Genomic DNA, 451849 nt, shown 5'->3' with positions numbered 1-451849 from the left:
AAGTGGTTATATTGAAGGAAGTTTCAGTACAAGACTGTCTAGAAATTCAGCAAGTCACAGAGTTCTTAGACTCTGTGCCCTTGACGCACTGTGTTGCTTTCATTTAGGAGAGGCCCGTGAACTCCCTGCCAGAAAAGTGGTAAAATATGTTCTTCCAGGGCTGTGTGCTCAGAGAAAAGGGCAGTGAGCACCACATGATATAATGCAGTGTTCTGTTTAGGGCATTTTAGTTCAGAAGGATGAAGACGAGGATATGAATGATGCTCGAAGAATGACTAAGGACACGCCGGGATTGAGTGCCAAGAATACTGGGTCTACTAAAAACTGCTGCTGCTCGCGTTGCCCACATGTTGGCTCTCAGTTAAATACGTTTACCTCGGAGGCTGCACATTAGTTTGTTACCTAACTAGCAATGAAGGATCTGGAAACTGTAACCAAACACAAAAGAATAGGCGCAATGATGATATAAAAAGAGCTTTTTATACACAGCCTTTGAAAAACGTATTTGAATTGTATAAAATGTTGGTTGGAAAGTTAGCTAGGATAAGCTTTGTTTTCACTTTTTTTTAATTAAAGTAAAATTCACGTAACATAAAATCAACCAATTTAAAGTATACAGTTCACCGGCATTTAGTACCTACCCAATGTTGTGCAACCGTCATCTCTGTCTAGTTCCAAAACATTTTCATCACCGCTAAACAGGGTTTTTTCACATTTTAAACATTTATTTTGAGACAATTATAGATTCACATTTTTGACAAAGTTGCAAAAGTAGTTCAATAGAGGAAGGATAGTCATTTCAACAAATGGTGCTAGAACGATGGGACTTCCACACACATAAAAATCATCCTTGAACTCAACATTACACCTCGTGCAAAAACTAACTCAAAATGGATGAGGGACTTACATGTAAGATTACAAAACTTTTAGAAAGAAATATAAAAGGAAATCTTTGGAATCTGGGGCTGGATAGAGTTCTTGGACTTGGCACAAAAACCAAGATCCATAAAAGGAAAAGTTGATAAATTACAGCTTATCAAAATTTAAAACTTTTTCTATTTTAAAACCTATGTGAAGACGGTGAAAAGACAAGTTACAGACTGGGAGAAAATAGTTACAAACTACATATCTGACAAATTACTGGTGTCTGAGACTATATAAAGAACTCTGAAAAAACCCAGTTAAAAGGTTTCATACTGTACGATTCCATTTCTATAGCATTCTTGAAATGGCAAAGTTATAGAAATGGAGAAGAGATTAGAGAGCAGTGGACGGGGGGAAGGGCATTATGGCTGTACAAGGACGACGAGAGTGATCCTTTTGGTTATGGAATGTTCTTTATCTTGACAGTGTCAATGTTGATATGCTGATTGAGAAACTCCTATAGTTTTACAAGATATTATTTTCCAGGAAAATTGGGTAAAGGATACACAAGATTTCTCTAAATTATTTCTTATAACTAGCTGCATATGAATCTACAATAATTTCAATTAAGGGGCCAGCCAGGTGGCATAGTGGTTAAGTTCACATGCTGTGCTGCAGAGGCCCAGGATTTGCAGGTTCAGGTCCTGGGTGCAGACCTATGCACTGCTCATGAAGCCATGCTGAGACAGTGTCCCAGCAACAAAATAGAGGAAGATTGGCAACAGATGTTAGCTCAGGACCAGTTTTCCTCACCCCCCCCCCAAAATTTTTCAATTAAAAATATAGAATGAGTTTTAAATGCCTCTCAAAATGGCAGTTTTACAGGTAGCTTTATTAGTAAGGAAAATATATTCCTGAAAATGAAATCACATTTTGAGATAGAGGCTAATAAACATGATGATTTCCTTCTTTATTCTTTCTCCCTCCTAGCATTCGTTCATTCAGAAAGGCAACTGCACAAATTGAATGTCCCATGTGAAAGCTTGGTGTTGGGGTTGAGTACCCTGCCCGCCCTTTGGGGCCCCTTGAGGAGCTCATATTTCAGAGGTGTGGCAAGCCTGTGACCAGATGGGCAGTCTAGTACTCTGGTTTAGAGGCCCACTCCAGCAATTAATAGCTGCGTGACCATGGGCAAGTTACTTCTATGACCCGCAGATTCACTGAGCTGTAAAACTGTAATAATAATAATACACTTACTTTACAGGGTTGTGACATGAATTAAATGAGATAATGTAGATAAGAACTTAGCCCTGAGCCTGGCACCTACAAGCACCCCTATCATGTTCAGTAGATAATAGAACCCTGTGTTATTATGAGGTTGAACTAAGCTACAAGGAGGAGGAAAGACCTCTCCAGAGACATTTTCTTCAGACAGATGGCTTATCTGGGGAGTAGAGAGATGGGACTGGAGGGGTTAGCTGCCATTTGAAAGCACAGGGTATGCCATAATAAGGAGTTTGTAGTTTATCTTGTGGGCAATGGGGAGCCTTTGGATGCCTTCAAGCAGGTCAACATATAAAATGATCAAAATGGTTACATTCACGACACTGTGGTTAGAAGCCTGTTATGACAGTCAAGATAGGGTTTCTCTGAGTGGGATCTCAGACCAAGTTCATCAGAATCTCTTGAAAGATTAAGCTTAGGGATTCCATTTTTAATAAGCTTTCCAGATGTTTCTTTTTGCACACTTGGGTTTGAGAATCTTGGTCTAAAGGAGAAGTGATGGAAGTCTTAACAAAAGAGTATCAAGGAGAATAGAGACGAGAGATGTGAGGAATATTTAGGAGGCAAATTAACAAGATTTGTTAATCCATAGGATGTGGGGAAGTAAATTAAAGAAAATAATCAAGGATGTCACCAAAGATTTTGACTTGGACAATTGGCCCCACTAATAAGGGAAGGCACGATGAGTTGCAGATTAGAGAGAAAAGAAAATATATATACTTTGGAGCATATTGAATTTAAGGCCATCCAGATGGAGGTAGCCAATAGTTCAATGGAAAAAACTGTCTGAATTTTAAGTAAAAGATGGAGACTGGAAATTTAGAAAATGTATGTGAATAATATGGCCACCCACAAAGGGCACATGGAGTTAGGAGACTAGAGAATTAAGGATAAAATTCTGGGATACTACAATTTAAGCAAAAGAAAAAAGATTGTGGATAAAATCAAAGAGAAATATTTGAAATGGTTAGGAGGAGATTCAAGAAATTGGGTGGTTATGGAAGTCAAGAAAATGGAGTTCAAGAGGGAGTTGTCAAATGATTGCATGATTATAAGTAGAATGAGAATTTGAAAGGATATTTAGCCCTTGAATTACTTTTATTTTTTTATTTTCTTTGTGTTTATTTGCAAAGGTTTTACATGCTGTTTGTAAGATCAAAAAAATATTTTTCAAAAAAATTATAGCAATTAACCATCCCACCAGCGTGCCCATTGCCTGGCACCTTTACCAACACTTGATGATATCCATATTAGTCCAGTTCTTTCAGTCTAAGTGATAGATAGAAAGTCTGACTGGCTTTAACAATGAAAACAAAACATAAAAAGGATGAAGCAAAGCTGTCAAATGCTGTAGGTGGATATCCCGGCAGGACCAGACCCCAGGGTTAAAATGATGTCTTCAGGAGCTGGCCCATGGCCAAGTGGTTGAAGTTCCACGCAGTCCACTTCAGCAGCCCGGTATGTGGGTTCGTCAGAGCCTGAGTGTGGACCTATTCCACTCATCAGCCATGCTGTGGCAGTATCCCACATACAAAAGGTAGAGGAAGATTGGCACAGATGTTAGCTCAGGGCTAATATTCGTCAAGCAAAAAAAAAAAAGAGGAAGATCAGCAACGGATGTTAGTTCAGGGTAAATCTTCCTCACCAAAAAAAAAAAAAAAAAAAATTATGTCCTCAGAAACTTCTCTTCATCTCTTGACTTTGCTTTCCTCTCTTTTGCCCCTTTCTCAGACCAGCTCTCCCTTAATGATATCAAATTTTCCACCAGTTTCACTAAGGTTTTCTTTCACACAGTTTACCAACTTCAATGGAAGAGACCCAAAAGTTGCAGCAAAATTCCTGCATTGCTTCTGATTGGCCTAGTCGGAGTCACACGACTTCCCTTAAACCAATCACAAGGCGCTGCACTATCATTGGCAAAACCAGGATTACACTGTCTATCTCTTGTTTAAGAGTGGGAGCTGTCAGAGGATTCCCAAAAGAAAATCAGGATGATATTACCAGAGAAGGAGTGGAATCTGGGCAGGCATAAACACCAGATGGCTAAGAGAGTAGTAGTAGAGTATTCATGTGCCAGACCTAATTACATGCTTTATCTTGCTTTGACATGTTTATCAGTGTATTTCCTCTTCTGTGAATTTTCTGATCTTTTAAAACTAGAACAGGAAAGTAGTTATCTTTAAAAGAGACACTTGGTCCAGAAACAAGCTCATTGTAGATTATCTATATTGAGCTAGAGAGGAGAAAAACAAAGCAACTATATAGATCACTTTTCTTATAAAGTTGATGGAAAAGGAAAAGAGAGAGCTGGAGCTGGAGTTTGAGTAGGAGATGGTGTAAAATTGTTTCTCTATTTTGTTTTGTTAGCTTGTAGGCAACGGATCAATGAAGATTGATTTCTCTATTAAGAATGAAAGTGCTTAGTTTTTTTCCCATGTAGCTATTAGGTAAATGCTTTTCACAGCAATGGTATGGAAATATACATATCATGGGCTTCTTTTATTTGGCTTTGACTTCGGGAGATGCATTACTCACTTGTAAGTTTCCAATGTGAGCCTAACCTTGGTGGAGACTATGTTTCAGGGGAAAGGAGGTTTGGGAGTCCCACTGCATAGGCAGATTGATGATCCAAACATGAGCTTCATATTTTATAATCGGACATCCTCCAAGAGTTGGAAATGTCAGTATGGTTATCTAAACAATGCAGATTTTTATATTTAAATTGCACACATTGTTGTCCATAGAATGAAATTATTCTTAAAAAGTGAACAGAGTAAAGAAGGTCTGTGGCACACTATTTTGAATTCAGACCTAAACAATGGATGGAGCATGTAATTCTGACCACTGCTTTGGGGATAAAATAAAAGATCAGCAGTAGAAGAACTAGATGATTATTACCAGGATAGTAATCACTGCCTAAGTTAATAAATGTCAGTGGCCTTGAACGTCCACTTTAAAACCAAAATTCAGAAAGAAATGTGTGTTGTGCCATTCTGAGTAAAAGAAGATGATGGAAAGCCATTACACAGTGTTTTCACATCTGACGTTATAAATCATGAAGAAATGTAAAAGGCATTGCCTGTCGCTTTTCTCGAGCTTCAAGGATACGTTTCAAGCATCTTTTGGAGTGACTTTAACCTTCTGTCACTTTATTCCTCAACCAGAGGAGAAAAGGGAAAGGACTGTGATTAAGTTTCATTTTTGCCAGGACCATTTCATCAAAGTCTATGACATAAACCAAACAGAGTTATCAGATGCCTGAGCCCAGGGCGACAAACTAAAAATGATGCCAAATTCCCCTTTAGAGAAGAAGCAGAGTGAAAAGTTATCTGAAATAGCTTATATTAACCTTTACATTGACATTAGTTAAGGGAATGGTTGAGAAAAATTGATACCAGCTCCAGACAAGGTTGACATAAGGGAAGCCATATTGTAGAAAAGAAACCATATTGTAACTTTAAAGGACATCTGACTAACTAGCCCAGCCATGCTCTGTAGATTTTGTGGCCCCTCCCAGCTGTTCTAAGATGATAACTTTGTTCTTTTGAGTTCCTTAGGAATGTGATGACCCCCAGGCAGAGAGCCTATGCTGACAGCCATCATCAATGGCAACTGAAAGATCAGGGTATAGGGCAGCTGCTCCAGTCTCTGATGCACATCCAGTAAAACAAAGGACTATCAGGAACTGGGACCAGATGTCTGCCCCACCCAGGGACCAGCGCCTCCTCCACCCGGAGAATAGCCCCGTATGTAACTGCCCTGTAGTCTTTATTCTGGGAGATGGGTCTTTTGGACAGGAATCATCCATCTTCCTTCTTGCTAGCAAGCTGGAATAAAGTCCTCTCTCTCCTACCACCTTGCCTCCTGACTATTGGCATGTCTTGTGGTGAGCAGATGAGCCCAAATTGGGTAGTAACAAAATCAGTTGTTTGAGAAAACTTAAAACATGGGACCTCGACTGCAAATCCTGCCAGTGCTCATGGGAGTAACGTTGTGTGAAATGTTAAAGTTGAATGACATCTCCATTTCCAAAATCATAATTATTATTATGTTAAATATGGAGATGGTGAAAAATGGCATGCTGGACAGGACGGGTATGATAGAAGTAAGGAGAAGTATTTTCTGCCTATAAGGCGGTGTTATTCTATGGTTGGCCAAAGGAATGTTTCTGATCCTGGCTGACTGAGTGTGATGGGGCCAGGGGTTGTATTAACCACGTCTTTTATTTTCTGTCTTCTGATGCTTTGGCATACGGGGCCTTGCCCACCCTGGAGGGACTGCCCCTCCCAGGGTTACCCAATTCCTTGAGACAGTAAATAACTCACCAGCTAGTGTGCTTTTGAACCGCGAACCGAAAAATCCAGAATCCAGACCCCAACCATCTCCTTTATCTCTCACACTTTGGGCCACTATCCCCCTGCCCTAATCAGTCCAGGGCTGGGTACCAGACAACTAGGGACAGCCCTGTGCCCCAGAGCCTGCTGGAATTATTCAGGCTAGCCAATCCTAAGCCAGCTTACCCTACCTTGCCTCTTTCTTCTGCAGAGAAACCACAATAAAGGCTTTACGCCCATTCTCCTTCCTTTCCGTCTGCCTCCTGACTGACCTTGGTGCTCCCGCTGTGACCCCTGTGACATGGCGTGCCCCCTCCTCTTGAGAACTGTGAGTAACATAATATCTTTTCAATGGCAATCTTCTGATCTGTTTGCTCCACTTTACTGAATAATAAAAAAACCTATTTTTAAAAAGGGATGGGGGAGGGGGGGAGGCTGGCCCAGTGGCTCAGCAGTTAAGTGCACTCTTTCTGCTTCAGCGGCCCAGGGTTTGCCAGTTCAGATCCCAGGTGGGGGCACGGCACCACTTGGCAAGCCATGCTGTGGTAGGCGTCCCACATATAAAGTAGAGGAAGATGGGCACAGATGTTAGCTCAGGGCCAGTCTTCCTCAGCAAAAACAAGAGGATTGGCAGCAGATGTTAACTCAGGGCTAATCTTCCTCAAAAAAAAAAAAAAAGGGATAGGGGTATGAGAGGGAGCAGGAGTAAATTTCTTCTTAGAATATTTGGAAAACTGACAGTAAAGCTCGATTGAACGTTCAGATTGTCCCCCAAAACCATTTCGTCACAGTCCTGGGAAGAGACTCTCATTTTTGACTCCTGGAAGCCACCTCCTTAGGGGCCACCAAAGTTCCCCAGCATCATCTACTGTCCTTCAGAATCCATGACTGGCTGTGCTGGTTACAGTAGTTACTTTCAGTTAGTTGGTTGCTTAGTCTGTTGATAATATGCTTACAGCTTTGGGCATAGAACTGGATGACATCTTTCCAAGAGCACAAGGGCTCGTTCTCTTTTTAAGTGATGGAGTGGGCTAATCAGTATCTGAAGAATAAGAGTCAAGCGGCAACTACTGATTTAGTCAAGTGACTACTAAATCTGGCTCACCATCAGAATCGGTCGGAAGACAAAAATGCACCTTTTCTCGGGCCTCACTCCAGTTTTACTAAGTAGTTCTGGTAACCCGCGAGGTTTGCAAACTCTGAGAGAATATAGCTTAAACTAGTGCTTCTGAAACTTCAATGTGCGTATGAATCCCCTGGGAATCCTATTAAAACACAGATTCTGATTCAGTGCTTCTGAGGGGGCCTGAGGCTGCATTTGCAGCAAGCTCGCTGGTGCAGTAACCACATTGCAGGTGTACACAGTTCACCAGGGGCCTTGTTTAAAAATACTGATTCCTGGGAATTTGCCTGGAGATTCTGATTCAGCAAGGGCTGGACCTGGGAATCATTTCGGATAATTTTATCGTCAGGTTATTTTATCCTTTAGGATATTCCAGCCTAAGGAAATTATCTGAGTGTCACCTAATAATGACAATAACCATAATAGAAAGAATTTATTTATTCAAATCGTACCTATTAGTGCCTACTGTGCACCAACATTGTTCCAGGCTCTGTGGCTGCCGTGATAAATTAGAACAGAAATTCTTGCTCCCAGGAGGGAGACAGCAAATGAAAGGGTAAATGCGCAGCAGGTAAAATAATTCCACGGAGTGGTGAGTGCTTTGAACATGGTACAGCACGGTAAGGAGACAGCATCCTAGAGAACTGCTGATGGAGGTGATGCAGCGAGAGCCACAGCAGCTGTGATAATGAGACCAGTAGGCAAGTGAGGAGTAGATCGGACAAGTCGGTTTGTGTGGAAGATTCTGGATGATCCTGTTTCTTTCTCACTTCAAACTTAGGACAGATCCACTGTTGTCTTCATTTTACAGGTAAAGCAACTGAGGCTCACAGGGGTCTAATAACTGGTCTCTTAAAAACTTTTTTCTTTAATTCTGGTAAGATACAGATAGCATAAAATTTAGCAGCTTAACCACTTTTAGGTGCACAGTTCAGTGGTGGTTAGTAATTCACATGGTTGTGCAACCGATGTCCAGAATTCTTTTCATCTTGTAAGCTTCACTTTGTAACTCTATACCCATGAAACTAGATCCTCATTCTCCCGTCCCCGCCCCTGGCAACCACCATTCTGTTGTCTGTCTCCACGAATTTGACTACTCTTAAGCACCTCATATAAGTGGAATCACGCAGTATTTGTCTTTTTTGTGACTGGTTTATTTCACTTAGCACAATGTCCTCAAGATGAAGCCTGTGGCAGAATTTCCTTCTTTTTTAAGTCTGAATAATGCTCCATTGTATGTATACGCTACATTTTGCTTATTCATCCATCTGTTGATGGACACTTCAGCTGCTTCCACCTTTTTGGCTGTTGTGAACGTGCTGCTATGCACATGGGTGTACTAACCGGTCTTCTTAATCCAGACCCTCTGCTTCCAAAGCCCTTGCAAGGATGCTGCCTTGCCTAACCCCAGGGGTGCATAAGGGTCTAATAGGATGGATGGAGCATGGGAGTAGAGTTTCTAGGTGGAGAAAAACTTGTGGTGGGAGTGGGTGGTATCAGTGATGAGGTTCCAGAAGTATCACCCAGATGCTGAAGGTAAGAGAAACAGGATCCAGGCATAAGAAATCACGACTGAAACAAGATCCCTATAGTGGGTTGACTAGTGGCCCCCAAAAGATATGTCCATGTACTAACCCCTGGAACCTGTAAATGTGACTTTATTTGTAAAAAGGATCTTTGAAGATGTAATTAAGTTAAGGATCTTGAGATGACATCATTCTGAATTATGTGGAGGGACTCTAAATCCAATGACAGATGTCATTACAAGATAAAGGCAGAGGGAGATTGGAGACACAGAGAAGGCCCTGTGAAGACAAGGCAGACACTGGAGGGATGCAGCCACAGCCAAGGCAACTCTTGGGGCCACCAGAAGCTGGAAGCAGCAAGGAAGGATTCTCCTCCAGAGACTTTGGAGGAAGCGAATCCTTGCCAACACCTTGATCTCAGACTTCTGTCCTCCAGATCAGTGAGAGAATAAGTGTCTATTGTTTTAAGCCACCAAATGTGTGGGAATTTGTATGGCAGCCCTAGGAAATTAATACAATCCTCAGCTTAGCAAATCGGAAGAGATCAGGAGAGAAGAATGGAATTTGGTGTTCCTGCTGGAGTAGGACCCATTTCAGCCACACTGAAGACATGTCCTAGGGCACCGGGTATTCTTACAGTCCCATGACTCAGCATGTATGACCAGACTGGCTCTAGCAGGGGGCGGGGCCTCACGGGCAAGCTTCCCTTCATGCATCTGGGTGGGGTGGGTCTGAGGAGCCAGCATAGCAAGTAAGAAAATATTGTGGGGACTGGAAATACCCACAAAAGAGTCAATTCGTGTCCAAATGATAAAAAATTTCCCATTTCTGAGTCTTTGTCAGATATACCCAAAACTTTTCTGGTGGAAGATATGGCCTCTTTCTTTCTTTATCTCTCTTTCTGAGATTTGCAAGTGCCCGGAGAAAAAGATTATTGGGATGCATTTAAAGAAAGTCCTTTCCCAAGGCAGGAAGATTAATTTACTAACCTACTCTGGTCCCTTATGACCTTATACATCTAAAATTTGCTCAGTGCCCATTTATCCTGAACCAATATTTCATAGAAAAACTTTGGGCCTTTGGAGTTGTAATCACATCAAATAAAGCTGTATGTCTTCTGTTTAGTCTTACTGGGATTTCATAAAATGTCTTTTAACTGCAGAACTTTATATTTAATATTAGAATTAAATTTTAATTTCCATTTGTGCTTACCTTAGCTTATTAATACTGTTGCGATTGTAAAGCAATAGCAAAAATTCATTACTATTTTTATCAATAGTAAGCTTTGAACTTGTGAAATTCTTCCAGCTTTTTCTTCTTTAGCTAGCTGTTGGGACTGTATTGTGGCAGTTCGCTATAGACTGAATGTTTATGTCCTCCCAAAATTCTTATGTTGAAACATCGTACTTAATGTGATGGTATGAACGTAGGGTCTTTGGCAGGTGATTAGATCATAAGGGTTAAGTGTCATGAATGAGATTATTTACCCTTATAAAAAAGACTCCAGAGAGCTCGCTCACCCTTTCTGCCATGTGAGGACACAGCAGGAAGATGGCAGACTGTGAACCAGGAAGTGGGCTCTCACCAGACACCAAATATGTTGGCTCCTTGATCTTGGACTTCTCAGCCTCCATAACTGCAAGAAATAAATTTCTGTTGTTTATAAGCCATCCTGTCTATGGTATTTTTTATAGCAGCCCGAACGGACTAAGACACAGACACATAGCAACAGCTTTGCCCATCACTACGCAGTTCCCATATTGCCCATATTTGTTGGTTCTCTAGGAAAATAGTCTATTTTGCATTTTCATGCAGGCAGTGTGGAGTAGTGGAAAGAACAAACAACAAACATACATACACGTGATGAGAATCGCTGGCCAGCAGTCTATACAGACACAGGCTAACCAGGTACTTTGGCCAAGTCAACCTGTTTCACAGTATGGTTATATGAATTAAACAAAATGACACAAAGTGCTTAAAATAATTCCTGGCACATAGCAGCATTTAATACATTCTACTTTCCTCTAATCCGTTGCTTTCCCCTTTTCCACGATAATTTTATTTCTGTGCCAACTTCTGGCAAAGTAACCCTTATCCCTACTTGTTTGTGTGTCAGGAGTGTTTTAGGAAATCCAAACTTTAAGTCTTCTTAGTCCAAATTTTCATCTAATATCAGCTAGTCACTAACTTCCTGTTTATCAGAAATTTCCAGACTGTCAACCATCCCCGTCTTAGAACTCTAGTTATACAGAATTAACAGTATTTCTTCTATTTTCTCCACTTAGTATTTCAGCAAAATAGGTAGCAGCAAAAGCAGGTTCCACCAGTCTCAAAATATTTATGCTTATTCATGCTGTTCCTAGCGTAAGGGTTCATCCATCTCTTAGGATGCAGCGGACAGAGCAATCACTGCTGACTGATTTGAGTAGAAATTCTTCTGAGTCGGTCATGAACTTGGCTGGGCCTTGAAAAATGAGTATGATTTTGCTAGATGGAGTTAATAAGGAAGAGCAGACAGAGTTTATGCTAAGATGCTCAGAAAATACAAAAAGCCAGGCTCTGGGAGAACAGCGCTGTATTTGACTATTGCTATTATGTTCTCTTTTGTAAGGAGCTCTGAATCAATCTTTGCTAAAAATGGCACTTCGACAACAAAATATGTTAACATGTTAAACCAGAAAGAAAAGGCAGGCAGCAGGGTGGGGATGGGAACTCGGAAAGCGCCATGGGGTCACGCAGAAAACATATTGCAACAAAAACGCCTCTTCAACCTTTGCTCAGTGCTTCTACCATAAAAGCTGTAGTTTGGTTTACAAAATGATTTCCAGTCTAGATTCTAGTTTAAGGTCTCATAAAAGCTTTTCTTTGGAGATCAATATCACCATGATGTAATCAGCTTTAAAGTGCTTTTTAAAAAAAAATCTAATATCGGGGTGAATATATTCAAGTTGCATGAAAGTGAGAAATGGTCTTCAAACATTATAATCTTTAATGTAGATGTATCTCACTGTGGACGCTTGTGGTACATGGATACCCTAATTTAACAAACAATATACATTGAGCATAAGTAATTCTTTCCAGAAAGTCCGACAGCATTTTTTAAATTGTCAGTATTCCTACTGTGATCATTTATACTTACTAGCATATCCACACATCCATCAGATGAGTTAGAACTCACAGCTGATACTGGTGAGGTTGGCCATCTACCTTAGGAAAGTGGCATTGTGCAATGGAATGAACACAGATTTGACCTCTAGGCTCAGGTCCTCCACTGAGTAGAGTCACCTTGGGGAAGGCCCTACATGCTTTGGGGCCCTGTTTTCTCATATGTTGAATTACAGAGTTGGATCAAATCAAATTTAAGGTGGCTTCAAATTCTAAAAATATATAAAAGGAAGTTATCAAATGTTCAGGAGTCCCAAATGGGAAGAGAAGATGAGGAAATGCTTCCTAGAGAAGGCAGAATTGGAGATGGATGTTGAAGGATACGTGATGGAAATCAGGCATGTTAGGTTTGTGTACTGGGAACAATCTAATCCACATAAGTATATAGGTATGAAATCTGGGAAATGTGGAGCCTTTAGGGGAATAACAAGAGATCTAGTTTGGCTAGAACAGGAAGAACATGTAGAGAACAGGTTTGGACACGCAGGTTGGGACCACACAGTTTATTTATTCAGCAAATGTTTATTAAGCACTTACTAGGTGCCAGGCACTATCCTAAGCATAAGATACAATGGTCAGCACAATAGGTGGGGTCTCTCCTTAAGGGAGCTTATAGTCTGTTGGAGAAAAGAGACTATTTAGCAGCTATGATAGGGAAGCACATGGTAAGAACATCTAACCAAGTCTAGAGGTGGATAGTCTTTGAAGGTGTTATATTTAAGCTGAAACCTGAAGGTTGAATCGACGTCATCCAGGCCCTGCTTGAAAGACTGTGCTAAGCAGTGAAGTATCTGCCTTCCCTAACCCTTTATATCTAAATCCTGTTAACCAAATTTTGTACAGTGTGTCCAGTACCCAATAAAGATGAGTCACTGGCACTCCACGCAATTGAAATTGGCATGCAAAAGAGGTGTGTTTACCATCCATGATCTAGGAAATATTATGCCAGATAGAGCATGGCATCTCTTCATTTTTATTTTTTTATTTTATTTTTTCTGGTGAGGGAGATCAGCCCTGAGCTAACATCTGTTGCCAATCTTCCTCTTTTTTTGCTTGAGGAAGATTGTCACTGAGCTAACATCTGTACCAATCTTCCTCTACTTTGCATGTGGAATGGTGCCACAGCATGGCTTGATGAGCAATATGTAGGTCAGTGCCTGGGATGAAACCTGTGAACCCTGGGCTACCAAAGGGGAGCACATGACCTTAGCCACAACATCACTGGGCCAGCCCTCATCTCTTCATTTTTAAACACGAAAAGTATGTTTATGGTTTCAAAGTCTTCACAAAGAGTATTTGTGAAAGTCAACACATAGAATATCAACAACACATTGTTCATTTAAGCTTTGCCAAATTTTAATAAAATTAGGTAATTAAAAAATAATGTAGGGAACTTGAGAGGTAAAACAGCTTCTGATTATGTGTTCAATGTTGATGAGAGTTCAGAAGTAGGAGGCTATAAGTTTTAAGTTGTGAGTTTCTTTTGTAAGATTTAACAGTTGGAGTATATAATGAGAAAAGTCTGATGGTCAGATTCATCTGAGGCTAAAGTTTGACAGGACAAATAGAATTGACAGCAATTGTAAGAAGGGGTCTAGGCTAGTTAGAAGACATAAAGACAGAGAGTTGCTGATAGAGTGGGAGAGAAGGGAACTGATGGTTTCAATATGGCTGCAGAATGTATTGGGAGAGAGAGCAGAATGAGGAATAACCACAACCAGTGAAGGTAGCTAGGAAGTGGGTCAATGAATTTTAAAGTTTCAGAAAAGGAGAAGTTCTGGGGGATGGCAAGGTTTAGAGTGTGGCCAAGGGATTAGGGGGCTGAAAGAAATGGAAAAAAGCAAGTAACTGTGAGGCTGTGATTTTCATTGAATGCTCCTGTGGATAGCTAAGCCACCAGGATGATAATGGGAATGGAGTGTTGTCAAAGGTTTAAGCCCTGTGTCAAAATTTTCAAAGAATGTGGGTAATTTTCTTCCAATTAGGAACCGAAAGGGAAATAAATTAATCCCAACAACAAAGAATATCTAAGAGTCAGATGCAATAATCAACCTAAAAGCCCTGGGGGAGGAGGAACAAGAAATTGTCTTGGAGTGATAGTGCAGAGTGTGAGGAATACAGCCCCCTGTTCCCGGGATGCCGATGTGTAGAGGAGGAGAGGTGAGGTGGGGCAGCGCATTGAGGAAGAGTTGGATTACGTTTACGGTAAGGTCCTGATGTTGAGTATGGGACAAAGGGGTTGAGGGTGTAAGCTGGGCACAATGGAAAGAGATCCAAAATAACAAAGATGGGTTTGGGAACTCAAGTCCTAGGACGAGAATACAGAAATGGAAAAGGGACTGAAAAGGCTTAGACTTAGGACAATGGTGAACCATGGCAGGGGTAAAGTTCTTGGTGTTAATTAGCTGATTCTGAAACTCTTATGAGAACTTGGATGTAAAGTTGTTTCCCTGTTGATGCAGATGACAACATTCAGTTATATCTGAGGTCAGACAACAATCTCTGCCCTGCGGCTGACCTCCCATCTTAAAAGATGAGCTGCCTTATGTGGAAAGGTGGCCATAGCCAGGCAGGAGCAAGTGACTTCACTCAGATTTCTTTCAGGGAGACACAAACAAATAGGTTTGTGGGAAAAAGAGCGGCATCTTATTTAAAGATTTAAAATTTAAAGATTTAAAGGCAGGGTCAGTGTGAGTGTTAACACTGGATCAGTTGGAGTTAACTGGTTTATCCGAGTTTGAATTCAGAGTTGGTCTCCATTCTCAGCATGAGGCCGGAGTAGAATCCAAATGGACCCGTCCGTGGTAAAAGGGGGGTTGCCGGGAGTGTGGAAAGAGAAGATAAATCTCCTGCAGCTCACAGCTCACTCAGGCCACCAGAACAACTCTGTCTAGCCATGGAAAGCCATACATATTGGAAACAGACCCCTGCCACTTTGGGTGAGAATTCCTAAAATGTTTCCAAGTCTAGCTCCCTTTGATTGCATGACTGGGTGTGAGTAAGGCAGCAGGACAAGAGAGGCATGTACTGATACAATCACGGCTATGACCACATTGAACTGAAGACACTTGAGGGGCAAGTCCTTTAAAGATGACTTGTTAGACAGTATACGAATGTCAGTGCCAGGTTATTGTACCTACTAAAGAGGGGCAAATTCATCCCCCCGCTCTGGAAGTGAAGCCTGAGGTGGACACAGTTTACCTGTCCTCCTATATGCTCGAACAGCAATCTGAAGAGACGAGGGAGTGAACAGCCAAAGACATGAGCCAGGTCCTGAATCGGATGAGGATGCATGTGAGGTGTTCAACATAGAAATCAGGAGGGGCATCAAGATGTTTCCTTGAAGCATCCTTAGGATGGGTGTTCCTCTCAGCGTGGACTCCTTCCCAGCACGGCAAACCAAACAAACGTGCTAACTGATTTTAAGAAAAGAGAAGAGGGAGGAACCTGGAAAAACCTAAATCACAATTGACCTTTGAGACCTAATCAAAGATGAATGTGCTATATAAAGGCTAAACAATAAAGATGCAAATAGCAACGAAATGTTACCCTTTAGAGGACAATGGCATCAAGACATTAATAATGCACATATCAGACTGGGAACATAGGTCAGGTTTTCTTTGTGGGAAGTGATTATTTTTTAGCTTTCATAGCTCAAGAAGATGAGTTTGTAATCCTGTTTCTCAATGGTACCTTTTCTTTCTGACTTGTTAGTTACTAAAGATGATCTATTCAGGTACCAGTATTATTCTATTCACCCATCTTTAAATAAAAGGTAGGTGAAAAAAATGTGATTGTAAAGCTCCCATATTTGACATCAGAATAAAGTTAACTTTCCCGTTTTTTGGTATACCTGTAGCTTTTTATTTCAATTCAAATTATGAAGTTTATTTTTTCAAACAAGAATAAAAGTATGTAGAGTACTTTATGTTCTCTTTTGAAGTGGAACATGAAAGAGGAAAGGCCCAAGGAAAACCACTCACAGGTGTCACCATTTCCCTGTGCCCCGCCTCTTGTAAGTCAGCTGACACCCATGCTCCCCAACCCAGACCCTCACCGCCCTTAAGATGGGCTCCCACAAGAACAAACCAGAAGATCTTAGTGAAACAAAGGGAGGATCTGGGTTAGGAAGCGTCCTCAGTCACAAAATAGGGTGCAACCTGTGCCTTTGTAAGTTTCAATTTTATCAGAGAAAATCATGCTAGCCAAAATTCTGACCTGTTCTAAAACATTTCCATGGAAATGTTTTAGATATGCTTCATGTAGATATACATATTTATACCAAGTTAAATATACTTTATCTCATAAAGAAATTCTTCCTATATTTAATTTATATATTTCCCTTCTCTTATTCTTAATCATTTTAACCTGATCCTTCCAGCTGCTACAGTTTAAAGCCTGTTTCCTCTACTTTGGTAATTAGTGAAAAAACAGAACACTTGCCAATGTTTCCTTCCGCGCCTGTTTCTTTTACTTACCAGTTTTTTAATAATGTAATGAAAACTCAAATGGGAAACAGCAAACATGGAATATTATTGTGTAAGCCTCAGTTTCTCTCTGATGCATTGCTCAGTCTCTGTTTTGATAATGTCAGTTAACTTAGGCTCTCAATAACGAAAATCAATTCTAATTTCTATCAACGTTCAGCAAGTTTGGTGCATTAAGATCCATTGAAGCTGGCATTTTGACTACACAAATTCAAATATAGTTGATTCTTATCAGTCACTTTTGATAACAGACATAAAACTTTATATAACACATTTTCCTTTTCCTACTGTCTTTTATAGCACTGTTTATTTGGAAGTCTTTGGGGAGCCCAGGTATGTGTTTTCCAGGCCCCAAGGTGAAGATAGGCGCTAGGGTTGATGTGCTTTTTGGAGATGTGGGGACCTGGAATTGGCCACCCCAAGATATGTCTCTTTGGCATCAGGATTATTTGAGGCTGATTGCTTTTGATAAACTGGGACAGGCAAGGAGGCTCTGAGGAATGGAACTTGCCCTTTGTTAGGACACATTTACATTTGTGGGGTAAATCTCTATCTGTAAAGGGTGCCTCCCTCTCTGTACCAGGAAGAAGAAAGGAGATGACCTTCTCTCCAGAAACTCTTAATCAATACCAAAGGCAAGGACTTAAATCTGCATTTTATTGTGCTAGTCTGGTAACCTCCTGTAACTGACTTCCCTCCCCCTCCCAACTTTGGCATTTCTTTAAGGATTAAGCATCTTTCCTTAGGCTAGGAACTGATTGCCGAGCTCACCTGTGACGGCCCAGCTTCAGACAATCGACTAGCCTCCTGCTACGCCACCGAGATAGCAGACCACTACCTGCTGTGTCCATCAAGCGCTGTGCCGACAGGGCAATCTTGTGACTATTGTGGGAGGGACGTTTCAGTTACATGTGAAACACCCCGTTTTGCGCTATATAACCACTCTGTGCACCCCACTTCTTCGGTGCCCTTTCTTCCTTCGGGAAGAAAGGCCCCGGGCCATGGTTCCTCATAAAGCTTTGTTTAATTTTCTCTTGCTATTCTGTCTCATGTGAATTTAATTCGTTCTCCGGCCAGACGAACCCCCATTTGGGGAGAGGAAATGTCCTCCTCCCCTACAGAGACAATTCTTATCTAAAGTCTGGTTTTTATCCAGGAATGAGTTCCTCCAGGAAGCTGTAATCATGAAATACTTTTCCCAATAAAAATCCTTCAGTAATATATCAGGAACTTTACAACAGTTTATTACTACAGAAAGGGGTCATTTAAATCCTATAAAGCACCATCCTCGTTTAACCTCTTTTATGAAGAGATGAGCTTAGCTATTATAAAACATCTTTCCATGTTTGGCCTTAAAAATAATTATGCAAACAAATAAAGCTTTGGCAGTGAGTAAGCGCATGGGTTGTGCATTCAGAAGGTGTAAATCTCTGCTCTTTCGTTTACTAAGCTGCCTAATCTTGTGAAAATTAACTCTTATCTTCCCTCGTCTGAGAAATGGAAGAATACTGAGTACCCAGTGGTGCTTGTGAGGAGTAAATGCCATCACGCATATGAAATACCCAGTCCAGCCTCGCGGCAAGCGTTCAACTGACAGTAACTCTTTATATCCGCTGAGTTATATTAGTTTGCAATTGCAACCTTTTCTTTTCTTTAGTTTTATTTATAAAAATAGCCCCATGCCGTTAGAACAATAGCAATGAAAATAGGATAGGAAAGGTTACTCTCTGAATTTATAAAAAATGCAAAGGATAGATTATTTACAAAATCATTTATTTTATTATATATTATACATAGTTACGTTATAATTACATATTATTCTACATACATACATATGCAGATTATATTAATATATATTTTATTGTTTTATTAATAAAATTGTATATTTCATTGTATATTTATATATGTAAAATTCTATGTTTTATTTAGCTTACAGCAATGTATTAGCATTTAATTTCCAAGTGGTTTCTTGTAAGTCAGATGACATCATAATACTTCCAATTCATAAGTTACAACGTTTAAGATTTTATGAACACGGAACATTAAAATAAAGTAATAATCATCTTCAACCAAGTTTATGCAAATCGCAAATAGATGGATGTCCACTACATTAATGAAGTTTTGTAGAACAATTGGAGTTATTTGCATTTACAAGATTCATTATTCCTATGATCATCTGCACCTCCTACAACCACATGGATTCGAGAGATCAGGAGGCAAACTGTAGCAGCTATAAAGGCAGAACACCTGTGGTGGCTCTGCCAGAGTTCCCACAACCCTGTGCCACTCTTTCTTGCTGAGCTGTTTGGGAGCTCTACTGGGAAATGCTGGGGGTCGAACCTGGAAAAGCAGAATCTGTAACCAAACCCAAAAGGTAAGGTACAAGCCAAAAGGAGAGACAGAGTCTAGTGAGGATTAGAAACTGAGCCCCAGAAATGTGAATGAGCAAAGAGCAGTTCAAATCTAGCAAGTTCATTTACCACAAGTCAACTGAAAGCAACTTGCTTTTTCATTTTTCATGTTTTTCTTAATAAAAATTTTTATTGGACACATTGCATGTTGTGTTGGCATGCTGGTCTTTAAAAGTGGACACTAAATTTGGGTTTTATTCTGTGACAACTGAAATGAACACACAAAGTAAGTTTTGAGCAGAAGCATATCAGATGAGAATTTCAGAAATACTCTTCTGGCAGTACAGTGTGCACTCAATTTAAGACCAGGGTCAATCTGTTAAAAGCAATAATTCTGGAGAGAAATAGCCAAAGTCTGACTTGGGAAAATAAACACAGAAATGGAAAAGAGGGGAAAATAAGGAAATTTATCTTGGAAGTAGAATTGGAATGGATTGATAACTGGTTAGATATAAGGGATTTCTGATTAATCTTTTTTTTTCATAATTCTTAAGGACACATTCCATAATTGTGGAATATACAACAGGAAAACTTTTGTCTTTTACAGGGATTGCTGAATGCTCTCCTTCCTGTTTTGAGCCAAGAGCCAAGATTCTAAATGTCATGATATTGAACTATGACCAGGTGGTGAGTATGCCCCACACACAAGTATCAAATGCCATGAGCCTGAAAATCTAGGAAGACAACTAATCCATAAAATACACAATGTAATATTCACTTAGCAAGGTATACGTAGTACTGTGTTCCATTTCCCTTGCCATCACATTTTTGGTCCTATGATTTGTTGTAACATTCTTTGGGGGGCATGAAGATGAGGGCCAACTTTCCATTCAGCTTTTTAACTTTCCTGTTTACTGTCCATATTACAATGCGCTCTAATCCCCTCAACTCTGATGCCCACAGCTATGCATGTTTCCAAGAGATTTCAGCAGTGGCTCTCCAATACTTTAAGACACCACATGAAGCCTTCACTGATTTCTGATGTTGTGAGCAAAAGAGGATCTTAGTTTTGTTTTCTCATCATTGTCAACTTTCTCCCCACCTTTCTCCGTGGCTTTTGTCCTTGAGCGATAGAATCACATCTATTCCCTTTTTGTAGACTTTGCCCCTTTTAAACCCTCAAAGAGTTCTCTGCCCATGAACTCCATCCCTGCTTCTTTCTAACCTATGTACTCTTTTACCACACTTGGATGTAACTATTTCCCCCCTCGTTTATAATAGTTTTTCAAACATCATTTGTTTTGGGACTTGGAGTGCTGACTGAAATCAATTTCCTGCTTCACAGGGAAGTGGAATCTAAATCCCAGGTTCCTTAGAAATAGTAGTCTAGGGAGCTGGCTGTTCCCCAGGAAAGGCAGAGATAACAGGAGACCAGAGGCCACCTGCAGTCCTGTCGGCACTTCTGTGCATGGTTAGGTTGTTGGCAGATGGTGCCTCGATAGATGAGTGTTCACTGTGGTGTTGAAAATGTTGTGGGCACTGAACCACAGACAAGCTTTCATTCCCCTTATTTCTGAAGCGACAAGAAAATATTTTCTGTGTCTCAGAACAATGTTGCTGATCCCCTGAGACTAGTTTGAGAGTGCAACTCTGGCCAATTTAGATTTCCACTCTTATGAAGTACAACTACAGGGTTCAAGAGACCACTTTATCTATCTATCTATCTCTATTTATTTATTTTGGGATGCCATCAATGAGTTCTGGCTATTTTTATTAGAACTTTTGAACTGTGGAATATTTTATGTTTCCTGGAAAAATGAGAACAAGTAAATAAATACATAAATAAAGACTTTATCAGTAGTAATCGGCTTGGATTAAACTGTAATTACTCTTGGCCATGAGCAAATAGCCACCTGTCTCAAACAGATGTCACCAGATTCTGCTCTAGTGGAACCTAGCGAGGGGAGCCTGAACAGGTATGGCTTAAAAATAGAGAGTTTGTGACCTGTGTTCCTTCCCAAGGGGAGTGGTTTGAAGCAGATGGAGTTGGACAACAGAGTTCAGGTCCTTTTCATTTTAAATCGTTTGTAGATATTATTTTACATAAGATTTCTGTTTCTCAAGATTCTTTAAAAAACTCTGGAGCACCATAGCTAGGTATTGTGTATTTTTGCCTTCAGGAGCCTCAGAGCAGAGCGAAGAGAGGACAGGCAGCTGCCGATCCGGCCCCATTGTCTGCAGGTGGGATGGTTTTATTGTTTGTTTCTTTTCGGGAGTGTGGGCCGAGCTATTCCACAGATTTCCCTGAGTTTGCTTCCCTCTTATCTTCATATGGAACGTTCTGTTTCTACACCTGTATTCTTTTATTGCCTATGCACAGGTCACCTATAGCATCCATCACAGCAAGTTCCAGTTATCTGTTTACACTGGGGAGCCTACCTACAGCTTCCTGTACCACGGAAATTATAAAGGAGAGAATCCCCCATCCTTAATTACAGGCTGCAAAATAATGACAGCAAACAACATTTTTCTTCATGGTTCAAGACTAATAAATGAGGTCTGTCCATTCAAATTTGACTATGGAAAGATATTGCATAATTCACTATCAAGATTTGTGTGACTTCTAGGGCATTTCTGTCCGTTTTGCAAAGTGAAGCACACAATAGGAATTGACGTCTGCCCCAAAATACAGACTTGAGATTTATCAAAGAATCTCTACCATAAATAACAGGAATTTTACTTGACAAACACTCGAGTTAGTTGAAAGACATGAATCTAAATTTTTCTTCTTATATTTTGTGGCTTAGTAAATCTGGGTGAGTTTTTGAGTGCTTATTCTCTTACCTTTAGAAGGAACCAGCACATAGGATTAATACAGGGTTCAAATGAGAGTTTATATTAAGTGCTTAGAAGTAAACTATTATGTAAATATTTGTTGTTAGAATAGTTGAGTAGGCATGGTCTTTAGCACCATGCTTTGCAAAAAGCTTTTGTTTCTTCTATCTTCTGAGACTACACTCCAAAAAATAATTTTTTCTTTACTCAGAAAAATAGATAATGGATTCAGAAATATTTAGGAAGGGAGGCTGGCCCTGTGGCATGGTGGTTAGGTTCCACACACTCCTCTTTGGTGGCCTGGGTTCATGGGTTTGGCTCCCTGGTGTGGACCTACACCAATCGTCAGCCATACTGTGGCAGCGACCCACATACGGAATGGAGGAAGGTTGGCACAGATGTTGGCTCAGGGCATATCTTCCTCAGCAAAAATATTTAGGAAGGGAATGTCAACTTTATTAAAAATATTTGGTGATGCTATAATTCAATGGTTTGTGTATTCTATCTGTAGTTCCTTTCTCAATTTCATACCCAGTTAGACCTTTAGAAAACTGGAAGTCTTGTTTATTCGTTTGTTTTTGAATTTTTTAAAGGTGATTTACCCTTTTAATATATTACAAATCTGATTAATTGGTTCACAAAATGGTTTTCTTTTTTTAAAAAAATTCTAGTGTTTATGTTAGGTAAACAATTCAAACACTGAATTCATGTTTGAAATGTTTGCAAATACCTTTGAAATTTACCAAATTTAAAATCAGAAGGTATTATAACTAAGAATCTTCTCTTAGGCGTTCTTGGTTGAAAAATGGTTTTGATTATTGTATATATGCACATATTACTTTGAATTTATCAACATTAAACTCACACAACATCTTTTTACCCCTAAGTTATAACCAAAAGAAATGCTATTTAGTTTTCATGTAAAGATATAATTCAAACAGAACTTAATTATTTGAAATTATGTCTTGCTTTGCTTTATTCATGGCACTGGTGTGGAGGGTGTTCATTTTGTTGCTTCAGCCTAATATTCTTCAGCCTGGTCGATTTGTGGTGATGTGCTGTCTCTCTGTCCTCAGCAGGATAATAAAGAGCAACCACAGATTGCTCTTATTCAGTTTGTAAAATGCTCAGTCAATGTTGCTCTGAGCTGGGAATCAAATTAAGAAGAACACCATGACCTTCAGGAGAGGCCGGATACAGAGTGTAGTGCCAGCACTGAAACAAAATGAAGTCCCACGCAAGCCCCCAAGACAGGGTCCCATGCCACCATGGCAATCTGAGTCCCCTTTTCCGAGGTGACCTCTGCCTTCCTGACCCCTCGGTCCTCAGCCTTTCTCATCTTCATTGTTCGTGCTCTCTATGGGACAGGACACTGGAGCACCCTCTCTTTTGAAATTAATTTGTCAGCAATCTTGCCAAATATATGGGTTCAACTTCTGCCTAAGAGAAACTTCCAATCCAAGCTCTGAGGTCCTGGAAAACAACTTCAGGGGCATAATCCTAAACTATAGTTAGAGTCAGAAACGAGTGGACTTTGTACAGCACCAAGAAGTGGACAGGGTACAAACAGTAATAACTCCATAGAGAGCCACGAATCAAAAAGATAGCCTCTAAGTACAGATGGCCACAAATCAGAAGATAGTGAAAAGATAGTCTCTATGTACAAATAGTACTTCTAGCTGTTCTCTTGACTTTGCTGTCAATAGATGTTTTCAAACGCAAAAAGAAGCAATATTCTTAAATGTTTTGGAGCAAGGGAGTGTTTTACATTTTTTATGGCCAATAGCCTAGGTCAAGGTCAACTTTTGGTATCAAGGCCAAGTTTAGTCAATGGTGGGTCAGGGTATTCAGTCAGTGACACACAGAGAATATCTGACATGTAGATATTTTGCAATATGTTCTCTTGGTTATTGTTTCAGGTGAAACATATCTGAAGCTCACAGAAGAGAAATGATCTAATTCTCTAATTTCTCGCTTGGATTGAGGAATGGAAAGCTTTTAGGAAACATAACAGTATTACTCCCTCCAACCAACACAAAAATCCATGTGACTGTGATAATTTAATTAATATATATGATATGTGGATAAATTCTAACAACTTATATGTACAGGCTATAAAATTTTTAATGTCTTTAACTGAAATGTTTTAAAATGCAGTTGAGACAAATATTTTCTGAAATATAATTCAATTATCTTTTATTGTTTATAAAATGAATGATGGGAAAATAAATGTAAACCCAGATAATGCTTTTATCTCTATGAAAGCATAAATTCCTTATTGTTAAGCAACTACAAAATCCTTTTATGTGTTTAATGATGTGGCTATTATAAAACTAGATTGAATAAACTGCTCATTGTTCTATGTTTTCTCATGAGGCAGTTTCATTAGGAACAATTAGGTCGAAGGGCCAGCCTGGTGGCGCAGAAGTTAAGTGTGCACGTTTCGCTTCAGCAGCCTGAGGTTCGCAGGTTCGGATCCCTGGTGTGGACGTGGCACCGCTTGGCAAGCTATGCTGTGGTAGGGCGTCCCACATGTAAACTGGAGGAAGGTGGGCACGGATGTGAGCTCAGGGCCAGTCTTCTTCAGCAAAAAGAGGAGGATTGGCAGCAGATGTTAGCTCAAGGCTAGTCTTCCTCAAAAAAAAGAGAACAGTTTGGTCACACTGTGTGAAGATGTCATCAGCTATGTTGCTCATTTAAATTGTAAAACATTTGAACAACGTAGTATTTGGGAGAATTGCATCTATATTAGAAGCCTGAGTTTCCACTTTGGGATTTTTAACGAAAATATTTTCATTATGTCTTAATTTAACTTTGAATCCTTAACTTTTTCTTTATAGTATTGTTTTTGTATTGGGCTTATTATTAGACTTGAGTCCTGAAAATTTGTGAGCTCCAAGTTCAAACCAGCCTCCAAGGTTAAGTGGAAATCTTGTGTTTATTTGTAATAAATAAATCCCTCAGAGCTGTCTTTTCAGAACATTACCACTTCCTCAGTTTCCCTTCCTTACCCGTTCTTCTGCCAGTACTGTGATGCTTACTTTTAACTCACCTGTGTCTTTATAGTTAAAGGATCTACTTAAAATGCATAGTTGGATCTTCTTTTTTTTTCATCCAATGTAGCAATTTTTGTCTTTTGAGAGTTTAGTCTATTTACATTTAAATTAATTACTGAGATAATTGGCTTAATTCTATTATCTTGCTTTACGTTTTCTACTAGCCTCATCTGTTCTTTATTTGATGTTCTGTATTTCTCCTCTCCTGACTGCTTTGAGATTAAGCAAATACTTTTTATTCTTGCATTTTTTCCTCCTCTGTTAACTTTTAGTTCTATAGTTTTGTGCTTTTAGTGGTTATCCTTGAATATACATTTCAATAAGCATCCTTGACTTCTTGCACTGTACCTTAAGTAAATACCTGTGCCAATTCCTGAATGATTCAAGAACACTACCAGAGTTTGTTTGCATTTGCTTTCTCCTCACCAAAGTGGGACACCTTCGAGAGTGAAAAGGTACACTATTAAAATTATGTTGTCAGAATCCGCACAAACTGGGGAAAGGTTGGGGCAGTTCGGCACGTCTGAGACCTTCCTCTTCCTGGAACTCACTCCTGCAGACACGGCCGCTGTTCTGAACAAGGGCAGCGCAGGGCGATGATTAGGGAGGAAGCTTTGGGGGGATCACAGATCATAGGCGCAATCCTGGATCTGCCACTTTCTAACTGTGTCATTTTTGGCGAATTAATTAAACTGTGCTGCCTCAGTCTCTTCACCTACACAATAGTGATAAAAACATGATTAATGAGATCAAACTCATCTGGACATTATAAGGATTTAAAAACAAAAAGACATGGGGCACAAGACACTGCCTGGCATACAGTAGTTACTTCACAAAAAGCAGCGGTTGTTTTCTCCCGTAGTTTTTTATCCTAAACACATACTTGCCTCCGCTCAAGTTTATCCTTTGCATTTTTAAGAACCTCCTGGCGTTCACAGGGTGGGAGGTACCATCCCATCAGCTTTGCCGGAATACCCTTCAGTCTGACCCCACAGCTAATCTTTCTAAATGCAAGCTTGCAAGTCTTTCCAGGTTGGCCATCACCCAAGAATCAAGTCCAAGCTTAGCATGGCAAAGAATTTCCCTTGTCCTTTTCTGCCACTTCCTCTATGCAGCCCACATTGGGACAAACTCAACTACTTGCTACTCTCTGCTCAATGAAATCATGCTTTGGGGCCTCTGTTCAGGATGACTGGAGAACACTTACTTATTTTTCATGACTCATCTCTTTGTGATTTAAGTTTCTGTGGTCTTTCACAATTGAGCTAATTTTTCCCTTTTCTGTGCTCCAATATAGTTTAGTATATGAAGGCAGCTCTGAAAGTGAGGTAAATGGGTATTTTGAGAGTTAGACTAATAAATGAGATCAACATTCCAAAGACACTCTAGAGACAGTATTTCCCCCACCAGAATCACAAAGAGCTACAACAGTGGTTCTCATCTCCAGAGGAGTGTTTAAAATATTTGTGGGATGTTTCTTCTTATAACAATGAACATACAGTCACTTCTGCTATAATGCTTGTTTTGAAACTGTGAATTTATCCCAAGGAAATCAATATATTAGGCAACAACTGGAGCATTAGGTGAATTTCGAGTTTTCTTTGCGTAAAGTTTCATCCATGGGAATCTCTAAGGTGAACGCAGAAAACTGTGCTCAGATGAACCCAGATGCATAGGAAGATACAAACACAAACACACACACACACACACACAAACTTCAAATGTCTACCGGCTATCTCAGTATACCATGTGTGTTATCCTACTAAGTTATGTTTGATTATTCTTTGGCAGTTCTGTGTATATATGTATATATATATTTGTAGATATGTATATATAGATATAGATATATAACAAAACACTTATTCAACATCCTAAATCTGTTTAATCATTCTGGCTCAAAATGCCAAGTATTGCTTGCAAAAAAAGAAAGCTCTTGAGGATTCTAGTGGAAATTGTCAAATCTTTTTAATGCTCCTTTTGGGGCTGGTAGCATCAAGGTTTAGTGGTTTCCAACACCACTACAATTTTCAAGGTCTTCCGCTGCCAGGCGAAGTTCCCAGTGTAGACGGGAAAGCTGGAAAAGAATTTCCAGCAATAAGACAGAAGTTAATTGAAGGAGGTTGCACACTGGATCAAAACTTCAATTTTGATGAAATAGCTATCTATGATCAACACATGCCCGGAATGACCAACATCTCAAAGGCAAAAAAAACATGCCCCAGGATTTAAGGCTGAGAAAGATCACTGAAAAGAGGGCAATCAGTCATAACCATTGGCATCTGGTGTTACAACTTTCCCATAATGTTCAGCAAACTCTCCTTCTAGCACTTTGCGATAACCTGCAAGCTGCAGCACTTCCAATACGCACTTCGTCAAGCCAACTCCAGGTCTTTTGCAAGGTAAAGTGCCGTGTTTATCCTAGAATTTATATGCTTAATACCGTCGAACATGCATAAAATTGTGCTACTGTTTTATTAGATTTCTTCCTCTTTTTTTTTTAATGTAATGCTGACAAAATTTTTGAGTGTTGTGCCTCTAACACCATTTTTCCCTACCTAAGTCCTGTGCGGGTTTTTTATTTTTTTTTTTTTGAGGAAGATTAGCCCTGAGCTAATTACTGCCAATTCTCCTCTTTTTGCTGAGGAAGACTGGCCCTGAGCTAACATCCATGCCCATCTTCCTCTACTTTATATGTGGGATGCCTATCATAGCATGGCTTTTGCCAAGCAGTGCCATGTCCGCACCCAGGATCTGAACTGGCAAACCCCAGGCCACCGAGAAGCAGAACGTGCGAACTTCACTGCTGTGCCACCGGGCTGGCCCCTGTCCTGTGGTTTTTAATTGCACCATTTTGCACAGCAGGTGTCTTTTAGCAGTGTGTATGTCACATTATAGCAGAACTGACTCTACCACTGATATCTAGTAGGCAGGTGCTAGGAATGCTAGGCAATGCCATGCGTGGGAAAAATCAAGAATTTTCTTGTGTTGGACATGACTTGCCAGTGTCCCTACTGGCAAAACTGTAGGTGAAAACCTATTTATAATTAGTATCTGAGCCTAGAACCCAACTCAACTTTACATATAGACAAATGTTTTCGAACATTTTGTTGTTCGAAATATATAGTGAATTTTCAAGAAATGTCATTACCGTGTAAATTAAGATTGGATTGTATTTTTTTCCTAGAATTGTTCACAATTTTGGGAAGGCAGTCCTCTGGTTGCAATACTGATTAGAATTTTTGAGTCACCAAAAAAGAACCCCCACCAGTATCAGTCTGCTCTTATAAGTGTCATTTGCATAGTGATTCTACCTATTTATGCAAAGATCTGCTTACTTCACACATTTATATATTAAAATCCATATTATAAATCAAATTCCTGTAATAGATTTAGATTATAATGTTGTATGATCTGTGTCTTTTATTTTCTGTGTTCTAGTGCTTTGACATCTGGGACCTTGCTGACCCTGGAGGGACTGCCCTTCCCAGGGTTAGCCAATGCCTAGAGATAGTAGAGAATTCATCTGCAGGCATGCTTTGCAAATACAAACTAGCCAATCCAGAGCTCACACCCCAACCACCTCCTTTATCAGGCTCTTATACTCCAGGCCACTATCCACCTGCCCTAATCACTCCAGGCCAGATACCAGACAACCAGGAACAGCCCTGCTTCACAGCTGCTGAAATTATTCAAACTAACTAGTCTTAAGCCCGCTTACTCTGCCTCATCCATTTCTTATCATGGAAACTATAGTAAAGGCTCTTGTCCACCGGTCCCCCTTTCCTCTGCCTCCTGACCAACCCTGGTGCTTCCCTGTGTGGCCCTCTATAGCATGCTATGTCCCCTCCTCTTGGGAACTGTGAATAACAAAATATCTTTTCAATTGCAATTATTTCCTGTTCTGTTGGCCTTACCATACCTCAAATTTTCTATTAATACACTATACATTAAAACAAATATTTAGTTAAAAATCTGGATGAAGTTTGGCTTTATTTTCTATGCATTTCATCATCATAAATATTGCAAATATTTGTTATAAGATGGTAGCGTAGCACAGCATCTGATAAGATTGAAGACCACGGAATCGGAACTGCACTGTACCTTATGAAGAGTGTTAGCATAGCTTTAGGAAGACTATCTCAATCTGAGGTTGGTTAGCCAACTTTGAGCTAAAGCAAATGACACATTTTTGTCTGTGTGTCTCAGCACTGATGAGTGGAGAGGTATCTGGACAAACTTGTTCAAAGTCTGGCTTTCCTCTATTGCATATGGGATGCATTAGATAGAGTCTGATACCACCAAAGTCTCAAATCATAGCAATGAATCCCTCTGCCCAGGCTCCACAGTCAAATTTACAACATTCCATCAATTTGGCTTCAAATACAGTTTCAGCATAAAGAAAATACAATAATCAGGAATAGAAATATCTTACTTTCTTGGCAATTAAAAGTTTCCATATAGAGTAAAAATTCTAATTCCAATTCAGACTGCAGTCCTTGAGAGTTTAGTTAGCATAAGTCAGCACCCCAAAATTTGATAATCTTAAGACAGTGCCAAAATCAAGTAATTAATTCTAAAAGGCTTTGTCAGTTTTCTAGAGTCAGCCTTGCACCTTGATAAATTCACCAATGTCAAGGCATTTGTGAAGACTCTTGGTTGAACAACCTCAGGCAGCTCTTCTGTCTTGTTTTCCTTTCAACCTTCCACAACGTTTAACTTCTATTAAGGCATTTAGTTCTGTTATTACAGTGTTTTGTTCATTTTCTCTTTACATTTTCTTGTTTCCGTTTTCCTGTCTTTCCTCAACACCTGGCACATATTAGACAATCAATAATTTTTAAAATGGAAATTTCAATCTCTTTTAATGGCTGGTAGTTTTACAAAACTTTCTAAGAGTGAGCCCATTAGCTTTGAGTCGCTCATGGGAAAATAAATTCTTCTAGTCATTTTTTAAATATAACAAGGTGGAAAAGTAAACTCTGGAGTTGCTCATACACAGTCCTCTGAGGCACCATGTCTCACTTTTATAAGAACTTTTGAACATGGTTGATGCTGGCCTCCTTGTGCCTACCAGCTTCCTCTTGTCTACATGCAGGGAGCAGAAATTCTTCTCCTGTAGCCAGTCAGGAAACCAGAAATAAAAGACAACTTCTACTGGGATTGCAATTGAAGTTCATATGGTCTCTTCTTACTGTAAATTGTCATTTCCTGTTGATACGTTTCTATTTCTCATTATAATTGCACAGCTATCAACAGTCTTGTCTGTTCAACAGCAGTTTCTTGAAATTGAACTGTACCTTCTTCAGACTCGATAAACATGCCTCCTGAGTGACTGGCACATGGGAGGTGCTGAATGAATAATGTCATAAAGCTATAAAGTTATCGGTCATAAAGTTTTCATTACCGAGGGGGCAGAATAGCATCTTGAATATGACCGTGTACTCCAAGGTTACATGTTTCTGAGGTCAAGACCCAATTTTGCCACTTATTAGCTGTATGTCCTTGAGGATATTCTTTAAACCTTAGTTTCAACATCTATGTAAAGTGAGACTAAACATATCACTTGTAAGGTTCTTAATTATCTAAACATGTCAAGTATTTAATGAAAGGCATGGTTCCATAAACTCTTGGTAAAATTGAATTTTCATTACTATTATTATTTTTGTTTTGATTATTATTTTTAATCCTTTTATTCTCCATATTGTTAGAACTGATAAGATGAATTGCTTTCATCTGTCGTAAAAGTTATTTCCTTCCCTTAACTTTGGGTTATGTGTAATGAACAAAGGAAGACTCTGATCATTTGGATCTTGAATCTAGCATCTAAAATATTCAAGAATAACTCCAGAGTGCCTCACCTCTGCCAGATTTTCTCAATTCTGACCTTTGGGGTAAAAAATGGCTTTCCGTCACCATGAGACTGTTTTAACTAAAGGAATTTTGTCCACATCATATTCATAGTTTTGATTAAAAGGGTTACCCTTAGGAGTGATGAAGGATAATATTACATTATGACTTGATATTAACCTAACTAAGGGGGAAAATATCAGGTATGACCTTTAGAGGAAATTTAATGACTAGAAAACGCAAATGTTCTTGCAAAGGTAAATCATTTAGCTTTCATTTATTCGCAAGTGTTTTCCATAGACTCTAGACATTTTTTTCCTCATTTATTTCCTCCTCTTGGTTTTAAGATCATAAAAATAAACCACAGGAACAAAAAAACTCCATAGGTTTTCAATTATAGGATTACTTAGGTAAAACAAGATCATACAATTTATGTTATTACAGAATAATATTAAAGATAGGGACGTGTTCTAAAATTAACAGAAATTCACCTACTGATAAAATTTTGGAACTTTTAATTTCATATATTCACTGGAAGAGCACTTTGCTTGTAAACTCAAAAATTGTAATTCCTGCTATAGTCCTCAATTACAGTGCCAGTTTCCCTCTATTATTTGCATTAAAGTTTAATGCAGGCTCAACAAAAAGTTTAGGGTTTTATGCCAACATTTCCTAGTGGTGATACAAATGAATTCCAAAAAAAATTATGTTGTAAACACAATAGTGCACACAAGCACAATCCAATAATTTGCCAGCAGTGTTGTCCAGTTTCCACATAAGAGCACCCTGCGAGAGTGGGGAGAAACTTCACGGCTAAGCAGTCATTGGTCCTTTCAGTCATTGACTTGTAAATGCTGTGATATACTGTAAAGATATCCCCAAGTAAAGTAGGGGTGGAAAAGGCCTCGAAACGTGGAAAAAAGTGGAGTGCTCATCTCTATAACCTCCAATAAAATCATTCATTTCTGATATATAGTGAGAAGAATCGTGGCCATGTGAGCTTGAAAAAAAGTCACCATATGGTTAAGGCTTTTGGGTTGATTTTCCTGTAGCTGGGGCCCTTATGACCTAAGCCACCTAGTCTAGTGTTGCGTTTGTTTTCCTTTCCAATTATTTTGTTTGTTTGTTTGTTTTATTTTTAAGCAACTATGTGTGTATTATATATCCTTTATTTAGAGATATAAGCTTAAATGGAAATGTCAATGACTTATCATGATTGTGTCTTTGACATATACGATTTAAAAAACCTTCTGGGTTCTTTGACATCTACTGCATACAGTTATTTAAAAAATATTTCCATGTGTAATTACACATGTGACTTTATAATGCATGCCATTTGGAAATGAGGCATCACCTAAAATAATAATATCTTCTTTTAAAATTCCCAGAATAGTAAATGATATTCAATAAGGCATGCATTCATTTGGCCTCAATTTCAAAACCCTGCTGTATGTTCGGCCCTAAACTAGGTGCTACAGGGAGTGCAAAAGAATTCCATCTAGACTGTGTTGGTGACCATATACAGTCTTTGTGCATGAATACTTACAATAGTTTCTCACAGACATGAACAAAAACTGATGCCATGGGACTAAATATGAATTTTTTCAAAATCAGAGTTGAGATATTAGTAAAATAATAGATCAGATTTTCCTAATAAAAGAATAAGGATCAACAGACTAAAATAGCAGATCTTAAAAGACAAACCCACTGGAATAATGAGGAAACTTGGTGGAACAAAGAATCATCGAGAAACTCATCTTTAACCTGGGTATTCAGGAGAGGGACTGTGAATCCTTAGCAACAATTGTATGTGATAATTTTTTTTAATCCAATATAACAAATACCAATGTCAAGGTAATTGCTGAAAAGCAATGGTGTCTGAGAATATTTGCTAAGCTACTATAATTCTTTTTTAAAAAGTTCAAGAGTTGAATTTGTATACCTAGGAAAAATGGGAACATTTATTCTTTCTGTGAACCCCTGAAGATGAGTGTTGCTTCATTGACAAGGAATGGCCTTTCAGGAGGTCCAGAGCCCCTAGGCTTCTTTAGGTGGGCGTGAAAGTGGGGTTCTGGTGGGAAAGTAGCCATCCTCAGGGGTGACCTGCCAGCAGATAGCAGGGCTCTAGCTCCTGGAAAGACCTAAGTGCAAAAAGAAGTAGGAAGACAAGACCTCACTCCCCAGAAATCTGGAGTACCTGCTGAGCACCAAGGTGTAGATTCAGGTGCTCAGAAAACAGAAATTAAGAGTGCAGGTTGAAGATCAAATAGACCTGGGTTCTAATTTGGGTGTGAAGCTTTCTGTGTGATTTGAAGAAGTTACTTTACCTCTCCAGGCTTAGTTATCTAATTAGTAAAATAGAGAAATATAATACATATTCTGTGTAATACTTTTGAGAATTTAATGTGATGCTTGGCACATAGTAAACCTTGCAAAAAAAAAAAATGCACTGTTTTTACTAAATTTGGCCTAATGTTGAGCTGTTAGCACCAAAAGATTGAAAACAAAGCTTTTGTTGTTGTTAGTGCCCTCAAGTGAATTCCAACTCCTAGCCACCCTGTGCACAGCAGAGTAGAACCCTGCCTGATATTTTTGCATCATCCTCTCATCTTCTGATGCTATATCAGAGTTTTTTGGAATTGGATACCCAGGTCCTTCTTTCTAGTCTGTCTTAGTGCAGAAGCTCTGCTGAAACCTGTCCACCATTGGTGACCCTGCTGGTATTTGAAATACTGGTGGCATAGCTTTCAGCATCACAGCAACATGCAGCCACTGCAATATGTCAACCAACAGATAGGTGGTGTGGTTCCCTGTCTGGGAAACTACTCCAGGCCAGGGTAGTGAAAGCATTAAATTTTAACCATTAGAACACCAGGGCTGTCAAAGATAAAGCTTCCGGCAGAGCTAAATGTGATGGGGGAGGTGGGTAACAGTTAATGGCTCAAAAGTTATAAGGATGCAGGACCAAGTGCTGGTGAGCACAGAAGATGACGACAGGAGCCAGGACGGACTGGGTGAAGGAAATGCTAGGGTTCTATGTATGCCGTGCAATTATTAAGAATTTTGTATGGATGGATATATCTGCCTTCTTCCCTCCTCTGGGGAAAGTGTCCATAGCTTTCACTGGCTTCTCAAAGGAATACGTAGCTTAAAGAAAGATTTAGGGAACACTGGTACGGCAATTCCCTCTCTTCTTCACTGTTAAAACCCATGGCGGAAGGCCAACTCCATCCTCTGGTTTTTGGGGTGCTTTTTTCCTAGCACAGCCAGCTCGTTCTTGTACCATGAACACGGGCATGGATCCACATAGCCACGTTCATGGTTACTGAGTGTGAACTTGGGCTTCTCTCTGCAAGAAGCACCATTGAGGAAGGTCTGACTGAGGTGAATAGATGGACTGGCATTTGTAGAAGAAAGATTATCCAAGACTCAAAATCTGTGTTTTCATTTCGTGGTGATGGTACTACTGAATCTTTCCTAAAATTTAAAGATGTTTGGATTCATGAGTACACATCCCTCGTGCCAAGTAGAGCTGCTTTAATTTGGTGAACTCAGGCATAGGCTGTATTTTATTTCTCAATTGGTTACTCTTCTCAAATGTATTCAGTTCAAGATGTTGTCAAATGGATGCCTCTTGTAAAGTGAAGATGTTATTTAGATCTACCAGCTTCAAATGCTTTTGAAAGGTTTTGGGTGTCGATAAACCAAAGATATAATTGCACTGACTTCAATTTGGTAGAAAGAAATTTGGTTCTGGTACTTGGAACTGCAGTTTCTAGCTGATGACCCCACACCTCAGCTGTAATTCCAGAGAAAGTTTTTAATAAAGGCAGATCATGTTGATTTTATCTTTTAGCTAATATATAAAATTTACTAAAGTATTTCAAAGGTTTTTTAAATTGCTTTTTATCCTATCAGATGTCAAAATATATGATTTCTATTCAAACGTGAAATAACTCAGATCGCTGCTGATAGTAATCATTTTTCTTTTCAGCTATAATTCAAGTTTTGTTTCTCCACAAATATGAGATCTCAACTAGCTAACGCGAATCAAGTCATCTGGCTCAGGATTAAATTTAGATGACATTTCTTAGTCATTATTTTCACTGAAAGTTATACAGAATAACATCCTAATAGCTATGAATATAGTGAAAGCTCACTATCATTTATCAGAATGTATAGCAACCAAAGAGATTCACTGACTATTGTGCATGTTTATTAAATTAGCACCTTTGAGTCAAAGGTTCCAGTACAAGAATGAACAAGAACATTTTTGCATCCAATCAAAAAGTCCATGACATATCAGATTGATTTACATCCCTGCATACATACTTGGTCAATAATGTTTGTTTCCTTTTCATTAAAAAAATTGTTCTCATTTTTTTACATTAATATATTTTATTCTGGAAGATCTTTCACATATATTTAAAGGTTTATAGTTAATAAAATTCTATTTATTCAAATTGACAGGAAGCTCAAACAAGTCTTTTTTTAAAAATTTCTTTGCTTTGTTGAGGAAGCGAATGTTGACATCAAAAACTTGTCACTACAAATCCAAAGCAATTCTCTTAGAGTCTCTCCGTCTCTAATCTTATTCATCATGACTACTGTGATTGTTGATGGCACAGTGTAAAATCTGAAAGTCTGTGTGAATCATCAAGAAATGATTAAATTATTGAGATACAGACAATATGATACAGAATCAGAAGAGTTGTTCTAGACTTATGACTGGCCCACTTACTGACAGTGAGATGGGCAAATTATTTCACCTCTCTGTATTTCATCTTCTCATCTATAAAGTTGAATTAGCAATAACATTATCTCAAAGGGTCATAAGAGTCAGATGATATAATGGATATGACCATGCTTCTCATATTGATCTATTTTGAAAGTAATAATCCAAAAAAAGAAATCAGTCCTGTTAAGTCCATTGTAGGTTAATTGAACCTAGTATTTAAACTTATTTTAATTAAAATCTTTTTTGAGATCATTGTAGATTCACATGTAGCTATAAGAAAATAATAAAGGTCCTTTGTACACTTTCCTCAGTTTCCCCCAATATTAGCATTTTACAGATAATGGTACATTATCTCACCAGGATATTGTCATTGAATTATTCAGACTTAGTTTCACCTGTGCTTATTTATGTGCATGCACATTTAGTTGTATACGATTTTGTCATGTATGTAGGTTCATATGTTGATCACTGCAGTCAAGATACAGAACAATTCCCTCACCACGAGGATTTCTCCTATTGCCATTTTATTACCAAATTCAACTGTCTCTGTCCCCTCCCCCATCACTAATCTGCTCTCCATTTCTGTTTCGTCATTTGAAAATGTTCTATAAATGGAGTCATACAGTTTGCAACATTTTACCTTTGGCTTTTTTACTTAGCATAATTCCCCAGATATTCATTCAAGTTAGTACCTGTATCAAGAGTTCATTCCTTTTTATTTTTTGAGTGGTGTTCCGTGGTATGGCTGGAGTACTGTTTGCGTAACCATTCATCTGTTGAAAGACATCTGGATTGATTCCAGCTGTGAGTTATTATAAATAAAGCTGCTATGAACACTCATGTACAGGTTTTCATGTGAACATGTTTCCATCCCTCTGGGATAACTGCCCAGGATGCAATTGCTGCATCACATGGTAACTACCAAAGTATTTTCCAGGATGGCTGTATCATTTTACACTCTAACAGGTGATGTATGAGTGATCTAATTTCTCCATGTCATCATCAACATTTGATATTATCATTATTTTTTATTTTATCCATTCTGACAGCTATGTAGTGATATCTTACATGGCTTTGATTTGTATTTCCTTGATGAAGAATGGTGTTGAACATCTTTTAATGTGCTTATTTACCATCAGTAAATCCTTCTGGGGGAATTGTCTCCTCATGTCTTTTGCCTATTTTCTATTTGGATTGTTTGTTTTTTACTGTTGAGTTTTTGGTTCTCATAGGAAGATGTATGTATTGGATGTATTAGCTGCTTCCCAAATATTTTGATATGTTATATGTTTATTTGCTTTGAGACTTTATCTGTGATCTATTGGTTATGTAGAAGCATGTTGTTTAATTACAATGTGTTTAGAGATTTTCCTGTTGTCTTTCTCTTACCGATTTCTAGTTTGATTCCATTATAGTCAGAGAGCGATGTTTAATTTCAATCTTTTGAAATGATTAAAATGTATTTTATTGCCCAAGATATGGTCTATTATGGTGAAGGTTCCATAGAAATTTGAGAAATTGTATATTCTGTGTTGGTTGGACAGAGTATTCTCCTCCAAATATGAATTATATTCTATTGGTTGATTGCATTGTTCAGAACTTTTATATTCTTGCCAATATTCTGCCTAACAGTTCTCTCACTTGGTAAGATGGTTTGGATGTCCCCAATTCTGATTGTGAATTTGTCTATTTCTCCTTTCAGCTTTGTCAGTTTTCTTTCAAGTATTTTGAGGCTCTGTTTTTTTATGTGTACCTGTTTAGGATCCTTGTGTCTTCCTGGTAGATTGATATTTTTATCATTATATAATGTCCTTCTTTTTCTCTGATAATTCCTTTGCTCTGATGTCTACTTTATGTAACGTTAACATAGTAACTTCTGCTTTTTTTCCAATTAATATTTGCATATTATATCTTTTTCCATCCCTTTGCTTTCTGCCTGCCTATGTCATTGAATTTAAAGTGAGTTTCTTGTAAACAGCATATACTTCTGTCATATTTTATTATTCACTCTTCCAATCCCTGTCTTTCAGTTAGTGTATTTAGACCATTTAATTTAAGGTAATTATTAATATTTTAGATCTTAAACCTACCACTTTATTATCTATTTTTTATCTGCTTTGGTTCCCATTCCTTGTTCTCTTTTCTTGTCTTTTTGTGGGTTACTTGCACTCTTTTTAGGATTCCACCTTAATTTATTTATAGTGTTTTTGAGCACATCTCTTTGTACAGTTTTTTAGTGATTGCTCCGGGCTTTACAATATACATATGTAACTACAGTCAACTGGTATGAACATTTTTCTGCTTTAAGTGTGTGGAAACCTTACTTCCGTTTAGGTCCCTTTACCTTCCTCAGTTTTAAATATCATTGTCTCTAGTACAGATGGTGTTATAATTTTTGTTTCAATCATTAAATATAATTTATCAAACTCTTGGGAAGGAGAGTATGTAGTAGATACCCATATTTCTGCTCTTTCTGTTTTTTCTTCTTTCCAGATTTTTCAGATTTATCTTTTCCTTTTTGTTTTAAGGACTTCATTTTGATCCAATCTTTAAGGATAGCTCTCCTAGTGAAAGAGTCTTTTAGTTTTCTTTCTCCCAAGAATGTCCTTATTTCCCCTTCATCCTCAAGGGATAATTTCCTGGGATATAGATTTTGTGGTTGACAATTCTTTTCTTCCAGCACTTGGAAAATGTACTCCATCCTTCCGGCTTCCACGATTTCAGATAAAAAATCCACTCTCATTGGAATTGGTCTTCCCCTATAGATAATGCATTGCTTTTCTTTGGCTGCTTTCAAGACTTTTTCTTCGTATTTAGTTTCAGATATTTAATTATGACATATCTTGCTATGGAATATTTGAGTTTATCCTAGTTGAGTTCTCTCAGCTTCTTGAATCTGTAAGTGTGTATCTTTCACCAAATATGGGAAATTTTCAGTCATTTTATTTTTGAACACTATTTCAGCTCCACTCTTTCTCTTCTCATTCCAAGACTCTGATGTTATAAATGTTGGAACTTTTTGTTATTTACCTAAAACTTGTGAGGTTTGGGGGTTTTTTTCCCCCTGAGGTCTGTTTTCTCACTGTTGTTCTAACACAGTAAATTCTGGTGATCTGTCCTCAACTTTATGGGACCTATACTTTGTCATCGCCACTCTACTGTTGAACCCATCCAGTTAATTTTTATTTCTATTATATTTTTCTGTTCCTAAATTTCAATTTGGCTCTCTTTTTATTTTTATTTTCTAGCTAAGATTTGCTGGGGTTTTTTTTTTCATTTGTTTTACAAGCATTTGTAATTGATTGTGGAAACATTTTTATGATGGCTGCTTTAACCTCCTTAACAAGATAAATCCAACATCTGATTCATTTCAATGTTGATATCAGTTGATAGGATAGTTTTTACTTATTCAAGTTGTGATTTTCCTTGTTCTTGGTATGGTAAGCGATTTTTTATTGCATCTTGGACGTTTTGGTTTTGTTTGGAGATTCTGGCTCCCATGCGAGTCTTCTATTTTATCAGGCAGTCATCCTGTTTTGGTTGACCCTGCAGGTCCTGGTCTAATTTCATAGGCTGTGGTTCTCATGACAGTTTAATTTTCAGAGCCTTTGTGGTATTGTTTTGGTCTGCTTAGTAGTCTATTACCATTAGGGCTCCCATTTGCCGCTGCTGGTATTGCCTAATGGGGAAGATGGGTTGTCCCAGGCCAGGATGCCTGGTTTCTCTTCCTGGTGAAAGGAAGTCTTGGGTCCTTGACAATGAACTTAGTTGCTTGGCCAGTTTGCTTGTTGTGGCGAGTTACCCCTTCTCGATGTCCCCTAGCAATTCTGGGCCAGGAAGGGGAGTCTGAGGCCCATCGGAATGAAGAGGCTTCCCGGCCAGGCCACTTCTCTTCTGGCAGGGTTCTCCTTGCAGATGACTCCCTACTGACCTGGCGTCTGTCAGCGAGGGAGGTGACACTCAGGCCTGTCAGGAAAGGAGAGCCCCTCCCCCGGCCACTTAAATTTGGCAGGCTCTCAATGGATCCCTTGCCAGGCTCACATAGTTTGGCCTGGTGTTGTCAGCGGGACTCCTGTTTGATTCAAAGGAGGAAGGAACCTACCTGACCTGTCCCTTCTGTTGCTAGACTGGATGTCAGAAAACACCAGAGCTGGGTTACTTTCTTCTGTTAATTGTGGGAGGGGGCATAATAATGCCCTGAAGCTGTGTTACTCCTCCAGCCCTGTGGCCCCGGACCAGTTCTCATTTCCCTTCCCACCTTTCAGAGTCCTCCTTTAGTTGCTTTTGTATTTATAGTTGTCCTTAGGCAGGGGGAACAGACAGAAAGGAAGTCTGTGCCATCTTGTCTGTGCTGGAAGTTCTGATCTGAACAAAAGCATGAATTTTAAAATCTAGAGAGTATTATGCTTCAAAATTGGATGACTTGGTATCTGTGAATCTGTTTTTACACTCTATTCTGTTTCATGACTCTATATTTTTTTGGATTTGTTTTGAGGAAGTTTAGCCCTAAGCTAACATCCGCTGCCAATCTTCCTCTTTTTTGCTGAGGAAGACTGGCCCTGAGCTAACATTTGTGCCCATCTTCCTCTACTTTATATGTGGGACGCCTGCCACAGCATGGCTTGACAAGCAGTACGTAGGTCTGCACCTGGGATCAGAACTGGGGAACCCCAGGCCACCGAAGTAGAATGTGTGAGCTTTACTGCTGTGCCACTGGGCCGGCCCCTCATGACTCTATGTTTTGATTAATAATTTTGTCTCTGATCTTCATCAGCGCAGGTTATGCCTGTGCTCACTGCCCTATACAAAACCAAGTCACAGTTTATGTATATTTTTGCTGCTACTGCTGCTGCTTGTCGACATTCAGCTGATTTGTTCTTGAACAAATCAAATTGTCAAATTGTCTTCTGGCTAATTTCCCATCTGTAGAAATAGGGAGATTCACTGAAAATATGTCTCTGAAATCTGTTACCAAGTAAACTACTGATGACGTGAAACATGTAAACCAGCAAATGAAGGAGATAGTTTGGCAAAGACTCTCATGAGATTTTGAACAGAGATTTCTGCAAGTTCATCAAATCAAGAAGTGCTTGCTCAGAATATCTCACCAGGTGACTTTAGGTTTGATACTTTAGTCTTCTCCCTGTCAATTTCCTAATCTGTAATTCAGCTTTTTTTAATGGATCTGTAAAGATTCTTCCAATTTTCTTTGACTCTGTGTTTTATAAGCTCTATTCTGGGCATTATGTAAGATACAAAGATTAAGACTGTCCTCTAAGTGTTTGAAATACAGTTACAGACATAAGATCTATATATGTATAAATATAACTATCAAAGACCTGGTATTAGAACCAAATCATGGTCAAATACGTGAATGAAAGCATACTAGAGTATACACTCCTTGAGGGCGAAGATTGAGGAGTTGATTTTTATGTATCATTTATCCCCAGTGTCTAGAGCAGATGCTCAATGAATATTTGTTGAATGAACAATGGGTAGCAGAGGTACAATTTTAAAAGTTACCATTGATATGCCACAATTTCCAGTGAATAAAAAAGTAAGCTAAACAATCAGAATGGATGCTGGCTTGTATGCTGTCCCAGTGTGGACCACTGAATATGAGCTATGGGTGCAGATCCAGGAGAGGGAGAAATTAGTGGGTGGCTAGAGGAGGTGCCAGTGGAGCTGAGCTTCAAGGATTTGTGGATTTCAAGGGAGGAGGGGTGGAGGGTATTTAACTAGGGGGAATGACTTGAGTAAAAGCCCAAGGTGAGAGTTCTGGAGAAGAGTAAGCAGAAAAATCTGGTTTAAATGGAAAAATAGGACAAGGAGTTTTGAAAAGTAGCTTGGAGTCCAGATATTGGAGGGTCTGACATTTCATTTTTTCTTTTACTGTCACATAAATATACAGTGTAGTTGTTGCTTCAAAACAATAATAGCTATAAAAATATTCTGAACATTTTTCAGCCATCTTCCTTTTCATTATTCCTAGGTTAATTAATTTAACTTAATTTTTTAGAAGTTTAGCTTTAAAAACCAAATGAACCACTAACCTTTAATAAATAGCACTTAAAATGGAATAATGGCTCACAATGTGGAAATTACTTCATTTATTACTTAAAGTTTCTCATAAAATCAAATGAAACCTATGACTGATATTAAAAAACTAAAAGAAAGAAATTGGAATATCTTGACCACGTTAACCTTGGAGCTTGTATCTTCTGTTGTGTCTTTTCTATAAGAGGAAATAAAAACAAGTAGTAAATTTTTCATGTGGTATGAGTAACCACAAGAATGAGAGGGACACCTTACATGCTCATAAATAAATCATATTAGGATTCCTTCATATGTCTTACAATCCTCCTTGACTCTGTTCTGATCTAGAAGGCATTGAAGAGAAAAGCAAGTCAGAGCCATTATTTAGTTATACAGGAGAAAAGGCTAATAAATGCTAAATCCACTACTCAGCCTCTCTTCTTTCCTTCTATTTTCCCAGTGCTATTAACCAGGACACAGACTGTCTTCTACCAGAATCGAGAAAAGTGAGAGAGATGTAATCACTGATTAAAAACAATATCTGAAGGAAATATTTTTCTTATTATAGAAACAGACATAAACACACATTTTAGCATTTGATTTGAACCTTGAATCTCATTGTATACACTGTACATTCTGGCAAAGAATGCCTGTAAGAAATGAGGTACCAGAATGCCATTCCAGCTTAAGCAATACCCAGAAAATGATTTCGAGACTGCTCTATTGTGTTATTTCTTACCCAATAGCACAGAGGTTTCTTTCTGGGAAAATGAGAAGATAAAGAGATACCTCCATATGATGAAAATGTAAAGACGGTATTAAGTTTTATATCTCAGTTACCTAAATACATTTCTTTCTCTTAAATTGGCAAAATTTGACCCCTAAACATAACACAATGCATTCCCATTGAGAACTGGTTTTACATCTTTAAAATATGAATCAATCCTCTCCTAACTAACCCAACTTCTACCTCTGAAGGACCATCGCAATTATTGAAGGATCACACAGAAGTGTTTGAAATCCTCCTCTTCATTAATTTTAAAAGATTCTAATCAAAATGATCCCCATAGGCCAATTTGTTAAAAGAAAAATTAGTTTAATACTTGGTGAGTAGAACCTCAGAGCCTAAATTAATCAGTTCAGCACCAACATCATTGTGGTGTGCAACTAATTGCAATCAGCTTCCTTGTGCAATCCTTTTCTTATCTCCTCTATCTTCCCAAAGCTCTCTAGCATTCTGTGACTTTTCACCACCGTTTCATCTTTCCTTGCATCCTTATATCAGCTACATGATATCTTTCACTGCCCTTCATTTCATTATTTTTTAATTTTATTTTTTATTGAGGTGATATTAGTTTAAACATTATAAAAATTTCAGGTGTACATCATTAGATTTCGATTTCTGTGTAGATTACATTGTGTTCACCACCCAAGGACTGATTACCATCCTTGACCATATACATGTGCCTAATCACCCCTTTCGCCCTCATCCCTCATCCCTTCCCCTCTAGTAACCACCAGTCCAGTCTCTGTCTCTACGTGTTTGTGCATTGTTGTTCTTTTCTACTTATGAGTGAGATCACATGGTATTTGACTTTCTCCCCCTAACTTATTTCACCTCACATAATACCCTCAAGGTCAATCCATGTTGTCACAAATGGCAAGATTTCATCCATTTTTATGGCTGGGAGGAGTATTCCATCATGTATATTTACCATATCTTCTTTATCCATTCATCCCTTGATGGGCACCTAGGCTGCTTCCAAGTCTTGGCTATTGTGAATAATGCCACAATGAACATAGGGGTGCATGTATCTTTATGCATTCGTGTTTTCACGTTCTTTGGATAAATAACCAGCAGTGGAATACCTGGATCATATGGTAGTTCTATTCTTAATTTTTCGAGGAATCTCCATACTGTTTTCCATAGTGGCTGCACCAGCTTGCACTCCCACCAGCAACATAACAGAAGTCCCTTTTCTCCACATCCTCTCCAACACTTTTTTTTTTAACAGATTTTTAGTTCTTCCTTTTTCTCCCCAAAGTCCCCCCGGTACATAGTTGTATATTCTTAGTTGTGGGAGCTTCTAGTTGTGCCTCTCTAACAGTTTTGATTTCTTGTCTTGTTAATTATAGCCATTCTGATGGGTGTGGAGTGATAGCTCATTGTAGTTTTGATTTGTGTTTCCCTAATAATTAGTGATGTTGAACATCTTTCCATGTGCCTAATGGCCATCTGTATGTTTTCTTTGAAAAAAACGTCTGTTTAGGTCTTTTCCCTGTTTTTTAATTGGGTTGTTAGCTTTTTTGTTGTTGAGATGTGTGAGTTCTTTGTACATTTTGGGTACTAACCTCTTATCACATATATGGTTTGCAAATATCTTCTCCTAATTCTTAGGTTGTCTTTTTGTTCTGCTGATAGCTTCCTTTGCTGTGCAGAAGCTTTTTAGTTTGATATAGTCCCATTTGTTTATTTTATCTATTGGTTCCCTTGCCCGGTCAGACATGGTACTTGAAAATATGCTACTAAGACCGATGTCAAAGAGCGTACTGCCTATGTTTTCTTCCAGGAGTTTCATGGTTTCAGGTCTTACATTCGAATCTTTAATACATTTTGAGTTGATTTTTGTGTATGGTATCAGATAATGGTCTACTTTTATTCTTTTGCACGTGGCTGTCCAGTTTTCCCAACATCATTTATTGAAGAGACTTTCCTTTTTCCATTGTATGTTCTTGGCTCCCTTTTTGAACATTAACTGTCCATAGATGTGCGAGTTTATTTCTGGGCTTTTGATTCTGTTCCATTGATGTGTGTTTCTGTTTTTATGCCAGTACCATGCTGTTTTGATTGCTGTAGTGTTGTATAGTATATTTTGAAACCAGGGAGTGTGATACCTCCAGGTTTGTTCTTTTTTTTCTCAGGATTCCTTTCGCTGTTTGAGGTCTTTTCTGGTTCCATATAAATGATAGGATTCTTTGTTCTATTTCTGTGAAAAATGTCATTGGAACTTTGATGGGGATTGCACTGAATCTGTAGAATGCTTTAGGAAGTATGGACATTGTAACAATTTTTTTTTTCCAATCCAAGAGCACAGAATATCTTTCCATTTCTTTGTGTCTTCTTCAATTTCTTCCAACAATGTTTTATAGTTTTCAGTGCACACATCTTTTACATCTTTGGTTAAATTTATTCCTAGGTATTTCATTCTTTTTGTTGCAATTGTAAATGGTATTGTATTCTTGACTTCTTTTTCTGCTACGTCATTGTTAGGTTATAGAAACACAACTGATTTTTGTATGTAGATTTTGTATCTTGCAACTTTACCATATTCATTTATTATTTCTAAAAGTTTTTTGGTGGATTATTTAGGGTTTTCTATATATACAATCATATGATCTGCAAATAGTGACAGTTTTATTTCTTCCTTTCCAATTTGGAACTCTTTCTTTCTTTTTCTTGCCTGATTGCTCTGGCTAGGACTTCCAATACTATGTTAAATAAGACTGGTGAAAGTGGGCATCCTTGTCTGGTTCCCATTCTCAGAGGGATAGATTTCAGTTTTTCTCCATTGTGTATGATATTGGCTGTGGGTGTGTCATATATGACCTTTATTATATTGAGGTACGTTCCTTCTATGCCCATTTTGTTCATAGTTTTTATCACAAATTGATGCTGTATCTTACCAAATGCTATATCTGCATCTATTGAAATGATCACATGATTTTTATTCTTCATTTTGTTAATGTGGTGTATCACATTGATTAATTTGGAGATATCAATCCCTGTGTCCCTTGAATAAATCCCACTTGATCATGGTGTATGAATGTTTTCAGCTATTATTATGTATATTATTATTATATATTATAATATATAAATAGATTCTCTTCCCCTTTGTTTCTCTCTTCTCCTTCTTGGATACCTATAATACAGATGTTAGTGTGCTTGATGTTGTCCCAGAGTTCCCTTAGACTGTCCTTATTCTTTTTAATTTTTTTCTCTTTTATCTGTTCAGCTTGGGTTATTTCCTCTAATTTTTTGTCCAGCTCACTGATCCTTTCTTCTCTATCATCTACTTTGCTGTTGAGTCCCTCTAGTGAATTTTTCATTTCCATTATTGTATTCTTCATTTCTGACTGGTTCTACTTTATATTGTCCAATTCTTTGTTGAAGTTCTCACTGTGTTCATCTATTCTTCTCTCAAGATCAGTGAGCATCCTTATAAGTATTAGTTTGTACTCTTTATCAGGTAGATTTTTCATCTCTGTTTCATTTCTTTCTTTTTCTGAGGATTTGTCCTATTCCCTTATTTGGAACATATTCCTTTGTATCTTCATTTTGCCTCTTTATCAGTGCTTATTTCTATATTTAGGTAGATCAGCTACATTTCCCAATCTTGGAGAGATGGCCTTATGTAAGATGCCTTATGAGGCCCAGCAGTGTGCTTCCCTCTCGTCACCAGTTCCAAATGTTCCAGGAGTGTCCCCTGTGTGGGCTACATGTGTCCTTCTGTTGTAGCAGGGTTGCTCCTGCTGCAGGTGCCTGGGGAGGTTAGGTTGTCCCCTGGGTCAGCTGGTTGTAATGCTCAGCTATGTGCAGCTGCTATGGTCCCTTCAGCCACTTTATTGGATGGCAGGGTCCCCAGCACAGTTGGTTGCAACGTCTAATAACATATTCCTGTTGCAGTTTTTCTGTTAAGTGAGTAGGCTCCCAGTGTGGCTGGTTGCTAGACTCAGGGGCTTACAATTTCTGTAGGGCTCCAGCCTGCAAGGCTATTATCAGCTCTCTCAGGAGTGCTTCTGGGTGGTACTGGCCCTAGGCGTGGCAGCACGTAATTGTTTCAGGCATTAGAAGGTGGAGCCAACCCCCATGTGGCTGTTTGAGAAGCACAAGTCTGCTGCAGCTGACAAGCCCCACTGCCTGCAGGGCCACATGCCCTGTCAACACAGTCCTGCCCCATGCACATTCGCTGACCCACTGAAGCTGACACACTTGCCCCCCTGCAGAAGCCCCACACACTTTGCCAACACAGGCCTTTCTCCTGTGCATGCCCTGCCCCTCACACATGCCCTGCCCCACTGAAGCAGACCCACTCGCCCTGCTGCAGAGGTCCCACATACCCCAATTATGTGGGCCCAAAAGATGCCAGAGTGCTTGCTGTTGGGTGGGGCCAGTCCCTAGGGTGGGCTGCCTGCCCTGGCTGAGCTGGATTAAATCAGTGCTCTAGTTGGGGTGGGGGGCAGACCCCTGTGCTAACAGGCCAGGGGAAGAACTCCAATGGAATCTGCCAGTGTCTGTGTCAGCAGGCCTCTACTCACAATTATGGCTGCTGTCAATGTCTCAGTCACTGTGGAGTTTGCTCCAGCTTGGGGAAGTCTCATCTCTTGCTGAGATACCCCCAGAACCTATCAAGTGTGTGTCTTTTCACCAAAGGACTGTGCACCTTTCTTTCTGGTGATTTTCAGTTATGTTCATGTGTTCTGCTTAGGTGACCCAGGGTTTGCCATTTTGGATCCCAGGCGTGGACCTATGCACCACTTGTCAAGCCATGCTGTGGCAGGTGTCCCACATATAAAATAGAGGAAGATGGGCACAGACATTGGCTCAGGGCCAATCTTCCTCAGCAAAAAGAGGAGGATTGGTGGTGGATGTTAGCTTAGGGCTAATCTTCTTCTTCTTTAGAAAAAGATAAACTGAGGCACATTAAAATTTTTAAGAGTTTATTTGAGCAAAACTTGATTGGAATTAGGGAGTGCCTAGCTGGTAGTGGTTAGAAGCACTTCACCAACAGAAGCTAGGGGAAAGACTTCTATAGAGAAGAAGTGGAAGCAAAGCAAGGAAATTATTTGATTGGCTATAACTTAAATGATTGCCTTATCTGAGAAAGCCGAGTTGGCTGTTTGTGATTGTCCTTATGTTTTGATTTCTTAACCTTGAGGCATATCAGGCTGAGGTTTTGGTTTGCTTACATAGTCTAATATGGCATTAAAGCCATCTCAGTTTAATGGCCTCCTTGTTTAATTGATTTAACAATTCAGTTAGATCATTTTGTCATCATCTGCATTTCATTCTGAGATCTCTGGACTACTTAAATTACTGTTCATTGCAGCATTATTCACAACAACAAGAGGTGGAAGCAACCCAAGTGCCCATCGACTGATGAATGGATAAAGAAGATATGGTATATATAGACAATGGAATACAAGTCAGCTATGAAAAAAGACAAAATTGTCCCATTTGTGACAATATGGATGGACCTTGAAGATATGATGTTAAGCAAAATAAGCCACACAGAGAAAGACAAATACTGCATGATTTCACTTGTATGTGGAAGATAACAAACACATGGATAAAGAGAACAGATTGGTGGTTACCAGAGGGGAACGGGGTTAGGGGTTGCATGAAAGGAGTAAAGGAGCACATATGTATGGTGATGAAAAAAAATTAGACTACTAGTGGTGAGCACGATGCAGTCTATACAGAAATTGATCAATAATAGTGTACACCTGATATTACACAATGGTATAAACCATTATGATCTCAATAAAATATTTGAAAAAGAATCATAATCATAAAAAAAGAAAATTATATGAGTACCTGCCATTATAGAATTCACAGACTAGTAAAGGAGACATATAGACAAAGTTATTAAAAGAGAAAACAAATATTTCAATGGAGTAAATGCACTCTTTCAGTTAAGCACAGAAGGGATGAGTCAGAATGAGTCTGTCTATGAAAGTCAGAGGTGCTCACAGAAGAGATCACTCTCCTCGATATTGAAGGAAAGTTCTGTATCCAAACAGAGAAAGAAAAGGGGCATTTGGGGAAGAAAGTATATTCTGTGTAAAGTCATGAAAGTGTGAAAGACTAAGATCTGTTGGGCAGAATACTAGTAGTTTGGTATGGCCATAACATAGAATCTAGGGAGAAAGAAGCCTCTCTTACTGAAGGTGAAATAGAGTTCCAGTGAAAATAAAGGTGATTGGAACATCATGCCATCACCCAGCACTTAAACTTTTAAGATTTTGAGGAGTTTCTGCTTGTTTCTTTTTGGTTTTGATATTTAAATGGAAATATCTAATTCATTCAATAGGCAAATGTTCACTGAGAAAAGCACGAGAGAGTACAAGTATATGCAATATATTTGAAGAAGGAACTTTATTAAAGATCCATCTCTATATGATTGATAACCACCTTAATTAATATATTTCCAGAATGAAAATTACATCAGGGGAGATCTAACCATATAACTGATCAGCCCCAAAGAAAAGACTTGTAGGCATGCACGTTTGAGAGTCCCCATCAAAATAACCAGAAAATCTCGGCAAGATTACCCCTGAGAGAAGTCTACCACTCAGTAAGCTACAGCCACCAATGTGGATCTTCTACCTTTTAGTGCATAATTTTAAAAATGAAAGGGCAACCAAGGATCACGAGGCATGTAAGAAAAGCTTTGAACATGAAACAAAGGGACCCAAATAATTAAGTAGGAGAAAATCTTCACAGGAAACAGAGAATGTAGAGAGTAGCAGAAAACTTCACAAACAAATGACTGGAGGCACACTCCCAGTGTGATGCTCAAGTGATTTGCCACTAGACTGAACTTCCTGTAGATTATGCCTATAAACCTTGGACAAAATATGAAAACAACAACCTGAAGACACTAAAGAGTGAAAAAACGTAGGCAGACTCTGGAGGGTAGATGACGTTTGGAAGAAGGGACTCACCCCCCTTTAAATGAGTGTTAATTACTTCAAGAACTCATGATCCCATATTAAGAAAAAAAGTAGGTTAGAAAACAGTATGCAAACTAGCATACAGTTTTGTAAAACGAGTGTATCTAGGTATTGGAAAAAGGTCTGGAATGTTAAGCACTATGACTAAGTGACGTGAGAGGTATTTTTATTTTACTTTTTGCATAGTCCTATAGTTTTGAATTTTTCTACAATACATACTATTTTTGTCATCATATTTTAAAGTTATTTAAAACAATTTTAATACACAAAACTACACTGGTGATAAAATTATATAGAACTATTAACTTTGGTACCATTAAGTCCTTTTTTCATTACTAAAATGAAAAAGTACTGACCATATCAAATGTTGGTGAGGATGTGGAGCAAGTGGACGTCTCAAACACTTCTGGCAGGAATGTGAGACATACAACCTGTCTGGAAACCGGTTTGGTAGTTTCCTAAAAAGTTAAACGTACACCTACCTTATGACACAGCCATTCCATTCCTAGATATTTACCCAAGAGAGATGAAAAGATTGTACATGAATGTTTGTAGCAACTTTATTTGTAATGGCCCCAAAGTGGAAGCAATATAAATGTTCATCAGCAGGTGAATGGATAAACATATTGTGGTGTATCCATACAATAGAATACTACTCAGCAATAAAAAGGAATGAACCACTGATACAAACAATAACGTGAATCTCAAAATAATTATGTTGACTAAAAGTAGCCAGACAAAAAAGTGTGCATATTCTATGAGTTCATTTGTATAAAATTCTAGGACATGCAAAGTAATGAATAATGTCGGAAGGGAGATCAGTGAACCTGTGAATGGGATTGGAGGAGAGAGAAATTACAAAGAGGCAGAAGGAAACTTTTTGGGGAAATAGATATGTTCATTATTTTGATTGTGTGATGGTTTCCTGAGTGTATATGTATATCAAAAGGTATCCAAAGGTACCCTTGAAAATGTGGTGTTTACTGTATGTCAATTAAACCTCAATAGACGAATTGATTAAAAAATCAGAGAACTCCAAGTGGGAAAAAGAAAAACAAAAGCAAACTTTGGCTCATCATTATACAATTACTGAGTACCAAAAACAAAGAAAAAGTCTTGAAAGCATCCAGAGAAAAACATTTTTATATAGGTGAACAAGACAGCAAAACAACATATTTAGAGTCCTGAAAGAATCAGAAAATAATCCAACGACCCAAAATTCTATCGCCAGCAAAAATGAAGAAGGCTAATAAAGGCAACTTTAGATCAGGAAAAGAAAATTTATCACCAGTAGACATGCCCTTTGAGAAATGCTAATGTGAATTATTCAGGCTGTAGGAAAATAATGCTACATTGAAATTCCATCTTCAGGAAGGAATTAAGAGCACTGAAAATAAAGAGGGACATTTCTTAATGCTAAAAGGGTCAGTTTATCAGGAAGACATAATATTCATAAGTGTTTTTTCTCTCATAACTGCTTCAAAATTCATGAAATAATGAGAGAATCAAAGGAAGAAATAAACAATCATAGTTCAAGATTTTTTAGCACTATTTTTCAGCAATTGATAAAACTAGAAAAAGAAAGTCAGTAAAGACGTAGATGGATCTGAACAAACCATCCACCACCTTGATCTAAATGATACTTATAGAACACTGCACCTAGCAACTGCAGAATACACATTCTTTTCAAGTGCGTATGATATGGTCCCCGAGATAGATCATATGCTGGAACCTCCAACAAGTCTTAATAAATTTAAAAGAATTGAAAGCATACTAGATATGTTCTCTGAGCATAACAGAATTAAGTTAGAAACCAATAACAATATGATATCTGGGAAAATCATGGAAATTATAGAGAACTCCTCCAATTTCTTTAGCAAAGGAGCCATTAAGGAAATTAGAAAATATTTTGAACTGAATATTAATGAAGCATAAATCCATAAAGGTTTTAAAGGGAACCATGAAATAATATCTTTGTGATTTGTAGGAAAGGAAAGTTCCAAAATGTAGAGCAATAACCATAATAGAAAAAAATGATGTTAGACTTACAGAATTAAAAAATGCTTAACAAAAGCCATCCTTAATAAATTGAACAAGCATGCCACAGATTTAAAGAAAATACATATGGCAAAACATATATCTGACATAGGACTGGGATGCAGGGCATATAAAGACTCCTACAACTCACTAATAAAAAGCCCGTTATTAGTGTATAGAAATGTAACTGATTTTTGTATGTTGATTTTGTACCCTGCAACTTTACTGTATTTGTTAATTATTTCTAATAGTTGTTTGGTGGCTTCTTTAAGATTTTCTATAAATAGAATCATGTCATCCACAAATAGTGACAGGCTTACTTCTTCCTTTCCAATTTGAATCCCTTTTATTTCTTTTTCTTGCCTAATGGGTCTGACTAGGACCTCCAGTACTATGTTGAATAAGGGTGGAGAAAGTGGGCATCCTTGTCTTGTTCCTGTTCTCAGAGGGATGGTATTCAGTTTTTCACCATTGATTATGATGTTGGCTGTGGGTTTGTCATATATGGCCTTTATTATGTTGAGGTACTTTCCTTCTATATCCATTTTATTGAGAGTTTTTATCATAAGTGGATCTGGGATCTTGTCAAATGCTTTTTCTGCATCTATTGAGATGATCATGTGATTTTTATTCTTCGTTTTGTTGATGTTGTGTATCACACTGATTTGTGGATGTTGAGCCATCCGTGCATCCCTGGAATAAATCTCACTAGGTCATGGTGTATGATCCTTTTAATGTATTCTTGTATTTGATTTGCTAATATTTTGTTGAGGACTTTTGCATCTATGGTCATCAGTGATATTGGCTTGTAATTTTCCTTTTTATATTGTCGTTGTCTGGTTTTGGTATCAGGATAATGCTGGCCTCATAAAATATATATACTATGGAATACTACTCAGACATAAAAAAAGACAAAACCATGCCATTTGCAACAAAGTGCATGGACCTTGAGGGTATTATGCTATGCAAAATAGGTCAGACAGAGAAGGATTAATACCATATGATTTCACTCAAATGCGGAAGATAAACTAACAAACACACAGATAAAGAGAACAGATAGGTGTTTATCAGAGGGGAAGGGGTGAGGGGTGGGCAAAAGGGGTAAAGGGGCACACACATATGTTGACAGATAAAAACTAGTCTACTGGTCGTGAACACTGTGCAGTCTACACAGAAACTGAAGTATAATAATGTCCACCTGAAATGTACACAATGTTATAAGACAATATGATCTCAAAAATATTTTTTTAAAAAGTGAGTGAAGTTAAAACAATAAAAAAGAAGATAGGTCAATAGAAATGAGCAAATGATTGGGGCCAGCCCTGTGGCATGGTGGTTAAGTTTGGCACACGCCAATCTGGCGGCCAGGGTTCACAGGTTTGGATACCAGGTGTGGATCTATACCACTCATCAGCCATGCTGAGGCAGCAACCCACAGACAAAACAGAGAAAGACTGGCACAGATGTTAGCTCAGGGTTAATCTTTCTTGAGCAAAAAAAGAGAGGAAGATTGGGAACAGATGTTGGCTCAGAATCTTCCTCATACACACACAAAAGCAACTAGTTGAATAGACACATCAACAAGCACATGAAAATGTGCTCAACATCATTAGAGATCAGGATAACACAAATTAAGACTACTTAGACATACACTAACACACAGCAGAACATCTGAAGTTAGAAAGATCGTCAATAACACGGTTTGGTAAGGGTGTGCAGCAACTGGAAATCTCATATATTGTTGGTTGAAATGTAAAATGTGACAACTATTTTGACAAAAGATCGAGGCTTTTCTTATAAAATTAAACATACATAACCTATGATTCAGCAAATACCTGGATCCATTTCTAGGTATTGCCTTAAGAGGAATAAAAACATATATACACCCAAAAAGACTTGTACAAGAATATTCAAATCAGTTCTATTCATAATATCCCAAAGTGGAAAACATCCCAGAGATCCTAAAATAGGAGAATGGATAAACAAGCTGTGGCATATTCATACAACAGAATACTATACAGCAATAACAAGAATCGACTATTGGCATGCAACAATATGACTAAATCTCAAAAACATTATGTTGAGCAAAAGAAACCAGACAAAAAAATGTACAGACTATGCTATTTTATTTTTATGAAGTTCTGAAACAGTCAAAACCAGTCAATGATGGAAAAAAATTGAACAGTGGTTGTCTTGGTGTGTGATTAGGATCACGGATTGGGAAGGGACAAGAAGGATCTTTCTGGGGTGATGATAATGTTCTATAAAGACGGGCTTTGGGTTATACAAGTATTTGCATTTTCTGAACTCAGCAAAATTTATGCATTTAATTGATTAAATTTTACATCAAAATAAAAAAACAAATATTGGACTCTAGTTAATGGCAAGAATGCTGAAGTAGCTAGGGGAAGCATACGCTTGTCTTCAATTTACTTTAAAATGCAGAAAAACCTGTGATGTGTCAAGGTAAGAATAAATATATGAAAAAGTAAGCAGTGTCGTAAAATGTTAATGATAGAATCTAGGTTATGGGCATGTTGGTATTCATTCAAATTCTTTCAGTTTTGCTATATGATTCACAACTTTGATAATAAAAGTTTTCAAAATCTAAAGTAATATAGCCAATATCTTTAGAGAAAAGGGAAAACATAACATTGGGGTGGCTGGGCCTGCAGGGTGCTGGAGCTGGAAGTGTCTGCGCTGGTGGCCAAGACTATATTCGGGATCTTGGATGCACCGTCAACATGTCTTTCATTCAAGAAGTCACTAATCAACCTCTGGATGTAAACCTTCATGAGAACTAGAGGTCTATACAAGTGACAGAAAGTGGCCTCAGAAGTGAGTCTGAGCATCTCCTGGTCACTACTGGAACCACTGTCCTAACTGGTTTTGAGCAAACAGCTTCCGAGGAAGAGAAAGAGAAATTGAAGTCGTGCAAAATCAGCAAAGAACAAGCAAGATTTATTTTCACATTTCAGTGCAAAGTCTGGCTCAGGTTCATTGCCTTAGATCAATTGATAACTTACTTGCTGCGTACAGGAGTTTAAAGATTACCCATTCAAAGGAACAAAGGAAAAAGGTCTAGAGGATGTGGAAGAATTGGCTGGGAAATCCCTATGCTCAGACCCTTTAATAGTATGGAAAACTAACACCAGTTTCAAGAATAAAAAACAAAGTGCAAAAGGATAAATCAGAATTCAAGTAAATGGAAGATTGATAATGAACAAGCAGACAAAATAGACAAGAGATGTTAAAGAAGAGCTCACTAACAAGGCCTTAGATTCACATATCTTAGACTATTATGAAAATCTGGCCATCAAAGAAGAGAACATCAGTAGTCAGTGACTTGGCATCTTGCAAAGACGAGACCGATGAGAGTTCAAGAGAAAAAATTGATCCTCAAGGGCTGAAGTTTAGAGTCACATGCAACAGTGCAGGAGAGAAACATTGCTTTACCTCAAATGAGGCTGCAAGAGATTTTCCGGGTGCTGTTCAAGATTACTTTAAGTGGAAGCCTGACATGACCAACTTTGATGTGGAGATTCTTTTGAATATTCACGACATTGAAATCACCGTGGGCATTGCATTGAAAGAAGAGAGTCTCCACTGAAGACATATCATACATTTTGGACTTAAAATTCTTAGATGTGCTCTCGCCTATAGGATGCTGGGGCTCTGGGCTCCTCAACCCACTGATATAATATAATACCACTGATATACTGATATTATAATGATATAATACCACTAGAGGGACTAATGAATGTCTAACTTATTGTGTTGTTGATGATGACAATCCAATGGCAATGAATAGAGCAGTAAACAACATCTCATCTTTATTGACCAAGAGCCAAACTAAAGAAGGTCAACTGTCCTCAGGCTTTCCCACAGACTCTGTTTGATGGGATATCTGCAATGTGCCACTGAGAACTGGCTCTGTGGATATTTTTGCAACATATGTGCCATTTGGCAAAATGATGGGCTCTAGGAAGAGAAACTGGAATCTTCATCCAGCTTGCCTACGGGACATCAATTAGTGGAAGGTACATAGGCAATGCATTAAACAAATAAGAGGCATTGTCTGAAGCCAGGAAAACTAAAAGTTATGCAAGGAAATGTTTCTTTCATAAATGAGTACATGGCTAGGCTGTGATTATTATATGACAGTAGAAATGTCAAATTGAACATTAACCAAAAATTATATATAACTCCATTAGGTGAATGGAGGATAGGGTAAGAAAACTAAATCCTCATCTTTCATAGTATCAACTCAATAGATATCTGTATTGAAAGAATCAAAAACCAATAATACATGTTACAATTTAGGAATATGATGGCAAATATCGGAAGAAAATGTCTTGAACACCTTTTCTCTGGAGAGTACAGATCAGAGGCAAAGAAGAGTCCAGAGGACAGCTTTCTTTTTCATTATAAGCCTTGCAAAGTGATTGACTTTTTAATAAATAAATAAGAAAATAAAATTTAACGTGCAGTGATATTAAAGAATGGTTATCGTTCAGATGACCCTATTTGTTGAGAAAATTCATCCCTCTAGCTCAAATTTGTATTATAAAATCCAACAATATTAATCTTTTTCTCCATGGGAATACTATGGAAATATTTAAGCCTATTAGCCAGAAATTTAGGAGCATAAGCTTAAGTGAAACAATGTACATTTGACAATGAAGTTTTTATTTTGGCATGTGAGAAATCTCAGTGATGTTTTCTGAGATTTCTCTCTCTCTCCTCAAGAAATTTACCAAGAGAACTGGAAATACGAATGGAAGAAATTTTTATGGAATATTGAATTTATTTGGAAGAAATGGTTGTAAAACTTGCCTTATTGTGTTTTGGTATAGATCTAACAAAATATGTCCTGGACATACTCTGTTGCCAGATTGAGTTCCATAAAACATATATTTGAACAGTTCTTTTCACGCTCAAAAGCATCGCTTCTGTTCCATCAACTACAAAATAAAACGTAAATTTCTTACCTTGACATTTAATGCTTTCTGTGCTCAAACCTTAACACATATTTCCTAGGTAATTTACCGCTCTTCTACCTTGTGTACCTTTCACAAGAGTCAAACTGAGGCCCCAGCAGTTCCTCATAATCTACCCTTTATGTCTTGTCTCCATGACTATTCTGTTTTTTGTTTGCCATTGACCGCTAGGTACGCTCTTCCCTCATCTCTAAAATTCTTTTATGTTAAAAATTGTTATTTTATCTTAAAAGAATTTTGAGATTTAAATTTACATTGTCCAATTTAAATACATTTATGTTTAAGATTATTTATTTTAAAGATTATTTTATCTTAAAAATGAAAAAGAGGGGCTGGCCCCGTGGCCGAGTGGTTAAGTTCGCGCGCTCCGCTGCAGGCGGCCCAGTGTTTCGTCGGTTCGAATCCTGGGCGCGGACATGGCACTGCTCGTCAGACCACGCTGAGGCAGCGTCCCACATGCCACAACTAGAGGAACCCACAACGAAGAATACACAACTATGTACCGGGGGGCTTTGGGGAGAAAAAGGAAAAAAAATAAAAAATCTTTAAAAAAAAAAAATGAAAAAGAATTAAAATTGTTTTACCTTAGAAATCAACTGTCTGTTAACGTGACATCTCCTTCTAGCTATTATCTGCTGCAGATTCTATCTTTTACAGATACACTCCTTGAACGGACCGAAAGATTTATTAATTAGGTCTTTGGCTAACTTTGCAAAAAATATCAGTGGCGTGATAGAACGTTACAGACGTAACTACAGATTCTTATAGAGATAAGTAAGAAACTAGAGAAAGCAAATGGAGATCTTTTTAGGCCAGCAGTCAGGAAACTTTTTCTGTAAAAGGTCAGATTTCAGGCTTGATTGATGGATTGAATTTTTAGGTTTTGTGGGCTGTTCTGTCTCTTTTCCAATTACTCAATTCTGCGCATGCAGCCTAAAATCAGCCATACACAACACACGAACAAACAGGCGCAGCAGCTGTGTTCCAATCAGACTTGGATTTAGCCCAAGGGATGTAGTTTGCTGGCCCTGATTCTAGGCTTTTTTAATAACGCCGCATAAGCCTCATCCCAACGTTACATCAGTGGTCCTATCTTCTACCAGAAAAAAGGAGTAGGAAAAAGGACTCTCGGAGCTGATGTAACACTGGAAAACACACTTGGGCCCCAAAAGTAAATCAATAGAACACAAAATAATATAGTAATACCCAAGGGTGAAATCGCAAAATTAAAAATCTGGTCAATTTTCTATGATCTTTCAACTGGAAAACTTACTGTTTTAATTTTTTACTGAGGCCCAGAGAGGAAGTGAAATAAGCCAGACAGAGAAGGATGAATACTGCATGATAACACTTATATGTGGAATCTAAAAAAAAGTCAAACTCAGAGAAACAGAGAGTAGAAGAGATTGCCAGGGGCTGGGGGATGGGAGAAATAGGGAGAGGCTGGTAAAGGGCACAGACTTCCAGCTATGAGATGAATAAGGTCTGAGGATCTAATGTAAAACACAGAGACTGTAGTTGATCACACTATGTGGTATAATTGAAATTTGCTAAGAGAATATCAAAAAGAAAAGACAAATATGTGAGGCAATGGATGTGTTAACTTTCCCAATATGTTTATATAAATCATTACGATGTACACTTTAAATATCTTACAGTTTTATTTGTCAGTTATACCTCAATAAAGCTAAAAAAGAAAATAAAGGAGGGCCAGTCTGGTGGCGCAGCAGTTAAGTTCACACATTCCACTTCACCGGCCCGGGGTTCTCCAATTCGGATCCTGGGTGTGGACTTACGCATCGCTTGTCAAGCCATGCTGTGGTAGGCACCCCACATATAATGTAGAGGAAGGTGGGCATGGATGTTAGCTCAGGGCCAGTCTTCCTCAGCAAAAAAGAGGAGGATTGGCAGCAGATGTTAGCTCAAGGCTAATCTTCCTCAAAAATAATAATAATAATAAAAGGGCTGGAAAATACAATGTTCCTGTCTGTCTAGAATATGAGGGAAACCAGGTATGTCTGAATCATGAACGCTATGTGGTAGGAAAACTGTAGAATTAGTGGTTGATACATCCACCATATAGATCAAATGTGCTTGGGTAAAGTTTTCATTTTTCTCTTCATGTTTGAAATAGAGTAACACTTTCCTACTCCCCTATGAAACCGTAAGTGAGGTCCAAAAGTTTAGTCAAGTAGAATGTGCGGTTGCAAACCATATTGCAAACAGACTTTTCCAGTCAGTCTTCTAGTTATGGTGTGAAAAAAAAATAAAACAATGCCTTTTATCAGATGTGTAAGAAATTTACTGTGTGTTACTAGCAGAATACACACCTTTCCAGGCATGAGAAAGTGCAGAACGGTCATGAGGCAATCCCTTCCTCCACCATTCTCCCCAGAAGAGCACTTAATTTTGCCTTCCTTGTTTGAGAATGGATGCTGGGCAGAGGAAGGGAGCCATCTGCTTGTCGGCTGTCTCCAGTTCACAGTATTGTGGGACATTATTGCCAGGTTTGCTGTATGGCCTCTGTGGTGAAGCTCGATCAGTTTATTTCAACTGAAAGTCTATTGTATGCCTACTGAGTGCAAAACATTGTGATGTGTGTATTGCGTGAAAGGGTGGTAAGACAATAATGACAACACATAACACAGTAGCAGAATAAGTAGTGCCATACAGATTTTTTCCCAAGGTTCCATTCTTGTGTAGTCAGATCCCTTCTCAGAGCCTGAACGTCCTCAGACATGCAAATTGTCTACTCTAGATGAAGAGAAAGCTTTTGGCAGTATTTTGCTCAGATTGCCTCTTTGAACCTAAGAAAGCTGAGAGACCTATGTGGAGAGCAGGAAGTCATGTGGCTAAAGCAGAGAAAGCTTGGAGAGAAGGCAGGGGAAGAGGTACACTGAGGGAGCCTCCAGCCGGCACTCTGGCCATGTCCCATGGTGGGAGGAAGAATGCATCTGCATTTCTTTTCTTCTTCTTCCTCGTGTTTGCTTGTCTCCCTTATCAACTCTTAACATCCTTGCTCCTGGCCTGTGTAACTGCTTTGTTGGGCAGGCAATTCTTTCCCTGTGTCCGGGACACAATAAACAGTAACTATTTTACCTGTTTTCTGGGGCACAGAGATGCTTTTAGGTAAAATCTATTTATCATTAGAATAAGTAAACTTGAAAAGTAGTACTATGATGTTGCCAACGTTAGATTGTCCTGCTGGGGATTGAAGGAAAGATCATTATTCAAATATTCATAGGTGATACAACACTGAATATCTAATATTTATTATTCCATTTTATTTACTTATCACATTATTACATAGTACATGCTGTGTATCAGATGTATACAGTTCTAAGCATATTTATAAATAGTAACTCATTGGATCCTTATACTAATCCTAGGGTGGGTTCTATTATTTATATCCTCATCTTACAGATAAGGAAATTGAGGCTCAGAGAGATGAAGTAAATTGCCCAGTGTCACACAGCTAGAAAGGAACAGAGTTGGGATTCAAACCCAGGTAATCTGTAGTGTCCCTCCCATTAATTGTTACGCTGTGTTGCAGTACGGTGACTAAGGAAGACGTGAGAAGAGTTTAATTGCTCATCATAGCTGCTAATTTGATTTCACTGATTTTTTTTATGGTGTCCAACATCTGGGGAGTGTTTAAAGATTGTTCAGGTGCTGAAAATGTCAGGCATTTAAGGGTCTGGCAATACAGAAAGCTTGAAAGCCCTCCAGCTACAAACACCAAGAATTGCTCAATAAATTATAACTAACATCCTTATAAATGCATGGCTGAACAGCTAGGAAAGACAGGGAAATTGCCTTGGGCCAGAAATGAAGAAGAAACTGGAAATCAGGACAGTGAACTGCAGAACTGACACTGTGTCTGCCTGGGGGTATTTATCACTTTTAATAATATAGGGGATTGGATTTAACACCAGTATAGGGAGAGGGAGGGTTGGGACTGAGACCCACACCTTTTATAGAGCTAGTCCTTCAGTATGAGTGAGGATTTGGGCAAAGGGAACTCTCAAAAGTTGTGCGAAGGATTATAAATTTATACAACCACTTTAAAGAGCAATGTGACAATGTCGCACAAATTTGAATATGTGCTTTCTTATGACCAAGCAATTTTTTGGCTGGGTTTATACCCTGGAGAAACTCTAGGCCATGGGAAAACCAGACAAGGACAAGAATTTTATTGCAAAGTTGTTTGCATTAGTAAAAATTCAGAACAGGAGAGTTGATGAATGAATTGTACTATATTCATACAATGGAATATACAGAGCAGTGAAAATCAAGGATAATTCTCAAAAGCTTCACTTTTGTGAAAAAGAGAGACAAGTTGCAGAGTATTTGCAGCATTAATCTTCAGCACTTAAACGTAGAGAATCAGAAAGAATTTTTTAAAAAATTGTAATTCTTAACCTCAAGAAAGAAGGAAACCAGAAGGGACTTCTAATTATCCCTCTCACAAATGAAAGCTACGCCAGCATTGCAGATGTAGTTGCTTCCTTTTGCCCTGGGACTTACCTTGCAGACAGACCCTCAAAACGGGTCCCACAGCACAGCAAGACAGATGGCTGGTGGTTTTTTTTTTTTTTTTTTTAAAGATTTTATTTTTTCCTTTTTCTCCCCAAAGCCCCCCGGTACATAGTTGTGTATTCTTCGTTGTGGGTTCCTCTAGTTGTGGCATGTGGGACGCTGCCTCAGCGTGGTCCGACGAGCAGTGCCATGTCCGCGCCCAGGATTCGAACCGACGAAACACTGGGCCGCCTGCAGCGGAGCGCGCGAACTTAACCACTCGGCCACGGGGCCAGCCCCCAGATGGATGGTGGTTTTTATTAAAAACTATTGAAAAGCTATTAAATGCTTCCTACTTATGAAATATTCTCATATATTTCACCAAAATTCAAACAACTCAATCTAGCTGTAACTCTCCTTTCTCTCCACACTGCATCTTTGCCTCTTTCTGGTCTGGCAAGCGGCTCTCATTTCCTGAATCCACACAGATGCACATGGTCTCAAACTTATGCAGAGTCATTTAACTCCCTTTGCTTTTAAACTTGCATTTTTAGCCCATCATGCTGCTCACTAAATAACGGTTCCCTTTAGGATCTGTTATAACTGCCGCTATATGTGTTTTACAATATTTTTCTTTGTTACAAACAATTAAAAAAACAAAAATAAAGTGGGAGTCCAAGAGAACCTTGGAACCAACAAAATTCAACTATTATAATTATTTTTTAAAATAGCATCTTTATTAAGATATAATTCACATACCAAACAATTCACCTATGTAAAGTGTGCAATTGAATGGTTTTACTATATTTTCGTTGTGCAATGATCAGCATGAGAAATTTTAGAACATTTTCATGACCCCTAAGAGAAACCCTATACTCATTAACAGTCACTCCCCATTCCCCCACCCTGTTTCTGTCCCCCTACCTTCACCCCCCAACACCTCTCCTCACCCCCATCCCCCACTCCCTGCCTCCTACTCTCCCATCAGCCCTGGAAAACTGCTAATCTACTTTCTGTCTCTATAGATCTGCCTATTCTGGATATTTCACATCAGTGGAAGCATACAATATGTGGTATTCTGTGACTGGCTTCTTTCACTTAGCATAATGTTTTCAATCATCATCCATGCTGTAGCATGTAACAGTACTACTTTCATTTTTACCAAATCATATTATATTGTATGGACCTACCCACATTTTATTTAGTCTTTCCTCAGGTAATGAATATCTGGGTACTTGAATTTTTTTCACTCTTTGGCTATTATGAATATTGCTGCTATGAACATTGATGTATAAGTTTTTATGTGGTTGTGTGTCTTGATATATACTCATTTCTTGAGTCTATACCTGGGAGTGGAATTGCTAAGTAATAAGATATGTCAACATTTAACCCTTTAAGGAACAGCCAGACGGCTTTTTAAATTGGCTGCGCCGTTTTACGTCATACGCGCCAGCAGTGTATGAGGGTTTCAATTTTTCCACCTTTTTGCCAACACTTGTTATTATCTTTTTGATTATAGTACAGTCATCCTAGTGAATGTAAGTGGCATCTCATTGTGGTTTTGCTCTGTATTTCCCTAATGGATAATGATGTTAGGCATCTCTTCTTGTGCTTATTGGCCATTTGAATATCTTCTTTGGAGAAATGTCTATTCAGCTCCTTTGCCCGTTTTTTGATTGGGCTACTTGTCATTTTTAAATTGTAAAAGTTGATACAAGTCCCTTATCAGATCTATGACTTGAAAATATTTTCTCCCATTCTGTGAGTTGTCATTTAACTTTCTTGATGATGTCCTTTGCATCAAAGGAGAGTTTTCTTTTGATGACATCCAATTTACCAATTTTTAATTTGTTTGTGTTTTTGATGTCATATCTAAGAAAACATTACTTAATTCAATGTCATCAAGATGTAGACCTGTGATTTCTTATAAATTTTTATAGTTTTAGATCTTATATTTAAGTCTTTGATCCATTTTGAGTAAATTTTTGTATATAGCATGGTAGCAGTCCAACTTCATTCTTTTGCATGTAGATATCCAGTTGTCCCAACACCATTTGACAAAAATACTATTCTTTCCCTATTGAATTATTTTGAAACTCCTGTCTCAAATCAATTCACCATAAATATAAAGCTCCATTTTTTGACTCTAAATTTGATTCCATTGATATATATGTCTGTCCTTCTGCCACTACCACACTGTTTTGATTACTGCAGAGCTCTGTAGTAAGTTTTGAAATCAGAAATGTGAGTCTTCCAACTTGTTCTTCTTTTTCAAGATTGTTTTGGTTATTCTGGGTCTCTTGCATTTCCTTGTGCATTTTAGGATTAGCTTGCCAATGTTTGCAAAGAAGCCAGTTGGAATTATGATGGGAATTGTGTTATAGCTGTAGATCAATTTATGGAGTATTGTCATCTTAACAATATTAAGTCCTTCAATCTATAAACGCTGGGTATCTTTCATTTTATTCAGGTCTTCTTCAACTTCTTTCAACAGTGTTTTATAGTTTTCAGAATACAAGCTTTGTACTTCTTTTGTTAAATATATTTTTAAGTGTTTTATCTTTTTGATGCAATAACAAATATAATTGTGTTCACTTCCTTTTGAGTTGTTCATTAAAAAGGTATAGAAATACAATTGATTTTTTAATATTGATCTTCTATTTTGCAACCTTGCTAATAAACTCACTTATTCGTTCCAATAATTTTTTTTTAGTAGATTCCTTAGGATTTCATATATACAAGATCATGTCATCTGCAAATAGAGATAGTTTCACTTCTTCCTTTCTAATCAGGATAAATTTTTTCATTTTCTTGCCTAATTGCACTGGCTAGAATCTTCAATACAATGCTGAATAGAAGGGACAAGATGTTATTTCTTTTAGACTGTGTTTCTCTTTGATTTTTTTCTTTCTTTTGATTAGTGGTAAAGTGGTAAAATGAAAGAGCTTGCATCTTTTTCCTCAGAAGCATGAAGGAAGAAGTGAGTTGAAGGAAACCAACCACTGCCCTACAGCCATTGTCTGAGAAGAGCTAAAAGGGAGAAAGAGTAAATGGTGACTATTAGTGGTACAGAAGAAAGGAAAGCCAACTGGGGCTCTCCAGGCTCTTCTAGGAACCAAGAAGAATGCAGAAGACTAATCTGGGCTTGGAAAAAAGTGGTCTTGGAAATTAACAGGATGAAAACTTGTGGAGGTTCCTTGTCAAAATATAAAGCTTATTCTCTTTAGAATATGTATCAATTTATGTAGGATTGCCACACAATTAAGAGTGCTTTAATGGAATTAGATCTCCTAGTTTGAGCTGGAGGAAAGACTTCATTTAGAAAGACCCCAAACTTCTGTCAGTTGTTTTTGTAAAATTCACGCATAACAAAATTCAAATTCATCAATATCCGTATTAAAGGATCTACTTACTTACTTCTTCCTTACAAGAAGGGAATAGAATATATTGTTTTAAACTAGGTCTAGGCAGCTTATGATATTTAATTTTTCTTTATCTTGAATTTGGAAATGAATATATATAATCTAATACAATTTTAAATATATTAGACTGTCAAAAACAACTTTAAGTTTGGATTTGGTGTTTTATTCTCCACATTCCTTCTTTTTTATTTTTAACATTGGCATTTGAAGTCCATAAAATATTAAATACTAACCAATAAACATATCATTTAAATCTCTAATTTTTCATAAGTCACTGAATGGCGAAATGGGAGCTATTTTAAACCAAGGTAAGACGAATGAAAAAAATCAGTCTAGATTTTTTCTGGCCAGAGATTGCCTACCTTTAAAATGAGGAAAAGGAAGAGGAGGAAATATGGACTATCTCTGCACTATCTTGCAGTATAAACAACAGCAATAATACAGATAATATTCATCAAGCACTTACTCCTTGGAGGGCACTGTGCCAAGTCCTTCACATGCTCTCAGGTAAACTCACAACAACCCTACAACACAGGCCTATTATTAGTGTTGTTTGATTGTCTGGCTGAGGGAATTATCAAGAGGTTTTCACATATTGAGGTATATGGAGTAACTATTTGGGTTCAAACTGATTCAGCTGAACTAAAGAAGCCTGACTTACGCCTATCCTATCGAACATACTTCGTACATCTGTTTTCACCATCAAAGTAAGAATGCACTCTCTTAAGATAAGAATGCATACTCCTCCTCCTATGCCGTATTGGTAATGCCCTATTGGTAAGACCTGTATTTGTCCCTTTCTGGATATCAGGGTCATGTTGACCTGCTAATTTGCAACTAAGTAACTCTTTGAAACTTTGAAAATGTATCCTGGGTGTGTTTAATGTATGCTCTTTGTTCTAAAAAGATATAAGACTGTACTGAGAACCATGCTTCTTCAGAATGCTTTCTTCCTTTCCGGAAAAGGCCTTCCTGGGTTATAATCCTCACTGTGGCTCAAGTAAAACTCATCTTATTTCTCTTATCTATAGAATGGTTATTAGTTATTTTGCATCCACAGAGTTGAGGCTTAGAGAGCAATTTACAAAATTCACAAAGTTGGTATGTACTAGTACCAGGGTTCAAACCCATGGAAGTCTGTTCTGTGTTGTTTTATCTGATGGTCTGTTGCATAACTTCCTGAGCCACAAAAGGCTCAGGAAAACAAAGTTTATTATACTCACAGGTCTTAGAGACAGGAGGCACAGCATGAGGCACAAGACCACATGGAGACAACTCAGGCTTGTGAAGAGACAGAAAGCAGGAGCGACAGGAAAGCTGAGGCTAGACTATTTATTGGGGTTTTCTTGGGAAAGTCAAGCCAGGCTAGGGTAAACAGTTTAGGACTGGCTAGTTTGAAGAATTTCTGCAGGCTCCTAGCTATAGGGGTGGTCCCTTGTTGCCCTGGGATGATTGCCTCCTGGGGTGTATGGGCCAGCTAGAGGAGGTAGGCTCGGTGTTGGTCAATGCGCACATCAAAGGTATGCTCTGCTTGAGCTCTTTGCTATCTCCAAGAATGGGCTAGCCCAGGGAGGGGAGTCTCCAGCCAGAAAGGTTTTTAAAAATCTTTGACATCTTAAAATGTCAAAACATCATAGTATACAGAAAATAAAAAATATAAAGAAAACAAAGTTTAATTCCAGAGCCCATACTTTTAAACACTTTCCAGTATTGCCTTTTTTATTCTAAAAATGGTTAGTGAGAAATTACCAAAAAATTATATTACGATGTTCAAGCACGTACCTCTTCCTATTGTTGAAACGTGAGTTGATCAGTTGCATTACAAGTACATTGAGTGACATTATTGAATATTCTTACAGCTAGAAATAGCTTTGAAAGTAGGAACATTACAAAAATAGTAGAAGTAATTGAGGTGTTAATGGGTATTCAAAACAACTATAATCGAAATTGGTCCTGTGTAATCAAATAAAAGAACACGTGCTTTGGAAAAAGACTGACTTGGATTTGAATTTTGGCTTCTCCACCAACTAGTATAGCATGTTATTGAACATCTGTTGGCCTCAGTTTCCTCATCTGTAAAATGCAGAGCGATAATCATGGGGATGGTGCTTACACAGTTGTTGGTAAGTAGTTGACCCATAATTCAATCTCAGATTTGACACCAAAATCAGTCTAACTACCTCTGAGAAAATTACACGACATATAAGGAAGATAAAATATCAAAGGACACTTAAACATGTAGAAAGTAGCTCAAGTACTGAAGAAATGCAAAGAGAGACTATATATTCTGGGAAACAGAACATAACGTTAGAAAAATTCAGTCTTCACATTTCATAAGGTGGCAGTCTGTTACTGCCTAATTTTTTCATCGAACGGAGACTATTTTGAAATTAAATATAAGTGAAATGTAGAAGGTTGATTATATTCCCTGCTTAAATTACTGTCATTGCTTTATTAAGATAAGTTTTTGATATAATGCAATGTTATTAAAGATAATGAAATGAGAAGGATAAAAAAATGTTTTTCTTTTGATAATATTTTTGGCAAAAGAGATCATATGAGTCAGTATATGCTGACCATAAGGAATAACCATCCTAAGATATATGAAATCTTAGGTTCAGTGGCAATGATTTGATCCTAAAATATGCCTAGGCATGTGACTGTCAAGGGCAAGCATTTACAGACAAAGGGATCTGAAAATACATTTTAGAAAACAGATGTAGCAGAAAACATTTGTCATCAATTCTAGTCAATTGTTTTTCACTGACCACTGACAATTGTGTACTCATGTTTCAGACGCAGGCTGCAAGATGAACAACACTCTTTTTAAAAAAAGAAAAAGAAAAAAAGTAAGAGAGAAAGAAAAGCGGCAAATTGGAGAGGCTCAAGAAATACATAAAGGCAAATCGATGCTGTTATCTTATTGAAACGCTTTACAAATGCTTATAAGAATTTTCTATTGAACAAAATCAATTAGACTTTGGTATGGATATAAAAGGGGGATTTAAACATAAATGATTGTGGATATGGGTATTGGATAGGCCTCATGGTTACCTCATGAATTGACATTTTACTCATTCCTTCTCTCTTTAATTCATTTATTCTTTCATTGTTCACCTATTCATTCATTCATTCATACATTCATTTAATGTTTGTTTTCCTAATCCTCTCAGGAAAAGTTACTAAGTTTAGCTGCTCCTCCTCAGGGCCTCAGCATAAATCTTTTGTTGTAGATATATAAGTCAGTGTGACTCTCTGATGTTTGCCAAAGCTTCAGCATATCCTTAGATGTTACAAAATTCTCCGCCTCTCAGGACCAAAATCCTCTGATGGTTGAGGGGGTGAGTATTATTCATAGGCAATGGACCAACATTTGCTTTGGAAGGAGAGAAATTGCTGACTATTATGGGTACTATAGTATCCAGAATGTTTTGCAGAGAGCTGTCATCCTTTTTTTTTTATTAATTTAAATTCCCTCTAGGCAATGATGGTGCCACTAATTCTGCTAAATGTACCTTTAACCTTTAGTGCTGGGTTTGTTGAGATGTGCTGCATTATGCCTGAGCATCAGCTGGCATTTACAAGATGCGTGTTTGAGAAATAGGTCCCACGTTACTTATTCCTTGATAGCTAGACTGGAGCAATAGCACAGCCTGTCCTAGGCAGAGTGCCTGGTTCCCCAGGGTGCACAGCAAGTAGAATCGGTTTTTGTTACCAATGCATCTTTTGTTTGCTTAGTTGCTCTTATTTTCTCCTTCCTTTCAATAATTCAGTATCATGTTACAGTATTCTGTAACATTTTTCATTTTGTTTTCTTTCTTCCTAGCAAAGACTCACCTATTGGGATAAAAAAATCAAGATGGTATAATTTTGGAAATCTTAAGTAAAAAGCATGTCAGAGTTAAGTTTATGGATAATTAATATCAAAGGTGTCTCCGCAGTTTGATATCTGTATATTTCCTCTAAATGATTCATGTATTGGATGTCTGGTATTACATTGGATGTAATACCAATAAACAGGTTATAAAAAGTTATTGACATTAACTATTTTAGATGATGATTGCTTATAAACATGCCACATATTAAAAATTAAATATTAAAACCTAAGATTTAAATGTGAAAATTAAAGAGAGAGAAATGTCACTTCAGCAAGCCAGATGGCAGGATTTCACAAGCTGGCAGCATCATTTGCGTTCTCAATTCAGTAGGTCCAGTAAATCGATGTTATCAGTGCAGTTAGAATCAGTCCCAATGCAACTGATTGTCATTATTCAGAATCACAAGAGACACATATAAGTCAGTTTGCCAATGTACTCATTTAGGATGCGGCCAAAAAATTACCCTGGTATCTGCCACTCTGGCTACCTCCTTCCCCATATAAACACTCTAGGGAAGTCAAATTAGTCATCAAAATATCTCTTGGTCAAAACAAATTCAAAGAAAAGGGAAGTGGTATTCCTGGGAGATTGGGAGTCAAGGCTTTGGGAGGCAGAAGAGTGGTGCTTAAGATACTACTACTTACTAGCTGTGACCTCGAGCTAGTTACTTACCCTCTGTGTGCCTCAATTTCCCCATCTGAAAAAATGAGGGTATTAGTAGTTCCTACTTCTGACATTGCTTTGAGAATTAAATAAGCTAGGGCAGTGGGTAAAATGCTGTAGCTGTGCTTGGTACATAGTAAATGCTGTCCGTGTGCTCCCCATTTGCATTGCCGTGAGAGGCATTTCAGGCAGAAATGAAGAAAACTAACTCTTTGTGGCCATCCCTCTTAATGACCAGATTACTCATATCTGCTGGGTCCTGTAGCTTTTTGTCCCGGGAGACAGGTGTGGATAATCACCCCAAACTTCCTATTGCCTTGCCATTTTCCAAGCTTCATGTAGAGAACTTTCTTCCTCTAAAAAATAATTTCTTTATGTAGAGTAATCTAATTGAGTAGATTTTCTTATATTATAATCTATTCTTACCTTACAGCTCTCTTTGTGCATCCAGAAATACCTTCCTTTAATTAGGAGACTATGATACCTGTCTTAGGGCCTTGGACTTCTTCAGGTAATTGGTTTAATATAGTTTATGGGAATTTTGCAAGTCTAAGTCTCAGGGAATTGATGATGATGGTGATGATAATGATGGTGATATGACAATAATAACAAAGTGAGCACTACCCTTTATTGAATCTCCACTGTGTGCCTGGCTCTGTACTGAGTGCTTCCTGCTTTATCTCCTGTAATCCTTATGATAAACTGATAACTAAGTACTATTTATCTTATCTTCAGTTTACCTACGATGATACTGAGGATTGAGAGGTTAAGTAGCTTGTGAAGATCACACAGCTGTAAAGTGGCAAAGCCTAGATTGTATCCTGGGCTAGAACTCCAAGATCAATGTTCTTAATGATTGTGCTTGACAGGCTCCCAAATGCGTCCTCCTTTTCAGCTGCACTGGAACCACTATCTAAGAGTAAACAAGAAAACACTTTCTAAATTTTCCTGAGGAGCCATTGAAGAGATAAGTTCAGGGGACACCTAAATGACCCTTCATAGATGCACAGATATGAAGCCTTATGCTAATCACAAATCTAACGGTATGTTGAAATCAGTATCTTTGAAACTGAAAGTATTCAATAGTATGTGAAACAAAAATAAACGTTCTTGCATTAATGTCAAAATGTACCCAGGTATCTTTTGAATTGCATCCTGAAACATGTATTTTGAGTTTCCACATATAGAATATCCAGCTATGAAATAGCTGAATGTGGTTTAAACCATAATTATCATTCACTTTTTGATAATTCAGACTTCGAAACCAAATTATGTTTCAGAAGTCCCTCCCTCAGGACTATTTCATGTCCTCACTTCTCTGCTTTTTCTCTTCCAGAACCCCCTTTATTTCAGTCTCTGCTGCAGCCTCTCTACGTGATAATTTAAAAATCGAAATCCTGGATGATAGCCTGAGTTCTGTGGGAAGAAATTTGTCCCTGTTACAAAATGGAAAGGTGAAAGAGATACAGGAAGGGGGCGAGTATGCTTCAGGGCTAGTAGCCTAAATTCAAGGAAACTGTATAAACTTCTCTGCTCTTTGATTTCAATATTTAATTAATTTCAAGGGATTACATTGTTAACACCTCCTAATTAAGTCAACCTGTCTTTACCATTGTTCTCTTGTCTCTCACCAAAAAACCTTTGTTTGGGGCTGGCCCTGTGGCCAAGTGGTTAAGTTCGTGCACTCTGCTTCCACCACTCAGGGTTCACAGGTTCGGATCCTGGGCGTGGACCTAGCACTGCTCATCAAGCCATGCTGAGGCAGCGTCCCATCCCACAGGGCAGAGCCAGAGGGACCTACAACTAGAATGTACAGGTATGTACTGGGGGGCTTTGGGGAGAAGAAGAAAAAAAAGAAGACGGGCAACAGATGTTAGCTCAGTGCCAATCCTTAAAAAAAATAAATCCTTTGTTTAAGGAGCTATAGAAGGGATCTTACAAATGGAGTTAGACAAGGGCTTTGCTATATTCTATAAGTTGGTTTCTGTATATTTGCTAATTATTCTGAGAGGCACTCCTTTAACGCAATGAGGTTAAAATGGGCTCACCGAAAATGGCCTTTTCATGCTGTACTCAAGCCAAAAAAGGAGAAGCGTAAAGGTACCACATTTTGTGTGCAGAAGAAACTTGTTAAATTCACTCCAAGACAATGGTGACTTTTCAGCCAATCTTAAAATGTACAGCAATAGGCTATTAATTAAATTAAAGAAGTGTTTATGAAGAACGTACTGTATGAAAATCTACTATGTTACACGCTGTAAAGTACAAGGGAATTATTAAGATACAGTTCATGGTTTTAGAGAGTTTGCAATTTAAAAGAAGGACCAAGATACGCCTGCAATTAATTAAATGGAACAGAACAGAACGTAAATGCCATGTGTCAGAAGCAAAGTTTAGCCTGAAAGAATGGAGCTGGATTGAATAGAGCTACTAAAATTCATTCATTCAGCTGGTATTCATTGAGTGCCTACTATGTGCCCGGTCATGGGACATAGCCTTTCTCTCTAAGGGACACTAACATGCGCAAACTAAATTCTTGACTATTTTTAGGATACAGAGTAGAGGATGGAAGTAGCTTCAGCTTTGGAGTTAGAAAATCCTGAATCAAAACCCGGCTCTATCAATTATTCATTCGGTGACTTGGGCAAATAATCTATAATCTCTTAGCTTCATTGCAGAAATCAAAGGGTTATCTTTGATTCTCTCTTCCAACCTCATTCTACATATACAGTGATATATGGATATGTTGATACATATAGTTCATCAACAAATTAGTCTTTAAGATTTCTTGAATACATCCCATCCTCTCCACCCCCACATCCCCAGTCCTAGGGCTGGCCCTCTTGATTTCTTTATGGACTCTATAAACAAAATTGCTTTTGCTACCCCTGTGTCATTCTTCTTCAGTCTATCATGCATGTTATAACCAGAGCAATCTTTCTAAAACTTTTACCTCACTAACGCTCCTCTGCTCACTTCTCATTGCCCAAAGATGCAAGTCTATACTTTATAAGAAAGCACTGAAGACCTTTAATGAGCTGAACTCTGCTTACATTTTTAACCTTGCATGCCCATCTTCCTCCACATATACTCTCTGTTTCTCTAACCACCAGCCTCTTTTGTGCCTCAGTGCCTTTGCACATGCTATTTTTTAATGCCAAAGCCTGAAACATTATTTCTATCCTCACTCCGCCAATCCCATGTGGAAAACTGTAAAATATTACTCTTCTTTCAACACTTCACTCAAACACCATCTCCTTTATGGAGCGCTCCTTGATGATCTCAGCACAGGTAATTTTTCCATCATCAGGGTGCGCACAGCATGCTTTATTTACCTATATTAGCACAAGGCATTTAATGTCATTATTTGTGTATACGCCAATTTCCTTAACAAGACTGAACACCTGAGAACAAAGACAAAGCTTTTCACCTTTGAATCCTCAGTCCTAATGTAATGTCTGCCACGGAGAGGCTGTGCAATAAATATTTATTGTAGTAATGAAGTCAGGTTTGGGGATCAGTGGAAAGAACTGAGAAATGCTTGGTGGAGGAGGTGGTATTTGAGGTAGGTCTTAAAAAACTTCTGAAATAGTTCCTGAATTTTAAAAATATAATTTTGGGATGTTCAGTGTTTTAACACACATAAATGTGTATGTCTTCATGATTCTCCCTTTCACACATAAGTATTTTGCCAACAAAGCTTTGTCTTTCCTATTCAAGGCCCTGGGTACAGTGCTCTGAGCATGGTGAAGACTTAAGAATGGTAATGATCTGATTTAAAGAAGCATCTGCCTCATGTCTCTCTGAGGAAGGTACCACTCCTATTCTCCAGTACTATGTGGTATCAAAATTATTTGACTTTTTAGCTGCATCATGGATGGCTCTATACCATACCTTATAGCAAATAAATATGTTGATATTCACCATCTACATTTAATTTCTCCCGAACATATTCAAAAATGTATAATTTGATCTACAATGGAAGACACAGACGTAGGGCACCTCGTTGCTATTCAATTTAATTCTCCCTGGGGAGATCACCCGAGTCTGATTGTAAAAATAATAACTTGGGCATCTTTCTGCTCCAAATCATGTCTATTTCTGGTTATCAGTGATGGTTAAACTCTTAAGTATTCTGGCACACTTCTTATCTAAATTATTAAGTAGAATTAACACCACTTTCTGAGATATTCCATTCTTAACTATGGCATGTTCCCACATATAGTTCATTTAAGTAGTCATACAGATGGGAAAAAAAAACACCAACACCAATAAAAATGACCAATTACACAAATCCAGAACACAATGGAGAAAGAAAAACAAATCTATACTGTTGCAGTCTGCTCTAAGGACAACTGCTGCCTTCATTCTAAACCTTATCTTCAACCGGGGAATCCTGGCATAACAAGAAAGGTATTGGCTAAATTTGAGGAACTCGTTAAATATTTAGAGGAAACATCGTTAAGTGGAGACCTTAGCATCCGAGATGTAGTTATAGATATATAGACATAAATATATGAGGATTATCATCCACATTATCATATGTGGATCAGGATGGCAAACTTGGAAGGGAGGGCTGGCTGGCTTTTCGTTCTTGCTCCTGTCAACAGCCGGAGGGTTGCTGCCAATCTTCGAGCGTCTGCACTTTGGGAATTTTCAGCTTGGGTTCTCAGCCTACAGCCACCCTTCCACTTGCTCCGGGCCAGGCCAGAGTTTCTAAAGGAAGGCAACGTCATTTTCGCGCCCAGTCCTCAGACCCATGCACCTTCGTCCAACTCTGCCCTCCTGGGTCCCTGCGCTAGCGCAGGCATAACATGAGGTGCCGAGGAGGGCTCAGAAGGGGCGGTGGGGACGACCCCCTTCCAAACTGCATCTGTAGCTGCCAAGGAGTAGCCAACAAGCACCAGATTTATGTGCACTTTGAAAGAAGCACCTTCACCATTGGCTTTCGGAGCAGCGCTGTCGCTAGGGAGGCGCGGGCAGGCGAGCACAGCCTCGGGGAGAAGCCCGAGCTGTGGGTTCCCGTAACCCGGGAGAGGAGGCACACACAGTCGGGCGCGCGGACACACACACGCGCGCACGCGCGCGCGCGGACGATCGCGGCGAGTTCGAGCCCCGCGGCCCCGGTGCTCCCGAGGGCGCCCCCCGGCGCCGCTCTAGGCGGAGCAGCACCTCTCCGGCTCGTCCCCCGCCCCCTGATACCCGCTGCTGCCGCCCAGAGGGGAAGGGAACCTGGCGCCTCTGCCGCCAGTTTCCCCGCGCGGGGCGCTGCGCAGAGCTGCGGGGGTGGGCGCAGGAGGAGACGCCGATGAATGAGTTCTCCTCTCGCCTCGGAGTTGTCTGAGTTGGCGGCACCGTGCCGGGCTTCCGGCTCCTAGCGCCCCGCGCACTCGCGGCTCCCGGCGCTGCAGCCCACGCCCGCGCCCGGGGCCGAGCGCCGCGCCGGGGAAGCCGAGGCTCCCGAGCTGCTGTCGCGGCTCCAGTCCGGGGAAAAGGAGGGTTGTTTCCCAGCGGAGGCGCACGGCTTCGCGCACTCTCCGCGGCCCCTCTGTTTCTCCATGGCGTCTCATCAGCAATCCCGGATCCAGGCTTACCTGGAGAAGAACAAGATCGGTCCCCTGTTTGAGGTAAGGCGCTGTGGATGAGGGCAGTCCCGTTTGTCTTTGGGGGAAGGGGCGCAGAATACCCCGGGGGGAAGGAGGCATGGAGAACAAATGCTCTGGAGGGGACGCCCCTGTGGCCCCAGTTCCCTGGCATTCGTTCGGTCCTGGCCAGATGTCCTGGAACGCGGCCGGGCGGGCACTCCGCCGGGTACCTGGGCGCGGACAGGTGAGCTCGGGAGGGCCCAGTCTCAGCCTGGCAGGGGAACTTTGAGCCGTCTGACAGTGCTGCACCTCGCAGTCACATGCACAGGACCCGGACGGGCTGAGATGGACAGATGCAAATACTTAGACTGTCTTACACACGTACACTTTCTTCCTGGGATTCACATTATCTTGCACGTTGGATTTTTTTTTTTTTTTTAAGTGTGGGTAGTAGTAGAACCGGAAAAGGTGGAGGAGATGCTTAGCAATGGGAAGGAATATGAATGGATTGTTAAACCGAGACGCTGACATTGGTTTCTGGATGAAAGGAGAGTCCTTTGCATTGCAGACCCTACATGTGTTAGGAGAGAGAAAGGGGCGGAGAAAGGTTCGGGAAAAGCACACACGTATTTATGGGAAGGAGACATGTAGCTCTGAGCTGTTTTCTCTCGCCATCAAAGAATCGATGACAAAAATACCGTAGGAGAAAGGAAGAGCGCGGACACGAGAAAATGAGAATGCGAGACTGAAACCCGGCACTGGCAAAGCGTCCCACCGGTTGCCAGGGCGCTGGGCAGATGCTGAGGCCCCCCAGGGTGGGACGCCCAGGGTCCCTTCCCCTCGCGGTCCACCTGTGCAGGTGGGCATGGAGCGGCGGTGAGAAGACGGAGGAGGGTCGAGATGGGTCCCCCGTCACTCCCCCTCCCAAAAAGCAGTTGTGGCAATTCTTGGGGATTTACCTTTCCGCGGCGTCGGCGGCAGGCTGAAACGCGGCAGGAGGAAGAGAGCGGAGAATGGAGCTGCTTCCCTAGGACTGAAGAGAAGAGAATGATACCTGCAGAGAGAAAAATAATGCGAATTAGTGCCCCAGCACAAAAAAGGAGAGGAGCATAAGGGTGTGATCAGATAGGTCTTTTCTCTGGGGAGAACGGGTTTCAGATAAGCAAGACATGCAAGATCTCAAGTTTTTCTGCCTAACTTTAAGTTAACGTACTGTCTTGAAAGATACGACCATTGTTTCAATGGAAACTCATTGTATAGAGTCATGAAGTCCTACAATGTGTATCTTGATTCTTGTTTCTGCCAAAAGTATTAGCAAAGGGAATCTATATACAAAAGCAAACTAGAATTTCTGAAGCTACTAGAATTCTTTTCTTTGGCTTTAGGCTAATGATTAGAGACGAAACATAATCATGTATATATATCTATATTTTAAAGCAGAAGCATCATAACCTTTTGTGACACAGTGTATTAATTGAGTCAAAAGAAACATTAAAAAAATACTTTTAGAGTGTTTCTACTCTCCTAGAATATAAAGTTACAATTTACCAGGGAGAATCAAGGAATTGTTTTTAACGGATGCTATTCTCGTTTGTTAACTTATTTTAAAATTCCCAAGATTCTCTCCAAGTGATAATAATAGAGTTTGGAATATATGAAAACTTTCTGCTTAATTAGGAAATCCAACTTAATTTTATGAATTGCTCATTTTTTAAAATGCTCACCAGCTAGTTCTGCACTGCTGAATTTTAAGTGGTGGCAGAATTGTCTCGTATTTTAAGGCCTCCTCACTAAAAAACAAATGACGATGAAATTATATGCTTTGTTTTTTGTTGATTTTTCGGGTGACATGTCACGTACATCCCCATAAGCTTGGATTGCAGTGATAAGGATGTAGTTAATTTTTAAGGGTTTATGTGCACTTTAAACAATTGAAGGGAGAAAATGGGTAAGTTCTTTTCTACTAAAAGTAGGTCCTTATGCAACAATTTGGATCGTGATGGAACTTGGTTTTGAGAGTAGAATTACACACATTTCATAAAATTGGAAAATCTCACTAGCTTATAGCCTATCTCTCCTCATGCTAGGAAACCAGTGAAACAACTGTAAAATGGACATTGTTGATCTAACATCCTTCTCAAAGCTCCCAGGACTTTGGTCAATAGTCCTCGTAAGAACAGCTTCAGGAGATCGGAGAAGCCCAGGAATCTGAATTTAGTAAGAAGTGGCACAAGTGATTTTTACCTATTTAATTCCTGGACCACGTTGTGAGAAATAGTGACTTAAGCTAAAAATCTCCTTTTACCAATCACAAATTGAAACAGTTAGATGACTCCGAGTTTTATTATCTGTTCTTTGCTGTGTTTTTTTCTGTGTGTGCTGAGGCACTGGAGTTGGTGACATACAAGACCTAACAATATGTCCCCTTGACAGATTTTGTAAGTTAGAAATGTTTTAAGAAAGTTTATGGGAGTGACACACTTGAAAGAAAGCAAATGAATATTATTTAAGACAGTAGCAAAATTAACATATACTGGTATTGAGAATACTTATATCCTGTTTTTTGTTTTAATTTTCTTTATCTTCACAGCTTATTAGTTTACTTATGTAGTTTATTTCTTACTTAGTTTATGTCTAACATTTTATCACTTGAGACGCTTATAAAGTGCTGCACACAATATAGTGTTTCAAAAACTACTTTAGGGGCCGGCCCCGTGGCCCAGTGGTTAAGTTCGCAGTTCGCGCGTTCCACTGCGGCTGCCTAGGGTTTCGCTGGTTCGGATCCTGGGTGCGGACATGGCACAGCTCATCAGGCCACGTTGAGGCGGTATCCCACATGCCACAACTAGAGGGACCTGCAACTAAGATATACAACTATGTACTGGACGGACTTGGGGAGATAAAGCAGGAAAAAAAAAAAAAAGATTGGCAACAGTTGTTAGCTCAGGTGCCAATCTTTAAAAAAAAACAACAAGAAAAACTACCTTAGATTGAAATTAATCTCGTTTCCAGGTGATTTAGGAGTATGAATTTGTACTCCCTTTAAATATGATTTAAGATGTTTTGAGGCATTACAAAGCTATGCCTAGAAATCATTATATGAGAGTGTTGGGTAATAATATTTTAATTAAAGAATATGAAGATATAAGGTGAAAATGGTAATAAAGACTTACATTCCACAAACTCGTTGAAATTTTTGCAAGATGTAATACTTTCAGTATTCTCATTGGCTTATTCAGGGCAGGCAAGTTGAGAACAGCTTATGCATTAGTCTATAAGGAATGCTTGACATCGCTGCAGTAAATTAGAACTATGATCCTGTTTAATATAGATTTCCACACAGAACTCCTTACTTAACTGACAAGATGTGAAATGGTTTGGCTCCCACTCGAGTGGTATTTTTTGCAACACATATAGGCAAGATGCACAGTGCAAACGCAAGACTTATCTCAAACCCGAAGGCCAGCCACTTAACAGTCAAAGAACTTGGCCATCAGAAATTCTGAAATTGAATAATTAACTGACAGATAACTGCTTATTAGGATCAAGTGATCTATTTTGTATATATTGTAAGCAGTTTAACTTAGTTTCCAAGAGGGTATATGACGTGGAACATCGCAATAAAGTCCTTTTTTTCAACACAGAGGAGTACACAACTTTCAGTTTCTCCCATTCTCATTAAGTAAATAGAATAATTATTTGAAAATTATTGGTTGCACATGTGCTCAGGGCAGGCATTTATCTTGGGTCAGCCCTGATCACACTCATAAGAGAGTGAATTATAAACTCTTAGAATTTTTAAATTTCTGTACACTGAAGATTTGGCAAACCAAATTCACTACATTTCTCCAAATGTGGTCCGACCCACTCCAAGTAGAATGGAACCACTTTATCACCATCTTTGTTTAGTTCAAAGAACCTCTACTCACCCCATACATACTCTGTTTACTGTGCCTGGGAATAGCAACATCCCAGTAGCAATGAGCACACCTAGTGACCAGATTTTGGGTTCTAAATACCATTCTCCATTAAGTGGAACCAGGTATCCTTGGAGAAATGGTTGGCTCCTGGTTTGGGGTTGGGAAGGTACAAGATGAATCTGAAACATCGTATTATGCCAGAAAGTAAAGAAGTGGTCAAAGAATCAGGGGAACATGTCAAAAAGACATAGAAACCAGTTTGAAGAGACTCCTATTAACTAAATCTGGGACAGTTTGAGAGTTAAAATAAAGAATGGTAGTAACAGATTATCTTACTGTATAAAATAGGGATATTTTATTCTACTGGGATATAATGGGCTACATGAATGTGTTCAATTTACGAGGAGGTGAGAAAGCTTTACCTTAGAGTAGAATGCCAATTAATAAAAGTAGAAGGGATAATGGGATTGGTGAATCACTGCTTGGCAACCGTCTTAGTAATAATTCAGGCAAGGAACATTAATCGATGCCAAAACTAATGTGTGGAAGTTGGATGAGGAATGAGATGTTACGTAAATAGTATCTTTCCACAAAATAGTTGTTAATTACAAAGGGAAAAAGTAACTTGCTAGTGAAGAAACCCGGCAGTCACTACTTTACTCAAGTGATGGGACAAATCAGCATTGTGCCCCCTGATAAGATGAAATTAAAACAAGATGGCATCACTTCTGTAATATTCCTGCCAATCATGCGTGACCTGAATCGAATTGATAAACCTGATAGGGAAATTCTACTTTCCTAGAGTCTAAAAAATGTTAAGGTTGCAAAGGCCAGAGGAGGTCTCAGACTGGAGGAACATAACAAATAAGTACAAAATATGGTCCTAGAATTAATATTTTGCTCTGAAGAACATGATTGAGAAAGTTGGCAAAACTTGAATGGAGTCTCTAGGTGAAGGGTATATGGAGTTCTCTGTGCTGTTATATACTTTTTCTGTTAGTTTAAAATTGCGTCGAAATAAAAAAAACATTAAAAATAAAAAAGAGCATCTAGGAAATGAGTATTTAAAAATAATTCACCTATTGGCTTTCTTTAAACATTAAGTCATGTGAATGTAGTTAAGAACTGAATTAGTGGTTTATACACAGAAACCAATAAATAATAAGCTAAAATTCTGAGTGAAGAAAATATACAATTCTGGTTAACTAAGCATATGCATTTTCCTCTTCTCCCTGTCATATTTTTATTGAAATATCAGAAAAATATTAAAAAATAAGTGCACAGGAGTGCTGAAACACAAGAAAGGTGCGAAGGCAGAGAGACTGTTTCTCCTTCTTTATGAACAGGGACTTCTTTATTGGGGGGTGTCATCTCCTTTGCACGTTTATATAGTCAAGTGACAGAGTCAAGGATATGTGGTGGAAATCTTGTTTGGAATTTCCTGGAAGGTGCCTTAAAGTACATGGACTAAGTTGGGACGTGTTTCTCATATGCCCCTCCTCCTTCCTGCTGTCTGAAATCCCCTTTGTAATTCCTCCCTCCCACCCTTCCTTACTCCCTCCACATCCCCAGGCAACCACTGATCTCCTTTTGTCACTATGGAATAGTTTTCTTTTTCTGGAATTTTGTATAAAGGAATTATACACTATGCACTTTTTTTTTTTTGGTGTAACTTCTTTTACTCAACATAATTATTTTGCACTTCATCCATGTTTTATCATGTATCAATAGTTTGTTTCTTTTTATTGCTGAGTATTCTGTATGGATTTATGTTTTCATTTCTCTTGGGTAAATATTTGGAGGGGATTGGCTGGATCACATGGGAGATGTCTGTTTAACTTTTTAAGACATTAGCGACTAGTTTTGAAAAGCACATACAATTTTACGTTTCTACCAACCGTGTATAAGACTTCCAGTTGTTCCACGTTCTCACCAAAACTTCATGTTGTCTGTTTTTGTAATAGCCATTCTAATAGGTTTGTGTGGTATCTCATTGTGGTTTTAATTTACATTTATATTGTGGGCCCACCCTTACCGCTACTATCTGAGGCCAGTGTTGGTAGAGACCATGTGAGAAGGCCGGACTTCTCTCACCTCTGGCAATGGTGAGGCCTTCCTTTCCCTCCCCACCAGCGTTGTGGTGGAGGAGGTCTAGCGAGGAGTCAGAACTTTCACCATCACCCAGTGATAACAAGGCTGCCCTTGCCATGAAGTCCATGCCAAGATACATCATAATTAAACTTCAGTGGAAAAAAAGACAAGAAAAATCTTGAAAACAGCCAGAGAAGAAATGCAACACTATACCTATAGAGGAAAAAGCAATTTGAATGACAGCAGATTCTCATCAAACGCACAGAGGTAAGAAGAAAGTAGCACGGTATTTTTCAAGTGCTAAAAGAAAGAACCTAGAATTCTATACTCAGAGAAAATATCCTTCCGAATTGAGGGGGAAATCAAGAGAATTTGTTACCAGCCAGCCTACCCTAAAAGTATTGCTAAAGAAACTTCTCTAAACAGAAAGGAAATGATAGCAGAAGGAACTTTAGAACATCAGGTAGGGAGAAAGAGCATGGGAAGAGCAAAAATATGAGAAAATGTAATACATTTTCCTTCTCCTTTGAGTTTTCTAAACTCTGTTTGTTGAAACAAAAATTATAACGTCAGAAGTGGTTCTAAATGTATATAGAGGAAGTATTTAAGACAAGTGTTATAAGCAGGGAAGAGTAAAGGGGTGCAAAGGAGGTGAGATTTCTATACTTCACTTATGCTGATAAATGACACTTGTTGATAAATTGTGTATGTATAATGTAATAACTAGAGCAACCACTAAAAATGCTATTCAAAAAGATGTCCTCAAAAACTATAGATAAATAAAAATGGAATTCTAAAAAATATTCAAGTAACCTGCAGGAATGGGAAAAAGTAAAACAAAACAAAACAAAAAACAGAAAGAACAAACAGAAGAAAAAACATTGCTTACTTTAGCCCCTAATATGTCAATAATTAAATTAAATGCAAATGGTCTAAACACACCAGTTAAAAGACAGACGTTGTCAGAGTGGATTAAAAAACATGACCCGACTATATGCTCTCCCTAAGAAACTCATTTTAAATACAAAGATATAAGCAGGCTGAAAGTAAAAGAATGGAAAAAAATATATTATACAAACATCAAAAGAAAGCAGGGGTGGCTATGTTAGTGTCAGATAAAGTGCACTTCAGAGGATGGGAAATTACCGGAGATAGAAACTGTCATATAATAATAGAAGGGTCAACCCCCTGAGAAAAATAGCAATGCGAAGTGTGCATGCACTGAATGACAGAGCTGCAGCTGCAAGGTAGGTGAAGCAGAAACTGGTAGAACTAAAGAGAGAAATCGACAAATCCACAACTATAATTAGAGACTTCAAAACCCCTGTCTTAACAATGGCAAGAGCAATCATATAGAAAATTGGAAATGCTATGGAGGCACTCAGCAACATAACCAGCGTGATCTAGTCCACATTGGTAGACCACCCCATGCAACTACGGCAGAATATGCATTCTTTTCAAATGGCGTGAAATGTATACAACGACAGACCATTCCCTAAACCACGAAGCAAACCTCAGTTGAAATCCACCAAGGTGTTTTCTCCATCACAATGGAATAAAACTAGACATGAATAACAGAAAGAAAGTAGGAAAATTTCCAAAACACTGGGAAAATATATAGCATACTTCTAAATAATCTGCTAGTCAAAGAAGACATTTCAAGGACATAAAAATCCATCAAACAATAAAAAGGAAAATGTGATATATGGAAATTTGGGAGTTACAGCTCAAGCAGTGCTGAGAGGGAATTTTATAGCACTGAAATGCATACATTAAAAAAGTGGACTGATGTGACTTGTTCAAAAAGGGCCTGTGCTTTCTATGCCATTCCTCTGTGCCCTCCCAGTGGTAGAGGACAACCTACCCAGCTAGGGAGGGGTCTTCTGCCCTGAAGGATGTGTGAGGATCAGTGACCTGCTGACAGTAGTTATTTGTTCATATATTATATAGATCTTAAGTTCTTGAAGGTGGGAAACAAGTGTCTTGCCTTACGCTTTCTTCTGCATCTACTGTAGTGTCTAGTGGAACACAGACTTTCTTATAAAGCAAGGGCTCAGTACACTTCGGTTGAATTAAACAGAACATTGATTTGTGTATTTTTTTCCTTCTATAAAAAAAAGCATTGAAGATAGAACCAGCTACTAAATAGCATCTTACTATATATTCCTTTAAGATCTAGACCAAAATATCTCCCATCCCATTAATTAGCCTTTATGTACAGTGAATAACTTTTAATTGTGTACTTAACTACCTAATTCACTTTCAGCTATATTTTTCCCTTTTTAATATCTGCTTTCAAGAGAGGTTCTGATAAGTTAATTCCCACCACTGTGCAAGGCTTAATGCATAACTCCCCTCCAAGTGCATTTGCATTTAATAGGGAGGAAACTGCATGACACAGTTGCAGGGGATGAGGGAGTTGATATTTCGAGGTATCTCCAGCTTAGGAATCATTTACTGTCTACTTGACCCTCAGCAAGTTACCTGATCTCTGTGAACATCAGTATCCTCATCTGCAAAATAGTACCTAAGGAAGATTTTATCAGGAGTATATGAGATGAAACAAAGTCTAAAGAACCCAGTCCAGTGCCTGGCACTTGGTGGACACCCAGTAAATTTTGGCTGCCATCACATTAGGTGCCACTACTGCTCTTTTCTATTAATATTAATAACCCAGTGACAGACCACGTGGAGAGATGCTTGGAAGGTTGGCCTTCTAGTATCATGAGATTAGAACTAACTTAGAGTGTACATCTGCTTTTTTAGGTTGTAGCTCTGGTATGTCTGAAAGAGCATATGGCACAGGTGGAAAGGAAGTAACATTTGGCTGAGCCAAGTATGTGGTGTGTGCACGTGTGCATGTGTGTGTTGGTATCTGTTCATCAGAGGGTTCAGAGGGAGGCCTTGCTTGTTGCTGTGTCACAAAAGTGACAATATGCTTAGGTTAAATTTGGAAACATTATATATAATTAGAAAACAATCCAGAATCTCTCTTATTGTCTCAGAAAGGCAACCTGGATCACCCTTAACTGAAACAGCACACACAACCCCAAGTCCCCTACAACTGTCTGTGGCGTGATTTTCTTTATATCCCTTATTGTCATTTGATATTACTTCTTTGGATTTATTCCTTTGATTTCAGTTTATTTTATATTTGGTCACTAGGCTATAAGCTCCTAAAAAGCAGATGTTTTGTCAGTCTTTTTAACTGCTTATATATCTTCATGCCTAGAAAATGCCTCTACATTGTAGATGTTCCACGAAATAGTTGTCAAATACATTTACAAATGAAAAAAATCAGGACTGACTTATCATATCTGAAGAGTCTGGTTTGTGTACCAATAATGGTGTGCCGCTCAGAGGCTGGGAATCTCGGCAGTTTACGGACGATTTCCCTTGAGAGTTCATTATGACTTGGTTATCTTTTCAACAGCTATTAAATTCTTTGGTGCATGATGTTTGGAACGTCATCTACATTCATTCAGTACATATTTATTGTGTTCATTCATATGTATTGTATTCATATGTATTCATTCAGTACATATTTATTGTGTTCATTCATAGGTATTCATTCAGTACATATTTATTGGGTGCTGCATTATATACTGAAAGCACAAATGCAAATAAAACATTTCTTATCCTCAAAAACTCATGCGTATTTAGAAAAGACTATATAGTTGGGCATCCTCAACTATTATGTTCTGATAATTTTACGAAAGCCTACCTTGGTTTTCTGTTTATATATGCCGGGTCCATTTTTATGCTCATCAATACATTCCATCGTTATATGACTAGAAGTAAGAAATTCATATTTGAAATTTAGATTTAGAAATTGGTTGTCAAGGAATATGCCGTAGAATCAAGTATGGAAACTGAACAAGGTCAAAGGCAGATTTGTTGAATAGAGTGGTTTCTGTTGGTATTGTTTTTGTTCTTGGAAGTTCTCAGAAACCATAAGACATCTAAACATGAATTATTGAAAATGTCTAAATGATCTGATTGTTGAGTAGTGTTCTACATGAAACATTCTGATGGTTTTAGGTTGTAAGTTGTCCCTTTAACATAAAAAAGAGAAATTTCTTTTTGAAGTATAGCCTGGAGTGCAGAGAAGGGTGTAACTCCTGCTATTTCTTTGCTGTTTGAACATATTGATCTAAATTCATAGTGACAAGCTATATTGACTGAGAATACATTTGATTTTCCTGTACATTGAAATAACCTCTCAATTTGTATGAAGCAAGGTTCACTGTATAAGATTTATGGTAGCTGTATGTCTTTGAGATACTCTCTTTATTTTAATGCTCTTTTATTTCTATGAATTCTCTCCAGAGGACCTGGTGGTGTTCTGTTTATTTTATTTTTTCCTGTTATATGTTTTGTTTACAAATTATAGTAATCCTCTTAGCATTATATAAAATGGTAATGAAAGCCATTTTATACAGTTTGTTAAGCCCAGAACATTATTCTATTTAGACCCACAGTATTTGTTGAAACATTCACTAGTATCTTTTCTCTTAGTAGTATAGCAATGATGTGAAAAACAACACTGTTAAAATATGCAGATGACAAATACTCTACTTTGTGGAAGCTCACAGAAAGTCCGAGCTTTCACAGAATTATCTTAAATCTAACCCTCACTTAGCATTCAGTTAAGACATTGACATCTGTGTATAATTGGCAACATCGCATTGCTGGAGTCTATAGATTAGTAGGGAATCCAACAGAGATCAGTGTCCCTGGTTTATCAATAGTTCGGTTTTGAGAAATAATGTTTAGTGAAGAATTCATGAAGGTGATGTACATTACGTTCTTAAAAAATGTATTTTTGGATGAAGTTAGTTGAACAGTGACTTGGGTACCCATTCTACATTAGGTTGGCCCATTGAATTACTTTCTCTGGGTTGCACCTGGAGTGGTTTAAGAAGCCTCTATTGAGAGTCATTATAAGAACCAGACCATGAAAACACAGTTTTGTCATCTATTAAAGGATGTTGTGGAGGGACATGTCATTGCATTAGGGAGCATCATCTTATGAGAACTACAGCTCAACTCAATTTTATACTGTCAAAAATAGAACATGAATGTTTTGAATTGTGTAACTAATAGCATTCGCTCTGTCTTTTTTTTCCATTTTTTTGCAGAGGCTTCTGGGAACTCGTAACTTAGTGAAAACCAGCGTGTAGACCATTGTCATGAGCATTTATACCGTTATTCCTTTCCCCGCATTGTCTTCGCTTAGTTTTTTTATCTTTTTCCCTTCACTTTTTATTTATGCTATTTGATCATAATTTATACTTCTTTGGAAAGTACCTTAAATTCTTTCTGAAATGAGGATGAATGTAAATATGTTATATAAATTATAAAGTGACCCACTCGATTCAAATAATTTACGCACATCATAGGATGTATTTGTATGATCTGTTTCCTGTTGCTACACACTATGGCTGGTCTAAAAATATTTATTTGGCTCATTGCAGGTTGTTTGGTGAGAATTTATTTGCAGGATGATGTCTCCCAGGATTAGCCTTATAAGTAGCAGAGACGAAGTTGCCTGAAAGACAGGCTTTGAGACTCAAGCCTTTTGCATGATGTTTTCAAGTTTTCCCCCACACGCCTCATGTGACCAGCTCCTCTTGCCACTCAGATCTGAGGACAAATGTGTCCTCAGAGAGGCCCTCATAGACAAATTTCAGCTGCTTCTCAGTCAACCTCCATCCTGCCACATGGTTTTACTTCCACCACACCACTTATCAAGTCCTGGCATTTTCTTATTTATTTGTTTGATATTTGGCTACCCCTCTTAAATATAACCTCCATGAGGAAATGGACTTTGCCCACCTTGTTCTCTGACACATCTCCGCCATGCGCAGTAGCCCATTTCTTACAATTAGCTATTCATTCTTATCCTTCTTACTGAACACTTTTTAAAAAAAGACTAAATAAACTTTTCCCCAGAAGGGATATTATGGAGCCATTAAAAATGCAGAACAGATGAATTCAAGATTGTATGTGGAATATTATTACAACTGTGTAAGATATGCAAAAAGGATGGAAAATAAAAATGGTTTATAGCTTTCATATGAGGTACCAAGTTAATAGGCTCCCACAAACCATCCCATTTTCCAAGCTCTCTCTGTTACTGCACTGTTGCTTTTAGTATCGTTTTTTGTTTCAGATGATGTTGTCTTCTTGAGGCCCCTACTGACTCCCACGTGTGTTCTAAGTAATCTGCATATTAGTACTGAATTTCTTGTCAATTAAAACCTTCATGAGGATTTTTGACAGAGGCTAAGAGGAAAATCCCTAACTGAGTAGACAAGATCAGAAGTGGTGGTGATGAGAGGACAGGATGGGGTAGAGTGGAAATGAACATCAGGGGAGTCAAAAGGGTGCCAGGTGGGGAGATGGAATGAGTCAAGATTTTCAAATACAACCCGACTATTATGCTATACCCATCCCCGCATTCTCTTTTTAAAATCCTCTTTAAAAAGCTGGAAAACACTGAGAATCATGGACTGTCCGTGTTATCTGGCTTGACAAAGCCCCGCATTATTTCATCCTGTACCCTGGCTCTTTGTAGGAATACTCAGGAATAAATTACCTTAAGCGTGAAGGGGCATGAAAACTGAGGTGGCCTCAAGAAGGTTATGGAAAGCATTGCGAAGGAAATATGTTGAATCTCATTTGGACATGTCTAAGACCAAGCTGGAATCTGCTGTAACATCAGCATATTGACAGCTGTCTACATGGCATTGTCTCTTCCACAATTTTTTTTTGTTTTGGGGGGGAAGATCAGCCCTGAGCTAACATCTGCCGCCAATCCTCCTCTTTTTGCTGAGGAAGACTGGCCCTGAGCTCACATCCGTGCCCATCTTCCTCTACTTTATATGTGGGACGCCTACCACAGCATGCCTTGATGAGCAGTGCCATGTCCGCAACCCGGATCCAAACCCGCGAACCCCAGGCTGCCAAAGCGGAGCGTGTGCACTTAACCACTGCGCCACCGGGCCGGCCCCTCCACAAATATTTTTGAGTGAATACTGTTTGAAAGACTTTCCTTGTAGATTGTCTTATATGTACCTTGAACACAAAATGGCAAAAAGAAAGATAAAAAAACTCAAGACGTTCTGCTCTCCTTTACCTCTCTGTTTCATCTGTGGTTTAAAAATTCCTCCCAAGACTTAGTAATCTTTGCCTCCTTTCTTCCCTCATACAAATATATCTGGTAAAGGATCAAATCCTTTCACTTAGTTCTTTGAAATGCCTTTTGTATCCCTCCCTTGCTCTTCTAATCATTGCCAACTTAATCCTGACACCCACACAGCTCTGTCAGATTGTCCCACCCTCGTCCATTCTCCAGGTGGCTGACACATTGACCATTCCAAATAGTGATATGTATCATGTCATTTCCCTACGGAAAAAATACATTTTCTGCTTCTCCACTCACTGTGGCTATGCTTCTTATACGAGAGTATGCATTCATTATGACAAATGCCAATAACTGTGGACAAAATGCAGGGTTCATGCATGTAAATTTTAAAGATAATCAAATTTTAGAGAATTTTCATGCTTGTGTTTTGTCACTTTTAGCTCTGTGTCCAGACATCCAAAAGGATAAACTCACAGTCCTGAGCCACTGAAGATGCAAAGATTTTGAAACATTGAATGGTGGGATGAATTCCAAACCAGAGTGGCATTCAAGGTTCTCCAGAATCTTCTTAATCATACTTTTCATTGTCCCTGCACACTGCCTTCAGTGTTAGCCAGGCTAGTTTGTCCAGTTTTCCCAATAGTACATATAATGTCAAGTCTTTACTGGATATTCTTTCTGCACGGAATATTTTCCCTTTCTTCTGTAATGTCTTAGGCTAGGTTCCTTGGGAAGCAGACTCTGAGATAGAGATTTGTGTGCAGAGGGTTAATTGTGGAACACTCACGGGATCAGCACCTTGAAGGGGGAGAGGGAAGCAGGTTTGAGTAGAGGAAGAAGTTGAAGTAGGAGGCAGTTACAGTGGAGTCCTCAACTGATGACGTGGAGAGGACCACACTGGGGGCCCTGGAACTGGGAGGCCTTCCGTGTTTGTTCCAACAGAAGCATGAGGGTCAGGATTTTGTACTCCAGTCATTTGGAGCAGGCTTCTTCTGGAGAGAGAATGCAACCTTGGGTGAGGCAGCTGCCTTCCTCGGAAGGACAATTTTGGACCAGGCCTCAGGTCAGAGCCTGCAACAGCCAACACTCCCGGCAGCTGGCAGAGTGAGCTTTTATTTCTGAAGGAAGGATCTGAGCACATACCCCAGGGTCTACTACCATCCTCTATCCAACTAGCAACCACTCGTTAGGGGGTAGTTCATATTTTGCCTCTTAATTAAATGTTTTTTGACTGCTCTCGATTCCCTAGATGTTTTGTTTCTGTGAACTTCTGTTGCACTTAGGGGTCGTACCACTCATTTCTGTTGTTAACCACATTGTTACTTAACTACTTTCTGGGTTATGGCTTGTCTTTCTGACAATATTGTTGACTTTTCCCCTAATGTTTCTTCGACGTATTTAACTTGTAGTATACACATCATAAGAATTTAGTCGAATACTTGTTGAATGAATAAATGCATAAAAGAGAGCATGGTCCACAGAAACACAAAATGGTTTTTGCTTTTTACACAAAGCAAGCTAAACCTTTCCACTGTTTCTAAGCTTTACAATGAAAAATATGCAAAGACCTCAAAGAAGGTTAAAAGATGATCCACATAAGTAAAAGGAATTAAAATCTCTACAGTCAGTTTTATGAATCCATGGATCCCCTTTTTTCGTGTAAGACAGACCGATTTGAATTTTCTGTTCTCTGTAACATGAGTCCTAAGTTATTCACATAGTTACAAATATTGTGACTTGTGTAAAATAAAACCATAGCTATTTATGTGATGCCATTCAATCTATGCAAGCATAAGAAAGATGCAGCTAAAATAAATGGCATTCTTTTTTGTTTGTTTAATCAATCACCTTTTTTCTTGCATAGAGTATACGTCTGGGGTTCTTAAATGGAGAGGTTTTTTCATGCTGGCTCATGTTGATTGAGTAATGAAGATTATTCATTAAAATCGTAGAGTTTGTACAGATTAATTGTGAATTTGATGTTTCCTTCATTAACACCAAGATTTTATTGTTTAATACCTAGCAGAGTCTACATTAGCTTTTCATCAATGTAAAGCGAATGCATCACTGACCTAAGGATAAGCTGATCTTTTTTACTCTGCTGTGGACTGGAGAAAGTGCTATAGAATCTATATCTATTAATTTACTTTCTTCTGTATTTTAATATACTAAAAAATGGGATTTTGGAGGATCATTCAGGTCAATGAAATCTTGACTCAAAAGGGTTTCAGAATGCCAGCCTACTCTGTGAAAGCAACATGAGGAGTTTGCCATAGATTATTTTCTGAGATTGGACTGGAAGTGGATTTAATTATGATGAAAGGAAGTCTTTTCTTTTTTTTTTTTTGTGAGGAAGATCATCACTGAGCTAACATTTGTGCCAACCTTCCTCTATTTTGTATGTGGGATGCTGCCACAGCATGGCTTGATGAGTGGTGTGCAGGTCTATGCCTAGGATCCGAACCTGTGAACCCTGGGCAGCTGAAGTGGAGTGCACAAACTTAACCCAATATGCCACTGGGCTGACCCCTGGTTTTAATTTTAAAACTTCCTGGAAAGGAAGTTTTAAATTTTGACTTTAAATGTACATCTAGAAACATGCTAAATTATCTTAATTATTGTTACTTAGCCTGAAATTATTTTGAGTTTTTCTATGTAGAGAGCCATATTGTTTGTGAAAATGACTGTTGTTTCTTTCTGTCCAGTTATTATAGCTTTTATTTCCTTTTTCTTTATTTCATTTGATGATATGATGGCCATTATTAGTGAAAAATAGGAAAAATGATAATTTTGTTTCCTTTTAGTCTCAATAGCTTTTATGTCTTTTTTTCTGGTTTTGCTCTCTTAGCTAAGACCTTAAATACAATGTTGAATAAAAGTGGTAACACTTTGTATTTTTTGTGTGTGGATCCTAATTTTAAGAGGGATGATCATTGCAACGTTAGCAATTTTTTTTTGGTAGATACTTTTTATAAAGCTGGGAAAGATTCCATTGCTTAACAGTTTGCTAGAATTTTTAAATCAAGAGTTGAGTTCTATAATGTTTAAAAGTCTTTCTTTGTATATTGAGATTATCATATAATTTTTCTCCTTTATTCTGTTAATGGGGAGAATTACCTTACTGGACTTTTTTAATGTTAAACTAAGTGCATTTCCAGGAGAAATTGATCCTGATCAAAATGTGTAATCTATTTTTTACGTTGCTGGATTTGGATTGCTAATATGTTGTGTAAGACCTTTTCCCTATACTTTGGAGATTTTAAACTTATGTTTTTTTGTCATTATCCCAGACATCATAAGATACATATTTACCTTGAAATGTGCAGTTGAGCTATATCTTTACCTTCCTCCTGAATAATGCAAGGACTTTAGAGAGCATTGCCTCTAGCCACCACTTTTCCCAGCTTATATGCTGTTGTTCATTATTTCTATTCTATCTTCTTCTTCTTCTTCTTTTTTTTTTTTTGGTTCAGACCTGCAAAATGGACAGATAACAAATACCTTAATCCTTTATGCACATTTTAAGGTGTTCTTTCACATGTCTCTCCCTAGGCATCCTTGAAACCAGTATTCCAAGTCTGATCTTTTCAAATCTCTGAGCCATCCAATAAATCAGTGGATCCCTACATTTGACATTAGATCAGTTAAGTGGATAAATAAATATTCTTAAATCTTAGGAGCCTTTCTATCTGTCTTCTACCAGACTTTTGAGGGGACCTATAATGCTGTAACTGTCCACTTTGATTTTATGCCAGTATATCATGCAGGACCAGGTGTAAACCAGTCTCAAGGTTTTATTTTCCTTCTTTCTTCTTAGTCATGGATCATAATGAACTCTCCATGAGGACAAATGTATGGATTGAGGGAGTGGAGGCAATGTAGCAGGAATATGTATTGAAAGAGTGTGAGCTACCTGCAAATATAACTTACTGTGCATTCTGGATTACTGCGATGCGTATCCAAGCTTAGGGTTGGTGAGTCAGAGAATACCCAGTTCGTGATGGGCAGCTTAAGTGTCATGGCCAATTCATGTCCCATAGTCAGGTGTTCTTCCAGGGTCCAGTAACAAGCCAAGAAGTGTATCTCAAAAGGAAACTGGTTATCTGTGGAAGCAGACCAGGCTTCACTAAAAATCCCTAGGGGTCTGTGCTTTGGTTCCCCTCTGCAGGCTTGCCTGCCACTCAAAGCTGCGTCTCGCTTGGCGCAGGCACTCAGAGTGTCGTTGGATCTCCTGGGGCGTCAGGACTGAGTGCTAGAGCAGCTTGTGCTGCAGCTGGACTGGCTGCAGGCTCTCGTCTTGCTCTGGACCCCAGTCAAACAGGGCAGCCTAGTGGATTGCTTAGTACGTGGTGGTATATGATGCCTCCAAAATGCAAAGAGGGCTTGCCCCTTTGTGATGTTCAGTGGTGTGGTGTGACCACTTTGGAGAGGAGATCCTGCAGGATTAATGGGCTCTCAGAGACCTCACCAACTTGGTACATCCCTGAATTTTCCTGAGGCCAGACTCCACTGTGGTAACTCAAGTCAGGCTTCAGACTATTGGATCTAATTTTTTTTTTTTACTGTTACAGATTGTTCTATTTCCATAGGCTGCCCATCTGTTCCATTTCTAGGGACATCATGATTGATTATCAGGCAATATGAAACATTACTGCTGGTCAAGGCATTTTGCTTTTTTGACCCTGTTTCCCATTATGGTAAATATGTCCATCTTGTCTCTGGAAGTTAAGTACGGCCACCTGGGCTATTCTACTCTGGAAGCCATTATCTCAGTTGCAAGTGGAACCTCTCTCAGTAGCAACAACTCTCACTGTCATCCCTGGCTTTCAGAAGACAGCCACCACAGAGCTTTTCAAGGATGCTCTCTTAGTCTCCTCACTAATGTATTTCTTAATGCTTTAGTGAAGCGGATGTCCTCTGAGCCTGCCCAGAGTTGAGAGTGAGTGAATGTGAGTTTGCACATGATAAATTCACTCCACTATTCTTATCTTTCTAAACTTTTGGATTCTTTCCTTTGTGTCATGATATACTCTGGCATCTCAACCTCATTGAATGCAGGACTCTATTGAGGCCGTGTCAGTCAACCAACACAGCAAATTGTTAGAACACAAGAGCTAATGTTTTACATAAGGAATCTCTAGGTTCTCCCATAGCAATTAATCCAGCCCAATCCAGTCTTATATTTCCTTTGCTTTGGTCTAACATCCCTAGAATTTATTTCTGCACATATTTTTTCCAAAATGAATTAGGGAAATCTGATGGAGTATAAGCTATCTCCTACAGGGTCACGCTTTTTACCTGCCTCCTGGGAGCAAGCTGATATCTGACTAATTATTAGTGTAAAGAATAAAAGGGATGCTTGGGGTGAGTCTTAAGGAGAAAAAGTATCCCATTGCAAGCCAACTGCCCTGGTGAGGTTGTTCAGGGCCCCAACCAAAATAAGACCATCTCCACAGACAGGGAAGGGCAACCTGCTTCTACTGGCAAGAGAAGCTCAGAGAAGCATGGAGGTCCAAGGTTTTCAACTTCTATGTCCATTCAGATGTCCCCAGATCTGCTGTCAGGAAGCTGGAGAACCAGGAAAGTTGGTGGTGTAATTCAGTCCAAGTCCAAAGGCCTCAGAACCAAGGGCGCACCTGTGTCCAATGTTGGGAGAAGGTGGATGTCCTGGCTCCAACAGGGAGAGCAAATTTAACCTTCTTCTGCCTTTTTGTTCTATTCCGGCCCTCAACAGATTGGATGATGCCCATTCACACTGGCGAGGATGATCTTCTTTTCTCAATCTACTGATTCAAATGCTAATTTCTTCTGGAGACACCCTCACAGTCATGCCGAAATAGTGTTTTACCACCTATCTGGGCATCCCTTAGCTCAGTCAAGTTGACACATAAAATTAGCCATCACAACATTCCACGTGATTTATTTCTCATCTACTGTTCTCAGCTTTAATGCTTTAGCCAAAAATTCTGAGACAGCTGGAACTGTCTCATTCCATATCCTATTACATTGGTTAATTTAATAACAGAATTTGTTTCCTTTTCTTAAGTCACAGTATGTTTTATTTATAGCAACCTATGGCCAAAAAATTAAAATATATTTTCTCTACATTTATTTTCAAATAAATGCATATTTTGGAGTTTATTGTCCAATTAGTAATCTCAGTATATCACATAGCTAAAATAAATATAGCCATAGGCAATATTAATGAAACCCAAAATGATATAATTCTTTCTTAGTTAAATGATGGTTATACTTTAGAATTTTTGATGTGAAGCTTATACTAGAAATATGTTTGTGTCTCTTCTGGTGTGCTTTAGCTAAATCTACAGCAAACACAGGGTGGGAGCTCATAATCCTTGATACCCACCTTCTCTTCTCATGAAATCCAATTTAAAATAAAAGTTTTCCCCCATTTCTGACTATAGTAACATAGCAAACATAAATCTATTTTTTAAATTCATATTAGACAGGATTTGTTGTTTTTCAGTACTAACCAGACATGGATATCGTTTGAGGGCCCAGCTATCCACCAAACACAGATGAAAATATTTGAACTTCCTTGTAATTATTCAATATGAGCTTTGAGATTGAGAGAGTGAAGCCTAGAAGACATCACATAGACCCTAAAACGTTCGCATGTTTCTCCCAGTGCTACAGAGAGTCCATGTGTGAAACGTACTCATCAACCAAAAGCAGTTATCTTCATCATTCCCTTTTAAAAAATAAATGATCTAGGTTTAAAGAGTTTAAATAATTTGTCCAAGATCACATCTAAGTGCTAAAATTAGGATTCTGCCTCAGGGGAAAAATGCTTGGACTTTACAGTTGAAAATTGGTCAAATGCTAGTTTCTCCTTTTACTAGAAGTGTGATATTAGGAAATTACCTCTCTTAACCTCCATTCAATCAATGCAAAGTAGGGTAAATATTTCTTAGCTTAGTGGGTTGTGAAGATTAAGTAAGGATATATGTTTTGACCGAGTGACTAGTGTAAAACAAGATGTCAATAAATAGTAGTTTTCTCTTCTTTCTTCATATAGGAAAAGTTGTCATAGAATCAACATTAATAAGATTATTTGAAGTGTTTTTGTCTTTTTTTTCTTTAAAGATTGAGCTAACATCTGTTGCCAATATTCCTCTTTGTTTTTTTTTCCTCCCAAAGCCCCCCAGTACATAGTTGTATATTGTAGTTATAGGTCCTTCTAGTTGTGGCATGTGGGACGCCACCTCAGCATGGCCTGTTGAGCAGTGCCGGGTCCTTGCCCAGGATCTGAACTGGAGAAACCATGGGCCCCCGAAGTGGAGCGTGCAAACTTAACCACGGGGCTGGCCCTGAAGTGTTTTTCTAACTCTTTAGCAGGGATGGTTCTGTGATGACTCATCCAGATCCTCTTAATTGGACTTAATTTTATAGGAGAGAGATTTTAATTATGTACAATAAGATGACATAGGAAGTTTAATTTTTGACATGGGCTTGGCCTACATCGTATTCTAACTCAGTAGTTTCCAAATGTTTTGATTGTGCAACCCTATCCATAAAAAGTGTTTCTTCATGTATCCATAATATTTATGTGTGTGTGTAAATTATGGGCATGTGCAACTGTGTTAATAACTTTTATACATAAAAAACACATCTAAACAAGGACACTTTCCAAAGATAAAATAAAAATAAATCTAAGTAGAAGTACTAATATTTTCTCCCCATGCCCTAACAGATGGTCATGTCCACCCAATTAGGAAACCACTGCTCCAACCATTAAGTGGACAAGCACAACATTGTTGCAATAGAAACTCATTATACAGGATGTTCACATGTTTCTCTCTGCTTCTATTAGTATTCTGGTACTTTTCATGATTTAATCAAACCCTAGAAAAGAAACAAGATGAGCCAAAACAAGGCGATCTTTCAATCATGAAAGATGGATTCATCAACTTTTTGTTAGAGAATGTCCCTAGGAGTATTATTTTGTTTAGAAAAATGAAACACAAACTACTTAAAATACTTGTACACAGCTTGCTTTGACCTACTGTACTCTAGGAATTAGTCAGCATTTATTTAGTGAGTTCTTGTTATAATGCCAAGCAGTGGGCTAGGTGTTAATTGGTACCAAAGGTATGATTAGACTTGAAGACATTACGTATTTCAAATAATACGTTGATGCATTTGGCGCGATAGCGAAGTGGTTACAAGAATGGGCTTTAGATTCAGGCACATCTGGGTTTGAGTCAAGTCCCAGAACTTACTTGCACCCTCATCTGCCTCAATCAATCCACCCCTCTTCTGCCCTTTGACCTTTGTGGAGTGCCTGCAACATACCATTGAATGGGCTAGGTGCTAAAGACACACAGTACTGCAAAGGTCAATGTCAAGGTCCCATCCTTTTTCTATTCTGTTCGCATTTGTATCCCCCGGGCCTAGAACAATGCATGTGTTTGTTGTGTGAATGAATGAAGGAAGGAAAGATCATATGGTCTATCTGAAAAGGCAGACATTAAATACAACAAAATTAGATAAATACTTATTTAATTTAGCTTGTATTGAAAAGAGAATGGAGAAGTACTATTGTGAGAGCTTAGAAATGGGGATACCTCCTAAGCCTGCGGAGGCTGTGGAAGGCTTTCTTCAGTTAGTGACGATGAGGCAGAACATGGATTTAATAGATTTGAGTTGAAGTAAAGAGTGGGCACAGGGTTAGGGCAGAGGACTAACATAGCAGAGTAGAAGAACACCGTGATATAGTGAGATGCTTGGCCTAATGGAAACTGGAATAAGGCTAGTGTGCCTTGGAAGTAGAGAATGAAGGGAGGAATGAGGTAGGATGTGGCTGGACAGTGGTCAGGGCCCAGAGCATCCAAAACCTGTAGGGTCATTGCTCCACCTCCCGTTGGTTTTCCTGCCTTTCCTTTTATGTACTGCGTGTCTTTCTCCTTTTCTCTCATTTTACTTCACCATATTCTTCACTATATTTACTAAACTATATGTACTTCAACTATATTTTAATTTAACAAATAAAAACAAAACAAAACAAAATCTTGCCCAATATGTTGTATGTCTTAAAGGAAAGCCATCCTGAATTCCATGTATGTTACTTGGTGCTTGTATGCACCATTGAAACTGAGTCCATAAGACCTAGTGGATTATAAATGCCCCTGACTTAGACATACAGGAGACCTCTATTTCCAAATTTCTAGTGAGGGGATGTCAACAGGAGGACCATGATCTTGAAGACAGAGACCCAGTGGAAAAGTCTATAACCTAAGGATTTGGATCTCAGAGTCCCAAACTGTCCAAAGGAACCGCTATTGTCTGAATGTTTGTGTCCCTCCAAAATTCACATGTTGAAAGTCTGGTGCCCAATATCATGGTATTAGGAAATGGGACCTTTGGTGCTCACATCATGAGAGTGGGGCCCTCATGAATGGGATTAGCCCCACAGAGCTCCCTTGCCCCTTTCACCATTTGAGGACCAGTGAAGAGATGACCATCTATGAACCAGGAAGCCCTCACCAATACCAGATCAGCTGGTACCATGACTCTGGACTTCCCAGCCTCCAGAACTGTGAGAAATAAATGTGTTTTTGTTTATAAGCTACCCAGTCTCTGGTATTTTGTTAGAGCAACCCACACGGACTAAGACAGGAACATACTGTTTTCTTTTGCCTTTGTTTTTTTCTTGTTTGAAATGTCAGTATTAAACGCTGAGAAGAGGAACCTTCATGGACGTCCACATATGGGAAAGGCAGAAGCAAGAAGCAAGAGGGGAGCTTTGGCAAGCCTACCACTAGGAATGAGGCAGATGGTAGAGTTGGAGGGGTCAGTTACCATTTCAGTAAGAATTTTCTAAAATTCTGCTACTCACAATGATATCAAGTGTCACGAGCCTCATTGGACAGTGTCCTGTATTAAATGTGAATCTTTAGGAAACTGTTCCCATGATGTTTTTTTTTTTTTAAGATTTTATTTTTCCTTTTTCTCCCCAAAGCCCTGTATATTTTTAGTGGTGTGTCCTTCTTGTTGTTGTATGTGGGACGCCGCCTCAGCGTGGGTTGATGAATGGTGCCATGTCCTCACCCAGGATCCGAACTGGCAAAACCCTGGGCCACCGAAGCAGAGCATGCCAACTTAACCACTTGGCCACGGGGCTGGCCCCCATTTTTTTTTTTTGTAAAGTAATTCAGCAAAGGTTTTTTTAAGCCTTACAAACTAATTTTTTTTTTTTTTTTAGGCCACATGTATGGGTGTGCCAATCCAGAGACCTGATAAAATAGATTTGGAGTCACACTAATTTATTTCCTGGTTAATTCATTTACTTGTTTGTTCAACAAATATTTACTGAAAATCCTATTTTCCCTGTTCTGTGCTTGAATGGTAATATCGTCAGAGTAAATTCCTCACCCTCTAAACTTGCCCGTGGCTTGACTTGCTGGGCAGGATTAGATTTAAGTTTCTCCTACAGTAACGTAGAGGGCCTGTTTTAGGATGACGTCCATGGTATGGGTAGCAAAACAGAGAAGCAGAAATGACCAGGTCCTTGGTAATGTTAGTGAGCCCTCAGTCAACCAACTTGAAGTCTGTCCATCTGAGGACTTTCTAGCTAAGTCAGCCAGCTAAGCCCCTCAGTATTTAATCTAGTTAGAAGTGGGTTTCCTCTTACTTGCAACCCCAGACATCTTAGACAACACACGTATATGATAGATAAATAATAGAAAGATTGGGATGTCTGTATTGTGAGGAACATTTATTTTTGGAGTTTACATCTGGGTTAATACATAAAGGCTGACATTAACAACATCCAACTAAAAATAGAAACCTAATACTATAAATTTTTAAAAGTAAAGGATTATCTTTGAAATGAAAAGGGAAAATGAGGCATCAAACATTTATATGACTTTCCTGTATATTAGTAAATGTCTTTTTAATGCTGTTCCTTAGGATTTTCAAAGAAAGAAGACTTATTGTGAACCAAATAAGCACACGTATATACACTTACAATATTTCTATTAATAAACCACATATATTTATATGCATAAATCAATTAATTAAAACTGAACATTGCACTAATTTGTAAGCAACGGCTTATAATAATCATTGTTTGAAGAGGAACAAGATGGTGGACTGCTTTGGCCGTTCATGGATATTTGAGAATCAAAGACTTTGCATCTCGAGGAAATTCCAATGTGATTTTAGTTTTCAATCCCAGCCCTGGTCCATTCCTGGTGGCAAGAATTGGACTCTCTTCTGAAGAAAACTCCAGGAAGGATCTGTTTCCTTCCCCACAAAGGAAGAATGTCTAATATAGTTTTCATGTTCCTACAGGGAAATTAACCAAGCGTGAAGTTTCTCTCCTCTGCCTCTCTCTGCCACCCCAGGGTAGTTCTGACTTAGAGGAAATTTATCGGTATATCATTTTAAGCGTTGTTGCTTCTCTTGCTTTTCTTTCTGACTTTGGTCCCACTCTTGGTATTGCTGCAGCTTCATCTGTTTGCTTTCCTTCCATTGCTTCCACAGCTTGGACCTTCCCTTCATTTCTCTTTGCAACATTATCTGATTCCTTCCACAAGTCACTGATTCCTCTTCAAACAAACACATACAAAAAGACCCAAACAAAATAAAACCTGACCAGTATAGGCAAATCTTTAGAAAATAAGAAAAATCGTATTACCCTCTTGGATACAGATGTGCCAGGACACCCTTCTGTTCCTCATGGACACATGTGTCTACACCTCTGTCCTTTGTCTTGTTGCATGTTAATCTGAAGCCCTGCTTATGGTTAGAAAAAATATCTTCGGAGTCATTGAGATTCATAATATGGCCCAGTATGCCTTTAAATTTGCTTGATCAATTTAAAAATTAATGGTAGCTGCGTTTTGCTCTGACAGGAATAAGATGTACTTGAGAGAGAATTGAGTTCAGCCCAGAAAAACGAGTTGTAGAGAATGAAAGAAGCTTGAAGAGAAGTCTAGCATTTAATTATGTTTAATTGTCACTGTGGAAATTTCTGTTTACAGTGTTGTCATTTTTAAAAAGATATCTTCAGAAGTGACATTTTGATTAGGGTAATTTCCTCCTTTCAACATAGTATGTTTTTATCATTATTTGGCTCCTTGATTGTCAAGCCAGCAAAGCTGTTGACAGTTTTTTCAGATTGGATGAATGCACGCCCCCGATGTCTTGGTTCTACCTAGGGTTTATTGAATGCATTGATATTTCATTGACGTAAAAAACCACTTTATGCCATACTAATTGAATTCAGTTGTACAGCTTAGTTTATAGATAGGCATAAGATGTTGATGAGCTCAGCAAATATTCTATATGTGCAGACAATTTGGAAAGAAACTCAGGGTTGAAACCCAGGCTTGGAAGAGCATATATATCTCTATATATAACATTCAATTCAAGGCACTCAAGATTTACGACATATGCGCTTGCTTCAGAACATTCTTTTGGGAAAACATTAACTCCTTTTTATGTGTCGAATTATGCCTTGAGACTAAATTCCAACTGAGAATCCATATTAGTAAATTAGATAGTAAAATGCAAGCAAAAAGATGAAAGCTAGTGCGTTGTTGTCCTACGGCAGAGAAGGCTTTGAGGTGACAGAATTACAGTTAAGAATTCCAGAAGAAGTGATTGTGAACAAAAGTGTGAAGGATTTCAGTTATCTAGTACAAGAATAGGTTGGTGAAAGAATTCTTCAGTATTTTTTTCAGAATCCTCTAAGAAGTGCGAGAAGCAGCTTGAGTATATTGGCTAGTTTAATTGTCACATTATCTGAAGGAGGAAGATTAGGCTATGATTCTCAACAAAGAAGGGAAAACAATAAGCTTTATGAAAAAGCCCTTCTCTAAATTTAAATCTTCCAAAAAGCCTTTATAGGTTAACTAACCAGGCTCTAATTAATCCACTAAATCCCTTTATTTCATATACAGTCAGTATTATATGTTTGAATTTGCAGATGTTGCCTTTTTTTTGGTAAACAAGATTGGCCCTCTTTTTGCTTGAGGAAGATTATCCCTGAGCTAACATCTGTGCCAGTCTTCCTCTGTTTTGTGTGTGGGATGCTGCCATAGCATGGCTTGATGAGCGGTGTGTAGGCCAGGGCTCAAACCCATGAACCCTGGGCTGCCAAAGTGGAATGTGAGAACTTAACCACTATACCATGGGCTGGCCTCCAAATGTTGCTTTCTGAATATTCTTTCATCGTTGGAACCTCTCCACCATTTATATCCTGTATTTAAAACACTGAAGCATTTAAAATAGGCCCATTAAATGGGTTACAAATTACATCTTTTGAACATGATATGTGTGTGTTCCATTTTTTCTTTTAAAATTATTTAAATGACCATTGATTAAAAGTAATAAAAATAATCAGAATAAATATAAAAGTCCTCCATAACCCTATCATCAGAAATAACTTTTGTTAAAATTTTAATGCATATTTTCCACTATTTTTGTGCAGATATATTTATTATTTAACAAAATTGAATCATACTATATAAACTATTTGGCAACTTGAAGATTTCAATTAGAAATGTATCTCACATAAAAAATTCCCTTGATAAATTTAGTGGCATTTCATATAAATATATCATATAATATTTAACAAGTTTCCAATTTTGCTGGGCATTTGTTTTTCCATCTTTTCAAACATAGCCATTGCTGTGATGAATGTGTATATAGATCTGATTAATTCCTAGGGGAAATTCTTAATAGATTTTCTGTATAAAAATGTGTGCTCAGTTTAAGGCATTTCACATATATTGTGATATTGCTTTCCAGAGAGATTTTTATGGGTTACCGACTCAGCAGTGTTGAGGGTTACCTTTTTCTCCATGTTTTTGCCTCTATTTCCTCATCTCTGAAACAGAAATAATGTTAATAACACAATTCTTTCCCACTTTCGAGGCTTGTTGGGAAATAGATTGCAATGACATATGAAAATGGTTTATATAAAGAATTAGAAACTTGAAGTTCATGGTCCTGATGGAATGCTCCCCAATAACCTGCAGTTCTCCGTGTCTTACTGTGGCTTCCTTCAGCCTCTTCTGTGGTTGCTGGTTGGCCCACGCTTGTGCGTGTTCTCTCTCTCTCTTTCTCCTTCTCTCTCTCTCACTGGGTTCTTACATGCTAGACCCTGAACCAGTCACTTTACATTCAGTACAAGTAAGATAAAGAGTCTGAAAAGGTAATTTTGTGACCCACACAAGAAGTCAGCTTATGCAGTTGCATCTTTTATTAAGCTGCTTAATCCTTAAAGCCCCACATGCCTTACTAGTTGGAAATAATATATTTCCCTCCCCAGTTTTCCAGCCTGCTCTGTGTAAGGCCAGGAAATCCCATGGGGTTGTATAATCTAAAGGAGGGGGAAGGATCAGTCCATCTCTTTATATATTCTAAATACAAAGGGCTTGATTTATAGACCGTGAGCTCTTTCTTCTGAGAGAAGCCATTTGCTTTGCCTCTGTGTGATTTACCTTTCTGTGGAAGACCCCACATATGATTCCATGGGTTGTTCCCATCTGCCCATCAAAGGGAGATCATCTTCCATAATTCCAGGTAGTCTTCTAATTTTACACAATTTCAGAAATAGCTTAAAACTTTTCTTATTGAGAAAATGTATAGGTTTAATGTCTAGCAATGAATCCTTCCTTGCTACAGCTGGATGGCAACCGTCAGAGAGTATCATCTTAGGAAAGCATTGAGATATAAACCTTGGCTTGGCAAGTCCGGAGAATACCTCTTGATATCCTACATTGGTGACCAAGCCCTGAAAAAAATAGCTTGCTCCTACCAAAATGCATACCAGCCAGAGGAGGACGGCAGAATGCCAAGTTTATCTTAAAAAAGGAGATTGACGTCTGTCTCCTGGATCACCAGTACTGGTGGGCATGACCAGGAGGGTATTGTCTTGAAGGCAAGGTTTATGAGGAGAAAATTATTATCATTCAAAAGTATTTTATTGATTTTTTTCTGTAAGGAATCTTCATTGATGGGACTGGATATAGGCAAATTAAGTATTTTCCAGTATTTTCTCTCCATATGAATGGAGCTATACGAGACTCAGAAGATTCCTTAGGGACATTGTTTGGAACAGCTGGAGCTAGATATGCTGGCATCAGGCTGAGATGGCCTGATGCATTAGTCTTACAAAAGGGAGCTTTAGCTTTTGCAATTAGATAAATAAAGACTAGTTAATTAAGATCTTCTGGCCCCTGGATGGGGCTTGGATGAGCACTGCCAGCATTTGCCCTTGCCTCCACTGTTTATGCTTCTGTAGTTGAACATCACCCTTCCAGTTGACAAGCATCTCTTTTTAGACTTGTTAAGTGAAGCCATGTAGATCAGGAACCCTCTTACAGATGACTTTTTGTATCTATGTCTTCATTTCTTGTGTGTTGTTATTATAGGTTTTTGGTTAGAGGTCCATCTATTTATCTCATTTGTAAGTTGTTTAGAGGTGCCACATCTATAACTCTCAACACTTAAAGCACATGAATTATTTAATGCTTTTAACAATGCTATTGTTTTTTGTTGTTGTTGGTTTTTTTTTTTTTTGATGAGGAAGATTGTCACTGAGCTAAAGTCTGTGCCAATTTTCCTCTAGTTTATATGTGGGATGCCACCACAGCATGGCTTAATGAGCGGTATGTAGGTCTATGCCTGGGATCTGAACCCATGAACCCTGGGCCACCAAAGCGGAGCACGTGAACTTAACCACTGCACCACCGGGCCAGCCCCAATGCTATTGGTTTTATCATGCCCATTTTACACATAAAGAATCTTAGTTTTATAGGGTTGATGTAACTTTCCCAAAATCTACAGAGCTTAAATGGAGGAGATGATTTGAAGTTGTGATATGTCTGAGTCCAAAGCTCATACTTTTTTATAAAAATGATTTTATTGAGGTCATATTGGCTTATAACATTTTGTAAATTTAAGGTGTACATTATTATGTATCAGTTTCTGTATAGACTGCATCATGTTTGCCACCAATAGTCTGTTTTTATCCATTACCATACGTATGTGCCCTTTTACCCCTTTTGCCCACCCCCACCCCTTTCTCCTCTGGTAACCACTAATTTGTTCTCCTTATCCATGTGTTTGTTTATCTTACACATATGAGTGAAATCATACAGTGTTTGTCTTTCTCTGTCTGGCTCATTTCACTTAACATAATACCCTCAAGGTTCATCCATGTTGCAAATGGGACGATTTTGTCTTTTTTTGTGGCTGACTAGTATTCCATTGTATATCTATATACACCACATCTTTGTCCATTCACCCATTGATAGACATTTGGGTTGCTTCCATGTCTTGGCTATTGTGAAGAATGCTGCAGTGAACATAGGGGTGCATAAATCTCTTTGAATTGTCCATTTCAGGTTCTTTGGATGAATACTCAGGAGTGGGGTAGTTGGATCATATAGTATTTCTATTATTAATTTTTTGAGAAATCTCCATACTGTTTTCCATAGCGGCTGCACCAGTGTGCATTCCCACCAACAGTGTATGAGGGTTCCCTTTTCTCCACATCCTCTCCAACATTTATTTCTTGTCTTGTTAGTTATAGCCATTCTGAGGGGCGTAACGTGAAATCTCATACTTGTTTTGATTTGCATTTCCCTAATTATTGGTAATGTTGAACGTCTTTTCATGTGCCTGTTGGCCATCTGTATACCTTCTTTGGAAAAATGTCTATTCATGTCTTCTGCCCATTTTTTGATCAGGTTGTTTGTTGTTTTGTTGTTGAGTTATGTGAGTTCTTTGTATATTTTGGAAATTAACCCCCTGTCAGGTATAGGATTTGTGAATGTTTTCTCCCAGTGGGTGGGGTTGTCCAAAGCTCATGCTTTTTAATTTTTAAATTTTTCCAGCTTTATTGAGATATAATCTATATATAACATTGTGTAAATTTAAGATGTACAAAGTGTTGATTTGATGCACTTATGTATTGCAAAATGATTATCACCATAGCAGTAGCTAACACCTCCATCATGTCACATAATTACCATTTTTTTTGGTGCTTAGAACATTTAAGATCTACTCTCTTAGCAACTTTCAAGTATATACTACAGTATTATTAACTATAATCACCATGCTGTATATTAGGTCCCCAGAACTTATTCACTTATAACTGGAAGTTTGTACCCTTTGACCAACATCTTCCCATTCCCCCACCCTCACCCCTGGCCACCACTCTACTCTCTGTTTCTACAAGTTTGGCTTTTTTTAGATTCTACGTATAAGTGATATCATACCGTATTTGTCTTTTTCTGTCTGACTTATTTCACTTAGCGTAATGCCCTCAAGTTTCACCCATATTGTTGCAGATGGCAGGATTTCCTTTTCTCATGGCTGAATAATATTCCATTGTGTGTGTGTGTATCTTCTCTATCCATTCACCCGTTGAAGGACACTTAGGTTGTTTTCCTATCTTGGCTATTTTGAATACTGCTAAAATGAACATGGGAATGCCGATATCTCTCCAATATCCTGTTTTCATTTACTTTATATATAAATACCCAGAAGTGGAATGTATGGATCATATGGTAGTTCTATTTTTAATTTTTTGAAGAACCTCCATACTGTTTTCCATAATGGCCTCATCAATTTAGATTCCTACCAACAGTGCACAAGTGTTCCCTTTTCTCCACATCCTCGTGAACACTTTTTATCTCTTGTCTTTTTGATGATCAAAGCCCATACTTTCAACTACTAGGCTAGTTTTCCCTCTATCTCCTTAGACTCTCTTCGCTGTCCAATACAGCAACCACTAGTCACATGTGGCTGTTTAAATTAAATTAAATCAAATTAAAAATTCAATTCTCAGTCTCACTAGCTACATTTCAAGAGCTCAGTAGTAACAGGTAGCTACTGTATTGAACACAAGAGACATAGGATATTGCCATCATTGCGTAACGTGTTATTGGACAACATTGCCTTAGATTTGGAGGCGTGCCTATTTCTTGTTCTCCGTGGCCTCCCAACTATTCCACACAGTGAGATGCTGTCTTCTCTGGCCTCTTCCTCCTTCTACTTTTCCTCCTGCCTTTTTAGGCCATTTCTTCTCAGTCTCCTTTAAGAACTCCACCTGCTGTTTAAATGTTGAATATTCTCAGGGCTCAGTCCTACAGCTTATCCATTTCTATGGATTCAAATGTTTTTTATTTGCTGACAAGTCTGAATTTTATACTTTCACTTCATACCATGTCTTCTGATATGTCTACTTTACATCCTTGCCATTTGGATTTATTGCCAGGTCCATCTTCCTGGGCAGGAGGGGGCTCTTAGACAAGAATTAGAAAATTAGAGGGTGACTCTAGTGATCAGAACAGGAGTGTTATCTTCCCCTTTGGACTAGACATTGGGTCTGTATACCTCTGAGGCTGCTCAGTGTATTAGAGGTCGAGGACAGCATCAGGCCAAGAATTAGTAAATGGAAAAGACAAGTAAGATGTAACTGTCACCCTAGGTCCAGTACACACTTGAAAGTAGTATTATCTGAGATCATTATCATGACTGTGTTCATATTCGTTTTCTTACTTCCTAGTCTTTAGTAAAATGTTATGGAAAATTCTGAACTTACTTCAACTGTACTTTATGGAGCACATCAAAGATAATCTTTTGTCCAAATTTGGGCAAGAGTGTTAACCATGAACTTGTGTCCTTGATTCCTCCATCCCTTCATATCCTACTTCAGACCCATGTGCTGGTGACCACGATCATTCATGAGCTCTTCCAAGGTCTATGTCTTACTTGTATGGTTCAGACCTTTTTCCATCATGAAATTTTCCTTCTAGTGTTAATATTGAAGTTTATAGTTTTTATGTTACTAAAAAGGCACATTCCTTTCAAGCTGCCTACTGAGAGGAAATATATCTGGGTCTAGAATGTTCCTTTAAGATTTCAGATCCAATATATATGTCTACACGTGCAATGTGAGAATGATGAATATGCTTCTAAATTATCACATTCGGATTTATGCTTCAAGCTGTAGAGTTTGCAACAGTGCACTTTTCTGGAAAAATAAAATAGGACCTCCTCCCCGGGCCTCACTGCAGTCTATCCTGATTCTTTAACTTCTGGGGAGAATTGCACATATCTTCTCCATGGTCACTGGTCTCGCCATAAATATTTTACAACAGTGACAGGAGAATATTTTGACAGTTACTAGGTTCTGAAAGAATATTTGTTGAATGAAACAATCCAATTTTGGATCATTAGGCAGTCTAAATGAAACGGTGTAGCTTCCCCAGCTACTGTTTTTTGTGACTTGATCTAAAGCTAAATGCTTTAGAGATGGAAATTTGGCTTGTTCCAACTCTACTTTCTGAAACTATTATTTTAAAATTTTCTTTGCATCTCGAGTCAATGTCAATTTAGAGTTCTCAGCCCTCTTCTTTGAAGTTTTAATAGGTTCCTTAATTATAGAGGGAAAACATGTCAACAGCAAAAACAATGGATCAAAAGAACATGTATTCAATGACTTTTGCCAGTTTAGTGTTAAAAATACAAATATATTGCCGTTTGCATCAATTCTAGGAGGTTTGCTGTGGCCCCAGCGTCATGTTTGGAATGAAGGGCTGTCTGTGTAATCTGTGGAGGTGGCCTCTGCTTCCAGCTCCATGCCTTTGCTGCTGATATACATATTGCTTTACTTGTTAAGTGAAAGAAGACAAGATTAATTGGTTAATATTAAAATGGTAAGATTTATGGTTAAATATTCCATAATAAAAAACATTGAGTGCTTAAGAAGGAAAAAGATGCTCAGGAGCAGCCGGCATGAGTTTACTGGATGCAGGTACTCTGCTGTCACTGATCACTGTCAGAGTAATAGGCTAACATTGGCTGTTTAAATACATAAACATACGTTGACAAGGAAATGGATTCAGTCCTTGTGTGCAGACAGAACTGTTATTTCCACTCAACCAAAGGTATGGTTCTCTCTCTGTGTATATTTTGAAAGATTAGAGATGTAGATTCTAATAATATCTTGATGGAACAAAGCTCATGGTGGGAGCAGATGGTGAGTTTTTAACAGATGACGTGGAGAAAGTGGAATAATTCAACCTTTATTTTGTTTATTATGTTCTATCAAAGAGGATTGTCTTTAAACATTACAAAATAGGATGTTCTTGATTATGAGGAAGCTGAAGCAAGAAATGAGAAAATATAATGCAGTATTCTTTTAATGAGTTAAAACTCTCTTGGCCTAGAGCAGTTGTATCCTTGTGAATTTAAACAACTTGGATAGAGCTCATAGACCCACGGTGCACCCTCTTTAATTAATAAGCTGACATCTAGCCATGATTACTATATGCTAGTCACTATTGTAAGCACTAGGATATTATCTTACTTGATTTTCGTAACAACTCTGTGTGGTAATTTTGTTAGCTCCATTTTAATGATGAGGTTATTAAGGTGTAGAGAGGTTAACTTGCCTAAAGTCACATACCAGTCAAATGAAGGGACTAGGATTCAAACCTAGGTACTTTGATAGTAGTATCCATGATCTTAGTCATCATGTCATATATGCCAAGTTGGAACACAGAGGTGCCAAAACACTGAGGCGGGAAAAGGATTTTTAATTTTCAAGATAGTAGGCTAGGTATATTCTGGAATCAACAGATGACAAGATTAATTGATCTATAGTAAAATTATAGGATTTATGATTAAATGTTAGAGAATAAAAAACAATGTTTGCTTAGAGTGGGAAATATGCACCACTGAAGCCAGTAGGGAACGCATTATTCCACCCTAGCTTTGTCTTTCTTTCCAGTAGAATAACTAGGCTCACAGATAAGACCCCTGTAGGAGATATAGCTTACATGAGGTTTTTTCCCCAGGCAATTGGAAATGTTTTCCAGATGCGTCAGATGGTTATATGTAAGATGGAGAAATGTGGGGTGAGTGATTGTGCAGTCATTTGGAACTTAATGAACCGCCTTACCTGTGAGGGTGGATGGGTGATTGGTGTGAGCCTGGGCGACAGTACTTGGTGGCTTACTGGCACCAGAACATTTACTGGTTAATATTTTTACCAATGACTTCGATGATGAAAGGCAAGCCATAGTTTTAAAATATGTCAGAATTTAGAAAAACAGAGTCTGGAATTAAAATGAACAATGTGAAACTTCATAGGAATAAATATGAAGTTCAACATTTAATCAGAAATATTTCAAATGGAATTGTCATTACCACAATGGCTCAGATAATGAGAAATGTTTGAAATGTTTAGCAATATTAAATTTAAGAAGGAAGAGTAAAGGGGAATGTCACGTGTCTTCCAGGACGTGAAAGATTGTCATATGGAACATATGTTTGTTCTGTATATGTTCAGGAGACAAAACTGGAATTAATAGGTAAAAACAACATAGCTTCCTAATGATATTAACTATTTAAAATTTGAATGGATTTTCTTTCCTTCTGTAAGCTCCCGAGTGTCTATGACATAAGAGGCTGGCCTTAGGTAACTGCCAGTTTTACTTAGACCTGTGTTATGATTTGAGGAATGTTAAGGGATTCCCTTCACCTCCTTCCAAAATACCTTTTAGCACAAGATCGTCCATAGACCTTTAAACTTCCGTGTTATTTATGACATTAGGGTAAAGTTTTTCAACCTCTGCATGTTGGACCAGATAATTCTTTGTTGTGAAGGCATGTGTTGTAGGATGTTTAGCATCTCTACCCTCTGGATGCCAATAGCACTTCCCCCACTCATGACAATCAAAAAGGTCCCCAGACATTGCCAAATGTGCCCTGAGGAGCAAAATCACCACAGATTGATAACCTCTGCTTTAGGGAAAGGCATTAAGATTCTTCTTAAAATGTAAATGTTAGTAGGAGGTATACAAACCAACTGCCAGACAAGTCACTGATTAGTCAGACTGGTCCAGTTTATCATTTCGCGCTGTTAACTATGGCTGGAAGGAATTGCATACAGGACAGGTCAAGTTCAGGGAGATGATATGACAAGAATCACCCAAATCCAGCTAGATGGGGTGTATTAGGGGAACATAAGCCCAGGTGGGATGCTCCATCAGGTGTCCTGTCAAGTTAGGGAGCAAAACACTTCATTTTCCCACTTAGCATATATCACATATGCATCTATAGGCAACGAATACAAGATGAAGAAAATGTGATTTTTGCTTTTGATCCTAACAGAATGAGCCGTCTCCTCTAGCGTGAAAGCTCTTGCTTTGTACTTTCAAAAAGTCTTTGAATTTTTTTCCCTGTACTATTGCTAATTATGTTTTCTCTTAGCCCCTAATTAAATTATAAGTTTATTGAGGGCAGACATTGTTCGTTTAGTCACACTGCCCTCTGGTCCCTGCTCCACCTTAGAATCTCTCACAGCGTCTTGTCTAGTAGATGCTCAGGAAAATAGTTGTTCAATGAACAAATGAATGAAATTGTATTTGGGCTCTATCTTGAATTATAATAATATTTTGACAGAACAGTAAGAAATTTGGGAGGTGAGTGAGGCATTCTGAGTTGAAGGATGGTATGATACAAAGATGGGCACACCAGAGACTGAAGTAGAATGTTTTCTTGGAGGAGCAGTTTGGGGTAGGCTGCTCGTGGTACATGTGTAGGATGGCAGAAGATGGTGATGGGACAATGAACTCGTCCCATGGGGTAGACATGGAGTAACTTCAACGTCACGCAGAAATTGAATCCTTACTTTGGTGGGCAAGTGAGAACAGGTAATGATATTTGGGTGGGATGGTGCACATCCCATTGCTGCTTTAGGAAGATACATCTTAGAGTGATGTGTGGGGTGACTAGGACGTGGAAGGCACTAGTTAGTGTTTATCACTAGCGGAGAGATGATGGTGACCTAAACTAGGGTGATGGTAAGTGGAACTGGAAAAGGAGGCATCAGAAGCCGACTATTAAACAGGATGTTGAATTGAATAGTTATGGAGCATGTGAGGTTTGGGTAGGGAGTTGTGGAGTATGTGAGGGTTGGTCAAGATTAAATGTGGATTAATGCAGATTTAAAAGGTAATGTTGTTACCATTAAAAAGAGAGAAAAGAGGGGCAGCTATGGTGGTGGAGAGAATGACAAAAAAAATCCTGTAGAGAAACTAAGTTCTTAGAGAAGAAGATACAGAAATTGATGGAGATTTGCCACAGACAAATAGAATTTGCTTCACGGTACTGTGTGTCTATACTCCATGTGATTTTTTCTAAAGAAAAAAATCTTATAGAGAGCCACTCTTAATGATTTTGCAGAACTAAAAACAGTAAAAATAGCTCATTCTTTGAGAAACAAACCTCATTGTTTACTGAAATCTAAAATAAACACAAAATAGACAATGGAGCATGAATGTGACATCTCTAGTTAGTGTTTCTTTTTCTTTTTTTGGTTCTGGTATGTGTTTTATTTTGATTTAAAAAAGTGTTATTTCCCCTCATCCAATGTTTGGCCATTGAGCTTGAGTCAGTAAAAGACACTTAATTGCCCACAAACTTGAACTTTCTACAATTATCTTAGGACTTCTTTGTTGTTTAGAGAGCACTTTCTGACTGTACCAACTGTGCATTTCCTGGAAGTGTCTCACAGCAAATCCTTGATTGCTCTCTATTGTTGATGGTTATTTTCTACTGATCATTTCCAGTAATGAATTCTATGAAGATTGCTTCCGGTTTTTGTCCCCAAGACCAACTTTGTTTTTTTCAGGTAAAACAGACATTCAAATTACTGTTTTTTCCCCTCTTTTCTCATTACTCCATAGAGAAAATTCTTCACAGAGCTTGTATAAAGCGTTTTGGGGTAAAATGCAATTGCTTATATTCTGTATTGAGCAACTTCATCCTTTAAGCTTGCTCACCTCATTGTATTTCATTCTGGAGCCCCAGGGGAGTCTAACAGAGCTTTCCTCCTGTCTAGAGGGCATAAAAAGTCTTATCTGATCACATCAGCCATTCAGCTTGCTGGGAACCACCCCTCCTCTGAGATATAAAGTGCCTGTAACCACTTACCACACACGTCATCATGGTGTGCATTTTGATGTAAATATTTTTTCTCTTCTATCACATTTTGAGCTCCTTGGGAGCAGACAGCTGTTTTCCTCCCCCTCCCATGTCCATCCTGTGCCCCCCCTCCACTGCCCCCACCACACATAGTTTAGCAGGCTGAGGTAATATGGTGTTATGATAATGAATCCATGAAGAAATGAGCAAATGGATATACATAAAGTGATTTTTTAAGTTCTTCTTTCTTGATACAAGTCAGTGGCTTCATGCCAAAATACAATGCAAGGAAAGCAATATTACAGAGGGCCAAATAACATGACCAATGTTTTAGACTATTTAGAGGAGTGGAAGGGCCTCACATCCTTCAAACCATCTTCTATGGATATTGTCTTACTAAAGTAGCAGTTCTCAAAACTTTGGCATGTATCAAAATCATCTGGAGGGTTTATTAAAGCACGGATTGTAGGTCCTATTCTCGGAGCTTTTGATTCAGTAAATATGAAGTGGGACCCAAGAATTTGCACATCTGGTTCCCGAGCCTGAGGATGCTGCTGGTCCAAGGATCCCGCTTTGAGAACTACTGCTTTAAAATGAGCTTTAGATGAGTGCTGCAAGTTCCACGTTAGCCTTTTCTGACTCGGAACTGTACTGCAACCCTTTTGTATTGTCAGCTGATAAAGAATGCATGTAAGATACCAATGACAGGGTGTGCTACCCACCAGGTATTCAGTGAATTGAAGCTTTATCATTGCTAAGAAGATCTGGCATCCAGATTTTGGTCTGCATTCATTAGACAGAGATTTATTAAATCCCCCACCCCCCACTGGAAAATGGAGATAGATTAGTGAGAAAAATATTGTCCTCATGGAGCCTGTAATGTGTCTACAGAAAAGAATGGTACGTAGGCAATTATAAAATTCAAAGACATAGTTTCCCTCTCAGTGATCCAGCATGATCTATGATCTTGGGCATGCTCCTCAGTTCCCACATCTGTGATGATGATAATACTTGCAGATTGCTCAGGATTAAATGAGGCATCATAAATGCCTTGTAAACTGTTAAGTGCTACTTAGATGTGAGGTACAGACTGAAAAAAAATACGAATGCTTCTAGTGCATGTAGGAGAGGCCATGATAGAAAGAAAGAAAATGATAATTGTAGGGTGTTGTGATGATGACTTATAGGCACATTTTAAGCATATCCAACACAAGTCTGCTTGCTATTCACGTTGTTCTATGTGGCACAGGAGCCTCCCTCTTTAAAGGTATGAATTTACTTTGTAATTATTGTATTGTATAGGGCATGGGTGGGTGATAGTATCTTTTTAAATTGTTGCTAAGGAACTCGGAATTTATCAGGCACTTGGAGACTTACTCATCCCAGGGGTTATAAATTGAAAATCTGAAGGTGAGACCGAGTATAAGAAGTAAAGTGATCTTTTAATATACAGAAGAGATGATTTGACAATTTCTTTTCTATTTATTTTCCAAAAGGCTTGGTGAACTTATGTGGAGAAAAATGTATTTACTTTTCACCTAAGAAGAAAATCTGGTTCAAGGACAGTTTCTTTAGATGGAAATTACTTTCAGGCTTACATAATCCTGAGGATGACCACTTTTCTTTTAACCTCTTTTCTGGGTGCTTATGTATAAGGCACATGAGTAAGCATTTTGGTAGCTTCAGTTGCTCTTGAAGTGATCTCCACTACCATTGCTGTTAGTGAAAAAGTGACTTCTCCATTACCCAAGATTTATGTATTCTATTTTAAATTTGAGTGTGTTTTGCTGTTTCTCTCACTGTTGTTGTATCTTTTCTTTTGGCATGGGATCTTTTGCCACGGAAGGAACGAGAAGGAAGCAGGATGCAATGAGCATGTACTTGACTGGGGTTGAGGGACACGGATTCTGCTTCTCAGTCTGCTAGTCTGTCTTCTAGACCAATATCCTAAAATTTTAGCCTTGGAACCTTGGGTTCCATGCCCATGAGCTGAGGACCATAAACTGAGTTTTTTCTCCTTAGAAAAGTCTGAGAGGTAACCAAATTTAACTGGCTAAATCAGTGAAATTTTTTGTGCTAAAAGGTGGTGGCTACTTGCTTTCTACATAAACCATAAATGGGTCAAGAAGAAATAGTTAGCAATAAGACAGTATATACAAAGACAAATGCTCTGGTAGTGGAAGTTAATACAAATCAGAAGGAATTATGAATGGAGGCTGTATCACATAGAATTCTTTAAAATGAAGACAGATTCTTTCTTTGCATTCCTGTACTTTTTTCCCTTTTTTTTTGGCTATGGGAATTTTTATCATGTTTTGAAAGTTCAGCTTGTGTATATTCCCCAGGCCATGGGCTTTGGAACCAGGGGATCTGAGTTTGAATTAAACTTACCACTTATCAGCTCAGTATTTATCTCTAAAATGGAGAAGAAGGTTACTGTGAGGGTAGTCGTAGTCTGTAGCAGTAAGGATACTCCAGAGAAACAGATCCAACAGAGATTTATTTTAAGGAATTGACTCATGCAATTGTAGAGGCTGGCATATCTGAAATCTGTAGGGCTGGCTGGCAGGCTGGAAACTCAGGAGGGAGTTGGTGCTGCAGTATGGAGACAGAATTTCTTTTTTGGGAAACCTCAGTTTTTGCTTGTAAGGCTTTCAACGGATTGGCTGAGACCCACCCACATGATCAAGGGTAATATCCTTTCCTTAAAGTCAACTGATTGTAGATAGATGTTAACCACATCTTCAAAATACCTTTTATAGCAACAACTAGATTAGTGTTAAATAACTTACTATGGCCTAGCCAAGTTAACATGTCAAACTAACCATCACATAGTCAGCGTATTAATAATAGCTAGTATTATTTACTCTAGGAGCTAAGTGTTCACGTGGATTATTTCATTTCATTCTGATAAAAACCATAAGAGGAGCTATTACTGTAATCCTAGGAAGGCTAAAACTTGCCACTGTCCCATTTAACTGGCATAAGCATGGGAGGCAGGCCATGTCTGGGTCAACCAGAATCCTCTCACAAAAGTTTCAAATTCAAACTGGAAAAGAGAATACTTCTCTTTATGTTCTCAAAGCTCAAGGCTGTAATGACGTGCTGGTGGCCATTGACCCTCATGCCATGAAAGAGGCTGGTTTAAGCGCATGATGCCAACATGCTCAGGGAAGCAGTGAGGAGTCAGAGAAATTAACCATGAATGTCCCAAGAGATCTTTCCTCTTCTACACTTTGACCTTGTTAACTAATTGTTACTTTTCTTTCCTTAAAAAATGTTGAGTTGCGTTTTTGTCACTTGCTATCAGAGTCCAGCATGATACTCTTATGTTACTCTCAAGGTGTGATGGGAAACAACCAACCATAAAATCACAGTAGCTTAAACTACAAAGGTTTATTTCTCACTCATGTTCCATGTCCATCTTGGGTCAGTGGTAAGTTCTGATCTCTATCATCTTCACTTAAGAACCTCCACTTTGTAAAATATGGCTGGCCACCATGGCGGAGGGACAGGAACATGGCAGTCTGTGCTCTGGCTCTTAAAGGCTTCTGGCCAGAGTGACATAAATCAGCTCTGCTCACATTTCCTTGTCCAAAGCAAATCACAGATAACTCTGCCACCTGGAAATGTAGGGAACTGGGAATGTGTAATCCTACCAGATGCCCAGAAGGGCAAAACCAGGAAAATTGGTGAACATCACTATTAAATACTGAATAGTTCATGCAACTTTTCACTCCTGTAAAACACATTGGATGGTTTTGTTGGTAAAGGGTAACTGATTCGAAGGAAATATAAATGCTGATTTCAAAATTATTAATTTTTCCTTTTTCGCCATGATTTTGTTTCTTATCTACAAAACATTTTCCTTCCCTAAGGTTATAAAGATTTTCTCTTATATTTTCTGTGTTTTTTTTCTTTTTTTCCATTTAGGCGTTTAATAAATCTGGAGTTTTATTTTTGTGTGAGGTTTGAATTAGGAATCTAATTTTATTTTATATATATATAGAAAGCAAATTGTTCCAACACCCTTTATTAAATAGTTGACTTTGCTTCTCTGATATGTAAGGCTATCTCTAAAATATATTAAGTTCCCATATTTATTTGGGTGCTAGTGGGAATTTTGATTTCTTTTGCAATGTTCTATTTCTTTTGTAGTAAAATAAAATTGGAAACAAAAAAAATCTATGCTACTTTTGAGTTTTGAGTACAAGAATATTTACTGGATTAGTGTTTGTAACTTTGTATATGTTTTCCCAAAATATAAAAAAGTAATGTTCCACCAAAACTATTATTTTTCTTTTTAGAGTTTTTAAAGATATTATAGATGAAATTCCATTACAAAACAACTTTGCTTGCCAAACAGTTTTTATCCCCAATTATGTTTTGCTTTGAAAAATACTTAATATAAGAGTATTCCAATTAAATATATAAAAAATGGATAGCCTCTGAGAATCCACTTTAAAGGAGACTGACCCTAGTTCATCCTCAATTTATTGGTTTGAAGAATATGCCTATGTTAGGAACTGCAGTCCTATTTTCTTTCATAGGTTATTATGATTTTGAAAAGTGATAACATCATGTTCTTGGCTTCAGGGAAGAAAGACCAAGCTGTGGAAAAAGCCCAAGGGTTGGATTTTGACCTTGTAAATGTTTCCTAATGGAATATATTGGAGAAACACATTGCTTTCTTAATTTTGTTTAATCCATTATCCAGAATTTCATTTCATTTGTAAAACAATGCTGTAGTTCTCCCTCATGCTTTAAACTAATTATTTGGGGCTGGTGAAAGAAGGAAATGCTAAAGACTGAAATAAATGGATATCTACGTATTTAGTGAATTTCCTACAACTGAATAGCTTTTTTGTAAGTAACATGAGTTGAATTCAGGTATTAGTGGTGGTCAGTCAAGTCTACGTGGTTTGAGACTGGGGTATAGTCTCAATCTCATTACAAAATTATGAAGAATGTTGGCTATAATAATATGATTTCATCAGATACAGAAACGTGGAGAATCCACACATTCTTCTTGGCAGAGTTGTTCCTTGTTGGAATAAATCCTGAAGCAAAAAAAAACCAAACCAATATCCCACATTTTTGGTGGAACAAGAAGGCATGGGAATGTGAGCAGATTGGTGAAAATGGAGAAATTTTACAGTCAAGTTTCTGTCCCGCCGTAATGCAACACCACTAGGTTACAGTGACAAATTGGAAGCTATATCATAGCCTAAAAGTGAGGCTTCAGCATGACCTTTTCTCTCATTTGGCTTCCTAAGAATGGCGTGGGGAAAGAAAAAGAACGTTATGGCGAAAAATAGAGAAAGGGCAACCTTAAGAAGAAGATTGACCAAAGGAAATAAAATATTTCAGTGTAGAGTTTGAGAAGAGAGAAGTGGCTAGAGATGAAATTAGAGAATTCAGCAGCCATCAGTTCATGGAGGTCCACATAACCATCTTTAGGAGTTTGGACTTGATTCTGAAGGTGATAGCAAGCCACTGAAGGGCTTTGACAAGTGCATGAAATAATTAGATGAGAGTGTTAAAAATATACTCCTGCTTCAGTTGGAAAACTTGATTGGAGGGAACAAGGCTGAAGGTAGTGATACACGTAGGAGAGGTTTACATTCATCTAGGGGAGAGATATTGGTGGCTAGGACTAGTGGGTGGCATCTGGACTGGAGAGCACTGACTAGATTCGAGATCAAATTATGAAGTGGCATCAAGCAGATTTAGTATGTGACTACCTGCGGGGGTGAGGGTGAAGAAGGGTTCAAGAATAATGCCAGAGGCAATGAAATTGAGCAGGTGGGCGTGCTGCTGCTGAGAGAGGAAACACACATCCCTTAGCAATTACTGCCTGATTTTTCAGTGCCAAGTATTGTACAAAGTAATTTTGTTTCTAAATTTATAAAATTTCCCACAACTTTAATGATGAATTCCATCTTGTTTTGGACTATGCTTTATAGTAAGTGCATAACTTCTCATTTTAAATAAAGGCAGCTTACCTCAATAATTTAGTACTAAAAATAATGACGTTTCTGCTGTTGCCATCTAGTGGCCACTAATAGTTATGGTACCTTTCACTTAATTTTGTGCTCAAGATTTAATTTCTTGAGTTATACCTTCCTGAGAGAGAAGGCCATACTATGATGAATATTAACTATTAAAGAATCAGTTTCTTTGAAAATGCAGTAGCGATACCACGCAATTGAATGAATCGTTCTTTGTAGAGTGTTAGTGAGGTGAAGATACTGTTAAATTTTGTAGCTTAAATACAGTTTATTTTAGAGTAGGGCTTGAAACAAATTATTTTAGCAGCTTAAGAAATTTAGCAAAAAATTCAGCAGTGATTTGAATTCCTCCATATCATGTCAAGTAAGAGAATGTCCCTCAATGGCAAATATGTGGGAAAGTACAAAGGGATTTTTACAACTATGAGTGTCCAGATACCTAACGAGCAACTTTTGTGTGCACAGGGATTAAGTGTTACACTTTAAGGGACGCAAAAAAGACACAGAGCACGTGGTTGTCCCTGGACATGTAACTTTACTGACGGAAGGTGGCAAAATATACTGTTTGTTTCCACCCCTCTTTGAATCCAACTACACACACACACACACACACACACACGCACATAAACCCTCTACAACCAAAAATTCAAGATTCTGAACATCTGGATGAGACCTCCAGTGTTCCTATTGAGATCACTGGTCAAATACTAATTGTGAATTCCTTGATCTCAAGGAACATGTTCTGTTTCATACTTCTTGTGTTTGCCTCACTATGACACACAAACAAACAAAAAATTAACAGTTTGATTTACTTAGTACAAATCATTGATATATGTAGGATGAGAAACTTACAAATATATATAAGCCGAGATCCTTGTGGTTTAATCTATTAAGGGAGAGACGTGGACAACTATCATGTTAGATAGAACTACATTATTAAGATAACTCTATAATAGGCAAGGGAGGTGGGGGAGGGGTATTGGGAGGGCTGACTGGGAAACATTCAGCTTCAGTTTTCTCTGCTGGAGTTTGATGTTGTGGGCTAGAAAACTAACGTTGTATTTTGTCTAAAGTGTTCAGTGATATGGAAATCTACAGATCCTGAAGGCAGAGAAATAGGAAGTGTGCTGGGTACTTTTGATGGTACTTTACATGTGATAAAACCATTCACTTCCTTCTGTATCTGTTCCTAAGGAGGCTTTACACATAGACGCTTAGCAACTTTTACAGTAAAAGGCAACTCTGGGGGCATATTTTTGTCTCAGCCCCTGCCCCCCTCACCCCTGTAGGAGACATGTCCTCATCATCCTGATATCTCCCAGGCCTAAGCATGGAGTTTCACGTGTGATTTCAAATAAAAAGAGGCTCATGTCTGTTTCCTGAATTTATCAGCATGTTTCTAAACTTGTAATATTTCCTAAAATTTTAAAGATGAATGAATTAATCAATAATCACTCATTGCAATGAATTAACGATGAATTTCATCTTGTGCAATACACAGCACAACTCCCGGTGGCTTTGTAAACTTACGCTTGTCAGCTTATCCCTCTGGTCTTCGGTTCCCTCATCTGTGAAGTGAGAAGATTCTTCCAGATCTTTTTGAAGGTCTCCTCCAGTTCCTGCAGTCTGGGGCTGCCACTCCTGTTCCTCTCACCTCTGTCCCTTTGTTGCTTTTACACTGAGGTAGTCTCCCGGCCCCCAGCCTTCCAAATATGTCTCCATTCTCATTTCCATCTCCATAGTTTCCTAAAGGATATTCTAATTTGGCTCCCAACTTCCCGTTTACTGGATCGTTATCTTAAAAATCATAAACAAACTTGGTTTGCTTGGTTTTTTTCATTTAGCATTTTAACTTGGAGAAAGATCCATGTGAGTATATAGAAACTGCTTTATTCGGTTTAATAATTGCAAAATATTCCAAAGTAGGGTGTATAATAATTTCTTTAGCCAAAATTTTATCAATAGACTTTTAGGTTGTTTACAGTCTTCATTATTTTATTTAAAATAAATATTTAGTGCTTGATAACTATACCTGTATATTTGGCATTTTTGAATTGTTAGATCAGGATGTACATGTTTACTTTTGCAATGTGTTGCTAAATTGTGCTGCACTAAGAGCCATTCCTTTTGTCCTGTGAACTGTCCCTGTGTATTTTTTTACTGGTTTCTTTTAGTCTCCTTTTTTTCTTTTATTCATGGTGTATCTTCTAAAGGAAGGCAAGATATATGTACCAGAAATAAAACAATTTACAACCCTGAAACATGGACTATAGAAACACAAAGATCCTAAAATATAGCCTATGATTTTTCTGTAGCCACTTTAACTGTTAGAAGTGTGCAGGGCCTCTTCATTAATTTAAAAAAGCCTAATAGGTTTGCTTACACAAAGCTGATTAAAATTCTCTTGCAAACTCCCATACACTGCTGATGGGACTGCAAACTTATGCAGCCACTATAGAAAACAGTATGGAGATTCCTCACAAAATTAGGAATAGAACTACCATATGATCCAGCTATTCCTCTGCTGGATATTTATCCAAAGAACATGAAAATAGGAATGCCCAAAGATATATACACCCCTATGTTCATTGCAACATTATTCACAACAGCCAAGACTTGGAAGCAACCTAGGTGCCCATCAAGGGATGAATGGATAAAGAAGATGTGATATATAGACACAATGGAATACTACTCAGCCGTAAGAAATGATGAAATCTTGCCATTTGTGACAACATGGATGGACCTTGAGGGTATTATGCTAAGCAAAATAAGTCAGAGGGAGAAAGTCGAATGCCAGATGATTTCACTGATATGTGGAAGATAAAAACAACAATAAACAATCACATAGAGACAGAGATTGGATTGGTGGTTGCCAGAGGGGAAGGGGGCAGGGGAAGATGAAAGGGCTGATTAGGCACATGTGTGTGGTACTGGATTGTAATTAGTCTTTGGGTGGTGAATATGATGTGATCTATACAGAAATCGAAATATAATGATGTACACCTGAAATTTATATAATGCTATAAACCAATGTTACCAATACCAAAATAATTTAAAATAAAATTGCCTTGGAGTTGAACCTGTGATTAATATCCATGAACACTATCCCACTTATATTAAATATATACTCCCAGGTTGATTAACATAAGCCTGAAAGGAACATGTAATCAAACAATTATCAGGAGCAAAACATAGTATATTGAAATAAGATTTTGAAAATCTAATAGTGTTACAAAATAGAGTTATTATTTTGGCACAGAAGAAGTCACTTACATAATCCAACATCCCTATCAAAGAAATGATTTTATAGCAGTTTGAAAAAGTTTCAAGTACTCTTGAGATCTTCATGCTATATTTGAATTGTTTTGCTAAATATGCAGTTTTAGCATTGGGGAAATTTACTGAAAAAGCATTTTACAGCACAGCAGTATCTGACTCAGCAACTCTTAACCTTCCTTTAGCCAGGGCTGGCTTCATGGGCGTGTGACCTGTGCAGTCACAGGCCCCCGGGCTCAGAGGTCCCCACTCCAGGTTTAATGGTCTGCTTTCACTGTCTTGAAAATTCCTAATAATTTTTGAACAAGGGGCCCCACATTTTCATTTTGTTCTGGACCTTGCAAATTATACAGCCAGTCCTACCTTTAGTTTATTTTTCAGGATGAAACTATATTAGAATGTATCCTTGAGTCAGTATTAATCCTAATTACAATGAAAATAGACCTAAACCTATATGACTGTCTACTTTATTTGAAACCAGTGGCCAATGAATGATGATTGTAAATGAAATCTTCATCACTACAGGGGCTGTGGGAGGAGGCCCTGCCTCCCCAACCCCTTCTCCCCTCCCCAGTCACTGAGAAGCATGGGACATTTGAAGCCCCTTGATGGGATTTCCTACCATTACGGGAGTTTCAAGTCTGTTCAGTTCAGTGCTTCTTGAAGACGCTGACTCAACCTGGAACAAACGTCAATAAGGAGCTTTGTGATGTTTTCTTTGTGGCAGTGGAGATGACATCTCTTCCATGATGTATATTTATGCCTTGGGGGAGGCCTTTGGGAGGCAGGAGTGTCTGAAGACTGGCGTTGATTGCTGTGGCTGTCAGGTGGTCCTCCATCCCTTGTTGACTTGCTCATTCTCACCATTGGCTGCTCTTCCTCTTAACTTTGTGTTCTCCACTCCCCTCATGCCCACATCCCCTCATCTTTTGGAAGCCTCAGTGTTATTACACATGAGTGAGTCAATTTGTCTTTTGACTCTATACATTCTTAAGGTGATTTGATGATCATTTGTCAATTGGGGGCTGACATCAACGTGAGCTTAGATTTGGCTGATTTTGGCAATAGAGATCCTGTGTTGGATTTTCACAGGGATGAAAGAAGTTCTGAGCCTGTTAGGATACTTGAATCCCTAGAGCCTGGGGCTACTTTAAACCTAAGAATATGGTTTGTTCTGGGATTACTGGGTTCACTCAGGTCCTAAAATAAAACATTATAAGTCTGTTACCCAACCTGATCTCCTTAAGGTAATGTGAATTCAAAGGTGTGGGCCAGTTACACCATTGCTTATTAGGATAGTTCTCATAGACTCGCCTTGAGAACTTGATGGTGGATTCAACTCTAGACCGGCAGAGAACATATAGCTGGATGATAGGTTGTGCCATAGGTTATAGTTCGTATGTCATGGAAGGTCTTGTCCAAAGAGGGTCATTTGCCTCTCACAGTATTCCAGTTACAGCCACCTGCGTCAGATATACAGTGGAGAAGGCAAAACAAACATAAAAGCAAAATCTGGTTAAAGTACCTCAGAAGAAAATACACATTTGATTTTTGTTTCCAATTTCACTTCTTCCCATAATTCCCTGAGAAACTAAAATAAAGGAAAATCAACTACTTTAAAAAATTGCAAATAAAATAAACTCTCTCCTATTTTCCTGCTACAATGAAACTGTCAGAGAGTTCTTATTGTTGGGTCCCAAAGATTTCCTGAATTTTTCTGACTTCTTTGGCCGTGAAAAATATCAAAAAGGGCACAAAAATGTTTGCTGTTGGAGGAAGGAACCAGAGGTATGGGAACATAAAAACCCTGTTACCAAATGAAAGGCACAGAATAAGATTTACAGAAAGTATTTTCATTTCCGGGGTGGAGAGTTGAGTGTAAGAGAGAGGGGGTGTGGCCCTGAAATGTAAAGCAGGGGTTGCTACTGGCAACCCAGCCATGGGGCTAGAAGCCCGCATGGAAACAGAGAGGAAACAAATGGAACAGACAACATGCATGGTTCAACCTTCTGGTCTGCTGGTGGCTTTGGTTTCAGTAAATTTAAGCATGGTTTCCATCCTTCTTGCAGTATACTATCATAGAACACAGTGGAAGGGTCTGGAATCATAGAGAAGGGTCACAGATAGGTTTGTGAATATACAGAATATATTTGTGAGTATACAGAATATACAGAAGACTCTGGGCATGACAGTCTGGATGATAAACTGGGAAGCTCGTGTTTCTGTAGGTGACTCAGTTGGGAGAGATGCGAGGCGAGATGGGTCCTCCTGAGAAGAGACCTTCCACAAGTCATCTGGAGGAAGGCATCTGCTCGCACTGCATCAGGAGCTTCTCGGGCGACACTGTCCTCCCTGCAGATCCGGTGGTGAAGTTGTCTCAGAGGACTGCTTTCTTGGGTGGACTGGAGAGTGAGGGGCTGTGAGGGCATCTGCTTTCTGTTGGAATTGTGGTGTAGGGGCTCAGGAAGAGGAAGGCCAACCTGGAGCAGGACGCCAGGGCCCGCCCCAGAAGTTGGATGTTGTGGAGGCTCAAGTGTGAGGAGTGGAGGTGCTGCCTCTGCCTTGTGGCTGCAGAGCCACGTCAGAGTGACTGGACCCATAAAAATTGAAAAGGAATCACTGATAATTAAATTATTATTACCTGAAGAACTTACTACATGTCAAATTCTGTATTTAAAAATCAACTTATTGGGGCCAGCCTGGTGGCATAGTGGTTAAGTTCATGTGTTCTGCTTTGGCAGCCCAGGTTCACGGGTTCAGATCCTGGGCACCAATGTGCACGTCTCATCAAGCCATGCTGTGGTGGTGACCCACATTCAGAAGAGAGGGAGATGGGCACAGATGTTAGCTCAGGGACAATCTTCCTCAAACAAAGAGAGGAGGATTGGCAACAGATGTTAGCTCAGAGCCAATCTTCCTCACCAAAAAAAAAAAAAAAAAAATTTCTTCCTAGCATTTTGCGACATTTCTGTATACCTGACTGTGTCTGATTTTTATATTCACATTGTACTTTTTTTTAGATTCCATTTTTATCTTTATAGACTCTCTCTTAAAGTTTTTCTTTCATGTAGGGTGTGAGGGAGATAACATGAATTTCATGTCTGAAAATATCCTTATTTTTTCCCCCACACATTTGATTTATAACCTGACATGTTCATAGATTTCTAAGGTCCTTTCCCCAACTCACCCTAGTCAAGGATCTTAATGGTATTGCCCTTTTGTTTTTTAACATAGGGTTTTACTGATGAGAAGTTTAATATCAGTCAGATTCTCTTTATAGGCAGCATTTTTCCCCTCTGAAATCATTTATGATTTTATTTTTGTCTGTGAACTCATAACATTTCATCAGGGTATTTTTAGTTATGAGTCTTTTTGTTAATTCTGAGCTCTTTCAGTCTGATGCTTTGGGTGTCTCTTCAACTTAGGGAATTTTTACTATATTTTTCTTTATTTTCTTGTCTGTGTTGTCACTGTATTCTTCTGAAATGCTTCTTAAAAGGATGTTGGGCCTCCCAAGAGGTGTGGATATGTCTTAATTTATATTTCCCCCCCTTTTTTTTGTATTTTTGTTTCATTTATCATAAGCTTTATTCAGCTTTATCTTTTAGATTATTAACATTGCCTTGAATTTATTGAATCCTTCCATTTCTATTTTGACTTTAGCAATGATATTTTAATCCTCATGGACTCTATATTTTTCTCAGATTTCTCATTTTTTATGGCAGCAAGTTCCTGTGTTATAAATGAAACACTCTTTCCAGTAGTTTCCTGAAATAGCTCTATTTCTTCCTGGTTCAGTTGCTCTCTTTGTTTATACACTCGTACAGTTTTTCCTACAATTTCTGGTTGTCGATTCATATATATGAATGAAAGATCATGTTGCTTATTATAGGTAGCTTATACGGGTTTCTCTGTAGTTGAATAGATCCCCTTGTGTGACCTCTTTCTGGACTGGGAAGGCGAGGTGAATTGGCCTAGAGGGGTTAGCAATCAGGCTTCCTCATACAATACATAGGAGGGAAGCCAAAGTCCCCGAGAAAGGAGGGCCTTGTTCTGGGGTAGAATGCTTTCCTGTGGTTCACTCACAGGCATCTCTCCCACCTTCCATGAGATGTGGAGTCCAGTGTTCCCTCAAGTTCTACTCTGCTGCTTCTTAGAATCTAACACCATTTCCGGAGACTCTCAGACAGATGGCATTGGAAAAGAGTTCTCTGGCCTCACTCTGTGGGTACAGGCCCCAGCTACCAACAGCATCCCTTAGAAGAGGGAGATGGGATCCCAACTAGCCAGCTGCTGGGAAGGCAGCTCTTTAATGAATGACGCTGATGGCTTCCCCTTGGCCTCTGGCTTGTGCTTTAGCTTCAGTGTTCTCTCTGGCTCTCTTGGAAAGAATAGAACTTACCCCTGGTGGCTTGGGCTGTTGGGTCTCCCTTGCTCTGTTGTAACCAATAATCTTACCCTACCTGCTTCGTTCTTCAAGCTTTCTCAAAATTTCTAGTCCATTGATGGCACTCTGTCTTGTTTTCCTGTGCTATTGTGTTTTCATTCTTCAAATAATATCTTTTCTGTTATTTTAATAGGACTTTGGGGCATAGGGAAATGTCTAGGTGTGTAAGATCATTACACAAGAAACCAACATCTATTTAACATGTTAAATGGTACAGAACCACATGGCTTCCAAGTAGTATTTGTGGTCTACATTTAGCATTGAAGGAAAACGTTTTTGGTCAAATAAAAATATATAAACATACACAGCATATTTCATATGGAAAACAGCTGGCAAGATTATTTGTTGCCTCAGCAGGAAATGGATTTTCTTGAATGATTGTGAATCTTTCTAAGTCACCTTGTGGTTTACCAGCTGCAGTGAGCTGGGCCGGACTCAGTGAGAGTTTGCTGAAAGCAACTGGTGTTTATTGTTTGCTAAGGAATTTTAGTCTTAAGTACATGATATCTGTTTTAGTCAAAACATATATCACTCTACAAAACCTTACATAAAGTGTACATAAACAGGATTCAGTACATACTTTCTGTGAATGGGGGTATTAGGTGTCTGTCATTTAGAAATGTATTACCAGCAATTACTGAGGATATCAACATGCTCTTTTACTTTTCATAAACCGTAGGAAATATATGATGTCAGCATGCTGTTAAATTACTTTATATAAGAATTGCTGCCTATACTTAAAGCCATGACTTTAATGTAGATTTCGTACTAAATGCCTTATCAGTTAACTTTTTTGTACATTGACTTGGTGTTCTGCATATTAGCTATAATTGTTCTTTGAATATGCATATGTAAATTTGCATATTAATATAGTGTTTTATAGTTTGGGATTTTAATAGTAATAGTATAGTTTTTTCTATGTGAGAAAATATTTCTAATAAAGAGGAAAGATTAGTACTTAAATGTTTTAGACTTGCTGGATTTAAGAGATATTTTTAAACTAGACCTAACTTTCAACCCGACGTCATCAGATTGTATTGCCCCCCCACCCCTGAGTGTTACTTTTTCAGACCCCTAGGTGGTTCCCCTGTAGTTCTCAGTTGCTTTAACTCTGCAGACCCCTGGGTGATTTTCCTACATCTCTCAATAGTTTGAAATCCTAATTATTGTCACTCTCTCTAATGCTACACCTGTATTCATTCTTGGCAACTTTCATGTACTGGTAGATGACCTTTCCATCAAACTGGCCTCTTTAAGGAACTCTTCTCACCGATGGTTTTTACCTGATCTGCCTTAGCCACTCCTATTGCCATTACGTCTAACTGCAGACTCTCTACAGTCTCACTTTCAAGCATCCTTCTCTCCAGTCATCTCTTCTTGTCCTTCTACCTCACCGCCTCCAGTATCCCAACCCCAACTTTTCTTTGACTGTACCTGGACATCCAATCCCTTGATCCTCCCACCTTTTCATTGTCCCTTACCTCCTTGATGTCCTCATTATGCTTGCTTTCCAGCTTAAATTCTGGGGTCAGTGGCCAGTCATCATGATTGCTCCCTTGCATGTACTCTCAAGTGCCCTGCCCCTCTCTGAGTCCATCCTGCTCAATTAGCTAAACCGTAACCCTGCCTAAATACAAATTTCTAGCTCTTTCATGTCTATACCTGTGCAGCTGAATATGGTTGGGAGGAAAACACACTACCACACTAACTTGTCTTGTTTTAAATTTGTGACCACAGATCTCAAGTGGCCAGGCAACCATCCCATTCCTGGTCCAAGCCCTCTCTTACACTCCTGGGTCACTGTTTTACATCTGTTTCCCTTCCCTCAAAACTCCCAGCCCTCATCTCTCATCATCTGTTTCTGCTGCTTGCTGAAACAATATTTGCTGAACGAATAAATAGAATCATTGATTCTAGGTGGCATTAAAATATTAATTTAAAAATTATCACGAGCATGATTTATCTCATCTATCTGGCTACTTCACAGCTCCTTTTATCATGCCCAAATTGGAACTCTTAGTCTTTTACCCCTAAACCAACCCTTGCTTGTTGTTCCATATCATAGTGAATGGCACCGACATCAGCTCAGTCATTCAAGCCCAACATGCTAGTGAATCATTCTTCAGGCTGCTTTTACCCACCCCCTCCCTGGGTCAGGTTTACTCTTGAAATCTGTGTGAAGTCAGGCCATTGCTTTGTACCCTCACTTATGCTGCCATTATAGTTCAATAGTCTCTGAGCAGTTCTAGCTTCCTCTCTTGACCTTTATATAGTGGCAAGAGAATATCTTTTAGAAGGGTCAATCACCGTCACTCCCTTCCTTAACAGCAATCATTGGTTTTGCACTCCTTTTAAAGTAATATTCCCACTCGATGCCGTAGCTGACAAAGCTCTGCAAGCTCTGGCATCTGCCTTTCTCTTCAGCTCTCATACTATTCCATCCCTCCTGGCATTCTGACAGCTCTTCAGAATGTATCAAGCTCTTGAAAGCCCAGGAGGCTTTGCGTTTACTGGTCTCTCTGCTTGGAATGCTGGCTTTTTGAATGTCTGGTTCTAGTTTTACCTTCAGGTCTCAGAGCAAATATCACCTCCGCAGAGAGTCTTTCTTCATCACCCTATGTAGTATAATCCATCCCTATCTTTCTCTAATATATTACTGTGCCTTTTGTCCGTTGAGCTTTCCAGAATCTATGTTTATTTTATTTATTGATCCGATTATTTGTTTATTGTCTCAGTCTTCAAAGAGTGTAAGCTTCCTAAACCCTGGACCATATCAGTCTTGTTTATTTTGAGATGAGAGACTACTATGAATATGTGATATGAAAGTGAAAGATGTATCAAGGGAACCTTTGCTATGTGTAGAGTCAAGAGCATTTTATATATCTCTATATTATCATAAGAGATGAAACTGCAGGTTGGGAAGGGTTTTTAGACAGTTTTGAATGCCATGATAGAAGGTGTGTAGTTTTTTGTTTTTGCAGGTAATATGCAGCTACAGAAGGTTTTTAGTAAGGCTATTGACATAATTTATTCATTTATTCATTCTTTCATTTCGCAACTGTGCCAAGAACTGTTCTTTGATCTTGGGAAACAAAGTTGTCTAAGACATGTTTCCTGACCTTAAGAACTCCGCAGAGGGCTGCACTGGTAAAAACATGATTTCATGCAGTGGGATGAGTGTTGTCTAGAATTGTATTCATAATGTTGTTCAAACACTTATGCCTAACTAACTCTGCTTGGAGCTGATCTGAGCTTTTTTTTTTTATTCCAAGTGGTTCTTATTGTGATGTTCACTTCTTTGAAGCTATATTTAGTAGGCATCTGTGATATTATTTGCCTACACTACCGTTCCTTCTTCTTTTAATAAAGCCCATTTCCAACATTCATGTGGCTGTTAAAAAGGCTCTGATATTCTCCACGGCCTCACTGCTCTAGCCACAGTCGATAGCTTCAGGTGGGCACCTGATCATTATGTCCATTCTGCCTCCTCTCTGGGAATTTTTGTATTTGAAACCCAGAGAGTCAAAGTTTGCTTCTGTCAGTTGACCTGAGATGTAGGAGCTAAGTAGACTGGTTGTGTATGTCTGTGTAACACTACAGCCCTGGAGAATGGTTGGTTCAGAAGCTGCCAGGAATTGTGTTTGCCAGCACGTGGAAAAAGCCAGCTGCAAAGAAAGATAAAGTATATGGAGAGATGAAAGATGGAGAGAATGTGGTGGGCTTCAGGCATCTGCCTCCAGTTGTTCCTGAAACCCAGCATCATCATTCCACTTCCTGTAAACTGGTTATTCAACATGTTCTGGAATCCATAAGCCAATAAATCCACATTTTTGCCCATGCTAGAGATTTGACTGAACCATACCTTTTTTGAAATATTATTACTTTATTTTTTTTCTAGTTTTTTTGAGATATAACTCACATACAGCACTGTATAAATTTAAGGTGTCAGCATACTGACTTGCAAAATGATTATTACCACAATAAGTTTAGTTAACATCCATCACCTCATATAGTTACAAGTTTTTTTCCATGTGATGAGAACTTTTAGAATCTACTCTCTTAGGAACTTTCAAATACACTGTACGGCAGTGTTAACTATAGTCATCATATCATCATGTTGTATATTACATCCCAGGCACTTAATTATTTTATGGCTGGAAATTTGTACCTTTTGACCTCCTTTGCCTGATTCCCCCACTCCCCTCCTCTGGTCACCATGCTGAGTGAAATAAGTCAGGCAGAGAAAGACAAATACTGTATGATCTCACTTATGTGTGGAGTTTAAAAAAAAAACTCATGCAAAAAGAGATGAGATTTGTGGTTTACTAGAGCTATATATTTAAAAATATGAACCATGGAAAATTCTCTAACTCTCTAGTTTGCACTTTACACAGAGTGATCATCAAATGCATGGCTTCATCTGTCCCCTTTGCAGGGATCATAAGGAGAGTTGTTCTTCAGCACATGCTACGGTAAATGGTACCCACAGTTGGAGACTCTGCTCAAGATGGCTTTTCTGTTTGTGCTGCTACACACATGTGGAGCCTGGCTTGTGTTCAAGTCTTCCTTTTTGTTAATCTTATGGGATAAACTTAGCAATGATGTGATATGTCTTTGGAAAGTCACTTAAAATTTCTCTTTCTCAATTTCCGTATTCTAACATGAGCAAAAGAATCCTTGCTTCACAGATTATTGTTGTGAGCATGAAAAGAATTCATGTCTAAAGCACCTAGACTGTTCCTTGTAGACGAAGTTTTTCTTTCTTCGTTCTCTTAACTAGGCTGTGTGATTGGAAGGTGGTATTTCATAGACTTTGGGTTCTTAGGTGGAAGATTAATGTTAAGGTTGCAAATAATCTTTAAACAACTCCTCTAGCTGGTTAAAAACTAATTAATTTATGACACTTTCTGTGTAAAGTTGTTAAACCATCTTCACTCCTGGCAGCGCCTGACCCATTTCCCTGTTGTATTTCTCAGTGAAGTGCTCATCACCTGTCAACGTGTTATATAATTTACATATTTATTTTATTCATTGTTTTCTCCCTAACACAGAATGTAAACTCCCCGAGAACAGGGATTTTTGTCTGTTTTGTTCACTTCTGTATTCCAACTATCTCAAACAGACACTGGCACACCGTAGATGATCAGTGAATATTTATTGAATCAATGAATAATTAATATTTTAGAATAATATTATGTCTATTATCTGTGTTGAATTTAACATCAATTTCTAAAACAATTATTTATAAACTTTCCTCATTTGTGTTCCTTAAGTGTTACACTATTACTTTCCCCAAAGCAGATGTTCCGGCACATCTTAAAACATGGGAAAAGGGAAGGATGGAGGAAAGATGTAGGTACAATATGGGGCCAGCTACTCTCTGGTCCCATAAAATACGTCATAGTTTTCAGCAACTGCTGTTAAAACTACTGTTCAGTGTTTTAGTATACATAGTAATTCCCAAGATCCTTTTGGAGATCCCAACTGCCATTCTTTTAATTAAAATATTTTCCCATCAAAGTTTGAAAAGTTAATAGACTTTATTATTTTAAAATAATAGACTTTTTAAATTAATAGGCTAAGTGCTTTATTTCTTAGAGAACTTTTAGGTTTTCTGAAAATTTGAACAGAAAGTACAGAGAGTTCCCATATACCTTTTTCAAATTAAATTTTCAGTTTACTGGGAACTTACTCCACAGATATATTAGTACATGTACAGAATGGACCATATATTATTGCAATTTGTGTTAGTAGAACATTGAACTTGACCTAGTGTTTCTCAATGAGGCTGATTAAATAAACTTTGTACACCCAGTAGACTATTGTACAGCTGATTTTCATTCCATGTACTGACATGAAAATACCTAAAAGATATGTTATTAAATGAAACACTGAGTTGTAGAAAATACGTTACTTTCATGTGAAAGGAGGGAATAAGAACATATATTGTCCTTGAGCACATTTTTATAAGTAATACTGAAATAGTTTAGTAATGGTGCACTAGATAATTTGGACCAAGCATTCAACTAGGGAAACTGAAATAATTGGTCAAAATTTAGAAAACATCTGTTTGAGAGCTTCAAAGAGCTAACAAGTTAGTGAAGGATGACTGGGCTAAGATCAAAGAGGACATGGAAATTCAGCATGGTGAGTCATGTGTTTGGGGCTACTTTTCCCCTGAGGGTGTTGGTCCTTTCCAAGAGGCCAATGAGAAGCTTGGGAGTATTTCTCATAACCTCACCGGGAGAGGGGACTATAGTTGTAGACCAGGACTGCCAGAAATCAGGATACCAAAAACCCTGGCACTTTGGGTTGAGACCCAGAAGAACTTCACCCTAGTAATAAAGGTCTAGAAAACTAATTCTCACAAACCTGCATCCCAGCTTTGATCATCTGGAGTTCCAGAAAAATCTAAATTCTTGAAATGGATTCAAAGTTATTGTAGGACATTAGTTTCCACAGGTACCCTGCACCTACCTCCTACTTTCAGGAGGAAGGTAACATCATCCTAGGCCTCAAATCACTCCTAAAAACAAATTATCAAATGCAATATCTGAAATACAATTAAAAAAGAAAACCAGGCACGACATCAGGAGGAACCCGTAGAGATAACAGGCAATCAAAATAAATAAGCAGTCTAGAGATGTTGTCAGGCACAGACATTAAAATAACTATTCTTACTATGTTCAAGGAGATGAAAGGCAATACTAAAATTTCAAGAGAACTTCTGCGTAAAACATATCTAAAGATAAAGAGTGCATTATCAGAATTTAAGAACTCACAATATAAGTTTAATAGCAGGATTAACACGGCTGAAGAGAAGATTTGTAAACTCAATGATAAGTTAGAAGAAAATATCCAGAATGAAGCTCATGGAAAAAAAGAATAAAAACAAAAGAAGAGTTTATACAGTAGGAAAGCAGTGAGAAATTTTAAAGCACATTCATTTGGGGTCCCAGAAATAGAAGATAGAGAGAATGGAGCAAAATAATTATTTGAAGGGATCATAGCTGAAGATATTTTATTCCAAAATTATGAAAGACAGCACCTCATAGATTTAAAAATCCTAATGAACCACAAGTAAAGAAATTAAAAGGAAAATCTGTAAGTAAACATATCATAGTAAAACTCCAAATTAAAAAACAAAATAAAACTATACTTCAAGTTTTGGAACAAAATGGTGTAGCCTCACTTTACCTGCTCCTCCCTTCTAAATACAACTAAATACCTTGGACATTCCTCAACAGACAATGATAAAAGGACTCTAAAATCTGGAAAGAAGGAGGACTGGCTTGGAAGAACAAAACCATGATGAGTTCTCTGGGTTTTCTTTTTATACTCCATATATACCGGACCAAGAACTAAAGAAGCTTGCATCCTGGAACCACCAACAGATACAGATAAAACAAAACAGTGCAACACAACAACAAAAGCTGCTCTCACTGGCCAAAGGACCAGGAAACTCCAACAGAAAACACTACGTAACTGAGGCATTCAAATAATTATTTAGTTAATATTATCAATTATGTCTTCTGACGTCAGCAACATGGTGGAGTGAGCTGTCCCCTTTCTCTCTCCCCCTTTTGAACTACAACTAAATGGACATTCACTGACCAATGGAGGAAGCCCACACAGCACAACAGGATGCCAGAGAGACACATGAGCTATACATCTGAGGGTGGACTGACCGGCCCCCCGGGAAGTGGCAGAGATAGATGAGCATGCCCTGCTCTCCCCCATTAGCCTGGTGCACACATATGAATGCTTTCCAAACTGGTGTAAACACCCGGAAAGTGGGAACATGCACTGGGGCGACGTAGGAGGAGGTGGCAGTAACCTTTAGCCAGCACTTGTAGTCTGCTCTCCAAGCAGGGTGGGGGAGCCCACCGTGTGCTGTGCCATCAAGGAGCAGCCCCAGCTTGGGGCCCAGTTAGGAAACCCCAGCCACCAAGCAGGCATGGACTCTAAAAAGAGTCCATAGCAGATCTAGTCCTGGAACAAACACTCCCCAGATGTGTGCCAGCGCTCACAGTCCTGCCGAGCCCCCAAAGAGGGACCCAGTCCCGAGCAGCTGCAGGAATAGGTGCAGCAGCTTTAAGCTGCCTCAGGCTCACTTTCCTGGCAGGGAGGGTGAGCCCATTGTGCTGCTGTGCCACTGAGGAGCAGCCCCAGTTTGGGTCCCAGTGAAGAAACCCTACCCACTAAGCACAGAGGCCCCGTGGACCATGGACTGGACCGTAAACAGAGTCTGCAGCAGATGTAAGTGCTGAAACAAATGCTACCCAGGCTTGCGCCAGCACTCACAGTCCTGCTGAGCCCCCAAAGAGTGAACCTGTCCTAGGTAGCTTGGGAAAGAGGCAGTGGCAGCTTTTAGCACACTGGTGATCACTTTCTGGTGAGGAGAGGGAGCTCAGAGTGCCCCTGAGTTGCCAAAGAGGTCCTAGCCCAGCAAGAAAGACCTGCCCACCAAGGAAAGTCCACACAAGTGCCTGAATGCTCCCCAGGCTAGGGCAAGCACCCATAATACCATCACAGCTTCCAGCAGATGGAGCAGGGCCAGAAACGCTGCTTCTACTCCCACCTAGCCGTAACGGGGAATCTATGTCCTAAGAATGACACACATGCCCCTACCAAAGCTTAGCTTGTCAAGCGCCATGAGAAACTGCAGGAACTACTGAGACCAGAAGAAAAATGATAACTGTCCAGGAACCAACGCTGAAGACACAGAAATATACAACCTAAATGACAGAGAATTCAAAATAGCTGTCATAAGGAAGCTTAATAACTTACAAGAAAACATGGAGAGACAATTCAAGCAGCTCAGCAATAAAATGACTCTCTTCACCAAAGAGATCAAAACTATAAAAAAAAAATCAAAAATACAATCGATGAAATAAAAAATAATCTAGAATCATTGACAGATAGAAGTGGTCTTCTGAGGAAAGAATCAGTATTCTTGAGGATAAAAATGTAGAAATTCTACAGGTGGAGGAGGAGACAGAATTAAGAATTTTTTTTAAATGAAGGAATTCTTTGAGAAATATCTGGCTCAATTAGGAAAAGCAACATAAGGATTATAGGTATTCCAGAGGGAGAAGAGAAGGAGAAAGGAGCAGAGAGCTTGTTCAGAGAAATAATTGCTGAGAAATTCCCAAACTTGGGGATGGTGTCAGATTTACAGATAAACGAAGCTAATTGTACACCCAACTTTATCAATGCTAGAAGATCTTCTCCAAGGCATATAATAGTAACAATGACAAAAGTTTGTGATAAAGAAAGAATATTAGGAGCAGCAAGGCAGAAGAAAATAACCTATAAAGGAAACCCTATCAGGCTTTCAATGGATTTCTCAGCAGAAACCCTACTGTCTAGGAGAGAATGGAATGATATATTCAAATTACTGAAAGACAAAAACTTTCAGCCAAGAATACTCTATTCAGCAAAACTTTTCTTCAGATACGATGGAGAAATAAAAGCTTTCTCAGATAAACAAAAGGTGAGGGAGTTCATTGCCACTAGACCTCCCCTACAAGAAATAATTAAAGATGCCCCTACACCAGCAACAAAAAGGCAAAGGTATAAAAGTTCTGAGCAAGGAGATAGACAGACATGATCAGAAACCTGCAGCTCTCTATAAGAATAGGGAGGCCGAGACTCAATTACAACTTAAAAGAGAAAGGGAAAGAAAGCATCAAAAGTAATTATAAACACTTCAACTTAGCCACAAATTCACAAAATTAAAAACAGAACAATCTGTAACAGCAGTTACTCAGAAGGGGACAGGAAAGGGAAGGAACCTATTTAGGTTAATGGAGATAACAGGCTTTGAGAAAATGGAATATCTCATTTATAAAATCTTTCATACAATCCTCATGGCAACCACTAAACAAAACATCACAGCAGAGCCATAAGTCACAAAAAAAGAGAAAAGTAAGAAATCTCCCTCAGAAAACCAACAAAATGAGATGGCAGTCAGAAATACAAAGGAAGAGAAACAGTGGAAACAGAACAACCAGAAAACAAGAGATAAGATGGCAGCATTAAGCCCTCATATAACAATAATCACTCTATATGTCAATGGATTGAATTCTCCAATCAAAAGACACAGAGTAGCTGGATGGATTAAAAAACAAGACCCAACAATATGCTGCCTCCAGGAAATGCACATCAGCTCCAAAGACAAACATAGGCTTAGAGTGAAGGGATGGAAGACAATACTCCAAGCTATTGGCCACCAAAAGAAAGCAGGTTTTGCCATACTTTTATCAGACAAAGCAGACTTCAAGTTAAAAAAGACAATGAGAGACAAAGAGGGGCAGTATGTAATGATAAAAGGGACAGTCCATCAAGAGGAAATAACACATGTTAATATATATGCACCTAACACAGGGACACCAAAGTACAAAAGTTAAAAAATATTGGCAATGAGAGACAAAGAGGGGCAGTATGCAATGATAAAAGGGACATTCCATCAAGGGGAAATAACACATATTAATATATATGCATCTAACACAGGGACACCAAAGTACATAAAGCAATTATTAACAGACCTAAAGGGAGAAATTAACAGCAACACAATAATAGTAGGGGACCTCAACACCCCACTCACTTCAATGGACAGATCATCGAGACAAAATGTCAGCAAGGAAATAGTAGATTTAAATGAAACACTTGACCAGATGGATACATATAGAGCATTATATAGATACATATAGAGCATTCTATCCAAAAACAGAAGAATATGCATTCTTCTCAAGTGCCCATGGGAGATTCTTAAAGATAGACCATATGATGGGTAACAAGGCAAGCCTCAGTAAATTTAAGAAGATTGAAATCATCCCAACCATTTTTTCTGACCACAATGCTATGAAGCTAGAAATCAACCACAAAAACAAAACTGGGAAACTCAGAAATATGTGGAGACTAAACAACATGATATTGAACAAACATTGAATCAATGAAGAAATCAAGGGGGAAATTAAAAAATACCTGGAGAGAACAAAAATGAAAATACAACATAGCAAATCTTATGGGATGCAACAAAAGTCGTCATAAGAGGGAAATTCATAGTAATACAGGCCCACTTCAACAAGCAAGAAAAATCTCAAATAAGTAATCTTAAAATGCACCTAACAGAGCTAGAAAAAGAATAGACAAAGCCCAAAGTCAGCAGAAGGAGGGAAATAATAAAAGTCAGAGCAGAAATAAATGAAATAAAAGACTGAAAAAAACAGTAGAGAGGATTAATGAAACTAAGAGCTGGTTCTGTGAGAAGATAAACAAAATTGACAAACGCTTAGCCAGACTTACCAAGAAAAAAAAGAGAGAAGGCTCAAATAAATACACTTAGAAATGAAAGAGGAGAAATTACAACAGATACTGCAGAAATTCAAAGAGTTATAAGAGAATACTATGAAAAACTATATGCCCACAAATTTGATAACCTAGAAGAAATGGATGAATTCCTAGACTCATACAACCTCCCAAAACTGAATCAAGAAGAAATAGAGAATCTGAATAGACCTGTCACAAGTACAAAGATTGAACCAGTAATCAAAACCTCCCAACAAACAAAAGTCCAGGACCAGATGGCTTCTCTGGAGAATTCTACCAAACATTCAAAGAAGAGTTAGTGCCTATCCTTCTCAAACTATTCTACAAAATTGAAGAAGATGGAAGACTTCCTAACACATTCTATGAGGCTAACATTACCCTGATACCAAAACCAGACAAGGACAATATGAAGAAGGAAAACTACAGGCCAGTATCTCTAATGAATATACATGCAAAAATCCTCAACAAAATATTGGCAAACTGAATACAGCAATACATTAAAATAATCATACACTGCGATCAAGTGGGATTCATTCCAGGGATGCAGGGATAGTTCAACATTGACAAATCAATCAATGTGATACACCACATTAACAAAGTGAGGAATAAGAATCCCATGATCATCTCAATAGATGCAGAGAAAGCATTTGACAAGATCCAACTTCCACTTATGATGAAAACTCTCAATAAAATGGGTATAGAAGGAAAGTACCTCAACATAATAAAGGCCATACAGGACAAACCCACAGCCAACATCATACTCATTGGGGAAAAACTGAACACCATCCCTCTGAGAACAGGAACAAGACAAGAGTGCCCCCTCTCACCACTCTTATTCAACATACTACTGGAGGTTTTGGGCACAGCAATTTGGCAAGAAAAAGAAATAAAAGGAATCCAAATTGGAAAGGAAGAAGTGAAACTTTCACTATTTGTAGATGATACAATCATATATGTAGAAAATCCTAAAGAATCCATCATAAAACTATTAGAAATAATCAACAATTACAGCAAAGTTGCAGGTACAAAGTCAATTAAAAAAATCAGTTGCCTTCCTATACACTAACAATGAACTAACAGAAAAAGAAATCAAGAATACGATGCCATTTACAATCATAACAAAAAGAAGAAAATATCTAGGAATAAACTTAACCAAAGAGGTGAAAGATCTGTACATTGAATAACTATAAGACATTATTGTGAGAAATTGAAGAAGATGTAAAGAAATGGAAAGATATTCCAAGTACAAGGGTCAGAAGAATAAACATAGTCCAAATGTCCATACTACCTAAAGTAATTTACAGATTCAATGCAATCCCAATCGAAATCCCAATGACATTCTTCACAGAAATAGAACAAATAATCCAAAAATTTATATGGCACAACAGAAGACCCTAAATAGCCAAAGCAATCCTGAGAAAAAGAACAAAGCTGGAGGCATCACACTCCCCGATTTCAGATGGAGAAAGGCAAATACCGTATGATTTCACTCATATATGGGAGATAAAACAGCAGCAAGAAGAAGCACATAGATACAGAGAATAGATTGGTGGTTACCAGAGGTGAAGGGTGTTGGGGGAGGATGAAAGGGATAAAGGGGCACATGTGAACAGTGACAGATGGCAACTAGATTTTTGGTGTTGAACACTATGTAGGCTATACAGAAATCTAAATAAAATAATGTACACTTGCAATTTATATAATCTTATAAACCAGTGTTACATCAGTAAAAAAAAAGAGACTGGAAAAAGGAGTGTGAAGTAAATCCAAATCAAGCAGAAGATAAGAGGTAAAAGCACAGAAATCAATGAAATTGAAACCAAAAAGAGAAAATCTATAAAGCAAAAAGTTGACTTTTAGAAAACAGTCAACAAAATTGATAAATCTCTAGCAAGATGACAGAGATAAAAAGAGAGATGATGTAAATCTTCACGATTAGGAATGGGACAAGGGATATCACAGTAGATCCTGCAGCCATTAAAAGAATGACAAGGCAATACCAAGAGCAACATTATACTCATAAATTCAACAAGAAATGGACCAATTCTTTAAGAACTACAAACTACCAAAACTTTATGAAATTATCACCAATTTTATTTCTTCTAGAAAGTGGAAGAGAACATTTCCCAATTCATTTTTTGAGGTCAGTATTACCCTGATACCAAAACCAGACAAAAAAAGGCCAAAAAACAAAACTATAGACCAATATATCTTGAGAATGTAGATGAAGAAGTTCTCAAAAAAATTTCAGCAAATCAAATCCAACAATGTATAAAAAGAATTATATAGCATGGCCAATTGAGGATTATTTCAGATATGCAAGGCTAGTTCAGTATTTGAAAATCACTTAATGTAATTCAACATATCAACAGGCTAAGGAGGAAACATTATATATTAATTGATGCACTTCCATCATTTGACATAATTCAACACTCACTCATGATAAAAACTGCCAGTACCTTAAGAATAGAGGGAAACTTCCTCAACGTCATAAAAGAATTTACAAAAAGCCTATAGTAACTCATACTTAATGATGAAAAACTAAATGCTTTGCCTCTAGGATTGGGAACAAGGCCGGGATGTCCACTGTTACTACTTCTGTTCAACATGGTACTGGAAGTTCTAGTGACTGTAGTAGAACAATAAAAAGAAATAAAAGGCATACAGATTGGAATGGGAGAAATAAAACTGTCTCTATTTGCAAATTACATGATTGTCTATGTAGATAATCCCAAAAAGCTCCTAGAAATAATGTGAGTCCAGTAAGGTCATAGGATGCAAAACCAATACACATAATCAATTGCATTTCTCTATACTGACAGAGAACAAGTGAAAACTAAAATACAAATATAATACCACTTACAATTGCTCCAAAGAAAATAAAATGCTTAGATACAAAACTAAACAACAACAACAACAAAACATGTGCCAGATCTCTATGATGAAAATTACAAAGTACAGATGAAAGGAATTGAAGAAGACCTAAATAAATGGAGGTACACACTGTGTTCATGAATTAGAAGACTTACCATTGTAAAGATGTCATTTTACCCTAAACTGATAGGTAGGCTTAATGCCTTTCTATCAAAATGTCAGCAAGGTCTGTTGTAGACATCATCAGGCTTATTCTATAATTTATACAGAAAGGGCCAAGAAAAGCCAAAATAATTTTGTAAAAGAATAATAAAGTGGGAAGAATCGTTCTTCCTGATGTTAAAACTTAATATCTGAATACAGAAATCAAGACATTATGATGCTGGTAGAGGGACAGACATAGATCAATGGAACAAAATAGAGAACCCAGAAATAGATACACTAAATATGCCAGTTAATTTTTGACAAAGAAGCAAAGGCAATTCAATGGAGGAAGGATAGCTTTTTCAATAAATGGTGCTAGATCTATTGAACATCCGTAGGCATAAAACTGAGACTTGACCTCAAACCTTAAACCTTGACACCTTTTGCAAAAATTAACTCAAAATGAGTCATTGGCTTAAATGTAAAACATACAACTTTAGAACTTTCAGAAGAAAACTTGAGAGAAAATTTTCAGGATTTAGAGCTTGATGAAGAGCTCTTACATATGACACCAAAAGCATGATTCACAAAAGGAAAAATTGATAACAGAGACCTCATCAAAATTAAAGACTTTTGCACTATGAAAAATCCCATTAAGAAGGTAAAAAGTGAAACTATGGGATGGGAAAAAAATATTTTCAAATCACGTATCCAACAAAGTAGTAGTATCTATAATATAATAATGAACTTTCAAAACTCAACAGTAAAAAGCCAAATAATCCCAGTAGAAAATGGGCAGAAGATCTGCCTAGACATTTCACTGAAGAAGATATGCAGATGGCAGTAGTGTTCACCTATGATGGTCTAGTGTATCCCTCGCCAATTTGAAGATATACTCGTCATAGAGGCATAAATGTGTTACATCTTTTCCTTAGCTCATCAATTCTGAGAGGGAGTGCTGGGTGTGCACTATGAAATTTCCTCATTATTCTGTCATGCTGAGCACCATGTTTTAGTTAAACATTCTTTATAAATGGTAAAAGGCTAAAATAAAGTAATTCTTACTCAACTAAGAGACATCCTCTTTCTTAAGGCGACTTCTACATACATCTATTACTTCCATCATGGATTGATTTAATTAATTTCTTTGAGTTTTGAAGTGCTTAACTATTTCTGCTATGTATCACCTGTTTTGTACTCCTACAGAGGTATTCTCAGGTAGGATTGTGGAAAGTCCTACCTAATGCCAAATAAGTTGCTTTGATGGACTGTTAACGTTAAACAATATAAATTCCCTAACTGAAAGTGTTTCCAAGTATTTCCATATGGTATGCTAATATTTCTCACTGGGGTCTTTGATGTTTGCCTAGAAATTTAACTATGAGCTTGTACTTTTATATGAAAACTGTCTCAAAGTGGATACTTAATATTCAATAACTTCATCTGAGAATTTATCTCTGTATTAGAGGAAGGATTAGCAGGCATTAGACAAAATGTTACATCACTTGTCATCATTTGATGGTTCTGCTGGTTAGGTTTATTTATTGTTTGCCTATTTTAATTATAAGCAGAGAGAATTCAGTGTCTAATATTGATCTTTAGAACTTAGAATGATTAATTTTTGGTTGTGGTATTTTCATTATTCTTAAACTTTATTATAAAACAACTTATTTTTTGTTTTCCTTACTCGATTATATTCCATAAGATAAAACATGTTAGGCTAATTAGATGCCCTTTCTTGTTTATTACAAATGAGTATCATAAACCTAATTTTATATTAAATCATATTTAAGAAGGGCCAAGAGCCTTTCAAACAGAGATGTGCATTTTCTTATTCCCTAGGGCTATTTGGTTGTGTTTGGCTGTGTGGCTGTGATTGTTTGCGTTGGTGGGTTGTGGGTGAGGGGCAGGTGACCTGAAATGAGTAAGGAGTTAACAGACACCTTTTTCAAAGTGCATATATACTAGTTGGGTTGTGCATCTTGTATGCAATCCTTTGGTATATGGTGAATGACTGAATCTATGCAAAATACTTGACACTTTGTGCATATTGGTCTCAATAAATACCTGATATTTTTAATCATTGCTATTCACATTGCTTCCTTTCCTGTTGAGCTCATCTTTCCAATGAAATCTCAGTTTTGATTGGGAATGAGAGAAGTGGGTTTAGGGCAGGCTTGGGCATGGTCCTGAGGAAGGTTGAAAAAAACAGTGGACAGTCTTGAGTTCTCTGAATGGAAGGATCTGACAGGAAAACACCAAACAGATACCTGGCCCCTTCTCATTTCTGCATGGGAACCTCGATACTGCTTTGGAACCCATTTTTTGCTGAAGCCAAAACTCATAACAGAGCTTGGAGGTGTCATGAGGCAGAAAAAAATTTTCCTTGTTTTACTTCCATTCAGGAAAATGGAATGAAAGAGAAGGCAAACATGGGTTCGGTGTGGGTGTGAACCAAGGAGGATTCTGTCAATTGGGAATGGTGACATCAATTTAAACTAAAGCTGTTTCAGAATGAAAGGTGTTTTAGGGACAATTGAATTTCAAGTGGACATTCTTTCGTTTATTTGTTGACAATTCCATGCCCATTACTTGCCTAGTCATGAAATACAGCTGGGTAATGGTGATGGGGGTGAGTGTTGGAAGGTTGTGATCTCAGATGCAGATTTTTAATAAGACCTAATTAAAATCAGAAAATTGAAACATATGCAGATTTAGAATGAATTAATTTAGACATTAGATCTTAATGCCAGTTTTGAACTAAAATAACATTGTACAGATGATAATGCGCCATATGCAATTATTTAACATAATTATAGGTGTTAAGTAAAAAATATATCTGATTGACATCACCTCCATTATTAATAGAGTGTCATGTCTCCTGCATATTTATTGATTTAGCAAAAAGACTGTGTAATGAGAAAGTCCTGAGATTTTGGAAATGGTTTTAATTTTGTTTCCTGATAACTTTCCCCTGAGGTTAAGAAGGACACAAGTATTACTTACCTCTAAAGGAAATGAGGCAAAAAGTAACTTACTCTCAGGTCACAAATTTTTAGGCAAAATGCCATTCTGTCTCTATGCTGTGGGACCCAGAGCAAGAGTTCTTAACCTGGAGTCAGTGAAACCTTAAAGGGTCAGAGCGTGGATGAGTAAACACCCAGAAATGTTACGTAAAACTTGCTGTTTGTGTGAATGTGAACACGTGCTTTTTTTCTTTTCTTTACCAAAGGATTCCATAGCTTTCATCAAATGAAATGGATCTTTTATTAAAATAATTTCTACTGTTGCCTGATTACTCATACCAGTTTTAATAATAAATGACTCTTTGATGAGCTACCAATTCACTCATGGTTTTGCTTTTATCTAGCGGACATTAAAATTAAAATGTATTTTGTGACAATCATCATTGCTATTTAGTTGGTATCATTCTCCAGCTCACTAATTGTGCCAGTGTTCTCAACAGTACAAGGTTATCTGTTATTAGTTATAATAGCCCTAAATTCCAGTAGTCCTTACATGTTATATAATACAAATTTGCAATCGTTGCTTAATGATTTATGTTCTCTAGATTGTTTTTCAAAGTTCTTAAAAATAATTTTGTCTTTATATGTGTTTATATTATAAAACTAAATATATGAATTAAATTCATACCAGTAAGAAAAATATAATTAACAAAAAAAGAAACACCTATAAATGCAGGGGGCTGTCTCTCTAGCTCTCTCTCTTTATATATATATTCATGAAGTTAAAAACTGTAGTTGATACACTTCCTAAATCATTCTATGAGGCCAACACTACCCTGATACCAAAACCAAACAGGGACAATACAAAGGAGGAGAATTACAGGTCAGTATCACTGATGAACAGATGCAAAAATCATCAACAGAATATTGGCAAACCAAGTACAGCAATACATTAAAAGGATCATACACCATGATCAAGTGGGATTCATTCCAGGGATGCAGGGATGGTTCAATATCTGCAAATCAATCAATGTGATACACTACATTAACAAAATGAGGAATAAGAATCACATGATCATCTCAATAGATGCAGAAAAAGCATTTGACAAGATCCCAAATCCACTTATGATAAAAACTCTCAATAAAATGGATATAGAAGGAAAGTACCTCAACATAATAAAGGCCATATATGACAAACCCACAGCCAACATCATACTCAATGGTGAAAAACTGAAAGTCATCCCTCTGAGAACAGGAACAAGACAAGGGTGCCCTTCTTGTCACTCCTATTCAACCTAGTACTGGAGGTTTTGGCCAGAGCACTTAGACAAGAAAAAGAAATAAAAGGAATCCATCTTGTAAAGGAAGAAGTGAAACTCTTGCTGTTTGCATATGACATGATTCTCTATGCAGAAAACCCTAAAGAATCCATCAGAAAACTATTAGAAATAATCAACAACTACAGAAAAGTTGCAGGGTACAAAATCAATTTAAGAAGATCCATTGCATTTCTGTACACTAACAATGTACACTAACTAATTCTGTACACTAACAATGAAATCACAGAAAGAGAAATCAAGAATACAATCACATTTACAATCACAACAAAAAGAATAAAATATCTAGGAATAAACTTAACCAAAGATGTGAAAGACCTGTACACTGAAAACTATAAGATATTATTGAAAGAAATTGAAGAAGACATAAAGAAATGGAAAGATATTCATACTCATGGGTTAGAAGAACAAAAATAGGGAAAATATCAATACTACCTAAAGCAACCTACAGATTCAATGTGAACCCAATCAGAATCTCAATGACATTCTTCACAGAAATAGAACAAAGAATCCTAAAATTTTATGGCACAACAAAAGACCCTGAATAGCCAAAGCAATCCTCAGAAAAAAGAACAAAGCTGGAGGCATCACAATCCCTGACTTCAAAAAATACTGCAAGACTATAGTAATCAAAACAGCATGGTACTGGCACAAAAACAGACACACAGATCAATGGGACAGAATTGAAAGCCCAGAAATAAAACCACACATCTATGGACAGTTAATCTTCTACAAAGGAGCAATGAACATAGAATGGGGAAAGGAAAGTCTCTTTAGTAAATGGTGTTGGGAAAACTGGAGAGACACATGCAAAAGAGTGAAAGTAGACCATTATCTTGCACCATACACAAAAAATCAACTCAAAATGGATTAAAGACTTGAATGTAAGACCTGAAACCATGAAACTCCTGGAAGAAAATATAGACAGTACATTCTTTGAGATTGGTCTTAGCAGCATCTTTTCGAATACCATGTTTACTTGGGTAAGAAAAACAAAAGAAAAAGTTAACAAATGGGACTACATCAGACTAAAAACTTCTGCACAGCAAAGGAAACCATGAACAAAATGAAAAGACAATGCACCAACTGGGAGAAAATATTTGGAAATCATTTATCCAACAAGGGGTTGATCTCCAAAACATATAAAGAACTCATACAACTCAACTATAAAAAAAACCCAAACAACCTGATCAAAAAATGGGCAGAGGATATGAACAGACATTTTTTCAAAGAAGATATACAGATGGCCAACAGACACATGAAATAATGTTCAGCATCACTATTTCTAAGGAAATGAAAATCCAAACTACAGTATTACCAGACACCAGTCAGAATGGCTATATACAGTACCAAGACAAAAAACAACAAATATTGGAGAGGATGTGGAGAAAAGGGACTCCTCATATACTGCTGGTAGGAATGAAAACTGGTGCAGCCACTATGGAAAACAGTATGGAGATTTCTCAAAAAATTAAAAATAGAAATACCATATGACCCAGCTATCCCACCACTGGGTACTTATCCAAAGAACTTGAAATCAATGATCCAAAGAGATTTATGCACTCCGATGTTCATTGCAGCATTAGTCACAATAGCCAAGACGTGGAAGCAACCCAAGTATCCTTCTATGGATGAATGGATAAAGAAGAAATGGTGTATATATGCATATGTATATATATAATGGAATACTACTCAGCCATAACAAAGACAAACTTGTCCCATTTGCAACAACGTTGCTGGACCTTGTGGGTATGATGTTAAGGGAAATAAGCCAGACAGAGAAAGAGAAATACTGCATGATTTCACTCATGTGGAAGATAACAAATACATGGATAAGGAGAACAGATTGTTACTAGAGGGGAAGGGAGCCGGGAGGTGGGCAAAAGGGATGAAGGGGCACATATGTATGGTGATGGACAAAATTAAACTATTGGGGGTGAGCACAATAAAGTGTATTCAGAAACTGATAAATAATTACACCCGAAATTACACAATGTTATAAACCTTTATGATCTCAATAAAATTACTTGGGGGGAAAAAAGTACACTGAGGAAAACTAAAAGAACAAACTGTAGTTGATAATAAACTATGAGAAATTTATTAGTTCTATAATCAGAAAAAATAAAGCCAGTAAGATGCAATGTGCATTTATAGTAACACATGTATGCTATAAAATATGTGATAAAAATGGTAATAATAGTAGTGGTAAACATATAAATATATAAAAACATGATATAAATATATAAAAATGTAATAGTAATCATGAAGATATTAGCTAACACTTCTTTTGGGTGGATCATAAAGGGTTCGGTCAGGAAAACAGAAGCCTCTCTATCTGGGTCATATAGGGTTTAATACAAAAGAGCTTACATAAGGGACAGTTAGAAGGTTGGGGCACAGAGGCCAGGGAAATACTGCTGAAGGTGGGGGTGGGGTGGTGTTGGGGGTGGGGGAGCAGCCGACCTGGAAGACCTTGGCCTGGAGCACAGAAGCAGGTAGTTCTCAAATGCTGGCCTGGAAGCCACTGCAGTTCTCCAGTACATGTGCAGAGCTCCCACAGCTATCCCAGTCTGCAGTGGAAGTTTCCACAGATTTGTGGGGAAGCAGCTATGAATCTCTCATTAGCCCTCATATTTGCCTGCAATCAACTGCAAAGAATAATTTCTTGGCTTCTATGTACTTTGCAAGTCTCCTGTGAATTCCTCACACTGGGAAACTCTAGCCCAAATCATATAAAGGAGATTCTGGGAAACAGTTCACAGCCTTAGAAGGAAATGTTGGACAACCCATCACAGTAGGCCACATACATCCCAACCACTTTATTAATGCTTTGCCATCATTTAGTCCTCCTGGCAACCCTATGATGTAGGTACTATTTTTATTCACATTTAGTAGATGAAGTATTGAATATTAAAGTGATAAGTGCGTTGCCCAAAATCATATAGTTAGTAAGTTGAAGATGAGTGATTAAAAGAAGTGTCTGATTTCAAAGACTTGATAGCTGATTATTCCGTATGCTGTATCTTCTATTGTATTTCGGTTACATTAGTAGTTAAGCATGAATCAAATCCTCTGTTGATGACAGCTGCTAATATATTTTGTTGGCAACTTGAATGCCTCAAACTTAAGTAGCCTGTGAGTGCAAACAGCATCATATTAAAACCATTACCTATATCTTATCAATTCCGAAGTCCCTTGACTAAAATTTCCACAAATATTTTTTTCCAGAGCAGGAGTGCTATTACCTCTTCTGTTGTTGTTTCAATTTATATGCACCCACAGCCAAAATCTCCCAGGGATCCTGGCTAAAGGAAAGCTTGAAAACCACTGAAATAGCAAATGAGGACGATGCCCCACACCACAGCCCGCCTGATTACTGGCTGAAAAGGGACCAGGCAAGGCCCTTAGTAGAAGATGCCCAGGCGGCTTCTCTCCAAATCTACTTGCCAAAGCTCAGGGCAGCCACTGAGCCACAGACCTCAGCTCTGGGGAGGCCATGGTCACTGAACTGAAAGGCAGGGCTGGACCCTAGGCCTCGAGCTGGGAAGCACCTCCGCCCTGTGGCTCCAGCATCTCCAGTGGGTGTGAGGCTGGAGTCTCCGGGATGCTGGGCGGGACAGGAGGGGTGGGGTTTCTGGCAACAGAACCCTCTGCGTCCGGAGGCACAGAGATACCCTGGTTCGCCGCAGCCAGCTCCTGGAGCGCCAGAGGATGGCATCTAGGGCGTGGTCTGGGCTCCGGGCTCTGGGGATGTCTGCGTCCCGGGACAGGCTTGGGGCAAAGTCCAAAGAGCCGCGTCGGTGGCTTTCCCTCAGGACACTTGCGGAGGCGGCAGCATCCCAGGGCAGTAAGGAAGAGTCACTTAGGGTCGCATGTCGGGGACCCTGCCCCCCACGCGCTCGGGCGCCGTCAGGTCTCCGGGTCAGGCCGGCAGGAGTCCTCCAGGACGCCCCAAAGCTGGCGGCTGAGCCCAGGCCCGGGTCGCGCGCTTGCGCGGGCGTCTGGGTCTGCGCCTGCGCGGGGCTCCGTCGAGGAAGAGCTGGGCGCCGCCAGGGAGCGCAGCATCCTGGCGGAGGCCGTGCGCGGCCCATTGGTGGCCCATGTAGCGGGTGACTCGGCACAGTCTCCAAGTTGGTGAGGCTCTGGCTCCCAGGGAATTTCATGTCACAACTCTTGCACTGATGGTAAGAATTGTAGATGAGCCCCTCTCCTTCCCTGGAACCACAAAACATTCCCTAATGGTATTCAGCCTCGGTCCCTGACACTGTCTTGCTGTTCTAGAATACTTTTTTTCCTTATGGTGAATGATCCCTGTGGAACTTTCTGCAGTCAACTTTCTCTTTCCAACTTGACATTCCAGCTGCCAGACTCCTTTCTCATCTTCTCCATCTAACGGCCCCTCAGTTCTGTTTCTGTGTGTCTAAATCCTAGTGGGGGGAAAAACCCCAATCTTTTTTATTGCCAGGAGCATCTTTGCAAATCTAAGCTTTTAAATTTTTATGTTTGAGAAGAAGGTTTCTGTCAAGTTCAAGTCCTCATAATCATTCGGGTTCTAATGCCAGTGTGTACGTGGATTGAGTAAGAGGCAGGAAAATTCCTCTTATAAATACAATAATCTAAATCTAGACTCTTGCCCAGCCAAGATACCCAACATACCCAATTGCAAACGTTAACTGTTTTCATTTTCTTATGACTGAATTTCTTCTGTGTTTAATCTCATATATTCATTAATGGAATATAAGGGTATCCAAAACTACTTACTAGACTGATGGTATTTAAGCAATTAAACAGTGATTACTTGGTTTATTATGATTGTATGATCCATCTTCTAAAGACAATGTAGGACTACTTCATTTTATTTTAAAAGAAAAAAATACCCTCAAAAACTTTCCATCTAATTTGAAAGGTTAAAAAAAAATGCATGAGCTCTTCAGAGATTTCAGGATAGAAATTGCTGTGGCTTTAAAGCCTTGTTATCTGACCTAATTTTGCTTTATCTGGGTGCCCAGGCCTTCTGTTGGTCCCTCTATTTATTTTTCTATTTTCTCGTAGCTTTTGTAATGTACAATGAATTTAAATAGAATGTAAAATATCTCTTCTACAGAAGGAAAATCCAACATGTTTTAAATTGCATTCCGCTGATGTATAATTGGAGTTTAATTGAACCCTGCATTGCTTTACCACAGTAGAAGAATGACCTCTTTAGTAGTAACTATAGTAATTGAGAGTTTTATATAACAGAAGACCTGTTTTTAGGGATATAAAAGTGTGTTACATTTGATAAATATTTTGCTTCACTGTGTATTTATGGCAGAAATCCTTTGCTCTTTTTAATTCCAACTCTATGATCAATCTACACACTTTTGAGATACCTTGAATTATTTTATCCATGTCTCTGAGATCAACTTGGAATCTTGTCATCTACAAAGTTCATTTAGCTTCTACTCAGATAAATTTGTGTGTTCCTGGACTGCTATAAATGCCAACAAATATCCCTGAGATAGCATGACAGTAGTTTCTTGTATAGGATGTCAGAAGAGTATATTTTGCTGGGCTAAGAAATCAATGAACATTTTAATTGTTTTTTATTAGGACAATAAGGGACTTATTGGTTAGGTTAAGCCTCTTTACAAAGGTATCCTTAGAGACTGAATGATGACAAGCCAGCCATCTAAACATCCGAGAGAACAGCATTCAAGGCAGAGGAAATATGCCACCAACAAAAAATGGATGGGCGATTTCCAGTACCCCTCAGTTGGTACTCATATTATCTGATTTTCTGGCCTACTCACTGGAGCCACTGGCTCTCACAGAATCTGAACTTAAAATGACAATTGACAGACTATTATTCTGGGCTAAAACCAACAAGATGAAATGTGACCCATCCGAGTCGTAAAATGGTGCATGCAAGTTCACAAACCCAGTTACACAGCACAAAATGATATCCACGTGGCTTGGCAGCCGTTCATATGAGAACAGTCTGGGGATTCTAATTGACCACAAGTTGGAGCTTGAGCTTTGCTGTTCCTGACTGGAAAAAACAATGTGTAGATATTACCCTCAGGCAAATTTCTGCCCAATTTAAGGCGTCATTAGAGCTGTCAAAAAAATGGGACAGGCTGCTTTGGCAGGTAGAGAACTCTCCATTGCTTAACTCGTTAAAAAAAAGAAGAAGAAAGAATGAGTACCAATTAGGGCTTCTGGAAAAAGGAAATTCTTTATTGTTTAGATACCAGTTTAAGACGTTTTTTGGTTTCTGCGAGTCTGTGACTTTTTTACTTTTCTTTCATTCTAACAAAATTTTCTTCATTTTGGGATATTTAGGTATGATTAGAAGGAAAAATAACATTGGCATATAAGGTATATTTATCAAAAATTTAGTTTCTAATGGCATCTCTCAAAACAGTAATGTGAAGTCTAAAATTCTTAGACTATAATTTTTCAAAAGAATTTTGATTAAGTTTGTAGTATATTTTTGGTCAAGTATAATAATAAAAATAAATATATCTTGACTTTGTCATGTGTTAGCTATGATTTATTTCTCTGCACTTCGGTTTCCTCAAAATGAGAAACAATGAGGACAATAGCTTGTACTAGGCTGAAAAGCTTGTTATTGGGATTAAGTTAGTTGCTGTAAATAAAGCAATTAGAGCAGTTCTTGGCAATAGCAAATGCTATTATTATTAGATATAAATGTATGCTTTATTCTGCCTTCAGGAATTAATGACCAAGTTAATAACTGAGACACCTGACCAACCAATCCCATTTCTCATTGACCATCTTCAGTCTAAACAAGGAAACCGGGGACAACTTCAAAGAACTTTGTCTGGATCTGCGGCTCTGTGGGCAGAAAGTGAAACATCAGGTAAATGAAAAAATATATTTTACACTTAATTTTGATACATTTAATGTAAAAGTTTACAAAAGTCTTTCTGATGAGCTAAATCTAGGTGGTTACCTAGAGTTTCATGTATTAATCTGTGACTTCACCCTTATGCTAAAATTCACCATAAAATATTCTTGAATTTGAATATATGGTTATGTATTATGCTTCAAAATATGAGAATCTGTGTATTCAGTATTAATAGAAGTAAGATTCAGATTTATATGAAAAAACTTCATTTGTGTGATTCAAACTATTCTAAGCTTCACTTATTTCTTTTCCTTCTATGAAGAATTTGAACTAAATGCTTATAGCTTATCTATAGAAAGGTAAACAATAGATTTCTATAAGTTACCTTTCTTGTTGCCCAAAGTGTTGATAATTCTGTTGCCTTCAGCCCCAATTTTATCTTATGTGGTAAGTTCAACCTTAGGAAGACTCATTTACTCTGGACATTGGGGAACCAGCCTTAGCAAGTCTGCAATAGCCTCTTCGTCCCAATAAGAATTAGTAATATAGTTGAGTAGACTTGACTTTGATGTTTGTTTATAAAATGTGTGTCCGACAGCTTTCTTCCTTTATACATGTGTCTGTTGGTTTGACATTTCCGTTCAAATCCAAATGCCCCCATGCTGGTTGCTTGAGTAGCCAGTTCCTTGCCTGATTCCCCTGGGAATCTGACTGACAGAACTCCAGATGCTTTGCTGGAGTGACACCCTCACTTCTCTCATCTTCTTCATGCTTTATGGGATCTCGTGAAAGGATTTTGGTCTTCTTTGATTGTATTCTCATATTGGTACTTCTTGAGACTATGTCACACTGAAATGAGTAGGGAATAGGATATGCCCTGAAGAATATAGACATCTCTGGTGTCAGTTTTCCATACAGAAGATACAGAAGATATCTGCATCATAGAGGAAACTAGGTGTGAGCTTTTGGCATACAAAAAAGGAACTCTTGGTTTTCCTTGGCCTCACTGTGTTGGGTTTAGGTTCTAAGTAGTATGAGTATATGGCATAGGCTCTAGTTTATAGGTGCAAAGATGGCACCCATCATGTGAAGGCAGACCAGATGAACATCTGTGAGCCTATTGGAGCTCATATGAGCCTTTGTTTATAAATTGTAGTATTGGAGAGACAGTACTATGTTAAACTTGAAACTTTAATCAGCACGTGTTTAGTATCTCAGTTTCCATAGGTCAGAAGTCACTGTGTAACTAGATCCTCTGATTTAATCTCACAAGACTGCAAATCATGGTGTTGGCTGGGTTGCATTCTCGTGTGGGGGCTGGAGTAGGAAAGAATGTGCTTCCAAACTCATTTAGGTGTGACTGAGGTTCCTGTTTTCTTGCTAGGTTTCAGCCTGGGGCTGCTCTCAGCTTTTAGATGCAATCCACACTTCCTTGCCACAAGGCTCTTGCACATAATGGCAATTTACTTCCTTAAAGCCATCAAGAGAATTTCTCTCATCCAAGTCTACTAAGGTGGAGTCTTATATAATTAACAATCGTGACATTGACATCCCATTGCCTTTACGTATTCTATTGGTTCAAGGCAAGTCAAAGGTCCTGTCTGCCCTCAAGGGGAGGGAATTATATAGGGCATACCATCAGGGGACAGAGATCATGAGGATCATCTTAGAAGTCTGACTAGTGCAAGTACTTAATGACCCATTGCTTGGACAGGGTGAAAGAGGGGAGGAGATGATTATAACTCCCAGTTTACTGACTTGGGTAATGGCATAAATGCTTGTTTAATAAAGCAAGATGGAAACACAGGACTAAATTTAGGAAGGACAATAATAAGTCCAATTCCTATTAATGAATTTGAGTGTTTTGTGAGATACCTGGATAGATAATTCCAGTAGGCAGTTGGATATGAGTCTAAGACTCTGGGGATGGGTCAAGGCAGGAGTCACAGATGTGGCATTCAGTATCACACACATAATCATTAAAAGCATGAGAGTGAAAGAATGAAAGGAATTGTGGTCAAATTTATAGATAGACTGGGAGAAGGCAAGTGTGAGATTATATCTGATGCCTTAAATTTTGTCTGTGTATTAAGACGTAAGGTGTTTTGCTGAGGACAAGAGGGTTGAACATTAGATAGGGGAGATTGATGTGAGTGACAGCAATTGTGGAGAGTCACCAAAGGAAAGGAAAAAAGAGTTGGTAAAAGCAAAATAAAAGAGTGTCAAGCAGTTCTGGGGCTTATCTAAAGTTGAAGACGTGAATTAGTGATGGAAACCATCAGCAAGATTGTGATGTTTCTCTAACAGTGCCCAGAAGTACTGGGAGAGGAGCAGAGAAATCAGTTCGAGAGACTGATTGAGACTTGTGCTTATGCCACAGCGAGGGTGGAGGGTGGAAGAACAGATTTTCAAAGGAGTTGAGGACACTTGTGAGCAAATTGTGCAGTGATCAAAGTGTGCTGTCTGGGATGAGAGCACAGTGAGCAAGGATAGGAAAAGGTTTAGACGTAGAAAGCAAATCAGAGAGCTGAAGACCTTTAGGGGACCAGTGTAATTGTAGGTGCAGTGAAAATATGAGAGTTATAGAACGAGGAGAGACTGCGAGATTTGAGATCAAGACTTTTGAGGTGGAATGATTCCAGACAGATAATAAGAAGGTCCTGTGGGTGACCTTAGTTTGGGGGTATATGAAGTATCAGAGAAGTGAAGCTCTTCAGAATTGAGGAAGACAAGGAAGAATGAGGCTTAATTCATGATTTGTCTAAGGATTAAGAGGTCACCACCATTTCATCCAAGTTGAGAGGTCAAGGGAGACCGCCAAGGTCTTGTAATCAGGCGCAAAAAGATGGCAATCATGAAGAGTGGTGAGTAGTGTAGACAGGCAGCATTTACCACAAGAGAGGAGGGGCTTCCTGCTTAACACTGATGGACCAGGAAAACCCCGCCTGTGGCCAGTGGCACATAGGCATTAAACATCCTCCATTCCAGGAAGCTGCGGAGGAGGGAGTTGCTCTTGTGGAAAGAATGAGGTGTGTCTTAGGACTTGAAAGGGGGCATGGAGGACTGTTTGTTTACCGTGGAGTGTGTGCTCCAGAAGGTAGAGAGGAAAGATTTGAGAGAGAAGAATATGACAGGAGCGAGAAGGAAAGCATAATTCTTGGACATGAGTATAACTGAAGGAGTTATAATTTGAGGGACAGTGAATAATGCCAGTATGAACCTTGACTGCAATTTGGAATTGTTTCCTTTGTTGCATGTTCTGATTAGCTAGAAAATGTCTCAATATTTAAATTATATGGGTATAATACTTTTTTAAAACATCTGAAGATGTTATCTTATTGACTTTTAAGTGTATCTAGCAACTTGGGACACAACATCTTCTCAAAAGTCTCTCATTTAATATTGTTGAGGAGAAACCTGAAAGCAGCTTTATTTAAGATGTTCTAATTAGTCTTCTTAAATACTTATGAGATTTGTTTTTCCTTTATTTCTTGTATCCAAAAGTTTTACTTGGAATACATATAGATGGTTGTCTCTTTTCTTTAATTTTTCCTTATATTCAGTGAATCATGTCAATTAGCAAGGTCTTCGGCCTAGAAATTTTTTTCTTGTGTACTTAGTTATTGCTTCTATTATATTTTCTTTGATTTCTTCTTCAGGAAAATCAACTATGTATCAGTTGAGTTTCCTCTACTGTTCTCCATTCCTCTCATTTCATCTCTCTTTGTATTTGCCTTTCTTTATTGACTAACTTCTATGGAGTTTTGTCAAGTGTGTTCTCTGTTTCACCGATGCAGTTTTCTACAATATTGGTTTTTTCTTTCTGGCTTTGAACACAAATTTAAATGTTGGCATTACATTTTAGTTTCCTGTCAGCATTTTTTTTTCTCATTTTCTTTTTAAATTTCTGTTTGCAGTTATATTTTTACCATAGGTTGGTTAGCCCATCTCCTCTCTCATTTGTTTTTGTTTCATAGAGTCCATTTTCTTTCATTTTTACTGAGAAGACAAAATAGCCACATTCTAAAATTTAGAGGTTTTTCATGGTAAATGTTTTCCAAAACTATATACTTCCTCTGTATCTTGAATGCTGGATTACTGTTTTTTATATTGAATTTTTTCTTAAAGTGATATTTTTCCTATTTATTCAAATTTAAATGAGGGGTGTTTTATCTAGTTATGGTTTGTCGATAAATAGTGTAGGTGGACTCATTTTGTCCCATGACCATATAGCTCAGAACTATTTGGATCCTTTTCAAAAATTTTAGAGAGACAGGTGAAATCATGGCTGCTAATAAAATTTCCATTATCAGTTGAATCTTGTGGGTCTCTGCTAAACTGATGAGTGACTTTGTCTCTTATCTCTTTTTCAGCCCTCTAAATAAGAATGATATCATTGCTAGATTATTTAAGTTGATGTGGACTTTTCTCCTTGCTAGCAGTGGAGAAGCAAAAAAGCCACAAAATCTAGTGTACCATTCCTCTCTGGCTCATTTTAGTTTTTCTTTGTGTCATGAGATGCTATATTTTATGATAAGGCTTCTTTCTTCCATTAGTCATCTGAGTTAGAAGAAGGTATGGTCCTAGGATGGATGTACGAAGACAAATTCTGATAGATTGTGACTCTGATGTAGGGGCAAGCATTGTGGATGCCTAGAAATCTTCCAGTCTCTTTTTGATTTGCCTCTCTGTTGTCTTAATCCTATCTGTGGGAATACTTCCTTGGTTCTGGCAGACCATAGACCAATATTTCGGTTCCTAGTGTTTTAGAATATTTATGCCTCTTTTGGTATTTAATGGTATGTTGGAAATGGAAAAATTGGATGACAGCTAGTTAAGTACAACCTTAACACGAAAATTTGAGTGATCCATATGTTTCATGATTTCTATTTGGCATTTATAAGTGGGTTGCCAAAGAAAGATTTATAATGCATCCATTAAGCTAGGAGGATTTCACAACTTGTAAATTTGATCAAGAAGGCAGAAGTAAACTCTTACAAATATCACATAGATGAAAGAGGAAGATGAGAAAGCAATGAATAAGACAGAAAAGGAGTAGTCAGAGAGGTGATATAGGGATGAGGAAAATGTAATGCTCTGAGAACAAGAGAAGGAAAAATTCCACAAAGATAGGTCTATCTAAAAATATGAAAATTTGGCAAAGAAGTCAAGAGGGATGAACTCTTAGAAAGATCATTTAATTTTGGAATTGGTATGGCACTGACCACCTTTGAAGGGGAACTATAACTTTCAAAAAAGTTGATTGAATTAATCTTTCTTGAATAGAGAAGTGGAAAAATGAGCGATACTATAGATGAAACTTAGGTGAATGTCAGTGGTTTTATGTATCATAGTGAATAATGCATAAGGTAATGTCAGATGAGTAGAATTTACTTGAATATTTATTTTTATTTACAACATAATACATTTATTTAAAGACTGTTACTTTAAGTAATGGTAATCTATGCCTTAAAAAGCCTTTCAAATAATTTCGTAGTTTAACATGATCTTAATCATATTAATATACCAACTGATTCATATCAAATTCAAAACTCAAATTCACAGGGGAATTTAAGCAATAAATACTTTTGGATATTTGCAGTATTTTTGATGTGAGCTGACCTACAGCTTTTGCCAGGTATATCCAATGACATCGTGGATTTAGTTTTTGATCCATCTTGAAATCACTTATTACTGAGTTTACATATATATATAAACACACATATATTTGTTTTCTTTTGTTTTAACAGAACATAAAGGAACAAGAAGGGATTTCAGAAGCTATGATAAACCCTGGCAATTACATGCAAAGAAGCCTAAAAAGTCAAAAAGTGACCTTGCCGTGTCTACTATTTCTCCACCATCACCAGAGTCCAAATCATGTAAGGAAGTTTGTCATTCAAATGTTACTTAATGTGTGTAAGTCTATATTATTCACAAAATGAAGAAAAGGTAAGAATTGAAACCAAACTTTTATATGATGTTTCTGACTGTTAATCCTAATGGATTTCATGTCCACTTCAGCAGTAACATTGAGCTTTATTTATATCTATCTACTCACTCACTCACTCACGTTCTCAAGCATGTGTAATTGATTTAGACCTTTTGGAGTGTAACATTCTTTTAAGAATGTAAACTGCCTGGAGTGGGTCCCTTGCCTTTCATGTCGAGTTGCAGCATTGTATCATATTCCAAGCAACACCATCCCTATATTTAATAAAGCACATAAAAGCAAATTAAATCTTTTAGAAGGAAGCAAGGGAGATTTCTATTCAAAACATCTAACAAAATTTAAAACAATCCCTCACTCATGAGTTTCCTGAAGTCCTACTCATTATTTATTACTGAAGTCCCTATGCTTATTCCCTCTCCGACTATGACAAGTACCCCTTCTCTCTTTCAATACTGCTTCTCTTTTTCCACTGCCCTAGTAGCCATTGGGTTTCTCCAGTGCTCTGCTACCACTGTGTATGTATAAACTTGTCAAAAAGCTTAGGAGCCTGTAGCAGGTCAGTTATTCTTGGAAGGCAGGAGAGCTTGAAAGCTGTTATTACGCATCAATTTCTTGTGCTTGTTATGGAGTGAGATGTTTGATTTTAATTTCAACAGTGAACAGAATAGATAGAAAACTATTTTTGTTCAAAAATTATGGAAAACTGTTATGTGCTAACTAGCATCTGAATTGGGATCATTTGTGAAAGTGACTGAAATTATCTCTTTGAGTTTATTTATATAGTGAAACTCAGAAAAAGTATTGTATTGATCACAAAGTTCTCTTTGAGTTTATTTATATAGTGAAACTCAGAAAAACTATTGTATTGATCACAAAGTTCTTGTGAGAATTATGTGAAGTATTAAAACCTTCAAATGTTCTTTTAAAATTATGATTGTAACTAAATGATCTTGCTTCACTAGTTTGGTTTATAAAATTAGGTCCCAACATTTTTTTAAATATAAAAGCTTAAAATTTGCATATGGGATTCATGACCAAATCTCTAGTAATGTCCAACACAGTGCCTGGCTCAATTAATACGTGTTAAGTGGAAGAAAAAAAAGAATAAAGGAATAAATGAAAAATGGAATGAATTACGCCTCAGTCTCACATTTCCCTTTCCATCCTGGATTAATCGGTCTCTCTGTCTGTTTCTCTCTCTTTTTGCCCCAAGGGTAAATTCATAATCATAGAGCCTTACCAATTTTGAGGGCCAGTCCTAGATCCCATCACTTGAGGGTAGAATGGTAAAGGCCCCTCATTCTGTAGAATCTGTGCTCTTTACAGGATACTACCAAGCCATAGAATGTTGCTGGTGGTCTGCCATCTGATGATATCTCTTTCTGTTCAGGTGACCTACTCCCAACCTTTGGTTCCATAAGACTGTTAGCTTTTTCAAGCAAAATTAATAACAAAGTAGCATGAATTTTTATAGTATATGTAGGGATAATATATATATAACAATAAAAATATAGGATTCAGAACTATTAATTAGAAATTTATTGTCAAAATATATTAAATTGTTCCTAAAGTAGTAGAATATCTTTTGAACATGTACTATGATAAGTTAAAGATGCATCTTGTAATATGTAAAGCACTACTAAAAAATAGCACAAAAAGGCATAAATAAAAAATCAATAGATGAGTTAAAATGGTGTGCCAGAAGAAAAATAAAATTCATGCTATTAAAACAGCCAGGAAAAGAGGAACAGAGACATAAAGAACAGATTAGAAAAATAGCAATCAAACACCAGGATGATAGGCTTAAGTACAAATATGTCAATAGTTACAATAAATGTCAATGTACTAAACATATCAATTAAAAAGTAAAGATTTTCAGGAAGATTTAAAAAGTATAGATTGTTTACAAGAAACACATTTTAAACATAAAGACACAAACAGTTTGAAATACTATGCATAAAGAAACTTTAATGACTGTGGTAATATCAGACCAAGCAGAAGTCAAGATGAAGGGTATTACTAAAGATAAAGAGAACCCAATAACAAAGTTCCCAATTACAAGGAGGGAAAAGTTTACAAAAGTAAAGGGGAATATAGACAGGCAGAATGAATAGACCAAAACATGAGTAAGGATATGGAAGATTTGAATACCTACAACCACCTTGACATTTATTGCACACTCTACCCAGCAAAATTAGAATATATGTAATTCTCAATTCCAGACAGAATAGTCATCAAGATAGACCATATGCTGTACCATAAAACAATGATCGAAATAATATGGAGTATGTTTTCTGCCAAAATGGTGTTAAATTTGAATTAAGTTACCATAGCAAACCTAGGAACTTCCCCCAAATATTTCAAAATCAAAGAACACATTTCCAAATAACTCATGAGTTGAGAACAAAACCACAAAGGAAATTAGACAAGATTTTGAAAAACAAAACATTAAAATTTGTTGGATGAAGCTAAAGTAGTGCTTAGGAGGAAATTTATAGCTGAAAAATCCTGTATTAGAAAAAGAAAGTAGTGTAAAGTCAATGATCTCAGCTTTCACTTTAAGAACATAGAAAATAATGACTTAAAACCAAGATATATTGAGAAAAAGAAATGATAAAAATAATAATAAAAGTTGAAATAGAAAACAAACAGTAAAGAAAAATCAATAAATTGAGAAGTTAGTTATTTATAAAGATTGCTGAAGTAGGTAAACACCTAGCAAGACTGATTAAAAAAAAGAGAGAAAACCCAGCTACAAATATAAGAAGTGAAAGAGGGAAGAAGACTACAAATTCTGAAGCAATTAAAAAGATAATAAGGGGATAATTTGAACAACTCTTTGCCGATAAAATTGACAACTGAGATGAAAAGTATGAATTCCTTGACAGAATTTACCAAAACTGATCCAAGAAGAAATAGAAATATTTAAATGTCCTATGTCAACTTAAAAAATTGAATTCATCATTAAACAGTTTCCCACAAAGAGAACTCCACACCAAGATGGTTTCCCTGGGGAATTCAAACATTTAAAAATGACGTAATACCATATGCAACTCTTTCAGAAAATAGAGGAGGAGGAGAGTACATATTCCAACTCATTTTATTAGCCTCTATAACCCTACAATTAAAACAAGTTAAGGACATTACAAGAAAAGAAAAGCACAGACCAATATCCCTCATAATCGTAGACATGAAATATTCTTATCAAATATTAGTAATTTTAATACAGAAATATGTGAAAGGGATAACACTGTATGATCAAATTCGGTTTATCCAAGAAATTCAAGGTTAGGAGAACATACAAAAATCCACTCATGTAATTCACTACATTAACAGATTAAGAGAGAAAAATTATATGGTCATTTCAATAGGTGGAAGAATATATTTGACAAAGTATAGCATTTATGATCAAAACTCCCATCAAACTAGAAATAGAAGAACATTTCTTCACCCTAATTAAGGGCATCTTAGAATCTCACAGCTACTATGTATTCAGCATTGAAATACTGAAATATTTCCTCTATAACTAGGAACAAGAGAGGATGTGTTTTCACCACTTCTGTTCAGCTTTATAGTAGAGGTCATAGTCAATGAAATCAGACAAGAAACAAAATGCATAATTGCAAATGAAGATATAAAAATGTCTGTCCATTGGATGGCATGATTGTATACATGGACACTTCTTAGGAATTTATAAGGAAACTACTAAAATTAAGTGAACTTATCAAAGTCATTGGCTATAAGTCAGTATAAAAAATCAGATGTATTTTTATATACAAAAAAATGTAAATCACAAAAGGACCTTAAGATACCATTTATACTAGCATCAAAGAGCAGTAAATATTTAGGGACAATTTAATGGGAAAATGTGTAAATTATCTGCACAGAAAACTATAAGAACATTACTGAGAGAAACTAAAGAAGAGCTAAATAAATGGGTAGATATGCCATGTTCATATTCAATATTGGTAAGATGTCAGTATACTGAAAACTGATCTAGAGACTGAATACAATCCCTATCTGAACTCCAACAGTTATTTGCCCCTAGAAATTGACGATATTATTTTAAAATTTACTTGGAAAGGCAAAAGACCATGATTGTCTAAAGCAATCTTGAAAAACATGGACTAGTTTGGAAAATTTATCCTACCTGAGTTCATCTTATGAAACCACAGTTATCAAGATGATGTGATTTTCATGAAAGGATGGACAAATAAATCAACTGAACACAATGAGGAGTCCAAAAATAGACCTTCGTATACAGTCATATGATTTTCCACATGGACATGTACGTAATACAATAGGAAAAGAAAAGGTTCCTTCAACATTGGACATTCATAGGGGAAAAACACATAACCTTGATCCCTACCTTAAATCATACTGAAAATCTGAGAGGAGTCCTAGACCTAAAGATGAAAACAAAAACCACAAAACTTCTAAAATAAAACATACAAGTATATCATTATGACCTTGGAGAGGCAAAGAAGTTTTAGAGAATGCCAGTTACTATGACTTCATGAGTATAATCACTCCAAAACTTTTTTTTAGGTTAAATTAACATAATATAAAGTTAACCATTTAAAAATGTACAATTCAATGGCATTTCGTACTTTCAAAATATTATGCTACCATGACCTCTATCTAGCTCCAAAATGTTTCCATCGCCAAAAAAGGAAACCCTGTAACTGATAAGCAGTCACTCAGCATTCTCACCTCCCATTAGCCCTGGGAGCTTGCTTTCTGTCTGTATGGATTTACCTATTTTGGATGTTTCATATTAATGGAATCATACAATGTATGACTTTTTTGTGTTTGGCTTATTTCGCTTACCATAATGTTGTCAGAGTTTATTCCCATTACAGCATGTGTCAGTGCTTCATTCATTTTTATGGCTGAATAATATTCCATCATATGGACATACCATATTTTGTTTATCCATCCATCCTTTGTAGAGCATTTTGGTTGTTTCTACCTTTTGGCTATAGTAAATGGTGCTACTATAAACATTCATGTACAAAGTAATTGTTTGAACATCTGTTATCCATTATTTGAGTATATACTTTGAAATAAAATTGCTGAGTCATATCATAATTCTACGTTTAAGTTTTGGAAGAACTGCCAATTACTTTCTATAGAAGCTACAGTGTTTTACATTACCACTAGAAATGTCAGAGGATTCCAGTTTATCCACATTCTCACCAACACTTGTTATTTTCTGTTTATAAAAAAATTATAATAGCCATCCAAGTGGTTGTGAAGTGGTATCTCATTGTCATTTTGATTTTGCATTTCTCTAATGACTAATGATGTTGAGCATTTTTTCATGTTCTTCTGGGCCATTTGTATATCTTCTTTGGAGAAATGTCTATTCAAGTCTTTTGTTCATTTTTGTAAGTAGGTTGTTACTCTTTTTGTCATTGAATTCTAAGACTTCTTTATATATTCTGAATACTGCATCTTTATCAGATATATGATTTGCAAATATTTTCTCTCATTCTGTGGATTATCTTTTTCTTTTTTTTTTTTTTTTTAAAGATTTTATTCTTTTCCTCTGTCTTCCCAAAGCCTCCTGGTACATAGTTGTATATTCTTCATTGTGGGTCCTTCTAGTTGTGGCATGTGGGACGCTGCCTCAGCGTGGTTTGACGAGCAGTGCCATGTCCGCGCCCAGGATTCGAACCAACGAAACACTGGGCCGCCTGCAGCGGAGTGCGTGAAGTTAACCACTCGGCCACGGGGCCAGCCCCATCTTTTTATTTTCTTGATAGTATTCTTTAATATACAGGTTATTAATTTTGATGAAGCTCAACTTATGCATTTCTTTTTTCTTTTGCTTGTGCTTTTGGTGACATGTCTAAGAAACCCTTGCCTAAACTAAGGCTATAAAGATTTACCCTATGTTTTCTCCTATGAGTTTTATAGTTATATCTCTTAAATTTATGTCTTTGATCCATGTTTAGTCAATTTTTGTATATGATGGGAAGTAGGGGTCCAAATTTATTTTTTTGCATGTGCATATACAGTTGTCCATTTGTTGGACAACACTATTTGTTGAAATGAGCCATTCCTGCTGTCTTTGATTACTATTTGCATGAAGTATCTTTCAACCATTATTTTTCAAATATTCTTTCTGCTCCTTTTTCTCTCTCCTCTCCTTTCGGTACTACCATTATGTGCATGTTGGTACATTATGCAAATCAATAATGTAAGAAAGTCTCATGACATCTCAAATAATACTTGAATGGAATTTGATAAAAATTTGTATCTTATTTTAAAGCAAAATTAAATAAATTTTAAGAAAAAAATGTTTATTTTCTTAATAAAACATTGTGAGGCACAAATATTTATGCAATAAATTGAAAAAGTTTCCTAAGTGATTGTTCTTAAGAGAGAAAAAGACAAGAATATTTACAGTCATTAACTTTCATATGTGGAGAAGTTATATTTAACATTCATTTAAAAAAATTTTTATTGCTAAAGCTTACCTAAAAATAGATACTATATATTAATCAGGCCAGTTTTATGAAGAACAGTATAATCTGTTAGCCCATCCAGTAGATTGTGAGCTTCAGCAGAATGTAATCTCCATGAGGACGGAGGATTTTCTTGCTTTTATTCCCACGGATTTATCCCCAGAACCTAGAACAGTGCCCGACACATAGTTTATGCTATATAAATGAGTGAATAAATGAGGAGAATTTAAGAATGAATTAGTGCTAAAATATGACCTAGTCTCATAACAGTTTAAAAGCTGTGAATTTTCAGATAAAAAATAACACTTACACAATGCAAGCTGGTATAGGTATAAAGATCTGCAAGATAATATTATGTTATCAATGTTCAATTGTTATTTGGCATAGAAGAAAGATACAACAGATAGGGTTTGATGAAGGTTTTGCTGTGTGGTATTAAGTATTTCCCCTCATTACTTATTGGAATGGTGGTTCTGGTGGACTGGTTGAGGATGGTGAGTAGGGACTTGGCAGAAAGGACCAGAAGAGTGTTCATCGGTCGACCCCCTGTGCATGATAGTGTACACTGATTTTTTATAGCCATTTCAAATTCATGATCAAATGAGAAAATTGAGGTAAATAATTTAGCTTAGATTAAAACCAAAAATTAAAACTAACCCTAAGTACTTTTATTTATACTTTTGCATTTGTGGGAGGCTTTCTCAGAGTTTTTTGCTTTTTTTGTTGTTTTTAGCAATTTGTTTGTTGGAGAGGAAGATTGGCCCTGAGCTAACATCGCTTGCCAATCTCCCTCTTTTTGCTTGAGAAGGATTGTCACTGACCTAGCATCTTTGCCAATTTCCCCTATTTTGTGTGGGATGCTGCCACAGCCTGGCCTGATAAGCAGTGTAGGGGTCCTCGCCTGGGATCTGAACCTGCAAACCCTGGGCCATCAAAGCAGAGTGTGCGAACTTAACCACTGCACCACCAGGCCGGCTCTCTCAGTTTTTTTTTTTTCCAGTGTTGCATTTAGCACAGAATGTACAAAGAGGAATAGATGTATATTTATTGTAATTTTTGGAGAAAAGGAAAGGACAGTGCATGTGTATGGAAAACACAAATTACATAAATGTGAGAATGCAGATGGCAGCACAGTGTCTGAAATATCATTATACAGAAACGCAGAAGGCAGGAGATATAAAGTAATGGGTTCATTCTCATCAACTGTTATTAACTATACAGCTGAGATATTTCCTGGCATATTTTAAATTAAAGTGTAGTAATGGGGAGGAACTTTCAGATAAAAACATTAGCATTTATTAAATTTTAGAAAACAGAGTTGAAAAATGTAAATAATTGAAATAATTTTGGCTCAAAAGAAATGGATAAACAGTATCTCAAAAGTCATTGGGAGGAAACAGTACATTTATTTTTAATCCATAGATAGAAACTATTGGTGGAGGTCACAGTGAGTCAGAATTTGATTGATATAATGAATTGTTCAAAAGTCACCCTACGTAATGTATGATAGGCTGATTTGTGAAGTAGCAGCTTCATTATGGATGAGTGGAGGATACCCATGTGCAGGGTGCCGTGGACAGGCTCCCGCACTGGGGGTGAGCTTTGCCTCAGTGACATCACAGACTATCCCTAATCTCAGATTCTGTCTCCTCCTATGGGTCATATTGTGTTGTTGACACTATTGTGCTGTTTTGCATTTCTCCTGGGGATATTTGTGAAAAATGTATTTAAATTGTAGCACTGAGTTTTAAGATTAAGGATGACCTAAGTAAGGTTTTTAATGTCAGAAACCTTCAGAGATGTTCTCCTCTGAAGACTCTGTACTGGGCTGATGACCTCCCAAATCTCCTTCATTATTTATCAAAACATTTTTTGAAATCACCCAGCATAGTTGATTAGACCCTGATCATACTGTGGCCTGGGCTGTCCTAAATGTGGTTCCCATGATAAGTTGAGTATCGTATATGTGTCAGATTCTCACAAGCTACAAAAATATCTGAAGAAATTTGCCTTAGTTCCTCTCAAAAGTGCTGAGGAAAAGTCCTTGGATGTTTTGTCAGTTCTCTAGGGCTGCGTATAACCTCCTGAAAACTGAATGGCTTAAAACAGCAACCATTTACAATTTCTCATAATTCAGTGGATTGACTTGGAAGTTCTTCTGCTGGTCTCACCTGGGCTTGCCCACGTTATGTGTTCAGGTGGTAGGTCTGCAAGGGCTCAGATGATGGACAGCTGGGCCATGTCTGGTGGTCTTCTGAGGATGTTGACCAATCAACTGATTTTTTTTTTAATCTATGCTCTTATGTTTTTAAATTAAAAAAAGAGAATAATTTTCATAGTATATTGTAATTTCCAGGAAAATTAGATAGTACAGTGATGCAGATTAGAGAAATTATTCAAAGAAGGTTAATAAAAGTGCCAACCAATGTTTTGAGGGATCTGGTCCAGATGTAGTTTTATCTGCTTCCTCTTCTGAGTTTCTCTCCCCTATAGCTGGGCTTGTCCCTAGGGATTCCCTGGGGCATGACCTGTCAGGTAATAGCAGTATGCCTGGAGGTGTTTTCTAGAACCGTTGATCATGATCACGGTGTCCACTCTCCGCTGCTTGCACACCAGTGCATTGATGTTAGCTGATATCTCCATCCCGGAGTGTATTAACAAGGAAACACAGAGGAAGAAGCTGCGTTCTATGTTTTTAAATTTTAGATTTAAATTCTAGAAGTAATATTTGCTCATTTTGACAAGTAAAAAAATACAGACATGTAGAAAGATAGTCTCTCTTCAGTCCCTTCTACTTGCGCAGAAATAATTTGTATCTTTTCACATCCTTTGAAATAGTTTGCTTCTTTTTACATCCTTTCCTTGTACAAACTAGCATATAAAATATGCGTGGGTTGATTTGCTTTAAAGCTGGCTTTAAACTTTACACATTCTTAAGCAACTTGTTCTTGCATGTGGATATATCTCCATGCTAATAAGCTTAGATCTAAGTTACAATTTTTAGTAACTGCAAACTATAGCATAGTGTGAATATGCCATAATCTATTTGTCTCCTTGTTGAAGGTCATTTAGATTAATCCCAGAATTTTGCCACCACAAACTATTTGCTGAAATAAATAAGTAAATATCTTGGACTTTCTGCTAAAAACAAATTGTACGTATATACATAGGTACAGGTGTTTTCATTTCTTTATGATGACTTACAAAACACCTTGAAGGGTCAGCATATTTTTTATTAAATAGATATTGCCAGATTACTTTTTAAAAAGGTGGAAGAGATATTTCAATAGTCTGAGACTCTATTTCCTGTACGCTTACCATGTAAATATTTTTAAACTATTTTATTTTATTTTTATCAAATAAAAAATGTATATGGTTTAAAAGTAAAGCAGTACTCCAAAGCAGTAGTGTCCTTTGCTCTCCCCTGTTCTGTTTCTAATGTGGAACCACTTTTAACTCTTTTACATGTTCATTTTTTGTGCATATGTCTACGTATCTAAACATACAACATACTTACACAGTTCTCTTTGCTTTTTAAATTTGAGGCATTATCTCTTGACCTCCTTCTATGACTTTGTGCCTTATACCTCAGCCCCATCTCATCCTCACAGTACAAGCCTGCAGTTATTTCGAATATTGGTTGAATAGTATAGTCTGCATTGATGTTACTATGACTTTATTCACAGATGTGATGTGCGAGCTCATGGACCAGTCAGGAAAACTGACATTACTCTAGGCATTTCAAATATAGGCAATTTAATGCAGATTATTCCTTGCATGGGTGTTGGAAGGATTGAGAGAGCAAAAAAAAGAATATACTGATGAAATAGCTACAAAATAAAAAATTAACAGGTGGGAACACATCAAACTAAAAAGCTTCTTCCCAGCAAAAGAAACCATCAGCAAAGTGAAAAGACAGCCTATGGAATGGGAAAAAATATTTGCAGACCATGTATCTGATGAGAGATTGATATCCAAAGTATATAAAGAACTCATACAACTCAATAGCAAAAAAAAAAAACAAATAACTGTTTTAAAAAATGGGCAAACGAGTTGAGTAGACATTTGTTTAAAGAAGATATATGAAAGGTCAACAGGTACGTGAGGAAATGCTCAACATCGCTAGTCATTAGGGATATGCAAATTAAAACCACAATGAGATATCACCTCATTCCTCTTAGAATGGCTGTTATCAAAAAGACAAAGAGAAACAAATACTGGTGTGGAGGTGGAGAAAAGAGAACCTTGTGCACTGTTGGTGGGATTGTAAATTTGTGCAGCCACTATGGAAAACAGTGTGGAGGATCCTCAAAAAATTAAAAATAAAACTACCATATGATCCAGCAATTTCACTTCTGGAAGTATATCCAAAGGAAATGAAGACACTAACTCAAAAAAATATCTGTTCCCTGTTGTTCATAGCAGCGTTATTTACAATAGCCTAGACACAGATACTTTATTTCATTAAAAAAATTTTATACACCTCTCTCCTGTAGCCTTCTGTCCTCTTGCTTCATTCTTAGCTCCTTGATTTAACCTTTTTCTCAGCTGTCTTTTGGGACCATCCTTCACTGTCATCCTGAGGGTTCCCTTTTCCTCTTTCTTGGGGAGTACCACCTGGTTCCTGAATTCCATGTCTTTCCATTTTTTGGTTTACTACTTCATTTTGGTGGAGCACCTCCACAAGGAGCTTTCTGAAAAAGAGTGCTTGCAAGATACGTTTTTGAGGCTTTATAATTATCTTATTGGTTCCTTAGTTGGGTATAAAAATCTAAGTTAGAAGTAATCTTCAGTTGTAATTTTGAAGGAATTTCTCCCATGTCTTGTGGGGCCAAGCATTACTATTGAGAAGTTTGATAGCAATGTGATTTGCTATTTTTGTCTCAGAAAGCTTTTTAGATATTTTCTTTATTACCACTGCTTTAAAATTTTGTGATAATATGCCTTGAATTGGACATTTAAAGGACATTTTCAATCTGAAAAACAATTAAGTTCTTATAGCCTTCTTAACTTTGGCCTTGATCCTCCTTGAGTGATGCTTTAAAGGTTAAGTGATATGAAATGTCAAGTGTTTTGGCATCTCTCTCTTTAGGGACGTAGGTTTCAGTGTTCTCTACCTTGCTAAATCCAGTTACTACTCATCAATCTATTTTGCATCTTTCAAAAAATATGTTGCTATTTCTTGACTAATAATTTCTTCTCTCCTTGTTCAACTAATTCTTTGACCAAAAAAAATCCCTTTACTGCAATGTAATTTTAGTGGAAATTTGGGGGGAAGTGAAGGTGAATACATATATTCAGTTTTTCATGTTTTACCAGAAGACAGCAAGAATATCTTAAAAATATGTACTAATTTCTGAAGAAGTTAGTAATTTTTAAGCTTCTGAAACATCATGCAAAATATACTTTGCTTGTGTTTTTCCCTAAGTTATAGAAATTATTAGTTTTAAATAAGTACCCGAATTTTATTTTTTCTATCAACACTGTCACACTTCCCTTTACTTTTTCAGTTAAAACACTTCTTAAAACCCAGCTTTATAACTTCCCCTCTGTTTGCTCATAGGAAAACTGTTTTCAAGATAAACATTTTTATGCTGTACATTGATCTTGACAGAATCCTTCGCATAATAATGATTAGTAAGTTTTTATCATTATGTAGCATGCTTATGAAGTAATAATTTTTTTTAAACATAGTGCCAAGGTCAGTAGACCATCCTAAGTGGAACTGGCGGACTAAACCAGAAAGCCGTGATTTTGATGAATTGAACCACATCCTTCAAGAGAGCAAGAAGCTGGGAAAAGCCCTTGAGAATCTCTCTCGAAGTAAGTTCATTTACTTGATTATAATTGAAATTCCTAACCAATATTAAAGTAGAAACATTCATTACTTTTGCCGGGAACCCATTCATTACTATTGCCGGCAACCCATTTCCAACAGCCTCATTATAATTCTGTGAGAGGTTGAGGAGCTCTAAGGCCATGAGATTGGAAATGAGGATTGAGTTTGCATATTGCAAATTCATGGGAAGACTGGTTATATAGAGTAGGAGGAGTTGTAGACCCCGGACCCCATACACACCATGGCTGTTTGGCTCCACTCTTTCTACGTGGTGTCTGGTCTCTGTTACCCACGTCAAATGCACACCTAATGGTATCTTATTCATTCTTCTCTTTTGAACCTTGTTGTTTTGTGTCATCCTAATTAGTACACATACCTATTACCTCTATGAGTTTTTGGTGTCTCTAAACTTCTTAAGGATTGTAACTGGGCCAGATTCTTAGAATCCTTTCAGAGCCCAGCACAGTGCCTTGTAAGGTGCCTTATTGTAAAATCAATAATTCTGTAATCAGAGGGCCTAGGTTAGAGGTTTTTCTTGGCCGCATATGAAGTGAATAAATTATTTAATTTATTAAATTATTTTAATTATTTATTATTTAAGTTAAGGAGGTAAATTATTTAGCCTCCATGAGCCTTGGTCCTCTCATCTCCGAAGCAAGAAGCCATCATTATGCCTCCTTCTTTTGGTGGGTGTGAAGGTTTAAAATGAGATATTTCAAATAAAAGCTTTTCAATGTTATTGTCATGAGAGTAGGCAATCAAATATTTTGATTTGATAAATGCACTTTAATTAGTAGACATGCATATATACTTTATGGTTTTAGTATTGAGTTCAAAGTATTCCTCTCTTTCTCTTGTGCTTCCACATCTCCCTATTTTTGAAAATTAGGTGCCTTTAGAAGCACATTAATGCCATGACCTCACTAAACTTCTCTTTTGGTGCCATGGAATATTAAAAATTTCTGAAATAGGTAATATAACACTAGGAAATTCTAGTGGATTATATTTGGGATCTGTCTGCTTTTTTAGATAGCATAGTTTTAGTAGTTTCATAATTTGTATCAAAGTTAAAATTATCCCTTGGTATATTTTGGGAGAAGATATATATACACACACATACATGTGTGTTTATATATTATATTGTAGTTATACATTTTTACATATTGTATTTTGTTGTATTATAATTATATATATGTATATATAGAGAGAGAGATTTAGTTTTTTCATACCTCTCCATTCATAATTCACTAGAGCCTTTTTTAGACTTTTGTGCAAAGAACCTTTCTCAGAAGTTAAGCTGCCTTGTGATAGCATCTTATAATTTTGCCATTAGTAGAAACTCTCCAGTTGGGATTCAAGAAAGCCTTGCTTTTGACTCGATTTACTTTTGTAGTAAACAATGATAAAGTGAGTTTTAGCTTATTACTATACTATGTTCTTGAAAAGAGCCTTATCCTATTGATATGGAAAAAGCTTATATTAATATGTATAAATCTTACCCCTCTGGGCAGAACCTGTGGCTCTTTACAGCCTCTCCATTTATTCAATAACATGAGTTAAAAGAAAGATGGCTTTCTTTTAAATTTCTTTTCTTAAAAAAAGGAAGAATATGCCCAATTATTACACAGATCTTCAAATATAGTATTAGTCAATTTTTGTCCTTTAAAATATGACAACTACCTTGCAAACACTTGTTATATCATTATTAATTTGTAAGAAAGTATTTGGCCTGCCCATAAAAGTTTTTAATAAATAAATTTGACTGCCTTTCAGTTATGCACTTGCCCGCATCTGTAGCAGATGTGTCAAGGTTCTAGCTATGTTCTGTCCCAAGAAAACCTGGGTTTGGCCTTATAGGTAGAACCTTGCAACTGAGTCCTGTGATCAGAAGCCAATGGAGGCCATAGCAGGGGGCTCATTTGATTCTTGCATGGAAGTCTGGAGAAACAAAAATGGCAGAGGGCAGTCCTTGGTCGGGAGAGTAGAAGAGAGGCAGATATGGGACATTACTCTTGCGACAAAATTAGGGCCAGAGAAGCCACTGGTTGAGTCTGCAGCCCGGCTGGAATAGGTGTGGTGTTCAGCTTCTGTGTATATGAGGGAGGGTTGCTTTTAGCTTCACTTGCTGGTTTTAAGGGACTCTATTTTTTGTGACAGTAGTGGTGGAGTTTATGTGGGGGTGGGGGAGCAGTAGGTCATTTAGGGAGAGATTCCTCTTTTCTTCCTTTAACTTTTTAAAAATTTCTTCCCAAACAAAATGCTACATTCTTGGAATGACTTGAGTTTCTGTGATTTTCGCTATCTGAGCTTTAATATTAACTTCTTGTCTTAGGCCCAAGATGTGCTTATCTACTAAGTTATCACTTCATCGGAGATGGTCAGTGTAAATCAATAGAAATACAGCTTTACCATTTACTGATGTTTCTTTAGCAGTCTAGCTGCCCAGAGTTCAACTATGTAATTGCAAACTTAGTTCTTCCATCATCCTGAACCAGGGTGTCATTCATTCTTATGTGATCCTATTCAACTCTTGTAGTAGCATCAGATTGGTAATTCTTTCTCTAATCTGATGGTAACTTTATTACCCATTTTTTTATTTACTGGAAAGACATAGGGAATGGACTCTTTCCTCTAGGTATGGTCAAAAGGAATATTCAATGTCTCATTATTGTGGACCTTTCTCTCCAGTGCCATAGCTGTTGGTAGGAAAAGTTGAAAGTTCTTAGTGATCTCCTAATTTGTATATAGTCCCTGATAGAGTTCTCTCTGGCAAGATTGGTTTTTGCTTTATGTTAGTTGTACTTTCTAAAAGGTGTGACATATTTTAGAAGTATTTGTTATTTAGTTGAGATTGACAGCAAAATATCGTTTACATCCCTGAACTGATAGAATTGTCTCAGCTCTACAGCTCTCAGCTTATGCAGACTCTCTCTAGACAGGGCTCAAAGAATAGCAAGAAAGACTACATATTCTCTCCAGTTTGCCACCAGGGTTTTTCTTTCAGTAGCACTGTACCATGAGCTTTTTCTGGCTTTTTGCAAACCTTTCAGTGTAATTCTTTATCTTAAGATCAGTCATGAACTGTGTCACTCTTCATGCTGTGACTTTCTGTAAAGGCGGACGTGCTAGAGTAACTTGCAGTGGCACTGGTGATATGAAGTGGCCATGTGGTAGACGTAGCGGGGTTTTGGTGCCTGCCTCCCTCCCTTTGCAGCATTTCTGAACTTTTTTCATTCAGTAGCTTTTCTCATTTCGGAAGCCTAGGGCCATGCCCATTCCTTCAGGTATTTGCTTCCGTCTGACTTTGAAGTAGTGAGAAAAATTGTTTTTGAATAGGGGAATTGCAAAGTTGCAGGACCTTCACGTCTCTGAATAATGTATCTCTTCTAGTGGCTGAGACTGAAGAGCCTTAGGGCAGTGTCCTTCTAATATTGGGGCCCGTGAGCTCATTACTGGTGATATTAACCTGAATCGGTTGGTTAAGGTGGTGTCTGTCAGGTTTCTCCACTGTAAAGTTAATACTTTGCCCTTTGTAGTTAACAAATACCTTGGGAGAGATACTTTAAGACTTTGAAAATATCCTGCTTCTTTTCAAATTTTCACCCATTAATTTCAGCATCCGTTGGTGGATCTTGCCTGAAACAAGAATTACTGTGGTTTTCTAAGGGATATTTTCTGTTTCTTTCATTCCTTTATTCATTGCAATTCTTCTTTAATAAAGAGAGGGAAATACAGGCTTCTGACAACCTCCAAAATTCCAGGGCCTATGCTTATTTGCTTGTGGGTGGTCTTATTTCTGTTTATCTAATATTTAGATATGCATACGGACATATATGTAGATATGGATATGAATATGAATATGGATATAAGCACTTATCTCTCTCTCTCTCTTTCTCCCCTCTCTCTCTATATGTAAAGAGAATAAAATATATATCCAAATGCTAACTCACACTGATTTTTCTTGGGTTTGAAAATGCTATACTTACCAGATTAAATGTGTTCAATAGATTCTTCAAGAAATAACATGTAGAAGGAGCAAATTTGTTAAGAGACCTTGACATTGCCTTTTCTATCTACATTTTCATAATTCCACTCTTTACCAATGTCAGAGACATTCTGAAACCTAACAAAGTGTCTCCGGGGATTTGTGTTTCTATAGACATCTGAGGTAGCATTATTAGTAATTATTGCTTTAGAATGGTCTAGTACCCATCAAAATAAATGATTTTGCTCCCTGCAATCTTTTGTGGGAATAAATATATCTATCTATAAATAACTAATCAATAATTTTAGGAAACTTTTTCAGAGACTGATAGCAAGTGGTACAGTTTTATTAGACATTTATTATGCCATTCTGAATTATTCTCTGTTGGATAACGTCTCATTTAACTGTACTTCACACACACAAGCACACCACACACACTCCCTCCCACACACACCCTACATGTGTCTGAGCTTGCAGTCCAAGTGTGAATTCAATCAATGTTAGGTACACATTTTTTAAAGTGTCAATTTTTGAATATTATGTGTACTCTATACTGTCTTAGTTAGGTCCTTTTAAAAGACTACAATGTGTATCACATAAAATAGGCACAAGTGCTGTCATGGGAAGAGTTCTAGGCTGAAAGATCATCTGGGTCCTGCTCTGCCTCTTACCTGCTTCCCGTTTTGAATATATATCATTTGGCCTCATTCCTCAGTTTCCTCTTCTGAGGAAATGAAGGAATTTACACCAGATTACCATAAAGAATCTCTCCAATTTTCACAGTTCTTTATATTAGTAATCTATCATTCATATTCCAAAGTTAAATTGTACTCAAGGCTTGTAGACTGTGTTGTCACCTGCTTGCATTCTTTCTAGCTCTTTCTTATCCCCACTCTGTTATTCCCGCACTGGAACCCTCAGTGTATTGGAGTACCTCCAGTATATTGGTCCTTCGTTCTGTTCATCTTTCTCTCTCCTTCTGGTCTCGCTCCTCCCCTGCCCAGACTAAAACATGGACCAGTTTTACCAGTATCCTTGTTCACTCTTATTTCCATCTTTCTGTCTTTCTCCATGTGAAATTCCCATCCTTGACTAAGTGCCGCAGTCTTTAGCTCTTCTTCACCAATAAACCTGAAGGCCCCAGGGGAAAATGACGTGGTAAAGCTGAACGCTACCCTGCAAATTCATGGTTTTCAACTCTGTTAATTACTCTTGGTCAGTCCCTTCCTCTCTCTACCCTTTCTGCAGCTACGAAAAACCCACATAATAATCTGCAAAGCCCCACTCAATCCCTGCCGCACTGTCCTAGCAAATGCCTGCCTCCAGCTCCATAGAAGAACTTAGGTGATTGAATCTGTTCTCTCTACCCTTCCCTCTCCCTCAGAGGAGAAGGGCTTTCTCTTGTTTATGGCCATCTGTCCACCTATGGTCTTGATCTCATATCCTGCCCACTCCTCTGAGATCTGATTCAATTAATTATTTTGTCTTTTTTGTATGTACAAATCTTTCTAATTCCAGTTCCATCAATTATTAGCTTTGTGACCTTGGGAAAAAATTTTTAACCCCTCTGTGTCTCAGTTACCTTTACTGTAAAATTAAAATAATGATGGTACCTACTTCTTAGGGTTTTTGTGAAAATCAAATGAGATGATGTGTCTAAAGTGCTTAATATGGTACCTGGTATGTAATAAGTGCTAGTTAAATGTTAGATATTATGTTAGATTTCTATTACTGTGTAACAACCACAAACTTAGCAGCTTTAAAAAATACAAATTTTCTATCTTATAGTTTTCATGGCTCAGGATGATGGGTGTGGTTAGCTGAGTCCTCTGCTCAGGGTCTCGGCACGCTGAAATTCAAATGTTGGCTGTGGCTGCAGTCTTACCTGAGGCGTGGGGTCATCTCCCAAGCTCATGCAAGTCATTGGCCAAATTCAGTCCTCCTTGTGGTAGCGCTAAGATCCCTGTTTTCTCGTTGGCTGTTGGCTGGGGGTTGCTCCTAGAAACTGGAGTCATTCTCAGGTTCTTGCCTTGTGGCCTCCTCCTCTCACAACAGTAGTTTACTACTGCTTCCTTCAGGCCACTGGGCAGCATCTCTCTGAAGCTTCACCTTCTTTTAAAGGGCTCACTTCATTAGGTTAGGGCCACCCAGATACTCTCCCTTCTGATTTGCTCAGGCAACTGGTTATTAACCAAATCAAGAGAGTGATATCCTTTCATGTGCAGTGGGCCCATAAAGACTAAAAGGGAGAGGATTACACGAGAGTGTGGCTGAATTCTGCCTACCACAGATGTTATTACTATTTATCCCTAATAGCCTATGACATGCTGCAGCTAAGCACTGCCCAGTGGAAATGTAATGTGAGCCATATGTGTGATTTTATATTTTCAAACAGGCACATTACAAACAAGAAGGCTGTGAAATTAATTTTAATAAAATATTTTATTTAACCCATTATATCCAAATTATTGTCAGCGTGATTTGTATTCCATATAAAAATTATTATTGTGATATTTTATATTCTTTTTTTTCATACTAAGTCTTCAGAGTCTGCTGTGAATTTTAATTTACAGCACATCTCAATTTAGACTAGCTACATTTCACATGTTCAGTAGCCACCTAATAAGTGGCTGTCATATTGGACACCACAGCTCTACCTAACGTAAAAAACACACCCACACAAAAACTCTTTTGAATTTGAGTTACCTCCAGATGGCATCAGAATTCCTTCTTCCTCTTTCATCCAAATTTTCAAAAAGAGTAGTTAATGCTGCTTGTCTCCACTTGCTCATCTTCCTTTCACTCCTCAGTGTGGTTGTGTTATTGCACCTTCATTCTGCTGAAACTTTTCTCACTATCGTCACCAGTTGAATCCCAATTGTCAAACTGAATGAACACTTTCCCAGCCTTCATCTTACAAAATTGCTCCGGTAGTTTTAACACCGTTCATTACTCTGTCTTTCTTCAAACTCTCTGATCTCCTGGTTTCTGGGACCCACCCTCACTTGAGCCTCTTTGGATGCCTGGATATCATTTCCTGAAGGTTTCATTCTGGCGCTCCTCTTTCTTCCTTACTGCTGTAAATGCTGTTTTTCCAGTTCATCCTTTGCTTCTGTCCTTTCAAATGCTCTCTGTCTAGCCTCATCCTCTCTCATAGTTTTGATTGTCACCCCTATGTGACTAACTCAAGTATTTCCCATCCAGACTTTTTATGCTTTTATAAACAAAATGCCTAAAGCTTATCTCCACTTGGCTATCCCACTGCCATGCTAAACTCAACATATCTAAGTAGATCATACTCCCTCTTCAAACATAACCTTTCTTCTGCATGCTCTGTCTCAGATGATGGCATCATCGCTTACCAATTTACCCAGACTGGAGGCCTTCTAGACTCCTCTCTTTCCCTTGCTGTTCATAACTAATTAGTTACCAGATCTTGCTCATTTTCCCTCTAAAATGTGTCTTGGATCTGACTCTTCTCCACCCATATTATTACCACCTAGTTCATACTCTCTACAACACTGACCAGATCATTGGTTTATCCATTTAACATGTTCCATTTCATTCCTGCCCCATGACAGAAAAAACAGGTGCAGTCCCTGCCCTTATTGAGCTTGTGGCTGGCTGGTTTGCCATAACGTTATGTTAGGGGAGTCTCATGGCCAAAACCTCTGTGACTTCATACAATGCAAGTGTTTTCTCACTCAGGGAATAGCTCGATGTAGTGTGCCAGGGATACAGGCTGCTTCTGTCCTGTTATTCGACTGTCTTCAACACATGACTTCCAAGGGTCCTCCAAAGGCCGAAAGAGACAGTAGAGGATCATGGGAGAGGTTTCTAATGCCTAGAGGTGGAAGTGTAGCTCATCACATCTGCCCACATTCCACAATTAACTGCAAGGGAGGCTGGGAAATGTAGTCTAGCTTATGTGCCCAGGAGAAATATGGAAATAGTTTGAGGAATGAATAACCAGTCTTGCCTACACTCTTCACTTTCTTCTCTGTTTCTACCATCAGCCCTCGCTGCAATCAGCATGATGGATCTAAAGTGAAAACCTGACACTTTCAGAGATTCAGTGGCTCCTTAAAACTTCCACGATCTGGCCCTTAATCATGTCTCCAGTATCATCTCTCATGACTTATCATCAGACCGTTTATATAACAGCAATATGGTAGTTTTTCACAGTCACCGATGTTCCTCCATTTCATGTATTTGCTTATGCTATCCTCGGGCCCTGAAATCTCATCCCTGCTTCCCTCCACCACTCCCATTTCCCCCAAGCTAAATCCTCTTCCTCCATTAGCCTCAGCTCAAATACCACTTCCTCCAAGATGATTTCTCTGTTGCTGTCCTCCTCTCGACTGGATTTGGTGCCCCTCTTTTTGTGCTTTTATATGTTTTTCTGAACATACTTATCTTCTATTATCTGCTTTACTGTATTCTCTCTGGACTTTGAGCTTCCTGTGGGCAGGGCCACCCCGCACCTGGTCTCTCCAGACCATAGCGCAGTTATTAGCAGGTAACTCAGTCATGATTTGCTGGGTGTGCACTACTTCTGGTTCCATTTCTTCCTGATCCATCTTCTCTGAGACCCTGCCCTCACTCTTTCTTCACTGCAGATTCACCTTCTGCTTCTGTAAGTGTGGACCTCTGATATTAGATTATATGCATTTTGGCGTTTGTAGATTTGATTCCTTTGCTGGGATCTTTGGCTTTAACCGTGGCTTATCTATCGAAGGCATTATGCTTAAAAATAAGTAGATTGGTAAATAAGTCGGTAAATAAATAAAAAAACTAAAAGCTAAAGACCTACTATATGACATTGGTCAACTCAACCCTTTGCTTTTAGCAAGGTCCTAGTCCCAGAGTAGCAAGACTTCCAGTGTTTTCTGAGCCTAATGCTTTTGCTGCTTTTGGCAATTTTCTCTGAAGCGAGGCAGTGATAGGATGAGTATCGTTAGTCCATCCAGACATTGGTCTACAGACTGCAGCTCATGTGAAAACACTGATTGTAGCTTTTCCAAGGAAAAGAGCCCAGCTGTTGGGAGAGAGAGGACAGATATTTATGCTCTGTGACTGATAATAGCAATCTGGACTTAGTCAAGAAAAAATAACAAATGACTTTTTTAGTTCGTCATTCATGAACATACCCAAAAAGTCTTGTCTGATGAACAACCTGAGGAGTTAGACAATAACAGCCTATGAGCGAAAATAGAAGCAGGTGGTATGGCAGTTCATTGTTCATTCATTCCCACATTCATTTATTTAGTCTTCAGACGTTTATGTGGAAATACAAGATGATTAACATGTGCACCCAGACCTCAAGTTTATCTTTTAATAGGGGAGATAGGGATGAAAAGCAGAATTTCAATGCCTTGTTAAAGGTGTTTTAAGAGACCTATGGGAATGTAGAAGAACCTTCAACAAGGGGCCTTTAGGCCAACCTGATGGAGAATATATCTAAATAGACTCTAGAAGGGTAAAAAGGTAATTCTAAGGTAAAAGGAGAATGAAGATGTGTCATGGGAAGGAATGTTCCTGGCAGAGAGAGAAGTGTGTGTGTAAGAAGGTATTTCAAAGAAAGAGGAAAATATTGTATTGTTGATGCATAAAGGGTGAAGCAAGTGATAAAGGCCATGAAGATTGAAGTGTAGGGAGCAGGGAAGTCAGGGGGTAGGGGCCCCTATGCTACAGGCATCTTATAAGCAGGTCATGATGCTGTGTGGCATCTGGCGCAGCGTGGAGGGTAGAGTTGATGTGGTCCATGCCTCAAGGCAAAGACAGGATGAAGCAAGCCTGAAATAAGCAGGAACCATGGGATGGAAAAGAAGGAACAGTTTTAAGAAACATAGATTGTGTGATTAAGACTCACTGATGGATATTAAGGAAGAATGAGATTAAGAGAGAAGAATGCACTCATTTGTTTTATTTTCTGGTTTTATTTATGATTGAGATGTCTGGGTGCTGCCTCTACCCTAGATAAGAATTCAGGAGGGTTTTAGGGCAGAGGAGGAGCTGTTTCAAACTCCAGTCTCAGAAACCTTTGGGACATCCATATGGTGTAGATAGCTCGCCTCTGTTCTTGGCAGTCGAGTATATATATAATTTGGAGAAGAAGTTTGTTTAGGGATATGGACCAGGGAATCTTTAGTATGTAGGGAAAGGGAGCCACACATACACACACACGCATGTACCACATCAATATTTGAGATACAGGTAGAAAAGTAATCTAGTTGAGGAGACTGAAAAGGAATTTTCAAAGAGGTAGGATGAAAACCAAGATAGAATGTTTTCGTAAAAATCAAGGAAGGAAAACATTTCCAAAAATCAAGATGTCCAAAGTGGCGGATAACTTCTGTAAGAAAAAGATGGAAATACATCTAGTGGGTGTGCAACTTTCTCTAAGCTGTGCGTCCACTGTTTACTGCAGAGCAATTTAAAATGGTGACAAGTTGGAAATTAAGTATCTTTCATTGGAGAAATGATCAAAGAAGTTATGGTTCATTCATACAGTGGTACAATGTATAGCCATTAAAATGATGTTGTATAAAATATTTATTAATATAAAATGTAGTGAATATATGCTTTATATAAAAAGCAGACAACAAAATGCATATTTTAGTTTCAGTTTTGTTTTATATATCTATAGATAGGTATATGCCATTTATATGTATGTCTATATATATAAACAAAATTATTTGGAAGAATTCACGACAAATTGTTATCATTACTTGTCTTGAGTGGAGGCTTCTTTTCCTTTTTCCTCTTGTTATATTTCCTATTTTTTTCTGTGATGAACATGTATTGATTTGATAAAATGAAATTTACAAAGTATCTTTTTGTAATAGAAAAGTCTCCATTTGATTTGATAATCAGTTGGTGTATAGTTACTTTTTAAGCGACAGTTTTTAGAGAACAGTGGAAGCAGAAGCTGATAAGCAGTGGATGGAAGAGTAAATGGACAGTAAAGAAGAGAGACAAGGAGTACAGACACTTTTAAAAGTTTTGATGAAAAGGGAAGATGTGAAAGAGAACAGTAGTTAGTAGGGGCAGGTAAGAAGGGTTAGTTGGGATTTTTTGTCATTTTGGTTTGGTTTCCTTTAGTTTCGTGTGTGTGTGTGTGTGTGTGACTGTGCATAAGAGAGAGAGAAAGTGAGAGAGAGAGAGAACATTGTGTGTGTCTGTGTATATATATATAATCGTTTTTAGTATGATCAGAGGAAACCAAAAGAAAGAACTTGCAGATTCAGGAGAGAGAGAAGATAATAGTTGGAGCAAATACCAGGGAAGGTGGATGGGGATGGAGTCAAGAAAGTAGCTGTGGAAATTATTCTGCCTAGGAGAAGGAACACATCATCCTCTGGGACTGGAGAGAACAATATAAATGGCTTGTTTGTCGGGAGGATGTGTTAGGACGTTCAGGGACTTCAAATCTGATAGTTTCACATTTTTCAGGATATTTAGAGTTGAGGTCCTTTGTGGTGAGCAAGAGGAGGAAATGAGGAGGGGCCTGCTGAAAACGATCAAGGTTTGGAAGTCTTCTTTGAAGAATGAAAGAGTCAATTAGTCAAGGATAAAAATCAGCATGTGCTTCTATAGCAAAGGTCAGCAGACTCTGACCCATGAGCCAAATTTAGCCTGTGACCTGTTTTTGTGGCCCATGAACCAAGCATGTTTTTTACATTTTTAAAGAGTTGTTTAAAAAAGAGGAAGAAATATTTGAATATGACACAGACCATATGTGACTTGCAAAGCCTAACATATTTACTATTTAGCCCTTTACAGAAAATGTTGCTGTCTTTTGTTCTAGGGTAACCAATTGAAGATAGTTTCCCTCAATTCGTGGCAGGAATTCTCTGTGCTCTGAAAGTAGTCAGCAGCCTGGCTAAAGAGTGTTTTAATTGACAGATGGTCAGGGGTAGGTCTGGGCTATCAGCAGTGTTCTATTTGTTGATTTGTGTGATACTTATATTTGCTTTAATGTTATTCATTATACTCAGTGATGTGCTCACACCCTGATCTAAAAATAAGCCCTAATTTGTAGCATTTGCCAATTTCCATATGGTAAATATTCCTACCATGACTTATTTCAAGCTACTGATGGGATATTATTGAATGAGGAGCTGGGAAGAAATGTGCAGACTTGGGAAGCGATGTGTGGTTCTTCCAGTTTGGGCCAGCTCCAGCACAAAACGAATATTTCCATGTTGTATACTCTGTTTCTGTCTGTGTTTATTATTTCACAATTGAAAAAGAAGAAGAGCTGGGGGAGTCTGTCTCTATGTTCTAATATCATTGGGATTTTTCCCAATAGGGAAACATATTTTGGAGAAATAGCTCGTTCTGTTTCATACCCTATGAATTTTATGACCTACTCTCATGAAATGAATTAGACTGACTAAGCTTTAAAAGAGTCGTGAAAAGTTTCTACTTCTGTTTCTTGTGGCGACAGTCTGATTCTTACTTTAGGGCTAAGCTGATGCCCAGGAAGGTGGAAATCTTGGTGAAGGGTATAGCTCTTGTTTTTTGATATAGCACAACTCACATTTGGGAATGTGAGAAACTGTGTTTTGGAATCAATTCCTGATGCCGCTGAGACCTCTCTGGAGACAGGAATAAATGGAAAGGCCCGTAAGTTGAAGGACATAGGTAGAAGCCATCCAGACAGGTTTTCCCTGCAGCAGACTCAGAAAGCCACCTCTGATATGCCTGTGGGAGCCCTTGCCTCCTTATCTAGCTAAGAAGTGTGGTTTCTGAAGGAACTTGTTTCCCCCATTTCTTCAGGCAGCCCACTTCTATAGTCGAACACCATTGCCACCCAAAGCCAAACCTCTTTGGCTTCTGTCATAGGCCTCTATTTCCTTTAAGATATGATTTGGCCTTTAGGAAGACCACGCGTTCCAGAATGCAGCAAGAGTCCCACCGTCAGATCCTGGCCCTTCTCACCTCACAACATACTGTAGGACCCACTACCTTTTCTGTTCACGGTGGCTCCTCAATGTCTATAAATTAAAAATACTAAATTATGATGACTTTTAAGAGTTAATGAAATGCTTAAAAACTGTTAATCTCCTCTCAGGGAATAGCTTTGGATGTTCTGCTAGGTGCTAGGAGAAATATCCTGGCTACTCAGTATAAATGGTTCTCATTAAAGCTTCATCCTTCTGTAAAGAAGCGTTCCTGTAAAATTCTTTCAGCTGCTTTTAATGAGTTTAAGCTTTGATTAAAAATGAAATAACAAAAAGTAAAAAATACCCTAGGCAATTTGACATTGGTAATAGAGAGCTGAAAGAATTGTATATAGTAGAGTGGAGATTTATTTAGATAATTACTTAGGCAAAATCATCAAAATATGTAAATGTTAAAAAATATAGGGGCCGGCCTGGTGGCATGGTGGTTGAGTTCATGCACTCAGCTTTGGTGGCCTGGGGTTCACACATTTGGATCTCATGCACAGACCTGTGCACTGCTCGCCAACCCATGCTGTGGCAGCATCCCACATACAAAAGAATCAAGGAAGATGGGCACAAATGTTAGTTCAGTGACAATCTTCCTTAAGCAAAAGGAGGAAGATTGGCAACAGATGTTAGCTCAGGGCCAGTCTTCCTCACAAAACAGAAAGAGAAAGAAAATCTAATAACGGGTATCTGAACAAAATATGTAAGACCAAACACCTGGAACAGTTAGGGCATAATTCCTTCCCCAAACCAAGTTTCCCATTTAGCTAATTTGAGTTTTGTTCTGGTACCTATCACTTCTTAGTACTTTAGTATGTCTTCATAGCAACCTTTCTCTTCATCTCCATTTTCCATTGGAAAAAATTTTCTGCCCCTGTCAAACAGCTCCTGATGCTTGCTAAAATTGAGAATGAGGGGTGGTGGACAGAGGATCCAAGGAGCTAGCTCATGAGTGATGTGCAAGTACCGTGTACATTTTGACTATTCAGAGGCCTTTTACTTGGTAGTTTCTGGCTACCTTCTAGATAGGTTAAGTATTACTGCGATCTTTATGAATTATGGATTCATAAATCCAAGGTGTAAAGAAATTCCAAGATCGACTGATAGCTTTCTCAAAATTGAACGAGAAAGCTCTTTTTGCAGGGCCAATGGCATTAATGCAGAAAGTTAAAAAAAAAACAAAAGAGGTGGCCGGCCCGGTGGCGCAGTGGTTAAGTGCACACATTCCGACTCAGCAGACCGGGATTTGCTGGTTCAGATCCCAGGTGTGGACATGGCACCGCTTGTCAAGCCATGCTGTGGCAGGCATCCCACATATAAAGTAGAGGAAGATGGGCACAGATGTTAGCTCAGGGCCAGTCTTCCTCAGCAAAAAGAGAGGGATTGGCAGCATATGTTAGCTCAGGGCTGATCTTCCTGAAAAAAAAAAAAAAAACCCAACAAAACAAACAAACAAACAAACAAACAAAACAAGAGAGTTTCAGAAATCCCAGACAGTTGAGTATAGGTTATTTAATTCCAGATATCTAAGTTTTGTGACTTTGGATTAGAAAGAGAATTTTGTTTTATATATGTCTTTTTTCTCTCTCTCTTTTAAAATCGATTGTCTTTTAAATATTTATTTTTAAACAATATATCCAGTTTTAATCTTGAATTCATATCGGAGAGGAACATTTTTATAGTATTGTGTTAAATTTAAATATAAGCATTTAAAATATTTATTTGGCTTTTATAAACTGAAATAAGTATTTTGAATCTACTGTTGACTGTGACATAAGTCATTTGGTACTCTATAAAATTCCTGCCTTATCTTGAAATCTGAGTTATTCCAAGTGACCATTTATAATTCAATGTATTTTTTAAACCCAAACATTCAAAAATGTGTGGCTTGTGCTGGGCCTTCAGAAGCATTTCTAATTGCCCACAAAGGTTTGGGATCTCATGTCTGTTTCACGTATGCTCCCCTACTGTGGTACTGTTAGATCCCAGAATTCTCCACCACACACACTCATGGTGATACTGCCCAGCTGCGATGTCCGCCTTCATGAAGGCTTCTCTCCTTGAATTGTTCGAAGGAGCTGTCTTCATAATACAGCAAGTCCTTGAATAATTGTTAAATTTAGGTCACCCCAAATCCCTGAAGTGGCGGCGAGGCTGTTTTTTAATATAGTGGCACAGAAAAATTCTTAGTTATTAATAACTTTAGCCGAAAAAGAATTTCGTAGAGTATTGGTATGAAGAATGCCTGTTGAATACACCTGTGTTTTTGGTTTTATCTACAAGGAGAAGAATGGTGCCGCTTACTGAGATGAAGTAGGGCATATTTTTTCTGCTTTGTGTGTAATTGATTCGTTAGGTTAGCGGTATGGGAGATGATGTAGGAACTGGAAAAGTACCTGTATGCATAGTCTCTACCTGAGCAGGTAAGGGGATCTTTACTCAGGCTTTTTTCTCTTTTTTTTTTTTTTTGAGGAATATTAGCCCTGTGCTAACTACTGCCAATCCTCCGCTTTTTGCTGAGGAAGACTGGCCCTGAGCTAACATCCATGCTCATCTTCCTCTGCTTTATATGTGGGATGCCTACTGCAGCATGGCATGCCAAGCGGTGCCATGTCTGCACCCGGGATCCGAACCGGCGAACCCCCGGCCACCGAGAAGCGGAACGTGTGAACTTAACTGCTGCGCCACCAGGCCGGCCCCTTATTTTCTTGAGACTAGTGTCAGGTTCTCTTTCCCAGCCTAGCTCATTCCTTCTTGTACTTTATAGTCTGCTGAACTTTAGCTTTAACCTGTTTTTATTTTCTCTGTGTTCTCCTGAACTTCAAATTTTAGACGTTTCGTTGTCTCTTGGCCCATCCCACGATGGGGTTTGACACCAGCTTCCCTTAGCCCCATGCCCCAAACCTGACTGCTGGCTGCACCTGCTCCAATGCCCGGCCTTAGTGCGCATGTTCAGCCCTAGGCACACCATGGTTCAAACAAAGGGGGAAGTGAGATGATGGGAGGATGATGTCTTTAGCTTGACCTGATGAGACTGAAATGCATACAGGGATTTAGCGACTAGCTCAGGAAGAAAGCCTGTGCCTGTGGTAAAGATTTGCTGGTCATCACCATATAGGGAAATAAAAATGTCAATGGTGTGGGTTAGATTACTAGGTGAAGTATGTCAAGTGAAGAGAAAAGACAGCTCAGCAAAAAAGCTTTAGCATTTCAGGAAAGGACTCCCTCTTCCCAAAGAAGAGGATTCCTGTGAAGGAGACAAAGAAAGAGAATAGAAGAGAGTGGACAGCATTTCAAGAAAGAGAGTGGGGCTAACAACATCTGTCTTCACAGGAAAATAAATTAAAGACTAAAATTTTTTACGTTACTGACTTTGAACAATTTTGGAGGCATGCTAAAGACAGAAATTAGACTGATGTACAGTGAGGAATGTGTGGATGTTGAGAAAGGGAATTTGTGAAGAGGAGTCATTTACCCATTGGCTCAAAGAGCTGTCAATCTAAGAGAACGTGGGACAAATTCCTTAAGCTCTCTAGTCTGCTCCTCACCTGTAAGATAAGGGAATTAAAATCACTAATCTCAAGCCACCATTCTGCCGTAATATTTTATCACTCTAGAAGTCTAAATCAGTTCTTAAGAAAGAACAAAATTAGAACAGGCTAAGTTGTATTTGATTGTCATTACAACATAAGGACATCTCTACAATTGTTTTTGCAAATTTGTTCTGTCTTTAACAACCTACAAGTGGTGTGGTACTTGTTTTGTTTTTGTTGCATCATTTGCGTTGTTTCAGCAGTTCATGCTGTCATAGTTGAATTAAATTCCTAATTTGTTTTCTTTAGTAGACAGTATGTGCCACATTATTTTGAAACACTAATCAAAAGAAAAAATAGAATGGAAAATGTGCTAGTTTTGCAAATAGAACTTTGTTTTTGTTTTTAACATTAGGTTATTGAAGATTGCTTCTAAAACTTTTTTATAAATCTCTTTTCACTCCCAGGTATTGCAATTTCAGATGAACTCGATAAGGTAAGTTGAACTATACATCTAATCAAAAAGATACAGAAGTTACATTTTAATCTACTCTCTAAATGAAAAAGTTTCTGAAATGTAAAATGTTCAAATGTAATTTATGTGATGATACCATTTTAAAACTTCCAAAGTTATATGCTTAGATTCTTTTGTGAAAGTTATTGCATGAAATATATAATATCACCTACTCTTTTGAGTTAAGGCTTTTAGAATTTGGTTAGGGAAAACTGAATCACTGAATCATTGTATTAAAAAATGAAAACTAATGTTATATTATGTAAACTATTTGATTTCTGCTTGTATCTGTATGATGGTGATGATGATGATATGGAAGACACTTGTACTTTACTATAGCTACCCTTTGGAAACCAAACTCAGTAAGTTTTTTGTTGTTTTTTTCTTCTAAATTCCATGATGCCAAGAGAACATGACGGTACCTTGCATTGGGGTGATAGTTGTGAAGGTGATGAGAAGTGAGATGAATAGGACTATATTTTAATAGTTGTGTCAACAGAACTTGCTAATGGACGGGATGTGGGGGGTTGTAGAAGAAATCAGTCAATGATGATTCCTAGGTTTGGAGGATGAGCAACTACATGAACTTGGTGCCATTTACCAAAATTGGAAAAACTAGGGAAGGAGCAAATTTGGCAGGTTGGGATAGCGTCAAGAGATTTTCGTTTTAGTTATTTATTTTGAGTTGTGTATTAAACACGTTTATATGAGTTGCTGCTCATGAGAGAGATTTCATTTAGAGTTACACATTTAGGAATCCTTGGGATAGAAGTTCTCACTTTTGATATTAAGATGCCTTTACACTCTTAAAAATTATAGAGGACCCCAAAATCTTTGATTTATATAGATTATATCTATCAATATTTACTACGTTAGAAATTAAAACTGAAATTTTTTTACATGTTCACTCATTTAAAAAATAGTGATAAAACCATTACATTAATAAAAGTAACATTTTATGAAAGATGCTTTATTTTCCAAAATAAGGTATTAGTGAGAAAGTTACATTATTTGCATTAAAAAAATCTTTAATGTCTGGCTTAATTTAAAACTGCTAGATTTCCGTATCTGCTTCTGCATTGGATCTGTTGTGATATGTTGTTTTGGCTGAAAAAAACCTCTTGCAGCAGATATGTAATTGGAAAAGTGAGAAGCTCCTGAAACAGCCATCAGTATTTGGTGAACATTGGTCTAGATATCTCTCTAAACAGAAAAAATATCGAAATTTGGCTTGGTGTCTACTTATATAGGTAGAAAGAAAATATTGCACAAGAAATGAGATCATCTAAATCATGACATTTTAAAATAAACTATAATATAATAATTATATTGTTTTTATAAAAATAAATTTAATATTCTTGTATTCCAAATAGGAATATACCTTTTGAACTTTGTACTGTAAAAATACATTTCTGATTCACTAAATAAATAAATAAAATTGATGAATATACTCTTAAATATGAATTCCCTGTGATAAACCATCGTAATATTTTAAAATTATTTTCATTTCTATCTGTAGTATGTCCATGTGAAGCTAGATGGTGACTAGATACAATAGCAAGTAGAATAAGTGGCAGGTGTGGTCTCCTGGCTTCGTCCTGCCTGTCTAGTCTCCCTCCTTCTGTCCCTCCTTGTCTTCAGCCCAGCTGGTCTCCTTCTTATATCATGACCTTCCTTACAATTTGCAGAAATTACAAATCCCCACTCTTGCAGTTACATTCTATGTTCCTTTTAACTGCAAAGACATAACCATCACTATTTCTAGGTTCATTTGCTCCTTCCAATATATTCTGCAAAGCCCTGGTTGCCTGAGCCGTAAATTGGCTTGTGTGACTCTACTTGACTCTTGTCCTTCTCTTTTTTCTGGGCTCCGATTTGCAGCCAGGTTGGTGTCTCCACCTTTTTTGGTGAGCTAAAGAATGTACTAATTGTTCTTTGAACTGAAAATGGATTTCACCCTTGCTGGGTAGAATTGTGGATGCCCTGACACTTGGTTAAATGTCATCCTCAGGACACAGCTTCCCCTTCTCACCCTCTCTTCTAAGCACTAGCTCAGGGGAGTTTCCCTTTAACTAAGTTGCATGACACTGCTGATTTTCATTACTTACCTAATGTTCCTGTTTTTGAAGACTTCATGGAAACTGCTAAAATTTATTGCACATTTATTATTTTTCCTTTTTATTGAGGAAGATGCCAACAATTTTCATAAATAAGCTTTTCTTGAAAGAAATATTTATTTCAGTGCGAAAAACTCATTCCCACTCTCACACCTGATTTTCAAGAGTACCACATATTACCAAGGAAACTCAGGCTTCCAGAGACATAGCCACCATCCTTTGCCTGCCTGGAAAGCTTCCTTGGATGAGAGGGCGGGCCTGCCTCATGCTGCCCTCTGCTGGCCATGAAGCTCACGGTCCTGCATTTTCCTCAGTAAGAAAATGTGAATCTCAGGCAGGTACTTAAAACAACAGTCAAACAGAATGATTGACAATTTGTGTTGACCTGACACCTTTAATCTAATAATAAAAATCAATACAGCTTCTTCCTTTTAATCTTCCATTAGCAATTTTGAGGGTTCATTAGAGATGTGTTTTTCTTAACCTTAATAAAATACTGATCTTCCACTATCATATTCTAATTCAATTATAATTTCATTGATATTCTTTTTTCTGTGACTTTTAAAGTTATTTTATGAATTCTGATAAAGATAATAAAAGTTAGTAATTCTATTTAAAATGGAAAAATAAAATAAACCAGAGGCTGATGTTATTTTTAAGGTTTTTTTTTAAAAAAATATTGTGGCTATTCTATCATTTTCTTATTCATTAGTCTTTTCCTTTCCCTTTGCTTAGTCAGTGCATTGATTTTCTGTTGCTGCTGTAACAAATTCAAACAACACAAATTTATTATCTTACGGTTGTGTAGTGAAGAAGTTCAACATGAGTCTCCTTGGGCTAAAATCAAGCTGTCAAGGGCTGCACTCCTTCCTGAAGGTCCAGAGGATGTCTGTTTCCTTGCCCTTCCAGCTTCTAGAGGCTGCTCCCTTCCCTGGTGCGTGGCCCCTTTCCTCCACCTTCAAAAGTGGCAGCTTCTCATCTCTCTAACTGCAGAAAGGCTCGCCACTTTTGTGGAATCATGTGATTAGGGTGCGACCACCTGGCTAAGCTGCACAATCTCATTTTAACATCTTTAACCTTAATCAAGTCCCTTTGGCATGGAATGGAACATGTTCACAGGTTTGGGGACTGGGACATGGACATCTTTGGGAATCCATTATTTTGCCTATATAAACACTATGCAAGTTCAGATAATATTACCTTTCATATCTGTGTCTAATTCTTCATGCTCCTGCCATTCCAATTCATCCTTCAAAATGCCATGTAGTAGACATGGCTGGTGCCTGCTCAGTTACCCTTCACCAGGGCAGTGTGACCCAGTCTTCAACTGCTGTGAGTGTTGGATGGTTATAGACTCACCCTTCTTCTGAGGATTGCTTCAATCCAATGGGAGCCATCCTGCCAAGAGATGCCTGGGTTGGCCCTCAGCCAGTGATTGGCTGGCGTAAGGCTCTGAGTTGTCATTTACATTCTAGAGCTCCCTCTGGGATCAGACTGGGAGTAGACTCCAGCTGAACCCGTATCTTTGCCCAGCTTCTTCCCTCGTCTTCTCCTGCTTCCCTCACTCTCTGAAAAGATTCACTTAAGAGAGCACCTTCCATATATGACTTTTTCAGCCTCTGGTTCTAGGGAACCCTACCTAGGGAATCCTGCTAAAAATTTTCCACGACTCCCTACTACTTACCAAATTAAGTCCAGATTTCTAAGACTAGAGTTAACAATCTCCACTTGTCTCTCAAATCTATATCTTATGCTTTATTTCCATCGTTCTCTCTATTCAGAGTCTGCTATGCGCAACAAGGAACAGTGTAAGGCAGACATACTACAGTATTTCCTGGTCATGTTTTTTATGTATTTCCACAGTTTTGCTCATTGTCATTCCCTCCTCTCTCTCTGACTGTTTTCCGTCCTTTGAGCTCCAGCCTTCCCTGATCACTCTTGCAGAAGGTGGTCTCACCTTCTGTGGGCTCTTAGAGAACACAGGAACCACATCTCCAATGACACTTCTTGTCTCATAGGAACTTTTGCTCTTCTTCCTTTGCTTGAAGAAGTAGCCTTTTATTCTGGAAAAACTGAGAGATAGGCCTTGGATTGAATCTTGGTTCCTGCCATTTACTAATTATGTGAACTTCAGGAGGTGATTTATAGATGCTGAGCTTTAGTTTCCTTCTTTGTGAAATGTAATGGTTTTAGTAATTATTAAAAATAACATCAACTACTTTCCCACTCAAAAATAATTTTAGGTAGATTGCTAAAATATCTAAAATATAAAAGTTTTTAAAGAAATATTTGGGAAAATCATTTCAAAGTGAAGAGAGCATAGGAACAATATGAGCCCCCTGCATGAAATGAAGTCTTGAGGTTTGATATCGTTTCTCCAATTGAGCCGCAATTGAGCTTTTTCGTTACTTGATGTCATCACCACCTATAGGATCATAGCAAACCAGTTGTTCACAGGAAAACCACCTATTTCTTCTACTGAATCCTAAGAAAAATGTCTTCCATTTATCCTCATGAAGTAGATGCTGTACAGTGTATCAATAATATCCTAAAATATATTCGTTTACTTCTCTGCATGAAAAGACACAATCAACAGAGTAAAAAGGCAGCTTTTGGAATATGAGAAATATTTGAAAATCATATATCTGATAAGAGGTTAATATCCAGAATATATAAAGAACTCCTACAACTCATCAACAGCAAAATAAATAACCTGATTAAAAATGGACAAAGGACTTGAATAGACATTTCTCCAAAGATGATGTACAAATGGCCAGCAAGCATACGAAAAGATGCTCAATGTCACAAATCATTAGAGAAATGTAAAGCAAAACCACAATAAGATACCACCTGATACCCATTAGGAGGACTACTTCAAAGAAACAGGAAATAATAAGTGTGGTGAGGATGTGGAGAAATTGGAACCCTTGCTCACTGTTGGTGGGAATGTAAAATGATGCAGTCACTATGGACAACAGTATGACAGTTCTTAAAAACACTAAAAATAAAATTACCTGATGATCTAGTAATCCTACTTCTGTGTATGTATATCAAAAAGAATTGAAAGCAAGACCTCAAAGAGTTGTTTGCACACCTGTGTTCATTGTAGCATTATTCACAATAGTCAAAAGGTGGAAGCAATCCAAGTGTCCATTGATGGATGAATAAACTATAAATATATATATATTTATGTACAACAGAATATTACTGAGTCTTAAAAAAGAAGGAAATCCTGCCACATGCTTCAACATGGATGAACATTGAGGACATTATGCTAAATGAAAAAAGCCATTCACAAAAAGACATATCCTGTCTGATTCCACTTATATGAGGTATCTAAAGTAGTCAAATTCATAGAAACAGGAAGTAGAATGATGGTTGCCAGAGGTTGAAGGGAGGGAGAAATGGGAGTTGTTCAATGGGTATAGGGTTTCAGTTTTGCAAGATGAAAGCGATCTGCTCAACATTAGTTTGTACAGAGATTGGTTGCACAGACGTACTTAACATTGCGGAACTATATGCTTAAAAATGGTTAAGATGGTAAATTTAATGTTACATGTTTTTTTACCACAATTTTGAAAAATATATTTTTACAGTAAATAAAGTCATTAGTTTCATAGCAGTTCTTCAAATAATGTCTACTGACCTAGGCAGATATCATAACGCAAAAGCAAAGTTCAGTTAGAACAATTCCACGGAAGTCTCAATAGTGAGGTGCAGGGCAGGCTCCCTGATGTTCTGGCTTACGTAAAAGATACATTTCAGAGTATTTAGAGTTGAGGAAAGTTTGTCTATCTTTTGGAGAACTCAGCAGACTGTTCTCTTTAACTAGCTCTCATTACCTTTAAATGATAGTGAGTTTGAGTTTCTAGTTCATAAATCTTTAAATAGATATTAAACTGTTTCATTCTAGACCTTGGAGTAAGCATTTCTCACAGATTATGCCATTTTATCCTAATGAAAAAATAGCTCACATTTATCGAGAACTTACTACCTGCCAGTGATGTTCTAAATTATTTACCTGCGTTGTCTCATTTCATATTTACTAATACCCTTCAAAGTAGAGACTATTATTCCCATTTGACAGGTGACAAAATTGGGATGCAGAGAGGTGAATAAACTTACCAGAGGTTATGTAAGTAGAAAGTACAAGTGGAACACAAACCCAAGAAAATTAATTCCAGAGTCCATTCTCTTGACAAATATATCACGTTTATGATAGAGGTACTGTTATTCACCAGTCTAATAGGTGAAAAAAGAGAATTTTGTAAGTTCTACTTGGTCCTGTAGAAAATGGAAGAACTGGAACTCAAACCCAGACAGTCTTATACTCTCGATCTCTCCAGAAGATTATGTCAGTATAGTTCCTATTATAGTACCTGGTGCTGAATAATCACTCAATTAATAATTGCTATTTTTATTAGAAACTCTTGGCTCACAGTGCCTACTAAGCCTTGGGTAAATGTTGAGTTAATAACTAGCTGGAACTAAAAACCTTTTATTTCTCTAATCTACTTGTTCTACCTTTTGTAATCTTTTACCATTTTCCCCTCTATTAAGACATTTTCTTTGGGTTGTTTTGTTATGTTAGGGGCTGTAATTTGTTCTAATATGACAGTGATTTGGAAAGAGAGTTAGACGGTGTAGTGTTCACGCTCACAAATAATGACCATGTAAAAGACTAACCAGGCAGGTGGTGGTAGGTTGTGTTCATCAAGCACATAGTGTGGCGGGCGCTGTGCCCAGTGCTTTCAGTGCACTTTCTCTCTGACATTCACTGCAGCCCTGGGAGAAAGCTCTCGTTATCTCCATTTTACCCGCAGGACATTGAAGCCCGCAGAGTTTGGTACTTTACACAAACTTACAGATAGAGATGATATACTGCTGAACTAGAGTTGAGTACAAATTTAATTCCAAAACCCATTTTGTTAACCACTCTGATATCTTGCCTCACTGAAAAGCTAAGAAGCTCAAAGAGAGCCTATTTGCTATTACTTCAGCCTGTCTGGTGCAGTCATAACGTGCCATGGCCTTTCCCGCCACTTGATGGTTGCCTCCCTGAGTATACCACTAGAGGGGCTGAAATCTTAACTCCTTTAAAGTCAGATTGTTTTTCACCAGATAGCTTTGTTTTGCTATTTACTTTCCATGTCTATTAATTTCTCCACAGGCAAACAAATTTGAATTCTATTCCTTTTTTGGCCACTATTTGGAGAATGGTTTGGGGATTTCTTACATCTAGTAGGACATACTTAAATTGTTATGTTCCTCTTGTCTTGCTTCTGTGTTCCAGAATCTCTTGCCTGCCCACATGTGACTGACATGTGCCTCAGATGATATTTTTGGCAGTAGAGAAAAATCCATCAAACTGCTTTCTATGCTGTGTTGGTCAAATGTTTGATTTATAGCAGCTAACAGTCCTAATATTAAGGGAGACAGCCAGTAGGATTGTTGTCTGTGCTTTGTCCTAAAAGCCTGACTCTCAAAAATGAAATGTGGAAAATGACAATCAAGGAAAAAGATTTGCAGTTTCCATCACAGACAAAGCTTTAATAACCCTAATTATAGGGCACTTCTAACAAATAGGGAATGAGAGACCTAAATTCCACTACAAATGAACCATCTGAACAGATTGTTCACAGAAAAAAAGGTGAAAATGCTTCTTAGTTATATGAAAAGATGCTCAGCCTCGTTCAAAATAATAGAAATGCAAATTAAACACCACTGCTAGCCTAGCAGATTTACAATAATCCCCAAGTTTGTTAAAATACTCTTTTGGCAAGGCTCTGGAAAAACAGGCACTTTCACACATTGCTGGTGGAGATGCAGAAGCGTACAAACACTATGGAGGGAAAGTTTTCAATATCTAAAAAATTATACGTGAATTATTCCTTGATCAAATGATCCTGCTTCTGTGAGTGTATTCCAAGGACACACTGGCAAAAATATGAAAAGATCTATGTGTGTGACTATCTGAGTGAGTGTAATGAAGCTATGGATACATATTTGCTTATATGGAAGCCAAAAGAACCTGCATCTGTAAAACACACATAAACAATTGTTTTTTAAAAGTTACCTATGGGAGATGGGAAGGCATGGAGAGTAGAAGTGAGGAAAGGTATAGAGAGTAGAGGATAGGGATGGGAACTTGACTTATTAGAACCTTGAATATATGACTTTGGAACCATTTAAATACTTCATATAACAAAGTTAAATCTTAGTAATTTCTAATAATCAAAAGCAAAATGAAACAAATGAGTAAAACTGTGTTTCAACACACTGAGATGAACTAATTCAAGCCATTATAAACAGAATGGTTTGATGGTTCTCTAGGGGGATATACCCTAAAGACAGAGGGAACAGCAGCACGCTCTTAAACTGTTTTTAGTAATTGTGTTGGTAATGATAGTGTTGATATTATTATAAAAAGACTTGTGTATGCTTTGTGTGATATAGCAAAGAAGTAATTATGTTGATATCCCTAAGAACCAGAATTGTTGGCATAGGGGAAAGGAAATACAGCTGTAAGATCAATATATGTAAGTAAAAATCCTATAATCCTGTTTTGAATTGGAACTATGATTAAGAATGCATAATAACTTTTGTCTTAAAAAATAACATCTACTCTACTGGTAGTGAGCACAACTAGAGCCCAGATATTGTTATCTAAATATCATTCTCTATTAAAAGGAACCAGGACTCTTTGCAGAAATGGCTGAGCCTAGGGCTGCAGCTGAGAAAGTACAAGTTGAGTCTGGAATATCTTTTAGTGCCAGAAAGTAAGGATGCAATCAAAGAGTGATGGAACATGTCAAAAGGACACAGGAACATGCTTGTAGGGGCTCCTACTGGGAACATTAAAGCCTAAAAATAAAGAATGATAGTAATGTGTTGTAGTTCATTGAATAAAATAATAATTCGTAAGTCCACACTGACATACCCACATATACATATATACATAAATAGAAGTGAAGGAGAAGCTCTTTCTCACAGTAGAGTACCAGCAAACAAATTTAGAGGGAATGGTGATGTTAGAAAATCACAAATTGGCAACCATCATAGTAATTGATGCAGGCAAGGGTCAGCAAAGGATGCTAAAATTAGTGGGTTAAATTTTGATGAATTACGGGATATCTACATAGTCTCAAAGTTATTTGCAGAAGATACTTAATAATTAACAAGAGAAAAGTAGCAGCTTTATAATGAGAAACATGGAAGACACCACCTTAACCAAGTGATCAAGGTTAACATCACTAGTGTTGGGGACAAATCAATATCACGTGACTTTTGATATGAAAAGAATACATCTCTTCTGTGTTATTTTTTCCAAAACTGCGTGACTTGAATATAATCATGAAGAAACATTGGAGAAACACAAATTGAGGGGCCTCCTAAAAAATAACTGGCCCTGAGCCAGCTCCGATGGCCTAGTGGTTAAAGTTTGGTGCATATCACTTTAGCAGCCTGGGTTCGATTACCTGTCGTGGAACCATACCGCCTGTCTGTCAGTTGCCATGCTGTGGCAGTGGCTCACATAGAAGAACTAGAATGATTTACAACTAGGATATGCCACCATGTACTGGGGCTTTAGGGAGGAAAAAAAAATAACTGGCCCATATTTTGAAAAAAAACATGAAGGTCATAAATGTCAAAGACTGAAAAGTGTTCCACATTAAAGGAGATAAAAAAATAATTGAATGCCATATGTAATGCAGGATTTTCTTTTGCCATAGGCAACATTAGTCAAATAATTGGGGAAATTGAAACCAGACTGGTATATTAGTATTGTATCAATGTTAATTACTGATTTTGATAATTGCTCTGTGGCCATAGAAGGAAATGTCCTTCTTTCTAGGACATGCTGGTGTGCTTAGGAGTAAAGAAGTATGATGTCTGCAACTTACCTTCAAATGGTTCACGTCAACCAATACTGTTGACATTATCACATTAACAACATTTGGGCAATCTGCATGAAGGGGATACAGGAATTCTTTTTTTCTCACCTTTTCTGTAAGCCTCAATTATGTTGAAATAAAATATTTAAAATGTGATTATTTCTTAGATCTGTCCATTATTACCAACCCCAAAACAATGAGTACCCCCAGTGTCCAGATTCTAGTCTTAAAATATATTTTCCATTAAGAGGAATCAGAATCCCTTGGAATAACAGCTGATTCCAGGTTGGAAGCAGACAATGTACAAAGTGAACCTAACATATCTTGTCATGTCAGAAGGCAAGAGCGCTGTGAAAGACCACTAGGATTGTGTCAGAAGAGCTCAGAAGGCAACATAAATAGTCTCCCACTGGAAAGAACTGAGAATACTTGAACATGACTTAAGAAGAGTAACTGCAATGCAGTGAATTATATCTAATATTTTAACATCCATATGTTTATCCAAAAAATTAATCTTTAGAGGATGTTAGGGGACCGAAGTTATTTTCAAAACTGGTAAAAGTAAAGGGAAAGAATCAAACATTTAATCCTATACAAATTGTACTTCAGGGTAACCAAACATTTGATGGCAGGAAGTTTCTCTTTACAGGAGTATTCCAGCAAATAAATAAATGTGGAATTATAAAATTAGACAATCACTGTTTGGCAATTCCTAGTGAATTAATGGATCTAAGCAATAATTATCAGTCCTGCCAACATCACTAAAGAAGAGTCAGCGGGATGTTATGTGCCTCCAGATGAAGCTATAACGTTCTCTCTGAAGCAGCGTTGGCGCAAACGAAAACAACAACAACAAAACTTTATCCAGAACTAACTACTAATTTACAGAAATTACAAGGGGCAGCAGAACATTTCAGACCACATCACAGGGCTGGAAAGGGAAAAATCCAGACTGTGGGAAACTCACAGAACAAACAACTCGGGGTTTTTGATCAACAACAAAATTGTAAGAGAAAAAATGAGACAGAGGAGGAGAACCAGGAGATTAAAAGACACGTAAAACACTGTCAGTCAGTCACCACATGTGGAGTCTTGCTTAGAGTCTGACTTGTGCAAACAAACCGAGATAACTTCCCTGAGATAATCAGGGAAATTTGAAAACTAATTAGATATTTGTTGTTATTAAAGAATCTTGTTATCTTATCATTAGGTATGATAATGATTATTGTATTTGTTTCCAAAAAAGTGCTCTTACGTTTTAGAGGTACGTACTGGACTATTTACAAATGATATGATATGGTGAATGGGATTTTCTTTGAAATGATATGCACAGGGAAGGGGGGATGCAGAGGGAACGTGAGTGGAGATAAGGATAAAGTGAATTTACCCATGAGTTGATAATTGGTGAAATGTGTGTGGATACAAAGGGGATTATTTTACTCTTCTTTCTATTTTTGTATTAGCATAAAAATTTAATAATAAAGAGTAAAAAGTTTTAGATTATGGGTAGAAGGGTGCAGAAGATAGCAGAGAAAAAGAGGAGGGATGAGATTGGGTGCCTGTGAGGGCTAGCACATATGCTAGATACGTTTTGATATGTTATTGAATTTAGTTCTTGTAGCAATCCAGTGAAGTGGTTGTGCTTTTCCTCTTTTACAAATAAGGACACTGAGGCTAGAATGATTAAGTGATTTGCCGAAGGTCTCAGAATTAGTGCTTAGCGGAACTGGAATAAATACTCCCCTGCTGGCTTCTGATTCTTTCTCTGTTTGACGCCAAATCCATGCTTTTCCCTTACACTATCCACTGTACTCCACCATAAAAGGGGAAAATCTGAAAATGGATTTAATGCATTATTTTAGCAACTTTATTGAGATATAATTCACATAATAAAATCTACCTTTTTAAAGTATACAGTTTAGTGATTTTTAGTGTGTTCACAGAGTTCTGTAACCATTACCACTACCTAAGTTTGGAACATTTTCATCACCCCAGAAAGAAACCACATACCCATTCTCCATTCTTTCTAACCTCTCAGCCCTAGACAACCACTAGTTTACTTTCTATCTCTATAGATTTGCCTATTCTGGAAACTTCATGTAAATGCAGTCATACGATCTCTGGTCTCTTGTAGCTCTCCTCTTTCATTTGGCATAATATTTTCCAGGTTTATTGATGTTGTAGCAAGTATCGGTACTTCATTCCTTTTTATAGCTGAATAATAGTCTACCATATGAATATACCACATTTTCTTTATTCATTCATCAATTCATGGGCATTTGAGCTGTTTCCACTTTTCATCTATTATAAGTAATGTTTCTATGAACATTCATGTATACATTTTTGTGTGGACATGCGTTTTCACTTCTCTTGGGCATATGTATAGGGAATGGAAATGCTGGATCATAGGATACTCTGTGTTTAACTTTTTGAGGAACTGCCAAACTGTTTTTCACAGTGGCAGCACCATTTTCCATTCCAGCCAGCAAGTGTGAGGGTTGCAATTTCTCCATTTCTTTGCTAACACTTGTTGTCTTTTAAGTTATCCTCATGGGCGTGAAGTAGTATTTTATTATGGTTTTGATTTACATTTCCCTAACAACTAATAATGTTGATAATGCATTATTGAACCATTGAATCATACGTTACCTAAATTTTGTCATTCTTTTATTCAATCTACAAATGTTTATCAAGTACTGTCTATATGCCAGACCTTAGAAAAGATGAAATGACAATTCATCTTTTGTAACTGTAGGCAAGAATGCTGGTAGCTGGTGGGCTTGGTGATGAGAAGATTAATAAATTCTCTGCTGAATGCTTTCATTTTCTCAGTGAAATAAGAAGCAACATGACCATCTGAGAATTGGGAGAGAGAGAGGAGATGTCAAAATTAACTGAGGAGTGAAAATATGTCTGAACCCAAAGAGCAAAACATAGCTAATTGAACTTCAATAAGACATGTGCATTTTTAACTTTACTAGATAATGTAGAGTTTCTCTGTAAAGAGCTTGTATCAATTTACACTTCTACCAACAGTTTCTAGTAATATGTTTTGCTCCCAATCCTTGCTAACATTATTTCTCATGGATTCAATTAGTGATTTTATAATTTTTAATAAGATTGAATGCCAACCTGTCTCATTTGCTCATTTTTATGGCCCAGTTATTTTTTTTCTTTAGACTTATATGAGTTTATTATATATTCTGGATGTCAACCCTTGTTGGTTATGTGTGTCTCAAATATATTCTCTAATTTTAAGTCTTGTCACTTTTTAAATAGAACCTTCTGCTAACAGAAATTTTTAACATTAACTTGTAATATTTTGTTTGAGAAACTCTTTCCTACTTGATGTCATGAAAATATTGTTTTTCATTTTCTCCTAAGAGTTCTGTTTTTCACATTTAGGTCTTTAATCCGCCTGAAATTATTTTTTTAATATAGTAAGAAGTTGGAACATATTTTCCCCATATAGATAATAAATTTCCTATAACTATTTACTGAAAAGTTCATCATTTGTTCATCAATATTCATGCTTCTGTCACTTTTATTGTTTCTGGACCCTTTATTTTCTTCTATTGCCTATTTGCCTGTTTCTATTATTCCATTGAGTTTAGAGTTGCATTGTATTTTAGATTGGTATGAGAGAATTGGTGTCTTTACACATCTGTGTCATTCTATCTATGAACATGGCATATTTCCGTTTAATTAAATATTATAATGTTTTCCCATAAAGTCGTATAGTTGTATTTAAAATGATCATGCAAATTTTTATTAAATTGACTCCTAGATACCTTGTATTTTTAGCTATTATTGTAAACAGTATCTGTTTTATAAATTACATTTTAAAACTTGCTGGCATATAGGAATTAAATTTCATCTTAAATTCAGTAAGGTTGCTGAACTCATTAATTTATAACTTGTCTCTGAATTCTCTTGATTTTTCTATGTAGAAAAATATATGTGAATGATGATAGTTTTGGGGTGTTTTCCCATTAAGTGATGAGACTGATGTGGAATAACCACATGAAACACTCCTAATAGAAAAGGGATATAAGAGGTTTATACAAATTACTGCTTCATAGCAATTCTCGAATAAGAATATTGCTGGGCACATGTCATCAGGTCTTTCTAAGGGGTGGAGAGGTATTCCATGATTGAGCCCCAGTTCGGTTCCCTGGGAGTGGAAACTTGGTTCCCTGAGAGTCTCCATCTGTTATTTTCCACAGCTCGTGGTACCACTCTTTGGAGGTTTCTTTCTCTTTTTGTTAATCTCTTTTTTTCATTTTTTATTTTTTAATTTTTTTTAATTTTTATTTTTTTCAAATGTATGTCATATTTCAAATTCTGGATACATTACGTCATGTTCACCACCCGAACACTAATTATAGTGCATCCCCTCACATGTGACCCTAATCACCCCTTTTGCCCTCCCCTCTCCCCCCTTCCCCAATGGTAACCACCAGTCCAATCTCCAATGCTATGTGTTTTTTTTTTTTTTTTGGCGTTTTTATCTTCTACTTATGAGTGAGATCATATGGCATTTGAGTTTCTCCCTCTGACTTATTTCACTCAGCATAATACCCTCAAGGTCCATCCATGTTGTCACAAATGGCTGGATTTCGTCATTTCTTATGGCTGAGTAGTAGTCCATCGTGTATAAATACCACATCTTCTTTATCCATTCGTCCCTTGATGGGCACCTAGGTTGCTTCCAAGTCTTGGCTATTGTGTATAATGCCGCAATGAACATAGGGGTGCAAGTATCTTTATGCCTTTGTGTTTTCAAGTTCTTTTGGCCACTTTTGAAGAGGGCATTGGAAAAGATGCCTTTGAGCCACTTCTTCAGCTTTCTTCCTTCCTGTAGAAAAATGGGGACCCAAAGGACTGTTTATATCTTGAATAGTCTTAGTTTCTTTTACTTCAGGCTGGTGCTTTTGCTAGTTCAACTGTCTCAAGTAATTTATGGGTTTCCTATGTATTTGATTCCTCTCTCCTTCTTGTGCCAAAAATTACATCCACCATTCTTTTCAAGACATGCCTCTCATCTCTCTCTTTAGATTAATTACTGATATTTTATGTGTTGTGAAGTAACATCCTTAATAGACACCATCTAAATTTTTTTAAGTGTCTTAATAAAGAGTCTTATAGCCACATTTGTGTTTCTTCTTTACCATGAGGCCTTGTCTTTCTGGCAGGGCCACAGAGTTAATATTTGTACAAGGATTTATCTTAATTTAAAAATCATAAGCTGTCTGGAAAGGCTGGAAATGAGAAACCAAGCCAGACTCTTAATATTTCCTCTAAGTTTTGCTTGCAAACTGGTCATTTATTTCCCTCACTCATCTGTTTCTTGAAGAAACTTAACATATGTAGCTAGAAGCAATAGGTAATGTTTATAAATTTTTCCTGGAGATCTCCTTACCCAGTTTTTAAAGTTTGTTAGTTACACTTTCTATCTTACCACATTACCGTAGATTATAGTTTTACCAATTGTTTAAAACCACGTAACACTGGTCTCCATTTTTCCAGCCTCATATAATAATTTATTCACCATTTTTACAGCTGATAAGTTCTACTGATCATTTAAAGAATTAACACCAATCCTTCTCAAACTATTCCCAAAAATTTGAAGAGGAGGGAACACTCCCAAACTCATTTTATGAGGCCAGCATTACCCTGATACCAAAGCCAGATAAGGACATTGCAAGAAAAGAAAACTAGAGGCCAATATCTCTGATGAATATGCATGCAAAAATTCTCAACAAAATACTAACAAACTGAATTCAACAGTAACTTAAAAGGGTCAGACATCATAATTGCAATCAAGTGAGTTTATCCCTGGGATGCAAGGATGATTCAACATATGCAAATCAATAAATGTGATGCATAACATTAATAGAATGAAAGATAAAAATCACATGATCATTTCAATAAGTGCAGAAAAAGCATTTGGCAGGGGTTAACATCCTTTAGTGATAAAAACTCTCAACAAATTGGGTATAAAATGAACATACCTCAACATAGTAAAGGCCATATATGACAAGCCCTCAGCTAACATCATACTCAGTGGTGAAAGGTTTAAAACTTTGGCTCTAAGATCAAGAACAAGGCTGGAGTACCCACTCTCATCATTCCTATTCAAAAAGTGCTGGAAGTCCTAGCCAGAGCAATTAGGCAAAAAAAGAAAGAAAAGGAATCCAAACTGGACAGGAAGAAGTAAAATTGTCTCTGTCTGCAGATGACACAATCTTACATATAGAAAACCCTAAAGACACAACCAATAAACTGTTATGACTAATAAACAAATTCAGTAAGGTTTCAGGATACAAAATCAACATACAAAAATCACTTGCATATTTGTACACCAACACTGAACTATCTGAAAAAGAGGTAAAGAAAACAATTCCATTTACAAACAGCATCAAAAGCAATAAAATATGTAGGAATAAATTTAACCAAGGAGGTGAAAGGCCTGTACAGTTTCTTTGATGAAAGAAAGTTTGATGAATCACAATTCCATTGACATTTTTACAGGAATAGAAAAAAAAACCCTAAAATTTGTATGGAACCACAAAAGACCCCAAATAGCCAAAACAATCTTGAGAAAGAACAAAAAAGCTGGAGGCATCACATTTCTTGATTTCAGACTATATTACAAAACTCGAGTAATTAAAACAGTATGGTACTAGTTTGAAAACAGACACATAGACCAATGGAACAAAACCAAGAATCCAGAAACAAAACACACGTATTTGGATGACTAAAATCTGACAAGAAAACCAAGAATGCTCAATGGGGAAAGGATAGTCTCTTCAATAAATGGTATTGGGAAAACTGTGTATCCACATGTGAAAGAATGAAATTGGACCCTTATCTCACACCATATATAAAAATCAACTCGAAATGGATTAAGAACTTAAAGGTAAGACCCGAAACTGTAAAACTCCTAGAAGAATAAGTTCCTTGACATTTGGTCTTGACAATGATTTTTCTTTTGACACCCAAAGCATAAGGAACAAAAGCAAAACTAAGTGGGACAACATCAAACTAAAAAGCTTCCGCAGAGGAAAAAAATAAATCAACAAAATGAAAAGGCAACTTATGCAATGGGAGAAAATATTTGCAAATCATATATCTGATAAGGGGTTAAAATCCAAAATATATGAGAAACTCATACAATTCAATAGCAAAAAACAAAAACAGTCATCCCTTGGCATCTACAGGGAGTTGGTTCCAGGATCCCCCATTAAATGCCAAAAATTTGTGGATGCTCAAGTTTCTTTATTGGCCCTGTGTATCTGTAAGTTCTGCATCCATGGATTCAACCAACTGTGGATTTTAATCATAATACATGATCTGAGGTTGGTTGAAACCATAGGTGCAGAACCCACTGATACAGAGGGCCGTCAGTAATCTGATTTTTAAAAATTGGGCAGAGGACTTGAATAGACATTTTTCCAAAGAAGGTATACAAAATAGCCAACAAGCACATGAAAATGTGCTCAACATCAGTAATCCTCCGGGATCTATAAATCAAAATCACAGTGAGATATCACCTCACACCTGTTAGGATGATTATTATAAAAAAGACAATAAATAATAAGTGCCGGTGAGGATGGGGAGACAGGGGAACCCTTGTGCACTATTAGTGGGAATGTAAATTGGTACAACCACTATGGAAAACAACAGTGTGGAGGTTCTTAAAAAATTAAAAGTAAACCACCATGTGATCCAGCAATCCCACTTCTGGTTATATATTCAAAGGAAAGGAAATCACTATTTCAAAGAGATATCTGCACCTCCGTGTTCATTGCAGCATTTATTTACTACAGCCAAGATATGAAAACAACCTAAGTGCCTGTCAATGGATGAATCAATAAAGAAAATGTGATATGCACACACACACACACACACACACACACACACACACACACACAAAATGGACTATTATTCAGCCATAAAAAAGAAAGAAATCCTACCATTTTTGACAGCATGACTGAACCTTGAGGGCATTATGTTAAGTGAAATAAGTTATACAGAGAAAGACAAATGCTGAATGACCTCACTTATATGTGGAATCTTAAAAAACCTAACTCAAGGAAACAGAAGAATGGTGGTTGTCAGGGGTGAGACATGGGGGAAATGGGTACAAGTGGCCAAAGGGTAGAAACTTCCAGTTATAAGATGAATAGATTCTGGGGATCTAACGCACATCATGGTGACTATAGTTAGCAATAATATATTGTATACTTGAAGGTTGCCAAGAGGGTAGATCTTAAAAGTTCTCATCACAAAAACCAAATGATAGTTATGTGAGATGATGGATATGTTAACTAACCTTACTGTAGTAATCATTTGGTATAATCTGTGTATATGAAATCATCACACTGTACAACTTAAAACTTACAATGTTATATATCAATTATATCTCAAAAAAGCTGGGGGAAAAAAGAAAAAGAGCGAGTAGGAAAAGAGCTTTTAACTGTTTACATTACTTTCTTAAATCTGTAACTCGATTTCAATGTATGGATTAGTTTAAGAATGATTGTTATCAAGTTCAAACATTTAATGTAGTTTTGTGTCAAATTATACCTTTAATGTGTGATTTATGTGTTCTAAATCTTTCCTTTTGTGAACTGGCAGGATTAAAATAATTTACTCAAAAGCTTAAGTGTTTATAAGAAATGTTTCATTATTCCAAACTGATCATCACCTTGTAGACTTTCTTCTGAAATGGCTTAAAAATTTGTTCCTCAGTGTTGTTCATTGATCATTTATGTGATTTTTAGTTAGACATAGAGATACTTCATGATTCACATATGCACTGTTTTTCATTCTTTGAATTATTTTTAATTCAATAAGCATACTTTTTTTACTTATATTATGAAATCAGAATTGTGCTAGTTATTATGGAGGAAGCAAAGGAATTTAAGACAGGATCCCAGCCTTCCATGAACATCTCGTTTTATTAAGAAGAGAAAACATTCAAGCAACATGGAGAATAATCAGGTGCTGTGCTGATAGCCACTGGTCAGAGCAGTTGAACTGATTGGGGGCAGTTGAACTGTAAGGTAACTACTTAGATAGGTTGGCCTCCTGCTGATTGGAAATACTAAGCAAATCTGTGACCTTTGGGAGAAGTTTTGACTGGAAATACTTTTCTTCTTAGATTTATGCGTACTTGCTTAAGAACCTCAACATCTAGGGACTTCTAGCCTTAGGAGGGCAAAGGAATATGTATTATACATTTCTAAGGAATAATTAGAATTTACATTGTTTAGCACTGAAATTTTAAACCATTTGTTTACCCATGTACTTAAGATATTTTAAAAAACTTGTTGTATTCAATGTGCGTTTTTAACATTTCGTTTGCTGTGTACTGATGTTTGTGGTGTGTTGTATGTAGTTTAAGAACTGCTCTTTTGGGGCTGGCCCTGTGGCTGAGTGGTAAAGTTCGTGAGCTCTGCTGCAGGCGGCCCAGTGTTTCGTTGGTTCGAATCCTGGGTGCGGACATGGCACTGCTCATCAAGCCACACTGAGGCAGCGTCCCACATGCCACAACTAGAAGGACCCACAAGGAAGAATATACAACTATGTACTGGGGGGCTTTGGGGAGAAAAAGGAAAAAAAGAAAAGAAAAAAAAGAACTGCTCTTTTCACTGAAATCCTTTCATAAAGATTTATGGGAAGATGTTTATTTAGCTTAATTGATGTAAGTAATACATTTAAAGAAAAGTCTGCTGTTTTAATATACTACAAGTAAATAAACTATATTCAAGACTTTTAAGAGATTTAACATGTTTAGTAGAGGTGGATATAAAAAGATCTTTGTGCATTCCAAAAAATAAAAAGAGGAGAATCCCGTGTTTCCACCTGTAAAATACTCACTTTTGACTCCTCTGACCCTGTTTGTAGGTCTTTGTATTGCTTTGTTCATCAGCTATGTCTCACTAAATCTCTCCTGCCAGCCGGAGTTAAACGGGCTGCATATCAAACCATTTATCCTTCTCTCTGTGCTCTGCTTTCCAACAGCAGTGGCACCTATCATTTTATTCAATTTCCCAGTAAGGAGCCAGGGAATTATTTCTGATTCTCAGAAGTTCTCAACTTCTTGATCATACTCAACTCTAAATCCTATTTCACTTTTGTCATTTACAGTGCCTGACTCCACTCATTTCTGCTGTTAGAATGGTCAGTTTCTTTGTCCCAGTTTTACTGAGCCTATAGCAAGACAAATCTCTAAGCCCAACTCTGCCCCATTGTGTAAATGAGATTAATAACACTGAGTTAATTATTCAACCTCTTTAATGTACTATCTGTAAAATAAAACTTTATAGGATGGAAACCTGCCCCGTCAATTCCCTGTTCTATTATTCTGCCTATCTTGACAACCAAGTATCTGTTCTTACCTAACCCGCCCATTCCTGCAGTTCTGTACCATTTTTTCCCAGATATATCACATACGTAGAAGTGGTTTGGACACAGTCCACATCCTTCACTAATGGTACCTAGCACATGTACAGAATTCTGTAGTTTAACTGTGCCCCTACTAATTCAGTTGATACAATAGGTTTTGTAATTTCCGTCATTACCTCTTTCTAGTTGGAGAAAATGAAATTCAGAGAATTTGTAACATTTCAGTCACACAGGCCAAAACTGATTCTGTAACCAAATGTGTTTATAGATTTTTTTTTCTAAAACATGTGTTTGCCTCAGTCTGCTTTTAAAAGCAAGTATAGGTTTAAAATTTAACAATATTGCAGTTAATTTTAATTCTTGTACCTCAAGTGATATTAAATTGTGGCAGATGAATATGCCTTTCCGGTAATTTCAAAACATTAATTTTATTGCATGATTTCACAGCTGAAAGCCATTATAGTGCTTTGATTTCCTGACTCTGAGAACATAAATACAGAAGGAATTCAGATCAGTTGCATAAGTTATGCAAACATTGTTACTAAAACATATCTGCTGCATTTTCATATGGGCTGGGGAATCAATGTTAAGATATCCAACTACTTTCTGTCTCTTGTTATCACTTGGATAAATGTTCATCAAATATGTCCTAGTCACATTTCACATGTTCCTTTTGGTGTGTATTTATATACTAATTAATATTACATTGTATATGTGGTAATACTGTATTTGTATTGTATATGTATTTGTATAATATTTTTGGGAATTGTGAAGACTCAGAAGACCAGTTCTGAATTTTTAAGGAATTATCTAAGACTCTCATAATACTAAAAATTTAGCTAAACATAATTTAAGCAAACCCTGTGTTTCTCAGATCAAGATATTTTAAAAATATATTTTTGATCATTATAAGGCAACTACATATTTATCACAGAATATTGAAAAGACATAGAAATTCCGAAAGAAGAAATTAAAATGATCTGTAGTCCCTCCATTCAGATAATACTATTAAATTTTGATTTTACAATTGTTTTCCCCAACAAATCAAGCAGTATCTGGCACATAGTAGGTCTTAGTAAATATAAGAGAATGAATAAACGAATTGATTAATGTATGAATGATGGATATACGCCCATATGAATTTTAAACAAAAATTAGGTTATATAACAGATATGGCTTTTTAACCTGCCTTTTTTCCACTCACCAAGCCAAGATACCCTTAGCAATTACATGTATTCAGTATTCTCATATGTTTTAAATTATTAAATGATTTAAATATTTAAAATATTTTAAGAGCTGCATCATATCCAAGACTATGAAAAGAGATCACTTTAACCTTTTTTGAATTAGCATAGCATACCTGTCATTTGATGTTGCCCTGCTTCGAACCTCTACTGGATCCGTAAAAGTCCAAAATGCTTCACAAGTGGAGGCAATGCACCCTTCCAGCCCTGTCTCTTCCTCTTGTCTTTGTTTCCTGACCCCACGTCAGTTACCTCCTGAGAAGTTATTTACCATTTTCTGGCGACACAAGCTGTTTCACTCCCTGGGCCTCACAACCCGCTTTTTGTTCCGTTGCAAATGCTCATCCCCTGCCTCCTTCCTGAGAGCACACATGCATCCTTCCAGAACCAAATCGAAGATTTCCCTCCTGGATCCTTTATCGCAGTGACCGTCAGCCATCACTGCAACTCACATAGAGTAAGTCACCTAAGAAAGATGGAGAGAACTGAAATTTTAAGTCAGAAAATTTCAAATTTTAAGAAAGAAAAAAAGCTCATTTTGATTTGAGGAAGGAGTTTAAACTCTAGATAAAATTACTTCCCGGTTGTCCTATTAATACAAGTAAGAATCTAAGGCAGCACGTTCTTCTCTCCTCTTTAGGAAACAGTGGCATTTAATTCTTCGCTTCTGAGACCCCGAGTGATTGGAGAGTGGATTGGTCGGGAAGAGAATGATGCTGATCCACTGGCCGCTGAAATGCTACAGCCCCCAGTTCCAAGAAGTAAAAATGAACAATGGGAAAGTGAGGAGAGCAGCTGTAGCCCTGCGGGAAGGTGAGAGGAGATGGCCTCTGAAACTCTGAATATTGTTTGCTATTAAAGGGGAAATAAACCCAAGGGCATGATTTTGATGAAATAACTCTTAGCAATTTTATATAGAAAATTACCTTGGACTCCACATATGATAAAAACTAATTTCTCTGTTTTCAAATTAGAATGTTATTAGATTTGCTTTTAGATTTTGGTTTTGATTTTTTCTTTACATCTAAGATTATTTTTGCTGCTAAAACCAAATATAGAAATAACTTAAAAGACAAAATCTGTGAGTCAAGACCTACTATAATAATGAGCAGAATGGTTGACTGTTAAGAATTGGAGAGAGAGACCTTCTGACATACCAGAGAGATGTAGTTAGTCAACAGGGAAAAGAGGACTAGTAAATGTGTACTAGATTATACGAGTTAATGTGGAATATAAAGAAAGGGAAAGCTTGATTTAGAACCATTTAAGTTTAGAGTTGATAATTAGGGATGAATATAATTATTTATATATTTTTTTTAATTTTTGAAACTTATGATTTGTGGTTATGAAAGTCCATATTTCATTTTGCTCAGGGCCTGATGCTCAAAATGGTGGTGGGAGATTTGCCTTAACTTTCCATATGGAAGTAGGGTCATTTTGAAATGTCCAAATCATATTCATTAGAAGTATATTCAGAATAAGCATTTTTTGTAATACCAGTTGCAATGAGTAAAACTCAAAACAAAAATGAAAACTTCTACAAGGAAGTTGGAGTGAAAAAAACATTCTGTGAGGCATGGCTTACATGAGATTGAGGAAATGGATTTAAATTCTCATGAATTGAAATGTGACAGGAGCTAAAACTTTCTGTGAGTGTTACTGGCTGACCTCCACGGAAGAGTTCATCCTATGCATAGCATAGCCACAGTAACTTTGTATTTTCTATGTTAAATTTAGCAGCAAGCAATAACTATTCTTTCTCAAGGAGAAAATTGTATTTTCACAATGTAATAGCTTTCAGGGGTTTTTTTACTTTGACTTATCACTTGGCTGGAGAGAAGGAAATTTAGAATACTCATTAATGTGCTTCAGGCATATAGAAAATTGATTCTATTTCTATGAGAAATAACTTTTAAATTATTTAAATAGTTGAAGTGTCCTGTATAAGGAGAAGAAAACCATTTTTAAAAATCCATTTACCTTCTTTTGTGAAATGCCAGATCAATTTCACCTGTCAATGAGGGTAATTTTATTTTTAATACCAGACTTATGAGACCCACTAGACCTTTATTTTTATTCATTGCTAGATCTTTAGTTCTTAAATGTAAAATAGGGAAATGTCGACTTTCATTTTGCTTTCATTTAGTCATAGTAATAATCAGGGCTATTTATGGCAAATGTTAGTGCTTCTGTTTTCTTCCTGGCCATTACTCCCTCTTGAGCTCTTCTTCCCTCCTGAATACCCAATAAAGGGAATCTCTCCTGCAATCCTAGTCAAATGCCTTACCCAGAAAACTCAACCCATGAAGATCTCTCTCAAATATTTATTTTGAAAAGTTGTTTTCGGTTTTATTTTTCTTTATCTTTAAATTATGAGTTGGGATGTTACCTAGGAAATGAAGAAAGTGGTGAAATCCTGCCCAGATGCCCCATTAGAGCAGAAAGAATGCATGCATGTCTGAATTAAATTTAAAGAATAGCAATAAACTGTGGGTTAGAAACTCTCTCTCTCCCATCTTCTAATACAAAACAGGATTTTGGAATTTTATCTCAGGAACTGATACAGCATTAGGTGTGATTTGGATGAATAAGAACGGATTGGGGGGAAATTTTTTAATGACTCTAGAGTCAGTAACTAGAATATAAGCTTTTGCCTTTAAAGAGTAATGAACTTGTACTATAACTTAACAGTCTTGGATGTTAACCGACTAAATGATATTTTAGACTCTTGAAAGAGAAGACTTAATTTTCAAAAGATGACTTCTTCCATTTTTCTCGCTCCCATGGGTGTGTTGTCATTGTCAGTAGACATCTGTTATGTGACTAAAGGAGGCAAGAGGAGGCAGTGAGTAGATCTCTGCTAAATAAAGCTTATTTATAGGCAGGATTGTTTATAGTCTATCTTAACTTTTTCCCCCTTTTCCTATCACAGTTTTTCCTATCTTTAATTGCTCAAATTTTACTTGAATGGCTGTTACTACAACATTCCATCTTTAGTACATAGCCAACTTCCCCTTTCATTGAGAATAACACATGGTAGACTGGATTTTCACCATTAGATTAGAGAGGATTAAGTAAATGGCACAGTAAACCTTGAGACTCTTATGGGTAGAAATTTGCCGATGATTTTCTCCTGGAAAAATTTTTAAAAATATATTTAAAGCAATTTATTTTTAATACTTTTAAGGAAAAAATTATGTAAGAAACTTCTAAGAATAAATGTAGGTTCCTGATGTATCATTCGAATTAAACATCATGGTGTAACTAGGACTATAATCCTCACAATTCCCTGTTATTTGCCACCTTTGCTGGAACCTTTTTTCTTTAATAGTATACCGTACTTGAACTTTCCTCCCATGATCCTGCACATACAACAATGTATGAAGAGGATTAACAACTTTAGTACACATAGCTGTCACCTTCAGGGTTAAATGCTAGTTAAATAAAGGCAATTATGAAAACAATATGGAGAAACTAATAGAGTAAGACAAGGGCTACTAACATGGAGTCCATGACCCCTACATGGTCTCTGGATGGCCCCAAGAGATTTGTGAGTCTCCTGAAATTGTGTGCAAAATGTTCTGTGTATGTGCTTGTGGACGTTTTCCTGCCACATCTTTCTTAGATCCTCCAAGAGGTTATAGATTAAGAGAGTTTAAACAAGAAATGAAAGCATCTTAGCAAGAAAAAAAAAAGGGATTCATAAAAGAGAGAGGTGAATGTGTTGGAGAATGATTATAAGGCTTCCTGCGATTGTCAGATACTACCAACTGGCATCAATTTCTATGGCTTGTCTAGCCATTTAGTGGGAAAGCATATGTGTTCATTGCACATTTAGAGTTATTAAAAATAATCACACATTGATAATATAAATGTAAACAAAAATTGAGGTTAATAAACCTATATAGTTCTATTTTAAGACATCTTAATTAGACTTTGCAACAGCTGGGTAATACATTTCCTAAAATTACTTGCTAAATCATAATGTGAATTTGTAAATAGGCTCATCAAGCCCTGAAAGCCTAATGAAGCTCCTCTAAGCTGAACCACTTTATTAAAACAAGAATAATATCATAAATATTATAGACCTGATGAACTGGCTTTATATGTTAAGTGGGCATTGTTATTAGATGATAAATGTGCCCTAAAATGAATAGAAAATCTTACAACTTAGAAATATCTGTTAAATTTTAAAATAAAAGCTATTTAAATAAAAACATTAAGTGTTCCTTTTCATTAAAACTTATAATTACTTCTAATGCATCTGGTAACAAAGCCTGGAAATGTTCCCCTCTTCTTAAAACTCTGTCTATTGGTAATAAGAGACAAACAATAAACAAGTAAATATGCAAATATATGCCATAAATTCAAGTCGTGATAAGTGATATGATGGGAAATAAACCAGAGGAAGAAGGAAGAAAATGGATGAAGGGCACTCTTACTTAAGAAGTCGAAGAACAAAGAAATAACCTTAATATTGTCAGATTTTGGCTATTGTGGACATGGTAGAAAGTATATAACACATATGGCAGAGACTAAATCAAACTAGTCATTTAGGATTATTCTAACATGCAAGTTTTATGCATAAAGAATGTTGATTAATCAAAAATGAATCTGCGAAAGGAATCAACGAACAGAAGCCTTAAAAATATCTAAAGCATACAAAAAGTATACCTTATCACTCATAATTTATCTTTAAAGCCAAAAAAATATGTAACTAAATCAAACATTTATTTCCTAATGTTCATGAGGTCATTTTGATATGTTCACAATTTTTTTCTTCTCTTTTATTTAGGAATTCATTCATTTATTTATTTCAGAAATACATATTATAATTCAAATAATTATGTTATGAAACATATTACCAGTCATGGGACTCATAGACTCATAGATGGAATCTTACTAGACAGACAACATTTTGGACTTAATGAGGTCCAGGTCTCGTAGCCCAGCAGTATCTTTATGACTAAACCATGAATTTTAATGAGACTAAAGAAAACGCTTGCTTCAACCTTCACGAAATGGTCTTGGTCATTGTTGGCTGACGAACAGGAGTTATGCGTTTCTAATCTGCCATTGGCTCCTCATCTTCCACATTCTGTTCTACGTGTTTTCCCTTCTTCTATTTCACTACCAGTCTTTCTGTTTCCCTGGATTTTCATCTCTCTCAGGTTGAAAGACTCATATACATCGGCTTAAATTAATTTTTATTTTACTTAGTCTAAAAAAAAGTTCAAAAAGAACAAGTGAATTTATTAAATATTTATTGAGCATCAACAGAAGATAATGTGCTAGGTACTAGGTGAGACTAATATGGAAAAAAACTTCTTGGATTCAAAGTACTTGCTTTAAAGTGAGGAGCAGGACAAGGAAACGTCTTATTTCTATGGCTCAGTGCTCACAATGCCTGGTTTATAAGCAAACGCTTAATAAATGTCTGCTAAATTAATTATAACAATATCACATTTAGACATGTAAAAAAAAGACAGAGCTCTTATGCATAAATCAAAATGCAACAATTAAGTGTAAACTTTTTATGATCTCTTCAATCACCTGGGCCTTAATGCTTGGAGAACTCTTTGATTTCTGACTGGCGTCAAGAGAAAGGGCATAGATTCTGTCTACTAGGCTGTGACGGGGAATCGAACAAGCTTAGGAGATAGGTCAAGAGGGGAATCATCCAGTGTTCCACCAAAGAGAGCACCTGGGGTCGGATAAAACTTGCCAACCTGTGTTTAGAAACAGAGTGTGAAACAAAATGGAGCAAGGTTAGACACCGGGGAAGAGTGGGGTCAGGAGGGAGAGAGCAAAGGATGATTACAATTCAGGCTATCCAAAGGGAGGAGAGGGCTCCACTTGGAGAGGCAGGCCCATTGCCGGAGGTGGGGTGGTTTGGCCATTTTAAACTGTCCCTTTCCATCTGATCCTGGTTTAGAACTTACCCTTTTAAATCAAAGTGAAATGGAGTCCTAGGGTGTATTAACACTGCTCTGAAATGTTAACAGCTATTCTTTTTCATAAGGCCTCCTTTTGATTCCCTTTCTATGTGGGATGTGGGATGTTACTGCTCAAGAAAAGACATGTTAAATATCTAGGATGCTTCCCATTGTGTTGTTTGAACACATAACCATATTAATTACCACTTAGTGACTGCTGTATGTACTTTACATATCTTAACCCATTTGCTCCTCATGAAAACATTATTATTATCCTTATTTTAGGAATAAGGAAACTAAGTCCCAGAGTGGTTACATCTCTGGGCTTAGATTGGATAGCTAGTAAGTGGCGGAACCAGGCTCTCTCGCGCCAAATTCTGTGTGCTTAAATGCTTTGCTGTGCAGTCTTTCTTCAGGGAGGAATTCTAAGAATCCCATTGTCATTAAGATTTACATTCAAAATCTGGATAAGAGGGAGTCCAGAACCCTAGTGCTCTTAGAAAGACCTCAAACCCCCCTCTCCCCATCTCACTCACTGCTTGTCTGCATTAAGATCCCTTTTTTCCTGTAGCAGGGTGCTATTTTCTTGTCTGATGGTGCAATTTTCACTTCTGCAGTCCACTGGCTGTGGGGCTGAAGAAGACAGAGGTGTACCTTGCATCTCCCTTCTCCCTAAAAAAATCCCCAGTTCTAAATCTTGCATTTTCACACCGTGGTAATCTTCCACCTCTCCTTGTAGCAGTAATTTCCCAGTTCCCAGGTCACTCCTCTTTCTCTGAATCTGCAAGCTTCTGGCTTGCTCTCACTTTCCCCAACACCCTTCCTGTCTTAGTGAAATCTGTATAAACATTGGTGATTCTTCCCCAGAGCTAGCCTCTCCTTCTTTTATGTACCCTTTACCACTCATCTTGAATTCCATCCTACCTCAGCCACTCATTCCCTCTGTCATATGCTAGGCTTTCTCATTAGCGTTAACTGCAAATCCGTAATGTCAGTTTCAGGTACTTCCCTCCCTGACTACCACCTCCCATCTTTCTAGGTCATTTCTTCTGGTACCCAACTTTAACTGGGACCCAAAATACACTGGTTCTCCCAAATTTTCCTTGCCCCCATTCACCTTGTTCCTCATTTTTCTCTTTATCCAGCTTTTATCCTTGGCCCATCATTGGAATCTATCCTTCTCTTTTCCTTAGTTTTCCTCTCCTGGTAAAACTCTACCCTCTTTAAATTCATCTCTTTGCCTGTTCTCTGGCTGAACCAGCACAGGCTGGGGAAGAACACAAGGCCATGCTGGTCGATGTCCCTGAATTCATGACCACCAAACTCCAGGAGGTCATTGGTACTGCCCAAAGATACTACTGCATTTGCCTGGTCCATTCATATGTCCACTCTCCTCAATGATGATTTCATGCCTCTTCCTGTCTCCTCAAACCTCAAACACTTCTCCCCTATCTTTATTCTCAACTGATAACCCTTTCAGAAATGTAAAATGTCATTGTCATGCTGGAAAACAGTTTGGGAGTTTCATATAAAGCTAAACATGCAGCTACCATATGACTCAGGAATTGCATTCTTGGGCATTTATCTCAGAGAAATGGAAACTTATGTTCACACAAAAACATACACATGAATGTTCATAGCAGCTCTATCATAATAGCTGAAAAGCTTACAACAGTCCAGGTGTCCTTCAACGTGTGAATGGTTGTATAAACTGAAGTATATTCATACCGTGGAATACTACACAGCACAGAAAAGGAATGGACTATTGATACATGCAACAGCATGAATGAATCTCCATGGAATTATACTGCGTGAAAAAAGCCAATCTTAAAAGGTTACATGCTGTGTGATTCCATTTATATAACATTCTTGAAGTGAAAAAATTATAGGAATGGAGAACAGACTAGTGGTTACCAGGCATTAGGGATGGAGAAAGGAGGGCTATAGAAGAAAGTTGTAAGTGGTTAGAAAAGGGCAATTCGAGGGACCTTGTGGTGCTTGACCTGGTCTTTACCTTGACTGTGGTAGTGGATACATAATATACAAACCTACACAAGTGCTTCAATTGTCTAGAACTAAATACACACCACCAGCATACACACACAAATGAGTACAATTAAAATGGGAAGTCTGAATAAGATTGGGGAATTGTATCCTTGTCAATATCCCAGTTGTGATATTGTACTACAGTTTTATAAGATGTTACCACTGACAGAAACTATATAAAGGGTGCACAGGATCTCTCTGTATCATATCCTACAACTGCATGTAAATCTATAATTATTTCAAAGCATCAAAAAAATTTCAATTAAAAACAAAAGTAATCTGTCGGAAAATACCTTGAGATTTTTGACAGTCCTTCTCCCCAACAGTCTTTCAACAAAGGGTGTTAGCACCCGTCCCATTGATGACCTTTGCCTGAACAGTTGCTATATTGGTAGTTGCAAAATGGTGATATTCTGAGTCTATCATTCCTTCTACATTTATTAACTAGCATTTAGACTTTTTTCCACCCCACTTTCCCCTGATCTTCTCTATCATAATCCACCCTAACTTTGAGGTGAACAGTGAGGTGGAGCTGTTGACCTTTGTTCACTGGTGACATACAATGTCATTTTGCCCTTTCTAACCTCCTCTTAGACAGTGTTGAGCCTGGTACTTCATTAAGAAAGCTCGAAATGTTCTGATCTGTGCTGTGAACTTCATCTGGTTCTTTTTTTACCAAGCCTCCTCTGCGTTTTGGCCTCGTGGGGGTGGGGACAATACATGTAACCTCCTCTCTTGCTCATGAACCTTCTCCTCTGGGCCTTCCCTCTGAGTACCTTTAGAAGAGGTTCTCTATCCATCCTGCCTGAGAGAGACTTCCTCTATATATCATGACTTTTTCCTTCATGAGGTGACATTTGCCATTTCCTTCCTTGGGGCAATAAGATGGAAAGAAACTGAATTATAGAGAAGAACTTGGGGACAATTTTTAGAACTATATATGGTTGCCACATGGACTTGGCCAGTATTGGCTAAGTTGTCCAGTCAGACACTGTCTTGGGAAGTTAGGAGAGAGACCAATGAAGGACTGAGAATTTACCCAAAGGAGGCTGGCTTTATCACCATGAAACCTCTCCAAATGTACAAAGACTCTTTTTAGACTGGAAGAAACTGAGAGACATTTACTTGCCAATTCTGGTTCCATCTCTCCTCCTACCCACTCCTACCCTCAGAGCTAAGCAGCATGATAGGACCAGTGAGGAAAGTTATTTCAATTATAGAAATTAAAGTTTTCGTGCACTCTGCTTCAGCAGCCCAGGGTCTGCAGGTTTGGATCCAGGCACAGACCTATGCAGCACCTATTCACTGCTGATCATGCCATGCTGTGGAGGCGTCCCACATACAAAATAGGGGAAGACTGGCACAGATGTTAGCTCAAGGCCAATCTTCCTCACTAAATAAATAAATAAATAAATAAAATCTTATTATATTATGTTAAAATAGTTATCCTGTTACATGTGTTTTGCTTGGCATGCATATGTTTTGTAAATCAGGGAATTTCATACAATAATCTGGACTTTCTACCTCCTCTTTAAAAAAAAAATCAGGAAATCCATGAACAGTGGGCTTTAATTCCCACCTGGCAACAATTGGAAGGAGGTGATTTGTATCTACCCCCTTAAATGGGGCAGGAGTTTCAGTTTTCCGTATTCCTCACCTGTACCCACCTCAGAAATTGTTAATGAGGTACCTGAAGATGTCTAAGAAAAAAGACAGTCTATATATCCATTATCCTTGGGGAAAATTTTACTAATTTGTCCATAAATTTGCATAGCAAAGTAATTGAGTGAAAATTTGTAGATTTTCTTTACTTACCATGGCTAATTGGTAATGTCCCCATCATTGAAAATTAACATTTAAATATTTCTTCAGCTTAAAGGTGGAGCCCAAGACTAAAGGATTAAAACAGCAGCAACAGCAACATAAGAAGCTTCTGGCAGCAATGCTTTCTCAAGATTCTTTTGAGTCTGTCCACAGCCCTACCCCATCTGTAACAGAAGAAGATATTGATAATGAAGATGATGCAATGGAATTGCTGGGTAATTTTAAAAATTAATAATTTCTTTATTTCTTCTCTGGCTTTGTAAAAATGTGGAGTGATTAAGAGATTTTAAAAGTTTTGAAGAGTTTTGTCTTAGGGGAAAGAAACCCTTTAACAGGTACTTTTATTTACATTAGACTTTCATGAAGTTGCATGTAAGAACTGAGTTGAAATCACCTAAGCATGTGAAGTATTTATGAGACTGTATTTTGTGCTTTGTATACACAGCACTCTACCTTCTGACTATTTAATCAAGCTTTATTCTGTGTGCCATTGTGATAAAAATTCAAGTCTGTCTGCTTTATTCTCTGATTATGATTGCCTTGATCACATCTTTTGTCTATAAAATATGTATCCAAAGTACGAACTTCAGCCCTCATTGCAAGATGTCCCCCTGTTGTTTCAAGGATGTTTTAGAAAAGTAGAGTAAAATTTAAAGGAGCAAATAGTGTATTAATGTTTTATGTCTTCCATAAATGACAGGAAAATTTGCAGAGATTTCAGTATTTTAATAGGCCCATCACTTTCATGAAAACCTTATTAATGTTGTATATGTAGGAAATCCTTATATATCTTTTAATGAAGGAAATTTGTCTTTGTTTCATCAGAAATCTCTGCATAGTAGTTTTTTTAACTTCCCTTTGGGAAACCATTTTTTCAAAAAAAGGGGAAATGAAATTTTATCAGAGAGAGTGATCCACATATAAACAATGTGTTTTTAATTCAGTCATGTCACTTATTCTATTCTAAATAATTAGGCAATTTTCAAATACTTTGTAACAAAATATTAGAAAGTGAATAAATAATGTTATCATTTGAAAGTTTCAAATGAGTTTAACCTATAAGAAAAGGAGTCCCAGAAATATACAGACTTTTTTTTTTATTCTTTTTTTTTCCCTTAAATCAGCTTCCTGGGCTTTAAGGGTTTATGGCAATAAAATACGATCATTATAATAAATTATATTGGTCTTCATGCATAGGCCTACAAAGATCAGTGATGGCAGGTTCACTGATGTTTTCTGATGTGATAATAACTGCATTCATTCCAGCATTGAGAAGACTGTGTCATGGCAATTTCACTTCATGCTGTTCGTCTTTTAAGAACAATTAAGTCTGAGTATTTTTTAAGGAATCTTCTCTCCCTACCTCCAAATCATTAATGTGGCTGATGTGCCAGATGTGGTGGTGGATTCAACTTCCATTCAGCCAACATTTACTGAGCATTTACTATGTGCTGAGCTCTGGGCTTGGTCCTGGGGACGTAAAAATAAAATAATCATGGTTTCTGTTTGCAGGAACTTTACAGTCTCGTGTTCAAGATAAAAATGAAAATACATCACTCTAATAGTTTTTGCTACAGGTGCCAATTTGATTAAGCATGCAGCCGTATATATGATAACACCTAATGCAGAAGTAGGGTACGGTGATCAGGGAATGTGGCCTAGAGAAGCTGATTCCTCTGGTGAGCCCCAGAGGACAAGTGGGTACAACTTCAGCAGATGGAGTGGGGTCATTACCCCTGTAGGTTTGCTCTCATAGGAATGGACTCTTCTGCAATTGTGCTCCATGACTGTACCTGTAAATTGTTGCCCTGCTTTGGTCAGTAACAGTGAAGCGGGCAAATCTTGAACAGCAGCTGCCAATGGAAGGGGCAGGCTGTTGCCCAAATGACATCAATGTTGTCGTTTTGGTACGTTGACATTGGGTTGTCCTGTTATCTTTCTCTCTCTCTCCTTTCCTTTAAATGACAGCTCATAGTCAGCTGATATCATATGAAGGCAATTAGACTCTATTTTGCAAAGAGAGTCTTTGGAAGAAATCCAGGCATACACCATTTGGGGTTCCTGATAGCCTCAGAAACATCCAGTCAGAGTGGGGGAACTCATTTAACTTCAGTGATAGCAAGGGATTCTTTAAGGACACACAGGTGTCCACTCAGCGCTGGTAACCCCTACATCTTAGCTCCTCTGTTCTGAAGTCTCTGGTCTCCCAAGCTGAAGACCAGAGGATTGGGTTTTGGAGACTATCTAATGTGAGCAATTAATAGCTGGTCCTTATTATGTTTTTTTTCATTTAGATATTTTAGCCTTTGGTCTGAGCAAATTTAAAAATCACAGATAGTTGGAAGTTTGGACTTTCTCCATGTAATTCCAACTATGTCAGCACAGGCAACTAGTGATGTACCAGTGCTGGGTCTCATCTGGGTGATGGCTCATCTCTGATATGCAATCAAACATGTACATGCTTAATTTCAGTTAATAGAGGAGTTAAGAATTTTTCCGTCATGATGTAGTAATGAGTGAATATGGGTATAAAATAAAGTGGTTGTTAAGATGTTCAATTTTAAGACCTGACATCTTCAGTAGCCGTGTGTGTCTCTGTTAATATTCCATTGGATTCCATTAGATTTCAAGGCCTACACCAATTGATGCAATACTCCAAAATCGATTTAGAAACTATATACTATCTACCTTCCTCGTTCTTTTAATATTAGATTTACATTATTTTTGTGTTATTAAAAAAAATTTAAGACAATATTTTTGAAACTCTGATTCCAGAGAAACATATGTGATTATACATATTTGAGGAAAATACTAATGCTAAGTTCTCGAAAATTTATTTGAAATCAAGTTTTAGTACATAGAATCATTGTAAAATGCAACAGAGATATCTGGTATTTAAAATATCTTTTTAAATATACAACATTGTATAGAATGAGTTTGCTGTAGCTTGTATATTTTAAGCGTTTATCTTGTGATTGTTATCTATACCAAGTATAACTGACTGAAAAATTTATTTATTATCCAGGGGAAGCAGTCTGTACATTTGTGAAGTGATAAAAAAGTAAAAAGTATGTTAATATAATAAAAGGTTATTCCTTAGTAAAATCAGTTGATTTGAAGGGAAAAATGGAGTCTTTTAATTGAGCTAGAAGTTAGTAAAACTATTGACCCTTGTTTTGTTTGTTAAGGAATCTAGCATTGTTAAGACATACTAATATTTAATTAATACTAATTCTTCACAGTTGTTGAGTTGTATATTTGTGGATTTCTTTTCTCAGTGTTTTGGGCATGTGAAAATATTATAGTGAGGCGTTTCTGACTTTTTAAGTAGATTAAATGTTTTCTGTAAGATTGCTATAAATACTACTTATAACTTCATGGTACAAAAGTAGTTTAATATGGAATTAATATATACCAGAAAATAAAATATCCAAATTTGTGTAATTTTAAATATAACCATTTTAAGCACCTCTGAAATTGTTGGTGCCCTGATTATAGAAGGTATTGAATAAAATATCTGCCAAGTCACCTCAAACTAAGTAGTTCTCAACTTCAAATATAAGCTATTCACAAATATTTTAGTAATTATGCTGGAAATTAATCACCACAATGAATAAAACATTATAAAGAATCTTTACATATTTTTAAAGTGATTAAAATCAATAATTTTTCAAAAGTGGAAAGACAAATTATAATAGTGCAACAAGAGATTTATGAAAATCCCTGTGTATTTCACTCTGTTAACTTTCATGGAGTTTAAGGAACTTCATTAGTTTACAAGATATTTCAGCTTGTAAATATGAGTCCATTTTCATTACTTTATGTGCATTTTTCATCTTATTCTTGATGAAATGCTAATTGCAATTATGAGTCTGATTTTTGTCTATATAATTTATACTCATTTTAAAATATCATCAGATTTACTTGAAAGGCACAACTACTTTTCTTACGCATTTTAGTATGGAATATTACTTGAAAAAGTTTGTTTAGGCTTTCTCAAAATTGATAATGAAGCAAATACCTAAAAATCACATTCCAGAGATGCTAAAAAAGAAAAACAGCATTAGTCATGCTTTGTACTTTCTGGTTTTAGCTCATAATCATATAAAAATTAAAACTAAAGTTGTATTACCAAAACCAAAAAAGGTGATTGCAAATATATTTTATTTATTTTAAATTTAATAATTAGGAACAAGTTTAATTCTACTGGTATTCTTTACAGAATACAGTAATTGAGTTTCTAAAACCCTCACATCTTACCAAATTATGTAAAATATAAACTTAATTTTCTAGAGGGACTCACTGCATTAAGGTGATCCTTTGGGAAATGTTTTTGCATTGTGACCAACCTTTATAAAGTAAACATTCACTCTTTGTTCTGTTGTGCTGCTTTTTTTTTTTTTTTTTTAAGTTGGAGGCTTCTTAAAGCAGAAAGCACCATATGTGTAAAATAAGAACATGCATTTTACCTAAGGAGAAATGATGCTGTCACTTGGTGATGTTAAAAAAAGGGAGAGGGCCTTAAATGTTTAAAAAAATCTATCACTTACCTTTCTATTTACCTGTATTGTAATGATCTAAAGTATGTGGAATAGTCTGAAGCACAGGGAAACATCCATGCAGACTCTATGTCCTTTGAGTGGTGATCATTGGGAGCATCAGGATAACAAAGCTGTCACTTTAAAATGAAGATTCTTGGTAGAAAAGATTCTTTTAAAAAGTCTGAGGACTTTCAAAATTAAATTTATGGATCTTTTAACATTGGCTGTAAGGTTGCTTTAAATACTGCTTAGAAATTTGTTCAGCATAGTACCAAAGTAACTTAATATGGAATTGGTACATATTAGAGGTTAAATTATCCAAATTTGTGGAGTGTTAAGATATAACAATTTTGAGCACCACTGAAGTTAGTGCTCTGAATCTAGAACATACTGAATAAAATATCTTCCAAATCACGTCAATCCAAGTAGCTCTCATTTTTAAATGTAAAATAGTCTCAAAAATTCCAGTGATTGTACTGGCAACCAATGACCACAATTAACCGAACATTATAGAAAATCGGCAGGTACATTTTTAAATGTTCACTAAATTAGTATAATTGAAAAACTAGCACCTCACCCAGATGTATGAAAATATCTTAAACATGCTAAATAATAAATATTTCCTCCTGTTAAGCCACGTTTTACACTATAACAGAAGTTCTAAGAAATGCCCCCGCTGTAGAGTTTTGTCCTATATTTCTGAATTCTGACTTCAGCTTGCTTTAGTGCCATGATTGTGGGCACAAACCCAAGTGAGCTCTCATTGAAGTGTGGCCTGAGTAAAGCTGAATGTGCTTGTCTCTCCAGATTACGGTGACAACATTTGAGAAAATCCACTCAAACACATTTTTTCATTCAGCGAATACCATGCCCCTGCCATGTGAACAATACTAGTTTATATTAATATGCGCGCGCTAGGAAGATTGCCTTTGGTATTTTTCTAACTACCTTGACCTCTTTGGGCTTGAGAGAACAGTGAACCTAGTGAACGTTGGCATCTAATAGACCCGAACAATTTGTAGGCCTTTGCTTCAGCTCTCAATTAGTCCATTAATTCATTCATAAGTTTATTAATTTCTGTGCTTACAAAGTGGCTCTGCACATTCCTGGGAGTTCAGATCTGTGCAAATACAGACATATTCCGTGAAGGATTAACTATTCAGGGATGATTCTCAAGATTTGCTTTGCTTAAGAATCTTCTGAGGAGGTTATTTAAATGCAGATTTCAGTGCCCTCCACCCCTAATTTTTGGCTCCTTAGATGTGGATACAGCCCACGAATCAACATTTTCAACAGGAGTACCCTTCTTTCTGTCCTAAAGAGAGTCTGTGGCAGGTGATCTGGAGAACATAAAATGAGAAACTCTAATCTAGTAGGGATGGTCAATGAACGTTTTGTTATTTGATGTAATACATCCTGAAGCAAGAGGAGCATTATAGAAAGTTTAATTTTTTACAACAAAAAGAGCATGGAATAGAGATTTCTGAGTTAACCAAGCTCTTTGAAAGTATCTCCTGGAAACAAGGAAAAGTCTTGCTGAGAAGCTTTGGTTAATGCAGTTTGTCTTACTTTATTATCTCTGTCTTCCTTCCTGATCTCATATTTTACAGGAGCCTTTGTAAAATGAACTGCTTAGTGTAGAAAAATATGTTATGAAATGGTTCTAGCATAGATCTGAGGTTATTGTTTTGTTGAGATTCTATTTTGTCATATTACCATATTGAACCTTTGTTTAAGATTCTTACTTTGCTTTCATTAGGTGTGACTCATAGGCCCCTTCACTGCCTTCTAGAAGGACTCGTTTCATTGGAGTTCTATTTGGGTTTCATTCTCTTCGTTCTTCATTTGTGTTTCTATTCAGCAAAATATGACAACATTTGCAATAATAACCAGGGTTTGTTTGTAGAGATTGCCTTTTAAGTAAATATGAACTTGCATGCCACCAAAAATATACATCATCGCACATGATTTACTTTTATGGATTTAATAAGAAATGTTGCTCTCTTTTTCTTTAAAAAAAATTTTTCCGATGTTAAAAGTAGATCAGCATAGCAGAATAAAGTCAATAGAGTGAAAATAAAATCCTAACCCGTAAACAAATTGTTGACAATTGTCCTTCATCTCAATTGTAAACCTGTGCAAAAATTCCTTTGTTTGAAAGATAGCTGTTTCCAGTTTATTTGTGGGTAGGTTGTTTGGTACATATTCCTCACTCTGCAGTAAGTTACAAATTGTTTGGCACATAGCAATAATAGAAGTTAATGTGCTTTTTCATCTTTAGACCGTGGCTTTTCCCTGAGAGTTGTGTAGAGGCATGAGTCACGTGGTATGTGGTGTATGTGGTCTATGGCCAAAGCACTGGGTTAAAACTCTAAGACCAGCTCCCACCCTTGTGCTGCCTCTAGCTGCCCTGAGCAACAAGTAATTAATTGTAAAATGCTAGTAACAACATCTGTCCTTCCTATCACGCAAGGATGTTGTGGGAATAAAAATGGGATATTCTCTCAGAGTGCTTTTAATTTTTTTTTTCCTTTTTGTCATGCCTAACAGGAATATTTGAAAAACGACACCAGCATTTATATTCAAAACTTCTCTTCCAAATAAATTTATATCCTTGAACCCTCATACATTTTGTCTAGTTATAAGCAAAGGAAAAAAAGAGCTTTCTTTAGCTTTGAGAAATTGCCTACTAACAGTAAACATTGATGTTTCCCACAAGACAATAAAATCAGTCTTGAAGAGAAAGCAGGTAAAGCTACAAATGCATTTGCAAGCCAAAATATTTGCTATATCAATACAAAGCATTCTGTCTTTTATTTTGAACATGAATATTTAAGCAAGAGCAAACATGGATGTGATTTAGTTCAGGCTATATGGCAAGGTACTCCACTGTCTTTAATTTTCTTCCATATAACTGTATAAGTTCTAGGAGGAAAAGACAAATGTTTTGTGCCTACACGTGAATCTCCACTAACAAAAGTGGGTCTGGGAGCAGGATTAGGAGGGAGAGATGAGGAGGAGATAAATAACTAGAAATTTGTACTGTATGTTTACATGCTTCTGTGTAAATAAAGCCATAAAAGTCTTGAAAATCTACAAGCTTTAAAAACTCTTTCAGTCATGTTGATAAGAATGGATATATTTGAAACAGCTCAATTTTGACGGTATTGAATTCATTGTATAAACAAACCACAAACAAGTTGAAAATCAGTGTTAAATATTATGAGGGCTTTGTTGCTTTTGAAATAAGCTTGTCCATTTCAAATACTTAATAAAATGGTGATGTTACATATCAGATGATTTGTTTAGCCATGGTAATGATTTTCATATAATTTGACTGAATTTGAATTACTTTTTTTTGGAATTAATTTTGTACTCTAGGTAAGAGCCATTTGAAAGTGGTGCAAAATCGTGACTTTATTGTATTTTTTTCCTTGGTTGAAAATGTGCAAAGAAGTGTAAGTAATTCAGCAATTATTTGCATTTTAACATCAAAAACAATAGATATGTTAAAGAGGTATTAAAACTCTTCTTCTGAATTGTTGAAAACTTCTTGTATAATTGTAGTAATCTGTTTAGATTTCCATGTATTACAATAACAGTGACATCTTATTTAATCATCTCTAAATAGATATCTTAAAATTATTAAAGTTGAATACTGAATAGACATTAACAGAAGTGGTCACAAAACTTGCGAATTATTTTCAGTAAGTTAAAAACAACAGTTTTTTTGAAGTAAAGCTTTATTCAGTATTTTTAAAGATATTATATAAACACATTTTTCAAAATATGAAATGTTTATATATATATATGTGAATATATATGAATTTCTTTTGGAATGAAAATATTATGAGTTTCTTTTTCAGTAGTCTCATGTTCAGTAATTTCAGTAAGAAAATAATCGTAACAAAAATGAATGTATTTTTTGAAAATTGCTCTAAAACTTTTAAGTGGAAGAGTGCTAAAGAACACAATGGGGAAAATATGACGGCCTTCTAATGGAGATAAATTAAGTCTAGCGGTTTTATTTTACTTTTCAATTTTTTAGGTTTTTTTCTGCAAAAGATGATTGACTGCCTTATATTCATATTAGATGAATTTGCTTACATCAGGATATAAACTTTAAAATTTCATATAAAACCTTTAAAATTTACTTTTTCAAGAATTGTCAGAAGGGGGTGTGTTAGGCCAGCTATTTTAGGTGCTGACATATTCACTTGTTAGTTACTGACATTTGTTTGGGGACAATATATTTCAAGAATTTAATGTAGAATATTATTAATATGGTAAAAGAAAATTTAAGTTAACCTTATTAAATTAATTTTATGAAAATTCTAATACTGTGGAAGACAGTATAGCATAGTATTAGAAATAACACCAGTGAGCATGAGCTTTGTATTCAGGGCAACCTAGTTGCAAGTTTCACCATCGTCTCTTACTAATTCTATGATTTGAGAACAGTAACTTCTTTCTTCCAAATATCAAATCCATCATCAGAAAAATAGGAATTTTAACAATACTTATAGAGTTTTGTGGAGATTAAGTAACATAATTCATGTAAAGTGCTCAATGTATCTGATAAAGGATTAGAGCTAGAAAAAAAGATGTGTAACTATAATTCATATCATTTTTATGTCAATTCCTTTCCTGTCTTGATCTACTGAGTGAAATTTCATACATGTGAAAAAGAAAGTACAACCATAGGAATTTGATCTTATGAGTTTACATATTTAGTCTTTTATCATAAAGAGATTTATCAACATCAAATATGCTCCAAATATTTAGAAATTATTTCAACAAGTACCCTGTACTTGATATTTAATTCTAGTTTTTTCCTTTCTTTTAAAAATCACAACTTTCTCAAAAGGTCATGTCACATGAACCTAAATTTTCCCCAATATGGAAAGAATCTTAGCCTTTTTCTCCATTTAAAGACAGTACCCCCATTATAAGAGAACATTATAATGTTCAAAGTTTTCTCATAATTTGACTGAAGAAATTATTTTCAGCAATTTGAAATGTTAAAACATTTTTAGAGAGTATGAAAAGCTCAAAACATATGTCTGATTTTCTCTTATATGTATTTATTCTTGTTACCATTTACTGCCTCCCTGATTTACAGTCATGGATGTTCTTTGATTTTTTTTTGAGAAAAGTGCACACAATTTTTTTTTTCTTTTTTGGTGAGGAAGATTGGCCCTGAGCTAACATCTGCTCCCAATCTTCCTCTTTTTTTTCTTTTTCTCTTCTCCCCAAAGTGCCAGTACATAGTTGTATATCCTGCTTGTAGGTCATTCTAATTCTTCTATGTGGGATGCCCCTACAGCATGGCTTGATGAGTGGTGCATAGTTCCACACCAAGGATCTGAACCCATGAGCCCAGGGCCTCCAAAGTGGACTGTGCGAACTTAACCACTCGGCCACGCGGCCAGCCCCATGGACATTCTCAGTCCTTCTGTAGCATGGAGAAGATGATATCTGGCTTGTAGAAACATAGAGACTTTATTGGCCCCATGCATCCCACCTTGTAATGGGAGTAAGATAGGCAGCATAAGAAGACAAGCTCAAGGAAGTATACATTTTCCAAGCTGGTGCAGGCTATGTGCATTTTCATATTTTAGTGCATTCTCTTATCCTCTCACAATTCAGAGAATCTTTATCCAACAATATAAGCAAAACTATCAAGAGAGGAAAGGGGAGAAATTTTCTTCTTTCTTGTTTTCTCCAGGCTACAATCTGATGTTCTTAAATTCTTTTTATGGGCTTTTGACATTTATGATCTGAAACTTTCTCAAATAGCATTGTTAATGTTGTGTACTGTCTGATTCCTAACATCTTGGCGGCTGAGTTAAGGACATTTTTTACAGAAAGTAGGTTAAGATAAGAAACTAATCTCTGCTCATATGTAGTCTAAACACAAAAGGGCTAAACAAGCTCCAAGAAAGTCTGTTTTGACAAGGAAAATTAAGAACGTGAGAGAAGTTATTTTCCAGTATAAAAGCTTTTAACTGAGAAGAAGAAAATCGGAAGAACATACATTAAAAAAAAAATCACAGGGGGCTGTCCCTGTGGCATAGTGGTTTAGTTCCCATGCTCTGCTTTGGTGGCCTGAGGTTCACAGGCCTGGATCCCAGGCATAGACCTAGCACTGCTCATCAAGCCACACTGTGGTGGCATCCCACATAAAATAGAGGAAGATTGGCACAGATGTCAGCTCAGTGACACTCCTCCTCACATGCACACACACGAAAATACAAGCAGCATTCCTTTTACAGTAAAATTCAGAGTATTTACTCATGGAGCTATTCCTTTTACTACCAAGAAACAAACATAGTTGTTCCTTTAAAAATGCTATCTCTGTTTAAAACACACTTTCTAACCATAAAGGTAATGCCATCATAATAGACGCATTTGTAAATTTATTTTCTAAATTGTATCATTGCTTTCTCTAATAATCAGGGTTTAAATAATTCTAAGTTTTAAAAAAAAGGCAAGAAATCTCATTACTGGTCTTGCTTAACTTCATGATCTTAGCATTCTTAGTTTCCTCTGCCACTTAATGTTCAAATGTGGGTTCAATCAACATGATTTAGTTGTTTATTACCTTCCTGATAAGAAAAAATTTTAGAAATTTGAACAAAGAATGATTCTTTTTCTGGAAAAATATTGGCACTTACAAGTCAATATAAGCTAATTTTAGGAGCTCGTAATGTCAAATTTCCTTTAGAATAATATTTATTTTTGATTATTAAGAGGTAGATATTCAATGTAAAGAGCATGAAAGTACAGAGGTCAAAATAAATATTACCCAGAAATAATTACTGTTAAAATGTTCTAGTCATTTTTTAAAGATATTTTTATACATAATATACATAGAATAGTATTAACATTTATGTGCATTTACAGTATGCACTGTGTTGTTAAATGCTTTCTGTACGTTACTTAATAATCACAAAAATACCATGGGGTAAACAATATTATTATCCTCACACCATAGAAAAGGACACAGATCCTTGCAAAAGAAAATTTACCTGGATTACATATTGGTGCTCAAGAGTCAGATTCCTAAGCCTCAGAATTAAACACTAATTATGCAATACATATACTTTAAAATGCACACTTATATTAATATGTTTATATTTACTTGCATATATATGCAATTTTCACACAATAAACAGTTTAAAATTTAAAATCAGAGGCTTCTTCTTCCAGTCATGATGGAATAAATGGTATTGGCCTTATGCCTCCACATTAAACGATTATAAAACTAGACAAAATATATAAGGTCAACTTTTAAGGTACTGGACAAAAGGCAACATAGGACTTTGATTCTTAAGGGAGGGAGACTAGTGAGGTGAGCCCTGTGTTTCACCCTTGCTTTCTTCATGGTAGCACTTCCCTGGCCAACTTGTATGGAGGGGAACTCAAGTGGAGAATAAAGAGTAGCGATTTCACTGATCTGAGGAAGAGATTGGAGTTTGGTACTGCTGCAGTGGCTGGGATTTGTTGGACAGTATAACAAGAGAAAAAAGATGAGGAGGAATGGATAGAAGTCAACAGTCTGTTCCCTTGGATTCTGAGCTGAGAACTGGGCTGTTCTTGCACAGGGCAAGATTCCCCAAGACCTGAGAGAGTGGTTTTTGTGTGTCTGAGAACCAAATAGAGAGAGGTCAGACAGAGCTGGGACACATCAGCATTCCAGCCCAGCCAGCGAGAAAGAACCTTCTTGAGTTCCTTTAACGTTCAGAGGAGACCTTAGAAAAGTCAAACATGAGGAGTAAGGACCGCACATTGAATTGAGAGCCACTGCTAAGAATGAGGAAATTATTGAAATAGACCCAGCTTAACAAAGCATAAAACCATGCCTACAAAGGTGAAGGGGGTCTGCCAATAATTTAATTTCTGACAGAAAACTCAATATCCTTTACAGAAGACAACATAAACCAGCTTTCCTGCAGAGAATCAACCATAATGTCCAACGTATGATAAAACCTTATTAATCATGCAACAAAACAGGAAAATGTGACCCAAAATCAAGACAAAAAGGCAACCAAAGAAACAGATCTCGTTTTACTCAGATGCTGGAATTAGATGACAAAGAATTTTTGAAAGCAATTATTATATATATTTTATGGACTTAAAAAAAAAGAACACAAGGAGTAAACAGATAAGAAATCTCAGTAGAAAAATTGAAACTAGAAAAAGAACCAAAGGAAAGTCTAGAATACAGAGAGAAATCTAGAATATCTGAAATTTCTCAAATCACTAGGCAAGATTAATAGCTGATTGAACAAGGCAGAAGGAAGTGCTAGTGAACTTGAAATAGGTCAACAGAAATTATCCAAATTAAGATCAGAAACTTAAAAAAAAAGTAAAACAAAATGAAAAGGGCTTTGACGACCAATGGGACAATATAAAAAAATGAAACATTTAATTGGAATTCCAGAAAGAGGGGAGAAAGAATAGGAAAGAAAAAATATTTTAAGTAGTAATGTCCAATTTTTTTCCAAATTTGGTGGAAAATAGCCTGCAATACAAGTTCAGAAAATATAAGATTGACAAAATAAAGCAATTTCGGGTAAACAAAAGCTGACTGAATATGTTACCAGGAAACCTGGACTATAAGAACTGTTAGAGTCTCTCAAGCTGAAGGGAACTTATATCAGATAGAAAATAAGATGTATAGGAGGAATTAAGAACACCAGAAATAATAAATAAGATTATATCCCTTTTGTTGACTTTTAGAAAGATAACTGACTGCTTAAAGCAAAAATACAAACAATGTAGTGTAGGGTTTATAACATACAAAGAGGTAAAATCCTATGAAAAATAGTACCAAGGATGAAAGTAAATGGAATTATGGCGTTATAGTTTCTACATTTTTATAAGAAGTAATACAATATTAATTGCAAGTAGACTGTAATAAGTTAAGGATACATTGCTTTTATCCCAAGAACAATCATTGAAAAGAAAACTTAAATAAAAAACCAAAGAAGTTTGACTAAAAAGCTAGTAGAGGACTTAAAGGGAATACTAAAATTTGACTAAGGAGGAACAAAGGAAGCCAAAGCAGTTGGGGCAAATAGAAAACAAACAGCATGAGGTAAACTTAAACCCAGACATATTAATAATTACATTAAGTCTAAATGGACTACACACGCCAATTAAAAGGCAGAGATTGTTAGCCTAGATCAACAAGTATGACTCATATGCTGACTATAAGATTTACTGTTTAAGACCTGATAGGTTGAAAGTAAAAGGATAAGAATATATATTGCATCCAAAAAGTAGGCATAAGAAAGTTGGTATAGCACAAGGATAAAAAGTACTTTTATCAGAAAGACATAAAAATTGTAAGCATGTATGCATTTAAAAACAGATTTTTAAAATATATGAAGTAAAAATTAAAAAGGTTAGATAAATAGGTAATCATAGTTGAATATTTTAATACAAGTCTCTCAGTAATTGATAGATAAAGTAGACAAAAGTCAGTAGGGATATAGAAGCCTTGAACAACACTATCAACATTATTGTAGATTGAAATTTATAGTATACTCAATAATGCAGAAAATTCATTCTTTTCAAGCACGGATGAAATGTTCATCAAGACAGACTATATGCTGGGTCAACTTTCTGTGCTCTGGTCACAACAGGATTAAATTAGAAATCAATAAAAAGATAACATTTAGGGAAATTCTAAATGGAAATTAAACACTTTTTAATAACACCAAAAGGGAACTTTGAAAATAATTCAAACTAAATGATAATTAAAATACAACATACAAAGTTTGGGAGGATGAAGCCAAGGCTGTGCTTAAAGACAAGCTTAGAGCTTTGAACAAGAGAGGTTTAAAATCATTGATATAAGTTTAGACCTTAAAAATCTAAAAAGGAAATATAAATTGCATCCAAATGAGTAGAAAGATAGACATAACACAGATGAGAAGAATTCATGAATTAGAAAAGAGGCTAACAGAGAGAATAGTAGCAATGCCAAAATGGATAAATTCCTAGTAATCTTAACAAAGGAAAAGATAGAGAAACACAAATTACCAAGATTAGAAATGAAATACAGGACCAGACTTCTCTGCAGAGTTTACAGACACGAAGGATAACAAAAGAATATTACAACTTTATGCCAACATATTTGACAAATTAGATATAATGAAAAAAATTCTAGTGAAACACATCATAACAGACAAAACAAGGAGGAATTGTACATCTGAATAGTTCAATATTTGTTAAAGAAGTTGAATTTGTAAGCAAAATCCTTCCCAGAAAGAAAACTTAAGGTTCACATGGTTTCATTGGTGAATTCTATCAAATATTTAGGAAGAAAATATGCAAATATAATGACCTCTTTTAGAAAATAGGCAAGAGGGAACACTTGGCAGATTGTTTTGAGACCAGCATAGGTGTGATACCAAAACCTGACAAAGACACTGAGAGAACAGAAAATTACAGATGAATATCCCTTATGAACGTAGATAAATGTTCTTAACAAAATGTTATTAAATTAAATCTCTATGGTCCAATACAATCTCAGTCAAATTCCTAATGGGCTTTAAAAAAACGAAATTGATGAACTAATTCAGAAATTTATTTGGAAATAATGACCTTGAATGACCAAAATCATTTAGGAAAAGAACAGTATCAGTGGAATTACAGTATCTGATTTCAAAACTCACTATAAAGCAAGACTCACAGTAATCAAGACAATGTGGTATTGACATAAGGATAGGAAAACAGATCAATGGAATGCATTAAAGTCCAGAAATATGTGTGGTCAATTAATTTTCAACAAAGGCACCAAGGCAGTTTGATACAAAATGGATAATATTTTCAACCTTTGATGCTGGAACAATCAGATAAATTTAAAGAAAAAGAATGAGTTTTGACCTTCTACTTCATCCCATAACAAAAATTACTTTGAAATGATTATGGGCCCAAACATAAAAGCAAAGACTATAAAACTTCTAGGAGAAATGTATAATATATTTGCAATGCTGGTGCAGGCAAAAGTTTTTTAGACATGCCAAAAATCACTAAGGATAAAAGGAATAAACTGGACCTCATTAAAGTTACAAGATTCTCAGAAAATGAAAAGAAAGTAAGAATAAAATAAAGAAAATGTACAGGCATACCACTCACTGGGAGAAAATATATGCAATATATCTGACAAAGGACTTGTATCTAGAATGTATACAGAGCTCCTACAAATCAATTTTTTAAAAGGACAAATAACCTGATAAAAGTAGGCAAAAGGTTTCAGTAGACATTTCACAAAAGGAGATAAACAAATGGTAAATAAGCACGTGATAAGGTGTTCAACTTCATTAGCCATCAGGGAAATGCAAATTAAAACAAGATACCACTTCAACAGCTAGAATGGCTAAAATCAAAGACCCTCAACACAAAATGTTGCCAAGGATGTGGAGTAGCTGGAACTCTCAAAAATTGCTCATGGGAATGAAAAATTTTACAATGACATTGGAGAAAATGTCTCTCAGTTTCTTATAAAGTTCAATATGTACCTACCCTATGGCCTGCCAATTTCCCAAGGGAAATAAAACATGTATGCACAAATATTTGTATCTGAAAGCAGTTTTACTCAAAATAACCCAAACAGAAAACAATCAAAATTAAAATCGCTAGAACGTATAAACGAATTGCAGTATATCCACACAATGGAATACTGTTCAACAATAAAAGTGAATTAAGTGCTGATGCATGTGACAATATGGATGAATCTCATTGCTATGGACTGAATTGTTTCCCTCGCCAAATTCGTGTGTTGATGCTACAACTCCTAATGTGACTGTGTTTGGAGATAGGACTTTTAGGAGGTAATTAAGATTGCCTGAGGTCATAAGGATGAGGGTTCGTAATCCAGTAGGACTGGTGGCCTTCTAAGAGAGGAAGAGAGAGCTCCCTCTCTCTCCATGTGCATGCACTGGGGAAAGGCCGTATGAAGATACAGTGAGAAAGTGGCCATTTGCAACTCAAGGAGAGATCTTTCACTAAACCTTGGCTCTGCTGGCTCCTTGATCTTGGAATTTCCAGCCTCCAAGACTGTGAGAAAATAAATTTCTGTGATTTAAGCCACTCAGTCTGTTATGGCAGCCAAGCCTACAGAGACACTCATTATGTCAAACACAAGAACCCAGACACAACTGATTACATCCTATACTAATTTAATCATAAGAAATTCAAGAACTGGCAAAACTAACCAGTGGTGATAGAAATCAGAACATGGTCGGGCAGTGAGGAATTAGCATAAGGAAACTCTCTGGGGTGATAGAAGTATTTTATATCTTGACTGGAGTGTTCATTACATGGGTGTATACATTTATCAAAACCTTCATTATACACTTAATATCTGCACATTTCACTGTAAATTTGAATTCAAAAAAATAAAATAGCAAAAATGATTAATTTTCATGTAAAGGGCACATGAGGTATAAAAAGTAATTCAAGACAATCTTATCACTTGCTATGGAAATGTCTCATAACCATGACCTCTAATAAGTTTTCAAAAGTCTGTGCCTATTGTAAGCATGATGCTTGAATAATTCTGAGCAGATACAGACTTATTATTTTAATTTCATAGTAGCACTTCCAAAAGCAGAATGTGATCTTTGGTGATAAATTTCCTAGTTTTGAATATGTATACTCTTCCAATGTGGTCGCACTGTCATTTGTTTGATACACTGAAATTTCCTTTCTCACCAATTTGCCTGTGATAGAAAGAGCTAAATATGTGGAAATTTGACCTGAAAATGTTCTTGGTATCAACTGAAAATGTATAGTACTATAAATGAATCTGCTTATATTCTTTTTTTAACCATCTTTATTGAGAAATGCACATGACATAAAATTCCCCCATTTAAAGTGTACAATTGAATGGTTTTTACTATATTTACACAGTTGTGCAACCATCCCACACCCTAAGTTTAGAACATAGTCATCACCCCAAAAGAAAACCACTTAGCAGTGACTCTTTGTCCCTCATACCACCCACTCCCTCATCTCTAGGTGAATATTAGAGTATTTTCTGTCTTAAGGATTTACCTATTCTCAGTATCACATATAAATGGAATAATACACTATGTAGTATTTTGCGAAGAGCTTCTTTGCTTAGCTTAATGTTTACAAGATTCATCAATGTTGTAACATGTATTAGTACTTTATTTCTTTTTGTAAAAAAATAGTTTTAAGGTTTTAGAAAATTTTTAGGTTCATAGCAAAATTGAGCTGAAAGTACAGATTTCCCACATACCGCATGCTCCCCCATAGGCACAGCCTCCCCTACTAGCAACATTCCCCCACCAGAGTGATAGATTAGTTATAATAAATGAACCTACGTTGACACGTTATTATCACCCAAAGTCCGCACTTTACACTAGGATTCATTTTTGGTGTTGTACGTTGTAGTGGTTCTAAGAAATGTCTGATGACGTCTCTACCATTATAGTATCATATAGAGTAGTTTCACTACCCCCAAATCCTCTGTGCTTTGTCTGTTCATGCCTCCCTCCACCATAACCCCTGGTAACCACTGATCTTTCACTGTCTCTAGAATTCTGTCTTTTCCAGAATATTGTACAGTTGGAATCACACAGTATGTAGGCTTTTGAGATTGGATTTTTTTTCACTTAGTAATATACATTTAAGATTCCTCCATGTCTTTTTATGGCTTGATAGCTCATTTCTTTTTAACAGTGAATAATATTCCATTGTCTGGCTGTACCACAATTTATTTATCCATTCATCTACTGAAAGGACATCTTGGTTGCTTCCAAATTTTGGCAGTTATGAATAATGTGCTAAAAACATCAGTGTGCAGGTTTTTGTGTGGACATAAGTTTTCCACTCATTTGGATAAATACCAAGAAATGTGATTGCCAGATTGTATGGTAAGAGTATGTTTAGTTTTGTAAGAAACTGCCAAACCATCTTCGAAAGTGGCTGTCCCATTTTGCATTCCCACCCACAAGAAATGAGAGTTCCTCTTGCTCTACCTCCTCACCAGCATTTAGTGTTGTGTTTTGGGTTTCAGCCATCATATTAGATGTGCAGTTGTATCTCACTTTATTTGCTATTCTCTAAAGACATATGATGTTGAGTGCCTTTTTATCTGCTTATTTGCCATCTATATATCTTCTTTGGTGAGGTGTCTGTTCAGATCTTTGGCCAATTTTTTAACTGGGTTGTTTGTTTTCTTATTGTTTACTTTTAAGGGCTCTTTGTATATTTTGGATAACAGTCCTTTATCAGATGTATTTTTGCAAATATTTTCTCCCAGTTGGTGGTTGTGTTCTCATTCTCTTGACATTGTCTTTCACAGAGCAGGAGTTTTGAATTTTAATTAAGTCCAGCTTATTAATTCTTTCTTCATAGATCATGCCTTTCGTGTTGTATCTAAAAGACATCACCTTACCCAAAGTCATCTAGGCTTTCTTCTATGTTATCTTCTAGGAGTTTTATAGTTTTTATTTTACCTTTAGTTCTGTGATCCATTTTGAGTTAATTTTTGTGAAAGGTGTACGGTCTATGTCTAGATTCACTTTTCTGCATGTGGATGTCCAGTTGTTCTAGTACCATTTGTTGAAAAGACTGTCTTCACTCCATTGCACTGCTTTTGCTCCCTTGTCAAAGATCAGCTAACCATATTTATGTGGGTCTATTTCTAGGCTCTCTATTCTGTTTCATTGATCTTTTTGTCTATTCTTTCACCAATGCCACACTTTCTTGATTACTTTAGATTTATGGTAAGTCTTGAAGTTGAGTACTGTCAGTCCTCCAACTTTGTTCTTCTGTTTCAATATTGTGTTGGCTACTTTGGGTCTTTTGCCTCTTTATATAAACATTAGAATTAGTTTGTCGATATCTGCAGAATAGCTTGCTGGGATTTGATTGGAACTGCATTGATTCTATAGATCAAGTTAGGGAGACTGACATCTTGATAGTGTTGAGTCTTCCTGTCCATGAACATAGAATACCTCTTCATTTATTTAGTTCTTTGATTTCATTCATGAGAGTTTCATAGTTTTTCTTATATATATCTTGTACATACTTTGTTAGATTTATACATAAGAATTTCATTTTTGAAGGTGCTAATTTAGATGGTACTGTGTTTTTAATTTCAAGTTCCACTTGTTCATTGCTGGTAGTTAGGAAAGCAGTTGGCATTTGTATACTAACCTATATCCTGCAAACTTGCTGTAACTGCTTATTAGTTCTAGGAGTATTTTGTCAGTTGTTTCACATGTTCTCCATAGACCATCATGTCATCTGTGAACAAAGACAATTTTATTTCCGCCTTCCCATTTTATATATCATTTAGCTCCTTTTCTTGTCTTAATGCATTAGCTAAAACCTGAAGTACAATGTTGAAAAGGATGGATAATAGAGAACGTCCTTGCTTTGTACCTGATCTTAGTGGAAGAGCTTCAAGCTCCTTGCCATTAAGTATGATTTAGCTGTAGGTTTTTTGTAGATATTCTTTCTCAAGTTGAGGAAGTTCTCCCCTATTCTTAGTTTACTGAGAGTTTTTACCATGAATAGGTGTTGGATGTTGTTAAATGTACTCTGCATCCATTGATATGATCATATGATTTTTCTTTTTCAGTCTGTTGATGTGGTGAGTTATATTAATTGATTTTTGAATGTTGAACCAGCCTTGCATACTTGGGATAAATCTCACCTCGTCATGTTTTACAATTCTTTTTATACATTGTTGAGTTCGAATTGCTAATATTTTGTTGAGGATTTTTGCATATGTGTTCATGAGAGATATCGATCTGTAGTTTTCTTTTCTTGTATTGTCTTTGTCTGGTTTTGGTATAAGGTAATAATGGCCTCAAAGAATGAGTTAGGAAGTGCTCACTTTGCTTATGTCTTCTGGAAGAGATTGTAGAGAATTGATATAATTTCTTCCTTACTGGTTAGTAGAATTCACAGGTGAATTCTGGGCCTGCTGTTTTCTCTTTTGGAAGATTATTAATTAGTGACTCAATTTCTTTAATAGATATAGGCCTATTCAGATTGTCTATTTCTTATTTCTTCTTATATGAGTTTTGGCAATTTGTGTCTTTCAAGGAATTGGTCCGTTTTATCTAGGTTATCAAATTTGTGTGCATAGAGTTGTTTTTGCCTGTTTTATTATCCTTTTAATGTCAGTAGTATCTGTAGTGTTGTCCCCTTTTTCATTTCTGATTTTAGTAATTTGTCTCTGTTCTGTTTTTTCTTAGTTAGCTTGGTTAGAGTCTTATCAATGTTATTCAGCTTTCAAACAACCAGCTTTTGGTTTTCTTTATTTTGTCTGTTGATTTCCTATATCAATTTCATTGGTTTCTGCTCTAATTTTGTTATTTCTTTTCTTCTCCTTACTTTGGATTTAATTTGCTCTCTTTCAGTTTCTTAAGGTGGAAAATTGTTGCATCCACAAATTTTGATGTTTTCATTTAGTTCAATATATTTTTTAACTTTCCTGAGATTTCTTCTTTGACCTATGTGTTATTTAGAAATGTGTTGTTTAATCTCCAATTATTTTCTGATTTTCCGTTGTCTTTCTGTTGCTGATTTCTGATTTAGTCCTATTGTGATCTAAAAGTAGACATTTCATAATTTTTATCCTTTTACATTTTTTAAGTTGTTTCTCTATGGCCAAGAATGTGGCCTGTCTTGGATAATGTCCCATGTGAACTTGAGAAGAATGTGTATCCTGCTTTTGTTGGATAAAGTTGTCAATAGATGTCAATTATATATAGTTGATTGATGGGCTATTGAGTTTAACTATGTCCTTACTGATTTTCTGCCTGCTGGATGTGTCCATTTCTGAGGGGGGTGGGGAGTGAAGTCTCCAACTATTACAATGAATTCATCTCTTTCTCCTTGCAGTTCTTTCTGTTTTTATCTCATCTATTCTGATACTGTGTTGTTAGGCATATACATATAGCTCCATTGGGTGTAGACTTGTCCTCTAATTGGTGGTTTTACTATATTTACATTTATTAGTGTTCTGAAAATGTTTAGATTTATTTTGCCACCTTGTTTTGTGTTTTACATTTGCTATGCTTTTGTTCTGTCTTTTTTTAATTCTTGTTTGCTTGTTACACTACTTTACTTCCTCTCCATAGATGTCTATTGGGTTGTCAATTCTTATTAAACGATCTAAAAGAGGTAGCATGATATAGTAAGAAGAATGGCCTTCGAAGGTAGAATGTCCGGGTTTAAGACTCCCAAGTTCACTATTTAATAATTGGATAACCTTGGACCAGTTACTTCGAACCCTCTTTCTTATGATTTCCTCATTTGCAAAATGAGGATGACGCTCAGAGAATTGTTGTGAGGATTAAAAGAGTAAATATATGTAGAATAGTGCTTCCATATTAGTAGTCAGAATTATGTGTTTGCTGTTATCCATCCCTACTTTTTTCTTTTATCCTTTATTCTTCTTATGCATTTTAAAAAATTTTTAATGTACATTTTTGCCATAACAAAGTCTAAGTGTAATCAGCATCTCTAGCCTTCTGAACAAAACTAAAACTTTACAACATTCTCCTGCTAGTAATTTTCTATCCCCATTCTCCATTTTGTTATTTTCTAGGATTTTAGTTCTCCCCTATTGAAATCCCCCAAGTACCTCAATATTTGCTCTTAGACTGAGTGCCTCTTTCGATTTGCCGAGATATTTTCCATCTTCTTTGCTCAGCTTTGCTTCTTCCCTCTGGATTCAGTTTCCTTCTTTCTGGAGAAGATCCTTCAGTAGTTCTTTTCCTCAGGGGAACTGAGAGAACTGCATGCTCACTCATCAGTGATAGCTCTTTTGGGAGTAGACTTCTAAGATGGCAGTCATTTCTCATCAGGGTTTTGAAGATATCACTGTGAAGAAGTCACTTTGTCTTTTCTGCATGCATACTCTGTCCTTTCCTTTAGTGACTCAAGATTTTTTTCTTAATCACATTCTATCCTCCATGTGTCCTAATCTCTCTCTCAAATACTGTTTAAAAAAACGTAATCATGAAATATTCCAAACATAAGGAAAATTATAGAAAGTAATCAAACAGATCTAATATATTCATCATTAGCTTTAACAAATTTCAACATTTTGTCATATTTACTCTGAAGTTTTTTATGAGGAAGATTAGCCCTGAACTAACATCCACCACCAATCCTCCTCTCTTTGCTGAGGAAGACTGGCCCTGAACTAACATCTGTGCCCATCTTCCTCTTCTTTGTATATGGGATGCCTGCCACATCATGGCTTGCCAAGCGGTGCCATGTCCGCACCCAGGATCCGAACCGGTGAACCCCAGGCCACTGAAGCAGAGCATGTGAGCCTAACCGCTGCACTGCTGGGCCAGCCCCTCTAAATATTTTTTAAGAAACAAAAATGGCACAGATACAGCCAAGTCCTCTGTCCCCATCATTCCATTTCTTTTCCCTCCTTCTGTGGAGGTAATTACTATGCTAAAGTTGGCTTTTATTCTTTCATTCCATGGTTTTATACAGTAAAGATATACCAATGTACTTATTAAAGATGTACCAATAATAATGCACATTTTTTAAAAACATTTACATCTGTAGTACTGTATTGTACATACAATTCTGATAGTTTCTTTTCTCGATTAATTTTATGTTTTGGAAATGTAACTGTATTGATACATATAGGTCTAATTCACTCATTTTACCTGCTGCTTGGCATTCTTTTGTATGAATATACTCAAATTTATCCATTTCTCTCTATTCATCAGTTTCCAGACTTATACTGTTACCCTTAGTGCTGCTATGAATATGCCTATTCTATCTCCTTGGACATCTGTGCTAGAGTTTCTTTTGAGTACACACCTGAGAGTGGCATTTCTAGGTCATGAGCATTTGTGTATATGCAACTTTATGGATTTTGCTAAATTTCTCTTATTTATCTCTTTGTATACGTGTGTGAGTTTCTCTAGAGTCTTGGTAACGGTTCTCAACCAGGGAGCGTGCTGCACTACCCCGGTGCATTGTGAAATGTGTGAAGGCATTTTTCCTTGTCATAAGATCTGGGAGGACTACTGGCACTTAGTGTACAAAACTGGTGATACCAAATATCCTGTACTGTGCAAGATTGTCCCGGTTACTGAATAATTTTCTTACTTAAGTTGCCAGTGGTGTCCCTGTTAAGACACATTTCTCTAGGGTATATACCTAGGAATGAAACTGCTGTTTATCCCATATGGTATCAACATCGCCAAATATGGCTCAGATTTCCGTATCGAGCTCCAAAGTGATCACACTCGTTTACCCTCCTGCTAGCAGTTAGTACGTGTTTCTTTTTTTCTACAACTTTGACTATACATGGTATTATCAGATTTTTAAAAATCTTTGACTATGTGAGTGATGGATGTATTAATTGACTGTGGTGATCATTTTACATCTATTATGTGATCATTTACGTATATTAAATCATCTTGTATACCTTAAAAAAATGATTTGTTATACACAACCTAAAAAAACTCTGTCAATTTGATTGTGAGACAACTCACTACTATAAAAATTTTCATATCTCTGATAACTAATGAAGTTGAACTATCATTATTTTCCACTTCCTTATTATCTCTGTCTTGTTGTGGATGATTGTTTTTTAGATATTTTGTCTCATTCTCTCATTCCTTTTGTAAATATGTTCAATTTGTAGTTGTCTTCTGATATTTTTACTTTCAACTATCACATTTTTCGTATCTAATAATTTTCTTTTCTTTTCATTCATATCTGTTTGTAGACCTAATTTCGTGGAGAGTAAGACCCATTTACCCTCATACAAAGTGTTTTTTCTCTTGCTTATTATAGGTCTGTTGGGGGTTTATCAGTTGAATTTTTGTGTTAATTTCTCAGTCTAGGCTTTCCTCATCACTTAGATAGTAAAAATTAGGACTTTAAATCACCATGTAGCATACGTTTGTTTTTCTATTTCTAATGACTTCTCTCCCAACAAAAGTCACCAGTGGGTGACAGCTTCTTTGCCACTTGCATGGCTGAGCGGGAGAATTTTTCTCATCCCAGTTTCTGGTCACAGTTTAATGTAATTCACAGCTCTTTGGAGTTCCCAGATTTTTCCCAAGACCCCAGTCCAGCTCCCCAGTTTACATGAGCTGAAGCCCCTCCTCTCTTTTCTTCATAAATTCCTGCCACTAGGCTCTAAGGGCGTTAGTCTAGATTTTTTATTCTAGATTTGTTCTTTATTCCTGCTAGATGAAAACTTCACTTCTTTTAGAACTTATTTGAAGTCATTTTTATTTTGTTATACTTTATCTGGCATTTCTGTATTTGAATGGCAGAAAGCCTTTTGTGATGTTCACTTTGCCATATTGGTGGAAACTTACATTGTCTAATTTGCATGAAATCCAAATACTAGTAAAAGAAAAGTGACAGAAATATATAGGAAATACATAAAAATGATTAGCTTTTAAAAACAATTAGCAAACATGTATGTCATGTAATCATTAGAAAAAAATTTCATCAAAACTTGTGTAAATTTATATGAGCTATAAATATATATAAATATATAGGTCTCTATCTCTGTGTATTAAACTGAACTACTTAAGGTGAGAGGGATCTTTCATTTTTCTACTCTATATATTTTCTTATTGTTTGATTTTGTACATAGGCATTTTAAACAAGAAAAAGATGCTAAAACTACTAATAATTTTAAAATGAAGTGTTCTGTAATTTCCCAGATTAGTATTTTGATAGTTACTAATGGTGAAAACTCTGTAAGCCCAAAAGGCAGATTACAAGCTTGTTTCACAGACAGAGGTGCAAAGGGTGAGTCAGGCAGTGTGGCCAAACCTCAGAGTGGACCCCAGGACCCAGGCGCAGGAGCAGGTGGAAGAAGTGATGGAGAGCAGACCGCGCCTCAGGCACCTGGTGGAGACAAGGACGGCGCACATCACACCATGATCGCCACCACCCACATGGGAAGTCAGTGATCTGCCTATGTCCTCCCTGTTGTGTCGGCCTTATGGCATTTGAGTTTGTTACAGGGGCCCACAAAGTTCTCGTGGATTTTAAAACATTTATAGAAATGTAGGTTATAATCGTGATAGATACCATCCACAAATGGCATTTAAAGGTCAATTGAATTTCCCCGTCACAGCTAACACTGGCTTCAGTTCTGCTAGCCAGATACCCCCTTTTTAAATTTTCCATTCTTATTCAATCTTCCACAAGTCATGTTTGATTTATCCTAAGATAAGAAGTAAGAATGCTTATAATAAATTTTCTTAAACCCAAGTTTTTAAAATTTATTTTTGATTCTACTTATAGATCATTTCTACCATACCTACAACCTACGTTATTCGTATCAATAAAGACAAAATGTGTTTTATTGAATTTAAGTACATTAATAGAATCAGGGAAAAAACTCTTGCTGTCTCTACATACTGATTGAACAATTCTTCAGACCAAGTTATTTCCCTGCAGGGTAAAATAAATTTTGCAGCTTCTGTGTTTTCTAATTAACTTGTTACCCATTTATATTTGGCATCTTACTCAGCACTTAGTTCTAGGCAAATAATTTTACACTGAAAAATCCATTAACCTTCCCTGTGGGGGAATCATTTTATTGTAAATTAAATTGCCTAATTAGCTGATCCTTTGGAAACTGATTCCGAGCTTGATCCCCAAAAGCTTAACCAAAATGTTTCTACTTTTAAAATAAGCTACTTATAGATTCCTTCACAAACATACCAGGCTCTAATTACTATTAGACCAATATTGAGGCTGCTTATCCTAGGCATTAAGTGACTCATCCAGATAAAACTGTTACTGTTATATTTAGTCGGTATTTATTTGAGGTATGCCCACCCAGATCTTGAAAGTGAGTAGAAATCCCCCACTTTGCATGTGGGTTATCAGAGTGTGCTTTGGTTTCCTTACAAACTGTCTTGCCATAAAATAGCCTGTAACAAAAAGTGTAAATTTATCAAATCAACTTTCTACACCAATAAGAAATAGATATACTTCCCAAAGAGTGGTTGAGAGGCATCATTATTCAGGGAATATTGTGATTTTCATTATGGTTTCTACTTACTATTCATTCTGTACTAACAGGGATATTTTCCTATGTGCTGTTTTATTCTAATGGATATGAGTGATGGAGCCTTTCCAGACCAGGTGCTCATAGCATCAACCTTATAATAATGGGTGGCATGGCTGCTGGCAGTCTAAGATGAGAGGCTAAGAATTAACAGCTGTGAGTTAGTAATGAAATGTTTTAGAATGTTCTCTGCCTTGATGTTTGGCTACTTGCATAAAATACCCTTATAACTGGAGAAAGCAAAAAGTGGAAATTTTCGACTTAAAATATGAACAGATGGCCTGGGGTTCAGAGGTGCTCCTTTATGGCTAGTTCTCATCTACTAGTCCTCACTTCTGAGTTATGAGATTTTTATAGATGAAAGTTAAAGGAGTACAGATAAACATATACACTAAACCTCAGCATTTTTATTCTGAGTCAACACAAAGCAAAATAAAGCCGTCCATTATTCAGCAAACATAGTTGTGTAGACACCTAATTTAAGAGTAAAGTTAGAAACTACTTAGTCTTCACTTCCTTTTGGGCTTTGAGTCTAATTTTTATGACTAACTTGAAATACAAAAAAACAAAAAATTCGACATTTTAAAAAATTTTGGAAAGCATTATATGTTGCTGTTTCTTTTTTTAAAAATTAATGAAATGTTCCTCTCATAATAAATTCAGTTGTTTTCACCAAACAAGCAGAACAGAAACTTCCCAATCATGTAGTTTCTTTTTCTCCTCTTCATAGAATGTAACAATGCGGAGAATTTAATTATTGGAAAAATTTTCATAATGGTTGGGAATAGGGTGGTAGGGAAAGGATGGAGAGAGAGCAAGTGATCACAGGGGCACAGGAAATAATTTTCAATCTTCTAGCAAAAAAAAATTGTTAGACATAAAAATAGGCTAATTCTCTTTATGATTATAGCTGGATAACAATGTCAATAGAGGTTTATGATTCCATTTCTAATTAGCTGTTTAGGTCATTGATTATGCTATGCCTGTGCTAGGTACTGAAAATACAGGGCCAAATGAAATACAGCACCTACCGAAACATAACAGTAGAGCAAAGGATAGATACAAACCCATGTGATATATACAATATCAGAAGTCTGTATAAGGTAAGATAAGATTCAGGGGAGTGGATGATTGATTCTGTTACTGGGAGAATGAGGGGAGTCTTCCCAGAAGAAGTGATAGATTAGCAGTGTTTTGAGTGATGAAGATGGGGTTTCTTGTACGAAGACTGAGTGGGGGAGGGTTCACCAGTAAGAATGAATGCTAAATGCTGCTTTAAAAGTAGTAGTGTAAAACAAGAAAAGATCAGATTTGCATTTTTGAAGTTATTCTGCTGGTTGTGGGGATGATTTGATCAAAGGGAGTTAGCACTGGATTTGGAGACCAGAGATAACTCATTACGAGGATCCACGTTAGAGATGATAATTGTACTCGGAACGTGAGGGAAATAGAGCAGTCTAAAATGATGTCCATGTTTCGCGCCTGGGTCAATGTTGGTGTCACCAACATAGAAAAGAAATACAGGAAAAATAATTGTTTTCGTCTTGGAGTGAGAAATAATTTCATGTTAAAACAAGTTTTAAAGTGTTGTGGGGTTTTTTTTTGACATATTCTGTGAATTATAAGGCATGCAGGTAGGTCTATAAGTTGGGGGTGGCGTTGATGAATAAGATAGGATAAGAAATTCAGTTTGCAAATTAAAACTGCTTAGAGAGAGTTTTAAAGTAAAAATAGAAGGGATACTAATGAAAACTCGAGAAATGGCATCATTACAAATATGGCAAATAATCATTTTTCTTTAGCTGTCATAAGTGACCTGTCTTAATACATGAAATACGTGAAAGGATCATCTGGATTTGTTTTTTATTCACATGTGTCTACACACATCTCAGTTTAAAAAATTAAAGCCCAACATGATTTAGGTATGAAATTAAACACATAAACTTCAAAGAGTTAAGAAGATAGTAGATGAGGTGAATGGTTAATACCTGCGGACGGATATGTGCTATGATGTAGTAAGAATGTGATGCTTTGGGAACATCTGGATGGGCTCCACCTGAGTGGAAGAGGGTGGAGTTGGAAGAGAAGGATTCGTAGAGCTGATGATGGCACAGAGTCCCTGAAAATCAAGTAGGTTCAGAGAGGAAAATTGGGTTTTAGACGAGGACAACAGAGAATGGAAGTATTCCTGCTTGACAGTTCACAAGGCCGGAGGCAGATCATGGAAAGTGATGAAGTGGACAAGCTGGCTGAGGTCAGATAATGGAAGGCTTTGTGTTTCACATTAAATGGTTTGGATTTTCCCCTGAAGTCGGTGGAAAATTATGGAAGGGTATAAGCAAGGAAGTCACATGATTATATATATATATTTTTATGAAACATTATTCTAGTGGTAGTCTGGAACATGTATTGGAAAGCATTATGACCAGTGGTAGAGAGAAGCACACACACATACGTGTATATAGAGAAATACTTCACTCATGCACCGTGGGGGGAAGAAATAGGGACTCTCATTTCTGACCTTTTCTTGTGTTTACTTAGTTTCTTATCAAAAAATAATATTAAATTTTATAGTCACACCTTCTGAACATTTTACTTTTAAGTATTTGCCTTTCACTCTCTTGTGCTGTTTGCCACTTTGCTCTGAGACCAAGACCTAAATTAGCGACAACCGGTTTACCTTCATTTGACTATTTGGTAGGCTGAGAGCGTGATACTAAAAGAATGTGATCCTCAGGAAACCTGTTCTCTCCTGTGACTTTTCAGCATGTTTTAGCTGCTCTTTCAAGTCCATAAAGGGATTTGTTTTCATTCAAGATTCAGTGAATCATTTCTGCTGTCTGACTGTGGCAGACGTTGTCGTAGGCACCATTTACCGACCACTAAGCCTCTGATGACTTCGAAGTTGGAAGAGAGTTGTATACAGTTCCACACTCATAGTTATTTGAAACAGTGGTGGGAGAACCAGGGAGACTAGGAGAAAAAAATAGCATGATTTATCCTAAAGCTCCTAGGGATACACGTGTGCAGTTTCTTGTCAAAGGCTTTATTGCCTGGAGATGGAGGGAGAGGGAGGGAAAGCATCGGGGGCAAAATACCTTGACATGTAAATATACTGTGTAACTTATTTGTTCGTGTGTAGAAGTGTGTGTCTCCCATCACATGGGGAGCTCCTTGAGAGTTAAGGCTTGATCTTCGCTGTTTTTATAACTGGTAATTTAGCATGCCATCTGAAACACTGCTGCTATTTCTCATACCTATCAAATGTTGACACGTTCATCTTTCCATAAGGAATTGAGATTTCTATTCATACCCTAACCTTGATAGTTATGTATAACTATCGTATCCAAAACTACATTTTATAGCATATCACTGTGATTTTTAAAAAATAATTTCCTGAATGGCACAATCCATTTTGGTTTCAGGTTACTGTATTAACAAAGTGATGCCTTTCAAAGATGTGTAAAACTTTGGGTTTTTTTTGCGGGGGGACGTTAGTTTATACAGCATGTCCAGTATCCATCTCAGTCTACCAGAACCGTTTGACCCATTCTAACACCATTAACCCCCTAATACTACTAATACTACTGCATCCTCAGTACTGCCGTTAATTAACAAGGTTTCAGAGAAACGATCTAACCTGGTTAGAGAGCCAGGAATATGCTTATAAGACAAGAAACTGGGGCCGGCCCAATGGCGCAGCGGTTAAGTGCGCATGTTGCGCTTCTCAGCGGCCCGGGGTTCACTGGTTCAGATCCTGGGTGCGGACATGGCACTGCTTGGCATACCATGCTGTGGTAGGTGCGTCCCACATATAAAGTAGAGGAAGATGGGCATGGATGTTAGCTCAGGGCCAGTCTTCCTCAGCAAAAAGAGGAGGACTGGCAGTAGTTAGCTCAGGGCTAATCTTTCTCAAAAAAAAAAAAAAGACAAGAAACTTAAAGTACTGATTTCTTATTCAAAGTAAAGAGGTATGTACACGTATATGAAGCAAGTCCTAGGGCCACAGCTCCCTATATTTTGAAAAGCTGTTCTTTCAGGTTTTACAGATGTGGCATCTCGACGTATTCCCAGCTCTATTTAGAGGAGAGGGATTGAACCTGAATCAGGACAATAAAAGCATTAAAGAAGTGCTTTGTATCTTGGGGCCACAATAAGAAATGGTCATGTCAGTGACCTGAACAAAAACTCCTGGAAGTTTAAAATAAAAACACAACTTTTAAAGAGTTTTTAAAAAGTGTCTTCTTTTTCTTCAAATGGAGTGACCCCCAGATCCCAGTGCCACAAAAGGAGCAGGAGAGCTCAAATCAAAGCCAGTTAGGAGATTTTGGAGGACTCCTGTTACAGGTTTGGGATTATCTGCTTAAAAGAGCTAGATTAAAAAAAAAGAAAAAAAGACATAACTCCATCAACACTTAGTATGTGCCCAGTGTTATATTATGTTGCACTGATACTTAAATAAATAAAACAAAGTTTTTCTCCTTAAAACCTTTGCAGGTTAGTGAGGAAATGGATATGTAATTGAGTAACTGCATTGTCTGACAAGTGATATAACAGAAGCATGTGCAACTTTCTAGGGGGAATTCAGGAAGGAGCAAATTACATTGTCTAAAACAAAATCAAACAGGCATGTAGAGGAAGGGGACTTCCAAAGCACAGCGTAGCATCAGAAAATCTGCAACGAACTTTCCCACAATGTTTGGTATTGACTAGACAAGATAAAAAGGATATGTCAAAAAGAAATACTTGTACTTTATCTAATTTACAAAATAAAAATTGCTATGTTATGTAACTACAAAGTCTGCCTATCCTTAACTAGATTAGTTTGCTATTAATAGTTTCTTGGTAAGGAAACATTTTTATGCCTGGCATTTTGTTAGCGTGATAAAAGTGCCATGTATATATTTTTATTTCTGGAGTGTTTTTATTTTACAAATGAACAAAAACTCCAGTTTTAGTGTACTTTGCAAACTGGCATTTGCAGACAATGTATTTCTCTTTAAAAAAATGACTATATTATTTTAAAAGAACAAAAGTGAAATAAAATACAGTTGATTGTTATAACTTCAGTCTATTGAAAAGATGATATATTGATTACATATTTTTTCATCATTTCTCTCTGGAATGCTACATTTGAAATTAAAAGAGTTTCCAAAAGGAGATGTAGAAACTACCGACTCAAGATTCACCCTGGGGAGTGTAATATATTTATAAAGTAAGAACTCTTCTGTTTTTATGTATTTTGCAGGTTACTTTCAAATGTGGAAATGGGACTAGACTAGAAATAGAGCACGTGAAGAGAGGAGTCCTAAGCTTGGAGCCAGTGCGTTGACTGACAGCTCTGTTCTTGACTTGGGTCCCCTGGACCTTAGACAAGTCATCTCATCCTGTGGGCTCCAAGTTTTTTCTCAGTAGAGTGAGGAAGTGAGATTAGGGGTCCCTGAGGTTCTTTCCTAATAGAGAGAGATATTGTTATCTGAGAAAAATTGGTACCAGACAAAGATCACTTAAAATGAATTCATTTCAAATGGGGTGCACAATTTCATAGTTGATGTTGGAGAAAAGTTTGACTGGAATATCTCCTGAAAAACTAAGCTAACAATTATTTTTAAAATTATGTTATTTTACTTGTAAAATTTAGCTTGCACTTCCACTATGGACTCATTTTTAAAATGAGTTGTTTTGACTTTTTCGATATAATCCCTGTAGAGTAACAATAGTCACTGTAGCCTAACACCACAGCCTTCATCTACATTTAAGTTTTCATCCCGTTCATAGAAATGGTCAGTTTTGCAAAATTATTTGAAAGCTTCAATAATTTTCCCAAGGTTCTCTCTCAATCTCTTGATATTCCAATACTCCTCTTCTGAAGCCCCCATGATATCATTCTCAAGAGTCTTTTCTCTTTCAGTGGTTAACAGGTCCCATTCAACCCACTCCCCATTTCTCAGTCACTAAGCAAAGGACTCCAACTGTTTAGTCCGCTTTGAGTACTTCACGTTATCCTTTATCTTTTTCAAGATTTTCAGTTTGCATTTATTCACTGTGTTGCCAGGTTCCAGCAAGACTGACTGTGGTTAAAGAGATGGGAGAATAAGGCTAGAAGGGGTTTTCCAGTGGGGGCTGATTTGTATATGTAGTCACTTCATTGGCAATATTTTTGAGTTACTTGTGTGTTAGTTTCTCTCTTCAGCCCTGAAATGCATGGACCGATATAGCGAAGACTTGGGTAGTGCATCCTTCTCATATAACCTTCTTTGATCCTGGTCCTTGTGTGGCTATGTGCAGGAGTCTTATCCCAAACCAGGCTGCTGGTTTTTGGAATATTTTTTATCAGAACTAGACACAGGTCCAGGGTGGCAGCTCCTTCCAACCGCCTCACTTGCCCTTCCACCTGAGACCTGCATCTCTTGGGTCTACCATGCTGGTCTCTAATCTGCAGCCACCAACAGCCAGAGAGGGTGAGAAAGAGTCAACATTCAGTGGAAGCAAAGCAGAGGAAAACAGAGCTTTGTCAGTGGAAGTAAATTCCATGGAAGTTATCAAATATCAGCCAAGTGTTTGGATTTAATGAACTCTGAAGGGTTAGGTCATTCTTCTGGAGAGAGAGAGGGAGAAAGAGAAGAAGGAAGAGGCATAGAAGCAGGTGGAGAGGGAAGGAGGGAGAGAGACTTAGAGAGACAGAGAGAGAATGAGACTGAGACTTCAGGATTTTAGTAGGTACATTGAATAACAAATGTGCAAAGGGACAGAAGAGTGCGCTGTTTCACTGTCCACCACTAGAGGAAGCTGACTGCTCTGCGCATGTTCTTGGAGCAGGGTCAAAGGCAGTGTGCCTGGAATTCCCAGCACAGAACCACCCTTCTCACAAAAATATCTTAAGTATCTTTTTCTTCCATTTGGCCCAATGGGGCAGGTAGGAACAACCACAGTGGATTGTTCCTTCATTTTCTTTTCCTTAATTTCTTTTCTTTGCATTTTCAGATATCTTTTTCTTTGCTTTATCTTATATCTAAGGCCTTTCTATCTTGTCCTTGTCTGTCCATATCAGCCTCATTGTTTCTATGCTTTTGGGTTATCTCGAGCACTGTAGTCACGGTGTTTTCAGAATTGGATCTTTGCTCTCTTAAAGAATAGGCTTTTGTCCAGTGTAGGTCTCTCTTAGATCCACTTGGTTAACTTATACTCTCTACATTTTGGAAGCAAGTCAATCTCCCAAAAGATAAACCTGCCTGCCCAATGGTTAGAGGCCAGGGTGAAGCCAAAATGACATAGTGCCCTCATTCCCCAAACGGCCTCTGAACATATCCTGCAAAGCAGGACTTTCTTCGTTTCTCTTTCCAAGGGAGAGAGGAAAGGAAAAAGCAAAGAGTGGTGAGGGGAAAGGAAGAGAGAGAGGGAATAAGCATTTAAAGGAAAAAATAGAAACACAGAGGACATTCCAAAAGTTAAAATAATGCTGATAGCGGAATGGGCCCATTTTTTTGTCTTGCAAAACTGCAGGTTTTCTAACCTCAGTGAAGAGCAGTGATGGACTGTACAAAATTCCTCAGAACATTGCTGAAGCTATTGTGTTATCTGGCAGCGTGGACTAAAATTTACTCAGATTTTATCTTCCCTTTAACCAGAATGTTGGAAATAGGATTTGGAAAGTTTGTTATGAGATGATTTTTTTAAAATATAGCTACATAGCTATCAAGGATTTTAAAAAAAAGTATTAGTGTATCCAAATGGACAATCGTGTAAGAAACAGGAATAGCTTGGAAGAAGGTACAAATTATGCATGAACAGATAAGGAGAAGTCTACTCATAAGAGTCTTACTCAAGGTGTTGTTATTAACCATTATAACTTTTTTTTAATCTGAAGTTTAATTATTTTTTTTAAATCTATTAAGCATTTCAAAGGCATTTACAATTTCATATCTATGGTTAGTTATTTGTAAAGCTGTGCTTTTAATTTTTGTGTAACTATATCAAATACTGTTTATTTCTGTTTTGTGAAGTATTAGTTTACTGAACTTTAGTTAGTAAGAGTCTACTAAATACTTAACATAAATATTGTTAGAGGACACTAAGTTAAAGGTTAGAATAGGCTTTGGTTTTAATATTGACTCTGTCACTCTAGTTGTGTGATCCTAGGAAATGTAATAGGCTCTTTAAGTTTTTGATTATTAATCTGTTTAAAAGTTACAATATGGAGCAACTGAAACAATGTATTTACATTTCATACTGTCTAGCACAAAGTCAATGATTAGTATATGGTGATTTGCATTCTAACTAGATCAGTGGATTTTATAAAGGCCCAAATTTTTCATATTCCTTTGTAGAAAAATCTTTGTGTAAGAAATTCTAATGATGTAAATCTTCTTAAGATAGAAACAGATAACATTTTAATAGTGAACATGGTAAAAAGAATTCTTTCAGGTTAACAATGAGGGTTAGAAAACTTTTCTGTAAAGGACTAGATAATAAATATTTTAGGCTTTGTAGGCCATGAAGCCTCTCTTACGTTGCACAACTCTGCCATTGTATTGTGAAATCAGTCATGAGTCATAAGTAAACAAACTGGCATGACTGCATCCCAATAAAACTTTATTTACAAAATAGGCAGTGGGTCTTATTTGGCCTGTGGGCTTTCATTTGTCAGCTCCCATTGTAGACTGTCTTCTTTTCCTTCCCTTCACCCACTTAACTTTCCTCAAAAAATAACCACCTGCCTCATTGTTTCTTAGAAATAAGGTATAGGTTTCTATGCCAAGATCTTTGATCTTCACATACTTACCCTTCTTAAGAAAAGATGATTTGGAATTAACCCTGCATCACTTAAAGTTTGCTCTGAGAAACAAAAGTTCTAAGAGTAATACAGAATAAGGGATTTACCTTTACCATAGGATTTGACCACACCCATGGTGGGAGCTGGTTAAATAGCTATGTGAGCTGTTGCTTCTATGTCTGGTGTTGGAATGAAGTCAACTGAACAGCAAGGGAGGAGGAAAGATGGACACGAAGTAGGAGAGAGCAAAGACAAACCAGAACCCACGAGGACCAACTGGAACCCACGTCAGCCCGTCCCCACCTCTCAGCCTCCAACTTCAGCGATGCAGGTGACTCCTAGAAAAAGAAAGCCATTCTCCATGGAGCTGCACATGCTTCTGGCCTGGGGCTCACAGACCTCAAGGCAGACATCCTGCAGGAGCTGGAGTGGCCGCAGGTAGGGCTGCTCCCAAGACAATTGCACCCCAGCCTGCCTGACCCTCCTGCTTCAACATGCCACTGCTTCACTTCCTTTCTCCAAACCTCCTTCTGAGTTCTTAACCCAGAGGTCTGCAAGACAGAGCATGCCAAACCTCGAGCCAAATTTGAGTATGATCTGCCAAGGAATTCAGAGGACAGTGTCAGTCAGTGTCTTTAAAGGTTAAACATGCTACCCTTATCTCAGCTTTTAAAATAGCCTTGAGGACAAATACCACTGGCTTTAGTATTTTAGAAGCTGCTTCTGTAGAGCTCTGACATTCCCTCTGTACTTACAGCCCAGCTATCTGAATAACTGAATAAACTTCAAAAAGAGAGGAGGTGAGGCCATCAATTAAGCTGCAGCACCAAAGCCCCTGTTCAGATGCTGTTTGATTTCAGTCTTCCCTAGACTGACTCTCTTTTCATTGCTCATTCCCTCCTGTTCCATTCTCTCATATTTTCTATTGTCCTCAAAATAAGTGTCTGGAAGCCCACATTTTTCTATATTTAAGACAATTTCCTCTCTTCCACATATCAGAACCATTACCAGAAGGCAAACTGAACATCACTTGAACAAAGAGTCACTTGCCAGTGGATATAATTCTGAAGCTGAATCTGGCTTAAGGAAATTTAAACAAATTTTGGGATGATCTTCATGATTGACCTTAGTTTTCTTACGTATATTTTGTGCGTCTACTCTCCTGCTCGTCCTTAGAAAGCTTCCCACCAAACATGTTTCCTGACCGTATCATCATGAATCTAGTGAATGTCCAATCACACTCAACCATGGGAAAAATAATAGGAGACGCATGTCCCACCTAGATAGAGCAATGCAGTGATGTCAGTGTTCAGCAACATAGCCTTAGTGCTCTCCTGTGCTGAGGAGGGCAATCCTCATGCTAATAAAAAAGTGCAAACCAGCCTCATTGCGAATGTTTGTAAAGCACCCAATATTAATTGCAGTTCCCCTACCTAACTTACACACACCTTGAAATATACCTTCAACTACCGTCTGTGGCATAAATTTTTCCCCTGCTCAGTGTAAGCCCTGTGAAATAAGTCACTAACCCCTTGCCACTCAAAGAGTGTTCCTGAACCAGCTCATAGGCATCACGTGGGAGCTTGCACACAGTTCGGAATCCAAGTCCCAAACCCAGAGCTGCTGTATCATAATCTACATTTTAACAAGATCTCTTGTTTTGTATGTACAACTTAAGGTATGAGATGCACTGACTTAACTCTTAGAATCTTCTCATTAAATTGGAAACCATAATATAATACTTACACAAATGGTCAAAAAGATTAAGTGGGATGGTGCTTGCTGAGTTTCTGGCCCAGATGCCTGAGGCAAAAGGAGTTTCCTCCACTGAAGAGAATGGAATGAGTATTTTTGTTGGCCTCTGACACTGTTCATGAAGGCTGATGGAAGAGGCTGTGGCAATTCAAGGAAATTATTGGGAAATGGCACTATTCCTCAGAAAAGAGCAGGGCTCTGAAGGAAGGAACTTGTGCACCTTTTGGAATTAAGCACTGAAGCATGTATGTGGTGGACCTCAGTGATCTCAAGAAAGCTATGCCACTGAAAGCTCTCCTCCCTGTCCAGGGAGTGTCCTGTGCCTCCAGCTAAACCTAGATTGACTGAGTCACAGAGCCACATTTATTTGTTGGTATAATGAGGCGTTTTTTGAAAACTCTGCTTAATTTGTTCATAGTAAATCCCCAGAAGGGAATTACCCTTTGAGACCTTTGTTGTTGACGTAGACTGCAGTCAGTCTTCTGCCCCTGAACTAGAAGACAGCTGTGACAGTGGATACAGTGTCAAGTCCCTCAGGAACTATCCATCATGCCTTTCATCTAAAAATAGATAGGGAGCACTCATGGCCTGTAGATGCTTTAAAAATTATTCTTAATCCTGCTGTGCTTATTGTCCTGGTGGTTGAGCTTAATCTAGGCAGATGCCTATATGCCTGTGAGTAGTATAAAAAAGAGAAAAGGAAAAATGCTTTCTATGTGCAAGCTTATCTAGTATGGCTGATAAATAGTACTTATAGTAGGAAAAAGCATAGAGAAATTGCAAACTAGCAACTAGGTGTTCACTTATATCGCTCACATAGATTTCAGTATATGAACATATTAACTGGGTCTTCTATCAGCTGTGAATAGCAAACATAGATTTTTAAACAATAAATATATGTAAAATCATATGTAATTTAATATACAATTTATATATAATTAATTATAATTTAATATATAATTATATATAGTATTTCAAACAATTTGTTAAACAATACTTTTCAATGAATTTGATCATTAATCTTCCCAAATGAGATCATTTGTCAGCTTTAATGTTTTCTACTTGAAGACATCATTAAAACCGTACATTAGCTATGCATCTTACACCAACCGCCTGACACTTTCAAACCATAAATACATAAAGATTTTTGTAGTAGTGTTGTGGTGTTATTGTAATCACTATTTTCAGAATATGTATGTAAAAATATATGTCCAGAATCCAAATATATATTTCTAGAATATATATTTAATATAATTTATAATATAATTTCTAGTGTATTTATATAATTTCCAGTAAAAACTCCATTTTTTTAATCTGTGTCTTTAATTGGTATGTATGGTGTTTTGGTTTCTTATCAGGTTACAGAAATATTGCACTTCTTGAAACTGTACTTAGGGATACTCTTAAATGTATTTTACTCCTATTTGTGTAGATTTGATTACTATATTTTAGCATACCATAAACAATGTATTTGGGTTTTATGGCCGGTGTCTGGTTTTTGAAAGTGCTAAGCATAGCAGGATTGCACTGTGATGATCGTTGCTTTGAATGTGACAGATCTTATGTGTTTCAAAACAACATGGATAGATGTCATCATCATGGCAGAGTGAGAGGATTCGTCTCATCTTCAATCTATGGTGAGCAAAATGTCTGTAACTCAACAAAGGCTACATTGGCCGACACACCAGGATGCTGGAGAGATCTACACGTTGAAACATAAGAAGGCTGGTGGATTGAAGCCCATAAAAGAGATGAACCAGGGGAAGAGCAGAGGTGGTGCCCAGGATCCTGGCCCCATGGGCATGCCAGCTAAGCTGGCCACCCCAGCCCCAGAGAACGTGGTGGGCAGCAGCAGAGGTATGTGCATGACTCTGGCCTCCCAACTACACTGGCACCTGTGGCCACAAAAAAACAAGCAACAGAAGAGACATTGCCCCACAAACCCAACTCCTTGCCCACCTTCTCTCTCCCCATACCATAGCATGGAGTTTCCAAACCAAGTGATTCCAGATGCTGTGGAGGACCCCTTGTGGTGAAGCCGGTGACCATGACTGGCAACAGCAAAGTATCAGTGACCCCTGAAGGTGCAGGCAGTGATTACAAGAGTACTGGCATCACTCCTAATAGAGGGTGGTGGAGGGTGGAATGTGCCAATCCTCAAATATAGCCAGAGGCACCTCAGGTATGAGAAACCAAACCTAGTGCTATAGCTCCACCTACTGAAAAACAAATGAAAGACCTCTAATCTCCAACCAGTTGAATAATTGTAATAAAAACAAACAAAGCTGTACCTAAATAAAAAAAGTATTAACTACGACAAATGCACCAGCAGAGGAATAACTCATCAAGCACAATGAAAAGCCATGATAACGTGGCATCACAAAAAGAAAATAATTCTCTCGAAACCAAACATAAAGTCATGGAAGATTATGATCTAACTGAAAAAGAATTCAAAATAGCTATCATGAAGAAACTCAACGAGTTATAAGAAAACCCAGAAGGTTAGTTCAATGAGCTCAGGAATAAAGTTAATGAAGAAAAGGAATACTTTACCAAAGAGATTGAACTCTAAAAGAGAACCAAACAGAAATTCTGGAGGTGAAGAACTCAAAAATTGAGATGAAGAATGTATTAGAAGCACTGGAAATAGAGCAGACTATATGGAAGAGAGAATTAGTGAGTTTGAAGATAGAAACCTAGAAATGATGCAGGTAGAAGAGGAGAGAGAATTAATATTTTTAAAAAGTGTAGAAATTCTGTGAGAATTATCCAACTTCATTAGAAAGGACAGCATAAAGATAATGGGTATCCCTGATGGCAAAGAGAGAGAGAAGGGAGCAGAGAGCTTATTTAATGAAAAATAGCTGAGAACTTCCCAAATTTGGGGAAGAAACTAGATAACAAATCCATGAAGCTAACAGAACACCCACTTATCTCGACACAAAAATATCTTCTCAAGATGCATGATAATAAAACTAATAAAAATCAATGACAAAGAATATTAAAGCCGGGGGGAAAAATAAAACCAATAACGTACAAAGGAACCCCAATCAGGCTATCAGCAGATTTCTCAGCAGAAACTCTAGAGGCCAGGAGAGAGAGGAATGATTTGTTAAAAATATTGAAAGATAAAAACTGTCAGCCAAGAAGATTCTATCCAGCAAAGTTATTATTCAGATATGAAAAAGAAATAAAGGCTTTTCCAGATAAACAAAAGCAGAGGGAATTCATTGTCACTGGGCCTGCCTTACAAGAAATGTTGAAAGGAGCTCTCCTACCTGCAACAAAAAGGCAAAAGTATACAAAACTTTGAGCAAGGTAATAAATGGACAGACAGATTCAGAAAATTGCAACTCTGTATGAGAATAGGTTGGTAAACACTTAATTATAAAATAAAAGTTAAAGGGAAAGGAAGCTTTAAAAATGGCTATAACCACCTCAATTTGGTACTGAACTCGTAACATAAAAAGGGATAATTTGTGAGAACAAAAATACAGAAGAGGGAGAGGAAAAGGGTTAAATCTGTATAGGCAAAGGAAGGTAAGATGCTATCAGGAGAAAAAGGACTATCTTATCTATGAGACCTTTTATACAAACCTTGTAGTAACCAGAAAATGAAAATTCAGAGCAGAGACACAAAACATAAAAAAAGAGGAGACTGTGAAAAACATCACAGAAAACCACCAAACTGAAATGGCAGTCAGAAATACAAGGAAAAAGAAACAGTGGAACTATAGAGCAACCACGAAACAAAAGATAAAATGGCAATATTAAGTCCTCATATATCAGTATTCACCCTAAATATAAACGGATTAAACACCAATTAAAAGACACAGAGTGGCTGGGTAGATTCATAAACAAGACCCAACAATAGGCTGCCTCCAGGAAACACGTCTCAGCTCTGAAGACAAACAGGCTCAAAGTGAAGGGATGGAAGATGGTACTCCAAGTGATAAAGGGAACAATCTCTCAAGAAGACGTAACACTTATTAACGTATATGCCCCTAACATTGGAGCACCAAAATATATAAAACAACTATTAACAGACCTGGAGAAGTTGACGGTGACAGCAACACATTAATAGTAGGGGACTTTCATACTCTACTTACATCAATGGATCATTCAGACAGAAATTCAACAAGGAAAAATCAGCTTTAAACGAAACATTAGCCAGCTGGACTTAATGGATATATATGGAACATTCCATCCAAAAACAACAGAATACAGATTCTTCTATGTGCACGTGGAATATTATCAAGCATAGACCATATGTTGGGAAACAAATAAAGTCTCATTAATTTTAAGAAGATTGAAATCATATCAAGCATCTTTGTGACTACATCAATATGAAAATAGAAATCAACTACAAGAAGAAAGCTGGAAAAGTCACAAATATGTGGAAACTAAACAACATGCTACTGAACAACTATTAGATCAACAAAGAAAACAAAGGAGAAATTAAATACCTATAAACAAATGAAAATGAAAACATAGCATACAAAAATCTATTGGATACATTAAAAGTGATGGTAAGAGGGAAGTTTATAGCAATACAGGCCTACCTTAAGAAACAGGAAAAATCTCCAATAAAAAAATCTCACATTACATTTAGGAAAAAAAAGAACAAATGAACCCAAAGTCAGAAGGTAGGAAATAATAAAGATCAGAGTGGAAATAAATGAAACAGAGATTAAAAAGACAATAGAAAAGATGAATGAGACTAAGAGCTGGTTCTTTGAAAAGATAAACAAAATTGACAAACATTTAGCTAGACTCACTAAGAAAAAAAAAAGAGAAAGCTCAAATAAATAAAATCATAAACAAAAGAGGAGAAATTACAATGGATACCACAGAAAGACAAGAGATTAAAAGAAAGTACTGTGAAAAACTATATATGAATAAATTGGATGACCTAGAAGAAATAGATAAATTCTTAGAATCAAACAAGCTTCCAAACCTAAGTCATGAAGAAATAGAGAATCTGAATAGATTGATCACTAGTAAGGAGATTGAAACAGTAACCAAAAACCTCCCCAAAAAACAAAAGTCCAGGACCAGATGGCTTCCCTGGTGAGTTCTACCAAACATTCAAAAAAGATTTAATTCCTTTCCTTCTCAAACTCTTCCAAAAAAGTTGAAGAGGGAGGGATCCTTCCTCACTCATTTTACAAGGCCAACATTACCCTGATACCAAAACCAAACAAGGACAACACAAAAAAGGAAAATTACAGGCCAATATCAATGAACATAAATGAAAAATTTCTCTAGAAAATATTAGCAAAAGAAATATAACAAAGCATTAAAACTATCATACACCACAATCAAGTAGGATTTATTCCTAGGATACAAGGATGGTTCAACATCCACAAATTAACTAATGTGATATACCACATTAACAAAATGAAGAATAAAAGTCATATGTTCGCCTCAATAGATCAAGAAGAAGCATTTGACAAGGTTCAGCATAAATTTATGATAAAATTTCTCAACAAAATGGACATAGAAGGAAAGTACCTCAACATAGTAAAGGCCATATACAACAAACCCACCACCACCATCATACTCAATGGTTAAAAAGCTATCCGTCTAAGAAAAGGAACAAGACAAGGATGCCTACTCTGGACATTTTTATTCAACATAGTATTGGAAGTCTTAGCCAGAGAAATTAGGCAAGAAAAAAATCAAAGGTATCTAAATTATAAAGGAAGAAGTAAAATCATAACTATTTGCAGATGATATGATTTTATATATATAAAACCCTAAAAAATCCACCAAAAAGCTATTAGAAATAATTAATAAATATGATAAAATGGCAGGGTACAAAATCAACATACAAAAATTAGTTACATTTCTATACACAAACAACAAACTAGCAGGAAGGGAAACCAAGAAAGCAATCCATTTAAAATCACAACAAAAAGAATAAGGTATCTAGGAATAAGTTTAACCAAGGAGCTGAAAGACCTGTATACTTAAAATTATAAAACATTGTTGAAACGAATCAAAGAAGACACAATGAAATGGAAAGATATTCTGTGCTCATGGATTGGAAGAAGTAGCATAATTAAAATATTCATATTACCTAAAGCAGTCTACAGGTTCAATGCAATCCCTATAAAAATGCCAATGACGTTTTTCGTGGAAATAGAACAAAGAATCGTAAAATTTATATGGAACAACAAAAGACCTTAAATAGCCAAGGTAATCCTCAGAAAAAAGGACAAAGCTAGAGGCATCACACTTCCTGATTTCAAAGTATACTCAAAGCTATAGGTGTAACCAAAACAACATAGTTTTGGCAGAAAAACAGATACACGGATCAATAGAATGGAACTGAGAACTCAGAAATATGCCCACAATTTATAGACAGCTAATTTTCAACAGAGGAGCCAAGAACATACAAGGGAGAAAGGAAAGTCTCTTCAATAAATGGTGTTGAGAACATTAGACAGCCACGTGCTAAAGAATGAAAGTAGACCATTATCTTACACCATACACAACAATTAAATCAAGATGGATTGAAGATTTGAATGTAGGACTTGAAACCATAAAACTCCTAAAAGAAAGCATAAGTAGTACACTCTTTGACATCAGTCTTAGCAGTATCTTTTTGAATATGTCTCCTCAGGCAAGGGAAACAAAAAAAAAAATAAACAAATGGGACTACATCAAACTAAAAAGCTTTTGCACAGCAAAGGAAACCATCAACAAAATGGAAAGACAACCTACTGAGTGGAAGAAGATATTTGCAAATCACGAATCTGAGAAGGGGTTAATATCCAAAATATATAAAGAACTCATACACCTCAACAACAAAAAACAAACAACCTGATTAAAAAATGGGCAAAGAATCTGAACAGACATTTTTCCAAAGAAGATATTCACATGGCCAACAGGCACATGAAAAGATGTTCAACATCACTAGTTATTAGGGAAATGCAAATCAAAACTACAATGAGATATCGCCTTATGCCTGTCAGAATGATTATTATTGAAAAGACATGAAATAACAAGTGTTATAGAGGATGTTGAGTAAAGGGAACTGTGGTACACTGCTAGTGGGAATGTAAATTGGTGCAGCCGCTATGGAAAACAGTATGGAGATTCTTCAAAAAATTAAGAATAGAACTACCACATGATACAGCTATCCACTTCTGGGTATTTATCCATAGAATACAAAAACACTAATTTAAAAAGATAGATGCACCCCTACATTCATTGCAACGTTATTCACAATAGCTAAGACATGGAAACAACATAAGTGCCCATTAACAGATGAATGGATAAAGAAGAAGTGGTATATATATACACAATGGAATAGTACTCAGCCATAAAAAAGATGAAATCTTGCCATTTGCAACAACATAGATGAAACTTGAGGGTATTATGCTAAGTGACATAAGTCAGACAGAGAAAGACAAATACTGTATGATTTCACTCATATGTGGAAGATAAAACATCAACAATAACAAACAAACACATAGATACAGAGAATAGATTGGCGGTAACCAGAGGGGCAGGTGAGTTGGGGGGGAGGGTGAAATGAGTAAAGGGGGACATTTGTACAACGATGGATGGAAACTAGACTTTTGGTGGTGAACACAATGTAATATATACAGAAGTCGAAATACAATGATATACACCTGAAATCTATATAATATTATAAACCAGTGTTACCTCAATTGAAAACAACAACAGCAACATGGATAGTAATAATGCATGACCTTTTTTTTAAGATTGGCACGTGAGCTAACAACTGTTGCCGATCTTTTTTCTCTTTTTTTTCTTTTTCTCCCCAAATCCCCCCAGTACATAGTTGTATATTTTAGTTGTGGGTCCTTCTAGTTGTGGTATGTGGGATGCCACCTCATTGTGGCCTGACGAGTGGTGCTGTGTCCACGCCCAGGATCTGAACCAGCGAAACCCTGGGCTGCTGCAGCGGAGCATGCAAACTTAACCACTCGGCCATGGGGCTGCCCCCCCCACCCCCATTTTTTAATTTAGGGCTGGAATTTGCCTTTTTATTACTTTAGTCTCCTGGGGCAACTGAATAATTCTGGGCTCTCTTTCATACTATCCCTTATTTGCGTAGAGTTATCAAGGATGTGCCAAGTCTTTCCTTCTGCTAAACATCCTCATTTTCTTCAACTACTCCATAATATCCTTGCTTTTAGGGCCTCTTGTGTCCCGGGCCTGTCTTCATGATCTACTCTAGTTAAATGTGGTTAACAAACACACATCTTGATGTTTAGTATTGCATTTGGCTTTTACTGTGTTCATGTTGAAAATGTACTCTTGGCTCGCATAGAGCTGCCATGTAGATCTCCTTGTCTTGTACTCATTTGGCTGACCTTTTTGAATATAATCTAAATATATAATTTTACATTGATCCCTGTTAAATTTCAGTTTAGTGATTTGGCCATTTGTATTAAACCATCTAAAGTGCATTTCATGAAATATTAGTCTTATGGGATGCTCCTTAAGAAAAAATATTCTATGATCCAATAAATGCATAAAATTATTTATACTGTATTCCTCTCTTACAGATTTTCAATGATTGTCAGGTAATCAAAACTTCTGAGAAGTTCTGCAGTTAAGAAACCAATTTAAACTTTATTCGCCCAACATTTCCCAAGTTTGTCCACTGAATTATTTTTCAAGTAATACTAGTGACGTACCATAAAGACAGTGTTCTGCTTAATATAGTTTGTGAATTGTTAACTTAGTGTATAGAATCTGTTTAATTTTGATTTGATTTGTCAATAATATTACCTGCTATTTGAACATTTGTATAAAAATTTAAGTATTTGATAGATATGATACTTATCTTCATCCCAGATACTGAGAAAAATGGTGAAAATTGAGTGTTATAAGAAGCTATTTGAGATTTACTTCAGCTTATTATCTGTCCTGAGATTATGCGATATTCTCTGAATATCATTGTTCAACCAGAAATTATTCACCTATCTGACATATCATCTATCCGAAAATACCTCATCTTGTTCACAAAATTCGAGTAAAAATATTATCCAGTGTCTCTAAGCAGGATATTTCTCCAATTTTTAGAAATCTAGTGCAGAGCAAAGGTCATCTCTGTTGTACTTCATTGCACTTTAAAATTTTTGGAACTCCAGAGCAGACAGTACCTCTTATAGATCATATAGAATTAATCAGGTACGATCTAACCCAGAGTGGAGTTTGGTGTCAGAGAACACTGGTATGTTTTTGTCTTAGGTGCAATAACGTACTGCGTGCATTTCTCTTCCATTTCATGTAAACTCAAAACAGGTGTGTGAGGAGCTACTATTCTACCTGATGGAAGATCTTATTTGAAAGCCTACTGTATTTTATGATTTTATTTGTCAAAAATATGACAGCAGTGGTGATTTCTTCAGAAATAGAAAATAGTCCAAATTAGTCCATGTTGGAAGATTTTCTGTGCTTGTCACGGCTTCCTCAGTGAAACATTTCTTCTTAAAAAAAATAGATCTGAATTCCCTATTTTCATATGTATAGAATTTTGAATAAATATTAACTTGACAGCTGGAAGCTGTTCTAAGTAGAATAATAAGTTTATATAAAATCTAAACACTGAATGAGATCTCTATATTAATTGTACTGTGTCTACAAAGAAAGAAATACAAATACAAACCAGTAAAAGTTGGAAATGTCTTTAGGAGAAGGGGACAAGAGTGTCAGAAGTTTGTAATTTTTCACTTATAAATATGCCTTGTACTTAGCTAATGTGGTACATTCATATTCTTGATGAATTATTTTAAATTCCAATTAAAATGGTTATACACCTAAGACAGTGTAAATTAAACATCTAAAGCTAAAACTTACTTATAACAGCTACTTCCTAATCACTCTTTGTGTCAAGCTCTTACTCTTCAGTTTATATTGCTACTTTTGCTGCTATAAACAGTGAAGTTTTCTAATCCTTCATGCTGTCACTTTCTGAAGTGCTTGTACTATATTACTTCCCACCCAGATTTTCCATCTCGTGTGTGTTACAGACTGCAGTGCTACACACACTGGACAAGAGTTTGAAATGGCATTAGAGATGGGTACTCTTTTCTCATCTTATGACATAACTGAAGTCGAAAAATAATATTTTGTTGGAATAGAGATGTATAATCTCTAGAGTTCACACACAGTGATGACATCCTAAATCTGTCACAAGGCTGAAGTGCCCAGCCCCTACCCTAGGCACTGAATGCTCAATAATGGGTGGTCTTTTAATGGAGTTCTGTGTTAGGAGGGAACAGAGGCAATATGATGAGTCTTCCATATGCTGTGTGTCCTAAAGGGTCTACCTATATTAAAGAGCTATCGTTCCTGGTCTTCAGGAGCATATCATTTTTATTTATTTATTTATTTATTTATTTATTTATTTTAGTGAGGAAGATTGGCCCTGAGCTCACATCTATGCCAATCTTCCTCTACTTTATATGTGTGACGCTGCCACAGCATGGCTTGATGAGTGATGTGTAGGTCCGTGCCTGGGATCCAAACCTGGGAACCCTGGACACTGAAGCAGAACACTCAAACTTAACCACCACACCACTGGGCCAGCCCCCCAGGAGCCTATCATGTTATCTTTGGCTCCTAGAGACAAGGTAAGTTATTTATCTTTTTAAACTTTGATTTCCTAATTTGGACAGGTTGGATGATACTACATGCTTACTTTTTTGTATGGACTTATATATGCTATGAAGTTCTTTTCCCCTTTTCTATTTATTTTTTAATAAATTTGTGTTATTTGGACATCAAAAGTGACTGTCATTCCCATAGTTTCCTAGAACCTGTATAATAATCTTGCTTTTATTCCTATCGAAGCTTCACACTATTAGGTCATTTACTAATCACCAATTAAATGTTCTTTTATTTCACACAGACACATACACACACATCATTCTGAATGCTATCTATCTGCCTTTCTAGAAATAAAGATGATTAGAATAATATTATAGGTATATGGATATATTTTAAAAAGAAATAGTAACCTTTCCCAGAGGAGTTAAAGTTTTAAATACTCTGTGGTAAAGGATAGAACACAAACAGTAAGGTACGGTCAGCTAACATTCAAGTAGTTTTTTCTTCTTCTAAATATGATGCTAAATTAGGATAGAAAGGTATTGAAACCAAGAGTCTTTAAAATAGCTCTTTAGGGGCTGGCCTAGTGGCACAACAGCTAAGTTTGCATGTTCCAATTCGGTGGCCCGGGGTTCGCTGGTTCGGATCCAGGGTTTGGACATGGCACTGGTCATCAAGCCGTGCTGTGGCAGGCGTCCCACATATAAAGTAGAGGAAGATGGGCACGGATGTCAGCTCAGGGCCAGTCTTCCTCAGCAAAAAGAGCAGGATTGGCAGTGGATGTTAGCTCAGAGCTAATCTTCCTCAGAAAAAAAAAAAAGAAGATAGCTCTTTTCTGCATAGGTGTGGGCTGTGTTCCTTGGTAGAAGGAAGCGCCACTACTTCGTTACTCTTTCTTAGCCACAGTCTTTCAATATGATTGTCTATAATATCTTTAGTAAATCTCAATAGGCGGAGGCTTTGATTATCGTATTTGATGGAATGATATAATAATACCTCAAATACACGAGTTCTCGTTATGTGCCAAGCACAGTGCTGAATGCATTGTTCCTTTGACATTTCGTGCTGATAAAAGCTCTGTGGTCAAAATTCATACTGCTAAGTGATTTTTAACTCAAGCAAAGATTTCTGTGAAAATCCGATAGGTGAGAAACATTTAAAAGTAAAATATATATCAAAATAGCTTTTTGTTTTCACATTTGCACATCCAAAAGGCATAAAAGAAAACCACAAACCACTTGGGAGTTTTCTGTGAATTTGTTAATGTAAGATAGTATATTAAAATGCACACAGTTAATTTATAAAAGTGTTTCTCTTTTTAAAGTAGAATTATCTCCCAAAGAACTGTATCTATATTTATTACTTAGCTGGTTATGTAAAATATTTCTAAATATTTCTAAATGCTTTATACAAAAAATTTAAATGTTTTTTCCACATAGTTATTACTCAAAGTGCTGTTTGGGCCAGCAATGTCATTGTCTTCAGGGAGCTTATTAGAAATACAGAATCTCAGATTCCACCCAAACTATTGAATCAGAATTCACATTTTAACAAAACCTCAGCTGATTCATACACACATTTGAAAAGTTCTATCTACTTTCTAAACGTAAATTGAAGTGTTTTAAAATATGCTGTCATTATCATAAGGTCATAGAAAAATCTTATATAGAGTGTTAATATAATATGTAACAAAGTATGTCTTCTCTTTAAATCAGTAATATTTTAACGTTTTGATTGATTTATGCTATGCATTTGCACTTTGAAATGACCAGAATATATTTAAAGTTATATGTTACATAGAAGACATTTTGAATTATTTTATGCATTATTAAAAACGGAATGAATGAAAGAAAACGTGAGGCAAGTTTAAGGGTACCACTCCTTTGCACTTAACATTTGTTATACCACAAGGGGGTGCTAATGCTTTTGATTTGCAATTTTGAAAATTTACATTCAGATAAAATTAAGTTTTCAAAAAGAAAAGAATGAATACATGTAATATATTAGTAAACCTTCTACAGGACAAAATGTGGTAGATTATTAAAATGGAACCCTGGGTTGTAAATTAAATTTGTTGTATAAGATTCTTTTATGTAAAAAGAATAATTTTTAAAACTTACTTCGTATTTCCTCTCTTTTTTGAACTTTTTGCAAACTTTAAAGAGAATAGTTAGCATAAAAACATTGAAGGAAATATGCTGAAATGTGAGCAGTGGCTCTCTCATGAGGCTGGCGTTGTTTTCTTCTTCTTTACACTTTTGTGTATTTTCCATTTCCGTTTCATTTTCTACCATGGTCATAACAGGTTACATTTAAAACCAGCAAAAAAATTAATTTAAAGGAAGGAAGGATCCACCGTGGTCATGAGAGGTTATAGTTATAACCAGCAAAAAAAAAAAAATTTGAAGGAAGGAAGGAAGTTAGGAAGTTAGGAGGAAAGAAAAGAAAGAAAGAAAGGGAGGGAGGTAGAAGGTAAAGCGAGAGAGAGAAAGATTTAGTACTCATTTGCTAAGACATTTTGGGGCTAATACTCAAATTTGGCTTACAGATTATTTAAACATATTTAGGACACAAGAAATAAAGTAATTGAGGTCTTGTGAATATGATTAAATAATATTTACAATGCCAGATACCTCCTGAACTTTCCTATCTTCATGTGGTACATTCTGAGGCTACAAGGAAAGCAGCGTGACTTCATTTGGGGTTCCTGCTTAAATCAGTGCAATATTATGCATTCTTCAATGGAAACTCCTTATTGAGTGAGATTAAACCTAAACTTGTACAAATGTGTTCCTCTGGCAGGATATACTAATTCTTTTAAACCAGGAGAGTACCATTGATGTGGGTGCCTTACTAACTCTAGACCAAACTTGGTGGCCAATAGAGGATAGTTTCTTAAGAGTCTTCCTTAATGTACTAATGAGTAATTTAGGTCTAGGAGAAAGAAAAAAAAGCTACAGTAAAATATTTAGTAAAATATTTAGTGAAAGTTCATTATAGATTAAATATGATATGTACATATATGTCTGTTCTCCAGTACTGATCTACAGCCTGAAAAAGAATTTAACTAGTTAGTAGGGTTTGCCTTGGTTTGCCTTCTAGTACAGATGTATATAAAACTAGTGTATAAAACATATTTGAACGTCACTAAGATGTTTGAGTTTCATACTGTTGCGTTTCTAATCAAAATTTGATCTACTGCTTTTCTAATTTTGGCAGAAGATCTTGCTTAGAGGAAAAATAATACCATATTGTTTAAAACTTAAAAGCGAACAACTCAGATCCTAGGATCACAATTCCTAAACCTTCCAGTTTCCCTTTCCTATTGGGAGTAAGTACTTGCCAGTGTCAGTCCTCAGTAATTTAACATGTAAAATACTCAGACCTGTTTCTTTGTTAAGGGGTAGAGCTCTTTAGATGCTTGTAAAGCATAGGCCTCACTCATTAAAAGAAAACAGCATGAGTCTTCCAAAATCTTGCAGCGGAAAAGTATTTTTTTTAAACATCCAAATGAGAATTAGGGAGTAACACCTATTTATGTGGTTGATGTTCCAGACTCTGCCCCTCCAAGTTCTTGTCCACTTAAGGTTCTGAGACTTTATTTTTTATGGTCACAACTGTGTTCATTGTCCCACTGCTCCCAGGTGCAGAAAAGGTTTTGCCTTCATCTTGACATAAGTAAGAGAATTCCTAAACAATTTTTATCAAATTCTATAGGAACACACAATGGAAATAATTGATGAAAGCAGAATTTTAAAAATTTTGCTTTTCTAAAGCATCTCTATTCTTAGAAATGCAAACAGAAAGACTGAACAGGTATACTTAGACCTACCTTAATTTTTCTTATCGTAATATAAAGACACTTGAGTTCCAAAGGACCTAGTACTTCTTTAAATTCACTCTGCTGGGCTTAGTTCCTTCTCAGACAGTACCTGTCTCTTAGCCAGGTAAACACTGACTGCTGTCTTGTCTTTTGTTGTCTTCAAGAACTAGTCTGATGGTTTATCTTACTCCTGCAAAGAAAAGTTGCAAAGTAAACTTTTTCTTTTTATTAAATGAAGCTTCCTCTACCTTGCTATTTCAAGTGTGTTCTCCGGTCAGCAGCATCGGCAGCACCTGAGAGCTTGTTAGAAATGCGCAGCTGTATCCCATTACTGTTTGCGATCTGAAGGCCATGCGTAGCCAAGAGCTTGTTCTGAAGGCAGGGATGACTGAATAAACGAATTATAGATGGAGGACGACACATATGCTACTACTTTCCTCTGCTCCAACCAACGGTAGTAACAGTCATCGCTGAATGAACATGTCGCTCTTTTCCCTTGATTCCAGACTTTGCCTGAGCCAAATTCTCAACCCAGCACTGCAAGTAGCCCCTGACGTAGATTCACATGAAATCTATTCATTATCCCTTATCTAAGCCTCCCGGGCTCAGGTTATCAACTTTGTTCACCCTTAGAGAAATCTAACGCAGAGAAATTACCTTTTAAATGGCTGCTCATAAGAGTATTACAGTATAAATTCATAGTAAGCCCAGAAACTAGAACAAATATGTAGTGAATGAGTGACAAAGGTTGACAGATATGTAGTGAGTGAGGGAGAATTATTCATTCTCAGAACTGTAGAGAATGTCTTAGACAAAATCCTTGCAGACCAGGAGCTTATTTTTTCTTAAATAGAGAAACAGAATATCAGAGCATTAAAGGATATGAGAAACCACGGAGGCCCTGCCTTTTAAATTTATAAAAAGAAAAGAAAAGAAGAAAAAGAAGAGGAAGAGGAAGAAGAAGGAAAAGAAGGAAGGGAGAGCTAAAGTACTTATTTGACTTGTTAATAGTTATATTCATCTATATTACATTAATATATAACCATTAGACTTGGGTTTTTGGTTTTGTTTTTGTTTTTTACTTATTTAATTGGAAATAATAATAATTAAAAAAATTCCAGGTGATTTTATAATAAATTTTGTCAATACAATTATAACATTATACTTATGACCCAAATCAGGTTGATTAAGATCAAGGTGTGTTCTGGCTTTAACAATTAGATTGCAGAAGAAGACAGAGGTCATGAGAATAGTGTTAGAAAACTGGAGTTACTAGCTTATGTTTACCAGTATAGTCAGTACCTAATACTAATAAATCATGGGAAGATGTGCTTATTTATTTCTGAGAAAATGAAAAATTAAAGAATTTGTATCAAAGTTATTAATTTAATATAAAACATAATATTATCCAGGGATAGCTTTTCTTGTGACTAATGAAAAGATATTGATTTTTCTGATGATGGAGTTGCCTTCTCCCTAGCTTTCTCATTCTTGAAATCAGGAAGAAAACCTTTTTCTTGTTTAACTTCCCAGTGTCTAGAACATCTTTAGAACCCACTCAAAATTCAGTGCAGCAAACCTGTTAGCTATTTTGAATGAAGAGTGATTTAATACATGGGTTAGGTACTAACAAAATTATTGGAGAGGATGGAGGAGCAGAAGTTAGTGTTTCACGTTTTCAGACTTTTGCTTCTGTTGCTGTGATCCAAAGTTCCTGAAGCGGCTGCTGCCACCCAGAGATCAGGAAGCTTCAGGAAACTACTACGAAGGCAGAACCGTGCTGCAGTCCCAAAGCTGGTAACTAGTAGTGGAGGCCAGTGCTGGAGGCCTTCCACTGCAAGAGTTCACAGTGCTGAAGCCTGTTTGTCAGGCATTACCACTGCCAGAAGAAAATGTCCTCTCTCACCCTCCTGTCTTCCCGATTTCTTGCCAGTACATCTCATGGGCAGAACCAAATCGCATCCAGACTCCTAGCTGCAAGAGAGTCTTGGTAAAGTAGTTCTCAGTCTTCCACCTGCGATGAAACTTGGAAAAGCATATAAAAGGATAGGATGAGGTACTGAGCAGAAATAGACAGTGGTGAAAACATATGGGAGAAAAGGAATAATTTGCAGGAAGGAAAATAGTACATATATTAGATGCCTACCAGGCATGAGAAACTATAAAGGACTTTACTTACATTATTTAATTTCATATTTCCAGTAAGTTTTAAATTACTATCCCCATTTTACTGAAGCTTAGAGAATTTTAACTACTTGTCCAAGGTCACATAACCAGTAAATGATAGAGCAAATATTTAATAATTGAACCCAGTTTTCTCTGAATCAAAAATTTATTCCCTGTTCACTACCTGCTGCTAACCTCAATGAATCCTTCAGATAAATAATGACTCAGATTTTTTAAATTGTTACTTATTCCCAAATCCCCACAGTGATATTTTCCAATGTATTAATCCAATTCCATTTCTTTAAAAGTCAGTAGGTCACATATATAAGTGGTTCTCAACAAAAGTATAAATCTATACTATTTTGCCATCAACAGATGTGGAAAATTTTTTCATCTGTAACTAATTATACTTAAAGAACCTAAGATTATAAATGATGACTTCTTTCAAATTAGAACAGATTCAAAGTTTTTCTAAAACACAATCATTATCTCACTTCCATTCCAATTTGCATTCTTGAGGTGGAGATGAAATGGACATGCTGGGAAAGCTACATAACATACTATTATCTATTTAACCAGTCTCACCTCATTGTTAGTGGCTTTTACTAATGGTTATGAATCTCAAGGTATGTTATATGATTGAGTAAAAAAAATTAATTCAAAAATTTTCAAAAAATTCTAGATATGCCTGTAGGAGTATGTCATCTATGTGAATGTGATCTGTCACGTGAAGATAACATTTCTATCATGGAAGAAAAACTGATTGAAAATTACTGATGTACAATATTGAGGACAATTTTTCTCTAGCTGTGGATTCATAGGTGATCTTTTGGTACATTAGTTTTTTTTATTTAACAAATATTTATTATGTGACAACTGTTTGTAATGCATTGCATAGGTAGAATTAGAAAATCTGCCACTAATTCTTAAATGGTACCTTCAGACAGATCAGATCTGCTCCATTTTGCCCCCTAAACTCACTTGAGATTGTTGCCAAAAGCCCTAGATCCTGATAGAATTCTCTAGGAGTAAAAGAAGTCAGGACAGAGCCTGATCCAAGAATGAATGCAAACAAGGAGAGATGAGCAAAACAGAGTATTCATATGGGTATTCGTTTTCCTCAGTAGGGGAGATATTTTGTCCCACCAACTGAGATGTATATATCTTTCTGTGGAAATCCTACTTATATGCATATAAATATACATGGCCATATCTTTGGTGTCCAATCTCTTAGGCACCAAATGCACATAAAGACCAAATGCAACACAAAGAGAACAGCTGGGAATCATTAGTCCTAGCATAGCCAGGATCAAGGTAAAAAACCCGGCAGGTGGAGTGTTCCCTCTGACAAAGTAGTTCAGAAATCTGGAAAGAGAAACATTGTTTAAAACATAGATCTTAAAATAAATCATGACTGTAACTTCCTTTGGTCTTGGTTTTCCTTCTTTTCTTTTTTTTTTTTAAATCTGTTTCTTATTGCTTAAAAATGAAATATTTGGCATGATAAAAATAATAAACATGAATTGAGTTGTGATGGGACTTAAAGGATTCCATAAAGAACACAGAATTAGATATAACCCATTTTCCTCTGCCTCTGCAGTTTATTAACTATCATACCAACATCTTTTTTTTGTTTTAAAGTGATGACGTAGAAATAGGACTAGATCGAGAAATAGAATTCCTAGAATCTAATGCAGACCTGTCATTATGTAGGCTTGGGGAATTGCTCACTCTCTCTAGACCTCAAATATTAAGATTTCTGAACTAAGATCCTTTTTAGTTATAAAATTCTGTCTTTGAGCTTGATGCTCAGCATTAGGCTGTAGGCAGAAACTTGAAAGCGTAAGATGTGAAGGTATATTGCCCTTAAGATGCTTACAATTCCATTTATTGCCAAAATGTAGAGAATGTAGCAGTGTGGTGAGTAGATCTGTAGAAGAGAGAGGAAAAGAAAACTACAGTATTTAGTCTAGCTTCTTGGACATGATGGAACAGTGAAAAAAGCTTTAAAATGTAGGGAGAAGGTTTATGGAGTAATTTGTGAATTTAGTTTGGTAAAGAATGGGATACAAGACATTTTCAGTACATGGTTAAACAAAAAGCTAGATTCTTATATTGGATAAAAAGTGTGTATTTGGTAAAATATTGAGGAGACAGTTATGCGGTAGTTTGCATTGTGTTTTACCATAAGGTTCAATACTGTGTTAGTTATCCATCACAGCATAACAAACTATCCTACCTAGTGGCTTAAAACACAAACATTTATTATCTCACATTTTTTGATGGATCAGGAACTTGGGATCACGTTAGTTGGGTGGTTTTGTCACAAGAGTCTCGTCCAAGATTATGGTAACAATGTCAGTCAGGGTGGAGGAGATCTGGAGGGGTCTGCTTCCAGGGAAGCTCACTCATGTGCCTGTTGGCAGGAGGCCTCAGTTCCTTGCCACATGGACCACTTCCTAAAACTGCTGAAGTGTCCTCCTGACATGGCAGCTAACTACCCCCAGAGCACACAATCCAGGAAGGAAGAGAAAGAAAGAGCGAGAAAGGCAGGCAGACAGAAGCAGAAGCCACAATGTCTCTTATGAACTAGACTCAGAAGGAACCATCATCTTTTCTGCCACATTCTATTAGTTACCCAGTTCAACCTTAATACAATGTGGGAGGGGTTAGTGTGTAAACACCAGGAGGCAGGATCCTTAGGGACCATTTGGAGGCTGGCTGCCACAAACACTAAAACAAAATGCAATACTAAGAACGGAAGACAGATGAGATTTTGATTCTAAGAATATATACATAAGAAGGAGGGGAAAGATTTTATAGTGGAAGATATTTAACATGTCCTTTTTTGTACCTTTTATTATTTGCTGAGAAGAATGCCAATAGTACCAAGTAGAGGTAATCAATAGATAAAGAATAAACCTTGAACAGATAGAATGTCATTGAAATGGGCTGCATATTCAGATATGCTGTGTATTTTACCAGTTTAGGCATAGATCTGAAAATTAAGTGCTTTACACACTGAAAGATATAAAATATTTCTAAAAATACCACAGAAGTCTTTTTGAGCTGAGAAGCCTTAAAATTTCTTTCTTTCCACTATATTGCATTAATATTTGCTATCATAGAAGCTAGGTTGGTGTAGCATATATGCTACCCTAAAAAACTTGTATCTTTTTATTACCAGATGTTGTAATGATGATTTATAGGGCTTAAATACAATGCAATTTAGGTTTCTATATGAATAACAAATATAAAATGTCCTGATCCACCTGGAAGTCAGTGGACCCCCATGATTTTGCATAGTCAGCTTCATATTCCTGGGAATGATTTCTTCCTATATTGATAATCCTTGTTGCTCATCTCCTTGCCATGAGCATTTAATTTAAGCGGTACAGTATAGGAATGATCAAGCTAAGGTTGTATTATTGCATTAATTTTAGCATTTAATATGTATTTAAAGTGCATGCTCTATTCCAGAGATAGTGCTCAGCACTGGTTGTGTAGCTGTTGTCCCTGCCCTGAAGGACTGTTAGATTCTAGTAGGACACTGGTCTCCAGATGTTTTTGCTTATGCCCCTCTCTACATTAAAGGGGGAAAAAGAACATCACTCCTTGTATATATAATTACTTACAAATTGTCTACATATCCTCTATCATCAGTAATATTTCAATGAAAAATACGCACCTATGTAAAAATCTGCAATTAATGTCAGATGTGATTAGACGGTTTCTCTTTGACTGCTCAATGTGGTTCATAAAGATCTTGTACCATGTGTAGGCGAAGGGCCAGTTCTGCCGTTTTCTTGTTATTTGCCTATGTTTTCAGTATGAGTGTTATCTTTAATCTGTAGCTTCTATTCAGAAACCTTTAAGCCAACTCTCTGTTTTGTGAGGGCTAATTAGTTAAAGCTAGATAATAAACCTATTAATCCACTTAATCAGGCCAGGTAAACTGTAATGCCTTTTAACTCTCTAAGAGCTGCTGAAGAAAGACTGAGTGGTGACTGCCCTGCTCACTGGGAATCCTGTCCAACCCTCAGGAGACCTCACATTCATTCCCTGAAATGTGACCGTAAGACATGAGACAAAGTGAGGACACCAGCGTTGATCTGTAAATAAAATAAAGATTAACTTCCTTCTATTTTGGGAAAAAACCAACATAAACAATTTTCTTCTATACCTTATTGAACTTATTTCATGGCTAAAGAGTTTCTCAAAACTTATTTTGCTCTGGAGGAAGAGTAAAGAAATGGGCACATGCCATAAAGATCAGGGGTCAGCAAACTACAGCCCAAGGGCCAAATCTGATTCTGCCTGTTTTTGTAAATAAAGTTTTATTGCAATTCAGCCATACACATTTGTTTACACTTTTTCTACGGCTGCTTTCATGCTACAGTGGCACAGTTGAGCAATTTCAAGGGAGACTCTATGGCCTGCAAAGCCCAAGATATTTACCATATGGTCCTTTACAGGAAAGAGTTTACCAACCCCTGTTCTAGGTGCTTTAAATGAGTGTCCAGAGTAAATGAGTGTCAGGTAAATTTGGTTAATCACATCTCTGTCTGAACCAACTCTTACGCTTTCTGGTCTTATGACCGTAGGCCAGTTACTTAATTTCTTGAAGTCACACTTCTCCTGTAATCTATCATAGGAGTTTTTTGAGGATGAAATATTGTATGTACAAAATGCTTAATACAGCACACAGTACGTAGGTGCTGAATAATGGTAAACTTAGGATACTTTATTAAACAGATGACCTGTAAACAGTAGAAATAAATGGAAAAGGAAATTCAATGCAAATACCTCTGAGCATAAGCATTTAACTGGCTTTTTCATTTTGTTCTGTTATTATTTTATAGAATCTGTGTTAATTGATTTCAGTATAGACCTCAAGTGGAGTTCTCAAGGATTAACTGTGTCCTTTTTGAACATATTGCCAAAACTTGAATTACTTATCATATTTGTGAGTGATCCAAAGGTAGGAAAGATAGGTAAGCACTGTATAAATATATGGATTCAAAAATACTAATAAAATGAAATTTCAGTGACGTAATTTAAAAATCCAATTTGGATTTATTAACAGCTGCAGAAGTACAGAATTGAGATACTCAGCTTAACTGCTGTTCATGTGACAAAGAAGAACTAACTGAACAGCCGGCTACATGGAAAAAGCAGAACTATCAGAAAAGCATGGCTTTTTGTAAAAGGAGAAAAAGAGAGGAGCATCAGAAAAACCATGAGGGAGAGAGAGAGACTGTGTGATCCCAGACTCCGTCAAAAGCATGCAGTGTACAGATTGAAGGATGCGCACAGACCAGTCATATTTTAGATATTTGTGTTCAGCTTTAGATGCCATATTTTAAAAGGGTCATTCATCCATAATAGAAAAAGTGAACATATTTACACAGATTATTTTTATAGCTATAACTATACCTACATTTGCCAGAAATTGTACTAGAGCCTTTACTTATGTTGACCAACTGCCCTTCCCATCAAAAGCTTGAGGTGATTTTTATAGAAATCTCGCCAGCTTCTAACTTTGAACCTGTGTATACATCAAAGGTAGGCACTGTTATTTACATTTGAAGACATTGAATTTCATGTGAGTAGGTAATAAAAATGTAAAGAACATAATACAATATTGCAGAAAAACAGTAAAAAACATACAGTATAATTGCGATATATAAAAAATCTAATGCAAGGTAAAAGAATACAGGGAGATGCACTAAGAGATCCAAACTTTTCCCCCGAATTTTCTTCTATTCATTTAATTAACAAATATTTATTCAGCTTCCACTAAATACTGTTCAAAGTCATAGAGATATAATGGTAAACAAATATTCTGTGACTATTGGAATTTACTGGAAAATGATGATAGGAAAACAGGATATTAAAAGGTCTAGAAACCCAGTTAAATGAAGAAAGACCAAATGAGCTGCAGACAGTAGTCCCTGCACTGCAGTTTCATGGGTGCTCATAAGCCTGATCTTCAGGAATTTGAAGGATTGTCATGTGGAAAAGTGGACTGTCTCGTTTTACATGGCGCTTGAGGATACAGTTAGGACCAATGGCAGAAACTTGCTAATGACAGATTTTATCTCTGCCCTAAGAAGAGCCTCTAAAAGTTAGTGGTTTCTAACAATAGTAGGCCAGAAATCAGCCACCTTCTTTTGTAAAAGACCGGATAATAAATATTTAGACTTTGTAGGCCACGTGGTATCTGTTGCAGACTCCTCACCCCTGCTCTTGTAGCACTGAGCAGACACAGACAATATGTAAATAAATGTAAATGTGGCTGGGTTCCAAAAGTACTTTATTTGCAGAAATAGGCAACAGGTTAAATTTGGCCTACATGCTACAGGCCTGCAGGTCATAGTTTGCTAAACTCTGCACTAGGCTAATTCACAAGGCTGTCCTCTGCAACTGGCCAAACACAGACAAGTAGGCTATCTATCAGTCACGTTGACCAGGAATTTTGAGGATGAGCTAGAGAACCTTACCTCAGGTTCCTTCAAAATCAAGGATGCTGTAACAACAGCAACCCACACCCCTCCTTATCTGTATGCTTTCACTTCTTTCATATTTCATTGTATGTGACCTCTGTCCTATTTGGCCAGAGATATCTATTTATATTAAGAGATTGAGATTGATATAGTAACAATATAAAAACAGAAAGGAAGGAAGGTATGAAGGGAAGGTAGGTAGGTAGGTAGGAAGGAAGGAAGAAGGAGAGAGTCGGAGGAGGAAGGGAGGGAGGAAAAACCTTTAAAATCTAGGATAAGACTTCAATTTCTCAGAAACAATTTTGTTAAGAAAGAAAATTTTCTTGTTCTCTTTCATTTCCATTAACCTGAAAGGCTTGGCCTTTGAAGCAGATCATAGGACTGTACTATAAAGTGAGGTAGAAAGAACTCAGGATTTTAATTAAAGGAAGTTCCTGTTGCATGGGAACAGAAGGAAAATCCGAACACTGCAGAGGTGGGTGGTGGAAAGTAAAAGAGAACAGGTAGAGGAAAGAGTCCAGTTTCTTATCCCCTCTTAAAGCCAACTTCTGGGACTTGAAATCCTTGAATCATTAAAATTGAAATCAGTGAAACCACTAAAACATCCAACTATATATGGAAACCTCTGAGGGTTTGAGCCTGAGCATAGTTAATAAGGGTGAAACTCCAAGCCTCTAGGAGATGCTCAGCCCTTCCTCAGAGCCTTTGGCCAATGTGACGCTTGAGCAATAGAGTTACATCGGCAGAGGGAAGTGTCTGATGATGGACCTGAGGCAGCTCTGAGACTTCCTGTAGCCAGCGATATTTCCATGCACCCAGGACTAGGCCTTAGATCAGTTGAGACAGCTGATGGACTGGCAGAGGCCTGGAGTTAGAATACGGATGCTATAATGTGTGGGAACTCTTACTGGAGTCAGCACCAGTGCAGCATTGCAGAAGACCCAATGGTGGGTCTCTATCCCACCACAAGGATACCAGAGACAGAGGGCCAGGATCAGTCCAGCCACACTGCAGGAGAAACTCATGAAAGACTGCTACATAGATTTGAGGCACCTTCCTCTAATGCTGACACAAGGTCATGAGGTCTTGCAAACTCCCCCCGCCCCCATATACCCTGTTACTATCTTGGAAGGATAAAGGGGAGGGGAGGAAAATCTGATAAGTTGAAATATTACATGAAAGAGTCTAAGTCATTCAAGAGAAAACTATTGAACTGAAAATCTTCAAACTCTTTTGTTTGACAAAATAATGTTATTGATGGTTTCTTTGTTTTTTCCTTTACCCAGTAGGGTAGAGACCTTCAGAGGAAGATTAGATATCAGAGAAAACAAAGAAGCTACATTTTCCTTGCACATTTGGGCAATATCAAGGAAAATTTTAACCATCCAGTGAGATTGGGAATCTTTACAAAAAGCTGACACTGCTGCTTTAAAGATAGCTCTGAGCCGCACCTCTCTGTTGCAAACATGGGTAGGGAAACTATTTTAATAATCAATTTGAAGAATTTCCCAACGTGGGTATAGTTATGGATTACGGATCCTCAGTACACATATAGCTGTTTAAGCCTTTAAAATATTTTCTACTTTATAGCTGAGGGTTGAAATGTGATTTCTTTATTTTTAAAATAATAATGTTTTATAGTCATATTGCCCCTTGGAAACATGCACACGTTCAAAGCCACACTTCACATGGAGGCAGAAAGCTTATGGTTCTGCTCGAAATTCTGAATTCGACCACCATCCTGCTTAAAAATCTACCATGTGCCTGTAGAGTAAAACTCTGAAAAACTCAGTCATTATTTAAAAAGCCAAAGATGAATGAAATCTTCGTCATTTCAAAGAGAGTTTTACTTTTCAAAATGTGCAAAAACACAAATGAAACTCAGAGGAAAGCTCTCCAATTAGAATCCTGATCTCAGAATGTCGGAGATGTGAGAAGATATCCCTGACAGGGTTTGAGTGAACCTCCTCTCCTGAGCATGCTCCTGAGGTCAGAAGAACCCCCGCAGAACAAGTCGTGAGGGTGACAAAGAGGAGCATTGTGTCAGTGGAGCGCCAGGCGTCTGGTTTCTCAAGTGTGAGTGGGTCACGTGCACACCCTCATATGGCCTACAGATCGGCTTTTGGACTGTATCCTAATGGCTAGAATTTTTTAATATGTATAAAATAACAAGGTGTTTATTTTACAATGATTTCATAGGGAATATCTTTATCCTTTAAACAAAGGACCTCATCCGTGTGCTTTGGAAGAGTGATTGAATTATAAGGGCATGAACTTTACACTGAAAACTCATCTATTTTTCTAAGCACAAATCCTAGGAAATCAGAAGAACTTAAACAGATTCATCCTGCAGTTCAGATAATCCATGTGCCAAGTTAGTGTGTGTGTGTGTGTGTGTATGTGTACACACTGATAAAGGAAATTTAAATGGCTTCTTTCCCTCATTATTTTGGCATCCAAGGAAGAAACCCAAAGGGACTCTTCTTGCTAGAAAAGTGATACTGCAAGAGCAATTTTTCTCCTGTTTCAGATAATACCTTTAAACCCACTTTAAGCCTTAAAGTAATATGACTACTAGGAAAGAGTAACTTTATTCCTGTTTCTTGTCACAGTCTGACAGCCAGTAGCACATATGTCTTAGTTCTAACTTTGTTTATACTGATAAAAAAAAAAAATGAAGGTGGTGAATACTTTATTTTAAAAGCAGAAAGTGTTTTTCTTCCCACAACTAGTTAGATTTAAGCACTTTTGAATTATGACCTTCCCTTTTTTTCTTTGCTACATTCAAGAAAATTAATATTTTGACTCAACTGTGATAAGGTAATTTGCAAATTCAAAATAATGCTAATCATTGTTTTTAAAAGTTAAAAAGTAATGTTAAACTAAGGTGACTACTTGAACATATTTAAGAAATTTCCTCTTTTCTCGTTCCTTCCCATACCAAGCAAAATAAACAATGCATTACTGAGGAAGGGGGCCACAGATTTCCATAGTCCTTGAAGCATTTCTTTATGCTGGAAATAATGCAGTGGAGATCAAAATAAAGACTCCTCAGATCAGCTTCAACTCCTCTTCCTAGACAGTAATACACTGTCCCATTAGTATCTCTAAAATGTCTAAAGGGTGTATGAGATGTACAATATTCTAGTAATACCATTCAGGATTACTTTTGCTGCTGGAGATCAAAAGCAATGGGTACCAAAGGATCTTGGGGCCCAAGGTTTATAGGTGTTATCCCTGGTAAGGTAAGGGTAATTCCTCCAACAGCAAAAAGCACCAGGGCAAAGAGTCCGTGGCACAGCTAACCTTGCTGACGTGGATAAAGAACTCTGGATCATGCCGTAGGGGGTCAACAAACAAAAAGAAGAAACTAGAAAGCAGATGAGGAGATTTCTCTCCTGTAACTAGCTGTGGCTCCAGCTCTCTCCCAATCCTGACTGTTGGTTCATTGAATATATTATAGAAATTTTCTTCTGTAAGACCTTCCTTTTCAGGTGTGAAAAGAGCATTCTAATAGTAATTAAGTGGGGGACAAAGGAATCCATTGAGAACATATCAATTCTCTATCAGGGAAAATATCAGATCTGAATAGAAAATCTCCAAAACGTTAACTTAAAGAAAAGTCAAAATGTTCTAGATCATAAAATAAATGAGAACCTTGGGGGCTGGCCCCGTGGCCGAGTGGTTAAGTTCTCGCGCTCCGCTGCAGGCGGACCAGTGTTTCGTCAGTTCGAATCCTGGGCGCGGACATGGCACTGCTCATCAAACCACGCTGAGGCAGCTTCCCACATACCACAACTAGAAGGACCCACAACGAAGAATGTACAACTATGTGCCGAGGGGCTTTGGGGAGAAAAAGGAAAAAAAAATAAATAAAAAAAAATAAAAAAAAATAAAAATAAATAAATGAGAACCTAGTATACAGAGGAGGAGGATTTTCTGTTGATGAAATGACAAGATTTATTAGATAAGAGGAAGGTAAAATTTAAACGTTTGCTCTGTATTCTCAGCATTGAGAAAATATGGCATTTATAAAACAGGAGATAAAAGAGACTATAAAAAGACCTCATGGTGAAATTTAAATGGAGCTGGAGAATAGAAAAGAAAACTAAAATCTAAGTTAAACAAGATTAGGTCAATATACAAAGAACAATCTTATTTGTATACACTAACAGCAAAAAAAAAAAAAAGAATAAATAGAAAAAAAACCCCACTTTAAATAGTGTTAAAGAGATAAAATGCTTAGAAATAAATTTAACAAAATTGTAAGAGAGTCTACACTGAATGCTAAACATACATTTCTGAGAGATATTAAAGGGAACCCAAATATATATATTGTGTTCATCAGCTGGATCAATCTATCTTATAAAGATGTCAATATAGTTTTAAAACAATCCCAATGAAAATCCCAACAGGCTTTTTTAATGGAAATTTGATGAGCTATATCTAAAATTTGTATAGAAATATAAATGTCCTAGATAGTTAAAAAAATAAGTCTTATAAAAGAACAAAGTGGAGACTCCTACTACATGAGTTCAATATTTACAAGTGTGGGGGACTGGAATTGGCCACCCCAAGATATGTCTCTTTGGCATGAGGATTATTCTGGGCTGGTTACTTTTAAAACCTGCAGACAGGAAACAAACTGAAAAGTAGAATTTACTTACCCTTTGTGAAGAGACATTTACATTGTAAAGGAAATCTCCATCTGTAAAGGTGTCTCCCTCTCTGCACCAGGAAGGAGGGATGACCCTATCTCTAGAATCTCTTATCAATGTGGAAGGCAACGCCTTAAATCTGCATAATACCCTGACCCTTGTTTACTGTACTTGTCTGATAATCTTCTGTAACTGACTCCCCCCACCCTCAGCATCCTGCTTTGTCGTTAGCTGAAGATGATATTTAAGGTGGTGGCTTCAGCCATTTTGGCGAGTTGCTCAGGTTGCCTGAGCCTCTCCCATGTATACATGTTATAAAGCTTTGTTTAATTTTCTCCTGTTATTCTGTCTCATGTGAATTTAATTCGTTCTCCAGCCAGAAGAACCCAGAGCAGGTAGAGGAAATGTCTTCCTCCCCTACACAAGCTACACTAATAAATACAGTGTGGTACTAGGATAAGAACAGAAAAATAGGTCAATGGAAAAGAATAGAGAATCTAGAATTTAGTCTGAAAGTAATGTTTTTAACTGAATTCTGCTTGATAAAAATGAAGTTGGACTCTTCCCCCACACAATATACAAAAATGAATTCAAGATGTGTTATAGCCCTAAATGTAAAAACTAAAACTATAAAACTTCGAAATGACAATATAGGATAATATATTCATGGCTTTGGGGGAAACAAAGATTTCTCAGGACACGAAACACATTAATCATGAAAAAAATGATAAATTAAATATCATCAAAATTAAAAAGTTCTTCTTATCAAAAGCTACCTTTAAGAAAATGAAAAGTCAAAAGGAAAATATATACACAAACTCACATGTCAAAAGAATATGTAGAGAACTTTAATAATAGTAAAAACATAACCCACAAAAGTGGGGAAAAACTTAGACATTTTACAAAACAAAGTAGATATGCTGATGGACAGTAAGAGCATGAAAATATAGTCAATATAATTAGGTGGTGTTAGAATTTTTGGTTCAACCAACATATATGATTTTAAAAACTTGTGGTAAAGATAGCCTATTGCTTTTACCTATTCCAATGGTCTTCTTTCCTTTATAAACTTCTAATTCTTCTGTTATCATTTTCTTTCTGTTTAGGGAATTTCCTTTAGCCATTCTTTAGGGGTAGGCTTGCTAGCAACACATCCTCTTATTTTCCTTCACATGAAAATGTGATATTTCTCCTTTGTTCCTAAAGTATATCTTTGTCTGTTGTAGATTGCAGTTGACAGTTCTTTACTTTCATTATTTGAAAAATGTGTCATTTGCTTCTGATACCCATGGCTTGAGATAAGAAATCCACCATCAAATGAGTTGGTGCTCTCCTACAAGCAATGTGGCAGTTCTCTCTAGCTGCTTTCAAGATTTTTTGTTGGTCTTTAGTTTTGCGAAGTTTAATTATGAGGTATCTTGGTATGGATTTCTTTGAGTTTATACTATTTGGGATTTGCTCATATTCTTCAATCTGTAGGTTTATGTTTTTTGTCAAATTTGGAATGTTTTCAACCATTATTTCTTCAAATACTTTTTCGGTCCCACCCTCTCTCTTCTCTTTCTGGAACTCCAGTGGTGTTCGTGTTATCTTTCTGTTATTGTTCCACAGGTCCCTGAGACTCTTCACTTTTCTTCCCAGTTGATTTTTCTCTCTGTTCTTCAGATTACATAAATTCTCTTGATCTCTCTTCAAGTTTACTGATTCCTATTCTCTGTAATCTCCATTCTACTATGGGTCTATTGGACCCATCCAACAAGTTTTTTCAGTTATCATATTTTTCACTTCCGTCATTTTGCTTGATTCTCTTTTAACTACTATATCTTTGCTGAGGTTTTCTTTATTTTTCACTTGATTCAAGAGAATTTATCATTGCTTATTAAATCATTTTTATGATGGCAGCTTTAAGATCCTCATCAGATAATTCTGATATCTAATTCATCTTGGTGTTGGCATCTGTTGTCTTTTCTCATTCAAGTTGTGATTTTACTGGTTCTTGGCATGATGAATGATTGTTTTATTGTGTCTTATGCGTTTTGTATATTATACTATGATGCTCTGAACCCCATTTTGTTTTCTTTATCTAGCAGGCGGTCTCCCTGTTGATGTCTCCCTGTGCAGCACAAGGAAAAGGCAGGTGTATATGTTCAGCTTCCCACTGGGCCCTGGCAGTACCACTCCAGCAAAAGTGGAGCACTGTCATGGCAGATATCATGGAATAGAAGTTCAGCTCACCCCGTTGGCCCTGCTCATGCTTTCTAGTGAGAGTGGAAGACTGACCCACACCACGTCAATTCCTCCAAATGGGGTGTAAGCAGTTCCCCACTGGGCCCACTGGTACCATGGAGGGGGACAGCAGAGGAATGACATAAAATCTTCTGGTTGTGTGGTGGGAGCAGAAGTTTAGCCCACTGCTGTGTGCTGCTGGCCTGGGAAGGCAGGGGGGACATGGGATGCAGACTAGTCTCACTTCCCACCACCTCCTTCTAACTCATTGATGCAGGGTGTGGTGGAGCAGCTTCCTCCTGGGCCCTGCTGACACCATTGGGAGTGAATGAAACAAAGTAAAGCAAATCCTGTGTCCCACCATCTTATCTCGTTGCTGCTGAGGAGGAGTGGAGGCTCAGCTCACCACTAGACCACTGACAGTGCTCTGGTGCTGAATGGGGAATAAAGGATCATCTCTCCCCCGGCTCCACTGAAGCCACGGAGGAGGGGCAGTTTTTCTCTCGGCCTTTGGCTGGAGTAGAGCAGATATTGCCAAAAAGATTTTCTGTTCCGTTAGGCCGCCCTTTTCCAGGATCTGTGACTAGAGGAAACAAGCTTTTTTGGAGATTTTAAAATTTCTACCTCTTGACAGTTCTGGTTCAAGCCTTCTGTCTTACCCTGTTCAACACATCTGGAAAGCAGTAAGGAAATCCAGGGAAGTCATTGCTACGCCATCCCTCAATTCCTGGGATTTCTAATCAGTTGCCGTCTACTTTCTACTTTCAAAGTCTTCCTGTATTTTTTTATTGTATCCAGGGTGTTTTAGTTGCAAGAGGAAAGACCTGGGAGGAATGCAGCTACTTTATCTTGGCTGGAACCAGAAGTCTCATCACTACTGCTGAAAGTGTGAAATGGTACAACCACTTTGGAAAAAGGCTTAATAGTTTCTCATAAGGTTAAACATACACTTACCCTATGACCCTGACAATTAAGAATATACACATCATAACAATTCCTCTTCCAGGTATATGCTCCCCAAAATAAATTATATGCTCCTGATTATATCCATAATATCTTTATTTGTAATAGTCCCAAACTGGAAACAACTAAGATGTCCATTAAAAGAAGAATGGAAAAACAAATTGTGGTATATTTATACAATGGAATACTACTTAGCAATTTTTAAAAAAAAAATGATCCAATTACTAGTACATTCAACAGTATGGATGAATCTCAAAATATTACGTTAAGTGAAATAAACAAGATACAAAAGAAACCATATTGTATGATTCCGTTTACATGAATTTCAAGAAGCAGCAAAATTAATTTATACGGACAGAAAATCAGAATGGAGGTGAGGGTAATGCGTGCTGGCTGAAGGGGAAAAAAGGAACTTTCTCGGCTGGTAGAAGATTTCTGTACTTTGACTGAAGCATTGGCTACAGATGAAATTGCCCACTTTTCAAATTACACTAAAGATTTTGTGTATTTCACTGCATGTAAATTTTACTTCAATAAAAGAAACAGCAATAATACACATGTTCTAAAATTGGGGGGAAGCAGATATCTGCATCCTCCTAAATAACAAATAAATGATAAATCAGAAAATGAAATAAGACTAGGGAAGAATTTAAGAAAACTAAAACGTAGACCTACACAAATAACATTTGCATTGGAAATAGAAACAGAAAAACACCATGGAAATTCAAATTATTATATGGAAATCACTGTTTCAAAGCTTTTCACAAAATGCAGAGGAAAGGAAAAAAGAATTAAACATGGTGAAAGAGATAATGTCATATATGAAGAAAGATAAAGGGTATGTAACTTGGAGAAGAGGTCAGAAACAAATGAAAAAAAAAGTAACAATCAAAGATCCAAAGGTAATAAAATAATCTACAGACCTAATGGCCTCCTATCTACCAGGCAATGGTGAGTTTTTTAAAAAGTTAGCATATAGACAAATTTAATAACACTTTATAAATTTTAGGAATAAAGGATTTGAGTAGAGAAAGATAGAGAATAAATACTGGTGAGCAATGATAGCAAATTATTCAGTTATACAATATAAGTAAAAATAAAGTACAATAGTTCCAGATTAAGAACACATCTATTATGACAACAAATGTAACTTTATGACAATAAAAGTGGATCTTTTTAATGACAACAGTTTGCATGCATTTAAAAATATGAAATTTCTCATAAAGTTAAGCATAAGACAAAAGTATTATATTTTTCTATAACTTTTAACCAATGCCATATGAAGCATAACTAATAGATAGAGAAAACAAAATCATGATTGTTTGGAATTAATTCTGTTCTATTGAGAAAAATGCAGGAAACAAACCATTATAATTAATAGTATTTGGTAAAGTGTTTGGTAAACTGGCTTGTATTAATATAATGAAGAAAAATAGCTTTACTGACAGACTACGGGAATTGAGTCTTACTATTTCATATCACAGTTCCTGGAATAATGTATCCAACAAATATTTGTTGGTGGAGAAGATAATCTCTAATATATTCTGGCCAGCTATTAACAAAATCATAAATAAGCAAAATATTTATGGATGAAAAGTGGGCCATAAATCAGAGGCAGAGGTAACAGAATAAAGGATTTTATCATCCACTAACTAACTCGAATAATCAGAAGTTGGCTGTATTTTAAGAGCTTTGATGTCATTTATTACCTCAGATTGCAAACTTTTAAATGAAGCTAAGTTGTATTTTTTGGAATTTAGTTTGGATCTAGTGAGATCCATGTCACTGCAATAAATATGTAATTAAACACAGGCAACCTGATATCCTGCCTCCTAATCTTTACTATTTGTTGGAAAAATGTTGTAATGGAAAGGGAATGGTCATTGGACTTTTTTGTAGGATTAGAGGGAGGGGGAGGCAAGAAGTGAGTGAAGAACGGCATAGTTGAGGATCGTGCCCAACATCTATTAAACTGAAATGCTCTAGTACCACGGCGTTTGATTAATCCCCGGCATTAAGATAGGTTTTTGGTTGGATTTTACTTGTTTCTTGGATATTTTGAAATGAAAATAAACTAGTGGAACTAATTTAAGGTCTCCATGTGTCTACCCTCAAAGCACTTCTGGCCACAGGAGTAAAACTTTGCCTAGTAGCATCTCTCGGGAAGCATTTACCCACGCACTACAGATCTCCAGATGTTTATTATTTGTGAGTGTTGGAAAAAATGAAAACTACCATCTGTGTTTCTTACTTTCAATCAGAGAGTATCACCAACAGCTGAAGGTATTCCCGGGCTATTCCTAAGGCTTTCTTGATCAAAAAAACCAAGCAAACAAGAACAGTTAACTTTTTTCTTCCCTGCTTCATTGGTAGCAAGATTTATATTTCCCTGCAATGAATATTCTTTATTATAATAAAATATTCCAGACTTACCTGATTGTTTACTGTATTAGTTTACTAGGACTGCCGTAGCAAAGTATGGACTGGTGACTTAATCAACAGTTCTGGAGGCTGGAAGTCCAATGTCAAGATGTCTGTAGGGTTGGTTTCTTCTGAGGCCTCTTACCTTGGTTTGTGGATGATCGCCTTCTCTCTATGCCTTCATATTGTCTTCCCTCTGTACATATCTATGTACTAATTTGTTCTTCTTCTAAGGACATCGGTCATATTGATTAAGGCCTGCCCTAATGATGTAATTTTTACTTAATTAACTCTTTGAAGACCCAATCTCCAAAGACAGTCATGTTCTGAAGTACTGGGATTTAGGACTTCAAGATGTGAATTCAGCCCATAACACCTACTTATTCAGCTTGAAGCCTGAAAATCCAGATGTTTTGGAAAGTTAGGAATCATTCCTACTGCAGTATGAATGAACCTCCAAGTCTGTTGATTACCAAAATCTGGAGAATCTCTATTCTGTTACTTTCCACTTAAAGTTTTTGACATCAAAGTGAGCAAGTGAGTATTGTCATTTAGCAGGTATCACATGTGTCTAGTCTTGATCAAAAGGATATAGTTGGGATATTCAACAAGACTGTAATGAATATGAATATGAATTGTAGAGCAACTTTGGAAGTCTGTGTGATCAGAGTGGCCAGTGAGGTTCCTAGTGGGGAAGTAAACAGAACGTTCTGGTCAAGAAGATAGACAGATGGCAGGAAGCAATATAGTACCATTTAACTATTCTCTCACTCATTCAACAAGCTTAGTGTTACTCTACTATGTGCTGGGAGTGAGGTAGACGTTGAGCACAGAAAGAGCAATAAAATATGGCCTCTCTCCTCAAGTTTTTCACTGTTTATGTGGGAGAAAAAGACATATCAAGCAAAAATATTATACCATGTGGTAAGGAGAGGAGTATAATAGGAACATAGAGAAAAGTGGGCCAAATTGCACTAGAACTCTGAGGACAGGATTGAAGAACCTTAAATTATGGATAGAATTTCACTGGAATAGAGGACGGAGATGATGAGGAGCTGGATAGAGGATTACAAAGCTCAGGGAACGGTATGAACAAAGGCACAGTGCTAAGAAACAGCATGATATATCAAAGGATATCGGAAGCAGCTATTCAGTGAAGCTAGATCACTGTTGGAAGAAGGAAAAAAAATTGAGAAGAAGGCAGGGTATCACATCATGCAGGACCTCGATGACACTGAAAGAAGTTGAGATGTGTTCTGTAGTCAGGAAGGTCTGGGTGTGTTGTGATCAGATGCACTTGTTCTCTAGATCATATGGTGGCTGTGTGGAAGATAGATCTAGGGGACAGGACAAGAAGTAGGGAGAAGAGTTGGAGGCTTTTGCAGCAGCCCAGGTGCTTTAACCCAGGCATCAGTAGTAAGGATGAAGTGAAACAAGTGAAGGGACGAAATGCCTGGGAAGGAAAATTAGCAGAACTGGATGATAGTTGGAAATAGGGAAGAGGGGAGTCGAGGGTAGAATAGGAGTCAAGACAGAGTCCTAATTTCTGTGGTATAAATTCAGCTGCCTATTAACTATATGAGGCTAATCTCACTGGAGTTGTATTTAGGCGTTACTAGCATGCCTGCGATAATTGAAACCCATGGGAAAGAACATGATCTTCTAGGAGAGAATAGAGTAAGAAGAGGAGAAAACTAAGCATGTAACATTGAGAAATCTCAAAATGAAGTCCACAAAAGAAAGAATTAACAGAGAGCTACAAGGAAAACCAGAAATTGGCATGGACACAGAACCGAGAGTACCAAGAGTTTTAAGAAAAGTTGACCATCGGTATTAAACTAAGATGGAGACTGAGTAATCTCACAGGGTTTGACATTTGGGAAATCTTTGGCTCTATTGAGAACAGTGGTGTGGTGATGGCAGCATCCAGTTTGCAGTAGATAGAAAAATTAATAGTGGTGAGAAAATTCCCTTGGATAGTCTGGATGACTCTTTGGGGAAAGTGGTTAAGTTCTTATGTCATTAATATCCTTCCTCAGCTTTGGAGGCCTGTGGACCTTAAGGGAGAAGCAGGCGAGATAAGCACCAGTTATGGTCCAACCACTAGTGTCCCGGAAGGTGGAAAGTGACAAGATCAAACACAACAAAACTAGGGAAGTGGAGCCAGATGGAGATAAAGAATAAAGATGTAAAAAAGGTGCAAGAGAAATCAACTAAGCAACGTATCAACTAACTTATTTCCAAGATTCTTCTAAATGCAATTAGGAATAGAGAAGATTCCATTTCCAAGATTCTTCTAAATGCAATTAGCAATAGAGAAGGGCTGAAAAGCTGAGCACAGTAGCAAGTGCACTGTGATCTCCACGTTTATGGAGAAAAAGTACATGAATATAGAATTGAAGACCAATGTCAAGCATGAATTTCTAATGTCTGCGTTCACTATATTTATTTAATGTTTGATGTACAAGCAATACGAGATTTTTTAATTAACAGAAACAACTCTCAAATTTTTGAAAGGATTACTGATCTGTAGTTCAGATATTTCTAAAAGTTCTCGATGAGTGGATTCATAAGAGAAGGAAGTGAGCAGGAAGAGAGTAATCCATGAAAACAATCACATGGGGCAATACATTGAAGACTGTCCTCTTTGTGGCACTACATTAACTAAGAGTTGGTGTGGACATTTGTATATAAATGGTGGTCATACAATTTTGATTTCTCTAATGAGGTACTTCCTAGAAGTTCTGTGATTCATTCCTAAGGGATAATCAAATGTCCTTTAGTGTGGTAAATCTATATTAAGACTTCATAAATATGTATGATATTACGCACTAATGTAATCCTGTTTGGACTTGCATCATTAAAAATAAGTAGGCAAACTTTCATATATTCTTGCCTTCATTCACATACTCAGCAAGTCCTCTAAGGTAACTACGAAGCTTGAGGAGGTAAGTAGCTACTAAGCCAGAGCTATAAGAGGAGGGAGAAGATATTATTACCCCTTCGTCAATTTTTAACTTAATTGAAGACATCTGAAAACTATAAGAGTTAAGTATTAAGTTAAAGGTAACTAATAAGGGCATATTAATGTGATGTATATGTTATTTATGTATTCCAGTGATGAATAAATAAGGATTGATTGTAAAGAATTTGGGTTAGTCACTATTTTGTGGTTGTGGTGAATCTTTAGGCATGTCTTCAAAAGAGTGACTAATACAGAGAAACATTGGAGAAATAGCATGAGCTAAGGTGTGGAGATGGAAACAAGCAAGCAATATTTAGGTAGAGATAAGGAAACGGATGAGATTTTTACAAGATAGAGCCAACTACTGTATTTGTTTTTGTTCTTAGTTTTCAATTCAGTTCAGCTGCGTTTCTTTTGGTAAAAATAAAATTGAAGAACTCCTTGGTCTAAAGTAAAGTACCTTGAGATCTCGAGAGGTCCCTTCTGGGATTGTTAGCTGAGACTACAAGAAATGGATGCATTGTATAAATAAATATCTTTAAGCCTTCACAGTCAATTAAGGTTTTAAACGTTAAGTATGCATATCACAGAAGTCAATACACAGCATTATTTAAGTCATATGGGAAGAAAAGCTACTATAAAAGCTACTACTAAATTTGTTAGTCTTTAACTAATTTCAGCTTTATTTAAACTGAAAGATTATACTCTTTTTCCTCAAGTTTTATAAGTTTTCATTTTGTAGTGACATGAACTTAGGTCAGTATCTACTAATTTTTCAAAATCTTCACTTCAGAGAAATTGCCATGTCTTACTGGGTACCCACTGTTTATAGATTGTGAATATACTAACAATTTTGATTAAAGAGTGAACACAAAAATGCATGTTAGTTTAGTCACTGACCTCAATTGTCTTTGTTCTTATAAACAGCAAGCAGGAAGCAGAGGCCCCGACAGTGAAAACATCAACAATGAAATCTTGTATTTCAGTGAGTTGGAAGAGAAAAGCTTTTGTTTTTCAGATTAACTTCAAATTTCAAATTAATGTGGCTTTGTTGTCAAATGACATATGTTAAGTTTAATATGTGTTGCCTTTTCCTAAAAAGTTCAGAAAATCAAACTTGTGAAGGGCCACTTTGGAAGTGAAATATGCTGGAGAGTTGTACCCGTGAAATGAATATGAGGCTGATGGAATGTCCTTCCCCATAGCTTTATGGAAATAAGACAATCATCTGGTATCATTATCTGCAGTGCCTCCACTTCTAATCCATTTTTATCACCTTCCAAACTAATAACAATATAACTACCATTTATTGACTGCTGTCTATGTGCCAGACAGTTTTGTATGTCTCATGCATTGGCTCGTTTAACCAACGTAATGATCCTGAGTTAGTGGCTTCTCATCATTTTACTTATGAGGAAGCTGAGGCTCTGAGATGTTAAACAATTTGCCCCGAATCACACAGCCAGTAGGAAGCATAATCAGAATTTGAATTGTAGTAGCCTGGCTCCAGAGATGGCACTCTGAACCACTAAGCCATTTTGCCTCTCCAGGGTTCTGAAATATTCTAGAAAACTATATTGCCATCCAAGACCTTTCATAGTTAAATAATACTTTATCTATTGATTGTATTTCCCATAAGAACCTTTTATTTATCAATACATTCAACAAATATTTATTAAATATTTGTTATATGCCAAGAACTATGCATGGTACTAGAGATACAAAGTTGGATATGCTGTGGTTACTGATTTTCAGGAACCTAAAAATTAGTGAGGAACACTGACAAATAAATCAATAATTATATTTTTCCTTTCTCTATCTGATTGCTTCTGCTAAGTTCTTTCTTTCTTTGTGTGTCTCTGGACCTTTTGCTAACATGGTTCTTCCTGTGAGTGAGTCTTATAGATCTGTTGAATTAATAAGTCAATATCTAAGATAAAATGCCTATGTTTAGAAAAATTCAAATTTCTAGCTACTTTATAATGTGTTGGCTAGCACACAATTGGCTAACTTTGTCTCTAAACCATTTAATGCTTCATCCACTTGAATATATATTAATGGTTTTTCAATATGCAAAGTATGATTATTTTCTCATATAGGAACATTGGAAATATTTCTTTTTTCTTCCCAGAAAGGTGTACCTGCAGGCACATAGCCTATCCCTTATAAATGGGATCAAAATCATTGGTAGGATAATTGGCTTTGAATCCAGTGGATTTCAGTGAAATTGAAGGAAAGTAAGACTGGTGGATGATATTGGAATTAAACTCAAATGTATAATGGGGAGAAAGTTGTAGGAATTCTTGTCCTATGGCCTGAATTTTTCTTGTGAAAGAGATTTTTATGATTGTTCCAATTTTTATGCCTTTTTCTATGCTGTTTTCTTATTTTGACCACCTACCCCTTCCTATTCACCAATCTAAAAATCAATCTTCAAAGCTTGCTATAATCTTGTCATCTTGAATGTCTCAAACGGATAGTGATTTTTCTTAAAATAATTGTAAGGCATTTTTAAACTCACGATCTCTTTATTTTTTAATAAAATGGTAGGAGTGATGATCAAAATTATGCCCCTGAAATAAATATCTAAGGCCCTTAATTCCACCATAAGAATGCAGTTCATGTATTCATTAGATTTTTTTCCTGATCTCATTTCTATTTCTATATCTAGACGTAGTTCTTTAGTTCTGCCAAAGGTTGAGCATCTATTACTTCGTTTAAAAGTTCAAAATTATGTGGACAAAATTGAGAACTTTAAAATCAGCCTGGGGGCCAGCCCCGTGGCCGAGTGGTTAAGTTCACATGCTCTGCTTTGGCAGCCCAGGGTTTCACCGGTTTGAATCCTGGGCATGGACATGGCACTGCTTATCAAGCCATGCTGAGGCGGCATCCCACATGCCACAACTAGAACGACCCACAACTATAAGTACACAACTGTGTACCGGGGGGCTTTGGGGGGAAAAAGGAAAAAATAAAATCTTTAAAAAAAAAATCAGCCTGTTTATCAAGCTGGTAGGAGTTGAATGGACATGGTAGGGAAGAAGCAAAAGGTGATCCACACCTATGTGTCAGTTCTCAGTAACAGATATATGAGTCAATGAATGAGCAGACAAATGTTGAAAATTAAATAATGATGCAAAGCAATATACTAAGTTTCACATAATATAGGTAATATGTCATTGAAGTTCAATGGAAATAAATAATTACTATGAGCTAGGGTGATAAGGAAGTCTTCCCGGAGGATGTGAGCTGAGCTTGGAAGGAGAGGTTGGATGTTTATTGGTAGAGAAATCATAAGAGGACTTTTCAGATGAGAGGAAAATCTGAGCAAGGACACGTAGGCTAAAATCAAAAAGGCCTGTGGGAAACAAAGTTATCATGAAAAATAGGGATAATATTTTGCCATTGAACCAATGTTCTTCTAAAATTTTAAATTATATTTTAATTTTAAGTTATGCTTCCCTGCTGCCTTTGACCACAACGAAGCTATCACCTCAGGGAAAAAGAGGTACTACCTAAAAGAAACAGGTTATTTACTGATCAGACATACCTTTCAAAGTTAACTTCTTTGAGGGTAAAGGCATGCAGTCATCATAAAGCAACACCTGTGGAGAGAGCCGGTATTTTCTAAATACCAAAACCTCCCCCTTTGCATCTCCAAAGCAAAGCTCCTCAAGGGTTTAATCCTAGACCATATTCATAGTGGAAAATGGGATGTAGGGAATGTACCCACCTGACAAACAGTGAAAGAAGAAAGCCCTTACAATTCTGAACAGTAGGGAAAGATGTAGAGTGACCAGGTTAGGTCAGGTCAGAGACAAGTGTCCTGAATCACCCCCTAGGCTGGAAATCCCGGTTGTGTAGGGTGTAGAAACATCCAGATAGATTAGGAGTGGAGAAGAAGATGACAGATTCTCTCCTCAGAAACCAAGACTGGTCAATGGAAAGTCTGGGCATTCTCGGGCTACCAATTTTCAGTATCCATTCATATGGCTTGAAAGCGTAGAACAGAAAGGAGTGGAGAGGAGGCAGCCAGCAGGATGGGCCTGGGATAGCACTTTTAGTTCTCCTCGAGATCCGTGTTATGTGGAGGAGGCGCTTGCAGCTCCTACAAGCCCCACATATGAGGAACATGGAGGATAGCTGAGGACTGAGAATAATGGGGCTGCCATAGTGAGGGGAATGTGGTGCCCCAGCCTCTGCGGTGTCCCAGAGTCCAAGAGGAGTTTGGGGTTGGGACTCAGAGGATGCTAGAGTAAAGGTGGAGCTGGATTCGTGATGGAGGGATGCTCACTAGGACCTGACCATGCTGAGAACAAGCCATCCCAGGCATCAGGCTGGGTCAGAACGATCTTCTCCTAGAGTCCAGAAAGAAACACCAAGGAGAGCATCAGGACCCGCCCCAAGAGTAACTGTCTGCTAGCCATTATCCTGAGGACACACATGCTTCCTCTTGTATCCAGATGCCATCTTAGCTAGCAAGGGAGAATAGTGAAGCTTGAAAGAAAAAGAAAATTCTTTTAGGGAATTTGAACCTATATTTGACTGTAGCTATATTAAAAAGAGACTAACTAAAAGAGAAGCTTTAAGCCAGAGGAGCTAAAGATAGCTTTAAAAGGTAAATGTAAGGGGTTATTGTTACTATTTGTTTAGTTTTATTTTGTTTTCCCCATTACTCAAAAGGTGGATGTTCAGATTCCATATGGAAAATAAAAATGCTACATTTTTTACTCATCTTAATTGTAGTTGGTTCTGGAGAAATTTGCGTATGTTTTGGAGACTATGAATAAACCAAGCCTCCTAGAGAGGAGTGTTTGTGTTAGGAATTAGTAATCCATAGAGTTAGAAATACATAAATATTTGTCTGGATGTGGGAACACCAATATATTGAAGCTGGATCTGGAAATATATTCAATATGTTTTCTATGAAAAAGTGCTCTAATTTCAAAAGTTATGGAAGATGAACCCCAGAGGAAATGTTGGATGAATTTTCCTCTGGCTCTGGCTTTATCTAAACCATGGCTGTAGTCCATCTTGAGATGCTGAGTTAGGACAACGTGGAACATACTGGGTCATGTGATGCTTAGTTCTCCAGTGTGTGTGTGACTGCATATGCAAGTATATGTGTGTGTATGCCTGCGTGTGTTTGCCTAAGTGTGTGTGGGTGTGTGTCTGTATGTGTGTATATGTATATGTGTGCATGCATGTGTATTTGTGTATGTCTGTGTGTGCCTAAGTGGTATATGTATATGTGTGTGTGTGTGATCTATGAAAAGCTGCTACAGGCTGACTCCATTTTTTGTCAGAATGTGTTCATGAAAGCTACATATTGGATCTGAGACTCACAAGTGGATTATATTTTTCCTACTCAAATGATGTTATAATTTTGGTTTGAATTTAAGATGCAACATCAAATAAATCATAGTTGTAATCAACACTATGACATAAAGGGGAAAATTCAGTTACTATAAACCTTTATAATAATTTAAAATAGCAAAATTATATCAAAATATTATGAAATGTGGATAAAAATATTATATAAAATGATTATATGTGAGACTCCAATGTACTATAAACTGTATATAAAATACCCTCCAGACTACTTAGCTGTATCATAAATTTGGCCAATGTTAAATTATAACTATTAATCTTTAACTCATAACTTTGCTTGCCATTTTTAAACTGGGAAAACGTTTTAAGGAGTAATTTGAATGACCTGGTCTCTTAAAATAAGGCGGTCTTGAATTCTAACTGTTTGTCTTTTTAATTTTGATATCTTAACTGATCTTCACCTCAGGTTATTTGATGTAAAACTATCCACTAAAGTAATTCTTTAAGACTTTACTAAGAATTTTATTCTGAACAAGTTGGAGAAAAGAAAAATTGCTGAATGTTACATTTTTTATCTATAGCTGTGTAACAAATTACCATACACTTAACGTTTTAAAACAACACACATTAATTATGTCACAGTTTCTTTGGGTCAGGAATCTAGGCCGAGCTCAGCTGTGTCCTCTCCTTCAGAGAGCTGTGTCTCTCACAAGCCTGTAGTCACGGTGTCAGTCAGGGTGCTCATATGGTTGTTGGCAGAATTCCGTTTCTCAAGGGTTGTTGGGCTGAGGGTGTCAGTTCCTAGCTGAACATTTGCCAGAAGCTACCCTGAGTTCCCTGTCCATGAGCTTCTCCAACGTGGCAATTTGTTTCATTAAACTGTACAAGCCAAAAAAGCAGTAGAGAAAGTGTACCAGCAAAATATAAGTCATGGTCTTTGGTAACATAATCACAGAAGTGACATCCAGTTAGCTTCTCTGAGTTCTACTAGTCAGAAGCCAAGTTACTATGTTCAGCTGATCTTCAGTGGGAGAGGACTATACAAGGGCGTGAGTACCAGAAAGCAGGGATCATGGACCATCCTAGAGTCATCCTGACACAGAGGCGTTCAGAATATTAATCTTTACTTATCTCTTCTTCTTGTTTTCTTTCTCATGCACAGTGCTCTTGAAGGGCCAAGAAATCACAGAGTTCTGAGGGGAAAAGGGACCAGAACATATGTGCTTCTTTAATTGCTTATATAGCAGTATGGTAGGTTGATGGTATGGCTATAAGCCTGAGGCGTTCATGCTCCCAAAAGACATTGTAATAAATGGTCATGGCAGAAAATATTTCATAAGGAAGGTGAATCTCAAGGTGGAATCTTTGTTTTATTAATCATGGTGTTGAGTGGGGATGCAAACTGAGAGTGAGTTCAATTGTACTTCAAAAGGACAATAGATGAAACCGAAGTTAGGAAAGGTAGGGGAATCAGAAAAGAAGGTGGGCTGCAAAATACGGAGCAGCCACATGGAAGAAAATCTGAAGAAAGATCCAAGATACTTAAAGGTGATTTGGGGGAAGTTTTGATGTTGTAAAGTTCAATTTAACTCTCTCTTCCATAGTCTCGTGAAATTTCCAGTGAAAATTTCCATTAGTTAGGTATCATTTGGAGTGAGGGTATATGATGAGATACTGAGATTGGTGTTAAGGACAAAAGTAGAGCAGCCCTAGCAGACTGTTATCTTTGTGTAACATAGAGTTAATGAGTAATGTAGTGTGAATAAGGTATTGTGCTATGGTTTGGAAAACATTGACTTAGTGTTCAAATCCAGGCTGCACCGCATACCAGCTGTTTGACTTGATCAAACTGAACTCTAATTCAAATGTCAGATCCCATAGGCGGAACTTGGCTTACCCTGTTGTTTGGCCTATAATTTAAACTCCTTTAAAAACTGCCCAATGTCCAGCCAACACTCTATTTTCTTATACCTACCCATTTTATTCATATATGATTCCTGCCTGTAATGCAGGTAAATAGGGTCTACAACACCCCTTGAGCAGGGATTCTCAACCTCAGCACCATTGACACTAAGACTGGATAATTCCTTATTATGAGGGGTTGACCTCTACCTGCCAGACGCAAGTAGTGTCCACCCTTCCCCTCCCCCACCAAGTTATGACAACAAAAAATGGCTTTAGATATTGTCCAATGTCTCCTTGTGGTGGAGGGAGGAAGAAATCACTCATGGTTGGCAACCACTGCTTTAGACAGTTGTCGTGTGTGACAAAATAAGTTGCAACATCTGAAAGTACCTAAAAGAGTCATAAAAATATAATAGGCATTCAACAAATGATAGTTTTTCTCTAAAACTTTGACTTTGGAGAGTAGTGTCTTACACATGGAGTTAACGAAATGTAAGTTCATTGAAACATAGAAGGCAAAGAATACTGTGTTAATAGTAATAACTTAACACTAATTTGACAAATCATTTGTTGTAGATGTTTGGATGTATATATAAAAGCTGAACATCACTTCTAAAGACAGACCAGCCAAGCTTCAATTGCTGTATCTTCCAATTAAGACTGTGTGCCTTGGGGAAGTCCTTCAGATTTTCTAAAGGACCTCATCGATAACATATCTTATCTATAAAATGGAGATAATAGTGACACGTATATTATGATGTTGAATGATTCTTTCACTCATTCATTTAATATATAGCTAAGGAGCATCTTTTGTGTTCCAGGGACTGTGTAGGAAATGTGAGACAGTCTCTGCCCTCCTGGAAAGTTATTAATGAAGAGTCAAATGATGAACAGATAAATATATAATGTAATTCCAGGACATAACAAATGTTATGGAGATAAAGAAGGATAAACAGGATAGAGAATGATAGAAGATACTCTCTTAGCTACAGTAGTCAAGGAAATCTCCCCTTAAAAAGTAATATTTGAGCAGAGACTTGAATGAAGGGAGAGAAGCACAGTATGATCATATCTGGAGGAAGGGCATCCAGGCGGAGGACATAGCAAATTCAGAGACCTGTGAAAATTAACATTCTTGGCTTGCTAAAGGCACAGAAACAGGCTAGCGTTGCTGTATAGGGAACATATTGTATAGCCAATTTGTACATTTTTTTCTTATCACCAAATACCCATTCTTTGGGAAACTCAAAAAATTTATCTAATGTAGGAAGTGAGATGAGGTTCGTAGGTGATATCATGCTGCATAGCATATTATTAAAGAATAGTTCCATAAAGGCAACTAGCCAAGAAAATGGAACAAAGTTGAAAATGGTCTTGTAAGATTTCCTTTGGGGTGGCAGTGTTTTGTGGCTTGAAGTGTAAGAGATGAGAACGGCATGTGAATTCCAAGAAGGCAGCACAGAATGGAAAGTGGATTTACAATGTGTCAGACAGGGTGGCAACATCTTGTGGCATGTGGCTCGAATGTCAGTGATGGGAAAGTTATGTCCTGTGCCGGCTCCTTGCCTGTGGCACACCACAAGGGAGAGTGACTCGGCAACCACAGCCAAAATACCTCAGCAGCAATTTGAGTATATGACCGGCCATGACCTTCTTCTTTTTTATTTTCCCTACAATTTGATTCATTTTTTTTATTTATCCCAAAGGACTGAACATAAGACAGAAATAAAGAGAGTTTGGAGGGAACAGGAAAGGGGATAGCTATGAGACTTAATGCCATTTTTAGATTAACCATGTTGGATTTAGAATCCCAACAAATGTGATGAGCATAATGAAATACTTTTTTTCCTAACTTTTTTTTTTTTACTTTTTTATGCCCTTTTAGTTGGTTAAAATTTGCTTCATTGAGAATATCGCGTGATGGGTTGAACACATCAATTATCAATAGCACAAGGTTCAGACAGGGAGGGTAGCCAAGTGCAAAGGAAGTAAAATGGAGGACAGTTGAAGCAAAAGAAGTCTACAATGCCAAGGGCTTCGTGAAGGAAGAATGCAGTCAAAGTTAAGACTTAAGCAAAAATAAAGACAGAATACAGGAAAAGAAAGATGAGGAGAGTGGGGGTGGAAGATCTTGTCAACGCAAAATAACCAATAACCATTCCATAGGTGAGAGAAATAAGGTGAGTTTCGCTTGAGCTTGAGCAGGGATTATAACCTGGGAAGGCCTTAGAAAGCGTTCCAGAGGAACATGGTTTTCAGTACAGTCATATCTTTTTAGAAGAAAGAACATACATAAAAAACACCGAGGAGACATTTTCAAAGTTTCCCAAAGAGGTATTTAGTTGCAAATTAGCAGGTCAACATGATCCTGATGTCAGGAAAGAGAATAATAGGGGCATTACCAATAGGGCATAGGAGGGGGAGTATGCATTCTTCTCTTCAGAGTGCATTCTTTACCTCAATGGTTAAAGCAGACGTACAGTATATGTTTGATAGGCCATAAGTCAGGCTTCTTTGTTCAAGCCAAATCAGTTTTGAACCCGAATAGTTCCTCCATATACCTTAATATGTGAAAATCTCTTGTCAATGTCAATCATCCAAGACTCCTTACATTTGAAATTCAAGAAAAAATTAATCGTAAATCCTGAGTTTAATCACTAATATCAAATCAATTTCGTTTTGTATATTTGTGCCATGTATGTAAAGTAAACTGAGTTTGGGCAGAGTCAACTTTACTAAAGGGAAGTTTAGAGCATGGATACAGAAAACTTAGCTGCTAGCATTGGGGCTGTAGCAATGAGCATATGAATTTATCATACTCTCTCCAAAGGGCTTATTTTTAGTTAGCAAATCATGTAATCAATGCAGGAACACTCATCGAAATGAGCTCAATTAATGCGTGTGGTCTGAATTAAAAGTCAAAATATGGTACAAAGTAAAGTTATTAGGTTTATGGTCAAAGTTCTTTAGCAATCAACAAAGTAATACAGCGCACATAGGGACTTCTAAACTTAGGACTTTATTCATTTAACACAGAGCCTGTGGGAACATAAAACATTATATTAAATAGGGTTAACAATAAAATAGGGAAGCAGAAAGAATAAATGTAAGTGCAATGTATCACCTGCAGTGGCTGGAAGAATGCTTCCTGGGATGGTGCCGAATAGGGCCCTCCATCATTCTATAAATAAACCACTGGGGTGAGAAAATGCTTTCTCATTATTGAGAGGTATTAATGATATGAGGGCGTTAGCCAGAGACACATCCCAGGGGAATTAAAATGGAGTAAATATAATTTTAAACAGTAGTTAAAATGATAAGCTTTTGTAAGATTTTGCAGTGGTTTTCACATTTGAAAAAAATTAAACATTGTTACCCATTACCCTACAAAAATTAATAATTTACCTAATCCCAGTCTTTTGGATTAACCAACCTTTCCCCATAACTACCTAGACACTGGCCTTGCCTTGTTCATGTCCACACTCTCGACATTTTGCCTGGTTTGCCTCACTTTCTCTTTTCCAGTTGTGTTCCTGACGCCTCTGCTTCTAAGCTCCTTGCTGCTCTTCTGTCCACAGCCTCCCCCACTGCTCCTCAAATCTGCTCCCTGCTACTATTCTTCTGACACTGTCTCTGGATTTCTGTGCTGATCACAATGTGTCCTCACTTCAGTTAGGGCTTTCAGTTATACCAGGCCAGTCTGCGCACATAACCCTATCCAACATGCATCCACACGCCTGGAATTTCAGTTATTTTTATGAAAGAGAATTGTTCACAACATCTGTCCGTCAAACCTTCAGAGGATGACAAGAGTTTCAGGAAAAAGTCAATTTTTTGTGTGTATACTGTATAACATACAATTATCCTGTGAAAATTAAGAAAAATAAAGATGCACTCTGATGCAGAAACCAGACTTTGGGTAGTGTTTGGAGTTGAATTTGTTAGAAGCACTAGTATTTTCTTGCAGACTGGAAGGAGAAAACCACTCCCAGATGTCTTAATTTTTCTGACTAACAGAAAAGCCTTCACAGTTCATATAATGATGGGTTCAATTAGCACGAGTCTTGTGATTCATTTGCAATCTAAGCAAACAAATTCCAGACTAGAAATTTTTACAAATGTTTGTGGTCATCATGTGTTTGGCTCTTAATGGTCACAGAAATTAAACAGGAACTGGTAGCTAACAAAGAGCATCTCAGGAAGTTTCTTGCTCCTTTCAGTTAACAATAGGAGGCATAAGGGCTGACCCTGTGCCTGAGTGGTTATGTTCTCGAGTTCCACTTCAGTGGCCAGGGGTTCGCCAGTTTGGATCCTGGGCGTAGACCTACACACCGTTCATCAAGCCATGCTGTGGTGACATCACACATAGAAGAACTAGAATAACTTACAACTAGGATATACAACTATGTGCTGGGACTTTGGGTAGGAAAGAAAAAAGAAAAAAGAGGAAGATTGACAACAGATGTTAGCTCAGGGCCCATCTTCCTTGCCAAAAACTGCGTAGCTTTAAAATAACAATAGAAGACATAGGATATATGTAAATTTAAATTTACAGAAACATTTTCTGTTTACTTACTAGTCTAATCACTTTCTTTGTTTGTTGGTCTTATGTGGTCAAGGAAAGTAAATACTGTAACATACTCTTTCTTATGTTATTAGAAAGGGAAACCAGCACAGCATTTAAATTTCACAAGACTTCTCTTTTTTTTAAAATGCAATTCTAATCTACGTTTTTTTAAACTATAGTTATTCTAAAAAATTATTGCCTGTAATTTCTGATATCTACCACTTTGTTCTACTATTTATGAATTTGGTTAAGTGGTACTATTCTGATGGGCTGAGAAAGAGTGCACAACACATATTCAAGGCATGATGGTAGAAACAGAGAAGCAATGGAAGCATGGACTTACCATCCCTCTTCTACCTTTCAAGCAGAATTTGTCCCAGTAAAGTGAATTATGTTTTTTTTCCATTCTTTCTTCCCTATATTTAAGGAAATATAGCTGTCTCACATTAAAAAAAAGTTTTCATAAATATTTTATTTAAACTTGTCTAATTTCCTATATGTTTTCTTAACATTTGTTGTATTTTGAATATTTCACTCAAAATATATAACATCTGCTTAAAATATTTGACCAAATCAGCTCTATCAACGTAAGTCAACAAACCAATTGTAATACCGGGAAGAACTGCCATGTAATTCTTGTGTAACCCGTCACTGAATCACTGTGAAGTGACTTGTGTTTGAAAAGCTTTTAATTTTTGTTATAAAGTTCCCAGAAACAGATGTGAAAATTCACTCCTATCCCACATTGTCTGGTTCAAGCAGCTGTAAATTATTTCATGGATTACACTTGAATGACATGAAAGTCCTGAGATTATTTCATCTAGGCAGCTGTTATTTCCTTAAATTAAATCAACACAATTCTTTGCTTGATTAATTCTTGGTCATTTCGATTGTATAAAGATAAAGTGCTCACATGTCTTTAGCCATAAATTAGTTCATTTTTCTCAGTAGTGTCCCTATGACTCAAAAGTGCATCACAATTTTATAGACTACCTTTAAAAATAATTACTGCTTTGATCTTTCTATTGTGAAAAAGAATAAGTTTGGTACTCTCTTCTTTTAAATTATAATATTCACATTTCATTTGTAAAGGAAGTTAGACATAGGAAGTGTTACTGCTTGATTTTAACTGCTGGGTTGATAATTGTATCAGCTTTTCTCAGCCATATGGTCTATAGCTCCATTCCACACTCCCTCCCTAGCTCCAGATTCATCCTTCTAACTGTCTACTGAACATCCATATGGATCTCCTGAAGATAGTGCCATCTCACCATGTGCGAAACCAGAGGTATTCTCTCTTCTCGTATTCCCTAAAAGTGGTGATATGGAGAAACCTGTGAGGATTTCACATTCAATCGTTCACTACAACCTGTTGAATCTTGCTCTGAAACTACCTTCCAATATATTTCTTTCTCTTCTTACTGTTGCTTTCTTGCCCCAGGTCCTCAGCTTATACATGCCCTACCGCTACAGGCTTCTTCCTGCCTCCTCTCCCTGTTTCCAGTTTTTACTTTCCCAAATGGCTGTAGGCAAGTGAAACAAATGTATTCCTTCAAACACCAATTTTCCAAAAACCAATTCCACATAAAGATCAATTTGTCAAATAATCAATTAACCAAGTTTATCGAATTATACAAAAGTGTTATAGTTAGTAAATATCAATGAATGCCTGCTCTGTGCTAGACATACTTCTGAGACACTGAATTATGACAGTAAATGAGAAAGAGTTCCTATCTTGAGGTATCAGAAAAGAAATGGATTTTTAAAATAGATGAATAATGATAGGGGAGTGTATGTGTGTGTCTGTACATGTACATGTATGTTTATGTTTAAATATGTGTGTATTTATATAGTCAAGTAATGATAAGGACTATGGTAGAAAAAGTCAGATAGGAGGATAGCAAGAAATCAAAGTAAACATTCTTTTGAATAGAGTCAATGAATATGATTATATTATTCTCATGACTATTATGCTTGGATATATTCAATGAATGTGTTCTTATTTGCATCACTTTAAGAAAATGTTTATTTAGTCTAAAGATATATAGGATAATTTTTAAAATATAATTTTTATTAATATATTCATGAAATATATATTCTAGTATAGCACTGTCCAATAGAAATATGTTAGCCACATTATATCATATGTAATTTAAAATTTTCTAGTAGTCATATTAAAAAAAGAAACAGGTAAAATTAATTTTAATAATGTTTTGTTTGACCTAGTATATCCAAAATATTATTTCAACATGTAGTCACTATAAAAGTTATAAATTAAATATTTTGTATTATTTTCTTCATACTAAGTCTTCTAAATCCTGTGTGTATTTTACTCTTACAGCATCTCTCAATTTGGACTAACCCACATTTTAAGTGCTCCACAACATGCAGTTGGTGACTAATGAATTGGATGAGATGGTTCTAGAATATATTGACTATATTAAATATATTCTTGATATTTAGTTGACATATAGTTGCATATTCTTAAATAAGAATATATTGATGAGAAATGCTTTTATAGTTATGAGTAGTAACTCATTTACTGAATGTATTAGTTGAACACATTCATTTCAATGAAGAATATTTTATAGATTATATTATTCATAATATTGACCATGTTTAAAAAGAATATTCCTAAATGTAATTTTTTACAAATTTAGAAAATTTTATTTCCATAAATATACCTACAGTTATCTTTTTAAAGCACAGATTTGGTCACTTTATCCCCCTTCATCTTCTGAATATCTTAGAGAATATTTAGGAAAAAGGCCCAAAAAAGGGAAGGAAAAAAGAAAAGAAAGAAGGAGGAAAGGAAGGAAAGAAGGAAGGAAGGAAGACAGATTGATACCGTTGATGTTCTAAGATTCTGAGTTTTCTATATTTAAAAAATATTCCCGGCATTTCCTTCCTTGACTTATTCAGTAATGAAAATTCCTTGGACAGGATATTACTCAAATTCTTTCATTTGTTTTTCTTTCTACTCTTTCAAGTTATGCAAACTTTCCAAAATTTCCTAAGTTTAGACATTTCTGTTTCCTTCTCTTGCTCTTTTAATCCTAGACACCTGCTCCGTTTAATAAAGTTAATCAGGAAAGGGAGCTATGGAGATCTAGATTTGTATTTTATTTTTGTTCTTTGTAAACTCAACATAGATTATTACTATCCTTCCATGACTAAACAGGATGCAGGATTCTTGATAGTTGTATCACCATTTAGAGCTTGGTAACTACTTGATAGTTATTAGGAGCTCATTGACTTTCCTTGATGGAATGAATATTGGTAAAGGAAGCATGAAAGAATGAATATTTCTCAGAGTAAGGCCTCTCCTAAGACTTCGGGAGTTAGTTTCACTGCCACCATCACAGCTGCATCTGATGCTTTCACAGCCAGAGCAGTTGCCGAGGCAGTTTCAGCTTGCAGGATGCTGAAGTCTCCAAGGAAAAAGCAAATGAACTCCAGAAGGCTTCTTCCTCTAGAATTCTCTTTTTCTCCCATACTGTGATGGTTGTTCTGAGTTGGAAAAAAAGAAATGATACCCAGATGGGTATGGGGTGGCTAAGCCATCTTTAAAAATGCAGTCCTAAAATTCATGTCCTATTACTTTCTCTACATATGTCAAACAACTTACGAATGCTTACATAATTACCATGAAGCTCCATACCCCTATCCTTTATCTTAGTAGTAGGAAAATGGTGCAGAGGCAAGTAGAAAGATGAGTGTTTAGGCCTTTGAACATGTCCTCAAATGTAAGGAATAGCCATCGTGTCTGGACTCCCTAGCACAGAAGGAACCACATAATTTCTTCATGGCACTGTGAAGAATAACTCAGTACTCAGTTCATTAATAAGTCAGTGTGGTGTGCTTTGCAGCTCCAAAAATAAAACTGAGGAAGCAACTTTTAGGTCTAATCCACAGCAATATGGTCACCAAAAGATTGTTGCTTCATTAAAAAAAAAAATGTTCTTTTAAACATTCAATTTCATCTTTTTCATGGTATCAGATATACCCTAAATCCATCATAGAACTGTAATGAGAATATTTGCGAGAAGCTTAGATTTAGATTAAACCTGAGAGATCATTTAGTACAATGCTTCTGCAAAATTCTAAGTCATCCACCAGAAATAATTATTCAGTGTCTGCTTTAATCACTTCTGAGGATGGTGTACTCACATTTCCCACATGGCGCTGTACAGTATGCCTTTGAATAGCTATAAATGTTAGAAGATTGTCATGTTGGCTCACAAATGTGCTTCCCTCTCCTTAGACCTGTTTCTTCTTTGGAGCTGCCAGGGGAGCTCTGTATGATAAACCTTTAGTTATTTGAAGGTTGCCACTATGGAATCCATGAAGACCATCAAATGAGAACAAGCAGATGCTGTGTTTTTGGAGCTTCTTATAGCAAAGGAGTCAGCCATCATCATTGCATTTGCCAGAGACCCAAAGGCAGGCAGGGAAGTGGGAAAGCTTTATAATGAAAAAAAAGCGGGAGGCAGGGCTTGAGGTATATGCTGACTGGAAGTTCTTGGCATGGGGAGACTGAAGGCGGGCTCACTAGATGAGGACTATCTTTTTCAATTGGTTTGGGGAGCGTCTTTGGCTTTCTCTGGTTGGTTCTGAGCTGGAAATGGGGGCGAAAGGAGAGAAGCTGGCCTTTATTAACCAAGACCTGAATGTTTTGATCCAACTGCTGCAGAGGTAGTGTGACTTCACTGGTTGATTCTAGCAGACTGTGTGTGGGTCAGGGTTCTAATGTCATATATGATCTATCCACTGTCTGTTTATATATTCAATCTTTCAGTCCCCTCTTTCGGCCATTCTCTCCCTTGCAGGAAGTTGGGCAAAGGTAAGACTAGAGATCCAGATCTTCACTGCTTGATAATTGTCCACTTGTCTCCATAGTCAATTGTATCACAAGAGTTTCTTAATCTTTTTGATGTTGAATTATCGTGGTGACCATCTGACGGAAAAGTGGCTTCATAGAAGCATTTAAGATGTGTATTAAGCGTTAAGATGATAGAGTTCAACATACTGGCATCATGACTACTATCACAAAAACAAGAAGCATTAAAAATCCGTTTAAGGTGCTATGGAACCAAGAGTCTGAATTGTCCAACAAAGGCCATGAGAAAACTCCTACAGATCACAAGGATCAACCTTAGAAAGCCAAGTAGCTTTTTTTCCTTAAGGCAATATATAGCCTTTTTTACCTTTCCTGTTTCACTGAGCCAAGTACAGCAAGAGGTATTAGCAATGGCGTAGATACCACCATGATTAGTGAACAAGAAATCTAGATTGTCCATCACTACTCTTGCCAAGGAATTGAGACTGATCTGTATTCCATCTAGGGTAGAGGTGTATCATTCAGAATTTCTGCCAGAGTTAAAATGATACATGTCTTACAGTCTTTTGTTTGTACGATTCCTATTATTGGAAACACTTTGATTGTTTGCATAAACAATGAATCAGTAACTCTCCCAGGTAAAGTGCCTGAATAATCAAAGGTAGCCTCGTGTTGGAGCTTGAATCTGAATTATAATTTTCAGCTTTGGTAATTTATAGAATTAGGGCCTCTTTGTACAGATAAGTTTTGTGATACTATCCTAAAGTTCATGAGATATTAGTATAAAGCAAGCAAGATTAGCCATCCTGGCTGCAAAGGAAGTAGTATCTGGTAGGAACACATAGGTATCCAGGAACAAAGAAATTGTTCATGATATGATGTTGGAAGCAAGGCCTTACATTAGCTGCATAATCTGAGATTGGGTTTAGAATGATTATGCTCTGATCTAAAAATTTTAATAAGAGAACAAAAGAGAAAAAGGACCAGTATGGGTGAGTGACAACCAGGAGAATATAGAAAATGAGAAGAATGATTTTAAGTAAGCGGATGAATAGCAAAATAAGAACTAGTCGTGAGTTTTGATCCAACATCTTGGGCAGAAGCTGTCCACTGTCTGAGGTCATCAGACTGTTCTGAAGATCTTGGATCTTCTATAAGGAAGAGCAGCTTCTAGAGAATCTCTGAGAATCCTTGGTCTGAGATTCCCTATTGGAATAGGCTTCCTGTTTGTTGATTCTGGATAGCTTCTTTAGTTGTGAAATGTGAACCCAAGGATTTACTCAAGAGAGTTTTATTTACATATTTATTATTAACAGTATCTGATAGAATCCCTTCCAGTGAGGTTCAAGAGCAGTTTTCCTCTGATGTGTCTTCCAATAGATGAAATCTCATAGTTGAATATCATAAAGAAGCTGTTTGAGAAGATATTTTGGGGGCTGGCGTGGTGGTGTAGTGGTTAAGTTCACATGCTGTTGTTCAGCAGCCCGGGGTTCACAGGCTCGGATCCTGGGTGTAGAACTAGCACCACTCATCAAGCCACGCTGTGGTGGCATCCCACATAAAATAGAGGAAGGTTGGCACAGACATTTGATCAGCAAGTCTTCCTCAGCAAAAAAAAAGAAGATATTTTGAACGTGAGCTTAACCTGTTGGCGATAGGACTGGGTATAGTACAGGTGTCTCTTGCAATATTTTGCAATTTCTCTGCACAGTAGGGCAGAGTTTAGTGTCATAGGTAAAATCCTTAAGCACATGGGCCCTCCAGTTACCAGTTCACAGGGAAATAAAGAGTGAATACCTGAAGGAGTGGACCATACCAACTTAAAGGCAAGTGGGAGTACCTTTGACCAAGGGATTGCAGGGTTTCTGAAAGTTTTGTTAATTTTATTTAAAGATGTTGTTGATTCTTCCCATCTTTCAGGAAGTTTGTAGGTGGTAAGAGCAGCATGGTTTCTGAGTAAGGGGGGTAATGCCCTGCGAAATTCTTTTATAATGTTTCTCGTGAAGTGTATGCCTTGGGCACTTGATATAAAAATTTGTATTCTCAAGATTGGAAACACAAAATCAAGCAGAATTTTAGCAACTGTAAAGACTTTTTGGCCAAGGGATGTTTTGATCCTTCTTGAAAATAGACATACAATAGCTAAAACATATTCAAATCTCATGAAGGGTGGAAGCTGTGCAAAATCCATCAAAGGTGTTCAGAGGGCCCTTGAAGCTTTGCTTCCTGGCCATATCCCACCTTTACAGTTTTTCTAAAATTATGTTGTTGACAAGTGACACAAGACTCAGAAATTATCTCAACTGTTTTTAAAGTTTCCCCAGCTATGTTGATTTAAGATGCTCCAATTTATCCGTACGGTAATGAGTAGTTTCATGGAGAACTCTACCTAATATCCATTTGAAATCATCTAGTGCCACTAAGCGGCTGTCTTGAGAGTACCAATGATTATTTGAGTGAAGCTGGAACTGTATTTTTTCTATTTTTCTTTTCAGAATAAGGGGCTAAATGATATTTTGTAATGGTCTGTTTGAATTCTTTAAGAATTTATCCTTTAAGAGTTTAGATAGGCTCCTAACCTTGGTTAAGTCTGCTTATTTGGCAAAATGAACTGCTAGAGTATTTCCTTTAGTTTCCATTTTATTTCTTTTTTCCATATTATTTTATTTCTCATATTTTGAGCTCCAACTTTTATAATAGCTACCTCTTTATCAAGTAGGAGTGCATCTAACATTGTCTTAAACATCTTATCCATTTTTGATGGGGGTTCCAGCAGAGTTAAGAAGCCCTTTGTTTCCAAAGCATCTCAAAGTCATATTAAAAAAACAAAAAAGCATACATTGTATATATATTCGTCTGTTTACTCTGTGGTCTTTGGCTAGTCAACAAGTTCAAATAAGTGCAATAATTCTGCCATCTGGGCTGATTCTACTTCAGGTAGAGGATGGTATTCTAAAGGCAAAATTAAATTGGTGACAGCATATTCTGTTCAAGTTATGAGGTGTCTATCAACAAATAGTAAGTCAGAACGTTCAATAGTAGTCCTTAACACTGAGTGAGGTACAGCAAATTCCCTAACTGAAATAAGAAAACTATGAAGTTGCCTTCTCCTGGTAGGGACAGGAGAGGGGCAGATCAGGGTGTTGCAGGGGTGAACAGCAGTGTGAGAGGGAGAGACTAGGAGAGTCTCAGGTTAATTAGCTAGATGGAAAGTGTTGTGTTCCCAGGTAGTACCAATGTCTGTACTGCATGAGGAACCATGAGATCAAGAGGGGAGCCTATAGCTAGTTCAACAGAAGCATCAAGGCCTATTGCCCTAAAACAAGGGAATAAACCTTTGCAACCAGGTCAAGACAATGTGTTTTTGATGATTCTCTTAAAGTCAAGTTAAAGTCTAAAGTCTTCTCCAGATTACTTATGTGCGAGTAGACAAAAGAATTTTTAGTTGGGGATGTCTATGGAAGCAGTCTGTTGACCACCGTTTTGCAGATTACAGGCCTGTTCATGATTTGGACTAAGAGTAGGTACAATCTCAGGAAAATTGACACTTGTTGTTTGCAATATCCAGTTAAACCTGGAAAGCCTCTCAGTTGTTTTGTGAGGCATCTAAGTTTGGGTCATCTATAGCCTTATTCAGAGAGAGTGATTTTCCTCCTTCTGTAGATTATAACCTCAATAATGGATTATGTTTTGGCAATGTTATAATTTATCTTTTGAAACTCTATGTCTCTTTTTCGTTAAGGCTGAGAGCAAGTAACTGAAACCCTTTTACAAAATTCCTTGTTCTGTGAATAACATGGGAGATCATGTACATATTGTGTCAGGACTGAATTACAAGGGAAATTTAGATCTTTTAAGTCTTGATTGAGGACCTGGGAAAAATAGGAGGGGGCTTCAGTGAGCCCCCGGGACATGACTCTCCGGGTATACTATTGTCCTCCCCAAGTGAAGACAAGTGGAAAGATTTTGAATGAAAAAAGACAAGGCTTCAGATATGTTCTCATTGGAGGTTGTTGGATGGGGAAGCCAAAGGTAGACTATTTACAAGCAAAGGAACTTATGTAATTAGTTTGGGAGCATATTTGTCTTTCTCTGGTTGGTTCTGAGTTGGAAGCAAAGGCAGAAAGAAGGAAGCTGGTGGTCAGACCAATTCCTGACCATTTGGGGCCAATTGCTGCAGAAATTGTGGATTGGCTTCTCTGGATGGTTAGAGCAGAGGGTGGCGTCATGTTCTACAGTCCTATATGGTGTACCCATTGTTCAAATGGATTCAGTCTCTCACCATTTTTCCCCTGTAAATCTCATATAATTTCTCTCCAACTACGTCTAGAAATGATTTGAGAAATAATTGATGCATGAGGTAAGATTTTTGCAAAGCAGAAATATAATGTTTTACTTAACAAACTACTAGCAAATTCCTGAAAACGTGCACTTTTCTCCTTAATACTATTAGAGTTAATTTTTTTCTCTGTAATTGTTTATATTGTTACAGAGGATCTTGATGATTTAAGAATGGAGGGAGTAACTACCCTGGTACCTTCTGGGAGCAAATTTAACCAAAGTCGTGCTACTCACCCTGCTGAACCTCAGGCCAAGGTCACACTGAACATCTGTTCAAGGTGTGCCAGGTAAAACAAATAATAGGTATAGTATATGTAAACGTGATCTTGATTTTTAAAATCTAGGATATTGATGCAAAGTGTGTCCTCCTCTGTGTTAAGAAAATCTTTTCCTTCCAGTTATCTTTTGTGCTAACATTGGCCAGGGGGTTAGTCATGCAGTTTATCCTTATGCCCAATGCCACTCAGACCAACAATGAATCAAAGAGTTTAGATTGTCTCCACTTCACAGTTTGAGACTATTTTCCGTCTTTTTGTCTCTGAATTTCATTTGCTGTTCTGCCCTTCTATTCCCTTTCAAAGGAAGATTCAAGGGGCTCTGAAAGTTCAAAGCCACTTTTAAAGCACCTGCATAAAGGACAAGTGTGCCCAGGTACAGTGTAAGATCTGATATGATTGGCCTCTTAACCTGCTCCTCATCCTGTTCACCTCCTGGAAAGAATTTAATCAGCTTGACGCTTTTCCGTGTTGGCAGCTGGAAGCAATCTTTGCATGTACCCTATGTGGCCAAAGAAGTAGCTTAAGCTACTGCCAAGTCAGCTCCCAGTGCTAGTCTAGCAGAAACTCACCAAATAGCTAGAATTCATTCTTTTGTGGAAACTAAATCTCATTTGCAAAGAGGCTTTTAAGCCTGTTTAAATGATAAAACAAGCCTTCTAACCCTTATGTAAATGGTGCAGATTAGCAAGAACAATGCACTGGCTGGCCAGTTTTATCTCCTTTTCTTTATGTCTAGCTGTTCCATTGTGCTGTTGGAGAGGGGATTAGCTGCTTGGAAATAGGGAGGGGGAACGTGTAGGAAAATCAAATCACATTTTTGTGGCTTTTCTTCTTTCATTTTACCCCTTTAGAATTTTTATTTTAATTGTCACAGGCTCAGAAAAACAGAAAGGAAACCTCTTAGAAAATCAGGGGATATTATTTGAGACCGTTAAGAGAAATGCCATAGTTCAGTGAAAACATCAAGGAAAACGTTGCTGCAGATAAGTAATATTTGGATGAGTTGACTTTTTGATTAGGGGTGTGAAGAAAACTGCTAATATTTATATGATGATACTTAGGCATCCTGAATAAGCAAGGTCATCTAGGGAAGAGCTGTTTGGAAGTTTAAAAAGAACATTCTAGTATATTTGTACATTTACAATTCCACTGGAGAGGGGTTGGTCTTGGTTCTTCATATAATTTGTAGAAGATTGGGCTATGAGGTGCTTGTTTTTTCAAAAGGGAAATCCTATGAAAATGATATGTTTTGTTAAACCATTGAGGATTTGAATTGAGAAAGGTCCAAGCACATACAGTCCTAAATTATTTACCATTCAGCTTCCTGATGATAGAGTTGGATTGTAAATTGCAAGCAACTTGCATTTAAGGTGAACTCTTAACTGAATTTTTTGAAGAAATATTCAAGTAAATAATAATTGGTTACATTTATTGCATTGTTACTATGTACCATGTACTATTCTAAGCATATTAAATATATAGACTCATTTAATGCTCAAATAATGCTGGGAGTTAATTACTATTATCTTCATTTTATACATAAGCAAATTGAAGGATGAGTTGGTTAAATAACTTGTCCAAAGTAACACAGCCAGTAGGTGGCAAAACACAGTGTCAAACCCAGGTAGTATCGCTTGACAGTCTGCCTGCTTATTTTGTTCTCTTGCTAAGTGCCAAGCTCTTGTCTTAAGGTGAAGATGGAAGCCTAAAATAGATAAAAACAATGAGATAGAAAGAGATTTAGGTGTTTGAAATGATGGGAGTGCGTGATTGTTTTGATTGAGAGTAAGGCAATGTTGTACTTTCAAAAGCAAGACAGCAATATATTGATTCAGGGAAATGTGGTAAACGGTGTGCAAGAAGACACTAGGCTGTTGATTTTAGAGTGGCTGCTGTTGCCAGAGTTTAGAGTGGGAAAAAACTATCACTTCTCAGGAACTATGAAGAATCTGAGATTTTTACACTATTTGCAACCTAGCCTGTTAGTCTGCTATTGTTTTATAGATGCTGACAGAAGACATGAAACTCCTGGGTCAGAGACCAAGGACTTAGTACTCACAACAATAACAATTGTCAGAGTATTGGCATTTTCACTGATTCCCTGAGGGCAAATCTCACAGAGTGACACAAATAGAGTAGTAGGTTGCAGTACATAAGAGGAACCCTGAGTTTAGGAAACCTGAATGTTTTCTAATGGGAAGTTAGTGTTGCTCTAGAGAGAGACCCCTTATCTATCTTCCAGGGCTATTTGCTATACAAATATCCCTGAACAGATTATCTGAAACAAAGGCTGTCAGTGTCTCTGATCACAAGATATCTAGAAACATGAGAGACTCATGAAGAATTATTTCCCAGTGCTACTTAGAGTGGACTACTTTTGTAATGCATTGATATGGTTATCAAAATTTTCCACAATTAATTCTCAAACATCAACTTATATTGCTGGCTCACTTTTCCTAATTGCAAGTAAGGCTTTTAAGACTGTGAGAATTATATTTTTTAACCCAGGGCTGAGCAATTATCTGAGGCAGAAATCATAAACTGGAGGACTGTAGGTAGTGTCCAGTTTTGTGTGTCCACATAATACTTAAAAATACCGCTGGGTTGGTTACCAGTTTTATATAAAACTTGGGATTTCTATCTCCTCTTAAAAATCCATACAGGTGATAACACTGGGCCCACATTCTCAAATGATTGCATAGTAGCAACTTCCTCCTCCACACTCTTAGACCCTGCAGTTGTGCTCTAGTTCACCTCAGATTGTCTGTGCACCTTCCCTCATTTACACTACCTGTCTAAAGTCTCTAGGCCTTTGTTTGTAACCTCTGATTTGTAGAAACACTGGGACTCCAAAGATAACTAATGAATTAGGACTGGTGGAATGCAGGCTGAGGAACCTGGCCAGGCTGCTGGGAGAGGGATCTGGTGCCCAGAAGAGGCAGATTCTACCCTCAGGGTACCAGGTTATGGGCAGAAGTTTATGGTAGTCAGACTGTAGTCTTAGAGCAGCCAGGCAATCCCTCAGAACTGAGATAGAGTGAGTCGGTCAGAAATCCACTGCTGCAGACTAGACCAACATGGAGAAAATGATAGCTTTATTTAGAGAACTGTGCCCATTCCCATTACTGTCTTTGTGGGCACTGGTACCTAGCCTGGAAGATAATGAGAGATAATGTGGGCTTCATAGAGGAAGCCCAGACATTGGATTTTGGGTCTGGTATCAGGATTTAATTCCAGTCTCACTGGTTGGAGACAGCGTGGTACTAATGGATAAGAAAGTTTAGGATAATTAATGCCAAATTGTATCACGTACTTGCCAACACCTTCGAAGGCTTCCTGGTAAAGATAGAATGGAAAGACAACATCCTTTGAAGTCTGACAAAGAGATCTAACTAATGTCCACCCTCTAAATTACCTAGTATGTCATCTTGGGAAAAATTACGCAAATATTCAGAAAATCTGGTCCCTCATCTGTGAAATGGAGTTCATGTAATCCTGGAGATACCCTCTAAGGACAATTGAAAGGACTGGACAGGATGATGTCTGCAAAGGCAGCTCGAAAAGTGTTGACAGTGCAAAGGCTATCAAGCAACAGGGGGTTTCCTCCTCTCTTTCTCTCCTTCGTGAGGATAATTACCATGTAAATACTTAAGCAGTTTAAGATGCTTGGAATTTTTTTCCATCTTTTTGATAGGCCCACATTAAAGTGCTCAGGTATTGAAAACAAAAGAGCCTCATTTTCCTTACATTCAGAAATTTCCTTAGGCTTCTGACTTACTAGGGAGAAAACTATGGTTCATCTCCCTGGATTTCTGTGTTCAATAAAAGAGTGTAAGGTGGCAATATTTTTCTTTGTTTGTTTGTTGTTTCTTAGAGTTTTAAGGTCAAGAAATCATTTTTTCTACAGAACTGGAGAGGTAAAATGTAACAAGTGACCTAATGGATGTGTTGTGATCTTGAAATAATACTCTAGTCTCAAGATACTGTCAACAACCTCAATGTAGAGTCAGTGAGACTCAAATAATGATCAGAGTTTCTGCAAAGAACCGATCAATGATCAAGTTAGTGTCAAGTGGTAAAGTCTACTCTTTAGGTTTTCATTTTCCTCAATCTCTTTTTCAAACACTGCACCACTTGTGAGCTACTTATGGAGTCACAGTGTCTAGGAGTGTTTGCTGATGAAATGTCTGGAACACTATTGCTCTTATTAAGCTGAGGCCATCAGTGGAAGGCCGCAGGCTTTTTCATTCAGAACCTGATTGGAAGACATGATCTGTAAGGAGACTGATACATTCTACTGGGGATGATTGAGGGATGTAAGATATACGAGACCACTGGAGAGACCTCCGCTTTTCAAGAGATCTGAAAAAGAGGAATTTGGTGCACATGAAGTTGCTCTGTAAAGTTCTGTGTTCAGCAAAGTGACTAAAATATCAAGAATGCCAAAAACTTTACTGATTAGCATAGTTACAAGAGAGAAAAAGATTACAGAATTTTTTTCTCTTAAATATTTCACACGTGGTTGGAAAAGTGCAGATGGAAGAAAGCTTGTGTTTTCAAGCTGGAAAATTATTCCAAGGTAGTGTTACTCCCATCACTCTTGGTGGCCTTTCTGATGTGGGCATTGCTGCAATTTGTATGATTTAAACAAAGAGATGACATTGTTTGGCAAGTGGAAAATATATGGCTGATAGATATCTGACCACCAAGATGTATTAAGATTCTAATCCGGAACATCTCAGTTTTTTCTGTCAGATCATATGGGAAAAAAACCATTGGAAAACAACAATTTTAAGTAAATAAAGAATTTCTATGTAGGATATAGTGATGTCCTTATAATTGGTGATTTTGTTCATTACAAAGTAGATTTTTAATATATTTGTTGAATGTCTTGGCTTGACTTTTAGAAGATTCCACCAAGACAGCTACAAATCCTTGAGCGGTATGAGCAAAATAAGTTTCATTTATTGCCTAGGAGTCATAGTAAGTCCTATCAACTAAAAAGTAAAGCGTCGGTAGGTCAATGCAAATGATCGGTAATTATCAGCAAAACTTTTGTGGTTTTAAAAAATAGTGGTCTGCAAAATTGTGAGTTTCAAATTAAATGTCTTTGTTAAATGTCCTGAATTTTCTTTTTAAGATAACTGTTAAGGTACCAATAACAAGCAGACAAATGCTGATACCAAGGCACCAAATTACTATTTCAGTGAAGCTTATAAGCCATTTTTCTGGAAAGACCACCCATTAATTCTGTCCACTCACTGCCTTTTTGAGGAGTTAAATCTTGTTTTTGTGGACTCCTGCCAGGGCATTCCGGGTGGTAAGATGCTATTTGTTTTTGATGATGCAAGTGTTTGTATTCATTCATGCTTGACATCAATAGTGCACAAAAAAAAGGAACTGAAAGCCATTTTAAAAGAAATTGGATTATGGAGAACATACAATGATACTGGCTCACAAACTACAGCATGAGAAGGCTGGGAGGAATTTGTTTCCAAACAGGCTGCTGATTTTTAACTGAGTTGCCTCATGTCATTGCAGCAAAAATTGTTCATCATTTCTCCTAAACATCATGACTTTAAGTATTGGATTTAGTCGTATGTTAACTTGATTAGGCAGACGCACATCATCATTGGGGATAGCATGCTACAGAAAAAAAATGAACGTTAACCTTGTAAATATAAACTAATTTCCAACTGTCTGTGTTAAGATTTACTCGTTGACTTGAGAAACCTACATAATTAATTGTATGTTATATTCTGTTTCACTTTGCTATGCATTTTTCCGCTTTTCCCAACTATTTTTGTAAGGTTTAAATTCAGCAAGTTCGCATTGGAAGGAAAGGTGAACAAAACTGACAGGAAGGAAAATGGATAAGGACAAAAAGGGACTGCTGTCACTTGTTCAAAGTTAAAAGTTTTTCATAAAATTGACTTCCTATGCCTAGAGGATTAAAGGGACACATTTGAGTCATGAATACTATACATCACCTACTGCCATGTTTTAAGTGACAGAAATATTTAATTTGAACCAAAATACATTTATGGAGCACACACTCTGTGTCAAGCACTGTAATAAACTCTGGAAATAAAAGTTAACACCTTGACTACTAGGAATTTATATTCTAGCTGGAAACAGACATGTAAACTACTAAGTGCAACCCCAAACATCAGATAGTGATAATGCCGTGGAAAAAATAAAGCGTGGTAAGATGGCCATGTCATGCCAGATGCAATTGATCGTTATTTTATGGGGGCTGTTGCTGCGGGAAAAGTACACAACCTTGGAAATACTGATGTATGACTTTCATTGTTCATTCAAGATCTGCATGAAGAAAGAAATGACAGCAACAAACATCAGTCAGAAGCTGCGAACCATTTCATCTCAGTTCCTAACACATTAATTTCATAGTTTTTCCTTTATTTATGAATCAATGCTAAACCCTCCCCATCCTCACTTTTTCACTTTGTTTTGTGATTCATAAAGGGGATGGAGGACCATGGATGCCAGCACGTGTGCACATCCACACACACACACACACACAGACACACACACAATCTAGAAAGCTGTTTTCTTGTTATGTGACAAAGAGTTGGGGCTTTAGAGCAAGAGGGACCAGGATTGGAATCTCAATTTGGCCACTGAATAACTTTGGGAAATCATTTAAGCTCTCTAAACCTCTGTTGCCCATTTGTAACGTGTAATGATTTCTGCCCATGGGATTATAGTGGAGTGAGGTGGCTAGCTCACTTTCGAACATGGAGTATCCTCTGAAAAACAGAAAGTTTGTTTCAAGATAAAAATAATCATACACATTTCAAAAGAAGTTAAACATACATTTGAAATCCAAGGAAATCATGTTATGTGCTCAGAAAAATGAAAGGAGTATTAAACTGAAGGTCTATGAACACGTCTCAAGGGTTTAGGGAGTAAAATATTAAGAATAATTTTGGTTCATTTTTGGCTAAATATATAAAAGTGTTTTGATTATAGATCAACATTTTCCTCATCATTCCTCTCTGTGTGAATGTACTAGTCTACATATTTATACTATCTATCTATCCATCCATCCATCTATCTCATAAACCCCTTTCCCAAAGCTGTGATGTAAGAGACACTTAAAGGAAATGGATAGCATGAGAGGCAGAGAAAGATGATTTTCCTAATCAGCTTTGCTAAGCAGCAGCAACCTTGAATGACAGCAAAAGTGCTACAGTCAGTACTAGTACACTGGTTTTCCAGTTCATACCAGTAGATCTGAAGTTAGTTTTCTACATCCCCATTTAGGTTGTCAAGACTTTGCTGTGGTCTTCACTCAGGGTAACTTCCTTTTCCTTTATAGACTTTCTGGGCCTTATAGTGTATTCGTGATTTGTGGAAGAGTCCTTTGGGGAAAGCCTAATGCCACCCAGAGAATAAGCATCTTACCATGAGGGAATGGGAATAGCATATTGCCTGGATAAAGTCGATGCTGTCAATTTGTAGATGGGTAAAGAGTCCTAATGCTCCAGTGGGGTGCTAAATGGTACCTGTGGGTTGGCTTCCCCACATAATAATAAGCACAATAGAACAGCACACATAATAAGAGGTAACCATATTAGAAAATATGGGAATAATTAAAATATTTGTTGTTGTTCCACCATGCCTCCTTTACCCAATATATCCCTGGAAAGGGAACCGGAGCCAGGTGAAGGAGGCAGGCCAGTACTTCATTCCTATTCTTTTATCAGTTGATGCACATTTGGGTTGTTTCTGCTTTTGGACCATTAACGATTTATGCTGCTATGAATATATCAATACAAATTTTAGTGTGAACATGTGCTTTCATTTCTCTTGAGTAGATATCTAAGGAGTGGAATCATTGGGTCATATGGTAATTCTATGCTTAATTTTTAGAAACTGCCAAAACTAATTTCTAAAGTAGTTGCATGATTTTACAATCTCACTAATAATGTATGAGAGTCCCAATTTTTCAACATCCTCATCACCTCTTGTTACTGCCTGTTTTTGTTTTTATTTATTTTTTTCATTTTTGCCATCCTAGTGGGAGTAATGTCTTATTTCATTATGATTTTAATTTTCCTAGTGAGTAATGATGTTGAGAAACTTGTCACTTGCTTATTGGCCATATGTATATCTTCTTTGGAGAAAAGTTTACTTCAGTTCTTTATTCATTTTTTAATTGGATTATTTGTCTTTTTATCATTGAGTTGTAAGAGTTATTTATATATTCTGGATACGATACCCCTATCAGATAGCTTGCAAATATTTTTTCCCATTCTGAGGGATCTATTTTAACTTTTCTAATGGTATACTTTGAAGCAGGAACATTTTTAATTTTGATCAAGTCCAACTTATCTATTTTTTCTGTTGTCATGTAGGCATTTGGTGTCATATCTAAGAAGCAATTGCCTAATTTAAGGTCATGAAGATTTATGCCTATGTTCTCTTCTAAGAGTTTTAGTTTTAGCTCTTATAGTTAGAGCTATCATGTATTTTGAGTTAACTTTTATATGTGGTGTGAGGCAGGGATCCAATTTTATTCTTTTGCACGTGGATATCCAGTTCATGCAGCACCATTTGTTGAACAGATTATTCCTTCCACAATGAATTGTTTTGACACCCTTTTCAAAACCATATTAATCATAAAAGTCTGCTTGCTTTCTGATGTAACATTTTCAGTCTTATCTTATACCTTCTAGCACCAGACTTGGAATCAGCCATTTCTCTAAGGATCCCTGTTTTCTTTCAGCAGCACATTTGCAGTAGAGAATAGAATCTGCTCACTCAGGTACATTGTGGGATTGGCATTGTCTTTTGGCTATTTTGCTGAAAAAGGTTAGGTACAGTACAGTAATGTGCTTTATTAAGTAATATGTCTGTAAGGCATGAATTCTTATTGATATTTCCAATCCAATTACAACAGCATAACATTCTTACTTAAATTCTTGGTTCTATAATTGAAACTTCTTTTCTTTTATACTGAAAGCCTTTATTTCTAACAAAATATACAATTGTTTGTTTGCTGTACTGACAACTCAGGAAAATAGATCCCTGATAAAATATAGGGTGTTCCAAAGGTCTTAGTGTTGTTATTAAAGCTTAAAACTGCACTTAGACCTTTGGAATACCCTGTACAAAGTTATGCAAACAATAAAACTACTGAATTAATTTCAAAAATTCTAAGTGGTTCGTTTTGCTTTTAGATTATGTTGCTTACACCAAAGATTTGCAGTGAAGTTACTTGTTTTAGAGTCTATAGAGTTGCTCATTATACCTTACTCTGTGTGGCAATGTCATAATGACTAGTTAGTGAATGATTGGTCCTGTCATTGCCATTCACCTTAATTTGAGATGATTGGTGAACATTCTAATATCCTAAAAGGCTTCTGCTTTTAGCTACTAATCTCTTCTTGGTGGAGATTGTCAGCATCTAAGAGAAAGAAGAGTCCAACTTTAAATAGAAATTAGGAAAAACACTCTAAAATTATATAGCATGGTTTTATTTCAACACCATCTGGTCCATCCACAATTTTTTAATACATATCTATACATAGAAGATTCCTATCTATGATTTTTGCCTGAATAAAAAAAATTGTTTCGTATTATTATTTAATTTCTGGTAATTTAGAATTACTCTACCTTCAATTATTTAATATTGTTTTTAACTTTACTAAATCCTGATGTGTTCTACAAAATTTATAATTTTACTTTTTTTGATCCACAAATGCATTTTCTATTATAATCAAATATATGGATTCACACATATAATATAAAAATCCAAATGATTCTTTCAATTTTCTTTTCCCAGTGCACAAGTCTCCTATTTTTCCATAAGAATATAAGGAAATGCCTTGATTTCTATATAATTTCTATATTTTTATATGAGTAGCCAAGAACAATACATGTAAATATATTGAAACGCTTGAAGTTATGCCTAAAATTCTTTTGACTCATGAGTCAAAAATCAAATTTACTTTGTAAAGTAAACATAAATTCATGCATCTTAATACTAATTAAGAATGTAGTATAATATGTTATGTAACCAGAATATATAAACTATAATACAGTTAGATTTTTAAAAGATAACTGGAAAATGTTTTAGCTATGAAAGCTATAGACCGTACCTCAAAAGCTTTCATGGAAAGTTTTCTAAATGTTTAATTTCCAGATTATCTGGGTTTTCTAGAAGCACTTATAAAATACAGTGGTGCTGCATTTATTACACATTTCAGCCTTTGACCATGTTGAAGGGTCCTGTGCCCGGTGTCTCCACAGCTTCCTCAGATTTCCCAGGCATTACTCCGCAGGAGAACTACACCTATGTTAGATACTAAAGAGGATTTCTCCACAATCCACATGCATTTGCTTTGACTGATGGTTTCTATAAACCTGCAAAGACTGTGACTTATTGGTGAGGGCAGCTGGACAACTGTGAGTGCAACATAGAGAAATCCATGCTGGACACACTCTGTAAAGGAGCTCTATCTCTGGAAATAGCACCCAAGATAAGTGCAGAAAAGCAGAACACTCTTATGGACCTACTTCTTCCCATTCTCAACATCTTGATACCTGAAGTGTAGAATTTGACAGTAGTGCCAAGAGCTGATGAGGAGGAGAAGATGAAAAGGATTGTAGTGACTTAAAAATCTCGTAGTAGTCTCTTTGAAGAAGTGTCTCCAGGAAAAATAAATTTGCTTAAGACTGTTAGTCTTTCAGCAAGAAGAATTCCTCAAAATGTTGAGGATATTGGGAGCAACACCCGTAGTCAATTAAATATGAAGCCAAATGATTTCACCTGGTTTTCCCCAGCTCTTGTTGAGTTCACTGATGGTACTGTTGCTGTTAGTTTATTCACGGAGCCAAAGCCAGGTTTGAAGTGGCTCTGTTTTTGTTTGCTTGTTGGTTTGTTTTTCCCTGGTGAGAGGAATGACACAGGGAATGGTTAGTTGAAGATGCACATGGGTTCAGTTTATGATTCTTACCTGAAACAACAGATTTTTGGTCTGAAAACTGCTCAGGTATGAATCATAGCCACCCATTCCCTGGCAGTGGAGGAAAATAAGGAAGAAAACATGAAAATAAGAAGTTGTCCATGTCCCGTAGGCTGCCTCTGCTATTTTCAGGGTCTGCGTTGCTCAAATCCTACCTTGGTTATGCCTCATTTGTTGTAGAAAAAAAGCCCATGGACTCAGTATCTTGAAATATGGATTATCTCATTTCATCCAGATCTGCAGGCAGGAAGAACTGGGGTGATGTACTCACTCAGCTTCTGGTGTGAAGATCTTGAGAAAACAACAAGACATATGTCTAAATTTCCTAGTCATTACTAGGGCAGTGGCAGTAGAGATGGTGAGAAATTGCCAGATTTAGAAATCCCTTGTCGATTGAGCTGACGGGATTTGCTAATATACTTGTGTTGCATATGAGATAAACAGTAAAATCAGAGATGGTTCTAAAGTATTTGCTAGAGTAACTGGAGTAGGTTGTACCTTTTGGTGAGATAGAGAAGATGGGAGGAGTTGGTTGAGAATGATGAGGAGTCAGGAGTTTCTACACATGTTAAATTTGAGATGCCTCGTGGATGTATGTGGTCAAAATTTCTCAACAACAGAACTGACAGTTAATAGAGTGAAAGATTGTATTCTCTTTCAGCGGTATGAAAGTAATGAAAGAGCTTGCTTTGTCTTTCCAGAACAGGCTTTGTGATTGGCTGTCACTGGTATTGGGATTAATCAGCTACATTTATCAGAAGTCACCTCATGTCTCATAACTCTTCACCTGTCCCAGCATGCTTGGCTCAAGACCTACCATAATCTGCTTGACTTCAATTTCCTTTTTAAAGTGTTTATCATTCTTTCCCTCTCTTTAGAATATTAACTCTGTGGGAACGAGGACCAAGTCTGCCTTGGATCACTGATATGTGCTCAGTACCTTAAATAATTCTTGACTCACATGAGGTAGTCATTAAATACTTGGATGAATGAAAGATTGGAGGAATATCAACTGGAATCTCTCTCTCTCTTCCCCTCTCTTTCTTTCCATTTGTATCTCCATCTCTATATCCAGACTTATCTTTCTTTGTCTCTATCTACATTCTATTTTTACTTCCAGATTCTGCTTTCTGTTGGGCTGCTCAATCTGATGGGAAAGATGATCCTGGCTCCTGGATACTCCATGTTTATAATATCCTTACAGCTTAGGCCCTTTCTCTCCAAGAGTTTATATGATAGTCTTTAAAAAGATGCTGCTAACCTCTCCCTAGGTAATGTGCCTAACAAAGATTAACACTGCTTAGGGGTGATGAGATCTCTAATTAATCTTTGGTCATGGGCTCACTCCTATGTTAGGAGAAAAGACACCTCTTCATTGACACTTTCACCAGAAACAGTGAGAAGTTGGGGAGAAGCATTTACCAAAAGAAAGAGATTCAGTGCAGACAAAATAATAGCATGACCATTACAATAAAATAAAATTAATAAAATCTTCTATTTATAGGGAACTTTAAATTGTAGAAAGTTGTTTCACAGACATTAATTCATTTAAAACCAGTCCTCGTAATTTTTATATCAACTGAACAAATGATGAAACTTAACCCAGAGAATTTAAATAACTTCTACACACAGCTAATAAATGTCTTTGGTGGGCACGAACCCAGGGCTTCTGAATCACAATTCAGAGTTCCTGCAGCTGTAGTGCACTGCCTCCATAAGTCACTCATTCCTAACCTTCCATTTTCTGTTTTGGGATTAATAGCTCTTTATGATTTTCTTTCCACTAACATGGTATCACCTGGGACATTCCTTATAGGTTCCAGTCTTGCATCCAACACACACCTGAGTTGCCTTGCTGGTATTTCCTTCCTCCTCTCTCAATGCCGGATTTCTTTGCTCCAGCCCAGTCCCTGGAGGCCCTGGATCCCCCTGCCTTCTTGGATCCAATCTCCACTCCAAGTAAGTTTTCTCTCCTTCGAATGTAAGAATTCTTGTAATGTGACTCTAGATTCTTTTACTACCAAGGCGGCACGAGGGATTAGCAGTTAAGTCCCGAAAAGTGGAATCTTCTTTTGGATTTTGGTGATAAGAGTAAAAGGTGGGTGTGGGGATGTGGAGAAGAGCCTGAGAATATGGGAGAACAGTTTGAGAAAATCATAATTTGCGTCTTTGTAGCTTCTTAGTTTTCATCTTATGCCCCAAGTCCCAGCTAATCTGGGCGTCTCTCTTTTCCCCATAAAGTTTTTGTGAGTATCTCCCACTTGCCCCATGTTGGCCCTTCCAAAATGAGCTCACCTCACTCTGCACGGAAGGACTTCTGCCTTACAACCCACAAACATATCCAAATACTCATTCTTCAAGCACAACTCGTATTTGCTTCCTTCCCTCTAATTTCTCTCGGTACTTTTAGAAAGCAATTCCTTCTTTAGTCCTCCTGGTTCATTTTTATCTTATCTTCTGACCTTGCTCACTTTTTGACTGATTATTAAATAATTATATTCTCTCCTCTTCTAGAAGAAAAGGTGGCAACATATGCATTGATATGTACTTTGGTCTCAGTAAGGTAGGAGATTTTAACATTAAAAAAAATCACTTCTCAAAACTCACATTTTTCTTATAATTTACTTTTCTTCTTGCTGTAGTAAACTATTTAACAACTTCAGAGACTTCGTGGGTGGTGAACTTTTAGTTTCTGTGCTTGAAAAATGTCTTGAACTCTCCCTCCCCTTTGAATAATGGTTTATCTAGTGATTGGCGCTCCATTTCACTTATAGATGTTACTCCACTGTTTTTCCATCACTGTTGCTGATAAGATCTCCAATGTCTATATAACTGTTATTCATTCATAGGTAATCTTTCTTTTCTTTCTTGAAACTCTTAAGTTCTTCTATTTTTGCTCGATATTCAACTCTTCAACTCCCATTTAACGTAAGACCAGCAAAATAAATGTCCATCTGAGATTCATAGCTCTTCTACTTTATGAAGGTGGTCAGCCACTCTTTCTTTGAATATATTCTCCTCTTTTGCCTTCTTTTCTCTCCTTCAGGCACCCCGTTGGGTAAATCTTAGAGCTTCTCAATCTATTCTCCACATCTAACGTCTCTTTGATATTTTTTAATCTAATTTTTTTTTAGCTCAGTTCTCTTTTAGTTTTTTGATCTTACTTTCAAGTAACCAAATTGTCTCTTCCTGTCAAATTTAGATTTAATATCTATGTCCTTAAATCATGTAAACTCTTTCCCCCCCAATACATGTTTAAAAATATCTCTGTTTCTTTCTTTCTTTGAGATGCTTAAATATACTTATTTCAAGTCTTAGGTTGTTTTGTTCTGTTTCATTTTGTTTTTAGTCTAGAGGTATTCTTACCATTTTATTTTCAGTTGGTTGGCAATATTTCATGGTATATATTTTCTTCATATACTTTAAAGTTCTGTAAACTCATCTAGAGGGGGAGTCCGTCCTTCCATCCCTCCCTCCTTACTGTCTGTCTGCTGGCTTTTTAGTTTCCTTCATGCACCCTTCTCTGGGGTGTCCAATATAACACTAGCATGGTACAATACAAGATCTTATATTGGAGGCTCCAGGCTCCCAGTCAGCAGATGGCTTGGTTGGGTTTCTTGCTGATGGCTGTTTCTGTTTCCTTGAGCCATCTCCAAGTCCACAGACCTACAGTGGTATTGCTCATTTCCAACCTTACCAGTTCACCAGTGGAGCATTTCGTTCAGCCTCATCTCACACAGTGAGCCTGGTTTCAAGAATAGGGTGTTTTGCCTCCCTTTACAGCCTCTTTTCTCTTTCTGGTGCTAGGAGCTCAATAGGCTATGGTGATTTTAGCCTCTTGTTTGTTAATCCATTTTGTTTCCATTTCAGTCCATGATAGTGTTTTATCCTGTATTAACATGGTTCTATCTTTTAAAATACATTTAAAAATGTATTTTATCTCTTACTACTATGTGTATATGTGTGTGTATGTGGGAGTGTGTGTGGAGGCAGCAGATTTTTGTATGAATTTACTCTATCATCTTGACTTTAAGTTATGTCATTGATTAAATATTTTAATATCCATACACACAGGTAGATGAATGGGATAATCAGATAAATATGATGAAGATTAAAACTAAGATTTTCTGGGAGGAAACAGTCTTAGGGATAGTAGAGAAGTAACTCAGAGTATCTTTAATATTACCACATATATAATTACTTATTATATTTTTAAGGAAAATATTTTTTAGCTGTGCTAGTCAAGGACGTTCATGTTATAAGAATCAGAAAGCTTAGTGGAATTTTTACTTTAGCTAATGGGGGTTTCAGACAGGGATATTTGGGAAGAAATAACAGAACAGTTTAGTCTCACTGACATCTGGAATATTGCTCATGACTATTTAGGACACATCGACTTCTCTAGTTGCCCCCAAACAGTGCTGGAACCCAATCTCACTGACATCTGGAATACTGTTCATGACTATTTAGGACACATCAGCTTCTCCAGTTGCCCCCAAACAGTGCTGGGACCTAATCTCACTGATGTCTGGAATACTGCTCATGACTATTTGGGATACATCAGCTTCTCTAGTTGCCCCAAAACAGTGCTGGGACCCAACAGGCCACCATGCTCCTCTCCTGGCTCTTCCAGATCTTCTAACTCAAGGTCCTCTGTCAACAAATAATTGCTTTCAACTTTTTGTAGTATGCTTACTGCTGGATTTTAATGCCTCATGGCATCTGTTCATGGTCTTCTCCTTGTGCCTGTCTATTTCTACTGTTATAGACTGAATATTTGTGCCTCCTCCAAAATTCATATGTTGCAGTCTTAAACCTCCAGTCTGATGATATTTGCAAGTAATGCCTTTGGGAGGTAATTAGGTTTAGATGAGGCTATGAAGGTGGTGCCCTCGTGATGGGATTAGTGCTCCTATAAGAAGAGGAAGAGACAGGAGAGCTGTCTCTCCACATGTACACAAAGAAGAGCTCATGTGAGCACACAATGAGGTGGTGGCCATCTGCAAGCCAGGAAGGGAGCCCTCCCAAGGATCAGATTTCCTGGCACCTTGATCTTGGACTTCTCAGCCTCCAGAATGTAAGAAATAAATGTGTGTTGTTTAAGCCACCCAGTCTATGCTATTTTGTTATAGCAGCCTGAGCTAAGACGTCTACCTTTATGATCACGTCTTTCGCTAAATGTTAGCTACAAATTCTCAGATAGAGAATTCGATGGAGTCCACCAGTTGCCATTCAGTATTGCGTCTAAACTTGAGGAGCAGAGTTCTTATGCTACACCATCTTGATATCAGTGCCTCAACTTCGAGTGATTCCTGGAATAATCTTCTGGCACCAGGGGATCAGAGCCACTTTGTACAAATGAAGGTACTTAGGTTTCAGTAGCCTTATGAGCACCTTGCCCAGAGCAGGTACTTTGAGTTTTAAATTTAGTACCCTAGACTTTTTAGACTTTTTTTGTTTAACAGAATGAAAGTATTGCATTACTGTTTGTTAATAATCTGTTGTTCATTTGTAACGAGATTAACCAGATGTCCCTTCTTTTTTCCTGCAGCTTGAATGCCTTAGTGTATCCTAGTCCATCCTCAAAGAAAGTGCCAGGGCATCCACAGTATGTCATGTCCTGCTGCATCCATGAGAGGATGTGCTGCTGGCAGGGTAGCTGCTGCTCTGAGAGATTCTTATTTCAATACAATTCATGATGCCCGTTAACCATTAAAGTATTATATATATATATATATATATATATATATATATATATATATATATAAAGTATTATACAATTCACATTTTAAATCATGCAAAGCTAGAATTAGAAACTTTCTGATATAGATCTTAGAATATCCCATATGTTTTTACAATGGAGAGAGTACCTAGAACTTAGAGAGATTTGTAAAAACATCATCCAATAAAATGATACTCAAGGAACAGGCTGTGTTGTAAAAGTTAATTCTCTACTGCCATAGATTCATCCAGGAAAATGTGGGTTCAATTTAGTGATGTCATAAGGTTAGGATGAAAATCATTGCCAAGATGCAATTCACATTTGTATAATGAATAGTCCACTCCTTGAAGTGAGTTAATATAGGGATATTTATGGTATGTCTTAGTAGATCAATTTTTATTTAAAATACGGGCGGAAATAAGAAAGACAACTTTAAATGGTGCATGCAAGCCCTGTGAAGCAGTGAGTATGCCCAGTATATCTGGGTATTTTGGAAAGTGCCCATTATTGGGGAGAGGGGGGGTTGTCCTTTAGATCCAATCATCGCATTTTATTACCTTCCTTAAAAGAAATTCCTGAGATAATTTACTCCCTGCTCAGAATCCTCCCACTTTCACAGAAGCAGGCAGAAAAGGGTGCAGCATCCTTTTCCCAGCAGCTCCCTCACCTCCAGGCACAGCCTTCCTTTGTTGTTGCATAAGGGCAGCAGGATGATAGGCGTTGCAGTCAAGGCCAGCTTCCTACATTTGCCAGAAGCCCTGAATCCTGCCTAAGTGTCCACAGACTGCCAGTGCTTCCCACCTTCTGCCCTTAGATCATCTGTGCCATTGTCCCCTTGCTCCTGACAGCAGTCACACTGGCCTTCTGGCTCTTCCTCTCACAGGTCAAGTGCATTCTAGTCTTGCTGTTCTTGGCACTTGCTATTTCCCTTGATGGATGTGGGCTCCACTCAGACCTCTGCATGACCTACTCTTTCATTTCAAATGTCATCTCGTCAAAGATGCCTTTCTTGATCCCAACTTCATCTTTCTCTTTCTCCTTACATGACTTCTTCCTCAAAGTTTCATCACTTATTTATTTCACTGTGTGCTCCCTTTGTCTCCCCTGGCTACAATACCAGCTGGACGAGCTCAGGGATTGTGTCTGTTTTGTTCACTATTATAATTGCAGCACCAAGAACAGTGCCTGGAACACAAATAATTATTGACTGGTTGAATAAATTAACGGCAAATGCGTGAGACACATTACTTATTAAAATTAGGAATAATAGCTCATTTTTATTGTGTGTTCCACGTCAGGTATTTTTCTAAGTGTTTTGTATGTATTAACTCATTTAATCCTGGCAACATCAGAGAATTTGGGTAATTTACCTAATGTTACACAGCTCATAAGTAGCAGAGAAGGGAAATTAATGAGGAGGTTTTGCTCCAGAATAGATGCTCTTTCCTCCTCTGCTGCCAACAGTAGTAATGAGGGGAGATAGGTGTGGGAGGAGGCCCAGGAAGGTGAGGGAATGATGTGGCTGTGTGGCATGTGGCTATCATAATTAGCTGAATTTTCCATAGTAAATTATCCCATGACTTCCTCATCAGTGTGATGAACAATCAATGAGAATGAATTTGTCAACGTTGCTTTGCCTGCTGTGGTCCTAGCTCCGTTGGGATGTACAATCTAAACAGATATTGCTGGTTAAAGTAGAATGAAGGGATACTCAGTTATCAAAATGTCTGAAATGCTTCCAACCAAGTAACTTCATTATAATTGCTTTAGAGAGGGATATGTCTATGGAAAAAAAATCACATTTGGATCTTCCAATTGGCTCTGCTAGATGTTGTGTTGGTAGCAGAGATTCATAAGGTCTGAGTCTGCCGCTTGTGAGTTGACCAGAAAATCATAAAAAAGAGACCCGCAGTGTATTTGACTTGCATAGATTTGCAATAAAATTTGTTTGCACATGTTCCTCTTGTGTACATATATCCCAAATTATATTTTGGCTTACATCCAAACAGAAACAAATTTAGAAAAAATAAATTGATTAGTGTTTCTCTTGCCTTTATGATTGTTGCCTTTCAAAGTGACTTAAATTTGGGTCAACAAAAGGCCATTTTTAATCCTCAGCATTATTTTAGCATTGTGTTGTGATAAAAATAAAATAAGCCTCTAGCCAGGCTAATTAAGAAAAAAGGAAAGAGGACACAAATTACTAATATCAGAAATGAAAGAAGGGATGTCATTACAGATCTTATGGACATTAAAATGATAATAAAGGATTACTATGAACAACTCTATGCCTGCAAATATGATAACCTAGATGAAATGCACCAATTCCTTGAAAGAAACAATTTACCAAAACTCACACAAGAAGAAATAGACAATATCAATTGCCTTTACTTATTAAAGAAATTGAATCAATAATTAATTATCTTCCAAAGCAGAAAGCACCAGGCTCAGATAAGATCACTTGTGAATTCTACTGAACATTAAAGAAAGAAATTATAATAATTCTCTACAATATCTTTCAAAGGTTAGAAGAAAAGGGAATACTTCCTAGCCTCATAGCATGTATTCTATGAGGCTAGCATTATCCTAATACTAAAACCAGACAAAGATGTTACAAGAAAAGAGCTATGGACCAACTTCTCACATGAACATAGATGCAAAAATCCTCAACAAAATATTAGCAAATCAAATCCAACAGTATATAAAAAGAATTATACACCACGACCAAATGGAATTTACCTAGGTATGCAAGATTGGTTCAACATTCAAAACAATTAATTTAATCCATCAAATCAACAGACTCAAAAGAAAAATCACAGGATCCTATCAATGGATGCAGAAAAGCACTTGAAAAAATCCAACACTTATTTGTGTTAGAAAGTCTTAGTAATCTAGGAATAGAGGTGAAATTCCTCCACTTGAGAAAGAATATCTACAAAAAACCTACAGCTAAAGTTATACTTAATGGTGAAGTATTCAAAGCTCTCCCACTAAGGTCAGGGACAAAGCAAAGATGTTCTCTGTCATCAGTCCTTTTCAACATTGTACTTCAAGTTCTAGCTAATGCAATGAGGCAAGAAAAGGAAACAAAAGTGTGTAGGTTGGAAAGGAAGAAATGCAATTGTCTTTGTTTGCAGATGACATGATTTTCTATGAAGAATGTGCAAAACAATTGACAACAAAACCTCCTGGCACTAATAAGCAATTCTTTCAAGGTTGCCAGATACAGGTTAGTATACAAATGTTAATACCAGGAATGAACAAATAGAATTTGAAATTAAAAACACAGTACCATTTATATTAGCACCCCAAAAAATGAAATACTTAGGTAAAAATCTAACAAAATATGTACAAGATCTATATGAGGAAAACTACAAAACTCTGATGAAAGAAATCCAAGAAGAACTAAATAAATGGAGAAGCATTCTAGGTTCATGGATAGGAAGACTCAGTATTATCAAGATGTCAGTTCTTCCCAACTTGATCTGTAGATTCAGTGGAGTTCCAATCAAAATCTCAGTAAATTATTTTGTGGGTATCAACAAACTGATTCTAAGGTTTATGTGGAGAGGCAAAAGACCCAGAGTAGCCAACATGATATTGAAGCAGAAGAACGAAGTTGGAGGACTGACAGTACCCAACTTCAAGACTTACCATAAATCTAAAGTAATCGAGACAATGTGCCGTCAGTGGAAGAATAGACAGATCAAAAGAACAAAATAGATAGACTAGAAATAGATCCACATAGATATAGTTAACTGATCTTTCACAAAGGAGCAAAGGCAATACAATGAAGAAAAGATAGTCTTTTCAACAAATGGTACTAGAACACCTGGACATCCACACGAAGAAAAATGATTTGAGACACAGATCTTACATCTTTCACAAAATTATCTCAAAAGTGCATCACAGACCTAAATCTAAAATGCAAAAGTATAAAACTCCTAGAAGATAATATAGCGGAAACCTAGGTTACCTTGGGTAAGATTATGTCTTTTAAATACAACATCAAAGACATGATTCATGAAAGAAATAATTGATAAACTGGACTTCATTAAAATTAAAAACAACTGCTCTGCAAAAGACAATGTCAAGGGAATGAGAAGACGAGCCACAGGCTGCAAAGCATATTCAATAAGGAACCGTTATCTAACATATGCAAAGAACTCTTAAATCTCAACAATAAGAACATAAACAACTCAATTAAAAAATGGACCAAACACCTTAACACGACACCTGACCAAAGAAGATACACAGATGGCAAATAAGCTTATGAAAAGATGCCTCACATCATACATCATCAGGAAAATGCAGATTAAAACCACAATGATATACCACTACACACCTATTAAAATTTCCAAAATCCAGAACACTAAACGCCAAATGCTGGAGAGGATGTAGAGTAACAGGAACTCTCACTCATTGCTGTTGGGAATGCAAAATTTTGCAGCCATTTTGAAAGGCAGTTTGGTACTTTCTTATAAAACTAAACAGACTCTTACCATAAGATCCAGCAATCGTACTCCTTGGTATTTACCCAAATGAATGGAAAACTTTTGTCCACACGTAAATCTGCACATGGATGTTTACAGCAGCTGTATTCATAATTGCCAAATTTGGAAGCAACCAAGATGTCCTTCAGTAGGTAAATGGATAAATAAAGTGTGGTACATCCAGACAATGGAATATTATTCAGTGTTAAAAACAGTTGAGCTATCAAGCTATAAAATGACATAGACAAAACTTAAATGCATATTTCTAAGTGGAAGGAGCCAATCTGAAAAGGCTAAACACTGTGTGATTCCAACTATATGACAGTCTTTTCCAGACTTTGGAGACAATAAAAAAATCAGTGGTTGCTAGGGGTGGGGTAGACCAGAAGAGATGAATAGGCAAAGCACAAAGGTTGTTAATGCAGTGCAAATACTCTATATGATACCATAATGATGGATACATTATCCGTTTGTCCAATCCCATGGAATACACAATACCAAGAGTGAAGCCTAATGCAAACTACGGACTTTGGGTGATTATGATGCGTCGATGATGGTTCGTCAGTTGTAACAAAGGTACCACTCTGGTGGGGATTGTTAATAATGGGGGAGGCTACACATTTGTTGGGGTATGGGGTATACCTTCCCCTCAATTTTGCTGTGAACCTTAAACTAGTCTTAAAAAATAAAGCTTTGATAAAATTTTTAGAAGTAAAATAAAACAAAATCCATCTGTTATCTATGGGACAGATCACTATTTCACTATAATTTATGTTGACTTGTTGCTTATTTGTTTAAAGATTTGTTTTTGCGTGTAGAAAGAATAACTCTAACTGCAAAAGAAGAGAACTCACAAAACCTATAGTGAGAGTTATCAAGGATTTAAAAAGCCTTTCAGAGCCAAAGTATGACTAATTTTCTTTGCAACTAAATAAAATAAAAGGACACCACCTTATTTGCTTAGAGCCTTATTGGCTTATTTAAGTATATATATAATAAAATAAACTCAAAAGCTTATATCCCTTTGGTCCATCAAAATATGTATATTTCTTAAGGTTTACCAAATGATTTTATGCCTTAAAAGTAAAAAAAACTTCATAGAGATATTTTTTGCTTTCTCTTTTTAAAATGAATCAAATCAAAAAGAACCAAAGCTGCCCAAATTAGGTATCTTCTTCTCTGATCCCCAAACCCTTAATTTCAGTTTTAGGAAATGACTTGTTAAACAGAAGATTAATGTCAACCGTTCACTTATTATCTCGGTGGTTATAGACATTTTTCTCTTCACCAGGTTTTCCTGCTGAGTTAGGTCAGCGGCTGCTATTGTTATGGCAACTTGGTTAAATTCAATCAATACTTTTTGATTGCCTGCCTTGTGCAGGGAACCATGGTACTAACTGAAGAAAAAGTAAGATGTCATCCAGGCTGCTGTCTCATAGGCTGGATGTGATAAATACTTCAATGACTGTGATTCAGAAACTGACCTAATATGCAGTGTTCCAGACCCATTTTAACTCATTTTTATTATTAATGAAAAACATTTTAACCGATATTTTAGTCAGTTGTCCTAACAGGTGAATAGGTGCTAACATTTAAGCCAATTTTCTAGTCACTAGAGGATTAATAGGGGACTAAAATGAAAACTGTCCAGAATAAGTGTTTCTGTTTAGGATGAAGATACCCAAATTCTCTATCACAGCTGATCAGCACACTTTGAAAGAGACTTTGTAAAGATATGAAATCTAATCACTTTCTGACAGCTTTAATTCGGCAAAAGAAGAGAAAAGTGAAATGTCCTTTGAAACATTTAGAAATGCAAAGCAGAAATTTTAGATGAGAGTTATTTAGTAATTTAGAAATAATTGAGAACTCAGACATTCTAGAAAATAATATAGATATTAAATAGATAATCAAGGAAAATTCTTTTATACTTTTAATTTAAAGTATAAATTTATATAAAAGATATCCATTTTTTCTACATGTCGATACATAGCTACTATATTTAGTCTTTAAAGCTGCATTATGTGTTTTTTTGAACCTCATTAAAAATTGCCTTTGGATCTAAAGACCAAGTTGTCCAACACAGGAGAAATACAAAATTTTCCTCAGCTCAATGGTTTAAGAAAATAGGAAGATTTAGGGAGTTTATATTGGAAGAGAATAAATAGAGCTATGCATATTTAAAGGGCAATCCCATGGAAGAAAAAATATACTTATTTTGTTGCTCCAAAAAGCAGTACTGGCACTAAACTAAAGGACACACAGGCTTTGCTTCAACTTAAGAAAGGACAGTGGGACAACTGGAGTGGTAGAAAATGGAAAGTTCTGACTCCCAGGAGGTGGGAGTGCTCTGTTGCTTGAAACACCCAAGCAGATGCTAAGTAACTATCTGGTGGAGAGTCTGTGGGGTAAGAGACTGGCCAAGATGACCTGGTAGGGGGAACTTCCAGAACTGTGAGGAATAAATTTCTGATGTTTATAAGCCACTCAGTCAGTAGTATTTTGTTATAGCAGCCTAATCGGGGTAAGACAATATTCTCTCCATCTTTCTGAGCTGCGAATAAAGCTATGAACTGGGCTAGAATTCATACATGTGTCACTTGCTGAGCCAGGTCTTCCAGTCCAGCCAGTTGGGCTTCTTAGTGTATCAGTGGAGTCTTTTAGAGTTCCAAGGGAAAGATGCAAACAGCTAATTGAAGTGATGGAGCTTTACTTCAAGGTGAAGTAAAGGGCACTTCATCTCAGGGCACTGTCACATCAGGGCCCCTTTTCCCCACACTGGGTTGGGTTTCTTGTTCCTCAAAGAATTGAGAAAGGTGCTTTTCATTGTTGAGGACAAATAACATGAGCTTAATAACCTACCTGCCTTTGTTCACTGAGCAGTCATGCCTCCCAGATCCAGGGTTGGAGCTGACCGCTTTGGCGCCATTCATGTTGATGAAGCCTCTGTATGGACAGCATGCTGCTGTCCTCCTGGTCACCAGCTGTCCCTTCTGTCTTTCTTCAAAATTTTCTGACTAGGTTAGGTCACTTGATTATATTAGGTGACTTGGCACTGAGACTTCCTCTTATAACCCTTTAAAAAAATTGTGGCAAATCAATTATGTGATTCAGTTATCTGATTTTTCTCCTCTTTTAGAGAGTGGGCTCCATGTAAAAATTAGACTGAGTCTCTCGTGCTTTCTCTTTTGTCCCTCATATCTTGTGCAACATAATGCACATACTGTGAACTCAGTAATGTTTTGAATAGTTAAATAGATAATTGCACCAACACTTTCCAAAGTGGAAGTGCTGTGTCTAGGGTCACAGCTAGTGCCAGTTCTAAAATCATGGGTACTGAGCTAAGGAGGAAATTATGACCCTTGAGATTTTGTGGACTAATCCAGGGTTTTTCAAACTAAATTTTATTTTTTGGATCTACACATTTTCTTTGAGAACTAAAACATTCTGTATTTTCATTTTGAAGATGAATCAAAAACTGTGAGCATATGCTGGATCCTGTGAATGACCATCTGATCATTGAGAACTGTCACTTGATGTCAGTGCCCACAGGTGTTTAAGATTGTGCTGGTTCCACTTAGTTGCAAGTTATAGAGAAGAGAAACAACTATACCTAATACTTCGCTGACATGTTAGAGCTGAGTAAAGGCCAACGAAAGTCTTGGTTCATCTTAAGAACTAAGTTTCTCAATAGTTCAAATGGAGAAGAGTAGACTGACATTTGAGGACACGCATAGGCATGCAGAGTCCAGAAGAGCTCACTAATGTCATCACTACATTCACACTAACAGTTTAGTTTCAGCCAAACCCACATCAACTGTGTTAAATTATTGCTGAAAATTTAAATTTTCATTATTTTATAATTTTGATTTTATTTAATTTGTAATTTAAATATTTTGTAATTTAGTAAGGATAGTCTAAGGAGTTTAAATTTAAGAGTATGGTTTACTTCTTATCACATTAACAAATTAATTTAAGTCAATACTGGGCTTCTGGAGAATTCTTTTCCTTTAAACAGTTTACTGAAGTTTAAGATTCAACTAGTTAGACTAATGCATTCATTACACAGAATCACTGTGCTAGAGTTTTAAGTTATCAATAAGCAGTTGTTGAATTAAATCAGTTTGCACCAAAGTATTAATTTGGAAATTTAAAAACTAAGTTTCAGAGCATAGACATATTCACAGAATTTTCTGGCTAGAGGAATTTTATAACAGCTTCGTGAAGTTCTTTTTCAAATCTTGTTGAGTCTTTCCAAATTAAGAAGCAAACCATTATATTTCCATTGAGTTTTCTGGAGGAAAAAAATATTTTGTGCAGCTGTACTTGGAAAGACACTCCTAGAGATCCCACATGTTATAGGCTCATTGTAGCCAAGTGTAGCAAGGCAGCCTAAATGCCAAGCGAGCGTGTCTGTGGAGATTTAACACCGATTTTGGACCCAAGGAGGTTATTTGGTAGAGTCATATGGAACAGAAAGAAATGAGACGATTTAGTTGAATTTGACAATAGTGAGAACTCTGGACTCTCAGAGCCCTGGAATACAGGCTCACTTAGTTGACTGTTGTCAAATGATTTTACATAAGTCATTTGGAATATTGTTTAGGGAACTCAGATTTTGCTTAAAAGGATATTTATAAGATTTAGACAAAATTATAGCTTAGAATTGATTTGTGAGCATCATCCTGCTCACTGTTAAAGTTTAGAAATGGAACTGGTAGTCCATTAAATGGTAAAGAGCTTAAAATTGATTCCTGTAAAGAGAAACAAAGACCCCATCAAGACTTAGCAGGGCGTATTGATCTGTTTCTCTACTAACTCCCTATTTCTCAAGTGCTTAGACAAAGGGTGATGTGAAGGGACTGTCACTATTTTGCTTTGCCACGCTTAATACCAAACAGAAAGAAAAACAAACAAGCAAAGAACGGTGATATATACAAGTTTAAAACATGAGTAGAAATCAAAATGACAATCGTTTTCGTTTTTATTGAAGTATAATTGACATAAAACATTCTATTAGTTTCAGGTGTACAACTTAATGATTTGACATTTGTATACATTGCAAAATGATCACAACGATAAGTTAACAGTCCTCACCATACATAGTTACAGAATTTTTTTTTCTTGTGATGAGGACTTTTAAGATTTGCTCTCTTAGCAACTTTCAAATATGCAATACGGTATTATTAACTATATCAAAATGACAAATTTGATCACTCTGGAAAGAAGTGTCAGTTTCAGAAAGAAAATATATATCCTAACAGCTTTTAAATGTTTATTCTAGTGAAAAATCAGAATCTAATTATACATAATCTTTCCAACAATTAGAAGGAAAAAAGTAGGTCGTAGTTAGACAACAATAAAAAAGATGTTACATTTATTATTTTTTGATACCTGGCTTTGGGGAAATTTTTTACATTCAAATTATGAAAATAATCATAAGAATTAGAAGTGAGGAGACCCACTTGTACAAGCCGGCATCCAGCTAACTGTGTCCGCATTCAGTGAAACTCCCAGATGGGCAGGGAAAACAAGGAGCTGCGCTGTGCTTACCCTCAAAACTGTTTTAAAGATTGGCTAATGTTTTTAGATTGACTTTTAAAATGAAAAATCTATAATGACTATAAGCATTATCTGTAACTTCCGAAAGTGGTTAAGTTTGCTTATTTCTCTTTCTGTTTCTTTCATCTCCTTTATTTCATTTGTTCCACTTCCCTTTTCTGTCACCATCTAAATGAAGTGCCCTGTGACCAACTGAACCTTGTTTATTTTAAAGTGTTCAATGAGCTCATAAAAATACCGAGTGTGATGGGGCTTTCTGTTGAGACTCAAAGTGTGTCACTGTTGGCTCGGGGTGTGTCTGTTTCACGGCAAAACTAAAACACAAGGTCACCAGTCCAGGAGAGGAAGAAAACTGGAGAAGTCCTAAATACCTTCCATATAAGATGGCTCCACATCACAGAAAGAAAATCTTTCAATGGGCGTAAAGGATGTAGGAGTCAGTTTGGGTAGATATTGGGATCACAAAAAAATTCAAGTTGTAAGAAATATTCATAAATTCTGTAGAGGAGCATATTGCTCTGAATTAGACACAGTTAAGCCATTTTGATAGTTAGCCATTCTCCTTTCTCCAAAATCATAAATTGTCATTATATCTTTCTAAACTTGTCAAAGTTTGGACTTGAACATGTATAACTAATTCTGACTGATTGCCTAATTTTAGTCTCTGACATGATGTGTGATTTCTGAGAGTGATTTAAGAAATAGCATAGGGGCCAGCCCCGTGGCCAAGTGGTTAAGTTTGCATGCTCCGCTTTGGCGGCCCAGGGTTTCGCTGGTTCGGATCCTGGGTGCGGACATGGCACTGCTCATCAGGCCACGCTGAAGTGGCATCCCACATGCCACAACTACAAGGACCCACAACTAAAAAATATAGAGCTATGTACTGGGGGGATTTGGGGAGAAAATAAAAAAGAATTAGCTTAATATTTAGCCTTTAATGTTCTATAACCAACAGTAATAAGAATCATGCTAATAAACATGTAAATCAAGTCTATTTCTTTAAAATGCTCGTCTAACATTGTGTAGCTTTCTAGAACAACTTTAGAAAAAAGGAAAAGTTACAACCTGTTGGTAAAAAAATAAGAATTTTGTATGATAAAAGGAAAATAGTGGTAGTGTTGAATTTAGTAAAGTGGTAAAAATATAGAATAACTACTGTTTTATTATATAATATTATTTATTATTAATTATATTTTATTAATATAGAATAGATAAAATGAGAATATGAACATTTACATAATTATGCAAATTTCAACTACCCTATTTTAGTAAATCTCAAAAATATCAGAAATTTTAGCCAGTTTTTTCATTATAACACTGAAACTCAGGTACTATATAAGCAACATAGTAAACACTTTTCTAGACGGAAATGATCTATGATGATGGAAGTGATGAGAGAAATCCGTGAATGAATACAATGTATGTTTAATGTGTGAACCTATTGTTATTCCAAACTTTCTCTTTCTTTATCCTTTATTCTGTTTTGGCAACCAGAGCTCCTTTTTATTATCACTTTCATCAGAGTTTCACAAAGACTTCAGAGGCATAAAGAGTTCTGATTAAACTCAATAGTCTGTTAAATTCTCAAAATGAAGTGGTCAGAAAAAAAGGTGGTGGGGGGGGGATAAAGGATGTGGCAATTCAGAGCCAGAGTTCACATTTAATGAACAACTAAGACTCGAAATCCTATGTCTGCAAGTGCTAAAACCGCTGATCGATTCACTTACAATTCCCAGTGAATGAATTCAGCCAAGTCCATCAATTCAATGGCCTTATATGTCATATTGAAACAAATATGTACACTGAGGCATTGATTTGGAAATGGCTTAAAAAGCACAGTGAGACCATCCCTTGCTCCACTGCATTCTGAAGCCATGGTTGTTATGAGGCACCAGGTGTGTACCAAACACCACGTTAGGTATTTAGAAACGTTGTGTCAATCCTCACAAATGACTCTCCCAAGTGGATGCTTTTTAGCAATTATTTTGCAGATGAGAATTGAATTTCAAGGAGTCTAGGTAAGCTACTTAAAGCCAAAAGGCTAGTAAGTAGCATTGGTGGCATTTGAACCCTGCTCAATCTAACTTGAAAGCCCAATTTTTGCTACGATACAATGCTGCCTCCTAGTTTTAAATCAGTAATTTTGTAGGTCCTGATGTGGAATTAAACACCTTTTTCAAATAATTTATTTTACTGCCTAATTCATTTTGGGGATAAGAGGTTGATGGAGTGAGTCAGCCATGTTATTTATAAGAAATAAAAACTTATTTGTCAGTCTATAAAAGTTCAAATGAAGCAGAGAAATTTTTGCCTATATTATTGAGATGAAATAATTATCCTGTTTTTATAAGTTATGCGCTTTGAAATTTAGATATTACACTAGAAATTTGGAACTGATGTAGTAGTAAATAACTTCAAACTGAGAAGTTGATTATTTAAATATCCGTTTTCTAGCTATGTTTTAAGATAAAATTATTAAGCTGCTATGAATGAAGTCGAATGAAAACACTACAAGCGTTATGAATTTTATAGGTATTTTGAGTCTAGTTATTACTGTGCTTCATAAAAAGGAAAAAAAAGCCTTGTTTCTAGTTCTTAGTGGGTTTTTTTAAAGTTCAAATTCTATTTAGGTTTCTTTGTATAAAAATTAACTTGTCAGAAGAATATTTAGGTGCTATAGTTGAATGTTTGTGTCTCCCCCAAATTCGTATGTTGACTCCTAACCCCCAAGGTGACAGTATTAGGAAGTGGGGCCTTTGGGAAGTGATTAGATCATGGCTAAAGCCCTTATTTTCAGCTTGAATTGCTATGATTTGATAATTGATCCACTCAAATGACGTTTCCGTCTTGCCAGTTGAACCCATGAAGACAAGTACGGCATGATAGTTAAGACCTTGAACCTCAGCGTCGAACAGTGTCCCAGTTTCACCACTTACTAGCTGAGAGTCCTTGGGCAAGTCGTTGAGTTTGCCAGTGATGGGCACGTAATAAGCACTGGACACCCCACAGTTCCCGTGCTGTTGTGAATGACTTGTTAACATTCATTTTAGAAGGTGATGCAGATCAGGAAGGGGTGCCACAAGAAGAGTGGAAGAATGTTGCAGTGTAGAAGATGCTATTTTTTTGTTCAAAAGAGTAATCTCCCTCACCATAAGCAATACCCCCAAATGTCTACTGATTCGCTACTTAGATGCCCCGGAAATTCCAATTTTTATAGGCTTTTTTCTTTAAGTGCCTCTAATTAAAATTTTTTATTGAATGTTTTCTAAGGGCTATACTTTTGGAGATAGGAGGGCAGTTATTCTATACGCAAAATAATTGTTCAGGAAAACAGGCTGCCTTCAAAAATCTTGGGAAAATAAGAACAATGGGCCTCAAGTGAATTTGGCATTTTTTTTCCTTTGGGAATATTAAAGCAAGGTGTTTGACAGACTGACACACAATAAAAACATGTTATTCAAGTACTTTGGGAAATGATGACAATTTGGTTGAGAAAGGATTTTTGCTTTATATGCTACTTCTATGGGTAAAATAATCATAGAATTTGCCATGATAGAAAATCATGAGTTTTGTGCACACATATACTACCAAGAATACCAGTCGTGATGTGAAAATAATAATTTTTGAAAGTATTCCAATATCTATTCTTGCTTAAATACTTTTTCTAATAATGAAATAGTAATAGCACTGTTGGACTTTATTTTGTTGTCATAATATGGGAAGCCTGATTTAAATGACTCTATTTTTTTTCTATCTACATTTTCCTACTATCATAAGATGAAATATCTCGTGTAAGAAATAGGAATACTGAAAATTTATATTTCACATTTTTATCCACATCCAGAAGCTTCTTATTTATTGATTTGCTTGACATTCTGGACCTCCCTGGTACACTTTGTAGGAAAATTGAAATTGCAATTACTTTCAATTGCTTGTTATGGTAATTACCCTTGTAATTGGATCACAGTTCCTAACTGGTCTGCTTAAGCCATATCAAATGTATAATTCCATTTATTTTACCTCTATGCATGTCTTCTATCCACTGTCTATAATTACTGAACAGTTAATTAGCCTCAGTAATATAAAAGAAATATTTTAGAGTCAAACCAGACTGGAGATATTCTCACTATTAAAACAAAGAATACTAAGTGTCATTAAGTTTTGAATTTTCTTGTAACATTTTCGAATAAGAAACAAAATTCTCGGATATTGTATTTATTTTCAATTACAAATGTTAGTGCTCAAAAAGAAGTATGAAATGCCTAAAAGGAAAAGCAAATAACTCTGATATCTTGCATTGTGTGTTTCAACAAATCTTCCGGATTTGTTGACTTTTTGGGAAAAGTCATTTGAGTTGTTTTATTAAAAATTAATTTTCTTCAAAATTTTAAATATAATAATTTATTTTCTCATGTGAAAACAGAAATTCTATAGCATCTTAATTATGCTGTATGAAAGTCAGAAAAATAAATGAAATCTGTGAAAGAATAACTTATGATTTGAAAAGTGGTAATTACAAAACAATAAATTAAATCAAGAAATCGTTAAGACCCCTTGAAAAAGTCTTATTTACAAGCTAGGTCTGGTTACCAATGCAAAGTTTTTTTGGTTTCCTAAAGCAGAAGGCAGAGAGAAAAAATTCCACTATAAACAAATTCTGTGATCATTTCAAGAGATCAATTGATGTGCATATCAGAAAAAATAAATTCTAGACTAAGGTAGTTAAAATTTAACAAAGCAGCATTTATTTTCCCTAGTAAGTCACTGAATATATTCCTTCTTCTACAATATTATGCCAAAAGATGAATCACCCGAACATCTTTATGCCTTATTGGCTTTTCCACTTATGCAGACATTTATATTCAGTGTTATCCTTCTTAAGAATTTTAAAAGCATTGTTAAAGGCATAAATGAAGGCCTTTCTCTTTTCTATTATAATCTCTGCAAGAACTCCACATAACATTTTCTAAACCAGTCTTGTTTTCCAGATCATTGACTTGCTTATCAGCAAATTTCAGTATGCTGTCCAAATACTAATAAACAAAGCAATTTAATATCGAGCCATTCAAAACCCATTTATTATCCAAGTTTGTATTTATTACACAGGGTTATGTTAGAAACAAACTTAAACCACGCCAAGCTTCCTGGCCTACAACAAATTTAAAACCTAGAAAAGATAACAAGCTTGGGGGTAGAGCTAAAGTAAGACATTCAATTAACGACTGCTTCTTGCCTTTATGGGTACATAAGTGCTACAGTAAAGCGTGGAGGAAAGGAGACCAAATTACGTTTGTATGCTTAAATTTCTTGCATTCTACTGTGCTCTTTTGGAATATAGAGAGTGTTACCTTATGGAGAAGTCAGGTCATGAATTCTCCACTTGGGGCAACCTTTCTCTTTGATGTGGAAGCTTGCTAGCTCACCTTCCTTGGGCTGCAACCTCAGTACACAATGGTTTCAGATTTCTAAGAGCATCTTCTCAGATTTTCCCTGCCTTCTATCGCCCATCCCTCCTAATTAGGTGGAACTTGGTGGGGTTTGCTGGGACTTCCTTTGTTTATTCCTCACAGAAACGTACAACTTTCTCAAGAAGGATTCCTATGAGGCTGCCCGTGGTTGATTCCTTCCTGCTGGTTCCATATCTAGTAACGATTTCTCAGTTTATGATACTGCATATCACTGGCAACATTCTCTTGATTGGCATCTGTGGGCAGATAGAACCCTACTAAAATTCTACCTCTCTCTGGTATAAATAATATCACTCATCATTTGGGAATTTCAGGATACCTCATAATTCTACTAGTTATCACAACTTAATTTTAATTATTCTAAATTCTGTAAAATGGAAAAAGCAAAGAAGGGACTATAAATCATCTGACTAAGGCAGTGTGACATAGCGTCACTTCCAGTGCTACAGCATAGAAAGTCTGACAGCACTGAGTTAGCTTTTAAGCACCAGAGCACAGGAGAGAGTGGCTCCATATAAGAGAACTCAGCAATCTAACAGATGCTTCCGGGGGATATATGAAAGAGCGGGTGGTCTTCCGTCAGGTATGTATATGGGGCAGTCTTTGGTTTCAGAGCCAAAAGGGAGGGGTCTCTGATTAAAGGAAGGAATGGCTAAGGAAGGAGCAAAAGCTTTGGCAGTTTTTCTAAAGGGTGTTTTGGCTCTCCACACAATCCCATTTTTCACCCTGTTAGAAATCAGCACTTTAGGGGCCTACCCAGTGGCACAGCATTTAAGTTCACGTGTTCCACTTAGGTGGCCTGGGGTTCACCCATTTGGATCCTGGGTGCAGACCTACGCTCGCTTGTCAAGCCATGCTGTGGTAGGTGTCCCACATGTAAACTAGAGGAAGATCAGCATGGATGTTAGCTCAGGGCCAGTCTTCATCAGCAAAAAAGAGGAGGATTGGTGGTGGCAGATGTTAGCTCAGGGCTAATCTTCCTCAAAAACAATAAAAAATAAAAAAAAAAAAAAAAGAAGAAACCAGGGCTTTAAAAAGACTCCTCCCAGCTGCTGCTGAGCTGGATGCCTACTGACCAAGGATTCTCAGAGTTAGGCTAGGTATGAAGCGCCCTCAGCTCAAGTGGAGGCTGACCCTGAGATTTTTTAACCTCAGTAAGGTGGAATCGTACATGTTTGGGAATCAATTTAATGTTCAGCCAAAAGTCAATACCCAGCAAGTTAGAGGAAGAAAAATACCAACGTCCTCTGGCAGAGTCTTCTCTATTTTTGGCATTCTAGGCATGGTGCAATACTACTACCATGTGAGGATGGATGGGGAGGTCCATCTCCTCCCAGGGCTGTAAAGAGGAGGCACTACAGAGGGCCAGCTCCCAGCCAGCAGTCTCAGCATCACCTGGGAACTCTAGAAATGCAAATTCTTGGGCTATTGTCCAGACCTTCTGCGTCAGAAACTCTATGAGTGGAGCCCAGCCACGTGTGTTTTAAGAAGTCCTGCAGGTGGTCCCAATGCACCCTAACAATTGAGAAACCCTGCTTCACAGCGTCAAACGAGGACCTTAACTGCCTATTTCTACCACTATAGCTTTTAGAAAAGGTCCTCTCTGGGGATGATGGCAGGCCAAAAGCACACCCACACTTTACCAGATCATTTTGCAGACATGAAATCCAGTTAAAAATGTGCATGAATGGTTGTGTTGAAGAAGCTTCAGGATTCCAATGCCCAGGGCTGCCTCTAGCTCAAACATTCCATGTTTGGCTACTGTCTCTTGTTGTTTGCTTAGCTCCAAAGCAGTCTGGCAATTTGAATTTAATCCCTTCTCACGGCTGCCTCAGACTTCAGGAAGGTTGGAATGTCCCCAAGGTCATCCTTTGTGTGCGTAACAGTCTGGCCAAGGCGTGGGGATCAATGGCCCACATTCTGGTCATATTTGACCGGAAGATCTGATTTAGTCTTCGGGAGGTATGGTGAGAATCACTCCTGCTCCATGCCTGATCTCCTCCACCTTATTTTGTGTTGACATTTTTACATTTGAGTTGAGGTAAAGCAGAAGAGACTGAAAACAAAACATACCTATTTTCCATGTATGCTTTCCTTAGATTTGGCTTTAAAATTCTTAAGCCTCTGCCAGGAGAGTAATTAGCAGCCCAGATAAGAGGCTGCCCATGGAAGCTACATGTCTGCAATCAGGTATGGATGAGAGAACTATAAATTTGACTAGAGAGTTACAGATAGTTTGCAGGCCCATATCTCACTTTCGGAAGATAGGAAGTTAAAAGGAAAGTTTAACAGGAAAGAGCATGGTCTTTATCTCCATGCCACCATCAATCATTATATTTTAGAGGTTAATGTTAAGAGGTTTTGTGAATGAGGGGGAGAATTTAAAAAGCAGAATACACAGAAAGCCCTCTGATGAGGGAGAGTGTTATTCTATTCCATTCCGTTCTCAGGAAAAAGGTGCTTCATCTTGATGCATTGTTACTTATCCTCACATGACGTAACAGCGAGAGTCAAGAAACAGTAAGAGTGCCTACAGATGGATGCTAGAAAGGGGGTTTTTAAGTGAATATACTGAAATAAGAAGGGAGATCCAGGTACCGGTGGAAAATTTCTTTTGGTTAGAGAGACCCCTGGGGAGAAGTATTTGCTGGAGGTTCTGGGAGGTACAGCTGTGTCTGGGGCACAGAGAATGCCGCTGAGGAGACCTCAGAGACAAGGTCAAAGGGCCAGAGTCAAAGTAAGCGGCCATCCACAAAAGGGTCAAACTGGAATGACCGTGGTAAGGAGGAATGCCGAGGCGGAGTCGCTGGGTTTGGAAAGGAAAGGAGGAAGAACGTCCAGGTAATTCCCTGAAGAGCTACGACTTGGGTGGAGGGTGGCACAGTTCCGCAGAGCAGCAGTGACATTTTTCTAGGGTGGAAAAAGAACTATTACAAGGGTTTTGTGACTTCAGATAGACACCATGTAAATTAAATAGTTATTCTGGGGTGCACAAATGTAAATTATTATGCTAGGTCCCGATGGTGTGGAGGATAGCAGAGCTGGACTCGGACCTCAGGAAGTTTGCAAAGTAATTGGAGAGATCATGCAAATACACACAGGTCTCACACCAGAATGCAGGCGCAGTGCTCAATGGAAGATTTGCCTTCGAAGGTCCCCGATAAATTTTTGATGTTGATGACAATTTTGGCTTCTTTAAGACTGCAAAATTGAGTGAGTGACAATAAGTTGTTAGAATTTCCCTCAAAAAATAATTCCCAAAGAAACATACTGGAATCCTAAAATGGAAAATTCACATTTAGAAAGAGACTGAGAAACAACTATGACTGATGTTATGAAGGAGGCTTTGTGAATTAAAAGCAGACTCTGGAGGGGAAAGATAAGTTAATTTTTTAACCCTTTGAAGAAAATAGTTCAAAATTTGTTGCAACTTTAGCTGTTTATTGTGGTTCCCCTGATCTAATTGACGTTTATTATTATATACTATTTATTTTCCAGAGAAACAGAATATCATATTCTTCAAAATAGCTGAATTAAATAATGGTATATCATATTCTGAAATTCTTTGCAGACATTTTAGAACCCAGAAAGGGCAAGGCCCACCCTACAACTTGAACGGCCCTTTCAGCATCTCCACATGAATAGCCAACGGCCTCTCTACACCTCGACTGACCTGACGTATCTGAAATGCATTTGAAACTTACCATGTGCCCAAATTAATTCCACTTAATCTCTACCAAATTTGCTTTTCATTCAGTTTTCCTTATCTCAGCCAATGGCAACAGATCATTTCAGTTGCTCAGGACAAAAATTGCAAGATTGTTTATTCCTCTCTTTCTCTCACAACCCCAAGTCTAATTTATCAGACGTACTGTTGGCTCCAGCTACAGAATTTATCCAGAATCAGTCCACTTCTTACCACCTCCACCACTGCCGCCCTTGGGCAAGCCGTAATGGTCTCTGAACAAGATTGGTGGAATCATCTCCTAAGGAATCTGCCTGCTTTCAGGCTTGCACCTGCGGTCCATGCTCAACACAGCAGGCACCGATCCTTCTTAAAGCGCAAGTCTGATCTTGTCACTCCTCTGCTTCACAACCTTCCACTGTCTTCTCATTTTCATCAGGGAAAAAAATTAGATATTTTAGTATCAAATTTCTAGATGACATTGTAGAATGTTCTGCTTGATCTAGCCCCACCTACCCTTCTGGCAACATGTCCTCCTCTTCATCCCCTTGTTCACTCCTCTCCAGTCATTGGCCTCAAGACATTTGTATTTACTGTTCCCTCTCCCTCTAATGCTTCTTCCCAGGGATCTATTTGTTTGTTCCCTCACTTATTCAAGTTTTGGCTCAAATGATACCTTCAAATGAGGCCTTTCTTGGACACACTGTGTAAAATTGCATCCTACCTTTGCTCTGGGTCCTCCTCCTGACATGCCCCCCCAGCTCTCCTTTTCTATCCTTCATTTTTAACCACATTTCTTATCAACACCTGATTCTATGTATTTTGCTTGTTTGCTCGTTCATCATTTTCACTCAGTAGAATGAAAAGTTCCATGAGGATGGGAATGTGGTGGGCTTGGTCCACCGCTCACCCCCAGCTCCTGGAACGGTGCTTGGGCCATTGTAGGCTCTTGCATAGACCCTCTTGCTCCAAGCTATTACTCTTCTATTTCTGGGTTATTGCAAAACTTCCCAAATGGACTCCTAGGTTTCGCCCATCAACGATGAATATTACTTTCTTAGTGCAGCTTTTATCATATTGGGCATATAATCAAAAACTTTCAAAGTTTCTGCTACATGAAGTCTCATTCTTGTTACTTAATTTGTAAGATGCCACGTGAATCCGTTTTATAATAAGATGTGTTGTTTGTTGCTTTCAAAGTACTTCTTTCACGGAAGCTATCAGTCAGTTTTTGTTACACTTGGTGTTCTCTCTCTCTCTCTTTCCTTTTTTATTTTTTATTTTATTACCTTTTCCCCCAGAGAGGCTTCTTTTCCCAAAGTAAATGTTGTCTATTATTTCACTCTTTTTTCCCTGGAAGACCTTTTCTCTTTTTCTTCACCTAATCAAACTTTAGCATTTTCAAAGCTCACTTCAAGTACCACCTACTCCGTTAACGTTTCGCCAGTCAATCCAGATTTTGTTTATCATCTCCTTTGAACTATATAAATTAGAAATGTTAGATTGGCATTTAATTTCATGCCTATCATACTGTATTCAAGTTCAAAGAAACTTTTGATGAATGTCTACTCCTTAGTTAGATACTACTTTCTCCCAGAAAGTATTCAGGGAAGCCTGAAATATATAATAGATAGCAGGATAACATAAAAAGAGAAAGATGACTGCTCATGAGTCTGAATGTCGTAGGCCAATGTGAAAAATTAAGAATTCACCTTCTTGAATCTTCTCTCATCACATCACATAATTCAACTGGATCAGCGCTCAGTAAGAGAGTTTTTTTTTAAAAGTCCCCTTTTTGAGTGTTTTAGATTTTCGAAAAAAAGTATAAAAAAGAAATGGCACTAATCACCTTCTCTATTCTCCCACTGCTTGCACTATTCCAAACTTCCTCCTCAGGATGGATATGGCTGGTGGTAGTGTGTTTTGCTGACCATTTTGGACTAGGACTGGGCTGCGACTTGGCCTGTTTTCAGTTTCCTTGCTGCTTCTTACAGAGTGAGACACTGGGACCAGCTGGATCTCAAAACATCACCATCAAGCAAAATTTGAACCACCGCTATAGCTACCAATGTCTTGAATGAGCTTTGACCTCTTTTCTCTTGACTGGTTCCTCTTCCTTAAGGCTATTTTGTAGGACCCAGGGACTTTTCAGCAACATTTACTTAGCAAATGTCTATTGATCACATACACATGCCTGGTACTATGATAGGCTCTGTGATAGGCGCTACAATAGTTTCTAAGGATACTATCTTTCATTGGCTTATTCACTATTAAGACTGAGTCAGTGGAAGGTGATTGCTAACTCACATACTTGGAGATAGAATTTACTGTTTAAACATCGTTTCCTCTAGCCAGTTCTCACTGGTCAGTAGAACATTAAATATGATTGATTTATTTTAAACCCAAAGATATTTACTATCTTTATCAGCCCCACTTGTACCCCACTTCAAATATCCCACCTCTTATTGGCAACAATTTCTAGCATGTTTCTAGCTGTGGCAACCAGCTTCGTGCAGGTACAACTTTCAGCATCTCAGTTATGCTGGTATCTTTTACATCTTATTTCCTGCCCTGGGATGTCCAATGAGAATCACTCAATACTAATGTGTATGCAACTCAAAAGTTCAGGGACATCAATACTCAAGGACTACCCTTGACCAGGAGCCTATAGATAAATGCTTTGCCCTTTTATCCTTCAACTGGACACATTTCATCCGGATCCTCAGGATTCTTGTGGAGTTGAGCAGCAGCCACCTGTACAGGGGCTGACTCAACAATGCATCCTTGTATTGGCTTTCCCTTTTTTTGTGTTTGACTCCCATGTCCCTCACTCCTGTCACCGGATCGTACAGTCACTCGCACCTAAGTCTCTGTCTCACATTCTTTGTTAGGCTGAACCAGACTAAGAACTGCTTAATCTTCAATATACACATGATGATTTTTACCTTTTTTCAAGGGAATATAATTATAACTATATAGTAATATTCTGTAGAACCTTCCTCATACATAGGCTGGGTCCCATTTTCTTTATGTCCAAAGTGAGCTAATCACTCAAAAATATCTTAAGAAATCTCTTTTAGAGCTTAAAAGTTACCAAATTCAATCTAAGCTAGGCTTTAGGGACATAAACATATAAAAAATAAAATTCTTACCTAAGACACTTGGAGTATGTTGATTGACATCTAAACAAACAACTAAAATATGTTAAAGTAAGAGCTGTGCTAAAGATTTGTGTAGGCGCTAAGACTTCTGGAAGAAAAGCTTCTGAAAAGAGGAGAATGTATAATGAAAAACTAGGATTAAGCCAAATAATAAAAGGGAGAAAAGTAAATCCTGCCAGAGATATTTACATAATGACACAGAGGCTTAATAGCAAAATATCTGCAAAAACTTGAAAGCAGTTTGGAGTTTATGGAGCATAAAATCCATGGTGGGATATCCAAGATGATGAATTTGCAGAGACAGGGAGGGGTTGTGCAAGAGAGAGACTCAAAGGACTTGGTAAGGAAGACATAACCCATCTTGCAGATGATGAGAAGCCAGTAAAAATGGTAGTTCTTAAACTCTTTTGAGTCAAGGGTTATTTTGAGAATCTTGTTGAAGTTACTCTCTCCCTGTCCAAAATAGGGCACATCTATCAAAAACTTTTCATATCATTTATTGTGATGCCTCGAAATCCTGTCTATGGGCCCTCTAAGAAGACTCATGTTAAGCTCTCTTGCACTAAAATATTTGAAAGCATGAGAGTCAAATGGTAGGATTTGTTTTGAACATTCTGGTAGCCATATGGAAATTGGATTTTTGGAGGGCAAGTTGCTAAGGATGGATATCAGTGAGGAAAATGTATAATAACCCAGGCAAATCAAGATGAGCGGTAAAATGATAGTAGTAGTATAAAGAAGACGTGGTGGTTCAGGAAATCGCTTTAGGAAGTGTAGTAATTAGCAAAACTGGGACTGATTAGCCATGTGTAATGGAAGGCAGGGTGATAATGAAGATGAGTTTGCTTTTGGACATGTTGCCTTCGAGATGTCTAAGATGCATCCAGGTAAAATGTCCTGCAAGAATTTGGTATACCAATCTGGGCCTGAGGACTCAAGGTAAAGATTTGAAAAACCCCAACTTATATGTGGTTAAAACCATAAGAGTGAATGAGCTGATTCGGGGAGATGGTGTAGAGTGGTAGAGTGGGAAAGGGGTTTTCATAGAAAGTCCAGCTGAAAGTTAAATAAAAACAAGGTCTGAAAAGTGTCCATTGTATATGGCAATTAGGAAGTCAGGCAAGCTGTTGGTGCAAGCAGTCATCTCAGAATGGTAGAGGCAGAAACAAAAGTAAAATAGGTTGAGGAGTGAATGAAAACTGTGGAAGCAAAGGCATTAAATGAAGAACATTTAGGGAGTTTGGCTCAAAGAAGAACGAGCGAGAAAAAGCAACAGCTAGATGCTTTAGATAATTATGGAAGGAATTTGTGTGTGTGTGGTTTTTTTCAGGCTGAAAGAGAAGTGAGCTTATTTCTATGTGGGAAGTGAGTAGTGGAGATGAACAGAATGAATGGTGGTGGATAAAATAAATGAAGACCCAAGAGAGATGGGATGATGGGATCCAAATCACCAGCCTAATGGGTGGTCTAAGCCTTACACAGGACAGAGGGCCTCTTACCCTCTGTGAATTGGAAAAGTGGTGAATAGAGGTCAGGGTGAAGATAATTCTGTAGGTGCTTTGTGAAGGGGAGTAGAAGGTCTTTATTTGTGATTACGTAATTTTTCTGGATGACACAGAAGAGAGAGAATATTTTTGAAAAGACTTTGAAAGGAATGGAAGAAAGACAACCAAGAAGCCCAAGTTTAAAGTTGGAGATCATTGATTGGTACTCATCAATCCTAGAGTGTCGTGATGTTTTCCAGTGTTGATCCGCTGCACATGTGAAGAAAATGATGGATTAATGCAGGGTTAGGGTCTGGTTGGGCAGTAATGACAGAAGGACATGGGTGCATGGGGACTGAGGAGACAAGTCCCGCCTGAGTAGGGCAGGAAGGCAACTAGGAGAGGCCAGATACCTGGGAGAAAATAGAGGGAAAATGAGATCTATATTTGATTGAAGAGGAAGTGCTAAGGACAGTGAGTTTGTGAAACAGCCTTAAGGAGGTGAGTTTGTTGTCAGAGAAGAGAACCATTACATATCAAGATTTCTGACACACAGCAGTTCCGAGTCATCTGTCCTCGGGTTAGGGAAGGTGAAGTAGAAGGGAAGATCTCCAGATTTGAGACTGAGGGGCTTTGAAATTAGTGGGTAGATGCACACGAATGTGAAAATCATTCAAGATAATAGTGACGCACGTGTTGAAGAAGAAAACTTCGATTCTCAGCAAGGTCTTCACAGGCAGAAAGAAGAAAGGTTAACGTTTATAATCCTGTACTAGCTGAGGTCAAGAGATTGGCAGCCTCCTCTGGAGAGGAGGTTCTGTAATATTCTTAGAGGAAAAAACGGATGGAATATTCTTAGAGAAGGGTTTCGGTTATGACAAGGAGGAGCAGGAAACATTTGTTTAGGGGCTGAGAATATAGTAGAATGTTTAATATGGAAGAGGAGTTTTAGAAAGCAAAGAGAAAAGGTTTAGGAATATGAGTAAAACTCTTGTAGGGTAAAAAAAAAAAGTGAGTTAGCTGTTATTAAGACTGTATTTCCCGGACTTGCCCACACAACCCTTGTTTGCATAGCGCCTATTAACCTCTTACAGAAGTGGTGCTGTGCGGATTAGTTTGGGAAACATTGGCAGAGCTCGAGGATAGCAGGGCTGTGAAGGCTTCCACAATGGAGTTGGTGCCAAGTCATGGTAAATTCAACTCGTAAGGTATCTGGTGGGCAGTGTTTGGACAAAGATGAGCCAGCTTCAAGGCCACCCAGTTTGTTGGGTTATTTTCATGGCCATTTGTCTTCAACTCAGCTAAATTGAGGATTCTGTGAAATCAGGGGCAGTTGTACTTTCTTTACATCGCTACATTTGGCTTATTATTGAGCATATTAAGAAATGGTAAATAAATATTTTTTTTTTGAAGCTTGGAATGAGCAAAAAAAAAAATGACAACTTAGTTTTTCTTTCTTGCTTCTTTCTTCCTTTGTTGGGAATTTATTTTCCATTTAGATTTTTACTCAAATGTGCTGGTGCTCATTGTCAATTTTTAATAATAATTTTTATTTATACCTCTCAATATCTCATGTACCTACATACTTCCTCTCCTCAATAATCTTGATGAAATGATCCTAGACAAAGAAAACTCAAAAAAGAATATTTGATATCGTTGATTAGTGAAGTAGTTTTCCTAACTATTAGAAGTAAGCAAAATAAGAAATAATTGGGTAGATTTGAGAAGTATATAGCACATCATTCATTTAAAAGTGGAGGTGCTTTTTGCAAGGTAAAATTTAAAAAATTAATTGAAAATATGAAATCATATATTTCACCAAAAAGCGTTACGGCTGTCAGGAAATTACTCTTGAGAATTCTTTAATTAGCTTATATAATGCAGTAAATATGGTTTTGTGAATGGAAGGTAATATGTAAGTGTAAATGTATAGAATCTTACAGGAATAAAAATGAAAATATAATTTACAATATTTGTAATTGCACAAAAGGTAAAGAAAGAGACATGCATATATACTTGAATATGCAAAAGTCAAATGCAAATTATTATGTGATTTCACTGTGGTATATAAAAGCAAAGATATAAAATAGCTGAAAATTTTAACTTTTGAGCCTAGTACAGTTATGAATTATACTTGAGTTTGTATTTTTAAAAAATATTAATGCTGTATTATATATTTATTAATACTTTCCTTTGAGGGCACTTGCCATCAGCTTAATACAAGAAAAAGTAAGGGCGTGATAGAAACTTCCGGTCTCTGGATTATTTGATGTACTGTCCTCCAACATGAGCAGAGCTTATTCCACTCTTCTTTGGACAGAGTTCCAATGTTTATTGATGAGCGCTACCTCCTTTGATAGAGTGGTTTCACCATGCGATATAAACCCAGACAATTTGAGTTGGATACTGCTAGTCCACTTTTCTCACTATACAGATGAGGATACAGAAGCTCAGAAATATATTGTCATAAAAGTACTTATGCCATCTTCCTTTCCCGAAGAAGACCCAGTGTCTCTGAGAACCCTGGCAGTCACATGTATTAGGAATCTTCAGTTCTGCTCTTGAGACCTATCTTGACCTGCAGGCCTCTAAGCTCAGGTTTGTTTGGTTTGGAGAATTGTGTTTGATAAACTTCTATGTAATCTTGGAAACCCTCTCACACCCCTGGACCCAGAAGTCAGGCAAGCACACTGTGTTGGATTGTTTCTTTTTTCCCACTCACTTTCTGCTGTAGTTTCAGTGAAACCATTTGCTTATAAACCTTCCTTCAATCAGCCTAAGAGGAAAAGCAGATTCTACTTAGACTAATCTTTCCATGTATATAGGAGAAAAGATGAAAGACTCTTCCTTAAGGTTTAGAAAAGCAAAAACACTATACTATTACAAAGGCATTGGTAAACTTTTATTTCTACTTTGGAGAAGAATGTCTGATTTTAGAGTTTAGAAGTTTGTAGTCCCATCCCCCATAGTATGTAGTTCACATTTCACAATTCAACACTATTAAGGGTTTCAATGACCATTTTTAATTATCTAGGCTTCAAGGAGACAACCTGGCAGAAAGAACAGAAGAGACATCACAAATACTTCATTCTCCAGATGAAATAATCCCCGATTCTTTGGGTAAGTTTTAAATTCAACAATATTTGTTGTAATTTTAGTGGCACTTGAATATTTAAAAAAAAAAAGAAGTTAAACATCTGCCCTTGGACCCTTGGACCTAATATCCACAGCTGCCAGTCATATGTCCACCACTCCTTCAGGATGTGTGTGCCAGGAGGTTAAGGGCAAAGGAGAAAAGGAAGCAAGAAGTGTGGATTCTGAACAGCAGCCTCTTAATGCGTATGCCTGATTAAGGTACAAACAGGTCAACTATACGTTGGCTACTCCCAAAATTATGTCACTAATTCCAACTTGTTTTTAGAACTTCACATTACCTACTTTCATTCTCGTATCATAGATCCTTTCAGTCTTCCCGGGCAGAAATGCCAATATCATACTTGCTAGCCCTTCCTCTCTCTCAATCCTGTATTAAACTGGTCTCAAATCATGTCAATGAAACCTCAGAATTTCCTCTCCAAGCCAGCCTCCTCTTCATTCTCCTGATACTGCCTCATCTATACTTTTGCCCTCTTTCGCTGTCTAGTGTAACAGCCCTGTAAATAGGTTCTCCTCGTACTGTTTCACCCTTATTTAGTTCATTATCTTTTAAAAAACAAAGCTGTTTGTTTCATCCCCATTTTCTATAGGACAAAATTCAAACTCCTTCACTTAGCATATTAAGTTCATGTCAGGGCATTTTCTGAATAAATAATAAATAAGTAAACACATGCAATACCACTACAATGATAGCCAAGGTACGACACTACTTTCTCAGTCAGTGTTCTAGCAGGAAGCAGTTGGTGCATCCAGTTGGGATAATTAGAAGGGACATTATAGGAAAATATTTTCCTTACTTCTGGATAGAGAAGGACATCGTAAACAAGATGCATAAAATTCCTAACCATAAAAGAAATATGGAAAAATTCAACTGTAGAAAGTTAAGAACTATTCATCAAAAGATACCAGAAAATGTCAATAGATAAGCCATAAAATAGGAAAATTTATTTGCAATATATTTGTCACTAAGCAAAGATTAATATTCAGACCACATAAGGAACATCTACAGTTTAATAAAGAAAAGATTAACAAATCAGTAGAAAAATAAACAACAGATACGAACAGACACAGAAAAGGAAACACAAATGGCTAATGAACATATGAAAAATGCTTAACTACTCTGGTCATCAAGGAAAAGCAAGTTAAGACCACAGAGAGATGCTGTTTTAAAACCTTTTGTTTGGCATTAATTAAGAAATCTGGCAAAACCAAGTGCTGGTGAAGACAGATGAAAGGAAAGTCGTACACTACAAGTGGGGTATAAACAATTTTGGAAACAGTTTTCCATTATCTTAAACTCTTGAGCATTTATATAATCTAAAATCTAGAAGCTCCTCTTCTAGGTAAATGTCTTAGAGAAACAAGTCTTACGTACCATGAAATGTGAACTGCGCTTGTTATGTGAACAGCCCTTATTGGTATGCTCCCGGACAGGAAAATAGATACATCATGGAACTGTTAACACTATAGGATCCTGAATGCCTTTCAACTACATACATAGGATGGGTGAAATCAGTGGTGTGCTGGTAAATATTAGCAACTGTTTCTTTGAAAAAGAAAGCCCTGATTTGTAGAGAGTGGTGGTTTCCGTGATATAAATATTCCCGCTGTGGCTGGTTTCACACACCCAATCTGAAATGGCAGTTGGGTCTCTGAAATACCATTGGGTATGAGCAGGTTGCAGCTCACAGCTGAATGAGTCTTAAAAGCATAATGTTGGTTGAACAAAAGCAAGTCATAGAGAATGCCATTTTTGTAAAGCTCAAAACTAGCAAATCTAAATAATATATTCTTCAGGAAAATACACATAATTGATAAAGCTATATTTTAAGAAAAGAGTGAAAGACTCATAATGGTGGTTATCCCCCAGGGGGAGGGGAAGCAAGGAGATGGGATAAGAAAGGAGCTCACAGGTGTATGAAGGTTATTGGAAATGTTCTAATTCTTAAGTTAGGCGGTGGGTTTGTAACTTAAATATAATATTTATATATTATTATAAATGTATAATTTATATATACTTTTTATATGTCAAATATTACCTAATAAGCATTAAAAAATAAAGTGCTGTGGCAATATAAACCAATGCCAGTGTGGCACAATGCAAAGAGATGATAATACTTTATGTATGCTCACATCTGTTGTAGTAGTGATGGCATAAATCACTCTCCTGATAGACTTTAACGCTGACAGTCAAGGTTGAGCAATGTGTCCCCACCAACGTGGAGGCCCCGGGCTGACCATTCCTCCACACTCTTTTAGCTCCTGTGTCTCCTCACTGATATTATTTCACACTGATAAAGTGTGCCTTTACTTAGGCCATTCTTCCCTGACTCATAGTAAGTTCTTTCTCCTCTTCTCTGCCTGTTCAGATCCTGTGTTCTGAGATCATGTCAGGTCTCCCTGATGTCCAGCCCACACCAATGTTTCCCTTATGCAGCCCCTCATTGTTTTTGAATTACTTCTTGTGTGTTTGTTCTTCTCAACTCAATTGCATTATATGCTTCTTGAAGTTTTCTTGTGTTCCCCATTAGCCCAATACAAAACTAGACACAAGACAGATCTTATTTAACTATTCATCTGTTATTTTTTTAATTCTATCAAAACTACTCTAATTCACCAATTTCAGATACTATATATCCTTCAACAATCACATTTGCATAATTATCAAGAATTGTAGGGATTTAAATTTCTTGAAAAATTAAACATGCACTTTAGTATGTTGTTGATTGTATTTACTTGCATCCATTGGGAAAAAATGCATTCATTAAATTTAAACTCCTTTCTTGAACTGCTTATATCCTGCATTCTTTACATTCAAATATTGGTAGATCTAATCAGTAAATTCCAAAGTAAGAGTTTCTGATTAAGTACATTCTTTTCCACTTAAGTTAGTCGAATCACTAAATCCAATAATTGAATTTTATTGACATTATCCAAAAGCACTAATGTGGTTTTTATGTCAACATTGTGATCTACATTGAGCTTGGCATCATAAACATAAATATTTCTATGAATAGGGGTAATTTTGTACATAGAAAACCTGTTGTGACACAGACGGCAAAAATAAAAATAATGACATGAAGAAGTTGAATGAAGCTGTACATTGTGATAAACTCAGTAGATTTCTAGGTTCTTACCAGCATGCCCAATCAACCATGAAAGCTAAGTTTCTAGTCCGTGTGCAGTCAGAACCTGTTAGGTTTTAACAAAACTTCTTTATTTTTCTATGCTACAGTTTCTTCATCTCTAAAATGAGGAGATAAACTCTTCAATATTTGACAACTTTAGAGACTCATTTTCTCCTCCATGTGATTAAAAAAAGCTCAGAAAATTCATTGCTTGTATTTTTAAAATCATGTATACTTATAAAAGAAATTGCTCTGGAGTAGGCAGGGCAAAATATTCACCCATCAGTCATCATTACTAAGCAGTTTACTCAGAATACTTTAAAAAACATGGAGTCTACTCCTCCAAGCATGAAACACTAAGGTTTTATTTTCATGGTGTCTGTTGTCCCTACTAGCTTATTAGCTTGGTGCTCTGTTACTAGATTTAGACTATTTAGTGGGGTCCTTTCAACTTAACTTTTAATATGATCAGATAAGGAAAATACACAAATATTCTGGCAGGACTTCACGATTGTCCTTCTACACAAAGCTGAATGGACTTTACCATATTATAGATCTCACTGGATATGACACCAATATCTAATAAGAATTCAACCAAAACAAGGACAGAACGGAATGTAAATCCATATAAAATTACCAATACCTTTCCTTTATAAATGTTCATTTTTGTTAAAAAATTAAGATCGTGAAGGTGTTCAAGTAAATTCCAAGAAAGGAAATGTCGTAGAAAATTAGCTTGCTAAACTTGGTTTGAAAGCACCTAGTAAAGGGTCTGGCAAATAGTATTTGTTGAATAAATTACTATAGAAATACACCAATAAATCGATGAATGAATTGAATAATACATGTGAGAAAAGTCGAACAGAATGACAATACCTCTTTAAAACCATTAATTACTCAGTGAGAGGAACTTGAAAACTCATGTATAGTATAGTATTTTTAACTTTAATAAATCAGCAAATCCACTAGAGTGTGGGTTTTCTTCTACTATATATGAAATAACTTGCTTTGTAATGTAGGATAAAACATTTTAATATTATTTATTTATTAAGTTAATATTCTACTCAAATAAGAATTTCAACACACAAATAAAACAGGAAAAATACTGAGTGAATACTAAAATTACACTAGTATTTGCTCACAGTTCGTAGAACATAAATTGTGGCGGACTTAAATTGTGCTAATTTATACATCCTCATTTAAAGAGTCTATCATCACCCTTACAACTGGGTTTTAGTAGATGAGGAATTCAAATATTCTTTGTAAGTGGATGAATATTTTTGAATTTGGTGTGATTCTCATCATCTATCCTGATCTTATGAACAAAAATTGACTTCTTTTTGATGTCTGTGTTCTATTTAGAAGGGTGATAGGTATGATTTATAAATTTATCTACAACTTGAGAAGGTATGTGGTTTTCCCAAAGCAATTTTTATGATGGAAAGAATTCCATGTTCTAAAATGGAATCTACATTTACATCTAGATAAATGATGTGCCCTGAGATTTAGTATTTTTCTTCTCGAAAGTAAAATTTTGAATTATCAGAGATAGAGAGAGTTCCATGGTTCAAAAGCTATGGCTGTGGATTTTGCTAAGCTTTCTATAGTCTCTTTGGTCTTGGGTGGCCATTAAGGGTTTGAAAGATTTAATGCTCTGGTTTTCTTCCCAGAGCACACATTTTATGCAACAGAAAAATCTGTGTCCATATGTATGTGAATCTGAAGGGAAATCTTCTTTAGGGATTCATATGGCTTTTTCAAATGTTAATAAATAAAAAGTCTCCAGTGGTTTAAAATACCTGTCTCTTAACTGATTTTTTTGATTCGAAGGTATTAAAACACAGACTATTTCTAGATGTGCCATATATCTATCTTTATTGCAGAATTCTTTATAACCCATAGAAATACTTGTTATAATTAATTTAACTCGGCACACATATGGAAAGAATTGCCATAATTTTAATCACATATTTGAAAGTCTCTCCTCACCCACTCCTCAATCTATTCAAGCTAAGTAACCGCAAATTCTTGCTCAATGCATTAAAATACGAAACCCACCACCACTTCTCCAGACTTCTCAGGATTTTCTGTGCCATTTAAAAGAGAGAAAAGGATGGCACTTAAATTGTGTAGCCAAAAAACAAAAGAACAACCAGTTTGGTCACTTTAATATGCTTTTCCTAATAGGTTTATATATCAGAGAAATAATAAGCAATATATGACTATAATTTATTCATTCTTTTTGTAAAAATAGATTCCTTACCTGGGACCGAAGAAGCGCTAATGGAGGAGGGTGAAGAATTTGGGAAAGGGTCTAAATTACCAGGACCTGTAAGTATAGCCATTTACTTTTTATTTTCATCTCTAAAACTAATGTATGTCACTAACGGGAAAACCTAAAAGGAAGAGGAAGGAATAGGAAACAATACTTTTTAAAGCAAAGAATATTTTTAAGTGTACCTCCAGGATTTCCCACAGATTCACGTGTGGTGCCTGTATCAGGAGGTGGCCACCCTGGTCACAGGTACACAGCAAGGCTGCACTAAGCTCTTTTGAAAATTAGGGAAGAAGATTTGAATGAGGTGGGAAAAATCTAAGTTCTGTTATTAGTAACTACTTGCTTGTGCACGTGAACATTCTAAAAGATTATGAGCTGCCATCTTAAACTTCAATGTTTACCTATACATATCTTGATAGAAAAATAAATGTTTTGCGTATTCTGAAAGTTTACGTATAACTTATGTACATATAACTATATCTCTTCAATAGAGTATATTGGTAGAAAACCACTAGGTTTAAGATTTTCAATGCAATTTAGTGTTGAAAGAATAAATACAAGGGATGGCTTGGTGGTATAGTGGTTAAGTTCATGAGCTCTACTTTGGCAGCCCCGGGTTTGCAGGTTCAGATCCTGGGCTCAGACCTAGCACTGCTCTCAAACCATGCTGTGGCAGCATCCCACATACAAATTAGAGGAAGATTGACACAGATGTTAGCTCAGCAATAATCTTCCTTTAGCAAAAAGAGGAAGATTGGCAACAGATATTAGGTCAGGGCCAATCTTTCTCACCAAAAAAATAAATAAATAAATAAATAGAAAAGGAAAAAAAGGAATAAATACAGAGAAACTGAAATCTACATGTAAATTCTAAATATAAAGTTTATAAAAGATTCTGAGTTGCTATCGAAATGACTATGCAATCTTGCATTATCCTAAATTTAATATTTAGACTGGGTTTATAAACCATAATATTCTCTGAGTTAGTTTGCTAGGGTTGCTATACTAAAGCACCACAGACTGAATGGCTTAAAAAAATAGAACTTCATTGTCTCCCAATTCTGGAGAGAGAAGTCAAGGTCCAAGTGTTAGCAGGGTTGGTTTCTTCTGAGGCTTTTCTTGGCTTGGAGATGGCCATCTTCTCCCTGTATCTTCGCATTGTCATCCCTCTGTACATGTCTGTGTCCTAATCTGCTCTTCTTATAAGAACACCAGTCATATTGGATTAGGACCATGCTAATAATCTTATTTAACTTCCCTACCTCTTTAAAAACCCTATCTCCAAATACAGTGACATTTTGAAGTGCTGGAAATTAGGATTTTGACTTGTAAATTTTGGGGGAACACAATTCAGCCCATAACAGTCTCTGATGAGATTATATTGTTTGGATCACAGGATTCGATTGAGAGTACCACATTTTCCAATGGATTTCGTAATAAAATTAATTTAAAAATTACTGATAAAATTAATGTATCTGTTCCTATGTCACTTTCTCATTGAAGCTTCCTTGGCTGTATTTAAAAGTTTGAATTTCTCTGCTTTATTTTTCTATATGTACTTATCACCCTCTACCATACTGTGTAATATACTTGTTGTGTTTATTGTCCGTCTCCTTCTACATAATATAAGATCTAAAAGGGCAAGAAATTTTGTTCTTTTTTTCACATCTGCATCCTTAGAAGAGTGCCTAAACATAGTAGGCACATAATACATATAGGTTGAATGAATGAAATTATTTAGCAATAATTTCTCACCATGAGATGAAAAGTACCATAATTCCTCATACTCCAAAATGGTAGAACCTTAGAAATAGAACAAACCATGGCAGCCATCTAGTTCAGCCCTTCGTCTCCCCTACCTCAGTATGATAAGCTGTTATCCCACCTTCACGCAATGCAGGGGCACCCATTTTATTGATAAGGAAACAGAAAGTCAAAGAAGCTTGATAACTGGACCACGGTTCCAAAGCTAAAAGAGTAATGAGGTCAGGAGTAGAGCACTAGTCAATTTCCCTTCTACTTCACATTTCTTGATGTTTCTAGTGCCTTTCTATTTCTTTTATAAACAGTTTATTCCTATTTGTTAGACGTTTTCTTATCTTCCTCACAACCACTTGTAACCATCGATCTTAGTTCTACTCCTGGGATAATAGCCTGAGTCCAATCCTTCTTCCTTTTAACTGATCGCCAGATGTTAGAAGCTGTTAGCATTTCCCATCTGAGAATTTTTTCAGCCAAAACACAATTTGTTCCTTCGACCAAGTTTTACATCATGTAGTTTTCAAAGACTTGATACCGCTGATGCTTTCTCTGAATACATTCTTGTTTGCCAAGTCCCTTATAAAGTGTGGGTTATGCCACAACTAAACCTGGGGTTCCAGATAATTTTCCCACGTCAGAAAGTATAATGGAGTATGTAGTTGGTACAAATATTATCTTTGGATAATATCTGGGATTATATTAACTTTTTTTTTAAGGTGCTTTCTGGCATTTATAAACTTCAGTGTGTCTCCATAATCTCATGATGATAAAAGCATGCCATCATTGAGGTTACAATAATCTGTCATTCATCACTTTTTGCAAAGATTGTTTCATCATCTGTGAATTCCACCAAAGCCCATATTCTCCCTCATATCTAAATGGATACCATTAGATTCTTTTTTTAATCACTTTCTTAAATCAAGTTTTATCCTGTCCATAGGATTTGGCTTACCTAATATTACCTAAATATCCAAGGGTGAAAAGAAAAGAAATGAGCTTTTTTTGGTTAAATTTCTGCTGAGCGATTTCAAACTGACCTTTAGAGGTTTTTGCTTTCTTTTCACGGTGCTCACATAGTGCGTTCCTAATGCAAAAATTTGTTCTAAGTCAAATTTACTTATTGTCATTTTTAATTCATTAGATTTTGAATTTTTAAAAATTCTACAATTCTATTTAATGTCAAATTAAACATTTCATTCTTTTTGGAAGTATATGGAATATAAACAATACATGGATAATAAATTAATATCAGGACCCTGAACATAATTTCTAGATGGCAGCTACTTTTATTATGAAGAAAATGTGGACTTTTCAAAAAAAATTATGTCGGATTGATGATATGTTAGATGCAAATTCCCTAAATATTATTTCTTAGGACTGTAGTTTTGGTAAATCAAGAAGAAAATTGTGGCTTTATCTAAATTTTAATGGCAAATTGCAACAAAAGACAACTTTTTTCTCTATTACCATAAGCAGTGTAGAATAGTTCAAAGTAAATTTCAAATTTTGAGTCATATCCTGCAAAAATATAAATATGCCACAAATGTTGAAAACCATTTAGGGTGGTTTCAATGCATGTTCTCTCTATTTGCTAACTTTCCATGTTGGGTATTGGATATTAATAAGTGGGTAATAAATTCTTGGAAACTTTTTTACTCAGTGGCTTAACCTGTGTTTAAAATATTTCATGAATATTTTGTGAATACTTGAGTGAGGTAAAAGCAACATTTAGATGTACATTTTTATCCTCTCCTAAGTAAGCAAGTCATTCTTTTGGAATTTCCCTCTCTTCCTCCTCCTTCTGTGTTCTGGAATGTCTCTTAACATAGCTACATCTTGTGAAGATTTAAGCCGAATTTGTCAGACGAATCTATTTATTTAAAATGAACCAAAAAAAAGAGAATCTTAGGAAGAAAATATTAAGCAGTAGATATTGATTATGACCTTTTAGTTCATAATTATAGTGCATAATTTTTTGTAGACCAATGATCCATAGACTTAATATCAATGATTTTTTAATGTCACAATTCCTATAGCTTTCTTAATTTTCAAAATTCTATTTTGTTTTGAAAGTATTAAACAAACATGAGCATAATGGGAAGATGAAAAGATAATTAAGGAAGACATTTATCATTCAATATCTTATTGACATTTTTCTTTTTTCCTTGGTAAATATCTTATTTATTTCATTCATTAATCAATACTGACCAGCCCATTATGAACTGACTCCCATGAGATTTTATGTAACGGGTCATCATTTCTTAGTTAAAGTCGAAGAAAAATTAAAATAAAGACTCCAGTAGGGAAAGGTTTCCTAAAATTCCCAGGAGTTAAAAAAGTTATATTTATAGTACATTTTCCCTCTGCAGAATTTTATTTATTTGAGGAGATATGTAAAACTAACTAAAAAGATAGTAGTAATAATACTGATATCACCTATTTGTATAGCACTTTTTAATTGTTTAGCGTTTTCACATACTTAATATCAAATGTCTCTGAATTTTGCAGGTCCTGTGACTTATCATTTAGACTTGTTAATTATACATTCAATTTTCTTGGTAATATAGGGGGCTATTCAAATTATCTGTTTCTTATTGGATGAGTTGTGATAGATGCTTCTGTGAAGTCAGTAATACTCTAAGTTTTAGACGACAATGCTGAGCTTCCAAAAGATCTGGTGATTTGTCCCAAGTCACAGAGACAGGGCAGAACTAAAACATATTTCCCAGTACCCAAACTCTCTTTCACAGAACTTCCCAGGGTCCGTACAATTATTAAGGCGCTGAAGCCACTATTAAATAGCACGTGTAATATAGAAAGGATAAAAATTAGGCCATTATCAGTAGCCAATATCAAAGATAGAATTATTCGTTAGATTAAGTAGATAGTGAAAAAGTAGAAGTTTGAGGGATTGGATCATAAGATGGGTAGATTTTTATTGGAGGAAGGGATCAGTAAGTTTGGAACACAAGAGGACTAGTCTTGCTTGGGTCCTTAACAATTGGAGAAGTCTAAGAAACCAGGGCAGTGTCACAAGAAGGGAATCTTAAAATTAGGAAAATGCTCAGTAGGAAAGTGAAAAGGAAGATAACACGTGTCTAGGAAAAATTCCTGTGGCAAACCTGATCCAAAAGTTAGACTCAGGAGATTCCAGAATCATCTTAATAAAGTGTCTACTTAGCTGGATTGGAGCTAAACTTTGATCGCTTATAAGCTTGACTAGTGTTGTTCTTTGTTGATTAGTAAATAAACAAAACATTTTGTTTATTGATGTTCTAGGGACAAATGAATGGCTTTTTTCTTTTTTCTCATTCTCCACTGATTCTTTCTACTTCTACTCTCAAGTAGTAAGGTATGGACCTAATTGTCTGAAGTTGGGATTTCCCACATATAATACATTTTCCCAAGAACCCATGAATATGAACTTAAAAAAGAAAAGATTTGGGTTAAATGTATATAATTCTCTTTTGATACAAACTATAATTGGAAGCCATGAAGATAAAGAAAGATTTATGTGCATACGTCCAGTAACACACAACTGACATACAAATTCAGAAAACAGTTTTGATAGGAAGGGCATTTTTCCTAAATGAATTTCTTTTTATGGGAAAGAATTAGGTAAATTGATTTTTGTTAATTTTTAAAATTTTTATTCAGCCACTGAAGCACTTAGGTCAGCAAAGAGTTCTACCTGCATTTCTATTCCATATCTGATTGTTAATTATCACAGTGCAATCCTCTGATAACAAACCTGAGGTGCTCTTGGGAATTATGTTTAGAGAGGAATTCCACTAAATGCAATGAGCACGGATTGCTGAGATTTAAGGAAAATTTTGCATTCTACTAAAATCATATGACTTTCACAATAGGTGGATGCACAAATGCCTTTTATTTCTCTACTCTAGAAACCTGCATACTACTTTCAAGCCAAATAGCATTGTCCCCTTGGAGATTAGTTCCTTTTATCCCATTTCTTTTCCCCATATCTTTACCTCTTGTCTCGTAAGACATGCTGAAAAAGACCTATATATTTAGAAGATGTAAAACTACAAAATTATCACTTAGACTTGACAACAAGCATAAAAAGAATTGTACCGATAGCTTTCTAGATGGGTATGAATTTTTGGTGAACATTTAGACTATTTTCTTAACTATGAATTTTGATACCGCTACTTTCTACCTTGTTCCTTACTAATATTGTTCCTCCCTACACACAGCCCTCTCATCATGAAAGTTTTGTCTGTTTCATCAGCCTCACAACTTGACATTTTAAATGTTTCCAACAAAAATCTTCCAGATTGTTTTTCATACCCAAGTATAATTTTATGGAAAGTAAATTGTTGCATATATTTTAGAGGGTTTATAATTATATGTAAATTGATTTAAATAGCTGGTCAATGGAATCAATGTTGAATGAGTAGGTTAATGAACAAGTTGCAATTTTTTCTTACATTGTATATCTAGCGTGGAAAAATAGGCACACAGCTAACATTTATGGAATTAAGACTAAACATATTTCAACTTGTACTCTTGCAAGATGAAAAAAAAGAGAAATTAATGTTCATTATCATCTCACCAAATAGAAGTAATAAATTATGGTGGATTCTGTCTCTTGAAAGATACTGTTGACATATTGCTGGCAGCTCATTGTAGCAATGAATTGTCAGCTAAAGAACAGCAATTACTACACATTTTGCTCAACCCTAAAGGTTTTTTACCATTTCTTTTTCCTTCTAGCCTGTGGAATTTTGATTGGTTTTTATCACTCACAGATCTAGGACACCAATAAAAGTGCTTAAAACTAAGTACTTTAGTAGGCAAGTTATCTAACCAAATTTTGGAATATAGTGGGATTTTATCTTTTGACGTTTCAGGTTTGTTGATTTCTAACACAAAGAAAATGGAAATATTTGCCCAAATCGATGCAAATATTTTTTGAAACTTCTATGAATTTTTAAAAGGTAACTTCTAACACTTTTGTATCGGAAAAAATGGCCTAAGATGATCAAGTAGGACATAATAAGTATAAAACATTGATTGTAGCTTTCATAATTAATTTCTTTACATAATTTCACTGTTTTTCCATTAGTAAAATGATGAAATTATATCTTGGGATCAGTTAAATCTGCATTTGATTTTTAAGATAATTGGAAGCAAGAGGGGCCTAATATGCAATGATGTAGAATAAGTACAATTTATTTGTAAGCAAATAATACCCAAAAACATGTATGACATCATGCCAGTAATGTCCTGAGACCACAACTCATGATGAGTCCATTCATTCTTAGAAATATGGTGGGCAAAAGAGAAAATGTATTTTGATGCTTTCAGTATTTTGAAGTTGTTGCTAATTATTTATTAAAATGATTGCCAGCTACTGCAAATTTCATTGACTGGTATATACATAGACTAAAGAGGAAGAAAAGCAATACGGATTCTGTTTGTGTAGTGAGGTAAAAACGCTATCCATACTCTGATTATGAAGTGTGGAAGTTGTGTGCTGGAATGGCCCATTTGTGTGTGAAAGACAGTAAGTTTATATTCAGTCCCCTAGTGGGGATGGAAATACATTAAGATCCCCACAAATGTTTCCCTTGCATGTTCATCTTCTTCAGCTAAGAAAACTATATAGATTACATTAAAATGGTTGGATGTGCAGTGCTTTCCCAGAGAAGCTTAAACATTTGTGGGCTCCCTTTCTTCTCAACCACATTAAATCTAGTCAAGATCATTGTTTTGCCTATTATGAGAAGTGATCATGTATAAGTCTGAGTCTCAGGAATGTGCTGACTCAAACTGAAAAAATATTACATATTCCTGCTGTTATGTTGATCTAAGATGATGTGTATTAAAAGAGCATAAGGGAAAAAATTATTTTAGGAACTATATTTGAAAGGATTTTGACTGTTGGGTCATATTGAATGATCATCCCCTTTTTTAAGATATTAAATCTTTTTTCGTCTTTTCCATGCATAGATTTTTAGAGATTTCCAAATGTTAATAAATATTAACATCAATATCAATATTAGATTTGCAAAATATTTTTGAACTACAATTTGGTGTTACTTCCTATTGTCTCTGTTACAGTTTTCTTTATTTCAAATTTTTTTATTATAAATATAATAATATTTAGTATAAAAAATTTTGGAAAATTCAGTAAAGAATATAATTTAAAATCCAAATACCATAACAGAGAAATATGAACTTCCATGTTTTGTCTTATTTTTCCAGTATTTTTATGCATGTATATCTATAAATATGTCATATCATAATTTAAATTTTGGACTATAGTTCATAAGCAGCTTATTTTGCTTTTCTTTATGTTATGGAACATAATGACAATAGTCTCACATAAAATTCTTTGTAAACCTAATTTTATTATCTTTGTATTATTGCACCTTATCTGTTTTAGTACCTATTAGATCAAATATCCTCTTTTTAAAGTTTAAGCCTTTAATTTTAGTGTCAAACTGTAATATAGAGCTGTTATATTTGAATTAATGTTAGCTTTTTATGTTAGATATTCTCAACTAGTTTGTCCCAGGCTAATAATGATGGTCGTGGATTGGTGACACGTATGTTGGGATCCAGGCATTCCGCCCTCCCAGGAACTGTTTTGGGTCTCATTCTGGTGCAAATAGCCTATACCAGGACCCACTGTGTGTTGTACAAGTGTTATTTTCTACGTTTGTTTTGATGTGAAAAAGGCTGGGAAACACTACTGTAGGTTGCTTCTTAGATTTTGGGCTTAGAAATAACTCTCTGGAGTTGAACTGTGCACAAAATCACCGTCAGTGTCTCAGTGTTTTCCTCAGGCTATTTTCCTGAAACGGTCAGAGTATGAACTGTTCTGAAGTTCTTGATACATCCCAGAAAAAGTCCAGTTGCCACTTTAACCAGGAATCTTCCAATCCTCTCAAAACTGGAATTAAGTATTCTCTTAAAAAGAATAAACAAAAAATTTCACAAAATTAATCTATCATCCTGATAAATGTAAAGTGGAATATTTTTAGTTCTTAAAGTTGAATTTCTTTGTTTACTAGTAAATTTCCTTGATTCCTAGTAAACAATTTTTACCATATTTATTAGACTCATGTATTTCCATTTTTATGATTTTTTTTGTGATATGGCCATATTTCTTTTGCGTTGTTTTCCTATTGATTTGTTAGTATTCATATGCATCAAAAATAATGGCTTGTTCCATTTTATATTTGTGGCATGTATTTTTAGTAATTTTTCTTTTGCCTTTTAATGTTTATGATAGTTTTTTATTATACTGAAACTATACTTTTCTGCTTCTAGTTTCTTTCATTCCTTTTAGACATAGCTTTCTCTCCCCAATATTAGATAAATATTTACCTAAAATCTCTTTACATTTCCCCCTCAAATTCTTTAATCAATTTTGAGTTTATTTTGGTGGTTATTATGAGGCAAGGATCTAAATTAATATATTCTCAAATAAAATTTGCTAGTGTCATTTGTTTTTGAGAGCCCGACCCATTCTTCTTAGTTTGAATTTTTCTTTTCATTTTAATTTACTAGACGTAATAATGTCACAACCAATATTTATTTAATATTAATTTTTGCCAGGTACTTTACAAACATTGTCCCTTATTCTTTGCCAACAGGTCTTTATTACCCAAGTTGTAGAGGGGAAGACTAAGATTTAGGGAGATGCAATAACTTGCCTTAGATCTCTCAGTTTTGTAAGTCAAGAAGCCAGATTGCATCTAATCCGGGTGACCCAAATCCAGGGCCTGCTCCCCGTCTGACCAAGGGAGAGTTAGCCTCCGTTGACTTGTCTACCATCTTTGTTTTATTGTAACTTTACATGTTTTAATTTAAAGTAGATACAGCTCTCCCTTTCATTCTTATTTTACAAAATCAAAGAATTTAACCATCATACAATAACCTTCTGTTCTTATTACAGCAATGAAGCATGACTTCTTGTATGATTTTTTTTTAGATCTAGGTTTAGGGTTTTGCTCTTTCGAGAGAAGCTTGGTGAATCATTTGCCAGAATACAGGAACCTACTCATCACTTTCGGCAGATGATTTAGTTTGCTTACATAAAAAAGCACTTCGTCTAGTGATTCTCAGAGTTTCCGAAACAAAGCTTAAATGATATTCACAAGAATCTTATAAATTAGAAACAGATTTGAATACTTAACTTTCAGTTATTTACTTCAATATATTGGAACATTTTTATTCAGAATAACACCAGCTTCTTGGGAAAAAGAGAAGCTGAGTAATTTGTAAGTAGATATCTCCCTACGATGTCACAGCTATAAAAAGCTATTCAGATTTCTTAAGAATCATGAATCAGATGTCTGTATTTATTTTATTTAAATCTGAATTTCTGGAACTTGTCATTTCCTTTTTAAGTTTCACTGATGCTTTTAAATGTTTATTAAGAAAGTATTTGCATCCCAATGTTAAGAAAGCAGGCATGTTGTAAAAGGGAATTTCTTGAAAGAGGATGTAATCAAAGAAGAAATATGAAGGGTTTATTGCTTAAGGAGACAAACTTCAAATGATGTCAAGAAAATGTAATCAAGAATTACCACACATCTTTACTTAGAAACGGCAAATGTTGAGAAATATCTATGTAGAGTCTACGCTTCTAGAAGGGACAAAAATATCCCAGCCTGGGAGACCTGCTTCCAAGGACAATGAAATGAGAGGGAACAGTACTCAGACCTTGAACATGCAAGTCATTTATCTCTGTCAGAGATGCCGTTTCCTTACACTCATCTCTTCTGTGGTTCCACCACTTGAGACCGTGTTTGTGATCAACTTGGGGGACATCAATAATGCTTTGGTGGATTTAACCCCCCCCCAACCCAGATTGCATTTCTGGTGGATCCTAGGATGAGTGAACACCTCCTGACTCTTAATTTTGCTTGCATGCCCAACATAGCTCCCACCTCCAGATCTCCTCTGTTTTCATCTCTTTCTTCTGACCAACCACCCCACCCTCACCAGAAACTTCTTCCTACAGAATACTGCCACTCTTTCTCTCAGTCAACTGATCTGGGGAACCGGGAACCGTCCTACATCCCTCTGTCTGCCTCACTCCTTGGTCAGGGCAGTCACACCATCTTAATATCCCTGCACTACTGTTTGAATTTATTTGTCCACATGAAAGTCCAACCTGGGAATTCTCATCTGGTGGATGGTGGACTGCAAGCCCTCTAGGGAGCCAGGCCTTCCTGCTTGAGACTCACTGCTGTAGATATTGAGGGATGTGTAGAAGGGGAAACTGATTAAGAATGGCTAGCAACTCTCGTAGACTGTATTCCACTTGAAATTCCCCTGGCTGTGACCATGTGATATGCTCTAGATTTGCCTACATTCACTTATTTAAAATTGTATAACTGCTGTGAGATAATTTTGTTTGTCTCCATTTTTAGACGGAGGAACTAAGTCTTAGAGAAGGTAATGGTGGTAGTATGACTGGAACCTGCTATAGACTGAATATCTGTATCCTCCAAAATCCAAATATTGAAACCTGTTCCTCTGATCGCTAATGTGTAATGTAGAGATCCCTCTAATCTAATGTGATGGTACTTGGAGGTGGGGCCTGTGGGAGGTGATTAGGTCGTAAACCCTCGTGAATGGGATTAGTGCCCTTATAAGAGACCTCAGAGAGCTCCCTTGCCCCTTTCGCCATGTGAGAATGCAAGAAGACCGCCATCTATGAACCAGGAATTGGGCCCTCACCAGACGACACACAGAATCTGCAGGCGCCTTGATCTTGGACTTACCAGCCTACAGAACTGTGAGAAATAAATTTCTGCTTATAAGCCACTCAATCTATGATACTTTGTTAAACCAGCCTGAACAGACGAGGACAGAACCCAATCTGTCGTACTTCAGAGCCACGGTCGCCCGCTCTATGGCACTGCTGGGATTCGAGGCCTCACTTTTCCACTTGTGTTTAGAAGCCGACGAGCACACCCTTGTGCTTCAGGGAGCACCTTCTGGGCCCTGCTTCCCTTCAGCCAGAGCAGTTCCAGTGTTATCCGTGCTATACATAAGGTTTGGATATAAGATTTGTTTTGAAAATAAGAAATGTCCTGCTATAACAAACTGAAAATTACTGTTCAGATTATTCAGAAATTTGAGTATTTCTTTTCTTATAGAGCACTAACATTAACATATAGCTCTCTGTTCCTTTTGCATCATGTGAATAGATTTATATTTTTTATTAAACTCTTTAAGGGTTCAAAGGTTGAGAGAATTACGAAAGCTATTTCTTTACGAGAAAATTTATATTAGAGATTTTTTGAAGGGCTTTGAGGTTCTGGAAAACCATATTTGGTTTGGTCAAGTAACAAACACATTCAATTATATTAAGCAAAAGGATATTAAACTTTTTCAAGACTGATAAAATTAGATATAGGAGGCCACAGTTATAATTTCTTATTCTTTAAATTATTTGCAAGTATGTCTGATAAATTCAGTCCTTATAGATTTAGTTAAATATTTGACTGCATCTTTGAATCATTCCTCAACTTGAGAGAGAGAAAAGAAATAAAACTCCGTAAACGTAGCAAGTCATGAATAAATGAAAATAGTCAGAAATTCATGAGGAAATGTTTTATACTCAAGGACTGACCCTAGCCAACCTTATCACTTTCATTTTCAATGGACATTACATTTAAACTCTATTACTCCTAATCCAAATTTGTAAAACATCAAATTTCCACTTCTTTCTCTTTTTGTGAGCCTGCTGATTTATTTAGATTCTGTCCGGGGAGGCTGGTTGTACAGAATGAGGTTGGTTCATGACCTTCAATTCAACAACCCCCCTGTAACAGTGAGGAAACCTCCTTATTCCACTGTTGACTGGTTTCCTGCTAGACGACAGAAGCCTGAAGTTCTTCATTTCTTAGACGAGTGGCTTTTTCATACAGCTGTTGACATAAAAGGAAAGCAAAGAAACTTAATAAATCATCTTTTGTATACTGGAAATTCAACCATAGCATACTCATTTTATCTGTGGTTTTTCAGTCTTTGCTCAGCCATGATGTGCAAATGTCAAATAAATAGTCGACTTTTGATGTGTTTTCACACAGTCGGTGAAAGAGGGTGTAACAAGGCAAACTTTGTCTTCACACATCTCTGTGGCTAGCTTTCAGAAATCAATAACTAACATTCAAGTGTGCATTTCAGTTTATAAAATGCTTTTATATTATTCCAACAATCCTGGAAGTAAGCATTGTTGTTATCCCCAACTTAAAGATGTGAAAATAAGCTCAGAGAGAATAAGTTGCCCCAAATCACATAGAACTAGAATTTCTTTAGGCTTGTTCTGAGTGCCCTTTAGAATTTTAGCAAATAGATGGCAGTGTAGCTTGCAAAATCATCAACTGAATTATTTTACCCATGTTTGATATGAGTCCAGAGATTTCAGTGATATAAATTCTGTGATTATAAACATAAGGAAAATTTTACCAATAATATAAATAAATAAAATAAAAAATGAAATAAAAAATAGAATTTCTATGATAATGAATTGTATTCATGAAGATATTCAGCACCTGGCACAGTGCCAAGAGGAGGAAATGCTCAATTCATGCTTATTCGATTGAATTGAAGGAGGAAAAACCACTCTGAGAATATTTGGGTGTTCTTTTATTCATTAGCCACCTTTTCCAAAGAGCTGTTGTCCTAAATAGAATATAACGGCACGCTTCAAACGTAGCATTACAGCTATGGCAACTGCGCTTACAGCTGCAGCCCTTTTGTCTTGGGTACCTCCCAGTTTGCTGGAGCCTGTTGCTGAGGCTGAGGGTTATAGGATGATGTGTCTGAATCGTTTCCATTTTGTGGCCTTTAATCTCTTTTGAAATTTCTCCTTTTATCTAATTAAATAACAGTACCTCCTAATCAGATGTTTGAGTATGATGTGATATTATTATTTTCCTAGTGGCTATTATGTCAGTGTCACTATAAGTGATGGAGTTGTGCTCAGGTTGGTATTGGAAACCAGGAGGTCTCAGTTCCTCCAAGACACATCCTTTCTTCTAAAACAGGTTTGGAAAGCATTCCCTAAGGCAGAATGCCCTTAAAACTATCTTATTTTGAACTCTTTTATCTTATGGAAAACAAGATGTGCCATATCTTCAGTGTCTTTACTTGTTGCTGCCTCCAATTTCTGTCCTTAGTGGAAATCAAATACCCTCCTAGACATTTCTTCATCACTCATCTTTTTATGCAAATACTCATTATTTTCTCATACCAGTTATAAGAGGCAATATTGTGTTTATCCTAGTTTTCCATTGCAACTTATTGATGATTCATTTTCAACTCTAAATAAAAATTCTTCTTCCTCTGAGGTTCCTACTATCTGATATGATGTAAGTTTACCATTCACATTCTTCAGTCATTGAGGACTTTGACACTTTGCATAACCAAGCTGTCCAACAAGCTCTATTCAAAATATCTTTCCATTCTATTCTTCAATAGCTTCTATCCGATACCTGACACCTTTGGCCCCCCCAGACCTTATCAGACCTAGTTCTGTTCTATCTCTGGACTCAAACTCCTGTGCATCGGTCTTTGATAATATGGTCCTTTCAGTTTTCTCACTCCGTTAGTCCCACTACTCCTCTTCTATGACTTCCCTAAGAACTCCACGCCCTTGCATTGCCTCCTTATGGCTGCCCTATCTAGCTGAGACCTCAGTGGTATACCACATTAATGCCTTGCCCGTTTAGTCTTGCTTTGCTGCTGACTTTCCACCTTGGGTCCACCCAACCTATTCATACTCTATATTTCTACCCATAGGCTGATGAGCACTACAGAAAGAAATCACGTAATTATGGAGATTGTTGCAATGCAATAGTAATCGTCTTTAATTTTATTTCTCAATTCACCTCGGCAGTTCATTTGTGTACTCTTAATCAGCTTCCAATCTCATTTTCCATATCAGCTCTCCCAAACTTATTCTTGGCTTCCTACTTCTCAAGACAACGAAACCAACAACAGACAAGACCAAACAAATAGACACAACTTGAGTCCATCAAGTGTGAAGTCTCTTCACATCCCATAAACCTATCCTCATGTATGTGAGCAGCCCCTCCCCTTTATTTTTCATCCAGTCTCAGAGAAAGAGGTTTGAATTATCCTTTTTCAGGGTTGCTTTTGAGAAAATACTTTCTTTCTTTCTATCTAAAAATATCTCTTCTCTTTCTTGTGCTGTATTTTCAGCTCATCCTTTCCTACTTTCCTGTGGGCTATGGACATTCTCAAGCATCTCCCAATAGTCAAGAAATATATGAATTATTTCATGTTTCCCCATTAGTTACTACCCCTCCTGCCCATTGTATGCCCTTTACATCAAAATCCCCGGAGAGGCTCAGCTTCCTTCCCACTCATTCATTCTTTTTTTTTTTTTTTTTTCCTGAGGAAGATTTGCCCTGAGCTAACATCTGTGCCAGTCTTCCTCTATTTTTTGGGTGGGTCACCACCACAGCAAGGCTGCTGACAGGTGGTGTAGGTCTGTGCCTGGGAACTGAAACCAGGACACTGAAACAGAGCATGCCAAACTTAACCACTAGGCCAAGGGGCTGGCCCCCATTAATTCTTTAATCCACTGAAAAAGTGAACATTTATTTCTTCATATCCAAATCCAATGAACTACTATCAGCATTCATTTTATTTAATCTTGGTGGAAATTGGTATAGTTGACTACCATTTCCTTATTCTTGAAACTTCTGCTTCTTCCATTTTCTGAGCCACCATTCTCTTCCAATTATCTAGCTCTCTGACCATCTATTTTAGCCCTCTTTGCAAGGTCTCTCCCTCTGCCTGCCCCTAAAATTTTGGTGTTTATGAATACTACTTTTGTTTCTCTTGTTTTCTATTCTCATCTTGCATTCTCTCTCTCAGTAACGTCATTCACACCCATGATTGGCTGTAAGTCAGTTCTCTATTCTGGATCTCTCCCTGAGGTTCAGAATTATATAAACCAAACCAAACCAAAACACCACCACTACCATGAAGAAGAAGAAAAACAGCAACAACACAGAACCTATTGACTAGATGTCCTATTGGCGTTTCAGTCTTAAAATGTCAAAGCTGAAATCCTTAAACTTACTTTGTTTTTGCCTTAATTCAAAATCCTCACCATCTCTCACCTAAGCTATTTTGAAAATTATCTTTATGCCTTCAGTCATACTCCATCGATCCATCTACTCAAAACTAAGGAGATTTTTCTAAAATAAACATCTGATCATGTTACTGTTTCTGTTAGGATAAAATTCAAGCTAGTTGTTGGTTTGACACACATCATTCTCAATAATCTGGCCAAACCATCTCTTCACCTTACATCCTGTTCCTCCAGCCGTTGTGAATGGCTTGCCATCCTTGGAACCACAGATGTTACTTTTAAGCTTTCATACTTAGATATTCTATATTCCCACTTCATGGAAAACTCTCTTAGCTTCTTTTTCACTTCTTGAAACCTCTATCTTTTATTAGTGTTAAGCCTTCCAAATCCTTTCCTGACTCCCCTTACATCTTTCCTTTGTGTCCCAGTTGCTACTACATTCCTGTGCCCATCTCAATCTCATGTGCTGTGATTCTTTAAGAATTTTCTTGTTAATATATCTTGGTCTATTAGATTTGAACTCTTTGAAGTTAGAAACTGGTCACGTTTTTACCCCAGGTCATAATTATGCAGCCAAAGAAATGAGTGAATGAATGATCCATATATGGGTGTCTGGAAATAAAAATTTGTCATTTTTCTGTTTGCTGATGATGTGATATATTGTGTTGCTGCATGTTGCAGTTGCTCTCTGACTGGTGTATCCAGATACAGACAAGCTCGAGAGAATAGACATTCAGGCAGAACTGGAAAAAAACCCTCAATTCCATAACACACAGCGTAGATGCAGAAACTCTGTTTTTCCTTTAGTTTTTTTAATTAATTAGTCAATCAATAATTCAATCAATAAATAGTTGTCTAGTCATTGTGCCTAGTGCTCTAGAGAGCACAAAGACATTTCTATTCTCAAAATGTGTCATCTAGTCATAGGAATTAAGACATTCACTAGAAAACAGTTCGATCAAAATTTAATAGAAAATAATAAAAATTGTATTAAGAACTGACGTTTACCGATTTCTTTCAACGTTCCTGTTGCTGTGCTAAATGTCCTCGTGCATGATATATAATTTTTCAACAAAACAATGACAAACTATCTCTATTTTATAAGTGAGTAAATTAAATAAAGGTTAATCAGGCTTGCTCAAGGACACAACTTATAAATAGTCCAGTGATCATTCAAACCCAGTCCATCTGTTTCCTGAGCTCTCCATAGCCCAAAACCATCTATGTTTAAGGGTAAAAATGAAGGATTAAGACAAATATTACTGCAGAGTGCTAAAGTAGGCTTAAAAGAATAATAAAGAACTCTTGAAGGAAATGAAACTTGAAGGAAATCTTAAATATTGGGAAGGTTTTCTACATACTATGAGAAGGGGCAAAACACACTAGATGAGAAAGAGACTTGTGAGGAAGTCTTGGAGTTTAGAATAAGTGGTTTTATTGCAAGGACCATAGAAAACCTACAATATTGTAGCAGATGATTTGTTATTGAGTTGTAGAAATAATGGTAGATCGTGGATTCGGAATGCTAGGTTCAGTGCAGTAGAGATCTCTGGATACTTCTGAGCATGTTCTGTTAATTTTGGAATACTAGAAGGAATAAACTTGTGGCTACTCTACATGGTTAAATTTAAATGGAGAACAGTTACAGAGATGACACAGAAACCAATTAGGAGTCTTTTTGAATATGATGATTTGAAATATCATTTGAATATGATGATGAATTTCTGAACCCAGAGTAGCCATGAATAACAAGGAGGAATAGCATGTTTTGTAGCTTGTATTTTCCCCTATGTGACTATTTTTACTGAAGTATAATTTATGTATCATAAAATTCACCTGTTTCAAGTATATCATTCAGTGATTTTTGGTAAACATCATGAGTTGTAGAACCACCATCATAATCCATTTTGGGATATTATCATCACCCCAAATGAGATTCCTCACGCCACATTTACAGTTAATCTCCGTTTCTACACCCTGTGTGAAGCAACCACTAATCAATTTCCTGTCTCTATAGATTTGCCTATTCTGGACATTTCATGTAAACAGGATCATATAGCAAGTAGTTTTCTGCGTCTGGCCTTTTTCCTTTAATATAATGTTTTTGATAGCATTTTGATCCATGTTGTAATATGGTCAGTAGTTCATTCTTTTTTACTGATGAATAGTAGCATTTCATTGCTGGACACACCACATTTTTATCAGTCCATGAGCTGATGAACTTTTGGGTTGTTTCCGATATTGACTATTATGAATAATGCTGCTATGAAGACTCATATGCAAATCTTTCTGTGGATATTTGTTTTCATTTTCTGTGGGAGATTCCTAAGAGTGGAATTGCTGGGTGATATGGTAAATGTATATTTAGCTTTTAAAATTTCCCCTTCGTAGTTTTTAAGGGCACAGAATTAAACCAGTAAAACACAGAATTACCACATGGCCCAGAAATTCCACTGCTAGATATATACTCCAAGTAATGGAAAACAGGTGCTCAGTGAAACACTTCTTTATGGCTGTTCATAGCAGCACTATTCATAATAGCCCAAAGGTGGAAATGACCCAATGTCTTCAATTAATGAATGTAAAAACAAAATGTAGTATATCTATACAATGGAATATTATTCAGCCATAAAAAGCAAAGTTCTGAAATAGGCTGCAACATGGAGGAACATTGAAAATGTTATGCTAAGTGAAAGAAGCCAGACACAAAAAGTCACATATTGTATGATTTCATTTACATGAAATAAGCAGAATAGAAAAGTTCTAAAATTTTTCTAAAAGATCTAAAATCTACATAAATAGAGTAGATTAGCACAATGTCGTGGAGAGTCAGGATGGCCAGGGAAATTATCCTTTCTTAGAATCAATTAATCATCCTTATTATCGTTATCACTCACTAATTCAGTGTCTACTATGTCCATACATTGTTCTGAGGGCTTTGCAGACACTACGTCTAATTTTCATAGTATTCCAACTAGGCAGGTCTTCTTATCCCCAATTTTCAAGATTAGGAAATAGAAGCTCTAAGAGGTTAATGTGTCCATAGTCACAGAGTTAGTATATGCTGGAACTGAGAGTCAAAAGACATTCTCTTTTATCTAAACCCTATGGATTTTATACTATATTTTGTTCTTCTGAAAGGATTTGAGCATGTACTAGCTGGAAGACGCCATGCACAAAAGTAAGCAAAGTAAAGCATTATTATTGGAGAAGGCAGAAGGATTTGGAAAGGGACAGTATTATTGGAAACTTCAGTGTTTTAGGAAATTCACAGTGTGTTTAATGCTAGTGGACCCCTGGGTAAACTGGAACAATGACCATAATTTTTCCCATATTGTACCATGACAGTTCCTAGCTCAGTTTATGCTTACTATAAGCTGATTTCAAATATTCTGGCTTACTTCCAGCAAGAACACAGAGCTTATAATTTCAATTACATAGCATTTCAAGTAGAACCATGTCCTAATATTGGATGGAGGGATTAGAGTTGACTGCCAGGACAGCAACAAAGTTCAGAAAAGGATTATTATTGTTAGATCATTTTAAGGACCAAGTGGACTAGCTTACTCCTGCGTTTGAAAACATCGCAAAGGCTAGAGGACTGAATCCTTGGTGAGCCTTAATGGTAAAATGTCGATTGTGTGAAGTGGTTGTACACAGGGTCTCAATAGAAAGTTAAAACTCTCACACTCCACATTGTATTGAGGGCTTAGAAGTTTGAATTACAGTCAGCCTCCTGAACCGTGAGTTAGGATTTATTTGACATAATGACTTACCAATAGTTGTTAGAAAAATATGAAATTACTTTGAGAAATATTTGGCTATACTAAAAGAAACAAACAAACAAAAAACATCTCCAAGCTTGAATAGATAGAATACAGGGGTTAGAAGACATGTATGAATTATTTTATTATGACATTACTTCCTGAAAGTATTAGTAAAACTTATATTGGATTGAAATTTTTAAAAGTATAAAATATTTATATCTGTGAATTTTTTAAAAAAATAGTTGTGTTACAAATAATTTCTCAAAATCTCTTGTATAAATTCAAATGTATACCCACGATACCATGATCTTCCTTCAAATCACAGGAAGAAAGGGTTAAGGATCTTTGTTTTAATTTAATTGTCCCAGCTTCATAGCTCAAAGTACGTGGAGAACTCTAGCAGTGGTTCCCTTCTCAAACATCTGTGTTAAGTAGTATTCTAACCTCTCCTCAGTTTCTCCAGGTTACAGGGAACTACAACCTCAAAATGAAGAATCTATCTCCGTTAAACTTGTTAGAGAGCTCTTCCTTATTTCGAGTGATCGAAATTTGTTCCCTTTACCTTCCACAGACTGTGTTGATATCTCATTCAATTGAATTTCTCTCCCTTGGAATTCTATAAACTCCTTGAAAGCTTTCTATTTCCCTGGCAAGACTTATACCAGTAAGTCCATTCCTTATCACCGAGGACGTTCTCTTCCTTTGCCCAGATGGTTAGAAGTAGCATTTTGAGCGGTGCGCTAGAGCTGGCTCACGATGGCTCACGCTGGCTCCCTGGAGCCGGTAGTGCCATCTTTTCCCAACTCTGTGTTCAAGTACATCGCACTGGTAGCTTGAAATCAGCCTGTGGGAATATTCACACCATAGAAAAGATCAAATGCCGCATAATAAGAGCCCTAATTTTTCCCCTGGAGAACTAGTTGTTAAACTTTTACCAGCACACCACTGATATAAAGAATCCAGGTGAGAATTATAGAAAATGATACTAGAAAAACTGAAAAGTCCCTTTTTTAGGGTATCAGTGACAAACTTTATTGTGGATGCACAGCTGGGGCTCCAGGGCCTGCCTCCCCGGAGTTTGTATCCTTAGAGAGACTTCCACAGAGTTGTGTATTTAATGTGTGATTAGGATTTTCCAAATTTAATTAAAGTGGGGAAATTTTCTCCCATTCTTACATAAAATATGAGTGAGATGCCATACTCTATGGATCAAAGACAGACTGGTTGAGTTGGAAGATGTTCCTTAATTTTAACATCATGTGGTATGTTTAGACCAGCATTTTTCTTTAGTTAGCTGTTGAATTGTGGGTTGTCTTTTTTTTTAATATCAGGAAATTCCCCATAAATTTGTAGGTAGTTTTTTTGAGAATAGTATGGATCTAATTTCCTACCAATCCACCAGAGAACGTTGATTTTTTAAAATGATAGACAGTATCTTGTGAAGCTCTGTACTGTTGTACATTATCTTGCTCTTGAAGGAATGCTTAAAAGAAAATGACAAGTAACATATTTTATGGTCATAGCACTGGAATATCGAAAACACGTTCTCTTAGATAAAGTGAGTGATTACAATTTTGTAAAAAATGAGCACCCTTGGATCATACAAATGTGCCTGTGAACAATGAATATAAAAATTTAATACACTGAACACGCACCCTGCTTTGTTAATCAACTGAGATTTTTTAATTAAGTTATTAATATGGCCCCTCCCACCACACTCATTGCATAAAGCCTGATGGAAGACAAGTGGAAAGTGAAATCGTTTTAGCCCTGAAGACATTCTGGTTATCTTAGGAAGGTTATCTAAATGCATCAAGATGGAATATGTGAAGTAAATTGTGTGATACAGACCGTGTACATAATGTCAGTTTAGAACAGGAGAGCTGTCCATAGGTTGGAAGAGTCAGATAAGATTTCAAGGGGGAATTGAACTTGGTCCTTGTGCCGCAGAAGTCATTTTTGATCATTTGTTTCATGAGATGACGTAGTATCTTTCTATCTCTTGCAAAGTAAGAGCATAAGGAAGACAGAAAACTAGGAGCCTCAGGTGCATTTGTATGACCATCCTTTAGAAATTTGAGGATGCAGTTTACATATGACTCGGAGAGGCCCTGCCCTACATATTATACTTTCAAAACCTTCTCGCCCCCCCTTTTTTTTTCTAGGAATGTGGTTTCTACCATGATAAAGAGGATTCTGATGTGTGAATAACATCCTCCATATTGTTGAAATTGACTAAGAACTTGATCTGTCATGCGTGGCCCCTACGTGACATTTCTTGGTGTGTGTTCTGTTCCTGGGGAGGAACAGAGTCACAGTCAGGGGTGCCAAGCCCTTTCTGTGGCTGCTGGAGAGCTCAGGTTATGCTGTAGTCAGAGCAGGAAGCTCTGAGGATGAGCACCCACATTCTGTGCAAGTGCCCGTTTCTGGTGTTGATGTCCAGCATTTGGTTATCATGTTCTTTCAAGCAATTCTGTGCATGTGTTAACTAAGAAAAAAAAAATCACTTAAAAAAATGCCAGGAGTAATTTGGTTAAACAGATTAAAAAATAGAGAGCTACATGGATCACATTATGCTACGGGAAAAACCAAACTAATCAATCATGCTGTAAACTAATAACGGAAAAGTATATCCTGAAAGCGTTACTTTTACGTTTTTTTCTAAAGCTCTGTTAAATTGCTACCTTAGTTCAAAGTGGGGAAAAGAAGCCAAAACCTGCTACCAGGAGTGAAGTTGAAAAGTATGCTCTTTCATGATTACTTTGTATTAAGGAGTAAAATTCCTTTTTGATGTAAACAGGGCTTTTAAGAATCTGGAAAGGAATGTTAAACAGCAGGTGAAGGTTGGACCCTTGAGGCCAAAGAAGACATTAAGTAAACTTAACCCACTCAAATTACCCTGGGACTTGAATAAACCTAGAGCCTGGAAAAGAATCGCTCCGGCTCTCCTGCTCACAGTGAATTAATGCCTGACTTAACTGAAGACGTACTGTTTGCATGGAGAACTGGGATTTTTAAGAAGACAGAAATGCAAAGACAATTCTAATAGACGCAACCTTTGAAATTCTACTTTTGAAACTTTTAAGGAAATGTGAACATCATTGTCTACCAATCATGGAGACAGTACACTTAGAAATGTTTACATAAAATGTCTGCTTTTACTTGAAAGCCAAGGTAACACAGATTTCTCAGGGCAACTACACTAAATATATCTATGTAATTGGGCCAGCTATAAGATAGACACATTGGAACATTTTTTACTTTATATACTTTTTAGTTTGATTTTTTTTTTTTTTTTTTTTTTGGTGAGGAAGATTGGCCCTGAGCTAACATCTGTTGTCAATCTTCCTCTTTTTTGCTTGAGGAATATTGTCATTGAGCTAACATCTGTGCCAGTCTTCCTCTGTTATTTTTTTTTATGTGGGACACCACCACAGCATGGCTTGATGAGCGGTGCTAGATCCGTGCCTGGGATCCAAACCTGTGAACCTCAGGCCGCTGAAGCGGAACATGCAAACTTAACCATTAGGCCACCAGGCCAGCCCCTGGAATATTTTTTAAATGACTACTTAACCTTTAGTTAATAAATAGTAAGTTAAAATATTTTTCTGTATTCAAAATCTTAGAAATATTTAGCCTTGTAGGAAATTCCTGGACCCATAAAACTGAAAATTCCATAGCACGACTGGACTGCATTTTTTTGCTTGCTTTCTCTGACGAAATAATGTGTGCTATGTCATTACAAATATTCACATCAGTCTGGACGTCGTCCTTCCAACTTGCAGTAAATATTTCTCACCAGGCCTGTATAAGGGATATTTCTAGAAGATAACAGGTTCACTCAGGGTCACTGGCCCCAGTTCAACTCTGGAAGAACTGTCGTGATTTCACTGTCAAGAGAAAGTTGTATCCCAGATTAGTGAGGTCTCCTGTTGAGAGTCTTCCTGACTCTGAAAATCTTCTGTAACTCCGTATGGACTCCAACAGAAGGAACTGGCATAATGGCAGTGTCAGTTACAGCCGTGATAGGGTAATAAGCCAGCATCGTAATGAGAGTTGTCTTTACATATTGAAAATGTGTTATTTGCTGGTCACTGTGCTGTGTTCTTCACAGGTATTATCTTATAACATCTTCATATGCCATAGGCGTTGTTATGCCAGTTTCACAGCTGTTGAGACTGCTGGCAGGAGGCTCAGTAATCTTGAAAGATTACAAAGCTGGGGTAGCAGAGCCGGCTTTGATTCAGGTCTGCTTGCCTCCAGAGCCTACACTCTTAGTTCTAATAGACTGCTACTCTCTCTGGATGTCCAACCACCCACAGTTGCCCAAGCCATCTGGATACCCAAGGGGAAATACATCCTTGGCATTGTAAGAAATCACTGCACGCACAGGTGCATTTGTAACTTAAAAGTAAGAGTGACTGTCCCCAATGTGGACAGACAGTGCATGTGAGAGCCGCCAGCTGCCCTGAATTTTCTATTATACCATCAGATGTCCCCTGAATTGAGTACAGTCCCCTGACACAGAGTGTGTGCTAGACTGAAGGAATGAGGTGGCTGGGGGACTTTATTTTCCTTACATTTGTGGCTGGAAAGAGATAGAAGTACTCTGATGCTATAGATCACTTATACAGAATTAATTCAGTTAGGAACCAATTTATTCTATTTTGAAAAGCATAATTCTACTAAATTTCTGACCTACTATTCATGATAAATGTAGGAAATGCACTGTTAGTTTTCTTCTTAAAAAATTGTAATTGACACTAACTCATTAATTCATTGTCATTCATATACTCATATCAACATTCATGTCAATATCCCCAAATATTTGTTGGGCACCTATGCTTGGGCATTCTGTCGAGTGGAGGTGTGCAATGCTGAGGTGAGGGGTGGGTGGGAGGACAATTTTGATTCTAAATTGAGTCTTTAAGGATGAAGAAAAATTATCTATGCTTAATGAAAAAATAATTTTTAAAAGTAAGAAAATTTAAATAACATCTTAGTTAAGTATCCTGTATTTTTTTGTCTTTTGTTCATTTTTTATGCTCACTGATGTATTAACTGGAAGGATATTAAAGGATGTTAATCTAAACAGGATTAGCATGGCGGTGAATCTGCACATTACAACACTCCAAAAATCCTCTCCATAAATAAATATCCTGATCAAAATCTTGAATAACTTAAATGGTGTTGATTGATATGATTTTGAACAGGACTAGCTTGTTTCTCTGTGAAAATCTGGAGTCTTCACATATGGATGTTCCTCTCTATAGATGAAAGAGAACCCTTATTTAGTTAAACACAGTTGACAGAAGGCTTTATAGATGATTTACACGTAGGATGATGAGATGCGTGCCAAGTGTACTATTCATGAGTTGGAACAATTCTTCCTCCATCACGTGAAAAAAAAGGCATCTTATCAGTGAACTTGCATTTCAGAGTCTAAATGTGATTGTTAGAGTGGAAATAAGCTTGATTCCATTTTAAAGTCTTGCTGTGCTACTGATAAAAGACGAAACTTTTGCGTTATTCATTATTTATTTCTGACTCTTCTTATGATCAAAATCCTTCAAGCCAACTTTTAAAGTGAAGATCAAACCCTGTACTGTCAATAGGAAATTTCTCTGACTTCTGTGTCCTTCCGCATTACCCACTGTTATGTTCTGGAGGCGGTGGGGCAGGCATGCTTGTTAACCAGCTCCCTTTAACAAGTTTGTAAGGTTAAAAATAAAAATATTGCCTGCACTGAATATTATGCTCAATATGTGCAGAGCTTTTCCAAAATTTGAATTTAGGCCAAGTCAAATCTTCTATCTGTTCTAAGAAGTAAAGACAATGTACAGTGGCTAGAACATGGACTTTGGAGTTCTACAGACCCAAGATCAAATCTTGTCTTAGTGGTTTTTAGCTCTAAGATACGGGGCAAGTAATATGGTCTCTTGGAACTCAGTGTTGTCACTCATCAAACCAACTTTCTATGATTGCAGGAAGGATGAACTGAGATCATTTTTATGTAAAGTGCTAAAATGGGTAGCTGTTGGATTTGTTCACTGTTGCTCCGGATTGTCCTGGATTCTTGGATTGCAAAGGTCCGGCAGAGAACAGTCAGTCAGTCCGCAGATATTTACAGCACACCTGAGGGTACCAAGCACTCCCCTAGCACTGGGAACACATCGTGTGGAGGCTCAGCCTTCCTCCTTCTGGGGTCCCAGTCTGTTTGCTGAGATTGGGAAGTGATGAGCCCTGGGCCCGGCCTAGGATGTGCGCTGTGATGGCAGTAGGGAGAGTCACAAAGGCAAGGCTGCCCATTTTTGGTTTTAAATTCTTTCTCTTTTATAAAAACAGTAAAACTGAGTTTCTTTCTACCCTTCCCCTTGCCCAAATCTGGTCTTGTTTTTTTTTCTTCCTTTTGGCTCAGTGGTTTTTGGTAGCTACACCCTTTTGTATTACAACAGCAAATTCCCAAGCTAAACTAGAGTCAGGACAGTAACACAGGATGGCTCTTTCATGAAGCTGAGTTCAAACCATCCTTCTTAGTCAGCAGTTGACTTGGCTGGGACTATCAAGCTGGAATATCCTCTCATGAAACGAGTGATATATGAACGCGTTTACATTAGCTCTGAGAAACCAGGGAGTATAGCATCGTTATTAAGAACTATTCGTCTTTAATTGAGCTTTTCAAGTCTGCTAACTTTATTCCCAGTTCAGGCAAGAAGAGTTATAAGGGACTGTGGCGGCTTGCTGTCTGCGTGGGAACCCGGGGCCTTTCAGAGCTGCACTTCTTTTCACCCCAAGCAGATATGATGTAGAGCATGCAAATTATTCTTAGGCTTGTTTTCTTTGATTGTTCTTTTAGGCTCACCTATTTAAGTAGTGGATTATATTTAATAGGTAGGCTTCCTTACCAAATAGTTGTGACTTTCCTCAAAGGTTGGAAGTTGTTCTAAACTCCACAGTGAAGGATATCAGACTGCAATTTACTTTTCCTGTGGCTGTTCTTAGCAACGTTGGCACAGCTCTGAACTTGCTGTCATTCTATACAATAATGATAAAAGTAAAACTAGTTATTTTAGCTTCAACTATTTGCATTTCCAAGAAGAGAGCCAGAGCTTTTGAAAGAAGCACTATTAAAAAAATTCTGTGTTGACACACATACATATACACAGATACGTATATACAGAGTCTATACTCTTCTAAACCATTCTAACGTATTTGCATATGTACAACCAAACTCACATTTTTTTTTTACCCATTATACACACATCCATTTTACTTAAGCGAGAAAAAATATTAAATTACTAGTCTAATTTAAAGTTAACATCTATTAACCACACAAGAGTAGACTTCACCATCATTCAGATGAAAATGACTATGGAGGATCTAGCTTTCCTTTTTCTGGAAGGAGTAAAAATTAGAAAAATGCAATTTTGAATTTTTTTTTTTTTGCTCCACAATGCCCTATTACCCTGTATTGTTTATTTCCCCACAGTGTGGGATTTCAATAACCAGTTGCCAAAAGTGAAAGTTCCCCCAACATTAAACTCTTAAAAGACTCCTTGGCTGTGAAAGAATTACTTAATGTGCATAAGCACCTTACTGGTATGCATGGATCTATTGAATAGACATATACTTGTGGAAGTCAATTAGTGGTATTTTATTTGACTACTGGTGGAAAATGCAAAGAAACTTATCTTTGATTTTTCTGAATGTGTTTCAGGTTATCTTGTTGCTATGGTCTGAATGTGTGTCCTCTCCAAAATTCATGTGTGAAATAATACCCAATGTGATGGTGTTAGGAGGTAGTGCCTTTGGGAAGTGATTAAGTTATGAAGGCGGAGCCCTCATGAATGGGATTAGTGCCCTTATAAAAGAGACCCAAGACAGCTTTCTTGCCCATTCAACCATGTAAAGACAACTAGCAGTATGTGACCCAGAAGAAGGTCCTCACCCAACCATGTTGGCACCCTGGTCTTGGACTTCCAGCCTCTAGAACTCTGAAAAACAAATTTCTGTTGTTTATAAATTATTCAGTCTATGGTATTTTGTTATAGCAGCCCTAATGGACTAAGATGCTTATAAATGCACATTTGTTTTATACCTGTTGAATTCTTACGTAAGATTTTGAGAGGACTGACAGGTAAGACTATTCTTGTGATTTAGTACAGCATTGAATCAATATGCTATGCTGACCTTCTAGGCTTGGTGCATTCATTCATTCAACGAACATTTATTGAGCATCTTCTATTCTAAAGCACTCTAGGAGGTACTGAGAATCTGGAAATAAGACGATTATTCCTTGCCATTAAAGAGCTTACAATATTATGAGAAGGGCAGTTGAATGAACAGATGTTTGTGAGAACAGAGCTTACAATATTATGAGAAGGGCAGTTGAATGAACAGATGTTTGTGAGAACACAGAAATGCTCTGACAGCAGATGTGTACACAGCATGCACATGGGACGGGAAGGCATCTGATATAGCCTGCAGGCTGGAGAGTGATCAAAGCTGGCTTCCAGGAGAAGGTGGAGCAGTTGAAGCATTCAACTTAACTATTGCAATGGTTGATTTCTTTCTCTGTCTTCTAGAAATATCACAGGCTTCAAGACCATAGCATTCAAGACCCACTGCTACTTTAGAGTTTTCTTAGTCTTAGTTTCTTCATCTGTAAAATAAAGAGACTTATTTCACAGGAATATTGTGAGAATTGAGTACAGAGATACATGTGCTCGTCTATAGCAGCTACTAGATAAAGGCCATTTTCCTTTCCTTTATCCAGACAACAGAGTCAAAAGCAAAGCTAACTATTGAAGACTTTTCCAACTCTTTGTCCTGACTTAAATACAGCAGGGTTATAATTGTTGGAAGCAAAAGTCAATCTAATTCTTTCCCCTCAGTTACAGTCAGTAGAACTTTAGGAAGAGATCAGTTTTCATAAGAGAAGGAAATTTAACAGAAGTTCAGTGTAAAAAGAATATAAGGCAACTTCTTCTCCAGTGAGGAACTCCTTCTATAGCCCACTGTCTGATCTTGCCCCAAAGATTTCAGGCAAACAGCTTTTTCCTGAAACTTCCTGATCCCACCCATATTTTATTACTGCTCTAGGACAGTGCTGCCTCATTTTGAGAGAAAGTCTGTTTCCATGAGACTTTCATCAGTATGCCCTAATTGTGCTCTCTGAACAAGAAAGAACTCTAATTTCCTTTCCATCTTTTATGTTTCCAGTTAAATATCTCAATCACTCTTTGAGTCTTCTGTCCTTCTGATGAAAATTGAACAACTTTTTCGGTCATCCTTATATGACCTTCTTTTTAGACCTCCCTCCATTTTAATCACCTCTGCTTCCAATGGACCAAACCTAACTACAATACGCTAACCTGATCAGCAATGTACAATTCAACTACTAGCAACATAGAGGAGTTTATTATGCTTTATTAATGTCGCTTGTTACTGAAATTGCTTTTTCAGTAGCTTTCACTGCACTGCTGGTACACACTAACGTTGTGATTACCGAATGTTTTCCTCTTTTTTTATAAGAATGACTATCTGGCTATGTTTCTGTAATTCTGTATTTATGTGATTTTTTTCAAGCATATTAGAGTATTTTACAATTAATTTCATTGGATTAGTTTCAGTGTCTTGAAAAATTTGAAAATTTATTGTTGTGCATTGTTTTTTCTCGCTAGCTCTCAAAGCTCTTTCTCCTCTGCAAAAGTGGCCAACATTTGCCTCCACTCACCTCCTTGGTTGCATGATTGTATGCGGCAGTCAGCCCTGAGTCTGGTGCTCAGCCAAATGAGTGATTAACGAGTCTCCCAATGTTCTAAGGCAAAACTCTGGTTGGCAGGTGCCTTGATTAGCTTGATTTGTGTTGTCTCTGGGCTTCAAAGGGCATTCTACAAGAGTAAAGAGAACCGTTTCCCAGGAGACTTGTGATCTTTAAAAATATTGGAGCTGCCTTTTCATGACTTGGCTTCATTAAATTGATATGTTTAACTAGCTGGCAGTGACCATAAGATAAGTTACATTTAACTGCTAACTTGCAATATTGCTCTGGGTTTGAGACAGGACTAAATAGTTTGGCTCTGAAGTTCATTGTCAAAAAGGATCCAGGATTTCAAGTGTTTATCTCAATTAACATTGAGAGTGTGTAAAATTAGGCTACACATGTTATAAGAATTATTTTTTCTCTTGAAATGTCTGGCTTTTAGCTTCCCAGACCTGGCAGGGAATCGTTTTGGCTCCTCTGCTTCTGATCCTAGCTGTTTTCACAAAATGCAAACACATGCAAAAACATTGTAATAAACCTCAGTGTTTGGTCATGTTCAGTAAGTCTTCAAATGATGTTTGCTTTGAACTTGGTTCTAAAGATGGGCATACCTTCATGAGAATGGAAGCTATCTTCTTACTCTCTATGATGTGGTTTGGCCCTTTTTAGGGCCCCAAAATAAGCTTTGTTCTGCAAGACACATTAAATTCACTCTTTGGAATAAGGATTACCAGAGAAATTTCTTCCTATAGAACATCATGGGGCTCTAGTCCCCAAAGGGGCAAGGGTTTTAGACCACAAAGGAAAAACTGTAGTGCCTCAAAGAGACTTGGAACACCATCATGGGCTCCAGACTCTGTGCCCTCTCTTAGATTTAATGAAGCATTTGAATTGTGGTTCATAAGGTTGTTGGGTGTTGAGTGATCCATCTAAACTCTGGTATCACTTCATAGTTTACAAAAACATGAGGCTAGGCTGAAGGAGTGTAGTATTCCCTGTAGTGAGGTGAGTGTGATTACAAGGATGCCTTACTGTAAACACATCCTTTCCTACTTTATTTGCTTTTTAAGATTTATTCAGCTTCTCTGATAATCACAGTGCAAAACACTCTGCCTGTCCTAGAGAGACCCTTTGCCCTTGATCTTTCCTCAGATAGACCATTTTAAGACCATTTTAGAACGGGGGACTGAAGGTCTCTTTTGATAGACAATTTCATTGGATCTCACACCTTTATTGTTATTCTTATAGTCTATCTCTAGTTTATTTTTCTTCATCTATCTTTGGGGGCCATTATCCAACTCACTGCAAACATAGTCAATTTTTAAAATATCTTTCTCTAGTTCATATTTAGACTATATTTTCTTTGGAACCTAAATAGATCTAAAATAGGACCTTTCTCCCTATCTCTTGCCACTAGAATTTCCCTGACTCTGTATTTCTAAAATATTCAGAACTTTTACACAAAATCTTCCTTTTGGTTTTTAACCACATCTTCTAGTATGTTTTGGTTATTCAGCACCTTAAGTTAGAAATTTGTGCCTTTTGTAATAATCCTCATTCATTCAATGAACATTTTGGAGTGACTCTTAGATGCCAAACCCTGTGCTAAGTACTACAGTTGGTAAAGAGACAGACGTGCCTGCTGTCAGAGAGCTTAGATCAACCCAAGGCTCTGCCCCTCTGCATGGGATGAGGTGTCCCTGTGGTCAAGGGGACATATCCCCCTAGAGCCTGGTCATGTACTAGGTACCAGGATCCTGGAATCTCTTGCCCAAATGATCCCAAATCTGCTTCCTGGACATACGTGGGCCTCTTTCCCTAGTCCGCTCTTCCCTAGAGCTCAATTCTAGGCCTGAGGAGTGGGAAAGAGGCAGCTGTTTTTGGAGGGTGTACGTGAGCTGGGAGATGCAGGCAGGGATATGCACACACGCACTCACAAAGCCTCTTGTGGTGCAGTGGGGGATGGTGGGGGAAAGAAGGGCAAGGATATGGGGTTGGGGTCGGTGCTGCCTTCCTGCTCTCCATTTTCTGCCAAGTTATAGTGCAGAACTGAAATGCAGAATTCAAGAATTCTGAATTTGAAGCTGGCCTACAAAGTCTGAATAAAAGTCAGAATATACTTTATGTAATAGCTTATTGGCAATGTGGACCTCTTCTTGACCTTTTGCTTCAGGCCCCGCAAATGTTAAGGGTGGATCTGTGGAGCTGACAAAGGGGTAGAGACTACTTCAGGTCAAAGCAGTCAGTGTGGCAAATTCTCTAATTGTAGGGAGTCCTGGGAACACATGGTGGGGCAGGTGGGTGCAACACAAACCTGTAGGTCAGGGAAGTCTTCCTGGAACAAGTGGGACTGAACTTAGACTTGTCAAGAGTAGAATCTTACTAAGTGACGTTATGAAGGGGGCATGGAGTGCACAAAAGAATGGGTTGAGGAGGGAAGGAAGGACAGATGGAAGGGGAAAAGAGAAAGACAAAGAGACAGAGACACAGACTGTTGGGGGATGTGGAGGTTGTTAGTATGACTGGAATATTGGGGAAGGTCTTGAGATGAAGAAGGCAAGATGGGCAGGAACAAAGTCTTACTCCCTTTTCTTAACAATTAATTTCTCTTGGCTTGTGTCATTTGCTTCTTTCTAGTTCTGATGTCCCAGGCTATTCGAAGTCTCCTTAAACTCACCATCAGTCCACCTTCCGTTTACTCTTGGATTTACTGCTGAAAACTTATTCGTATATGAAGCCATTCAATAATTACCTGTCGTTGAAAAGGCAAGATTCTTTTCATGAAAGTGACACAAAAATATGAATAGACAAATTAAAAAATAGCATCTGATTTCCCCACAGTCAGGTCCTCTTCCCAGCTATATTCTTAAAGAATTAAGCATATCTCTAATTTTCCTTCCTTACGTAATAGCAGGTTGATTTTCTCTGTCTTTCATTCACTAAAAACCTCCTAATACTAGTATTAATACTTATTATCCTGATTAATAATGATGAGAGACAGGATTTTATTTTTGTCTTCCATGCTTTACAGACATTATTTCACTTAATCCTCACAATGACCTGTGAGGCTCATGGTGTTATCACCATTTACAGATGAAAAACTTGAGACCTAGTGAAGTCATGGAACTTGCCGGATGCACATGAGTATTAAGTGGCAGAACTGGAGTATGAACCCATATGTGTTTGACCCCAAAACCTGTACCCCTGCCTCTCTAGGACGTCACTACCTTTTGCCACCTTCTGGCAGTACATAGAGTTAAGGCCAAGTCTTAGTCCAGTGACCAGCGCATGTTAAGCCGAAGAAATACTGTACATAAACACGGGTGGCGAGTCCAGACCCTCTAGTGGGAATTACCTTTCCAAATTATCCGAAAGACAATGGGTAAAACTTCAGAGTTAATAATTATGACATTTTGAATAAGACCCCTTATCTTCCCCTCCAAGTCACTTCTCTTATTTATTTGGAGGTCGCCTCTTTTTCTTGGATAATTGATTACATGTCTACACATTTCACCCAACCAAGCCAACTCCCCTGGTGACCCTGCTTAGGGCATCAGCTACCAAGTTTGCAACAGGTTAGATAATGTTGATTCATGCCTTTTGTTTATTTGGTTTGAACTTTAATTCTGCAGAGAGCATTCTCTTTGGACCACTTGTGGAACCAATTAGAAATTAAAAAATTATCCCACTTCAAATGTGTTAAGGATTAAAATACACTTTTGAATTTAAAAGTATTTCTGCTTCATATTGCCTGCATTTATTGACATTTACAAGTCAGTGAACTAGAATTTTTCTTACAAAGTTTAAATTATTCTATAGCCTTTTAATGTGTATTAAATAATGATGCAAAGGTGTCTGAAATGTAAAAGTAATCTTTTTTGTTGTCAAATTAAAAAATCAGAGACATATGTTAAAAGAAGCAAAGAAAAAATTATTTGTGTCTATGCATCTGTTAGGGAAATATGTTTCCTTCAGTGTAGAGAAATGCCTGGTATTGTTACTTCTCTGAAAAATCAGTCATTTTTAAAATTAAGTAAACATGGACTGAGGACAGGAGAGACATAACAATCTGGGTATTTTGTGAGCATTGGTTTCGGTTTTCCTGCGTGCTCCCATCTGAGTCACAGTTCAGGAAGTTGCTCACCTTAGCCATTTAGCCGTTTTGCAAAGACACAGGTTAATTTAATTTTAAAAGAATGCATTGTATGTTTGATTTAAGTTATGAGGCTGGCACTCATATTTCACTGACCTTGGAGAATTTATACAGGTACTTTCCAGATTCCAAAGTGACATCTATTGATTTCTTTAAAAGCTTAATGGAAGATAATTTAAAGGCTTAATTATTTCAAATGGTAAAAATCAAAGTTGCCAACTGATTTTTATGAGGTGAGTGTTATAATTAGATTCGCTCAAGATTAAATCAGAACAGTAAGAGTGTCCTTTAACTACTTTTCTAGATATATAACCAATAATTACCTCTTTACCTAGACCAAAAGGTTTGGATCAATGAGAGATTACATGGAGACATAACCAACAATAAATAGAGATTATAATATTTCATTCTAATTTTTTTAAGAGTTTCACTTGGACTTTATAATTATGCCTGTAAAAATATTGTTTAATATTAGAAATAGCTATCTGCTTATTTTAAAATATCTTTTAATTGCAAAATAAAATATAAATATAGAAAATCATTCAAATCAAATATTTGGCTTAATTACTTATTATAGTGAGAACACTACCCAGGTCAAGAAATAGAGCTTTAGTGGACAACTGAGAAATCCCATCAGTCCCACTTGCAACCTCTGCCAATAAAAATGATGATAACTTTTGTAATAATCAACTCTTTGCCTAGTAAAAGTAGCTTTATCATCCCAATATGCATCCCTTGACACTATTGTTAACCGTGCCAACTTTTAACAATCAGGTATGTCTTTAAGTCTCTTTTAATCTATAGGTTCCTCTTCCACTTCTTGCATTTTCTTACAATTTAACTGTTAAAGAACCCTGGCCATTTGAACTGTAGAGTTTTCCACAGTCTGGATTTTGCTAACTTCATATTCTTGATGCAACTCAACATGTTCTTCAGTCCTCTATATTTTCCTGAAAATTATCCATAAACTGGATAAAGCTCCTCTTTGGCATGACTAGAGAGCTACATAGTATCTGGTCATTTTATCATCTTAGCAGCCATTGATCCTTAATGTTAATATCTACTTACTCAGTGGTGGTTGCAAAGTGGTGATATTCTAACTCATCATTTTTTCTGTATTTATTAGTTGGAACACTGTTGTTAAGAGAGCCTTTCCCTTGTTTACTATTTGGTTAGCCAGTAATATAGTTCTCACAGGAAAGGGAGAATACAAGCTTGGTTTCTTTTCTTTATTTACTAGTTTTCAAGATAATCAATAGGTTCCTTATTATCTTCTGAAGATAACAAATTCTTTCTTTAAACTTATTTGATAGATTTCAACCCATGACAATTATTATCACTAAAGCTCAAATTGTCCTGTCTCTGGCTCATGAGAGCTTCTTTTTTTTTTTGAGGAAGATTAGCCCTGAGCTAACACCTGCTTCCAATCCTCCTCTTTTTGCTGAGGAAGACTGGCCCTGAGCTAACATCCGTGCCTGTCTTCCTCTATTTTATATGTGGGATGCCTACTACAGCATGGCGTGCCAAGCGGTACCATGTCCACAGCCAGGATCCGAACCGGCAAACCCCCGGCCTGCCGAAGTGGAACGTGCGCACTTAACCGCTGTGCCACTGGGCTGGCCCCTCATGACAGCTTCTTCAAGTGTGTTTTTGAATCATTTCATCCCGCCTCTGGTAGTCCCTGATAGCTTCCTTGCTATTGGATAGTACAAGATGTTCCAGGCTCATTTTATACACATCTTGCCCCAAACACGGAATCAACTGTATTTTTTGAAAAGCTCTAGATTCTTTTAATGAGAAATGGTATTTCAAGCCCACAATCTGGCTACTAAGGATGCTCATTGTTACTGAGTTGGTCGTTATTTTTAGCCCCTTTCAGTAGACAGTTCACATTGACACTTTCAATTCAAACTAGAGAATACCAAGACTTTCATTCAACCTCGTTTTTTACCTCCTTATTTTCATACCAACAATTCTGGTTCTCAATGATAAAGGTAATACTGAAATTGGAATATTCCATAATAACTCATTTGTTTTATTCCATATTACACACAGTAGTCTCAGGATAAAAATTCCAATCCATCTACCAATACGAATACTGAAAACAAAAAAAAAATTGCGTATGCTTTCCCTATTCTCTCCCAATTATTTAATAGTTGTACACAATCTGTGTTGTCAAAGCATGTGGCCGTTGCGTGATATATTCTCTCCTTTTCAATGGTCACGTGGTCTTAGCACAGGTAACTCTATAGTTAATGCTCACCATCAATTCTTAGATATTGGCATTTTCGTTTTCTGAAGCTTGTTCTCTACTAGATTGCTGGGCTTACGTTTTTCTTTTCTTCAGGTTTTGAAATATATTACATCATTTTTCTACTGGCATAAGTCTCTGCTGTTAAAGTCTGATGATGAAATATTTTCCTTTTATAAGTCATGTGATTTGTTTTTCTGGTTGGCCAAAGGACTTTTCTTTTTCTTTAAAATACAGTAAATTTGCTAGAATATGTCTTGTGGTAGTCATTTTGACTCACCATTGTCAAGTATTCATTGTAATACGTAATTTCTTGTTTTTTATTATTTTAGGAAAATTTTCTTGAATTATAACTTTTTGTGTTATTCTCTTCTCTTGGTTTTGTTTTCCTGCTTAGGGACTCCTATTATCCATATGTTTCACCTTCTCTGCCTGTCTTCAATATTTTTCACTTTCTCTAAAATTCTTTTTAAAAAGTCTCTTTATTAATTTCTTTTTGATTTTAAAACCTTCCTTCTTATTCATCTTCTGTTTCTCTTAAGGAATTATCTGTTGTCTTTGTTTCTTCTTGTGTTCCTTCTATTTTAGTCTTTCTCAAATTAAAAAAAAAAAAACCTTCTAACTCTTTACTGAATTCTATATATCATTGTATTTTTTAAAAGACCCTTTCTGAATATTTCCATATTTCAGTATCATGAAAATAATCATCCATAGCACTAGATTACCAAAAAACAATAAAAATATACTTATTAATACATAGCAATTTCTTCAGTGGGCTTATTGCACAAACATTCAGTAATAATATCTACTCAGTGATTTATAGAAGTGACTTAACTCTTTTATCCCACTATTTATAAACTGTGTGATTTGTATGGACTCTGTGACGATCTAGAGCTAGCTAAGATCTACAGATTGTTTGTTCATTCATTCATTCTTCAAGCATTTACCTTTCTTCTATATTTCCAGACCCTGTACCAGGACTTGGGAAGCAACAATTAATAAAAACAGTTTTTATTTTGAATAAAAGTTGTGACTCTCCAAGATCTTAGGCTGATAATTTGCTGAGTTGGCTCATTAAATCATTTTAGAAAGAAGGAATGAATATTACTTTTTGTACATGATAACTGTGAAACCGTATCAGTCGTTGATATGATAAATTTATCAACAGATAGAGAAGACGCACATGACTAATGTAATGAGTAGTTCAAGGCCAAATAGATTTTTCTAAAGTCAATTGACCAGTAAGATATATCTCAGCCTGTTCTTTAAGTCAATGCAATTAAAAATCATTAACACTAGCCATCCATTCTTACAGCCCCACCCTCTCACACTGTCCTTTCTCTTGTCCAACATCCACTGATGAAAGTCACCACTCTCCCAAACAGGCAGCTTGTCCTTACTGGGTTTGCCCTCCCCCTTTTTCACATGGGATTGAAGGAAAGGAAAGAATAAAAATGGTTTTTTTTTTTTGGCAACTATTTTTTGACCAAAAAATAGTCACTTTTCAGAAAATAACAAGGAATACTAAAAGACTTTAAATTATTTAAAATTTGACATTATTAGTAATAGTTGTTAGTCTCATAATTGCTCCTACCCTTTTTTATTCTTTTAAAGTAAGTCTCTAAGATCAGAGCATTACCACTAATGAATTATTTAGCTTAATATGAAAAATTGGAAGAATAATGTAAATTGTTTTAATTTTACTTTAGAAACTGGTTATATGCTTAGGGATTGAGTATTATTCACCCCTTCTGAGGGGACAAATTTGGCTTCTGATCACGCCTTTGGTTGCAGATTCCTGGTACAGATACGACCTGCAGCAAAGTGGAACTTAGAGGCAAAGTGAGTCATGACATCTTATCTTCAAGTGCCACTGTCTTTTTAGCCCTTACAGTGCTGAAGCAGTTGAGCATCTTCTCTGCTGGACAAAGGTGTCATTTTCAGGTCTGCACTGGTGCTGTATTTGTTTATAAGATTGTGGGCAAGTTTTCAGGAAAAAATTTTAACAAGATGAAGAGACAATGTGGCTGATTAAACAGAAACAGCATCTATTTCTATATGTAAGTCTGAAAACATCAAAAGTATTAATTGATTGACTAAATGAATGGTTTGAAAGACTTCTGAGCTTTCTGAAAATTTCTGAGTTTCTAAAATATTGCACCCAGTTTTCCACTAGTTGGTAATTTATCACAGCCTGTTTCTTGGACATCACTAGTAGTTGCTGCCTATCGAGTTTGCCAGAGTTTGGAAAGCTGAAATTAAATCTCTCTATCATCTGTCACAAATTCAGTAGCTCTGTGTAATAATGCAATTAGAAAGCACCATATATAGCCATCATATTGGCAGTTATATCCTAGGAAATTATAGTATAAAATTAGGAAGTGACACATGATGTTTATATCTCTCTATATAAAAATACAGTACACATTTCAGTGCATTGTTTAATTGGTGCCCTTCATTGTAATACTGTGGTTTCATATATTTGCTCTGTCGTGTCTGGGTCCTTCAGCAAAATCTTTGTTTTGCATAGCACGAGTCTTCCTCCTTATTCAGCTCCTTCCTTTAGCTAATTGACTGAGTCTTTAGAACTAAACTTAAAAATAATTTCCTCAAGTTATACTCCCTCCACCCTGTCTTCTTTATCACATGTATCCAGTGGCTACAACAGTTCCGAGCACATGGGAGTTCTCAATTGATGCTTGTTAAATAAATGAAAGACTAGGTGCCTTTTCCTCCTATTTTTTCCCATAGAATCTTGGGCTTACCCACGTCAAGTAACCTTTCTTTGTATTGTAATAACTTGTATATCTGTTTTCTCATGGTAAACTTTTTATGCTAGGGGTTAATTCTTGTTCACTTCTTTGTTCCCACACCTAGCACAGTGTGTGGCACACAATAGGTGCTTAATAAATGCTTGAGGAATAAATAATGGGTAACATTTTATGGGTCGCTTGGGTTCAGAAATAGCCTGGCCATTCCTATCAAGCTCTCATTCTTCTATGGGTTCTAAATACGTCAGGTACTTCTTAAGAGGTGCTCTGTGTGTAGGATTGTTGTTTAGTTTCATGTGAAAAAAGGTGGGAAGAAAGATCATTTTGGTGGAAGTAGGGTTCTCATGGAACTTTCTGTGAAGGAAATTAATACCAGAGGTTTTATTCACGTTTATGAATAAATGTACTCTACATGCAAGTGCAATTCTGTGTGCATTTTGTCTAAGGGTTAGTAAGAGATGAATAAAAAGTACTTACTGATTGAGACAAAAGAATAGTATAGTGAAAAACGGCAGTGGATTCAGGAGAGTGTGGGTCTAGTCCTGGCTCTGTCTCTAGGACAGTCTTCTCACTGAGAAATTTTCTTAACTGGAATGAAGTAGAGGAGAGACAAGAGCCTTCATCTCTAACAGCCATGATCCCATGTCATATGTCATTCAGTCATCATGTCAACCTCTTTGTTTTCTTTCTCCGAGTTTATGATATATTTTGTAATTCGTATTCAAAACATTTTTATCTCAACTGTGGTTACATTAAGATGCATGATAAGTGAAACCACATTTCAGGAAATACCTTTTCTTCCTTTTTTTTTCCTTAAGGCGTAGTTTCCATGTATTCTGCCCTTCCCCTCTGTCACAGGCCCCGTTCACCTCCCTTGTGTCCCCTTTCTTCTCTTTGTTTTTCGAGGGAAGTTACATTTGAGTATTTTTGATTTGTTTCCAGGTGATTACCAAAATATTATGCTGTTAGAATGGCTTGATATTTAAAATGCCAAGTCTTTAAAACTAAGAGAAGGACAACTGAAGTCCATAGCTTTATACTTTGGAAGGGACTTTATTTCATTAGCGCCCCCAGCAGGGGAAGGAGAGAAGGTCAGTATCTCTGTGTACCATACTGGAAATGGGGAACCTGAGACAGACATCTTGAATCAAGCCTCTTGATTCGGACCATCTCTTCTGACCCTAAGACTCAGAGATCCTGACGTCTTGTTCTCTGCTTTGTCCACTTGGCCCTGTGCCACATTTGTAACCGTCTCTGCAAAGTGCTCGTTTCCTCTGTGTTTTCCTCCCAGTCTTTACTTCTTGCTCCTCATTCATCAGTGCCACCCATGTCAGTGATTTATGAATAGCAGTTACAGCCAGACTCCAATCTGTGAGGCCTTTGAGACAAATGGTGTTGTGTGGGTTTCTCATTTTCTATGGTGTAGATATTGAAAAGGACCTGGCACTGTGGGAAGAAGTGAGCCTGTCAAGAAACCTTAGTAGAGCACATAATGCTTTAGTTATAGCCAACCACCAAGAAAGCCCTTAATCATCACCAGGTCTTAGCGTAAGACTGCAAATGTCCAGACAAATTGGGAAAACCATTGCACCCACCTCTAAGGGAACAGAACAGTCTTTGGTGAGCACCCAGGGACTGCTCTGCAGCCTCTCCCTGTTAGCCCTCAGATGTGCAGAGGCCAGCCAGGCAGGCCTCGGATGCTGGCTCCTCCAGGAAGCAGACATGTCACAACAAGCAGTTTGCCACTTCTTCCTCTGATCTCTAGCAACCCAGGCAAAGCGGAAGGGATTATTAGCATGCGTGGGATGAGTTCTGCCATACAAAAGACCAAACTGGAAGAGCCCACGGCATTCCTTCTAGACTCACTGTCCAAATGAGGGGAGATAGGATAGCAAGTTCAGTTATAAAAAACAGTTTATCTGAAGAAAGTTTCCAGCCTTCTCTGTATGCTTTGAATTAAATTCCTCACAGTTTAGGGGATTTATATGGGTTTAATTTTTCCTAATAGTTTATGTTTTAGCTTAACTAAATATAACTATTCTATCTCTTTCACTATCTTATCCATTGAAAATCCCACAAGCCTGGAAGCATTTGGAAACATTTAAACTACAGTGTATTCATTTTTTGCTTGTGGAAACCATGATTTGGGGAAAAATATTACCACATCTGTGATTTCTAAGCTTTTAGGAATACCAGCACTTTATTCCCAGCTTAATTTTTGTTTTGAAGTGAACATACATTTTTTTAAGCTCCTCAAAGTAGTTTGGAGTATACATCACAATTTTTTTTAAGTAAATTTAATTCTTTATTTTATTTATTTTTTTTATTTTTTGGTGAGGAAGATTGTCCCCAAGCTCACATCTTTGCCAGTCTTCCTCCATTTTATATGTGGGATGCTGCCACAGCATGGCTTGATGAGCGGTGTGTAGGTCTCTGCCTGGGATCTGAACCCGTGAACCCTGGGCCACTGAAGAGGAGCTTGTGAACTTAACCAATATGCCACTGCTGGCCCCAAGTTTTTAGGTTTTAAAATTTTCATTTCAGCACTGTAGAAGAGCATCACAATTGAAGCCAGTCCCGGCAATGCTTTTCCTGGCTCCTTGACCCTGAACGCTTCCCTCAGCCCCTCCTGGCTTCAATTTCTTGGTGTATCAGCTTGGCCTGAGGCTGTCTTGCCCTCAAGTTGTAGTGAAAAAGTTAAAAAAAGAGGATCCTTAAAAAGTTACAAACCAGTGTAAGCTTTATTCATACTTATTTAGTTATCTTTTAAACACATATGTTCTCCTAAAATTTATCATTTCATGATATCTCAGAATTTATTTCCAAATGTCTCTGGCCATGTAGTATAAAAATATAATTTATCTAAACTAACAAGTTGTTTGACAATGTTGACCACCAATGTTTAGATGAATTTGAGATATATGTTTAATTTCATGTTTTAAATTTCAATGATTTAAATCTTAGTAATTACTAGCACCCAATGAAGTGCTAGTAAAAGGCAAAAATAATGGAGAATTCACTAATAATCTACAAGTAAGATGAGAAAGACTGGACATAAACATTTGGAAAAGGGCAGGTTAATGACCTGTACCCTTTCCATAAAATACTTTTGTCTACATGTTAAATCTTCATACAGATTTATAGAATACAGAATTAGTGACTTTTTTTCTTAATCTAATTTTAGCAACATATTTATAAAATTAGTAACAGAAAATTTTATATTACTCATTTAGCTTTCTGTCCTAGGATTTAGTTAGTTACTTGAAGTGGTTATTTGTTTCTGTGACCTAAAACCCACTCAAAAGATACATTGTTGCCTTGAAAAAATATCTCTTTCAAAATAAGAAGTTGCCAAACTGATAATCCTACAAGTATTAGCTGAGAGAGTGGGGGAATAGTAGCGATTTGGTCTTGCTCCCAGTTTTCACTACTCTCCCTGACCCATCTTCTATGGTTCTTTCTCTCTCCTTCTTCTGACCTTTCCAACCTCTCTTCCTCTTTGCCTCTAGGGAGAAGCCTCGAGTGGAGGACAGCCATTGAAAAACTACATGGAAGAAGTGAGTTTGAAGGTGGCCTTGGAACATAGTCTGAAATCAACCTGTCATATAGGATGGAGCACTTACTCGAGCTTTCTCCATCAGCCTTTAGGGTTTCCAGTCTATACCTGTTCACTGCTGATACCCACAAAAACAAGAGAATACATAATATGTTATCAAATGGTTTTGTTCCTCACTGGTAGAGAGATACTGTATAAGAATTAAATCATCCCAAAAATGTAGGTAAAATTGCATAAACCTGGTGCCATCATATATTTTCACTCACGAACATTTGTTGATATTAATAAATGAGAAACACATGTTTTCTATTGGCCATGCACAAAATAATAAGGCATGATCATTGCTCTTATCGAAAGAACAATCTCTACCAAATTGGCGTTCATTCATGTGACAAATGCTCATCAAGGACATTATTTGTGCAAGCCATTAGGCATAGTGCTGTCTTAACAATTAAAACAAGTGGTAGATTTTTGTTGAAAAATCGTTTAGACTTCTGGATTTATTTTGGAGATATCCAAGGGCACGCTCTGTCGCAGGATGTGTCTTTGGGCTGTCTGCAAATGGTCTTTGGGAACCTTCAGATAAACCAGTGGATAGAATCCATAAAACTTGACCTGAAGCCAAACCACAGTGGTCACTAAATTAGCCATCTGAATCTATTGCAGATGAAGGCGACTGGGAAAAAGTTGGTGACGACATAGAAGAACCAAATATTTAGTTTGAATATTGCTTCTCAGCAAGACAGAATCTGTTTCTCTAATGTTTTATTCTTGCATTGCATGAATCCGTTCAAAAACCGTTTTGAGAGGCCTACTGAATGCACTATGTAGTCCATACATTTTTAGAACAGTGTACCCATACTTAAGCTCACACTCGCTTCCAAATGTCACTTAGAGAGGAAAATCAGAGTGTCTAGCACCCAGTAAGTCTCTAACGTCTCTTGTTTGCATGCTTGTTGGGGTGTGGTGGAGTTTTGCCAAAGGCACATGGAGAAGGGATAACGAAAGGAAGAAAAGGACATAACTGGGTAGATTTTATGAGTTCAGGTTAGAAAAATAAACCTATATGGGGCAAAAAATTGGAGGACGAGAGCACCACCTTTAAATTTCAACTTAATGAATTTAATGCGGAAATTGAGTAGAATACGTGAAAGCAATTAACGTTGCCAAGGAGAGGCCGACACTATTTTCAACGTGTACACCAATAGAACTTCCTTTAGGATTCTGTCGTGCCTCCAGCTCTTGGCTCAGCATTCTCCACTTGGTCGTGAGACTGGGGGTGGTGGACCACCTCCACAAGAAGGGCTTCTGATGCCCCTTGGAATGTGTCCTGTAGAGGTCTAGCACTGTGGAGGAAGGGGAACATTGACCTGCTGGTACAGGAAATGGACTGCATACAGATGATAGAACTTTGAAAATGTCTTATTCTAATTTTGTAGTTCTTATCCAAGAAAAAGATCCTTATTTTCCCCATCATTATGAATGTGCAATCTAAATCTACATGTTTTATGCAGTTGTAAATGCTTAATGTAATAAGAAGGTTGAGAATTTGCACCTTTTCATTGGAGGTGCTGGCAAGGCATGGCTCCTCGGTGTGGTCCTCTGACTAGCGACTTCCAGCATCACCTGGGGGCTTGTGAGAAATGCAAAATCACACCAGACCCCAAAATCAAAATCTACATCCTAACAAGATCCTCACCGGCTTCATAAACACCCTGAAGTGGGAAGCACTGCCCTAACGTGTTCTTTTCAATGTTATTTCTAGAGAGTAACATCACGGAAATTCCCCAATTCTGTATAATATCGGTAAAGAGAAAACGTTTATTAATAAATCTATGGGTTTTGTTTATTCCTTTACTCTCAAGAAGAATATTTTTGGTTGATTGGGGTATAAATTCTCTCTAGCTTATGAGACTCATTACTGACGTACAGTTTGAATTTACAAGTATGTGCGAACTGCCCTTAAGCTTGTCGTTTTTCAGGGGTTCTGTATCACATAGTATTTTTATCTAATATTGGTGATATTTAGATTTTAGCTCTTTTGTAAACCAACAGCATTCGTTTAAAAAACATCCTTTATAGTAAAACTATAAGTATGATCTTAATTAATGAAGTATTAACTTATTGAGTTAATTTCACAGACATTAATCTACTTGGTCCTGAGGAAATATATATTCAAATCCTTCTCCATTTAGGACATGTTAAGAATGTGAGCCATAAAATGATGGTTTTTGGTTTTTCTCACCTGTGTCCTTATTCCACTTTTGCCCTCTTTCTTTATGTTAGTAGAATCAGTAAACAGTAAAAAACAGTATTTATAAATGTTAGAAGCATTGAAGTTGAAACTGAGCTAGCAAACATTTGCTTTTATTTACTGCACACTAAAACTCAAACAAACCATAGTGTTTACATTTTTAACATATTTAACATTTCTTGCTAAAGTTTGAGCAACTCTTTGCAGATCAAAGTCTCTGTTTCTTTTTTTTAATTTAGTCGTATTAGACAGAATCGGAACCACATGATGTTAGACAATTCTTTTTAGACCTAAATCAAAACTAAGGAGACGATATGGTCTCTACAAGTAAAGCTAAAATACTACACTTTCTATTTTTTAATCTATTTTTTCCAAAATAGGATTTGTCTTTTTGACTAAATAAAAAATAAGATATTTTATAATAGTCTACTTTTCCTAATCCTCAAAATGGTTCTGACAGTTAAAAAAAATAATTGCATGTTCTTTACATATAAGGCATTAACAGCTCAGATAGGAATAAAAATAATTTCACATTGCAGAAATTTTAGCTTTTAGAATCATAATATTAACATTCATTTAAAAATATATATAATTTAAAACTATCAAAATCAAAGACGCTCAAAGCTTGCTTTGTCACACTTTTTATAGAGAAGTTAATCCATTTAAAATATATTTCCCTGATGAATAATTGAGAAGCAGCCTACCATACTGGTTAAAAATCCCCTAATCGTTAGAGAAATTTATCAATTTAAATATGTATTCATCAGACAAGTATTGTCGACTTAAATGGTTGAGAAGCTATAAAGAACTGAAGAGTGAAGTTAATGGTTTTTAAAACTTTTTAAAGAGCCATTTAGAGCAGTTCTCTCAATTCCAGGAAGTTAGCTGGTGAAGGCCGGAGGCAACACACAGAGGAGTGTGAACTAGCACAAGGTGTCAAGTGGCAGTTTCACAGTCTCTAAGAGTGTCAGACGGGAAGAGAAGCATGTGGAGCAGGCAGGCCTTTTTCAAATCTGTTGAGGCTGGTTTTGCCAGCTATGCCATCTGAACTGGAAAGGGGCTCAGTTCTATGAAACAAGATATCTTAGCATCACTTCCGAGGCCAGTTTTGATCTGTCTTATTTCTCCTGTGCTGTATTCTGTGATCGCTAGTATAATGAAGTTCTGACTATACTTCTGATGGAAAGTGCATGACATTATTTCCCTCCAATAAATAAGATCTACTTTACTTTTTATTATACACAGAGATTTACTTTTTAAAAATTGAAATAACTGTTGTTTAGTATCATAGTTTTGTTACACTTATGAAGGTAGGAAACAGAATTGTTTTTCAAGAAAACCCTGTTTTGTTTTGACATTTGTTAAGAATTGATACTTGTTAAAGGATAATAATTTTTTAAAAAGTTGCAATTATGACTCATACAGATATAACACGAACACACATATCAAAGATTTGTCTAACCCATTAATTAATAAGGGAAGCAATAAGATGTTACAACCAGTGCCAAGGAGAACTGAAACCCTTACATATATAGTCAAATAAGAAATACTGAAATGAAGTTATAAATACTGTAGATGCAAAACCTGGTAAGGTTGATCAATAGCCGTAGGGTAAAAATCAGTTGCATTCAAATGGATGCAATTGATGGACAAGAAGTACTTGCACTACTATCAATTTCTATAAATTACATATTTGTATAATAGCTCAAAGTCAATGAAAGACCCAGAGCCTCCATGGAATAAGATAACTGGAAGGACATGCTTGAAAAATGACTTCTTGTTCATTGACCATACCCAATAACCTTTCATCCATTTCAAAGTCTTTCACAAATTTATCCTGTGATTTCCTCAGAGAGAAAAGCCAGCAAGTGGAATGAATTAGGAAATAAAATGGAGTGCAATCCGATGCGTAGTGAAATGTAGCTAATTTGTCAGATAAATTTATTTTAGCAGCTTGCATTTATTTTGTAATGCTTTTCACAATCTACCATATTTTTCTAATTTTTGATTATTGTTCCTTCTCTTTTCTTTCCCCAAATCCTATTAATTCAAACTTAAAGCTTCACAAGCTTATTACTTCCCTCTTCTTAAGTTTTAATTGCCCTCTTACAATTCGCAAAAGAAATGGGCTATGGAAGTATAATTTACCAAAAAATTATGGATTACAGCCCGATAATACAAGATATTTCATTAACAAATACAAAAAGAAACATATTTTTGAACTTTAATGATTTAAGTATGTAAATTATATAGAGAGAATTTCATTTTAAAGGAAGTATGGGCTTCATTCTTTGTCAGTAGAAGCCCTCTATTAAATATATCGGGAGTGAAGTGTAATTTGTTTTTCTTCAGGAATCTTTTAAAATGAAAGAGATTAATCCTTCTAGCAAGATGGAAGCTGAAGTTTTGTCCATTATTTTCATACATAACCAAAAGGAGAGAAATAGTTAATTGCATCAGAATTAAAGTACTCAATGGTGAAAATTTGACCAAAAGAGAGTTTTTTCTCTAAATATACTGAACTTCCAAGGCCACATGTGACATAAATCAGTGACTGATTACATTTAGAGAATCCAAAAATAAGCTATCCATGTGGAATAACAATACTGCTGAAGTTTATAAAGCCCTTATTCTGTTAGCAGATAAAATGATATGTTGATATAGGGCTAGCAACTGCTCTCCATATGATACTTGTCACTATTTCCCACCACTCCTGGTCCCTGGATATTTCCATACTTATGGTGAAAGCATTTTAGAAAAAGGATCAATGGCTTTTCTTCTAAAAACAACCCAACGAGCTTGCTCTTGGGAATAGGAAAGAGTTTGTATTATATTCAGACACAATTTAATATGACTGTAGAAAAATTTCTGAATAAGTTGGCAAAGGGGAACATGTCAACTCTTGTTTTTAGAAAGGTTCAAGATTTCAGTTCCTTGACTCCATCAAAAAGAATTATAAGTTGTCTGACGGGCTGAGGTTTGAACATACATATTCCTGCCTGTCAGCATTGATAAAGCAAACAGGTGCGTTATATTACTAGCTGATTTGAAGGGAAAACAAAAGGAAAACATTTGAACGATCTATTAAGAGTCATATTTGTACTGTCCCTATGATTCCGACAACTCAACATTTTAAAGTTCTTCCCAAACTTCATATTTTACCAAGCTAACGTTCCGTTTGTACTTTCCGTAATTTGCAACAAAGAATAGTTGAGTGCTGCTTATCTGTTCAGGAGTAAAGCCACTAAAATCAAAACCCAGTCAGTAGTATTGCTTAATATTCTGAGCTATTGTGGGAAAAAGTAACACAATTGACTTATTTGTCATATCTTTGCTTATGAAAACCAATTTTAGTATTGGGGCCAAAAAGCTAAATAACGCAAATACTTTTTTAATTAAAAATATTTTTTCAAGATCACTTTAAACCTTTCTGTTTTAGATGAAGAGCTTTAGCCATTTGATTTTACCTTACAAAAAACCACCAAGATCATTTCTCATATTTCTTCTTTCAACACCAGAGCCTGCATGTTCTATTTTTGAGAAACTGCAGGGATGTGATTTCCCTCTCTGTTACATGACAATTTTTGAAATTTTGCTTCTGTTGTCCTTTATATGGTTATGGAATTTTAAAACTAAGGCTGTTTACATTTATACTGTTTCTTTAGTATAGCCCTGCAAGACCAAATCTAATAACTGAGAAATTTGAAAAAAGAAAACAAATGAAATCCTAAAAATAAACACTGATTTATACCTAAATTGTGTATTCCAAGATTGAATAACTTTAATTGTTTGCTGACTTCCCCTACAATAGTCCATTTAGTGCCTCTGACATTCTATTGACTGTCTAAAGGAATCTAGAAATGTCCTTTGTGAGGTACTAGAGATCATCTAATTCAGTGTCTTCACCCCTTTGTTCTATCCCAGGAGGGGAAGTGGCATGCCCTGGATCAACCAGGATAAAAAGCTATGACTCTTGACCCTTGGGGTCAGGACTTGTCACTGCAAAGTCTATCTCTCATGTGATAGGAATTTAAGTTTTAATCTAATTAGCATACTGTGTTCAAGAGTGGCTAGTGCTAAAGGAACTGTATTTTTATTTTAAAAATGATAACTTTTGAAACTTTGTTTTGTTGGAATTTTTTAAATGAGCCTTTTTATTTTAGAACAGTTTTAATTTACAGAATTATTACAAAGATAATGTAGAGAGTTCCTATTTACTTCTCCCCCCAGTTTCAACTATTATTATTATTTTATATTAGCATGATACATTTGTCACAATTAATAAACCAGTATTGATACATTATTAGTAACTAAGTCCATACTTTATTCAAGTTTCCTCTATTTTTCCCTAATGTCCTTTTTCTGTCCCAAGACCCCATCTAAGATACCACATTATATTTAGTGGTTGTATCTCCTTAGGCTCTTCTTGGTCGAGACCATTTCTCAGACTTTCCTTGTGTTTGATGACTGTAACAGTTTTGAAGGGTATTGGCCAGATATTTTGCTGATTGTCCCTCAGTGGAGATTTGTATGATATTTTTCTCATGGCTAGACTGGGATAATGTATTTTTAGGAGGAAAATCATAGAGGTAAAACTCCATTTTCAGCTCATCCTATCAAGGGTGTATGCTATCAATAGAGATTGTTGCTATTGATGTTGACCTTAATCACCTGGCTTTAGGTAGTCTTGCCTTCCCTGTCCATCTTGTACTCTTTGGAAGAAAGTCAGGATACACAACCCACACTGAAGAAGTGGGAAGTTATTCTCCACTTCCCAAGGTCGGAGTAGCTACATAAATTATTGAAATCGTTCTGCATGGCATGTTTGTCTAGTCTCTCCCATTCATTTATTTATTCAATCATTTATTTTTATCAGAATGGACCTGTAGATATTTATTTATGCTTTGAGTAATAACCTAATTCTACCTTATTTATTTTGTTGCTCGAATTGCTCTAGCTTTGGCCACTGAGAGATTTTTCAGTTGGCTCCTGTATCCCTTTGAAATATGCTCATCATTTTGTGTGTCTGTGTGTATGTGTTAGCACTTTCTTGCTTTTTTGGCACTACAAGATTCTCCAGGCTTATCTTGTATATCTTATATATCCTGCCTCAGTCCCAAAATCAATCATTTCTCCAAGAGCACTGGTTCTTTCACTGAAAAATGGTGTTAGAAGCCAAGATCAGGGGCTAGTTGTGTTCGTTGTTGTTGGGGTATCATTGTGTCTAAGTCCTCTCAGCTGCCAGAGCAGGGAGATATATGTGTGAATAGTAACCCATGTATATATAAATATCTAGAAATACTTCTATATGTACCCATCAGTGTGTATAGTAAGCTCAACATGAGCTCATACTGATGTCTCCAGCTCTATGACATCACAGGTGGATCATTCTAGCCATGCTTATCTGTAAACGCCCCCTCCAATAGTGAGAAACTTGGGTTCCATCGTCTGCCATCAATTTGCTTCACTGTTTAATTCCAGAGTGTATATATAGTTGTTTCAGAATTGTTAACCCATATGCCCACAAGAAACAACTTTATCAACTAGGGTACAGTCCTTATGTGCAGCTCCTTTTGCTTTTGATCTTAGAGACTTTACTCGTTTCAGTTACTTAGATCAGCAGCTTATTCTCCTACCTGCTTCAGTGAAGTTATTTCATACACCTGTAATGCATTTAGATTCTTTTTTAGCATTTTGCTTCCATCCCAGGATCCCTCAACCCCCTAACTGACTTTTTTCATTTGCATACATTAACGTTTACCCTGTGGTGTGAAAGTCAATGGGTTTTGACAAATGCTTAATGACTTGTATTTACCATTATGATATCATACAGAACAGTTTCACTTCCCTAAAATATCCCCTGTGCTTCAACTATAGAATCCCTAATCTCCTTCCCAAACTTGTAGAAAATTGTGCCTGTTTTGAAACTCTAGATTGAGACTAAACAGATCCAGAGGTAACTATCATAATCAAGGAATGGCAGATAGTATGTTTCTCTCATACAGGAATTTTTTTAAACAAAGTAGACATTTAATGTTTGATGATGTCATGCTCTTAGAAATCAGGGGTCATCAGCCTTTATTTTTATCTTGTTAGTATTTGTTTGAACAAAATAAAGTAAAATATCTCAAGCTGGAGGAAAAGATCACTGAAAGAGGGGGAAGACGATAAATGAATTTGAGAGGTCAAAACAGTGAATTGACAGGTCATGCTGATTTTATGCTTTTAATTTTCAAAATATGTTTGAAAAGATTTTCTTAAATCATGACTCAATAAATTTGAAATTGGTACTTATATTTTATTCCAAAGGTGATCCATTCTTTCTTCTTCTTTCCTTTCTACTGATAGGGAACAAAATTGCCACCCTAAAATGTGTCTCTTTAATGTAAGGATTATTTTAGGCTGATTATTTTGTTGTTGTTGTTGTTGTTTTTTTTTTTTTTTGGAGGAAGATTAGCCCTCAGCTAACTACTGCCAGTCCTCCTCTTTTTGCTGAGGAAGCCTGGCTCTGAGCTAACATCCGTGCCCATCTTCCTCTAGTTTATACGTGGGACGCCTACCACAGCATGGCTGCCAAGCAGTGCCATGTCCGCACCCGGGATCCGAACCAGCGAACCCCGGGCCGCCGAGAAGCGGAACGTGCGAACTTAACCGCTGCGCCACCAGATAGGCTGATTATTTTTAAGAAACAAAAGACTCAGAAAGTTTCTCTTGTTACCTCCTCCTTAACTGCCTAAGAGAATTTAGATAAATAGCCTGTAACAAGAACAGAGCCATAACCAGAGATACCTACAAAGAATATGGGCTAAATGTGGTTGGGGAGACTCAGCAGGGCCTAGAGATCAGAGTCCTCTCCATGTCCCATTGTCTCTGCATGGCATGGCAAATGTTTGTTTACCATGTGAATTGCCTTCTTCCCCTTTGAAGTCCAAACCACTACCCACAATAACCTCTTGTTTTCAGCTGAAGATGTTATTTAATGTGATGTCTTCAGCCATTTTGGCCAGTTACTCAGTTTTCCTGGGTCTCTCCCATGTATACATGTTATTAAACTTTGTTTGATTTTTCTCCTGCTAATCTATCTCCTGTCAATTTAATTCTTAGACCAGTCAGAAGAACCTAGAAGGGTAGAGGAAAATTTCTTCCTCCCCTACACTACCCTTTATCCTCTCCTTTTTTTTCTTTCTTACTTTCTCCTACACAAATGCCTACTGAGTGAGTATCTATTTTTTGCCAGGCACTGTAATACATGCTGGAAATGCATAGGCAAAAAAGGTTACCCAAGTCCTCAAAGACTTTCCACGTTATTTTAGAAGCAGGAAGATATGAAAGAGCAACTACTGTGCAATAATTGTTATATTGGTGCAATAAGTGCATAAAGGAATAGAGGAGTAACTCGGTCTTGGAGGATCAGGGAAGGCAATAGAGATGACACCTGAGCCTTGGGAGGAGTGTTAATGTTTGAGACAGAGAAATAAATGTAGTGCATTCTAGGTAGGAGGTATATTATGTGAACACATCTTGACAGATCACACAGAATGACAAAATTAAGGAGCTACCAGTTAATTATAGCTGGAGTGGAAGTGTCCGTTGAGGTGGGATGGACATGGAAAGTGGTAGGACAGCAGGCTGGACAAGTAGGGGTCATGAAGGACCTTGAGTTTAGATCTTATCCTGGGAACAATGAGGAGGCCACTCAAGGATTATGAACAAGGTAATGAATACATGATACGACATTGAAAAATCTGACTTTGTCAGAGAACTGGTGGGGAAGATAGGGAGGGTGTGAAACTTGATCCTAGAAAACTTCGTAGATGGCTATTACTGTGGACGGGATGAGAGATGATGAGCATCTGATTTAGGTCAGTGACGGAAGGCACAGAGCAGCAAGGAAGTATATGAGGAATATATTAACAAAAATAAGGAAGTAATAGGAGAAAGGAGGCAGTGAAGTACTACCGAAGGATATAGTTGAGAATGTTTTCTAAATCCCACTAACCTTGATTCTCATTAAAGGGAATTTGAAACCTTGACAGCAAAGAGGCACATTTCGTGCAATTTTACGTTGAATATTTCATTATTATATTTCCAAGAATGGGTGCCAAGATTTCCATAAAAATATTAATTCACGAAGGAATGTAGTCTAGATAGATATCTTTTCTTATTAAGACATTAAATCTTATTAAAAGGTGAATGTAAAGAAAACGATTTCAAAGTTTATGGCATGTCGCTGACATCAAAATGAGTTTAAACTTAGAACTCTTCTATGTTGTGAGGAAATTCTTAGGGTTTTTTGAACACGTAATTCGCGGAGATCCAAGTGTTCACTCATATTGGTATTCATGATATCAATCTAGAGTTTAATCCAAAATGAATTTTTTCTTTGGCAGGATGAATCTTTAAAGCAGTTGCAGGTAGTTCATCAGCCGTGGATCTTGCCAAGTGACACAGAAAGTGAAGGAGTGGAAGCAGAACAAGATAAACGTGAGTAGTCACTGCTGTTTGTTGACAAATTGCTTTAGCTAAAAGAAATCCACAATAAAGGCGTATCCCTATCATAACATCAAACAACGTCTGCAAAAAATTTAGACTTGTTTAGAGAGAGCTTGTAAAGATAAGCTGTACTTCAAGCCTAAAAATCCTGATTCAGTGATGTCTTAATTGTGGTGCAGATTCCTTTAAGCTAACTTTCTGAAAAGAAATGTAATGTCTTAAAAGAAGGAATTATTCTTCCTGAAGACTACATAAAATGTCCATTTGGACTGTGAATCTTCCGTAAGTACTGGAGAATTATGTCAGTGATAACTTGTGATTATTAAAAAGTTTCCAAATATGTTAGGATCAGCTCATTATTATGTATGAAATTATCATTATTGGTTAAATGAATACACTATGTATATAGAAACTTTTCTAAGTTCACAAAACAAATTACTATGATAATAATACTTAAGACAAATAGAATAGACAGCTCTTGATTTAAGCTGCTGAATTATAATCACTGCAAAGAATGGATTATTATAATTTGGCATAACTCAGTTGATGCTCTCCAGGGGCTTATTGACATTGTCAGACTTATGGGTTCAGCGCTCTAAATGAGAGGTTAATGTCTGGATTATATAGAAAAAAATCAGTTTAAAAAATAACAACATATAAAAGTTTATTTTTTTTACCAGGGGTACCCTGCAGAGAGAAATAAAAATTGTAAGTGATAATGTAGCTCTTGTGATAATTGATATGAAGTTATTAATTAATAATCCCCTGAGCCGTAGTCACCAGAGAGACCTAATATGTTATATAGGTAGCATTATGATGCTGTATCCAGGGCGATCCAGGAAATTACTCTTCTGGGTTAAAGGGCATTTTCAAATATCCTTATCCCACTTCTGGAGCTGCAGGCTTACGTGGTCAACCAGGAGAGGGACCTGCTCAGGTGAGAGGAGGAAGCATGGAGCCCAGCTGTCACTCAGCTGGCACGTTCAGAAATACAATGAATAGCATGGTGACATTTCATAGATTCTATCGGAGGGAAATAACACCTTCTATAGAAAACAGCTGATGAAGAGTCAGAAAGCAGACGGTACTTACTTTAAGCAAGTACAAAAATAAAGAGAGTATTTTGGAAGATCTTTAATGCAAGGGATCCTAAGTAAAATGGTTGAGGAAAAGAGCAACATGGGACACAAAGAAAGGAATCCCCCGAATCTGAAAGAATTAATAGTGACCCAGAACTTCTATGAACACAAACACAAACATACTTATACCACTGCCATCCCCCCCCCCCCCCACACACACACATTTGAATGTCTATAAGCTCTCATTCTAGAGTTTGGAGTTGATAATTTTCACCAAATTCTTTTGAAGCCTTCATAAATTTTGTGTTAAAAAAACCCCTTCAAGCTATGTGCATGTGTATATTATATGAAGACAATATATATAATTGGACTAGTTGTCCTCTGACTGTTAGATTCAACACACTGGTGCCCAAAGTGGGCAAGATCATGTGAACAACATCCTTAGAGGATCACCATGTGTTAATTCTATGAATGTGCCATAACTTATAGTGAACTAAAACTTAAAAGCAGGAAAAGAATGGATTAAAATAGCATATTTAATCAAGTCCAAACTCAGACTTATTTCCTTTCCTTAAAATCCATATGTCTCCAACATTCAGTCTGGAAAGCAGCTTAATAAAACAAAGGAGACAAAAGTCCCCAGAAATTTCTTTAACCCTTATCATCTAATCATATTGCCTTTCTGCATATACTTTAACAAGACTTTTTTTTTTTAAAGATTTTATTTTTCCTTTTTCTCCCCAAAGCCCCCCGGTACATAGTTGTGTATTTTCAGTTGTGGGTCCTTCTAGTTGTGGCATGTGGGACGCCACCTCAGCATGGCCTGATGAGCAGTGCCATGTCTGCGCCCAGGATTCAAACTGGTGAAACCCTGGGCCGCTGAAGCGGAGCGCACGAACTCAACCACTCGGCCCCGGGGCCGGCCCCATCACAAGACTTTAATAATAAGTTGTAATTATCTTTTGTTCTACTAGGCAGCAAATTCTTTGCAAGAAGGAATCCGTTTTCTTCATCTTATTGAGGTAATAATAAGACTTCAATAAGTGTCAGAAGAATTAATAAATGAATGAATGAATAAATAGATTTCTTTGGTACTTTCTAGCTTGTTCATCAGGACTATTGGAAATCTAAAACAAATAAAATAAATAATAATTGTGACTGAATAATTGTCATAGAAATTATAGTTTTATTCAAATTTTAATATTGGATTTATAATTTAGCCATGGATTTTGCCATGTGGTCTATCAGTCACTCTAAAGAAGGACATTCTTGAACCCTCTTAACCATGGACCTAGAACCAAAAATATTTGATTTCAGCAACGTTGTACTTGGAGGTGACCCTTGACAATGGTAAATTGTTTGAAATAAAATCAGAGTTTAAAAATAATTAGGTGGTAATAGCGGCCATCTGGAAATGGAATGCTAGCCAGCATTCTAGCCAAGCTTACAGCATACAGATGCAAATACTTTTCAAGAGCAGCATCCAACCTTCAGGTGGTGGGACACGTGCAAGAAGGAGCCATTGAGGCAATGGCATCTCCACTGATACTTGTGTTAAATGCGTGTGGTTTGTGGAACAGCTGGCAAGATATATATAGATCATTTGCCTCTTTATTTTTCCAATGAAAGGAAATAAATGATATAAATCTATGTGAACCCAGCATCTGATTTAGAGTCTAGGAGTTCATATATCAGAAATTTATGAGTGAGGAAAAGGACAAGATTCATCATTCCAATGGTAACACCTGTTTCTTGGCTCAACTTTCTATAAATTATACCCAGGTAATTTTATGGAATTTTCTAATTTCTCCTGAGACAAAATTATCATGGTGGAAAGTTTCCAAATAACATCTGAATCTTTGTAGTGGTGCATATTTCTTCCTGCATCATTTTATTTTTTTATTTTTTTTTTTTTTGAGGAAGATTAACTCTGAGCTAACTACTGCCAGTCCTCCTCTTTTTGCTGAGGAAGCCTGGCCCTGAGCTAACATCGTGCCCATCTTCCTCTACTTTATATGTGGGACGCCTACCACAGCATGGAGTGCCTAGTGGTGCTATGTCCGCACCTGGGATCTGAACCGGACCCCAGGCCGCTGAGAAGCGGAACGTGCCCACTTAACCGCTGCAGCACCAGGCTGGCCCTCTTCTTATATCATTTTAAAATAAGGTTTAGCTCAAATAAGTTTTATAAAAGAGTGCCTTTTAGGAAACAATATCTTAATTAAATGGGAGGCTTTGAAAACTTCTATTATAAACAAGATAAGCAAACCCTTGATTAAGTAGATTTTTTTCTTTACTCTGCTTTTAGTATAAAAGTATAAATCACAAGTTTAAAAAGCTCATGTTAGGAGTGTGCTTGTTTTTAATCTCTTAGATTATGGTCCAAAGTTGCTAAATAACTTAAATCACAGGTATTTGAATCTGCTGGGGGTACTTGTTTGATAGGCACGTTCCTGAACTCCACTTCACACCTCTGATTCAGAATCTCGGTGCATGGAATTCTGCATTTCTAATAAACTCCTCAGGTGATCTTTGCTTGTTCTAAAGATTGAGAACTACTGGAATGAAAAATCCAACGGATCAGAGGGTTGTCTTTGCAGAATTGTCTCTATAGTGTTGTTTGATTTTGGACCTTGTTTCTCTAGGCTGCTTTTCCCATCTGTAAGTTGTTTGGATATAAAATGTGAGGATACAGAAGAAAGAAGGCTGAAATTTGAAGGAATAAATATGGAATAAAATTGAGGGACAGATGTTCTAGTTAGTAGATTTGACATCTACAAACGTGCAAAGTCATAAGACAACTACTCTCAAACCAGCCAGCACACTATAGCTATCTTTTGGATTTTAAAATCTGAATAACCAAGCTAAAAACAAGCAAATAAACAAAAAGCAAATCAAACCAAAGAAAACAACAGAGATGCCCCAAATAAATAACAGCCAGATTAAGTGGGAGCTAATGCTTGGTGACTCGTTGAGACTTTAGATTTGGATTTAGGTCTTGGGCCCTGGGGTCTGAGTTCTTAAGGCACATAACAGTTGGTGATTTGGCCCTGGGTCTGCAGAAGGCAGGGGAGCTGGTATGATGACTTTGTATGAAGCCTGACGCCTGGAGGAGCTGCCTCATATGCAAAGGGAAACAAAATACCTGTACTCTCCAGCTGTGGAAAACAGCAAGGAAGTTTGCCATCTGTTCTGGGCTTTGGATGGAAAATATAAAGTTATTCATCAGAAATCCAGTTCTCAGTTCCGTCCTTTGGGCTGTTGGGTCCAAACTTAAAACAATCCATATTGTTAGGGACCCAAAATTATAATAAAAATTGGCCAGCATCATTAAAATTCAGAGGATCCTTTCATATGTAAAAGCAAGAACTGAGGCCCTTACAACTCCCAAAGATTTAAAAATCAGCTCCTGAAAATGAACTCTCAGAAAAAGTATACAAACTGCATTAAAAGATACAGCAACACAAGGGGAGAGTCAGCAGATGCCGGAAGCATTAGAATTAGCATGACCAGAATTGACAGCAATAGGATAATCGGAAAGAGATTACATTAAAAATACATTGAAAATATTTAAAGGCATAAAAAAAGGAAAGGAACCATACTGAAAAAACAGGTAAGTGAGGAAAAAGACAGATATTAAAAGATGATCAAAGAATTCTACAAGTAAAAAAATAGTAATGATGGAAGTTAAAAATTCAGTCACTGTGTTAAATATCACGTTAAAAAAATCCGAAGGAAGAAGTAGAGAAATGAAAAATGTGTCTGAGAAAGTGAGACAGAAAGCAAAAAAGATACGGAAAATTTGAACTATAGGTCAAGAAACATGATATACATGTATATAAAATATTATATGTACATATATACTATGTGTATATAAAATATATATTACAAGCTCCAGAAGGAGAGAAAATAGGAAGATAAGCAAAGTTTTAATCCTCAATTTGGGGAACATAGCAAACACTATGTATTTTAATATCTATGTTATGTAAATATAGAATATCACAAAGAGAAAAAAACCTTAAAATAGATGTATATACGAGAAAAGGTATATAGGTCATATAAAATAATAAAGTTAGACTTACAGGAGGCTTGTCATCAATTGAGACTGCATATCTTCTACAGGCTGGGAGGAAATCCTGTGCCCAGATAAACTACCATATATAAGTGATTATCATTCATAGAACTTCACTGAAGGAACTACTTCAAGATGTATTTCATCAAGAAAAATGAGTCCAGGAGAATGGTCAAGTACGAAAGAAACAAAGATGAGCAAAAAAAATTGGTAAACATGTTGGCAGCCCTTAATAATTACTGGTTAAAATTTAGAAAGATTAATTTCCAATAGAAAACAGCAAAGGGGGAAAAAGCAAAAAAAATATGACAAATAGCATATGCAAAAGGTGGTGGTATAAATAAGCCCAAATAGTTCCTTAATTGCAAAAACATATTGTATGAAATCAAAGATGAGGCAAAAGTGCTTCTTAATTCGCACTGAATTCCTGGGACTTGAGTGAAGATCAAACAGGATGATGAGTGTGAATGTACTTTGCAAATTGCTGTATAAGTATAGTTTATAAGTAATATAATAAAATTATATTCATAAACTTTGAGAGTCTTTAATCATCAAAGTGAAACTCAGATATTTTCAGCCTGTACAGTGTGACCTTACACATAATAGTGGCTCAATGAATGTTTGTTGAATAGTTGATTGATTGTACAAATTAAAATATTACTTTTTCTAGAACATAACAGATAAATATTACACAAAAATCACTTGATAATTTTGCCAGCAAAAAAAAAAAAAAAGAATTAAAACAAAACTGGATTCTATTTAACTCTGTATTTATATTTAGGTAATTGTATTAACCTAAAAATTCTGATCTACTAAGCTTTTATTGCACCTTATAGAAACATTTATAAAGATGAAACTAAAACTATAGGTTTTAGTTTATTAACATTTTTAAATAGTCTGTAAATGGTTTTAAATGTTAATAAGGCTAAATTTAAATTATAATGAAAATTCTTAGAATGTAGGAAAAGGTAACACTGGATTGCTACTTCAAAAGATTAAATATATTTTGATTAACAGAAGTTAATATTAAAGGATTAAAGTTGGCAACTTTGCTTGAACACTTAGTACTAATTTTGATGGTAATATCATGTAATTTGATAGTGTGTATATTTCAATGTTCTTTCCTTCTCAATATATTTTAGTGTTAATGCTGATTTTAAACTTTCAACATGCGTATTTACTTATCTATTACAAAATCATGACACAAGACCTACATTAATGTTTTATTCTGTAAACAATATCCTTTTTAGTATGGAAAAATGTAGAATTCCAGAAAAGTTGCAAAGATAATACCAAGAATTTACATATTCCCCTCACACAGTTTCCCTTATTGTTAACATGCCACATTGCCATGGTAAATTTACAAAACTAATAAACCAACATTATTATTAACTAAACATCAGATTTTATTTACTCATTGTGTCTCCTCAGTCCTTGCTGGTCTGTGACTGTTTATCAGCCTTTCATTGTTTTTTCATGACATTGAATGTTTTAAGGAGTACAGATCAGGAATTCTGTAGACTGTCCCTCAATTGGGATTTGTCTGACAGTTTTCTCGTGATTACACTGTGGTTATGGATTTTGGGGAAAAAGACCAAGAAGGTGAAACACTCTCATCATTAATATTGGAGGATATATGCTATTAGCACAATGTGTCCCTGTATCACCAGGCCAAACTAGTGTTTTCTAGTTTCTACCTTGTAAAGTTGCTTTTAACCCACCTTTCTATATAGTTCTTTGGAAATAAGTCAATAATTCCAGCCTGCATTCAAGAATTATGTCATCCCAATGACTTCTGGCCTCCACAGTTTCTGGTAAGAAGTCATCTGCTAATATTATTGAGGACACTTTGTATATAATGTGCTGGGGTTTTTTTCTTTCTGCTTGCGAGATTCTTTCTTGGTCTTTGTCTTTTGACAAAGTGACGTGTAGGTGTGGATATCTTTGAGTTTATCCTATTTAAGTTTATTGGATATATAGATTAGTGTTTTCCTCAAATGTGTGAAGTTTTCAGCCATTATTTCCTCAAATATTTTTTCTCACCTTCTTTCTCTCATGTCTCCTTTGCAACTCTGATTATACGTATTTTGGTACACTCAATGGTGCCCCACAGGGTCTCTGAGGAACTGTTGATTTTTCTTCATTTTTTTTCTGTTCCTCAGATTGGATCTCGATTGACCTATCTTAAGTTCTTTGAACCTTTCTTATGTCAGCTCAAATCTGTTGTTGAGCCCCTCTAATGAATTTTTCATGTTAATTCCAGAATTTCTATTTTGTTCCCTTTATAATTTGGATTTCTTTACTGACAGTCTCCATTTGGTGAGATTTCATTCTCATACTTTGCTTCAATTTATTTGACATGATTTTCTTCAGTTCTTTGGTGTATTCTTTGTCTAGTAAGTCCGTCATCTGGACTTCCTCAGGGAGAGTTTCTGTCGACTTCTTTTTTTTCTGTTTGTGGGCCATACTTTCATGTTTATTGGCATGAAGCATGTCACTTATACTTTTGTTTGTTAGTTGAAAACTAGACATTTAATATGATATAATGAGGCCACTCTGGACATTGGACCCTTACCCTCAGGATTTGTTGTTGCTGCTGTTTTTTCTTGTTATTTCTGTGACTACTTTTTGTTTAGTGATTTTGTTGAAATAATTCTGTAAAGTCTATATTATTTGTCGTGTACAGCCACTGAAGCCTCTGCTCAATAGCTTAGCAGTCAGCTAGCAATTGGGCAAGGTATTAAGCCATGAACACTCCAGCAGTTTCCAACTCTGCTTACACAGAGCCTCTAGGTCAACCAGAGGTGAGAGATAGAGCCTCTTTAGGTTTTTCCTGGGTGGGTGCATAGCACAGCACATCTGTGTGGCCTTCTAGAGCCCCAGGAATATATTGGAGCTTTTGAAAGCCTTCTATGGCTATCTTGTTCACCAGATTTTCCTTTTAATTTTTTGCTAAGCCTCTTATTTGCCCCAAGTGGTATCATTACCTCAGGCAGCTACTCTGTAAAACCTGATTGTTTTTGACAAATGTTGTAGGCACGAAGTTTCTCACTGAGTGAGCTCTAATTCAGGTCAAATAAAGAAAAATATTCACGTGAGGATTTTTCCAGGCAGCTTCCGTAGAGGTCAGTTAGTGACAATTCTCTAGATATGGGACATTTGAAGGAACTCCAAACCCGTTCTGCCCCCTCTCGTGGATCATAGGCTACTTTTATTAGCTCTTGTCATGGTGAGGTTGATGATTTTCAAGGTTACTACAGAGCTGGTGAGAAAGGTATTGATATTGGGTAAGTGAAAATGACACATAGCTCCCTGTTCTTAGTGAGATTCAACTGCTTTCTTTAATAAATGTTCTATGGATTGCTGCAAACCTTTGGTTAATTTCCAGAGTTCTGAAAAAGTAGATTTTGGTGATTTTTACTAGTGTTTCTCATTACTTTTATAGAGGAACAGATTTTCGGAGCTCCCTACATCTTCGTTTCAGAAGTGCTTTACCTCCCCTACTTTTTTTTTCATTTCATTAGCCTAGTTTCCTGTTTCTTTGAGGACTGGGAATATAATATCTTTATAATGGTTTATAGAACCAGACAATATCTGCTTCTAGTCCTAGTTTTATGAGAGGCTATTAAAAATTTTGTGGTAAAATAATTTTTGGGAAATTCTACATATGATTACATCATTTAAGAGACTCTCAATTGTAAGACGTACCATTAACATAACAGCTTTTCAAGAGGAGCAAAGCAGCTCTATAATTTTAAATGAACAGATCAAGTGTAATCAGCCTCCTCGCTTGAAATGGGGGAAAATATTGTCTATTGTTGACTTGAAGAAATGCTACAGCCTCTCTTCTAAAATATTTACATACTAAAATCACTGAGTACTCCTGCAGCAACAAGATCTGCTGGACTCTATTTGGCTCAGGTTTTTTGGCATATTTACTTGAGCTCTTTTTGTGGAATGCTTATTAATTTCTAATTTGCAGAATGCCTATAATTTGCAGAATGCTTATTAACTGCTGGAAGAACAAGTGTCCTGGGATTTTAGGAAGGACTAATCTAATCCAATTCTCTGAATCTCAATTCCCTCAATTTAGTGAAGATGAAATTGATGCTCTAAGAGATTGTGGGCTTGTTCATGTCACCTAGTTAGTAGTAGAGGCAGGAGCAGAATCGTCATAAATATTCATGGATTGATCTTTATCCAATAAATATAAAGGTAACTTAATAATTACCATTAATTATGTTGTTAAAAGCAAAACATTCTAGTGTCAAATTGCAATTTTTCATGATAATACTGATTATAGAGAATTATTTTGCTTATAAATAAGTTTTTGCAATTTCTAGAGGCAAAACACCTCTGAATTATTCATGTGGCATTTTTACTTTGAAATGTTTCCCATGTCTGTGTAAAATTCTAATATTATGAATGGTTCATTTGATTACTAAGCTCATAGAAAAAATTTAAAGTGTAGGATTTAATAACATATAAAACTTAATCTCACCAAATAAACTATTATTAAGTGTAATAGAAAAATGTGTCAAGTTGCTCAGTAGTATATAAGGTTACATACTTCAGACTGTCTACTTTGCTCATTAAAACTTCCTCATCACATGCAATAATAGTCAGAAAATTTCATAACAAATATCGGAGAAGGCTGCATTTAAACAAGACAGCTGAACCATTCTTTTGCAATGCAGAATTCTTTGGATTAGAGTATTTTATGGAGTGGAATTCTTTAAAATTAAAAATAGGAGATGCATGCTTCAATTTTTTGTTATTTTAAGAAATCAAAGTTATAAATGAGTAGCACATGTTTTTAATCCTTTTACCAAACAGTTTTTGTTTGTCTTGGAATATTCTTATACTTGCTCTAGGTGTGGCCTAAAAGTAAAAAGTAAAGTAATGAAAAGAAAATGAAGAAAAATCTAGTTCATTCTTTAACCTTGATGGCTTTCATTTCTAGGGCAGCCTTATATCGGATGGGATAGCTCTTTCACAAATGAGAAGGCTGTATTTGCTGGCTGCAAGTAAAGCCTATTGGTTCATTCTCTATGGATTTTGTTCTGTATATTTTCACTTACTGCAAGAACTTGAGCATGTTCACACTAGACAAACTGTTCCATGATTTCCCTTCGCTCATTTTGCAACATTGACCTGCTTCACCTTCACAAATTAAACACACCTGGATATTTTTGTCCTAAACCAGGAATTTAGTTAAGATTCTCCGATAAGTGCCATATGCCTCATAGGCCGGATTACCTCCTTAGCACAATCGTATTTATGGATCTTGAAAAGTCAACATACATAGCATGAAAAGCTGCTATGTGTTGGGCTCTATGGCATGGGAGATGGAAAAAAAAGGTTATGATGTCTTTTCTCTAGTAAGTTAGAAAGAAGTACATAAACATCTGTAGCAGGAGGCATACTATTTCTTAAGAGATAAATAGAATGTTAAGGAAGTCAAAGGAGGGAAATACCACTCTGAGTCGGCAGTAGGTACATGGGCTTAGAGAGATATACATGTGGAAAGTGGTGTTTGAACTGAGAGATGGGTAGGATTTTGAAGGGCTGGGATGGGTGAGAATGTCGTACAAGCAAGAATAACAGCGTAGACAAGAACACAAAGACAGGAAGAGCATTGCTTATGTTTAGTGGCCCAGGGAACATAGCAATTAATACTGTTTGGCAAAGACACTGCACGCTTACACAAGATTAGAAAAAAATAAGTCTGGAAAGGTAAATCATGAAAAGAACAGAGAGGGTCCAAATTGTAAGGATAAGAAATGTAAATTGATAAAGTAGACAGTGAGGAAATCTTTACATAGGGAGAAACTAATGAGAACATTCATATTTATAGCTTTGGATAACACTAACTCAGATAATGAGGAGGCCCAGGTGTTTGGCCTTTTATATATTTCTTAACTTGATGAGAAGAAAACTTGTTTTTGAACTACCTGCACACTAGTGCTATTTCAAACAGAGATCATCATCTCCCTGAAACATACCATTTATGAAAGACTGACAAACTTTTTTTTAAAAAACATCTTCCTTAGTAAGCAAAGAAGTTAAACATGGACCAACTTATGTGCAGCCTAACTTATAGGAGGAGGAATAAATCATTGTGAAAATGCCTTTTAAATCTCTGTTGTTGGGACCAACCCAGTGATATAGTTGTTAAGTTCGTGTACTCAGCTTTGTGGCCTAGGGTCCGCGGGTTTGGATCCTGGGCATAAACCTACATACGACTCATCAAGCCACACTGTGGCAGCATCCCACATACAAAATAGAGGGAGATTGGCACAGACGTTAGCTCAGTGACAATCTTCCTCAAGCAAAGAAAGATTGGCAACAGATGCTAGCTCAGGGCCAGTCTTCCTCACCAAAAAAAACTATTATTATTGGGTATAGTTACTAGTCTATCAGTAAATATATGTAGCTCCAGCTTATAATTTTCATTCTATAAACATAATCAACTTTAGAGTAAGCTCTTACCTGAAGTCCCAAAGCACACATGATTTATATATTTTTGATATTAGCTCCCTTATCAGGTTTACAAATATTGTCTCCCAGTTGGTAAGTTGCCTTTTCATTTTGTTGATGGTTTCTTTCACTATGTAGAAGCTTTTTAGTTTGATGTAACTTGCTTATTTTTGCTTTTGTTGCCTGAGCTTTTGATGTCATATCCAAAAAATCGTTGCCAATACCAATGTCAGGGAACTTTTTCACTATGTTTTCTTCTAAGAGTTCTACAGTTTCAGATCTTACATTTAAGTCTTTAAAACATTTTGAGCTGATTTTGGTGTATGTTGTAAGATAAGGGCCCAATTTCATTCTTTTGCATGTGGATACACGGTTTTCCCAGTATCATTTATTGAAGAGACTATCCTTCCCCCATTATGTATTCTTCACACCCTTGTTGAAAATTAATTGACTATATATGCTTGGATTTAATTCTGCGTTCTCTATTCTGTTACATTGCTCTATGTGTCTATTTCTATGCCAGTGCCATATTGTTTTGATTACCATAGCTTTGTAAGATAATTTGAAATCACAAATTGTGATGCCTTCAACTCTGTTTATCTTTCTCAAGATTGCTTTGGCTATTCAGAGTCTTTTGTGGTTCCATAAGAATTTTAGAATTATTTTCTATTTCTGTGAATAATGCCATGAGAATTTTCATAGGAATTGCATTGAATCTGTATATTGCTTTGTATGGACATTTTAGCAGTATTAATTCTTTCAACCCATGAGCATGGAATATCTTTCCATTTATTTGTGACTTCAAGTTCTTTCATCAATGTTGTATAGTTTTCAATGTACAAATCTTTCATCTCTTTGGTTAAATTTATTCCTAAGTATTTCATTCTTCTGATACTATTGTAAATGGAAGTGTTTTCTTGATTTCCTTTTCAAATAGATCATTGCTGGTGTAAAGAAATGCAACTGATTTTTATATGTTGCTTTTGTATCCTGCAACTTTACTGAATTTGTTTATTAGTTCTAACAGGTTTTTGTGTAAGTGTGAAGTCTCCAGATTTTCTGCATATAGGATCATGTCGTCTACAAACAGTGATAATTTTTCTTCTTTTCTGACTTAGATGCCTTTTTATTTCTTTTTATTGTCTGATTGTTCTTGCTAGTATTCCTGTACTATGTTGAATAGAAATAGTGAGAGTGGGCAGATACTTGCCTTGTGCTGGATCTCAGAGGAAACACTTTTAGTTTTTCTTCATTGATTATCTGTGAGATTTCTATAAATATCCATACTTGTGTGGAAGAAATTTTCTTTATACCCATTTTATTGAGAGTTTTTATTAAACCATAGCTGTTAAGGGATTAATATACAAAATATATAAGGAACTCATACAACTCAATAGCAAAAAAAACCCCCCAAATAACCCAATTAAAAAATGGGCAGTAGACATTTTTCCAAAGAAGACACACAAATGGCCAACAAGTACATGAAAAGGTGCTCAACATCACTAATCATCACGGAAATGCGAATCAAAAACGCAATGAGATATCACTTCTCAACTCTTGGGATGACTATTACCAAAAAAATAACAAGTGTTGGTGAGGATGTGGAAAAAAAAGAAGGCCTTGTACTTTGTTGGTGGGAATGCAAATTGGTATAGCAATTATGGAAAACAGTATGGATGTTTCTCAAAAAACTAAAAATAGAACTATCACATGACCCACAGTTTCTCTTCTGGATACATACTCAAAGAAAATGAAGTCAATATCTTGAAGAGATATCTACGCTCCCGTGTTCACTGAAGCAGTATTCGCAGTAGCCAATGTATGGAACAACATAAGTGTCTGTCAATGGATGAAAGGATAAAGGTATATGTATACAATGGAATAATAATCAGCTTTAAAAAAGGAGATCTTGACATGTGCAGCAACATGGATGAACCTGGAGGACATTATGCTGAGTGAAATAAGCCAGACACAGAAAGGAAAAAAACTGCTTGGTCTCACTTGTATGTGGAATCTAAAATGGTCAAATACCTAGAGCAAACAGTAGAGTGGTGGTTACCAGGAGCAGGGACATTGGGGAAATAGGGAGATATTTGTCAAACGGTTCATAGTTGGTGTTATGTAGGATGAATAATACCATATTGAATACTAGAAATTTGCTAAGATTGATTTCTGGTTGTCTCAGTACCAAAAAAAGAAAAAATGGTAACTGTAAGGAGATATGTTAATTAGCTTGACTGTAGTAATCGTTTCACTCTGTATATGTATATCAAATCATCACGTTCTACACTTTAAGGACATACAATTTATATTAAAAAATGAAGTAAACAAAGCATGCATGACCATTTCCTATAAAGCGATAGCAAATTTTGTGTGAGTAACTGTCTTCTCACTGTATAGGTAGTCTAATAGACATAAAATTTCAAAGATGGAAAACATCTCTAATACCATCCATCCAAGCCCTTAATTTTATAAGTGAGGAGACTGAAAGCCAAAGGAGTGACAATTACTTTTCACAGCTGTTAGCTGAGTTAGTTGATCAGCGGTCAGGAACAAAGAAAATTTCTACAGAGGTTAGCACATTCTGCTTTTCTGCTTTCCCTGGCTTTGTTTTTGGTTCGGTGTTCATGTTTTAGACCCAAAAGAAAGACTTCAGATTAGGCATCTTTAGCTGAAAAATAAATGTATATGCAGAGAAGGAATATTTGGGGAATTTATTGACCAGGAGACAGTGTTTATACATTTTCTTTCCTTGTTTAGATTTTATTCTTGATTTTAGGTATAATTCTTGAAAAAACTGTGCTATTTTGGAATGACAATGCTTTTATTAAAAGCCTATGTCTGGGTTCAACTTCACATCTAACACTATGTTGTCAAAGAAGTCTTTGTTTATCCCTATATAGTAGTATTTAAAGGCCAGAGACTATGAAATAATAGCCTATGGGCTGTATTTATCTGCACACATGCTTTATTTGGCTAGGACAATATTTTAACATAAAAATAAACTTAAGCTAACATTTAAAAGTTAGGAGATACCAAGTAAAAAATCCAGACACTCTTTTCTTTGAAAAACAAAAGATGTGGCAATACGAGGTTTGCATCCCCGCGCAGCAACCATTAGCCTGAGCCGCGTAGCAGCATTAGATGATGTCCATCCCCGCCGGTTTGCCACAGCCCTTACTACTTTCTAATGTCTCCCGCCAGCCTGCTTCCCTGGTTTACGTTCCACTCCTGCCTTGGTCAGAATTTAAGGCTACTATCTCTGCTGTCTGATAGGGTCATGGGACTTCCTTGTTAGCCAGAACTGTCTGCCTCAAGGTGCCCAAGTTCTTTTCTATTCCTATTGTCATTCTGCCTAAAATGTCACCAGTTCCTAGGTCCCTTCTGTTAACCAGCAACCTCTTTCACAAATGTAGTCTATAGTGTTGTTAGGATTAAGTCCACACAAATTCATATTCAGACCTTACTGTACATTAGTTTTGTCTGATGTCGTTTACTTAATACTCAACTTGAATCTACCTGATAGAAAGAGGAGATGTGATGCTTTGGTTTGGAGGGAGAATCTTTCAAAAAATTGGAAAAATAATAAAACGAAAATAACCCATAATATCACCATTTGATGATGTTTTCTGTTATTATTTTGGTGATTTTTTCCCCAAAATTAAATAAAAAATTTCTCACGTGCAGTCTCTCTCACATACGGGCATGTACGCACACATGTACACACCTGAGATCATCTGTGCAATCATCTACACAGTAATACGTGATGATATGCATCCTGGGTACAGTTTTCTAATACGACTTTAACATTACGTTTTAAATATTTTCCACGTTGTCCAATATTTATAATATATATTATTATATATATTTATGATTTTTAAAGTAAATGCATAGTACTTCATTATCTGGATGTACCACAATCTATTTAGTCACTCTTCTATGGTTGAACATACAGTTATAGCAAATGTTTTTATTTTTCTAAATGATACTGTGAAGAATATCTTTGAGCATTCATCTTTATAAATATTCATGGGACATATTTTTAAAATTTATTAGACAAATTACCAAATATCAAGGCATTTTTTAACTTAAATTCTGTGTGTAATTCAAGAAGGGGTAACTTTAGCTTTAATATATTGGTTGATGAAAATAGTATTGTATTTCTTAAAGGATATTTCTAAAATTCTTGCATCTGATTTGATTTGTAGACGCATATTATTTAGTACATAGGTATTAACTCTCTAGCCACGATACTATGAAAAGCACAGAATATGTAAGATCCGGTCTCTGTCCTCAAGGTCATTTTATTTTAATTGTGGGGAAAAAGATGAACATGTATGAAATAATTGCAAAAGTTTGAAGACAGAAAATTCTGTTCTTAATTGTGAAGTTTCAATACATTGGATTTTAAGTGAGAAAATGCTTTGACAAAACTGAGGAAATTTGATTTTGCAATGGAGTCAAAGAAGATGTTTTTATTAGATTGCAGTTATTTCTGAAGCTAGATTCAGTGCCACTGCAGATAAATTGAGGATATTATCGATGATTTTCAAGAAAACAATTGCCAGTTGACGGAATGAACCTTTCATGAACTACCAAAACAAAATTCTAGACATAGAAACATTTTTAATACATTTTCGTAAGTGACAAAACAATTGTTGCAAACTATTAGAAAATAAGGAACATTTTTAATACTATTTTTTTAAATTGTGAAATATACATATGCAGAACTTTACAAAAAATAACTGTATAATTAAGTAAATAAATGACAAAGTAAACACCCATGACACACCATCCAGTTTAAGAAATAGCCCTAGAATCTGCTCTCTTGTTCACTCACCACTATCTGCAAAAAGCAATTATCTTATAGGTAAGCATTTCCTCGCTTTTCTGTATATTTAACAATATATTAATGCATTTTGAACACTAAGGTTTAGAATATCTTGGTTATGGTGGAAATTGTTGTCTCATTCCTCATCTAAAAAGGAAAGCTTTCAATATTGCATCATTAAGTATGATATTTGCTGTAGGTTTTTTGGTATATATACTTTTTTTAGATTAAGAAAATTTTCTTACATTCTAAATCCATTTTTTTTTAATCATGAATGGATGTCAAAATTTATCAAACATTTTAATGCATTTTTATATCAGTTTTTCTCATTTATTATGTTAGTTTGGTTAATTCCGTGGACTAATTTTCAAAAGTCAGTGCATTGCATTCTGCAATTTAACTTTAACAAGTTATACAAATACTCAGATTTTCTATTTCCTTTTGTATCAGTTTTGATAAGTTGTATGTTTCCAGATATTTGCTCATTTTGTTTGAATTTTCAAATGCATAAAGTGTTTATAATGTGCTCTTATTGCTTTTAAAATGAGTTCCAGTTCTATAGAGATGTCTCTTTTTTATTCTAGATATTGATTATTTGGGCCTTCTCTCCTTTTATTTTGGTCAGAAGTTTATAGATTTTATTGGTCTTTCAAATAAACCAACGTTTAGCTTGTTGGTCCTCTACATTGTATGTTTGTTTTTTATTTCATTGATTTACTATTTATATATTTTATTTCTGTCTACTTCCTCTGGGATTTATCTTCTGTTCTTTTTCTTCTTACATTTTAGATGTATATTCATCAGTATCCTAACAGAAAGCAAATAGTTTATTCAGAATAATTCAAGGAGGGTTTACAAAGGACTATTAACAAAGATGTAAATGAAAGAGATCACAAGGAATACGGCAATAATTTGAAGCCAATAGCAGTTGAAGATGCTTGCCTGAAGGGACAATATGAGGAAGCAGTTACCAAAATCCAAAGTGGAGGGAGAAAGAGTCATGTAGAGTCAGCTGCTTCATGAAGAACAATGGCTTTCAATTAAGGAACAAAACCAGGTTAAGATGAGGGAAGGAACCAAGCAAGATAAATTTATCCTCTTCCATTCCTCCAGTCTTAGCTGAGGCTCCCTATTAGCAAATCCTAACTATAAGTAGAGGACCTTGGAGCTCTATTGATATATATCGTGAACCTTGGTTACCTGGGACAAAGAGTTGGATGTTGAAAACAAAGAGTATATCTGGCAGGAAGATAGAAGATATGTGGCACAAGATGAATGCTTGCCTTACTGATCTTTAGCTTTTCTTCTTTTCTGATATATGGGTTTAAGGTTTAAACGTTTCCTCTAAGTCCAGCTTTATTTTCATCCTGCATTCGTTTGGTCGAAGAATAAGCTCTGTATTGGTGGTTTAAATCATTTGAAATGTGTTGAGACTTGCTTAATGACCCAGGGTATAGCCAGTTTGAACAAATATTTAGAAGCACAAAGTGCTTTAAAAAAATGGGTAATCTGTATTTTGTGGTTTTTGGGTGGAGTTTTCTTTATGTGTTCATTAGGTAGAGTTGGTTGATTGTGTTGGTCAAATCTTCCGTATTCTTCCTGAATTATTATTATTATTATTTTTTGATGTTGTTCTATCAGTTACCAAAAGATGTGTTGAAACGTCCTACTGTGACTATGGATTTGACTGTTTCTCTTTTACTTATGTTAATTCTTGCTTTATAAATTTTGATGCTGTTTGGTGTAAACAAATTTAGAATTGTATCTTCCTGGTGAATTGAATCTTTTATCATTAGAAAATATTCCTCCTTTTCCCTGTCTGTTTATTTTGCCTTAAAGTTATGTTCTTTGGTATTCCTATTGCCATGTTGGCTTTCTTTTGGTTAGTGTTTGTGTGGTGTATGTTTTTCTATTCTCTAACTTTTCAAACTTTTTGCATTCGCATGTATCAGGTAAGTCTCTTCAAAACAACATATAATTAGGTTGTGGGTTTTTTAAAAATCAATTTTAACAATCTTTTTTATTTAACTCATTTAGTCATTTTATATGTAATATACTTACTGTTATAGTCAGGTTTGAATATACTATCTTTATACTTCAATTTTCCCACTATGTTATGTTCCCATTTCTCCCCTTCTTGCCTTCATTTGGATTTTTTTATTGCTCTTTTATTCTCTTTTAACTTGAAGTTTACATACTCTCTTAATATTCTTTCAATGATTGCTCTTGAGATTGCAACATGTATTGTTTACTTATTAAAGCTTCATGTTAAGTGATCCTTTTATCCTTTTCACTTAGAATTCCATCCTTAGTTGTTTTCTAGTATTGCCATGTATTTAAATTTCCCATGTATTTTAAACACCATAGGTATTATTATTATTGTCAAATATTGTGAGAATCCATTTACATTTTCCTATAGTTTTACTCCATTTGTTGCTATTCAATTCTTCCTACCTCTCTGAGATTGCAACTTGAATCACCTTTATTCAGCCTAAAGAACACCAATTAATATTCATTTTAGTTTGTGATCGATGGTGATGAATTATCTTTGTTTGAAATTTCTTCATTTTTCCTTTATTCTTAAGGAATATTTTTGCTAGGTATAAAAATCAAGACAATTTTTTTCTTTCAACACTTGGAAGGTATCATACCATCGTGTTGAGAAGTCACCTGTCAGTTCATTGTTACTTCTTCAAATGTTTTTAAGATTTTCACTTTGTCTTTTAATTTTGCAGCTTACCGTGATATATCTAAATGTGGCTATTCTCAGCTTAACCTTGGGTTCTTTGTATTACACTTGGCTGATGAAAATGCTTCTAAATCTATAGCTTTTACTTCTTTGGCATCTTTGGATTGTGCCATATTCTCTCTCTCTCTCTCAAGTCTTTTTTGGCTTATTTTCTAGTCAGCTATTGCTGCATAACAAATCACCCAAAACTTTAGTTGCTTAAAACAACAATCACTCATTTTGGTCACATACTGCAATTTGGACAGGGCTCAACAAAGAAGGCTGAAATCTTTTCCATGAAGCATCAGCTGGATGGTTTACCTGGGGTTGGAGCATACACTTATAAGATGGCTAACTCACTGATTAGCATGTTGGTGGTTGCTATTAGCTGAGAGCTCATTCAGGACTGAAGGTCAAAGACCTTTATTTTTTTCTATGTGGACCTTTCCTCATGCATTTCTCCAGGGAATATGTGGGCTTTCTCACATTATTATATCTGGCTTATAAAAGTGAGTATCTCAAAAAACAGTAAGTGGAAGTTCTCTGTTGCTGAAGACCTGAGTCTGGAAACTTGCACCACTTCCACTGCTTTTCTTGGCTAAGCAGTCACAGATTATAGATTCAAGGTCAAGGGACATGGTTCTACCGACTGATGGGAAAAGTGTTAAAAAAGAGTTTGGACGTTATGTTTTGAAATTACCACAGCTACCTATTAGCATATGTTAGACATTCTATCTGTATTCAATGTGTGCCCCACGTCCATTTTCCATCTGTTTGTCTCTGTCCATCACTCTGGATATTTTATTCTGATCTATGTTCAAGGTTGTTATTTCTCCTTTTAATGCTATCAGATCTGCTGTTTAACACATATATTGACTTCAAGATTTCAGTTATTGTATTTTTTTTTATTTTAGCATTTTCATGGGTTCATTTTTCAGTTTCTGGTTCTTTCCAAAAGTTCTAAATATTGTCTTTCATTTTCCTATTAAGCATAATTATTTTAAAGTCCATGTTTGATAAGTCCCTCATCTGACTCCTTGTGGATCTGTTTCTATTCTCTGTTGTGTTTTCTTGGTTTTTGCTCATGTGGTCTTGTCACCATGTATGTCTGCTTATTTTTGATTAAGTGTTAAAATTGTGTATGAAAAATTGCGAAGATAATTTGAGACCTAGGACAATGTTAACTTCTTCCAGAAAGGATTTTACTTTGCTTCTGGAAGAAGTGCTGGAGTACTAGCAATCCTAGATTACTTGAATTCAATAAAAAAAGAGAAGATTTTTATGTTGGGCTTTATTCATTGAGAGGGCTGGTACATTTCCATTTTGCCCTTACTCCTCCAGTGTGGCCTGTCAGTATAGCAACCCAAAACCTAGGGAATTTATTTAGGTCACCTTTCCCAGTAAGACTGGAGCTCCAATTTTTGTCCTGCCAGCCTGGAAATCTTTTTCAATCCTTCTTTAGGTTGTAAGCCTCTCAGGAGTTTTTTATGTAACTGATAGATACCTTCAGAGAAAGCGTGTCCCCAAATTCCATGCTCATTTCTGTTTATTTCCTTATTTTCCTGGATATGCCCATATAATACCTTATTGTTTTTATAGGTCTCTGATGTCTTTACACAGGCTTTTAAAAATATTTTATCCAACTATTGTGTTTTTAGTGGGCTGCTTTGTATGAATAATTTACCCAATAATTACTGGTAAATTTCTCACCGCAAATATATATCAATAAATTTGGGCAGAATCAGCACATTTTTGGATTATTGCATTTTGTTTAGAGTAAGAAAATATTAAATTTTTCTTGGCTTTAATTTCTGCTGGACATATCATATGTACTTGGTAAATATTAGTTAATTCTAAGTTTTTACTTTTAGGGTAAGCGTGTGTCATGTAAAATGGTTTCTATTTATGCAAAAAAAGATAACGACAATATTAATTTATCTTCTATACCACAAAGACTTCTGTTACTTGCTTATAATTAGGTTTCTATTTACCTTTACTGATAGAATTATTAATGGCATTGTTTTTTCACTCTTGCATGGAATTTGTTCCCAGACACTTGCTGGTTTCTCATGGCAATTTACTAATGGACTCACTTTTTTATTGTGATGCTACACATGAGTCATTTAATTATCTCAGTGAGAGGCTAATTTCCTCTTTCCAGAAGCTGTGATGGAGTGGGAAAAAACTAGGAATCTGGCTGCTCATCTAAAGTCCTTCTTCTTGCTGGTAGTCCCCAGGCTACTAAATTGCACAGAAAGAGCTCACACTCAGAAGCATCTGCAGCTGCTTAATTCTCAGATTTTGAGTATCGCAGATAGATTAACCACATGGAGATTAAGAGGAATGCTCTCCTCCAAGGTTGTCTGCGGAATACTTTCTGCCTTTTACTTACAACCAGGAATTATTTCTCTTTTCATTTGTGAAGCTACAGCTCATTTTTCTGTTTTTCTTAATTATTCAATGGCTGTTTCATTCAACTTGCTGCCTCTAATATGCCTTAGCACTGCAGAGGAGAGAAGGATTTTACACTCCAAATTTGGGGCAAAAAGAGAGACCTCTCCCTTGGGAGGGCTCAGGAGTGGTGTGGTTGTCTTATGCAGTGCTCTTATATATTCTCCCAGGCAGTAAGAGTTCATCTCACATCTACCAATTAGGGTACCTGCAGCCGTGCCATCATTGATCCCAACCTACCGTATTCGTTCATTCTTCTTTTTTTTTTTTTCCTACTTGAGTCTTAAGTGCTTACTTTTCTCAAAGTAAAGAATAAGATCAATGAACAAACTATTCCCTCCAGAAGATACTATATTTCCATTGTCTGAGCTAGGCTAAAAGTTGCCTGGCACAGTCTTTCAGGAGGTAATGGAATATTTATTATTAAGCTATAGCAAGAAATCTTAGCCTTAGATAGGCATTGTGGCTGAGGAAACTATTTGTGTAGGCATAATAAAGTGGATATATGAAGATAATAGGTGTTCTAAGCACAGAATTTCAAAAATGTGGACTAATAAATATTTTTCACTGAGAGAGTTACCTTATATTCTAATAGATGTATAATTTAATAATAAATTGGGAAAATGGTCACATAGACTAACATGAAATAGAACCACAAAGTCTGTTTGGGGGGATATATTTAGCATTATAGCATTCCATTTCTCTTTAAAGCATATTGTAATTGACATTTTAAGGCTCATAGAAATACATGCGTCTCTAAAAGAGGAGGAAATGGAAGAGGACTGACATTTATTAAACTTTTGTTGTTTTGTGCTATGTAGTATCTCTTTTAATTCCTTAATGTGTAGGTGATATTACTCTGATTTTACAAACTCAGATTTGTTAAATATCCTTTTGCAAGGATACATGATTAAAAGTGCAATTTCCGTTCTAACTTAATCTGAGGCCGTATGTTCTACTGTGAACTGTCGTTCCATCTCTAGAAACTAAAAAAAGGAGGGAGGGGGCAGGAATATGCGTATAGATGGTATCAAGAAAGGAATTCTTTCACTGAGCACTGAAAGAGTTTGTATCATAAAGAAAACACCACGAAACTTGAAAATAAGGAAAAGTGACATATAAAGAAACAAGCAGTAATACATTTGGGTAGGAAATCTGCTTTTAATATAAACTTCAACTTGATTTAGTTATATTTACACCACGCTCCAAATTATTATCTACAGGCAAAGTCATCCAGAAAATTAAGGGAGGCATATATGATAAACATAAAAATTAAAATTTTGACAGAATAAAATAAATAACATTTAGTAATTACGTTAGGCATGTTTTCAGTCCCATAGTAAGCTATTAAAAATAGAACAACTGCTCAAAGCATGCTGCCAAAATTTCTTCAGAATGACTTGTTTTGAAATGTTGACTAAATATCCCAAAACTGTATATCAACTTTCGTATAATTAAACATTCTTCAGACCAAAAACATAGCTTTTCTGTATATTCTCAAACATAAATTTCTCCTTCATATTAGGACACAAAGGATTATCCATCTGTTAACATTTTAAATAATTTTCAGAAAATTTCTACTAGTTATATAAGGCTTTATAGTTTATAAGTTCCTTCACATATTTAATTCCAAAAATTAACCTATTAAGGAAAATTTAGTCTTAATATTCTGTTTTATATTGTAAGTGTTCAATGCATATTTATTTATTAAATATTTATACATATACTGTTTATTTACTTAATAAATATTCACTGAATGAATGAGTAAATTTAGTTTGAATTGATTAAGTGACTTTTGAAGGTCACTTGAAAAGTGGCCAAGATTGGGTCTCCATCTTCTGATTATTTAGGGAGGCCACAATGTCTAGAAACGTAAACAAATACATATAATAAATGGTTTATTGGTATGCAGAACAAAACATGATATGTTCAATGACATTTCATATGTTCAATGTGGTGTTCCTTTGTAGTAATGATAGTTCAATCAGGGTTGCAATGAACATGGTGCATTTACACAGCATTTACATCAATGCCCATACACGCCTTGGTGATGCACTGCCTTGGGTGATTTGTGTTGCTGTTTCTACTGGATAAACCTGTACCTATAGCATTCAAGAAGAAAAGAAGAGAGTTCTAGTCCCTAAACAAAAATATTATCTCTATTTCTAGACTCTATGGCTACTCTCTTGCTTGCTTGTTCTTTCTCCCACCAAAACTGCTTCATTTCTTACATTTCTAAGAGTATGGGAAATAACAGGATCTCCCCAGTATATAGTCCTGCTTCACAGAGGGAGGCAGTGGAAAGCTGGACACTTAAGTGAGTTGCCATACAAGAACAATGTTATGCCAAAGTTCAGTCCAGAAACTTGAAATTAGTTAATTCTGTCTTTTATTTTTGTTCTCCTTGGCCCCTCTGCCTTGCCCCACTGCCCCTATCAAAATAAAATCTCACGTATTTGTATTCTTAACTACTGTTGATATATTTCCAGATCTTTCCACTGTGCCTTTGGACCTGGAGTATGATTTGCAAACTGATTGTCCCTCAATGCTATTCAAAGAACACTCTCCATGCCTTTTCTATCTCATTTTAAATGGTTCCAAGAAGACACTGCTTCTTTTTCAGCCTTCCCCAGAAAAGTTGCTCCTTCTTTCTCTTTCCATGTGTCAAGCACCATGAGATAGCATTAACATCCTACCTGAAATTCTCCTTTTTAGGCCTATGCCATTTCTCCTGCTGTCTTGTTTCTTTCCTTGTCACTGTATCCTACCAGTCACTTCTGTTCTTTCATGAAGCGTGCGTACAAGTGGCTCATTGTTTTCCCTCCTCCACAACTCTGATGATTAGGAGATTTTATCTCCCATTTCAGTGATTGATCCAATGGCCTGCCATTTTATATCCTTGGCCTTCTCAAATCTAGTGATCTTCTAAGGCAGTGTACTTTTTTTCTTGTCAAACGTGAAATAGGGTCCAGCTCTAAAATCTTAGATTACTAAAATCTGCTCTCTGTCCCAAATTTCCTGCCCTTAACACTCTCTATATCCTACTAAACCTACACTTAATCTTGTTTTGTTGCCCAGACACTTCACTACTCCTTTTTCTTCAAGTATCTCAGACCACAGCTGGCTTCATCCTTCACCCTAAAGTCCATGCTACATAGGACAGTAATACTCAAAGTGTGGTCCACAAACCAGGCAGCATCAGCATCAGCATCTCTTGGGAACTTGTAAGAAATGCAATTTCCTTGGGCTCACTTCACATCTACTTAGTCAGAAACTCTAATGGTGGAGTCCAGCAATCTGTGTTTTGAAAGGCTCTCCAGCTGATTCTAATATACACTTAACATTTGAGAACCAGTAATATGGAGCATTAATTCAACTGCTCTCTTGCCATCATCCCTTTTTTGTTTTAAGATTGGCACCTGAGCTAACATCTGTTGCCAATTTTCTGGGTTTTTTTCTTTCTTCTTCTCCCCAAAGCCCCCCAGTCCGTAGTTGTATATTCTAGTTGTAGGTCCTTCTGGCTCTGCTATGTGGGACGCTGCCTCAGCATGGCTTGGTGAGCAGTGCTAGGTCTCTGCCCAGGATCCAAACTGGTGAAACCCTGGGCTGCTGAAGCAGAGTGCACGAACTTAACCACTTGGCCATGAGTCTGACCCCCACCAGCATCTTTAATATCTTTGGGTGGTAAAGAACACTTGAACTTGAATGCATCATTATTTTATTCAAAATTCTTCTATGTATTGGATTTCTAAAAACATACCAAGTTCTCTAGTGTTATTCAGCATCCACTTTCCATACACAATCACCACCTTCGATCCACATGCTCTTTGTAGTTCCTCTTCATCTAAATTAGAATAACGTAAATCTGTCAAATTCCCACTACTTAATGATACTTCCACAGGTGATTCCCTTATAATCATCCTTTGTGGAGGATGCTGAGTGATGCTGACTTGCTCAAGGTCATGTATATAGAAAGAGGCGAAGCTAGAATTTGAACTCAGGTCTATCTGTGTACAAAACCCATGCTTTCTCTATTTTGCTGCTGAATTATGTGAAGCAGCAGTTGCATTGATATACTTCATTCACTCTAGTTGAAGCAATACTTACCAATGGATGTCTATAGAACTTTAAAAATGTTATACAAAAATCTGTTAGCAAATAACTTTGATAAATATCAGATTAAATAATTTTCTTTATTGTAAGATTTCTAAGAGCCTTTAATATGCTGTGGTGTCTTTTGATCCGCCAAAAAGCAGATATGAAATGTTGTTGTCCAAATTTCCTTGACCCAAGAGCCATTTGTTAGTGGACCACCTATATTAACACCTTGCAGGACTAGCATTCCGAGATCTTCTTTGGAAAACTTAGACTTAATCTCTTTCCTTCCTTTTCAAGAAATGCGGAGTTGCATTATCTCCCTTGATTCCTATATTTCTTCTGCTCTTATCTTCTGTTTTATTTCCCACTCTTTTAAACTAAAATGCTCATGTCCCTCTGTCCCACTAGGCACTGCTCTTCTGCCTCAGGGATGCATTCAGAGGAATTACATTCAACCTGTAATGTTATGTGCCAGTATTATAAATACGGTGTATGTGTATGTGTATGAAAAACTTCGTGTAAAGCTCACAATAACTTTGGGATGATGACAGTAAATTACATATGTTACAGCATCACAATACCGTGACATCTATATATCCGATCTTGCATAAGCTGTGTGGGCTAGCAGTCCGTACATCATTACTTTCCTGCCTAATGCATGCTGGACATAAGAATTATGAATGCGATTTATATGGGCTCTTCCTGCAGTCCACATATATAGTCATAACACTCTCTGGAGGTGTACTTTGCCCTAGATTTTATTCAAAAATCAGCAAAAGTTTAAATTGAAAATGACTGAATTATGGAATGAGAATATACACACTATTGAACAGTTAAATGTAATTGCAGCTCACTATATACTAGAAATGTAGTTTTGATGTCAGTTTCCATTAATTTTCACTAGATGTTGGTTTCACCACTAGGAAATTATGTTTAATAGGTATTTTTTCCTGGTCCAGCGTATTATCTCTTTTTCTTTCGTTGCGCAGGTTCTGCTGATCTCCTTCTTTGTGTTCCGTGCTCTTCTTGCCCTACACTGGTCTACTCTGGTATGTTTGTTCAGGGTACTTAATATCAATGTCAGGTAATTGTGGGTACTATCTACAACTGCTCAAAGTTCAGATTTTTCTTTTTAATACATAGCCTCATGACCTATAATGAGAAGAAAATTTTCCTCCAAGTATTCCATACAATGTTTCCTTTTTCTTTTTGTGCTGTTCTGTGGCTCTCAGGCTCTTCATTGAGTCTGCATTGTATGCTGAGGAAGTGGGGTGGGGATTTTAAACCCCTTCTCCTTGGCAGGAAAATCACTTTTAGATATATGTGAGACGAAAACATATGCCCCTACTGTGCAGACCATGGGCTCTATGACACTATTAAAAATGTCCTGGAGATACAGCATCACAGAACAATTTCACATCCATGGACATGAGGCTATTCTATGAACTGGATATATAAAGATAAGCAATTCACAGTGTCTTCTCTCAAGTGTGTCACAGAGAGAAGCAAAGGGTTGAATTTGTCCTTAGCACTCATAGAATGGCAGAATATCAAAATTAGAAGGAATTTAGAACCATCTATTTCTCTTCTCTTCTAATGCTGGTCTCTTCTCTGCAGTACCCCTACCAAATGGTCATCCAGCCTCTGCATGAGCACCTTGAGGAATGGGAAATATACTACCTCCTGTGGCCGTTCATTCAATTTTGTTCTGCTCTAATTGCTCATTGACCCAGTAATTCTATATTAAGAAATCACCTAAAGAAATAACTTCTGCAATGCACCACTGTGTGGTTGTCAGAGTATTAGTATGTTCATTGCACATGTTTCATAATAAAACATGGAAACTGTTTTATAATAAAACATGGAAAACATGTAAAAAATGGAAACTAATTACCAACAAAAGAAGATTGATTAAAAAATTACAGCAATCTACATAATGGAATATTGTGCATCTATTATGAAGGATGAGATATATATTAACTGCATATATACATGTATTTATACTAACATTAACTGGATCCATCTATCTATATCTATATATACTCTGATGTGGAAACATTTTTACAATGCTGTTACATAAAGTGAGTCAGAAGACAGAATATTAAAAATAATTCATTTTTGGTTATATATAATGCATAGACACATACACAATCATTTATTTACATCTGCAGAATAATGTCTGGATAGTTACAAACAAAAATACCTTGAAAAGATATCTGCACCGCTGTGTTCACTACAGCATTATTCACAATAGCCAAGACATGGAAACAACCTAAGTGCCCATGGATGGATGAATGGATAAAGAAAATGTGGTATACATAGACAATGGCATATTTTTCAGCCATAAAAAAGAGTGAAATCTTGCCGTTTGCAACAACATGGATGAATCTTGAGGGCATTATACTAAGTGAAATATGTCATACAGAGAATGACAAATACTGTATGATCTCATATGTGGAATCTAAAAAAAAAACCAAGCTCGTAGATACAGAGAACAGATTGGTGGTTGCCAGAGGTAGGAGTGAGCAAAATGAGTGAAGGTGGTCAAGAGGTACAAATTTCCAGTTATAAAATAAATAAGTCCTGAGGATGAAATTTACAACCTGGTGACAAAAACAAACAAACATATGTTGCTTAAATTGTAAAAAATGTTTAAAACCTACTTTAAAAGAAATTATTCTCTTATTTTGCTCCAAAATCTGAATCCTCATAGCTGCCTTCTTTCTGGTTCTGTCCTTTTGTGTCACAGACTAAAATTGTATCTCTCTTCCACATAGTAACTCTACCGTTGTAGGAACACAAAGATCGTGTGATTCTCTTCTTTAGTCGTTCAAGTGTTCTTTGTATGACACACAGATATATTGCCCTTCAATTCAAAACTCTAAATGAATAAATCATTCATGTGATTCATATTTAATAAAGGCCACAATGAATCAGGAACTATGCCAGAGAATAACATGTCACTATCGTAGATGACTCGAGCTTACTAAATCATGAAGTCACACTCTGAACACAACGTAAGAACATTATTGACAGAAAATGCTGGTGATTATTGTTATATAAGCATTAGGGTGAGATAAGTGCATGCAGCAGGAGAATACTACCTTGACAAGTAATCAAAGGGCCCAGAGAAAATGGTACTTAAGGCTAAGACCCAAAGGAGTACAGGAGTTGGTCAGGTAAAGGAGTTAGCTTGTGTTGGTTGGGATAAGTAGAGCATTCCAGAAAAGGGAAAAGTATGTGCAAGGATAACTAAACTCCCTTCTTCCCTGTCTCCCCTCCTCCCTTGCTCTTCTCCCTCTATTCCATCAAACAAATACTTATTGAGCAAATGCCATGTGCAAAGGATTCTTTCAGGACCTGAGAGTAATTTGGGGATTGCATTTCTTCTTTCAAAGTGTTCATGGTCTAGTGGGTGAATCAGAAATATTAAATATAACTAAGGTACAAAGCAGAAAAAACACATAAAATAAAGAATTCTAGGAGAATGGATATTTCCCCTTGCCGTCCTAATCATATTTTTAAATACGCTACACTATAGACCTATCATTAAGCACATTTTCTTTTGTTCTGTTTCTCCCCTACAGGTCTGTGAAGCAGGCAGAAGAAGTTGCAAGTGGTCCTTAAAGAAATTGCAATTATTCAAATCTTTATGTATAGTTCTAATTTTATTTACCATGTGTAATCATTTAGAGAATGGTTATTTTTATAATATCAGTAACAAACAAGTACTCTTATAACCAGGGGGTGCCTAAGTGTGTCATCAGAGAACACTAACTGGCAAAAGATTCCAGGGTGGTTAGGATGCTGCTTTTTGACATGGTTAGTGTCCTGGGTTTAGATTACTTTATACCTAGTTATTAAGATTACTATTTGATACGTTAAATATTGCCTGATCCAAATAACTTTGCTTAAAACTTTTCTGTATTTTAACTTGTCTAGGGTTTTCTACTTCTTATATTTTTATAATATTTTCTCATTTTTTAGATTAACAAACATTATACTTACCCACATGTGCCAAGATGTGCCATTTAGGTCTCTCTACGAGTCAGCTGTTTGGTATCATCACCTGCCATACGTGTTTTGCGCAGCAGCAAGAGACATATTCTCTACCACTGTTTCTTCCTCCGATTGTCTTCCCTGTTCCCATCAAAACAATTGATGTTAATTCAATAAAGCAGATCAATAAGGAATGAAATGCATGCCCCAAAGCATATGCAATGAAAATTGTTTGACCAGTTATCCAATTATTGAACCCAATTAAGATTATCCATTTTAAATTTGATATATGCTCGCTTTTGGAATGTGTAATGCAAACTGATGCTAAGTGAATGGGTCTAAGTAAATCTCTTGAGTATCTCTTTTGTCTGTTTTATCTTATTTGTCTTAATCAAAGTTTGCTTTCTGAACCTTTAAGGCATATGGTTAAATTATAAAACTGCCTGTATAACTGTCAAAGAAATAAACATTAAAGGCTACAACATGGCTAAAGACTAAAGGAAACTCTGATTGTAAGAATGAAGTCATATTCCTAAATCAAATAATATATTAAATTTTCTTACATTAACATTTTTGTATGCATAGAAACTCATAAGGCTAACTTTCATAAAAGTTATAGCTTTTTGGCTTTTGGGGTTTTTTGCTGTGGAAGATTCACGCTGAGCTATCACCTGTTGCCAACCTTCTTCTTTTCCTATGTGAGCCGCTGCCACAGCATGGCCACTGACAGAGGAGTGGTGTAGGTCCATGCCCAGGAATGGAACCTGGACTGTTGAAGCAGAGCACGCCAAACTTAACCACTAGGGCTGGCCCTAAAAGTTATTGTTTTTTATAGGAAGAAACAAATTAAAGGCTGAGAAAACAGTATATTTTTGAGCAGAAAAGAGAGAAGTCAAGAGAGTAAGTTTATGGGACCAGAATACTCCTCTATTTAAAAACCTTTACTATGAAGATTATCTTCAAAAATGTTCAGCCGAGGATCCAAATGTTTCCCTGTTAAGAATAGTCTTTCTTTGAGACGTGTCACCCCAATGGCTTCATCTGAGCCGTACTTTTCTCCAACCATCACTGGGTCAGTTTTTGTCCTCCTTTTGTTCATTGACCTTCTCCTGAAGTCACCGTACAAAGTGCCACATCAACCTCAGGTATTAGATCCCCCAGGATATCAGAGTGTATATTGCTGAAAATGCTACCAAAGACATACAAAGCCAGACGCTAATTAAAGTGGTAAGGAGAGATTTTAATCAGTGATAAACTATTGCAATAGAGGAGAGGGGGCCACATGAAGTGAACTCAACATCAGTTCCTGCAGCGCTGACTGGATGTTTTGAAGGGACAGTGAGAGCAGGGATGCGGAATTGCCAGGGCTTGAGCGGAGTCAGTGAAGTGGAAATTCGTACAGAGCAGGAAGTGGGTGGATCCATGTGAAACTCATCTGGGTTTGCTAACTGGGCCTTATTGAGGTTTGACTTCTGTCCTCCCACAGAGGCTTGGAGACAGGGGCTCTATCTTCAGGTGTTGGCTGGAACAAACAGTAAATTCTTTTGGCAGCCTTACGTTTTCCCAGACAGGAACTTAAGGGGGCTGGAGCTGTCATCCTCGGGATGCTCCCTGGACTGTTAGAAACTATATTTGTGTTTGTTTGAGTCTTTTAATGTGGGAGTGGGTTGGGGCGGATGAAATCATTTGTACTGCGTCTGCAGTATTTGCAGGCCAAGACTGAGGCCTGGTCAAAAAGAGCGATCAGAGGAGCCTGGCTAGAGTTTGGGCAAGGAGAAAATCTTTGTATGCCAACTAGACAGGTCGCACACACGTACACCCTCCCTTCTTTGTCAATAACCGCTTTCAGAGGCCAAGGACAGAGACCATGGCCAGTAAACAGCTAGAACCCAAATCAGGACATTTCTCCAGGTTGCTTTCCTATCTATCCTTTCAAATGTCACATATAAAATCTGAATCTCTTGGCACTCATCTTGGCTCCCATTACTCATTTTGCCTCTTTTGAGTTTTTTTAACACAGCTCCAGAGTTATTGCAGTGTTAGACCTTGAAAACCCCACACAAAAAAGGCTTCTAGAAATGCTCCTCAGATTCCCCACTCCAGAATCACTACTGTGGACAGAAGGCTTTGAGCTCTAAGTCATGCCGTGGCCTTTGGGTGTCCCTGGCTGGTAACCTCTGACTTTCTGGATATGGAGGCCAGACCCTTATTCTCAAGGGTGTCACAGTTTAGTGGGGGAAACATACATATGAACAGATAATTTAAATAAAATGTGGGAGTGTGCAATGATGAAGACATTTACAAGCTGGGCTACTATGGGAGCACAAAGAGCAGTTGTGAACACATCTGGGATCTGAACTTGGAAGAAGATGAGTTGTGGGGTGGGCAAGAAGTCAAAAAAGTTTCCACGGAAGAGATAATGACTCAGGTAGTTCCATAAAGATGAGATGCAATCAACTGAGCAAGAAAAACAAATAGGAGGGTCTTAGTGGGAACAAGAGAATGAACCCAATATAGAAATCTGAGTGGGCAGAGTGTGCACAGGGATGAAAAGAATTAATGCATGGTATTTATTACTAGAGGATGTAGAGTAGGGTATGATGCGGCAGCTGATGGGGCAGAGAAGTGGGCATGGACTGGGCTAGGAAAAATCACACGTGCCATCCAGTGATCTTCAACTCTGGTTGCTCATCAGAATCATAGATGCTTAAATCCTATTATCTGGGATTAAGATTCAGTTGGTTTGAGGTGGACCCTAGCCATCAGTATTTATTAAAAATCTTTTTGCTTGATTCTAATCAATAACCAAGAATGAGAGCCACTGCTGAAGAGAGCTATGAAGGATTTTCAGCAGCAGAGAGGAGAGTGACAGTGTCAGATAGATAGGATAACTCTGGCAGCTGTGAGGAAAATGGCAGAAGAAGGAGACACAGGGAACAGGCAAACCTGGAAGTGGGGAAACCAGCCAGGAAGCTGTTGCAGGAGTTAAAAAATAATAATAAAGGTTTATTTAGATTTATTAAGGCAAAAGTTGTTAAGGATTTAACTGTGGTGGGACATTCTAAAAGTGGGGGAGCAGATGGAATCAAAACCTTTTTGAGGGCTGGAATTGTCAGCTCATGTGGAATCATGTGCACACAGATTGGGGTGGTAAGGTATTGTCAAGAGTGCCTCCCAGGTTTATGGCTTGGGTGTGGGGGTGGCTATAGGACAACAGAAGGGACAATAGGGGAAATTGGCTGCTGAAGATGGAGCTGCCTGTAGGACATTTGATCTGAAATGTCCAGCAGACACTGGGGCCAAAGCGTAGGGCCGAAGATACAGATCTGAGATCCATATGTATATGTGGGTTTATGAAAGCTATAAAAGTGGATCACATTGCCTGAAGAGAGCCTCTGGATGCTTCTCTAAGGAACCGCTCAGTTTAGGAGTCAGGCCAAAGAGGCAGCAGGAAGAACACAAAAGGAACTATTCAGAAAGAGAAAACAAAGAGAAGGGGCGGCCAGCTACCAAGAGAATGGATGACCGTGATCTTCATGGTGGTTTTCCCCAATCAAATTTAAATCTTTCATCTAACCCTAGATGCACTGTAGCTCCTACAAGACACTTCCTTAAGCAATGAGTTTTTCTTCCTTTAACTGAAAGCCCAGGAAAATGTCCACCTTGGGTGGAGCCTCCAAGGATGAGACAGGCAGGGACTGTGACTGTTGTGTGATGTCACTATAGGGTACTAAGAGACAGTGAAGAAAAACATCTCATGAACTGAATATTGTTCTACCTCATTTCTTTAAAAAAAGGAGATATCTCCCCCATAAGCCTCTGAGACTGTCAAGCCCCCCCAACCCACTTCATCTATCATTTATTCAACAAGTATTTGTCAAACTGTATGTATCTAATACCATATTAGACTCTGGGGACTTGGCAGTAGTGGGACATACATGGTCCTTTGATTCATGAAGCTAGGTGGCTAGTGTGGGCATAACACTGACAAATAAACAGTAGTTTACAATAGAGCTTAAGAGTGAAGTACAGGATGCTAAGGGACCACACATGAAGAACATCCAATCTAGTTGCAGATAAGGAATCTTGGGGCTTGGTTAACCTGCAATCTAAAGGATGAGAGAGATTATTCAGGTAAAATTGGGGGAGGCCAAAGGGAATTAGGGATAGTAATGGAGAAAGGTGCCGAGGAGTATTTTGAGAGAACAGCAGGTGTAAATATCCAGAGATGAGGAAGAGCACGGTGTATCAGGTGAAATGAACAATTGAGTATGGCTGGAGTGTAAGAGATGCGCAGTATTGTCAAGCGATGGAGATGAGAAGTTGTTAGCATGAAACGATAAAGGCTGTTTTACGATATATTACATTCAGAAAGCAAGAGAGACACATGGAAGAGTTTTGAGTGAGTGAATAGTAAGACTTACATTTTAGAAAGACAGTGTTTGGCTTCAGTGGGGAAAATGGATCATAAAGGGACAAGACTAGAGGCCAGGGGAATGGTGAGGACACTGCAGTAATCAACATTAGAGAGAGGGCAGTGCATAGATAGGAGAGGAATTTAAATAGTTGATGATTAAAGATGGGTGGGGAGTGTTACAGAAAATGGTCAGATTTCGGGCCCAGACACCTGGTAGTGAAATGTATTCAGAAGGAGAGGAAGATGTGGAGTTCAGTTGGGGATGTGTTGAATTTAAAGAGACTGGGCACATATCCAAGACTTTGAGCATCAGCAACATAAAAATGGTCAAACAGAGCATAATAAAAATAAAGGCAGTACATATCATCACCCAACAAGAGTGTGTGCAGTGAAAAGAGGACAGAAGTTTCAGGGACACAATAGCACTTAAGGGACTGAGAAAGTCATTTCCAGAGTGAAGATTTTAAGTACACTGGACTGAGTGGGTGGCCCACACACTGTTTCTAGGAAGCAGAAGGTCAAAATCAATGCACTTCAAGGTCCCCAGTTCCTGTAAGCACAGCTGGATCTCAGGCGAGAGGCAAGCATGGGCTCATTTGTTGAACAACCTTTAGTAGTCTAGTTTAATGAGGCTGTAGACTTCCTGTGGGTGGATGGAATAAAAGGCAGCAATATGGGAGTGGGAGAGGGTATTAAGGGACATAGAATTCCCCTTATTTAGGAAGGAAAACTAAGGCATGACCAATTTGGGGTCTTTTTATTCAATGTGTGGAGACATCTACCTTAAAAATTCCTTTTCTTCAGTTACCAGTGATGAAGAGACAACTAAAATCTTTAGGGAATGGCTTAAGAATTGGTCCTTCTGTAACATTTTAATCTTCCTTTTTTTCCTTAAACTAACCAAACGTAAGTCTTTGGTTGGTTATAAGGAAATAACCATTGCCAGCTGCTGAAATCAGAGTCTAAGACTCTGCATTGAGGGAGAGAAGGCATCATCAGTCATCTTCCTCAGTCCTAGGGGCAGAGCAGTTTCCCTGCTGCAGTCGTGGCTTGCCTACACTATAAACATTTGTTGGTTTTTCAACTTCCTTTGGCTCTCTTACTGGTGTTCTTTCTGTTTATCTTTTTCAAGATGTCTATGCTGGCTTCTTGTCTCCTTTGAGTCTTTGATGTTTACAGAACCCATCTCTGCAAAGCCAACATCCGTGGATTTGGGTACAAGCAGAAGCTACGATTTGGCAACTGTTATCACTATTATTGTCATTTAAAATGTGCTAAAGATCCCTGAGTGCTACATGCAAAACGACAATAGTAGTATGACCCAGTGTGTTTGAAAAACACAGCAGTCCCTCCGCAGGTTTCTCTCAGAAACTGCCTAGCAACTGGCAAGAGGGGTGAATGGCCTACTGGTTGTGAGTATACGTGGCTTATTGGGGGAAACGGCCAAGCCAGAGCCTCAGAGCAGGCTCTGAGAGAGCTTGCCGTTTCTAGCATAGTACATTACAGCTGTATCTCAGCGCCTTTTAGAAACCACAGGCATTTGATTGAAAGAATAACCCAAAGTTTGCCACCTGAGTAAAAGAGAAACTATTGTGCTTGTGGATATTTTATTACTATATTTTGCAAAACTTCTTAGCTAAAGATAATGAGCCTGTACAGGAAAAATTCCTGAGCGTAATCAGGATGGTATTATCAGTGCTTAAACTGAGCTATGGAAATTCGTGTTTCATTGTGGAAAACAACTACATACACACACACACACACACACACACACATATATATACACCTTAAGTAAGTTATGAACCAAAGTTTTAGCATCTTTTATATACTTATTGTTTGAATTCATTGAAATATCTTTCTTTGGGTCTGTGATAGAAGTCAGTATAGCTCGCCCTATCCAGTTCTCTTCTGCTTCTGGTATGTAGAAAGATTTCCCAGTCTCCTGCAGTTAGGCAGGGTTATATGACTAATTCTGACCAATGGGCCATCAGTGGAATTGATATGTATCACTTCCAGTCCAAAGCTTTTAGTAGAGGTATGCGTTCTCCACATTCTCTTTCTTCTGCTGTAGTGATCCTGGATGTTATAAATGGAGATGGTAGTGTCTAGAAATGTTCAGGTTTATGATTTTGTGGAGTAGAGTTCCTGCTGACCTGTATTAACAGGAAATACAAGTGAAAAATAAATCTTTATTCAGCCTCGGAAGTTAGGGGTTTACCAGTTACTGCAGCATACCGTGCCTTATTTTGAATAATACTACATCAAATTCTCTCCTTCCTAAGACGATGGCTCCAAACTATGCAGTTCTAGATCATGTTAGCTTAGGCTTTGTTGATATTCCTGAGCTTAGAGCGAGTATAAGTGATTGTGATCCTTTTAAAGAAATTACCAGTTGTACTTTGAGAAAAGTAGATTGCAACTTGATGTGCTCATAAATTTGATTAAAGTGTCCATCTAAAATGTCTTACCTTGACTTATTCTAAATTCTTTTGTTTATACTATCAGAGAATTTAGCACTTGTATATATTACTACATATGCAAGACAGTCCTGTCATTTCATTTAGGATTATATCTCATAAATCTTTCTTTCAGTTTGGATTTAAATGACTCTAGAACCTCAAGACAGAATGAAGTTTCAGAAGGAAAACAAAGGGGTTGGCTTCCCAAGGCTATAGGTCTATCAAGTAGAGTAGAGGGGATATCCATTTCCATAAGTGGGGCCAAGCCATAGAACAGTGATTGTATAATTTCATAGGTGTTGCTGATATATTTTTAACACCTTACTTTCTTTGGTTTACTGTGTTCCGAAGACAGAATTGTATGCTTCCAAAAACTTTTTCGGTACTGACAGTTATAAAAGTCATTTGAAAATTAAGTTTACATAGAGGATCTTTGCCAGTGATAGCCAGATTTAAACATAGCCTTCATATTAGAAGGAATATTATTGTGCCAAAACAGACATCTGTTGAAGGTGAAAGGCAAGGATAGCATGTTATTAGACCATGTGGTAGAAGGAATATTATTGTGCCAAAACAGACATCTGTTGAAGGTGAAAGGCCAGGATAGTGTGTTATTAGACCATGTGGTTTGTTATTCAGAAATGTGTATTTCAACACCTGCTGCATTCCTGCGAAGCTGTGTAGATTTAGGTAATGTAATCAACCTCTCTGAGTGTCAGTGTAATAATCGTGTTGTTGTTGCTGCTGTGGTTGTGATGCTTAGCAAGGCCTCCTGCTGTCCCTTGTATGCGTTATTTCATCTAATCGTCGTCACACTTCAATGAGACTTAGAGGAGTTAAAGGCCACACTCCTGCTCTTGCCATCAGTGTGGTTCAG

The 451849-nt window shown here is 37.0% G+C and overlaps 1 protein-coding gene and 1 pseudogene across 1 annotated transcript; both read left to right on the top strand.

Annotated features, from left to right (window-relative positions):
• Positions 1–54161: 54161 nt before the first annotated feature.
• LOC100063089 (tRNA (guanine(6)-N2)-methyltransferase THUMP3 pseudogene) lies at positions 54162–55451 on the top strand (annotated as a pseudogene).
• An 18744-nt stretch (positions 55452–74195) lies between these two features.
• On the top strand, positions 74196–444583 carry C9H8orf34 (chromosome 9 C8orf34 homolog). Its single transcript, XM_023648496.2, is given in 18 exon segments — positions 74196–74250; positions 74253–74339; positions 74342–74403; positions 74405–74445; positions 74447–74525; positions 150730–150877; positions 156616–156747; positions 168986–169114; positions 186073–186101; positions 208432–208604; positions 217646–217812; positions 312210–312345; positions 355940–356025; positions 361444–361520; positions 403565–403612; positions 414256–414349; positions 441087–441146; positions 443685–444583. Coding segments are annotated over 18 exon segments (1596 nt in total). The 5' UTR covers positions 74196–74210; the 3' UTR covers positions 443693–444583.
• The last annotated feature ends 7266 nt before the right edge of the window (positions 444584–451849 follow it).

The sequence above is a fragment of the Equus caballus genome, chromosome 9 (genome assembly GCF_041296265.1).
Source record: "Equus caballus isolate H_3958 breed thoroughbred chromosome 9, TB-T2T, whole genome shotgun sequence".
Lineage (NCBI taxonomy): Eukaryota > Metazoa > Chordata > Mammalia > Perissodactyla > Equidae > Equus > Equus caballus.
The sequence above is the reverse complement of the archived record's forward strand: the minus strand, read 5'-3'. Positions and strand labels throughout refer to the sequence as shown.